The 568,364-nt window shown below is 46.1% G+C and overlaps 18 protein-coding genes, 1 long non-coding RNA gene, 2 other non-coding genes and 3 pseudogenes across 85 annotated transcripts; 13 read left to right on the forward strand and 11 right to left on the reverse strand.

Annotated features, from left to right (window-relative positions):
- The first annotated feature begins 16,642 nt into the window (after positions 1-16,642).
- On the forward strand, positions 16,643-30,586 carry LOC105468680 (ras homolog family member G). Of its 2 annotated transcripts, none has more exons than XM_011718876.3 (2): positions 16,643-16,790; positions 29,360-30,586. In XM_011718876.3, the coding sequence occupies exon 2, from the start codon at positions 29,428-29,430 to the stop codon at positions 30,001-30,003; it is 576 nt and encodes a 191-aa protein (XP_011717178.1). In that variant the 5' UTR covers positions 16,643-16,790; positions 29,360-29,427; the 3' UTR covers positions 30,004-30,586. The 2 variants fall into 2 exon arrangements, with proteins under 2 accessions (XP_011717178.1, XP_011717179.1); XM_011718877.3 differs by lacking the exon at positions 16,643-16,790 and adding an exon at positions 17,242-17,543.
- Positions 30,587-31,205: 619 nt separating this feature from the next.
- LOC105468679 (post-GPI attachment to proteins 2) lies at positions 31,206-61,133 on the reverse strand. The gene is given in 9 exon segments (XM_011718875.3): positions 31,206-32,243; positions 32,443-32,551; positions 33,522-33,628; positions 33,764-34,016; positions 41,058-41,240; positions 47,265-47,439; positions 50,719-50,737; positions 60,870-60,938; positions 60,941-61,133. Coding segments are annotated over 9 exon segments (1,116 nt in total). The 5' UTR covers positions 61,011-61,133; the 3' UTR covers positions 31,206-32,112.
- Positions 61,134-61,311: 178 nt separating this feature from the next.
- LOC105468934 (nucleoporin 98 and 96 precursor) lies at positions 61,312-192,637 on the forward strand. Of its 4 annotated transcripts, none has more exons than XM_071075207.1 (33): positions 61,312-61,478; positions 78,240-78,343; positions 80,831-80,932; positions 81,035-81,211; positions 83,741-83,880; positions 86,034-86,141; positions 87,826-88,006; positions 91,015-91,178; positions 96,560-96,697; positions 98,873-99,011; positions 106,746-106,838; positions 116,732-116,872; positions 124,977-125,110; positions 128,970-129,157; positions 137,411-137,527; positions 139,506-139,804; positions 142,769-142,882; positions 144,034-144,172; positions 147,916-148,093; positions 149,184-149,348; positions 155,770-155,952; positions 157,030-157,186; positions 159,471-159,900; positions 162,395-162,624; positions 163,896-164,162; positions 167,300-167,457; positions 169,501-169,644; positions 172,446-172,588; positions 179,290-179,511; positions 182,633-182,874; positions 186,989-187,143; positions 191,035-191,146; positions 191,274-192,637. In XM_071075207.1, exons 2-33 carry the CDS (start codon positions 78,268-78,270, stop codon positions 191,489-191,491), a joined length of 5,454 nt encoding a protein of 1,817 aa, XP_070931308.1. In that variant the 5' UTR covers positions 61,312-61,478; positions 78,240-78,267; the 3' UTR covers positions 191,492-192,637. The 4 variants fall into 4 exon arrangements, with proteins under 4 accessions (XP_070931308.1, XP_070931309.1, XP_070931310.1 ...); XM_071075208.1 differs by having other exon boundaries at positions 98,873-98,960; XM_071075209.1 differs by having other exon boundaries at positions 98,873-98,936.
- On the reverse strand, positions 79,265-79,323 carry LOC112424476 (U7 small nuclear RNA). Its single transcript, XR_003015228.2, has one exon. It is a non-coding gene; the product is annotated as a U7 small nuclear RNA (small nuclear RNA).
- LOC112424486 (small nucleolar RNA U13) lies at positions 171,485-171,587 on the reverse strand. The gene has a single exon (XR_011611305.1). It is a non-coding gene; the product is annotated as a small nucleolar RNA U13 (small nucleolar RNA).
- Positions 192,638-196,625: 3,988 nt separating the features above from the next.
- On the forward strand, positions 196,626-207,224 carry LOC105468682 (cholinergic receptor nicotinic alpha 10 subunit). Its single transcript, XM_011718878.2, has 5 exons — positions 196,626-202,155; positions 203,424-203,569; positions 204,000-204,154; positions 205,572-206,104; positions 206,767-207,224. The coding sequence occupies exons 1-5, from the start codon at positions 202,095-202,097 to the stop codon at positions 207,222-207,224; spliced, it is 1,353 nt and encodes a 450-aa protein (XP_011717180.1). The 5' UTR covers positions 196,626-202,094.
- A 1,926-nt stretch (positions 207,225-209,150) lies between these two features.
- On the reverse strand, positions 209,151-221,859 carry LOC105468685 (ADP-ribosyltransferase 1). 6 transcript variants are annotated; one of them, XM_011718888.2, is made up of 5 exons: positions 217,710-218,687; positions 213,926-214,040; positions 212,848-213,628; positions 211,806-211,847; positions 209,151-209,248 (listed from the first exon to the last, which is right to left on the reverse strand). In XM_011718888.2, exons 2-5 carry the CDS (start codon positions 213,986-213,988, stop codon positions 209,151-209,153), a joined length of 984 nt encoding a protein of 327 aa, XP_011717190.1. In that variant the 5' UTR covers positions 213,989-214,040; positions 217,710-218,687. The 6 variants fall into 6 exon arrangements, with proteins under 6 accessions (XP_011717190.1, XP_024644533.1, XP_024644532.1 ...); XM_024788765.2 differs by lacking the exons at positions 209,151-209,248; positions 211,806-211,847 and adding exons at positions 211,960-212,292; positions 221,775-221,859 and having other exon boundaries at positions 217,710-217,861; XM_024788764.2 differs by lacking the exons at positions 209,151-209,248; positions 211,806-211,847 and adding exons at positions 211,960-212,292; positions 221,775-221,859 and having other exon boundaries at positions 217,710-218,533.
- A 1,320-nt stretch (positions 221,860-223,179) lies between these two features.
- LOC105468683 (ADP-ribosyltransferase 5) lies at positions 223,180-228,043 on the forward strand. Of its 10 annotated transcripts, none has more exons than XM_011718887.3 (6): positions 223,180-223,327; positions 224,113-224,352; positions 224,683-224,741; positions 226,187-226,916; positions 227,520-227,552; positions 227,760-228,043. In XM_011718887.3, exons 3-6 carry the CDS (start codon positions 224,685-224,687, stop codon positions 227,813-227,815), a joined length of 876 nt encoding a protein of 291 aa, XP_011717189.2. In that variant the 5' UTR covers positions 223,180-223,327; positions 224,113-224,352; positions 224,683-224,684; the 3' UTR covers positions 227,816-228,043. The 10 variants fall into 10 exon arrangements, with proteins under 10 accessions (XP_011717189.2, XP_011717187.2, XP_011717186.2 ...); XM_011718885.2 differs by lacking the exon at positions 223,180-223,327 and adding an exon at positions 223,342-223,382 and having other exon boundaries at positions 224,277-224,352; positions 224,549-224,741; XM_011718884.2 differs by lacking the exon at positions 223,180-223,327 and adding an exon at positions 223,342-223,382 and having other exon boundaries at positions 224,277-224,352; positions 224,591-224,741.
- Positions 228,044-228,893: 850 nt separating this feature from the next.
- On the reverse strand, positions 228,894-231,252 carry LOC105468935 (uncharacterized). Its single transcript, XM_071075237.1, has 4 exons — positions 231,175-231,252; positions 230,704-230,811; positions 230,291-230,420; positions 228,894-229,944 (listed from the first exon to the last, which is right to left on the reverse strand). The coding sequence occupies exons 2-4, from the start codon at positions 230,800-230,802 to the stop codon at positions 229,829-229,831; spliced, it is 345 nt and encodes a 114-aa protein (XP_070931338.1). The 5' UTR covers positions 230,803-230,811; positions 231,175-231,252; the 3' UTR covers positions 228,894-229,828.
- A 96-nt stretch (positions 231,253-231,348) lies between these two features.
- LOC105468689 (XRCC1 N-terminal domain containing 1, N-terminal like) lies at positions 231,349-278,547 on the reverse strand. Of its 14 annotated transcripts, none has more exons than XR_011610896.1 (14): positions 278,461-278,547; positions 275,698-275,873; positions 273,641-273,806; positions 269,457-269,598; positions 268,207-268,362; positions 266,344-266,522; positions 256,139-256,221; positions 255,725-255,897; positions 254,864-254,936; positions 251,740-251,867; positions 243,875-244,005; positions 242,659-242,833; positions 238,878-239,079; positions 237,788-238,786 (listed from the first exon to the last, which is right to left on the reverse strand). XR_011610896.1 is itself a non-coding variant. In XM_071075218.1 (13 exons), the coding sequence occupies exons 3-13, from the start codon at positions 273,683-273,685 to the stop codon at positions 231,472-231,474; spliced, it is 1,290 nt and encodes a 429-aa protein (XP_070931319.1). In that variant the 5' UTR covers positions 273,686-273,806; positions 275,698-275,873; positions 278,461-278,547; the 3' UTR covers positions 231,457-231,471. The 14 variants fall into 14 exon arrangements, 9 of the variants coding, with proteins under 9 accessions (XP_070931322.1, XP_070931319.1, XP_070931324.1 ...); XR_011610897.1 differs by having other exon boundaries at positions 238,878-239,164; XM_071075218.1 differs by lacking the exons at positions 237,788-238,786; positions 238,878-239,079 and adding an exon at positions 231,457-231,476.
- On the reverse strand, positions 247,041-249,083 carry LOC139357529 (short transient receptor potential channel 2-like). The gene is given in 2 exon segments (XM_071075225.1): positions 247,041-248,735; positions 248,737-249,083. Coding segments are annotated over 2 exon segments (855 nt in total). The 5' UTR covers positions 249,022-249,083; the 3' UTR covers positions 247,041-248,165.
- A 558-nt stretch (positions 278,548-279,105) lies between the features above and the next one.
- Positions 279,106-346,716, forward strand: LOC105468688 (ring finger protein 121). Of its 2 annotated transcripts, XM_011718892.2 has the most exons (9): positions 279,106-279,220; positions 307,316-307,353; positions 310,815-310,956; positions 332,892-333,046; positions 337,388-337,495; positions 341,116-341,236; positions 344,974-345,107; positions 345,708-345,809; positions 346,359-346,716. In XM_011718892.2, exons 1-9 carry the CDS (start codon positions 279,158-279,160, stop codon positions 346,477-346,479), a joined length of 984 nt encoding a protein of 327 aa, XP_011717194.1. In that variant the 5' UTR covers positions 279,106-279,157; the 3' UTR covers positions 346,480-346,716. The 2 variants fall into 2 exon arrangements, with proteins under 2 accessions (XP_011717194.1, XP_011717195.1); XM_011718893.2 differs by lacking the exon at positions 307,316-307,353 and having other exon boundaries at positions 279,118-279,220.
- Positions 346,717-347,940: 1,224 nt separating this feature from the next.
- IL18B (interleukin 18 binding protein) lies at positions 347,941-352,765 on the forward strand. 3 transcript variants are annotated; one of them, XM_011718891.3, is made up of 6 exons: positions 347,941-349,850; positions 350,099-350,183; positions 350,566-350,769; positions 351,413-351,536; positions 351,619-351,766; positions 351,998-352,765. In XM_011718891.3, exons 2-6 carry the CDS (start codon positions 350,162-350,164, stop codon positions 352,121-352,123), a joined length of 624 nt encoding a protein of 207 aa, XP_011717193.1. In that variant the 5' UTR covers positions 347,941-349,850; positions 350,099-350,161; the 3' UTR covers positions 352,124-352,765. The 3 variants fall into 3 exon arrangements, with proteins under 3 accessions (XP_011717193.1, XP_011717192.1, XP_011717191.1); XM_011718890.3 differs by having other exon boundaries at positions 347,941-349,210; XM_011718889.3 differs by having other exon boundaries at positions 347,941-350,183.
- A 336-nt stretch (positions 352,766-353,101) lies between these two features.
- LOC105468693 (nuclear mitotic apparatus protein 1) lies at positions 353,102-433,474 on the reverse strand. 9 transcript variants are annotated; one of them, XM_011718919.2, is made up of 27 exons: positions 433,359-433,474; positions 422,318-422,381; positions 387,402-387,475; positions 379,817-379,902; positions 374,952-375,031; positions 373,746-373,828; positions 373,021-373,101; positions 371,574-371,661; positions 369,884-370,007; positions 369,213-369,370; positions 368,796-368,913; positions 368,579-368,696; positions 368,083-368,223; positions 366,629-366,751; positions 363,116-366,481; positions 362,623-362,664; positions 361,025-361,093; positions 359,519-359,638; positions 359,218-359,436; positions 358,939-359,096; positions 357,402-357,648; positions 356,269-356,497; positions 355,470-355,606; positions 354,891-355,067; positions 354,472-354,588; positions 354,125-354,346; positions 353,102-353,774 (listed from the first exon to the last, which is right to left on the reverse strand). In XM_011718919.2, the coding sequence occupies exons 3-27, from the start codon at positions 387,441-387,443 to the stop codon at positions 353,763-353,765; spliced, it is 6,357 nt and encodes a 2,118-aa protein (XP_011717221.2). In that variant the 5' UTR covers positions 387,444-387,475; positions 422,318-422,381; positions 433,359-433,474; the 3' UTR covers positions 353,102-353,762. The 9 variants fall into 9 exon arrangements, with proteins under 9 accessions (XP_011717221.2, XP_011717218.2, XP_011717220.2 ...); XM_011718916.3 differs by having other exon boundaries at positions 433,243-433,364; XM_011718918.2 differs by lacking the exon at positions 433,359-433,474 and adding an exon at positions 433,208-433,293.
- On the reverse strand, positions 399,388-399,487 carry LOC112424469 (U6 spliceosomal RNA; annotated as a pseudogene).
- Positions 433,386-449,056, forward strand: LOC105468691 (leucine rich repeat containing 51). 7 transcript variants are annotated; one of them, XR_011610904.1, is made up of 7 exons: positions 433,509-433,647; positions 441,698-441,781; positions 442,412-442,549; positions 446,953-447,158; positions 448,082-448,244; positions 448,407-448,555; positions 448,838-449,056. XR_011610904.1 is itself a non-coding variant. In XM_011718908.2 (6 exons), exons 3-6 carry the CDS (start codon positions 442,468-442,470, stop codon positions 448,977-448,979), a joined length of 579 nt encoding a protein of 192 aa, XP_011717210.1. In that variant the 5' UTR covers positions 433,386-433,524; positions 441,698-441,781; positions 442,412-442,467; the 3' UTR covers positions 448,980-449,056. The 7 variants fall into 7 exon arrangements, 6 of the variants coding, with proteins under 6 accessions (XP_011717210.1, XP_011717211.1, XP_011717209.1 ...); XM_011718908.2 differs by lacking the exon at positions 448,082-448,244 and having other exon boundaries at positions 433,386-433,524; XM_011718907.2 differs by lacking the exon at positions 448,082-448,244.
- A 1,435-nt stretch (positions 449,057-450,491) lies between these two features.
- On the reverse strand, positions 450,492-456,849 carry LOC105468692 (late endosomal/lysosomal adaptor, MAPK and MTOR activator 1). Its single transcript, XM_011718913.2, has 5 exons — positions 456,685-456,849; positions 452,315-452,460; positions 451,985-452,062; positions 451,496-451,622; positions 450,492-451,115 (listed from the first exon to the last, which is right to left on the reverse strand). Exons 1-5 carry the CDS (start codon positions 456,724-456,726, stop codon positions 451,023-451,025), a joined length of 486 nt encoding a protein of 161 aa, XP_011717215.1. The 5' UTR covers positions 456,727-456,849; the 3' UTR covers positions 450,492-451,022.
- A 40-nt stretch (positions 456,850-456,889) lies between these two features.
- LOC139355284 (transmembrane O-methyltransferase) lies at positions 456,890-462,999 on the forward strand. Of its 4 annotated transcripts, none has more exons than XM_071075228.1 (5): positions 456,890-458,782; positions 459,435-459,709; positions 461,468-461,664; positions 462,149-462,484; positions 462,692-462,999. In XM_071075228.1, the coding sequence occupies exons 1-4, from the start codon at positions 458,763-458,765 to the stop codon at positions 462,467-462,469; spliced, it is 813 nt and encodes a 270-aa protein (XP_070931329.1). In that variant the 5' UTR covers positions 456,890-458,762; the 3' UTR covers positions 462,470-462,484; positions 462,692-462,999. The 4 variants fall into 4 exon arrangements, with proteins under 4 accessions (XP_070931329.1, XP_070931328.1, XP_070931327.1 ...); XM_071075227.1 differs by having other exon boundaries at positions 456,890-458,526; positions 458,642-458,782; positions 462,149-462,999; XM_071075226.1 differs by having other exon boundaries at positions 462,149-462,999.
- On the forward strand, positions 457,584-457,671 carry LOC112424485 (small nucleolar RNA U13; annotated as a pseudogene).
- LOC105468690 (anaphase promoting complex subunit 15) lies at positions 460,881-466,336 on the reverse strand. Of its 13 annotated transcripts, none has more exons than XM_071075236.1 (6): positions 466,207-466,324; positions 465,002-465,056; positions 464,717-464,846; positions 464,104-464,163; positions 463,648-463,785; positions 460,881-461,150 (listed from the first exon to the last, which is right to left on the reverse strand). In XM_071075236.1, exons 3-6 carry the CDS (start codon positions 464,834-464,836, stop codon positions 460,896-460,898), a joined length of 573 nt encoding a protein of 190 aa, XP_070931337.1. In that variant the 5' UTR covers positions 464,837-464,846; positions 465,002-465,056; positions 466,207-466,324; the 3' UTR covers positions 460,881-460,895. The 13 variants fall into 13 exon arrangements, with proteins under 13 accessions (XP_070931337.1, XP_070931333.1, XP_011717203.1 ...); XM_071075232.1 differs by lacking the exon at positions 460,881-461,150 and adding an exon at positions 463,143-463,488 and having other exon boundaries at positions 466,291-466,336; XM_011718901.2 differs by lacking the exon at positions 460,881-461,150 and adding an exon at positions 463,143-463,488 and having other exon boundaries at positions 466,207-466,326.
- Positions 466,337-499,494: 33,158 nt separating this feature from the next.
- Positions 499,495-504,856, forward strand: LOC105468694 (folate receptor gamma). 2 transcript variants are annotated; one of them, XM_011718931.2, is made up of 5 exons: positions 499,495-499,593; positions 499,778-499,945; positions 503,113-503,301; positions 503,499-503,634; positions 503,740-504,856. In XM_011718931.2, exons 2-5 carry the CDS (start codon positions 499,778-499,780, stop codon positions 503,982-503,984), a joined length of 738 nt encoding a protein of 245 aa, XP_011717233.2. In that variant the 5' UTR covers positions 499,495-499,593; the 3' UTR covers positions 503,985-504,856. The 2 variants fall into 2 exon arrangements, with proteins under 2 accessions (XP_011717233.2, XP_011717232.2); XM_011718930.2 differs by having other exon boundaries at positions 499,772-499,945; positions 503,740-504,855.
- A 13,978-nt stretch (positions 504,857-518,834) lies between these two features.
- On the forward strand, positions 518,835-520,013 carry LOC105468695 (uncharacterized). The gene is made up of 3 exons (XR_979569.2): positions 518,835-519,006; positions 519,158-519,294; positions 519,444-520,013. It is a non-coding gene; the product is annotated as an uncharacterized lncRNA (long non-coding RNA).
- Positions 520,014-544,093: 24,080 nt separating this feature from the next.
- LOC105468696 (folate receptor gamma-like) lies at positions 544,094-549,376 on the forward strand (annotated as a pseudogene).
- A 10,984-nt stretch (positions 549,377-560,360) lies between these two features.
- LOC105468697 (folate receptor alpha) lies at positions 560,361-566,835 on the forward strand. The gene is made up of 5 exons (XM_011718932.2): positions 560,361-560,472; positions 562,875-563,050; positions 565,807-565,995; positions 566,148-566,283; positions 566,433-566,835. Exons 2-5 carry the CDS (start codon positions 562,883-562,885, stop codon positions 566,711-566,713), a joined length of 774 nt encoding a protein of 257 aa, XP_011717234.1. The 5' UTR covers positions 560,361-560,472; positions 562,875-562,882; the 3' UTR covers positions 566,714-566,835.
- The last annotated feature ends 1,529 nt before the right edge of the window (positions 566,836-568,364 follow it).

The raw sequence follows: 568,364 nt of genomic DNA on the forward strand, positions 1-568,364 counted from the left end.
CCTGACCCGCAGTTACTCAGGTAACTCAGGCCTGCGGCGGCGGCGACAACACCTGCCCTGCCCCGATCTCCGGGCCGTGGTGCTGCTCCACTCGCCTCAGTTGTAGAGGCGGTCTAAACAGAGGCCCAGGACACAACGTTAGCCTCCCAGGAGCCGCCTGAGGCGACAACAGCCCAGGCCGGCTCGGCCAGGGGGCGAGCTCCCAGCCCCCAACTCCCTGCCGGTTCCCAGGCTCCGCCCTCCCGCCTCGCCTGACCAATCGACTTCCGCCTCTCTGCGGCTCAGGAACCCGCGCGCTTCGTCGCCCGTGCGCAGCGGCCCCTGGTGGAAACATCGGCGAACTGCAGACAGGACTTGCGCTCCTGGGAGGGCCTGCTCTTTTGCAGAGCGTTGGGGAGTAAAGCTAAGACCCGCCCCGGGGGAGGCCCACTAGGGCCACTGGGGCCTGCGAGTGTTTTCAGAGGAAATGATGATGCCAGAAAGCAAAATGAAATGTCCAAACCACTCTAGCTAAAATTCCCTTACACATTCCTTGAGTCTGGGCTAAAGGGTGCCATCTGCCTTCCTGACCCCACCTCCCCTCCCCTCCAAGCTAAGTATGATGCCCTCCCTTAGCTCTCACAGCCCGTTTTCCTACCTGCCCCTCAAGCTCCCAGCCCTTTAAGGTTTTTCGGTGGGGCCCGTAAATGATTCCTCCCTGCATCTCATTTTCCCAGCTACCTCTCTGGTGGAGGAGGTGTCAGCGACTTGAGAGTGAGTGCGCCAAAGAAGAAAGAGCCACGCCTGAGCCTCCTTCAACAAAGCCTGCACTTCCTGTTCTTTTCTCAAGCGTGCTGTCAGCAGATCTTGAGTGAAACCTCTGTGCCCTACCCTGTCCTTGGCACCAGAAGCAGGGGAAGGGATTAGGCCCAGTCCCTCCTCTGACTGACAGTGCTAAACCAGCTACCTGTTCTGAGCAAGCCCTTTGAAGACTGGGAACATGGATTTGCCCAACAGCTGCCTGGCTTAAGGGTTAGGCCGTTGATATAAAAATACGTAGCTAACGTCACCTACTACCACTCCCCCGGCTCTATTAAGCTCCTGTCACACTAGCCTTCATTAAGTTCCTAAACACGTCAAACTCAGCCACCTCACGGCCTTTGTATCTGCTGTTGCTTCTGCCTGAAACACTCTCCCCTGCTCCAAAGTTCCTCATGTAGCTGTTCTCTCATTCTTTTTTTTTTTTTTTTTTTTTTTTTTTTTTGAGACGGAGTCTCGCTCTGTCACCCAGGCTGGAGTGCAGTGGCCGGATCTCAGCTCACTGCAAGCTCCGCCTCCCGGGTTCACGCCATTCTCCTGCCTCAGCCTCCCGAGTAGCCGGGACTACAGGCGCCCGCCACCTCGCCCGGCTAGTTTTTTGTATTTTTTAGTAGAGACGGGGTTTCACCGTGTTAACCAGGATGATCTCGATCTCCCGACCTCGTGATCCTCCCGTCTCGGCCTCCCAAAGTGCTGGGATTACAGGCTTGAGCCACCGCGCCCGGCCTGTTCTCTCATTCTTACAGATACAGCTCAATGTGTCTCCTTAGAAACTTTTACTCTGCCCACCCCTTCAAAATCAGTCTGTGGCCAAAATTGGACCATACACCTGTCTGCCCCTCCCCCAATAGGTAGTGATTGCCACTCTTCAGGTCAGAGGCTGTGCCTCATTCATCTCTGCTACACTAGGACCCAGCCATAGACCCTGAACAAAGTCAGTGCTCTGTAAAAGCTGGATGACATGAGTTAATTCACTTGTACACTCAGATACTAAAAACTAACACTCAATACTGGAATATTGGAAAATTGACCAGAACCGTTGAACCCTGACCTAGGTTTTCCTAGACCTATTCCCTGAGCCAGGGGTCTTAAATTCAAATGGCAAAGTGGGCAGGTAGGTAATACAATTAAGAAAAGTAGGTAGGAGGCCGGGTGTGGTGGCTCACACCTGTAATCCCAGCACTTTGGGAGGCTGAGGCGGGTGGATCACGAGGTCAGGAGATCAAAACCATCCTGGCTAACACGGTGAAACCCCGTCTCTACTAAAAATACAAAAAAATTAGACAGGCGTGGTGGCGGTCGCCTGTAGTCCCAGACATACGGGAGGCTGAGGCAGGAGAATGGCATGAACCCGGGAGGCAGAGCTTGCAGTGAGTCGAGATCACGCCACTGCACTCCAGTCTGAGGGACAGTATAGACTCCATCTCAAAAAAAAAAAAAAAAAGAAAAGAAGAGAAAAGAAAAGAAAAGAAACGTTGATAGGAGTAATAGGGAATGGTGGGGATTATGGAGAGCAGGCAGAAAGGTGAGCCTAGTATTGCTAGAATGTCATTAAGAGAAGATGGGTTGGATGCAGTGACTGATACCTCTAATTCCAGCACTCTGGGAGGCCAAAGTGGGAGGATTACTTGAGCCCATGAGTTCACGACCAGCCTGGGAAACATAGTGGGACCCCCATCTCTACAAAAAAAAATTTTTTTAATTAGCCATGAGTGGTATCTGGCATCTGTGGTCCCAGCTACTGAGGAAGCTGAGGTGGGATGATCGCTTAAATCCAGGATCTCAAGGCTGGAGTGAGCCATGATCACACCACTGCACTCCAGCCTGGGCAACGAGCAAGACCCTGTCTCATTTTAGAAAAAAAAGAGAGAGAGAGAAGATGGAAATCTGGACTTTCATATGACATATCCTTTTTTAAAAAATATTAGCAATGCATGTAAAAGAATAAAACCTTATATAGGCCACAGAAAACATGTCTGCAGCCCAGATTAATCACTCAGACTGACAGTTCATCATTTCTACCTAAGCCAGCTCTCCTGCCTATGCACTCATTTGCCTAAGAGAACATGAAAGAAATAAGCAAAGTAAAGCATGTTTAACACAATTTCCTTCAAACTCGACTACAGCATTTCTTTTCACCACCACATGATTTCTTCGGGGTTATGGGTGCTTATCTATTTGGTACAACAAACAGGTCTTGCAAGCAGGAAGCCAGGGTCTGTTACCAATTTACACCAAGATCTTAAACCTCTTGGAGCCTGTCGAATTTCCTGTGATGCTAAAATGGTGTCTAAGAACTAAAAATACTTACTGTGATGCACCAATTTCAATTCTGGGTGTACACCCAAAAAATTAAAGCAGGGTCTTAAAGAAAATTATACACCCATGTTCATAACAGCATTATTCACAACAGCCACAAGGTGAAAGCAACCCAGGTGTTCATGGATGGATGAATGGATAAACAAAATATGGTGCATAGGTACAATGAAATACTACACCACCTTAAGAAAGAAGGAAATTCTGACAATGCTTCAACATGGATGAACCTTGAGGATAGCCAGCTAAGTGAAATAAGCCAGTCACAAAAGGATAAATACTGTTATTTCATTTATATGAATGTACCTAAAACAGCCAAATTCATAGAGACAGAAAGTAGAGTAGTGGTTGCCAGAGACTGGGGAGAGGGGAGAGCTGGAAATAGTTTCAGTTTTACAAGTTGAAAAAAGTTTTGGAGATTGGCTGCACAATAATGTGAATGTACTTAACATGACTAAATTGTACACTTAAAAATGATTAAGATGAAGCTGGGTGCAGTGGCTCATGCCTGTAATCCCAGCACTTTGGGAGGCCGATGTGGGCGGATCACAAGGTCAGCAGATCGAGACCATCCTGGCTAACACGGTGAAACCCCGTCTCTACTAAAAACACAAAAAATTAGCCAGGCGTGGTGGTGAGCGCCTGTCGTCCCAGCTACTCGGGAGGCTGAGGCAGGAGAATGGTGTGAACCCAGCAGGTGGAGCTTGCAGTGAGCTGAGATCGCGCCGCTGCCCTCCTGCCTGGGCAACAGAGCAAGACTCTGTCTCAAAAAAAAAAAAAAATTAAGATGGTAAAATGTATGTTATATATTTTTTATTTATTTATTTATTTTTTTTTGGAGACGGAGTCTCGCTCTGTCGCCCAGGCTGGAGTGCAGTGGCCGGATCTCAGCTCACTGCAAGCTCCGCCTCCCGGGTCTACACCATTCTCCTGCCTCAGCCTCCCGAGTAGCTGGGACTACAGGCGCCCGCCACCTCGCCCGGCTAGTTTTTTTTTGTATTTTTTAGTAGAGACGGGGTTTCACTGTGTTAGCCAGGATGGTCTCGATCTCCTGACCTCGTGATCCGCCCGTCTCGGCCTCCCAAAGTGCTGGGATTACAGGCTTGAGCCACCGTGCCCGGCCATGTTATATATTTTTTAACCACAATTAAAAATAAAAATAAATAACTGGGCGCCATAGCTCACACCTGTAATCCCAGCACTTTGGGAGGCCAAGGCCAGCAGATCACTTGAAGTCAGTGATTTGAAAACAGCCTGGCCAACATGATGAAATCCCATCTCTACTAAAAATACAAAAATTAGCTGGGCATGGTGGCACGTGCCTGTAACCCCAGTTACTCAGCAGGCTGAGGCAGGAGAATCACCTGAACCTGGGAGGCAGACAGCCGAGATCACGCCACTGGACTCCAGCGTTGGTGACAGAGTGAGACTCCATCTCAAAACTAAAACAAAATAACAAATAAATGGTACCTGGGAGCCAAAGCCACAGCCTAGGCAACAGGAAGAACATTCTGGTGGCTTCTCTGCCTCCAAGATCACGATGTGACACTAGAAAAGTCAGTTCCGCTCTGAATTTCAGTTTCTCCAACTATAAATTGGTCAGCTACCAGATTATTGACCCTGTGCAGCCTTAATATTCTACAAAATAAAAAGATTCTGAAACCTGATGGATCTTCCTGGATCAGAAACTGTGACCCTCATCTCTATAGCCCCTATGCTTCATCCTTCTAAAAATGTGACCTTTGCAAGAACCCAGGTATGTACTAGGGCTTGCACCTAAAATCCTAACACTTTGGGAGGCTGAGATGGGAGGATCACTATAGCCCAGGAGTTTGAGACCAGCCTAGGCAACATAGTGAGACTCTGTCTCTACAAAAAAAATACAAACATTAACTTGGTATGGTGGTGTGTCCCTGTAGTCCCTGCTACTCAGGAGGCTGAGCCAGGAGGATGGCTTGAGCCCAGGAGGTCAAGGCTGCAGTGAGCTATGATTGCCACTGCACTCCAGCCTGGGTAATAGAGCAAGAATCTGTAGAAAAAAGAAAGAAAGAAAGAAAGAAAAGGACCCCTCACCATATTGTAAGCCTTAGGAGGAAACAGAGAGCTTTCTCCCATCTCTCTTTTTATACCTATGCAGTATATCTCCCTTGCATTAATCTTAGGGCCTTGCTTAGATGTTCTGAAGTTGTTGGCTAAATCAAATTGGATTAACTAATTCTTATGCCTCTATTCCACTATTTGCAAGAGTTTTCACATGTATTATCTCATCTCTTCCTCAAAGAAGCTCTGCTAGATAAAACAGGGGCTACACGGTGGTCCCCAGGTTGACCTGAGGTCAACTTCTGTCCAAAAATAAGTGAGTATGGGGTCGGGTGCAGTGGCTGAAGCCTGTAATCCCAGCACTTTGGGAGACCAAGGTGGGTGGATCACCTGAGGTCAGGAGTTCAAGACCAGCCTGGCCAACATGGTGAAACCCGGTCTCTACTAAAAATATAAAAATCAGCAGGGTGCGGTGGCACGCGCCTGTAATTGCAGCTACTCAGGAGGCTGAGGCAGGAGAATCGCTTGAACCCAGGAGGCAGAGGTTGCAGAGAGCCAAGATTGCACCACTGCATTCCAGCCTGGGTGACAGAGCGAGACTCCACCTCAAAAAAAAAAAAAAAAAAAAAAAAGTGAGTATGGTACAATAAGATATTTTGACAGAGAGAGGCAGGAAAGAGAGAGACCACAATTGATCTATTTTATTATTAACTATTTTTGTTCATCTCTTACTGTGTGCAATTTATAAATTAAGCTTTATCATAGGTATGTGTATAGGAAAACAATATATAAACAGTTTGATACTATCTGCAGTTTCACGCATCCACTGGAGGTCTTGGAATATATTCTCCATGGATAAGAGGGGACTACTTTACTCATTTTATAGATTAAGAAACTGGGCCGGGCGCGGTGGCTCAAGCCTGTAATCCCAGCACTTTGGGAGGCCGAGACGGGTGGATCACGAGGTCAGGAGATTGAGACCATCCTGGCTAACACGGTGAAACCCCGTCTCTACTAAAAAATACAAAAAAAAACTAGCCGGGCGAGGTGGCGGGCGTCTGTAGTCCCAGCTACTCGGGAGGCTGAGGCAGGAGAATGGCGTGAACCCGGGAGGCGGAGCTTGCAGTGAGCTGAGATCCGGCCACTGCACTCCAGCCTGGGCGACAGAGTGAGACTCCGTCTCAAAAATAAATAAATAAAAATAAAAAATAAAATAAAGAAACTTAGGCCGGGCGCGGTGGCTCAAGCCTGTAATCCCAGCACTTTGGGAGGCCGAGACGGGCGGATCATGAGGTCAGGAGATCGAGACCATCCTGGCGAACACCGTGAAACCCCGTCTCTACTAAAAAATACAAAAAACTAGCCGGGCGAGGTGGCGGGCGCCTGTAGTCCCAGCTACTCGGGAGGCTGAGGCAGGAGAATGGCGTAAACCTGGGAGGCGGAGCTTGCAGTGAGCTGAGATCCGGCCACTGCACTCCAGCCCGGGCTACAGAGCGAGACTCCGTCTCAAAAAAAAAAAAAAAAGAAACTGAGGCTGAGGAGATAAAGTGGCAGGTGAGAGCCAAGCTTGCTTTCTTCTTTGGGATTCCTTCCCCATCCTTCAAGTCTCAGCTCAAGTTAAATAAAAGCATCCATGCCCTGACCAATGATGATACCTTATCATAAATCAAAGGTTATGATTTTTAGAAAAACTCAAAAGCTCCACCCCGCTTTAGCACCTTGCCTGACTTGCCCTGTCTCTTCAGTCTTCCTCTATACCTTAGAGTAAACTTAGGTAACTGGGTTATGTTTTGTTTTTTTTTTTTTTTTTTTTGAGATAGGGTCTTTGTCACCCAGGCTGGAGTGCAGTGGTATGATCATGGCTTACTGCAGCCTTAACCTCCTGGGCTCAAGTGAGTTTTATTTTTTGAATAGGAATATTATTTTTATTTATTTATTTATTTTTAGAGACAGGTTCTCACTCTGTTGCCCAGGCTAAAGTGCAGTGGTGCAACTATAGTTCACTGCAACTTTGAACTCCCGGGCTCAAGCGATCCTCTCACCTCAGTCTCCCGAGTAGCTGCGACTACAGGCACATGCCACCATGCGCAGCTGAATTATGATTATTTAATAAGTATGTATCTTCTACATTAGCCTATGAGCTCATCAAGGGTTGCATTTTATTCATCTTTATATTTTCACAGTCTAGGTTGCCCATTACATAGCTGGTACTCAATAAACGTTTTGCTAAGTGAATAAATTAATGATGTGTGTTCTGTACAGCAGCCTAACTATCCTTTCTTCACACCACAGGGTTTCTGGTTACCAACAGCTTTCATTCGGAGAATGAGGGAGACTTTGCTAGAAATAATAATTGAGAGTCCAAAATCTGCTCAGAAAAGTTTAGGAATCCCCTAGTTTGCGTTGCGTTATTAGTAGCGCTCCCTGGTGTCCAAAAATGGAAAGTATCGCTATCGCTGAGAAATTGCCCAAGGTCTGGCTGGGTAGAAAATAAGAGACCTTAGCTTCTAGCAACAACTCTTCCTAAGCTAGTTTCACACAGAGAATCATCTCCTTATCCACAGTCAGTTCTGGAATCTTGCTTGCAATGTTCATTCATTCATTTAACACCTACTGAGCACCTATTTGTAACAACTTAGTTGCTACTCTCAAAAAGCTCCATTTTTATGGGGAAAAAAATGGGGTGAGTGTGTGTGTGTGTGTGTGTGTGTGTGTAGATAATTAGCACATGTCAATATGTTTTGAGAGGGATTGGTACAGGAATAGGTGAGGGAGCACAGAGGAAGGACAAGTAACAGTCTAAAGCAGTCAGGAAGGCTGTGCAGACTCACAGATTGGGGAGTGTGGGTGAGAAGTGGGGTTCTGGGATCAGACTGCCTAGATTCACATCCAAGCAATGCTGTGTGACTCTGGGCCAGTTACTCAATCTCTCTGCCCTCCGATTCCTCCATCTGAAAAAAAGTAGGATTTTGTAAGGCTTAGATGAGTTAATAAGTAAAACAATTAGCACAGTCCTTCTCGTAATGTGCTCAAAAACTGTTGGCTCTTATTCTGCAAGGAATTTCAGAGCCATTAAAGCATTATGCCAAGATCAGGTAACTGTGATTTGCAGAAATTATTCTGGCAATAGTGTTAAGAAAGGATTGGAGAAGGTAGAAGCTAGAAACAAGTGACATGGTCTGACAGACCTGTGCTGATAACCCAGCTCACCTTCATGTTAGCTGTGTGACCTTGGGCAAGACCTGAATTCTAATTTGGACAATAATGATGGGAATAGAAAAGGGTTCAGATTTGAGAAATATGTGGTGATTAATTAGATGGCCAGGTGAGGAGGCAAGAGAGATCAAGGTTAAACAATAGCTGTGGTTTTAGAAGGTACTATTGTGTGCCAGGTATTATGCTAAACATGCTACATTCAATCATTCATTCAACCAATATTTACTAAGCAAAGTATTTCCATACCAGGCACTGTTCTAGGCACTAGGAATATAGCACTAAATAAAATAAGCAACCCTTGTTGCCCTCATGGAGCTTACATGTTATCTCCTATAATGAATATCCACAGCAATCCTGAGGTGTAACACAATTTAGATTCATCTTACAAAGGAAATTAAATCTGACACATTCAATTTTCCTATCTGTGAGAATTCTTTTTTTTTTTTTTAGACAGAGTCTTGCTCTGTCACCCGGGCTGGAGTGAAGTGGTGTGATCTCGGCTCATTGCAACCTCCACCTCCGTGGTTTAAGTGGATTCTCCTGCCTCAGCCTCCAAGTCGCTGGAATTACAGGTGCACACCACCATGCCCGGCTAATTTTTGTTTTTTTGTTTTTTGTTTTTTTTTTTTAGTAGAGACAAGATGTCACCATATTGGTCAGGCTGGTCTCGAACTCCTGACCTCAGGTGATCTGCCTGTCTCGGCCTCCCAAAGTGCTGGGATTACAGGCGTGAGCCACCTCACCCAGCCTATCTGTGAGTATTCTTATCTGTAAAATGGAAATAATATTACCTGCCTTATAGACTTGTTATTATATTTATTGAGTTAATACATGTAAAGCATATGTAAAACATATCTAAGTTGTTTTCTTAACATTATTTCTTATTATTCAGCAACTTCCCTAGGATCACACAGCAAGTAAATGGCAAAGATGAGAATTGGGGAGAAAGAAGGGAGGCAACAGGGAATCCCGAATCAACTGGGCATGTATAGTTGGGTTGCTCTTAGAATACCAGGACTGAGGATGGAGAACTTTCCCGGGGGGGGGGGATTATGCCAGATGATTGGGTACCACCACCTGCCTTGGAAAACCTCAAAGGTACAAAGCTGTCCTGGAGGCAAACAGGACAACTATTGTCCTACCTGCCTGGGAGAAGGGACTCTCTTGGAAGATAGGGCATGGCCATTGTCCCCACTCCTTTCATCCATTTAGTTCCTTGAGGGAGTCAAGAACAAAAGTTCGGCCAGTCGTGGTGGCTCATGCCTGTAATCCCAGCACTTTCGGAGACTGAGGCAGACAGATCACTTGAGGTCAGGAGTTCGAGACCAGCCTGGCGAACATGGTGAAACCCCCGTCTCTACTAAAAATACAAAAATTAGCCGGGCATGGTGGTGCTTGCCTGTAGTCCCAGCTACTTGGGAGGCTGAGGCAGGAGAATGACTTGAACCTGGGAGGTGGAGGTTTCAGTGAGCCGAGATTGTGCCACTGCACTCCAGCCTGGGAGACAGAGCATGACTCCATTTCCAAAAAAAAGAAAAAAGAAAAAAAGATCGGAGATTGTGACTCTAGAACTTTGTTTAATTTGTAACCTCATTTTAGTTCTTTCTGCTGTCTCCTTTCTGGCCCATCAAAGCCCACGAAATGGGATATTGGACTGGTTTTGGGGGGCAGCAATAAAGAGGAGTAATGAAAAGGAGGCCAGTCGCAGGGGCTCACCCCTGTAATCCCAGCACTTTGGGAGGCCGAAGCAGGTGGATCACTTGAGGTTAGGAGTTCAAGACCAGCCTTGCCAACATGGTGAAACCCCATCTCTACTAAAATACAAAAAATTAGCCAGGCGCAGTGGCAGGCAAGTGTAATCTCAGCTTCTCAGGAGGTTGAGGTAGGAGGATCATTGGAACCCAGGAGGCGGAGCCTGCAGTGAGCTGAGATCGTGCCATTGCACTCACTCCAACCTGGGCTACAGGCCAAAACTCCATCTCAAAAAATAAAAAAATAAAATAAAGGCCACGCACCGTGGCTCACGCCTGTAATCCCAGCACTTTGGGAGGCCGAGGTGGGCAGATCACCTGAGGTCAGGAGTTCGAAACTGGCCTGGCCAACATGGTGAAACCCCATCTCTACTAAAAATAGAAAAAGTTAGCTGGCCATGGTGGTGTATGCCTGTAATTCCAGCTACTCAGGAGGCTGAGGCAGGGGAATTGCTTCAACCCAGGAGGCGGAGGTTGCAGTGAGCAGAGATCGTGCCACTGCACTCCAGCCTGGTGACTCTGTCTCAAAAAAAAAAAAAAAAGGGGAGTAATGAAGAGGAAACTGTGTTCTACTCCTGAGGCCAGCTGAGAGAGGGAAGACCAAAGGATCAAGAGGAGCCCCAAGAAGCCTGAGTGCCTTGGAGCCACAGCAGAGGCAAAAGAGAATTCAGATTTAAGGGTAACCTAAAGGGGCTGGGACTGGAGCTAAGCCAAGACCCCTGTGGATCACTGGTGAACTCCAGGAGCTGGAGTTCAGTGAGGAATAGGCTGGGAAGACCCCTTTGGAATCCTCAGGGCACTGGTGAGATTAGTTCAGGTCCTTTCTCCTCTCACTCTCTGTCCCCTCCTCTCTCTTTCAGGGAAACTAGTCAGCTTCAGCACTTTGACATTGAGAGGGAAGAATTAACCAAGGTGGGGGATACCTGAAAACATCAAGGGAGTGTAGAGAAATTAACTAATGTTTATTTGCTCTACCCTCGGGCAATTTACGAGGGCTCCACATGCATTATGTCATTTAATCTTCACAATCTCATGCAGCACTTGCCAGTCCCATTTTATTGTTTTTTATTTGTTGGTTTTTAGAGACAGGATCTCACTCTGTCACCCAGACTGGAGTACAGTGGCACGATCATAGCTCTCTGCAACCTCAAACACCTAGGCTCAAGTGATCCGCCCACCTCAGCCTAGCAAGTAACTGGGACTACAGGCATGTGCCACTATGCCCAGCTAATTTGTGTGTGTGCGTGGAGATGAGGTTTGCTATGATTGCCTAGGCTGGTTACAAATTCCTGGGATCAAGTGATCGTCCCACCTTGGCCTCTCAAAGTGTTAGGAATACAGGCATGAGCAACCACACCCAACCATTCTCATTTTAAAATGAAACTAAGACTGAGAAGTTGGCTCTGTTATATGCTCTTACAGCACTCTGTACTTTTTTTTCTGGAGAAAGGATCTTGCTATGTTGCCCAGGCTGGTCTGAAATTCTTGGGCTCAAGCAATCTTCTGGCCTTATCCCCCTGAGTAACTAGAACTGGAGACAAACACCACCATGCCCACCAGCAAGCTGTACTTTTGTATGATTACCTGTTTAAGGTCTATCTCCCTTGCCAGTTATATCAGGGCAGTTTTCTCTACTTCATCATTGGCATGTAACACTATGTCTGGCACCAAGAAGATTTTCAATAAAAATGCATTGAATATTTATGCATATGGGAGATCTCATGTGACTAATCAAAGGCCATACTGTGTTAACAACCATCCTAAACTGTCTCCAAAACCTGTCTGTGATCTCTATTCTACCCCACCAAGTGCTTTATGTTATCTCACTTCTGAATGTCCAGGTTCAATGTCCTTGTCCCTCAGCTGCTTGTAAGCATACATGCACCCCACCTACCAAGAACTCACTTATTCAGGGAAAGCTAGTGAGGGAGTAGAAAAAAGAAACAGCCCATTTGGGATTGTGCCCTCTTCCTACCCTCTTCAAGTCAGCATTTCTCCTCCTTCAAGACGCCTTTACAGACAGCTCCACCTGTCCATCTGCTTCCCTTTCCTCTGGCCCTTCCTATACCTGTGCCACAAAAGTGTTTCCAAGTTACCTGGAGTCTGATCGTTCTACACATATTAGTACTTTATTAAAGCAATTTAACTCTATGGATGTTTAGTGAAGGCAAATGTGTGCTCAGGCCTGCCTCTGTCAGGCCTAGTGGGTCGACACAGAAATGAATCAGACGAAACCTCAAAGGACTTATAGTCAGTGGGGAAGACAGATATTAGGCACAGATGCAATTTACTAGAGCACAAAGCATGATGACCTAAATGGTATTAAAGAAGTAGGAACAACATGCTATATGCATAAACCTTAATCATTATTGTGAAGAGTATATCATAGAAGATCAGACCTCAAAGGTGTCATCTAGTTCAACCTCTGTTTTCCAGTGGAAGAGTTTGAGACACAGAGAAGGGTGGGGCCTAGCCTAAAATCTCAGCCTGTCTGTCTGAGCCAAGACAGACTTCAAGTTGTTTTTTGTTGTTGTTTTTTTGTTTTTGTTTTTTTGTTGTTTTTTTTTTGAGACGGAGTCTCGCTCTGTCGCCCAGGCTGGAGTGCAGTGGCGGGATCTCAGCTCACTGCAAGCTCCGCCTCCCGGGTTCACGCCATTCTCCTGCCTCAGCCTCCCGAGTAGCTGGGACTACAGGTGCCCGCCACCTCGCCCGGCTAGTTTTTTGTATTTTTTAGTAGAGATGGGGTTTCACCGTGTTAGCCAGGATGGTCTCAATCTCCTGACCTCGTGATCCACCCGTCTCGGCCTCCCAAAGTGCTGGGATTACAGGCTTGAGCCACCGCGCCCGGCCTTGTTTGTTTTTTTTGTTTGTTTGTTTGTTTGTTTTTTTGAGACGGAGTCTCGCTTTGTTGCCAGGCTGAAGTGCAGTGGCATGATTTTGGCTCACTGCAACCTCTGCCTCCTAGTTCAAGTGATTCTCCTGCCTCAGCCTCCCAAGTAGCTGGGGTTACAGCCATGCACCATCACACCCAGCTAATTTTTGTATTTTTAGTGGAGACGGGGTTTCACCGTGTTGGCCAGGATAGTCTCGATCTCCTGACCCCGTGATCTGCCTGCATCAGCCTCCCAAAGTGCTGGGATTACAGGCGTGAGCCACTGCACCAGGACAGACTTAAAGTTTTCTAAAGCCCAGCCTTGGGCTCTTTCCTCCTCCTCTGATAGCTTCATATGCAAAGTCCTGTACTTCATCAGACCATGAGATTTTTGAGGCTGGGTCAGGTTCTCCTTCCTAAACCAGGACTAGACAAGCCCAAGACACTTACAGGCTCAGGAAATGCAGTCTGATCCCAGGCTGCCAATCCAGTCTTTCAATCTGCTGCACCTAATGTGCTCCCTACTCTTACCATATGTCCTTAAATTGATTTTCAAATATTTTTTGCAGGAAACTTAAAATTAAACTCTTTATGCAGAATACCAGCAAATAAATCAGATAAAAGTGAACCTTTTCTGGTTGAAGGGGAGAGAGTCCATAGCTCCATTATTTTTCCTGCTCTTAAGTCCTGGGAAGGGAATTCTAGGAACACATGTCAAAAACATTTGCTCTGGAGCTGGATGTGGTGGTGTGTGCCTGTAGTCCTAGCTACTTGAAAGGCTGAGATGGGAGGATGACTCGAGTCCAGGAGTTGCAGGACAGCCTAGGCAACATAGTGAGATTCCCATCTAAAAAAAAAAAGAACAATAAACAACAACAAAAAAAGCTTTTGTTCTGGGACATAATTTTTAATGGTGTCATAGAGGCTGCTTTAGCGTATGGTCTTCCTCTGAATCCTGTCATATATGGGGCTCACAATCCTTTATTCATGAAATGCCAAGCACCCCAATGCCAAGTGGTCCCAATGGAGTACGGATGGGAATGAGATTTTCCCCTTGTCCCTCCTGCTCTCACATCCTCCACAGAGAGAAATTTGTCTGAAGGGCTACAGGGACCGGACCAAAGAGGAGGAGAGACCCAAACACTGCCTGGCAGGTCAGGGGAGGCTTCTAGAGAAGGATCTTTGAGAAAGACTTCATCCACATAGTCATTCACCAGCCTGAATCTGATAAAGCATCTGTTTTCGAAGGTGATACAGTAGCCACCAGCTACACATGCTATTGACCACTTGAAATGTGTCCAGTCAAATTGAGATATATTGTAAGTATAAAATACACACCACATTTCAAAGACTTGGTACAAGAAAAGAATGTAAAATATCCAGTCAATTTTTATAACCCATAATTTTTTATGTTGATTACCATGCTAAAAGATAATATTTTGAGGCCGGGCGCGGTGGCTCATGCCTGTAATCCCGGCACTTTGGGTGGCCGAGGCGGCCAGACCACGAGGTCAGGAGTTCAAGACTAGCCTGGCCAACATGGTGAAACCCATCTCCACTAAAAATACAAAAATTAGCCGGGCATGGTGGCGCGTGCCTGTAATCCCGGTTACTTGGGAGGCTGAGGCAGGAGAATCACTTGAACCCAGGAGGTGGAGGTTGCAGTGAGCCCAGACTGTGCCACTGCACTCCAGCCTGGTGACAGAGTGAGACTCCATCTCCAAAAAAAAGATAATATTTTGGCTATGTTGAGCTAAGCCAAATATTGTTAAAATTCATTTCGTTTCTTTTCACTTTTTTTGAAATGTCATTACTAGACAGTTTTTTTTTTCCTGTTTCCTTTTACTTTTTACTAGACAGTTTTAAATTACTTATGTGGTTCCTATTAAATTTATTTTATAAAAAATATAAGTAGGCTGGGCATGGTGGCTCACACCTGTAATCCCAGCACTTTGGGAGGCCGAGGCAGGCGGAACAACTGAGATCAGTAGTTCGAGACCAGCCTGGCCAACAAGGTGAAACCCCGTGGCTACTAAAAATACGAAAATTAGCCGGGTGTGGTGGCGTGCACCTGTAACCCCAGCTACTCGAGAGACTGAAGCAGGAGAATTGTATGAAACTGGGAAGCGGAGGTTACAGTGAGCCAAAATGGCACCACTGCACTCCAGTCTGGGCGACAGAGCAAGACTCCATGTCAAAAAAAAAATAATATATATATATATGCAGCTGGCCAGGTACGGTGGCTCACGCCTATAATCCTAGCACTTCGGGAGGCCAAGGTGGGAGGATCACTTGAGGTCAGGAGTTTGAGACCAGCCTGGCCAACATGGTGAAACCCCATCTCTACTAAAAATACAAAAATTAGCCTGGTGTGGTGATGCACGCCTGTAATTCCAGCTACTCGGAAGGCTGAGGCAGGAGAATCGGTTGAACCTGGGAGGCAGCATTTGCAGTGAGCCGAGATCATGCCACTGCACCCCAGCCTGGGTGACATCGTGAGACTCTGTCAAAAAATATGTGTTTGTGTTTACAGAGACAGGGTTTCACCATCTCTGTGATTACAGGCAGATGCCACGTGCCAGGTTCTCAGAGTATATTTTTAAAAGATACTTGTTTAGTGTTTGAGATGTGCATTGACAACAGGTCTTTTACACCCATTCTCATGTTATCTTCAAAATTATGGGGTGAAATATAATTATTCTATTTTACCAAAGACAGATTTGAGGCTCAGGTTAAGCTATTTATTCCTGGAATCAATCCTCTTATTTGAAAAGCTTCTGGAAGACAGGGATCCTGTCTTAAACGTGTTTCTTCACAGCACCTAGCACGGAGCTCTGTCCACGTGGTAGGCGTTCAGAAAGTTTGCGCTGAACGAAAGATATGGATTCTCAAGTCAAAGCTCCGGGCGTTGACTCTCAAGTCAAAACTCCAGGGAATTGAAGCACCAGAGGGCGCCCATGAGCCCGCCCACCCGCGGGTCCCCAGGGCCCAAGCCGGACCTCAGGCCTGGGTGCGCCCCAGCAGAACAGGGGGCGCGGGGGCGAGGGAAGCCCCAAGTCCTCCGTTCGCCCCGCCCCCTCCCCAGAGCCACGCCGCACGGAGCTGCACGGTGCTGAACGACGACTCGACATCCTGTTTTTGGGCCCCGCGGCTCCGCCTGCGCCTCTGCTGATCTTGTCTTTCCCTTGGGTGCTGACGCCAGCGCCTCTTCCCCTACGAGTCTCCCCACCTTCCCCAGGGGTCTGGGGCCTTCCCACTGCTGAATCACCACCACCTCGCACTCCCCCAGCGCTCAGGGCAGGGGTGGGGACTGCCCCAGCCTCGGCCACTACTCTATCCCTGGGGCTGGCTGAAGGCACCGGGGCTGGCGGAAGGCACCAGGCCCAGGGGCGCCTTTCTCAGCATCTTCCCGCGGAGGCTGGTGAGGTCAGGATGGGGGGAAGAGGAGGAACGCCTACCGCCTAGAGTAGGGCCTCCAGGGGTGGGGTGGCCAGGAGGAGGCAGAGAGACCTAGACCTTGGGAGGCCTGACTTACTGGCCGCAGGGGCAGCGGGTTGGGAGGGGGAAAGTGGCGAGCCCGGGACTAGGCCGGGGGCGAGGCTGGGGGCGGGCCGGGGCAGAAGAGGGGGAGACCGGCCCTCAGACTTCCTGGTCGGGCCCCGCCCCACCCCGCCCCGCCCCGCCCCGCCCCGCCGGTCCGCCCCCCCCACTTCCTCCGGCCTCCCGCTCTCACTTCCTTCTCGAGCCCGGAGCTGCTGCCGCCGCCCCCAGCTCCCCCGCCTCGGGGAGGGCACCAGGTGAGGCCCGGCCGGGGCTGGTGGGTAGGGGTCCGGGGAACGGGAGCCCGGCCGGCCCAGGACTCGGCGCGGGCGCGGGCGCCGGCCCATGAGTTTGCTGGCGGGGGCCGCGGGCGGGAGCTTCTAGGCTCAGTCCAAGTAGGGCGGGCGCGGCCGGCCGGGCGGGGCGCGGACGGGGCCACTGCGAGCCGGTGGAGGCTCGGCGAGGGTGGCTTCCCGGCGGCTGTACCGCCTCTCGGGAGCCGAGAGGGACCCCTGAGGTCAGAGGGTCCCGGGCTCCAAGAGAAGTATCTCTAAAGTGGAAAAGCTCAGAGCTGGGAGATAGGACTCAGGTGGGGTGTCCTCAGAAGTTGCGGGGGGTGTTGAGAAGTGCATGAGGGGAGAGGGCTTCTGAGCTGGAAAAGTCACTCCCTCTGCTCTGGCAGTTGTGACACTTGTCGGGGTTAGAGGGGCGGTGTCTGGGGCCTCCGAAAGCTCTCTCCCTGGAAGATCCATGTTAATCCAGACTCACACTCGGGCTGCAGCCCGAAGGCCCTCTGCACTCAGGAGGACCGGGGTTAGGGTTGGGGGAGCCCCGCCGATCCCAGTTGTTCTCTATATGCCTGTTTTCCTGAGTCCCAACCTTACCTGGAGCCAAGCAGTAGGTATTTAGTGAGCGAACGCTGTTCCTACCTGACCAGAGTCTGGCCTTGCTCTTTTGGGAGTAACTTGGTCTTGCCCTGTGACTGGAAGTGGAAGGACTCTCATTCAGAGGTACTGATAGTCCCTGACAAGTTTTTGTTGTGTCTTTTGGGGCCGATTGAGAACCATCTCCTAGTGTTCCTCTTCATTCTTAGTCCCTGAATTATACACATGCTCCTATCGTCTCCCTCCACGCCTTTAGTTTCTACCCAGAAATCCGCCATCACTCTCTTCTCATCCCTTTCAGTCTCTTTTCCTCCAAATATGCAGTCATACCTAGGCCTTGACCTCTCTTCACCTACCCGGCCCCATGTTCATCTCAGTCCTCTGCAACCTGCCCCATCCCTTCCCTTCCCAGCTCTGGCACCCACACACACCTCCTTGCGTTTTCCATCACCCCTCATTCCTCTTGAAGCTTCAGCCTGTCACCCTCTCTGTATCCTTCTCTCCCACCCACTTATCTCCAGCTTTGGAATCAGGATCTGTTGTTGAAGACTTAGTGAGTTCCAGAGTCTTTTCAAACCTCCCTAGCTTGGAGAGGCAGACTGCAGCCTCCCGGTGATAGAGATGGATTAAAGAGCTGGAAAGCGTGTGTGTGTGCGCGCGCGCGCGCGCGCGAGAGAGAGAAAGAGTGTCTGTGTGTCTACATCTTTATCTCTTACAGACAAAATAACTGCCCTTAGCCTTGAGAGGGCCCAAGGGGAAACCAGCAAAATGAAGGGAACCTGCAGTGAGTGAGGTTGTGGTTAGGCAGGAGGAAGCAAGCAGTCTGTAGCAGTCAGGGTAGGGTAACAGGAATAAGACTGGTAAGAGAGGCCCTGGGAAATCAAAATCACCCCAACCTGTGGTGCTTGACCAAGGGGCCAGGCCTGGAAGCCGGGAGACAGCCTGAAGGTCCCTGACTCCATTACCTACTAGTTCCAGCATCACCTGGTGGAAAGAATGGGACCAACTTGGGTGTGATGGAAATAAAGGGAGGAGGCAAAGGCAGGATTCTGGAGGAAAGACTGCAGCTGGTCTAACTTCGAACTTAACTGTTTTAGTTTTGAATTAAGAAGCGGTTGAGGCAAAGGTGTCTGCTCCTTTCCTGCTGCCTTCCGGGGCCTGCCTAGGCCGGGTACCCAGATGCCCTGGTCTGCATCAGGGCCTTAGTGACCAGGAAGCCCTCTGGAGTTCTACTGACCCCTCTGCCTTCAGGCATCCTTAATATTCCCCATCTCACCTAGGACCCTATTCCTTCTCCGGAATTCCTCCCAAATTTAACTTCAGTCCATCCTGGCTATGGAAGCTCTTGTTGTTTCCACTCTAGAGCTCCTTCCTCAAGCTTTTGGGGTGCATGCTGAGGATCTTGCTTCTATCTACCTCCTCCAGTCATCTGTATTCATTTCTCTCCACTAGAAAAAAAAGAGAAGTAGAGGGGAGTTAAGTGCTACAGCTAAATTTAAGGGCTCTCCCTGTTCCCCATTCTGTCATCTTCCCATGTCACAGTCGTCCCTCTCCCATGAATTGTTCTTCTTCCCGTCCTTCCCTTCCACCCACCTGTCTTTCTTTGCATTTCTTGGAGGTACAGAAGTGTGGCTGCGGGAAGAAATCCCAGGGACCTACATAAAAGCCCAGTTTAGAGAAGGATGTGCATACAAGGCACTTTCCCAGCATCACAGCTTAATAAAAACCCCAGGAGTCCCAATTTCTAGGCTGGCAAACCAGTAGTCACTTTAGTATTCTGCGTAACTGAGCAAACCCACAGGGCTCTGATGGTAAAGACAAGATGGGTGAGACAGGGATTCTCCCAGGTGAGATCTGGTCCCATTGGAAGTTTGAGCTAATTGCAAAAAAGGCATTGTTGGAAAAAATGTGACCAGGGCGGGAGAGATTTTAATGGGAAAATATTGGGGGGTGAAGGGAGGTGGTGGCTACAACCTAGGAGGCTGCCACTAAAGTCTTGGCTAAACATGTCAAGGTTGTGACGTGAAGAAGGGGGCTCAGGCCCACACTGAAGACTCCTTCTATATATTGTAGACCCATTAGCAGTGAGGTCAGTAGGGGTCCGTGAGAAGAGCTGAGGAGGGAAACCAAAGACAAAGCCTGGGCCACCTCCCCAGATCAGACTGGTTTTCCTGTCCAGGGTCCAGCTTCCTCTTTTGTCCTCATTTCATATGGGGGGAGGGCATCTCTCCAGGAGCTAGAGGCCAGAGGAGGAGCTTCTCAGCTAGGACAGGGCCAGAGTGGCTGACTGTTGAGTAATGTCAGTTCTAAATCATGAATGCACCAGGATGGGCTAGGCATGAGGGCTTGGGAACTTAGAAGCAAAAAGGGCTCAGATGTAAGTCAACCCACCCTTTGGTCCATTTTCTGAAGGAATAAACTATGGTGGGGTTGTCCTGAATGAGGTTAAAGAGATGGTTGGTCCATTCTCAGGCTGGAGTTAGAATCCTCACCTTCTCTCCTTTGTAGAAGTAGCATAAGGATGGAGGTTAGAAGACCCGATCCTTGTCCTAGATTTGCTACCAACTGTATATAATCCTGGTCAACTTGGTTTCTCTTGGCTGCATTTCAGCATTAAGGAGTTGCATATCAGTACCTCCAAAGGGGACAGTGAACATCATGGCTCTGACTCTTCCTCCCCCAAGAGACTCCTCATAGCAGTGCCCCTCACTCTGGGCCCTCATGTCTTATCAGCCTCAATTTGACAGGTCTGAGTAGTCTCTACATATATATCTGTCCAGGGATAGAACTGTGGCCCTTTCTCCAAGCACAAGGATTGTTAGAGCTTGAGAGATAAGAAGGCAAAGAATGTTGGGGATTTTGCCAGGGGGTAGTAAGATGGAGTACCCTGTCTCCTGCTCCAGCTCTGCCTCACTGACGGTGGAAAATAGATGCCGGAGTTTCCTCCCTGATGTTATTTTCCCTTGTGGAAACCCCCTCAAGCCTTGGGCGGGGCTAAAGGGACTGGGTAGCCCTGGGTCTCTCTGTGGGTATTTTCAGGTGGGGGTGCCAGGATTGGGAGGATGGCACTTCTGTACAGCCTCATGTGAAATTAGCAAAGGCAAAGGAAGTGCCACTTCACAGGCCTTTGGTGGGGCCCAGGGACTGCTGAGCTGCTGCTAGGCGGGGAGGAGGAAGCCAGTGTGCACCCTTCCTCTGTGCTGTGTGGGGGAGGGGGCAGCTTCCGTGGCTCCCCCAGCCAGAGCCGTCCTGGTCCTGAGGCTCACCTTTTTTTTTTTTTTTTTTTTTTTTTTGAGATGGAGTCTTGCCCTGTCACCCAGGCTGGAGTGCAATGGCACGATCTCGGCTCACTGCAACCTCCACCTCCTAGGTTGAAGTCGTTCTCCTGCATCAGCCTCCCAGGTAGCTGGAACTGCAGGCATGTGCCACTAGGCCCGGCTAATTTTTTTTGTATTTTTAGTAGAGATGGGGTTTCACCATGCTGGCCAGGCTGGTCTCAAATTCCTGACCTCAAGTGATCCGCCAGCCTCAGCCTCCCAAAGTGCTGGGATTACAGACGTGAGCCACGTGCCCAGCTGAGGCTCACCTTTTATGGAACACCTGGGGTGCTGGGACAATGAAGGAAGAAGGTTGGGAACTAGGACTTAGTGAAAGGGTCCTGGACTGCCCCTCAGACTTCCCAGCTACCACTGTCTCATTTCCTAGTGGGTGGCATCAACTCTTCTTTCCTTCCCTGCTGCAGTGTAGGATCCTCTCCAGGGGCTGAAGGATGAATGGCAAGAGGTGGAGAGTCCTCCAGCATGGATTTTTTTTTTCTTTTTTTTTTTTTTTTTTGAGACGGAGTCTTGCTCTGTTGCCCAGGCTGGAATGCAGTGGCATGATCTCTGCTCACTGCAACCTCTGCCTGCTGGGTTCAAGTGATTCTCCCTCAGCCTTCCGAGTAGCTGGGATTACAGTCACCCACCACCACACCCGGCTAATTTTTGTATTTTTAGTAGAGATGGGGTTCCACCATGTTGGGCAGGCTGGTTTCGAACTCCTGATCTCAAGTGATCTGCCTGCCTTGACTCCCAAAGTACTGGGATTACAGGCGTGAGCCACAGCACCCAGGGGAATTTTTTTTTTTTTTTTTTTTTTTTTTTTTAAGGCTAGGAACTGGGCTCTCTTGGGTTCTTCCCTGCTGATGGGGAGAAAGGGAAGAAAGAGACTCAGCCCTTGGCCTGGTCCCAGCCCCACACTGACCTCATGTCCCCCCAGCTTCCTCCTCCCAGCCCAGCTGCAGCCAGCTGCAGCCCCTTTGAGCCTCTTTATATCACCTCTCCTCTATTCCTCCCTTCAAAACAAACAAACAAACAAACTTGTAGAGCTTCAGAAGTCTTTCCAACAGTGCCCCTGCCCCTTGCCTTGTCTTTGACCAAGGGTCCTCAGATATTCCCAGTCTGTAGCCTGTCAGGACCACTTTTCCTTCCCATCTTTCTCATCATCTCTGAGCTAGATCTGCCAGCTTCACCTCTCACCCTTCCAGTTGAAGACAAGACGGTATAGCTTATGTGTTTATTATCCCAACTTGGAGCTCTTCAGGGTGAGTGAGAAAGAAGTTGGTTACTTTTGTCTTGTGTCTTCTGGTCATAGAGGTTCTTCCTTGTTCCCAGCATCAGAGTCTGTGGATTGATGGGGGAGGAGGGGTATGTCATTCTACAGCTTTTGCTCAGCCCTTCCCTGGGTTTCTGGAAATAAACAGAAGGTCAGACTACCCTCCCCCTGAAGCATCCAGTTAGTTCAGCACGATGAAGAGTACAGTCAGTGCTGGGAAAGGTAAGGCAGGAGAGGGGGTTGCTGTGATGTCCTGGAGAAGCTGGGGAACAGTACTGGGCCTGAAGGACAGGAAGGATCTGAAGGGGGGTGAGTTGCATTCCAGGAAGAGGAACTCCCACATGCAAAGACATGATTGCATCGAGTTCATTCAGTTATTTACTGACAGCTACTACATGCTGTGCTCAGCTTAGGGTGCTCAGCAAGGTCCAGTCAACCAGGACCTTGCCCTCTAGACACTCCCAGTCTAATAACAAGAGATAAGATTCACATCAGCCTCTCCATGCCTGTGAGAGACAGCCAGACTTTGGATAGGATAAGTCACTTCTGACTTGGATAATTTACGCTTTCCTTGAAAAGGCGGCAATGGTGCATGGTTCCATATTACTACTTGATGTATTTTAGGGAAGGGAATATGGAGGCCCCTTTGTAGAGGATCAGGATTGGAATGGCCAGAGATGGATTGTAGTTATAATGAGGTTCAGGGAGGGCTGCAGAAAGGGAGCCCCATGTTAGGGAGGCAGGTTATAGAAGGCTGAGGTAAGTTCCCATCACCTCCATACTCGCCTATCTCTTAAGAGCCCGTTCCTCCCCTCCCCCACTCCCAGTTGGGACACTTCCTCTGCTGTAACAGCCACAGAGATCTGGCAATCAAGCTACTTCCTTTCCCTCCCCCATTCTGGGCCTGCCTGGGCCACACCCCAAGCCGGGCTCCAGGGACCACACTCAGACAGGGTTAGACCCCCATGGGCTATACTCCCTGCCAGAGCCAGGTCAAGCTGGTACTGGGAAGAGAGATTTTTGCCTATTTCAGGCATAGCTTTTGCCTGTCATTGCTGTCCGATAAGATTCAGCATTGCAGTCTTGTCTGTTGTGGGGTGGGCAGGGAGTGTCCGATACTGGGCTTCAGAGAGGTGTCTCCATATCTCAGTAATGAGTGCTGGCACAAGCAGATCAAAAGGCAATGGTTGTACAGTCCTGTGTGCCTAGCCCTATACTTAGAGGTTTTTTTTTTTGTCATTTAGTCCAGAGAAGCCAAGACTTCAGACTGAAGGGCATCCACAGCTGGGAAACTTACGTATGACTGTTGGAAAAGGAGAATCACACAGAGCCAAAGCAGGATTAAAAGGGGGGCCATGGGTGTGGTGGCTCACTCCTGTAATCCCAGCACTTTTAGAGGCCAAGGCAGGTGGATCACTTGAGGCCAGGTGTTCGAGACCAGCCTGGCCAACATGATGAAACCCTGTCTCTACTAAAAATACAAAAATTAGCTGGGCATGATGGCACGTGCATGTAATCCCAGTTACTCAGGAGGCTGAGGCAGGAGAATCGCTTGAACCTGGGAGGTGGAGGTTGCAGTGAGCTGAGATCGCGACACTGCACTCCAGCCTGGGTGACAGTTGGCCATGCAACGGATAGCCAAAGAAGAATTCAGTAACCTTATGGAACTATGAAACTTAAGTTAGGCTTTAAGGAATAAGGAAGATTAGAGAAGGGAGAGGGAATAGTAGCGGAGGGAAAAACAAGAGTAAAAGTTCAGAGGCAAGAATGATCCTGACTTGTTTGCAGAGGACATTGAAAATCCCTCTGGAACAGGGAACTGGGAACTCACACTTGCAAAGTACCTAGATTGTGTACATATTATACATTAATGCACTTAGTCCTTGTAACACTGCTATGTGGTAGGTACCATAAGTTGCTGCTGCATTTGAAAGATAAGGAAATTGAAGCTTAGAGAGGCAAATCATCATAAGCTCAGGGTCACAGAACTGGTAAGAGGCAGAACTAGGATTCAAACCCAAGTCTATATAACTCTAATACCCCTTACCAAATTGTGAAGAACTCTAAATGACAATATGAGGGACCAGGCATGATCTGAATTGGGACTAAAAAGCCAGAATAAGTCATTGTAATTTGTCTAATAATATACAGATCTGGCCAGGCGTGGTGACCCACACCTGTAATCCCAGCACTTTGGGAGGCCTAGTCAGGAGGATCACTTGAGATCAGGAGTTCAAGACCAGCCTGGGCAACATAGCAAGACCCTGTCTCTACAAACAAACAAAAAATAAATAAAAAATACAAAAATTAGCCAGGTGTGGTGGTGCCTGCCTGTAGTCCCAGCTACTCAGGAGGCTGAGGTAGGATGCCTTGAGCCTGGGAGGTTGAGACTAAAGTGAGCTGTGATGGCACCACTGTATTCCAGCCTGGGCAACAGGCTTTTGTCTCCAAAAGAAAAAAAAAAATCAAAACAGATCGGCAACCACTGATTTACTAAATAACTTTTTTTTTTTTGAGACATGGGGTCTTGCTGCATTGCTCAGGCTGGAGTGCAGTGGCTACTCACAAGGACAATAACCTTGACTAGTGTAGCACACTACAACCCTTCACTCCTGGGCTCAGCCTCCCTAGTAGCTGGGACTGCAGGTGCACCACTGAGCTAGGCTTAATGATTTTTTTTGAAAAAGCCACTTAGTGAATAAGTCATCGTTGAACCCCGCTCCAGGTAGGTCACACTCCTGGTTTGGCCACCTGCAGCGCTGACATCCCTTCTTCCTATTTGGCGCAGTTTAGACTCTACCTTTTAGCATATGCCCTCCTGAAATGGGCTATGGGAACTTAATTCAACCCAGTTCAGGCCAAAGGATTTCAGAAAGAAGAGTTGTTTTGGGAGAGAGGATAAAGGTCTGAACTAGACCTGAGTAAGGAGGACTGGGCTGATCCCCCACCACAGACACAGGCATACTCAGTGCTTCCTGCCTTCTGGGATGAAATGCTTTGCTCCTGTCACCTCCTGTGTGCACAACACTTCAGTTTACAAAGCGTATTCATTCCCATGGTCAGGTTCCTTGATGCTGCCCGTGAGGCTGGGAGGGCTACTATTATTACTTCTACTGTATAGATGAAGAAACGGAGGCTCCAAGAAGGGCAGTAACTTACCTGATCAAGGTCACACAGTTAGCTGGTAAGGGGTAACTTGAAGACTGTAAGATGCACCGTGGAAAACACAGGGCTTTGGGTCACAAAACTGGGTTTGTGTTCTGGCTGCCATACTAACTAGCTGTGTGATGTAGAGTTACTTTTACTGCTCTGAATTTGTTTCCTCATCTGTAAAATAGGAATAGTACTGACAGGTTGTTATAAAGGTCAAATGACATAATAACATGCAATCTATAAAGGCTTATACCATATGGGGGCTTTTTTTTTTTAAATCAAGGGTCAAGGTCAGCAGATGAACTCAAGACATCAGAGTCAGGTATCCAGTACTCTTGGCCCTATTCCACACTGCCTTTGCTCTGCTTGTTTCTGGACAGTACCATACTCATCCTCCTTTTCCAGTGTCAGTCCCTGTTCCCTTCCCAGCCCAGAAGCTACCCTGTCCTTTCCCCTCTCCTTTGAGAGCTAATTTACTGATTGCTAGTTGATAACCACCTCCTTAGAGAGCTGTACTTCCAGTTTCTTGGGCCTTGTGAGAGCCAGCCAGAGTTCCCTCCTTGTCTTCCTGCCTGGGCCAGCCCAGCGCTGGGCTTTTCAGTCAGACTGTCAACACCCACTCCCCTGCTCTGTGTGGAACTGAAGATTGCAGGCCCAGGAGTTCTGCTTTGAATGTCAGGGCTTCCCACATAATCCATTGGGCACAAGTAATGCCACCTGCCTCCAAGGAGCTTTAAGTCTTAGTTCATCTACCTAGTGCTCTTGTAACAACCATTGTAATCTCCAATTCCTGGATAGGAAAACTGAGGCCCAGCAAGCGTAAATGCCTCAAGCTTGGTTGTAGTGAGTCAGCACAACTGGGGTTAGAACTTAGGTCTCTCAACTTCCAGTCTGAAGTCTCTATTCGACTCTCCACTGACCTAGAGGGTCCTTATGCCCTTCCCTGACCCACACTCTGAGGGTCTCTAGCTGAATGTCCTGAGGTTACATGCACATACATGTGCACACGCACACACACACACTCATTCATGCAAATAGGATGGAAATATTTTTTCATGTGAACCAGAGACACAACTTCATAAAGTGAAATCATTTCTTTCCCAGCTGATTCCAAGGGAAACTGTACCCTGGGAGGGAGCTGGGACCAAGCCCTGGGTCCTTTGCATCCCCCATACCATGAAAGTTTCTTTTCCACTTCCCAGTGGGGATTTTCTTCTCCACTTGTCATTGATTTTTGAAGCTTCTGAACCAGTGGTGAGAGCTCAGGCTGCAGGGGTAAGGGGTTCCCAGACCAGGGTGCAGCCTTGCAGTATAGCAAGTGAAATGGAGAAAATGGGCTAGTGGTGTTGGTGCTTGGGTGGAGCCAGGGATAAGGAATACTCAGGGATTTGGTTGTGTTTAAAACAGGGCTGCCCCCTCTCAGGGAGCAGGCCCTGGTTGTGGGAGAGAGTCAGGGAAAGGAAGTCACATATTGACCACCAAGAGTCCCCCATGGCCAAAAAGTAGCTGATGAGAGAAGGACCCTTGCCATAGCAGTGTAAATAATCACAGGGTTTCTGGAAGCTTTGCTTCAGAACTCAGAAAAGCAGTTCCTCACCCCAAGGCCCTATGACCTGCAGAGGTGACCAGATGTTGGCTGGAGCTGGGACTCCTCATACTTACCCCACTAATAAATACAGCAGCCCATTTATTGGGCACTTGCTATGTGCCATACCTCATGCTGGACACCTTCTATACATTATTAACTCTTACTTTTTTTTTTTTTTTGAGACAGGGTCTTGCTCTGTTGCACAGGCTGGAGTGCAGTGGTATGAACATAGCCCACTGCAGGCTTGACCACCCTGCAATCAAGTGATGCTCCCACCTCAGCCTCCCAAGTAGCTGGGACAACAGGCGTGTACCACCACACCCTGATAATTTTTTCATTTTTTGTAGAGTCACGGTTTTGCCATGTTGCCCAGGCTAGTCTCAAACTCCTGGGCTCAATTGATCTACCTGCCTCGTTCTCCCAAAGTGCTAGGATTACACTGTGCCTGGCCTCATTTCATATTCTGAGCAATTGTAGTGCAATAGGCAAGATTATCCCCATTTTACAGATGAGAAAATTGAGGCTTGGGGAACAAATATATTGCCAAGATCACATATAACTAGTTGGTGGAACTGTGATTAGAATCCCTGCCAGTCTTAATCTAGCATCTATGTTCTTAATGATGGTATTTTCTACCCAAGAGTCTGGAAGGCTCTAAAATCTTTCAGAGGCACATGCCAGGGTCTCAGGAAATGGACAGAAGATTGAGGGGAAAGTCAAGTTTTTGTCTTACTCTTGACTTCATCCTTCCTAGTTGGGCTTGAAAGATTTGCTCCAGGCTGGGCATGGTGGCTCATGCCTGTAATCCCAGCACTTTGGGAGGCCAAGGCGGGCGGATCACAAGGTCAGGAGTTCAAGACCAACCTGACCAACATGGTGAAACCCCATCTCTGCTAAAAATACAAAAATTAGCCAGGCGTGGTGGCAGGTGCCTATAATCCCAGCTACTCAGGAAGGTGAGGCAGGAGAATCACTTGAACCCAGGAGGCAGAGGTTGCAGTGAGCCAAGATTGTGCCACTGCACTCCAGCCTGGGCAACAGAGCGAGACTCCATCTCCAAAAATAAAAGATTTGCTCCACCCCACCAAGGACCTTGAGAGAACATACTAACGTCTGGGAGCCTCAGCCTCTACCTCATTCATCATAACATACCCAGACCCCAGTCCAAATCCCAGGTTCAACTGAATCTCCAGTAATCCCTTGCATTGAATTTGCTGTACTGAATTGGCAACCAGAGTGTGCATGGCCAGATAGGGTTTTCAGTACTTATAAGAATGATGGGGTGGCCAGGTGTGGTGGCTCACACCTGTAATCCCACCATTTTGGGAGCCCGAGGCAGGTGGATCACCTGAAGTCAGGAGCTTGAGACCAGCATGGCTAACATGGCGAAACTCCATCTCTACTAAAAATATAAAAATTAGCTGGATGCAGTGGCGTGTGCCTGTAGTCCCGGCCACTCGGGAGGCTGAGGCAGGAGACACTTGAACCTGGGAGGTGAAGGTTGCAGTGAGCTGAGATCGCGCCACTGCACTCCAGCCTGGGCGACAGAGAAACTCCATCTCAAAAAAAAAAAAGATTTCCCCCTTGCCAGAATACCCTGGATTGGGATAGGGCAGCTCTCTGAAGAATTGAGCCCCTTACTCAGCAGGTTTCTTACTGTGCCTTTTGGTTTGTACTCAGTAGCCAAGATACTAGGTTTGGAGAGGGCAGGGTGGGCCCTGAGTTGAGAGAGGTTCTACCTATGGCTGCATCACAGAGTGACCTGGAACAGCTGTCCTGTGCCAGAACCCTTTCCAGTCTCCTGGTGGAAAGTGTCCATATTTAGTAGAGGATCTAGTGGATCCCTAAATTTGTGCACTCTCCTTTTGTGTCTGTATAGCCTGGAAAATAGCTAATACTGGCCAGGCGTGGTGGCTCACACCTGTAATCCCAGCACTTTGGGAGACCAAGGCAGGCGGATCACAAGGTCAGGAGATCAAGACCATCCTGGCTAACTCGGTAAAACCCCGTCTCTACTAAAAATACAAAAAATTAGCTGGGTGTGGTGGTGGGCGCCTGTAGTCCCAGCTACTCGAGAGGCTGAGGCAGAATGGCGTGAAACCAGGTGGCGGAGGTTGCAGTGAGCAGACATCGCACCACTGCACTCCAGCCTGGGTGACAGAGCGAGACTCCGGCTAAAAAAAAAAAAAAGAAAAGCTAATACTTATGGATGAGGCACTGTTTTAAATGCTTTACGTGTATTATATAATCCTTATAATGACTCAATGAGGTAGATATTATTTTATCCTCATTTTACTGGTAAGAAAACTTAGGCATAGAGAGGTTAAGCAATTTGTTCAGGGTTACACAGCTAGGAAATGCAAAACCAAGATTTGACCTTAGTTTATCTGGCGCCAGAGCTTATGTGCTTTCTACCACATTATACTGCATCTTTGCTCGGTCTCAGGGCCTTTCATTGTGTATCTTTCTGATGACTGTCTTGATGGGACTTTGGGATAGTGTCAGGTTAAGGGAACAGGAGCCGGTTTCCCTTTGTGTGCCCTTATCTTTTCTTCCCAGTAGGCAGAGGCCTCCCTAACCAAGAATGTCCCCTTTCATCCGTCCACAGGTCACTGCAGCCAGAGAGGTCCAGAAGAGAGAGGAGGCACTGCCTCCACTACAGCAACTGCACCCACGATGCAGAGCATCAAGTGCGTGGTGGTGGGTGATGGGGCTGTGGGCAAGACGTGCCTGCTCATCTGCTACACAACTAACGCTTTCCCCAAAGAGTACATCCCCACCGTGTTCGACAATTACAGCGCGCAGAGCGCAGTTGACGGGCGCACAGTGAACCTGAACCTGTGGGACACTGCGGGCCAGGAGGAGTATGACCGCCTCCGCACACTCTCCTACCCTCAGACCAACGTCTTTGTCATCTGTTTCTCCATTGCCAGTCCGCCTTCCTATGAGAACGTGCGACACAAGTGGCATCCAGAGGTGTGCCACCACTGCCCTGATGTGCCCATCCTGCTGGTGGGCACCAAGAAGGACCTGAGAGCCCAGCCTGACACTCTACGGCGCCTCAAGGAGCAGGGCCAGGCGCCCATCACACCGCAGCAGGGCCAGGCACTGGCCAAGCAGATCCACGCTGTGCGCTACCTCGAATGCTCAGCCCTGCAACAGGATGGTGTCAAGGAAGTGTTCGCCGAGGCTGTCCGGGCTGTGCTCAACCCCACTCCGATCAAGCGGGGACGGTCCTGCGTCCTCTTGTGACCCTGGCACTCGGCTTGGAGGCTGCCCCTGCCCTCCCCCACCAGTTGTGCCTTGGTGCCTTGTCCGCCCCAGCTGTGCCTTAAGGACTAATTCTGGCACCCCTTTCCAGGGGGCTCCCTGAATGCCTTTTTCTCTGAGTGCCTTTTTCTCCTTAAGGAGGCCTGCAGAGAAAGGGGCTTTGGGCTCTGCCCCGCTCTGCTTGGGAACACCGGGTATTCTCATGAGCTCATCCAAGCCAAGGTTGGACCCCTCCCCAAGAGGCCAACCAGTGCCCCCTCCCATTTTCTGCTACTGACCAGTTCATCTAGCTTTCCACACAGTTGTTGCTGCCTATTGTGGTGCCTCCTCAGGTTAGGGGCTCTCAGCCATCTCTAACCTCTGCCCTCGCTGTTCTTGGAATTGCACCCCCAAGATGCTCTCTCCCTTCTCCAGTGAGGGAGCCACAGAATCCTGAGAAGGTGAATGTGCCCTAACCTGCTCCTCTGTGCCCAGGCCTTACGCATTTGCTGACTGACTCAGCCCCCATGCTTCTGGGGGCCTTTCCTACCCCCATCAGCATCAATAAAACCTCCTGTCTCCAGTGGCCCCGGCTCCTCCCTGTGTGCTGGGCATTAGCGGGTGGGCATGGGCTAGGGCTCCCCAGAGACTGGGAGCCTTTTGTTTTTTCTAGTAGACAATAGGCTTCATTGTGGTCCCCTCACCCCCCAATTTCCCTAACAAAGCTCTAGGCTCCCTTGGAGGGGGCAGTCTTGCTCTGGGGCCCAGTCACAGATGCTATAGTGGACTCAGACACAAAACTTGAGGAAAGACTTCCTGATCTTAGGACTCAGAAAGGGAGAGGTTGAGAGCCATTAGCCTAAAGGCAGATGCTCTCACAGTCATGCATCTGAGAGCTGTACCTCACATCACCAAGAGGACAGTGCTTTAACAGGAGTTGGAGTTTGAACCCAGGTCTCTGCCTCAACTGAAGACTTCCAGGTATCCTAGCTTGCAGTCCTAGAATCATTACAGATAGCTCAGTCACTCCTGCTCACCAAAACAGAGGCTTAGACCAGCCTTAGGAGACTCCAGACCTAAGGGGGATTGGGGGGATGCTGCTAGGAGTCATACCCTGCCATGGACTTACTCCCTCCCCACTCTTGAGCCTGTTTCTCTCCCAGTTCCTATCAAACAAGATGAGCCCCAAGACTGGCAAGCCTAAGTGACTGTTGGCCCCCCCCAAAAATTTATTTTCCTTTAAAACAAAACATACAACCAAAATTTAGGGTTTGGAGCAGTAGGGAAGACAGGAGATACCAGAGAGCCCATTTTACAGTAGAAATCTGCATCTGACCCCTCTATCCCATACCTTTGCAAAGGAGGGGAGGGGTCTATAAGCCAGAACTTTCAGAAGAGAGAAGAAAACACATGGTGTGCTGGTGCTGTTTCTGGAGCAGGTCATCCTTTAGGTACAAAACACCACCTCCACCCAATGACATCAGAACCACTGACTGGTTCTGAGTAGAGCCCTTGGAAATCATACAGCCCACCCATCCCCCATCAGACACATGGACACACTGAGGCTCAGATAGGGAAGGGTACATACCATAGGGCGCACACCACATCAAAAAGGTGAAGTCAGGACTAGAACACCTGAGCAGCTTTAGCAGGGGACTGTGGCCACAGGCCTGGATGTGCACAGTAGATCATGAAATACATTAGTCCTGTGAATGACCCCGTGGAGAGAAATGGCTGTGGTTGTCAGGGAGCAGCAACTGCTCAGGGGCTCCTGACCTCAGTGAAAGATGACTATGTAAAGGCCAGAAAGTGGGTGGTGGTCATGAACCTCAGGACGTTTTTTTAGCACCAAATGGTGGAGCTCTCTGCCAGCTCAGCTTCTTGGGGCCTCTCAGGTAAAGGTGATGTTGCTTGAGGACCCCGTGCCCATATGAGGGGTGGAGAGGAGAAGCCAGCAGCACTGGGGTGAGCCTTGGCCTATGCCCTTCCTTCTTACCCTTCCCCCATCTTCAGTAAGGCCAAGAGAGGATGTAGGGTGGGGAAGGCCAGAATGGTATCTTGTTTCTTGTTTCTGGGCAGTGGGCTTCCTCCTCCCAAGCAGGACTGAAGGGTTCAGAATCGCTTTTCCTCAGGCTGAGAGGTTATGAGCAGCTCCTTGTTCCCGAAGTCCCACCAGGCCGTCATGTGGAACGCCATGTTGGTTAGGACAACAGTGTACTCCAGGATGGCAAAGATGGTGTACACTGTTGTGAGGACACAAGGAACAGGGCATGATGAACTTCCTGCTACCCCCTCAGGGGCCTCTTGATAAATCACACCACCATTAGTCTGCCACAGAGAACACAATGGCAGTCAGTCCCCAAGACCATTGCCCATTATCAAAAACATCACTGCTGCCCCGAAGCCACTCATGACTGCCTGTGGATCCTATCCTGACCTCACCTCCAGCCTCACAATACATGTTGTGCCGAAAGTAGACAGCCAGCGCCGAGAAGAAGGAGACGAAGTTGATGACGAAGAGCCGCTGTTTCCAGCTGTAGGACTTCCGATCCTAGGGAATGGGCTGTCTGATCACTCTGCAGCTTGCTGGGATGAGAGCTAGGGCTCCCCTCTCAGCCCTAGCTCCTAAGGCTGGGCCTTATCTCCCTTGGCTCCCACTAGTGGTCATGGAAGGGAGCACAGGCAGGGGCAGCAAGAATGAGGAACATGTTGACGTCCCTGCCTCTGGGGGAGTGATGGGCCAAGGAGCAGTGGTATTCCTGCCCCTTCCACTTCAGGGGGATGGAGTATGAAAGTTACATGGAGTCGGCCGGGCGCGGTGGCTCAAGCCTGTAATCCCAGCACTTTGGGAGGCCGAGACGGGCGGATCACGAGGTCAGGAGATCGAGACCATCCTGGCGAACACGGTGAAACCCCGTCTCTACTAAAAAATACAAAAAACTAGCCGGGCGAGGCGGCGGGCGCCTGTAGTCCCAGCTACTCGGGAGGCTGAGGCAGGAGAATGGCGTAAACCCGGGGGGCGGAGCTTGCAGTGAGCTGAGATCCGGCCACTGCACTCTAGCCCGGGCGACAGAGCCAGACTCCGTCTCAAAAAAAAAAAAAAAAAAAAAAAAAAAGAAAGAAAGTTACATGGAGTCACCCACCAACCCCACCTCCAAATACTGTGCGGGGAAAGAAACCCATATACACAGGTGGGGCGCTGAAATTATGACAGACCACAGTCCCCTGACACTGTTCCTAACTCACTGCCGCCTAGATGCGACTCCTCATTCTATCCCCATTTGCAGCCTCCATCTCTTCTATTCTCCAGTCTCCCACACTACCCAAACACAGTGCTATAGTCCTAGATTCTGACCAACCACCCTCAGTTTGTCACCAAGCCCCAGCCCCAACCCCAGCACCCCTCTGCCAGGGTTCCCATTAGAACTTAGTTCCCACCTCACCATTACCCAAATCCTGAGGACAGATGTCCTTGATTTTCTTCTGGGTTGCTTGGAGCCCCCGCTAGGGATAGACCGTACCTCCTGACTTACTGTGTGCTTCTTGGTCAACCGCCAGAGAATACAGGTGAGGAGCATATGCCCGAGGGATGAGGCGATGAACACAATGAAAGCATTTTCGTGGATGGCTAGAGGGAAAGAGGATTGGGAGCCACATTGCAGGGAGTGCCCACACCACTAAGTAGGAGGGGTCCGAATGTGGTAGGGGCAGGCCCCTCCCCTCAGGGAACCCTTCCCCACTCCTCCCTCATCCGGGCACCCACTGAAGTCCTCGGAGGAGGAGACGTAAGTGAGCACTAGCAATGCAAGGTTCTCCACGACATTGAGGCCGAAGTTGAGGCGGCAGAGCGGGCGATAGCAGGAACACGGGGAGGCGCAGCTGAGGTAGTGGTTCCAGTAGGCGAAGGCCACCAAGAAGCGAGGCGCCGAGTGCAGGCCGATGCAGAAACGCCACACGTAGCGCTGGGGCACCTCCCCGCCGATGGCCGAGCTCACCGAGGGCAGGTAATTGGGCACCTAGAGAGTTGTGACCTGTCTGGGCATCTGCCTCTGCCAGCCCCGCCCATGTGGAGAACCTTCTCTCCATCTAACAAAATCACTCTGGCCTCTGCTCCAGTCCCTCCCCTTCCAGGAAGTCCTCCTTCAGATGTCCCCACACCTCTCCCAAGGGACCTCTCCTTCCAGGTCCTAGGCCCAAAGTGCTGGATTCTCATTCCCCAGCTATCCTGGGATTTGTGCAAGAGCATGGTGGGACCTTCTCCATCTCCCCTGCAGACTGGAACCTGCCTGTGTTTGGTCAGTGTGAAGATGGGTTCAGATGCCCTACACCCATAGCTCAGAGCTGTGCCTCCACTAAGACCCTGGGTGAGTTCCAAGACCTCAGATTCATTCTAGAGGACAGGGATGAGTCGCAGACTATCTGAGCTTCCTTAGAAAGGTGCTGGATTCACTGGTCAGCTAAGATGTTGCTCAGTCTGCTCCCAGCGCCATTGATTCCTCTAGGCAGGTGTGCCAAGGTGGTAGAATGGCAGCCCTGCTCTGATCATGATTAAGAAAGTGGGTAGGCTGGGCATGATGGCTCACACCTGTAATCCCAGCACTTTGGGAGGCCAAGATGGGTGGATCACCTGAGGTCAGGAGTTAAAGACCAGCCTGGCCAACACGGCGACACCCTATCCCTACTAAAAAAAAAAAAAAAAAAAAAAAAAAAAAAAAAAAAAAGGCCGGGTGTGGTGGCTCACGCTGTAATCCCAACACTTTGGGAGGCTGAGGCGGGCGGATCACAAGGTCAGGAGATCGAGACCATCTTGGCTAACACGGTGAAACCCCGTCTCTACTAAAAATACAAAAAATTAGCCGGGCGTGGTGGTGGGCACCTGTAGTCCCAGCTACTCGGAGACAGAGGCAGGAGAATGGCATGAACCCGGGAGCCGGAGCTTGCAGTGAACCGAGATCACGCCACTGTACTCCAGCCTGGGTGAGAAAGCGAGACTCTGTCTCGAAAGGAAAGAAAGGAAAGAGAGAAAGGAAAGAGAGAAAGGAAAGAGAGAAAGGAAGAGAGAAAGAAAGAGAGAAAGAAAGAAAAGAAAGGAAAGAAAGGAAGGAAAAAAAGGAAAAGGAAAGAAAAGAAAGGAATGAAAGAAAAGAAAGGAAAGAAAGGAAAGGAAAGGAAAGAAGGAAAGGAAAGACAAGAAAGAAAGGAAAGAAAGAAAGAAAGGAAAGAAAGAAAGAAAGAGAGAGAAAGAAAGAAGAAAGAGGGCCGGGCGCGGTGGCTCAAGCCTGTAATCCCAGCACTTTGGGAGGCCGAGACGGGCGGATCACGAGGTCAGGAGATCGAGACCATCCTGGCTAACCCGGTGAAACCCCGTCTCTACTAAAAAATACAAAAAACTAGCCGGGCGAGGTGGCGGGCGCCTGTAATCCCAGCTACTCGGGAGGCTGAGGCAGGAGAATGGCGTAAACCCGGGAGGCGGAGCTTGCAGTGAGCTGAGATCCGGCCACTGCATTCCAGCCTGGGCGACAGAACGAGACTCCGTCTCAAAAAAAAAAAAAAAAAAAAAAAAAAAGAAGAAGAAAGAAAGAAAAAAGAAAATGGGTGCTCCTAACCTGGGGTAGTCTAAGGAAATGACCATGTTCTCGTGCATCTCCACCATCCATCTTTCTCAATGCCTGGAACTCCTATTGAAGCCTCAGTCCTTAAAGCTGAGGAAAAAGGAGGAGATAATACACAGCTGCAGGGACTGGCGTCTTCCTTGTTTGAGAGGTGAAAGGATGGAGGATGACTGAACAATGGTTTAGACAGGGACAGGAAAGCCAAAGACGGGAAGAGGCTTTCTTAGACTTCAGGGCCTAAAGCAGTGCTTCACAAACTTTAATTACCCATACACCTCACTGGGGGAATTGTTTGAAATTGCAGAAGGCTTGGAACCTGAGGATCTGCATTTTTAAATTTTTTCACTTTGTTTTCCCCCTTTTTGAGTCAGGGTCTCACTCTGTCACCCAGGCTGGAGTGCAGTAGCATGATCATGACTCACTGCAGCCTTGACCTCCTGGGCTCAGGTGGTCCTCTCACTTCAGCCTCCTGAGTAGCAGGCTAATTTTTGTAGAGACAGGGTTTCGTCATGTGTCCCATGATGGTCTCAAACTCCTGGGTTTAAGCTATCCATCTGCCTTGGCCTCCCAAAGTGCTGGGACTACAGGCATGAGCCACCTCACCTGGCCAGAATCTGTTTTTTGTTTTGTTTTGTTTTGTTTTGAGACAGAGTCTCACACTGTCACCCAGGCTGCAGTGCAGTGGCGTGATCTCAGCTCACTGCAACCTCCGCCTCCAGGGTTTACGCCATTCTCCTGCCTCAGCCTCCAGAGTAGCTGGGACTACAGGCGCCCGCCACCACGCCCGGCTAATTTTTTGTATTTTTAGTAGAGATGAGGTTTCACCGTGTTAGCCAGGATGGTCTCGATCTCCTGACCTCGTGATCTGCCCTCCTCAGCCTCCCTAAGTGCTGGGATTACAGGCGTGAGCCACCGTACCCAGCCGTTTTGTTTTTGTTTTTGTTTTGGACACAGGGTCTCACTTCGGTTGCCCAGGCTGGAGTGCCATAGCATGATCTCAGCTCACTATAGCCTCTACTTCCTGGGCTCAGGTAATTCTCCCACCTTAGCCTCCCAAGTAGCCACCACCATGCCTGGCTAATTTTTTGAGTTTTTTTGTTTTGTTTTGTTTTGTTTTTTAGTAGCAACAGGGTTTTGCCATGTTGCCCAGGCTGGTCTAGAACTCCTGGACTCAAACAATCCACTGCTCTCGGCCTCTCAAAGTGTTGGGATTACAGGCATGAGCCAACACGCCAGGCCAGAATATGCTTTTTTTTTTTTTTTTGAGATGGAGTCTCGCTCTGTTGCTCAGGTTGGAGTGCAGTGGCACGATCTTGGCTCCCTGCAACCTCTGCCTCCTGCGGTTAAGCAATTATCCTGCCTCAGCCTCCCGAGTAGCTGGGATTACAGGCAGCTGCTGCCACGCCCAGGTAATGTTGTGTTTTTAGTAGAGATGGGGTTTCACCATGTTGGGCAGGCTGGTCTCGAACTCCTGACCGGTGATCCGCCTGCCTCGGCCTCCCAAAGTGCTGGGATTACAGGCGTGTGCTACCATGTCCAGCAAGAATATGCATTTTTAAAAGATTCCCAAACTGTGGAAATGTCTAGTCCATTGCCCACACTTTCTGTGCACTTTTGCAGACCTCCAAAGAGGGCCAGCACAGTGCCAGAGCCCAGTAACACAGCAAGGGAATGAACTTGCTCTAACTATGGAGGGACAGTCTTTGGAAGTGGAGTTCTGAAGGACCATCATTCCTTTCTTTCAACGAGATGCTAGACTGCTGAGAAGGTGAGCAATGCTGCAGGCAGCTCACAGGGCAACCCACAGGTAGGCCTGGGGCAAGACTAGACAGGGGGCTTCACAGCCTCCACAAAAAAGGAGATGGATTCCCCTCTGCACTGTCAGAGGAAGCTAAATGCAGAGCTCTGGGAGAGAAGATGCTGGCCTCAAAGCCATAGCTTAAGATATCATAGCTTGAGACCAGGCTCAGACATGCACTCTGAGTAATGTGAGGGGGCAGCATAGAGGCTCAGGAACTGCACAAAGCTGAGTCTGTACCCCAGCTCTGCCTTTATTAGCTGGGTGACCTTGAGCAAGTCACTTCACCTCTCTGAGCTCCAATTTCCTCATTGGTAAAATAGATATAACACCACCTACCTTGCAGGGTGTTTATGAATTCTCTTTATTTATTTATTTTTTTGAGACAGGGTCTCGCTCTGTTGCCCAGGCTGGAGTACATTGGCGTAATCTCGGCTCATTGCAACCTCCACCTCCCAGGTTCAAGTGATTCTCGTGCCTCAGCCTGCCAAGTAGCTGGGACTAGAGGTGCCACCACTCCCAGCTAATTTTTTTTTTTTGACATGGAGTTTCACTCTTGTTGCCCAGGCTGGAGTGCAGTGGTGTGGCCTCAACTCACTGCAAACTCCACCTCCCAGGTTCAAGCAATTCTCCTGCCTCAGCCTCCCGAGTAGCTGGGATTACAGGCACCCGGCCTCTAATTTTTGTATTTTTAGTAGAGATGGGGTTTCACCATGTTGGCTAGGCTGGTCTTGATCTCCTGACTTTAAGTGATTCGCCTGCCAAGGTGCTGGGATTACAGGTGTGAGCCAACATGCCCAGCCATATGAATTCTAAATATAACATGTATAAAACATCTGCAGTATCTGGCATGCGGTAAGTACAATAAGTGATGGTTTTCAGAAGACAAAATTTCCTGTAAAGAATGCAAAAACGCTGTGACCTACATGGCCACAGAGCATGGGAAGGTCTGCTTATGGGTGAGAGGCAGGAACCTCCAAGTTTCCTTACTAGATTTTTCTGTGTTGAGTTACTCCGAGTTGGGTTAGTCAGAGTGTTGCCTCTGCTTCCTGGAATATTCATTCTGAAAACTACTCCCCAATCTCAACTATAAGGAAAACAGGACCACCATTTAAAGCTTGACTGGGAGAGCCTAAAGGATTCAAGGGCCCTGAACCCTGACCACTGTTGGGAATGGGTATTGGGGAGAAACAATACAGGGTTTGGGGAAGGCCTCAGAAGGAAATGAGAGTTAGGGCATTGTGGCTGCTGGTCCTGTCTTAATGAGCTTCTCTCAGATTACGGATGGGGGTGGGATTCTAAGAGCCAGGACTGTCTCTTCCATCACATACACACACACGCACACATACACACAGACACATACATATAATCAGGTACATGTACTCCTACCCCCAGCCCCATTCCCAGCACACAAGTTCCCCACTCACCGACTGCACCAGCAACAAGCAACATCAGGAGCTATGAAAAACCAGGTACACAGCTCACCCCAAACTTCCCCATGTGCCCAGAGCTAAGAGTACTGAGAGACAGGAGGATAAGCCCTTTCTGATAGGACAGTAGATCAGAAACTCATATGGTATAAAGACAGGGTTCCCCAAAATCCCCTTTCACAGCACCTCACATTTCACCATGAGATTCATTCCTTTGGCCTCAGGTAAAAGTCCCCCCACATTATAGATGCCTTCTCTAGCTACCCTACTGTCCCCCGCCCCATGCCAACTGCACAAAAACTCCAATTGCTGTCAATCCCACTTTCCACACCTCTCTGGACTCCATCCCTCCTCTCTATCCTCACAGTATGCATCTTAGCTCTGGTTCCCCCAGTAGCATGAGCTACTGCACTAGCCTCCTTATACCCTAGTCTTGCCCCTGCCCTTAAAGCTGTTCTCCACTCAGAAGCTAGAATGGTCTTCTAAAGCACAAACCTCCAGCCTACACAACATGGCAAAACCGCATCTCTACAAAAAATATAAAAATTAGCCAGGCATGGTGGCATGCACCTGTAGTCCCAGCTACCCAAGGCTGAGGCTGAGGTGAGGAATCACCTGAGCCCAGGAGGTCAAGGCTGCAATAAGTCAAGATCAGGTCACTATAATCCAGCCTGGGAGACAGAGTGAGATCCTGTCTCTAAATAATTAAATACATAAAGCACAAATCTGATCATGTCCCTTTCCTGCCTAAAATCCTTCCAAAGCTCTTGATAAAAATTGCCCTCTGGATAATATCAAAAGTTGTCAGCCTGGCATTCACAAAAAGCCTTCTTTACCACAGAGCAACAATGTCCCCTCCTCCAAGAAGAAAGTGATCCCCAATTTCCAAGCTGGGTGAAGTGCCTCCTCTGAGCCCCACAGTCACTGTACTCTTTTTTATCATAATAGGAACCCCAGGTCACTGTGTTGTGACAGTCTGTGTCTAAGGACTGACTCTCGTAACAATGAGATGTTAAGGGCAAGTCCATATCTAATTCCATGCCCCTAGCACAGAACCTTTATCCCTGGGCCCCCAGGAAAGGCCTAGTGGACTGATTCTGGGAGACAGAAGTCCATCCAGGTTTCTGGCTGGCAGATCCTGTGTGGACACAGGTTGTGGGGCCCGGGGCTGCCAGTCGGAAAAACAAAGCTTGAGGATCCAGATCAGAGCTGAGGATGGATCCTCCAAGGTCAGTCCCTGAGTCTGGGCCAAAGCTACTTGTTACATCTCCCATCTTCTGGTCTCACTTTACCTCCTCAGTCCTGGCTTCCTTTCCAATCTGTCTCCTTCCTCTCATGATCTCTCCTGCCCACTCCAAACCCTTCCCTTCCCCCATCACCTCCCTCTAACCCCCCACTCCCTTGCACTGTTACTGTTTTTTGTTTTTTTGGCACAATCTCGGCTCACTGCAACCTCCGCCTCCAGGGTTCAAGCAATTCTCTTGCCTCAAGCCTCCTGAGTAGCTGGGATTACAGGCACAGATCACCATGCCCAGCTAATTTTTTTGTATTTTTTTAGTAGAGACAGGGTTTCACCATGTTGGCCACACTGGTCTCAAACTCCGGACCTCAGGTGATCCTCCTGCCTTGGCCTCCCAAAGTGCTGGGATTATAGGCATGAGCCACGGTGTAGAGCCTGCTGTTTTTTTTTATTTTGTTTCGTTTTTGAGACAGGGTTTTACTGCTGTCACCCAGGCTGGACTGTAATGGCGTGATCTCAGCTCACTGAAACATCCACTTCCCAGCCTCACGCAATTATCCTGCCTTAGCCTCCCAAGTAGCTGGGACTACAGGGGCATGCCAGGGCACCCAGCTAATTTTTTTGCATTTTTTTATACAGATGGGGTTTCACCATGTTGCCCAGGCTGGTCTCGAACTGAACTCAAGCGATCCACTGGCTTCGCCCTCCCAAGGTGCTGAGATTACAGGTGTGAGCCACTGCGCCCAGCATCTCCCTTGTATTTCTATCATCATCTTCCAACTCAGGGAGGACTGTGATTCTATTCTGTCTGAGTCTCCCCCCATGAATTCTCTCTGACTCTGACTTACCTACCCTTCCCCATCCCCTTGTCCTTTTCCCTCTCTCTGACCCTCCACTTGCTCTCCACTATCTAATTCTACCCTAACTGCCACCTCCTGACCTGGTCCTGACCCAGGGGCTGGGGAGCTGGCACTCACCCCACAGTCAGTGGCCACTGTGTACTCAAAGTGGAACACCAGGGACCAGATGATGCAGAAGAAGAAGCCGAACACAGGAAAAGTGATGACCCACCAGACCATGGCCGTGAAGCGAAGCCGGAACAAGGTCCCATCGGGGTCCAAAGGCTGGGAGGCCGCAGAGAACATCCTGTAGGGCGTGGCCTAAGCAGCACGAGGGATACAACTTGGGGCCTGGTGGGATACCTGGGCCTAGGAAAGTGGGGCCTTTTCCAGAGATGGCTCCTTAGAGTATAAGGAAAAGCCAGAGCAGAAAGGGTAGAAAAGGCCTAAGGGAAAAAGGAAGACAGTGCAGAGGAGAAGAAACAGAGGGAGATGGGACAGGAGCAGCCGAGACAGGCAGGGTCAGAGCTTAGAAATCCCCTTGGCACCCTGATACTCTAGGTCCACCTCTTGAAGAGCCTACAGAAGAGAGGCTCCCGGTGGCTTGGACAGGGAGCTCTGGTGGCCCACTTCACTCTCACAACCCTCATAGCCACTCAGGAGAAGGGTCAGAGGTAGAAAGGTTATTATTCCCATTCCACAGAAGGGGAGACTGAGGCCCAGAACTATGCCAGGATCAAACACCAGGATTAAGGCCTCTTGCCACCTGACAGCTTCAGGTTCTAAGTCAAGACTTCTTTCAGGCCAGCTAACAAAGGGCCGTTGGCTCAGAAAGGCCAAAGCCCTCCTACTGACCCTGTCTGACCACATTCCTGCTCCTTACCCAAGTTCAACTAGGAACAGACGGAGTGCCCCAGAACCTATTTCAATGGGGACACAGGCTGCCAGCCATCCCACCCCCAGGCTCTGAATGATCCAAGCCTCAGGCCAGTGGTACCCTGAACCTAAAATACCAGGTCCCTGTGGAGGCCCAGACCTACATCTCCTCCCTATCTGAGGAGACACAATGTCACCCAATCCAAGATTTGGGGGAATCTGAGGGTCATGGAAACCTTCTCTGCTGAGCTTCAGCCTGAAGTCCTGGGCCAGACCCAGGAGGCCTCTGTCCAGATCAGACCCAGACCCAGGGAACTGAGCTTCTTCCAATCCCTTCCCCCTCCTGGTAGACAACTCCCCCTCACAACCCCACTGCCCAACCACTTTGACCCCTCAAGCTGGGCTTCCCTCTGGATCAAGCTGGGGCAGACGGAGATGGCTTAATATTAAAAGGCCTAGGACCCTATCTCCCCTTGGGACTCATACTTCCCTCCACTAAGGAGACCCAGGAATGGGGTCGGGGTGGGGGCCTCACGAAGCAACACTCACACTCGGTGCTGAAGAATCTGGGTCTTGGGTTGAAGGTTGTAGCCAGACTGGGACTATTCTAAGACTGGAGGGTCCCACCCCCTGCTCCTCAGGGCCTGCCCTCCCGCCCACAGTACTCAATTCTCCACGCCTGCCCAGGCACACATCCTTCCCAGGATCAACAAGCATATGTCATAAATCCTAGAACACTGTGCAAAGGTAAGATGTGATAGTGGCTGAGGTCAGCTGGCAGTAGCTTCTTTGCCAGTGATGGGGGCAGGGACCTTTCCGAGAGTTATGTCCAGGGACGCAGGCAGGTTTCCAATAAGGTAAAGAGAGAAAGCAAAGAGGGATCTGGCCCTTTTCTGTTAGAGCAGGACTGAGAAGGCTTGTTGGGCCTCACTGGAGAAATGGCTAAATCCTATGATGATAGAAGCAGGATACAAAAGAGATCTCGGCAAGCCTAAATATGAGACAGAAATGTTCAGCCTGCACCTGTGCAGAAACAGCTAATGGCAGCTCAGACTGCATCAACAGAGGTCTAACAGAAAGGAATAAGAATGAATAGTCCTGAGGCTGGGCGTGGTGGCTCAAGCCTGTAATCCCGGCACTTTGGGAGGCCGAGACGGGCGGATCACAAGGTCAGGAGATCGAGACCATCCTGGCTAACCCGGTGAAACCCCGTCTCTACTACAAAATACAAAAAAAACTAGCCGGGCGAGGTGGCGGGCGCCTGTAGTCTCAACTACTCGGGAGGCTGAGGCAGGAGAATGGCATAAACCCGGGAGGTGGAGCTTGCAGTGAGCTGAGATCCGGCCACTGCACTCCAGCCTGGGCGACAGAGCGAGACTCTGTCTCAAAAAAAAAAAAAAAAAAGAATTAATAGTCCTGCTTTTGTCTCTACTGCCCAGGCCACCTAGAGTCCTACACCCAAATCAAGGCCCGGCAGAGAATAGTGACGAACTGGGTCAAGCTCAAGGGTACACTCAGGATAGGGAAGAGCCTAGAAACCATGTCCTGGGAAGGTTGCCTGAAGGAACTGGATTGCCTGAGCTCAGGAGTTCAAGACCAGCCTGGGTAACACAGTGAAACCCCGTCTCTACTAAAATACAAAAAGTTAGCCAGGCATGGTGGCATGCACTTGTAATCCCAGCTACTCGGGAGCCTGAAACAGGAGAATCTCTTGAACCTGGGAGGAGAAGGTTGCAGTGAGCCGAGATCGCGCCATTGCACTCCAGCCTGGGTGACAGAGCAAGACTCCGTCTGGAGAAAAAAAAAAAAAAAGAAGATAGACTCGAGGCCCCTCATTACTGTCTTCTTGTCTCTGCAGGGCTGACCTGAAGCCATGAGGAGAGAATAGTTCTACAGCTATCAAAGAAGAGCCAGGGCCAAGGCAGAGACTCACGGGAAAGTAGGTACATACTCACTATAAGTAAAAGCCTCAGCCTGGCCAAGATAGTGAAACCCCGTCTTTACTAAAAATACAAAAAATGAGCCGGGTGTGGTGGCGCATACCTGTAATCTCAGCTACTCTGGAGGCTGAGGCATAAGAATGGTTTGAACCCAGGAGGCAGAGGTTGCAGTGAGCTGAGATCGTGCCACTGCACTCCAGCCTGGGCAACAGAGCAAGACCCTGCCTCAAAAAAAAAAAAAAAAAGAAAGAAAGAAAGAAAAAGCTTGGGCTAGGCACAGTGGCTCAAGCCTGTAATCCTAGCACTCTGGAAGGCTGAGGCAGGAGGATCACTTGAGCTCAGGAGTTCAAGACCAGCCTGGGCAACATAGTGAGACCCTATCTCTATTTAAAAAAAGAAAGAAAGAAAAGAAAAGAAAAAAAAAAAAAAAGAGGCTGAGCACGGTGGCTCGCGCCTTTAATCCTAGCACTTTGGGAGGCCAAGGCAGGTGGATCACCTGAGGTCAGGAGTTTGAGACCAGCCTGGCCAACATGGTGAAACCCCATCAATACTAAAAATACAAAAATAGCCAGGTGTGGTGGCGGGTGCCTGTAATCCCAGCTACTCGGGAGGCTGAGACAGGAGAATCACTTGAACCCAAGAGGCGGAGGCTGCAGTGAGCCAAAATCATGCCACTGCACTCAAGCCTGGGCAACAGAGTGAGACTCTGTCTCAGTAAAAAAAAAAAAAAAAAAGAAAAGAAAAGAAAAAGGCTAATTATTAGTTATTAAGCTTCCTTAGAACAGGCTACCTGGGGAGGAAGGAAGCTCCCCATCACTGGGGATCTGTGAGCAGAGGCAAAGTAATCAATTATAGATATGATGGACTAGCTTGCTTCTTTTATTCCTAGGGCTGGCCATTTCTGAGATACTCTGAGTAGGAAATGCAGAGCAAATATAAAAATTCCAAGGTGGAACCAACACCCTAGTCTCAGGGAGTGGGGACAACATACCCTCAGGGTCACAGACCTAGTACTGCTCCAGAGGGACCAAGTACTCCAGCAACTATCTATGTCTTAATTCCCTAACTGGTATACCAAGAACAGGTAATAGGCATGCAAGGTATGCAGTAACCTAGCTAATAAACCAAGGCTATTGATGCCATTAGCCCTTGGAGTCAGCCACAAGGGGCAGAGCAAACAGCCTAGACTGTTTAACTCCATATGCCATACAAATACTATAATTTTGCTTGGACTATGATTGACTTATACCATCCCTTCCTTACCCCAGGGCACTGGGCTAGAGAGTCCTAATCATTTATTCAACCAACACTTTCTGGCCAGGCACAGTGGCTCATGCCTATAATCTCAGTGCTTTGGGAGGATTGCTGGAGGTCAGGAGTTCAAGACCAGCCTGGGCAACAGTGTGAGACCCCATCTCCACACACATACACAAAAATTAGCTGGGCATGGTTGTGCATACCTATTGTTCTAGCTACTCAGGAGGCTGAGGCAGGAGGATTACTTGTGCCCTGGTGGTTGAGGCTGCAGTGAGCTATGATCATGCCACTGCACTCCAGCCTAGGCAACATGGCGAGACCCCATCTCCACAATTTTTTTTTTTTAATTAAGCTGGGTGTGGTGGCTCACACCTGTAGTCCTAGCTACTCAGGAGGCTGAGGTTAGGAAGACTGCTTGATCCCAGGAGTTTGAGGCTGCAGTGAGCTATGATATGCCACTGCACTCTGGCCTGGGCGACAGAATGAGACCCTGCCTCTAAAACAAACAAAAAAAAACCCCAAATACTTTCTCACTCAAATGCAGTGCTCACCCTCAAGGAGATTCCCATCTGGTGGGGAAGACAGATACAAATATTATGTGATAGATAACTCAGGGAACTGTGGGCACCCAGAGGAGACAGTGATTAAGTTAGCCACAAGTAGGATAGGGAAGACATTTTAGAGCTAGCTGGGCAGGGTTTTGCAGGATGATCAGGAGTGGCTAGCGTAACAGGAACATCTGAGGCATTATCTGAGATAAGCACTAGGTCAGGAAAGGGTAATCCTTCCCTTCAGATTACCTGTTCGCCCTTTTCTTTCAGTTCTTTCTAATAGCTCCCAGCCCCGGGTCTCATCAGATTGGGTGTCCATACCTCAACACCCAGGTCTACCCACTGACAAATCAGGAGGAGCAGAAACTCCAGTCACATAAAGAAAAGAAGTGAGGTTCCACCCCATACTCGCAGCTAGACCACACTGCTAATCCTAGTCATTTCTCTGAAGCAGATGCTCTTTACATGAAGGGGAGATACAGCTGGCTGGGGCCTTCAGAACTCTGAGGGACCCCAAAGATGCATATGCAGAACCTGCCTCTCCTCCACCTACAGCCCCTAGGCTAAGTTCATTTCCTGCCCTGCCTTCCAACCTGACAGTCTCTTCCGCCTCCTTCTTCTGCTCCTCACACTTCATCATCCTCCCTAAACTACCTTCCCATCCTTCTTTACCTAGAGCTCTACACTAGACCTGGGAAGGAGCAGGACAGGAATTATCAACCCTATTTTATTTTTTGGAGATGGGAGTCTCACTGTCACCAGGCTGAAGTACAGTCAGACAACCATAGCTCGCTGCAGCCTCAGACTTCTAGGCTCCAGCAATCCTCCCACCTCAGGCTCCCAAGGAGCTAGGACTACAGGTGCACACCCCCATGCCCAGCTAATCCATTATATTTCAGACATGAGGAAACTGAGGCTGGGTCTCTGTCTCAGGTAATAAAGAGTCAGTAAATGAATTACGAGTATAACAGAGTTTGACACATGTCCCACCCCATTTACTTTGATATCCTAGAGAAAGTAGTCTTAACATCTTTCTTCCCGGCCCCGCGCCCCATATCCCTGTCCAGAGGGTACACAGACATCTATGGAACCTTAGAGGCCATGGGACTCACCCCAAGACACATACACATTTACATAATCAGATCTCCATACAGACAGGCACAGATATAGTCTCTCTCACATACAACCCACTCAAACAGTCATGACCCTCACAATCACACACACGTATACTGAATTACATTCCTACAGACAGGCAGAAGCCCATAGTGGTACATTAAGAGGCCCAAAATACTCGCTAGCCCAATCCTGTTCTCTCTCCACTTCTCAGAAAACCCTGGGGTTCCAGAATCTGCTCTTCTATGAAGTAAGGATTTGATTCTAGGTCTGCCCTCTGGACAGGGATATGGGGCGTGGGGCAGGAAAAAAGATGTGAGACTCCTTTCTCTAGGATATCAAAGTAAATGGGGTGGGACATGTGTCAAACTCTGTTATAATTCATTTACTGACTCTATATTACACTTCAGTGACTCCAGCCTCCAGAACCTCACAGAAGGCGGAGGGAGACTAACCCTTGAGATTTCAATTTGCAGGCAGCCCCCCAGCAGCCCCATATGTTTGATGGGCCCCAACGGAGAGCTGGCTAATCTTGTTAAAAGATATTCAAGATCTAAAGAAGATCCAGATCGGCCTGAATATGAGGTATCAGTGTCCCCATGCCCTACCCCACAGTGTGTGGCCGTTGTCTCCTTGAAGTGGAAGAGCAGGGACCAGAGGATGCAGAAGAGGAAGGCGACAAGTGGACAGCAGACTGTGACCAGGGCCACCACGGTGAAGCGGAGCCGTACCAGGGTCCCATCCCGATCCAGTGGCAGTGGGACCTGGTACATCTTGTCAGACCTGGGGATGGAGTGGCATGCTGTCAGGGCCCCAGGCAGCAAGGCTGGGACTCAGTGATGAAGTCAGCCCTTGTGCTCAGTCCTAAAATTAGCTGTGTGCCATGGGGTGGGGAGTATGAGAAGGAAGTTGCCTAAACTTGGATAGCTCCTGCCCTGGATGAGGAAGACTGACTCAGAATTGAAAGACAACATTCCACCTCAATTTCAGCGGGAAGACAATGAACCAAATCTGTGCTAGGATAAAGCTTGAATGGATTGGGAGAGCTTCTCCTCACTCCTCTCTGCCTAGCTTGACAGGCCTAGGACTAGAGAAGTTGCTTTAAGTGTCTCTACTTATTTCAAGAACCAACCCTAAAACCTACCAGTGGATGGAATGGCCCATCTCCTCCCCCAGGCCTTTGAGCCTCAGGCCCAGCCTCCAGGCTTCAAGGCCTCTCATCAGCTCTCATTGCTTCCCCACTGGCCCAGGGCCCTCCCGCACCTTCAGTCCCTTCCCAGGCTCTGTGTGCTCTGTGTGCCTGCACCGCAGTCCACAGCGGCAGGGATTCCATGGAAGCTGACAGAACCCCGAGCCCTCTGCTTGTCCCAACCTGCTCTCTCACGTGCCCCGAGAATGAAAGGCTTTGCAGAATCAGGTCTGGTGCTAGCCTGGGCTTGCTGTTTGCTGGACAGAGCTGCTTGGTCAGCTTCTGGAGGCTCCCCAGTGCCCAGGGGGCTGTCCACACCACCCTCCTGTGAACAGATGAGGGTTCCTGGGGACTGTGATTTCCCCCTTAGATAAGGGTAGCTAAGGTCAGGAACTATAGGCCGGGCACGGTGGCTCAAGCCTGTAATCCCAGCACTTTGGGAGGCCGAGACAGGTGGATCACGAGGTCAGGAGATCGAGACCATCCTGGCTAACACAGTGAAACCCCGTCTCTACTAAAAAATACAAAAAAACTAGCCGGGCGAGGTGGCGGGCGCCTGTAGTCCCAGCTACTCGGGAGGCTGAGGCAGGAGAATGGCCTGAACCCGGGAGGCGGAGCTTGCAGTGAGCTGAGATCCGGCCACTGCACTCCAGCAAGGGGGACAGAGTGAGACTCCGTCTCAAAAAAAAAAAAAAAAAAAAAAAAAGGTCAGGAACTATAACAAATAAGTGTATACCAACAATCCTAGCTCAGCTCCCCACAGTGTACAGAAGGGAAAGTTGGGGCAGGAATCTTCTCAGGATCACATAACAGATACATGTGGGACCCACAAAGAGTTACACACTGCAACTCTGGCCTTCCTTGACCCCTTCCTCTCTGGGTCTGAGCTTCAGACAGAAAGGTCAGGTTAGGACTGGAGTGAGAGAGGCAGAAGAGGCGCCTGTTCACAGGAGGAAAAAAAGGAAAAACCAAATTCTACATAGATGAGGCAGTTAGCCCTATTCCCATTGTAAAGACAGAGAAACCAAGATACTCAGAGAGAGAGAAAGGTTCTTCCTCAAAGCCCTATGCTGAGTTGGAGAGAAGCCATCCCTGGAACGCTGGCTGCTTGTTGCCAAGCTAGGGCTGGCTCCAGACACATAAAGAATATACCCTTCTGGGCTCAAAGGCCTTGTCAAATCAAGTCCCAACTCTTCCGGGCCCCACCCACAAGACTCTCCCTTTAGTCCCACCCTCAAAAAGAACCTTGATCTCAGTTAGGTTGGCATCCTAGCATTCCAGAACGAGCCAGGTGGCTACGCCTCCACATCCTCACCCATTTTCCCCCAGCTGCCAGGCCTGATCAGGCAGCCTGCTCCAATTGCTCAAGTTCCTATCTCCCTTTTAGGAGCATCAGGGATCTCCCCAGGGAGCTGGAAGTGGCTCTGGTGACCCTCCCAGAGAAAAAAAAAAAAAAAAAAAAAAAAAACATTCCCTGGATCATCCCTAAATGGACTCTGAGTCCCTTAAGGCCCTAGATGGGGAACATCTTCCTCACTCAGCCCAAAACTAGACTCTGAAGTTGCAGTAGCACTAGTCTTCCCTCCCAACATCCATCCCTGAAGCTTGCAGCTCTAGATCTCTGAGGAACCACTAGGATTCCCAAATTGAAAACTAGATCTTCAGGGAATGAAGAGGCACTGCCCAAATCAGGAGTTGATGAGGAGGTTCAAGGCACAGTCCATTCCAATTCTTGGAGGTATGCCTGGCCTCCCATTTAGCTGTGTGACCCTTGGCAAGCCACTTAACCACTCTAGATCTGTTTCCACAGTTCGGCAACATGGGAATCACAGGGTTTAGATTACCTCTAAGGTCCTTCAACTTGGTCATTCTACTCCACACCTCACGGTGGAGCTGAAGGGCAATTGTTCAGTCTGCAGACAGCTCTACATTCCTCACAGGTACTACTTAGCTGAAAATCGCTTTCTTTGGAGCTACCTCAGCTCCAAAGTCCCTAGAGATGTTCTCAGCCTGGAGTCTGAACCCACATTTACTGAGTGCCTACGGAATACTAGGCTCCCTGCTCTGTACTTGATACACATTGTCTCTTTTAATCCTCACCATAATTCTATGAGGTAGGTGCTACAGCCTGTATATTTCCATTTTACAGATGAGGAAACTGAGGCTCAGGGAGGTTCAAAACACTCAAGGCCAAGGCTAATAAATGGCAGAGCTGCCATTCAAAACTAGTCTATGGGGTTCCAACCCTGGGGCCCCATCCTCCCCACCTAGGGCTCCTGACCAGGAGGCCCCGTGGAATAAAGAAGGGAAAGCTCAACCCCTGCACACCCGGCCCCATGCTGGGGAGGGAGAAGAAGGGGGCCAGCTCGGCAAGTCCAGACAGCAGCAGTTCCTGGGAAACAGAGTGTGTGCGATAGCAGGGCAGGCACCAGGACTCCCAGAGCGTGGGGCCCGGCCCTGCAGAGGCCGGACCGCGCGGCCAAGCTCCCCTGAGTGGGGCTGCCCGGCAGCCCAGCCCACCCATGCCCATACTCACCCACGTGGTGGTGGCCAGATTGCCGGCGGAACCCTGGGGCCCTGGCGGCCCGGGGTCGGGGGCTGACTCTGCGGGCTGGTCAGAGCGCGAACGGCGGGGGCGGGGCCGGCGCTCTCGGGGCGGAACTTAGAGAGGAAACTGCGCCCAGATCCTCCGGTGGCTCCTCCCCGCTTCTGGAGACCCCGACCCGTGGCTCTGCCCCTCAATGTGGTGTATCCTCAAACTATGCTTTATATAGCCCGGGACTGCCCCCACTAATTTCGGCTGCGTGCGGGCAGCCGTAAGAGCTCTGGATACCTGAGTTTAGCATGTTAGATAAGCCACCTTGTCGCCTTACCGCTCAGCTGCGTTCCATCACCTGTTGAAAGAACACAAAATTAATTCAACAGGGGCCGGATTTCTTTCTCATCCGCCCGTCTCTCCTGCCCTGCACCTCCATTCTAACCGAATAATCCAGCCTCGCCCTTCTGAAACATTAAGCCAGTTTCCTCCCAGCCTTAGCGCCCCTCCCCCAAACTTTGCTCGCCAGGATGGTTGGGGACATTTCAGCAATGGTCATAGCACCTTTGCAGGCAATGAGAGCCGGTAAGGCACATCCCAGAAAGTCTGGCCTAGTGCTGTTCCCGCCTTTGTTCAGGAGAGGGCGCCCTGTCTTGTGTACAGCGCAGAAAGAGGATCTCCGGCCACCAGCCTTAGGTCTCTCCACAATGAGAGGACTGATCCCCAAAAACCAACTGCCAGAGTTCCCTCCCTACCCTGACCATGACTGACCCATAAAAGAACTTGAGGGGGACCCCTGGCTCCCTCTGCAAAGACCATCTACCCCAACGGGAAAGGAGGGTGAAGAGACCAAGCATCTCTCCTGCAAGGGCACGGGGGTAGTCAGAGCATCTGCAGCGGGTGGAGGACCTCTAAGCTAGTCACAGCTAACATCGCACTTTTCCACTTAAATCCTTAGCAATAACACATTCTGAGCACGCAGTATGTCCCAGGCACTCTTACTTTTTATGTTATCTCATTTATTTAATCCTCATAAAACCCCTGTGAGGGCCGGGTGGCTCACGCCTGTAATCCCAGCACTTTAGGAGGCCGAGGCGGGCGGATCACCTAGGGTCAGGGGTTTGACACCAGCCTGGCCAACATGGCGAAACCCCGTCTCTACTGAAAATACAAAAATTAGCCGAGCGCGGTGGCAGGCGCCTGTAATCCCAGCTACTTGGGAGGGTGAGGCAGGAGAATCGCTGGAACCTGAACCCGGGAGGCGGAGGTTGCAGGGAGCCGAGATCGCGCCACTGCACTCAAGCCTGGGCGACAAGAGCGAAACTCCGTCTAAAAAAACAACAACAACAAAAAAAAACAAACCTGTGAAAATAGATACGATCTCGGCTCACCGCATCCTCCGCCTCCAGGGTTCAAGCGATTCTTCTGCCTCAGCCTCCCGAGTAGCTGGGATTACAGGCGCCTGCTACCGCGCCCGGCTAATTTTTGTAGTTTTTAGTAGAGATGGGGTTTTGCCTTCTTGGCCAGGCTGGTGACCTGACCTCGTGATCTGCCCCCACCTCGGCTTCCGAGTGTTGGAATTACAGGCGTTAGCCACCGTGCCTGGTCTTGTCTTTTTCTTTTTTTTTTTTTTTTTGAGACAGAGTCTCACTCTATCACTCAGGCTGGAGTGCAGTGCCACAATCTCGGCTCACTGCAACCTCCACCTCCCGGGTTCAAGCGATTCTCCTATCTCAGCCTCCCAGGTAGCTGGGACTACAGGCGGCACCACCATGCCCAGCTAATTTTTGTACTTTTAGTAGACACGGGGTTTCACCACATTGGTCAGGCTGGTCACAAATTCCTGACCTCAGGTGATCCACCCGCCTTGGCCTCCCAAAGTGCTGGGATTACAGGTGAGGGCCCCCGCCGGTAGATACTATTTAATATCCTCATTTTACCAATGGAAAACAGGGAAACCAAGTTACCTACTTACACAGCTAATAAATGCTAGAACCAGGACTCAAGTCTGGTACCTGAGATAATTCCCATAATCCACTATATGCTGTTAATGCCACTTAGCATTTGGTGGTTAATTTGCCAGAGCTCTTTTTCGTGCCTTCACTTTGGTTCATTCACCCAGCCTAGGCCCTCTCTTTGACAGGCCTCATGTGGAGCAATGCTGGAGGACCCAGAGATACCTCAGACACTCTGAGGGGCTCTGAAGTCTGGAGAGAGTGCACACTCAGAGTGTCTTATTCTAAAAACTACTTTTCTTGATTTTGAATTCTCCCCTATCCTGTTCTTTAAGGTGCCAGGACAAATGGACTAGTAAAACTTTACAAAAAGAACCACCTCCCTCCAATTTTGGCAACTAGATTCAGGTTTTCTGCCTTGGGGTTTCACGTCATCCTCTTCCTCTAGCTCCAACCAGGGGTGTCTGCTCCCGGCCATTGTTCCCTTTCTTGACACCTTGTCTGTTCTCTTGGCCCTAAGTACCATTCCCTGAGCTGGGTCCCCTTTTCCTGCCTCTAGACTACCCCCAATGCCCAAACCTTGAGGTGCTCTAATTTAGATTAATTCTTTAATTTTCTGGTGATTTGGGAAATATGGGCAATTCACCATACAGCCCTGAGCCTCTGTTTCCTTGTCTTTAAAATGATTTTATTTATTTAAAACAAGCTCTTGCCGGGCACAGTGGCTCAGGCCTGTAATCCCAGCATTTTGGGAGGCCAAGGTGGGTGGATCACAAGGTCAAGAGATTGAGTCCATCCTGGCCAACATGATGAAACCCTGTCTCTACTAAAAATATAAAAATTAGCTGGACGTGGTGGTGCGTGCCTGTAGTCCCAGCTACTCGGGAGGCTGAGGCAGGAGAATCACCTGAACCCAGGAGACAGAGGTTACAGTGAGCCGAGATCGCACCGCTGCGACAGAGCAAGACTGTGTCTCAAAAAAAAAAAAAGGTCTCACTGTCTTCACTGTCTTGTCTAGGCTGTTCTTGAACTCATAGGCTCAAGCGATCCTCCTTCCTTGGCCTCCCAAAGTGCTGGTATTACAGGCATAAGCCACTGTGCCCAGCCTGTAAAACTGATTTAGGAATATCCACACTGGGTGTGGTGGTTTACAGCAATTTAGGAGACCAAGGCAGGAGGATCACTTGAGCCCAGGAATTCAAGACCAGCCTAGGCAACATGGTGAATCCGTCTCTACCAAAAGATACAAAAAATTAGCCGCGTGTGGTGGCACATACTTGTACTCCCAGCTACTCAGGAAACTGAGGTGGGAGGATTGCTTGAACTCTGGAGGCAGAGGTTGCAGTCAACTGAGATCATACCACTCCACAATAGCCTGAGTGACAGAGCAAGACCCTGTCTCAAAAAAAAAAAAAAAAAAAAAAGGAATATCCACATCATAGGGTTGTTGTATTAAAGGTAATTTAGCAGTGTGCCAGGCATGTAGAAGGTACTCAATACATGATGGTCATTATGATTAGACATGTCAGCTACAGTCTGAACTTGTCCTGAGCTTTTTCTGTATTGTCTGACCTTGGCTGTCATGGACCCTCTCTGAATCTCTTTATTTCACTGTCAATTTGAAAGACCTTGTCTACCTTGATATACATGAGGGAAGATAAAAGAAATAAAAGGAGTTCTTGGGCCAGATGCCGTGGCTGACGCCTGTAATCCCAGCACTTTCGGAGGCTGAGGTGAGCAGATCACCTGAGGTCAGGAGTTCGAGACCAGCCTGGTCAACATGGCAAAACCACATCTCTACTAAAAATACAAAATTTAGCCAGGCCTGGTGGCGGGTGCCTGTAATCCCAGCTACTTGGGAGGCTAAGGCAGGAGAATCGCTTGAACCCAGGAGGCAGAGGTTGCAGTGAGCCAAGATTGCGCCACTGCACTCCAGCCTGGGCGATAGAGTGAGACTCCACCTCAAAAAAATAAATAAATACAAATTAAAAATAAAAATACAAAAAGAAAAAGATAAAATATTCGTTGCATTGATTTAATAGAACTGGGTTCTGAAGAATGGGCAGTATTTAGACAGGTAAGCAGAGATTGAGGAAGAGAAAGGAGACAAAGTAAGCATGGCTGGGGTAGGTATAGAGGCAGGGACACAGACTGCTAAAGACATCCAGCTTTAGACCAAGCTCTGCCACTGCTTCCTGGGAAGCCTCAGGAAAATCAGTGTTCTTCCTGGTTTAAGGAGGAGTTATTCTTGTTCTTCTCAAAGATCTTTTTCATGACCAAGACATCCTTCCTGGATGTCTTTACACCACCCACCCCCAGCTCACTCATCTTGCTCTAGCCTCACTCTGACTCAAAAAAGAATTAAATCTTCCCCTGTTCATCTGCTTGCTTCCCTGTTCATTTAGCTTGAAATGTTTTCTCTTCCTGCCTCCATCTCAGGAAACTCTATCCTTCCTGTAAAGGTATTTATTAGCATGACACTTTGGTAAGTGAAGAATGCATGTGGTAATTTCTAGGGAGATCACTAAAATAATACTAATAGGAAAAGAGAATTTAACTTTCACACTGGTATAGTGGGAAAAATGGGCCGGGCATAGTGGCTCACGCCTGTAATCCCAGCACTTTGGGAGGCTGAGGCAGGTGGGTCACCTGAGGTCTGGAGTTTGAGACCAGCCTGGCCAACATGATAAAACCTTATTTCTACTAAAAATGCAAAAATTAGCCAGGTGTGGTGGCACACACCTATAATCCCAGCTACTAGGAAGGCTGAGACACGAGAATCACTTGAATCTGGGAGGTGGAGGCTGCAGTGAGTCATGATCACGCCACTGTACTCCAGCCTGGGCGACAGAGTGAGACTTAAAAAAAAGATGAATATAGCAGTAAATTCATTAAATGCATTAGACTAAATGCTATGGTTAAAAGCCAAAGTATTGGCTGGACACAGTGGCTCGGGCCCGTAATCCCAACACTTTGGGAGGCCAAGGCAGGTGGAATATTTAACGTCAGGAGCTTGAGACCAGCCTGGCCAACATGGTGAAACTCCATCTCTACTAAAAATACAAAAATTAGCCGGGTGTGGTGGCAGAAGCCTGTAATCCTAGCTACTTGGGAGGCTGAGGAATGAGAATTGCTTGAACCCGGGAGGCGGAGGTTGCAGTGAGCCGAGATTGTGCCACTGCACTCCAGTCTGGGTGACAGAGTGAGACTCCACCTTGAAAAAAAAAAAACAAAATACAAAGTATTGCTCCCATGTCATAGACAAGGAATTGGGGCAGAGAAGAGTTAAATAACTTAGGCAAGACATAAAAAGTAGCAGATCTACAACTTAAGCTTAGCTCTGACTCCAACTTTGCTGCTTCTCTGGAAGGAAGTCTCATCCTTCCACAATTCTGCATTCCTTACAGGTCTGTCTCCTCCCTAACCACCAATCCTTCACAGCTGCATACAGTGAGTTCTCAAGTCATGTGTATGAGATTGGGGCCAAAGCTGGACTTTCCTTGGCCAGAATAGTGTTGAGCTGTGGACATCTTTGGGCTCATGATGTCCAGACAGGGCTTGGCTCCAAAACGGTTTGTAAGCATGCATCAAACTCCTTGTCTTCAGAATGGAAGAAGGAAGATAATGATACCTAAAAGAGGTGTTATCAGAATTTAGACAGAGTAGGAGCGTGGGAAGGAACCCCTGGCTTCACAAAGATGTCCTTCCCCAGCCAGGAATCCTGGGAATGATGAGCCATGGGCCACTTGGCTACCAAAGCACCCAACAATGTATCTTTAGAAATCACCAAAGTCACAGGAAATTCTTCCCTGCAGTATTCCTCATCCAGTAGGTATTCCTCCAGTCTTTCCACAAGTATATACTATTTTCCTGCACACCTATTTGTACTTTGGACTGAATGTACTCATTTGCTCACTCATTCAAGACATTTCTTTCAGAACCATTTTATAGCAAAAAAAAAAAAAAAAAAAAGAAAAGAAAAGAAAGAAGACATTTCTGAGTCCTCTTTCAGTATCAGAATCCATATCTTAGAATATTTAGAATGGGAACTCAACATTTTTATTTATTAATTTAGAGACAGAGTCTCCCTCTGTCACACAGGCTGAGGCTGGGAGTGTGGTGGCGCAATCTTGACTCACTGCAACCTCCACCTCCCAGGTTCAAGTGATTCTCCTGCCTCACTCTCCCTAGTAGCTGGGATTACAGGCGCATGCCACTATGCCTGCTAATTTTATTTTATTTTTTTTTAGTAGAGATGGGGTTTCACTATGTTGGCCAGGCTGGTCTCGAACTCCTGATCTCAGGTGATCTGCCCACCTCAGCCTCCCAAAGTGCTGGGATTACAGGAGTGAGCCACCGTGCCCGGCAACATTTTTTTTTTTTTTTTTTTTTTTTTTTTTGAGATGGAGTCTCACTCTGTCGCCCGGGCTGGAGTGCAGTGGTGCAACCTCGGCTCACTGCAAGCTCCACCTCCCGGGTTCACACCATTCTCCTGCCTCAGCCTCCCGAGTAGCTGGGACTATAGGCGCCCGCCACCGTGCCCAGCTAATTTTTTTGTATTTTATTAGTAAAGACAGGGTTTCACCGTGTTAGCCAGGATGGTCTCAATCTCCTGACCTCGTGATCCACCCACCTCGGCCTCCCAAAGTGCTGGGATTACAGGCCTGAGCCACCGCGCCCAGCCGGCAACATTTTTAAACAATGCAAACAATACCATTTATTGAGGCCGTATGTGTGCCAGGTAGTATGCTAAGTGCTTTAAATGTATTCTCTCGTTTAATTCTCACTATGACCCTGTAAGGCAAATATGGTTGTTATCCCCATTTTATACAAAAGAAAATTGAGGTTCAGAGGGATTAGGAAATCTGCCCAGGTTTTTTGCTTTTCTTTCCTCTCTTTTCTTTTCTTTTTTTTTTTTTTTTGGAGACAGACTTTCACTCTTGTTGCCCAGGCTGGAGTGCAATGGCTCGATCTCAGTTCACTGCCACCTCCGCCTCCCAGGTTCAAGCAATTCTCCTGCCTCAACCTCCCGAGTAGCTGGGACTACAGGTGTCCACCACCACACCTGGCTAATTTTTTCTATTTTTAGTAGAGACGGGGTTTTACCATGTTAGCCAGGCTGGTCTTGATCTTCTGACCTCGTGATCCGCCTGCCTTGGCTCCCAAAATGCTGGGATTACAGGCATGAGCCATCCTGCCTGGCCCAAATTTCTTAATTAAATTAAATTAATTAAACAGAATTAAATTAAATCTGCATCCAGATTTAAACCAGGTTCTCTGACTCAAAGTCCAACACTTCTACTACTAATCCCCAACTGAAGAAAATATTTCACTCATTCGTGCGTCAACTATCTAATGTGTAACTACTATGTGCCTTGCCTTAGGGAATACCAAAATAAGTCAGTAGAGGAGAGGCTTAAAAATAATTGGGCTTAGAGATTAAAGGGCAAGAAATTCAAGGTTCTAGAGGGCAGTTATGAAGCCACTGTAACTATCTAGGGAGAGTTTGTGACTTTCTCAAGTCCAGCAAAGGCAAGGGAGTGTGGTTGTAAAGGAGGGGTGTTTTGGATGGAGGAGATGGGGGAAGATGGCTGCAGTCAGATGTTTAAAGTAACTTTACTATTTGGCCAACCGTATATTGATTTTCTTCCTTCAAGTATCTACTGAGCACCTACAATCTACCATGTTTCTTTCATCCACTATCTTATTCCATCTTTACAACGCAGCACTTTTTTTTTTCTTTTTCCCAGACGGAGTCTCCCTCTGTCGCACAGGCGGGAGTGGTGTGGCTATAATCACAGCTCACTGCAGCTTTAACCTCTTGGGCTCAAATGATCCTCCTACTTCAGCCTCCCAAGTAGCTGGGACTACAGGCACGTGCCACCACACCTGGCCTTGGCTAATGTTTTGTATAGGTGGGGACTCACTATGTTGTCCGAGCTGGTCTCAAACTCCTGGGTTCAAGTGATCCTCCTGCCTTGAACTCCCAAGTGCTGGGATTATAGGCGTGAGCCACCATTCCCAGCCTCCCATTTTTTAAACAAATAAATCAATTACCTCTAACCCCTTGCCATCACCAAAAACCCAGATGTATTTAAACACGTTTACATTTGAGGTAAAGCCCATTTCAATTTTGCATTGATGTCCCACAAAGAGGTGGTGGTGGAGGTTTTTTTGTTTAGTTTTTTTCTTTTTTTTTGGAGATCACTCTGGAGTGCCTGGCAGGATCCTTGCTCACTGCAATCTCCGCCTCCCGGGTTCAAGCGATTCTGATGCGTCAGGAACCCGAGAAGCAGCTGGGATTATAGGTGTCCACCATCATGCCTAGCTAATTTTTCTTTCTTTCTTTTTTTTTTTTTTTGAGACGGCGTCTCGCTGTGTCGCCCAGGCTGGGGTGCAGTGGCGCGATCTCGGCTCACTGCAAGCTCCGCCTCTTGGGTTCACGCCATTCTCCTGCCTCAGCCTCCGAGTAGCTGGGATTATAGGCTTTTTTTTTTTTTTTTTTTTTTTGAGACGGAGTCTGGCTCTGCCGCCCAGGCTGGAGTGCAGTGACCGGATCTCAGCTCACTGCAAGCTCCGCCTCCCGGGTTCATGCCATTCTCCTGCCTCAGCCTCCTGAGTAGCTGGGACTACAGGCGCCCGCCACCTCGCCCGGCTAATTTTTTTTTGGTATTTTTTAGTAGAGACGGGGTTTCACCGTGTTAGCCAGGATGGTCTCGATCTCCTGACCTCGTGATCCGCCTGTCTCGGCCTCCCAAAGTGCTGGGATTACAGGCTTGAGCCACCGCGCCCGGCCTAATTTTTTTTTTTTTTTTTTTTTTTTTTTTTTTTTTTTTTGAGACTGAGTCTGGCTCTGTCGCCCAGGCTGGAGTGCAGTGGCCGGATCTCAGCTCACTGCAAGCTCCGCCTCCCGGGTTTACGCCATTCTCCTGCCTCAGCCTCCCGAGTAGCTGGGACCACAGGCGCCCGCCACCTCGCCCGGCTAGTTTTTTGTATTTTTTAGTAGAGACGGGGTTTCACCGTGTTAGCCAGGATGGTCTCGATCTCCTGACCTTGTGATCCGCCCGTCTCGGCCTCCCAAAGTGCTGGGATTACAGGCTTGAGCCACCGCGCCCGGCAAGCCCGGCCTAATTTTTCTATTTTTAGTAGAAACAGGGTTTCATCATGTTGGCCAGGCTGGTCTCGAACTCCTGGCCTCAAGTGATCTGCCCACCTCAGCCTCCCAAAGTGCTGGGATTACAGGCGTGAGCCACCAGTCTGGCCAGTATATGCTTTGCTTTCTGAGCACAGCTCCTGCCGTGAGACTCAGTCACTAAAGAGGTCTAGTTTCTAGAAAATGCCCACCTTTCACTCTTGTAGTATCAGTCTTCTGCTCTGGGCTAGGCCCCAGGAGGACTTTCAAGAGCCCAAGGCACAGAAAACCGAGGGTAAATAATAGGATACAAAGTGACAACACTTCAACAGAGGCCTGCCTAAGCATTAGCTCAACTCGCTGGGAAAGCCTGGCAAATGTATCACTGAGAAGATGGGAACATTTGAAATACCCGTCCTTTAAGAATAAGTAGGGGTTCGGCTGGGAGCAGTGGCTCACGCCTGTAAGGCCAGCACTGTGGGAGGCCGAGGCGGGCGGATCACTTGAGTTCTGGAGTCCGAGACCAGCCTGGCCAACCTGGCCAAACCCATCTCTACTAAAAATACAAAGATTAGCCGCGCGCCACGGCGAGTGCCTGTTATCCCAGCTACTCGGGAGGGTAAGGCAGGAGAATCTCTTGTACCCGGGAGGCGGAGATTGCAGTGAGCCGAGATAGCGCCACTGCACTCCAGCCTGGAAGACAGAGGGGGCAGGGCAAGACTCCATCTAAAAAAAAAAAAAAAAAAGTAGGAGTTCACGGGGGAGGTGGCTCACGCATGTAATCCCAGCACTTTGGGAGGCCGAGGCGGGTGGATCACTTGAGGTCAGGAGTTCGAGACCAGCCTGACCAAAACGGTGAAACCCCCGTCTCTACTAGAAACACAAAAATTAGCTGGGCCTGGTGGCGGGCGCCTGTTATCCCAGCTACTTGGGAGGCTAAGGCAGGAGAACCGCTTGAACCCGGGAGGCGGAGGTTGCAGTGAGCCAAGATTGCGCCAACGGACTCCAGCCTAGGCGACAACGCGAGACTCCATCTTAAAATTAAAAAAAAAAAAAAAAAAGGTAAGGGTTCTCCAAGTGCAACCGGCAAAGACGTTCCAACAAACCTCATTTGTACCAGGCCTTTTGGTGGGCCAGGCCCTTAGGGCATCTCTAATGCTCCTAATGTCTATCCTAGAAATTCAAGGAGGGAAAGAATGTGCTGGGGCAAGCATGGGTCAGGAGAGAATAGGGTCAGCATCTAGGGCCCTGAAGCAGCCTCGGGCAAACTCTTTGGACAGACAGACCTCCCAAGAGGGCCCTCAGGCTCCGCACGTGGTCTGGGCAGGAAGTGCGGGCAGACAGACTAGGAAGCCTTCCCAGCAGCGCCCGCGGATCGGGGCAAGGAAGGGGTCGAATAGTTACCATGCCATTCTGGGGCCGTCCCTCTGATTGGCCCGAGCTCCCTCAGCCCAAGTCGCTGCACTCCAAGAAGGGGGCGGAGTCTCTATGTTGCGTCACCACTCTTCCCGACACCCCGCCGGTGCTTCCCAATCTAGCCATTCACAAGCCCACATCGAGAGGCCCTGTGTGACGTCACGACGCGCTCCCACCAACCGCGGCGGCGAGGGGCGGGACTCCACGGCCCTCTCACCGCCCCACCCCTGTGCCTCCCCGAACTCCTTGTGCCCCTCCTCTTCCCTCTCTCCCCTTCCCCCCCGAAGACCGCCCCCACGTTCGGATTCAAAAGACGCGTTGCCCAATGAATAACAGGGTCGACCCAGAGTGGCGGCAGCAACCACCAATGTGCGGACGGCGAGGGCGGAGCGCCCGCAACGAGCCTCTGACGCCGGGCGGCGTGTGACGCAGTCGGGCCTTCTGCGCGCTGCGCCCGAAGCGGCGGTCGGTAGTAGTGGTGGTAGCGGCGGCGGCGACGGTTTCGTGGGGGGCCGCGCGCTGCTCTGTGAGCGGCGGGTGGCAGACGGGCCTGGGCCGGGACTCCTGACACTTCGCCTTCCCCACCGAACCGCGGTAAGTCGGGAGCCCGAGCTGCAGCGGCCGAGACCGGCAGGCTTCTACTCTCTTCCGGGCGGGCGGACGCGCGGGGCGTCCCAGGGCCTCTCCGCGCCGAAGTCTCGCGCAGCGGCGCGCACCTTCTGGCCTGAGAGAGGGGCGGGGCCCAGGACCCGGAGCCCGGGAGGTCCGGCTTTGGAGGCCCTGGGAGAGAATGAATATCAGTGGGGTCTAGGCTTGGAGGTCTCCGGTTGCTGCCCACGAGAGTCTGGTTGTACTCATTCATTCGATGGTGTAAGGACCCCACGGTGGGCTGGCCTTTCCGGAGTCAGCGCCTTGAGACCCTGAATACTGTCTGCCCGCACTTCCTTGACCGTCGTGTGGGACTGGGCTTTATTTTGCCTTGGCTTCTCCATAAGGAAAATGGGCACCCCGAGGATTAGGGTGAGTCTGAAGTTTGTGAGATTTTTAAGATAATATCTGAGAATAGGAGTCGGTTCGGTGGAGCAAAAGGTTCTTTTATTTTCCCACGTGTTCAGTGTAAAGCCAGATGAGAAAGATTGAGTTTCTGGATTACTGTAGCCATAAGGACTTTAGAAATTGAGTCAATCCCCCTACCTTACCTCAGTTTTGTAGATAGGGGAAATCGAGGCCCGGAGTAACAGGTAGGATTAGTCAATGCCGGATCTTTGACAGTCTAAAAATTTTTCTACTACCTCACCCTCCCTGAATGTTTCAGTCTCCCATTATTAAGAATTCCCTATGGGAGGTCGGTGCGGCATGGACGTTAGGTAGCTAGACGTAGATGTAGTCTTCATAGCGTTTTCCATTTAGTTGCTGCCAGCTGTGTTCACGGGTAAGGTGGAAGCTTTGTTAGTGGTACCCTAACCTGGACCTCGAGAACTAAACTTAGAAGATGGTTAAAGAATGTCATCGTTGTTATGTATTGGAAACAAATCGATAAAACTACAAGCCATTATTTCCCTTTCTAAATCTGAATTTTTTGACTTGTGTCAGCTGATGAGGACTCGGAGTCAGTTAGGGATTTATAACTACTGGAGTAGAAAGCAGGAAATTTTCATTGACAAGACTTAGAAAGCCAGGCAGGAGTCCGTTTGTAGTAGTTGTACCTTGGAACTCATGGCTCCTTTCAGGTACAGAATTCAAAGTGAAGTATTATAGTAGAATAAGGTGAGGAAATAAAACTCCGTTTTGGAGGAAGAAGCTAACTGGAATAAAGAAAGAAAAGAGCCGTGATCATTCCCTGTGACGGTCTTATAAATTCAAGAAGAAACAAAATTCAAGAAGAAACTCGAGTTAACTGGGTTACAGTATGTTTACCTGGTGAAGGAAGTTAGGGTATTTAAAAACCAAAACTAGAGGTTGGACAGGATAAAGGTACTGGGAAATACTTGGGTAAAATTATTATTTTTGACTCTTCAGATTTGATGAAATTGAATTAGTTGACACTTGGTTCTGTTCGTATCAGTAAGATTGTTACTTTGCTCTTGTTTAGATGACAAAGCATAAACTCAAAACTAGTAGTGCAGAAGAGAACCGTAGTCTAAATAGTAAAGTGTGAACAGGGTATGTTTTCCATGACATTTTCTCAGTTCAAGCATCACCCTTTTCTGGGAAGCTGTTCTTGGCATTCTCTCCTCTGCAAGCTTCCATAACACTTATTTGATACTTGTATTTATAGAACATATTTTTATTTTAGCTGTTTTTTTATTAGGCTGGTAAATATTTTCATCTTATCTTTGTTGTCCAGTTGCTTGCCATGTAGTAGGCCCTCAGTAAGTGTGTTTACTTGAATGAATAGACAAATATGGAGGAGTTTTACCTAGCAGTAGTCAATAGAGAGAGGCTCCTGAAATATGGGGCCCAGATAAGATGGTTTCTGCTGTTTATGTGTTATAGGATGCTTTGGTATCTGACATTTATTTGTTTGTTTATTTAATGAGATAGGGTCTCACTCTATCACCCAGGCTGGAGTGCAGTGGTGCAGTCTCGGTTCACAGCAGCCTCAACCTCCTGGGCTCAAGCAGTCCTCCCACCTCAGCCTCCCAAGTAGCTGGGACCTCAGGTGTGCACCACCATACCCAGCTAATTTTTTTTGTATTTTTTTGGTTGAGACGGGGTTTTGCTATGTTGCCCAGGCTGGTATTGAATCCTGGGCTCAAGCCACCCCCCACCTCAGCCTCCCAAAGTGCTGAGATTACAGGCATGAGCCACTGCGTCTAGCTGGTACCTGACTTTGTTTATGTCTACTAGGTTCTAGATAGAGCAAGCAGAATTTTTAAGGAACGAAATGTACAGCTTTGAAAAAATTAGTTATTATTTTCTTGTAATATGATTTATGTGGTGGTAGTTAACCTGGAAAGTAAAGAATGATGGTACTAATGTTTAATTTCCAATAATGAGACTATATGCAGTTATGCAATTTGTTGAAAGGTTAGGGGAATAAGAAATTCAGAGATTTGACGATAAGTATTGGCCGAGCATGGTGACTCACTCCTGTAATCCCAGCACCTTGAAGGTCGAGGCAGGTGGATTGCTTGAGCCCAGAAGTTGAAGACTAGCCTGGGCAACAGGGGGAAACCCTGTCTCTATGAAAAATACAAAAATTATCCAGGTGTGGTGGCTTGCACCTGTACTCGAACTACTCGGTAGGCTGAAATCAGAGAATCGCCAGAGCCCGGGAGATTGAGTTGGAACTGCAGTGCTGTGATTGCAGTTCCAACCTGGGAAACCATGTGAGGCCCTGTCTCAAAACAAAACAAAGGCCTGGTGCGGTGGCTCACACCTGTAATCCTAGCACTTTGGGAGGCCGAGTCGGGTGGATTGCCTGAGCTCAGGAGTTCGAGACCCGCCTGGGCAACACGGTGAAACCCTGTCTCTACTTAAAAAAAAAACAAAAAAAAATTCGCTAGGCTTGGCGTCATGCGTCTGTAGTCCCAGCTACTCGGTAGGCTGAGGGAGGAGAATTGCTTGAACTCGGGAGGCAGAGGTTGCAGTGAGCATCTGTTGCAGTGAGCTGAGATGTGCCACTGCACTCCAGCCTAGGTGACAGCGAGACTCTGACTCAAGAAAAAAGAAAACAAAACAAAAAACAGTACATATTAGAGGCAAGGTAGGTAAACATTTCCTGAGAACTTGGTGCATTCTTTTTGTTTGAAATTGACCCTAAGTATTTAGCACAGTATGGCTCTAGAGAAAGGTTTCTCAGCTTTGGAACTTTTGAGACTTTGGGCCAGATAATTATCATGGGGCCTCTGTTGTATATTGTAGGATATTTAGCGACATTCCTACCTCTACCCATTAGATACCCATAACACAACCTCTGCAGGTTTTAACAATCGGGAATGTCTGAAGAAATTGTCACAATTGCCCTTTATTGAGACTACTACTCTAGTGAAAACTTTTCAAATGTATTATTAAAATAACACTTTGGCTTGGCATTTGTTTGCATTACATTTTGTTAAAATATCCGCGAAAAACTTTTTTTTTTTTTTTTTTTGAGACAGAGTCTCGCTTTGTGGCCCAGATGGAGTGCAGTGGCGCAATCTCAGCTCACTGCAAGCTCCGCCTCCCGGGTTCACGGCAGTCTCCTGCCTCAGCCTCCCACGTAGCTGGGACTACAGGCGCCCGCCACCATGCCTGGCTAATTTTTTGTATTTTTAGTAGAGACGGGTTTTCACTGTGTTACCCAGGATGCTTGATTTCCTGACCTCGTGGTCAGCCCGCCTCGACCTCCCAAAGGGCTGGGATTACAGGCATGAGCCACCACGGCTGACTTCATGAAAAACTCTTTAACTTTCTTTTTTTTTTTTTTTTTTTCCTTGAGATGGAGTTTCGCTCTTGTCATCCATGCTGGAGTGCAATGGTACAATTTCGTGATCTTGGCTCACTGCAACCTCTGCCTCCTGGGTTCAAGCAATTCTCTTGCCTCAGCCTCCCAAGTAGCTGGATTACAGGTGCGTGCCACCACGCCCAGCTAATTTTGTATTTTTAGTAGAGACAAGGTTTCACCATGTTGGCCAGGCTGATCTGGAACTCCTGACCTCAAGCAATCCACCCGCTTCGGCCTCCCAAAGTGCTGGGATTACAGACGTAAGCCACCATGCCCAGCCATAATTACCACATTGAAGAATTTGTACTTAATTCAGTGTAATGGGAAATACTTGCAGTTTTTTTTTCAGTAAGGAAAGAAAAATTCTTAAAAATACAGTGATAGCTGGCCGGGCGTGGTGGCTCACCACCTGTAGTCCCAGCACTTTGGGAGGCTGAAGCAGGTGGATCACAAGGTTAGGAGTTTGAAACCAGCCTCACCAACATGGTGAAACCCCATCCTACTGAAAATACAAAAATTAGTTGGGCACAGTGATACGCACCTGTAGTCCCAGCTACTTGGGAGGCTGAGGCAGAGAATCGCTTGAACCCGGGAGGCAGAGGTTGCAGTGAGCCCAGATTACACCACTGTGCTCCATCCTAGGCGACAGAGCAGGACTCCATTTCATTAAAAAAAAAAAAAAAAAAAAAAAAGACCACTAGATGTAACAATCTTTGCATTCTGACACATGATATGTTTTGGTTGAAGTATATGAAGAAAATCTAGCCTCATACAGATGCATAATTGGAAAAGGGAGGAGTATTTTGATAGGCTTTTCAAATAATTCTAACTGTTCTTTGACACTGCACTCAAACCTTTTTATTTGTTTTTTTGGGATGGAGTCTTGCTCTGTTGCCCAAGCTGGAGTGCGGTAGCACTATCTCAGCCTACTCCAACCTCTGCCTCCCAGGTTCAAGCGATTCTCCTGCCTCAGCCTCCTGAGTAGCTGGGACTACAGGCACACATCACCACGCCAGGCTAGTTTTTTGTATTTTTAGTAGAGACGGGGTTTTGCCATGTTGGGTTTGAACTCCTGGCCTCAAGTGATCCGCCCACCTTGGCCTCCCAGAGTGCTAGGATTTCAGACGTGAGCCACAGCGCCTGGCCTCATACCTTTTTGAAGGGTCATTGTAGTATGGAATCTGAAACTGTGTCATTGAACTTTTGTACTCTGTTGTATTAAAAACCATTGGTCTGTATTGTACTTTGAATGGATCTTTACACTTCTATGATTTTATAACATGATGCATTGGTCATTTGGAAATACTGATTTACTGAGTTATGCAGATCTTCCTTTTTTTATTATTTTTTATTTTTTTGTTTTTGAGACAGAGTCTCTGTCACCTGGGCTGGAGTGTCGTGGCACAATCTTGACTCACTGTAACCTCTGCATTCCAGGTTCAAGCAGTTCTCATGCCTCAGCCTCCTGAGTAGCTGGGACTACAGGTGTGCACCACCACACCCAGCTAATTTTTGTATTTTTTGTAGAGACGGTGTTTCAACATGTTGGCCATGGCTGGTCTGGAACTCCTGACCTCAAGTGATCTTCCCGTCTCAGCCTCCTAAAGAGCTGGGATTACAGGCATGAGCCCCATTGGCCCAGCCCAGATCTTCCAAATGTTGACAAATTTAATTATACAATTGTTTCTGTTTCCACCCATCTCATCAAATAAGTCGTTTTAAGAATTGAGAAGCTTACAACCTGATAGTGGTGAATACCTGTTTTTAGAATTCTAATTTTTTTTTTTTTTTTTTTTTTGAGACGGAGTCTCGCTCTGTCGCCCAGGCTGGAGTGCAGTGGTGCGATCTCGGCTCACTGCAAGCTCCACCTCCCGGGTTCACGCCATTCTCCTGCCTCAGCCTCCCGAGTAGCTGGGACTACAGGCGCCCACAACCGCGCCCGGCTAATTTTTTGTATTTTTAGTAGAGATGGGGTTTCACCATGGTCTCCATCTCCTGACCTTGTGATCCGCCCGCCTCGGCCTCCCAAAGTGCTGGGATTACAGGCGTGAGCCACCGCACCCGGCTAGAATTCTAATTTTTGTATCAACTCTTTTTTTATTTTTTTAGATGGAGTCTCACTCTGTCACCTAGGCTGGAGTGCAGTGGCGTGATCTCGGCTCACTGCAACCTCGCCTCCTGGGTTCAAGCAATTCTCCTGCCTCAGCCTCCTGAGTAGTTGGGATTACAGGCGGGTGCTGCCACACATGGCTAATTTTTGTATTTTTAGTAGAGGCAGGGTTTCATCATGTTGGTCAAGCTGGTCTTGAACTCCTGACCTCGTGATCTGCCCGCCTCGGCCTCCCAAAGTGCTGGGATTATAGGCATGAGCCACCGTGCCCGGCCTGTCTTTTTCTTTTTTTTTCTTTTTTTTTTTTGAGACGAAGTCTTGCTCTTTCCTCCAGCCTGGAGTACAATGGTGGGATCTCAGCTCACTGCAACCTCCGCCTCCTGGGTTCCAGTGATTCTCCTGTCTCCGCCTCACAAGTAGCTGGGATTACAGGCGTTCACCACCATGCCTGGCTAATTCTTTGTATTTTTAGTAGAGACGAGGTTTCATCATGTTGGCCAGGCTGGTTGTGAACTCCTGACCTCAAGTGATCCACCCCCGCCTTGGCCTCCCAAAGTGCTAGGATTACAGGTATTAGCCACCATGCCCGGCCAGTACCAAATCTTAATAGCCATAGTTTGTCAATCATTCTTTGAAGTTAAAATGGTGGGCTGGGCACGGTAGCTCACACCTGTAATCCCAGCGCTTGGGAGGCTGAGGCGGGCGGATCACAAGGTCAGGAGATCAAGACCATCCTGGCTAACACGGTGAAAACCCGTCTCTACTAAAAATACAGAAAGTTAGCCGGGCGTGGTGGCGGGCGCCTGTAATCCCAGCTACTCGGGAGGTCAAGGCAGGAGAATGGCGTGAACCCGGGAGGCAGAGGTTGCAGTGAGCCAAGATCGCGCCACTGTACTCCAGCCTGGGTGACAGAGTGAGACTCTGTCTCAGAAAGAAAGAAAGAAAGTGGGGGGGGGATTAAAATGGTGTTCCATGAGAAAAACAACTTCATTTAGCTTTCAGAAGTAATTACAGGTGGTTTGCCCCTTGATATCCTTTGTATTTGAGTATGCAGAAGTTTTTGAGTATTTTCCAGTATCGAATTAAAAGAAGTGTGCTGTAGTGTTGAGAAATAATAGAACTAATAATTTTTACTGCTTCATTAAGGACCCTCTTAAGTGAAAGTGGAATTTTTTGTATTGTAAATTGTAGGGTCCAGCCCCACAGGGTCGGTGGGTTTTTCTCCCTGTGTGTGGAGATGAGAGACTGTAGGAATAAAGACAAGACAAAGAGATGAAAAACAGCTGGGCCTGGGGGACCACTACCACCAAGACGTGGAGACTGGTAGTGGCTCCGAATGCCAGACTGTGCTGATATTTATTGGATACAAGACAAAGGGGCAGGGTAAGGAGTGACAGCCACCTCCAATGATAGGTAGGGTCACATGGGTCATGTGTCCACTGGATGGTGAGGGGGGTTCCTTCCCTGCCTGGCAGCTGAGGCAGAGAGGAGAGAGAGAGAGAGAGAGAGACACAGCTTACGCCATTATTTCTGCATGTCAGAGACTTTCAGTACTTTCACTAATTTGCTACTGTTATCTAAAAGGCAGAGCCAGGTGTACAGGATGGAACATGAAGGCAGACTAGGAGCATGACCACTGAAGCACAGCATCAGAGGGAGACGGGTAGGCCTCCGGATAATTGCGGACACCACAAGAGGTGGAGGAGTAGTCTTCTCTGAACTCCTGGCCAAAGGGAGACTCCCTTTCCTGGTCTGCTAAGTAGCGGATGTTTTTCCTTGACACTGACGCTACCGCTGGACCACGGTCCGCCTGGCAGCAGGCATCTTCCCAGACGCCGGCATTACCGCTAGACCCAAGGAGCCCTCTGGTGGCCCTGTCCGGGCTTGACAGAAGGCTCGCACTCTTGTCTTCTGGTCACTTCTCACTATGTCCCATCAGCTCTTATGGCCTGGTTTTTCTTCAGTTATAATTATAGAGCAAGGACTAGTATAATATTGGAGTAAAGAATAATTGCTACAAGCTAATGATTAATGATATTCATACATAATCATATCTATTACCTGTATCTAGTATAACTATTCTTATTTTATATGTTTTATTATACTGGAACAGCTCATGCCCTCAATCTCTTGCCTCGGCACCTAGGTGGCTTGCCGCCCACAGTAAATGGGTAACAGTGAAGAATTCCGTGTTAGTTCAGCACCATTTGGGTTGTTGCTTTGATTCATGCTGAGTTTCCAGCATTTTTACACACCATTGATATTGCACCTCAGCACAGAGGTCAGAACAGTAAAGAAGAAGGGCAAAGTGTCTTAGTTTTATTGCGAAAATGTTTTGATTTCATGGAACCTCTGGAAGAAGTGTTGGAGACTTTTAGGCGTCTTTGGATCACACTTTGAGAACCACTAATCTCGAACAATATTTCACATTGGTTCATAGAGGCCTCAGCTGCTTCATGGGGCAGAGCTGATGGTGTTCTACTGTACCTACTCCCTCTTCTCTTCAGCCAGAGCAGTTTCTGCTTATGTCTGTTTTATATGTCGGGTTTCATAGCTAAAAAATGTTTAAAAATCATTGCTCAAGGGGAGAATTGAGCACCTGAATTAGGGCTGGTCTGTTCACGAAGGGACCAGTTCATCCTCCATAAATGTTATAGTCACTCATCACTTCACATCTTTGTTTAATTTTACTTCCTTTGACACAGAGCTTACTAGTATTTGCACACTTAACCTTCTTGATAGGTAAATGGGGCCAGGTGCGATGGCTCACGCCTGTAATCTCAGCACTTTGGGAGGCTGAGGCAGGCAGATCACGAGATCAGGAGATAGAGACCATCCTGGCCAATGTGGTGAAACCCCATCTCTACTAAAATACAAAAAATTAACCAGGTGTGGTGGTGGGTGCCTGTAGTCCCATCTTTTCGGGAGGCTGAGGCAGGGAAATCGCTTGAACCCTGGAGGCAGAGGTTGCAGTGAGCCGAGATCACGCCACTGCACTCCAGCCTGTCAACGGAGCAAGACTGTGTCTCAAAAAAAAAAAAAGAAAGAAAAAGAGGTAAATGGGCCTGGCACAGGACTCACCACCTATAATCCCTGCTCTTTAGGAGGCCAAAGCAGGAAGATGGCTTGAGTCCAGCAGTTAGAGACGAGCCTGGGCAACATAGTGGCACATACCTGTGGTCTCAGCTACTTGGGAGGCTAAAGTGGGAGGATCACTTAAACCCAGGAGGTCCAGGCTGCAGTGAGCCATGATCATGCCACTGCATTCCAGCCTGGGCAACAGAGTGAGACCTTGTCTCAAAACAAAAACCAAAAAGAAAACAGAAATAGGTAAATGAATTTGTAAATTAAAAAGATGGATAGTTGAGAATAAAGATGTGAGATCGATGGAAGAGATTGAGTGATCATAGTAATCTCAATATATTGTGTTTATACAGGGATGGGATTTGTTTTTGTTTGCAGTGGTGCTTTATACTTGTGCTAAGTGATCAGTGGATGACACTTAAGCATGGAGAAATAAGAAATTATGGCATTCTAGCTAGCCATTGATGAACCAAAGTTTAAAGTGAGGGGACATTTATTACACTTTTTAAATTATAAATACCTGTAAAGTATCAGTTGAAAAACTAAACCAAATGCTGCTTTTGAGGAGCTCTAGTATGAGGCACCTTTGTGCTCCTACCAGTCTTTTGGTGTAAGCTGTACAGTCCCTATTGTTCAGATGTAGAAATTGAGGTCCGAGAGATTGAATATTATGACTTACACAGTAGCAAGTGGCAGAGGAATTTTTTATTTTTTTAACTTTTTAATTTGAATTAATTTTAGATTTTAAGAGTCACAACAATGGTAACTGACAGGATTTTTCACTCTTGTTACCTCACTGCAATCTCTGTCTCCTGGGTTCAAGCGATTCTCCTGCCTCAGCCTCCTGAATAGCTGGGATGAAGGCATGCGCCGCCACAACCGGCTAATTATGTATTTCTAGTAGAGATGGGGTTTCTCCATGTTCCTCAGGCTGGTCTTGAACTCCCGACCTCAGGTGATCTGCCCACTTTGGGCCTCCCAAAGGGGTGGGATTACATGTGTGAGCCACTGTGCCCAGCCTTATACAGTGATTCTTAATAGTTAGGTATATATTCTTTTATTTTATACATTTATTTATTTGTTTTGTTTTTTTTTTTTTTTTTTTTTTTTTGAGACGGAGTCTCACTCTGTCGCCCAGGCTGGAGTGCAGTGGCCGGATCTCAGCTCACTGCAAGCTCCGCCTCCCGGGTTCGGGCCATTCTCCTGTCTCAGCCTCCTGAGTAGCTGGGACTACAGGCGCCCGCCACCTCGCCCGGCTAGTTTTTTGTATTTTTTAGTAGAGACGGGGTTTCACCGTGTTAGCCAGGATGGTCTCGATCTCCTGACCTAGTGATCCGCCCGTCTCGGCCTCCCAAAGTGCTGGGATTACAGGCTTGAGCCACCGCGCCCGGCTATTTATTTGTTTTTGGAAACAGTTTCACTCTTGTCATCCAGGTTGGAGTGCAGTTGCATCATCTGGGCTCAACAGCAACCTCCGCCTCCCAGGTTCAAGTAATTCTCCTGCCTCAGCCTCTTGAGTAGCGTGCAGGCTAATTTTTGTATTATTAGTAGAGACGGGGTTTCACCATGTTGGCCAGGCAGGTCTCGAACTCCTGAACTCAGGTGATCCACCAGCCTTGGCCTCCCAAAGTGCTGGGATTACAGGCAGGAGCCACCGCACCTAGCCGAGTGACAGAGATTTAAACACAGATGTCTCACACCAAAGCTAATACACTCTTCACTCTAAAATGATTAGGGTTATGTTAAGGGAATGGAAAAAATGCTGCTCAGTGCTGTTAGGAAGGAGCTATGTAAGATACTATGGACTATTTACAATTAATTTACACCCAGTGAGCAAAGTCAAGACTTTTTTTTAACCCAGAGCAGCAACCAGGTAAAACACTCAGGTGGCAGGTATAATAACAAACATATTGCATAACTAAAAGCAGCTGAGTGATACTAATTTACGTAATCAGTGTTGGAAAGGAGGAGGGGAAGTAAAGTAGTTTTATTTTTTTTGAGATGGAGTCTGACTCTGTCACCAGGCTGAAGTGCAGTGGCCCGATCTCGGCTCACTGCCACCTCTGCCTCCTGGATTCAAGTGATTCTCCTGCCTCAGCCTCCCAAGTAGCTGGGACTAGAGGCACGCACCGCCATGCCCAGCTAATTTTTGTATTTTCAGTAGAGACGGGGTTTGGCCAGGATGGTCTCAATCTCTTGACCTCGTGATCTGCCCGCCTGAGCCTCCCAGAGTGCTAGGATCACAGACATGAGCCACTGCTCCTGGCCTTTGAAGTGTTTTTATAGTAATAAAGAGTTTAAGGGTGTGCGACAGTCTTGTGAAAGCAGGTGAGGCTTGAGCAACAATTTTTAGGAAGAAAAGGAGATGATTTTTAGAGAGGGTATGGTGTTCTTTTTTTGTTTGAGACAGAGTGTTGCTCTGTTATCCAGGCTGGAATGCAGTGGTGTGATCTTGACTCACTGCAACCTCCGCCTCCCAGGTTCAAGCGACTCTTGCCTCAGTCTCCCGAGTAGCTGGGATTACAGGCATGCACCACCGCTTCTGGCTAATTTTTGTATTTTTAGTAGAGACGGGGTTTCTCCATATTGGCCAGGCTGGTCTCGAACCCCTGACCTCAGGTGATCCACCCACCTCGGCCTCCCAAAGTGCTGGGATTACAGATGTGAGCCACCATGCCTAGCCTTATAGAGGATATGATGTTCTAACCAAGGGAATGGCTTGATCAAAGATCTATCCTAGGGAGGATACTGTAAAACAGAAGGTTCCAGATAGTTTTGTTGGGATATGTTATTAGGTTACATTAGGCTAATTAATCTCTTCTTCCTGGAATTCCACCCAGCCTCCTTTCCCAGCCCTCTTGTCTAGGGCAAAAATTTTCATTCAGTTTGACTGTGTGTGATAATCCCTGCCTCTTGGTATTTTCGTGAAGATTAGATGAGAGGACGTATGAAAAAATGCTTTGTCAAGTGGGAAGTACTATACTAATCCATTCATCTAACACACATTTATTGTTTTTGCTCTTTGCTGGCTTTGATACAAAGGAGCTTAATGAAGTGGAGAGGAAAAACTACTTATCATTTGTGTCTGGAGTTAGCAGCAAATTGGAAATGTCTTGGGAAGCGTGCATATATGCGTCTTTCAGATAGTCTTAAAGTTGACAGTTGCCTGGAGTTGTTTGTTTTGTTTTGACCACATTTCAGGATATCCACCACTTTTCTGGGTAGAAAACTGAATTTTGTTATTGTACCCAGAGTTACAGAGATCATAAAAGTTAGATGTGTAAAGCAGTATATCAGTTTATAGAACTTCACTTTGGACAGTGTCAGAATATTTGTCCATTGATTGGACTACTGATGTGTATTATAAGGCATACTTCTTGTATCTGAGAATCTGAATTAGGAGATTTTTGAGCCTAGAGAACAGAGTAAAATTAAGGGTAAAGTTAAAGTTCTCTTTTCTATGTAACACAATTTCATTTTTCTTTTTTCTTTTTAAATATACCAAAAAGAAAAAACTGCAACAGGTATAAGTCCGTTCATAAAGAAAAAAAGGAGAAAAGTTAATCTTTGTTGTAAATTTCATCTTTGCCATGGGTATGTATGCCTTATACATTATCCTTACTCCATGAAAGAGATTATTTCTGGTAACTAGAACTCACATATTTGCCAGAGAAGTGTCTTTTCCTGATAGCGCTGGATCTGTGGTGCCAAATGTTGGTTTTGTAGGTTCCTCGTTTATAGTGAATGCAAGGTCATTTCCCTTTAATTAGCAGTGTTCTTTCTCTAGGAGCTGTAGGCTCTAGATTCTAGAAGCATCGGCCACGCTGGGGTCAACAATAGCTTTGTCTTGGGCAAATAGATTCTTGTGCCTTAATTTCATCCTTGTAAAATAGAGATAAAAATACCTACATCATTGGATTCTTGGGAAGTTTACATGAGATAATTCATAAACAGCATTTAGAACAGTGCCTGGGACATTGTAAGAACTCAAATGTTATCTTGTATTTCTTCCTGGGGGAGGTTTCAGCTTGGGCCAGTTTAACATATTTCAAAGGATAAGGGCTTAAGTGTGATATGCCTTTAAACTTTAATGGGTTTATTTCTGTCTCTAGGGTTACTTTTTTTTTTTTAATGGATTTTACTACATTTTTGGAGTAAAATCTAAATGGAGTGGAAAATAGTTAATACAAATATCTGTATTATCTAGTTCTTCTGTTATTTGTTTGTTGAGACAGAGTCTCACTGTGTTGCCTAGACTGTACTGCAGTGGCGTGATCTCAACTAACTGCAACCTCCACTTCCTGAGTTCAAGCGATTCTCCTGCCTCAGCCACCCGAGTAGCTGGGATTACAGGTGTGCACCACTGCTATCAGCTGAGTTGTGTATTTTTAGTAGAGATGGGGTTTTGCCATTTTGGCCAAGCTGGTCTCAAACTCTTGGCCTCAAGTGATCTGCCCACCTTGGCCTCCCAAAGCGCTGGAATTACAGGCGTGAGCCACTGCATCCAGCCTTATTGTTAATAGAGGAAGTAAAATGCTACATGTTCTTTCTCTGATTGTGTCAGTAGTCACAAACTGAAAACCCACGGGAACCAGGCAGTTGATGTAAATGAGTGATATTGGGTGGGTATTGTGGCACTTTGGAGAGTGCATGCTCTCACAGAAGAGAGGTAAATAGAGGGAATTGCTACTAAGCTCCAGCCTGTCATTGACATGAAGTGATTTTAGTCATAGTTTGGTTAATTATCAGGTTTTTCATGAGAAGCCAAAAATCATCGTTTTTTGCCATAACCTTATTTTATTTTTTTATTTTGTTCATTTGTATTTTTTGAGACGGAGGCTCACTCTGTTGCCCAGGCTGGAGTGCAGTGGCACGGTCTCAGCTCATTGCAAGCTCTACCTCCAGGGTTCAAGCAATTCTCCTGTCTCAGCCTCCTGAGTAGCTGGGACTACAGGTGCCACCACCACGCCCGACTAGTTTTTGTATTTTCAGTAGAGGCAGGGTTTCACCATGTTGGCCAGGCTGGTCTCAAACTCCTGGCCTCAGGTGACCCGCCTGCCTCTGCCTCCCAGAGTGTTGGAATTACAGGCATGAGCCACTGCACCCGGCCAAGGGTGTGCTTTAGAGTAACTTGAACTTTTTCTGAATGCAAATGTCTATACCCCAGCCCTAGACATTTTGGTTCAGTATTTCTAGAATGGAGCCTGGCAATTTGTATTTTTGTTTGCTTGCTTGCTGGAGTGCAGTGGCACCATTCGTAGCTTGCTGCAGGCCTGAACTCCTGGGCTAAAGTGATTGTCTAGCTTCAACCTCACTAGTAGCTGGTGCTGCATACAGGTATGCACCACCATGCCTCGTTTGCATTTTGTTTTATTTTTTTAATAGAGACGTGTTGTCCAAGCTGGTCTGTTGTCCAAGCTGGTCTGGCTTTAAACAGACCTTCCTGCCTCAACTTCCCAAAGCATTGGGATCTACAGATGTGAGCCACTGTAACCGGCCAGAGTTTGTATTTTGAAAAGCTTGCCACCTAATTCTGATGTGGCCCTCTAGAACCGCTGGTTTTAGTGAGCTTTGTTTAATCGAAGGAGTTACTCAATTTTTGGATATTGAGATAAATAACTATTTAATTTTTTTTCCTAGGGAATTTTAGGAGAGAGAATATTTCTGTAAAGCATCATTTATTTAAGGAACAGCCTTATCTTTTTCAATGTTGGGCAAAATGTTTGGGTATTAGAGCGACTAGAAGTGTTAGTGGGACACTAGAATTTGGGGAAGACCTCAAAATGTAATATTTAATTCTATTATATGAACACGGCATGAGTTTCCTAGAAGAAAAGATTACTCTACATACATTGTGTGGCTATAATAGAAAAATCATCATACCTGTCACAAAATCCAGATAAGCATGATTGGCTGTTTTCAGAGTTTTTATACTGAAAGTAGTTTACTTATTAACCTATTGTCTACTGGCAGATAAGAGGTAGCAGGCATCTAAATTTAAGGAAAATTTATGGAGGGGGGAAGCTCTTTTGAGTAAACTAGACAGCTATTTTTATTCAGATTGGGGGGTAACCAAACTTTTCTTTGTAGTCGTTCTTGGAACAGTTTGGTCCAGTTCATTAAATAACCAGGTGCATAGTTTGGATACAGGAGTGAAATAATTTATATGAGGTGAGGGTTTTTGTTTTTGTTTTTGAGACAGAGTTTCGCTCTTGTCACCCATGCTGGAGTACAGTGGTGCAATCTCAGCTCACTGCAACCTCTGCCTTCCAGGTTCAAGCAGTTCTCCTGCCTCAGCCTCCCAAGTAGCTGAGATTACAGGCATGCACCACCACACCTGGCTAATTTTTGTACTATTAGTAGAGACCGGCTTTCACTGTGTTGACCAGGCTGGTCTCGAACTCCTGAGCTCAGGTGATCCACCCGCCTTGGCCTCCCAAAGTTCTGGGATTACAGGTGTGAGCCACTGCGCCTGGCCAAGGTAAGGGTTTTTTTGTTTGTTTTTGAGACAGGGTCTCACCCTATCACCTTTGCTGGAGGGAAGTGGCAGGATCATGGCTCACGGCAACCTCCATCTCCTGGGCTCAAGCAATCCTCCCACCTCAGCCAACCAAGTAATTGGGACTACAGTCCTCTGTCACCACACCAGTCCAACTTTGATTTTTTGTAGAGACAGGGCTTCACCATGTTGCCCAGGCTAGTCTCGAATTCCTGGACTCAAGCAATCAGCCAGCTTCAGCCCCCCGAGCTGCCGGGATTAGAGGTTGAGCCACTGTGCCTGGCCAGAGGTGAGGGATTTTCATCAAAGGTTTTCTGTAATCTTAGAAGTAGAAGATAGATAAGTAGGGGACCATAGAGAATAGTCTTAAAACGTAATCTCAAAGAGAATATCAGGGCACCAGAATCTCTGGGATTTAGAGATGGAAGGCAGGGCATGCATAATTTGAAAAACATTTACTATTATCATGTTTTATATCCCTCGAAGATAGGGGAAAAATAAACTTTGTAATGCAAACTATGGAAAATAAAGTCTTGTCCGGGTGCAGTGGCTCATGCCTGTAATCCCAGCACTTTGGGAGGCCCAGGTTGGTGGACCACTTGAGATGAGGAGTTTAAGACCAGCCTGGCCAACATGGTGAAACCCTGTCTCTACTAAAAATGCAAATAATTAGACACATGCCTGTAATCCCAGTTACTCTGAGACTGAGGCTGGAGAATAACTTGAACCCAGGAGGAGGAGGTTGTAGTGAGCCACTGCATACCATTCCATTTCAAAAAAAAAAAAAGAAAACCTGACAAAAATGTTAGCTTTTTAGGTGGTTGGGGTAACAGACTGTGGTTATAATTTTTGATGGGTATGATTCATAACCTCCTAGGTGGATCATATAAACACCTTGCCTTGTACATCTGAAATACTTACTGATTAAAAAGGGGACTTAGGTAAAAAAAAAAAAAAAAAAAAAAGATTGAAAACATTATTTTAAATGGATGGTTAATGTTGGGATCTAAAGTTTTACCTCAAATTATGAAGTTTAACCTTACTGTTCGGCTCGAACGTTGTAGATTAAGGATCATTTTACAAGGTTTATTTTATCATACAGTTTGAGGATACTGAATGAGAGTATATACGATAGTTTGAATAGGCCTAAGTTTGTGGAATGATAGATTTTCTAAAACAATTACATTCCATTTTGTGGTCTTTAAGAGAGTGATAATGTTTTCTTTTTCCCAGCTTTCTGAAACAAAGACTCGTTTTGAAGATGTTTAACAAATCATTTGGAACACCCTTTGGGGGTGGCACAGGTGGCTTTGGCACAACTTCAACATTTGGACAGAGTAAGTTTTTAAAAAGGATAAGAGGGGGAAACCTTAATTACTCTCTTCTTACTAAGAACAAATCCACTCTGATAAGCTTTAGGTGGGAATTTTATTTATACTTTCGTATTTATAGCAAAGTCATCTTGAAAAAATAACTAGGATAAGATCTCTTTAACAGTGTTTAAGGAAGTAGAAATAAATTCTAAGTTTTCATGGCCTTCTTCTGATCATCAGTAGAAGATACTTAAATTTTTTTTTTTTTTTTTTTTTTTTGAGACAGAGTCTTCCGCTGTCGCCCAGGCTGGAGTGCAGTGGCCGGATCTCAGCTCACTGCAAGCTCCGCCTCCCGGGTTTGCGCCATTCTCCTGCCTCAGCCTCCCCAGTAGCTGGGACTACAGGCGCCCACCACCTCGCCTGGCTACTTTTTTGTATTTTTTTAGTAGAGACGGGGTTTCACTGTGTTAGCCAGGATGGTCTCGATCTCCTGACCTCGTGATCCGCCCGTCTCGGCCTCCCAAAGTGCTGGGATTACAGGCTTGAGCCACCGCGCCCGGCCGATACTTAAAATATTTGCATTATTTTGTTTAACAGAAAGTTATAATTTGTTACTGATTTTCAGACCAGAAAATAATTCTTTTAATGTTGAAGTCTAAAATGCAGTTATGAAATAACTGCCCTGGAATTTACCCTGTGAACATGATGTGACATTCAAATGTCACAGAAATGTTAAAATGTGGAAGTGTCTAATCCCCATCAACCCTCCTGAGATCTAACTCCCTTCCTACCCAGTATTGTACATGACTAATGTCTTATACAATATCGTATATGACTAATTGCCTGTAGCAATCCTTATTTACATTTAAACTTTTTTTTTGGAGATTTTTTTTTTTTTTTTTTTTTTACCAGAAAGCCCCCCCCCCCCAAAAAAAATTTTTTTTTTTTTTTCCGGTAAAAACCGGGAACCCTGCTAGACAAATTCTAAAAGAACTGTGACACTTTGTTAAAAATGTTTATACTCATCCAAGGCTGGAAAGAATGGTATAATGAACTCTTGTGTACTTATATCCCAACTTTAACAATGAGCATTTTCCCAGTCTTGTTTTTATCTCTTTATTTCCAGGGGGAGGAGAGCATCTTAACAGAATATTTTAAATCCCAGAAACTTTCTCTAATTGATGAAATTTATTTATTTTTTGAGATAGGATTCTGCACTTTCACTGAGGCTGGAGTGCATTGGCAGTATCATGGTTCACTACAGCCTCAACCTCCCAGACCCAAGCAATCCTCATACCTCAGCCTCCTAAGTAGCTGGGACCACAGTTGCACACCACCATGCCTGGCTCATTTTTCTCAGCTCGCTGTAACCTCCACCTCCTGGGTTCAAGCAGTTCTCCTGCTTAAGCCTGCTAAAGCGAGGGGATTACAAGCATAAGCCATGGCACTGGGCTAAGGATTCTTTAAGAAGCATAACTAACAAGCCTCTATCATACCTAATAAAATTAATAATAGAGGAAGTTTTTTGTTTTTTTTTTTTTTTTTGAGGTGGAGTCTCACTCGGTCACCCAGGATGGAGTGCAGTGGCGCGATCTCGGCTCACTGCAACTTCTGCCTCCTGGGTTCAAGCAGTTCTCCTGCCTCAGCCTCCCGCGTAGCTGGGACTATAGGCGCCCACCACCAGGCCCGGCTAATTTTTTTTTTTTTTGTATTTTAAGTAGAGACGGGGTTTCACCGTGTTAACCAGCATGGTCTCGATCTCCTGACCTCGTGATCCACTCACCTCGGCCTCCCAAAGTACTGAAATTACAGGCGTGAGCCACCACGCCTGGCAAGGAAGTTTTCTTAAGTGGCTCCTGACCTCGTTTTTAGAGAACTCTAGATCCATGTCTGTGGTTTTTAACTAAAAGTGCCCGTCACAGTCACCTTTGGAAGTTTTATTCAAAATACATATCTCATCAAAAATTATAGAATTAGAATTTCTGGAGTTGAAACCTGGACGTGCGTATTTTGAAAAAGCTTCCCAGGTTGTTCTGATGTGTTCCCCTGATGAAAGACCATTTATCTCAGTGACTATGGAGTGTCACTAATTTTTTTGAATTTTTAGTAGAGGCGGGATTTCACCATGTTGGTCAGGCTGGTCTTGAACTCCTGACCTCAAATGATTCGTCTGCCTTGGCCTCCCAGAATGCTGGGATTACAGGTGTGAGCCACTGTGCCCGGGCAGCACTTTTTTTATTTTTTTAACCTATGAACATCTGTAACTTTTATTGAAAAGTCACTCCTTTTGACTTCAAATTTTCATACTTACCCTGGGGACAATGAATAAAATGTCTGTGTCTTGGTTTTTACTCTGTAATTCATACTCTGATGGGAGTTTGAAAAAATGTTTTCAATTAGGCTAGTAGTTCAAATTCAGAAGTTTAAGAAATATTAAAACGCCTTTTCATTTGGTCATCTTATGCAGATTTTATTCTAAATTCTAATTTAATCTGGATTTTGCTTTTGCAGATACTGGCTTTGGCACTACTAGTGGAGGGGCATTTGGAACATCTGCATTTGGTTCTAGCAACAATACTGGAGGCCTGTTTGGAAATTCACAGACTAAACCAGGTAGGGTCTTCATTTGTGATATAACTGGTTTGTTTGTAGCTGGTATAGGCATTGACTTAGCGGCTCTGATCTACTTTTTTCCCTCCTTCTCCATCTCCTCAGGAGGATTATTTGGAACCAGTTCATTTAGCCAGCCAGCTACCTCCACAAGCACTGGCTTTGGGTTTGGTACATCAACAGGAACAGCAAATACCTTGTTTGGAACTGCAAGCACAGGGACCAGTCTTTTCTCATCCCAAAACAATGCCTTTGCACAAAATAAACCAACTGGCTTTGGGAGTAAGTAGGATATTGCTGGAGCTCTGCATCTAATAATTTGGTTTGCTTATTGAATGTGTTGTCTTTTCTCCTTTTTTCTATGTTCATCTACCCTCTTTTCCTGCTAATTGGCAAAAATATGGGAAGAGGAAAACTTCAATATGTACTGAAAAGGTTAATAGGCTGAAAAGGAAGACAGCATCTACATCTCTATAAGGATGGAAATTTGAAGCACTGTTACTTAAGGGATATGCAGAGGAAGAGCTTCCTGATGTAGAATGGCCAGAGAAAGGGTGAAAAGCCAGGTCAGAGTAGTGTAGTTCATGTTAAGATGGGAGAATTTCAAGGAGGAATATGTTATAGTCAGCCATATTGTGCTGCAGAGGCACCTTCTTGTCTCTGTTTTATATTTGGCATGAAGAGACTAGAGCAGGAATGACATATTGGACATGACATGGTTACTCCTCCATTCTTTGTCCATGCAGATGTTTTTATTTGATGGCTTTTTTCACTTTAAGTCCAAACATGTCTTGGGGGATACTTCTCCACACAGCGCTATACTTTGAGGCAACCACTGCTAGTTCATCAGGTATCCCTTATCAAATGATGCCATTCCTGGCACAAGAGTATAGAAGAATGAATAGTTAGCCAGCTGTCAGTATTTTCCAGAGGGAAAGTTGTTTGTATAACATTGAAATATTTAACCATAACAATATATAATACAGTCTAAAGTAGTAAATCAAAAGAAATGTGCCTATTTGCTTTAAACTATATATTAAGACATGTTTTAGAAAGAAGTAGTAACAGTTTGCCAGTGAGAAATCGTAGTACTCTTTAACGTGGTAATTAGGATGTTACTAATTCTAAATATTGGCAATACATTTCTATTGCTTAGTAAATTGGCACCATATATATAACCTCTTTTTTTTTGAGATGGAGTCTCGATCTGTTACCCAGACTGGAGTGCAGTGGCGTGATCTCTGCTCACCACTGCAACCTCTGCCTCCCCGGTTCAAGCGAGTCTCCTGCTTCAGCTTCCCGAGTAGTTGGGACTTACAGGCACCCGCTGTCATGCCTAGCTAATTTTTATATTTTTAGTAGAGATGGGGTTTCACCATATTGACCAGGGTGGTCTCAAACTCCTGACCCTCGTGTTCCATCCGCCTTGGCCTCCCAAAGTGCTGGGATTACAGGTGTGAGCCACCGCACCTGGCATAACTTCTTCAGAAGTCTCTGATACTTTCAGCAATATATTCCTTAGCAACAATTAAATTCATTTATGTGTAATTTTTTTTAAACTCAGTTTTTTGGAAACGTAAAGTAATCCAAGGATTTGCTATTTCTTTAAATAGTTTCTGTAAAGTAATTGACAGTGACTGCTAATTTTTCTGAAATTTTAGGGGGTGAAATTTTCCATTAACCTATATTTGATTTCTCTAATAGGACCACTTGTATATTCTAAAGTTTTCGGTTATGTGTAGGTATATGTCATAATGTATGTAAATAAAATGTACTGTGACCACTCTTGAAGTCTGTGACAAGATGTTTTCAGAAAGACAAGTTCATTCAGCATCTAGTTAAACGAGAAAAGGAGAAATGAGATAAAATTTATGATGAAACAAGGTATTTCTTTTAAGTTGTCTTCCAAGTGTGACCTTAGGTCTTTATGGACACTTACCTGACCAAAGGATTCAGACTTTGTTTCACTTGAAAGTTGTGAGCTTGGAAGTATGTATTTTTCTGTATGAAATTTCTGTTTGGGCCAGGCGCGGTGGCTCATGCCTGTAATCCCAGCACTTTGGGAGGCAAAGGTGGGTGGATCACGAGGTCAGGAAATCAAGACCATCCTGGCTAACAACAGTGAAACCTTGTCTCTACTGAAAAAAAAAATATACAAAAAATTAGCCGGGCGTGGTGGCGGGCTAACCAGTAGTAGTCCCAGCTACTCAGGTGGCTGAGGCAGGAGAATGGCGTCAACCCGGGAGGCGGAGGTTGCAGTGAGCTGAGATCGCGCCACTGCACTCCAGCCTGGGCTACACAGCGAGACTCGGTCTCAAAAAAAAAAAAAAAAGGAAAAAAAATAATTTCTATTTGAATATATTTGCTTGGGAGACTTGAAAGGTAAAAAATTTCAGGATGTGAGACCAGGCGCAGTGACTCACACCTGTAATCCCAGCACTTTAGGAGGCTGAGGTGGGAGGATTGTTTGAGCCCAGCAATTTGAGACTAGCCTGAGCAGCATGGCAAGAGGCACTCTCTACAAAAATTAAAAAAAAAAAATTAGCTGAGTGTGGCGGCGCATGCCTGTGGTCCCGGCTACTTGGAAGACTGAGGCAGGAGTATTGCTTGAGCCTGTGAGGTCAAGGCTGCAGTGAGCTGTGATTGCACCACTGCACTCCATCCTAGGAGACAGAGCAAGACCCTGTCTTAAAAAAAAAAAATTGAGAATGTGAAAAAGTACTGTGGCACTAGTGCCATAGCCCAATTCCAAGGCATCTTATAGATTTCTTAAATTTCTTACTGTTATCATCTCGTTTTTCTTATTTTTAGATTTTGGAACCAGTACTAGCAGTGGAGGACTCTTTGGAACCACAAATACCACCTCTAATCCTTTTGGCAGCACATCTGGCTCCCTCTTTGGGCCAAGTAGTTTTACAGCTGCTCCTACTGGGACTACTATTAAATTTAACGTATGTATTTTCTTCCAATCTTTGTGGAATGTTTTTTCCCGCATGTATATTTCTTTGCAGGATGAATAGTAAAATTGCTTCTCATCCAGCTTAGCTTGACACTTCCTGAACAATGTGTTAAAAACAAGTTGTATAGTAGACAGGGAAACTTGTGAAATGCAAATCTAGATTATGATGTATATTTGAATTAGGCTCATCCCAATCAAATGTGTATTCATAAAATTTTATAATAAACTGGTATAAGGTAGAATTTGAATTTACTGTGTTAAAAATTTGCTTCTGAATGGTCAGCTGTTGGTTTGGTTTGGTTTAGTTTGGTTTGTTTTGTTTTGTTTTAAGACGGAGTTTCACTGATGTTGCCCAGGCTGGAGGGCGGTGGTGTGATCTCAGCTCACTGCAGCCTCCACCTCTTGGGTTCGAGTGATTCTCCTGCCTCTGCCTCCCGAGTAGCTGGGATTACAGGAGTCCACCTCCACACCTAGCTAATTTTTTTGTAGTTTTAGTAGAGATGGTGTTTCACCGTGGTGGCCAGGCTGGTCTTGAACTCCTGACCTCGGGTGATCTGCCCACCTCTGCCTCCCAAAGTGTTGGGATTACAGGCGTGAGCCACCATGCCCGGCCTGGTCAACTATTCTTTATGGAAATAAAGAATAGGTGGCAAATAAGAGTAACTCATCAACATTCTGTACCAGATTAAAAATACAGGTTTTGTTGATGAAATGGCTAAATGGGGCCATAAAGTTTTTGTGTGTGTGTGTGTTTTTTTTTTTGAGAGGGGTTGAGTGGAGGGCTAGAGTGGAGGATTTTGTTTACAGAAACATATGGAATACCACTTGATGTAAATATTTGGGGGATTCTTAGGGTACGCTGGAAGTGCAGTTAGCCTAATGGAAATCTTTGGCAGAAATAAAACTTGTTAAAATATACTCCAGAAAATGAAGAATTTCTCAGGTAAATTGGTTAATTCATAGTACTAAATTTACAACCTCGAATTTAAAGTTAAAATATAAACGATAGTGAAAAATACTGTGTGATGCCTTTTGTAAAGCACAACAGTTGAGAAAACTGGCAGTACAAGCAGGAATCATTAGTTTGACTTATTGTGCCTTTTTCCTTGTAAGGTTATCGGGGAAAAACAGGTTTCCATATTTCTTTTTTTTTTTTTTTCTGAAGACAGTCAGACTGGAGTGCAGCGGTGCAATCTTGGCTCACTGCAACCTCCGCCGCTTCGGTTCAAGTGATTCTCCTGCCTCAGCCTCCCAAGTAGCTGGGATTACAGGCACCCACCCAAGCTAATTTTTGTATTTTTAGTAGAGATAGGGTTTCACCATGTTGGCCAGGCTGGTCTTGAACTCCTGACCTCAAGCGATCCACCCACCTCGGCCTCCCAAAGTGCTGGGACTACAGGCGTGAGCCACTGCGCCTGGTCGGTTTCCATATTTTTGTTGTTGTTGTTGTTGTTGTTGTTGTTGCTGCTGTTTTTTGAGATGGAGTCTCACTCTGTTGCCCAGGCCAGAGTGCAGTGGCGCAATCTTGACCCACTGCAACCTCCACTTCTCGAATTCAAGCGATTCTCCTGCCTCAGCCTCCTGAGTAGCTGGGACTACAGGTGCGTGCCACCATGCCTGGCTAATTTATTGTTGTTTTTTTTTTATTTTTTAGTAGAGACAGGGTTTCACCATATTGGCCAGGCTGGTCTCAAACTCCTGACCCTGTGATCCACCCGCCTCAGCCTCCCTGAGTGCTAGGATTACAGGCGTGAGCCACCGTGCCCGGCCCTCTGTATTTTTTTAATGCAACATTACAGGGCAGAATAGAAAGGAGAACTTAGATATAGAGGTTTAAATGTATATATTGGGTAAAACTTTCCTTGTGCATAGTATTACATGTATTTTAGCATGTAATTGGATGGCTTGGGTTATGGGATTAATCCTTGGGTTTGTGATTACTTTGTTACTAAGATTGATTTATTCAGATAATCTTGATGTGGGGAGAGATCAGAAATGCAGTATATTTAATCAAACACCCTTGAAACCATCTCAGTATAAAAGACCTGGGAGGACTAGTTTTAGAGTTCAGTGGTTGAGAAATTGTGTCTGAGAGAGTAGCAATATAAAACTCGGACCTACAAATTTGCCTTTATTTCTTTGCAGCCTCCAACTGGTACAGATACTATGGTCAAAGCTGGAGTTAGCACTAACATAAGTACCAAGCACCAGTGTATTACTGCTATGAAAGAATATGAGAGCAAGTCACTAGAGGTCAGTAAAATACAATACAGAATGTCAGTCTAACCTTTTTGATTCTATTGGAATGTAGCTTTTAAAAATGGTTTTGATTATTTTTAGGATAGAGGGGTTCAGTTTGGGTTTATGTAAAAAATTAACCGAATTATTTTTAAAAATCAAGTATTATTTCTAGATATCTACTTGTTTAGGCAGGGATAATATTCAGGGATATGTGAAGGTATAGCACCCCAATGGTCTTTTTTTTTTTTTTTTTTTTGAGCTTTTTTGCCCAGGCTGGAATGCAGTGACACAATCACAGCTCATTGCAGTCTCAGCTTCCCAGGCTTCATGTCCTTAGCCTCTCAAATAGCTGGGACTGCTGGCATGTGCCCCATGCCCAGCTAATGTTTAAAAATTTTTTTGTAGAGATGAGGTCTTACTATGTTGCTCAGGCCGGTCTCAAACTCCTGAGCTCAAGTGATCTTTCTTCCTCGGCCTCCCAGTGTGCTGGGATAACAGGCATGAGCCCCTGAGCCCAGTCTAATCGTCTGTTCTGATTGGATGTTGCTTCTGTTACGCTGGGCAATGTGTATGCATGCATATGAAGGTGTTTTTAGTAAAATTATGCAAAGTCATACAGCTTAATAAAAGTTTTTCTTTTTTTTTTTTTTTGAGCCAGTGTCTCCGTCACCCAGGCTGGAGTGCAGTGGCGCATCTTGGCTCACTATGACCTCTGCGTCCCAGGTTCAAGCAATTCTTGCACCTCAGCCTCCCTGGTAGCTTGGATTACAGGTGTGGGCCACCACACCCAGCTAAATTTTTTTTTTTTTTGAGATGGAGTCTTGCTCTGTTGCCTAGGCTGGAGTGCAGTGGCGTGATCTCAGCTCACTATAAACGCTGCCTCCCGGATTTAAGCAGTCTCCTGCCTCAGTCTCCGGAGTAGCTGGGATTGCAGCTGCATGCCACTATGCCCGGCTAATTTTTGATTTTTTTGTAGAGACAGGATTTTGCTGTGTTGGCCAGGCTGTTCTTGAACCCTGGCTTTGTGATCCGTCCGCCTTGGCCTCCCAAAGTGCTGGGGTTACAGGCATGAGCTGCAGCGCCCAGCCACATTATGTACTTTTTAATGGCTGTCTTTCAACATTGAGATACTCATCCATGTTGTTGCATGAAGTTAGTTTGTTCATTCTTATTGCTTATGTAGTAGGTTGTTGTACATTGTGATAGTCGTTCCCAATTGTAGTGATTGCTTCCTTCTGCATACCAAACTATGCTTGCTTTATTGGGCTGTGCCAGGAACATACTGACTTGAGACAAAATTGGTAAACTTTATTCTTTTTCTAAATTTTTTGCCCCATAGAATCTGCATCTTTTAATTCACTATAATTTTTATTTTATTTTTATATTTTAGGGCTAGGGAGAGTTAGGATTATTTTATGACATTTTACCGAAAGAGTGTATTGTTTGTAAAAGAAAACTCAGATTAAGATATGATTGACTCTTTGGCTCGTAGTTTTACAGTAATTGTGGTATGAATTTTAGTGTTTGTTGGAAATGTTTTTCTTTAATGATATAATGTCATTCCTTAGTTTTCTCTCTTTTAGTCATGGTTCCTATGTGAAAGTAGAACTTGAATACTAAATTCAAGTATTTAGCCTCCTAAATAATTATTTTTAGCTACATGTTAAGATTAGAAATATGTTTTCCCTCCCTTCAGGAACTTCGTTTAGAGGATTATCAGGCTAACAGGAAAGGCCCACAGAACCAGGTGGGAGCAGGTACCACAACTGGCTTGTTTGGGTCTTCTCCAGCCACTTCCAGTGCAACAGGACTCTTCAGTTCCTCCACCACTAATTCAGGCTTTGCATATGGTCAGAACAAAACTGCCTTTGGAACTAGTAAGCACTTGATATCATATTAGATTATATTGAGGAGAGACAGATAACTAAAACTAAAACATAATTGCCATTTTGGATTAAGTGCTATGGAGAAAAATAATAATTCAGGGATACCATAGGAATAGGAAGGAATGCCTGGATATATGTGGGGAAAGGGAGACAGTTTAAGATGAAGATGACTAAGGAATGCTTCACGTGAGAAGGTGATGTTTGAGCAGTGACGTATCTGAAGAAGATGAAAGAGCAAGTTGTACAGATTGCTGGGGGAAGAACATTCCAGCTAGTGGAAACTGAGTCTAAAAACTCTTGAGTTTTGGCCATTTGAAGAGAGGGCAAGGGAAAATACTGGGGGATATGGGGGCCATATTTTATACAACTTTGTAGACTAATATCAAGACTTGAATTTTTACTTGATTTAGGAAATCCTGAGAGTTGTTTAGACAGAGAAGTCATGTGAGTGTGAGTAAAGGATGATTCTGAAGTCTCCTATATTGAGAGTAGGTGGTAAGAAAGAGGAGAAACAAATTACTTAGAAAGCTATTACCAGCATGAGAGGTGTTAGTGGCTTGGGCAAGGATGGAAAAGAGGCCAAGTGTGGTGGCTTATGCCTGCAATCCTAGCACTTTGGGAGGCCAAGGCAGGTGGGTTGCTTGAGGTCAGGAGTTCAAGACTAGCCTGGCCAACATGGTAAAACCCTGCCTCTACTAAAAATACGAAAATTAGTTGGACATGGTGGCAAGTGCCTGTAATCCCAGCTACTTGGGAGGCTGAGGCAGGAGAATCGCTTGAGCCTGGGGGGCAGAGGTTGCAGTGATCTGAGATCACACCATTGCACTCTAGCCTGGGTGACAGAGCAAGACTCCGTCTCAAAATAATAAGGATGGAAAAGAAAAAAGATGGGGTTCTGGACCCAGTTTGATTATAGAACTGATGGGATTTGCTGATGGATTGGTTTAATGTGGGATGTGAAAGAGGAGTTAAAGATGATGACTAATTTACTTTACAAAAATACTACTTTTGCAAAAGTAATGCACATATATGATACAAAGTTCACAAAATACAGAAAACTAACCAGAGGTTATATACTTTGCTTCTACACTTTCTCCATCTACCAGTTTGCCTCTGTATAGAAAAGCAAAAATTAGAGCTTTTCATAGCCTTCTGAAGAGATGTACATACACATACACACACAAAAATACATATTTAAGTAATATTTAACCTACTTTTTCTTTTCTCTTTTTGAGACAGGGTCTTAGGTTCTTACTCATTGCCCATGCTGGAGTGCAGTGGTGTGATCACAGCTCACTGCACCCCCGACTTCCTGGGCTTAGGTGATTCTCCTACCTCAGCCACTCTATAGGCATGTGCCACCACCACACCCAGCTAATTTTATTTTATTCATTTATTTATTTTTTGAGTTGGAGTCTCACTGTTGCTCAAGCTGCAGTGCAGTGCAACCTCCAACTCCCAGGTTCAAGTGATTCTCCTGCCTCAGCCTCCTGAGGAGCTGGGGTTACAGGCGCCCACCACCATGCCTGGCTAATTTTTTATATTTTTAATAGAGTTGGGGTTTCACTACGTTGGCTAGGCTGGTCTCAAACCCCTGACATCAGGCGATTAACCAGCCTCGGCCTCCCAGAGTGCTGGGATTATAGGTGTGAGCCATGGTGCCAAGCCCTAATTTTTTTTTTTTTTTTTTTTCAGACAGAGTTTCACTCTGTCGCCCAGGCTGGAGTGCAGTGGTGTGATCTCGGCTCACTGCATCCTCCACCGCCCAGGTTCAAGCAATTCTCTGCCTCAGCCTCTGAAGTAGCTGGGATTACAGACGCCCACCACAATGCCTGGCTGATTTTTTTGTATTTTTAGTACAGATGGGGTTTTATCATCTTGGCCAGGCTGATCGGAACTCCTGACCTCAGGTGATCGCCCATCTCAGCCTCCCAGATTGCTGGAATTACAGGCGTGAGCCACCGTGCCTGCCAGCATTGGCTAATTTTTGTATTTTTAGCAGAGACGGGGTTTTGCCATGTTGGCCAGGCTGATCTCGAACTCCTGGCCTCAAGCAATCTGTCTGCTTCAGCCTCCCAAAGTACTGAGATTACTAGTGTGAACCACCATGTCCATCCTAATGTACTTTTCAATCTTGATATTCCATGATTTAGTTTAGTATGCGTTTTGTTTGTTTGTTTGTTTGTTTTTGAGACACAGTCCCACCTTGTTGACCGGGCTAGAGTGCAGTGGAGCAATCATAGCTCACTGCAGCCTTGAACTCTTGGGCCCAAGTAATATTCCCACCGTTCTGGCTGGCTAATGTTTCTTAATTTTTTCTGTTTTTTGGTGGGAGTTGGAGGACACTGTCTAGCTCTGTCACCCAGGCTGTCGTGTAGTGGCTCCATCACAGCTCCCCACAGCCTCAAACTCCCAGGCTCAAGCCATACTCCCACCTCAGTCTCCCTAGTAGCTAAAACCACAGGCACAAGTCATTATGCCTGACTAATTTTTACAATTCTTTTGTAGAGATGGGGTCCCATTGTGTTACCTATGCTGTTCAGGAACTCCTGTCCTCAAGTGATCCTCCTGCCTTGGCCTCCCAAAGTGTTGTTATTACAGATGTGAGCCACTGTGCCTGGCCCATATTCATTATTGAATATTACATATCAGACTCTGGGCTGGATATATTCATGTAAAGAAGAGGCCTTTGTTCTCAATAACTTAGACTAGCAAGTTTAAAATACACATGCTGACTTCTAGTGTATTATCTTGTAAAATAGAAGGAAGCTGTGGACTTACAAGGGAAGATCATTTAGCCTAGTTAGACTTCTTGGGGTCAGGGTGTTATTACAGAAGTTAAAGTTTAAATCTAGAGTTAGGTGAAGGATGGAAAATGAAAAGGTTATCAAGTAGTGAATGAAGGGTAGTAGATAACATAAGGACTTGAAATAACTGGATAATGGAAGGTTTTGTATTTTTGGGTGTTTACATTTTTTTTCTTTTCTTTTTCCTAAAAGGTACAACTGGATTTGGAACAAATCCAGGTGGTCTCTTTGGCCAACAGAATCAGCAGACTACCAGCCTCTTCAGCAAACCATTTGGCCAGGCCACAACCACCCAGAACACTGGCTTTTCCTTTGGTAATACCAGCACTCTAGGACAGCCAAGCACCAACACCATGGTAAGGAAACAGACCGTTATTTACCTCCAGGTCTTACTTGTAGAGTTAAGTAATCATGTCTAACTAGCAAATTCTACCTCTACTGCAGATCTTAAGAGTTGAGGGTATTTAATGAAGGGAAGAGAACAAAGTCTTAGAATAATTAAGACCTAGATTCTAGCCTGGGCTCTACTCTTTACTTGTTGAGATGCTGTTGAGGTGGTCACTTATCCTTTCTGAAAGTATTTTTCTCATCACTAAGTAGGAACTACTTAGTGGGCTGGACTTGGCCCTCTTGAAGCTATGCCTTGGAAGATTGACTGTAGCCATTCTATAGGGGATAGGAGAAAATACTTATTACTGACTATATTTTGGAATATAGCCAACAACAGGAACTAAGGGAGCTTTCATCTAGTTCCCTTAGGGGGAATCGTACAAAGAAATTTTTTGTTTTTTGTTTTTTTTTTTAAAGGGAGACCTACAACTTAGAGCCATACTGTGTCCAAAGAGAAGGTCCTCATGGTCATTACTAGTTTATTTCTAGAGATCTTTTTTAGGGAAGTATGAAATTAAAGAATGAAGTGATATGTGAGTAATTGATCAGAACTTGGAATTTACCTCATCTTAAAATTAGAGATACTTTTACTGATTAAAAAACAAGTATGGGCTGGGCACAGTAGCTTATGCCTGGAATCCCATCACTGCCAAGGTGGGCAGATCACTTGAGATCAGGAGTTCAAGACCAGCCTGGCCAATATGGTAAAACCCCGTTTCTGCTAAAAGTACAAAACTTAGCCAGGCACAGTGGTTGGTGCCTGACTACTTGGGAGGCTGAGGCACAAGAATAGCTTGAACCCAGGGGGAGGCAGAGGTTGCAGTGAGCTGGGATCGCTCCATGGCACTCCAACCTGGGCAACAAAGCGAGACTTAATCTCAAGGAATAAAAAGTATGCTTGTACCCCCAGGTCTTCAAAATACTAGATGACTGATTTCAGTAACATGTGGAAAAGACCAGCCGGGCATGCTGGCTCATGCCTGTCATCCTAGCACTTTGGGAGGCTGAGGTGGGGTGGACCATGAGGTCAGGAGTTCGAGACCAGCCTGGCCAACATGGTGAAACCCTATCTCTACCAAAAATACAAAAATTAGCTGGGCATGGTGGCAGGTGCCTGTAATCGAAGCTACGCAGGAGGCTGAGGCAGGAGAATTGCTTAAACCCAGGAGGCAGAAGTTGCAGTTGAGCCGAGATTGTGCCACTGCACTCCAGCCTGGGCGACAGAGCGGGACTCCATCTCAAAACAAACACACAAACAAACAAACAAAAAAGGATCATAATCCATGACTAAGTGGGATTTATCCAAGGAAGATTGGTTCAACATATCATCATTAATCATTGTAATACACTGTGGTAATATAATTTAAAAAACAACCACATGATCACCTCAGTAGATATAGATAAAACATTTGACACTTTTACATGATAAAAACACTGAAGGAAGAACAAGAAGGAACCCAGAATAGCCAAAACAATTTTGACAAACAACAAGTTGGAGGACCCTCAGGCTTCTCTCTCTTTTTTTTTTTTTTGAGACGGATTTTTCGCTCTTGTTGCCCAGGCTGGAGTGCAATGGCACGATCTCAGCTCACTGCAGCCTCTGCCTCCCGGGTTCAAGAGATTCTCCTTTCTCAGCCTCCCACATAGCTGGGATTGCAGGCGTGCGCCACCATACCCAGCTAATTTTGTATTTTTAGTAGAGCCGGGGCTTCACCATGTTCGTCAGGCTGGTCTCGAACTCCTGACCTCAAGTGATTCACCCGCCTCGGCCTCCCAAAGTGCTGGGATTACAGGCATGAGCCACTGTGCCCGGCCTTCATATTTCTCAATTTTATTTATTTTTCTAAGACAGGCCTCGCTGCAGTTACCCAGGCTGGAGTGCAGTGGCGTGAACTCAGCTCACTTCATCCTCCACCTCCTGGGCTAAGCGATCCTCCCTCCTCACCTCCCAAGTAGCTGGGACTACAGGCAGGCACCACCATGTCCAGCTAATTTTTGTAGTTTTTGTAGAGATGGGTTTTCATTGAGTTATCCAGGCTGGTCTCCAGCTTCTGGGCTCAAACAATCTGCTCTCCTTGCACTCCCAAAGTGCTGAGATTACCTTTTAGCCAGGCCTTTTAGCACATGATTGTCGTCCCAGCTACTCAGGAGGCTGAAGTCAGGGAATCACTGAGGTCAGGTGTGAGCAGCTGTACCTGGCTTTACTTCTCAATTTTAAAACTTACTATAAAGCAATAGTAATTGTGTTACTGGCATAAGGAGAGACATAGACCAATTGAATAGAAGTGAGAGTCCAGAAATAAACCCTCACATTTGTAGACAATTGATTTTCAACAAGGATACCAAAACAATTCAGTGAAGAAGAATGGTCTTTTCAACATGTGGTGCTGAGACAACTGATTATTCACATGCAAAATAATGAGGTTGGATTCTTTCTTCACAGCACTGAGTTAACTGCAAAAGTTAAAATTGATCAGTTTTTTGTTTTTTGTTTTTTGTTTGAGACAGTCTTGCTCTGTTGCCCAGACTGGAGTGCAGTGGCACGATCTTGGCTCTCTGCAACCTCTGCCTCCTGGGTTCAAGCGGTTCTCTTGCCTTGGTCTCCCAAGTAACTGGAATTACATGTGCGCACCACCGTGCCTGGCTAATTTTTTTGTATTAAGTGGAGACAGGGTTTCACCTGTTGGCCAGGCTGGTCTCGAACACCTGACCTCAAGTGATCCGACTGCCTTGGCCTCCCAAAGTGCTGGGATTACAGGTGTGAGCCACTATGCCTGGCCAAAAATTGATCAAATTTCTTTTTTTTTTTTTTTTTTGAGACGGAGTCTCGCTCTGTCGCCCAGGCTGGAGTGCAGTGGCTGGATCTCAGCTCACTGCAAGCTCCGCCTCCCGGGTTTACGCCATTCTCCTGCCTCAGCCTCCAGAGTAACTGGGACTACAGTCGCCTGCCACCTCGCCCGGCTAATTTTTTGTATTTTTAGTAGAGACGGGGTTTCTCTGGGTTAGCCAGGATGGTCTCGATCTCCTGACCTCGTGATCCACCCGTCTCGGCCTCCCAAAGTGGTGGGATTACAGGCTTGAGCCACTGCACCCGGCCCAAATTGATCAAATTTCTAAATGCAAGAGCTAAAATTATAAAACTGTTAGAAGAAACCTAGTTAGACAATAATATCTTAGATACAACACCAAAAGCAAAAGCAGAAAAAGAAAAAATAGATAAATTGGGCTTTTTCAAAATTAAAACCTTTTAGCCAGGCCTTTTAGCACATGTTTGTCGTCCCAGCTACTCAGGAGGCTGAGGTCGGGGAATCACTGAGATCAGGAGTTAGAAGCTGCAGTGCACTATCATCATGCTATGAATAGGCCACTGCACTCTAGCCTGAGTAAGGTAATGATACCCTATCTCTAAAAAAAAAGATGGCAGAAAAACATTTATGTATCAAGGGGATATCATCAAAATGAAAAGAAGACCTGTAAATGGAAGAAAATATTTGAAAATCGTATGTGATATAGGACTTGTATCCAGGATATATAAATAACTCCTATAATTCAGTAGTAAGACAATAACTTATTTAAAAAGGGCCCAGGATTTGAATTGACATTTCTCCAAAGAAGATACGTAAGTGGTGTGATAATATGCTTAACGTCATAAGTCATCAGGGAAAGGCAAATGAAAACCAAAATGAAATACCACTTTGCACCTACTTGAAAGATATAATAAAGACAGTAGTAATAGGCCAGGCATGGTGGCTCACGCCTTTAATCCCAGCACTTTGGGAGGCCAAGGCGGGCAGATCACAAGGTCAGGAGTTCGAGACTAGCCTGGACAACATGGTGAAACCCCGTCTCTACTAAAAATAACAAAAAATTATCCAGGCATAGTGGTGCCCGCCTGTTGTCCCAGCTACTCGGGGGGCTGAGGCAGGAGAATCTCTTGAACCCAGGAGGCAGAGGTTGTGGTGAGCCGAGATCGTGCTACTGCACTCCAGCCTCGGTGACAGTGTGAGACTCAACAAAAACAAAAAAAAAGCCAGTAGTAAGTATTGAACCTGGAGAAGTTGGAACCATTATACATTGATGGTAGGAATGTAAAATGGTGCCACCCCGTTAAGAAAACAGTTTGGTGGTTCCTCAGAATGTTAAACAGAGTTATGATATGAACCAGCAGTTGCACATCTTGGGGTTTACCAAAGAAAAATAAGACACAGACTTGTACACAAATGAACATAACAGCATTATTCATAATGACTAAAATGTAGAAATTACCTAAAGATCTATTAACAACAAATGGGTAACCAATTGTGGTATATGCATATAATGGAATATTGTTTAACCATAAATTGGAATGAAGTACTGATACATACTACAACACAGGTGAACCTTGAAAACGTGCTAATGAAACAAGTCTGTCACAAAAGACCACATTTTTAATGACTCCATTCATATTAAATGTTCAGAATTTTTAAAAAATCCACAGAAAAAGATTAATGGTTCCCTAGGGATAGGGAGTAATTGCTGATGGGTCTGGGATTTCTTTTGGGGGTAGTGAGAATTTAGATAGTAGGGATGGTTGCACAACTGTGAACACGCAAAACATCACTGAATAGTCCACTATAAATGAGTGAATTTTGTGGTGTGTGAATTGTGTCTCAATAAAACTTTAAAAAACAGCACAGTGAATTCCCTCTTCAGCAAGTCTATTAGCACAATATTTTTCCTTTATTAATGCATAAGTAAAATACATTGTTAAACATAGGATGATGCAGATTGCTCATTGGAAATGAGTATAGTGTCTCATTTAGAATTAAGGCTTTTGGCTGGGTGCAGTGGCTCACGCCAGCGTTTTGGGAGGCCAAGGCGGATGGATCACCTGAGGTCAGGAGTTTGAGACCAGCCTGGGCACATTGTGAAACCCCATCTCTACTAAAAATGCAAAAATTAGCTGGATGTGGTGGTGTGCCCTTGTAGTCCCAGCTACTTGGGAGGCTGAGGCGACAGAATCACTTGAACCTAGGAGGCGGAGGCTGCAGTGAGCTGAGATTGTGCCAGTGCACTTCAGCCTGGGCAACAGAACGAAACTCCATTATCAAAAAAAGGAATAAGGCTCTTTAACATAACACTACTACCTCCATCCGTGTTGATTTATTTTCACTGATTATTTTTGGTTACTTTTTAAGTCCACTCCCCAGCTTGATAGTGATTAGTTCTTTTCACCTAAATCTAAGTTATTTAGCCTAGTATTTGTCATTATAAGTTTGAAAAAATGGTAACTTTTTTTTTGTTAATCTGAGACTCGATGCGGAAACTATTGTAGGGTATCTTTTAATCTATATAAACTTCTTTGCAGGGTTTATTTGGAGTAACTCAAGCCTCACAGCCTGGAGGTCTTTTTGGGACAGCTACAAACACCAGCACTGGGACAGCATTTGGAACAGGAACAGGTCTCTTTGGGCAGACCAATACTGGATTTGGTGCTGTTGGTTCGGTAGGTTTCCACAGTTGACTGTAATTTGAAGATGTCTGTAGATTTGTTAAAGGAATTTTCTTCTAAGGATTTGACTCTCTTGCAAGTATTTTTTTATTGGGTATATTATTGTACCAGCCTAATATGATTTGATTTTGAGAACAAAAGGCAATTTGATATAAGATGTAATTTCAGGTTAACTTCAGGTTTGTTTTCAATTAGTAAATTCTTTCCTTTTTAAAATTTCTTTGCCTCTGTGCTTATGTGCATCATACTTCTGATAGCATTGGTTAAACTGTTGAGTCTAAATTCAAGTTCTTTTGCTTTGTTTGAATCAGATGATTTTTAACTCCTAGTTCTTCCCTCCTTTGTAGGTGATAAATTGGTATGATATTTGGGAATGAAATGTTTTTGGGGTTGATCAGGTTGTTGAAATTGTTGAGATACTCATGGAAGAAGCTTTGAACTTGCTGTTGTGAGTTGGTTAAAAAAAGAAAAAAGGGCCAGGTGCGGTGGCTCACGCCTGTAATCCTAGCATTCTGGGAGGCCGAGGCCGGTGGATCACCTGAGGTCGGAGTTCAAGACCAACCTGGCCAACATGGTGAAACCCCATCTCTCCTGAAAATACAAAAAAACACTAGCCGGGTGTGGTGGTGGGTGCTTATAATCCCAGCTACTTGAGATGCTGAGGCAGGAGAATCACTTGAACCCAGGAAGTGGAGGTTGCAGTGACCCAAGATCGCCCCATTACACTCTAGCCTGGGCAACAAGAGCAAAACTCCATCTTATAAAAAAGGAGCACAAAGTTCCTAAAACATATGGTCCTGTTTCCATGGAGATTGAAATTTCTCTTTTCTTTTTTTAAACTTTGGACAGATAATTGAGGTGAGAAATTGAGAAAATTAGATAATGCTTCAAGACATTCTAATACTTTTGTTGTGGTCGTGGTGGTGGTTGTTTTTGAAGCTGAGTCTCGTTCTGTTGTCCAGGCTGTACTGCAGTGGCATGATCTTGGCTCACTGCAACCTCTCCCTCCCAGCTCAAGTGATTCTCGTGCCTCAGCCTCCCAAGTAGCTGGGATTACAGGCATGTGACACCATACCAGGCTAATTTTTTATTTTTCTTTTTTTTGGGACGGAGTCTCGCTGTATTGACCAGGCTGTAGTACAGTGGCACACGATCTCGGCTCACTGCAGTCTGCCTCAGCCTCCTGAGTAGCTGGGATTACAGGCGTCCGCCACCATGCCCAGCTAATTTTTGTATTTTTAGTAGAGATGGGGTTTCACCATGGTGGCCAGGACCTCATGACCCACCTGCCTTGGCCTCCCAAAGTGCTAGGAATACAGGTGTGAGCCACCACGCCTGGCCTTAATTTCTGTATTTTTTAGTAGAGGTGGGATTTTGCTATGTTGGCCAGGCTGGTAACTCATGGCCTCAAGTGATCCTCCCACGTTGGCCTTTCAAAGTGCTGGGATTACAGGCATGAGCTACTGTGCCCGGCTTCCAGTACTTTCTAGTGACAGATTTATTGATGTATAGTCCACATGCCTTACAATTTGTCTCTTTAAAGTGTACAGCTAGGTGGTTTTTAGTATATTGACAAAATGTGCAACTATCAGTAGTTTTAGAACATACTCATTATGCCAAAAAGAAATGCCATAGTCATTGGCAGTCACTCCCGATTTTCCTCTGATCATCTTAAGCCTGCTTTCTCTCTATGGATTTGACTATTTTGAACACTTCATGTAAATGGAATCATAATATATGGTCTTTTGTGATTGGTGTCTTTCACTTAGCGTAGCGTTTTCAAGGTTCGTCCATGTTGTAGCATGTTCAAAGTTTTTCTTGTAATGATTTCTTCTGGCAAAGTAAATATTTGCTACATGTCTCTTAACAGGTAAAAAGATATTTGATGGCCTTGTTATTTTTTTCTTTGCCTCACTGAGATCCGGTTTCATTGGATTCCTTTTGTTTCAGTGGTAATCCTTAGGGGTCACCATTAACTTTTCAGGCCAGAAGCATTCTGTGTTTATATTTTTTGATAGCCTTTATTCATCTTTCTTCTACCTTTTTTATAAATGTTAGGACATCTTTCCCCCACCCCGTACCCAATCCAATATACCTGAGGTAACCTGTATTTAGTTTGGTGTGTGTCTTAATATTATTTTAAATTTTCCTGTATTCTATTCTTTTTAGACCCTGTTTGGCAATAACAAGCTTACTACATTTGGAAGCAGCACAACCAGTGCACCTTCATTTGGTACAACCAGTGGCGGGCTCTTTGGTAACAAACCAACCCTGACTTTAGGAACCAATACAAACACTTCTAATTTTGGTACATATAAAAAGCAGGTTTGGCTCTCTTAAAGTTACACTGACTATACCACACATTATTCTCCTGATTCGTATGATTGGAAATATTTAAAAGTTCTCAGGTAAGCCATAGCTTGATGTGAAGTACCAGAGGGAAAGGTTTAAAGTCCTGGATATGGCTTGAGATAATTAGTAGGCATGTAAATTGCTTTTCATTTACTTTGGATTACCTCAGCAATAGCTGAGAAACCATAAAGGAAACATATTTGGTTAAGTGACACATTGTATGAGGCCAGGTTTCAAACCTGTGGTGGTGTACAGGAGATACTTGGTTGTTCTTATTTTTGTTGTTGGTTTGTTGTGTTGTTTTGTTTTTGCTTTTTGTTTTTTGTTCTTTTTTTTTTTTTTTTTTTTTTTTGGTGGAGAACAGGGTCTTTATATCGCCTCAGCCTCCCAAAGTGCTGAGATTACAGGTGTGAGCCACTGCAACTGGCCTGGTTATTCTTTTTTTTTTTTTTTTTTTTTTTTTTTGAGACGGAGTCTCGCTCTGTTGCCCAGGCTGGAGTGCAGTGGCCGGATCTCAGCTCACTGCAAGCTCCGCCTCCCGGGTTTACGCCATTCTCCTGCCTCAGCCTCTGAGTAGCTGGGATTACAGGCGCCTGCCACCTCGCCCGGCTAGTTTTTTTTTTGTATTTTTTAGTAGAGACGAGGTTTCACCGGGTTAGCCAGGATGGTCTCGATCTCCTGACCTTGTGATCCACCCATCTTGGCCTCCCAAAGTGCTGGGATTACAGCCTTGAGCCACCGCGCCCAGCCAGCCTGGTTATTCTTAGTGAAAGTTGAAATGTGCCAGGTATTGTGGTAAGAACCTGTAGTCCCAGCCATTATGGAGGCTGAGTAAGGAGTATCACTTAGGAGTTCAAGGCTGCAGTGTGCTGTGATCACACTTGTGAATTGCCACTGCATTCCAGCCTAGGCAACATAGTGGAAGCAGGTCTCTAAAAAACTAAAATAAAATAAGAAAAATAATATAAGAAAGTTGAAACCTTTCTGATTTGGGGGATTATTCAGTAGTTTATTTTTTACCGTTTCAAAAATTTGGAATGCATGTTCATTGTATACATATTCGTTGTTAAAAATCTGGAAAATACAGAGAAGATTGAACAATAATTTTAAAAACCTTAACCTACTGTCTTGGAGATATGCTGTAAAAATTTAAACCAGTTTTATGGAACATGATATTCTTACTATTATTTTATTTTTTACTTTTTATTTTATTTTGAGGTGTAGTCTCACTGTGGAGTGCAGTGGCATGATCTCGATCTCGGCTCACTGCAACCTCCGCCCTCCCGGTTTCAAGTGATTCTCCCACTTCAGCCTCTCGAGTCACTGGGATTACAGGCACGCACCACTGTGCCTGGCTAATTTTTGTATTTTTGGTAGAGACAAGGTTTCACCATGTTGGCCAGGCTGGTCTGAACTCCTGAGTTCAAGTGATCTACCTGCCTTGGCTTCCCAAAGTGCTGGGATTATAGGTGTGAGCCACCATGTCCAGTCAGTATTTTCAATATGTCTTATAACTACCTAATTATGTTTTCAAAAGTCAGATCAGATATAGGAAGTTTATTTTGTTTGTCGAGGGAAATAGTGGTTCAAATATTTCTTGAGGATTTTGTGTGCCAGAGACATCACTAGGCACTGATAGGTTCTATTTGGGAGATGAGTACAAAGACATGGTTATTTGGTATAGGTCAGCAGTTAACTCAGTTTTTTAATGAGCCTTTGAACGATCTTGTAATGTACTGGAGAAAGAGATCATATTGAACATCCGTTGGAAGATGAATATGTTTTATCTGACTGTCAACTACATGAGGAAGGTAGATAGGTCATTGATAGGTACCAATTCCTAAATTGATGTGTTTTGTTTCATTTTTATAATCCCTTTTAGTCATTTTGCTCATTCACTGCCAGAAATGATTATAGTTCCTATAATTCCTTTTGGTCATACTCTGTTTGAAACAACCGTTTTGAGACAGTGGACTTTGTTACCATGGATGAGATACTTGGCATCTGTCTCTCTGTCTCTGTCTCTGTCTCTCTTTCTCTCTCTCTCTCTCCACCTCTCCCTCCCTCCCTCCCTCTCTCTCCCCCCTCCCTCCCTCCCTCTCTCTCCCTCCCTCCCTCTCTCTCCCTCCCTCCCTCTCTCTCCCTCCCTCCCTCTCTCCCCCTCTCTCTCCCTCTCTCTCCCTCTCTCTCCCCCTCTCTCCCCCTCTCTCCCCCCTCCCCTCCCCTCCCCTCCCCTCCCCTCCTCCCTCTCTCTCTCCCTCCGTCTCTCTCCCTCTCTCTCCCTCTCTCTCCCTCTCTCCCCCTCTCCCCCCTCCCCTCCCCTCCCTCCTCCTCCCTCTCTCCCCCTCTCTCCCCCACTCCCCATCTCCCTCTCTCCCCCTCTCACCTCCCTCCCTTCCTCCCTCCCTCCCAGGCTGTAGTGCAATGGCACAATCTTAGCTCACTGCAACCTCCACCACCTGTGTTTGAGTGATTTTCCTGCCTCAGCCTCCCGAGTAGCTGGGATTACAGGCGCCTGCCACCACAATCAACTAATTTTTGTATTTAAAGTAGAGATGGGGTTTCACCACGTTGGCGAGGCTGGTCTGGAACTCCTAACCTCAGGCGATCCGCCTTCCTCGGCCTCCCAAAGTGCTGGGATTACAGGTGTGAGCCTCCACACCCGTCCCTACTTATTTCTTACCTATAAAATTAAAATGGAAAGATGTTTAAGGGTCAGTTAGCGTTTCTCAACCTTTTCTGTTATCATTTACCCTTCCCCATGGACCCTTTGTAGACTATTTTTTTGTTTTTAAGTTTTACCTGCTGTAATGGGACTGTTTTTTCTTTCATTTATTTATTTATTTATATTTTTGAGACAGAGTCTCGCTCTGTTGCCCAGGCTGGAGTGCAGTGGCCCGATCTGGGCTCACGGCAAGCTCCACCTCCTGGCTTCACGCCATTCTGCTTCAGCCTCCCGAGTAACTGGGACTACAGGTGCCGACCGCCATGCCTGGCTAATTTTTTTTTGTATTTTTAGTAGAGACGGGATTTCACCGTGTTAGGCAGGATGGTCTCGATCTCCTGACCTCATGATCCACCCTCCTTGGCCTCCCAAAGTGCTGGGATTACAGGTGTGAGCCACTGCGCTCGGCCTGTATTTTCTTTTCTTTTTTTTTTTTTTTTTTTTTTTGAGACAGAGTCTCGCTCTGTCACCCAGGCTGGAGTGCAGTGGCCGGATCTCAGCTCACTACAAGCTCTGCCTCCCAGGTTTACGCCATTCTCCTGCCTCAGCCTCCCAAATAGCTGGGACTACAGGCACCCGCCACCTCGCCCGGCTAGTTTTTTGTATTTTTAGTAGAGACGGGGTTTCACCGTGTTAGCCAGGCTGGTCTCAATCTCCTGACCTCGTGATCCGCCCGTCTCGGACTCCCAAAGTGCTGGGATTACAGGCTTGAGCCACCGTGCCCGGCCGGCCTGTATTTTCTTAATCATCTTCTCCCTTCCCCTGAGATTTTCATACCACACATATACTGTGTGTCTGTTTATGTTGTGTGGCCCTTTGGAGGGCCACAAACTATCATCTGTGATATTGTGGTCCCTCAAGAACCAATTTCCACTCCCTTTGAAAATGTGTGTGTTTAATAAAAGCTCTTTTTTTTTTTGTAACATGCTTCATGTTCAAAATTAAATGCTATTTTTCTTTTTCTTTTTCTTTTCTTTCTTCATTTTTTTTTTTTTTTGAGACGGAATTTCGCTCTTGTTGCCCAGGCTGGAGTGCAGTGGCGTGATCTCAGCTCCCTGCAACCTCTGCCTCCTGGGTTCAAGCGATTCTTCTGCCTCAGCCTCCCACGTAGCTGGGATTACAGGCACGCACCACCACGCCCAGCTAATTTTTGTATTTTTAGTAGAGACAGGGTTTCGCCATGTTGGCCAGTCTAGTCTTGAACTCCTGACCTCAGGTGATCTGCCTGCCTCAGTCTCCCAAAGTGCTGGGATTACCGGTGTGAACCACCACCACACTCGGCCCTTCCTTCCTTCCTTCCCTCCCTCCCTCCCTCCCTTCCTCCTTCCCTCCCTCCCTCCCTCTCTTCCTTCCTTCCTTCCTTCGTCTTTCTTTCTTTTTTCTTTCCTTCCTTCCTTCCTTCCTTCCTTCCTTCCTTCCTTCCTTCCTTCCTTCCTTTCTTCCCTTTCTTCCCTTTCTTCCCTTTCTTTCCTTTCTTTCTTTCCTTCCTTTCTTTTCTTTTCTTTCCTTCTCTTCTTTCTCCTCTCTTCTCTCTTCTCTTCTCTCTTCTCACTCTGTCTCCTAGGCTAGAGTGTACTGGTGTGATCTCAGCTCACTGCAACCTCTGCCTCCTGGGCTCAAGTGATCCTCCCACCTCAGCCTCCTGAGTAGCTGGGACTACAAGCATGTGCTACTACATCTGGCTAATATTTGTATTTTTATAGAGACAGGATTTACCATGTCACCCAGGCTGGCCTCAAACTCCTGAGCTCAGGTGATCCGCCTGCCTTGACCTTACAAAGTGCTGGGATTACAGGCGTGAGCCACTGTGCCCGGCCGATAAAATTTTTTTTTAAGATATATATGATGTTAATCTATGGTTGCAGATTTCTGATTTGCTTAGAGTTCTTCTTTTTTTTTTTTTTTTTTTTTGGTGTGTGAATATATTTACAGTCATGTTCAGTGATAGGAAAATGAAAGGTGTCATCTTTATCTGAGTTGCCTTACTAACTTGTGTGCTGAATTTGAATTGTCTTTTTAATTGTTATTTTTAAAATTGAATTTTACAAGTCAATAAACTTGTCCGTGAGAATCGGAGGAAATGTGTGGTATAAACAGTGTAAGTTGGGATTTATTTCCCTCCTGTGGGTTTGAGGTAGTTCACGAGTATCTTGTTTTCTGCTACTTATGGGGCTATAAGATCCCTTTTGATTAAATTTTTATTCAAAAGAAAAGTCTCCAAGTACATTTTCTATTTTTTCATCAGGGAAAATTGATGATGCTTGAGTAGGCAGCACTCCATTTTTGTGGCATAGCTATTAGAACAATTCAAAAAGAGATTCAATGAATGTCTCAGTCAAATATATAGCAATTAAGTCAATTTACTTGTTTGGATTTTATTTTATGTATTTATTTTTTTTTGAGATGGATTCTCGCTCTGTCACCCAGGCTGGAGTGCAGTGGCATGATTTTGGCTCACTGCAACCATCACCTCCCGGGTTCAAGCAATTCTCTGCCTTAGTCTCCTGAGTAGCTGGGATTATAGGCACCCACCACCACGCCCTGCTAATTTTTGTATTTTTGGTAGATACGGGATTTCACCATCTTGGCCAGGCTGGTCTTGAACTCCTGACCTTGTGATCCACCCGCCTAGGCCTCCCAAAGTGATGGGATTACAGGTGTGAGTCACTGTGCCCGGCCTATTTGCTTGGATTTTAAAATGACATGAAATACTTTTGTTTTTGAACTTTTACATTCTTCAGCTTTTTTCTTGATTTTTTTTTTCGTTGAGATAATAATCCAAGTACTGACACGACAAAGTATGATATTAGTGATACTTTTTCGTCTGTTCCAAAATAGTTTCTTTACTGTGTTTGTTATCTTTTTGGACTGGTTTCCCTCCATGATTTTTTTTTTCTTTTGGAGACGGAGTCTTGCTCCATTGCCCAGGCTGGAGTGCAGTGGTGTGATCTCAGCTCACTGCAACCCTCTGTCTCCTTGGTTCAAGCGATCTTCCTGCCTCAGCCTCCCAAGTCGCTGGAATTACAAGCGTGCACCACCACAGCCAGCTTTTTTTTTTTTTTTTTTTTTTTTTTTTTTTTTTTTTTTGTGGTAGTAAAGAAGAGGTTTCACATGTTGGCCAGGCTAGTCTTAAACTCCTGACCTCAAGTAATCTACCTGACTCTGCCTCCCAACGTGTTGGGATTACAGGTGTGAGCCATCGTGCCCAGTACTTTATGACTTTTAAATGACTTCATATGTTTTACAAACAGGGTTTTCTGACTAGTTATTTTTTTCTCTTACTAGAAATTAATGACATATTCATTAATTGTTTCGTTGATATTTAGTTCCAAAAGGAATAATGAAACTTTGTGAACATAGGTGAACAAAAGAAAAGTAATGGCAGCAGTACAGAATAGGATCTTTGTTTAATACCTATGGTTTTTTGTTTTTGTTTTTGTTTTTTTTTCTTTTTATTTTTTTGAGCTAGTGTCTCACTATGTCACCTAGGCTGGAGTGCAATGGTGTGATCTCGACTTACTGCAGCTTCTGCCTCCTGGATTCAAGTGATTCTCCTGCTTCAGCCTCCCAAGTAGTTAGGATTCTGGGTGTGCACCACCATGCCAGCTAATTTGTGTATTTTTAGTAGAGATGGGGTTTCTCCATGTTGGCCAGACTGGTCTTGAACTTGTAACCTCCAGTGACCTGCCCACCTTGGCCTCCCAAAGTGCTGGGATTACAGTTGCCAGCCACCGTGCCCGGCTGATACCTGTGGATTTTAAAGGGGAATTATAGGATTTTGTCTAAATGGTGGCTCATAGTGAAGGAGACTTCTCATGTGTAATCAATTACACCTTACTATCCAGGCCTGGTTCATCTGTTCAAAATAAAAGCTACTATAGAGAGTTTTGTAGGTAATTTTTTTGTTAGCAAGGACCTTTAGGTTCAGTTAAAGTGTCTTTGTTGATTATTTTATTTTTATTTTATTGTATTGCATTATTTTTTGAAACAGAGTCTCACTCTATCCAAGCTGGAGTGCAGTGGCGCGATCTTGGCTCACTGCAACTGCCGTCTCCCGGGTTCAAGTGATTCTCCTGCCTCAGCCTCCCAAGTAGCTGGGATTATAGGCATGCGCCACCATGCCTGGCTAATTTTGTATTTTTTGTAGAGACAGGTTTTCACCATGTTCCCCAGGCTGTTCTCGAACTCCTGACCTCATGATCTGCCCACCTTGGCCTCCCAAAGTGTTGGGGTTACAGGTGTGAGCCAGCACGCCTGGCCAATTGTTTTATTTTTTTAGTACAACTTAGGAGGAGTGAATTTTTCTTCTAAATAAACTTGAATCATGCATTGAAAGCTTTGGGCCTCACAAAGGCAATGTTTCCAAAGCTCAAACACATTAACTTTGCTTGAATATTGATATTATCCTGTATTGAATTGATACTTCTTTATTTTATTTACTTATTTTTATTTGTTTTTGAGACAGAGTCCTGCTCTGTCGCCCAGGCTGGAGTGCAGTGGCGCGATCTAGGCTCACTGCAACCTCTCTCTCCTGGGTTCAAACGATTTTCCCACGTCAGCCTCCTGAGTAGCTGGGATTACAGGCACCCACCATCATGCCTGGCCAATTTTTTTTGTATTTTTGTAGAGACGGGGTTTCACCATGTTGGCCAGGCTCCTCTTGAACTCCTTACTTCAGGTGATCCTTCTGCCTCGGCCTCCCAAAGTAGTGGGGGATTGCAGGCGTGAGCCACCACGCCTGGCCTCTGAATTGATATTTCAAGGCTGAAATGTAATTAAGTAAATATGAAGACTTGTTAGCATATGTGAAAATGTTTTTTTAAAGTTATCCTACAAGTTAGGAGTCCTAAATATTAACTGAAAGGTTCACAACTTAGAGTCAGACTGCTTTGTGTTAAACACCCTTATAGAGGAAATTGAGAGTTATATTAAAAGTACAGTCCACTCATTCTTTTGTTTTCCTAGGTTTTGGCACAAATACCAGTGGGAATAGTATTTTTGGAAGTAAACCAGCACCTGGGACTCTTGGAACTGGGCTTGGTGCAGGATTTGGAACAGGTAAGAAACTCTTACCATGAGATCTAGGAAGTGACACAACTTGACTTTCTAGTTTCTGGAACATGAGAGATCTATTTGATTATATTAGTGGAATTAAGAAGTCTACCTTTTCATTTTTCTAGTTGGGTTTATAAAACATTCCCAGCAGTTATGCTTTACCAGGCTTTAAAATATTGGCACATTTGTCTTAGAAGCTGTATGCTCCCTTTTCTACAAAGTATCCTCTGATAGTCCTGGTCTATTTGAGATTGTTAGTGTTTAATATGAGAATTGTCATGAGGACATTAACTTTCATTTTCCCCATGTTACTTTTGTAACAGGGATTTGAGGCCTTAAACTGTTTATCAAAGTAAGCCCTAATAGAAAGGCAGAGCATTAAGAGCACATGCTGATGTAATTCTCCTTTGCAAGGAGAATTTCATTTAGTTTGATTGTCATATAGACCATTGTCACCCCTTTTCACTGATTCCTACTGTTAACAACTATTTTTCAGTGCCTTTGAAGATACCAACCCTTCTACCTGCCTAGTTGGTTTTAAACAGTTGGAGGGCGATGATGGTCATAAGATATAAAATGTTTTCGCATGTACAGTAAAACGAGGTTGTTTAAACAGAGTTTAGCCTACTTTTTCAGTTCATTTGCCTGCAGGTGTGGTCAGTTAGTGTTAAACCATTTCCATAGTCTCTGCTTCCACTGTCCAGTTAATCTGTTTTTTTCCCTTCTATCATCTGAGCATTCATCTGTCATTTCCTTCTTTTTTTTTTTTTTTTGAGACGGAGTCTCGCTCTGTAGCCCAGGCTGGAGTGCAGTGGCCGGATCTCAGCTCACTGCAAGCTCCGCCTCCCGGGTTCACGCCATTCTCCGGCCTCAGCCTCCCGAGTAGCTGGGACTACAGGCGCTGCCACCTCGCCCGGCTATTTTTTGTATTTCTTAGTAGAGACGGGGTTTCACCATGTTAGCCAGGATGGTCTCGATCTCCTGACCTCGTGATCCGCCCATCTCGGCCTCCCAAAGTGCTGGGATTACAGGCTTGAGCCACTGCGCCCGGCCCATTTCCTTCTTTTTTGTTTGTTTGTTGTTTGTTTTTTGTTTTGGAGACGGAGTCTTGCTCTGTAGTTCAGGCTGGAGTGCAGTGGTGCAGTCGCAGCTCACTGCAATCTCCGCCTCCCAGGTTGAAGCAATTCTCCTCCCTCAGCCTTCCTAGTAGCTGGGATTACAGGTGTACACCACCATGCTTCGCAAATCATTGTAGTTTTAGTAGAGATGGAGTTTCACTATGTTGGTCAGGCTGCTCTTGAACTCCTGACCTCAGGTGGTCCTCCCTCCTCGGCCTCCAAAGTGCTGGGATTACAGGTGCAAGCCACTGTGCCTGGCTGTCATTTCCTTCTTAATGGAACCTCATTTTATACTATGAGCTGCTTTTGTGGTTTTTATTTTTTATTTTTTCAATTTTCCTTTTTTTTTTTTTTGTCACATGGAGTCTTGCTCCGTCCCGCAGGCTGGAGTGCAGTAGCGTAATCCCGGCTCACTGCAACCTCCACCTCCCAAATAGCTGGGACTACTGTTGCACGCCACCACGCCCAGCTAATTTTTGTGTTTTTAGTAGGGACAGGGTTTCACTGTGTTGGCCAGGCTGGTCTTTTTTTTTTTTTTTTTTTTTTTTTTTTTGAGACGGAGTCTCGCTCTGTCACCCAGGCTGGAGTGCAGTGGCCGGATCTCAGCTCACTGCAAGCTCCGCCTCCCGGGTTCACGCCATTCTCCTGCCTCAGCCTCCCGAGTAGCTGGGACTACAGGCGCCCGCCACCTCGCCCAGCTAGTTTTTTGTATTTTTTAGTAGAGACGGGTTTCACCGTGTTAACCAGGATGGTCTCGATCTCCTGACCTCGTGATCCGCCCGTCTCGGCCTCCCAAAGTGCTGGGATTACAGGCTTGAGCCACCGCGCCCGGCCGGCCAGGCTGGTCTTGAACTCCTGAGTTCGTGATCCTCCTGCTTCAGCCTCCTTCAGTGCTGGGATTACAGGCATGAGCCACTGCGCCCAGCCTTCAGTTTTCTTTTTAAGATAAAAGGTGTTTTGTTTTGAAACAGGTTCTTGCTCTGTTGCCCAGGCTGGAGTGCATTGGCATGATCACAGCTCACTGCAGCATCTACCTCCCGGGCTCAAACCATCCTGCCACCTCAGCCTCCCTAGTAATTGGGACAACAGATGCAAGCCACCATGCTCGGCTAATTTTTTAATATTTTGGAGAGATGAGGTTGGCCTGTTTTGCCCAGTCTGGTCTCGAACCCCTGGGCTGAAGCCATCCTCCTGCCTTGAGCTCTTAAAGTGCTGGGAATACAGGCATGAGTCAATGCTCCCTGCTTAAGATAAAAGATGTAAGTGCTGGTAAAAAGTTTTTAACAATTCAGAAGTTTCATGAAAAGCCCCGTCTTTTTCAACTGTGAAGTGATGAGGTTTGTTGGGCATGTATCTTGTCAGACTCCTTTCTATGCATTTTTCGGACATGTTTACACACACACACATGTCTATACATATGTATCTTATATTTAGGGGTTAGGATTATATTCTTGTTTGTTTTTTGAGTTGGAGTTTCGCTCTTGTTCCCCAGGCTGCAGTGCAGTGGTGCAATCTTGGCTCACCACAACCTCCGCCTCCCGGGTTCAAGCGATTCTCCTGCCTCAGCCTCCCGAGTAGCTGGGATTACAGGCATGCGCCCCCATGCCCAGCTAATTTTGTATTTTTAGTAGAAACGGGGTTTCTCCATGTTGGTCAGGCTGGTCTCAAACTCCCGACCTCAGGTGATCCCCCTGCCTTGGCCTCCCAAAGTGTTAGGATTACGGGTGTGAGCCACCGTGCCCAGCCTAGGATTATATTTTTAAATGGAAACTATACCCTGTATGAGTGACTTTTAAGCCAAAGGCTGAGATGCATTAGTTGGTTATAATTAATATAGTTGCCTGCAATCAGCATTTTAAGAAAATGAAGTAGAATTAAAAATCAGTAGGCTGGGCCTAATGGGTTATGCTTGTAATCCCAGCACTTTGGGAGTCCTAGGCAGGATTGCTTGAGGTCAGGAGTTTAACATCATCTTGAGCGACATAGTAAGATACTATATAAATAAATAAATAAATAAAATAGATATGCATGGTGACATGTGCCTGTACTCCTAGCTACTCAAGCAGCTGAATGAGATATGCTGTGGGAGGATCACTTGAGCCTGGGAGGTAGATGCTGCAGTGGGTTATAATCGTACCACTGTACCCCAGCCTGGGTAACAGAATGAGACTCTGTCTTTAAAAAAAAAAAAAAAAAATCGGCCGGGCGCGGTGGCTCAAGCCTGTAATCCCAGCACTTTGGGAGGCCAAGATGGGCGGATCACGAGGTCAGGAGATCGAGACCATCCTGGCTAACCCGGTGAAACCTCGTCTCTAGTAAAAAAAAAAATACAAAAAAATAGCCGGGTGAGGTGGCGAGCATCTGTAGTCCCAGTTACTCGGGAGGCTGAGGCAGGAGAATGGCGTAAACCCGGGAGGCGGAGCTTGCAGCCAAGATCCGGCCACTGCACTCCAGGCTGGGCGACAGAGCGAGACTCCGTCTCAAAAAAAAAAAAAAAAAATCATTTGAAATATTAAGGTTAATATTCTTTTATGAAACTTTGTTTCAGTTGTGTTTGTGTTTATGTGTTTTGGATCTCGGTGTTTTTCATAGCATGTGCTGTAGTCGAAAATGTTTGAAAGCACTGTCTTACATAGTGTTCTGTGACTTGTATTTTCATTTCACATAATACCAGTTTTTCTTTTGGTCAATACATACAGATCAATCTCATTTTTAAAAACCCTATTTAGAGCTGGATGAGGTGGCTCATGCTTGTAATCCCAGGTCTTGGGGAGACTGAGGTGGGCGGATTGCTTGGGTAACATAGGGAGACCCTGTCTGTACTAAAAATGCAAAAAGTTAGCTGGGCTTGGTGGCTTGTGCCTGTAGTCCGTGCTACTCGGGAGGCTGAGGTGGGAGAATCACCTGAGCTTTGGAAGTCGAGACTGCAGTGAGCAGTGATCATTCCACTGCTCTCCACACAGGTTGATGGGAATGAGACTTTGTTCTCATTCCCCCCAAAATTTTTTAGTATTCCATTAAATACACACAATTTACACACATCATACATATACCTTTACTTATTTAACATTTCATCTATTGATGGACATTTGAGTTATTTGATAATGTTGGCAAAGCCCTCAGTGAAGATTTTTTGTTACATAATTTTCCATGTGTTAGTTTATTGTAGGATTGCTACATCAACTTGGAATTGCAGTGTTGGAAGATATGCATATTTCAGATTTTGGTTGGATTTACTAATTTGCCTTTCAAAAATAATACCAGTTTGTGTTGCTCACATTATATAAAATGTCCATGTTTCTGTATTTTCCATATTGTTGGGCTTTTTTGTCTTTGCATACATGATAGTAGAAATTGGTGAATTCCAATTTGTACTTCACTGATTTCTGGCAAAGGTGAATATCTTTGTTTTTTTATTTACCATTTGAGTCAGTTCTCTGTTCAAAGTGTTGGATTACTGTTTCTTTTTTTCTGCACCTACTACTAACTTGAGATTCTTGTTAATTTACATTTTATTTATTTATTTGTTTGTTTATTTATTTATTTATTTATTTTGAGACTGAGTTTCTCTCGTTGCCCAGGCTGGAGTACAGTGGTGTGATCTCAGTTCACAGCAACCTCCGCCTCCCAGGTTCAAGTGATTCTCCTGCCTCGGCCTCCTAAGTAGCTGGGATTATAGGCATGCGCCACTGCACCCGGCTCATTTTGTATTTTTTTAGTTAGAGATGAAGTTTCACCATGTTGGTCAGGCTGGTCTCGAACTCCTGGCCTCAAGTGATCCACCAGCCTCGGCCTCCCAAAGTGCTGGGATTACAGGCGTGAGCCACCGTGCCTGGCCTCTTAATTTATTTTTAAGGATACTTTGCGTATCATGGATATAACTCTTTTTGGTTATATAATAGGTGTTTTTTTTTTTAATGAAAATTCCCCATTATACCCCAGAAAGAATTTCATTTGAGCTTTTCAACTTATCCAACTTCTGCCACATAAATTTTGCAAGAAATTAAAACTTAAAAGCTCTCATTTCGTTGTACCGTGTGATCCCTAAACATATGCAGAATGTATCATTTGAAATCACATGTTTTCTTCCAACCCTGTAGGAAAAAATAGCTTTGGTACGGGCAAATTAAGGAAGGCTTTTCTTTTCTTTTTTGCTCAAATTCAAATTAACGAAGGCTTTTCTTTTTTTTAAATATTTTTTGTAATTTTAGTAGAGACGGAATTTCACCATGTTGGCCAGGCTAGTCTTGAACTACTGACCTCAGGTGATCCACCTGTCTCAGCCTCCCAGAGTGCTGGGTTTAGAGGTTTGAGCCACTGCACTGGGCCACAAGTTGTTTTGTGATTTTTTTTTTTTTTTTTTTTTAATTATGGTTACATGTGCACAATGTGCAGGTTTGTTATATATGTATACATGTGCCATGTTGGTGTGCTGCACCCATTAACTTGTCGTTTACATTAGGTGTATCTCCTAATGCTATCCCTCCCCCCCTGCCCACCGCAAGTTTTATTTTATTTTTTTCCAAGATGGACTCTTGCTCTTGCCTAGGCTGGAGTGCAGTGGCGTGATCTCGGCTCACTGCAACCTCTGCCTCCCGGGTTCAAGCAATTCTTCTACCTCAGCCCTAATTTTTGTATTTTTAGTAGAAATGGAGTTTCACCATTTTGGCCAGGCTAGTCTGGAACTCTTGACCTCGTGATACCCCTGCTTCAGCCTCCCAGAGTACTGGGATTACAGTCATGAGCCACTGCACCCAGCCACAAGTTTTATTTTTATGTGATCAGAATTACTTTCTCTTTGGCTCCTGAATCTTGTAGGTTTTTTTTTTTTTTTTTTGAGACGGAGTCTCGCTCTGTCGCCCAGGCTGGAGTACAGTGGCCGGGTCTCAGCTCACTGCAAGCTCCGCCTCCCGGGTTCACGCCATTCTCCTGCCTCAGCCTCCGGAGTAGCTGGGACTACAGGCGCCCGCCACCTCGCCCGGCTAGTTTTTTGTATTTTTAGTAGAGACGGGGTTTCACCATGTTAGCCAGGATGGTCTCGATCTCCTGACCTTGTGATCCGCCCGTCTCGGCCTCCCAAAGTGCTGGGATTACAGGCTTGAGCCACCGCGCCCGGCCTCTTGTAGGTTTTTATTAGCAATGTCTTCCCCCATATTCCAAGACTTTGTAACTCCTTTTCTGATGCTTTTGTCTCTTATTCCACAATAATGTAATATCCTAACATTTTATTTTAATATACTCTGTTTTCCTCCGACAGTTCTCTCTCACAACAAACAAACTGCATTTGTGTCGCTGTTGTATATTCCTTATACATGCCTCTCCTATAAACTAAAAGATGGATACAATCAATTAAGAATTTTACACCCACAACCTTAGCAGCAGTGTATCATGTAGGGAAATGAGAATTGTGAGTCACCAGGCACACACACTGTTGCAATTCCCTAATTATCACATCTGCTGAAGCAGGCCCTTGGGTTTGAGAGGAACATTTCCTGAGACTTGCATATAAACACCCACATTCCTGAACTCTGCATTTCATGGTTTAACAAACACCCACATTCCTGAACTCTGCATTTCATTGTTTAACAGGTAGACTAGCGCTGTAGCTTTCAGCTGTATTTTTGGGAGGCATTAGCTAAATGGCTGTTTCTCTGCAACTTCTTATTTTCAGTGATGGAGATTCAAACTGAAGCCTCCTGTAACATGGGCATTTGGGTACTTAATGATTAGTTGTGATATACAAATGTTAAATGTTCAGATACATAAGATTTTTTTGTGTACTTAGATTTAAGAAACCAATCTTAGTATAAAAGGTTTTATACTGTCCCTTGGCATGTGATTTTCTCCTGCACTATGTGTTCAGACTAAGAAACATCCATTAATTCATGGACATAATCATTTCTTGTTTTATAGTGATATTAACTATCATTAGCACTATCAATTGCACACCATTGCCTTGGTTACTTATTAATAATAGTAAACCTTCGTTCTACAGATTTTCCTTGAAGTAATGGCTACATATAGTAAGGTTGATTGTAATACTAAGAGACACATAGAAAAATCTTTCTGGTGCTAATAGATGCCTCAGATCAATTTAATAAATTCTAACAATTTTGGAATGTCTCAAAAGGAAAATAACTATTTTCAATTTTTTCTTGATTTTCTGTGGAGTTTCTAAGGCCGCTATTACCATTTTGCCCCCCGTATAGCTTCTTTATAACTGCTACAGCTAATCATAAATATAGCACATTTTTCCTATCTTGACAAATTACCAAAACTTTATTATATCACACAACATCGCACTCAGAATGTCTCTCATATTCTGGACCATTTGTTCTTTCATTAAACAAAAAGCCGTTTGTGCATAAAACAAGGCAAATCTGGATAAACATACCTGTTTTTCCATTGATAAATTGCAATAGTCAGTAGTCATTTTATGATAATTCCTTTACAGACAACCCAAACCTCACAGTGCCTTGTTTTTTTTGTTGTTGTTGTTGTTTTTTGAGATGGAGTTTTGCTCTTGTTGCCCAGGCTGGAGTGCAATGGCGTGATCTCGGCTCACTGCAACCTCCACCTCCTGGGTTCAAGCGATTCTCCTGCTTCAGCCTTCCTGAGTAGATGGGATTATAGGCATGTGCCGCCATACCCAGCTAATTTTGTATTTTTAGTAGAGACAGGGTTTCTCCATGTTTGTCAAGCTGGTCTCGAACTCCTGACCTTAGGTGATCTGCCCTCCTTGGCTTCCCAAAGTGCTAGGATTACAGGCGTGAGCCACCGCGCCCGGCCCACAGTGCCTTTTTTTATTCTTCTGTGGATTATTGAAATACAGTACAGTGATTTTAGACTGATTCATCGGTCATCATCCAGGGATGCTGTAAAGGTGAGGGCAATACACATTTAGAGTAGAATTTTTCATCTATTTTATATAGTTGAGTTTTACCTAAGGTTTTGTTTGGAGGCAAGGAGGTATTAGACTACCAGAAAATAAAAAATTCTGTAATTGGTGCTGTAAACTATTTCCTTTCATGAAGAAATATAATTTTAGTATTTCTTGGAGCTTATGTTAATTACTAATGGTTTAGAACTTTAATATTGTTATTGCTACAATGTTGTCTTTTTTTTTTTTTTTTTTTTTTTTGAGACTAAGTTTCACTCTTGTTGCCCAGGCTGGAGGGCAATGGTGTGATCTCAGCTCACCACAACCTCCGCCTCCTGGGTTCAAGTGATTCTCCTGCCTCAGCCTCCCAAGTAGTTGGGATTACAGGCATGCGCTGCCACACCCAGCTGATTTTTGTATTTTTAGTAGAGACGGGGTTTCTCCATGTTGGTCAGGCTGGTCTTGAACTCTTGACTTCAGGTGATCCACCCTTCTCGGCCTCCCAAAGTGTGGGATTACAGGTGTGAGGCACTGCGCCCGGCCCTGTTGTCTTATTTTTAATGAGGTTGGACAGTCAGAGTAATTTGTTCAGTAGTCATCCTTACTGATTTATATTGTGTGCATTGTCTTGGTATAAACTTCCTGTTCTTTTTTGATTGTGATCTCAAAGCAGTTCCCATACAATATTTTTGACCTGCAAGTATTATATCTTTAAAGTGATTTTCCTGGTAAATGATACTTGTTTCAAGGTGCAGTTGATATGTTAAAAAGAACTTCAGAAGCCATGCCTAGTGATGCATGCCTGTAGTCCCAGCTACTCTGGAGGCTGAGGTGGGAGGATTACTTGCGCCCAGGGCTCAGCCTGGGTGACATAATGAGATCCGGTCTCTTTCTCTCTTTTTTTTTTAAAGGAACCTTAAATCTTATAAATTGCCAATAATTTTGGGGAAACATGTTGGGAAATTGAATGGATTTTTTTTTTTATAATGCCAGTAACTTGTATTCACCATATTCTCCCCTATTTTACACTTCTAAAATCACCGCTGACAACAAGGATTCCCTAAGCAAAATTCAGCAATACAAGTTTCTGCAATGGGTTCCCTCTGATGAAAATGAGTTCTTAGTCCAGCCACTCTGGTTCGTGCTGAAATTTGAGTCTGTTTAGTAACCTCACCAGGAGATACTGAGCTTTTTGTAAAACAAGTTTGTCTAGATAAAGCAGTTTTCATGAGATGGTAAAATTGAAAGTGTTACATTGTATTAGTGAAAGACAATATGTTGGATTTAGTTTTTCTATAGTTCAGTCTCTAAGAAAGATGACATGATTGTGTTGAGTATTTTGATTTGCAAGTATTGAATTTTAAGAATAATTTTTTAAAATTCTTTGGAAATCTGTTCTGCTGTAGAGTGGCAGGCAGTTAAGAGGCCTGGTTGTCAAGTACACCTGGGTTTGAACCCCATTTCTATCATTTATAACATTGTGGCATCGTGCTAATTACTAAACCCTAAGTTTTCTCCTCTGTTAAATGGGAATAATAGTTTCTACATCAGACATACCAGCTAATTTTGATGAGCATGTAGTATGTACCTGATCTCTTCTAAATGCTTTATGAATGTTTATTCATTTTAATTTTAGGATAAATGTCTAAGCTATATGTTACTTCATGTTATAGTTGAGGAAACTGAAGCACAGAGAGATTTTAGTATTTTACCTGTGATGTGTATAACGTACTGACCCAGTGCTTGACCTGAAGTAGCACTTACCATATTTACCCCTTTGTTGAAATGAGTGGTCATTATGAAGTTTCCAAATGTATTGTGTTTTTAAGTAACTGACCTCTGGCACAACACTGAAAGGATCTTCTGTGGTGCTTTTTTCTTTCCTCTTGTCTCCGTAGCTCTTGGTGCTGGACAGGCATCTTTGTTTGGGAACAACCAACCTAAGATTGGAGGGCCTCTTGGTACAGGAGCCTTTGGGGCCCCTGGATTTAATACTACGACAGCCACTTTGGGCTTTGGAGCCCCCCAGGCCCCAGTAGGTAAGTGTCAGTCACTTTAGAAGGCTTTTCTTAATTTTTTGCTAATACTTGCTGACCTGATTTTCCATCCTACCCCGTCCCATTCCTAGCAAGGCATTACATACATGCATGTCATTAAACAATTGTGTAATAAAGAAGGGCTTATTAATAGATCCTGGCCTACTCTGCTTTCCCTGCTCCTAGGCCTCCTCTCTCAAAGAAACCACTTTGTTAGCTCTTTTTAATTCATCTGATATATAATTTAATTAATATCTCTAAATGTGCTTATATTGCTGTGTTTTGGTTTATTAAATCTAAGTAAATTTAACCTGTTATGGTAAATGAGAATTTAGCTCATGTATCACCTCTGCTTTATTTACTTCTTCCAATATAATTATGTTTACTAAATTTACTATATTTCCTAAATTTAGTTTTATCTATTGAAGTGTTTTTCTTTCTTTTATTTTTTTGAAAAGGAATCTTGCACTGTTGCCCAAGCTGGAGTGCAATGGCGTGATTTCAGCTCACTGCAACCTCCACCTCCTGGGTTCAAGCGATTCTTCTGCCTCAGCTTCCCAAGTAGCTGGGATTACAGGTGCACACCACCACGCCCAGCTAATTTTTTTTTTTGTATCTTGAGCAGATATGGGGTTTCACCATGTTGGCCAGGCTGGCCTCGAATTTCTGACCTCGTGATTCACCCACCTTGGCCTCCCAATGTGCTAGGATTACAGGTGTAAGCCACCGCGCCCAGCCTGAGGTGTTTTTCATACTTCATTCATTTGAATACTCCTTCTGAACTTTGGAAGTGTCCACTTACCACTTTATTATTTATTTTGAACTTAAGGAAATTAACTTACTTTTTTTTTTTGAGATGGAGTTTTGCTCTGTCGCCCAGGCTGGAATGCAGTGGCTTGATCTTGGCTCACTGCAAGCTCCACCTCCTGGATTCACGCCATTCTCCTGCCTCAGCCTCTTGAGTAGCTGGGACTACAGGCGCCCACCACCATGCCCGGCTAATTTTTTTGTATTTTTAATAGAGACGGGATTTCACCATGTTAGCCAGGATGGTCTCGATCTCCTGACCTCGTGATCTGCCCACCTCGGCCTCCCAAAGTGCTGGGATTACAGGCATGAGTCACTGCGCCTGGCTGAAATTAACTTACTTTTTTTTTTTTTTTTTTTTTGAGACGGAGTCTTGCTCTGTCGCCCGGGCTGGAGTGCAGTGGCCGGATCTCAGCTCACTGCAAGCTCCGCCTCCCAGGTTTATGCCATTCTCCTGCTTCAGCCTCCCGAGTAGCTGGGACCACAGGCGCCTGCCACCTCGCCCGGCTAGTTTTTTTTTTTCGTATTTTTTAGTAGAGACGGGGTTTCACCATGTTAGCCAGGATGGTCTCGATCTCCTGACCTCGTGATCCGCCCGTCTCGGCCTCCCAAAATGCTGGGATTACAGGCTTGAGCCACCGCGCCCAGCCTAACTTACTTTTTAATTTAAATAGCTTTTTAAGGAAAATTATGGGTCAGACACGGTGGCTCACGCCTGTAATCCCAACACTTTGGGAGGCCGAGGCGGGTGGATCACGAGGTCAGGAGTTTGAGACCAGCCTGGCCAACATGGTGAAACCTCGTATCTACTAAAAATTCAAAAATCAACCGGGCATGGTGGTGCCTGCCTGTAATCCCAGATACTCAGGAGGCTGAGACAGGAGAATCGCTTGAACCCGGGAGGTGGAGGTTGCAGTGAGCCGAGATCGCGCCACTACATTCCAGCCTGCGTGATAGAGTGGGAGTCCGTCTCAACAAAAAGAAAAAGGAAAAGAAAATGACGTTCTACAGGAAGTGAAAAACTGGTTGTCATCTGGCATAAATAGAGCAACTGAGATAAATAGAATAGATAGCTGTTACTGTACCACTAAATTATCTCCCATACTGTCATGATACATGTGTCACGTTTTGAGACACCTTTGCAAATTTAAGCTACATACTTACATATTTTTCTTATTCTGTCAACAAGGTGCTAGTGTTTCTTGAGTCTTCTTTGTCAAATGAGGATATTAGTACCCTTCCCTTTGCTTTTATTACCCTTATTTGTTTTCTTATCTTTTTTTTTTTTTGGAGACAGAGTCTCTGTCCCCTAGGCTGGAGTGCAGTTGTATAATCTCGGCTCACTGCAACCTCTGCCTCCCAGATTCAAGCAATTCTCCTGCCTCAGCTTCCTGAGTAGCTGGGATTACAGGTGCCTGCCACCAATCTTTAATGCTTGGTAGTCCTTTTCATTCCTATTTAAGATTAAAAATAGGCTGGACACGGTGGCTCATGACTGTAATCCCAGCACTTTGGGAGGCTGAGGTAGGCGGATTGCTTGAGGTCAAGCGTTTGAGACCAGCCGGCCAACATGGTAAAACCCCATGTCAACCACAAATAGAAAAACTGGCTGGGCATGGTGGCACATGCATGTAATCTCAGCTGCTCTGGAGGCTGAGGCGGGAGAATCACTTGAACCTGAGAGGCGGAAGTTGCACTAAGCTGACATCATGCCACTACACTCCAGCCTGGGCGACAGTGTGAAACTGTCTACAAAAAAAAAAAAAAAATATATATATATATATATATATATATGTATTTATATTTAAAAGCTCACTGGCAACTTTTTGTATGTGAGTAGGGCTCGTTTACCAGTAGGTTTTACTTTAGAGTGAGTAATCTAGAAACCAACTATGATCAGACACAGGGTCCTCTAAATGTTAGAATGTCAAATTCTTAGCTCTGGGATGGTATCAGTAACCACAGTAGTTGCCCTTCTCCTTTTTGTGTGTTTACTTAGAGAGAGGCATACTTTGACCTGTGTATTGAGCACCAGTGATTAGGAGGATGGCAATATGTAGTTTTCTATATAAACTTCATTTATCTTTTTTTTTTGAGACAGAGTCTTGCTCTCTGTCCCAGACTGGAGTGTAGTGGTGTGATCTCGATCTTGGCTCACTGTAACCTTCGCCTCCCAGGTTCAATTGATTCTGTTTCCTCAGCCTCCTGAGTAGCTGGGATTGCAGGTCCATGTCACCACACCTGGCTATTCTTTGTATTTTCAGTAGAGATTGGGTTTCACCATATTGGCTACGCTGGTCTTGAACTCCTGACCTCCAGCAATCCTCTCGCCTCAGCCTCCCAATTTGCTGGGATTACAGGTGTGAGCCACCGCGTCTGGCTTAGACTTTCCATTAATTCTTTCCTCTTCCTGGTTTCAATTTTATTTCATCAAACCTGGTATTCCCAAGTCCCTAGACATCTGGGATTCTCCAAGGTAGATATGCATCATTTGATCATACTGGTAGACCCTTGGACAATATGAGGGTTAGGGGTGCTGACCCCCACACAGTTGAAAATTTGCAAATAATCTTTGATTCCCAGGCTTTACTGACAGCATAAACAGTTAATACACATTATGTATATTATATGTAGTACGTACTATATTCTTACTATAAAGTAAGCTAAAGAAAGAATATATTATTAAGAAAATCATGAGGGGGAGGAACGGGTTGGTCTTGCTCTCTCAGGGATGGCAGAGGAGGAAATCCACACGTAAGTGGATCAACACAGTTCAAACTTGTGTTGTTCAAGGGTCAGCTGTAATTGCTATTGAGTGTACTCTAAACTATAGGTTTCTGTATCCTGCTTGATCAGTCCTCTGTCCACATCTTTCCCCTAGAAATTTGTCAGATTTTCTCATGTGTTCATTTGCCACCTTCCCATTTTCTGTCATTATGGGTTTATATATATACATTTTAATATTTTTTAGCCATAGATTTTAATAAGGTCTTTGGAGAGAGAAGAGGTGACTTCGAGTTTTCATTGATCTCTGTGCGAACTTTATACTTAGCTTTATCATTAAAAATAGGCTGGGCGCGGTGCCTCACGCCTGTAATCCCAGCACTTTGGGAGGCCAAGGCGGGTGGATCACCTGAGGTCAGGAGTTCGACCAGACTGGCCAACATGGTGAAACCCCATCTCTACTAAAAATACAAAAATCAGCCTGGCGTGGCGGCAGGCACCTGTAATCCCAGCTACTTGCAAGGCCGAGGCAGGAGAATTGCCTTATCTGGGAGATGGAGGTTGCAGTGAGCCAAGATTGCGCCACTGCACTCCAGCCTGGGTGACACAGCGAGACTCCATCTCAAAAAAATAATTACGTTTTAATTTTATTTTTTCTCATTTTTCATTGGTTTTAGTAGAAGGAAGTAGTATAAATTATTGTTAATAGTGCCATTTTTACTTATATAGCTTTCTGACTAGTTTTTAATGATCCATCTCTTTTTCCAAAGTTCCTGACGCAATAATTTAGTTAGTATTAAAGTTGTGTGTCTTAACATTACTGCCCATTTAAAGGTAAATGTATTTACTTTTAGAATGTACATCTTTGTACCACGGAATCTTAGTTGAAAGTACTTTAGAACTATGTGAGTCTAGCTTGTCTTAAAAAAACCTCAGGTATGGTGGCTTCCTTATAGGCGGTACAGTCTGTTCTGTTCTGGTTGTTTAGAAACCAAATCCTGCCTCCATAGAGTTTCCACCCAGTGGTTCTACTGTTATTTCTTAAAGCTAAGCAAAACCAGTCTAGTATAATTCCTTCCTTCCTTCCTTCCTTCCTTCCTTCCTTCCTTCCTTCCTTCCTTCCTTCCTTCCTTCCTTCCTTTCTTTTTCTTTCTTCCTTTCTTTCTCTTTCTTTCTTTCTTTCTTTCTTTCTTTCTTTCTTTCTTTCTTTCTTTCTTTCTTTCTTTCTTTCTTTCCTTACTTTCCTTCCTTTCCTTCCTTTCCTTCCTTTCCTTCCTTTCCTTCCTTTCCTTCCTTTCTTTCCTTTCCTTCCTTTCCTTCCTTTCCTTCCTTTCCTTCCTTTCCTTTCCTTCCTTTCCTTCCTTTCCTTCCTTTCCTTCCTTTCCTTCCTTTCCTTCCTTCCTTCCTTCCTTTCTTTCTTCCTTTCTTCCTTTCTTTCTTTCTTTCTTAGAGTAGTCTCACTCTGTCACCCAGGCTGGAGTGCAGTGGCGCGATCTTGGCTCACTGCAGCCTCCACCTCCGGGTTCAGGCAATTCTCCTATCTCAGCCTCCTGAGTAGCTGGGATTACAGGTGCGCGTCATCATGCCCGGCTAATTCTTGTATTTTTAGTAGAGATCCCATTTGGCGAGGCTATTCATGAACTCCTGACCTGAAGTAATCTGCTCACCTCAACTTCCCAAAGTGCTGGGATTATAGGTGTGAGCCACCATGCCTCGCCCTAGTATAATTTATTTGTGGTAACCCACTGGCATTTTTCTGGATAAAGTATCATCAGATTCTTGTGTTTCATCAGAAGACTTAGTTTGTATACTTTTCCCAATCCCTTTAATCATTTGGTTATGATTTAGTTTTTTGTAATCTTTTCTTTCGAAATTTTTTCAGAATTTGTTCTTTGGAAAATTTTCAAATTATTTTGACCAAGCTTGAATGCAATACCAGTAGTTGCTTAAGTAGTGCTTGTTTGTTTTCTTGTTTTAGCTAATCTATCAAGATACTCTCTTACCTGTGTCTTTAAATACTACAGTTAACACAAAATTTGTATTTATTCATACAAATACTCATATACTTTCTTGTGTTTGGATTTGTTAAAGGAAGTTTTTGGTTTTTTTTTTTTTTTTTTTTTTTTTTTTTTTTTTTTTTTTTTTGAGCACACCCAGGTAGAGTGATTTGTATTTGTTAAATGATGAGATCAACTAAGACAGGTCAGTTTCCTATATGAGTAATTGCCTGTCCAGTAACAAAATGACCAGTGAGGTTTGCAGTTCTATAAAATGTTTCTTGAGTCTGCTTGCATAGTCCCCAAAATAACAGTATGCTGTTAATCTGTAGTACTGTGTACCCCTAAAAAAATGCTTTTCTTTATTTTTTGGTCTTAAATTGGATTTAGGAACTTTCTCAATATAGATGATTTACTTTGTGCTCTTAAAATTGACATCTCTTGGTTTGAAATCCTGAGCAAACTTGTCCTGTCTTATTAGATATCAACATGAACTTACGGTATTTTAGTATTTATTGAATACATCAATTTTAAGAAACCTTTGACTAAGGTGGATATACTTCGTTTTCATTAATTTAGCTATAGCAGCCCATTCTGGGTTTTTTTGTTTTGTTTTTTTTGTTTTGTTTTGTTTTTTAACTGCTTTTGTTCTCCATACTGCCTCTCCCCACTCCCTACAACCTTGTGAGACTTTTCAGAATGTTTTATGTCACTCCTTTACTGTGGATTATTGTATTATATTTTGGCAGTAACTTTATTTGTAAATGTTTATAAGGGAAAAAGGTAGCATTTTTGCCTGTAAAATGACTTTAGTATGATTTGAGTTTTGAGCAGTATTTTTGGAAAGAGATTTTTATCTTGAAAAAAGATTTCTCCTTCAGTCGGGGTATACTGTAGTGGTTTTGCTTTTTTCTTATTGTTTTACTTGTTACAATGGTAGATGGTGAATAGTCTTCTTTGTTACTTATGTCTGTTCCCTACATTCTCTGCAATTGATAACAGAAGTTCTTATACTTTGAGAGAAAATTAGACTTAGTGATTTCTTTTTTCTTTCAGTTTATATTATTTGAATGTTAAATAAATGTAAATAATAAACTTAGAAGGATAACCTAACCGTTTTCTTCAGGAAGACACCTGGATTGGGGGGCGGGGGAAACCACATTTTTTTTTTGTATGCTGCCTTCCTCTGTAGCCTTAATGTACATAATATTTTTATTCTGGAAATTTTACTTAATGAATCAAAGGTAATTATTATTTTTAATAACTACATAACCTATGATGATGTGTCATGATGTTTACAACTTTTTTTGTTTGTTTGAGACAGAGTCTCGCTCTTTCACCCAGGCTGGAGTGCAGTGGCGCAATCTCGGCTCACTGCAACCTCCACTTCCTGGGTTCCAGCTGGGATTATAGGTGTGCACCCCCATGCCCAGCTAATTTTTTGTGTTTTTAGTAGAGGTGGGGTTTCCCTGTATTGGCCAGGTTGGTCTCGAACTCCTGACCTCAGGTGATCTGCTCGCCACGGCCTCCCAAAGTGCAGGGATTACAAACGTGAGCTACCGCACCCAGCCTACAACTATTAATATTGGATACATAGGTTGTTTCCATATCTTGACTGTTATATGTAATATGCACTGAATGCTTAGGAATTTTTTTTTTTATTTTCTTTCTAGTTTAATTAAGTCCTTGAGTTAAATTTTCATGATTAAAAGTATGAGGTTAAAAAATAGAGGCCAGGTGTGGTGGCTGACGCCTGTAATCCCAGCATTTTGGGAGGCCAAGGTGGGCAGATAGCTCAAGTTCAGGAGTTCAAGACTAGCCAAGGCAACACAGCAAAACCTCATCTCTTAAAAAAAAACCCACACCCGCCCCCCCCCCGCCCCCCCCCCCACACACAGAGAAAATTAGCTGTTGTTGGCATGGTGACTCACCCCTGTAGTCCCAGCTACTCGGGAGTCTGAGGTTAGAGGATCACTGGAGCCCAGAGGCAGAGGTTGCAGCAAGCCAAAATCATGCCGCTACACTCCAGCCTGGGGGGGTGTGTGTGTGCGCGCGCGCGCGCGCACACACACACAGTACTTGCCCTGTTGTATATTGTCATATTATTTCCTTTAGACAATTACATACACATACACACGCATGCACACACGTGCGCGCACACACACACAGTACTTGCCCTGTATACTGTCATAGTATTGCCTTTAGACAAACCCGTCTATATGTCTCTAGAAGTCAAAGACTATGGCTTTTTATGCAGCTATTTCAGTGATAGGTATGCATAAAATATTTCATCAGGGTTTAAATTTTCCTTCCTTTGATTAGTAGTGACAGTGAACACTGTGTAAGTGAATTTATGTGAGTACTGTATCTTATGAAATACCTCTTCCTAAATTTGACCTATTAGCTTATTTGATTCTTGATTTTCTTTACAGTTTGCTCTACACACATTCTGCCCCAATGATACCATTGATCTGAACATTTTGAAGACCATTTCTTCAAAAAGAATACTGAGCTCTGTGTTATAAGTGCATCGTATCCTTGCATTTATATATAATTTTGTTTTCTTTTTTTTAAAAAAGCTTTGACAGATCCAAATGCTTCTGCTGCCCAGCAGGCTGTTCTCCAGCAGCACATCAATAGTCTAACATACTCACCTTTTGGAGACTCTCCTCTCTTCCGGAATCCCATGTCAGACCCTAAGAAGAAGGAAGAGGTAAATTTAAGGATACTTCTGCAAAATATCGTATCAAAGAAAGAGAAACTGAATGTGCAGAATGTAATTTTTTGCATGTATATATTAAGGGATTAAGCAAAGCTAGGCATAATTAATTTTTTAAGACATTATTTCACTCAGCCGGGGGTAAATTATTTTTGCTGTATCTGGACGGTGTTGTAACAGTGAAGTGACCACTACACTGAAGATCAGGCCCTGAAATAAGGCAGATATTAATATTCTCATTTTTAATTAAAACAATTTTAAGTTTTTTTCTTTCTAAGATGATGTCTTGCTGGTGTCGAACTCCTAGAAGCAAACCTCCTGCCTCAGTCTCCCAACATGCTGGGATTACAGGTATAAGACACCATGCCCAGCCCTATTGTCATTTTATAAATAAGCAAACTAAGGCTTAGAGAGGCTGACTTTCCTCAAATCATAATGCTCTTAAGTGGCATAACCAAAATCTTAACCTCTTGATTTTTACATAGCTTTGTGTTTAATCTCTTAAAACTCTAGTGTAAAAACATGATCTTTTACTCACATGGTGTTAAAAGTGTAGTCTTTGGTCTGTTTGATCCTTGTTTTACCACTAATCATCTGTGAGACATTGGAAAATGAGAAAGTCATTTTGCCTCCGTAAATTCGTTTCTTCTGTAAAATGGGGACAGTAATAGTGTTCAATGTTGAGAGCCAAATGAGATAATGCACACCAGGATCATAGTAAATTGCTCAATATACAGAAACTATTTTTCTATCACTTATATCATTACATGTATCCCTCAGCTTTTTATTTTCTGTTTTTTTGTTTTGTTTTGTTTTTTTTGGTTTTTGGTTTGTTTGTTTTTTTTTTTTAAGAAATGGGATCTACCCAGCGCCGTGGCTCATGCCTGTAATCCCAGCTCTTTGGGAGTCTGAGGCGGGTGGATCCCCTGAGTTCAGAAGTTCTAGACCAGCCTGGTCAACACGGTGAAACCCCGTCTCTACTAAATACGCAAAAATTATCTGGGCATGGTGGTGGGCACCTGTAATCACAGCTACTTGGGAGGTGGGATAATTGCTTGAACCTGGGAGGCAGAGGTTGCAGTGAGCCAAGATTGTGCCATTGCACTCCAGCCTGGGCAACAAGAGCAAAACTTTGTTTCAAAAAAAAGAAATGGGATCTTACTATGTTCTTAAATTTTATCCTGTAAACTAGATATGAGAAGCAAGATAAGAATATGAAAGTACCTTTTAAAGTGACATGTAAATGATTAGACGAAAATTATTTATGCAGCCTAATTTTAGGTGGCTGAATATGTGTAAGGCATTGTGTTGTTAAGTGCTGAGGATACAAAATGAAAATAAACAAGAATTTATTAAGGTTGCTAACCAGTGACAAAGATCAGACAGACAAGCACTTAAATTTACACTGGTTCAGTAGAGTATATGTGATAATAGAAGAGTCTCTGTGGGCCGGGCGCGGTGGCTCAAGCCTGTAATGCCAGCACTTTGGGAGGCCGAGACGGGCGGATCACAAGGTCAGGAGATCGAGACCATCCTGGCTAACACGGTGAAACCCCGTCTCTACTAAAAAATACAAAAAACTAGCCGGGCGAGGTGGCGGGCGCCTGTAGTCCCAGCTACTCGGGAGGCTGAGGCAGGAGAATGGCGTGAACCCGGGAGGCGGAGCTTGCAGTGAGCTGAGATCCAGCCACAGTACTCCAGCCTGGGCGACAGAGAAAAAAAAAAGAATGTCTGTCAATGACGAATGGATAAACAAAATGTTTTATATCTATATGATGGAATATTCAGCCACAAATAGGAGTAAAGTACTGATACATGTTATAACATAAATGAACCTTGAAAACATAAGTGAAGGCCGGGCACGATGGGCATGGTAGCTCATGTCTTTAATCCCAGCACTTTGGGAGGCTGAGGTGGGCAGATCACCTGAGGTCAGGAGTTCGAGACCAGCCTGACTAACATGGTGAAGCCCCATCTCTACTAAAAAGAAAAATACAAAATTAGCCAGGCATGGTGGCACATGCCCATAATCCCAGCTACTTGTGAGGCTGAGGCAGGAGAATCACTTGAACCTGGGAGGTGGAGATTGCAGTGAGCCGAGATTGCACCATTGCACTCCAGCCCGGACAACAAGAGGGAAACTCCATCTCAAAACAAAAAGAAAGAAAATGTTAAGTGAAAGGAGCCAGACACAAAAAGTCACATGATTTGATTTATATGCTATACCCAGAATAGGCAAATCCATAGAGAAAGAAAGCAGATTCATAGTTGCAAAGGAAAAGGGAAGAAATTGAGAGGAACTGAGTTTCTTTTTGAAGTCATCAAAGTTTTCAGGAATCAAATAGTGGTGATGATTGCACAACCTTGTAAATATATTAAAAACTATTGAAGTAGATGCGTTAAAATGGTGAATTCTATGTCACATGAGTTTTAAGATAAAATTTAAAATATAATAGTGAAAAGATCATAGATGCTTGGATGAATTTGATAAGGCTTTGTTTTCAGAAGAGGAACATTTAACTTTTTTGTATGGGTATGTAGGACTTGGCAAGTCTAGGTCAAGCATTCCAAACAAAGACAGAATTGTGAAAGATCACAACAATCTGGGAATAACAAAGATTCATTGTTAAGTGTAAACAGCTTGCACTGGGAAGAGAAGAATACATTGTGACAGGGGAGATATGCTAGACATTGTTATTTGAAGTGGTTATGTAATCTCATTTATACTGTTAGGAAAACAAATGTAGAACATCCTCAGGATGCTGTATGATATTGTAGAGATGCCATTTGAAGCACCCTGAAATTTAGTTGTGTGTCCTCCACTAACTTGTAGTTTCCTCAGTAATCAGAGGAAGTAACTTTATTTTTATTTCTGGTACCCAGAGTTTGACTTAATGTTTAATTATTAATGTTTACTAAAAGATGAATAAATACAAGCTAGTATCTGTCCTTTTTTTCCCAGAGCGATTTGGATTTCACAGAAGTTGAATATTAATTCATGACAGAGTCTCAGTTTTTCTTGAAACATAAGATTTTTGGTTTACTTGAAAAGTAATGACTGTGGCTTAGGATTTTTTTGATACCGTGTTTTCATCAAATGAACATACTGTTTTTCAAAGCAGAATAATTGCAAGATGAACTATAGAACGAAGAGAATATTAATATGTTGTATTAGTACATTTTAATTTACAAAACTTTTTTCAGATTCGTTATCTTTGGTTTTTTTGGAGAAAGAATCTCGCTCTGTCACCCAGGCTGGAGTGCAGTGGTGTGATCTCAGCTTACTGCAACCTCCACCTCCTGGGTTCAAGCGATTCCCATGCCTCAGCCTCCCCAGTAGCTGGGATTACAGGTGCACACCACCACTGTCTGGCTAACAGATTCATTATCTTGATTAGATTTTTTTAAATGTCAGACAAATCATTTTAATTAGGGGCTGGAAAGATGAGTACAAATCAATTCTAGAACGATAAAGACAGTTGTATTAGTATTCACACATACATACAGATAGTGCATCCTAAATCCAAAATGCTCCAAAATCCAAAACTTTGAGCACTGACGTGACATTCAAAGGAAATGCTCATTGGGACATTTTGGATTTTCACATTTGGGATACTCAACTGGTAAGTGTAATGCAAATATTTCAAAATACAAAAAAATCCAAAATACTTCTAGTCCCAAGCATTTTGGATGAGCGATACTCAACATGTACAAAGTTAGGTGTTAACATCCTTGTTTTATGGGAGCAAGTGAATGGCAAAGATGAGGGTTGAAATCTGGTCTTGTGATTTTTAAGGCCAGTGCAATACATTTAAAGTAAAGTAAAAATTTCCTTGGTGCTTTTGTTTTTCAGAGATTGAAACCAACAAATCCAGCAGCCCAGAAGGCTCTTACTACACCTACTCATTATAAATTGACGCCCCGCCCTGCCACTAGAGTCCGGCCAAAGGCTTTACAAACAACAGGCACAGCGAAGTCACATCTTTTTGATGGGCTGGATGACGATGAACCATCCCTAGCCAATGGAGCATTCATGCCCAAGTGAGTTTATTTTTGTTAACAGAAATTAAGTATGAAATACTGATATAAACTAAGTATGAAACAATATACAATTATTTATTTAAATATATTACAGATGTAATACAGTCCACTTTGTTTGTTTTTGTTTTTGAGACAGTCTTACTCTCTCCCAGGCTGGAGTGCAATGGCATGATCTTTGCTTACTGCAACCTTTGGCTCCTAGGTTCAAATGATTTTCCTGCCTCAGCCTCCTGAGTAGCTGGGATTACAGGCGTGTGCCATCACGCCTGGCTAATTTTGTATTTTTAGTAGAAGCGGGGTTTCACCGTGTTGGCCAGGCTGGTCTTGAAACCCTGACCTCATGTGATCTGCCGGCTGGCCTCCCAAAGTGCTGGGATTATAGTGCTGAGCCACTGTGCCCAGCCAGTCCACTTTTTTATAATTTGAAAAATACAGAACATCACAGAAGAATAAGAGTTCCCCTATCATTCCCGGGGATAACTCATAGTTAGCATAAAAATATTTTGATAAATATGCTTCTTATTTTACATATTCATGATTTTGTTTTGGTTTTGAATAATTAGGGTTTTTTTGTTATTGTTGTTTTTAAAAGTTCAGGTCTCCCAGGCTGGAATGCAGTGACTGCAGCCTCAGCCTCCACAGCTCAAGTGATCCTTCCACCTCAGCCTCCCACGTAACTGGAACTATAGGCTTGTGCCACCATGGCTAGCTAATTTTTTTATTTTTGTAGAAATAGGATCTTCCTATGTTGTTCAGTCTGGTGTTGAACTCGTGGGCTCAAGTGATCCAGCCGTCTCAGCCTCCCAAAAGTGTTGGGAATTAGAGGTGTGAGCCACCACATCTGGCCATGTTTTATGTTTTTTTTTTCTTTCCTTTTTTTTTTTTTAAGAGACAGGGTCCTCTTTTTTGCCCAAGCTAGAATAAAGTGGCATGATCATGGCTTACTGGGCTCAAGCAGTCCTCCCACATGAGCCTCCCAAGTAGCTAGGACTACAGGTATGCACCACCAGGCCTGGCTACTTGAAAAAAAATTTTTTTCTAGAGATGGTGTCTTGCGTATGTTGCCTAGGCTGGTCTCAAACTGGTGTCAAGCAGTCCTCCCACCTTGGCCTCCCAAATTGCCGGGATTACAGGTGTGAGCCACTGTGCTAAGACTACTTTTTCTTTTTTCTTACAACTCACAATGGTCAAATAGATTAAGAAGAATCTGGCTTTTATTGTTTGTTTGTTTTTTGAGATGGAGTTTTGTTGTTATTGCCCATGTTTGAGTACAATGGCACGATCTTGGCTCACCGCAACCTCTCCCTTCCGGGTTCAAGTGATTCTCCTGTATCAGCCTCCCGAGTAGCTGAGATTACAGGCATGCGCCACCATGCCTGGCTAATTTTTTTTTTTGTATTTTTAGTAGAGAGGGTTTCTCCATGTTTGTCAGGCTGGTCTCGAACTCCTGACTTTAGGTGATCCCCCCACCTCGGCCTCCCAAAGTGCTAGGTGTGAGCCACCGTGCCCAGTGTATTTTTTATTTTTATTTTTATTTTTTATTTTTATTTATTTATTTTTTTTGAGACGGAGTCTTGCTCTGTGCCCCAGGCTGGAGTGCAGTGGCGCTATCTCAGCTCACTGCAAGCTCCGCCTCCCGGGTTCACGCCATTCTCCTGCCTCAGCCTCCCGAGTAGCTGGGACTACAGGCGCCCGCCACCTCGCCCGGCTAATTTTCTTGTATTTTTAGTAGAGACGGGGTTTCACCGTGTTAGCCAGGATGGTCTCGATCTCCTGACCTCGTGATCCGCCCGTCTCGGCCTCCCAAAGTGCTGGGATTACAGGCTTGAGCCACCACGCCCGGCCGTATTTTTTTTTAATACGTTATAATTTTATACAAATATAGAACCAAAAATAATTACACAGAAAAAATACAGAAGAGTATGTAGAAAAGTCATTGGTAAACACAGAAAACTACACTTAAATGATGCTTTAGAGCAAATATACCTCAAAGTGTTGATACATGCATGGAACAAAAACCTGAGGAAAATTAAAAATCAGACTATTAACATTAACATCAGGAGAGAGAATGTCATGGCATGTCATTTCTTGGTTATTTTTCTAGATACACACACACACACACAGGCTTTTTTAACAAGTACTTTTCTAGTCAGAAAAAAAGAGGTGGGTTTTTTGGGTGGAACATTTTGTAAGCTTTGGAGAACAAACAATTTTTTTCACTCCCAATTCTTTGTCTATGAAGGTTAATAAGTTAAAAACATTACATGCAACTTTCTTTCCCTAAAAACGTGGTAATCCAGCCGGGCGCGGTGGCTCACGCCTGTAATCCCAGCACTTTGGATGGCCAAGGTGGGCAGATCACCAGAGGTCGGGAGTTCAAGATCAGCCTGGCTAACATGGTGAAACCCCATCTCTACTGAATATACAAAATTAGCTGGGCATAGTTGCGTGCGCCTGTAATCCGAGCTGCTTGGGAGGCTGAGGCAGGAGAACCGCTTGAACTAGGGAGGCAAGGTTGCAGTGAGCTGGGATTGCATCCCCGGACTCTAGCCTGGGTGACAGGGTGAGACTCGGCCTCCAAACAAAAAAGAAAATACGATAATCTGCTTCACAAAAGGTGGAAAGTCAAATTTTATGTGTTTCTTAGAATATCAGTAAATTATTTTGAAGGCAGGGACTGTGTATTATTTATGTCTGTCCTAGCATTTTATTTATTTTTGAGACAGTCTTGCTCTGTCACGCAGGCTGGAGTGCAGTGGCACGATCTCGGCTCACTGGGTTCAAGTGATTCTCCTGCCTCAACCTCCCAAGTAGCTGGGACTACAGGCGCGTGCCACCACACCCAGCTAATTTTTGTATAGAGACGGGGTTTCGCCGTGTTGGCCAGGCTGGTCTTGAACTCCTCACCTCAGATAATTCACCCACCTCAGACCCCCAAAGTGCTGGGATTTCAGGTGTGAGCTACCGTGCCCGGTCTTGTCCTAGCATTTTATACACTGTTTTTGCGCAGAGTAGGTAAAAAGGTTTATAGTAGTCTTATCATCAGGTCAGTAGCTCGAGATCAGTTTCACCAGGTCTTAGGATTTTCAGACACACAAGTAGAAAGAAAGGATTAGAGTGGGAGGACATGTATTTTGCTGTTAGTACCACCTGACCTCCTTGGCTTCACTTCTGTGGTGTTGCTGTCAAACGTCATCTTTTTTCTTTTTTTTTTTTTGAGACAAGAGTCTCATGCCGTTGCCCAGCCTGGAGTGCAGTGGTGCAATCACACGTCACTGCACCTTTAACCCCGGGCTCAAGAGATCCTCCCACCTCAGCTCCCAAATAGCTGAGACCACAGGCCCACACCACCATGCCCAGTTAATTTTTTTCTTTTTTTCTTTTTTTTTTTGTAGATATGGGGTCTGTCTTTGTTGCCCAGGGTGGTCTCCAACTCCTGGGCTCAAGCCTCAGCCTCCCGAAGTGTTAGGATTACAGGCATGAGCTACCGCACCCAACTACCTATCAACAGTCTTAATGTAACAGAAGCATTTTACACAGTTGATCTTGTCCCTCCTCCTTGATTCACTTTCATAATTGTCTTCCAGGACCCCACAGTTTCCTAGTTTTCTTCCTGCCTCACTAGTTGCTGCTTCTCAGTCCCCTTTACTGGTTCCTGTTCATTCCACCATCTGTAAATTAGAATACCCTTGGCTCAGTTGTTGATCACATTTTATCTATGCTTATTTCCAAAGTGCTTCAATTTATTCTCATGGCTTTAAATATCATCTACAGTCTGATGATTCCCAAATTTTTATCTCCAGCCCAGACCTCTTTCCCAAACTCAAGATTCTTATATCTTACCCTACTCTACATCTTCACTTTGATGTCTAAAAGACATTTATTTAAAATTAACATGTCCATGTCTTCTTTCTCAAACCTGTTCTACCCAAAACCTGTCTCAGATGATTGCATTTCTGTCATTCTAGTTGCTCAGGTCAGAAATTTTGGAATCTTCCTTGACTTTGTCACACATTCCTCATCTAAGTTATCAGCAAATCCTCTTGGTTCTACCCTGTAGATTACTTAGAATCTGTATAGTTCTCACCACATTCATTGCTATTACCCTAGTGCAAGCCACCACTGTCTCTTGCCTGAATTACCACGATACACTCTTCTGTTTTTATTGTTTTTATTTTTATTTATGTATTTATTTATTTATTTATTTTTGAAACGGAGTCTCTTTCTCGCCCAGGCTGGAGCGCAGCGCAGTGGCCCGATCTCGGCTCACTGCAAGCTCCGCCTCCTGGGTTCACGCCATTCTCCTCCTGCCTCAGCTCTCCGAGTAGCTGGGATTTCAAGCGCCCACCACCACACCCAGCTTATTTTTTTTTTTTTCCAGTAGGGACAGGGTTTCACTGTGTTAACCAGGGTAGTCTTGATCTCCTGACCTCAAGATCTGCCCACCTCGGCCTCCCAAAGTGCTGGAATTACAGGCGTGAGCCACCGCACCCAGCCCCACTCTTCTGTTTTTACTCTTTTTTGCATCTGATTCTAAACATTGCTACGACAGTGGTCATTTTGAAGCATAAGTCAGATCATTTCCCTTTTCTGCTCAAAACCCTGAAGTGGTTCACTTTTTTTTACTCAAATAGCGACCAAAGTGCTTACTTTGGCGTATAAAAGTCCTCGAAGGTAAGATTTCCCATTACTGCTCTGAACACATCTACCATTCTCTTCATTGCCTACTCCACTCTAAACTTACTGCTTCCTTGCTCTTATTAGGACAGGATGGGCATGCTATTTATTTGGGCCTTTGCCCCAATTGTTCCCTTTGAAACACTTCTCCTCTTATATCCATTTAGCTAACCCTGTCACTCTTTTTTATTTTATTTATTTATTTTTTTTGAGATGGAGTCTTGCTCTGTTGCCCAGGCTGGAGTGCAGTGGTGCAGTCTTGGCTCACTGCAAGCTCTGCCTCCCAGGTTCACGCCATTCTCCTGCCTCAGCCTCCCGAGTAGCTGGAACTACAGACACCCACCACCACGCCTGGCTAATTTTTTGTGTTTTTAGTAGAGACGGGGTTTCACCACGTTAGCCAGGATGGTCTCGATCTCCTGACCTGGTGAACCGCCCGTCTCAGCTTCCCAAAGTGCTGGGATTACAAGCATGAGCCACCGTGCCTGGCCAGAACCCCGTCACTCTTTACTCACATGTCACATCAATGAAGACTACTCTGACGACCCTATTTTTGGTTTATTTTTTTGTTTTTGAGACACGGTCTTACTCTGTCACCCTGGCTGGAGTGCAGTGGCGCTGTCATAGCTCACTGCACCCTTGAATTCCTGGGCTCAAGGAATTCTTCTGACTTGGCCTCCTGAGTAGCTGGGACTACAGGTGCGTGCCACCACACCTGGCTAATTTTTGTTATTTTGTAGAGACAGGGTCTTGCTGTGTTGCCCAGGCTGGTCTCAAACTCCTAGCTTCAAGTGATCCTCCCACCTCAGTTTCCTGAGTAGCTGGGACTGTAAGTGCATGCCATTGTCCCTGGCTGATTTTTAAAAAATTTTTTTGTAGAGTAATGTTCCTACTTTTTAGTAGAGATGGTGTTTCACTATGTTACCCAGGCTTGTCTTGAACTCCTGGGCTCACACAATCCTCCCACCTTGGCCTCCTGAAATGCTGAAATTATAGCGCAATCCACCATGCTACCTTTATTTGAAATGTTTATTTACTCTCTCTTCCTACCCCCAACCCCAGTTGCTATGTTTCAGTGCATTGCAGTTATTGTTTTCTGTGATGTTCAAATTGTCTCATATTTGGCCATTAAGGAGCCCTTTCAGATTGGCTCCTAAGTCCTTTCCACATGCCTCATTAGTGTTTGGCAACTTTCTTGCTTGTAGGATTAACTTTGTAAAATTTTGTTCAAGAGTTTTGCCCTCTGTGTTCATTAAATTCCACATACTGCCCCCCCCCCCGGCCCCCCCCCTCGCTCGCCACTGGGGCTTTTTTTTTGAGATGATGTCTTCCTGTGTTGGTATAAAGATTATGCTGACCTCATGAACAAACTGGAGAGTATTTCCTCTTTCTATTTTCTAGAGATGTTTGTATAAGGTAATAATTTCTAGCTGGGTACAATGGCTCACATCTGTAATCTCAGCACTTTGAGAGACCAAAGCAGGAGGATCACTAGAGGCCAGTGAGACCAACCTTGGCAACAAAATGAGACCCTGTCTCTGAAAACAAATTTTTTTTAAAAATTAGCCAGACATGATGGCACACGCCAATAGTCCCAGCTATTTGGGAGGCTGAGGTGGGAGCATCACAGGAGCCCAGAAGTTCAAGGTTGCGGTGAGCTATGATACCACCACTGCACTCCAGCCTGTCTCAAAAAGAAAAGTTGGTAATAAAATCTGATGGTAACATCAGATGTTTGGTACTGGTAATGATACATGGGTCTGAAGTAGTATTTATAAGACTATTTGGGAAAAAAGTATTTAAGAGTTAGAGTAGTAGTCAGCTTTTTATTTTATATTTTGAGTCACTTTTGATAAGTTATAGTTTTATAATATTCATTTCAATAACTAAAATTTCAAATTTATTGGCATAAAATTGTTTAAAAATACCCTTGTCTTTTTTTTTTTTTTTTTAATCTCAGTGGCATCTATAGGGACACTCACTTTTTCATTCCTAACATTGATTTTTATTGTGCCTCCTCTTTTTCTGTTTGACCAGGGATCTCCCAATATTACTGGTAATTTCAAATAACTAACTTGTGACGTTACTGATGTTCTCGCGCCTGTGATTGTTTCCTGTTTCATCAGTTTTTTTTTTTGTTTTTTTTTGTTTTTTTTTGAGACGGAGTCTTGCTCTGTCGCCCAGGCTGGAGTGCAGTGGCCGGATCTCAGCTCACTGCAAGCTCCGCCTCCCGGGTTTATGCCATTCTCCTGCCTCAGCCTCCCGAGTAGCTGGGACTACAGGCACCCGCCACCTCGCCCGGCTAGTTTTTTGTATTTTTTAGTAGAGACAGGGTTTCACCGTGTTAGCCAGGATGGTCTCGATCTCCTGACCTCGTGATCCGCCCGTCTCGGCCTCCCAAAGTGCTGGGATTACAGGCGTGAGCCACCGCGCCCGGCCTCATCAGTTTTTAATTTATTATATTTTATTAATATTTAATCTTTATCTTGTTCCTTTCTCTTTTCCGCTTTGATTTTCAGCTTTCCTTTTTTCAAATATATGCATTTAAATATGTAAATTTTCCTTTTAGTTCAACTCTGGTTTTTTATGTTTTTATTAATTTCTAGATGAAAAGTAAAAAAGGATGATAGCAATAGAAATTCTTAGAAATTTGAGAGTTCCTTTAATGGCCCAGTATATTGTTAGTTTGTAAATGTTCCATGTGTACTTGAAAAGAGTGTGTACTCTGTAGTGAACGAATACAGTGCTCTTACATTAGGCTAAGTTAGACCAGCCTGGGCAACCTGGCGAAACCTTGTTTCAACAAAATATTGGCCAGGCATGGTGGTGGGCGCCTATAGTCACCAGCTACTCTGGAAGTTGAGGTGGGAGAATCACCTGAGTCTGGGAAGTAAGCCAAGGCTGTAGTGAGCCATAATCAGTGATTGTACCACTACACACCAGCCTGGGTGACATAGCGAGACTCTGTCTAAAAGAAAAAAGAAAGAAACCTGAACTTTTTAGGTGTTTGTGATCAATCATTTACATCATTTGATATCCAGGATTTTTTTGCATCAATACTTTCTTGTCATGTTTTTTAAAAATCTCTCTCTTTGGGCAAACTGAGGAAAGTAAAAAGAAAAAACTTTTTAGTCAGCAAATATCCATTTACCTTTTTCATTCAAGACAGCATAATGAGTTCTGTGGTGAGACCGCCATACATTTGCACTGCCAAAAGAGAGAGAGCATTTAGAGAGTATACAGATGATTGAAATACAAACATAGTGTGATGAGTGAGCGAAGCGTCTGGATAAGGTGCTCGGGGCTGGGAGGAGGACAGTTTTCAAGGGGATTTTCCACTGTGACTTGAAGGTGTTTAGCTTTATTCTTCTAAAGACGATAGTGCAGTGTATTTGATGCCTTGTGTTTTGGCTATACAATCCTAGGAAGCGTTTATAAATGAAACTTGTTAGGTTATTCTTAGGTGTACAAGAGTTGAGCAAAAGTGCACCATTGGACCCTAGTTTTTAAGATGTCTGGGACACATCTGTATGCCTGAGTAATTTTTTTCTTTTTTCTTTGGTTTCTTGTTTATAGGAAGAGCATTAAGAAGTTGGTTTTGAAGAACCTTAATAATAGCAATCTCTTTTCTCCCGTTAATCGTGATTCAGAAAATCTAGCTTCACCATCTGAATATCCAGAAAATGGAGAGAGGTACACTGAATTCTGTTTTGAGTTGTTCTTAGTAGAGAGTCAGTCTCATTTTTAAGACATTCTTAGGAGTTTATGAAAATTTTTGAAGTTTGGTGAATATTGCAGAGAAGTATTACAGCTTATGAGCACATAGAAATCAAATCATATTTTTGTGTTTTGAATTCATTAAACCTTAAAATTATTGGAGTTCTGATTCAGTGCTTCAGAACTATTTTGGTATTTGTGTATCTTGTTTTGGACAGGGTTAGCATGTATTTGACACCCTTCAGCCCTTTAAAATAAGGAATATTTTGTCTGATGATTTTCTTTCTTTCTTTTTTTTTTTTTTTTTTTGAGATGGAGTCTCACTCTGTCGCCTAGGCTGGAGTGCAGTGGCATGAGCCAAGATAGCCTCCCATGCTCAGGCGATTCTCCTGCCTCAGCCTCCCATGTAGCTGGAAATACAGGCACCTGCCACCATGCCTGATTAATTTTTGTATTTTCAGTAGAGACAGGGTTTCACAATGTTAGCCAAGGATGGTCTCGAACTCCTGACCTCAAGTGATCTGTCTGCTTTGGTCTCCTAAAATGTTAGTATTACATGTGTGAGCCACCGTGCCCAGTCTTATACAGTGATTCTTAATAGTTAGGTATATGTTCTTTCATTTTAGAAATTTATTTATTTATTTATTTTGAGGCGGAGTTTTGCTCTTGTTACTCAGGCTGGAGTGCAATGGCACAATGTCGGCTCACTGCATCCTCTGCCTCCCAGGTTTAAGCAATTCTCCTCCCTCAGTCTGCTGAGTAGCTGGGATTACAGGCATGCACCTCCACTCCCGGCTAATTTTTTTTTTTTTTTTTTTGTATTTTTAGTAGAAATGGGGTTTCATCATGTTGGTCAGGCTGTTCTTGAACTCCTGACTCAGGTGATCCACCCACCTCGGCCTCACAAAGTGCTGGGATTACAAACGTGATCTACCACACCCAGCCGAAATTTATTTTTTTTATAAATATATTTTATAATATAAAGATTATGCATGGGCCGGGCGCGGTGGCTCACACCTGTAATCCCAGCACTTTGGGAGGCCGAGGCAGACTGATCACCTGAGGTCGGGAGTTTGAGACCAGCCTGACCAACACGGAGAAACCCCATCTCTACTAAAAATACAAAATTAGCCAGGCATGGTGGCGCATGCCTGTAATCCCAGCTATTCGGGAGGCTGAGGCAGGAGAATCGCTTGAACCTGGGAGGTGGAGGTTGCAGTGAGCCGAGATCACGCCATTGCACCCAGCCTGGGTGACAAGAGTGAAAACTCTGTCTCACAAAAAAAAAAAAAAAAAAAGATTATGCATGAAAGATGTGTTCTGTAAACTGCTTATTTCCATTTATTTTGTTAGAAATGCCTTTCCATTATCTGTATGCATATATGTGTCTTTTCTTTTTTAAATGATTGCATAAGTCATTATTGTGAATGTAAGATAACTTGACCAATTCCTTATTAGTGGTTGTTTAGATTATCTGGTATCCCTCTACTCAAAACAGTGCTTCAGTAAAAATCCTCATATGCTGGCACATGTTCTCAGGGCCTCCCGAGGGCTGTATCACGAAAAAGAAAAATAAAAAAAAAAGAAACTCGTTGTATAGACACCTTTGCACTCCTATTCTTTTTCTTTTGGATAAAATTCTAGTGTGTTTTTTTAAATTATTATTTACAAAGCATTTTCTAACATTTTGTTGATTGTAATCTTAAAAATCTAACTTTTTTTTTGTTTTTAATCTTAAAATTAACCAGTTATTTGATTCCACAAAGGAGAGTATACAATAGAGACAGTAATTATCTGTTTCGCAGTACTGCTATAGTAAGTATTAAGTGAATTTTTAATACATGGAACTATCCAGAACAGTGCCAGGCATTTAGTAAAGGCTCAGTATTAGTTAGCTGTTATCATTGTTATTACTACTACAAGAGGTTAAAGTATTATTTCTTTTCCTTTTCAGATTTAGTTTCCTAAGCAAACCTGTTGATGAGAATCACCAGCAGGACGGAGATGAAGATTCCCTTGTGTCACGTTTTTATACTAATCCTATTGCCAAACCTATTCCTCAAACCCCAGAAAGTGCTGGAAATAAACACAACAACAGCAACAGTGTGGATGATACCATTGTTGCATTAAACATGCGTGCTGCTTTGCGAAATGGGCTGGAAGGAAGCAGTGAAGAAACCTCTTTTCATGATGAGTCACTTCAAGATGACCGAGAAGAAATAGAAAATAATTCTTACCATATGCATCCGGCAGGTCAGGTTCAGATTGGTGTTTAATCTCTTACCAGTCATTTGAGATGATTTGCTTGTTGCAGATACTCAACATATGGAAGTCAGCTGTTTGGCATTTTAAGTATTATTTTATGTGATCCCACATAGGAGAGCTTAAATGTTTAAACAGTTTTATGCTTCAGTTGATTCCGAGTTCGCATACTCTTTGGACCTTAGAGTATTAAAACTGATACATCTTCAATTATTCTGGTGTAGCCAAAGAACCCAAATTTTATAGCCAAAGAGACTATCCTGATATTTTCCCTAGCTTTGTAAACTCAGGTAGATTGCTTATTGTTTTTTGTTTGTTTTTTCTTGAGACAGAGTATCACTCTGTCACCCAGGCTGGAGTGCAGTGTCGCAGTCTTGGCTCACTGCAACCTCAACCTCCAAGGATCAGGACCTCTCATCTCAGCCACCCAAGCACCTGGGACTACAAGCACATGATACCACACCCTGTTAATTTTTGCATCTTTTGTTTTGCCATGTTGCCCGGGCTGGTCTCAAATTCCTGGGCTCAAGCGATCCTCCTATCTTGGCCTCCCAAAGTGCTAGGATTACGGACACGATCCACCATGCCCAGCCCATTTTGGGAGTTTTGTGGTATTCTTGAAGTGTCTGCAAAATTTATATTAAGTTTTCTTATTGCCATTATATATATATTTGGTCACTTAGTATCATAAGGAAAAACTTTGTACTTTGACATTAAGAATCCCAGGTATCTGGGTGTGGTGGCTCAGCACTTTGGCAGGCTTAGGTGGGAGGATTGTTTGAACCCAGAAGTTTGAAATCAGTCTGGGCAACATAGCAAGACCTGATCTCTACAAATAATTTAAAAGTAATTAGCCAGGTGTGGTGGCACGTACCTGTAGTCACAGCTACTACAGAAGCTGAGGTGGGGGGATTGTTTGAACCCAGGAGTCAAGGTTGCAGTGAGCTATGATTATGCCACTGCACTCCAGCCTGGGTGACAGAACAAGATCCTGAAAAAAAAGAAAAAAAAAAAATCCAGGTGCTTAATCTGTATTTGTGTATGTATATCTACATGAATTTATTATGCTACTATATATCTTTTTAACATGAAGTTTTATATTAGTTCTAGTTTTCTTATTGCTGCCACCCAATTTAGAGTTCCCTTCCAAGAAGCAAGCATACAAGTGGGTGTTGCTGGAGACTGGAATTTGATCTGATGTTGGCCTAAATACTTTTCTCTCAGAGAGCAAGTTAGCCTTATATCTAACTGCAAGTAGGACAAGGAGTGAATAGAACAAGCAAGCATACCATTGTTCCACTACTTTCCTTGAGTTTTTCAGTGCTCTGCTTTTTTTTATTTCGTTTTTTTTTTTTTTCTATTTTAATTTTTCCTTTCTTCTTTCCTCCCTCCCCTCCTCCCTCCCTCCCGAGTTTCGCTCTTTGTTGCCCAGGCTGGAGTGCAGTGGTGCGACCTCAGCTCACTGCATTCTTCGCCTCCTAGGTTCAAGCGATTCTTCTTCCTCAACCTCCCGAGTAGCTGGGATTACAACCACCCACCACCACACCCAGCTAATTTTTGTATTTTTAGTAGAGACGGGGTTTCACCATGTTGGCCAGGCAGGTCTCAAACTCCTGACCTCAGGTGATCCGCCTGCCTCGGCCTCCCAAAGTGTTGGGATTACAGGCGTGAACCACAGCACCTGGCGTAATAGTTCTTTTCCTTTGGCCATCAAATATCACTTACTTTTTTTTGTTTGTTTGTTTGTTTGTTTGTTTGTTTTTTTCAGCCAGAGTTTCGCTCTTGTTTCCCAGGCTGGAGTGCAATGGCACAATCTTGGCTCACTGCATCCTCCGCCTCCCGGATTCAAGCGATTCTCCTGCCTCAGCCTCCCAAGTAGCAGGGATTACAGGCCACTGCCACCACACCCAGCTAATTTTTTGTATTTTTAGTAGAGACAGGGTTTCACTATGTTGGCCAGGCTGGTCTCGAGCTCCTGACCTCAGGAAATCCACCTACCTCCGGCTTTCAAACTGCCGGGATTACAGGCATGAGCCACTGCGCCCAGCCATCACTTACTTTTTTGAGACAGTCTTGCTCTTTTACCTAGTCTGTAGTACAGTGGCACTATCTTGGTTCACTGCAACCTCTGCCTCCTGGGTTTAAGCAATTCTTTTGTGCTTCAGTCTCTTGAGTAGCTGGGACTACAAGCATGTGCCACCACACCCAGCTAATTTTTGTATTTTTGGTAGATAATAGATTTTTGCCATGTTGGCCAGGCTTGTCTTGGACTCCTGACCTCAAGTCATCTACTCACCCCAGCCTCCCAAAGTCCTTGGATTACAGGCGTGAGCCACCTTGCCTGGCTGGATTTTTCATTTTTCTTTTAGCTTTCTATTTGGGAGTGTAAATTTGAAAGATACAAGAGGTTTATGGGAAACAGGCAATGAAACAAGAAGTACTGGGTTTGGAGTTTTGTATCTTCTTCTACTGTTAAATTACATTTTAAGCCAACGCAAGTTATTTCCACCGTAGGTTTCGGTATCCTTGTGTGTCAAATAAAAGAAAAAGCGGATTAAGCCTTTCTCAGAGTGTTTTATGGGATACCTTTTACAGTCTGGGATGTTAATGGATATTCTTTGAAAAGAATGTTCTGTGGTTAAGTCTGGAAAAACACGAGGCTAAGCAGAGTTTAATAGGCTATTTACTGTAAGATTTAGGCTCTTTGTTGTATCATATGTATGTTCTTCAAACCTATTTGACCATGAAGCTTTTTTCACACACACACCCCCACCCCCACCCCAACACCCCCACACCCCCACACCCCTTCTCCTAGGAATCATGTTTGGTAGAAAATTAGTTTGGAAAAATTGTGCGTTCCGATATATTTTACCTTTATATGATGATTTAGTTGCTGATTATTTCAGGTTATTTATTTATTTTTTCTGTTATTTTTTTTTTTTTTTTTTGTCACAGGTATTGTTCTCACTAAGGTTGGTTACTATACTATTCCATCTATGGATGACCTTGCTAAAATTACCAATGAAAAAGGAGAGTGCATTGTCTCTGACTTCACTATTGGTCGGAAAGGTAAGTGTGAGTTTAGCATTTAGTGATTAAGCCAGAGAGTTGCACCTTATTTTTGTAATTAGGGGAAGCTTTTGGTAGCTGAATCTGTGTTTTCCTACATTTGGGCCCACCTTGGCCTGAATCTTAGATACTTTTATTGATAAGTAATAAAACAACAAAGACTGGAACCATGTAAAATTTTTTTTTTTTTTTTTTTTTCTGTTGAGATGGGTTCTTGCTACATTACCTGGCAGATCTCAACTGCTGGGCTCAAGCATTTCTCCTGCCTCAGCCTCCTGAGAAGCACAGAGCCATATAATATTCTTTGGGCTTAGATATACCTGTTTGGTGCTAGTAACTATTTGGGTCATTTTAATCTTCTGTAATTAAAGAAAATACTGGAAATACCAAGAACTACTGAGAAAATTGAATAGTAGGCAAGAGATGTGTAACACTTAGCATCAACTTCATGTTATTAAGTTATTACTGATAATTTTCTTGTAGGGAATGTCACTGTGCTATATTGTATTAAAAAGAGCTCAGGCATTTTAAGCCATATGCCAGGTCAAGTACAAAGGTTTGTTTATGTAACAGCATTGTAGATAGATGGGAAGAGATTTAAGAAGGTTGTTTTGAGGCTAATGGAAGTTTTATAAAAATGCAGATGTTAGGCCTGTGGCAGTGACTCACGCCTGTAATCCTAGCGCTTTGGGAGGCCGAGGTAAGAGGATCACTTGAGCTCAGGAGTTCCAGACCAGCCTGGGCAACATAGTGAGACCTCACCTTTACCAAAAAGTAAAGAAAATTAGCCAGGCATGGTGATAAGTACTTGTAGTCTCAGCTACTTAGGAGGCTGAGGTGGGAGGATTGCTTTAGTTTAGGAGGTTCAGGCTGCAGTGAGCCAGGACCACTGCACTCCAGTCTGGTCAACAGAACAAGACCTCGCCAAAAAAAGAAAAAAGAAAAGAGAAATACAGATGTTAAATCAGGTAACAACATAATTGAAGTTACTCCCTAAGTCCCCATTCTTACCAGTCTAGGAATTGCTGGATGATTTAAAATACTAATATTTAAAACTGTCTTCTCCTTGTGATTGTTTAATCACTATAGTTGTAAAGTAGGTATTTGCCTTTATACAGAATGAATTTTTAACTATTTGCTCTGATTTATAGGTTATGGTTCAATCTATTTCGAAGGAGATGTGAATTTGACAAATCTAAATTTGGATGATATTGTGCATATCCGAAGGAAAGAAGTAATTGTCTACTTAGATGATAACCAAAAACCGCCTGTGGGTGAAGGGCTAAATAGGTAAGAGTTTATGTATATCAGAAAATTATCAGCTAAATCATAGTTTTTTTTTCTGTCAACATAAATGTGTTTAGATGTATGCTTCTGTAGTTTGCTTTCCTTAGTAGAGTACATATATTGTCTCTGACTTAAAAGTATAAATGGCAAAGAAATGCTGTGTTATGATTTTGAACTCCTTTTCCCTGATTTTATTTTTTTAATTTTTTTTTTTTTTACATCCCTTGGATTCTATTTTATTTTATTTTATTTCATTTCTTTTTTTTTTTGAGACGGAGTTTCGCTCTTGTTGCCCAGACTGTAGTATAGCAGAATAACATCAGTTTACTGCAACCTCCAACTCCCGGGTTCAAGCGATTCTCCTACCTCAGCCTCCCAAGTAGCTGGGATTGTAGGCGCCCACCACCATGCCTGGCTAATTTTTGTATTTTCAGTAGAGACAGGGTTTCACCATGTTGGCCAGGCTGGTCTTGAGCTCCTGACCTCAAGTGATCCTCCCACCTCGGCTTCCCAAAGTGCTGGGATTACAGGTGTGAGCCACTGTGCCCAGCCTCCCTGATTTTATTGGGTCCAACTGCTAATTTCAAAAACTCTTTTTAATAGTGTTTTGCTTTATTTCTGTTTCTGCTGTGGCTATACTTAACTCTCTATTTTAGTGTGAGAGCCTAGCTTCTAATATAATATCTCTTTAGTCAAGTGAAAGGTCTGTAGTTAAAAATCATTTATCTTTATAACCTACCAACCCTGAATCAGGAAGAGATAGAAAATCTGAGCAGATCGATCGATCCTTTGCTTTGCTTTACTTTGCTCTACCGTGCTGTGCTCTGCTTTGCTTTCCTTTTTTGTTTTCCTTTTCCTTTCCTTTCCCCTCCTTTCCCTTTCCTCTTCCCCTTCCCCTTCTTTTCTTTTCCCTTTCTCCTCTTTCTTTCTTTTCTTTCTTTCTTCTTTCGAGACAGGGTTTCACTCTTTTGCCCAAGCTGGAGTGCAGTCTTAGCTCACTGCAACCTCTGCCTCCTGGGTTCAAGTGATTTCCTGCCTCAGCCTCCAGAGTGGCTAGGATTATAGGTGCCCGCCACCATGTGCAGCTAATATTTGTATTTTTAGTAGAAACAGGGTTTCACCATGTTGCCCAGGCTGGTCTCAAACTCCTGACCTCAGGTGATCCACCCACTTCGCCTCCTGAATAGCTGTGACCACAGGGATGCACCACCATGCCCGGCTAATTTTTGTATTTTTTGTAGAGATGAGGTTTTGCCATGTTGCCTGCCCAGGCCGGTCTCAGACTCCTGAGCTGAAGTTTTTGGCCTGCCTTGGCCTCCCAAATTGTTGGGATTATAGGTGTAAGCCACCTTGCCCACCCTTAAATGATTTTCAGTAAGGTATAAAAATTACTTGGGGGTAGAGTGGTGTGGGGCACACATTTAAAAAACAAAAAGAAAAATATTTGATCGGGAGAAGACAATCTCTGCAACAGAGGATGCTGGCAAACTGGATATCCACATACAAAAGAGTGAAGTTACATCATATACAAAGATTAACCCAAAATGGATAAAATACCTAAGTATAGGATCCAAAAATGTACAACTCTCAAAAGAAAACACAGAGGAAAAGCTTCATAACATTGGTTTTGGCAATGATTTCTCAGATACAACATCAAAAAGTATAAGCAACAAAAGCAAAAATAGACAAATGATACTCTATCAAACGAAACCTTCTGCACAGCAAAAGACAAGTGAAAAGGCAACCTATAAGAATAGGAGAAAATATATGCCAGTCATATTTGATAAGAAGTTAATAGCCAGAATGTAAAGAATCCTGCGATTCAACAGCAACAACAAAATAATAACCCATTTAAAAAAAGAGCAAAGAAAATGGGTGCAGTGGCTTATGCCTGTAATCCCGGCACTTTGGGAGGTGGAGAAGTGAGGATTGCTTGAGGCCAGGCTGGTCTCGAACAGAGGTTACAGCGAGCTGTGATCATGCCACTTCATTCCTCCCTGGGCAAGAGAGGGAGACCATGTCTCTGTAAACAAAAAACAAGAAAATATTGGCAAAGGACTTGAATTGACATTTCTCCAAAGATATACAAATAACCAAGAAGTACATGAAAAGATGCCCAACATCACTAATCATTAGAGAAATGCAAATCAAACCACAATGAGGTACCATACCCATTAGGATGGTTACTAGAAAAAAAGATGGCCAGATGCGGTGGCTCATGCCTATAATCCCAATACTTTGGGAGGCCGAGGCAGGTGGATCACTTGAGCCCAGTCTGGCCAACATGGCAAAACCCCGTCTCTACGAAAAGTACAAAAATTGGCCGGGCGCGGTGGCTCAAGCCTGTAATCCCAGCACTTTGGGAGGCCGAGACGGGCGGATCACGAGGTCAGGAGATCGAGACCATCCTGGCTAACACAATGAAACCCCGTCTCTACTAAAAATACAAAAAAATTAGCCGGGCGAGGTGGCGGGCGCCTGTAGTCCCAGCTACTTGGGAGGCTGAGGTACGAGACTCACTTGAACTTGGGAGGCAGAGGTTGCAGTGAGCTAAGAATGTGCCACTGCACTCCAGCCTGGGTGACGGAGCGAGACTCAGTCTAATAAGAAATTAACATGTGTCTGCCAATGTGGAGAAATTGGAACCTTTGTGCGCCATTGGCGGGAATGTATAACAGTGCAGCCACTGTGGAAGACAGTATGGTGGTTCCTGTAAGAGTTAAAAAGAGAATTACTGTCTGATCCAGCAGCCCCACTTCTGGGTATATATGCAAAATTGAAAGCAGGATTTCAAGCATTTGTATGCCCGTGTTCGTAGCAACACTATTCACAACAGCCAGTAGGTAAAAGTCGCCCAAATGTTCACTGATAAGTGAATGGGTAAACAATGTGATATATACATGCAATAAAACACTATTCAGCCTACAGAGAAAATTAACATGGCCCCACAGAAGGATAACACACAAATTCATGAAGTGTTCCGTATTTTTTATTTTAAAAATTTTAAAATATATGTTATTCAGCCTCAGGAAGCAAATTCTGATATATGCTACAACATGGATGAACCTTGAGGACACACTAAGTGAAGTAAGCCAGTCACAAAAAATAGTATATTGTAATGTATCTGGGATAAGTCAACTTCATAGAAACAAAGTAGAGTGGTATTTGCCAGGGGATCCAGGAAGCAGGAAATAGAGAGCAGCATCTACCTATTACATCCTAGTCACTGTGTTTAGGTGTAAGGCATAAAAAATGAATAGGATACAGCCCTTGAACTCTGGTGTTAATATTAGAAGTGGTACACTACCACTCTTGTAGTCATCTTCACACCAATATTCCTCATACTTCATTTTCGAAGCATTTGTTTTTAGTAAATAGGTAGTAGCTGTTTTTTTTTTATTATATAGTACAGTAACCCTTTACATAAGACTTGGTTCATACCACTGGACTGTAACTTAAGTTAGTGATTCCTAGCTTAAGTGTGAAAATTAGATTGGAAATAATTGATGTACTGTGGTAATTTAAATAAATGTGATCTGACTCTAGAACCAGATACTGAGTTAGTCAGTGTAGGAGTGACTCCTTGCTCTTAGGCTTATGGGGCAAAATTCACTTTATGACACATGCAGAATAATTCCAAGGCAACATAGTTACCATTATTCACTATTTATGTGTTAGGTGGCTTTCTGGTCTTATATATGAAGGGTTTTTACTTTAACTGGTTACTTTAATTGGTTGTTTTACAGGAAGGCTGAAGTTACATTGGATGGAGTTTGGCCAACAGATAAAACATCTCGTTGTTTAATAAAGAGCCCAGATCGCCTTGCTGATATCAACTATGAAGGAAGATTGGAAGCAGTTTCAAGGAAACAGGGAGCTCAATTCAAAGAATACCGGCCTGAAACTGGTTCTTGGGTGTTTAAGGTATAGTCATTTAACCCAGTTCAGACTTTATAATTATAAACTATATTTGTGGTCATAAAACATTTATGTTGGAAGAGATCCTTTCCTAAATTCTATTGATTGATTGATGGGGGTCTTGCTTTGTTGCTCAGGCTGGAGTACAATGGTAGGATCATAGCTCCCTGCAGCCTCAAACTCCTGGGCTAAAGCAATCCTGCCTCAGCCTCCCAAGTAGCTGGGACTACAGGCATGAACTACCATGCCTGGCTACTTTTTAAAAATTTTTGTAAAGATGGGATTTCTCAGTGTTGACAAGGCTGGTCTCCAACTCCTGGGATCAAGCAATCTTCCCTCCTTGGCCTCCCAGAAGTACTGTGATTACAGGTGTAAGCCACTGCACCCAGCCAGATTCTCTAAATTTATTTTTTTTAATTTGGAAAGAGATGTACAGATACATTATGATTCGCTCCAAGCTACAAACCTAGTTAAAATTCAGCGGTAATGAGCTCTTATAAACTCTGGGCTCATGATTGAAGTCCTCTACCCACCTCCTATGAGGATTTATAAATACATTTCTAAGGTATAGTTTTTCTAATGTTTGTTATCATTAGGGACTTCAGTAATTCATCAGGCAGTTTTCTGTTGGATCAACTCTTCCTATGTAATTGTCATTCTTACTTTTAAAGATTTTTGGAGATGAAGAGGTTGACTGTCCTTAGTAGTTTAACCCAATGATTTCCTCCCATTCTGGGCTGGTTGAATTTAACTTGTTAAGGCCCTTGTGTAGATAGAGGATAACAGACAATATATGTCTGTGAAAATTGTAAGTCTTTGGATTAAGTTTCCTATATTAATGATTACAGTTTAAGTGACATTTTAATGTATATTATGTAATATTTATTAATTTACTAGTGTGAGCAACTAGTACATACATCAGACGTCTTCTAAATCTTACATAGAAGTGTGATAGGTGACATATTTTGCTTCAAATACTTTGATATTTCTCCCTTTTTCTTTCTTTTTTCTTAAGGTAATGCTGCAAGATTGCAAAGGCAGGTATTGTGAAAGCATAATGTTTAAGTTGATTTTGTGGGGTTCCTCTCTTCCTTAGGTCTCCCATTTTTCTAAATATGGCCTTCAGGATTCTGATGAAGAGGAGGAGGAGCATCCATCTAAAACTAGTACAAAGAAGTTGAAGACTGCTCCTTTGCCTCCTGCAGGCCAGACTACCCCCTTGCAGATGGCTCTTAATGGCAAACCTGCACCTCCACCTCAGGTAGAGAAAGGACAGTGAATTTGAATGGAATCCGGGATACCGAAGTTGAAAGCAAGTCATTCAGCTAATACAAAGCTGTTTTATGACCCTTGGAACTTTGAAGAGTACAAACATTGGCAATCACGTTGAAACAAGTACAAGGGAGGGCGTGAGGTCATGCAGGCGTCTGTCTTTTTACTTGAGAGATTTAAAGAATTATCTTGCTGTTTGGATTATTCCTCTACACATTGTCATTTTTAAACCCTTCATTCTCTCATTTGGATTTGCTGAATTCTCTGCTCAGTGATTAACTTAAGATTTGCTCATGTGGGTTCATGCACAGTAAATTCTGCTTTTATGGAATACCTGATGTGCAGTTTAATCTTTTTCTTTACCTCCATGTTTTTTAAAAGTTAAATTAGCTTTCTGAAAGGGTTTTTGATCTCCATTTTTTTCAAATTGTTTACGTATACTTGGGTAACCTTGTTATTTGTATTTTAATAGTACATAATCTTTATGAAAAATAGTTTTGGAATGTAAATGAATTATTTGGCTTGGGGAGATTAGGGCCTACATTATTTATCACAATTACTTGTATCATTGATACGGGATTTCTTTGTAAAGCATCCTCTACCTCTCAGCTGCTGAAAGCTAGACCTTTGGGATTTTCCATGCTATAATTCTTATGGCTGCTGAAATGTGTGGTTTTTATGATTTATTAAATAATCTCTTGGGAGGCATTTCTGGAGAATGTGTGTATATACATGTTTGCGCGTACAGAGTGAGGGGAGGGTATGATAAATGTGGGAAACTGGAAATATATTGACTTTTATGTTTATAATCTTTGTAGCATTTAGAATGCCCCTAAGAAATCTCCATTGACAAATGAAATGCTATAAGTAGACTTGGTTTTCCAGTTATCCATATTCATTTTGTCTCATATGCTTTGTATCATCTCCTTCTTTCCTAATTTTTTATAATCTTACATATATATATATTTCTTATAAATATATATATATTTCTGAGGGAAAGAGTCAGATGGCCTTATTTTCTGTAATAAAAGTAATATGTAGGATCTGAAAGATACCTCTTTACAGTTGGCCCAACTGAAAAAGAAAAGCTTCATTTATGGACAGACAGGAAAATGTTTGTAATGTTGACAATGAGTAGTTTCCAGGTTCTTTAATTGCCAGAATAGAAATAGTAGAAAAATAACTATAAACTCCTATATTGACACTTGTGTATGTGAGAGCTCTTTGAAAAATTGAGCACCCAAAAATATCAGATCAAGGTTCTAGCAAAAAGAGGTAGTAAGGATTTAAAATGGGCAAGTAGCTTTTTTTTTTTTTCTTCACTTTTTTTTTCCCTTCAGAAAGAGTCTCACTCTGTTGCCCAGGCTGGAGTGCACTGGAGCAGTCTCGGCTCACTGTGGCCTCTGCCTCCCAGGTTCAAGCAGTCTCATTCCTCAGCCTCCCAAGCATCTGGGACTACAGGGCTGCACCACCATGCTCATTTAATTTTTTGTTTTTAGTAGAGAGTGGATTTTGCCATGTTGGCCTCAACTCATGTTGTCTTGAGCTCCTGGCCTCAAGTGATCCACCCACCTTGGCCTCCCAAAGTGCTGGGATTACAGGTGTGAATTACCACACCTAGTCTGAAATGGGCAAGTAGCTTTGACCGAGGAAGTGGAAATGGGCTTTGACCTTTTGGTTGGGAAGAGCAGAAATGAGAGAAATGGATAGAGGTATTTAGATATCCAGACTTTAGGTTTTGTTTACTTGTATTATTTTCGAAGGCCTTGAGCTTGGTCTGTTGGAGCAGAAATGTAGGACTCTAGAGAATTCTTTCATATTTATTGCTCACTGACCCAAGTGAGGCAGATGGGAAATGCCAGTGGGTTTGTTATTAGCACCAAAGACCCTACATTTTACTTGGCATGGGGAAACTACTTGTGCCATTTAAGTAAACTAGAAACAGCAGTCTTCTCTGTGTCAAAATGACTGCATACTGTCACCCCTTAAAGAGGTTGATTGCACAACTTCATCTTATTTTTTTTCGTGGGGGAGAAAGGCCTGTTTCTTTAGGTATTTAGGAAGATGTGTATTTTTCTTTAATAGTCACATTTATTCCATTACCTTTTATATAATATCGTCAGTCCCTGTTTCCAGTTGGTTCTTAAGCCTCACTTTTGCTCTTAAAAAAAGCAAGTAAGTCTAAGCAACCAGAAAACATAAAGGTAACTAAATTTTCATGTGATCTTCTCTCCTGTACCTTTTAGGTTAGAGAAAATGTTGGTTGGCAGATAAACCTTAGTCACACAGATGAATTAAGGTAGTTGCAGAGTGTTTTGTTCTGTGGTTAGAACATTAGTTTCAAAATCCTGGTCTGGGATCCAATTTCCACCTGGCTGCATCAATGCCCTGGTAAGCTTAACTTAGATTCCACAGATTTGGCATGGGGCTCAGGCATATTTATATTTTAATGCTTCTCCCCAGGTGGTTGAAATGTGCAATCAGGTTTCAAAACTGTGTTGAAAGACCTCAGGCCTTTGGCACTCAGATACTACATGTAGGTTTTTACCTCAGCCTTCTAACTGAAGAGTGACTTGTGTTCAGTAACGTCAAGGCAGGCTAATTGGCTTGCTCAGGAGCAGTATTGTTAACTAAGTGAATCCATTCAAATAAGTTAATAACTTTTTTTTTTTTTCCCTGAGGCAAAGTTTTCCTGTGTTAGGCTGGTTGAACTCTTGGGGATCAAGCAATCCTTCCCACCTCAGCCTCCCAACTAGCTGGGACTGCAGGTGCATGCCATCATGCCAGCTAATTTATTTATTTATTTTTTTAGAGACAGGATCTTGCTATGTTGCCCAGGCTGGTCTCGGATTCTTGGCCAAATAAGTATCCTGCCTTGGCCTCCCAATATGATGGGATTATAGAACCGGGAGCCACAGTGCCCTGCCTAAATAAGTTTTAAACTTTTTTAAAGGAAAAAGTGATTATTTTTTGTGGAGATGGGGTCTCAGTATGTTGCCTGTGCTGGTCTTGAACTTCTAGGCTCAAGTGATCTGCCTCAGCCTTGCAAAGTGCTGGGATTACAAGTATAGGCCACCACGTCCAGCCAAAAACATTCTTTACAGTTAGAAAACTAGTTATTTTTGAGACAGGCAACAATAGTAGTTATATTGGATCAAACTGTTTACCTGAGAGGACAGTATGAATTATTTAAATGCCTGTTTGACCTTGGACTTGTCATTCACTCTGTTGAATGAGGGTGTCTTGATATATCTTACTTTTCCTACTGAATTAAGCAATGCTCTATCTTTAGGTATTGGCAGCCTTGTTTGAATGAGGAACAGTCTTTGAGATATCTCAAGTCATTAAAGGTTTCAGTTTTGAAACCTTACCCTCCATATATTTAGAGAATCATTTTACATATATAATCTGTGCAGTTAGTATTAGTAATGGGCCATGCCATTATTTGGTAATAAATGTGATGCTGTCTTCAAGAGATTAACTGTAGGAAAGGGAGAGTTAAAATGGTGTCCTAGTTGACTGCTTCTTCCTGTACATGCCTTCCTTTTCCATAGACCTCCCAGTAGGCTTTCTCTTCCCTTTCCTCAGTTACTTCTGAGCCATCTTTTTTTTTTTTTTTTTTAAGTACACTTTTCTTTTCAGGACTGGCCTAAAAAGGGTACCTGATCTGCCAAGATATCCAGGAAAATAAGTACATAGACAACTTTGGGGGAGTTTGTTGCAATTACTTAGATATACTTTAACAAAATTTACCTAGAAGGTATTCTAGGCACTTAACCATAGTTTCATAGTAATTCGCTTCCCCCTTGTCCACTTATTAGATATCTTGTAGCTTTGAAGTCTGTTTGTGTGAATAGAGTAAATAAAAACTTGATCTTTAGCATTCTTCATAAATATATGATAAGTCCCTTAGGTCTCTAATCTAGTTATTTAATGAAATCCTCTCATTTTATCTGAAACAGTGTTCACGGTGAGCATCTCTTGATATTACCAGTATTTGGTGAATAGTGTAGTAAATTGGAACCACTCTCCCCCTCCCCATTTTTTCTTTCCTCCCACTCACTCTTCTTATCTTTTTATAGTTTACTGCTTTCTCTACCATGTGCCAAGCACTGCATTAGGTAGTAGAAATAAGTAAATAAGTGTTGAACTTAGTGATGTGCTAGACACAGAAAACAGGAAGCCATAAACCATTTTATCAAGCCTCCACAATCTGTTGAGCCAAATATATATATACTTACGAAGTAGGAGTTTTCCCAGAGTTCTTAAAATTTATTTATTTTTTATATATATGTTTTGAGACAGAGTCTTACCTTGTTGCCCAGGCTGGAGTGCAGTGGCATGATCTTGGCTCACTGCAACCTCCACCTACTGGCTTCAAGCAGTTTTCCTGCCTTAGCCTCCCGAGTAGCGGGGATTACAGGCATGCGCCACCATGCCCAGCTAATTTTTGTATTTTGAGTAGAGACGGGGTTTCACCATGTTGGCCAGGCTTGTCTCAAACTCCTGACCTCAGTTGATCCACCTGCTCTGGCCTCCCAAAGTGCTAGGACTACAGACGTGAGCCACCGCACCCAGCCTTTTTTTTTTTTTTTTTTTTTTGAGATGAAGTTTCACTCTCATCCAGGCTGAAGTGCAATGGCACAATCTCGGCTCACTGCAGCCTCCACCTCTCAGGTTCAAGCAATTCTCCTGCCTCAGCCTCCTAAGTAAGTGGGAGTACAAGCACCCGCCACCACACCTGGCTAATTTTTGTATTTTTAGTAGAGACAGGGTTTCTTCATGTTGGCCAGGCTGGTCCCAAACTCCTGACCTCAGGCGATCCACTTGCCTCAGCCTCCCAAGGTACTGGGATTACAGGCGTGAGCCACTGTGCCCAGCCACTGTTCTTAAAATTTAAATGGGAGCCCTGGGTTTTATCATCAGGGCTTTTCCTCCTTCGGGACTTTTTTTTTTTTTTTTTTTTTTTTTTTTTTTTTTTTTTTGAGACAGTCTCATTCTGTTGTCCAGGCTGGAGTGCAGTGGCACAATCTTTGCTCATTACAACCTCCGCTGCCTCCCGAGTAGCTGGAATTACAGGCATGTACCACTACATCGGCTAATTTTTGTATTTTTAGTAGTGACGGTTTCACCACCATGTTGGCCAGACTGGTCTTGAACTCCTGACCTCAGGTGATCTGCCCATCTTGGCCTCCCAAAGTGCTGGGATTACAAGCTTGAGCTATCACACCAGGTCTAGAATTTTTTTTGGTTTGAAAATATTTCAAATATTGGCTTAGTCATTTGCTAACATTTAGGATATAGGTAGTTGAATTTGTATTGTACCAATTAATTTACAGTGTGTTTCAGCTTTGAGTGTTTACCCTTTTAAATCATAGACTGTCATAGTTGTCTTTGAAACTGCTTACTAAATGTAAATATAACTCTTGACATTTTTAAACATAAAGGGATTCTTCCCAGATTAAAATTGTTCCTAATATTATTACTTTGTTTTTTGGAAGAGTAGATAGTGCTTGTGTCTTACGTGGTACTGCACAAGTAGAGCCCAGCTAACCTTAGGATTCAGTAACCCAAAAGTTAAGTTCCAGACCCAAGATTGTGTTGACTAGAAATTTATTTCTAAATGTTTTTAAGAAAACCAAAGTTACGGCCGGGCGCGGTGGCTCAAGCCTGTAATCCCAGCACTTTGGGAGGCCGAGACGGGCGGATCACGAGGTCAGGAGATCGAGACCATCCTGGCTAACACAATGAAACCCCGTCTCCACTAAAAATACAAAAAAATTAGCCGGGCGTGGTGGCGGCGCCTGTAGTCCCAGCTACTCGGGAGGCTGAGGCAGGAGAATGGCGGGAACCCGGGAGGCGGAGCTTGCAGTGAGCCGAGATCGCGCCACTGCACTCCAGCCTGGGCGACAGAGCGAGACTCCGCCTCAAAAAAAAAAAAAAAAGAAAAGAAAAAAAAGAAAAACCAAAGTTACTGGCGACTTTGATATTTGTACCTTTTGTTCTCTTTTTCCAGTGGCTTCTGGCTACAAGGCAGTGTTAGGAAAAGATGACCCTGTGTAAATCAGAAAATTGTAGTTGCTAGCTAGATCAAGTAAAGCATAATCTTTGTCTCTGAAGACCACCATTTGTTTCACTATGGGTGCTGGTTTAGGTCCCAGACACCAGGTCATAATATTAGAATGAGATGATTACATGAATCCTTAATTGGATCAAAGTACTTTTATAAGGGTTATTTTGGGGCAATTGATTTTAAATCACTAGCAAATCTGCTACCTTACCTCACTATAGAATGGGCTGAATCTAATAATTGCTATATCATATTCTGAATAAAGTAAATCTGATTTAGAATCTCTTTTTCTGTTTGGTGTAATTTAATGCTGCTTTCCTGATCTTTCTGCTGTCTACAGAGCCAGAGCCCAGAGGTGGAGCAGTTAGGGAGGGTTGTGGAACTGGACAGTGACATGGTAGATATCACCCAGGAGCCAGTTTTGGATACCATGTTAGAAGAGAGCATGCCTGAGGATCAGGAACCTGTGTCTGCCTCGACACATATTGCATCTTCACTGGGAATTAATCCACATGTCTTACAGGTGACGTCCTAACCCACCTTTTTTACGACAGAAAGCCAAACTAATATTTTATCTCCATTGCATAGGATCAGGTATCTTCCTTGGTTATTAAGACCATTGAGTGCTCACTGTAATGGGAAAAAAAAAAATACAAGAATATGGCCAATATCTGGGCCTCATTCTCTTATTCAGGGAGAGAAGGCTATATTGAGAACTAGTAGATAGGGCTTCTGGTTTTAACTGCATTAGAATCCAGAGTCCTAGTTCCAATCCCAATTTTGTTGTGTTTTGTTTTTGAGACAGTTTCTTCGCTCTGTCACCCAGGCTGGAGTGGAGTGGTGCAATACTGGTTTACTGCAGCCTCCACCTCCTTGGTTCAAGTGATTCCCCTCTCCCAGCCTGCCGAGTAGCTGAGATTACAGGCATGTACCACCACCACACCTGGCTAATTTTGTGTGTGTGTGTGTGTGTATTTTTAGTAGAGACGGGGTTTCACCATGTTGGTCAGTGTGGTCTCAAACTCCTGACCTCAGGTGATCTGACCACGTTGGCCTTCCAGAGTGCTAGGATTACAGGCATGAGCCACTGAACCCCGCCCCAATCTCAATTTTGTAACTATTACTTTGTGACTTTAGGCAAGTCATTTAACATCTGTGAGTACTGATTTTTCTCTGTAAAATATTTGTCTACATCACAGGGTACTTTTAAGACTCTGTATGTGCTCCACAAAATTTAAAAATTTTAATACCTGGCAGCACAGGTTTTTTAAACTATGTCTTTACTTCCCTTTATCCCAGTGTGTTTTGGCATGTTATGTGTTTAACCTTTGGCTTATGTTTGACTTTAAAATTATTTTATCAGCAAACATAGCAGCTGTTGTGTGCCAGGCTCTGGTGAGACGCTATAGATAGAAGTATTGTATGAATTCTGCCTTTCAAACACATACAGTGTAATGGGGTCCATCCATCACACAAATATACTAGCTCTGTACACAGCCTTGAGGAGGAGCAATATTTTTGGTTGTTGTAAACTGCATTTTTTTGGTACTGCCTTTCGATTCTGGGAAGCACATTCATTCTATAGATATTGCCTTTTTAGATCATGAAAGCATCGTTGCTTACTGATGAAGAAGATGTAGATATGGCACTGGATCAACGCTTCAGTCGCCTTCCTTCCAAAGCAGATACTTCTCAAGAAATCTGTTCTCCGAGACTTCCCATTTCAGCATCCCACTCATCGAAAACTCGTTCACTAGGTACAGTATAAAAGATGCTATTTTACAAGAAAGCTATACAGTCATCAAATCCTGCTTTTCACTTTTCTTCTTCTCACCCAAGTGGACTTCTCTAGCAGATATCTGCCAGACAGCTATACCTGTGACATAAGGATGCTAAGAGAAATTGTACTCATAAGTATTAAGAGTAGCCAGGTTTTTTGTTTTTAGAGACAGGGTCTCTCTCTCTGTTGCACAGACTGAGAGTGCAGTTATGCAGTCGCGCTCACTACAGCCTTGAGCTCTTGGGCTCAAGCAGTCTTCCTGTCTCCGCCTCCTGAGTAGCTAGGACTACAGGCATATATCACCACTGAACTAATTGTTTTTTTAAATGTTTGTAGAGATGGATCTTGCTATCTTGCCCAGGCTGGTCTTGAACTTCTGGCCTCAAGTGATCATCCTGCCTCAGCCTCCCAAAGTGCTGAGATTACAGGTATGCGTCATTGCACCTGGCAGGAGTGGCTGGTTTTTAAGAACTGTAATTACCTCTGTTTGTGCAGATGCAGAAGTGTATGGAGAAAAAAAGCATTTGTGCTTTGTTTAGGTTCAAGTTTTTGTTTGCTTATGATTGTGAATTAGATAGTTCAAGTTCTGACTTCCCAATTTTTATAACATTACTTAGAGAGTTCAGCAAGTTGTCCTGCACTGTACTCTTGTTGTGCAGTCCCAACAGCACTGTCCTACTGTCTTCTAGGGACAAGTATTGCTTCTCATAATGCACAGAGCACATCAGATTTTTACATTTTGCTAAACCTTTTTAAATTCCCAGGGAAGTGGTTACATATTTGATTTTTAAGTTTTTTCTAGTGGCCTTGTAACTATGTGGGATTGGAAATAAAGTTTTAATATCAGCAAAAAACTGAAGCAGATGTAGTTTCAACATATTTTGAAAGCCAGAGGAACTGGCAGAAAAACATTTGTTTATATTACCATAAAAACTAAATATTTTTCAATTCTTTTGAGTTCCCTTATTATCAACTTTGCTTTTTAAACGTATTTTTAACTTCCCTTTGATATAGAGGAAAGAAAGAAAATATTTTAACCAATGAAGTATCAAACATTGTTAATAACCTTTTCCATAATGGATACTAAATCTGATACTTTAGTAACTGTTAACTCCATGCTTTAGACAAAAGCCATGTAAAATTGGGAAACAGGCACTGGTAATAAGAACTGTCCTTCAGCGCGGCACAGTGACTCATGCCTATAATCCAAGCGCTTTAGGAGGCTGAGGAAGGAGTATGACTTGTGGCTAGGATTTGGAGAGCAGCCTGGGCAACATAGCAAGACTCCATCCCTATAATAGCTAGCTAGCTAGATAAAAATTTAAATGTTAAAAAAATTTTTTTTTAAGAACTGTCCTTCAGAAGGTCACATGTGCAATTGTAAGATACCTAGTGTGTTCTTATTTCATTGACTGTAGCTAAGAGTAGAATAGGAATTTGAGTTTTGATCATACTTTTATATGTCCTAAGAAATCGTTACCTTTAGGATTCTGATAAGGGCGTCAGCAGTGGTGCGAGACTTAACCTTGGCTTATCTCCTAGTCCTGTCACTTTGTGAATTTGGACAAGTTACTTCTCTGAACTCAGTTTTCTCATATATACAATAGGAATGATAGTAATGCTAATCATTTAAAAGTTTTTGAGGCCAAGTGCAGTGACTCATGCCTGTAATCCCAGCACTCTGGGAGGCTGAGGCAGGTGGATCACGAGGTCAGGAGTTCAAGACCAGCCTGGCCTAGATGGTGAAACTCAGTCTCTACTAAAAATACAGAAAAATTAGCCAGGTGTGGTGGTGGGTGCCTGTAATCTCAGCTACTCAGGAGGCTGAGGCAGAGAATTGCTTGAACCCAGGAGGCAGAGGTTGCAATGAGCCGAGATCATGCCACTGCACTCCAGCCAGGGCTACAGGGTGAGATTCTGTCTCCTAAAAAAAAGTTTTTGAAGAGTGTAATGAAATAACCTACACAAATGGCTTATACAGAGTCTGCTGCATATTTTTAAACAGTATTAATAGTGTTGTTGCTTTTATTATTGTTGTAGATGTCATTATCATCATCATTAGAATCTTGTCCTGATTTCCTAGTTCAAAGAGTAATTTTTGCAAAATCTGACTTAGCCTGCTTCTGGTCATCCACATCTGATATAAGTAATTTGATAAAACGTTGAATGATTTCAGCCTTACTGATTTTTGTTATTGTTCAGGGAACAATAGCTTGTGTTTTGTAATAGTCTTTCTCCCCTTCATTCCCTCTTCATTTCAGTTGGTGGGTTACTACAATCAAAATTTACAAGTGGAGCTTTTCTTTCACCAAGTGCCTCTGTGCAAGAATGTCGTACTCCCAGAACAGCATCTTTAATGAATATCCCATCCACATCCTGTTGGTCTGTTCCTCCACCCCTGACTTCTGTGTTCACAATACCCAGCCCAGCCCCTGAGGTTCCGTTGAAAACAGTGGGTACACGTAGGCAACTAGGCCTAGTCCCTCGTGAAAAGTCTGTCACCTATGGCAAGGGAAAACTCTTGATGGACATGGCCCTATTCATGGGACGCTCATTTCGTGTTGGTTGGGGTCCCAACTGGACTCTTGCTAATAGTGGAGAACAGCTGAATGGCTCTCATGAACTAGAAAATCATCAGATTGCTGATTCTATGGAGTTTGGATTCCTGCCCAATCCAGTAGCTGTTAAATCGTGAGTCACATTTCATGATGCTTTTTGAGAAAGACAACATGATAGGTGAAAAAAACTATTCATTATCAGGAGGTTAGGGCCCTGCTTTGTCATCTTTCTAGATACAGTCTTAGAGAGTGTGTGTATTTTTTTTGGTTTTTTTTTTGAGACGGAGTTTCGCTCTGTTGCCCAGGCTGGAGCGCAGTGGCACAATCTCAGCTCGCTGCAACCTCTGCCTCCCGATCTCAAGCTCTTCTCTTGCCTCAGCCTCCTGATAAGCTGGGATTACAGGTACATGCCACCACACCCAGCTAATTTTTGTATTTTTAGTAGAGACGCAGTTTCACCATATTGGCCAGGCTGGCCTTGAACTCCTGACCTCAGGTAATCCACCTTAGCCTCCCAAAGTGCTGGGATTACAGGCGAGAGCCACTGCACCTGGCCCATTTTTAAATAGTAGAAGATAATTGTGTAATTATAAATAAATGATTAATAAGATGATTGTTTTGCACCATCAGATTATGAAGAGTATATAATATTTACCTAATGGCTAAACTTTAGTTGGAAAAGTAACAGACCCAAAGCTAATACTGCAGCATTCTTTTGGTTTTCAGCCTTTTTATTGAATTAGCTGTTTTTTTCCTGATTTTTTGCTTAAAAATTAGTGATTTCTTCATATACAAATGATATTCTCAACTAAGCACATTTCCTGTGTCTTTCATAAAGTAGGTGTATGAACCGTGGAGAATCCATGTATAAGTATTTGGACATTCTGTATATATATATGTATGTTATAGTCTATTCATATATAGTTATATGTTTCTCTGCCTTCCCGATTAACAAGTGCATATATGTGGGTATAGTTCTGCCTATACTTTATATATATAATAAATATATATGCCTTACAGATAATATATAAATTTTTCTGGTAGCTGTCAGGCAGTATGTATGCAGTGTCCTATGTAAAATATGTGACATTTTCATATTTACTTTTTATAATTATAACAAATTATGTCATCTTTGCAACAGATTAAGGTGATCACTTTTTTTTTTTTGGAGACGGAGTCTCGCTCTGTCACCCAGGCTGGAGTGCAGTGGCCGGATCTCAGCTCACTGCAAGCTCCGCCTCCTGGGTTTACTCCATTCTCCTGCCTCAGCCTCCCTAGTAGCTGGGACTACAGGCGCCCGCCACCTCGCCTGGCTAGTTTTTTGTATTTTTTAGTAGAGACGGGGTTTCACCGTGTTAGCCAGGATGGGCTCGATCTCGTGACCCCGTGATCCGCCCGTCTCAGCCTCCCAAAGTGCTGGGATTACAGGCTTGAGCCGCCGCGCCCGGCCGGTGATCACCTATTATCCTTCATATTTATGTATTTTTGAGACAGTGTCTCACTTGTCACCTAGGCTGGAGTGCAGGTGCATAAGTCTCCACTTCCTGGGCTTAAGTGATCTTCCCACCTCAGCTCCCCAAGTAACTGGGACTACAGGTGCACACCACCATGCTTGACTAATTTTTTGTATTTTTTGTAGGGATGGGGTTTCACCATGTTTCCTGAGCTCAAGTGTTGCTCTACCTTGGCCTCCCAAAGTGCTGAGATTACAGGCGTGAGCCACCCTGCCCAGACTATCCTTCATTTTTAAAGTTGCCTTTGAAAAAATAAAAAACAACAATGTCTCAACCTCACAATTAAGAATGTTGATCCTAAATTTAGTTATTCTAGGTTAAGCATTATCTTGTGAATTTTGAAGGTTATTAATATCAGTCTTGAAAATTGGATCAAGGGACCAGGTACAGTGGCTCACGCCTGTCATCCCAGCACTTTGGGAGACCAAGGTTAGGGCAGGGTAGACCAAGGTAGGTCACTTGAGGTCAGGAGTTCAAGACCAGCCTGGCCAACATGGTGAAACCCCGTCTCTACTAAAATTACAAAAAGTAGCCAGGCACGATGGTGCACATTTGTAATCCCAGCTACTAGGGAGGCTGAGGCAGAAGAATCGCTTGAAGCCAGGAGGCGGAGGTTGCAGTAGCTGAGATCATGCCACTGCATTCTAGCCTCGGTGACAATGTGAGACTCCATCTCAAAAAAAAAAAAAAAAATTGGAACAAGCCCAGCTTAGCTATATATATGCCCATTGTAATTTAGAATCAGTTCTTTAGTATCTATAAGCTTAGCCTCATGACTTTTGATACCCAAGTATAATTTGAGAAACAGGTATCCCACAATAACTTTTGACCCTTGAGTTTTACCCAGTTGAAAATCTAACTGTTAGGATTCGCATGCTTGTTATAACCTGGCCTAAGAAGCCTTTGTATTCTGAATGCATTAATCAGATTTTTTTTCCCCAATATATAGCAGATAAGTTCAGTATAGTTTAAGGAACAAAATGTCTTTAAAACCACAGTGAAATGTTTGCCTTCTGTTTGTAACCACAAAAAGAAACAGTGGTTTGGTTGAAGTGAAATCTTAGCTTCTGTCTTAGGTTCATTTTCTATTCTATTCTTCATTTGCTCTTGTAGCCTAACTGAGTCCCCATTCAAAGTTCACTTAGAAAAACTCAGTTTGAGACAAAGGAAGCCAGATGAAGACATGAAATTATATCAGACACCTCTGGAGCTCAAATTAAAACACAGCACTGTCCATGTGGATGAACTGTGCCCTCTCATTGTCCCCAATCCGGGAGTTGCTGTCATTCATGACTATGCAGATTGGGTTAAAGAAACATCAGGAGACTTACCAGAAGCACAAAGTGAGTATACATTATGTTTTTAATCTTTGATGTCCCAGTAATAGGGGTGGTAGTGTACACGGGAGTTCTTGATACCAGTCTAGTAGGTAAATGCCTGTGCTTGTCATTTTCTGAGGCTGAGTTTAAGCAGATTCCCAAGCAAGAAGAAATTGTCACTGTATTCTTGTCACTTTGTTCTTTTACCCATTAATGTACAAATTCTTCCACAAAGAATTGTAGCCAGTCAAATCCTTGGATTTATAAAATTGCGTTTCTTACCCAATCCAGAGAACATAGGGAGAGAGATACAGTCCTTCTTGTTTTTCTTTTCTTTTCTTTTTTTTTTGTTTGAGACAGAGTCTCACTCTGTCACTGTAGCTGGGACAACAGGCACGCGCCACCACGCCCAGCTGATTTTTGTTTTCTCAGTAGAGATGAGGTTTCACCATGTTGGCCAGGATTGTCTCCATCTCTTGACCTCATGATCTGCCCGCCTCGGCCTCCCAAAGTGCTGGGATTACAGGCGTGAGCGCCCGGCCCCTTCTTGCTTTTCTAAATCCTGTCCATTCTTCCATGTCCAGCTCCAGTACTATTGGTCTTCTCAACAACTTTGTTGTATTTCCTCTTCTTGGCTTCTCTCATGATTATCGTTCTCCCCTATCATGACCATGTTTTTCTGAATCAATACTTTGATAAAGGGATTCTCTAATTTGTTAATATTTCAAACAATAGAAAAATCATTCTGTTAATATTTCAAACAGTAGAAAAATCATTTTGTTTTGCACATCACCTTTATTGAAAATGGGCTGTTTTAGAATGTCCTGTGCCACACATTTTGGGATTTGTTTATGTTCCTTCAGTTCTTTGTATTTACTTAATTGTCTCATTGTCTTTTCAAATGTGTAAGTTATTTTACCAGTGCATACTTGTAAGTAGCTTAAATGATAAACAGTGCTTTTGTAGATTGATTTTTGTAGATAGAATTTGATCAAAGTAGACATCATCTGAGATGACATTAGCCATAATTAGGCTTGGGGAACCTGTTTAACGGTTACATTTGTTACGTAAGTACCACAGAAACATGATGTGAGCAAGCATTTATTTATACCATATACTTCTGGAAATTATAAGATGAAGCTGAGTGAGGTAGAGACAGATTCAGGGTAATCAACTTGAGTGGTTGTTCGAGATGTTTATTAATTTATGTATTTTTAACATCACAGTTAGAAGGATGCCCTCTGTGAAGTTGTAAGGCTTTGTCTCATAACATTGTTTTTCTCTTCCTGCCTTAGTTGTGAAGCACTGGAGCCTGACATGGACACTATGTGAAGCCCTATGGGGCCACCTGAAGGAGCTTGACAGCCAGCTAAATGAACCCTGTGAATACATTCAAATTCTAGAGCGAAGAAGAGCTTTCTCCCGCTGGCTATCCTGTACTGCCACACCTCAGATTGAAGAGGAAGTCTCCTTAACCCATAAAAGCAGCCCTGTGGAAGCTGTATTCAGCTACCTTACAGGCAAAAGGATCAGTGAGGCCTGCTCTCTGGCCCAGCAGTCAGGTGGGGAAGGATTATGGTCCTTCTCTGCGCCCCTGTCGCCTTCCTACTCATTACCTCCTTCCTGTCCCCCCGACTGTGCATTTCCCTTTGACTGCTAGTCTGTGAGTGTTAATTGTGGACTTCCCAGGAAGATTGCTGGTTCCTGTGGAATATGTAATGTAACATAAAATTTAAATGTTAATCAAGTAAACAATGTTTAAGGTCCTAAACAGAGAATTAGAAGACATACTTCAGGTGCGCGCAGTGGCTCATGCCTGTAATTCCAGCACTGTGGTAGGCCAAGTGGGGTGGATCACACCCACCTATTCCTGTAGAATAGGAACCATGACGGGTTTGGGTTTTTTTTGTTTTGTTTTTTTTTTTTGAGAGAGTTTCTTGTTGCCCATGCTAGAGTACAATGGTGCCATCTCGGCTCACTGCAACCTCCTCCTCCCGGGTTCAAGTGATTCTTCTGCCTCAGCCTCCCAAGTAACTGAGATTACAGGTGCCTGCTATCACGCCTGGCTAATTTTTGTATTTTAGTAGAGACAGGGTTTCACCATGTTGGTCAGGCTGGTCTCAAACTCCTGACCTCAGGTGATCCACCCACGTTTGCCTTCCAAAGGGCTGGAATTACAGGTGTGAGCCACTGTGCCCAGCCAAACTGTGTCTTCTAATTCTTTTTTTAGGACCTTAAACATTGTTTACTTGATTAAAATTTAAATTTTATGTTACATTTGTAATAAAACTGGAAAGCATAGATAAGCTATAAATCAAAATCAACTATAAGCATTACTCTGAATTGCTATAAAATATGTTCTGTATCAATTCACTTCATTCAAATAAATACATCGAAGTTGAATTTCTGGATTGAGGTACTCACTGGCTTTTTAAAAGGAATTTGTATGCATATATTTACTTTTTAAAGTTCCATTTCACTAATGAGGCAATTCAGCAGGTGCTTAATGACTGCCTAGATATAAATCTTTTTTTTTTTTTTCTTTTTTCTTTTTTCTTTTTTTAAAGACAGAATCTGTCTCTGTGTCACCCAGGCTGCTGGAGTGTAGTGGAGTGCAGTGGAATGATCTCAGCTCACTGCAACCTCCATCTCCTGGGTTCAAGCAATTCTTCTGCCTCAGCCTCCTGAGTAGCTGGGATTACAGGTGCCTGCCATCGTGCCCGGCTAGTTTTTTGTTTTTTGTTTTTTGTTTTTTTTGGTAGAGACACGGTTTCACCATGTTGGCCAGGCTGGTCTCAAACTCCTGACTTCCAGTGATCTACCCACTTTGGCCTTCCTACTGCTGGGATTACAGGTGTGAGCCACTGTGTCTGGCCATAAGTCTTGATAAGAATACAGGATGGCATAGCTCAGCTTAATCTAATATGATTAGATCGTTATTCAAACCTTGATTGTTGGAACCTCATTTATCCAAAGCCAACTAATTGGAGCCATTGACTGGATTTATTTTGAAGGGTTTGGCTAGTTTTGGGATTATAAAGAACAAATCACAGGAAAAGCCAGAATCAGTAAGCTATATAAAGGGCTTGTTGCATTCCACTATCACTACACATTTAACCTCGTAGCTTTCTTTTTTTTTCTTTTATTTTTTAAATAGAGATGGGGTCTATTTGTTGACCAGGCTGGTCTCAAACTCCTGGCCTCCTTCCTCAGCCTCCCAAAGTGCTGGGATTAGAGGCATGAGCCACCACATCCAGCCTCAGTCTGGTACTTTTATGGTCTTTCTGCATTTCTACAGTGAGAATTTATCTTTGGGATTGATCTTCTATGAACTTAGAATGATTATGAATCATTTAAAAAAGGTTATGCTCACCAGGACACCAACATGTAATAGGAAGGAAAATGCCAAAAGTCAGATTCTTAGGTCTATTCATTCATAAACTCCACTTTCTTCCTTTTTATTTTGACTCAAAGGCTAAACCTCTGGTAAAGGTACTGCCTTTTAGGTTACTAAAGCTTTTGCTTTACTACTCCCCCCTCCGTTTTTTGGGGGGTGTTTTTTTGTTGTTGTTTTGCAAGACAGAGTCTTGCTGTGTCCCCCAGGATGGAGTGTGGTGGCATAATCTCAGCTCACTACAACCTTCGCCTCCTGGGTTCAAGCGATTCTCCTGCCTCAGCCTCCTGAGTAGCTGGGATTAACAGGTATGTGCCACCACACCCGGCTAATGTTTATATTTTTAGTAGAGATGCCATTTCGTCATGTTGGCCAGGCTGGTCTTGAACTCCTGACCTCAGGTGATCTGCCTGCCTCAGCCTCCCAAAGTGCTGGGATTACAGGTGTGAACCACTGCTTCCAGCCTTTTTTTTTCCTTTCCCCCCCACCCCGCCCCCAGACAGAGTCTTGGTATCACCCAGGCTGGAGTGCAGTGGTGCAGTCTCTGCTTACTGCACCTTCTGCCTTCTGGGTTCAAGTGATTCTCATGTCTCAGCCTCTTGAGTAGCAGGGACTCCAGTCACGTGCCACCACACCAGGCTGATTTTTGTATTTTTAGTAGAGACAAGGTTTCACTATGTTGGCCAGGTTGGTCTCGAACTCCTGACCCCAAGTAATCTGCCCGCCTTGGCTTCCCAGAGCACTGGGATTACAGGTGTGAGCCACCGTGCCCAGTGTTTTCCTCCATTTTTCCTTTTTATGTTTAAGATGGAGTCTCGCTCTTGTTGCCCAGGTTGGAGTGCAGTGGTGCAATTTTGGCTCAGTGCAACCTCCACCTCATGGGTTCAAGCGATTCTCTCATCATGTTGGTCAGGCTGGTCTCAGACTCCTGACCTCAAGCGATCCACCTACTTTGGCCTTCCAAAGTGCTGGGATTACAAGCATGAGCCACCATGTCGGGCTCTTTTCTTCCATTTTGTAGCTGAGGTGTCTTGCCTAGTATCACAGAAGTAGTGGTAGATCTGTTGTTGATTTCTATATGTTACTCAGTCTATATGTAATTTAGGTTAAACTACTTTGCAAATTTTCTATCCAAGCAGAAAATGGTAAGTTTTTGATCAATATTTTGGCACTACTGTAGAAAGCAGTTACCGATTTTAAGTCCTCCCTTCTGAAGCCTGGAAGAAACAAAGATGATGCCCCCAAGTGTTTGACCAAGTCCGTAAACCCTTAGTAATAACCAAAAAACTTCCATTTCTCTTATAGGTGATCATCGTCTGGCTCTTCTTTTATCTCAGTTTGTGGGTAGCCAGTCAGTCCGGGAGCTGCTCACCATGCAGTTGGTGGATTGGCATCAGCTCCAGGCTGACTGCTTCATCCAGGATGAAAGACTGCGCATCTTTGCTCTGTTGGCTGGAAAACCGGTATCTTCTACTTTTACCATAATATCTCACATCAGCTTTTTCGTAAATCGAAGCTGGTTTGAGGTTGAGGCAAGGAGTGATCTTTGTAAATTGTGCACAGTTACACAAAATGTGTTACACATTGGCCAATTTGTTTTCAAATTATAAAGACAGGCATGCACACTATTTTAAAATTCTAGTTATATAGAAATTAAAATGTTAAAATATATCATATCCCATATTTCATAGTAGTAAACAATATAAATAATTTATCTTCCCAGAAATATTCTATTTTTGTTAATTAATTTTTTTGAGACAGGGTCTGGCTCTGTTGCCTAGGCAGGAGTACAGTGGGGTGATCTTGGCTCACTGCATCCTCCATCTCCTAAGTCCAAGTGATCCTCTCACCTGAGCTTCCCAAGTAGCTGGGACTACAGGCACATGCCACCATACGTAGCTAATTTTTAAGTCTACATCTGCATATATGTTGTTCCTATTTACATGTTTGTAATATACAGATGAAATATACAAAGCATTCTGTGATTATTTTTATTTTTTTCATTTAAAAAAGAATTTATAGCGATAGGGTCTCAATATGTTGCCTAGGCTCGTCTTGAACTCCTGGCCTAAAGGGATCCTGCCACCTAGGTCTCCCAAAGTGTTGAGATTACAGGCATGAGCCACCACACCAGCCCTGCAGCTTTTTTTTGAGACAGAGTCTCGCTCTGTTGCCCAGGTTGGAGTGCAGTGGTGCTATCTGAGCTCACTGCAAGCTCCGCCTCCCAGGTTCACATCATTCTCCTGCCTCAACCTCCTGAGTAGCTGGGAGTACAGGCACCTGCCACCACGCCTGGCTAATTTTTTATATTTTAAGTAGAGACGGGGTTTCGTCGTCTTAGCCAGGATGGTCTCGATCTCCTGATCTCCTCATCAGCCTCCTGAAGTGCTGGGATTACAAGCATGAGCCACCACGCCTGGCCCCATGTCATGAATCATTATTCTTTTTTCTTTTTTTTTTTTTTTTTTTTTTTTTTTTTTTTGAGATGGAGTTTCACTTTTGTTGGCCAGGCCGGAGTGCAGTGGCACAATCGTGGCTCACTGCAACCTTCGTGTCCTGGGATCAGGTGATTCTCCTGCCTCCCCAGTAGTTGGGATTACAGGCGCCTGCCACCAAGCCTGGCTAATTTTTGTATTTTTAGTAGAGACAGGGTTTCACCATGTTGGCCAGGCCAGTCCCAAATTCCCGACCTCAGGTGATCTACCCACCTCTGCCTCCCAAAGTGCTGGGATTACAGGCGTGATCCACTGCACCCGGCTTTTTTTTTTTTTTTTTTTTTTTTTTGTATTTTTAATAGAAATGGGGTTTCACTGTGTTGACCAGGCTGGTCTGGAACTCCTGACCTCAGGTAATCCAACCACCTCGGCCTCCCAAAGTGCTGGGATTACAGGCATGAGCCACAGCGCCTGGCTGGCATTTTTCTTTTTTATAGCCACTTATGTTCCATTTTATGACTGTTGGGTTGTAATTATTTTAAGCCATTTCTCTTATCACTGCCTACCTCTTACATTATTATCTTAAAGTATTATAAATTAAATTTTCAGAAATAAAAATGTAACTGGTCAGAATTTATGCTCATTTTAAAGCTTTATACATTGACAACCTTAGACAGTGAGAAGATCTCCTCTCTGCTCTCAGTGGCTCTCATCTCATTTGAGTATTGATTGATTATTTGTTTAAATTCTGGGGCCAGGCACGGTGGCTGATTCCTGTAATCACAGTGCTTTGGGAGGCTGAGGAGGGAGGATTGCTCGAAACCAGGAATTCAAGGCCAGCCTGGGCCACATAGTGCAACTGTGTATCAATCGATCGATCAGTTGGTCAATAAAAATAAGTAAATAATCAATATTCCCTCTCACTTCCTGAGATTTTATTATATTTGTATATTTTATATCTGAATCATTTAAAATGTTCCTTGAATAAGTGAATATTCACTTCAGTGTTATTGCACACACAGGTAATGGCAAGGTAGAATATAGCCGTGGTGATGATTTTGTTTCCCACAGGTGTGGCAGCTCTCAGAAAAGAAGCAAATAAACGTGTGCTCCCAATTAGATTGGAAACGCTCCCTGGCTATCCATCTTTGGTATTTGCTTCCACCAACAGCCTCCATTTCTAGGGCGCTCAGCATGTATGAAGAAGCATTTCAGGTATATGTGGCCAGTAGAGCCAAGCAAAAATCTTGTTGGGTGTTATGTTTTTGCCAGGGAAATCCTGCAGAGAAGAAAAACCCTATCAAATTACATTTCATAATACTTTTAAGTAACTGCCTTTTTTTAAAGTATTGTAAAATTGAAGTGGAGCCAGGAAATCTGATGAGAAACTATTCTTTACTCCTTCCTCTGGACAAGGCTACTTCCCCAAGTGTCTGTTTTTATTTTATTTAATATCATGAGATTCCACAGTTGACTCTCTCACTGCTGGTTTTCTAAATCAGAGGGTTCTTCTTTATTTCTGATGCTGTCTTATTTCTTTGGGAATTCCCTGTTATACAGCCTGACCTCAGATTTGGTTTATCTTCAAACTTAGTTCTGAAATTTGCCTCTAAATATAATATTTTATATTCCTTGTGAGTTTTGAGGTTAAAAGTATTGTTACTTTTAACATCAGTTCTTGAATTATCTTACTGTTCATATTTCGTGCTTGTCTTTCATATTGTTCTCTCAGAATTACTTGTCAGGAGTAAGAGAACACTAAAGAAACGAGTATCTTAAGAATTGTGGCAAGATAAGTATGGGGGGTTAGTGATAGCTACTTGAAATCTTTACCAGTCCATCGAAGACAAATGAAATCCATCATTGACCAAAAAATGTTTAAACTCCCTGATAGATCCTTTGGGTTGTCTCTTCACTTTTCTTTTGAGATGTAGTCTCGCTGTGTAGCCCAGGCTGGAGTGCAATGGCATGATCTCGGCTCACTGTAACCTCTGCCTCCCGGGTTCAAGTGATTCTCCTGCCTCAGCCTCCTAAGTAACTGGAACTGCAGGCACGTGCCACTATGCCTGGCTAATTTTTTGTATTTTTAGTAGAGGTGGGGTTTCACCATGTTAGCCAGGATGGTCTCGATCTCCTGACCTTGTGATCTGCCCGCCTTGGCCTGCTAAAGTGCTAGGATTACAGGTGTGAGCCACTGTGCCTAGCTTTTTTTTTTTTTTTTTTTTTTTTTTTGAGATGGAGTCTCACTCTGTCGCCCAGGCTGGAGTGCAGTGGCCGGATCTCAGCTCACTGCAAGCTCCGCCTCCCGGGTTCACGCCATTCTCCTGCCTCAGCCTCCCGAGTAGCTGGGACTACAGGCGCCCGCCACCTCGCCCGGCTAGTTTTTTGTACTTTTTAGTAGAGACGGGGTTTCACCGTGTTAGCCAGGATGGTCTCGATCTCCTGACCTTGTGATCCGCCCGTCTCGGCCTCCCAAAGTGCTGGGATTACAGGCTTGAGCCACCGCGCCCAGCCTTTTTTTTTTTTTTTTTTAATCGAGATCGGATCTCACTCTGTCACCCAAAACTTGAGTGAAGTGCGGTGGGGCAATTACAGCTCACTGCAGTCTTGACCTCCTGGACTCTAGTCTCAGGTGACCCTCCTGCCTCAGCCTCCTGAGTAGCTGGGACTACAGGTGCATGCCACCATACCTGGCTAATTAAAAAAAAAAAATTTGTTATCTTTTTTTTTTTTTTTTTTTTTTTTTTTTTGAGACGGAGTCTAGCTCTGTTGCCCAAGCTGGAGTGCAGTGGCCGGATCTCAGCTCACTGCAAGCCCCGCCTCCCGGGTTCACGCCATTCTCCTGCCTCAGCCTCCCGAGTAGCTGGGACTACAGGTGCCCGCCACCTCGCCCGGCTAATTTTTTTTTTTTGTATTTTAGTAGAGACGGGGTTTCACCGTGTTAGCCAGGATGGTCTCGATCTCCTGAACTCATGATCCGCCCGTCTCGGCCTCCCAAAGTGCTGGGATTACAGGCTTGAGCCACCGCGCCCGGCCAAAATTTGTTATCTTTTTATGTCAGATGGGTAATATGCCAGTGTTATCACAAGGTTCGAGGGTGGCACATCTCACACATGCGTGCATGAACACCCAATCATGCTTATGAACTACAAAAAAATACAATTTTATTTTTTTATTTGTAGAGATGGGGTCTTGCTATGTTGCCCTGGCAAGTCTTGAACTACTTGGCTCAAGCAGTCCTCCCACTTTCCTTTTTTTTTTTTTTTTTGAGACGGAGTCCCCTGTCGCCCAGGCTGGAGTGCAGTGGCGTGATCTTGGCTCACTGCAACCTCCGCCTCCCAGGTTCATGCCATTCTCCTGCCTCAGCCTCCTGAGTAGCTGGGACTACAGGTGCCCGCCACTGCGCCCGGCTAATTTTTTTTGTATTTTTAGTAGAGACGGGGTTTCACTGTGTTAGCCAGGATGGTCTCGATCTCCTGACCTTGTGATCCGCCCGTCTCGGCCTCCCAAAGTGCTGGGATTACAGGTGTGAGCCACCGCGCCTGGCCAGTCCTCCCACTTTCAAAGTGCTGGGATTATAGGCTCAAGCCACTGCATATGGCTGTCTATGCATGCTTAATACAGGTGTCTTAACTATTTGAAACATAATGGCATCTAGGGCAGGTGCGGTCATTCACACCTCTAATCCTACCACTTTGGGAGGCCAAGGCAGGTGTATCAGCTGAGGTCAGGAGTTCCAGACCAGCTTGGCCGACTTGGCAAAACACTGTCACTACTAAAAATACAAAACTAAGCCAAGTGTGGTGGTATGCAGCTGTAATCCCAGCTACTTGGGAGGCGGAGGCAGAAGAATTGCTTGAACCTGGGAAGCGGAGGTTGCAGTGAGCCGAGATTGCCCCACTGCACTCCAGCCTGGGTGACAAAGTGAGACTCCATCTCAAAAAAAAAGAAACATGATGGCATCTAGTAAAACTGATTAGGAGCTAATGTATTGTTTTATCAAATTATTCCTTCAGAATACCTCTGACAGTGACAGATACGCCTGCTCCCCACTTCCTTCATATCTGGAGGGTTCTGGCTGTGTGATAGCGGAGGAGCAAAACTCACAGGCACAACTTCGAGATGTCTGCTTTCACCTTCTAAAACTCTACAGTGACAGGTAAACCAGAGCCAGGCTTTATTGTCACTTGCGTGCTCCATGAGCCCCAAAGGAGTCCTTTGCTGTGTCCTTTCCCTTTTATATGCCCCCAAATTACTGTAAGTCCATATAAACTACCAAATATGACTTATAGTAGTTGAATGGAAACAGCATTACAACTAGAATTAGAAGTCTAAAAATTATTTTAATCAACTTTAATGAGTATAGTTTACATATAGTAAAGTATGCAGTGTGATAAGTTTTATAGTGATTATTGCATTGTAAGTAGCATCACAGCTAAGCTGATATTTCCACTGCCATTGAAAAACAACTGTGTGCCCCTTTGCATTCAGTCAGATACTTATTGACTAGTTTTTTGTTACTATAAATTAGTTTTGCTGGTCTAGAATTTTATGTGGAGATCATACTGTATGTTTCTTGCACCTAGCTTTTTTGATTCTGCATAATAATTTTGAGATTTTTTTTCATGTTTATATGTATCAAAAGTTTGGGTTTTTTTGAGGGGGGGATTACATGATTTATATATCTATTCATTTGTTGATGGACAGTTAGGTTTTCTTATTTTTGGCCATTATTGATAAATCTGCTGTGAACATACCCAGAAGTGATTGTATCATTTTATATTCCCACGAATAATGTGTAATATCTCTAGTTGTTCCAAATCCTCTTTAAAATTTGGTATTATTAGTTGTTTAAATTTTACCATTTTATTGGACATGTAGTATCTTGGTTTGTGTGTGTATATGTGTATCTGTGTGTACATGTTTATTAAAAAATGCAGGTGGCCGGATGCAGAGGCTCATGCCTGTAATCCTAGCACTTTTGGAGGCCGAGGTGGGTGAATCACGAGGTCAGGAGATTGAGACCATCCTGGCTGACACAGTGAAACCCTGTCTTTACTAAAAATACAAAAAAATTATCTGGGTGTGGTGGCGGGCACCTGTAGTCCCAGCTACTCTGGAGGTTGAGGCAGGAGAATGGCGTGAACCTGGGAGGCAGAGCTTGCAGTGAGTGGAGATCACGCCACTGCACTCCAGCCTGGGCGACACAGTGAGACTCCGTCTCAAAAAAAAAAAAAAAAAAAATGCAGGCAGCCGGGCGCGGTGGCTCACGCCTATAATCCCAGCACTTTGGGAGGCTGAGGCGGGTCTATCACTTGATGTCAGGGAGTCTGAGACCAACCTGGCCAACATGGTGAAACCCTGTCTCTACTAAAAATATGAAAATTAGCTGGGTGTTGTGGTAGGCACCTGTAATCTCAGCTACCTAGGAGGCTGAGGCAGGAGAATCACTTGAACCTGGGAGTTGGAGGTTGCAGTGAGCCAAGATCGCGCCACTACAGTCCAGCCTGGGTGATGAAACAAGACTCTGTCTCAAAAAAAAAAAAAAAAAAAAAAAAAAATTGCAGGCCAGGCATGGTGGCTCATGCTTGTAATCCCAACACTTTGGAAGGCCAAGGCCAGCAGATCATTTGAGCCCAGGAGTTCTAGGCCAGCCTGGGCAATATGGCAAATCCCTGTTTCTACTTTAAAAAAAAAAAAAAATTAACAGCGTGTGGTGGTGTGTAGTCCCAGCTACTCAGGAGGCTGAGGTGGGAGGATCACCTGAGCATGGGAAGTCAAACCTGCAGTGAGACGTGATTGCATCACTGTACTCCAGCCTGGGCAATAGGAGTAAGAGCCTGTCTCCAAAAAAGAAAGAAATGCAGGGTGGTTTATGTGTCCAACAATAATATATTAACACATGCTATTATTATTTCTAACCATGTAATTAGAACTATCTCAGAGTTGGTGTTTGGTTTTTTGTTTTTTGGGGGTTTTTTTTGAGACGGATTCTTGCTCAGTTGCCCAGGCTGGAATGCAGTGGTGCAATCTCGGCTCACTACAAGCTCCGCCTCCCGGGTTCACGCCATTCTCCTTCCTTAGCCTCCCGAGTAGCTGGGACTAGAGGCACCCGCCCCCACGCCTAGCTAATTTTTTTGTATTTTTAGTAGAGACAGGGTTTCACCGTGTTAGCCAAGATGGTCTCGATCTCCTGACCTCGTGCCTGCCTGCCTCAGCCTCCCAAAGTGCTGGGATTACAGGCATGAGCCACTGCACCCAGCCTTGTTTTGTTTTTAAGACAGGGTTTTGCTCTGTCACCCAGGCTGGTGTGCAGTGGAATGATCATGGCTCACTGCAGTCTCAACCACCCGGGTTCAGGTGATCCTCTCATCTCAGCCTCACGAGTAGCTGGGGGCTGCAGGAGTGCACTACCATACTCAGCTAATTCTTGTATTTTTTGTAGAGACAAGATTTTGCCACATCGCCCAGGCTGGTCTCAAGCGCCTGGGCTCAAGCGATCCACCTGCCCTGGCCTCCTAAAGTGCTGGGATTACAGGTGTCAGCCACTGCGTGCAGCAGAGATGTCTTCTTACATTACCTTAGAAATAAGGTTTTTGGGGTTGTTTTTCTCTAGTCACACAAATAGCTCATCTCATTTCAAATCTTTAATGTGATTTATTTTAAATACATGGTATTTAAATATATATATAATTCTGTTTTTTTTTTTTTTTTGAGACAGAGTCTCTCTCTGTCGCCCAGTCTAGAGTGCAGTGGCGCGATCTTGCCTCACTGCAACCTCTGCCTTCCAGGTTCAAGCGATTCTCCTGCCTCAGCCTCCTGAGTAGCTGGGGTTACAGGCATGCGCCACAAAGCCCAGCTAATTTTTGTATTTTTAGTAGAAACGGGATTTTGCCATGTTGGCCAGGCTGGTCTTGAACTCCTGACCTCAAGTGATCCTCCCGCCTCAGCCTCCCAAAGTGCTGGGATTACAGGTGTGAGCCATTGCACCTGACCAGTATTTAACTATATTAATCATCTAGTAGTAAAATGTAACTAAAATTTACTATTTTAACCATTTTAAGCATACCGTTCAGTGGTATTAAGTACATTCACGTTGTTATACAATCATCACCACTCTCTCCAGAACTTTTTTCATCTTCGCATACTGGAAATTCTCATTGTTTCAGTTGCATTTCCCTAATGTCTAATAATGTTGAGCACTTTGTCATGTGCTTATTTACCGTCTGTACATCTTTGCTAAAATGTCTATTACAGGCATGAGCCACTGCACCCAGCCTTGTTTTGTTAGCCAAGGTGGTCTCGATCTCCTGACCTCGTGATCCACCCGCCTTGGCCTCCCAAAGTGCTTGAGATTACAGGCGTGAGCCACCGCACCTGGCCTAAAGTCACAAAATTTATTAGCATCAAGTTATTAATAACATTTCCTTGTTAACCATTTTAAATATCTGTAGGATCTTTAACAACATCTTTCCTTTTGATACTGGTAATTTGTATTCAATAATTGTGTCCTCTTTCTTTCTTGGTTGGTCTACCTAGAGTAGTGTGTGTCATGCCTGTATTATCCCAGCAGTTTGTGAGGCTGAAGTGGGATGATCACTTGAGCCCAGGAGTTCAAGACCAGCCTGGGCAATATAATGAGACCCCATCTCTATGAAAAAAAATTTCTTAAATCGGGTGGGCATGGTGGCATACACTTGTAGTCCTAGCTACTTAGGAGGCTGAAGTGAGAGGATCGCTTGAGCCCAGGAGGTTGAGGTTACAATTGAGTCATTATTATTATTATTATTATTATTATCATCATCATCATTATTATTTTGAGATGGAGTCTCACTCTGTCAGAGTGCAGTGTTGTGATCTCACCTCACCACAACCTCTGCTTCCTGGGTTCAAGCAATTCTTGTGCCTCAGCCTCCTGAGTAGCCAGGAATACAGGCATACACTACCAATTTTTGTAGTTTTAGTAGAGACAAGAGTTTCACCATCTTGGCCAGGCTGGTCTTGAACTCCTGACCTCAAGTGATCTGCCCACCTCAGCCTTCCAGTGTGTTGGGATTACAGGCGTGAGCCACCGCACCCTGCTGTGTTTATTTTCTTGATCGTGATGGTGCCTTTACAGGTGTCTACGTTTTTGTGGGGTTTTTTTTTGTTTTGTTTTGTGTTTTTTTTTTTTTTTTTTGACGGAGTCTTGCTCTGTCGCCCAGGCTGGAGTGCAGTGGCCGGATCTCAGCTCACTGCAAGCTCCGCCTCCCAGGTTTACGCCATTCTCCTGCCTCAGCCTCCCGAGTAGCTGGGACTACAGGCGCCCACCACCACGCCCGGCTAATTTTTTGTATTTTTTAGTAGAGACGGGGTTTCACCGTGTTAGCCAGGATGGTCTTGATCTCCTGACCTCGTGATCCGCCCGTCTCGGCCTCCCAAAGTGCTGGGATTACAGGCTTGAGCCACCGCACCCGGCCTACATATGTTAAAGCTCATCAAAATTGTGTACTCTAGATATGTACAGTTTTAAATATGTCAAAGAGAGAAAGAAAAGGATACTTCAAAATATCAGAAATGGATAGAGAAACCAAAGCCAGAATGGGATAGTAAATGTATTCTTGGTCTCTTGAAATGTATAATTAGTATGACTAAAACCTTTAGATAAAATTTGCACCTTCTCTTTCAAAAATTTTCCAGAATTGCTGGATTTGGTTGAAAAGGTCATGCTGTTGGTGATATTCCTGGAGTCTGCTTTAAGGTTGTCAAAGTGGCCAATGCCTCTCTTTTGGCCCTGTACAAAGGCAAGAAGGAAGGACCAAGATCATAAATTTTAATGGTGAAAACACTGTAGTAACAGTGCTGGGATTACAGATGTGAGCCACCGCACCCAGCCCAGCCAATTAATTTAAATAAAATTTAAAATTTATTTACTCATTGACTGTAGCTACATCTTGGTAAAGATGGGGTTTCACCATGTTGGCCAGGCTGGTCTCAAACTCCTGCCCTCAGGTGAGCCACTGGGCCAGGCCTTAGTTTTCTTTTTTAGACAGAGTTTTCCTCTAGTCACCTAGACTGGAGTGCAGTGGCATGATCTTGGCTCACTGCAACCTCTGCCTCCTGGGTTCAAGCGATTCTCCTGCCTCAGCCTCCCTAGTAGCTGGGATTGTAGGTGCCTGTCACCATGCCCAGCTAATTTTTGTATTTTTAGTAGAGATGGTGTTTCACCATATAGGCCATGCTGGTCTCAAGCTCCTGACCTTAGGTGATCCACCTGCCTCGGGTTCCTGAAGTGCTGGGTTTACAGGTGTGAGCCACCACGCTACATTTTAAATATTTACTAGCCACAGGTAGCTAGTGGCTTTCAAATTGGTCAAGGCACAATGTTTTGTTCAATAGCACTGGTGTAGGAAACCTTTACTCATTACATAGGGAGGTGTAAGGCAGTTGTAAGATGTCTGAGATCTTGGGTGATCTCAGTTACTTTACTGCTTTGTAATCCAATCCTCAGATCTGTAAAACTTTCAGGTGTGGGATCTAAGTTTATACTTGGTAGTATAAACTACATATGTGAATTGCAAGCTAGTATGTGAATTAATAGTAGTATAAACTACATATGTGAATTGCAAGCTAATAACTTTTTATATCAACTGGTTTGGGACCATTGAAATCCCTGGGCTCCCAGCAGAAGAAAAATAGAAAATTATCTGCAGGACACTTTGAAAACCCAGGGCACCTGGACTGCTATATAAAAAATAGTATCTACTGAAGCCAAAAAAAAAAAAAGAGGTAAAAAATACTAGCTCTCTGGCCGGGCGCGGTGGCTCAAGCCTGTAATCCCAGCACTTTGGGAGGCCGAGGCGGGTGGATCACGAGGTCAGGAGATCGAGACTATCCTGGCTAACATGGTGAAACCCCGTCTCTACTAAAAAATACAAAAAACTAGCCGGGCGTGGTGGCGGGCGCCTGTAGTCTCAGCTACTTGGGAGGCTGAGGCAGGAGAATGGCGTGAACCCGGGAGGCGGAGCTTGCAGTGAGCCGAGATCACGCCACTGCACTCCAGCCTGGGAGACACAGCGAGACTCCGTCTCAAAAAAAAAAAAAAAAAAAATACTAGCTCTAGAAGGAAATAATTATTGTGAAGACTAATTAGCTGTTCAAACAGGAAAATTAGCATCCAATAACTTCAGATTATACAGCAATCTGAAAGATAATAAGTAGTTATATTTTTTACAAGGTTAAGAAAAGTAGAGGCCGAGCGCGGCTTCTCAACACCTGTAATCCCAGCACTTTGGGAGGCTGAGGCAGGTGGATCACGAGGTCAGGAGATAGAAACCATCCTGGCTAACACGGTGAAACCCAGTCTCTATTAAAATATAAAAAAATTAGCCAGGCATGGTGGCAGGTGCCTGTAGTCCCAGCTACTCGGGAGGCTGAGGCAGGAGAATGGCATGAACCCAGGAGGCAGAGCTTGCAGTGAGCAGAGATCGTGCCCCTGCACTCCAGCCTGGGCAACAGAGCAAGACTCCATCTCAAAAAAAAAAAAAAAAAAGGTAATGACATTATAATGAAGGAATGGAAGGGTGAGAACTGTGAAGACTCCCTATATCAGGATGGTAAAATGCATACGCCAAACCATTACCAGCAAACCTGTTAGATCACACAGCCTTAGAAGAGAAGGTGCCTTGTTTCTTTGTAGGGTCTAAAGTCTGGCTGAACCCAGAGATAGATTGATAAAACATAGGCTTGGAGGGAGAGAAGGCCTATAATGCCTTTTACCCTCAGATTCTTTTATTGTCTTAGACATAAGCAGAACAGTTGACATACCAATACAGGCCGTCTCCTGGCTGTGTATTTTGACTCTCAACACATTCTTTGCAGACATTATGATCTCAACCAGCTGCTGGAGCCTCGAAGCATAACAGCAGATCCTTTGGACTACCGCCTAAGCTGGCACTTGTGGGAAGTGCTGAGGGCTCTTAACTACACCCATCTCTCAGCGCAGTGTGAAGGTGTGCTACAGGCCAGTTATGCTGGCCAGCTGGAAAGTGAGGGACTCTGGGAGTGGGCCATCTTTGTCCTCCTGCACATTGACAACTCATGGTGAGTGAGAAGCCATTGAACCCACTGGGTACATCTAGCACTACAGGGCAATTCCAAAGGAATCACAGTCTTTTACGGTTCAGTTTAGCAAGTAATTGTGTAGAATGTGTGTTAGATCCAGCATTGTGATAAACCTCAAGATAGTTAAACCCTTAGCCCAGACTGTTTCTGTATTCATGTAAACCAGTTAAAACTGAGACTTCCGGCCGGGCGCGGTGGCTCAAGCCTGTAATCCCAGCACTTTGGGAGGCCGAGACGGGCGGATCACGAGGTCAGGAGATCGAAACCATCCTGGCTAACACGGTGAAACCCCGTCTCTATTAAGAAATACAAAAAACTAGCCGGGCGAGGTGGCGGGCGCCTGTAGTCCCAGCTACTCGGGAGGCTGAGGCCGGAGAATGGCGTGAACCCGGGAGGCGGAGCTTGCAGTGAGCTGAGATCCGGCCACTGCACTCCAGCCTGGGCAACAGAGCGAGACTCCGTCTCAAAAAAAAAAAAAAAAAAACTGAGACTTCCTTTGATTAAGTGCCAAATTGTAATATTTATCACAAAGTCTCTCAGCAGACTGAGAAAAAAAGATCTCTGTGAACTGCATTGATCAGAGAAATTCTTTCTAGAGGTAAGAGTCAAAGAACCTGTAAAATTGGAATAGGAAATAATGAAGTGGAAATGAGAGGATATGCCCAGATGGAACAATAGCATTATGCCTGGGCCAAAGAACTAGTCATTTAATTTCAGATCAGAACTATTCTCCTCATTGTGGACTCTTTTCTGAATCCCAGATTCAGGTGAATGTGGCATTTTTAGGAATTACACAGAAATAGTGTTGGCTGAGCTGCCTCAGTGACTCCATGGCAGTGATGTAATGGGTTAGCAAAAAGGTCCCTGCTTTTTCTCCATCCACTGGCTTGCTTTTTCTCTGGTCATCCCTTGTCACCAACCTACCCCTTAAGCTTGATAGTATTGTGTTTATTAACACAGCCTTGTGCTTAGGTATATATGTTTTAGTTCTCTGTCCTTAAAAAAAACTGGAGAAGTGCCTCTTCACTACAGTTTGAACAAGATAAGTCTGGAGATTTTTGTTAATGACAGCAGTATGGTATTATAGTAATTACAAAAAATGAACATTTATGTAGTACTTGAAGTGCTTTTACACGTTTATATTCTACACCATATATATTAACTGTTTTATGTTCATTATGACCTGTAAGATAGACACTCTTATTATCTCTGTTTTACAGATCAGTAACCCAAGACACAGAGCTTAACTTTTGTCCAAGGTCACACAGCTAGTAAATGGCAGAGTGAGGTTTCCAACTTTCATCCAGAGTCTGTACTCTTATCACTATGCTACACTATTGTGTTGCGTGGTGTGGAGGGAAATTGGGTCTAAATTCTAGATCTACCACGTACTTACTTTGACGTAGGGTAAAGCTAACTTTTGACTTGGGATAAAGATACTCTCTAACTCTCTAAGCCCTTTTTTTTTTTTGGCCTGTAGAAGCATAACATTAGTTTCTATTTAAAGGTGATTGTGAAATTAAAAGAGTAAAAGTATAAAGCATCTGGGATAGTCTTCTCATTAAGCAATTTCTCTTTCTTCTTCCCCCTTAACAGGCAATGAAATGACCCCAGGCTATTTTTTAAGTTTATTTAAACACAGTCATAAAGGATTTCACATGGTAAAAGACTGGCTGATAGGATGACTAATGTTTCAGAGTTGACTGTGAAGAAGCAGATTTTGTTTCCTGAAAAAGAATATAAAAAAGGAGGCAGTTGTGATGACAGTGGAAGTCATTGAAAAGCCTAGGAATTCAGAAGAGAGTTCACAATGAGGAGAATAGTTTTGATCTGAAATTAAATGACTAGTTATTTGGCCCAGATATAAAAGGACCCTCCTTAAGGGGGCTTTGATGTAGAGGTAGAGAAAGAATGAATTAGGAAGGCTGACGGCTTGAGAGAAGAAACAAAGACCTAGGAGAGACATTACCTTTTAAAGCTACTTTTGTATGCTTGTACTGACCATGTGGGAGAAAGGGAGGGGAGAAGTTTGGGAACTAACTTAAGAGGATTGCTCTATGGAACATAATTCTCCCATTGTGAGTCCTAGTCCTAGTCTAGATCTTCTAGGTGGTAGCAAGGAAATGTTGTTACTAGATGGGAAATAAGAAATCCCAGTTGGGGGAAGCATTTTCTGGGGAGTGGGAAGCCACTCCTAGATTTGGATTTTTTTATTTTTTATTTATTTATTTTTCTCACCCAGGCATGAGCCACTGCACCCGGCCGAGCCCCAACTTTTTGAACATGAAAATACTTTAGTTTATTTTTAAAAATTAATGCTATGTTTTTTGTTTGTTTGTTTTTGAGACGAAGTTTCGCTCTTGTCATCCAGGCTGCAGTGCAATGGCGAGATCTCAGCTCACTGCAACCTCTGCCTCCCTGGTTCAAGCGATTCTCCTGCCTCAGCTTCCCGAGTAGCTGGGATTACAGACGCCCACCATCATGCCTAGCTAATTTTTTTTTTTTTTTTTTTAAATCAGAGACGAGATTTCACCATGTTGGCCAGGCTGGTCTTGAACTCCTGACCTCATGTGATCCACCTACCTCAACCTCCCAAAGTGTGGGGATTACAGACGTGAGGTACCGTGCCTGGCCAATGCTGTTATTTTTTAAAATTAATACTTGTATGATCACTTTTGATTTTTTTAGTGAAGCTTAAAGTGACCAACACCCATAGTTTAGGCCAGGTGTGGTGGCTTACGCCTGTAATCCTAGCACTTTGGGATCACCTGAGGTTGGGAGTTCCAGATCAGCCTGACCAACATGGAGAAACCCTGCCTCTACTGAAAATACAAAATTAGCCAAGCGTGGTGGCACATGCCTGTAGTCCCAGCTACTTTGGAGGCTGAGGCAGGAGAATCACTTGAACCTGGGAGGCGGAATTTGTGGTGAGCCAAGATCAGCTGTTGCACTCCAGCCTAGGCAACAAGAGTGAAACTCCATCAAAAAAAAAAAAAGACCTGCAGTTGAAGAGACTGCCCCAAGGGCCACTCTAAGCTGCCTGGGGCAGCCTTCTCCATGAATGAGGATGGGATTTATTCTAGCTTATCTCTCCCTATAGCGTACGTGAGAAGGCTGTTCGAGAGCTGCTTACCCGGCACTGCCAGCTTTTGGAGACCCCTGAATCTTGGGCTAAAGAGACTTTCCTTACCCAGAAACTCTGTGTACCTGCCGAATGGATTCACGAGGCCAAAGCTGTACGAGCACACATGGAATCTGACAAGCACTTAGAGGCCCTCTGTTTATTTAAGGCTGGGCACTGGAACCGCTGCCACAAGCTCATCATCCGACACTTAGCTTCTGGTGAGTGCTGGGTCCCTCCCACATCTCCTGGAATCACCTCAAATTCTACCAGCCTCTGAACCTCCATAATGGGGTAAGACTGGAAATAAGACTCAACATAGGACATGGCCATCTTGAATCAAATCACACTTTGCAAAAGCTCTCTGCAGAAGAGGCTTAGCCAGGATAAGGCGCTAGAGGAGCAGGAGTAGACAGCAATACTGTTATCATTTCCCAGAAATACCCTTGATGTGTGCTAATATTATTAAGCTCTTTGTTTACTTATGAGAATTTTCTCCAACAACACCAGAAATAATCTTCTTAAGGACCTGAAACTAGAAATTCTTCACATTTTCCATTGGAGAATTTCAGAATACAGGGATACCTCATTTTGTTGTACTTTGCGGATACTACATTTTTTACAAATTAAAGGTTTGGAAAACTCTGCACAGAGCAAGTATATTAGCACCATTTTTCCAACATATGCTTGCTTCATGTCTATCTCTGTTTCACGTTTTGGTAGTTCTCACATTATTTCAGACTTTTTCTTTGTTTTTTTTTCTTTTTCTTTTTTTTTTGAGACAGAGTCTTGCTCTGTCGCCCAGGCTGGAGTGCAGTGGCACGATCTCAGCTCATTGCAACCTCTGCTTCCCAGATTCAAGCAATTCTCCTGCCTCAGCCTCCCAAGTAGCTGGGATTACAGGCGCCCGCCACCACGTCCGGCTAATTTTTTGGTATTTTTAGTAGAGACGGCGTTTCACCATGTTAGCGAGGGTGGTCTCGATCTCCTGACCTCGTGATCTGCCCACCTCAGCCTCCCAAAGTGCTGGGATTACAGGCGTGAACCACCGCGCCCGGCCCCTTTTTCATTGTTATATCTGTTATGGTGATCTGTGATTAGCAGTCTTTGATGTTGCTGTTTTGTTTTCGTTGCCACCAACTGCTTCCATTTAAGATGGTCAGTTGATGAATATGCATTTTCTGGCTGCTCCATCAACTGGCCATCCCCATCTCTTTCCCTCTGTTCGGGCCTTCCTATTTCCTAAGACCCAACAATAGTGAAATTAGGCCAGTTAATAACCCTACAATGGCCTCTAAATGTTCAAATGAAAGGAAGAGTGGCACAACTCTAACTTTAAACAAAAGCTTGAAGTGAGAAGCATGTTGAAAGCCAAGATAGGCCAAAAGATAAGCCTCTTTGCCAAACAGCCAAGTTGTGTTAAAGGAAAGTTCTTAAACGAAATTCAAAGTGTACTCCAGTGAACACACAAATGATATGAAAGTGAAACAGCTTTCTGGCTGATGTGGAGAAAGTTTCTGTGGTCTGGATAGATGCAACCAGCCCCAACATTCCCTTAAGCAAAAACCTAATCTCCCTTCAGTTCTGTGAAGGCTGAGAGAGGTGAGGAAGCTGCAGAAGAAAAGTTTGAAGCTAGCAGAAGTTGCTTCATGGAATTTAAGGAAAGAAGCTGTCTTTCCATCGTATTAAAGTGCAAGGTGAAGCAGCAAGTGCTGATGGAGAGCAAATTATCCAGAAGATCTAGCTAAGATCATTGATGAAGATGGCTACACTAAACAACGGATTTTCAGTGTAGATGAAACTGCCATCTGTTGAAAGAAGATGCCACCAAGGATTTTCATAGCTAGAGAAGAGAAGTCAATGCCTGGCTTCAAAGCTTCAAAGGACGAGTTAACTCTCTCTTTAGGGCTAATTCAGCTGGTGATGTTAAGTAGAAGCCAATGCTCATTTACCATTCTAAAAATCCTAGGGCTTTTAAGAATTATGCTGAATCTACTCTGCCTGTGCTCTGTAAATGGAAAAACAAAGCCTGGATCACAGCACATCTGTTTTTTTGTGTGTATGTGTGTTTTGTTTTTTTTTTTTTTCTTGAGACGGAGTCTTGCTCAGTTGCCCAGGCTGGAGTGCAGTGGTACAATCTCGGCTCACTGCAAGCTCCGCCTCCTGGGTTCACGCCATTCTCCTGCCTCAGCCTCCCTAGTAACTGGGACCACAGGCGCCCACCACCACGCCCGGCTAATTTTTTTTGTATTTTTAGTAGAGACGGGGTTTCACCATGCTAGCCAGGATGGTCTCGATCTCCTGACCTCGTGATCCACCCGCCTCGGCCTCCCAAAGTGCTGGGATTACAGGTGTGAGCCACCGCGCCTGGCCAGCAAATCTATTTATAGCTCAGTTTACTGAATACTTTAAGCCCATTGTTGAAACCTGCTCAGAAAGAGAAAAATATTTCTTTCAAAATATTACTGCTCATTGATGATGTACCTAGTCAGCCAAGAGCTCTGATGGAGATGTATAAGGAGGATTAATGTTGTTTTCATGCCTGCTAACACATCTACTCTGCAACTCATGGGCCAAGGAGTAATTCAACTTTCAAGCCTTATATTTAAGAAATACATTTCATAAGACTATAACTGCCATGTAGATAGTGATTCCTCTGATGGATCTGGGAAAGTAAATGAAAACCTTCTGGAAAGGATTCAACATTGTAGATGTATTTGTGGGTCAGGTATGGTGGCTCATACCTGTAATCCCTGCACTTTGGGAGGCAAAGGCAGGCAGATTGCTTGAGCTCCAGGAGTTCGAGACCAGCCTGGGCAACGTAGTGAAATCCAGTCTCTACAAAAAATACAAAAATTAGCTGAGCATGGTGGTGTGTGCCTATATTCCCAGCTGTTTGGGAGGCTGAGATTGGAGGATCACCTGAGCCTAGGGAGGTTGAATCTGCAGTGAGCCATGACCATGCCAGTGCACTCCTGCCTGGACAACACCGTGAGACCCTGTCTGGGGCGGATGGTGGGAGAGGAACATTTGTGATTGGCCAGGCATGGTGTTATATGCCTGTAATTTCAGCTACTGAGGCAGGAGTACTGCTTGAGCCCAGGAGGTTGAGGCTGCAGTGAGCCATGATCACACCACTGTACTCCAGCCTGGGTGACAGGGAGATCCTGTCTTAAAGAAAAGAAAAAAAAAAAAAAAAGAACATTTGGGGCCAGGTATGGTGGCTCACACCTGTAATTCCAGCACTTTGTGGGGTCAAGATGAGCGGATCTCTTGAGCTCAGTAGTTCGAGATCAGGTTGGGCAACATGGTGAAACCCCATCTACACCAAAAATAGAAAAAATCATCCGGGCCTGGTGGCACATACCTGTGGTCCCAGCTATTCAGGAGGCTGAGGTGGGAGGGAGGATCACTTGAGCCTGTGAGGCAGAGAGGTTGCAGTGAGCCAAGATCGCGCCACAGTACTCCAGCCTGAGTGAGAGAGCGAGACCACAACTAAAAAACACAAAAAACATTTGTGATTCGTGGAAGGAGATCACAATATCAACATTAAATAACAGGAGTATGGAAGACATTGAATCCAGCGCTCATGGATGAGTTTGAAGGGTTCAAGACTAGTGGGGGAAGTACCTGCAGATGTGATGGAAACAGCAGGATAACTAGAATTAGAAATAGAGCATTAAGATGTGACTGAACTGGTGTCACTCATGAGGAGTTTGCTTTGTAGACAAACAAAGTGGTTTCTTGAGATGGAATCTACTCCTAGTGAAGATACTGTGAACATTGTTGAAATGCCAGCAAAGGATTTGGAATATTACTTAAGCTTAGTTGATGAAGCAGCAGCTGGGTTTGAGAGAAGTGACTTCAGTTATCTTATTTTAAGAAATTAGCATAGCCATCCCAACCTTCAGCAGCCAACACCCTGATCATTCAGCAGCCATCAGCATCAAGGAAACACCCTCCACCAGCAGAAAGATGACTTGCCGAAGGCTCAAGTGATTAACATTTTTAGCAATAAAATATTTTTAAATTAAGGTATGTATATTGGTTTTTTAGAGATAATGCTGTTGCACAGTTAATAAGTGACAATAGTATAGTGTAAACATAACTTTTATATGCACTGGAAAACCAAAAAATTTGTGATTTTATTGTGATACTTGCTTTATTGTGGTGGTCTGAAATGGAACCCACAGTATCTCTGAGGTATGCCTGCTTTTAATTCTGAAGTCCAGCCAACATTATTTCTCCTTCCTTTATGTGTTCCTGCCATGTCTTCTGTACTTTTGGAAACTATGCACTTGTGCAGACGTTGTGCTTAATATTTTGTTTCTTCAGATGCCATCATTAATGAGAACTATGACTACCTGAAGGGGTTCTTGGAAGACCTGGCACCTCCAGAGCGCAGCAGCCTAATTCAGGATTGGGAAACATCTGGGCTTGTTTACCTGGACTATATTAGAGTAATTGAAATGCTCCACCATATACAGCAGGTACCTGAGATCCTCAAACTGCTGTCTGATTTTCCTTTTCTCAGGCCCTTAAATCTTTAGAGACCTCACAAGGCTTTAGTATACACTTGAGAACACATTGACAGAGATAGCACTGTCAAAGCAGGCATCTTGCTGAGGCTCATTTGATATAACCGTTTGAGAGCTGTTTCGAAACTTAAAAACACTTCTTTATGTTGATTACCAACTTGTATGTTCAATAGACATTCCTGAGACTTGTCCATAGACAGTCCCTTCCCCTTGTTCAGCTCTAGTTTGAGTGAGAAGCCCAAAGATGAAAGATAAAGTAAGAATGGAGATTTGGTGAGGATTGCTGTTTCACACATCATTTGGCATGTTTTAAAATTGCAAATACGGACCGGGCGTGGTGGCTCAAGCCTGTAATCCCAGCACTTTGGGAGGCCAAGACGGGCAGATCACGAGGTCAGGAGATCGAGACCATCCTGGCTAACACAGTGAAACCCCGTCTCTACTAAAAAATACAAAAAAACTAGCCGGGCGAGGTGGCGGGCACCTGTAGTCCCAGCTACTCAGGAGGCTGAAGCAGGAGAATGGCGTAAACCCAGGAGGCGGAGGTTGCAGTGAGCCAAGATCCGGCCACTGCACTCCAGCCTGGACGACAGAGTGAGACTCTGTCTCAAAAAAAAAAGAAAATTGCAAATATGGTTTTTAAAGTCTTCATTAAAATGTCTTGGGTCAATCTTTTTTTTTTTTTTTTTTTTTTTTTAACAGAGTCTTGCTCTGTCATCCAGGCTGGAGTGCAGTGGTGTGATCATGGCTCACTGCAATGTCTGCCTCCCGGTCTCAAGTGATGTTCATGCCTCAGCCTCCGAAATAGCTGGGACTATAGGGTGTGTGTCACCACACCCAGATAATTTTTATATTTTTAGTAGAGATGGTGTTTCACCACATTGGCCAGGCTGGTCTTAAATTCCTGGCCTCAAGTGATCGGCCCACCTTGGCCTCCCAAGGTGCTGGGATTACAGGCATGAGCTACTGTACCCAGCCTTAAGGTCAGTCTTTGTAGTTGTAAAATGAGTCTCCACTGCTTGCTTATGGTGTAGAAACCAAACTCATTATAATAAATACAGGATTCAAGTCCTTTTAGAGGCTTTTACCTTTCTTGCCTTACTCCTACCAATCTTATTCCACATTCCAGCCTTGCTGGCCTGCTGTGCTCACACTAAATTACTTCTGGTGTTTCTGACAAACCATATTATGTTCCACACTTTACCTAGCACACTGAAACTCATCCTTTAAGATCTAGATTGCTGTTACCCCTACTTCTCCCTGCTTTTCCCCCAGAGATAATTAATTGCACTTTCTTACTACCAGGATACTTAGTACATTATTCTACTAGTGCACCTGTCAGACCATGTTGTATTTACTTATTCATATTTCAAGGTTGCTATAAGCCCCTTTTGGGAAGGTCTTTTAAGGTTACAGGCAATAGAGTATAGAGATTAACAGCTCAAGTTCTGGAATCAGACTCATAGATTCGATTTGTGGCTTCCAAATTCACTGGCTATGTAATCTTGAACAAGTTAACTACCTCCTTTGTCTCCATCTGAATGAGAAAGGTGAGTGGGGTAGACAGTAGTACAAATTACAGCTCATATCTGACAGATTTTCACAAAGATGAAACCAAATCTACATAAAGTGTTTAACGTAGTACCTTTCATGTACTAAATGCTTTTTTTTTTGAGGCAGAGTGTTTTTTTTTTTTTTTTTTTTTTTTTGAGACGGAGTCTCGCTCTGCTGCCCAGGCTGGAATGCAGTGGCCGGATCTCAGCTCACTGCAAGCTCCGCCTCCCGGGTTCACGCCATTCTCCTGCCTCAGCCTCCCGAGTAGCTGGGACTACAGGCGCCTGCCACCTCACCCGGCTAGTTTTTTGTATTTTTTTTTTAGTAGAGACGGGGTTTCACCGTGTTAGCCAGGATGGTCTCGATCTCCTGACCTTGTGATCCGCCCGTCTCGGCCTCCCAAAGTGCTGGGATTACAGGCTTGAGCCACCGCGCCCGGCTGAGGCAGAGTTTTGCTCTGTCACCCAGGCTGGAGGGCAGTGGCACAATCTCAGCTCACTGCATCGTCCATCTCCCAGCTTCAAACAATTCTGCCTCAGCCTCCCCAGTAGCTGGGATTACAGGCTACAGGCGTGTGCCACCATGCCCAGCCTTTTTTTTTTTTTTTTTTAGTAGAGACAGGGTTTCACCATGTTGGCCAGTCTGGTCTCAAACTCCTGACCTTAGCCTCTACTAAATGCTTAATAATTGTTACCTATTATTATCCTCATCAAAGTTCCAACTCCTAGTACAGCGCCTGACACATAATAGGCATAATTCAATGTTTGCTGTACTTTTCATATGAATCAAGAGCATCATTTCTAAATAATCACTTGAAGAAACCACTTTCTCATTGAATATTGAGTAATTCACACAACTATTATGGAGAACTCACTGTGTGCCAAGCACTGTAGTGGGTTTGGGGAATATAAAAGTAAACAGTATGTGTTCTGCCCTTACCAAAATAATGATTTCGTGGGGGAGATATATACAAGTAAAGCAGCAGTTACTGTAGCTTCATAAGTATAGGGGTTAAGCAAAGAGAACTATCAATGTGCCAGCACATAGCTGGATGTGGTGGTGCGTGACTGTAATCCTAGCACTTTGGGAGGCTGAGGCAGGAGGGTTGCTTGAGACCAGCCTGAGCAACATAGCGAGACCCCCCCTTTAAAAAAAAAAAAAAAAAAAAAAGCCTGTGTTACATAAAACTTCTCTAGTATTGGTTTGTTCTGCTTTTCCCCCTTACCCCACATGTCACCATGTAAATCTCCTTTGAATTCTCACCTTTGGGAGTTTTAGCTGTCTTCTCTTTGCCTGGAAAGCTGAGCTCTCTCCTTGTAATTCAGGTCTCGACTTAAATATGACCTCCTTGAAGAAGCCTCTCTTGGTCCTCCAGTCTCAAGTAGCTATCCAGTTTCTCTCTGCAACATCCACCTGTTTAAATTATCTACATGGCTTGTGATTTTTCAGGATGTATTACTGTTTCATGTTTTCTTATTTAGTTTCTGTCAGTTTCATGAGAGCAAATAATTTGTCTTGCTCTTGATCCTCCTGCTGCCTGCACCCAGCTTTTTTGGTGTTTTAGAAAAGGCTAGGCCAGGCACGGTGGCTCAAGCCTGTAATCCCAGCACTTTGGGAGGCCGAGACGGGCGGATCACGAGGTCAGGAGATCGAGACCATCCTGGCTAACACAGTGAAACCCCGTCTCTACTAAAAATACAAAAACTTAGCCGGGCGATGTGGCAGGCGCCTGTAGTCCCAGCTACTTGGGAGGCTGAGGCAGGAGAATGGCGTGAACCCGGGAGGCGGAGCTTGCAGTGAGCTGAGATCCCGCCACTGCACTCCAGCCTGGGTGACAGAGCGAGACTCCGTCTCAAAAAAAAAAAAAAAAAAATAGAAAAGGCTATAAACTTGGAGTCAGGGGACCTAAATTAAATGTTGGTTCAGGCTGCATTTTTTACTTCCTGTGTGCTCTTAAGAAGTCATACCATCTCTCTGAACCCAGTTTATCTTGATTTTTGGTGCTGTATTATTAAAGCTTGCTGTATTATTAAAGCTTGCTGTATCGTTCGGGATCTCAAGACTTTCCTAGTCCAAGGCTGTGTACACTATGTTACCTTCCTCTTGTCTATTACTGCATAATTAGTGCCTTGTCCTCCACTAGATGGTGGTGGCTTGACCCTGTGTCGTCTTCTTGGATTTTCCCCTCCCTCACCTCACTGTTGTTTCAAGGTTTTGTATAGAGTCTATAGGTGGTGTTGAGTGATAGGAACTCCCCTTGGATTAATTGACTTCTCTGCTTCTTTGTAGGTGGATTGCTCAGGTTATGACCTGGAGCAGTTACACATCAAAGTGACTTCACTGTGCAGTCGCATAGAGCAGATTCAGTGTTACAATGCTAAAGATCGCCTAGCTCAGTCAGGTAAGCCTCTAATCTCCTCACTTTTTCTGCCTTCTTGCTTCCTGTTTTTATCTTACACCCCACCCTCAGTGCCTGCCACCGTTCTCTAGACCCATGCTCAGTGCTTAACTCTAGTTTTTCTCTCTAGACATGGCCAAACGTGTAGCCAACCTGCTGCGGGTGGTGCTGAGTCTGCATCATGCTCCTGATAGAACCTCCGACTCAACACCAGACCCTCAGCGAGTCCCTTTGCGCCTCTTGGCTCCCCACATTGGCCGGCTCCCCATGCCTGAGGACTATGCCATGGACGAACTGCGCAGCCTTACCCAGTCCTATCTGCGAGAACTCGCTGTTGGGAGCCTGTGAGCCCCAGACTCTTTGCATCACACTCACATGCCCGTTCACACTCACCACACAGAGGTTCCCTGCCTTGTTTGGATTGGCACTGTTTGCCATTCTCTGGGTTGGCTATGGCATCTGCCCTCCTTCCCTGCTGCCACAAGCAGCATCCTCCAGTTGTTCAGGGCTTTTCTTAATACTAAACATAGCATAAGGGCTTCTGGAACCCAGAAGAGGAGACAATTCTCTTTTTACCATCCTCAAGACCAGTGTTTTTCCTTTTAATAAATGGTCAATAAAGCTCCTTTGGCAGAATCCCCCAAAGAACCAGGGAATCCTTTTTCACCCCTAGCCATTCTCGATCTTGTGACCCTCCATGCCAACCAGCTACCCTACTCCTACCCTGGCCCTTTTATGCTAGGACTCCTTAGGAGGAGTGAGACAGGTAGTAATGGATCCTTAACAGGTAAACTATCCACAGAAGGAAGAGGGATCCGTCTCTTAAGTAATTGGTTAGTTAACACTGAATTTTGGAGGCAGAGGAGGGTTGGCCTGAGTTAGGAAACAGAATGGGATCTTTCTGACACACTTAGGGCAGAAGTGAATGCCTGCCATGGAGGGATTGATCTTCAGAGCTTCTTTTGTTCCTGCCTTTAGTGTTCCATGAACACCATACCTTTGCTACTACTATGTGCAGGAGCCCTTGGTCATATGTGACATGTCTATGGGAAGCTCCCAGAATTTGGTTTGGTCCCTGGTTTTCAGTCATCTTGCTGAGAGTCTGTCTGGATTTGCCTGAAGAGTTTGGATTAAAAATGGCAGGTTGGGTAACCCTCCCTGTTCATCCCATGTTAGCTCTAAAGCATTTTCCACCCTCCATCATCCCTTCCAGAAGCAAACCATGACTGAGGCAGGCATGGAGTTGGGCGTTAGGGGCAGGCAGAGGGCCTTTGCTACACTGCTGACAGCTATAGGGAGCCCCAGGTAATGGCATGAGATAGCTGGTGTTAGGGCTGTCTCAGGCAATATGGCCACACCTGGGTCTTTATGCATGAAGATTATGTAAAGGTTTTTATTAAAAAATATATATATGTATAAATAAATGATCTAGATATTTTCCTCTTTTTCTGAAGTTACTTTCTTAAAAAATAAATAAATAAAATGTTTATAGCATTCCTGGTATTGGCTTTCCCTTTGTATTTTTGAGCCTTCTTGCCCTGAGGATCTTTATGATGGCCTTGTTTGATTTAGCCTGTTTTTGAATTTGCCTTCTAAATGGAGACAGGCCTTGGGTTAAAGAGAGAACTATTTGGTGCTAAACTGAGAGATAGATTAGCCCAAAGGCTAGATTTATAAGGGGAGATTTAGGGGCAAGGGAGTTGATTATTGATTAATACTGATTGCTCTACATATATTTATACACATAGATTTCCAGGTCTCAAATTGCCCAATAGAATATACCATTCAAAGCCTCCTCGCTCTTCTACTGTAGTGGTTTTGTTTTTAAACCTTGAGTGACGCTTCACCTTTCTAAGTCGGATTCCCTTTTGTAAAGGGGATAATGATCCCTGATGTTACTTCACACAGGGCTGTTTTCAAGAGGAATCAATTGAGTAGCATGAGTACTATTCCAGATCTTATTTTGATTTGTCAAGCTGAAGATACAAGCAAATTCCCATTAAGATTAGAACAAAGACTTCTGAGACTTTGAGGAATTCAGGGATGAGAAAGCATAGTGGGTCAGCTCTGTGGCTGAAACTTCCATTTAACTTAGACACCTCAGAAGAAGGGTTACTCAGCTGGAATCCCCTCCACTACTGACTCAATATGTGATCCTGAGTGAGTCACAGAACTTAGTTGGACTTTCCGACCTGGTTTCCTTACCAGAGGAATGTTTCAAAAAGTGAGTATGCTGTAGAAATGGTTAGCTCTTAGCAGTGTTAGGAATTGTGGGCCAGGAGTGTTCGCTGACACCTGTAATCCACTTTGGGAGACCAAGGTGGGAGGATTGCTTGAGGCCAGGAGTCCAAGACCACACCAGGTAACATGACAAGACTCTCTCTAAAATAGTTGGGCATGGTGGTGTGTGTGCATAGTCCCAGCTACTCAAGAGGCTATGGCAAGAGGATCGCATGAGCCCAGGAGTTGAAGGCTGCAGCGAGCCATGATTGTGCCACTGCACTCCAGCCTGGGCAACAGAGCAAGAAAAAAAGGTTCTAAATCAAAGGTTTATCATAGAAGCCATGTTGCATAAAAGAGAATATCAACTTCCAGTTCAAGATAAGGGTGATGAACAATGAACAATCTCCTTTTTTTTTTTTTTTTTGAGACGGAGTCTCGATCTGTCCTCCAGGCTGGAGTGCAGTTGCACAATCTTGGCTCACTGCAAGCTCCACCTCCCGGGTTCACGCCATTCTCCTGCCTCAGCCTCCCGAGTAGCGAGGACCACAGGTGCCCGCCACCACGCCCGGCTAATTTTTTTTTTTTTTTTTTTTTTTTGTATTTTTAGTAGAGACGGGGTTTCACTATGTTAGCCAGGATGATCTCGATCTCCTGACCTCGTGATCCGTCCACCTCGGCCTCCCAAAGTGCTGGGATTACAGACGTGAGCCACTGCACCTGGCCTGAACACTCTTAATCTTTTTTTTTTTTTTTTTTTTGAGACGGAGTCTCGCTGTGTCGCCCAGGCTGGAGTGCAGTGGCTGGATCTCAGCTCACTGCAAGCTCCGCCTCCTGGGTTCACGCCATTCTCCTGCCTCAGCCTCCCGAGTAACTGGGACTACAGGCGCCCGCCACCTCGCCCGGCTAGTTTTTTGTATTTTTTAGTAGAGACGGGGTTTCACCGGGTTAGCCAGGATGGTCTCGATCTCCTGACCTCGTGATCCGCCCATCTCGGCCTCCCAAAGTGCTGGGATTACAGGCTTGAGCCACCGTGCCCGGCCTAACAATCTTAATCTTCTACATCCCAAAATCCCGTTGAAATAGTAAAAAAAAGTTTTAATTTCAAAAAAAGTTCTCAAAAACATAAAACAGGAACCAGTTACCTCAACATTCGATAGATCTGTGGAGTCTACAACATTCAAATTAACTTATTTTCTCAACAGAACCCTGAAATAATTCCAAAATCAAAGTTAACAGAGGTCTGGAGAATTAAATTTTGGAATAGTTGAGCAAAGGCCTGCAGAGTATCTGCTCTTTTTAGATGTTTCATCTTTAGCTCAGTTTTGTTAATTTGTAATTCCAGAAAATTGTTCCAGATTTTTTTGTTATTCAAATAACCAGTCCTTAGACTTATTAATCAATTTTACTGGAGTTCTGTATGGTAATCTATTAATTTCTGCTTTAAATGTTCATTTCTTAGACTTTCCTAAGGATTTGTTTAAACCTTGTATTGGCTGGGCACGATGGCTCACGCCTGTAATCCCAGCACCTTGGGAGGGTGAGGAGAGAGAATCCCTTGAGCCCAGGAGTTTAAGACCAGCCTGGGCAACATAGGGAGACCTCGTCTCTTAAAAAATGAACAAAAATTACCTGGGTGGTGTGCACCTTTAGTTCCAGCTACTCAGGAGGCTGAGGTGGGAGGATGGCTTGAGCTCTGGAGGCAGAGGTTACAGTGAACTGTGATTGCATCACTGCACTCCAACCTGAGCGACAGAGCCAGACCTTGTCTTTTTTTAACCTCTCTATGCCTAGTGTTTCATTTCATTATTAAGCTAGTGGGAGTTACCTATATCCTACTACTCAAGATCATTGCCAAGGTCTGATTTTTCACACAAAATTTGCAACCTCTGGCACAAATGGGTTTAAACAAATGGTTTATTATAGTTGAGTTTTGTGAGGATTCTTTATAGATTCTGTATTTGAGTCCTTTGTTGAATATGATTTTGAAATATTTTCTCCCAATCTCTAGCTTGTCTTTTCATTCTGTTACAGTGCCTTTGCAATCTGGGTCTCGCTCTGTCACCTAAGATGGGCTGTAATAGCACGATGATCATAGCTCACTGAAGCCTCAAACTCCTGGGCTCAAGGGATCCTCCTGCCTCAGCCTACCAAATAGCTACAGATGTATACCACCATGCCTGGCTCACTTTTTATGTTTTTGTAGAGACAGGGTGTCCCTATGTTCTGTGTTGCCCTGCCCAGGCTGGTCTCCAACTCCTAGGCTCAAGCAATTCTCCCTCCTTGGCCTCCCAAAGTACTGGAATTACAGATCTGAGCCACTGCGCCTGGCCTGTTTCCTAATCTCTTTCTTTATTTTTGTCTCCTTGGATTGTATTCTAGGTAATTTTTTCAGATCTATCTTGGAATTCATTGGTTATCTCTCTTCAGCTATGTCTAATCTGCTGTTTTAATTTTTATATTATTAATTTTAGTAAGTTAGGTAGTATTAAATCACATTACACATACACTTTTTTTTTTTTTTTTTTTTTTTTTTTTGAGATGGAGTCTCGCTCTGTCTCCCAGGCTGGAGTGCAGTGGCCGGATCTCAGCTCACTGCAAGCTCCGCCTCCCGGGTTCCCGCCATTCTCCTGCCTCAGCCTCCCGAGTAGCTGGGACTACAGGCGCCCGCCACCTCGCCCGGCTAGTTTTTTGTATTTTTTTTTTAGTAGAGACAGGGTTTCACTGTGTTCGCCAGGATGGTCTCGATCTCCCGACCTCATGATCCACCCGTCTCGGCCTCCCAAAGTGCTGGGATTACAGGCTTGAGCCACCGCGCCCGGCCTTTTTTTTTTTTTTTTGAGACGTCCCACTCTGTCACCCAGGCTGCAGTGCAGTCTCACGATCACTATTTTGTTTTTAAAAGAGGCAGTGTAGTTTAGAAAGGAATGGTCTCCTTAACCCAGCTATATGTTCAAATGCCAGGTCCACTGTTCTATGCTATGGGATCTTAGGTAAATTATTCCTGTGTCTCAGTTACCTCATTTGTAAAATAGAAACAATAATATCTTCCTTGGCCAGGTGTGGTGGCTCAACGCCTGTAATCCTAGCACTTTGGGAGGCTGAGGCGGCCTTATCATGAGGTCAGGAGATCAAGATGATCCTGGCTAACACGGTGAAACCCCATCTCTACTAAAAATACAAAAACAAAATTAGTCAGGCATGGTGGCAGGCACCTGTAGTCCCAGCTCCTCGGGAGGCTGAGTCAGGAGAATGGCGTGAACCCAGGAAGTGGAGCTTGCAGTGAGCCGAGATCGTGCCACTGCACTCCAGCCTGGGTGACAGAGCGAGACTCCGTCTCAAAATAATAATAATAATAATATCTTCCTTAAAGGGTGTTGTGAAAATCATGAATTAACTATTCAAATTATCATTATCTAACATTCCAGTGCCTGTGAGCTCTTTCTTATTTCTGCAATTGTTTTCTTTTTTCCGCTAACTCTCACTCATGATGGATTATGAACTTTTGTTAACAGGTTTATTGAGATATAATTCACATATCATACATTTACCCATTTAATGTATGCAATTATTTTTGCTATATTCTCAGAGTTGTGCAATAATCACAGTTGGTTTTAGAACATTTTCATCATTGTCCCAGAAAAACCCTGAAGGCTTTAGCCGTCATCTGTCAATCTTCCTAGCCCTAGATAACCACTAATCTACTTCCTGTTTCTATAGATTTGCCAATTCTGGACATTTCATATAAAGGGAATCATACAATATGTGGTCTTGTGACTGACTGACTTTAACTTAGTATAATATTTCAAGGTTCTCTCATGTTGTAGCATGTGTCAGTACTGTGTTACTTTAAATGGCCATAAATTCCATTTTATGGATATATGACGTATGACTTTTTTTTTCTTTTAGAAATGGGATATTTCCATGTTGCCCAGGATGGAGTACAGTGGCTATTTCTCAGGCATGATCATAGTGCAGTATAGCCTGAAACTCTTGGGCTCAAGCAGTCCTCCTCTCTCAGCCTCCTGAGTAGCTGGGACTACAGGTATACACCACTGCACCTGGCTTAACATGTTTTTTTATACATTCATCAGTTGAATGACATTTTTATTGTTTCCATGTCATGTCTACTATGAATAATGCTGGTATGAACATTCATATACAAGTTTTTGTGTAGACACATGTTTTTATTTGGGGTATACAGCTAGAAGTGAAACTGCTGGAACATATGGTAACTCTAAGCAAAACTTTTCCAAAGTGGTTGCACAATATTACATTCTCACCATCAATGTATGAGGATTCTGATTTCTCCAAATCTTCACCAACACTCATTATGTACTATTTTGATTACAGCCATCCTAGTGGATCTGAAGAAGTATCTAATTGTTTTAATTTGCATTTCTCTGATGCTGTGGTCTGAATGTTTGTACCCCACACCATGCTTCCAAATTCATATATTGAAACCAAATCACAAATGTGATGGTGTTAGGAGGTGGGACCTTTGGGAGATGATTAGTCATGAGGGTGGACTTCATGAATGAAATTTTTTCCTTATGAAAGAGACTCCAGAGAGCTGCCTTGCCCCTCCCACCACGAGAGGACACAGCAAGAAGGTGCCATCTATGAATCGGGAAACCAGCTCTCACTGGAAACTGATCTTGGACTTTTCAGTCTTCAAAAAAATGTTATTTTGTTATAGCCGACAGAATGGACTGACACCTGATGACGAATGATGTTAAACATCTCTTTTTATTCTCATTGGCTACTTATATATCTTCTTTTGAGGAACACGTATTCAAATTATTTACCAATTTAAAACATTTGTAGCATTTTAAAAATGGAGATATAGGCTGGGTGTGGTGACTCATGCCTGTAATCCCAGCACTTTTGGGAGGCCAAAGTGGGCAGATCACTTGAGGCCAGGAGTTCGAGACCAGCCTGGCCAACAAGGTAAATCCCTGTCTCTACTAAAAATACAAAAACTAGCTGGATGTGGTGGCACATGCCTGTAATCCCAGCTACTCAGGAAGCTGAGGCAGGAGAATCACTTGAACCTGGGAGGCAGAGGTTGCAGTAAACCGAGACCGTGCCTTTGTACTCCAGCCTGGGAGACACAGTGAGGCTCTGTATCAAAAAAAAAAAAAAAAAAAAGATATTTCACATAACATAAAGTTCACCATTTTACAATGTACTTACACTATCATGGTTTTTCATATATTCATTATTGTGCAACCAACACCAGTAATTTCAAGAGATTTTTGGCCAGGTGTGGTGGCTCACACCTGTAATCCCAACACTTTGGGAGGCTGAGGCAGGTGGATCTCTTGAGCCCAGGAGTTCGAGAGCTGCCTAGGTGAAACCCCGTCCCTACAAAAAATAAAATAATTAAAAAAAAATTAGCTGGGCATGGCAGTGTGTGCCTGTAGTCCCAGCTACTCGGGAGGCTGAGGAGGAGGAGGATTGCTTGAACTTGGGAGGCAGAGGTTACAGTGAGCTGAGATTGCACCACTGCACTCCAGCCTGGGCGACAGAGTGAGATCCTGTCTCAAAAAAAAAGACATTTTCATTCCCACCCAAACTCCGTATCGGCAATTATTCCCAATTCCCCTCCACCCCCATTCCCTGGGAACCAATAACCTATGTGCTTTCTCTATGAGTTTGCCTATTCTGGACATTTCATATAAGTGAAATCACAGTATGTGGACTTCTGTATCTGGCTTATTCACTTAGTATGTTTTCAAGATTCATCCATGTTGTATCATGTCAAAGTACTTCAATAGATTTTTTATGGCTGAAGAATACTCCATTGTAGCAGTAATCTACATTTTGTTTATCCATTAATCAGCTGATGCTATCTTCTTTGCTGTGTATCTTTTGTCCATATTTTTAGTCGGATTATTTCTTATTGTTGAGGTTTGCTTTGTTTTTTTAGAGACAGGGTCTCACTATGTTGCCCAAGCTGGACTCAAACTCCTGGGCTCAAGCGATCCTCCTGCCTCACCCTCTTCAGTAGCTGGGACTAAAGGGGACACCACTGCATCTGGCTTATTGTTGAATTTTAAGGGTTCTTTAATATTTTGGATACAAGATGTTTTATTGCATATGTGTTGTATAAATATTTTATTACAATGTGTGGCTTGTCTTTTCATCATCTTAACAGTGTCTTTTGCAGAGCAGAAGTTTTAAATTTTAATAAAGTCCAACTTACCAATTTTTTCTTTCATGGATTGTGCTTTTACTGTTGTATCTAAAACATCATTGCCAAAGCCAAGGTCACCTAGATTTTCTCCTATATCATCTTCTAGAAGTTTTGTAGTTTTGCATTTTATGTTTATATCTATGATTCATTTTGAGTCAATTTTTGTGAAAATGTAAAATCTATGTCTAGTTCCAATTTCTTTTCTTTTTTTTTTTTTTTGGCTTATGGATATCTAGTTGTTCCAACACCACTTGTTGAAAAGACCATCCTTTCTCCATTGAATTGCCTTTGGTCCTTCGTCAAAGATCAGTTGAGATCTGTTTCCAAGCTCTCTATTCTGTTCCATTGATCCGTGTGTTAATTCTTTTGCCAATACCACACTGTCTTGATTACTGTAGCTTTATAGTAATTTTTGAAGTTGGGTAGTGTAGTGTCAGTTCTCCAATTTTCCTCCTCTTCAGTGTTACTATTCCAGGTCTTTTCATTTTCCTTGTAAACTTTAGAATTAGTTTGTTGATAACCACAAAATAATTTGCTGTGATTTTGATTAAGATTGCATTGAGGCTGGGTGCAGTGGCTCATGCCTGTAATCCCAGCACTTTGGGAGGCCAAGGCAGGAAGATCATGAGGTCAGGAGTTTGAGACCAGCCTGGCCAACATAGTGAAAAAGATAGTTTTATTTCTTCCTTCCCAACCTTTTATTTCCTTGTCTTGTCTTATTGGACTAGCTAGGGCTTCAATATGATGTTGAATAGGAGTGGCGAGAGGGGGACATCTTTACCTTATTCTAATCTTAGGGAGAAAACTTCTAGTTTCTCACCATTAAGTATACCCTAGCTGTAGGGTTTTTTTGGTAGTTGTTCTTTAACAAGTTAAGGACAGTTCCCCTCTACTAGCTTGAGTAAGTGAAGGCTGGACTTCTGAAGCTTCAGTGTGAAATGATGTGAAATGCTGTGTGACATCCAGAGGGGGATGTTGGAGTTAAGCAGAGTACCTAGGAGAGGGGACTGGGATGGAGAAAGAGCAGGGAATCACTGGCATATCCATGATGCCCGAAGTCATGGCTATGGATGTGATTGCCAGGGAAGTATGTGCTGCTGTTGGTCAGGCAACTGGTCACCTTGAACAAAAATAATCACAACTCTGTGCATGATAAATACCTGTGACTCTAAATGTGTGTTCCTGAGGATAGCCTGGCTACCTCACTAGGACCACAGTGTAAATATTGTTGATGGCCTGCTGTACCTTAGGCACCGTGCTAGACAGTGCCTTGCATTATCAGGTTATCTCATTTAATCCTTGCAATTTTCAAGATGAGTACTGTTAATCCAATTACCAGATTGAGAAAATAGAAACCCAGAGGGTTTCAATATCTTACCCAGGTGAGAGCGCTCATAAGACAGGGCCGAAAGTGACTCTGAAGCCTATGCTTGCCCTGCTCTCCCACACTGCCCACAGGGTTTGGGCAAGGAGAAAAAATAGGCTCAGATGGGAATGACTGCAGGGAGTCTGAGGAGAGGACCCACGTCCATTGGGTCATCTGGAGTGGCCTGAGGCTCAGCACCACTCCCACCAGGAGGGAAGGGCTTGCTTGACCCAAAGTGCCTAGCCTGGAGTGTCTAGTCCCACACTGCAAGGAGAGCTGCAAGTCTAAGGGGAACCTCCACCTCCAGAATTCAGGCAATGGTGGCTAAGATGAGAGGACAGTTATCCATCCACTGACCCTGGCGCCTCACACTCTTAAACCCTGGTCTTCCACATACCCTGACCCAGCATACCTGTACTCTCCAACCCCCAAGGATGGGCCTGCGCTGAGTCTGTGTGCTGCTTTACAGAGTTTGAATAATTCAAGCCCCAGAGGCCTAAGGTATCAGTTTCCTTTGCTCTGTTGTCATGGGGACAGGTGTCTTAACACCTGTGTAATGCACAGGTATAATTAAGCTAATGAAAGGGCAAAGAGGGAAGGGCTGCTGTCCTGTGCCTCAGATGACTCTGGGCTGATCAAGGGAGTCCCTGGTCCCTGTTCTGCTGAGAGAGCAGCAGGCCCATCTAGAGTCCAGGTGTGGGGAATGGAAGAAGGAAGGAAGGAATGAGGGATGAAACAGAAGTAGGAGAAAGGGAGAGAGAGTGGAAAGAGGCAGGCAGGGGGCGATCAGAGTCAGGGAGGCAGAGAGACCAAGAAAGTTACAGAGGGAAAGAGAAGGAAACAGAGACAGAGTGAAAGGCAAAGCGGGTGGGGAGCATAGGAAAGGGCAGAGGCAGAGGCAGAGGCCAGAAGAGGCAAGGACCAGCAGAGAAGAAAGACAGACCAAGTACTAAACTCCAGGGGCAGGCACAAATTGGAGGGTCAGAAGACTGGAGGGGCTGCAGGGCCCGCTGGAGGGTGGTTGGACCCGCCAGAGATCTCAGTCTTACTTCTGACTTCTAGGCACTGTCCATACCATCCTTGCCAGCTGGGCCTAATTTTGCCCTAGGTCTGGCCAGGAGGCGTCACACCCAGAGACCTGCCCCACCTCTTGCAGTGCCAGGACCATGGGGCTCCGGAGCCACCACCTCAGCCTGGGCCTTCTGCTTCTGTTTCTACTCCCTGCAGGTATGAAGCTCGTGGTGCTGCTATTCCTGTTCTCCCAAAATCCCTTTCCATGTAGTCTCTCTTGTGTTTCTCCTCAGTACCTGTTTTGAGAACAAGCTCTGTATTCGGGGAGTGTGGAGAAGAGGGGTGCTGAAGTGGGTGAGAGGAGACTTGCCTGGCTAAGGTGGGAACAATGAGTGGGGAGCTTCCAGAGACAGGGTTGGGAAAATCAGAGGGGCCAGATGCTGAAGGGCCTGCCAACCAGGCCAGGTCTTTCTCCTGCAGACGATGGGGGCAGCACTGAAAGGTTTCAGCAGCATACTAGCCTGGTCAGATGTACATGCTTAAAAGCATGGTCTATGGGCATGGGAGGGGTAGGAGGTGAGCCTCGGGGGAGGGGGTGACAGTGAAGGGAAGGGCCTGGCCTGGAGGGGAGAGGGCAGACTCAAGATCATGTTTAGCGAAATCTGGAGGATTTGAATGATCTGACAGGATCTGGAGATTAACTGGATTCCAAGAGGAGGAGGCAGGAGAGGGAGAAGGGAGGGATAATTCCCAGATTTCCAGCTGAGGTCACTATTGCAGCTGAGGGCATGCTATTTGCTGAGATAGGAAACATGGGATAGGAAGTAGGTTTCAGAGCATGGAGGGAGGAAGCGAGTTCAGTTGAAAGTGCCTGTGGGAAACTCAGGAGTGGACTGTACTCTATTTGGGTCTGGAGCTCAGGAGAAAAATCTGGGATGAAGAAAAAGAAGGAAGCCAAGGACAGTATTCATGGGAACAATATTTAGGTCAGGGATTGAGGAAAATGTGTGTCAGGAAAGCCTGGGGAAGAGTGTGTTTTCAGAAGGAAGGAATGTTCCATCGCATCAGAAGTTTTGAAGAAACCAGCTTGAGATGGAGAAGTGGAAACAGGTTTGAGAGAGACAGGAGGGGGCAGAGCAGTGGGGTTCAGAATCCCTAGGTGAAAGTCTGGACTCTTGTGGCTTGTTTGGATCCCTCTAGCATTTGTGGAGAGGCAGGCAGACTCCAGGTCCTTGAAAAGGGAAGCGTGGAGGAGAAATTTGTCAGCCTAGTGCCAAAAGATAGTAACAATTCACTCCATGGCCTTTATCTTGTGTGTCCCTGCAGGCAAGCCAGGGAGGAACTAGAGCCACAGCTAGAGCAAGAAAGGGCAGACACAGGAGGACACTCATAAGGACAGGGCCTCAGCCCTGGGAGTGGAGGGTGTGAGCAAAGGCCCTGAGACTAGGGCCTGGGATGGACAACCCTCCTTACTGACCCTCCAGAGTGCCTGGGAGCTGAGGGCCGGCTGGCTCTCAAGCTGTTCCGTGACCTCTTCGCCAACTACACAAGTGCCCTGAGACCTGTGGCAGACACAGACCAGACTCTGAATGTGACCCTGGAGGTGACACTGTCCCAGATCATCGACATGGTGCGTTGTGGTAGTGGTACAGCTGTGGTCTTACCTGTCACAGTGTCAAGAAATGAAGGGGTGAGAGACTGGGATTTCTCTCCACAGAAATTCCTTTTCTGTAAATGTTAATATTAACAAAGATAGCAGTTACCAACTGTTGGATACTGACTGTTGGGTGCCTACCTTGTGCCCAACATTTTGCACTCCTGAACTTATTGAATCCCTGCTAAGCGGGGATTCTCACCTCATATAACTGCTGAGGAAATGGGCCCAGAAAAGAGAAGAGCCCACTAAGGTCACATGGCAAAGTCAGGTCTGGGTGGGAACTGGACAGTATGGACAAGTCAGGTTTGTGGGTGCTGACCAGAGCCCTGCAGGGGAGTGTGCACAGACGGGGCAGGATATGCATATACATGTCCACATCTCTGCCATCCCCTGCCCCCACTAGGATGAACGGAACCAGGTGCTGACCCTGTATCTGTGGATACGGCAGGAGTGGACAGATGCCTACCTACAATGGGACCCCAATGCCTATGGCGGCCTGGATGCCATCCGCATCCCCAGCAGTCTTGTGTGGCGGCCAGACATCGTACTCTATAACAAGTACTGCCTATCTGGGCTCTTCCCCTCTCCTACCCCTCTCTAGACTTGCCCTTAGCCATGGGTGTGCACTGATCCCCTCTCCCTACCACACAACCCGGTTGCCATGCTGCCCTGGAAACTTTTCCCCAGGACCCTTCTAAGCTGCCAGGCATTCACAGCCCCTCCATGGCACCCCCACTTTAGGCTATCCCAGGCCAGCCCAGGCTGAACGTCTCCTGGGAACCTACTGTGTGGTCCAGGGCAGATGACTGGATCACAAGGGCCTCTCTAGGGCACATTTTTAGCCCTAAGTTTCTCAGGGCTCCCCCAAGAGCCTGTCTAAGGTTCTCTTTCCTCCAGGACATCTGGAACACTGCTTTATTTTCTCTGGGGCCCCTCTGCATATTTTCTCTGGGGCCCCTCTATAAGTTTTGCAGATGTCCCCCAAGGGGAGTCATTGTGTGTCCCGGAGTTGCCTCTGGGTTCTGCAGAGGCCTGTTTATACGTCCTCTGGCTACGTCTGTGTCCCTTCTGGGCCCTTTAGGCGCCACCCCTTCCAAGCAGCGGGTCTCTCTAGGTGCACTCCACCCTCTGTGTTGCTTTGTTCTGAAAACGAGAGTCAAATTAACGAAAGAAAAGCAGAAGTTTATTTATTTATTTATTTATTTATTTATTTATTTATTTATTTATTTGAGACGCAGTCTCCCAGGCTGGAGTGCAGTGGCGCCATCTCCGCTCACTATAAGCAACGCCTCCCGGGTTCACGCCATTCTCCTGCCTCAGCCCCCCAAGTAACTGGGACTACAGGCGCCCACCACCACGCCTGGCTAATTTTTTTGTATTTTCAGTAGAGACGGGGTTTCACCGTGTTAGCCAGGTTGGTCTCGATCTCCTGACCTCGTGATCCACCCGCCTCAGCCTCCCAAAGTGCTGGGATTACAGGCGTGAGCCACCGTGCCCGGCCACAAGCAGAAGTTTATTAACCTGCTGTACCCATCACGGGAGAGGCCTTAGTTCAAAAGTATTTCTCTCTGAAGGCAGTGGCTTAGAGGCCTTGCTTAAATAGAAATTCAAGAAAGATCCAGTAAGTTGTAAATAGTGGCAAGACAAAGGAGAGCAGTTCCAGCCTTTAAAAGGCGAGAAAACGTGGGAAGAGGGTAAAATCTGTTCCCAGATTCCTCTGGCACCTACTGGTGCCCTTTGGAAAAGCAAGTGCTGTCTCCAGCAAGGAAGGGCTGGTGTCTTGCCATCAGGCCAGCAGCTGCTGGGGCCAGGTGCTCCCCTGCGTCGTGTCTCGAACTTAATGAGCCTCAATATTCTGGGGAGAAGTTTTGGTTTCTTTCAGACCCTGGGGGTCTGCCCTGGGCTCCTGGACTCCAGGGCTGCTTCTCGGGCTGGACAGCCTGAGTGAGCCAAGCCCCGCCCCGCCTGCCCGCAGGGCGGACGCGCAGCCGCCAGGCTCGGCCAGCACCAACGTGGTCCTACGCCACGATGGCACCGTGCGCTGGGACGCACCGGCCATCACGCGCAGCTCGTGCCCCGTGGACGTGGCGGCCTTCCCGTTCGACGCCCAGCGCTGCGGCCTGACGTTCGGCTCCTGGACTCATGGCGGGCACCAAATGGATGTGCGGCCGCGCGGCGCTGCCGCCAGCCTGGCAGACTTCGTGGAGAACGTGGAGTGGCGCGTGCTGGGTATGCCGGCGCAGCGGCGCGTGCTCACCTACGGCTGCTGCTCAGAGCCCTACCCCGACGTCACCTTCACGCTGCTGCTGCACCGCCGCGCCGCCGCCTACGTGTGCAACCTGCTGCTGCCCTGCGTGCTCATCTCGCTGCTTGCGCCGCTCGCCTTCCACCTGCCCGCCGACTCGGGCGAGAAGGTGTCGTTGGGCGTCACGGTGCTGCTGGCGCTCACCGTCTTCCAGCTGCTGCTGGCCGAGAGCATGCCGCCGGCCGAGAGCGTGCCGCTCATCGGTGAGCAGCGGAGGTGCGGGGGAACCTGACGATGCGCCGGGGACCCCCCAGGGCGGGGCCGCGACAGGGCCTGGGTCTGCCGAACGGCCCGCTTCAGAGAATGAGGCGGGGGCGTCCTGGGAACGTCCCCTAATTTTGAGGGGAAAGGATTAGCTCCTTCCAGGGAGAACACCCCTCACGACTGGGTCTTGATGGTGGAACATCAGTATCCCCAGATCCTAGTAATAGGCAAAATCCATCGACTGCTCACTGTGTGCCAGGCACTCCCCTAAGCACTTGACCTTTATTAACTCAGGTAAACATCACCACAAACCTAGGAAGTAGGTCCTCTGGTTATCCCATTTGTACAAAAAGGATTCGTATCTTGCCCCAGCTCATGCCCATCGTTATTTGAGAGTGGGACTGTCCTGGATTGTGTATGAGTGCAGCTTCCAGCAGTGAGGGGAGCAATTAGGGAGCAGTAGCTTCTGATGACCCACGTGTAGGAATGAAGGATGGGGAGAACTTGGCCCTTACCTCCTTCCTGCTTCCATCCATGGGGCTTGGAGGGTCTGGAGAGCCTCATGGTGGGCTTATTTCCATTTGTGTAGAGGTGACTAGGAAGCTCAGGATCCACAGGCTTTTTGTTTTGAGTCCCAATTGGCTTTCTCTCTCTCTTGCAGGGAAGTACTACATGGCCACTATGACCATGGTCACATTCTCAACAGCACTCACTATCCTTATCATGAACCTGCATTACTGTGGTCCCAGTGCCCGCCCAGTGCCAGCCTGGGCTAGGGCCCTCCTGCTGGGACACCTGGCACAGAGCCTGTGCGTGCAGGAAAGAGGGGAGCCCTGTGGGCAGTCCAGGTCACCTGAGTTATCCCCTAGCCCCCAGTCTCCCAAAGGAGGAGCTGGCCCCCCAGCGGGCCCTTGCCACGAGCCACGATGTCTATGCCACCAGGAAGCCCTACTGCACCATGTAGCCACCATTGCCAATACCTTCCGCAGCCACCGAGCTGCACAGCGCTGCCATGAGGACTGGAAGCGCCTGGCCCGTGTGATGGACCGCTTCTTCCTGGGCATCTTCTTCTCCATGGCCCTGGTCATGAGCCTCCTGGTGCTGGTGCAGGCCCTCTGAAGGGTAGGACTAAGTCACAGGGATCTGCTGCAGCCACAGCTCCTCAAGAAAAGGACAGCCATGGCCAAGTGGTTGCTGGTCTTTAAGCCAGCCAGTCTCTCCCCACTGCTCCTAAGACCCTGGGACACTTGACTTCACAATCCACAAGGGAGCACTCATTGTCTACACACCCTAACTAACGGAAATCCAGAGCCTGCCACTCCCCTAATTCCAAAAAAAAAGAAGAACTCTACAAAGGCCAAGGTCACAGAGTACAGTCTTGGAGGGACAGAATTGTTTGTGCTGGGTACTAGAGCTCTCAGTGGAGAGTGTGCGGGTTATTACGAGAAACTGAACTGAACTGCTCCGTTTCCTGTCTTCCTTCCTAGGTGGCTTCTTTGCAGGGCATTGGGTCTTACCTTTCCCTGCCGAGGGGCTCAGGGAAAAGGATTGGGGATTCTCAGTTGAGTTTCCAGAGCAGGAGGCCCTACAGACATTTGGCCCCAAATCCCCGACTCAATAAAGTAAGCGTGTACCTAGCACCTCCTCGATGCCCTGTATTACCCTTGAGGTCTGTGGTAGTGGAAGCTGGGGGTCCAGGTCTGTCTGTACTTCAGGTCTGTCTCATGGCCACTGGTGCAAGTCCAAGTCCAAGTTCAAAGCCTGAGAACCTGAAGTTCTAATGTCCAATGGTAAGAGAAGGATGTCCCAGCTCCAGGAAAGAGCATGAATTTGCCTTTCTCCTACTTTTTTGTCTTCTCCATGCCCTCCCACATTGAGAGTGGAACTTGTCACTTAGTCCATCAACTCACATGCCAGTCTCCTGCTGAAAACCCTCACAGACACATCCAGAAATAACGCTTTCCCAGCTGTCCATGTATCGCTGGTGTCCATGGTGGTGGATTATCAGAACTTATTAATGTCACTGTCACTAAAGTTGGTATATAACCCCCCACTGCTAAATATGACGAGCTTAAAAAAAAAAAAAAGAACTTAGGCAACCTAGGGAGACCCTGTCGCTACAAAAAACACAAAAATTAGGTGTGGTGGCAGGTATCTGTAGTCCCAGCTACTTGGGAGGCTGAGGTGGGAGGATCTCTTGAGGCCAGGAGTTTGAGGCTACAGTGAGCCATGATGAGAGGAGCCTCAGGACTCATGGATTAGAGCAGAAGTTACATCTGTGCTGACAAAAGAATGGGATTTGGCTGAGGTGCTGATGGAGGACTAGAGCTCTCTCTTCCATCTCTCCTTCTCTCTGTGTGCTGGAGTTAGGCACCGTCCACCCCATTCTCACACTCGGACACTGAGAGCTTGACAGTGTCCAAGGGAGGGGCAGTGCAGGGACCAGCCATTCACAGGTATTTGTTCCTTTCTGAGTTTCACACATTTCCTGGCACTACCTCTGTGCCTCTGACCCAGTCCCTTCCCTCAGGAAGCTCACAGTTTGACATGGCAGACAGACATGGACATGTGGTATACGGAAGCATTCAGGGCTCTGTGGAAGCACAGAGGCAGGGTCACTACCCCAGCTGGGTGGGAGAGGTCACAGAAGGCTTCCTGGAGGAGTGAACAAGAGCTTTCCAGATGGACATGTGAGGCATCTGAGTAACACCAACAGGTATCACTGCGAAGTGCTTTCCTCTCCAGTCACCCCCCAAATCAACTGAAGTCTTTCTATCTCCAAGTGAGTTGCTGCCTGTCTTGAAGTACCCCCCACACCGCCGGCCCAACCCTTTATTCAGAGTCTCACTCCTAGAGCCCTGGGTAAGGTTCAGTCCCCAAATTGTCTCCTGTTTCTCCACCAGCAGGTCTGGCAGCTACCAGAGAAGGTCCCAGAGTTCCCTGCAGATGGGGTTGCCAGGAATCTTGATTACACTGAAAGCACACATTGCCAACATCCTCAGGATGGGCAGAGGCAGCAGGTGAGGCTGTCCCGTGTCTCATGCATCAAAGGAGGCCTGGACTGTCTGGAAAGGCCCTCACTGCGAGGAACCAGAGCAGCAGCAGCAGAGACGAAACTGCAGAGAGGGGGCTCTGGCCCATGGCTGCAGAGAAGACAGGCAGAGAGGTTTTGGGAGAGAGAGAGAAAAAGAGGTATTTAGGAGCACAGGAGCAAAGTGGGGACACACAGATTCAAGGTGGAGAGATTGGCAGAGTGAGCTGGACAGACTGATATACAAAATTGCCACAGGCAACAGAGATAAAGATCAAGTTTAGGGAGGCGCTGGTCCAATGGTAATGTGTTATCAGAACTTACTAACACTAGTGTCACTAAAGTTGATGTACAATGCCCCCACTGCTAAATTTGACTGCTTTAAACAATTTTAGGCAACCCGGGCAACATAGGGAGACCCCTTCTCTACAAAAAATACAAAAAGTAGCCAGGCATGGTGGCATATATCTGTAGTCCAAGCTACTTGGGAGACTGAGGTGGGGGGATCACTTGAGCCCAAGAGTTTGAGGCTACAGTGAGCCGTAGTGGTGCCACTGCACTCTAACCTGGGTGACAGAGTGAAAAAAAAATTTTTTTTAATAAAGAATTTAGGAAGGTAGACAGAGACGAGGAGACCAATTAGAGTCCCAGTTTCTCTTCCGAAGGTCATTGTGTCTAACTTAACTGCTTTCTATTGCCACAAATAAGGTGCTTCAGAGTGGGATGTAACGTGGATTTAAGATCAGAGTGGGATCTACTGTGGCTGAACTTGGCTCCTTTGCCCAAACCCTGGTAGGAGAGGTGTGGGGTGGACTAGGAGGAGAAATCCTAAACTTTTCCAGTTACTGGAATTATATCATCAAAACTCAAAGATGCCTGGGAGGCTGGAAACTTGGCTTCTGATCCTGGCTCTGCCATGAACTCACTGTCACCTTGAGCAAATAATTTGTCTCTGGGTCTCACTTGACCATATGAAATGGGTAATGCCTCCTGTTCCGCCTCCTTCCCATAGATTACTGTGCAACAAAGATGAGATGGATGGGATGGGATGGGATGATGTCTGGGGAGGGATGAAAACCATCCTGGTGTGGTGGTTCAGAGTTTGGCTCTAGAGCCAGGCTCTCTGGACTCCACTTCTTAGTAGCTGGGTGGCACAGGGCTGCTTGCTTCTCGTCTTTGCACCTTTGATGTTTTTGTTTTTGTTTTGCTTTGTTTTGTTTTGTTTTGGGACAGAGGTTCACTCTTGTTGCCCAGGCTGGAGTGCAACGGCACAATCTTGGCTCACAGCAACCTCTGTCTCCTAGGTTCAAGAGATTCTCCTGCCTCAGCCTCCCAAGTAGCTAGGATTACAGGCATGCACCACCACGCCCAGCTAATTTTGTATTTTTAGTAGAGACGGGGTTTCTCCATGTTGGTCAGGCTGGTCTCGAACTCCTGACCGCAGGTGATCCGCCCATCTTGGCCTCCCAAAGTGCTGGGATTACAGGCGTGAGCCACCGCGCCTGGCTTCTCTTTGCGTCTTTGTACCTTGGTACTGTCATCTGCAGAACAGAGGTGATGACAGTACCATTGGGGCGTGGTGAGAATGAATGGCATGATGTGCCTGGAGTGGATCAGAGGAAGCTGGGGGGTCCTTCGTGCCCACTTACAGAGTTCTGAAGGACAGAGGAGTTCTAAAGGCTTGGGGAGGAACTGCTGCTTCTTCCCTGGAAATGGCCCATTCCCACCTAGAGACATGGTGACCTGGGTAGGCCTTGGCACACCAAGTGTCTGAGGGAAGAGAAGAGTCACAGCTGGAGATCATCTGGTCCAATTTGCTTATTATACACACCGAGAAACTGAGGCACAGAGAAAGAATGGGTTGGTCATAGAGAAAGAGCAGAGCCTGGACTAGAGCCCAGGCCTCCAGCACCCAAAGCTGGTCTTCAAAGGTGGGTTTGGGGGAGCCCTGAGGGCAGTAACAGAGACAGTGGGTTCTGCACTGGGAGGCAGAGAAGGACCAAAGGAGGACGTTGCGGGGAGCAGCCCTTCCATCCCTCACTTCACTGCAGCCTGAATCTCTCGGGGGCCTGATCAGTGGCCTTTTCCTGCAAAGGACAGGCAGACCCAGGCTGGAGAGCAGGTGTCTCTGCTCCCCCAACCATCTGCTCTCCCACACACTCATCTCCTGGCTAAGGCTGGCAACCCCCAAGGTGCCACTTCAGTGAGTGCACTTTTTTTATTATTATTAATGAGGTTGTTTCCTTATAAAAGATCCAAGTGGGCCGGGCATGGTGGCTCACGTCTGTAATCCCAGCACTTTGGGAGGCCAAGGTGGATGGATCCCCTGAGGTCAGGAGTTCGAGGCCAGCCTGGCCAACATGGTGGGCAGGGAGACAGCAGTTGGGTGCTGTGCCCCTAAGGTCCAGCTCAGGCTGTGGTCTCTACTAAAAATACAAAAAATTAGCCAGGCGTGGTGGCATGCGCCTGTAATCCCAGCTGTAATCAAGAGGCTGAGGCAGGAGAATGGCTTGAACCTGGGAAGCGGAGGTTGCAGTGAGCTGAGATCGTGCCATTGCACTCCAGCCTGGGCAACAAGAGTGAAAACTCTGTCTTAAAAAAAAAAAAAAAAAGATCCAGGTGATGGGGTCAGGGATGAACTGAGTCCCACAGGTGCCTGCAGCCCTTACCTGAATTATCCAGATGGCAAGGCCCAGACTTGCATTTCTTGTCTATAGAAAAGAAACAGTAAAGAATGAAAGGCTCAGGAGCTCTCAGGATGGAAAGGGACCTCAGAGCCCTGGTGGTCCATTCCTGACTTGTTCTAGGAGAGGTTGGTACATTTCCCCCTAATTCTGCTCTTTCATGGTGGAACTTCCTTGACTAGGTTTGCCTCAACCCATGAGAAGCAGGGCCAGAAGGGGGAGTGGGCCATCAAAGCCAGGGTCGACTCTGGGGCACTCCTGCTCCCTGGGCCTGTAACTTTGCCTCCCTGCCACACTCACCTCTCCCTCTTCCATGCCTCACCCCAGCCTGGTTTGTGTTCTTTGCATGCCCTCCTCACCTTATGTCAACTCATGCATGCTCCTGTTGCTGTCCAAGATAGGAAGTGAAGTCCTTAGCCCTTCAGAAATTAAGAACCTGGGCCCATCCCCGTGGTGGTTCTTCTGGCCTGTGCTGGGGACATGGACAGGAGGAGCGTCTACCACTTCCCGACCACAGCCTGAGTGTGACCTTAGGGGCACAGCACCCAGCTGCTGTCTCCCTGCCCCCACCACCCCACCCAGCACAGAATTCTTCTTCCAGCTCATAAATGCACTCTTCTCAGAAACTGAGGTTGGGGCTCCTACTCATTTCTGGCAACAGCTCTTTAGGTATCAATAATCTGGCTGGAAAATAATTCCCTTCCAGCCTCTGACCAGGAGAAAAGCCCGACCAGGCCTGCTTGCCCGCCCAAATGGTCAGAGACCCCTCCCTTGGCCAGGAAACCTTTCCAGCCACCCAGCAGGCAAGTGGCCAACTATGGCTTAGATCCCTTCAAGGGCAGTAAGTGCACCCCTCAAAAGGTTATGTCTCCCCTTAGATGGAAGGGGTTGGGAGCTGGTGGATATGACTGGTTGTATTTATGTATCCCTGGGACACAGGAGATAGGGGCTTGGGTTTGCCGAAGTCCCTGGTGGATGTGGAAGGCCCACCTTCTGCACAGGTGCTGACTGGCGCTTGCCCTCCTACCTTTGATGTACTCGCAGTTGTAGGTGCTGCGCTTGCCCAGAGCCCGGAGGTAGATGCGGGCGGGGCCCTGGGCCGGTCTGCTGGCATTGATCACTTGGAAGGTCTCGAAGGGGGGGATCAGCACCTCTTCCTCTCCAGGGAAGAAGGAGTAGCCCTTGATAGGGGCCCCGAGGCAGGTCCAGATGCCAAAGAAGGTGTCCTCACCAAACTGCTGGGCCGCAACATTCTTCAGGGAGGCGGAAGCAAAGCCCCCCAGCCTCACAGTGGCCCCGGGCCCTGCTGGCCGGAAGTGCAGGCCATGCACACCTCGGAACACCTGGTGGCACCGGGGTGGACGCTGGCCCCTGCCCAGGAGCTGCAGGGCCTCGGTCAGCAGGAAATGGAGTGTCTTGAAGGAGAAGTGATGGAGGTAGTGGGCCCGGGAGCGACCTGCCTCACGCACGGCTGCATTGAACTCCTTGTGCAGGGGACTGTTGGCTGTGTAGGCCAGGAGGGCCACCCCATGCTCATCGCGGAAGCCCAGGGGTGGCGGGGGTGGACGGGTAGGGCTGAGACTCCACTCTGGCCCCCAGGCCTGGCGCTCCTGCCATTGGCTGCTTGCCAGTGTCCAGCCGTCTGCATACACCTTGTTGGCCTGGAACTCCGTGTGGTTGAGATCTGGAAGAGCAGCTGTCATGGCAGCAGCACAGCCAGCGTACTGGTCATCAAAGGAAGCCAGGGCCATGTCCAGCGGCATCTCTTGAGAGAAGAGGTCTCGTCGTGTGATGGGGTGGCTCTGGGCCTGAGGGGGCAGGAGCAGCAGGGACTGAGAGGATAGGCCCCTGAGAGAATGAGTCCCCTGCCATCCAGCTCTCCCCTCCACTGAGAAAGGCAGGAAGGGCCCCAAACACACCTGGTGGGGAAGGGGATTGGGAACCTCTGGCTGTAATTTCCCCAAAACTAGCATCTGGGGCTGTCCCCTTGGGCTGAGTGATCCCCAAGGGAAGCGTCAGGCATTCTTTCCTCTCTCCTTCCAGGGTTCAGAAGAAGCTGATGGCTCAGTTCCCTGCTGGGTGGGAACAGTGGGGGATGCCCGTACCTGAAGTGCTTCCATGAGGCCCACAGACACAAGAAGCAGAGACATCATAGCAGGCATCTGCATGCTGGTGACCCTGGGCCAGTTGCTGTCTCTCTTTGAGTCTCAGTTTCCTCATCTGGAAAATTGCAGTGTTAATCTGTATAGTTTAATAAACATGAATCGACACTTAGTCTGTGCCATTCCTAGTGCTTGGCACTGAGAGTCACAAGACAGACATGGAGGCTCAGAAGAGAGAGGACCTTTCTTGCTGGAAGGAACATGCGTGACTTCCTGGAGGAGTGACGTGAACAGGGTCTTGCAGGATGAACAAGAGACTAAAATGTCAGCAAGTGGAGACTGGGAGATATTGTGCAGCAGGAACAGAAAAAGCAAATGTATTGGAGGTGGGAACTGAGGATGTAAAGAGGGAAAGACATGTCATCGAGGCTGGCAGAGCTCGCAGGGTAGGAACGTTGTGAAGATGGGCCAGTCATGAAGGGACTTGACAGCCACGGTGAGAGAGCTGGGCTTCACCTCACAGGGGTTATGGGGTTGGGATGGGGGCAGATCCAGGAGTGTGCAGCTGGTGGGGCCTTAGCAGGACTCCAGGAACAGACTTAGAGCAGGGCTTGGTCCACCGGTTGCCCCCACTCCCTGCAGTCCTCTTGTGGAATGAGCCTTCCATGCTTCCAGGGAGGGACAGATATAAACCCCAGGTGCTGGGGAAAGAGGGGATCAGAAAAACAGAAGAAGACAGAGGATAATGGTTTCCCCAAAGCAAGCAGCATCAACCACAAGCGTTCCACACCCTCCCTGTTGGGGGACAGGTGGAGTGCCTGAAGTGTCTCCAAGAAGAGGGTGTCCAGGCATTGGGTCTGGATTGAAACTGGCAGTTTCTTTTTTTTTTTTTTTTTTTCTTTTCTTTTTTCTTTTTTTTTTTTTCTGAGACCAAGTCTCACTCTGTTGCCCGGGCTGGAGTGCAGTGGCGTGATCTTGGCTCACTGCAACCTCCACCTCCTGAGTCCAAGTGATTCTTTTGCCTCAGCCTCTGGAGTAGCTGGGACTGCAGGTGCCTGCCTCCACGCCCAGCTAATTTTGGTATTCTTAGTAGAGACAGGGTTTCACCATGCTGGCCAGGATGGTCTCAAACTCCTGACCTCAGGTGATCCGCCCACCTCGGCCTCCCAAAGTGTTGGGATCACAGGCATAAGCCACCGCGCTGACCCTATTGTCATTTTTTTAAGAACTAAAAGGAAACATGCTTACACATACACACTTTATTACCTTTTTTCCTCAGGAAAAAAATATCATGAACTTCCTTCCATGTCAGTACATACATACCTCCCTTGTTCACATAATGGCAGCTTGGTTTATCTCACGGTATAAACCATAATTAACCATTTCATACTTATGAACACTTAGATTTTTTTCCTAATTTTAAAATATTATACATAATACTACAGTGAATATTTACGTATATAAATCCTTGTCTACTTGTGTGCATGTTTTTATTTTTTTTATTTTTATTTATTTATTTTTTTTGAGACGGAGTCTCGCTCTGTCGCCCAGGCTGGAGTGCAGTGGCCGGATCTCAGCTCACTGCAAGCTCCGCCTCCCGGGTTCACGCCATTCTCCTGCCTCAGCCTCCCGCGTAGCTGGGACTACAGGCGCCGCCACCTCACCCGGCTAGTTTTTTGTATTTTTTAGTAGAGACGGGGTTTCACTAGTGTGCATGTTTTTATAGGAAAGATTTTGAGAAGTAAAATGAGATCTAAAGAATATGAATACTTTTTATTTTGATAGAAACTACCACCCCACCAACAATGGATGAGAGTGCCCTTTATTCCACATCTTTGCCATTGCTGAATATGATTGATCTCTTTTTAATTTCCATTTAACTGGTAGGCAAAATGGTATCTACTTTTTTTGTTTGTTTGAGGCAGGGTCTTGCTCTGTTGCCCAGGCTGGAGTACAGTGGCATGATCATAGCTCACTTCAGCCTTGACCTTCTGAGCTCAATCGATCCTCCTGCCTCAGCCTCCCAAGTAGCTGGGACTACAGGCACACAACACGATGCCTGGCTTATTTTTATATTTTTTGTAGAGATGGGGTTTTGCCATGTTGCCCAGGCTGATCTCAAATTCCTGGGCTCAAGCAATCCACCCACCTTGGCCTCCCAGCATGCTGGAATTACAGGTATGAGTCAAAGCTTCCAGCCTCTGTTTTCTTTCTGTACACAAATGGTAATATAGTCAATGGGCCTTTATCTTTTGGAATCTGATAAAAGCTGAAACCTCCCCTTAGAAAATGAATATATGCGCCTTCAAACAAATGTTACATAAATATCACGGTGGTTATGCTTCTGCCTCCAATCTCATTTAGGTTAAGCGTCGCTGCTTTATCATCTCTGGCTCTGGGGAGACCTAAGTTTGGATAGTTCAGTGACTCTAAGACACTGGGATTCTATGTGTCTATAATTAATCTTCAAATCTAAGACCTGTAATTGCCAATACACAATTTAAATGTGAAGTATGAGCTTCTCTGGGCAATGGAGTTAGCAGTAGTTTTTACCAAATTCCACATGTCCAAAATGGAGCTCATTATCTTCTCCCCCTCAAAAGCTGCTTACTCATTTATTCAACAATTTTTTTTTTTTTTTTGTCTAGCATCTGTAGCATGTCAGGTACTACGGATAAAATTATGAACAACAGCCAGGCATGGTGGCTCCAGCCTGTAATCCCAGCACTTTGGTAGACTGAGGTGGGAGGATTACTTGAGCCCAGGAGTTTGAAACCAGCCTGGGCAACATAGTGAGACACCATCGCTACTAAAAATAAAAAAATACGTCCGGGCAACTTTGGGAGGCTGAGGCGGGTGGATCACCTGAGGTCAGGAGTTCAAGACCAGCCTGGCCAACGTGGTGAAACCCCATCTCTACAAAAACACAAAAATTAACTGGGCAGGTGCCCGTAATCCCAGCTACTCGGGAGGCTGAGGCAGGAGAATAGCTTGAATCCAGGAGGCGAAGGTTGCAGTGAGCCAAGATCGCGCCATTGCACTCCAGCCTGGGCGGCAGAGTAAGACTCCGTCTCAAAAATTAAAATACATACATACGTACATACATACATACGCCAGGCTACAGGGTGTGGTGGTGCATATCTGTAATCCCAACAACTCGGCAGGCTGAAGGTAGGAGGATTGCTTGAGTCCAGGAGGTTAAGGCTGCAGTGAGCTATGAAAACCCACTTCCCTGGGCGGGTGCGGTGGCTCACCCCTCTAATCCCAGCACTTTGGGACGCCAAGGCGGGTGGGTCACCTGAGGTCAGGAGTTTGAAACCAGACTGGCCAACATAGTGAAACCCCGTCTGTACTAAAAAGGCAAAAAATTAGTTGGGCATGGTGTTGTGCGGAAGCTGAGGCCGGAGAATCTCTTGAACTTGGGAGGCGGAGATCGCAGTGAGCCGAGATCGCACCATTGCTCTCCAGCCTGGGCGACAAGAGTGATACTCCGTCTCAAAAAAAAAAAAACGACTTGAGTTCTTGTCTGTGGTCTCTTGAAGTTCACCAAGGAGGCTAGAGCTGCTGTTACTAGTTGCTCACTTTCCTGTGTGTAGAATCCAGTCATGGGCTCAGGTGAGGCTTTTTCTCACTCTATGCACCCCAAGAGAGGAACACATGCCCCAGGACTGGTGCCCTAAGGCCTTGACCATTGTGATTGGCTCATGGATGGACACATGACCCAAGAAGGCCAATCAGAGGCCTTCCTGCCAGTTGATCTAAGGATTCAGGGTAAAAGAGAGTGTACCTGACCGTGTGGTTTCCTCAGCCCATATTCCCGGACACCGTCTTCGAGTCCACATGCAGGTGCAGTGGATAGTTCTCACGCAGGCTGTCAGCCTCCCACTTCTAGGGCTCACATTTTTCTGTGTCTGAGGCGTTCTTCATCACCCTGGGAGCCTGTTTTTTTGCAAGCACAGGGCAGGCCAAAAGTGTAGGGGATTTAATGTTCCCGAGGACAGCCTTCAACCAATGAGGTCTGGAAGTCAGACTTCCTGTCCCATAGAGGGTCCCCGGTGGGACTAGTTGATCACAGTGGTAATAGGCTTTTAATTGGCTGCTTTTCTCTTCTCTATCTGACTTTGCCACTCCCTGACTTGTATTTCTTGGGATCACTTTATAAAGAAGTTCACTGCACCCATGTACTTGTCTATGGGTCTGCTTTTGGGGGAAGGAAACTGAGAGTCTTTTCTTCGGAAGATTCTTCTTTAGTCTGGACCCCCAGAATGAACACATGAGGAACAGGCCTGAGCCCAGCCCAGAGCGAGGAAGACCCCAGCTGAGCCAGACCAGTGGCCTGAGCAGAGCTGCCCAACCAAGTCCAGTTTAGATAAGCCACTTGCTGTCAACCCGAAGACCATGAGCCTGGGAGTAAATGTTTGTTTGCCACTGAGATTTTGTGGCACATGGCAAAATGGTTATGCAGCAAAAGCCCACTGGGCCAGCTGTATCTCTCATTGTGTCTCTGCAACTCAGTTTCTGTCTGCATCTGCTCTATAGTAAACAAGATAGATCAGAGGCTTGGGGGGAGGAGAGGCTTGAAGGCAGACTGAGGACATGGAATCAGAGGACCTAAGAGAATGGCAGTGAGGACAGACAGAGTTAGGAGATAGAATTTACAAGACTTGATGTCTGATGGGCTATAGGGGACGTGAGAGAGGGAAAAATCAAGGATGACACCCAGGTTTCCATTCTTTTTTTTTTTTTTTTTTTGAGATGGAGTCTCGCTCTGTGCCCAGGCTAGAGTGCAGTGGCCGGATCTCAGCTCACTGCAAGCTCCGCCTCCTGGGTTCACGCCATTCTCCTGCCTCAGCCTCCCGAGTAGCTGGGACTACAGGTGCCTGCCACCTCGCCCAGCTCATTTTTTTTGTGTTTTTAGTAGAGATGGGGTTTCACCGTGTTAGCCAGGATGGTCTCGATCTCCTGACCTCGTGATCCGCCCATCTCGGCCTCCCAAAATGCTGGGATTACAGGCTTGAGCCACCGCGCCCGGCCCAGGTTTCCATTCTTTAAACTAGAAACACAGAGGAGAAGTGGAGTAGACTTTAAAAAAAAAAAAATGAAGCCCCTCTTTTATTGCCCATCTTCTTCCACCATTCTTACATGACTGCAGAGTGTCCTGCTCCAACACAGCCCTGTGAAACTTTACTTTTTTTGTTTCAGCCTCATTGAAGTATAATTGGTATACAAAAAACTGCATATAATTAATATATACAATTTGGTGATTTTGGAACTAAGTATACACTCATGTTACTATTACCACAATCAAGGGAATAAACATGTTCGTCACTTCCAAGTTTCTGTGTATCCCTTTATTTTCATTTTATTTTTATTTTTATTTTTATTTATATATTTATTTATTTATTTTGAGACAGGGTCTCACTCTGTTGCCCAGGCTGGAGTGCAGTGGCACGATCTCATCTCACTTCAACCTCTGCCTCCTGAGAATCAAGCGATTCTCCCACCTCAGCTTGCCGAGTAGCTGGTACTACAGGTGCCCACAACCACGCCCAGCTGATTTTTGTGTTTAGTTGAGAAGGGATTTCGCCATATTGACCAGGCCAGGCTGGTCTCGAACTCCTGACCTAAGGTGATCCATCCGCCTAGGCCTTTCAAAGTGCTGGGATTACAGGCGTGAGCCACCGCACCCAGCCTTGTGTTTTTTGTTTTGTTTTGTTTTTTGAGACAGTTTTGCTCTCGTTGCCCGGGCTGGAGTGCAATGGCGCGATCTCGGCTCACTGCAAACTTTGCCTCCCGGGTTCAAGCGATTCTCCTGTCTCAGTCTCCCAAGTAGTTGCAATTACGGGCGCGCGCCATCACGCCTGGCTAATTGTACATTTTTAGTAGAAATGGGGTTTCTCCATGTTGGTCAGGCTGGTATTGAACGCCCAACCTCAGGTGATCCACCCACCTCAGCCTCCCAAAGTGCTGGGATTACAGGCATGAGCCACCGCGCCTGGCCTGTTTTTAGTTTTATTTACTTTTGTTTTGGTTTTGGCTTTCATGTAGCAAGAACATTTAATGTGAGATGTACCCTTTTCACACATGTTTAAGTTCACAATGCCTTATTGTTACTGTAGGCACAATGTTATACCAAAGGAGACTTGAAAAGCTCATTTTGCTCATTATTGTAGTCCCATTACAAAGCAGATGCTCAATAAAAATGTATTGAATTAATGATCAGGTTTGGAGGGGAAATGGTGAGTTCACTTTGGGAAATGTGAACTCCCCGAAGCAGATGTCCAAGAGGTAGCAGAATGGGCAATCAAGGAGACATGAGAGTCACAGGCAATTGAAATCAGGGAAGAGATGAGATCCCCAGAGCAAGGAAAAGAGAAGGCTGAAAGGCAGAGGGCGAGCTGCTTGATGGTTGAAGCCAGAGGTCAGGTGGAGTCGCACTCCTCCTTGGCTTTCTAGAGTCTCTTTGCATCTGGTCCTTGGGTTCCATGAGATACCATGGTATCCTTGTGATAAAATCCTCTTTAGGCTTAATCTAGCTCAGGGTGGCTCCTGTTAATTTGCCATGGCAAGTCTCACGTGATAAACCATCCCCATTATTCACCCAGTCATCCGTGATGGTCCCCTGGGTGTCCATTCAGTCAATCATTCGTCAAACATTCACATAGTTGCCAACTAACACTGGGTGAGATAGGGGTCCATCCTAGATTCTTCTTCCCTTCAACATCCGCACTCCCTGCCCTGGCTCAGGCTTGCCCGTGCCTCCTCACTGATCTCCCCCTCCACAGTCAGCCCCACTAACCTGCCTGCCCAGCGAGGGCGATGTTTCTAAACTGGTCATGTTCCTTATGTGCTTAAAAGCCCTCTGTGCCAAAACTGACTGGAAGAAATATCTCAAAGTATAGAGGAAAAATGCAGAGACGAAAATTATGAGGGAAGAGATAAGAACACATCTCGAAAAAAAAAAGCAAACAGACAAACAAACAAAACATCCCTCCATACCCTCAAAACAGAGGCCAACATCCTTATCCTGGCCCTCTACGCCCTCTGCAGCTCGCACCTGCCACTCCTGCTTGGCTTCTGTAGTGCAGAACAAAGTCACAGGTGGGACTCCATGGTTACCCTCCCTGTGGTTCTGCACACATTGTCCCCTCTCCTTGGGACACCCTTCTCCTGGCTACCCACTCTTCAGGGCTTAACCCGGGGGGTCACCTCCTCCAGGAAGCCCTCTGACTCCTCTGGGCTCCCATATCACCCTGTGCTGTCCTCTGTCACTGTCCTTATCACACTGTGCTGCCCTTATATGTGCCTGGCTCCTCTCCTGGCCGGTGAATTCCTTGAGGGCAGGGAGCATGTATGCCAAGACCAGGCACTGGGTAGGCCTCAGCATGTTTGCTGAGAGTCTGAGGAACTTTCTCAGCTCAGCTAACAGCGGAGACCACTGCAGAGCAGGTGGGTGGCTGGCCTTGGTGACCAGTGTCAGGGGAGATGTAGTGGGAGCCGGAGGGATGGGGTGGGCATGGGCCAAATTGCTGGGGATGCTGAGTAACTCCTTTTCTAGCCCAAGGGAGTTGCCGTTCTGTCCTCCCTCTCATCCTGCTTGGGGCCATTCTTTCATCAGTTCCTCATCCAGGCCCTTGCTGAGCATACCCTCCTGGGAATGTGAACCCAAATCTCCCCACAGGAATCTCAAACTTCCCATGGACCCCAACCTTCCTAAGTATCCCAAACTTCATCAAAGTTTCCTGGAAACTTGTTCTCATGACTCCTAAAATTCCACCATTCATCTCCCAAACTTCACCTCAAAACCACTTTTCCTGCCCAACGCCCAGGAAGAGAGTGGTGCGCTCCTTACCCAGGCCTTGTCCTGCGTGGGGAAGCTGCTGCTGGTCTCCACCACGGCCACCAGGAGAGGGGAGGACAAGTTTCTTTTTGATATTGTCAATCCCCACCCCTTGCACCTCCCCCACACAGCTGCTCAGAAACACGACACTCCCCCATCTATTTCTGGATGTCTCCTCAGGGCTCAGGAACACCAGCCTCTGCTCAGTCTGACCTGCCCAGTGTTCGTCCTACAAAAAAGAGAATCCCTGAAGCCAGATAGGAGGTGGACTGAAGCACTAGGGATCCAGGTTGGGACAACTGCCTCCTCACTGGCCATGGTCCTGTACTCTGGTCAGTCAAGGAGGAGGAAGAGAGGAGGAAGCTTCAGCACCTCAGCTTCAGAGAGCATCTCCTTAGATTTTGTACCTTTCACGTGAACACTGAGACTTAGCAAGGTGCCAGGAGAGATTCAAACTAAGGAGGCTGGATTCTGGGTCCCAGTTCCAGCTCTGACTCGCCAGGTGATCTTGGAGGACTTCTTTCTGCTACACTTAGGATCCCTGCCAATGACTAGATTTTTTTGTTGTTGTTTCTTTGTTTTTTGTTTTTTATTTTTTGAGATGGAGTCTTGCTCTGTCGCCAGGCTGGAGTGCAGTGGCCAGATCTCGGCTCACTGCAACCTCTGCCTTCCGGGTTCAAGCAATTCTCCTGCCTCAGCCTCCCGAGTAGCTGGGACTACAAGCGCCCGCCACCATGCCAGGCTAATTTTTGTACTTTTAATAGAGATGGGGTTTCACCATGTTGGCCAGGATGGTCTCAATCTCTTGACCTCGGGATCTGCCCACCTCAGCCTCCCAAAGTTCTGGGATTACAGGTGTGAGCCACCGTGCCTGGCCCCCAATGGCTAGATTTGAGTCCATCTCTTGGGGCCTTATTTTGGGTTCCAGGTCCTGGGATGGGAGAAGCAATCCCCCAAAGCCAGAGAGTGGAGAGGGACAAAGCAGTGATCCCAGCAGATCTGGTCTCAGGGGCTGTCCCAGCAGGCCAAGCTGTCCCCAGGTGGTATCTTCTCTTCAAGCAACTGCAAACACTCAGCTTCCTCCAGAGAGCGGGGCAGGCAGGATATGTAGGCAACTTCTCTTTCTTTCTCTTTCTCTTTCTCTCTCTCTCTCTCTCTCTTTCTCATTTTGCCTTTAGCCCAGGCAACTTCTTTCTCTTTCTTTTTCTCTCTCTCTGTCTTTCTTTCTGGCATTTCGCCCAGGCTGGAGTGCAGTGGCTCCATCTCAGCTCATTGCCATCTCCACCTTCTGGTTTTAAGCAATTCTCCTGACTCAGCCTTCTGAGTAGCTGGGATTACAGGTACCCGCCACCATGCCCGGCTAATTTTTGTATTTTTAGTAGAGACGGGGTTTCAACATGTTGGCCAGGCTGGTCTCGAACTCCTAACCTCGTGATCCTCCCGCCTCAGCCTCCCAAAGTGCTAGGATTACAGGAGTGAGCAACCGCGCCCTGCCCTGGAGCTGTTTTTCGAACAAGCACTCAGAAGCACCTCCCTCCCCACCCTCCTCCAAGACTGGACCCACGGTATGTCTTCCCGTTTGGTCTACAGAAAGGATTCTGGGAGACAGCAGGATTCTAGGTGGAGGAAACTTTTTATTTGACAGTCTGAGGGGATGAGGGGACAGGGATGGGGGAAATTAATGAGCCAGACCAGGCTGGAGTCCTTTGGGTAGTAGCTCTAATCTTTCGTGCCTACCTCAGCTCCAGCAGGCAGCATTTCCAAATCCTAGCTTTCGCAACCCTCAGAAATCCTAGCTTTCAGCGACCCTCCGGCCGCTGGGGGAAGGAAGGGTGACATCCCCCCTCCTCCTGGCTCAGGCTGCTGGGAAGCTCTTCCCTGAGCTACGAATTCCTCCGCTGGCCCCTTTCCCCATGGCCTCTGACGCGGCATCCAAAACTCAGAGCCAGGTTATTTATAGATAAGCCCAGAGGAGGTGGGGGAAAGGCCAGTGTTTACAAACATGGGTCACCTGAGTCTGAGCGGCACCGAAAGCGGTCTGGGGGAGGGGCGAGCCTGGATCCTGTGGATTTGCGACCAAGGGCTCTGTCTCTGGCCCAACCCCACTGAAGGGGTATGGGGAGAGGGCCCAGAGAAGGGGGGGAGTGGGCGCTGCTCAGATGCTGGAGCACGTGGCCCAAGGTGTGGGCCAAATGCAAACTCTGCAATTCAGAGTGCTCCAGGGGCGACCTTTTGGCTGGCGGGACCTCCGCGGGGCCCCCTGGCCTGGTCGTCTGGGGGCCAGGGGCCGACCGGGTCAGGGACCGCCTGAGGGAGAGACCAAGTCTCACAAGTTCCTTCCCCCTCACAGCCAAAGAGGGTCCCGCAGAAAGACCCCGCAGTCCTGGAGAAGGGGAGTTGCCCCTCAGCCCCTGCCCCGCCGCGGCCGCTCCCGGCCCCGCGTGCGGCGCTGGGAAAGGGGTGTCGGGTTACCAGCGCGGGGGCTCTAGTTACCCTCGGGAACCTTGCTTTCAGCCGGACTCCGGGGACAGCGCAGCGCCCGCCCGAGCCCTCGGCGCTACCTCCTGCTCGCGGCCTCCGCAACCTTCAGGTGGGTCCTCTGCCCCCGGCCCTCTCCTCTCTGGCGGAGCCAAACTGCGGCCCCGCCTTTACCGTCTCAGAAAAGTCCCCGGACTGGAGACTCTGAGGAAGGGGCGTCGGGAGTCTGGAGCGGAGACTTGGAGCGCGGGGCGGACAATAAACTCCAGGCCCCGCCCACGCCCCCGGCCCCGCCCACGCCCCGCCAGGGCCCTAATCCTGGACCCCGGATCCCGCGCGCCTGGAGACAGGGTCCAGATCTCCCTCGAGCCCCTAGAAACCAGGACTCCAGCGCCACTGGTCCCGCCCTCACCCGGACTCCTGGCCCTCACGTCTCCTCCAGGGATGGCACTGGCATCACTGATGATGGCCCTCGGCTGCCTTGGCCTCCACACCTGGCAGGTAACTCCAGGAACCATCTCCAGTCCCCAAGGGGGACATTGGGGGGCAGACCCTGAGGAAGTGGACTGGGGGCTGACTCCTCACAGCCCTCTCCCAGGGACTCTTCCCTAGGATTCCACTCTTAACTCTCTTCCTCTCAGGAACCTCCATCCCTGCAGGGAGCCCCAGGTTCCCATTCTGTCTCCTAGAACCCCCACCTCCATTCCTCTCTGGATGCCTCCAACATTCTCCTCCCCACCTCTCATCTCCCAGCGCAGGCACAGTCCCGCAAAGCCTCCTTGGGTTACCTGTGTGCTGCAGTCCTGGCAGCCTCTCCCAGCCAAGGCTTGTCCTCCCCACCACCCCTACCCCAAATGTGGGTACAGAGCAGGGGAGGACGCAGGCGTCTCAGAGCTGACAGTGATTTGGTGTGGTGGCTGAGCACCTACCTGCAAGGGCTTCCTGCTGGATGAGAGGGAAAGAGAGCCTGAGGAGACTGGGGCTGGGGGTCAGGTAGCTGGACACTTGCTGTGTGTAGTATTTGCACATAACCTGCCTGCTAGATCTTACAGCCAGAAAAGTGCTTGGTAGTCATCTAGTCCCACCTCCCACCGACCGCAGGAACCTTTCTAATGACAGGATGATCCCTTTTAGGTTGTACAGAAGTAATGCTCTTTATGCTGTCTTCATAATAACTGTGAGGTTGGAAGTATCCTCAAGTCCAGAAAAGTTATGACACTTGCCCAAGATCTCACAGCTAATAGGTGGTAAAGTCAAGATTTCAGGCTGGGTGCGGTGGCTTATGCCTGTAATCCCAGCACTTTGGGAGGCTGAGGCTGGTGGATCACTTGAGGTCAGGAGTTCGAGACCAGCCTGACCTACATGGTGAAACCCTGTCTCTACTAAAAATACGAAAAATTAGCTGGGTGTGGTATTGCACACTTGTAATCCCAGCTACTCAGGAGGCTGAGACAGGAGAATTGCTTGAACCCAGGAGGCAGGGTTGCAGTGAGCCAAGATCGTGCCATTGTACTCCAGCCTAGGCAACAGAGTGAGACTTCGTCTCAAAAAAACAAAAACAAAAGAACAAATTAGCCAACCATGGTGGCATGCACAGGTAATCCCAGTTACTTGGGAGGCTGAGGTGGGAGAATCACTCCAACCTGGGAGGCGGAGCTTGCAGTGAGCAGAGATCTCACCACTGAACTCCAGCCTGGGCAACAGAGCAAGACTCTGTCTCAAAAAAAAAAAAAAAAAAAAAAAAAAGATTTCAGCCCATGTCTGTCTGACTCCAGTGCCTGTGCTATTTAAGCCTCTTATTGGGTCCTTGCCAAATTGCATATACCTGATATTTGGGGATAGAAATGAGATTCTGTGTTTCTGGATGGGTTTGCCCCCAGGACCCGTGTCCAGTGCTCTGCACTTACGCTCTTTTCGGTGTGGCATCTCTCTTCCTTCCTCCACAGGCCCAGGCTGTTCCCATCCTGCCCCTGGGACTGGCTCCAGACACCTTTGACGATGCCTATGTGGGTTGTGCAAAGGAGATGGAGGAGAAGGCAGCCCCCCTGCTAAAGGCGGAAATGGCCCACCATGCCCTGCTTCGGGAATCCTGGGAGGCAGCCCAGGAGGCCTGGGAGGACAGGCATCGAGGGCTCACCTTACCCCCTGGCTTCAAAGCCCAGAATGGAATAGCCATTATGGTCTACACCAACTCATCTAACACCTTGTACTGGAAGTTGAATCAGGCCGTGCGGACAGGCGGAGGCTCCCGGGAGCTCTACATGAGGCACTTTCCCTTCAAGGCCCTGCATTTCTACCTGATCCGGGCCCTGCAGCTGCTTCGAGGCGGTGGGGGCTGCAGCACAGGGCCTGGGGAGGTGGTGTTCCGAGGTGTGGGCAGCCTTCGCTTTGAACCCAAAAGGCTGGGGGACTCTGTCCGCTTAGGCCAGTTTGCCTCCAGCTCCCTGGATAAGGCAGTGGCCTGCAGATTTGGTAATGCCACCCTCTTTTCTCTAACGACTTGCTTTGGGGCCCCTATCCAGGCCTTCTCTGTCTTTCCCAAGGAGCGCGAGGTGCTGATTCCCCCCCATGAAGTCTTCTTGGTCACCAGATTCTCTCAGGATGGAGCCCAGAGCCTGGTGACTCTCTGGAGCTATAATCAGACCTGCAGCCACTTTAACTGCGCCTATCTGGGTGGTGAGCTGTGCATGGAGGAAGCAGGACTGGCAGTGTGGGTGAAATAAGCCAGAATGTTCCTACACAATAATCCCCAGGGCCTTCGGGAGACCCACTTGGTTAAAGGGGAATTGAGGGCTGGAAGTCAGCTGGAGTTAATGTCATCTGTGACTCGGGTTTTTTTGGGTCCTATAAGTGTTTTCCAGATTTGTGAACATTCTCAGATGATTCTATATGTCCTCAAAAGGGTCCATCTGCTACACAGTCTAATAGACCAAAAGAACCTGGTTAAGGAGATTAGCAAGCAGCAGAAAGAGCCAGGGGGACTGCTTCAGGTCTCAGGGGGCCCTGGGCTTGATGAGGCTGATAGGGCATGTATGTGCCACTCCCAAGTGCTAAGGCAGGGACAGATGGAAGAGTGACTGGGTCTTGGGTGGGAAGAGGGATGGAAACGCAATCTGGAAAACTTCCTGGAGGACCGAGGAGGAAGGGAAGTCAGAAGTTTCCCTTTAGGTGAAGGGAAAATAGATTGAGAGGGGAAATGGCCCTGCCAAGGCCTGATGGGCCGGGCAGTTTGGGTGTGAGTCTGTCCACATGGAGGCCTCACTCTGCTGTCTGTTGCAGGGGAGAAGAGGCGGGGCTGTGTGTCTGCACCAGGTGAGTCGCTCTTCCATCCTCCCTCAGCTGCTTTGACTCCCCCTCACCCTGCTGACCCCTTCCTTTTCTTCTCCCTCCAGCAGGGGTGCAGCCAGTCACAATCTGAGGGGGCCTCCTCTCTGCCCCCTTGGAAGACCCTGCTCTTGGCCCCTGGGGAGTTCCAGCTCTCAGGGATTGGGCCCTGAAACTCCAACATCTGCCACTTAGGAGCCCTGGGAACGGGTGACCTTCATATGAAGAAGAGGCGCCTCCAACAGCCTTGAGAAGCAAGAACGTGGTTCCAGACCCAGCCCTAGCAGCCTTCTCCCCAACCAGGATGTGGGGCTGGGGAGGCCACGGCAGGGCTGAGGGAACTCTGCTATGTGGTGGGGACTTCCTGGGACAAGCAAGGGAAGTACTGAGGCAGCCACTTGATTGAACGGTGTTGCAGTGTGGAGACATGGAATTTTATTGAGGCAGCCACTTGATTAAAAGGTATTGCAGTGTGGAGACATGGAATTTTATGATTGGTTTATTCCATGAGACTAGACCATCTGCCCCACTCTGGCCTTGCTAGGCTGAGGGACTGACTGAGGGACTAAAAAAATAACTTCCTGGGGCCGGGCATGGTGGCTCACACTTGTAATCCCAGCACTTTGGGAGGCCGAGGCGGGTGGATCACGAGGTCAGGAGATTGAGACCAGTCTGGCTAACACGGTGAAACCCTGTCTCTACTAAAAATACAAAAAAATTAGCTGGGCGTGGTGGCGGGCACCTGTAGTCCCAGCTACTCCGGAGGCTGAGGCAGGAGAATGGAGTGAACCCATGAGACGGAGCTTGCAGTGAGCGGAAATCTCGCCACTGCACTCCAGCCTGGGTGACAGAGCAAGACTCCATCTCAAAAATAATAATAATAGTAACTTCTTGGTCACTCCTAGACACAATCTCCTGTGCAGACCCGTGTCACACTCTAACCTGCAAATCCAGAAGCTAGAACAGCTAGGGGGTCCTCACGACAACCATGAAGGCAGGAAAGCAGGCAGGTGATTCCTCAGCCCCACTTGTGAGGTGAGGAGTGCAAAGACAAGGAAGGAGGCAACTGGTCAGAGGGTTCCCATTGAACCCCGACCTCTCATCTCCCCGGCCTCCTGCCTCCTGGTCCGGAACTATCCGTGAAAGATCTGAGGAAACTCAAAGTAGGATCCTAAGCCCAAGACACTTGGGACCACAGAGCAAGTCATTTCTCTCTGTCCTACTCCCACAAGGGTCCATTTCAGGGGAAAGAAAGGCGAGGACCTCAAAACATCAGGAGACAGAGATTCTCACACAGCCCGGAGGCCTCTCACATCCAGAACAGAAACTTTATTGAAGCAAGAAAAGCAGCGCAGGCTCCTCCCAAGGGGCCCCCCACCCTTAACCTCCTAGGCTACCACCCTCAGCAGCAGCAGAAGGGAGCCTTCCACTGTATCAGGACCTCCCCTCAGTCCCCGAATCCTCCCCCTGGGGCAGGTCCGCAGCCCCCTCTGCTTCCTGCTCCCTATGTACTAGCACATGAGCTGGGGAGCGCGGGCCGGAATCTCCAGAAGCCAGAGTCCTCGCCCCTCCACTGTCCGGAAGCCCGGTTCCTGATGATTCCTGGGTCCCCACAATCCCAGGCCCTGTCAGCTCTGGGGTCTCAGGGATGGGAGGCCCCAGGTTCTGGAAGCTGTTGTGCACTCAGGTGATGCAGTGACTGAGGATGCTGGCACTGTCAGGAGGCCGGGGTGTACCTCCCTCGGCCAGAGTTCACTGCACACAGGCTACCTCGCTTTGCAGTCGAGATACGGTCTTGGTCAGCTCTGTGAGTCTGTTGCCCAGGTCTGGAGGAGGTGGAGTACTGAGGGGCCTTTCAGAGGATGAGCCTGCCCTGTACCCCTTTTACCCTTTACAGAATCCCAGGGGTTGCCGTATCCAGAGTTCCTGAGGGAGAACTGGAAGAAGTGAGGAACGGGTGTGTGGGCTAGGGGTCAGGTGGGTGGGTGAAACTGGGACAGGTGAATCCGATCGGGTGGGGAGGGAGGAGCTGAGGAGCTGGAAAGAAGGGAAGTCTGGGGGCCAGAGAAGGATGACAAGCCATGGGGAAAGCTGTTACTGGGTAGACGTTCATGCGTCCCCCCCCCCCCCCTCCCCAGTCTATGGCCAGCCAGCTCACCGCATCCTTCAGGGCCCAGTTCACATCCCTCCCTGCTTTGTCCATTCTGCTACTCTATCCTTCTGCCTTCTTATGAGCCTCTGAAAATGACGGGCTCCTTCTCCCTTCAGGCACTGATAGCAATTTGCGTCTGTCTTAATGCCCAGTGTGATGGTTTCTCTTCCTCACCAGACTGAAAGCTTCCCATGTGTCCCTGCCCCGTACCTCCCTCCAAGACAGGGCCTGGAACGAAAGAGGCCATAGTGATGAATGTTGGTGGAATGAGTCAGTAAGTGAGTGAATGAAAGAGGTGAATGAGTGACTGGGTAAGGGAGTAAATGGGAGAATAACTGAACACACCTAAAGGCAGGAATGAGCAGTTACATGAAATGAGTGGGATAAATGCCCGGATGGGTCAGAGGGTGATGGAGTGCAAGGGGCCATGCTGTGCAGGTTGCCCTTCCAAGGGCAGGGCAGGATGGGGCCACATATTATGCAGGCTGAATGAGGATGTGACTCTGGGAATGGGGCCTTTATCCCAGCTGAGCAAGGAACAGGAATGGGGAGGGCTTGGAGGTGGGCAACGCACCTTTCTGCTGGGTCTCCTCGAATTTACGCCGGGCGGTCTCTATGTAGCGCTGCACCAGGGCGTTGATGATGTGAAGGCAGTAGGATCCATGCTGTTCCTTCCCAGGCACAGCCCCTGCCCCAAGATTGGCCTGGAATGGGAAGACAAGAGGGCGGGGGAGATTCTCTACCTCCAACCTTCCTCTGATCACTGCCCATGCCCCCCCACCCCCAGGCAAAAAAGGCCCAAGCAAAGTCTGTGTAGACTTTTCTGTCCGTGACCACCTAGCCCCTGGCCTCCACCCCACAGTGTGGACCTGGAAGGTAGAAGGACAGGGGCCAGAAGCTGGGCAAGGGCTGACGGTGAGAGGACCAGGAAGGGGTGGGTGACGGCTGGGAGGCTGATGGTGAGGAGGGGAGAGCCCCCTACAGTACCTGAATTAGGAAGGCACCTTCATGCCAGGCCAGACTGGGCTGGGGAGCTCCTTGGATGTCTGGCCTCTTGGCTTCCTCTCTCAGGCCACTGTCAGCCATCTAACTGCCCTGTTTGTGGGACATTTCTTTGACTTCTTAACATGTTTTTTAAAAAAATGTTCAAGTATGTCTCGGACCAGTTTAAGACAAAAAGTTCTGTCTGGAGCTTAGTGAGTATTTCTAGCTTGGGAGGAGGGTGGCAAGGACTTCTGTTTAGGCTGCATGACACAGGGTTGGAAATTCAGGAAATGGCCAGAGCCAGGAAGAGGGAAAGGGAAGCCACGTGAGAGAGTAGAAATTGAGACAGGCTTTCTGGGGAACATACCTGGAAAGATAGATAAGCCCGGGGTATGCAGACAAGTGGATGGTATAGACAATACAGGTGAAGGCCTGACACCAGGGCGACCAGCAGCAAGCTGAGGAGGTACTCACAAAGTAGGGATGAGGGGATAGTCTGGCTTCTTGGTTTTGCAGCAGGAACAGCAACAGCAAATGAACTGGCAAATTCTCCTGAGAGATTTCAATGGTGGGAAGAAGTTGGTTAGAGGACAGGGAAATGGGGGCAGGGGCTGGGGATTTGGGGAGTGGGAGCTCTGAGGTCATCACCTGAGAAGGTAGAAGACAGCCTTTGGGGAGGGCAGGATGTTGAAGGGCACAGGCAGTGTCAGGCCCTCTCGGAAGTAGGACAGACAGATCTTGGAGCGAGCAAACTTCCACTTCACGTCAGCATCATCCTGGGAGCCAGGCAGCAGGGGGTGGTGCAAGGACCTCGTTAGCACATGGACCCCTGCCCACTCAGACTTTCTTTTCCCCACTCCTCACATCTTTGATTCTCCAGTGTGTCTATAATCCTAGCCAGCCTCTTTCTTCTCCCCATACTTATCTCCGACCTCCACTGTCCCCCATTTCCTCTCTCCCCACTATTGTTTTTCATCTTTCTGACATCCAGTTCCTGCCCAGCCTATTCTCCAGCCTGCAGACCCTAACCCATCCGTTTCCTTCCCTCTCCCTCTCATGTTCCCGTTTTCTTCTCTACAACACACTCCTCTGCCCAACCCTAAAGGGGAATCAGCACTAGACTTGGTGTCTGGAGATACTAATAGCATCACTAAGACCCTCATTTTACAGAGGAAAACTTGTCCAAAGCCACAAGCAAGACAACAGTGGAGGCAGAGCACAACGCCACATGTCTTGCCCCTTTGCACCCTATTCCTCTCCATTCCTTTTTCCCTTCTGCTCCCTGGCCTAAACTGGCCTCTGTTTACACACCTCAATCTTCTGGAAGGAGTTGGTGATCATAGCAATGAGCATATTGAGCAGCACAATGACCACGACGATGGTAAAGATGCCATAGAGGGCCCGGCCCACAAACTCAGGCACCAGAAACTGTCCACCATGCTGTGCTCTTCCATGCCGAACATGGTCCAGAACAGAAACTGGAACGTCTCATTGAAACTGGCATGCCAGGCCAAGTAAGGAACAAAAAATGAGGGGTGGGAGAAGAGCCTGAGCTCACCCACACATACTCCTTCCCACCCCCAGGATGCGGCCAAGAGTGCCCACTTCTATGCAGCCCTTTGGACCACCTTGGCCAGAACAGACACTTGCTGTTTCTGAGCTCCAAATCTTATTCTTTCAGTCAACCAGTATTTACTGAGCACACGGTAGTGTCACAGGTGCTAAGGATACATCAGTGGACAAGACAAGCACGTTCCTGTCTTCATGGCCTTATGTTCTGGGGTGCGGGGGGTGAGATGGATATTACTTATACCAACAATTTAAATTTGTGGCTGGGTGTGGTGGCTCACGCCTATAATCCTAGCACTTTGGGAGGCCGAGGTGGAAGGAGAGCATGAGCCCAGGAGTTCAAGGCTGCAGTGAGTTGTGACTGTGCCACTGCACTCTGGCCTGGGTGGCACAGTGTGACCCTGTCTCAAAAAACAACAGCAAAAAACTTTTGACTTACTTAGCAGTCACTCATGAATGAATAGCCCAGGAGGGCTTGGCCTTCCCTTGCCACTGTGAAGTGATGTCACCAGGAGCCACAAAGCAGGCTGGTATGAGTAGTTCCTGTCCCTGGCACTAAGAGTCACAGTAAGCTCAGTTCCTTTAAGCTAACAGCCTGAAGGCAGGCTATGGACAAGAATTCTTTGTAAGAGCATAGGTCTGAATACAGCTTCCATATACACTGGAACCATGAGAGAGCCTTGACCAAGTGTGGGTCCTTTAGCATCATCGATAAAACTATCAGGCAGTTGCACTCACAAAGAATTTATGATTGGGCAGCTGCTCAGGAGGCCACCTAGAGCTCCCTGGCCTCCTGGAGAAAGCCCAAGCCTCTCACCAAGACCTCCCTGAGCTTCTGATGTGGGCCCAGCTACCCTCTGTCACTTCCTTTCACAAAATTCTCTCCATGTGCCAACCATGGGAGGCATCTTGCTATTCTCCAAACATACCTCCCTGCTTTGGCCCATGCCCCCTCTCTGCTCCGAATGCCCTATGTCTTCTCTGAAGTCTGTAACCTTTCTAGGTGAAGTCCAGATTCTCTCTTCCTGCCTTCCCTGGTCATCTAAGACAGAGGAAGGTGCTTCCTCCGCTGGGCACCCTCAGTATACACTCTCCTTTCTCACAGCATTTGTTGTCGCAAATCGAGCTCATTTGTGCACATGGCTATCTTCTCTATGACAAAGGGTCTGCTTTATTTCTCCAGCCTGTGCTTCCAGTACCAGGAAACAGAATCTACTAAAAGAAAGTGTCGGCCGGGCGCGGTGGCTCAAGCCTGTAATCCCAGCACTTTGGGAGGCCGAGACGGGCGGATCACGAGGTCAGGAGATCGAGACCATCCTGGCTAACACGGTGAAACCCCGTCTCTACTAAAAAATACAAAAAACTAGCCGGGCGAGGTGGCGGGCGCCTGTAGTCCCAGCTACTCGGGAGGCTGAGGCAGGAGAATGGCGTAAACCCGGGAGGCGGAGCTTGCAGTGAGCTGAGATCCGGCCACTGCATTCCAGCCTGGGCGACAGAGAGAGACTCTGTCTCCAAAAAAAAAAAAAAAAAGAAAGTGTCAGTAAATAGGTATGAACTCAGCGACAGCAAAAAATCTACCACAACTGAATGACTAAGAAAGTGCATGAATTTTAAAAGTGAGTGAGACTGGGTGTGGTGGCTCACGATGACATCGTGAAATGCTGTCATCTCAGCATTTTGGGAGGTTGAGGCCAGAGGATCGCTTAAGGTCAGGAGTTCGAGAACAGCCTGGGCAACATGGCAAGACCCTATCTCAACAAAAAGATAAAAAATTAGCTGAGTGTGGTGGTGCATGCCTGTAGTCCTAGCTAATAGGAAGGCTGAGGTGGGAGGATGGCTTGAGGCTAGGCTTCAATGAGCCATGATCATACCATTGCACCCTAGCGTGGGTGACAGAGCAAGACCTTGTCTCTAAAAAAAAGAAAAAATTTTTTTTTAAAGTGAATGAGTGGGCTGGGCACGGTGGCTCACGCCTATAATCCCAGCACTTTGAGAAGCCGAGGAGGGTGGATGACCTGAGGTCAGGAGTTTGGGACCAGCCCAGCCAACATGGTGAAACCCCGTCTCTACTAAAAATACAAAAATTAGCCAGGTGTGGTGGTGTGCCTGTAATCCCAGCTACTCAGGAGGCTGAGGTGGGAGAATTGCTTGAACCTGGGAGGCAGAGACTACAATGAACCGAGATCGCGCCGCTGCACTCTAGCCTAGGCAACAGAGCAAGACCCCATCTTAAATAAATAAATAAATAAAGGGAGTGAATGAACAATAAATGAGTGAATACACAAATATACCAATTAATTATTAGCCACATTTAGAAAGAATCGAACACCCAAAAGAATAATGACTGTAATGGATTATCATATTGAGTCCATAGTGATATTCAAAAAAAGAGGAAAGGCTGGATGCAGTGGCTCATGCCTGTAATCCCAGCACTTTGGGAGGCCAAGGTGGGCGGATCACCTGAGGTCAGTAGTTCAAGACCATCCTGGCTAACATGGTGAAACCCCGTCTCCACCAAAAATACAAAAATTAGCCAGGCATGGTGGCACAGGCCTGTAATCCCAGCTACTCAAGAGGTTGAGGCAGGATAATTGCTTGAACCTGGCAGGACGTGGAGGTTGCAGTGAACCAAGATCACACCACTGCATTCCAGCCAGGGTGACAGAGTGAGACTCTGACTCAAAAAAAAAAAAAAAGAAAGTAGGTGAAAGCACTTCTTTACAGAAGAATGCCAGTGAATAAACGTAGAAGAAATGACAGAGGCAGAAAATTACGATCTTGAAACCACTGTTATAATAGCCAGTTCAGGTAAAAATCATCTATGGATGCTAAATCCACTGGGTGAAAGCTTTTGAGGGAGCAGTGTTGTCACACCGTCTCAACATAGCTTCCTGTTACTAAAAGGGCTTCCCTGGTACCATTACAATGAAGACTTCGCTAGAGCAATGGGCCTCACCAATGGGCCACACTGACATCATGCACCTTCCGCTGTGATGCAGTGGAAAGTACACACAATCAGCTAGGTCATGTTCTTGCCAAAACTGCTTAACTTGAATCTAATTATGATCAATAATTTTTTTTTTTTTTTGAGACAGGAGTCTTGCTCTGTTGCCCAGGCTGGAGTGCAGTGGCACAATCTCGGCTCACTGCAAGCTCCGCCTCCCAGGTTCATGCCATTCTCCTGCCTCAACCTCCCGAGTAGCTGGGACTACAGGCGCCCGCCACCACGGCTGGCTAATTTTTTTGTATTTTTACTAGAGACGGGGTTTCACCATGTTAGCCAGGATGGTCTGGATCTCCTGATCTCATGATCCGCCCGCCTCGGCCTCCCAAAGTGCTGGGATTACAGGCGTGAGCCACCGCGCCCGGCCATGATCAATAATTAATAGATAAATCCAATTTGGTCTACACTCTTCATGCAAGACAAAGAGAAGGTTGGGGTGTGTTCGAGATTAAAGGAGGCTAAAGGGGTATCACAACAAAATGTAACATATGATCCTAGATTGGATATCAGATTTTTAAAACTAGAGAGTCTTTTTTCCAGGCAACTGGGGAAATATCAATAAGGACTGTATAGTAAATAATATAAGGGCATGAAGCCGGGCGCGGTGGCTCATGCCTATAATCCTAGCACTTTGGGAGGCCGAGGCGTGCGGATCATAAGGTCAGGAGTTCAAGACTAGCCTGGCCAACATGGTGAAACTCCGTCTCTACTAAAAATACAAAAATTAGCCAGGCATGGTGGTGTGCCTGTAATCCCAGCTACTCAGGAAGGTGAGGCAGGCGAATCACTTGAACCCGGGAGGCAGAGGTTGCAGTGAGCTGAGATTGAGCCACTGCACTCCAGCTGGGCAACAGAGTGAGACTCTGTCTCAAAAAATATATATATTTATATATTTAATATATATAAATATATACATATATATAATGGTGTTAAATTTTTTGAGTATGATAATGCTTTTGTGGTTATGTTCTTAAAACACATCCTGAACTGTTTAGGGATGAAGTGTCATTGTATTTACAATTTCCTTTTAAGTGTTTCAGGAAAAAAAAAGAATAAAGGGAGCAACAGATCAAGCAAGTGTGGTAAAACATTAACAATTGGTGAAGCTGGGTGAAAGGTTTAGGGGTATCCACTGTAGTTTTCATAGGATTGACATTTTTCAAAATAAAAAGTTTGAGGAGAAAATGAGTAAATTAATGAATGTATAAACGAACAAAAGAAAGAGTGACAGAATCAAAGAGGGAGTGAGCAAACAAGAGAATTAGTTGAGTGAATAAATGAGGGAGGGAGGGAAAAAGGAGAGATCACTAGGGCTCCAAGCTGCAAGGTCCCAGGCTCTCCACCTCCCATCCTGCCTCTGCCCCTGCATACTTGCCCAGCTGCTCCGTCTCCTGGTAGGACATATAGATGTTGTTGAGGCCACAGAGGAAGGTGGTCAGGATGATCATGAGAATGAACATAAACCCGGCAGGGGGTAGGACAGGGGAGGGTCAGAGCAGGTCTCTGCCTTGAGAGAAGTCAGGCTCCGGGAAGAGGGATGAAGTCCTCCCTGGCTCTTTGCTCAACAAATATTCAATTCGGTTATTTATTTATTTATTGAGACAGAGTCTTGCTCTGTTGGCCAGGCTGGAGTGCAGTGGCACGATCTCGGCTCACTGCAACCTCCGACTCCCGGGCTCAAGCAATTCTCCTGCCTTAGCCTCCTGAGTATCTGGGAGGTGTGTGCCACCATGCTCGGCTAATTTTTTTATATTTTTAGTAGAGACAAGGTCTCACCATGTTGGCCAGGCTGGTCTTGAACTACTGACCTCAGGTGATCCGCCCGCTTCAGCCTCTCAAAGTGCTGGGATTACAGGCGCGAGGCACCACGTCCAGCAGGTTATTTATTTATTTATTTATTTTTGAGATGGAGTCTCGCTCTGTCACCCAGGCTGTAGTGCAGTGGTGCCATCTTGGCTCACTGCAACCTCTCAATCTCGGGTTCAAGCGATTCTCCTGCCTCAGCCTCCCAAGTAGCTGGTAATACAGGCATGTGCCACTACACCCAGCTAATTTTTGTACTTTTAGTAGAGACTGGGTTTCACCATGTTGGCCGGGCTTGTCTCGAGCTCCTAACCTCAAGTGATCTGCCCACCTCAGCCTCCCAAAGTGCTAGGATTACAGGTGTGAGCCACTGTGCCTGGCTAAATTTGGTTATTATTAACAATAGAGGCTGGGCCTAGTGGCTCACGCCTTTAATCCCAGCACTTTGAGAGGCCGAGGCTGGCGGATCATGAGGTTAGGAGATCGAGACCATCCTGGCTAACATGGTGAAACCCCATCTCTACTAAAAATACAAAAAATTAGCCGGGCATGGTGGCGGGCGCCTGTAGTCCCAGCTACTCAGGAGGTTGAGGCAGGAGAATGGCGTGAACCCGGGAGGCGGAGCTTGCAGTGAGCCGAGATTGCGCCACTGCACGCCAGCCTGGGCGACAGAGCAAGACTCCGTCTCAGGAAAAAAAAAAAAAAAAAGAAAAAAAAGAATAAAGGGTACTAAGTCCAAGCAGTCAAAGCTGAGGATGGAGTGGTCTCTCAGGGAAGGAATGAGATGCTGAGATTCTAAAGGAATGACACAGGGACAGTTGGGAGTCAGAATCCCATTGAACAGGAGTTATCATCAGAGGAGTCAGAGCCACGTGTGAGAATGAGTTGGCCTGCCACGGGGAGGCCAGAAGAATCCTGGGTGGGGTGGGAGGTTCTACCCCAAGCTAAGCTGAGCTAAAGTTGTTAATATTAATAGATGCAGCTAAGGTTTTTCCCACCAAGGACATTCACTGTAGTCCTGCTTCAGGCTGGGGACTCCCAGGGAGGCAGGCATTAACTACAGGCCCTGATTAGGTGAGAGGCCAGGTTTTGCTGGACATGATTAGGTGATAAGGACCAAGAAGGCCAGATAAGGTCAGGGGTTCAAAGAGCAGCTGCCGAGTGGAAAGGACCCAAAGGGACCCCTAAGTCCAGTGCCATCGCTTTTTCCTTAATGATGGGAAAACTGAGGCCCACAGAGGGGTCATGGAGACTGACAGAACTGGGACTGGAACTCCCAACCAAGGGCTCTTTCTGCTATCTATGGTTCGTAATCTTTTCTGGGGTCATGGGCCTGTTTGAGAATTAGATGTAAGTTGTAGACCCTCTCTGCAGAAAAATATACATTTACCCTCCAAATTTTGCCTGTAGTTTTCAGGGGTCTTTGGAGCGCATGCCTCTGGAGGAACGCAGGTCAAGGATTCCTGTGTTACCCAAGAGCTGGGGAGTTTTGGAAGGAAGTCAAGTGGAGTCTTCAGAGCAGAGCTCAGAGCAGAGCCGGTATGCACCGGATCATGTCATCGATCATCTTGCCGATGGAAATCTGCAGAGTGCCCAGCGACTCATGGGCCGGCAGAATGTAGGCCAGGTGGGTGAAGCTGAGCATACTGGTGACGGCGAAGAGCACCTCAGCCAAGAACTGGGGATCCTCGGTGTGCCACTTGCTTCGTTCTGTGCGGGGTGGAATGGGGGCTGTGGCTGGAAGCCAAGAGCCAAGAAAGAAGAACTGGAGGATTCAGGGCTGAGTTGAAGGGACACTCACCAGCCGTGGTGAAATAGTGGCAGGCAGTTGCTTGGGAGGTGGTCCCGGCAGTGCATGTGGGCAAGCCCAGCCAGGAGGAGGCGCAGTGTGAAGGCAGCCAGGTACAGGGACAGGATGATCATATCCAGGAAGTTTCACCAGTCCAGGAGGTAACTGCGCAGGCCCTCAATCCACACTTCCTTGCACTCAAACCACAGGAAGCCTGAAGCGGGGTGGCAGGGAGCCCAGGACAGGATCGGACTGAACTTCTCCTTCTATGTCAGAGCTAGATTACGAGGCGGGGGAACCTATGAATGGCAGTGGGGTGCTAAAACATTATGGGGTGGTCAATGACATGTAAACATGTAATCTACTCTGGAACAAGTGATCTTATGTGGACATAAAAAAGACTCCTTGCTGATGCAGACACTGCTGGCGTGACTGCACCAATGATCTCAGTCAGCAGACACTCAGAAAGTGAGTATCACCTGGGACAGGCTGTTTATTAGGAGAGAATGACTGAAATTTGTTTCTCCGTGCCCTCCACCAAGTAAATACTGGACAAATAATTGAAGAATATTGATTTGAGGCTGGGTGCGGTGGCTCACGCCTGTAATCCCAGCACTTTGGAAGGCCGAGGCAGGAGGATTGCTTGAGCCCAGGAGTTTGAGACCAGCCTGGGCAACATGGTGAAACCCCATCTCTATTAAACTATTTTTAAAAAGTTAAAAAAAAATACAGAGTATCGACTTGAAGGGGCTCCAAATTCTCAGGTTGCTCAGGCTACCTGTGTTCCAGTGAGGCCCAGTACCAGACCTGGGGCTGGGGGTCTTGGGAGCTGGACCCCATTAGCTAGGCAGCCCTGCCCACGTTGCACCCTTCTCATTCCCTGGGTACAATCATGTGCTTTTCCACTCACTGTTTGTTCCCTCTGCCTAGAATGTCCTTCCACATCCTCTGGAAGCCCAGCTCACCTTTGTGGCCTAGGTCACATGTTATCTCCTCCAAGTAGCCTTCCCTAAGCAGGTGGAGTGAATTTCTCGGGGTTTTGTGTTCTCACAGCTCATATCTCTGTGATCCCATCATTACGGGGCACTGCAGGATATCGCTCCACAGGTCTGTCTCTACCCTGCCTCCCCCTGAACTTGGAGCCCCTCAAGGGCAGGGACTATGTCCACTCATCTCTGTCCCTGGTGCCCAGAACAAATTAAACAAATACGTCAAAAAAAAAAAAATATATATATATATAGAGAGAGACAGAGTCTTGCTCTCTGTCCCCCAGGCTGGAGTGCAGTGGCGCGATCTTGGCTCACTGCAACCTCCACCTCCTGGGTTCAAGCAATTCTCCTGCCTCAGTCTCCCGAGTAGCTGGGATACAGGCACATGCCACCATACCTGACTAATTTTTGTATTTTTTAGTAGAGACAGGGTTTCACCATGTTGGCCAGGTTGGTCTCGAACTCTTGACCTCAGGAGATACACCCGCGTCGGCCTCCCCAAGTCTTGGGATTATAGGCGTGAGCCACTGCGCCTGGCCTAAACAAACATTTAGTAAGCTCCTACCATGTGCCAGTGGGAACCTCTGGTGAATAAGACAGTCCCTGACCTCCCAGGGCTTACAGTCAGTGAGGAACACAGTGGGTAACCCAAGTGGGTCTCATACAGTGTGGTAAATGCTAAGACTAAGGAGCAGGGGGACAGAGGGACTGTTATGGGTGTTTAGGAATGGACCCTCACCCTGATTTAGGGGCCAGGGAAACCTTCTCCAAAAGTGGCATTTAAGCTGAGACCTGAAGGAGGAGTGGGAGCCAGCCAGGTGAAGGGGCAGTGCAGGAAGGGGCTAGTGCTCTAGAAAAAGTGAATGTGCAAAGGCCTAGACAAATGTGAATATCATGTGGTCGGGAGCTGAAATCAGTTCTGTAGAGCAGGAATGCCCTGTGAGGGTGGGGTGCACGCTCAGTGAATATGTGTTGGATGGAGGGGGCCATGTTGAACTTTTCCATGTACTCTTAGGGTTTCACTCATGATAGGGCATCGAGAAACATTTATTACATGAATAAATAGGTTTGTTTCATATGTTTCTAAGACTTTTCTTCTCCCATGGGTAGGAATTCTATTGGTTTCCTCTCCACTCAGCACAGGTCAATCCACGTTCAGTAAATAGGATGAGAAACTTTCCTTCTTGGGCTGCTCTTAGTTTCTTTCCCTAAAGTTTCTGCACCAGATTTCCTTTCTGGCATCACTGACTGGCCTGGTACAGGGTGGAGCAGTGGACTTGGTATACTGGTGGCTCTGGAGTTCACTAACCAAGCCAGAGCTAAATGAGAGGAGGACAGCCGAGGAAGGCGCCACCAATTTGGCCTGCTGAGCTGACGGGCCAGAGGCTGGCTGAAGCTCTGGGGATTCTTATAAACTGCATTTGCTAAATTGTTTGTGAATACTCAGTTCTGCTATAGAAGAAAAGAAAACAAATGGAATGGATGAAACTTATGTGTTAAGTATAGGCTAGTTACTTTGGTGACATGTTGAACAAATAAAGTTAGTAGAGTATGTGTGTGTGAACATACATAGAAAGAGATGGACAGACTCTAAATATTCATGATACACTGAATATGCTTGAAGCATATGAGGCCCTCAGTATTCATGAGATCTTAAATCAGCTACCCACTGGCACCAGCCGTTCTCTTTCCACATGTCCTCTGCCCAAATAATGCATATAAAAGTAATAGCAGCTCATCAGGATAACTGGCAAGCTACAGCTGTGGCCAAACATAACTGTCACTGTGTTTCTCCCATAGATCAAGTCTTGGGCCAAGGTATCTTCTTTTATTACTATTATTTTTTATTTTATTTTATTTTAGTTTGGAGACAGAGTCTTGCTCTGTCACCCAGGTTGGAGTGCAGTGGCGCAATCTCGGCTCACTGCAATCTCCGCCTCCTGGGTTCAAGCAGTTCTCCTGCCTCAACCTCCTGAGTAGCTGGGATTACAGACGCACGCTGCCATGCCTGGCTAATTTTTTGTATTTTAGTACAGACGGGGTTTCACCATGTTCCCTGGGCTGGTCTCGAACTCCTGAGGTCAGGCAATCCGATCGCCTCGGCCTCCCAAACTGCTAGGATTACAGGCGTGAGCCACTGCACCCGGCCAATCTTCTTTTATTTTTAAGGGATAGAGTCTCTCTCTGTTGCCCAGGCTGGTCTTGAATTTCTGGCCTCAAGCAATCCTCCCACCTCAACCTCTTGAGTAGCTGAGATTACAGGCATGAGCCACCATGCCTGGCTCCAGGTACCTTCTGTCCATTGCACCACCCCCCTAACCCCAGCCACTCAAACCTCAACTCTGATCCTCATTACAACACCATCATAATTACACCACTTACGGATTTAACTCGCTGTATGATTTGAGTCTTTTCATTTGGTCTGTGAGACTTTCTGCTCCATGACCTCCAGGAGAGCCTGTCTTGCAGTACCTGGGGGCTGCCATGACACCAAGGTATGTTCCCACCTCGCACTGTGGACCAGGGTCTTATTTGTGAGAGGACAGAAACCTCCAGGCTAGGTAGTGACTGATGCCAGGGAGGGGGAAGAAGGGGTCCTTGCTCAGGGAGTCTACCACAGGGCTAGGTCCCCGACTAGGCGTGAGGGAAAGGGCCCTGTACTGTGTTACAGCCCAGAGGAGTCTGGTTATATGTTCAGGGGTCATCTACAAAGCAGGATCCCCCTGTTGGGGTGCTTATTGTGAAGGACAGGAAGGGGGGCCCCTAAGGGACACTGCCACAAATAAAGGGTCCTACACTTATACCTGTGACCCAAATCATGTGTAGTGAAGTCTCCCAGACACTCTGGCTGCGGCCACGGAAGGTGCTCAGCTGTGTCTCCACGACCAGGGACTCTCCCAGCAGGAAGATGAGGAACCACAGACAGGAGGCGGAGTGCAGCAGGAACTTCAGTACTGGGATCTTTAGCAGGCGGCCCAGCTTCCAAGGGAAGGAAGGGGAGTAGGGCTCTCAGTCCTGGGTGTCTCTTGCTCCTGCAAGCCCTTCTAGACTGCTCCACCCACGTGACTCCCCTTTCTCAGATTCAGTCACGCGCTATTCAGACATACATTGAGAATGTGTTACATATCAGGCCGTAGACTCATATCTGTCATCTCCTTTCCAACCATATGAGGTAGACATTATTCCCGGCTTTTTTTTTTTTTTTTTTTTTTCCCCAAGAACTGAAGATCACAGAGGTAAAGTAACTTTCCCTTGGAGGCCCCACAGGCTCTTCAAACTCAACCATGTTAAAAAATAAATTCATGGGCCGGGCGCGGTGACTTATGCCTGTAATCCCAGCACTTTGGGAGGCCAAGGTGGGCGGATCACGAGGTCAGGAGTTCAAGACCAGCCTGACCAACATAGTGAAACCCTATCTCTACCAAAAATACAAAAAATTAGCTGGGCATGGTGGTGGGCACCTGTAATCTCAGCTACTCGAGAGGCTGAGGCAGAATTGCTTGAACCTGGGAGGCAGAGGTTGCAGTGAGCCGAGATCCTGCCACTGCACTTCAGCCTGGGTGACAATGCAAGACTCCATCTCAAAAATAAATAAATAAATAAATAAAAAATAAAGAAATTCATCATCTTCTATCCTATCTTGCTCTTCCATCTTCTTCTGTGTCCCCACCTCATAAAATGACCCGGTCACCCAGGCCGGGAATATGAGACATCTCTATGTGCTTGTCCTCTCACACCAGTCTCTCTAACTCCTGCCCTGCATCCCCAGCCCACCTTTCACACCCCTAGTAGAAGGCACTTTCTGAAACACAAGACTGATGGGGGACTCGCCTCATTAATCCTACAATGGCTGCTATCCTCTGTGGCTTATAAGGCTCTGTGAGATCTGGCCCCTGCGTGCTTCTCCACCACTCTTGATCTAACTCCTTTCAGTTTCTCTAACACTTTGGGTTCTCCCTCTCCCAGGACTTCACACATACTGCTCCTGCTTCCTGGAACATCCCTCTCCCTATTCCTCACCTGCTCAGCAGGAGCAGGGCTTTTCTTCATAACCCCAGTGCCAGGCACCATGCTTGGCTCACAGTTGGGTCTCAAGGACCTATTGGTTGGATGAAGGGCTCCCATGGAATTTGTAGTCGGGGTGGGCCTGTCTTTAGGAGAATATAGGGCTGTTAATAGGATTAAGGTTTTGGAGGCAGAGACACTTCAGTTTAAATCCTGACTCCACTATTTCCTGTGTACTTTTGACAAAAAGAGCATTGCCCTTCCCTGTGCCTCAGGTTGCTACCCTATATCCCTGAAGCAGAATGTCTGCCTTCCTCAGGGCTGCACTTCCAGCTACTTAATGGAAACATTCACACAAAGTTATATTCACCAAGTGTCTAGCCCAGGGCCTCATAAAACAAGTGCTCAATAAGTGACAGTTGTCATTAACCTTATTCTTAGTACCCGGGACTTTGGTGCCAGCCAGTAGCCAAGGCAGAGGAAGGGCATGGTGAGGAAGATGAGGAAGGCAACAAAGAGCTTCCAGATGGTGGTGTTTCCACGCCAGCCAGCCAGGTTCCCACACCAGATGGAGGACAGGACTTGCTGGCAGATGGGGTGTGCTACAAACTAAGCAGAGATGGGGCATAAGCAGAGCGGGAGGCCACCAGGCAAGGAGGAGGATGGGGGAGCCAGTTGGGTACACAGCCCTTCCTTCCTTGCCACAGAGATCGAACAATCCTTCTTTTCTCCCCACATCAGCCAACTTGCTTGTCATGTGACCATGGGCAGACCCATCACTCTCTAGGCTTTGGTTTATGGAGGGGAAACTGAACTCAAAGATTTTCCTGAACTCTCTGGACCCTACATTCTTGAGTCTAAGTTAGACAGTGGTGGGTAGAACTGAGGACCCAAGACCCAGAACCCCCAGGGTCCCTGGCCTTCTTAGAGATATGGGACATTAGCCTAGATGGTCTTGAGGAAGGCAGAAGAGGGAAACCAGGGTTTGCTGTATTGGGAGACAGGGCCAGGGGAGCCATTATGAAAGAAGGTTTTTGGTTAAGTTTCTGGTGGATGTTGAGGGTGGATGAGAGTGAGGAGCAAGGGGTTGGGGGAGGCTAAACAAGGAGTCTGTCTTTAGCTTAGAGGGGAAGATGTCTGAGGAGGCAGGCAATAATGGAATCTTTTGGGGGATATTTAAGGCCTGAGAGACCTAGTCTTATCTTGCTTTATAGAGTGATGTACTGGAATTGAATAGAAAGACTGGATTCAAGTAACTCAGGTCAGAGATAAAGCTGTCTAAGACCAGATGTCCTGGTCTGAGGTGAGGTCTTGGTGGGTAATGGGTCTTTCAAGGGCTGGGGAGAGGTTACAGGCTTATATTGAAGGTAAGAAGGGAGGGGACCCACAGGGCCAAGGGTCTAGACAGAAGGGTGCTCAGGACCAAGGCCTGAGGGGTCTTGAGGGCAGGAAAAGGAGTTGCTTAGGGCTGGGTCAGGGGGACCTAGAGGTGGCAGGGCAAGAGAAAAGGACAGGGAGGGGATATAGCTATGGCCCAGCTGACCCGCTTCTGGTTGTAGTTGACGGCCAGTTGCAGCCTCGCCAGGCTGGGGATGCCTTCCTCAAAGGCTAGGCCCAGGCCCTCAGCCTTGGGCTCAGTCTCGCTGTCCTCGGCCAGGTCGTTGAGCACTGCAGTGACCTCGTTCTGGTTCCGGCACATGCCCAGCAGCTCAAAGCCATAGTCCTGGCTCGGTGACTCCAGGGCAATGTACTCAGGCTTAGGGAAGGAGGTCCGTGTGTGCCTACCACCCTGTGGACCCAACCCCATTAAATCAGCCCACTCCTCCCTACCCCCCACGCCCACCAATAGTGGGCCTAGGCCACCTCTGTCCTGCCCTTGCACCATCATTTCCTACGTCTGGTGTCACTAGGGCATTGATTTCTTTCTTCTTTGCCACCTCGCCCATCCTTCTTGCTCTAATGAGGTACCTCCAGGGTCACTTTGCTTATCTAGTGCTATTGCTACCTCATCACTAAGTCACTTCAACCCAAACCCCTCTGTCATTTTTTCTGTCTCTTTTCCTTCCTCTTCTAATCTGTTTCTTGTCCCATTTTTACACCTACTCCTTACACCCTTCATGTGCTCATTTAATTTATTGGAACACCTACCTTATAAGAGAACTCGCGTTGGCAATTTTAGGACATGCAGAAATGAATAAGGCAGTTCTTATTTATTAATTATTATTATTATTATCATTTTTGAGACAGAGTTTCACTCTTGTCACCCAGGCTAGAGTGCAATGGCACGATCTCAAGTGCAATGGCATGATCTCGGCTCACTGCAACCTCTGCCTCCCGGGTTCAAGTGATTCTCCCGCCTCAGCCTCCCGAGTAGTTGAGACTACAGGCATGTGCCACCATGCTAGCTGATTTTTTTTTTCCCTTTGAGACGGAGTCTTGCTCTATTGCCCAGGCTGGAGTGCAGTGGTGCGATCTCGGCTCACTGCAAGCTCTGCCTCCTGGGTTCACGCCATTCTCCTGCCTCAGCCTCCCGAGTAGCTGGGACTACAGGCGCCCACCACCACGCCCAGCTAATTTTTTGTATTTTTAGTAGAGACGGGGTTTTACTGTGTTAGCCAGGATGGTCTCCATCTTCTGACCTCATGATGCGCCCCACTCAGCCTCCCAAAGTGCTGGGATTACAGGCGTGAGCCACCGTGCCCGGCCTACTCAGCTGATTTTTTTGTTATTAGTAGAGATGGGGTTTCACCATGTTGGCCAGGCTAGTCTCGAACTCCTGACCTCAGGTGATCCACCTGCCTTGGCCTCCCAAAGTGCTGGGATTATAGGCATGAGCCACCATGCCTGGCCAGTTATTATTTTTAAAAAATAGGTGGGCGTGGTGGCTCACACCTGTTATCCCAGCACTTTGGGAGAATGAGGCGGGCAGATCACCTGAGGTCAGGAGTTCAAGACCAGCCTGGCCAACATGGTGAAACCTCATCTCCACTAATAACACAAAAATTAGCTGGGCGTGGTGGCAGGCACATAATCCCAGCTACTCGGGAGGCTAAGACAGGAGAATCGTTTGAACCCCAGAGGTGGAAGTTGCAGCGAGCTGAGATTGCGCCACTGCACTCCAGCCTGGGTGACAAGAGTGAAACTGTCTCCAAAAAAACTAAAAAAAAAAAAAATAGGGATGAGATCTTGCTATGCTGCCCAGGCTGGTCTCGAACTCCTGGCCTCCTCATCCTCCTGTCTCAGCCTCCCAAAGCGCCGGGGTTAGAGGTGTGAGTTACCGTGCCTGGCCTAAGGCAGTCCTTGGCTCCAGTTTATCCATTATCTCCTGGGTTTTACTTGAGGCCCTTACCCTAGAGATCATCCAGGGATGGCTTTCAGGAGGTGAGGTCTGAATCCCAGCACTGTCCTCAGGTGGTATCACATTGGGCAAGGTACTTCCCCTTCCCAGGCCTCAGCTTCTCTGCTATAAAGTGGGGATGATACTTCCTGCTATGAACTGTCTCTTAGGCTGCTATGAGAATGGAGGGAAAGTCCTTTGGAAAGGACTGCCCTTTCCTGCTAGCTGTGCAGTGGGGGCTTTTCATTCTCCTATCCTTCCACCACCCCGGGTCACAACCTCCTTAGTCCTGTATTTTAACATTCGTGTTGGTTTCCCCACCTAATGGTCATCTTGGGGATGGGGATGGGGATCGAGTCTAGCTTGACACACAGGATCCGTCAGGGGATGAGGGATGGACATACTGGACTGGCGGCATTCCAGGACCCTTACTAGTCCCTGCCTCCAGGCTCCTCTTCATGCATTCTCAGTCCTTCCTGCAGTGTCTCCCCTTCACTCATCACCATGTATACTTTCACTACCTGAGAGCCTTTGCGTGGACTGCAGCCCTATCTCAAATACCCTCCCTGCTCCTCTTCACTTGTATGTAACCACCCACTTCCGTAGCTCAGCTTAATGCTACTTCTTCCAAGGAGTCCTCCCTGAACACAACAGCTGTGGCTTTCCTGACCTGTTTTCTGGGCTTTGGAAGCCCTGTTAGCACCATTCACAGCGGCACTGAATGAAGACAAGCATACTGGCAGCACCTTGTCCCCTCTCTCTGACTTTTCCCTGCTGTGATCATACGCTTGAGAGCTGCAACACATCATGCTCCGGGTGGGAACACCTAGCAGGTATTCAGACGTGATGTATTCTACTGAACATCATCTCCAAGTCTGTCCAGCTGTTTTTCTAGTTGTTTCTGTTCTCTTTCCTCCCTCAGACAGACCCAGGGCTCCCCTGGAGTGGGGTTGTGCCTCCCCCATAAGACTAGGCCCCTCTGGAGTGGCTGTTCTCTGCCATTAGAATGAAATTCTCTTGGGGGGATTCTTGACTCCCCATCAAACTAGAGGTTTCCTGAGAACAGAGGCCAGGCCTCGTCCTCTTTTTGTGACTTCCAAACTTCCCAGAACACCCACCACAGGCCCAACCATGCTCCTTGTGTGCAAGGTGCCTGAGCTCACGGCTAAGCTGGAAGGCAGCCAGTGTGGCATCCTCACTGGCCAGTGAGAAGTGGGCCTTGCTGGCAATGCCACGGTAGGTGTTGATGCGGGACAGAGAGAATTTAAGCAGGTCATAGCGGCGGGCGTTGCTGCACTTGAGGCAGGCACAGGAGACCAGGTGGGGCCAGGCAATGGTGTGGCCCTGGTCCATGAGCAGCTGTGCTATCTCGTACAGGTCCTTCTGGCAGGCCAGGGTGAGAGGAGTCACACCAGGTGCAAAGCGGGAGCCATCAATTAATGAGTCAAAGAAAGCCAGTGAGAAAGACCTGGTGTCTACTTTGCGACCCTTCTCCCGTTCCAGGTGGGCCAGCAGGCAATGCACCACTGCTGGTTGCTGGTTGCTTTGTGTCCACTGCCACTAGCAGGGCCTCATGGATCTGGCGGAAGTCAAACTTGACACTGGCCAACAGCACATCAGTGATGGCCTCATGGCCCAGGTGGATGGCCAAGTTGAGTGCTTCCCTCCAGGAGTGCTCCTTGGCCTCTTCCACATTGTGCAGGGGCCCACCTGGCCCACTGCTTGTGGCCTTAACCTCTGACTCCAGCAGCTGCTGCACAAGGCCCAGTTGGCCCTCCTGGATGGCAGCCAGGAGTGGAGGTGGGAACCTGAGCTTCCTGTTCATGATCTCAGTCCAGTTAGGCTGTTGGTGGATGAAGGAGTGGAGAGGCTAGGACCCTGAGTTTCAACCCCCTTTGTGATGGGGCCTCTTTCACCCTTCCATGTTCTAGCACTTAACCCTCTATATCCAGCCACCATTATATTCTTCCTTGTCCCAAATACACACTGGCAAATATTGTCTTATTCATCATTTTATTGTGTAGATTCTCAGGTTAGGAAAATCAAGACTGTACAGTGGGGGCTTTCTTTTCTTCCCCCACTGGGGAGAGAATGGGGGCCCCTTCCTCAGCTGAGTTTGACTGGGGGGCCCTTCCCCAGCTTGACTTCCACCCTCACAGGAGCCCCCCAACAGCAGGGCTACCTGTGGGTACCTTGAGCAAGGGTAGGTTAAAGCAGGGGTGGGCTGCCCTGGCAGCCTAACCCCACATACAGGTGCACAGGATCTATTCAGACCCAGCTCCCCTCTTGCTGACTTCATCTCCCAGATGCTCTTTCCTCTCAAAGTCCCAGAGCCTCTCCCAAGGGCAGGCCCGGACATGTCCACACAGGAGGGTTTTGTGTGAGTTTTGAACTGGGTTTTTGTCAAGCCCCTCAGTTCTGACCAGGACCCCAGCAGAATCCCAATATCCTCTTTCTTCACCAATCCTCCCGCTTTGCCCTCCCCTGCTTTGGGGGACCTTTCTCCCCCTTGGCACTGCCTCGTCCCTCTCTTCTACTAGGCCTGGCCCCATCCTCACTGCTCTTCTCTTCTGGGTCCAAGATCAGGGTTCCAGGGGCTCTTCTCCCACCTACATAGTGATGTCTGCCACCTGCTTGGCAGCTAGGATGCCCCTGCAGTGCCTCTGGGCCAATCTTTTGTTTTATTCATGGGTAGAAACGGGAGCAGAATAGGAGAAGGTAGGGGAGCAGGCTTCTTACGGTGATGGGGTCTGTGGTTGTGCCCACCTATGCAGGCACCTGTGCTGGCAGGGACCGAAGGACTGAACTCCTGCTCAGTCTTTTCCTTGACTGTGCCTAGCATCCTCTTTCCTATCTATTCAAAACCCTGCCCTGGGCCCTCTCTTTGCAGGACCAGCTGCTCCCCCTCTGCTCTATACCCTGGGGACCAGGGGAACCGGTGTTAGTACCACAGAGTGAAATCTTCTGGGAAAGGGGAGAGAAGACATATTTGCTCAAGGAGGTGGGAACAGAATTTGGAATATCACAGCTTGAGGGAACCTTTGACATCCTCTGGTCCAACCACCTCCTTGTGTAGATGAGGAATGGGATCTGCCCACGGTTCTACAGCCAAGCCTAGAACTACTCCTTACTCATTAACCAATCTGGTCCCTATCACAGTTCTGTGAGCGGGAGGTTGGGAGATTTTTTTTCTCTGTTAATTCTGGATGCTAAAATAAATAACTTGCTTAGTGTCACATAGCATCACCATTACCTGATTATACCCAGGACAGGAGCCCACAAAGGAGACTGAGAGCTCAGTTCATGAGATGCTGGATGTCAGCCTCGTGCTCAAAACCCATATGCACATTCCCAGCACACCACAGGATTTTATCTGTCAGGCAGCATTTGCTCTTCACTAGGCCTCGGTTTTCCTTTCAGGAAAATGGGCATGAGAATGTGCACCACTCACAGAGGGAAAGACATTCTGGATGGTGTCCCAAGGCCCAAAAGTTCCAAGGAGACTTCCAAGGGGGAAAAGAACAGAGCTGGCCTTAGGAGAATCAGATGCCATGGTCACAGAAGCCTTGACAACTGGGAATGAGGATCAGGCTAGGCACAGAGGTGCCCTCAGGCAGAGTCCTGAGGGAATGAGTGGAGGGGAGGAGAGAGGGAGCTTCGGCCTCATCAGCCCTTCTCAGCTCTCAAGCTATTCAGTCCCCATCTCAGTCTTAGAGGGTGGGGCAAAACCACAGGACCTCATGGCTCATGCCTGAGGGAAGTCCCCACATATACTGGCATGCTCTTCTATTTCTCTTGCTGAGAACTGCAACTGGCAGATAGGGCACTGAACCCAGGAGACAGGGGGTGAACTTTCTGGGGAGGACACCCACAGTACAGACTGGGACGAAGATGATGAGGAAGGAGAAGCTGGGTGAGGTGGGGAGGTCTCTCCACAAGTGGCAGCATGCTGGGGAAGAATCTCAATCCTGAAGGAGCCTATTTGGGGAGAGAAGGAGGTAAACAAAATGGCCTGCTCCCAGGCAGGATGTCACCCCCAAGAAGTCTGGATAAGCTATGAAGACAAATAACATTGATACACAGCAGACAGTGAGAAGTGCTAAGTCCAAGGGAATCAGAGAATCCTGCAGAAGCTTAGTTGGGAAAGATGATCTGGGCAGATAAGAGAACACTTGGCAAAGAAGAACCATTTGAACAGAGACTGAAACAGCAACCAGCATTTGGACATATAGGAAAAAGTTACGAAGGAAGTTCTAGGCCCTCTCCGATTGTGTTTTACATTGTTTGGTTTCATGCTTCGCCAGAGGGCAGGGCCCATGTCCCTTCCTCAGCTTAGCTGGCACAGTGTGAACAGGTGCTCAGTACACACTTGTCTTGAATTACACTTGACTAAAAATACAGTTCCACACCTGAGAGCTGCAGAGATGACAGAAGCCAGCACTCCAAATTCAAATGTTTCTTGGCAGTACTCTCAGATCTCCCATTCCTCCCTCAAGGAATGCCTAGTTGTCATACAACAACTCCCTGTGCACAAGCATCTTACCTGCACAAATCGGGCACAGTCCGCTATCCTGGTCACCACTGCTTTGGGCCTGGGGTCGGTGCTGTTTTTTTTGCCTTGCTCTTGCTGTCTCCCTCCTGTTTGGCCGAGAATTAGAGTTGGATACAGGCCTGTGAGAAAGAACAGTTAAAGACCAGCTATTAGTAAGAGGCCATAAGGGCTGAAGGAGCCTGGAATCAGAGCAAAAATAATGCAGAAGAGTTAATGTAGACCTAGAAACCCTGGTTTGGGGTCCTGGTTTTCCCACCTGATGTACCAGACTTGAGGGAAGACATTTAACCTTTGAACATCTGAGAACAGAGATTCCATTATTGCCCTTGGGTTATTATTTTTTAATTGAAATATAGTACACATACCGTAAAACTCACTCTTTAAAAATATAAATTCAAGGCCAGGTGTGGTGGCTCACACCTGTAATCCCAGCACTCTGGGAGGCCAAGGCAGGCGGATCACCTGAGGTCAGGAGTTTGAGACCAGCCTGGCCAACATTTGCCTGTCTCTACTAAAAATACAAAAATTAGGCCGGACGCAGTGGCTTACGCCTGTAATCCCACCACTCTGGGAGGCCGAGGTGGGGGGATCACCTGAGGTTGGGAGTTTGAGACCAGCCTGACCAACATGGAGAAACCCCGTCTCTAATAAAAATACAAAAATTAGCTGGGCGTGGTGGCGGGCGCCTGTAATCCCAGCTACTCAAGAGGCTGAGGCAGGAGAATCACTTGAACCCGGGAGACAGAGGTTGTGGTGAGCTGAGATTGCCCCGTTGCACTCCAGTCTGGGCAACAAGAGCAAAACTCCATCTCAAACAAACAAACAAAAAACAAAAATTAGCTGGGTGTGGTGACGTGCACCTGTAGACCCAGCTTGGGAGGCTGCGGCAGGAGAACAGCTTGAACCTGGGAGGCTGAGGTTGCAGTGAGCCGAGATCATGCCACTGCACTCCAGACTGAGTGAGAAAGCACAACTCCGTCAATTTTCAATTGTTTTTATATATATATAAATTCAATTCAAAACCCTGTATTGACAGAGTTCTGTAACCACAACCATGTAATTCCAGAACATTTTCACTACTCCCAAAAGAAACCCAGAACCCAGGCTGGGCGCAGTGGCTCATGCCTGTAATCCCAGAATTTTGGGAGGCCGAGGCAGATGGATCACCTGAGGTCAGGAGTTCAAGACCACCCTGGCCAACATGGCAAAACCCCATCTCTACTGAAAACACAAAAATTACCTGGGTGTGGTGGTGTACGCCTGTAGTCCCTGCTACTTGGGTGGCTGAGGCAGGAGAAAGGCTTGAACTAGGAGTTGCAGTGAGCCGAGTTTGTGCCACTGCACTCCAGCCTGGGTGCCAGAACAACACTTTGTCTCAAAAAAAAAAAAAAAAAAAAAAGAAAGAAAGAAAGAAAAGAAAAGAAAGCCTGAACCAGACTCTGGCAACTGCTAATCTACTTTAGTGGTTTGGAATTGCCTATTCTGGACATGAAATCATATACTATATGGTTTTTTGTGACTGACTTCTTACACTTAGTATGGTTTCAAGGTTCATCCATGTTGGAGCAGGTATCAGTACTATATTCCTTTTTTATGGCAGAGTAATATTCCACAGCATAGATATACCACATTTTATTTATCAGCTGATAGACACTTGGGTTGTTTCGATTTCTGGGCTATTATTAATAATGTTGCTCTGAACATTTGCCTGTAAGTTTCTGTGTGAACACCTGTTATCAATTCTTTGGAAGTATACACCTAGGAGCTGAACTGCTAGGTCATATGGTAACTCCATATAAACATTTTGAAAAACTGCTAAACTGTTTTCCAATCAGCTGCACTAATTTACATTCCCACTGGCAATATGTATGAGAGTTTCAATTTCTCCATATCTTTGCCAACACTTGTTATTGTCCATCTTTTTTATTACATCATCCTAGCAGGTGTGAAATAATCATTGTGGGGTTTTGATTGGCATTTCTCTGATGGCTAATGATGTTGAGCATCTTCTATGTGCTTAATAGCCATTTATATATCTTCTTTGGAGAAAATTCTATTCAGATTATTTGTCCATTCTAAAAATTAGGGTATCTTTCTATTGTTGACTTGTAAAGGTTCTTTATATATTTTAGATAAAAGAGCCTTACTGGGCCAGGTGCGGTGGCTCAAGCCTGTAATCCCAGCACTTTGGGAGGCTGAGACGGGCGGATCATGAGGTCAGGAGATCGAGACCATCCTGGCTAACCCGGTGAAACCCCATCTCTACTAAAAAAAAAAAAAATACAAAAAACTAGCCGGGTGAGGTGGCGGTCGCTTGTAGTCCCAGCTACTCGGGAGGCTGAGGCAGGAGAATGGAGTAAACCCAGGAGGCGGAGCTTGCAGTGAGCTGAGATCTGGCCACTGCACTCCAGCCTGGGCAACAGAGCGAGACTCCGTCTCAAAAAAAAAAAAAAAAAAAAAGAGCCTTACTGAATATATGATATGCAAATACTTTCCTCCATATTCTATGGGTTGTCTTTTACTTTCTTGACAGTGTCCTTTGAAGCAGAAAAGATTCAGATTTTTTTTTTTTTTTTTTTTGAGACAGTTTCACTCTTGTTGCCCAGGCTGGAGTGCAATGGTGTGATCTCAGCTCACTGCAACCTCCGCCTCCTGGGTTCAAGCCTGAGTAGCTGGGATTATAGGAACGTACCACCACACTTGATTAATTTTTGTATTTTTAGTAGAAACAGGGTTTCGCCGTGTTGGCCAGGCTGGTCTTGAACTCCTGACCTCAGGTGATCCACCCACCTTGGCCTCCCAAAGTATTGGGATTACAGGCGTGAGCCACTGTGCCCAGCCAAAGATTTAGATTTTGATGAAGCCCATGAAATACAGCATACTCATCTTCAGATTCTGGTTCACTACAGGACTGCCTCTTTGCCTAGTTCCAAACCTGACAACATGTGGACAAGGATATCTTTTCTTCAATGCCCTTAGGTCTAGACCCACAGGTTAAACCCAGACACAAGGATACTCTCTGACCTTAATGAAACAAGACTGGGGGTAAGGACAGCTGCAAAAGGGCAATAAGGTTTGGGGAGGTGATTTGGGTCTTTCATGTTGATCTACTTACCTTTGGTGCTGCACTTTCCTTCTTTTCATTCTGCCCACATCATTCTCAGAGTTTTGCTCCTCTGCTCTGGGCTCTGTATTAGAAATGCTCATTAAATATAGCTCTTAAACAAAACAGTCTTCACATGTGATGTTACTTCTTCTAAGAATATTCTTTCTACCCTCTTTGCCTGGAGGCAAAGAGTGTGCCTTTCTCACTCTTCCAAGTCTTAGATGAAATGCTAATTCCTATGCGGCACTTTCCCTGGATTCTCTAATCTACATCCAGTCATCCAATTATGCTTTTCCTTGACAGTACTCATCACAGTTTGAAGATTTAAATTTATTTGTGTGACACTGACATGTGTTTCTCCACTAGGGAAGGAGCATTGCTATTTTATTTACTGCGGTATCCCTGATGTCTAGCACAGAGCCTGGCACAAACGATGCTTAATAAATATCTGTCAAATGAGTGACAATAAAAACTATCAACTTCCATTCGTCTGGTTATCCTGAATTTATGAAACACTTTGTATAGCATTTAATATATTTTAAAGTGCTTTCATAGCTCCAGGGCCCAGCCTATAGTAGGTGCCCAAAAATTATGAGTTCCCTTCTAGTCTCTTTCTCTTAAAATAATAAACTACATCTTTCCTTCTGTGGTAGACAGCTGAGGCCCAAAGAGATAAGGATTGCTGATTCCTAGGCCAGTGCTCTTTCAATTACTATACAATATTTGATTTGTCTTCTGGTAACAAGACACCAACAATTATCTTTTCTATCACATGAAGTTCCACTAGTGAGCCATCCCTGTATAGCAATGGTAGATTCAGCGAGGAAGGGCATTGCTAGGGACAGGAAGGAACAGGTCATGTGGACTCACCTGCCCTGTCTGGAGGACTGGAACCTGATTCTGCATGGTTGTTCTTTGGGCTTGCCACACTGACTGGAGGCACCCTGCGGGCAGCAGAAAGCACCATGTGGGCTGAACGCCCCAGAGTCCCTGGCTGCATCTGTGTTAGGATATTCCTGAGCTCCGAAATTTCCTTGGTATCCCTGCAGGGAAAGAGAGTACTTGGTTCCACTTGAAATATAGGTCTTATTCTGCTCACTCATGTCAATGGCATTTAAGCAAGAAAGCTAGTTTAATATACAGATAGGGTTAGGCCTAGAGTATGTGATTAATTTGGTGAACCCAGGCTGGTCTTGTGTGCTTGTCAGTGACTTGATAGCATTTCTTTTCCAGGAGAAAGACCTGAGAGGTGGCTGGGAGACTTCCACTCTGTCAAGTACATACGTATGGGGATGTGGGAAGAATGTCCTCCGGATGGAAGGATTAGCTAGCCAGGGGCTAGGACCAGACTCCTGAGCATCAGAACCCTGAGGAAAAAAAATTGAGATATGAAATACCAAGATTCACCACCAGGGGACACTGCTACCTAGTGCCAGGGCCTACTCAAACTGTCAAACTACTCAAATGACTGAACTTTTTGGGGACGTTTATTTCATTATTTCCTTCTAAATATTATCAAATAATATTGTTTAGTTTTTAGTATGATTTATTTTGTGAACAATTTTGTTAACTTGCAACTAAAAACCTACCAATTTTAAGCCACAATTTCTAGCCATCTATAAAGAGATGTGTGTGTATGTATGCATATAGATATGTCTCTAGCATTAGCCACCATACCTATCACAGGCATTTTATAACCTCCTTGCTCCAGAAATGTCTATGTGCAATAATCTCCCAAATAATTTCTGCATAGAGATTTTATTTATATCGTAGTATGCTGGTTTCTTAATTCTTTGTCAAAATTCAATTTATTTGTGATTATACCCCTACTTTTTAAAAAAGAGATGGGATCTCAGCCTCGGTACAGTGATTCGTGGCTGTAATCTCAGCACTTTAGGAGGCCAAGGTGGGAGGACTGCTAGAGCCCAGGAGTTTCAGACCAGCCTGAGCAACATAGTAAGACCCTGTCTATAAAAAAATAAAAAAATTAGCCAGGCATGGTGGTACATGTCTGTGGTCCTAGCTACTTGGGAGGCTGAGGTGCTGAGGTGGGAGGACTTCTTGGGCTTCAGAAGCCAAGGCTGCAGTGAGCTGTGACTGCACCACTGCACTCCAGCAAGGTGACAAGAGTGAGACCCTGTCTCAAATAAAAAGAAGAAAAAAAAATTGGGTCTTGCTCTACCCAGGCTGGGATGCAGTGGCAGGATCATGGCTCACTGTAGCCTTGAACTCTGGGGCTCAAGCAATCCTCTCACCTCAGCCTCTCGAGCAGCTGGGACCACAGGCTCACACCACCATGCCCAGCTAATTAAAAAAATTTTTTTGTAGAGACAAGGTCTCACTATGTTGCACAGGCTGGTCTCAAACTCTTGGGCTCAAGCGATCGTCCCTCCTCGGCCTCCCAAACCACTGAGATTACAGGCACGTGCCATTGCACCTGGCCCCTAATTATTTTTTCTTTTTTGAGACAGTCATACTCTGCCATCTAGGATGGCGTGCAGTGGCATGATCTCAGCTCACTACAACCTCCGCCTCTCAGGTTCAAGTGATTCTTGTGCCTCAGCCTCCTGAGTAGCTAGGATTACAGGCGTGCACCACCACAGCCAGCTAATTTTTGTATTTTTAGTAGAAACAGGGTTTTGCCATGTTGGCCAGGATGGCCTTGAACTCCTGGCCTCAAGTCATCTGCCTGCCTTGGCCTCCAAAAGTGCTGGGATTACAGGTGTGAGCCACTGCTCCCGGCCTCCTAATTCCTTTTTCCTTTTTTATTTATATAAATTTCCTTTTTCCCTTACCGTAAAAAAATTTTTGTCTTTAATTTTCAACTCTGATTCTTCTATCACAGGTTATTTTAAAGGTAAATGTCTTTCTTGTAAAGCATGGCTTTGGCTTCATTCTACAAGGTTGAGTAGTATTTTCATTCTCATTAACTCTTTAATATTTTCTAATTACCATTACAATCTTTTCTTGGACCTAGCAATAATCCTGAAATTTTTTCTTTAATTTTCCAGGGTTTTCATTTTTTCTTTACCTTGTCTCATGAATGTTACAGTGAATGCTACTAGAAAGGGTAACTAGATAGGTGTGTAGAGATAGTTTATTTTAACCTTAACTCTAAGTGAGATTATCAGGAAATTAATTATTATAAAATGATTAATTATTAGCTTCTGAGCAAAGATTAGTCGGAATCAAGTGGCCTGGGTTCAAATCCACTTCAAGACTTATTTGGCAGTGTGACCTGGGTCACCCCACTAAATTTCTCTGTGCTTTTCTTACGAGAAAACTGGTGATCATGATAACCCCGTTTCACAGAGTTAAAAGCCCTATGTTTTGCTTTCACTATAACATACCAATTAAAATGATTCATTAGGAAAAAAGTCTATGACGTTTTAGGCATCCTAAATTATAAAACTGAGTGCCATCAATCTGTAATCCCAGCTTACAGGTACCATCTGTCTCTTGCTGAAATGTTTCAGGTCATTCCTTCGCTACAGTTTCACAAAGTACCTGCATGTATGTTTCACCCTGCTGCTGATGTTCAATACCCTTCTGACAAGGCTCTGCAGTTGCTGACTCCCTTTGACCTCCATCCCACCATGGTCCTAGAAGTGCAGGGTAATGTAGATGGCCAAAATGGAAAAGAACCCTGAGAAACTTTTGTTTATCCTAAAACTGGGGTGAACATAGGTACTGGTTTGCCTGGAACAGTCCTACCTTGTATCTGTTGTCTCCGTATAAAAATAATAATGATAATTATTATTATTATGTTTTGAGACAGGGCCTCACTCTGTCACTCAGGCTGGAATGTAGTGGTATGATTATGGCTCACTGCAACCTTGATCTCCTGGGCTCAAGTGATCCTCCTACATCAGCCTCCTAAGTATCTAGGACGACAGGCATGGGCCACCATGCCTGGCTAATTTTTATTTATTTTTTTCTTCAGACAGGGTCTAGCTCTGTTGCCTAGGCTGGAGTGCAATGGAACAATCACAGCTCACTGAAGCCTTGAACTCCCAGGCTCAAGTGATCCTACCACTTCATCCTCCTGAGTAGCTGGGACTACAGGCGTACACCACCATGCCTAATTTGTTTTTTGTAGAGATGGGGTTTTGCTATGTTGCACAGTCTGGTCTCAAACTCCAGGGCTCAAGCGATCCATTCGCCTTGGCCTCCCAAAGTGTTGGGATTACAGGCATGAGTCACTGCACCTAATTTTTAAATTTTTTGTAGAGGCTGGGTGTGGTGGTACACGCCTGTAATCCCAGCACAGTGGGAGGCTGAGACAAGAGGACTGCTTGAGCTCAGGAGTTTGAGACCAGCCTGGGCAACATAGTGAGACCTTGGTCTCTATAAAAAATAGAGGTGGAAGGTTGCAGTGAGCCGAGATCATGCCACTGTGCTCCGGCCCGGGCGACAGAGCGAGACTTTGTCTTTTTTTTTTTTTTTGAGACGGAGTCTCGCTCTGTTGCTCAGGCTGGAGTGCAGTGGCGCAATCTCCGCTCACTGCAAGCTCCGCCTCCCGGGTTCACGCCATTCTCTTGCCTCAGCCTCCTGTGTAGCTGGGACTACAGGTGCCCGCCACCGCACCCAGCTAATTTTTTGTATTTTTAGTGGAGATGCGGTTTCACCAAGTTAGCCAGGATGGTCTCGATCTCCTGACCTCGTGATCCGCCTGTCTCGGCCTCCCAAAGTGCTGGGATTACAGGCTTGAGCCACTGTGCCCTCCTCGACTTTGTCTTAAAAAAAAAAAAAAATTATTTGGGCCTGGTAGTATGCACTTGTAGTTCCAGCTACTGGGAGGTTGAGGCGGGAGGATTGTTTGAACCCAGGAGGTGGAGGTCGTAGTGAGTGATCACGCCACTGCACTCCTGTAATCCCACCTGTAATCCCACCTGTAATCCCAGTACTTTGGGAGACTGAAGTGGGCAGATCACACAGTCAGGGGATGGAGACCATCTTGGCTAACACGGTGAAACCCCGTCTCTACTAAAAGTACAAAAAATTATCTGGGCATAGTGGCATGTGCCTATAGTCCCAGCTGCTGGGGAGGGTGAGGCAGGAGAATGGCATGAACCTGGGAGAAGGAGCTTGCAGTGAGCCAAGATCGCACCACTGCACTCCAGCCTGGGTGACAGAGTGAGACTCCGTCTCAAAAATATAAAAAAATAAAAATAGGCCGGGCGTGGTGGCTCAAGCCTGTAATCCCAGCACTTTGGGAGGCCGAGACGGGTGGATTACGAGGTCAGGAGATCGAGACCATCCTGGCTAACACGGTGAAACCCCGTCTCTACTAAGAAATACAAAAAACTAGCCGGGCGAGGTGGCGGGCGCCTGTAGTCCCAGCTACTCGGGAGGCTGAGGCCGGAGAATGGCGTGAACCCGGGAGGCGGAGCTTGCAGTGAGCTGAGATCCGGTCACTGCACTCTAGCCTGGGCTACAGAGCGAGACTCCGTCTCAAAAAAAAAAAAAAAATAAATAAAATAAATAAATAAATAAATAAATACTTTTTTTTGTGGAGACAGCATCTTGCTATGTTGCCCAGGCTGGTCCTGAATTTCTGGGCTCAAATGATCCTCCCACTTTGGTCTCCGCAAGTGCTAGAATTAAAGGCATGAGCCACTGTGCCTGGACTTAGTGTAATTATTAATAGCATTCTCCTTTGCCCTTAAAGTGTCCTGGTTTGGATGATAAGTTTTATGGTGACTCTATCTACAACTCCCCTTTAAAAGGTCACTTATATAATGAACATTTACACTAAAAGGCTACTTTGCTCTGGGCAATGTTCTAGGTGCCAGGAATGCATTACAGAACGAGACAGACAGGTTCCTAATCTCATGGAGCTTCATTTTATTGACTAGGCAGGATCACAGAGATGGAGCTCCACTCATGTCAGCTCTTAGCACTGCAGCAGTGGAACCTGGTAGGGCACACCGAACTGCCACTGTCGGTCCTTTTACATTTTTTAGCCTTTTCCACAATGGAAGAGTAGTCTAAGACCAAATTTGACTTTGTCTTAGCTCTCTGGATCTCTCCTAAAACTGCACGACAAAAGGATCTACTCTTGTTCTTTCTGCTCTAACTTCATTTTCTCTTCCCAGTGCTGCCTCTTCTTTTTCTCAGGAACCTCAAAAGGATTGACTCTTGTGAAGTTCGCTCATGTGAACTGGGATTCTTTTGGTTGTGAAAGGTTTGAAACCTCTAAGAAAGTTTCTTGTGTGCACAAGAGGCAGAGTGTGTAGTGTAGGCAGAGTGTAGGGACAGGAGACCTAGTCCTTATGCTGTTCTGACTCACTGTAGGACTCTGAACATATAGAAGTTTTCCTATCTGAGATGGAAAATGAGATGGTGGGGGTTGGATGATCTCTAAAATTCCATGACTCTAGCTTTGTATGATAAAACACTCATTTTTTATGAATGAAATATGATGGAGGGTACTGGCTTAGAAAGATAAACAAGTGTAACAACAAAGCAAGAGGAGTCAGAATAGGCTTAAGAAAAAAACTAGAAGCCTGGTTGAGCAAATCGAAGTAAATTGATATAACCTCAGGGCTAGAAATCCATATATCTTAGGAGTACAGGTGTACTTCATTTTATTGTGCTTCATAGATACTGTGTGCTTAAAAAAAAAGGCAGGTTTGTGACAACGCTGCAAGTCTATCAGTACCGTTTTGCTAACAGTATGTGCTCACTTCCTGTTGCTGCGTCACATTTTGGTAATTCTCACATTTCGGTATTTCTCACATTTCAAACCTTCTCATTATTACTACATTTGTTACAGTGATCTGTGATCAGTGATCTTTAATGTTACTATTGTAACTGTTTTGGGGGTGCCACGAATTGTGCTCATGTAAGATGGTAAACTTTTTTTTGGTTTTGAGACAGGGTATCGCTCTGTCACCCAGGCAGGAATGCAGCTGCACTAATCATAGCTCACTGCAGCCTCAAACTCCTGGTTTCAGGTGATCTTCCTGCCTCAGTCTCAAGTAGCTGGGACTACAGATGTGTGCCACCATGCCTGTTTCTTTTTTTTTTTTTTTTTAAGAGACAAGGTCTTTTTTTTTTCAGAGACACCTGACCTCAAATGATTCTCCCATCTCAGCCTTACAGGTATGAGACACTGTGCCTAGCCTAAGATGGCAAACTTAATTGATAAACATTGTATGTGTGCTCCACTGACTGGTCATTCCCCTGTCTCTCTCCCTCTTTAGGCTTCCCAACTCCCTGAGATACAACAGCATCAAAATTAGACCATTTAATAATCCTAAAATGGCCTCTAACTATTCAAATGAAGTGAAGAGTGGCATGTCTCTCACTTTGTGGTTGCAGGGAGCAGGGTGATGAAAGGTCTGTCCAGGGGCCAGGAAGAACGGCCCACATCAATCTGCAGGAAAGCACAGCCACGAGAGAAGGATAAGAGGGATGAGATGACTGCTTTAGTAAGAAAAGAATAGCAAAGGCTAAGGTAGGCTGAAAGCTAGGCCTCCTGTGGCAAACAGTTAGCCAAGTGGTAAATGCAAAGAAAAAATTCTTTTTTTTGAGACAGGGTCTCACTGTCACCCAGGGGAGTACAGTGGTGCAATCTCACCTCACTGCAACCTCTGCCTCCCAGGCTCAAGTGATCCTCCCACCTTGGCTTCCCAAGTAGCTGGGACTACAGGCATGTGCCACCATGCCCAGATAATTTTTTTTTTTTTTAGACGGAGTCTCGCTCTGTTGCACAAGCTGGAGTGCAGCGGCACGATCTTGGCTCACTGCAACCTCTGCCTCCCGGGTTCAAGCAATTCTCCTGCCTCAGCCTCCCAAGTAGCCGGGACAACAGGTGCACGCTGCCACACTCGGCTAATTTTTTGTATTTTAGTAGAGACGTGATTTCACCGTATTGCCCAAACTGGTCTTGAACTCCAGAGCTCAGGCAATCCACTTGCCTCGGCCTCCCAAAGTGCTAGGATTATAGGCATGAGCCACTGGGCCCAGTCAGTTTTTGTATTTTATGTAGAGACAGGGTTTTGCCATGTTGCCCAGGCTGGTCTTGAACTCCTGAGCTCAAGGGATCTGCCTGCTTTGGTCTTACACAGTGCTAGGATTACAGGCGTGAGCCACCACATCCAGCTGAAAAAATTCTTGAAGAAAATTAAAAGTGCTACTCTAGTGAAAACATGTATAATAAGAAAGCAAAACAGCCTTATTGCTGACATGGATAAAGTTTTAACAGTATGGATAGATCAAATCAGCCATGATACACACTTATCCCAAGCCTAATCCAGAGCAAGGCCCTAACCCTCTTCAATTCTATGAAGTCTGAGAGAGGTGAAGAAGCTGCAGAAGAGAAGTCTGAAGCTAGCAGAGATTGGTTCATGAAGTTTAAGGAAGAAAAATCCATCTCCTTAACATTAAAATGCAAGACGAAGCAGCAAGTGCTGATGGACAAGCTATAGCAAGTTAGCCAGAAGATCTAGCTAAGATCACTGATGAAGGTGGCTACACTAAACAACAGGTTTTCAATGTAGATGAAACTGTCTTCTATTGAAAGAAGATGCCGGGCAGGCGTGGTGGCTCATGCCTGTAATCCCAGCACTTTGGAAGTCTGAGGCGGGTGGATTACAAGGTCAGGAGTTCGAGACCAGCCTGGCCAATATGGTGAAACTCCATCTCTACTACTAATACAAAAATTAGCCAGGTGTGGTGGTGTGTGCCTATAGTCCCAGCTACTCGGGAGGCTGAGGCAGGAGAATTGCTTGAACCTGGGAGGTGGAGGTTGTGGTGAGCCGAGATTGCGCCACTGCACTCCAGCCTGGGCCACAGAGCAAGACTCAGTCTCAAAAGAAAAAAAAAAAAAAAAAAAAAGATGCCACCTAGGACTTTCATAGCCAGAGAAGAGAAGTCAATGCCTGGCTTCAAAGGACAAGCTAACTCTCTCTTTAGGGCTAATGCAGCTGGTGACTTTAAGTTGAAGCCAATGCTCATTTACCATTCTAAAAATCCTAGGGCCCTTAAGAATTATGCTGAATCTACTCTGCCTGTGCTCCATAAATGGAACAACAAAGCCTAGATGACAGTACATCGGTTTACAGCATGGTTTCCTGAATATTTTAAACCCACTGTTGAAATCTAGTACTCAGAACGAAAGATTCCTTTTCAAAACATTTCTGCTCACTGGTAATGCATCTAAGCCAAGAGCTCTGATGGAGATGAACAAGGAGCTTAATGTTGTTTTCTTTTTTTTTTTTTTTTTTTTTTTTTGAGACGGAGTCTCGGTCTGTGGCCCAGGCTGGAGTGCAGTGGCGCGATCTCAGCTCACTGCAAGCTCCGCCTCCCGGGTTCACGCCATTCTCCTGCCTCAGCCTCCCGAGTAGCTGGGACTACAGGCGCCCGCCAACTCGCCCGGCTAGTTTTTTGTATTTTTTAGTAGAGACGGGGTTTCACCGTGTTAGCCAGGATGGTCTCGATCTCCTGACCTCGTGATCCGCCCGTCTCGGCCTCCCAAAGTGCTGGGATTACAGGCTTGAGCCACCGCGCCCGGCCTTAATGTTGTTTTCATGCCTACTAACATAACATCCATTTTGCAGCCCACAGATCAAGAAGTAATTCAACTTTCAAGCATTGCTATTTAAGAAATATATTCTGTAAGGCTATAGCTGTCATATAGATAGTGATTCCTCTAATGGATCTAGGAAAGCAAATGAAAACCTCCTGGAAATAATTCACCATCTTGGATGCCATTAAGAATACTGGTGATTCATGGGAGGAGGTCAAAATATCAACATTAACATGAGTTTGGAAGAAGTTGATTCCAACCCTCTTGTGGGCTTTCAAGACTTCAAGGGAGGAAGTAACTGCAAATGCGACACAAAATAGTATGAGAAGCAGGCCGGGCGTGGTGGCTCACGCCTGTAATCCCAGAACTTTGGGTGGCTGAGGCGGGTGGATCACTTGAGGCCAGGAGTTTGAGACTAGCCTGGTCAACATGGTGAAACCCATCTCTACTAAAATACAAAAAATTAGCCAGGCGTGGTGCTGTGTGACTGTAATCCCAGCTACTCTGGAGGCCGAGGTGGGAGAATTGCTTGAATCCGGGAGGCAGAGGTTGCAGTGAGCCGAGATCATGCCATTGCACTCCAGCCCTGGGTAACAGAGCGAGACTTTGTCTCAGAAAAAAAAAAAAAAGAAATAGTAAGAGAACTAGAAATAGAAATGGAACATGAGGATGCGACAGAATTACTGCAATCTCAAGATAAAACCTGAACAGATGAGGAGTTGCTTCTTATAGATGAGCAAAGTGGTTTCTTGAGATGAAATCTACTCCTGGTGAAGATGCTGTGAACATTATTGAAATGATAAAAAAAGATTTAGACTATGACATAAACTTAGTTGATAAAGCAGTGGCTGGATTCGGGAGAATTGACTCAAATTTTGAAAGAAGTTGTACTGTAGTTAAAATGCTATCAAACAGTATCACATGCTACAGAGAACTCTTTCATGAAAGGAAGAGTAGATTGATGTGGCAAACTTAACGGTCTTATTTTACAAAATTGCCATGGCCAGCCCAACCTTCAGCAATAACCACCCTGATCTGTCAGCAGCTATCAACACTGAGGTAAGATTCTCCACTAGCAAAAAGATTACGACTCGCTGGCCGGGCGCGGTGGCTCACGTGTATAATCCCAGCACTTTGGGAGGCCGAGGCAGGCGGATCACGAGGTCAGGAGATCGAAACCATCCTGGTTAACATGGTGAAACCTTGTCTCTACTAAAAATACAAAAAATTAGCCGGGCATGGTGGCAGGCACCTGTAGTCCCAGCCATTCGGGAGGCTGAGGTAGGAGAGTAGCATGAACCCAGGAGGCGGAGCTTGCAGTGAGCCGAGATCGCACCATTGCACTCCAGCCTGGGCAACAGTGTGAGACTCGCTGAAGGTTCAGATAATTGTTGGCTTATATACACTGAAAAACCAAAAAATGTGTGTGACTTGCTTTATTGTCATGATCTGGAACCAAATCTGGAACATCTTCAAGGTATGCCTATATTGTGTTGTACAGGGAGAAAAGCAGGGGAACAAATGAAACTGCAGAACACACATGTAAAGATATAACTTTGTTTAAGGGAATAATGACAGAGAAACTACACGGGAGCTTTGGGACTTACAGTGCTCAAAGGAAAAGTCTGATAAAAGTTACAGTCACCCAATAACTTAGAAATAAAGTACGAAGTTAAGTTTGGATCCAAGAATAATTTATTTATGGCTAAAGAGCAAATGGTCCAAAAGTTTTGTGTATACTGTATCCAAGGCTCACTCATTTCCTTATTCCTCGTGTGAGAGAGAGGAGTTCACTCTTACCTGTAAGAAAGGGTATCAAGCCCACTGATACTTGTATTTGTGTGTGTGTGTGTATGTGTGGGTGTGTCTATGCCTCAAACAAGCACCAGCTTCTTAACCAGAAACCTGCAAAGGAAGGGCAAACATTAAATCCTCACTCCACCATCATACATACCTTGTTCAGCACAGAGCTCACAAGGGCTGAGGGACCCAACACAGAGTCATCTAAGGAGTCCAGAGAAGAACGCACCCGTAGAAAGGCCAGACCAAAGGACTGATGACGCGTGAAGGGTTGGGAGCAGGTCAGGCGAAGTCGATCCCATAACTCTCCTGAGGCTGGAGCCAGGAAATCAACTCAAGGGAAAAAGAGAAAGAAAATAAGTGGGGAATGGAAACGCATAAATGGGAGAAAAAGAGGACAAAAAGGTCTAATACTAAGGAAAGGAGCTATAGAGAGTAACCTCCAACAAAAGGAAGAAGGAGGTCATCAGTAAATGTCCCCTTAGGCTCAGGTGCTCAGGGTATGGTAATGCCAAGCAGGCCAGTCAGGGCATTCTCATATCCAGTCCCTTGCCTTCTCGTCATCATTTCTCTGTCACAGTTCCACACCATTCTCAGCATGAATTCTATTCCTTCTCCAGGGACCTCATCAATATCTCATTTTAAGAAGTTACCTGCAGAGTAAGGGCCCAGTGGATTACCTGAGATATATATCAACCCTTCCTGGATCATAAGACTTCAACCTCCCTCACACCACCACGTGCTCTACATGCTCACAGTATCACATTCCGATATCACAAACCCTCCACATCTTTAGTTCCTAACACTGTCCAGTCAGTACTTCACTTCCTCCAAATCATATGCCCCTCCAATGTCACTCTTCCTTTACAACATTACAAATACTTCCAACTTAAAAACAGACAAATCCTTATGAGACTGTACATTCCTAGAGGCTAGGAATCAGATCTTATGTTTTTTCTGTAGTGCCTAGTGAACAGAGATTTGTATAAACAGAATTCAGTAAACATTATATACTATATAACCACTATGTAGCCTTCCATCACTTACATAAACATCTATCCGCCGGGCGCGGTGGCTCACACCTGTAATCCCAGCACTCTGGGAGGCTGAGGCGGGCAGATCACAAGGTCAGGAGATCGAGACCATCCTGGCTAACAGGGTGAAACCCCGTCTCTACTAAAAATACAAAAAAAAAGCCAGGCGTGGTGGTGGGCGCCTGTAGTCCCAGCTACTTGGGAGGCTGAGGCAGGAGAATGGCGTGAACCCGGAAGGCGGAGCTTGCAGTGAGCCGAGATCACGCCACTGCACTCCAGCCTGGGTGACACAGCGAGACTCCGTCTCAAAAAAACAAAACAAAACAAAACAAAACAAAAAACATCTATCCTACATCCACACTTATACCCACAAAAACTTATTATTGTTATTATTTTTTGAGACAGAGTTTCATTCTTTTCGCCCAGGCTGGAGTGCAATGGCACAATCTCGGCTCACTGCAACCTTTGCCTCCCAGGTTCAAGCAATTCTTCTGCCTCAGCCTCCTTAATAGCTGGGATTACAGGCGCTTACCACCATGCCCGGCTAATTTTTGTATTTTTAGTAGAGATGGGATTTCACCATGTTGGCCAGGCTGGTCTCGAACTCCTGACCTCAGATGATCCACCCGCCCCGATCTCCCAAAGTGCTGGGATTACAGGCGTGAGCCACCACATCCGGCCACAAAAATAATCAACAAGTGTGTGTGTTCTATATATTGGGCCCTACCGAACCACAAGTTATGTATAAATATAAATAGTTCATAAATCTCCATCTCTCCAGCTAGCATGCATCCTCAGCACACAGATCTCACACACAAGCACACCACTCCTTAACCACCCTTTGCCCCCAACAGATATAACTAAGCCCCTGCACAGGCTCCCTCTCACAGTCTACACCTAATAGCACTCACAGCCCTCTTTAGTACTGCATCTCTGTTTCTCATAAAGACCACCCCCATCTTTTCTGCTTTTGCCCTCTTTACCATCTTTAAACATGCGGACCCCAGAGCGGTTCTTCCCCTGCTTTGAATCAGTTAGAGACATTAGCATGGTTGCAGGGAGCAGGGTGACGAAAGGTCTGTCCAGGGGCCAGGAAGAACGGCCCACATCAATTTGCAGGAATGCACAGCCACAGTTACCTGGGGACAAAAGGTTGAGAGAAGGTTAAGAGGGATGAGACATCTGAAGACAAAGGAATAGGGTGGAAGGAGGTCACTTCTCTACTTCACAGCTAGTTGAAAGCCAGAAAGGTTTATCGATATGTGGAGTCCCACAGGGAGCCAGTAACTGGAGTGGAATGAGACTCCAGTCCACTAAATACCAATGTCACACATTCACCATGTTCCTTCCAGCCAGAACCCTTCCCCTGATTAAAGAGACTTGTTGCTTCTCTGTCCTCTGGCCCTGGTAAAGAGCGCTAAATTCTGTCTCTTTTAATTCCTTGCTAGGGAGCCTGACATCTCTCTGTCCTGACGAAACAGACCAGTGGACTTGACAGTTCCAGATTCCAGAGAATTCTAAGGTCAATCTTCTCAATCCATAAACTCCTATTCAGCCTTCTTGGATTATCCTTGCACAGTTCATCTCTCCAGCATCCTCCTGACACTGATATTTACAGGTGTATGCAGGTTCTATTTGTTGTGATTTATTTTTATTTTTTGTGAGACAGGGTCTCACTGTTGCCCAGGCTGGAGTGCAGTGGCATTATCATAGCTCACTGCAGCCTCAACCTCCTGGGCTCAGATGATCCTTCTACCTCAGCTTCTCATGTAACTGGGACTACAGGTGTGCACGATCACACCTGGCTAATTTTTGAACTTTTAGTAGAGACGGCATTTTGCCATGTTGCCCAGGCTGATCTCAAACTCCTGGGTTCAAGGGATCCTCCCGCCTTGGCCTCCCAAAGTGTTGGGATTACAGGCATGAGCCATTGTGCCTGGCTGGGATTTATAATTACCTCAGTGTCCTAAGGTTTTACCCAAACCACTAAGATCAAAGCATGGTAGTTATGTTGCATAATTTGAGGAGCACCATTCACATTGTAGTCTACGTGAATAGAGCCCTTGGAGTTCTCCACACAGATCTGCTCCAAGGGCAAGGGCCACATTTCCCTTTGACACCCAGGTAAAACTTATTCCATAAAGGCAGCTCAGCCAGAATGAACTGGAGTAGTTAGAGGGGACTATCATTCCTGTGTTCTTCCTCAGAGGTTCCTAGGCCACAGAGAACTCACCCACATCAATGTAGCCAATGGGCACTGCCCTCTCCAGCTGTAGTTCTACTTTCAGTTGCCCACTCTTGTCCTGAGGGCAGCTGAGCCAAGGTCTCCTTGGATTATCTGGGTTTAGCAAGTTCTCTACAGGATACCTGGGATCCTAAGTAAGAGAGGAGGAGAAAATCAGGAATCTCACTGAGCCCAAGGGAAAAAGGATGCCCACAAATGAGGTGTCCCTAAAACTCCAAACCGTCCCAGTCATCCTAACATGATAGACAAGGCACTAGATGGGAGGCCATAGGAATTCTGTTATCATGTGCCAAGTGGTTTACAGGTATCATTCTTCTCTATCTCATTTACCAGATGACCTCCTTTAATCTTCACAACAATTCTTAGGTGGTTACTATTATTACTTCCAAGTTAACAGATCAGTACTGAAGCTGAGAGGTTCAGAAACTTACTGAAGGCCATAGGCTCAATAACCAAGCAAAGCAGAATTCCCAGGTTTCTGAAAGCAGAGTTCTTTTTTTTTTTTTCCGAGACAAGAGTCTCACTCTGTCACCCAGGCTGGAGTGCAGTGACACAATCTCGGCTCAATGCAACCTCCGCCTCCCGAATTTAAGCAATTCTCTGCCTCAGCCACCTGAGTAGCTGGGATTACAGGTGCTCACCACCATGACTGGCTAATTTTTTGTGTTTTTAGTAGAGACGAGGTTTCACCATTTTGGCCAGGCTGTTCTTGAACTCCTGACCTTGTGATCCACCCACCACGGCCTCCCAAAGTGCTGGGATTATAGGTGTGAGCCACCACGCCCAGCCAAAAGCAGAGCTTTTTTTTTTTTTTTTTGAGACAGTCTCACTCTGTTGCCCAGGCTGGAGTGCAGCGGCGTGATCTCAGCTCACTGCAAGCTCCGCCTCCCGGGTTCATGCCATTCTCCTGCCTCAGTCTCCCCAGTAGCTGGGACTACAGGCGCCCGCCACCACACCTGGCTAATTTTTTTGGTACTTTTAGTAGAGGTGAGGTTTCACGTGTTAGCCAGGATGGTCTCAATCTCCTGACCTTGTGATCTGCCCGCCTAGGCCTCCGAAAGTGCTGGGATTACGGGTGTGAGACACCGCGCCCGGCCTAAAAGCAGAGCTCTTAACCACCATGATACGCTATTTCATTTATAAGATTTTTTTTTTTTTGAGATGGAATTTTGCTCTTGTTGCCTAGGCTGGAGTGCAATGGCGTGATCTCTGCTCACTGCAACCTCTGCCTCCCGGGTTCAAGCAATTCTCCCGCTTCAGCCTCCCGAGTAGCTGCGATTACAGGCATGTACCACCACCCCTGGCTAATTTTGTATTTTTAGTAGAGATGGGGTTTCTCCATGTTGGTCAGGCTGGTCTCGAACTCCCGACCTCAGGTGATCTGCCCACCTCGGCCTCCCAAAGTGCTGGGATTACAGGCGTGAGCCACCGAGCCCAGCCAAGATGTTTTCAAGGACATTTATTTATCTTTATAGTTATTCTGTGGGATAAGAAAGTCAAATATTTTTATTCTAAGTTTATAACTGATGCTTAGATATAAAGTGATTAATCAAAATCAATAATAATGATATTGAGATATAAATTATGAGTTCTAACCTAAAGTCAGATATTTTTTGGTTGACAGATCTTGAGGAAACTACTTTCTCTCTCTGGGTCTAAATTTCTTTCCTTCTATAATCCCAGCTACTTGGGGGCCAAGGCAGGAGAATCGCTTGAGCCTGGGAGGCGGAAGTTGCAGTCAGCCAAGACTGGGCCACTGTACTCCAGCCTGGGCGACAGAGTGAGACCCTATATCAAACAAACAAACAAACAAACAAACAAACACACAAATTTCTTCTTCTCTTTTTTTTTTTTTTTTTTTTTTAGAGACAGGGTCTTGCCCAGGGTGGAGTACAGTGATACAATCATGGCTCGCTGCAGCCTCAAATCCCTGCAAAGATCACTTGAGTGATCCCCCTGCCTCTGCCTCCTAAGTGAGTAGCTGGGACTACAGGTGTATGCCACTGCACCTAGTTAATTTGTATTTTTAATTGAGACAGGGTCTTGCTCATTGCCCAGGGTACAGTGCAGTGGCACAATCGCAGCTCACTGTAGCCTTAATTTCCCAGGCTTAGGAACCTCCCACCTCAGTCTCCTGAGGAGGTGGGCTACAGGTGCATGCCACCACACCCGACTAACTTTTGTATTTTTTGTAGAGATGGGGCTTCACCATGTTTCCCAGGCTGGTCTTGAACTCCTGGGCTCAAGCAATCTGCTCACCTCAGCCTCCCAAAGTGCTGGGATTATAGCTGTGAGCCACCGCACCTGGCCATTTAAAATTTTTTTGTAGAGATGGGATCTTGTTACATTGCTCAGGTTGGTCTCCAACCCCGGCCTCAAGCTAACCTTCCACCTCAACCTCCCAAAGTGTTGGGATTACAGGTATGAGCCCTGTAATCTAAATGTGTTCATCCATAAGTGAAAGAGAGAGACCAGACTCATGGTTTTCAACCTTTTCTGTTTTAGCAATAAAACCCTTTTAACTGAAATCTTACACTGGTGTGTGTGTGTGTGTGCACGCGCACATGTGCATGTTTTTTTGATAAATAAAAGGAGAGCTCTGGTTAGAGCACAGGTAGGGAGGACTAAGGACATACTTGTCCCCTTCTCCCTTTCAACTTCCAGAAGTGGGTCTCTCTACAGAGTACAGCTGAAAACACGAAGTTTGAAACTAGCTAATGTTCTCTAGCATTTTATAAGGCTCAGAGTCTATGAAGCAGTCGGGCGTGGTGGCTCACGCCTGTAATCTCAGCACTCTGGGAGGCCAAGGCAGGAAGATCATGAGGTCAGGAGTTTGAGACCAGCCTGGCCAACATAGTGAAACCCTATCTCTACTAAAAATACAAAAATTAGCTGGGCCTCGTGGCATGTGCCTATAGTCCCAGCTACTCAGGAGACTGAGGCAGGAGAATCACTTGAACTCAGGAGGCAGAGGTTGTGAAGAGCCAAGATCACACCACTGCAGTCCAGCCTGGGCAACGGAGCGAGATTCCATCTAAAAAAAATAAAAAGTCTATGAAGCAAATTGTTTAGCCTGACCATGCAGGTAAGGAGGGTAAGTGTAATACTATTTTTCTTAGAATAGGGGTTAATATATTAGTTCCTAAAGATCCTCTAAGGGTCTTTTCTTTTTCTTTTTTTTTGATACAAGGTCTTGCTCTGTCACCCAGGCAGGAGTGCAGTGGCACAATCATGGCTCACTATTAGCCTCAACCTCCTGGGCTCAAGTAATTCTCCCACCATGGCTTCCTGAGTAGCCGGGTCCACAGGCACATGCTCTCACACAGGGCTAATTTTTAATTTTTTGTGGAAATGGGATCTCCCTGTGTTGCTCAGGCTGGTCTTGAAGTCTTGGGCTCAAGAGATCCTCCTGCCCTACGCTCCCAAAGTGCTGGAATTACAGGCATGAGTCCCATGCCTGGTCTAAGGATCTCCCTGAAATGTGTGGGGATGTTTTTGACTGTCACAATGACTAAGATGCCTGGGGGCCAGGGATGCTAAATATCTCATCATGCAAAAGATATTGCTACAAAATACAGACTTATGGCCCCAAATGCCAATGGCACCCCTTGAGAAAGACCAGGATAACAGAAGAGGAAGAGGGCGAGTAGGAGTAAATAGAGCAGTGACAGGAGAGGAAAGGGTGGGAAGTCCCTAGGAATCACCACATCAGATCAGGCCTGGTCTCAGGGCCTAGAATCTAGCCCTAATTGGGATATTGTAGAACTTTCAGGAAGGAGGCTGAGATCACACTTGATGGTGGTGGTGATATCCTCACAAGTCTGGGATTACCTCAAGTGCCCTGCCCTGTTCTCAATGATAGAATGATCGAACTCCCCTTCTGAGGATCCTGGTGCAGTTTCTGGTCTTACAGCTTTGCCAGCGCCCTTCAAACTGGCTGGAATCCTGAGGGTGCTGCTTTGTGTACTTTCAACTTCTGAGAATACTTCTTTTGCGCTTCCTGCACTTCTGTGGGAACAACCTGAGGGCAAGAGCTGTTTCTTCTCTTAGACTCTGAACGCACAATGTCTCTTCTGTTAGATTGGGAGTTTCCTGAAAGTGGAGCCAAGACTCCTGTTTTTTCACTCCTTTCAGTTATCAAGAAAACAAATCATGCCTGCTGATTAATATACCTGAGAAGAAAATGATACCACATGGCTGATCTTCACAGGAGCCATGGTGGCCCAGCAGCTGTTTCAAGTACAAGGCAAAAATGCTTCCTCCCAAGATTTCTTCTGTCACTACTTTGGCACTGACTATGTGTTAGCTTCCAGAAAAGCAAGAATCCTCATATCACTCCTGAAAAAGAGAACAGAAGAAAAACAAACTAGCCGTGCCTGTGATAACAGGAGTTATTTGCAGCAGTCAGTTCATTTCTTTCTTTCTTTTTTTTTTTTTGGGACAGAGTCTCACTCTGTCACCCAGGCTGGAGTGCAGTGGTGCGATCTTGGCTCACTGCAAGCTTTGCCTCCCAGGTTTATGCCATTCTCCTGCCTCAGCCTCTCAAGTAGCCAGGATTACAGGCACATGCCACCACGCCCGGCTAATTTTTTATATTTTAAGTAGAGACGGAGCTTCACTGTGTTAGCCAGGATGGTCTCGATTTCCTGACCTCGTGATCCACCAGCCTCGGCCTCCCGAAGTGTTGGGATTACAGGTGTGAGCCACTGCACCCGGCCGAGTTAGTCCATGACCAACATGGGCCTGGTGGGAGTGGTGGCAGGGAGTAGGTTTGGATCAGCTGATGAGGCTCCAAAAAACACAAAATAACTCGAATGCAACCAGAAGGCAACACAGCAGCAAGTGCAAAATAATATATTAAGATGTTAATGTCGGATTTGTATATACGTGAGCTCTCAAGGGCATGAATTGTGCCTTAAATTATACACCTTTATATCACTAGAGCCTAGTACATGGTAAGGATAGGCAACAAATGTTCAACAAAATATATGACACAACTTTTTTTCTTCTTCTCCTAAAATGAATCTTCCTACATTTAGCTTTTCATGAAGTTATTCCTCTACTAGACATCTTCAAAGACTTGCTGATTTATGCAAAACCCTTGGTAAGCTGGGTGTGGTGACATGTGCCTGTATTCCTAACTACTCAGGAGACTGAGGCAGGAAGATCACTCGAGCCCAGGAGTTGGAGGCTGCAGTGAGCCATGATGGTGCCACTGTATTCCAGCCTGGGTGACAGAGTAAGACCCTAACTCTAAAAAAAAAGTTCACATGGGTATTTGTACTTCGTGTTTTGCTAAACATTTTAGGTAAATTTTTAAATATATGCAAAAACACACATATTACTATAATGAACTCATGCATCCATCACCTTGCTTCAACAATTCCTTGCTGAGAGGAGTTTTAAAGTTGTCTGAATGTCTTTAGGTGGAATATCTTCAAATATTTAACCCTGTATATTTTATTCATGTTTATTACCCATCTGGCTCCTGAAAATATGAGTCCATGACTCTTGATATACGCCTGGCCATAATGGTCTTTTTGCTTACCCTCCCCACCAAAAGTTTTTTTCCCTTTTCTCCAAGATTTTGCTCATGCCATTGCCTATGATTGGAATGTTCTTTCTCTTTCCCATTTACCAAATCTAATGCATCTTTGGTGCTCAAATGTCACCTCTCCTCTGCTGAAACAGCTTAAGGTGACAGCTCCATCCTGTCAATCCTCACTTAGCCTTTAATAGAGTGCCTCATATTACAATTATATGGGATATGTCTTCTTTGTCCCTTGACAAATTGTAAGCTCTTGGGGGACAGGTTTCATGTCTGATTCATTTCTGTGTACCCAATGTAAAAGGGAGAATATAGTTCCTGATTTGCAAATGTCTGTTGAATGAATGGCCATAAAAATTGTGCTCCAAAGGGCTCACAGTCATAAAGGATTCAAAGTGGGGTAGATTGTAGCAATAGCAGTAACAAACTCTTAGTGAATGCCATCCAAACATCAAGCACTCCTCACAGGCCACAGCCAATATGGGGCTAAGGCTTCAAAGACAGAAGAATGAAAAATGAGTCCTGAATCTCCTCTCTAGGGCTCAGATTAATTAAAGCTCACTATTCCCACTATGGGAACTCACTGGGCACACAAATATCTTTCCTTCTTTCTGCTAGATTTTGGAGATATAAAAATAATAAAAATAAGTACGATATAGCCTCTGTTTTGAAGAAACTCACAGTATATTTTTGTGATTTGATGCGAAAAACTCCACCATCTCTCATCGTCAATGAACACTCAGGCCAGGCATGGTGGCTCACGCCTGTAATCCCCGCACATTGAGAAGCTGAGGACGGTGGATATCTTAAGCCCAGGAGTTCAAGATCAGCCTGGACAACATGGCGAAATCCCATCTCTACAAAAAAAAAAAAAAATTAGCCAGATGTGGTGGTGTGTGCCTGGAGCCCAAGCTACTCAGGAGACCGAGGCAGGAGGATTGCTTGAGCTTGGGAGGCAGAGGTTACGGTGAGCTGAGATCGCACCATCACACTCCAGCCTAGGAGACAGTGAAACCCTATCTCAAAAATAAATAAATACATAAATAAATAAACACTCTTGGTTTGGCAATTCTGACAATCAAACTGCTTGTAGTTCTCACAAGATTAAGTTCTTTGAGAACTCCTTCCCTTACAAAAACTGTTGCTGCCATTTTTTGGTAATTACTTGTTTACCCTGTGTGCCTCCTTACTAAGTAGTAAGCTCTTTGAGGATGTGGATTTTTGTCATGTTCATGATCTCCCACACTTCAGAGCAGCATCATGATTCTGTCAGAAGCAATAAAGTAATAAATGATGCTCAGGAAATTGGTTGACAATGAGAAGAAAAATAAAAGTAGATCCCTACCTCACAACATATTTAAAAAATTATACCTAGGCTGGGCATGGTGGCTCACACCTGTAATCCCAGCATTTTGGGAGGTCGAGGTGGGTGGATCACTTGAGGTCAGGAGTTTGACACCAGCCTGGCCAACACGGTGAAACCCTATTTCTACTCAAAATACAAAAATTAGCTGGGTGTGGTGGCACATCCTTGTAATCCCAGCTACTAGGGAGGCTGAAGCAGGATAATTGCTTGAACCTGGGAGGCAAAGGTTGCAGTGAGCCAAGATCATCCCTCTGCATTCCAGCGTGGGTGACAATGTGAGATTCTGTCTCAAAAAATGAAATAAAATAAAACAAAATAAAATAAAGACAAATAATTATACCTAAAAGGCTGGGTACAGTGGCTCACACCTGTAATCTCATCACTTTGGGAGGCAGAGGCTCAGGAGGATTGCTTGAACCCAGGAGTTCAAGACCAGCAACATAGTGGGACCTGATCTCTACAAAATATTTAAAATATTAGCCAGGTGTGGTGGCACATGCCTATAGTCCCAGGTACTCAGAAGGCTGAGGTGGGAGAATTGCTTGAGCCTGGGAGATGGAGGCTACAGTGAGCAGTTATCACGCCACTGCAGTCCACCTGGGTGACAGAGCCAGACCCTGTATCACTCAGGTTGGGCACAGTGGTTCACACCTGTAATCCCAGCACTTTGGGAGGCCGAGGCAGGTGGATCACTTGAGGTCAGGAGTTCGAGACCATGGCCAATATGGCGAAACCCCGCGTCTACTAAAAATACAAAAATTATCCGGGTGTGGTGGCGTGTCCGTAGTCCCAGTTACTCGGGAGACGAGAATCATCTGAACCCAGGAGGCGGAGGCTGCAGGGAGCCCAGATTGAACCACTGCATTCCAGCCTTGGTAACAGAGCAAGACACCATCTCAAAGAAAAAAAAAAGCACTTGGATTAAAAAACAAAATGAAACACAATACAATACTGTATAGTCATGGCTACGTATAATTTTTAAAAATGGATTGGGAGAACACAAGCTAATTCTAATCCATAATAGTTGCTTCTGGAGAAGATGAGAGGGTAATGGGCTTGAGAGTAGAAAAAACAGGTAAGTTTAACTTTTATTGTATTACCTAGCTTTTAAAAAATGAGTAAGCAAATAAATCATAAGGCCAATAGTCAATTTAGGGTGATGGGTGTACAGTGTTTATAACATTCTCCGTATTAAGTTTCACAAAATGAAAATAATTATTTTTATTTAAGTACATGAGATGCCTGTAGATGATGTAAATAATTCCCTGTAATTTTCTGTTGGTCCCAATATAAAGCTGACTTTTCTTTTTCTTTTTTTTCTTTCTTTTTTTTTTTTTTGAGACGGAGTCTCGCTCTGTAGCCCAGGCTGGAGTGCAGTGGCCGGATCTCAGCTCACTGCAAGCTCCGCCTCCCGGGTTCACGCCATTCTCCGGCCTCAGCCTCCCGAGTAGCTGGGACTACAGGCGCCCGCCACCTCGCCCGGCTAGTTTTTTGTATTTCTTAGTAGAGACGGGGTTTCACCGTGTTAGCCAAGATGGTCTCGATCTCCTGACCTCGTGATCCACCCGTCTCGGCCTCCCAAAGTGCTGGGATTACAGGCTTGAGCCACCGCGCCCGGCCTAAAGCTGACTTTTCTAGACGTTCTGTAGACTCACAAGCCATCCTAGTTCCATTCACCAGACAGATCCAGGCGGACGCCCAGAGGCGTGTGCACTGGGGCTACAGGCTTGCAAGGTATCGAGTTCACATGCTGCTGAAAAATCAGTTACGAAGGCATACGTAGGGATGGGGCAGTATGGTGTACAAAAACGAGGGTACGGCAGAAGCGGGGGCCGCAGGATGTGGGTTAGAAAAGTGTGCAGAGATGCATGAATTGGCATGACAGCCTAACTAAGACGCGGAATGTGGGGGCCGTGGAGGTCCCGCAAGGCTCTTAAGCTCTCAGTTTCTGGAGCTCAAGCCGTACCTCTGCTTTCACTGTTCATCGGGAACAGGCTGCTCTGTTCATTTCCTTGATGGCCACCCCTCCTCCCTCTCGGCCACTCCCCTCCCCATCAACAAATCCCAAAGCCCCTCACCCGGGACCGTGGACCTCGCGGAGCCACCGTTGCCTCAGATCGTGGACCACCAACCTATTCTCCCGCCAATTCGGCCCTCTAACCTTCGCCTTCTGACCCCGAGAGCTTCTCTTCCGCTTTCCGTAGCACAGGAATGCGTTCTGGGCCTCAAGAAGCTGCTGTTTTTGAAAATGACTCCTACCGAGGCAAGACGGCAGGTGCTGCAGCCAGGAAAATACATTTGCGTGTGTTTTAATGTTTATTTTCACGCACTACAACTCTTTCTCGTGGAGGGAGCGGAATTTAAACTTCCGGGTCAGCCTCAGTGCAGTTTGGGAAACGTAGTTCCTAGTCCCCACGTCTCGCTCTTTGGAGGCCACACTGAGGGAGCGTCGCGAAAGTTGCCCGTTTAGGAACTCTCCCATTTGGCTCTGCAAAGGGAAGAATTGGTTAAATAGTTCCACTGAAAATAATGCGATTCAAATTTCTCATTTTCCAAGAACGCTCCCTTCCTGAAGCTTGGAAGGGCACGGGACTCCTCTCTCCTTGATCCTGAAACGTGCATCAGGTAGATAACCTCCTGATGCCTGACAGTCTCCGCCTGTTTTGATGCCCCGCCCCCTCTGCTGGAGTCCGAGCCGCCGATTGGCTAGGAGCACTTGAACGGCGGAAGCAGCTGGCTCGCGCGGGGACTGCGGTAAGGGGGCGAGCCGTGAAGATGGCGGCAGTGGTGGAGGTGGAGGTTGGAGGTGGTGCTGCTGGGGAACGGGAGCTGGATGAGGTAAGCGGAGTTGAGAGACGAGGAGAGACTCAGCCTGAGACTGAGGGGAGGGGCAGTGAGGTATCGGGAGGTGGGGGTCTTAGGAGAGACGGGAAAGATCCTGAGAGGGAAGGAGCTGACTAGGGGGCGGGTGCGTGGAGAGGGAAGTCAGAGGCACTCCTGACTTGGGGACTCCGAGGCGGCCTTGGGAGTAGAAGACTTGCATTAGCTTCAAGGTTGGAGATGGAGGACAGAGAGAGAGGTCGGAGGGGTGGGGGTGTTAAGATTTTGTGATTACTAGCTGGGGGTCTTAGGGTAGGACCGAAGGGCTAAGAGGTAGTTTGAGTTGGAGAGGCGTGAATTTCTTCAAGGGCTTCCTCTGTGGGAGAGGACTCTGTCTAAGCCTAGGATGGGGGTTGGGGACACAGACCTGGAAAGAGTGCTAATCCACTAGTAGTATAGCTTTGAGTTATCTTAAAGTTGGATATGTTTTGTTTATCCTTACATTCTAAGACTTTGTATCTAATGTACGCTCAGTAAAGTTTTCGTCAACGAATGAAGGAACAAGTGGATGAATAAATGATTGTATGCCGGAGTTCATACATTTATTCACTTAATAAACATTATGACTTTTGTTCCGGATCCTGGGCCAGGTGCTAGGGAGACAAGGGGCTCCTCTGTTGAAGAGCCCACAATCTAGTGGTGGGAGACAGACAAGAATAGTCATTGCATTAAAGATATAATGGTGGCACTGAGAAGTGTGTAACAGTTCAGCTTGGGATAGGGAAGGCTTCCCGGAGTTGCTGAGTTTTAAACGATAAATAAGTGTCTCTCTCTCTCCCTCTAGACTTATGAGTTCCTTGAAGGTGAGCTCCTTGAGATTGTATGTTCCCTTTACCTGTCTAATAGGCATTTAAAGACTGGGATATTAAATTACCGGTGGTCCTTGAAGGAATCACTAGGAGAAAGGAGATGTTGAGTGTGAAAGGAGTGAAGGGACAGGGCAGAGAGAGAGGTAAAAAAGGAAAATGAAAAGATTCTGAAGCCAGAGGCATTGAGATCTAGTGGTGTTTGTGATCCTGCACATGCCAGCATATGGACAGAGACATCACAGGAGTAGGAGGAAGGGGATTGGTTGTCAGAGATAGAACCAGGGAGATCTCTGAGGGATCAGAATCTTAGAGGCCCCTTGCTGTGTGTTGGGTGTGGGAAGAGTGGGGAGGATTGGGGATGATTGAAGATGAGGTTCAGAGAAAGGGAGAAGTGGACTTGGGAAGCACTAAGACTTGTCTGGTAGTGGGATGAGTTGGAGGAGTTGGGTTACCTGATTGAGATCATTAAGATGGGAGGAAGGGACTGAGAAATTGGCAGGTGATCACAGCAGGGGAATTTTTAAAGAAGTGTTGTAGTCTTCTGCCTCCCAATCACTAGAGACTATAGGTGTTTGGATATCGGTTGGTTGGTTAGGTGAAGTGGTTGTGGAAATGACCTCTAAGACCCCTTCTGGCTTTTACATTTCTATGATTACAGTTGGCTGTGGTTCAATGAGATATATTTGAAGACACTTTGGAAAGGGTAGATACTGCATTGAAGTTCTTATTTATGGTTTGTTAGTCATGGGCTCTCCCTTGAGACAATTACGTATATCTCAAAGCTTTAGTTGTGTATGTCAGGGTTCATTGAGATAAAGAGCAGTTTTGGCAGAGGAGAAAATAACATTTTCTTTCTTTTCTTTTCTTTTCATTTGAGATGGAGTTTTGCTCTTGTTGCCCAGGCTGGAGTGCAGTGGTGCAATCTTGGCTCACCACAACCTCTGCCTTCTGGGTTCAAACGATTCTCCTGCCTCAGCCTCCTCAGTAGCTGGAATTACAGGCATGCACCACCATGCCCGGCTAATTTTTTGTATTTTTAGTAGAGACAGGGTTTTTCCATGTTGGTCAGGCTGGCCTTGAACTCCCAACCTCAGGTGATCCGCCCACCTCGGCCTCCCAGATGTGCTCAGATTACAGGTGTGAGCCACTGTGTCAGTCTACTCCTGGAGCTAGTGATTTCCTCCTCAAAGGGGAGGCTAACCAACCTCTGAAAGGAATTAGATGCACCCTTTGGGCACAGAAAGCTAACTTGGGAATTAAGGTAGAAAAGCACTTCAATACCCAATAGGGCCAGCCAGGGCATTGCCTGGCTAGTGACTGTGAATCTGGATGTGTCCACTCCCAAGTCCTATTTATCTACCAAAATGATATGAAATCATGCAGATTCAGTGAGGAGTTTCCAGCTCAAGCCAGAGTTCAAAGCAGGTATCCCAGCCTGCAGCTAACTTGAGGTATTAATATTATTGCCTCAGGTGAATAATTTATCTCTCTTTGGCCCTGTTTTACTCTTGTTAAAAGAGGAGATTGGACTAGATTGGTGTTTTTTGTTTTTTTTTTTTGAGACGGAGTCTTGCTCTGTCGCCCAGGCTGGAGTGCAGTGGCCGGATCTCAGCTCACTGCAAGCTCCGCCTCCCGGGTTCACGCCATTCTCCTGCCTCAGCCTCCCGAGTAGCTGGGACTACAGGCGCCCGCTGCCTCGCCCGGCTAGTTTTTTTGTATTTTTTTAGTAGAGACGGGGTTTCACCATATTAGCCAGGATGGTCTCTATCTCCTGACCTCGTGATCCACCCGTCTCGGCCTCCCAAAGTGCTGGGATTACAGGCGTGAGCCCCCGCACCCGGCCTAGATTGGTGGTTTTTAAACCTTTATTTAGTCATGAATCCTTTTATTCAAACAAAATCTCACTCTGAAGCCTTGTGGTCCTTGAATGGATTCAACAGAACCCCTAAGGTGCTTGAAGCCACCCTTTGAAAACCAAGGATTTTTCTGTTATAGTCCACTGATTGGGTGACCCCACTTTTTAAATTTTTATTTTTATTTTTATTTTTATTTTATTTATTTATTTTTTTGAGACGGAGTCTCGCTCTGTCGCCCAGGCTGGAGTGCAGTGGCGCGATCTCGGCTCACTGCAAGCTCCGCCTCCCGGGTTCACGCCATTCTCCTGCCTCAGCCTCCCGAGTAGCTGGGACTACAGGCGCCCACAACCGCGCCCGGCTAATTTTTTGTATTTTTTAGTAGAGACGGGGTTTCACCGTGGTCTCGATCTCCTGACCTTGTGATCCGCCCGCCTCGGCCTCCCAAAGTGCTGGGATTACAGGCGTGAGCCTCCGCGCCCAGCACTTTTTAAATTTTTAAAAAAATTTTTTTATTTTTTTGAGATGGAGTCTTGCTCTGTCGCCCAGGTTGGAGTGTGGTGGCGCGATCTCGGCTCACTGCAAGCTCCGCCTCCCGGGTTCACGCCATTCTCCTGCCTCAGCCTTCCTAGCAGCTGGGACTACAGGTGCCCGCCACCACGCCCAGCTAATTTTTTGTATTTTTAGTAGAGACGGGGTTTCACCGTGTTAGCCAGGATGGTCTTGATCTCCTGACCTCGTGATCCACCCACCTCGGCCTCCCAAAGTGCTGAGATTACAGGTGTGAGCCCCCGCGCCCAGCCTGGGTGACCCCACTTTATGTTCCTTCAGCCTACTTGTACTTTGCCTAGGCCACCCCCACCAACCATTATAAAATTGTCTGCCTTCCCCACTAGACTGTAAGCTTCGTGAGAGAGCAGAGTCCAAGTGTATCTTGCTCACCATTGTATTCTCTTCACTCAGTATGTTCCTGGCATACAGTAGGCACCCAATAAGTATTTGATAATCATTATTTTTGATTAGTAGTATGATAGCTACCATTTAGTGGATGTTTGTGATATGCCAGCTCTTCTGCCTAATGGTATATGCTTTTTTATTAAATGTTTATGACATCCCCATGAGAATTGAATTATTGGATGAAATCGTCTCTAGCTCTTTCTGGCTGTAGCACTCTATGTACTGTTTCTAATTACTGCCAGGCTTTGTTGGTGCTGTCCAGTCTGCCTAGAATACCTTTCTTTTCCCTTATTGCCTTTTGAAATTCCACCTGCCCCTTAAAGTTCTAGCTCCCTTGGCTTCTTGGACTATTCTGATCTACACTGATACCTTTTCCCCTTGCCTTTTATTGTTTTCTCTGTTTAAGTTTGTTCCCTCATTTCTCAACTTAGTCCTCAAACTTCTGAAACATTTGTGTGCCAGGCACTTTGGTGTGCCTGATAATGCCAAGATGGATAAAGTGTGATAATTGCCCTCAGAGAGTTCACAGACTGGTATGAGTAGAGAAAGAGTGATAAGTACATGCAAAATATGTCACAGATACTGTGATAGTGAGGGGAGTGCGTTAGGTACATCAAGGAGGAAGTGGCAGTCAGTGTTACATCTCCTTTTCCCAGATAAGTTGGTAAACCCCCAGCGGGCAGACTGTGGAAGTTCCCATCCCTTGCTTCTTCAAGCAGTAATCACTGGGTTTTTGTTTGTTCTTTCACCTGTGGTTCTCTCCCTATAGACATTTAGTAAATATACCTTGTTGCCAGGGATTTTCTTCTCTAGAGATTTTTGGTCCAAGCCAGTATCTTACTGAGGGATCAAGGAATATGTGATTGAAGTTTAGTCTGGATATCTGACTACCTCTGGATTTTTTTAGGCATGTAAAGTGAGTGGTGGCAAGTGTAGTGGGGAAAAAGCCATAAAGTAGTAAACAGTGGACTCATATTCTAGACTAGGAATAGCAGATTTGTTTTATCTCAGAGACAGCCACCTGATCATAGATACTTAGAAGCCTGTGTTGAGAAGGGTTCTGAAGCCAGGGCTTAGCAGAAAAGAGTGCTGAGGGTGAAATAATACAGATTACTTATTCTGTGCCTAGTCCTGTGCCAAGTATTTTAAATGCATTCTTTTTTTTTTTAGACAGTCTCACTCTGTCACTCAGGCTGGAGTGCAGTAGAGTGATCTTTGCTCACTGCAACCTCGGCCTCCCAGGCTCAAGTGATTCTCCCACCTCAGCCTGCCAAGTAGCTAGGACCACAGGTGTGCACCACTATGCCTGGCTAACTTTTTGTAGCGACAGAGTTTCACCATGTTGCTCAGACTGGTCTCAAACTCCCGTACTCAAGCAATCTGCCCGCCTCGGCCTCCCAAAGTGTTGGGATTACAGGCATGAGCCACTGCACCCAGCCCTTAGATTCATGATCTAATTTAATACCATAACCTTATAAGATATGTACTATTATTACTATCTCATTCTATAGATGTGGAAGCTGAGGCATAGAGAATTTAAGTAACTTGCCCAATGTTATACAGCCAGGTAGGTGACAGAACTGGGGTTCAAATCCAAGACTACTTCAGTGCTTGTGCTGTTAACCACGACGGGCAATATGAGTACTCTATACTGCCCATCCTGTTCTACGCTAGACATTTCCATTTTGTACATTTGGGTCTTCCTTTCCGGAGGTGATTTAACTGGAGTCATGGTATTTGTCTTTCCCACTAGACTGTGTTCTCCTAGAAAGGAAGGCCTTTTCAAAATTCCTTTATCCTTTGTGCCTGGCATAGAGTATGACTCAATAAATGTATAAATATGTGAACTCAGGAAAGATTCCAGTCTCTCTGTACCTCAGTTTTTTGTCTGTGAAATGGTGGGTTTGGACTAGGTGACCTTTGAGATCTTTTGCAGCTTTGAAAGACTTGGATCCCAGAGTTTTATTTTGGCCATGTTTCTTTTTTTTTTTTTTTTTTTTTTGAGACGGAGTCTCACACTGTTGCCCAGGCTGGAGTGCAGTGGCGCGATCTCGGCTCACTGCAAGCTCCGCCGCCCGGGTTCCCGCCATTCTCCTGCCTCAGCCTCCTGAGTAGCTGGGACTACAGGCGCCCGCCACCGCGCCCGGCTAATTTTTTGTATTTTTAGTAGAGACGGGGTTTCACTGTGGTCTCGATCTCCTGACCTTGTGATCCGCCCGCCTCGGCCTCCCAAAGTGCTGGGATTACAGGCTTGAGCCACCGCGCCCGGCCTTGGCCATGTTTCTTATAACTCTCATCAGGTACTCAGTAAATACTAGTGAATGACTGAATGAATGAATGAATGAAGATATAATTCTTCTTCTCCTTTTTTTTTTTTTTTTTCTGAGACGGAGTCTCTCTGTTGTCCAGGCTGGAGTGCGGTGGCGCGACCTTGGCTCACTGCAACCTCTGCCTCTTGGGTTCAAGTGATTCTCCTTCCTCAGCCTCCTGAGTAGCTGGGACTACAGGTGCGTGCCACCACGCCTGGCTATTTTTTTGTATTTTTAGTACAGACAGGGTTTCACCGTGTTAGCCAGGGTAGTCTCCATCTCCTGACCTCGTGATCCGCCCGCCTTGGCCTCCCAAAGTGCTGGGATTATAGGTGTGAGATTATAGGCGTAAGCCACCACGCCTGGCCTATAATTATGCTTAATAATCTGTGCTCATAATTAACATTGGGATGACAGAATTTAAAATGGTGATGGGGAAGGAGTAGACAAAAGGGCTTATATATAACCTCTTATTCCATCACCTTTGACTTTGGAATTCAGTCAAAACCTCATGCTGTGGCAGATACCCTGGCAGATTCCCATTTAAATTCCCATTCCAATACCTGCCACCCCCAGCTCACCCTTGCTTTTTTTTCAGGTCACTTTTTTTTTTTTTTTTTTTTTAAAGAGATGGAGTCTTGCTCTGTTGCCCAGGCTGGAATGCAGTCGTGCGATCTTGGCTCACTGCAAGCTCCGCCACCTGGGTTCACACCATTCTCTTGCCTCAGCCTCCCGAGTAGCTGGGACTACAGGTGCCTGCCACCACGCCCGGCTAATTTTTTTTTGTATTTTTAGTAGAAACGGGGTTTCACTGTGTTAGCCAGGATAGTCTCGATCTCCTGACCTCGTGATCCACTGCCTCGGCCTCCCAAAGTGCTGGGATTACAGGCGTGAGCCACTGGGCCTGGCCTTTTTCAGGTCACTTTTTTATTATGGCTTAATAACACATCTACTTCCAGAAGGAATTTAATATGTCAGTCGATCAGTAAGGGGGTTAGGAGAAGAGGGGAAGGACAGATGAAGATGAAGAGGAATATTTTAATTCTTTGAGTGCAAGGACTATTTTTCTCATCTTTGTACGTTCCTCAGTGCCTTGCTCAGTGCTTGGCACATAGTCCATATCAATATATTTATTGAGTAAATAAGAATGCTTGTAGGTGTGGATTCTGTCAAGGATAAAGGGAATGTTGACTAAATCGCAAAGTGTGACTGGCATGCGTACTATTTGACCATATCAGTATTTGTTTTTAAACTGCCTATGAAATATTTTCATTGAATTCATTTAGATTAATGCCAAATTGGTCCTTACCAGTGAGTCATCGGCACTGCTTTCTGCTCCCATGCTCCCTGTACAGATTTCCGTCAGCACTTACCATATCGTATTGTCTCTTCCATTAGGCAGGGAACTCCTTGAGGGGACTGCACCTTATCATTTTTTTCATCATTGTATTTTCAGCACCTAATCTTGCACAGTGGCTAGCATGGAGTAGTTATTCAAATATTTATTGAACTTGAATTTTTATTTTTTATTTTTTCGAGACAGAGTCTCGCTCTGTTTGCCCAGGCTGGAGTGCGATCTTGGCTCACTGCAACCTCCGCCTCCTGGGTTCAAGTGATTCCTGCCTCAGCTTCTAGAGTAGCTGGGATTACAGACACTGCCACCACGCCCAGCTAATTTTTGTGTTGGAAAATGAATCTTAAATCTAGTCCATCCACCCATGTTGAGCATCCCCAGAAAATGGACACCAGTGTGTATGTGAACCCGTCTAATGATAGCGAGCTAATCATTCCATGGTCAGACTATTGCTTCTGAATGCCTCTGTCGGAGTGTCCCTCAGATTGGATTAGATTCTTATTTCTGTATTGCTTCAACTTTTTAGTCCTCGTCATACTTTTTCCCAGATTCTGCTTCTTTGCATCTCTGACTTGCCATGGCACAAACACTGCCAGAGAATGCCTCTGGGGGATGTAGGCCCCAGTACTCCTGGCTTTATTTGGTCTGAAATCTTACTCAATGGAAGGCAATCCAATATAATCCATCTTGTGTCATTTCTCATCTCTATGTTATTTGTGTTTTCCCTTGAAGTCATTTGTTACCTTTATTCCTCAGAGAAAAATTTGTAGGTGAACATAAACTCATTAGTTCCCTCTAAAGTGCAACTTTCCCAAGAGGATGCTGGATCATGGCCATGGGGTTTTTGGCCCCGGGCCGCTAGGGAGAGACTGGAGAAAGGGGAGGCAGAGAGCATAACCCCTGCCAAGGTTTCTGTTCATTTTGTCCTCCTTTTTCACAGGGTGTTATCAGTAACTCAATGCATTCTGTTACTTAGAAGCCTCATGCGACATTTTACTCCCTGTTGCCCATAGGATTGAGCCTAATTACCTCTGAGCTTGTCATTTAGTGCCCTGCAAAAAGTCTTTTCTCCTATTTTAATGATAACAGGAATAGCTAACTTTTTTAGTGCATACTATGTGCCAGGCAGTAAAGTAAGCATTTTACAAGTGTAATCTCTTAATTCTTTTTTTTTTTCTTTTGAGACAGAGTTTTGCTCTTGTTGCCCAGGCTGGAGTGCAGTGGTAGATCTCTGCTCACCACAACCTCCGCCTCCTGGGTTCAAGTGATTCTTCTGCCTCAGCCTCCTGAGTAGCTGGGATTACAGACATGCGTCCCCATGCCTGGCTGATTTTGTGTTTTTAGTAGAGACGGAGTTTCTCCATGTTGGTCAGACTGGTCTCGAACTCCCGACCTCAGGTGATCCGCCTGCTTCGGCCTCCCAAAGTGCTGGGATTACAGGCGTGAGCTACTGCTCCTGGCCTTAATTCTTTTAAAAAACCTTTTATTTGAATTTATTTTATCCTGAATTTATTCTCCTACCGTACGTTTTTGTTTGATCCATTTCTTCTGGGATCTTTTTTTTCTGTGCAACCACCTCTTTTGGTTAAGTAATGATTTTCTCCTTTTTGGTAGGATCATCTCAGTGTGGCAGGGGAGCTCATGTATAGATTAATTTGGTCTTGAGCTCTGTAAATATGGCAGTGCATCTTGGGTGCTTCATGCACCTGGATATGTTCGATGACCAGATAACCTATTAATACATCTTAACTCTTTATTTTAACCTTTGAGATGGAGTCTCGCTCTTTCGCCCAGGCTGGAGTGCAATGGTGCGATCTTGGCTCACTGCAACCTTTGCCTCCCGAGTTCAAGCGATTTTCCCACCTCAGCCTCCCCAGTAGCTGGGATTACAGGCACCCGCCACCATGCCTGGCTAATGTTTGTATTTTTGTAGGATGGAGTTTCACCATGTTGGCCAGGCTGATCTTGAACTCCTGACCTCAGGCGGTCTGCCCACCTTGGCCTCCCAAAGTGCTGGGATTACAGGTGTGAGCCACTGCACCTAGCTCATCTAAACTGTTAAGTTCAGCATTACTCTGCATTTTTCAGTGTGTGCAGCAAAAACTCACTCTTTTTGGGCCATGAACCCTGTGCCCAGCCTCACTGTTTGACTTAGGCACACTTACTGATGCCACATTGCTTCTATAAAGTGACATCTTTCAGATACTTTGTGGCTTTTTGGATTTGCATCACCCCCCCAACTTCCCTCCACCCCCATGGCTTGGGCAGTTTCTTGCGTCTCCTTATATGAAGATTTTCATGTCTTGATTTGCATGATTTTGTGGGATGTTCTGGGTCAAATTAATAGGCAACCATTTTCACAGCTCATCTTGGGCTGCTTACTGGAAGAGGAAGAGCCAATTCTGTTTTAATACTGTTATGATCTTAATTTTCCAGATGAGAAAAACTGAGACACAGAAAAGTAATTTATTCAGGGTCACATAGCTTATAAGTGGAGGTGGTATTTGAACCTGGTAATACAACCTCATGTCTTCATGTTATAATGTACACTATTGCTGGCATACACTATGACATGGATTCACTATTTTCAAAAGTCACTATATATTTATTGTGCACTTAATTATGCCAGGTACTCTTTTTAGTCTTGGGAATTAATAAATGGATAAAGAGACTATCTCTGCTCTAAAGAGGTTATGGTCTAGTTGGGAGAGGAACCCATCAAGTGATAATGACAATATAGTATGATGAGTGGAGTTTTAAATTATGTACAAGATACCACAGGTGTGCAGAAGAAGGAGTACTTAAGTCTATTTGGGAGCATTAAAGAAGACTTCCGATAGGGTATGGCATTTAGGCTGATTCTTTTTTTTTTTTTTTTTTTTTTTGAGACGGAGTCTCGGTCTGTCGCTCAGGCTGGAGTGCAGTGGCCGGATCTCAGCTCACTGCAAGCTCCGCCTCCCGGGTTCACGCCATTCTCCTGCCTCAGCCTCCCGAGTAGCTGGGACTACAGGCGCCCGCCGCCTCGCCCTGCTAGTTTTTTGTATTTTTTAGTAGAGACGGGGTTTCACTGGGTTAGCCAGGATGGTCTCGATCTCCTGACCTCGTGATCCGCCGGTCTCGGCCTCCCAAAGTGCTGGGATTACAGGCTTGAGCCACTGCGCCCGGCCTAGGCTGATTCTTAAAAGTTTACCGTGTGGATAGGAGGCCTCTTTAGGCCAAGGTAAAAGCACATGTATAAAGGAATAAAGGCATGAAATCTCTAATCCTTAAGTATATGATTCCTCACTAATGACATATTTACTGATAACTGCATGCTTTGTGCAAGTCACTGTGTTAGGAATTTGGGTTGAGAGAAAGCCATGTTTCTTGTATTTAGGGAATTTACAGTCTAGTTAGAAAAATAAGACTTGTAGTCCAGTTGGAAAGATAGTGGCCATAATTTTAAAACAGGAAGTACTAAATGTTTTTTTCCAGTAGAAAAAAAACAAAGTGTTGTAGGTGAAGTAAGTCCCTCTCATTGGTATGGCTAGGGAAGACTTCGTGGAGTTCGGCCTTCCTGGATGATTTGAATTTCATTAGAGCATTAGGAATGAACGCTCGAGGTAAATGTTGAGAGATGAGGATGTATTTGTGATTAGCAAGTAAGAGAAGAGTAAGAGCTAAATTAGAAAAGGTAGGTTGGGGCCAACATGAGGTTGATTTTTGAATGCCAGACTGAGGAGTTTGGATACATTTATTCATTCCTTCAGTCACCAATTATTGAGTGCTGATATATGCTAGATACTGTGCCGGGGACACAAAGATGAAAACTCTCTCAGGAGATTAATAGTCTCATGAGGTAAACCAGACATGGGAACAGATGATTGTAGTATAGTGTCAGCATGTGTTAAGTACTGTGCTGACACAAAAGAGGGAGTGATTAACTCTGCTTCAGGAATCCTTAAAGACTTAATGGAGAAGGTGTTTGAGTTTGTTCTTGAGGATTAAGTTTGAGTTCAATAGATAGTCAAAATCAGTGAGGTAAGGAAGAGTGAGTGGTCCAGCAAAATGAAAAGATATGCAAGGCTTGGAGACGTTAAACAGCGTGGAATATTCTGGAAACTATACGAAGTTCTGTATGACTGGAATTTAGGTTAAACATAAGGGGATAGCAGTGAGTGACTGTGCTAAAGAGCCTGGGCTGTAGAGAGCCACTGAAGAGTCTTGAGCAGAAGAGTAACATGTTAGATCTGTGTCTCAATGACCAAGTCTAGTTGAAGTTTGGAAGTTACTTTTGGAGGGATCAGGTTGGAAAAAGGAGAATAAATCAGTTAGGAGATATTGCAGTACTTGAGGAGCGAGATGATGGGGACCTGAGCTTGAGCAAAGACAATAGGGTGGAGAAAAGTGAGCAGCTATAAAAGTGTTAAATAGCAGTGCTTTCACTTATTTGTGTTTTGCCCTTTATTTATCTCCCTAATTCATTCACTCATGTATTCAGTAAACATTTATTAAGTTTGTGGTCTGTATTAATTATTCATTATTTCCTTCTTCAAATACTTGTGACTTCAGTGTCAAACATTTTTCTAGGTCCCGGTAATTCAGCAGTGAACAAGACAACCGAGGTCCTTGCTCATATTAGGTTTAGTTTCTAACGTGGTAAAGCAGATAACAAATAAACAGGATAACTCCAGATGGTGACAAGTGCTTTGAGAAAAGTAACGTAATGTGATAAAGATGACTGGAAGAGAAGGGCTACTTTAAATAGGGTGGTTATGGAAAGCCTCGGAGGAAATGCTATTTGAACCAAGACCTGAATGGTGAAGACCTAGCAATTTCCAGATTTGGAAGCACATATGTTTCAGGTGAAGGTTCTAAGTACAAATTAATGGGAATGAGCAAGGTATGTCCTGGGACCAAAAAGAATGCCAGGGCGAGGCCGGGCGCGGTGGCTCAAGCCTGTAATCCCAGCACTTTGGGAGGCCGAGACGGGCGGATCACGAGGTCAGGAGATCGAGACCATCCTGGCTAATACGGTGAAACCCCGTCTCTACTAAAAAATACAAAAAACTAGCCGGGCGAGGTGGCGGGCGCCTGTAATCCCAGCTGCTCGGAGGCTGAGGCAGGAGAATGGCGTGAACCCGGGAGGCGGAGCTTGCAGTGAGCTGAGATCCGGCCACTGCACTCCAGCCTGGGCGACAGAGCGAGACTCTGTCTTAAAAAAAAAAAAAAAAAAAAACTAGCCGGGCGACGAGGCGGGCGCCTGTAGTCCCAGCTACTTGGGAGGCTGAGGCAGGAGAATGGCGTAAACCCGGGAGGCGGAGCTTGCAGTGAGCTGAGATCCCGCCACTGCACTCCAGCCTGGGCGACAGAGCCAGACTCCATCTCAAAAAAAAAAAAAAAAAAAGAATGCCAGTGCGACAGATCATAGTTAGCAAAGGAAAAATGGTGTTGTATGAGGTCAGGGAGTCTGGCAAGGTCAGATTTATAAGGCCTTGTAGCTGCTGCGGTACATGTTGAATTTTTTTGAGAGTATAATGAGAAGACTTTGATTGGGTTTCAAAATGGGAGTGATGTGAGCTGATTTACATTTTTAAAAAGATCTTTCTGGCTGCTTTGAGAAGAATGGATTGTAGGAGGTGACTCAATGAGAGGGTTAGGAGGTTATTGTAATAGTCCAGATGGGAGATGATAGTGTTTCAGAGTTGAGGGTGTGTGTTAGTCCTTTTGGGCTGCTATAGTAAAATACCTTAGACTGGGTAATTTATAAACAGCAGAAATTTGGCCGGGCACAGTGGCTCACGGCTGTAATCCCAGCACTTTGGGAGGCTGAGGCGGGCGGATTACTTGAGATCAGAAGTTTGAGACTAGCCTGGCCAACATGTTGAAACCCTGTTTCTATTAAAAATACAAAAAAATTAGCTGGGCATGGTAGCAGGCACTGGTAATCCCTGCTACTCAGGAGGCTGAGGCAGGAGAATCACTTGAACCTGGGAGGCGGAGGTTGCAGTGAGCCAAGATCATGCCACTGCACTCCAGCAAGACTGTCTGAAAACAGAAAAAAAAAAAAAAAAAAAAAAAATATATATATATATATATATATATATATATATATATATATGTACACACACACACAGAAAAATATATCACAGTTCTGGAGGCTGGGAAGTCTAAATTCAAAGTTCTAGCAGATTTGATGTCTGGCAAGGGCTCTGTGCTTCAAAGGGGGCTCCTTGTTGCTATGTCCTCACGTGGCAGAAGGGACACATAGCCTCCCTAAAGCCACTTTTGTAAGGGCACTAATCCCATTCATGAGGTCTCCACCTTCACGACCTAATCACCTCCTAAAGGTTCCCTCCACCTCTGAATACTATTGCATTGGAGATTAGATTTCAACATATGAATTTTGGGGAACACAAACATTCAAACCATAGCAGGGATAGCAGAGATGATGGAGAAAAGTGGATAAATTTAGAATATGTTTTGAAATAGAGCCTACAGGACTTGCTGGTGGATTGGATATGTAATGTAAAGGAAAGAAAATAATCAAGCTTGACTTTTATATTTTTTGGAATTTTTTGCTTTGACTTAAATAAATGGCATCACCATGGTACCATTTAATGTTAATTAGGTACCATTTAGTGTTAATTAGGACGTTTGGACATTGTTCTGGTACTCTGAAGATCTGGCTTTTTATCTTAGCTCTGCTATGCAGCTGTTATCTGTGACATGTCAATAGATAATGCTGTCAGCTTTTTTTTTTTTTTTTTTTTTTTTGAGACGGAGTCTTGCTCTGTAGCCCGGGCTGGAGTGCAGTGGCCGGATCTCAGCTCACTGCAAGCTCTGCCTCCCGGGTTTACGCCATTCTCCTGCCTCAGCCTCCGGAGTAGCTGGGACTACAGGCGCCCGCCACCTCGCCCGGCTAGTTTTTTGTATTTTTAGTAGAGACGGGGTTTCACCGTGTTAGCCAGGATGGTCTCGATCTCCTGACCTCGTGATCCACCCATCTCGGCCTCCCAAAGTGCTGGGATTACAGGCTTGAGCCACCGCGCCCGGCCTGTCAGCTTTAAAATAATAATGAAGTCATTTGTTCTGCCAGCCTCATGTGTGTGTTGGGAGAATGCTGTTCACTTGTTTATTGATTGGTCACACACTGCGAATTTACCAAGGTACTGCATTAGATGTGAAAGATAACAAAGACACAGGCCTTGCTCTCAGGCTCTCATGATGTAGTACAAAAGTTAGTAAACAGATGTAATAATTGCTATAATACGAAGAAGCAGAGATTTCAGGGAGCACCAGAAATGGCAGGCAAGGGATCAGAAAAGGTATCCCTAGAAGTGATACCATAGCTGAGTGTGAAAGTGACTAGAAATTAACCAGCTAAAGAAAGAATAGAAGAGCCCTCTAGGCAGGAGGAGCAGCATGTGCAAGGTGGGAGGTGAGAAAGGGAATGGCATCTTCAGGGAACTGTATGCAGTTTAGTATTACTGGAACCTCAGAGTAGAAGGTGGGGAGTAATGATAAAGTAGGGAGACTGGAAAGGGAGGCAGATGTGATGACACATAAGGCCTTATATGCTGTGCTGAGGAGTTTGGATTTTTTATCTGTAGCTGATGATTAGCTATAGAAGAGCTTTAAGAATTTAGGTTGGCCAGGCGCAGTAGCTCATGTCTGTAATCCTAGCTCTTTGGGAGGCTGAGGTGGCAGGATCACTTGAGGTCAGGAGTTCCAGACCAGCTTGGGCAACATGATGAAACCCCGTCTCTACTAAAAATACAAAAAATTAGCCAGGCATAGTGCTGTGCACCTGTAATCCCAGCCACCTGGGAGACTGAGGCAGGAGAATGACTTGAAGCTGGGAGGTGGAGGTTGCAGTGAGCCGAGATTGTGCCACTGCACTCCTGCCTGGGCAAAAGAGCGAGACTCTGTCTCAAAAAAAAAGGAACTTAGGTGAATGACATGGATCAGATGTGCATTATAGAAAGATCATTCTTGGGGCAGAAATGGAGGAGGGATTAAGGGACAGGAAAAGTTTGCCTTAATCCCAGCAAGTAGGGCTTCCAGATTTATCTAATTCTAAAATGCACATAATTTCTGATGTATTATATATACTGCAGAAGAGCATATGTTAAGTCCCAAAGGAGCTGGGAGCAGAGGAAGGTAAAACTGGAAAGACAGCTAGGGGTCAGGTCATGGCCTTGTGTGGTCCTGAGAGCTCACTCTCAGTGCTCCTGTGGAGGGCATTGTGTAGTCTACTAAGGAGTTCTTACTTTCACAGACAGCATTAGGACACCAGAAGATTTGAACTTGGGTGACACAGTGACTCATGAAGTACATGAGGTTGAAGAACCTGGATTAAGTTTGTAGATTGAGTAATAGGAAGGAAGGAAAAGATAGTAGATATATTTCTTATCCCACTGACCTAGGCCTTCTGATACTACCAGCCGTGAACTTTGGTTTTCCCTTCTCCCTAAAGCTTCCTTCAGTCCTAGCTGTATGCTATGTTAAGTTTGGAAAGTATTTACTGCTGGCCATTAAAGATCAAGTAGGATTATGTTAGTATTTCTCTTATAAGGAAGAGTCACTTTTTTTTTTTTTTTTTTTGACAGGGTCTCGTTCTGTTACCCAGGCTGGAGTTCAGTGGTGTGATCATGGCTCACTGTAGTCTGAACCTCCTGGGCTCAAGTGATCCTCCTGCCTCAGCCTCCTGAGTAGCTGGGACTACAGGTGTGTGCCACTACACCTGGCTAATTTTTAAATTTTTTGTAGAGATGGAGTCTTGCTATGTTACCCAGGCAGATCTCCCAACTCCTGGCCTCAAGTGATCCTCCTGCCTCGGCCTCCCAAAGTGTTGAGATTACAGGCATGAGCCACCATGCCTGGCCAAGATTCACTTTTATTTATTTATTTTTAAGATTTTTAATTTTTTTCACATGGCCACTGTGTCAAAAGGAGTCACTTTTAAACTTAGCAGCCATTGGCTGTTTCAGATGGCTTTCCCAGTTCCTCTGGATTCTTCTGCAATATCATCCCTACTGTTTGTTCAAGAGAGAGTTACTCAGTGTCTGAGTATTTTCCAAGCATTCGCTTTGTGTCTAGTACTAAGTGTGAAGGGGATGCTGAACAAGTAAGCCATTTATCCTTGTTTCCAAAGCAGTTAATATTATTTAACATGTCTGTCATTTATTGAACACATACCGTATACCAGATTACGAGCTAGTTCTCTGAAATACAAAGAATGAGACTCAAAAGATCCTTGAACGATTTCAGATCCACTAGGATGGCTAAATGGGAAAAACTGTTTGCAAATCATATATTAATAAGATATTTGTCTGTAGAACATATAAAGAGCTTTTACAACTCATCAATAAAAAAAAAAACCTAGTAAAAAATGGGCAAAAGGCCAGGTCCAGTGACTTAAACCTGTAATTCCAGCACTTTGGGAGACTGTGGAGGGTGGATCGCTTGAACCCGGGAGTTCAAGACCAGCTTGGGCAACACAGGGAGACCCCGTCTCCCCTGAAAATAAAATATAGCCAGACATGGTGGCTTGTTTCTGTAGTCCCTGCTGCTTGGGAGGCTGAGGTGGCAGTATCACTTGAGCCCAGGAGGTCGAGGCTGCAGTGAGCTATGTTTGTGCCACTGCACTCCAGCCTGGGAGTAAGACTCTGTCTTTTAAAAAAAAAGAAAGAAAGAAAAATTCACACAGAAACTTATACACAAGAGTTGATAGGAACGTTACTCACAATAGCCCCAAAGTAGAAACAACCTAAATGTCCATCAACTGATGAAAGGATAAATAAAATTGTCTGGCTATACAATGGAATAGTATTTAGTAAAAAAAGGAGTGAACTCCTGATAACTGCTATAACATGGGTGATGGGTGATCCTTGAAAACTTTTTTTTTTTTTTTTGAGACAGAGTCTTCCTCTGTTGCCCAGGTTGGAGTGCAGTGGCGCGATCTCGGCTCACTGCAAGTTCTGCCTCCCAGGTTCACGCCATTCTCCTGCCTCAGCCTCCCGAGTAGCTGGGACTACAGGCGCCCGTCACCACGCCCGGCTAATTATTTGTATTTTTAGTAGAGACGGGGTTTCACCGTGTTAGCCAGGATGGTCCCGATCTCCTGACCTCATGATCTGCCCGCCTTGGCCTCCCAAAGTGTTGGGATTACAAGCGTGAGCCACCGTGCCTGTCCGAAAACATTTTGATAAGTGAAGGAAGACAGTCACAAAAGATCACACACTCAATAAATGAATTTATTTATTTTTGAGATAAGGTCTTGCTGTGTTGTCCAGGCTGGTCTGTAACTCCTGACTCACACGATTTTCCCCCTCACCCTCCACAGAGTAGCTGGGTTTACAGGCATATGCTATCACACTCAGCTGCTGCATGAATTCATTTGTATGAAAGGTCCAAAAAAGGCAAATATATAGCAGTATAAAAGAAATTAATGGTTACCAGGGTTTGGGGGTGGGAATGAGGAGTTAGTAAATGAGCTTGAGGGTTTTTTTTGTTGTTCTGTGTTTTTTTGTTTGTTTGTTTTATGATGGAAATGATTTAAAATAAGATGGTTGCGTCTTGTTTTATTTTATTTATCATTATGTTTTTGGAGAGAGTCTCCCTCTGTTACCCAGGCTAGAGTGCAGTGGTGCCGTCTCAGCTCACTGCAGCCTCTGCCTCCTGGGTACAAGTGGTTCTCCTGCTTCAGCCTCCTGAGTAGCTCGGATTACAGGTGCTTGCCACCACGTCTGGCTCTTTTTTTTTTTTTTTTTTGAGACAGTCTCGCTCTGTCACCTAGGCTGGAGTGCAATTGTGTGATCTCGGCTTGCTGCAACCTCTGCTTCCCGGGTTCAAGCGATTCTCCTGCCTCAGCCTCCCTAATAGCAGGGATTACAGGCATGCGCCACCACACCTGGCTAACTTTTGTATTTTTAGTAGAGACAGGGTTTCACCATGTTGCCCAGAGTGGTCTCAACCTCCTGACCTCAGGTGACCTGCCTACCTGGCCTCCCAAAGTGTTAGGATTACAGATGTGAGCCACCGTGCCTGGCTGGTTGCATCTTATTTTAAATATACTAACAGTAATTGAATTTCTCACTTAAAATGGATGATATGGCTAAGCATGGTGGCTCACACCTGTAATCCAATCACTTTGGGAGTCTGGTGCCGGAGGATCACTTGAACCCAGAAGTTTTAGACCAGCCTGGGCAAATATATTGAGACCCCATCTCTACAGAAAATGGAAAAATTACCTTGGCATGGTGGCATGTGCCTATAGTCCTAGCTACTCAGGAGGCTGAGGCAGGAGGATCCCTTGAGCCCAGGAGGTTGAGACTGCAGTGAGCTATGATCAAGCCACTGTGCTACAACCTGAGTGACAAAGTAAAAGTAAGACCTGTCTCAAAAAAAAAAAAATATATATATATATATATATATATATGGCAGTGAAAGAGTGAAGGTGAGGGGAGAATTCTAGAGAGAAAAGACAGCAGCAGCCAAAGAAAGCACTGAGGGATGAAAGAGATAGATGGTTTAGTGTGGCTGGAATATAAGCCATTTGGTGGAGAGTGGTGAAATAAGATAGCTGGGTGGGCCATATTATGAAGTCCCTTGTGTGTCCTACTAAGGAGTTTGAACTTTAACCCCAAGGCAATAGAAAGTCATTAAAGTTTCTCAAAGTAGTAGGATGATGCAGTCAGGTGTGTGTCTAATAAAGATCACTGTGTCTGCTCCTGTGTCATGAATCTGTGCTGGCAAGGTTAGAGTCTAGGAGATCATTTTGGAGGCCATTGCAATTGTTAGAGAAAGAGCAAGGGATAAAGTCTGAACTAAGGCACTATGGCAATGAAAAACTCAAGGGAGATTTTATAGATGTTTAGATATGATCAGCACATGAACCGTCCAGGCTGTAAAGGCCTGAGGAGTTTATAGGATAGTTCTGTTCTGAAGGATTCTGGAGGAAATGACACCTGGATTGGATCTTTAGAGATGGGTAAAATGTTTGGGTATATGGAAAACTGCAGTGCATATAGGAAAGAGAGAGAGAGGAGGACCAGGTAAGGAGGAAGCCAGACTGAAAAATAGGAATTTGATGGGATAGCAATTGAAGAACCAAAGAAGCAAACTTAGGTGCTCCCAAGTTTGAAAAGTTTAATTTAAAAAGCTTTTTGGCCAGGTGCAGTGGCTCACGCCTGTAATGCCAGCACTTTGAGAGGCTGAGGCGGTTGGATCACTTGAGGTCAGAAGTTTGAGACCAGTCTTGTCAACATGGTGAAACCCTATCTTTACTAAAAATAAAAAAATTAGCCTGGTGTGGTGGCGTGCACTTGTAGCCCCAGCTACTTGGGCACGAGAACCGCTTGAACCTGGAAGGTGGAGGTTGGAGTGACCCGAGATTGTGCCACTGTACCCCAGCCTGGGCAACAGAGTGAAACTGTCTCAAAAAACAAAAACAAAAACTTACCAACTCAACTGCCCTGGAGGATGTGCTTTCTGATGATGGTAGGAGGGGTGGGAGTGAAGGGCAGGCAGCAGCTGCAGCAGCCACATCTGCTGTTACAGCCAACATCTACTTTCACTCTACTGCCCAAAGTATGCCACCCTTGTCAGGCTAAGCATATCCAGTGTCTGCATGATCTCCAGCTGATTTATGACTTTGGTGGCCTGAAAGATGAGGTGTCCACTTCAACTTACTGGCCTTGAATTCTTGGCAAAGCTAAGGAGTTGGGGAAGAATGTGAATGAGAGGAGAATGGGGAGCTACAAATGTGGTAGCCTGTGAACCTTTGGACTTCACTTGTTATCTTAATCACACAGAAGACCACAGTATCTGAACCCCACCAGATAGAGAGAGTCAGCCTGGTTGTGCTGAACCTACCAGGTTCATGAGCTAGCTAATCTTTTTCTCTGGGGCTTACACAGCATTTTGTGTATATGTCAAAGGTTATCCTTATCATATTATATTATGTTTAATAGTCTGTCTCTCCCTACTTCTTGGACTGTGAATACATCAAGGGCAAAGGTTGGGCTTATTCCTCTCTAATGTTTTGTGAAAGAATGAAGTCTCGGCTGGGCATGGTGGTTCATGCCTGTAATCCTAGCACTTTGGGAGGCTGGGGTGAGTGGGTCACTTGAGCCCAGGAGTTCAAGAGCAGCCTGGACAACATGTGGAGACCCCTTATCTGCAAAAAATTTAATAATTAGTTAAGAATTAGCTGGGTGTCGTGGTGCATGCCTATAGTCCCAGCTACTCAGGAAACTGAGGCAGGAGGATTGCTTGTGCCTGGAAAGTCGACACTGCAGTGACCTATGATCGCACTACCGCACTCCAGCTTGGGCGACAGAGTGAGATCCTGTCTCAAAAAAGCAAAAACAGGCCAGGCATGGTGGCTAATGCTTGTAATCCCAACACTTTGGGAGGCCCAGGCAGGCAGATCACTTGAGGTCAGGAGTTCAAGACCAGCCTGGCCAACATGGTGAAAACCCCATCTCTACTAAAACTACAAAAATTAGCTGAGTGCGGTGGTGCGTGTCTATAATCCCAGCTACTTGGGAGGCTAAGGGAGGAGAATCGCTTGAACCCAGGAGGCCAAGATCGTGCCACTGCACTCTAGCCTGGGCGACAGAGTAAGACTTCATCTTAAAACACACATACACGGCCAGGCGCGGTGGCTCACATCTGTAATCCCAGCACTTTGGGAGGCCGAGGTGGGTGGATCACGAGGTCAGGAGTTCAAGACCAGCCTGGCCAAGATGGTGAAACCCCATCTCTACTGAAAAAAAATACAAAAAATTATCGGGGCGTGGTGGCACGCACCTGTAATCCCAACTATTCTGAAGGCTGAGGCAGAGGTTGCAGTGAGCCAAGATTGCATCAGTGCACTCCATCCTGGGTGCAGAGCAAGACTCCGTCTCAAAAACAAAACACAGCAACACATACACACACACAAAACACAGACAAAAAACCCCAAAAACCACAAAAAAAGAATTCTCTTTTGTGTAGTTGATCAGTCTTCAATATAGAAGGATCAGCTGAGTTGTGTGAAATGCTAAGTTGCTTAGCCAAAGAGGTAGAGGATTGGGTTTCAGAGTTTAGGGTCCTTTACAGTTAGCAGATGCTTGAAGCCAGGGTGGGAGGTCATCCTCTGAGTGATGGACATTTTTGGTGTATGCATATGGTAGTCGCTTGGTAGATTTTTATTGATATAGCTGGGCATGGTGGCTCACGCCTGTAATCCCAGCACTTTGGGAGGCCGAGGTTGGTGGATCACTTATGTCAGGAGTTTGAGACTGGCCTGGCCAACAGGTTGAAACCCTGTCTCTACTAAAAATACAAAAATTAGCCAGTCGTGATAGCTTGCACCTGTAATCCCAGCTTCTGGGGAGGCTGAGGCAGGAGAATCGCTTGAACCCGGGAGGTGGAGGTTGCAGTGAGCAGAGATTGTGCCATTGCACAAGAGCAAAACTCCGTCTCAAAAAAAAAAAAAAAAAAATGCAGTAATGAAAGTCATCTAAGCCAACTCTCTCATTTTATAAATGAGGAAACTGAGGTGTAGAGAGGGGTACCCTATCCATTGACATACAGCAAGTAAAGACCTGTGCCAGATTAGGATGTACATTGTTTTTTTCTTCACTGAGAAGGGTAGTTTGTTGCCCTGAACCAATTTTTTGGGGTGAAAAGTGGGAGTGAGATACAACCCAGGCCCCTGCAGACGGTAGTCCTCTGTAGTCCCAGCTGCATCGGAGGCTGGGGTGGGAGAATTGCTTGAGCCCAGGGATCTGAGGCTCTAATGTACAATGATCATGCCTGTGAATAGCCACTTTACTCCAGGCTGGGCACCATAGTAAGACCCTGTCTCTTTAAAAAAAAAAAAAAAAACATGGATAAAGGCTATGAATAGACTTTTTCTCCAAAGAAGATACACAAATGGCCAAAGAGCACATGAAAATAAGTTCAACATCATTTAGCTATCAGGGAAATGGAAAATCAAAACCACATTGAGATACCATTTCATACTCCCTGGATGCTTTAATCAGAAAGAGATTATAAGTACTGGGAAGGATATGGAGGAATTGGAACCCTCACACACTGCTGGTGGGACTATAAAATGGTACAGCTGCTGTAGAAAACAGTTTGCTAGTTGCTTAAAAGGTTAAGCAGAGACTTACCATATAATCCAGCAATTCTACTTCTAGGTATACACTCAAGAGAAATGCAAACATATATTCACACAGAAATTTAAAGATGGATGTTCATAGTAGCATTATTTATAATAGCAAAAAAGTAGAAACGATGCCAACATTCATCAGCTGATGAATGGATAAATAATGTGATGTTTATACAATGGAATATTCTGTGGCAATACAAAGGAATGAACTACAGTACATGCTACAAAGTGGATGAACCTTGAAAGAATTATGCAAAGTGAAAAGAAGCCAGTCACAAAACACCATATGTTTATGATCCCATTTATATGAATTGTCTAGAATAGGCAAATCTATAGATAGAGACAGAAAGTAAATTAGTGGTTGCCTTGGGCTGCAGGGAGAAGGGAGTGACTGCTAACTGGCTCATGATTTTATTTTGAGGTGACAAAAATGTTCTCAACTTAGATAGTGGTGACAGTGGCACAACTTTGTGAATATACTAAAAATCTCTGAATGGTATACTGAATTTTAAAAAATTTTAAATTGACAATTTATTTATTTGTGTAAGTTTGTGGAATACAGAGTGATGTTATAATTTATAAATACATGGCCAGGCTCGGTGGCTCACGCCTGTAATCCCAGCACTTTGGGAGGCTGAGGCGGGCAGATCACTTGAGGTCAGAAGTTTAAGACCAGCCTGGCCAACATGGTGAAACCCTGTCTCTACTAAAAATACAAAAATTAGCTGGGTGTGGTGGCATATACCTGTAATCCCAGCTACTCAGGAGGCTGAGGCGAGAGAATCACTTGAGCCTGGAAGGCAGAGGTTGCAGTGAGCTGAGATTGCGCCGCTGCACTCTAGCTGGGTCAATAGAGCGAGACTCTTGTCTCGGGGAAAAAAAAAAAAAAAAAAATTATAAATACAATGTGGAATAATTAAATCAAGCTAGTAACATATCGATCATCTCAAATACTTAACATTTTTTGTGGTGACTACACTTAAAAATTAACTCTCAGCAATTTTGAAATGTACAATATTCTGTTATGAACAGTATTACCCATGCTGTACAATAGAACTCAAAGAAAAAAAATATTCCTCTTGTCTGAGATTTTGTACAGAATAGTACATTTTATTTATTTTTTTAGAGATAGGGTCTTGCGCTGTCACCCAGACTGGAGTGCATTGCTGTGATCAGGGCTCACTGCAGCCTCAAACTCCTGGGCTTAAGCAATCCTCCTGCCTTAGCCTCCCAAGTAGCTGGGACTACAGGCACATGCCACCACGCCTGGCTAATTTATTTATTTATTTTTTGTGGAGATGGGTTCTCGCTGTGTTGCCCGGGCTGGTCTCAAATTCCTGGCCTCAAGAGATCCTCTGCCTCAGACTCCCAAAGTGCTGGGATTACAGGCATAAGCCACCATGCCCAACCTCAGAGTAGCACACTTTAAATGGATGAATTTTATGGTATGTGAGTTAGATCTCTGTAAATTTGTTAAATAAAGAGTCAAGTGTACAGGTGCATATGGCTGTAGATGCAATTTTTGAATGTGAGTGCTGGGATGTAGTAGCAGTGCTTCTCAAACTTTAATGTACATATGAATTACTTCAGTATTTTATTAAAATTCAGATTCTGACTCAGGAGGTCTGAGATGGAGTCTGCGATTTTCTGTTTCTTAACAAGCTCTCAGGGTACTCTTGGTGCTAGGCTGTAGACCACACTTAGCAAGGCAGTAGAAGATGTTTCTTCAATAAATGTGGTCCGTCTAAAGAGCCTTCTAGAGACCAGAAGGATTTGGCCAGAGTTTTGCAGTAAGGCAGAATGTGGTTTGGTTAAAGAAAGGACCTTAAGGAACAAAATGAGCAGCCTGCCTACAGATGCAGAGATCATAGAGTTTATGATATTTTGGGGGGACAGGAGACCTGTTTGTGGGCATACATTAGTGAATCGCTGAGTCTTTTTCACCTAAAAAAAATGTAGCAGTCAACTTCTCTTTTTTTTTTTTTTTTTTTTTTGAGACGGAGTCTCGCTCTGTCCCCAGGCTGGAGTGCAGTGGCCGCATCTCAGCTCACTGCAAGCTCCGCCTCCCGGGTCTACGCCATTCTCCTGCCTCAGCCTCCCGAGTAGCTGGGACTACAGGTGCCCGCCACCTCACCCGGCTAGTTTTTTGTATTTTTTAGTAGAGACGGGGTTTCACCGTATTAGCCAGGGTGGTCTCGATCTCCTGACCTTGTGATCCGCCCGTCTCGGCCTCCCAAAGTGCTGGGATTACAGGCTTGAGCCACCGCGCCCGGCCTAGCAGTCAACTTCTCATCATTTTCCATCTTTGCAAAATTTTCTCTTGCTCTCTGCCTAGCATTTATTTTCGGTTTAACGTCTTTCAAATCTGGGCATGACCGGGGACCTTGTGAGATCCTAGTTGGGAGCGATTGGCTAGCATTAAGAAGCTGTAGGTCTTAGGAGTTAGATAAGGGCTCATGAATCAGTAAGTACCCTTACCTTGAGAGCCTTACCTAATTAGCCACCTGAGCTTTGGACAAGGTGCCTTCAGACTGGGTTAGTGCTTGGCCCCAAATGAATAAACTCCTTAATGAGAGAGCAAGTAAAGATGTCTTTCCAGATGGTACAGGTTAATTATAGCCATAGTTTATACCTTCCCTTATTTTTTTTACTTGAGCCAGAAGACTGGTTTGGATGTAACTTAAATAACCTTTTTTGGTCAGGAGGCAAATATTAAAGCCAGATCATGTCTTACTCTTAACATTTATAGTACTCCATGAAGTGCTAATGATCCTCTAAGCCTCAAGTCTAGTCTCAGCCTTAGGGCTTGCCCTTCTGAGCTGCTTTCCCTGAGGCTCTGACAGCATTGCTGTCCTCTGCTTCACCAACATTCAATTATCTCTATCCTCTTCTAGTAGTTTTAAAATATGTCCACTTTCCCAGGAGGAAAGGCAGTGAAATCACTTGATCACCTTAAATATACTTTATTCACAGCTCTATAATGAAGTCAGAAGTCTTATTTCTCTATTTTCTAGATGGAGAAACTAAGCCATAGATAGTAGCATGCTTGGTCCATTATGTCAAAGAGAGGCACCTTCATGCCTGGCCCAGTGTTCCAGATTTTCCTAGTTTTCCCCCTCATTGGATTTGCTTCCTTGAACAGGTAGTTGCTTTGTTTTGTTACATAGTTTTTAACATGATTTCCCTAGTGTCAGATGAATACTCCTTTCCCAGATGCTTGTTAGTTGTTTTTCAAGTGTTTGTTTACTCTATACAATTTAAGCATCTGCAGGTGAGGTGCTGGTTTGTCAGCATACTTGCTTCCCTTAATAAAGAGAATTTTCTTCAATTCTACAAGTACTCATTGAGTGCTTAATATATGCTCAGCTCTGTGCTATTCTCCTTGAAAGACATAAATCAGTATAAAGTGTGTTTTGGCTCTGAGGGAACTAATAGGTTCATGGGATGGAAGCAAATAAACATATACAGGGCCAGGACGAGGGTGAGGGAAACAAGGTGCTGGGGTATAAACTTTAGAGAGCCATTCATTCTTAAGGTCATGCAAGTGCAGGATGGGTACCTGAGAGTGTGTGCTTCCTTAAATTTTGAGCCCCAGGTCTCTTGCTTGCCCTATCCTGGTGCTAGAGACAAGCAGTTAGACCACTTAGAAAGGATGTCTAAGACAACATGAGACTGAATGACTAACATAGAACAGTACTTCTCAAATTTAATGTACATATTGATCACCTGGAGTTCTTATTAAAAGACAGATTGTGATTCAGTGGGTCTGGAGTGGTACCTGAGATGTTATGTTTCTATCAAGCACCCAGATGATACTGGTACTGCCAGTCCATGGGCCACACTTTGAGTAAAAAAGAGAAATATCCATGCTGGAGAAAGGCGGAGGACCAAATTCCCTAGGCTAGGGAATCAGGAAAGTTGCAGTTGGAGCTGGGTTCTTAAAGGATAACTAGGATGTGGATAACCAACAACAACAACAACAATGAAAAATAGGGAAGGGCATTATAAGCAGTGGGAAGGGTATGCAAAGGCCCAGAGACAGAAATGGGTCCCACATGTCTTGGGACAATGAATAGACAGGCTTGGTAAGATGCAGGTCCAAGTTGGAGAAGAAGAAGAAAAGAGTTTTGACATGTAGCTTGAAACCTGTGCGTGGATTGTTATTTAGAAGTGTGATTCATAATTGCCTGCTCAGGTACCTCCTATGTGTCCTCTCATAGTATCTGACCTCTATTCTTCTGGGAGATGAAGACCTGAGTCAGGGCACCTGAATAAATTCTGCGAGGCAGTGTGGATAGGAAAAGGAAGGAGGGATGTTGACTTCATTACCCAGATTGGTTAGGCAAAGTCCTGGTAAATTTATTTTTTGACTTAGCTGGGAGATGTAGAAGCTGGAAAGCCTGCCTTCAATAGTGTGATGGGCATTTCCAGTACACATACATAAAGGATGCCTGGTAAATATGTGCTTATTTGACTCAGTAGTAGAATGGAGTTCTACCTGTGTTATTATTTCAAATGTTCAACTTACGGTACTTTTCTGAAGTTATCAGAACAGTGGGTAAGAGGACCTTGAACATCTTAAGTACTAAAGGAATGGTTGTTGATTGATTTGAGTATTTCTAAGGCCTTGTCTCTCTTCTGTAGACCAGATCAAAGAACATTTTCAGCTCAATTCAGTATAAGAAGGCATTGAGTGACTTATGTACTGAGTACTTGGGTATGCTTGTGTATGACTGCAAGGAGGTAGAAGACTTGAGCCCTAAACTCAAAGAATATAGTATTACTCTAGAGCAGTGGTTTTCAACTAGGGGGATGCTATGGTGATGGACAGGACACCTTCCTCAACAGAGAATGAACCACCCCAAAATATCAGTAGTGCCACGGTTGAAAAACAAACTCTGAAAAGATAAGACTACCAAATAGAACCAGAACTTTGAGGTTGGATGGCTAGTGATATTATTAGTTGATAGCAGCAGGGCAAGAACTAAGTTCAGTTTGCCCGGGTCCAGTGTAGCCTAATGGCTACCATAGGGCCATTTAGAGTCATAGGGTGTTATATTTAACTCTGTCTCCCACTAATCCTGATTGATACTTTTTGCTCTAGCTGCACTCAATTGCTTGTGTACTATGCAATTTTATTCCTTCCTGTCTATGTTAGTCCTTTTGCCTAGAACATATTTCTCTTATTTCTTCTGGATAATCCACATCTCCTCCATAAAGCCTTCCCTAGTCTAAAACACCCCAGTTTGGGTTAAAAGATTAAAAGGCAAGGCACCTCTTTATTCTATAGCTAGTCTTTATTATGTAATAGATAAGTTTTCTGTTTATGTCTCTCTTTCTCACTAGGCTGTGAGCATCTTTGGAGTTAGGGATTCTTGTCTTCTTCTGCCCTTATTGCCTAGCACAGACGTGCAACACATTCAGTCATAGACATGAGCCAAACTAGGTGGTTAAAGAAGGGAGAGATCAGTGTGAAATAGAATGGTTGGTAAGGCTTCATAGAGATACTAAGACTTGAAGCTTCTCTAATTCCTTGAAGATACTGATAAATGTGTGAGCACCTTATATTGGCAGGCACAGTTTTAAGACAGTAACGGATTTTTCTGGTGGTGTCTTTCTACAGGTTGATATGTCAGATCTCTCTCCAGAGGAGCAATGGAGGTAAGTGTGGCGGTTCGGGCCTTGCAGTCTAGGAAGTGCAGGTTAACCCAGCTAATTGAGTGATACGTCTACCCATTTTGCTTTTCTGTCAGTAGGAGGCAGTGGCTCATGACCTGTAGGACTGGACTTTTGGGATCTCTCTAAGTACCTGGGTTGCTCTCTTAGTCTTGAATGTGTAAGTAGATGATTGGACCAAATCATCTATCTGGGTTTCAATACCATTTCTACAATTTACTAGCTATGTGATTTTTGAGCAAGTTACTTTACTTCTCACAACCTTACTTTGCCCCATTTGTAAAATGAGGATCATAACAATATCTATACCTCATAGAGTTGTGAGGATTAATATATGTGAAATTCTTAGAAGAGTGCCTGGCATGTGGTAAGCTTCCAGTAAGTGTTAACTGCTTCGAAGATGATTATCATTAACATCATCATCATTATCCATGATACAGGATGGGGAGCTCTGGTTAAGAAAATGGGAGATGTATCTTCTGTTCTCAACTCTGCAACTAACTTGTTTTGTAAATAGAATGAGTCAACATATATCTTATAATGATTTCTCATCAGTAAAAGGGTTTCAGAGTGCCTGCCACGTGAACTTCACAAGGTGACTAACCAGTGAGGTGATATCAACCGTAGAATGTAATAGAAAAAACCTATTGATTTTATTTAGATTTAACATAGAATGGCAAAAATACCTGTTCACATGACAAACCCAGTGTGATTTTAGGTGATTTTAAGCTCAGTATGCACCAGTTGTGTACCTCAGCTACCAAAATATTCTGAATAATTTAGAAGATGTTTGTAGAAATATGCTATCTGCTGTAAGAGAGGTGGCAGTGCCACTGTGGTCTGCTCTGCTGAGGTCAAAACTATTTTGTTCTAAGCATGGCATGTTATTAAAAAGATCTTTAACTGGATCATGTGTAGAAGACAACCCGGATTAACAGTCTTCATATCATGTGATAGGAATAGTGATTAAAAGATCTAGAACTGTTAGCCTCAAAGGGCACAGGAAAATAGTGGTAGGATAAGGATAGTTTTGTTTTGTTTAAATAACATCATGATAAATCTTTGAAGGGGTAGCATTGGGAAAGAAGAGCCCATATGCCCTTTGTTGTTATGGAGTATGGGATTAGGTCTAATGGACTGAAGCTATAAGAAGATAGATTTTTTTTTGTCTCATTGTCAGAAATGTCTTTAATACTCAAGGTATATTGAGAGGTAATGAGCTTTCTGTCCCTAAAGCATTGGGATTTTATTCATTTATAAGCAAATATTAGTACCTGCCCAGGTGTGGTAGCTCCCACCTGTAATCCCAGCACTTTGGGAGACCAAGGTAGAAGGATCCCTTGAACCCAGCAGTTCGAGGCTGCAGTTCGTCCAGCCTGGATGACAGAGCGAGACTCTCTCTCAAAAAAAAAAGAATATATATATATGTACCTACAATGTGCCAGACACTGCTGGTTCTAAAATAGATTACCTTAAAAGGCATGTGTTCCCAGCCAGTGGAAGTATTCAAGCAAAGATTGCAAAAATGATTTTTGCATTGGGTGGGGACTTGAACTGGATGACTTCTCTGGTCTTTTCTAGATCATTCTTTGACTTCATTTTGTGCATATCCTTTCACGTATATGTTGTCTGAGAACAAGAAATTTATCTCTTGCTATCTTTATAACTCCTCATAGCCCTTAGGTGTTTTTAAGTGTACTCTAACCTCTTAGCCTACTCTCACAGCAACTCTTGAGGCAGGCAGAAAAAATATGGACTCCTTTTGACAGATGAAGAAATTGTGATGTACAGATATGAGGTTAATTGGCCATGGCCATATAGGTGGGTGTGAATCTAAGTTTCCAACTCCGAATCCTATTATCTTTCTGTCAGATTCTCCCACCCAGGGTAAAGTTTTATGTCAGATGAACCCTTAGGTGCTGAGGCTTACCGACTGGCTTTTTTTTTCCCACTCTGCCCACCAAGTTTTCCCCCCTTACATTTTGTTACGAAAAACTTTAAATACGTAGAAAAGTTGAAAGACTTGTACAGTGAACACCTTTATACTTAACTACCTGGGTTCTACACTTAACTTTTTGTTATATTTGCTTTATTGTTTATCTATAATTCATCCTTCCAGGTTATTTTTGCTGTTAATGTTTCACTGCCCATGGAACTTCCATGAAGATACCATTTATGTTGTCGTTTTCCTCCCTCCTAAATATCCTGGTGTAATGGGAATTGTATAAAAGCTTATGACTCCAGTTACATTTGTATTTGATTTTATTATTTATTTAAATTTTCCCACACTATCTGATGTATTTGATTTTCTCTCTAATTCTTCTCTTCTTTTCCTTTTTTTTTTTTTTTTTGAGACGGAGTCTCATTCTGTCGCCTAGGGTGGAGTGCAGTGTTGCAATCTCGGCTGACTGCAACCTCCACCTCCCAGGTTCAAGCGATTCTCTTGCCTCAGCCTCCTGAGTAGCTGGGATCACAGGCATGCACCACCACACCCGGCTAATTTTTGTATTTTTGGTAGAGACGGGGTTTTGCCATGTTGGCCAGGATCATCGCGAACTCCTGCCTCAAGTGATCCTCCGGCCTCAGCCTCTCAAAGTGCTGGGATTACAGGTGTGAGCCACCGCACCCAGCCTCTAATTCCTTCCTCATCCCTCTCCTTTGGATGACTATGACCCAGAGTGGTAGTAGTGATTGTTCTTAGAGCAAGTTTTTAGCCAGTGTTGGCCGAGGGAATCACTTGCTGCCAGTCTTTTAAGACCAGAGAATGCCAGCTTTAGATTAATAAAATGTTTCCAGCTGTACTCTCCAATTACTAAACTTCCTTGAACCTTTGAGGAGGCTGTTTACCTGTGGATACTGATGGTAAAGTCACTGTTGGATTAGTATAAAGGTGAAGCAGTCCAGATTTTTAAGGCTTTAACTAGTCTTAAGGATTTCTGACCCTGACGGAGAGGATAGAATGAATAAAGCAAGACTTTAATCCTGGAATCAGCATACCTTTGCAGTGTTTCTCCTTTACTGCTGTCATAAATATCAGTGACTGAGAGTATGAGACTTTATGGCTATAACCTCTTTGGGTTACTTTCTCGTTCCAGCGTCAGGTTGAAATAGGCTTGAAATAGGCAATGATGCGGGTTTCTCCTGGGACCTCCTTCATGTTACGGGAAAGATGTCAGCTGTTTCTGCCATGGGGGCAGGCAGCAGACCACTTAGCTCTAATTCCAATATCTAGGCTTGGTTGCTGGGGTCCGTAGAGCCTGTATTTTATCTCCACATGCCTGTCTGTTAGGGTGTGTGTCCTAGCCCCTAATTTGTGTGGTACCCTGTGGCTATGAAGCAGGGAATAGTGTTCTGAGCTTTGTACTGGTGGGATATCCCTGGAAAGCACTGTCCCTTTATCACTACAGCATCCCTGACTTGATTCACCCCATGTGTTTGGCTTTCAGGGTCGAGCATGCACGCATGCATGCCAAGCACCGTGGCCACGAAGCTATGCATGCTGAAATGGTCCTCATCCTCATCGCTACCTTGGTGGTGGCCCAGCTGCTCCTGGTGCAGTGGAAACAGAGGCACCCACGCTCCTACAATGTAAGCCACTTTCCTTCTTACTTCTTTGTCAGTCATCAAGAGACCCTTCCTAAGTATTCTAGGGCCCAGCCTAACCCAGGCCACATGGAGGTAGAGAAAGACAATAACAATGAACTTTATGTATGAATGATGAATAGTGTATTGGGGAGTGTGTGTGTCTAAGGGTCAGGTGATTCAGAGGGTGAAAAGGATAGAACATAAGACTACATTCATAGGCAGAAAAGACAGGTCTTCCCTTCGAAACATTGTGGGACAGATTCATGAAGGAGATAATCATCAGAAACTATTCAATTGGAGAGAGCAAAGATCACTTGACTGGGAAAACTAAGCCTCTCATGAATCTTACAGGATCTAGATTACACTAATCTAAATTTTTTTTTTTAAAAGGGCCCAGTGTGATGGCTCATGTTTGTAATCCTAGTACTTTGGGAGACTGAGGTGAGCAGATGGCTTCAGCTCAGGAGTTCAAGACTAGCCTGGGCAACATGCCAAAACCCTGTATCTACAAAAAATACAGAAATTAGCCGAGCGTGGTGGCCTGCGCCTGTGGTCTCAGCTACTGGGGAAGCTGAGAGGTGGGAAGATTCCTTGAGCCTGGGAGGTCAAGGCTGCAGTGAGTTGTGATCGTGCCATTGCACTTCAGCCTGGGAGACAGAGCAAGACCTTGTCCCAAAAAAAAAAAAGAGAGAAAAAGAAAAAACAGTAATGGATGAAATGGGGGTGGGGGGAATGACATACAGAAAACAAATAGCAAAATGACAGAAGTTAATTCTTCCTTATCAGTAATCGCTTTAAATATAAATGGATTAAATTCTTCCATTAGAAGACAGAGATTGGCAGATTGGTTTTAAAAATCCCCTCATTTATCGATATGCTGTCTATAGTAAATTCACTTTAGGTGGAAAGACACAAGCCAGGAGTGGTGGCACACACCTGTAATCTCACCTATTGGGGAGGCTGAGGTGGGAGAATTGCTTGAGCCAGGGGGTGCAGTAAACTCATAAATGAGTGAAAGCCCCCTTGGCATTTCTGGGCTTATATGTAGAAATATTTTAAATTATATAATTTTGGCTAATCTGCAAATATTTTTACAACCTATTCTGAAGAAAGTGAGTATGCATATATGCACTGCAGTAATTTTCAATAAGAACTTTTTCCTTAAGTGTGGGATCCTTTCTTTAAACATTATCTTAAGGAAAAACTCAATCTGGAAAACAGTTAAGAGGCTGCTCTGCTTGATATGAGGGTTGAGTAACCCTAACACCCCTGCTTCCCCCTCTGAAATCTCTAGGACTCATCATAGCACTGTTAGAAAACCATTGATGTGTTATTCACTAGTTAATTCTTAACAGGAAACGTGTCTGTGACTTAATGAGGCCTGTTGTACTGGGAATGTGCAGTTTTCTCATTACTGCCACATCCTGTAAACATAATGCTAAATTTTATTGGTGAGAGGATATGCTAACATGATAGCACATCTTACACTGAGAAACTTAAACTCATATCTTTAGAAAATAAGAAAAGAAATCTACCTAGGAGTGGAATTGCTGAGTCATGTGATAACTCTGTGTTTAATGTTTTGAGGAACTGCTGAACTGTTTTCCACAGAAGCTGTACAATTTTCCATTCTAACCTAAAGTGGATTGGGTTTTTCATTCCTCCACATTCTCATCAAGACTTCTTTCACTCCATTTTTTAAAAAAAATGTTATTTATTATAGCTACTTTAGTGGATGTGGATGTCATTGTGGTGTTGATTTGTATTTCCCTAATGACTAATGATGTTGGGCATCTTTTCATGTGCTTATTGGTCATTTGTGTATTTTCCTTAGAGAAATGTTCGTTTAAGTCTTTGCCCAATTTTTGGTTGAATTTTTTGTCTTTTTGTTGGGTTGTTAGAGTATTTTATATAATCTGGATAATAGACCATTATCAGATATATGATTTTCAAATATTTCCTCACATTTTATCGGTTGTCTTGTCACTTTACTGGTAGTGTCCTTTGATGCATAAACAGTTTTAAATTTTGATGAAGTCCAGTATATCTATTTTTTTCTTTTATTGCTTGTGCTTTTAGTGTCATATCTGAGAATCCATTGCCAAATCCAAGGTCGTAGAGATTTACCCCTATGTTTTCTTTGAAGAGTTTTATAGTCTTGGCCAGGTGCGGTGGCTCACGCCTGTAATTCCAGCACTTTGGGATGCCGAGGTGGGCGGATCACAAGGTTAGGAGTTTGAGACCAGCCTGGCCAACATGGTGAAACCCCGTCTCTAATAAAAATACAAAAATAGCTGGGCATGGTGGCACATGCCTCTAATCCCAGCTACTCGGAAGGCTGAGGCTTGAACCAGGGAGTCAGAGGTTGCAGTGAGCCAAGATCACACTACTGCACTCTAGCCTGATGACAGAGCAAGACTCTTTCACCTCCCAGACTGCAAAAAAAAAAAAAGAGTTTTATAGTCTTAGCTCTTACGTTTGGATTTTTGGTCCATTTTGAGTTTTTGTAAATGGTGTGAGATAAGGATCTAAGTTCGTTCTTTTGCATATGGATAGCCAGTTGTCCCAGCATCATTTATTGAAGAGACTTCTTTTTCCATTGGATGGTCATGGCACTCTTGTCAAAAATCAACTGATCAAAGATTACGTTGGTTTATTTTTGTACTCTCAGTTTTATTCCGTTGATCTATATGTCTGTTCTTTTGCAGGTACCACATTGTTATGATTACTGTAGCATTGTAGTAAGTTCTGAAATTGGAAAGTATGTTCCTCAACTTTGTTCTTCTTTTTCAAGATTATTTCAGCTATTCTGAGTCCCTTGCAATTCCTTATTAATTTTAATATCAATGTTTCCATTTTACAAACAAAAGCAGTTGGAATTTTGATAAGGATTGGATTGATTTCTCTAGATTGTTTGGGGAAATGTTTCCATCTTAACAATATTAATCTTCCAGTACATGAACACAGGGTATCTTTTCATTTATTTGGGTCTTTAATCTCTTTCATCAATGATTTGTAATTTTCAGTGTACAAGTCTTGCACCTCCTTTGTTAAACTTAGATTCCTAAGTATTTTATTTTTTTGATGCCATTGTTAATGGAATTTTTTAAAATTTCCTTTTCGAATTATTCATTGCTAATATATAGAACTCCAACTGATCGTTTTCTGTTAATCTTCCAACTTTGCTGAATTTATTAGCTCTAATAGTTTTTAAAGTATTTTTTAAGGATTTTTTATATGTAAAATTGGTCATCTGAAAGTAGAGATAGTTTCACTTCTTCCTTTCCAGTTGGATACCTTGTTTTTTCCTGAGACAAGGTCTTATTCTGATTGCCCATCCTGGAATGCAGTAGTGCAGTTTGGCGATTTTGGCTCACTGCAGCCTCGACTTCCTCAGGCTCAGGTGATCCTCCCACCTCAGCTTTCCAAGTAACTGGGGCTACAGGTGCGTGCCACACCACCAGGCTAATTTTTTGTATTTTTGGTGGAGAGAGGGTTTCGCCAGGTTGCCCAGGCTGGTCTTGCTCTCCTGAACTCAAGCAATCCATCTGCCTTGGCCTCCCAAAGTGTTGGGATTACAGGCGTGAGCCACCGTGCCTGGCCTTCCTATTATAAGCTGTGTTTTAGTAGGAGTTAGCAACCTCCTGTCAGGAATGTTGTGGAGGGGATGTTTGTGATTTTTTATGGAATGGTTGACTGGACATCTTGAAGTCCTCCCAGTTAGCTCTGAAATCTGTATCAAATTGAATTACCCATAAGAGGTGAAGGCCTGTCTTCTTGTTAGAGGATGAAGCAGACCTGCCTAGAGACAGGATGAGGTTTTCATTCTGCAAAAGTTATGTATATTTGTTATCAAAAATTTGAATAATATAACAGTATGTGACATAGAAATCAAAAGTGTCCAGAGGGAACCACTGTTAATCAATTTGTTATAGATAGAAAAAATCTGCAAGTGTATGTTTATAAATTTTTAGATGTTTATGACATCCATTAAGTTCTGCAGCATTTTCCACCTAATACTCTCGCAAATATCTATCCATATTGGTGTGTATATCATCCTCTTAAACTAATGACTGCATAGTAATTTTGTTTTTTTTTTTGAGACCGGGTCTCTGTTGCCCAGGCTGGAGTACAGTGGTGTGATCTTGGCTCACTGCAACGTCTGCCTCCTGGGCTCAAGGGATCCTCCTACTTCAGCCTTTTAAGTAGTTGGAACTACAGGTGTGAGCCACCACACCCAGCTCATTTTTGTATTTTTTGTAGAGACGGGTTTTACTATGTTGCCCAGGCTGGTCAGGAGCTCCTGGGCTCAAGTGATCCACCCCCTCGGCCTCCCAAAGTGCTGGGATTACAGGAGTGAGCCACCACGCCCGGCCTGCATAGTATTTTGGAAAATAGATCTAAAATAAAATTTAACTTACCTCTATCGATTGACTTGGTAATTAACAGTTTATCACAGTTACAAGCAACAATTAAGTAAGCTTCTCATACATAAATTACCTGCATACCTGTGCAAGCAATTTTATAGAAATGAAATTGCCTGGTCAAAAAATGTATGTGTTTTAATTATTAATGGAACTTGCCAAATTGCCCTCCAAAAAAGTTATAGCTGTTATAGTTTACAGTCCATCAACACAGGTTTAACAGAGCTGTTACCCAATGTTAAAGAAGGTGTAGAGAGTAGTATTTTTAATCTTTGTCAGTGTGATAAAGTGAAAATATCTGATTTATTAAGTATTTCTCTAAGAATTAGTGAGGTTGAGCATGTTTTCATGCTTAGTGGTTATTTGGTTTCTTTCAATTATTTGTTCATATCATTGACTATATTTGATACTTCCTTTTTTTTTTTTTTTTTCTTTTTTTGAGATAGAGTTTCCCTCTTGTTGCCCAGGCTGGAGTGCAATGGCGCAATCTCAGCTCACCGCAACCTCCGCCTCCCAGGTTCAAGCAATTCTCCTGCCTCAGCATCCCGAGTAGGTGGGATTACAGGCATGGGCCACCATGCCCAGCTAATTTTTAGTAGATACGGGGTTTCTCCATGTTGGTCAGGCTGGTCTCAAACTCCTGACCTCAGGTGATCCGCCCACCTTGGCCTCCCAAAGTGCTGGGATTACAAGCATGAGCCACCGCGCCTGGCCTGATATTTCCATTTTTATCAAAGTAATACATACCATAGTTCTAAAAGTCAGATAGTTCTACAAGACTTCAGAAGCAAAACACATCGGTCCCCTGTCCAACTCTGTCAGTGTCTGATTCTTCTGTGACAACTACTTTTATTAATAACTTTTTTAGTTCATTTCTGATACTTTTTTTGTTTGTTTTTAAGATACAGGATCTCAGCCTTTCACCTAGGCTGGAGGGCAGTGGCTCCATCATAGCTCAATGCGGCCTCAAACACCTGGGCTCAGGCAGTCCTCCTGCCTCAGCCTCCCAAGTAGCTAGGACTACAGGCACACATCACCATGCTTGACTAATATATATTTTTTTACATTTTTTGTAGAGTTAGGTCCTGCTGTATTGCCCAGGCAGGTCTTGAATTCCTGGCCTCAAGTGATCCTCTTGCCTTAGCTTCCCGAAGTGTAGGCATTATAGCATGAGCCACCACAGTTGGCCTTGTGTTTTTTAAATAGCATGTTTTTACTGATGTATAAATTTCTACTTTATTATATTTAAATAAAATATTTGTGTTTTTTAAATAACATGTTTATACTGATGTATAATTTTCTACTTTTAAATATTATATATTGACTTCCTACTTTGGAAGGTAATAATTATATGTTTTTTGTTGTTGTTGTTTTTTTTTTTTTTTTTTTTTTTTTTTTTTTTTTTTTGGAGACAAAGTCTCGCTGTGTCACCCAGGTTGGAGTGCAATGGCATGGTCTCGGCTCCCTGCAGTCTCTGCCTTCTGGGTTCAAGCGATTCTTCTGCCTCAGCCTCCTGAGTAGCTGGGACTACAGGCTCGTGCCACCACACCCAGCTACTTTTTGCATTTTTAGTAAAGACAGGATTTCACCATGTTGGGCAGGATGGTCTCGATCTCCTGACCTTGTGATCTGCCCACCTCGGCCTCCCAAAGTGCTGGGATTACAGGCATGAGCCACCGCGCCTGGCGGTAATAATTATCTTATACTGCTATACCTATACCCCTCACATACTACAAACATTTCCTCCTCCCAATTTTTAAATAAATATTAATTGTTTACATTATTAAGTACTATATGTAAGCATTATTCATAAGCTGTATTATTCACAGCTTGAGCCATGTGGTATATTTGGTACATTTTCTTTCCTTTGCTCAGGTTTCCTTTGGAATGTTTCTTACTGATTTGTAAGAGTTCTTTGTATGTCAGGAATAAGCCTTTTGACATATTTGCTACGGATATCTTTCCTCAGTTGGTCATTTGATTTTATTTGTAGAATTGGTAGAGAAATTTTTATAGACTAGATTTATGAATGATCTTTTTTTTTAAAAAAGACGAAGTCCTTTTCTGTTGCCCAGGCTGGAGTGCAGTGGCGTGCTGTCCACTCACTGCAGTCTCCGCCTCTTGGGTTTGAGCAATTCTCCTGCCTCAGCCTCCCAAGTAGCTGGGATTACAGGCTCCTGTCACCATGCCCAGGTAACTCTTTGTATTTTAGTAGAGAAAGGGTTTCACCATGTTGGCCAGGCTGATCTCGAACTCTGGACTTCAAGTGATCCACCCAAGTGATCTACCTGCCTCGGCCTTGCAGAGTGCTGGGATTACAGGTGTGAGCCACTGCCCCTGGCCCAATTTATGAATGATTTTGTTGGCTAAGTACTCTATCTTTTGCTATTCTGTTTGGATGGCCCATCTTGCTATTCCTGATTTTCTATCTTGGTTCTTACAAAGTTCTTCTGCCTGCCTAGGTGTATTTTAGGTAATAGCCATAGCCACCAATTTTACAATTCTTGTGGACCTCTCATTCTCAAATCTGCAGTAGGTTAAAGGTCAGTTCTAGGGAGGAGAAGCAGAGCATAAGTATAGTTGGGACATTACCACCTATGTAATTATGTAGACATAATTAATAACACTAGCTAGTATTTATTGTGTACTGTCTATTTATTTGTTCAGTCAGTAGATATTCGTTGATCCTTTCTATTCCCATGCTGGGGCTGTGCTCAGTTAAATTGTTTCTTTTGTGGAGAAACCACTTTGAAAAACAGTTTCAAACTGTTTTTAAATTAAACTCCCTATGATCTGGGAGTTTAATTCCTAGATATATGCCAGGAGATTTTGGTACACCCTCCTAGGATTTTTCTTTTTTCTTTTTTTTTTTTTTTTGAGTCAGACTTTTGCTCTGTTGCCCAGGCTGGAGTGCAGTGGCACGATCTCAGCTCACTGCAACCTTTACCTACTGGGTTCAAGCAATTCTCCTCCCTCAGTCTCCCGAGTAGCTGGGATTACAGGCGCCCGCCACCATGCCCAGCTACTTTTTGTATTTTTTAGTAGAAACAGGGTTTCACCATGTTGGTCAGGCTGGTCTCGAACTCCTGACCTCAGGTGATCCACCTGCCTCGGCCTCCCAAAGTGCTGGGATTACAGATGTGAGCCACCGTGCCCGGCCCCTCTTACGATTTTTCATAGCAACACTATTTGCAGTAGCAAAAACTTGAAAATGACAATACGTAAAGGTGAATGGGTAAGTTGTGATATATTCACATAATGAAATATAACATAAAATAATACTTATGACATACTTATAAAAACAAAATATAAATAACTATAGCTACAAATAATGGTAAGGATGAAGCTTAGTGGTATAATATTGAGTACAAAAGATAAGCCTTAGAAGACCACTTATAAGTTGACACTTTTTATAGAAAGGTAAAAATAATGGAAGCTTAAGTGGTATGTTTTCTTTTTTTTGGCTAAGTTTGTGTTATGCATAAATGGTATGTTTTAAAATTATGTATATGTGTGATAAAACCATATTTTACTTTATTTTGAGACAGGGTCTTTCTCTGTCACCCAGTCTGGAGTGTGGCGGCATGATCACAGCTCACTGCAGCCTCAACCTCCTGGGCTTTGTTGATCCTCCCACCTTAGCCTCCCAAGTAATTGGGACCACAGTTGTGCACCACCCATGCCTGGCTAAATAAAAAAATTTTTTTTCTAGAGATGGGGGTCTTCCTGTGTTGACAAGACTGGTCTCCAACTCCTGGCCTCAAGCAATCCTCCCACCTTGACCTCTCAAAGTATTGGGATTACTGGCATAAGCCACCGTGCCAAGACAAAACCGTATTTTACAAAAGCAAGGGAATACAATCAAGATTCCAGATAATGGTAACCTTGTATAGAAGAGAGATTGCAGGATAGGATAGAGAAGAGCACATAGCTAGATATAAGTAATTTTAGATGTTTTACATCTTAGGTTCATTTGTGGGTTCAGTATTTATCATGTTATTAAATAATTCATGTAAAAAGTAAAGAAATTATGTCATGTGGTACAGGATGGATGAACCTTGAAGACATACTAAGTGAAATAAGCCAGTCACAAAGAGACCAATATGATTCCACTTATATGAGATATCTAAAGTAGTCAAATTCATAGAAACAAAGTAGAATGATGGCTAGGGGGTGGGGGGAATTAGGGGCTATAGAGTTTCCATTTTGCAAGACAAAAAAGTTCTGGAGATCTGTTACAGAATAGTAACAGACAGTAATACATACCACTATTGAACTGTATACTCAAAGATGGATAAAATGGAAAATTTTTTGGTTTTTGAAACCACAAAAGTAGTTTTGGTTGACACAGTGGCTTACACCTCTAATCCCAGCACTTTGGGAGACTAAGGTAGAAGGATCACTTGATCCCAGGAGTTCCAGACCAGCCTGGGCAATGCAGGGAGACCCTGTTTCTTCTAAAAATTAAAAACTTAGCTGAGTGTGGTGGTGTGCACCTGTAATGCCAACTATTTGGGAGGCTGAGGCGGGAAGATTGCTTGAGCCCAGGAGTTTAAGGCTTTAGTAAACTATGATCACGTCACTGTACTCCAGTGTGGGTGACAGAGTGAGACTCTGTCATTTAAAAAAAGACAAAATAATAATAACTTTAAAAAATTAAAGTGGTCCATGCATGGTCTAATGATGAGAATGTTTATTAACCAAATAATTTGAATAATTTATTTTTTTCTCTACCTAAAGTTCAAAAATAAAGCAAGAAAGAAAGCAACTACCAAGACAGGGACTTACCTTACCTTGAGATACGCTATAGGCCGGGCGCGGTGGCTCAAGCCTGTAATCCCAGCACTTTGGGAGGCCGAGACGGGCGGATCACGAGGTCAGGAGTTCGAGACCATCCTGGCTAACACGGTGAAACCCCGTCTCTACTAAAAAATACAAAAAACTAGCCGGGCGAGGTGGCAGGCGCCTGTAGTCCCGGCTACTCGGGAGGCTGAGGCAGGAGAATGGCGTAAAAACCCGGGAGGCAGAGCTTGCAGTGAGCTGAGATCCGGCCACTGCACTCCAGCCTGGGCGACACAGCGAGACTCCGTCTCAAAAAAAAAAAAAAAAAAAAAAAAAAGATACGCTATAAGAATAGACAGACAGACCAGTGGGACAGAATGCAGATCTCAGAGAGATAGATGGGAATTTAATTTACAATAAAGATGTAACCACCAATCAGTAAGAAGGTATTCATTGTTAAGTAGATTAGTTGAGAAAACTGGCTCACCACAAGGAGAAAAATTAAAACTAGGTTTGTACATAATACTGAATACAAAGGGGACTCAACATGAAGACCTAATTATGAAAGGTAAAGTTATGAAACTAATTTTTAAATGTAAGCAGACTGGGTGTGGTAACTCATGCCTGTAATCCTAGCACTTTGTGAGGCTGAGGTGGGCAGATCACTTGAGCCCAGAGGTTCAAGACCAGCTTGGGCAACATGGCCAAACCCTATCTCTACAAAAAATACAAAACGTAGCCAGGTGTGGTGGTACATGCCTGTAGTCCCAGCTACTCAGGAGGCTGAGGTGGAAGGATCACTTGAGCCCAAGAGTTTGAGGTTGCAGTGAACTGAGATCATGGCAGTTCACTACAGTGTGGGTAACAGATGAAACCCTGTCTCAAAATAAATAAATAAATAAATTTTTTAAAATAAAAATGTAAGCAAGTAAGAAAGATTTGATAAATTTGATTTTATAAATTAAGGATTTCTGTTCTGTTAAAGATATGATAGGCAGAGTTAACTGATAACTGAATGGAGAAGAGATGAATAATGATTAAAACTGACAGTAGATTAATATCTATCCAGAGAAACTCCTACAAATCAACAAAAGACAGCAACTCCAACAGAAAAACAGGCCAGGGATATGAACATATTTACAGGAGAGGAAACCCAAAAGGCCATCAAGCATGAAAAGAGATGCTCAGAGTCATTAGTAATTAGAGAAATGCACATAAAAATATGAGATATCGCTTTTCATCTATTTTTAGGTTGGCAAAAACTAGAAAGCTGAATAGTGCCAAGTGTTGGCAAGGATCAGAGGCTATAGGAGCTTTTTTGTACTTTTTTGTGGGTATGAAGACTGGTACAGGCATTGTGGATAGCAGCATGGCATTGCTGAGTCAGAGTGAATGTACACACCCTGTGACACATCCTAAGGGGACATGGAAGAGGGTGTTCACTGAAGTGTTAATTATGGCTGAACATTGGGGAGTTGGAGGCAATCTGGATATCTGTCTCTGAGGGAGTAAATAGGTAAAATGTGACGGATGCATATCATGAAATTGTTTTACAGTTAAAAGCAATACATTAAGTACCTATAGGAACTTGGGAGGACCTTAAAAGCATAGTACTGAGAGGAAAAAGTAAGAAACAGAAAGATGTATAACACAATGCCAATTAATAAAAATATAAGCAGAGAAAGCAATAAACAGTTTGTATAAACAGGTACAAATAAAAATATACATGTGAAGCACATTAGAATGTCTGTGGGGTGAGGAATAGTAATGAAAGAATCAGGAAGACTCCCCAGAGAATGTTGTGTAAAGGAGAGGCACTGGGATTGTTGTTGAGTAGTAGAAACATGAACTGTTTGAAATTAGCCATTAGAGCTTTCAAAAAAAAATGCCTCTTATGGCATGCCAAGAAATGATGGAATTAATTGATAAGGCTCTGTTTCTTTCAAACTGAATGAAACTTTTTGTTCTTCACTAGTGCAGGTTGGTGGTGCATCCTTTTAGTGGGCATCCATGACCACTGAATGGAAAAACACTAGCTCTGTTCTCCTAGACCAAGGTTTCTCAACAGAGGAACTATTGGCATTTTGGGCCAGATAACTCTTTGTTTTCTCGGGGGCTGTCCTGTATATTATAGAATGTTTAATAGCATCCCTACCCTCTATTCACTAGATGCTACTGACACCCTTGTCCACTTGTAACAACCAGATGTCTCCAGACATTGCCAAATGTCCCCTGGGAAACAAAATCACCCCTGATGAGAAACACTGTCATAGGCTCTAGAACCTAGAGCAACATGGATATTGCCAGCTATGAGACTGATGATGAGCAGGTATTCCAGTCCACTGAGAAGTATTAAGTTCTGTCCATAACTTAGAAGCTCAAGTCCAACCTTCACATTAAGAGAAATGTAGGCTGGGCGGCTGGGTGCGGTGGCTCATGCCTATAATCCCAGCACTTTGGGAGGCCGAGTGGGCAGATCAAGTGAGGTCGGGAGTTGGAGACCAGCCTGACCAACATGGAGAAACCTTGTCTCTACTAAAAATACAATATTAGGCCGGGCGCGGTGGCTCAAGCCTGTAATCCCAGCACTTTGGGAGGCCAAGACGGGCGGATCACGAGGTCAGGAGATTGAGACCATCCTGGCTAACACGGTGAAACCCCATCTCTACTAAAAAATACAAAAAACTAGCCGGGCGAGGTGGCGGGCGCCTGTAGTCCCAGCTACTCGGGAGACTGAGGCAGGAGAATGGCGTGAACCCGGGAGGCGGAGCTTGCAGTGAGCTGAGATCCGGCCACTGCACTCCAGCCTGGGCGACAGAGCGAGACTCCGTCTCAAAAAAAAAAAAAAAAAAAAAAAAAAAACAATATTAGCCAGGTGTGGTGGTGCATGCCTGTAATCCCAGCTACTCAGGAGGCTGAGGCAGGAGAATCACTTGAACCCAGAAGGCGGAAGTTGCGGTGAGCCGAGACTGCGCCTTTGCATGCCAGCCTGGGCAACAAGAGCGAAACTGGGTCTCAAAAAAGAAATGTAGGCTGGGCATAGTAGCTCATGCCTGTAATTCCAGCATTTTGGGAGACTGGAGTGGAAGGATAGGTTGATCCCAGGAGTTTGAGACCAGCTTGGGCAATGTAGTAAGACCCAATCTTTAAAAAAAAAATTAGCTGGGTGTGGTAGCGTAGGCCTGTAGTCCTAGCTACTTTGGAGGCTGAGATGGGAGGATCACTTGAGCCTGGGAGGTTGAGGCTGTGATTGTCACAGTGGACTGTGATTGTGCCACTGCACTCCGTCCTGGGCAACAGAGTGAGACCCTGTCTCAAAAACAAAAAACAGTATGGGCTCAGTGGCTTACGCCTGTAATCCTAGCACTTTGGGAGGCTGAGGCAGGCAGATCACCTCAGGTCAGGAGTTTGAGACCAGCCTGGCCAACATGGTAAAACCCTGTCTCTACTAATAATACAAAAATTAGCCAGGCGTGGTGGCAGGTGCCTGTAATCCCAGCTACTGGGGAGGCTGAGGCAGGAGAATTGCCTGAACCCGGGTGGCAGAGGTTGCAGTGAGCCAAGTTCATGTCACTGCACTCCACCCTGGGCGACAAGAGTGAAACTCCGTCTCAGAAAACAAAAAGCAAACCAAAAAAAAAAAAAAAAACCCAAAAAACAAAAGCCCTACTTACAAAGAAGAGGCCAAATAAATAAGGTTAAAAGAAGAACAAATGTAAAATTTAAAACAAAAAATTTGTAAAAATATATTAAAAAAAAGCCGTGTTGTTTGGAGTAAGAGATCATACTGTATCTAAATTTTAGATACTGTTCTTTTCAATTCTAGCAATACTAATACTTTAGATTGCTTATAGTTCAGATTTGTTGATGATTTAAAAAATACTCCACCTACTCTGTTATAGCACTTATACTGAATTGTGGTTGGTTCTTTCTCCTCAGCAGACTTGCATTCTTCTCATTTGCTCTCTCTCGGAACCTCATAACAGCTCTGCAAGGTAGTCAGGGTAGGTATTTATCTCCAGTTTTCAGATTAATAAACCAAGGTACAGAATCCTGAAGTGATTGCTGGGAACACATGACCATTAAATTGGAGAGTTGGACCTAAAACCAAAATGCGATTCTTGGTTAAGTGCTCTTTCTGTAGGTTCCTCTTAAAGGCTTCAGGAAATTTTTATCAATTTCTGCCATAGTCAGAAGTTTTTAACCCTCTTGAGTTTCCTTATTTAACGCCTGTTGCCTAAGTCCTTTCCTTGGATCTCAGGTACTTTCTCAACCTCCTCTTAAGTCTCTTCATCATCTTGCCTACCTAGCCTCTCCAGATTTCTCCACAAACTCAGTGAATGATGATTGGTAGGCAGCTTAAGAGACAGAAGATCTGGATTGGAAACCTAGCCCAAACCAGACTTGCCTTTTGGCTTCTGCATAGCTCAGTTTTCATCATCTAGTCAGAGTCTAACATTACTCTTTAGCTCCCTCAGGGATGTTAGGGGAAGGGATAAGTTTATGCCTGGAAAAGTATCCATCCTATTTTTGAAGTTCTCTAGGGAGAAGCTTTCATCATCTCTGTCTGCTACCAAATACAGTATATCTTTAGATCTCTACCTCCTGAACTGCTTTCCCTCCTGGAACCGGTGAGTGGCAAAATCTCCTACCTGGAAATCTTTAAAGTACTGTAGATTTTTCTTAGACCAAGATATTAAGAGGATTACTAGAATGTGGAATTAGAGAATTCTGACTAAGATGGTAAGGGGCTGTAATTCACTTTCTATGAGAAATAAAAACTACTATCTTCAGAATATAATGAAAACTTGTAGCTGTGGTATTTTTATCGGCCTCCTTTGAGTCTCATCTACCTCTTTAGGCTCATTTCTCAGCCCTTCCTCAAATACTAGCTGTCTTTTCTCAAGTATACCATGCCCCCTCATCCTGGAACACTCATCATGATGCCTTTTTCTATCTGGACCTGTTTGGCCATCAGGACGGAGATCAAAGGATTCTTCTTTCAGGCAGCCTTCCTTGGGAGGTTTCTCCACTTTGAGTGGAGTGCCTCTCTATACTTTCTTGGTCACCAGCCCTTACTCCATTAAAGCACTTAATTGTGGTTATATGTTTCTCCTCAGTAGACTTGTATTCTTCAGGAGATTTTGGTTTTCATCTCTGAATTCCCCAGTCATTAGCATGGCGTCCAGTAAGTGCTCAGTAAATGTTTATTAAGTGACTGCTTGACTGACTCATTTGCTTGAAGTGGAAGAGATGGGAAAGAAGACATAGTTCTAGGTATTAGAATGAGTTCTCAAAAGAAACATGGAGTAAATTTACTTTGTGCTCCTCTGAAAGATGAGTTGGACCCAGAGACAGAAGTGACACAAAGGCAGATTTTTCAGGTCAGCATCAGGAAAGAGCTGTCTAGCAAATATATTCGTATTGGAATGGCCTTACTTGTGTGTTAAGGATGACTATGTGTAGGTGCGATAGGAGGGAAACAACTCCAACCGTGTTCTGCCTTGTAGAGTGTCCAGTAACGTGTAGTGTCTCACCAGGTCATAGAAACTACACTGAATATGTCTGTTTATTGGGCCTCTGGATGACTCTTCAGCTATCATTTATCTGAAGCCTTCCTGTAGTCTTCTCCAGGCTTAATATCCTGGTGTCTTCAGCTGTTCCTTATGTGATTTGGTTTCCAGACCCTTTATTACAATCCTAGCTGCTCTCTTACGGCCTGCTGTCTTATGACCATGCTTATTTGTTAGTGTTCTTTGTATGGTGTGGCCCCAAGCCCTGATCCCAGGGTCCCAGGGATACTTTAACAGAGCAGAGAACAGTAGACCTGCTGCCTCCTCCATTCTGGGTATATTCTTTTTTTTTTTTTTTTTTTTTTTTTTTTTTGAGATGAAGTCTCACTCTGTTGCCCAGGCTGGAGTGCAGTGGCACGGTCTCGGCTCACCGCAACCTCTGCCTCCCGAGTTCAAACAATTCTCCTGCCTGAGCCCCCCAAGTAGCTAGAACTACAGGCGTGTACCACCACGCCCAGCTAATTTTTGTATTTTTAGTAGAGACAGGGTTTCATCATGTTGATTGGCCAGGATGATCTCGATCTCTTGACCTCGTGATCTGCCCGCCTTGGCCTCCCAAAGTGCTGGAATTACAGGCATGAGCCACGGCACCTGGCCCATTCTGAGTATTTTCTTAGTTAAGCAGGGTTGTCTTGGCTATGTTGGCAGCAGCCCTGTTGGCATATATTCCCTGGCAATTTGTGGTTAACTGAAACCCCTAAGCCTGTTTCATGTGAGCTACTATTAAGCCATTCCTTCCCCGTCCTATACTTTGGTAGTTAGGTTTCATCTTGTGGTTTTGAGTCTTCATTTCAGCTTATTAGCTCATGGAATGTTAGGGCTAAAAGAACCCTAAATATAAACTTTATTCATTTTGATCTTATTTCTTCTATTTTCCATGTTCTCTGCCTCCCTTTCTCTCCCCACAAGCTTTGTGCTGTCCACAGTTTGGAGGTTGTGTTTTCTTCCAAAGCATTTATGAAAATATTGAGCAGAGCCATGGAGCATGTCCCAGAATCCTACCTCCAGTTGACTGCAGTCTATTTGTCAGCATATTTTCAAGCTGATTGTTCTATTAGCTGTGGGTCTCTACCTTTATTCTACTACTTGGGCTTATAGTTTCATTTCATCCACAATATTGCTTTTCAGCCAGATAGGGTGGGAGGGTGATCTCTAGCTTACAACATGAGGAGACGTAGAGGTGGTAAGATGAGAATCCTGAAAGTCAAAAGTGCCAAGCATCTGCAGACTGGAAAGGCACCTGATGCACAGGGAAAGATATGATCTGTTTTCATGAATTCTGATTTCTCTGAGATGAAAGGGATCTGCAGGTTTTCTTATTAGAAATAATTGTCAGGTAGTGTTGATTCCATCTCTACCAACACACCTTCTACTCATGGTTCCAGATCTCAGTTAAGAGGCAATCCATTTAAATGTGAAATAGCTCTTACTGTTAGCATCTGACATCGTCATCTCAACTATTTTAGCCTTGTGGAGGAATAAGCAGGATATTGCTATTCTTGTCCCTCAGTAAATCAATGAGTTAGTTTCAGGCTAGTCTTCAGCTTTGTATTTGCACATTCAGGGAAAGAAGGATGAATGACTTTTGTGTTACTCCTTCCACCTGGCCAGACCCAAGCCTCCTTTAGAATCATTCAAAACTCTGCCTCTTCCAGGATGTTTTCCTGACAGCTCCTGCCTCATCTTTCCTCTGAATTCACATGTCAGTACTTGATGCTTTGTACTGGCCACCTAATTCATGTGTTTATATCCCATCAGCCAAGTCCTGGAGGGCCAAGGCTTTCATGCTTTCCATAGCATCAGGCACAAGTGTTTGAGCAAATTAGTGAACCAAGTGTGTCTCCATAAGTGTTGCCATGAGATGGCACCGGAGGCCCTGCAATTGTTCTGCATAACTTTTAGCTGTTTATTGCCATTTATATGCCTTCCTTAATGAAGTTTAAACTTATTTACCAAGCAAAATGCCGATAAATACTAAAGTAGAAACTGAAAAAAAAAATTATTTTTATTTATTTATTTATTTATTTTTTTTTTAAGAGGCAGGGTTGCGCCATGTTGCCCAGGCTGGTCTCGAGCTCCTGGGCTCAAGCGATCCATCTGCCTCAGCCCCACAAAGTGCTGGAATTACAGGAGTGAGCCACCATGCCCAGCTTACAGTAGAAATTTTAAACCAAACAAAGAAACCAGGTAACTTCCCCTTTTATCGCATGGTAGAATGTTCTGTTCACTCAGCTCCTCTGCCTTGCCCCTCCCCAGGAACTTGCCCTTCCACCAGCAGCTGCTTTCTAGGCCCCAAGCATAAGCTGGCTTTCACTCCCTAATGGAGACGGCCTGGGGACCTGAAAATGGCCTCAAATTCTTGGTTTGTGTTTTCTGATAATTTATTTTCCTCGAAAGGACAATTAAACATTAATAAGAAATTGCTTATAACCTCATCACTTTTCATATGTCAGTTATTTCAGTTTCCTCATTCTGGTCTTTGCTCCTTTGTATGTGTGACTTTATGCATTTTTAATCATGCAAAGCCGTAATAAGAGCTCTCATTTACTGAGCGCTTATTATGAATTACGCACCACACTTGTTTTATATATATTACTTCCATTTAAATATAAAAACTATTATATAAAATGCTTATATTTACTACACTACTCATAATGAATGCTGACATTATTAGGAACTGTTCTAAGTGTTTCCATGCCTTAACTCATTTAACCCATACAACCTTATGAGAATAGATAACGTTAACCCCATTTTACCGTAGTTTAGAGAACCAAAGCTTATCAGAGTGAAGCGATCTGCCTAGTTAACACAGTAATTAGCTGTATTGGGATTCATATTTAGATAGTTTTAATTCTAAAATTTCTGATCATTTCAATGTATCATTTCATTTTGTTCATTCTTTAATCATTTCTATTTGGACTTCTGGAAATGGTCTGAAGGCTAACAGAATCATTAAAATTAGAGTTTGATTTAGATCTTTTTCCTGCAGCTAACCTGGTAGCTCCTAGAGGACTAGAGGTCATGTTTATTTCTGTACTCCTTTTCCCATTAAATGCAAAATTAATACTTAATGGGTTGAATGAGTAAGTGGGTGAACACTATCTCTACTCTCCTAGGAAGTCTGGGATACAGAACTAGTTGATAGAAACTTAGCCTGTTAGAACTTGAAGGGGTTTGAAAAATCAAGCCAATCCCTTCCTCCAAGGAAGGAGGAAGGACCTCCTTAGGGTGACCCAGTGAGTTGGAGGCAGAACAGTACTAGAACCCCGGTCTCCTGGGCTTCTACTCCACCATCTGGTTTCAAAAAGCCTAATCCTATGTCTAAATTCCTTTCTCTCTCCCCTTTTTTCCCTTTCTCTCTTGCCTCTTCTTCTCTATCTCTTCTCTCTCACACACAGTCTCTCTCTCTCTCTCTTTCTCTTGGTGTGACTTGATGTAGCTTTACATACTTGATGTATATCTCTTTTTTTTTTTTTTTGAGACGGAGTCTCGCTGTGTCGCCCAGGCTGGAGTGCAGTGGCCAGATCTCAGCTCACTGCAAGCTCCGCCTCCCGGGTTTTTACGCCATTCTCCTGCCTCAGCCTCCCGAGTAGCCGGGACTACAGGCGCCCGCCACCTCACCCGGCTAGTTTTTCGTATTTTTTAGTAGAGACGGGGTTTCACCGTGTTAGCCAGGATGGTCTCGAACTCCTGACCTCGTGATCCGCCCGTCTCGGCCTCCCAAAGTGCTGGGATTACAGGCTTGAGCCACCGCGCCCGGCCTTTTTTTTTGTATTTCTTAGTAGAGACGGGGTTTCGCCGTGTTAGCCAGGATGGTCTCGATCTCCTGACCTCGTGATCCACCCGTCTCGACCTCCCAAAGTGCTGGGATTACAGGCTTGAGCCACTGCGCCCGGCCACTTGATGTATATCTCTAGATGTAATTTTTTCATCCTAAAATTTCAAGCCCGAAAACTACAAAACAAACAAAATTTTTCTTTCCTGATGCCCAGGCTTAATCCTAATTGTGTCTTTGTCCAACTCAGAATAGAATCCAGGATCTCTGCTTCTGTCCTCACCCAAAATGTGCAGAGCTGCAGCTCATGTAGAGAAACTTACCTTGATTCACATTCCTCTTCAGAACATACTATTGGTGATTGGTGGGGAGTGGGAAAGAGCATCTTAGAGCAGGCTGGTTGTTTTAATGCAACAGCCAAGTTTTTGAAAAACTGGCAGGAGAACAGGAATTTCTGTTTTTTTCTCAGAGAGAGCAAATGTGACCAGACTATGTGATTTAATTCTTCTCTGGGCCTACTGTTTTGTAAACAGTCCCATGAGCCTGTTAAAGCAAATAGCGTGAAGACCAAAAACCCTCCACCCCTTCTTGCCATATGCCACCCTTTTAGTTTCATAAGTTGGGTTGCCTTTTCCCCTAGTTTAAATAATCTGCAGTTGTTTGTTGTGATGTCTTTTCTTGGTGCTCCTAGTGTCTCGCAGAAAATGGCACCTGGGGCATTATTTGGGTAGCCGTTTGTTAGTACATCCTGGTGCTTCCACACTTTTTATGTAAGGTCAGACTGTTTTAGAATGCTTCATTCAGAGAGTCAGTTGTGGGTTCCTGTGCAGTGAATTGTTATTGAGGCTTCATGGCTCATGGACCAGCAGCCAGTACCCTCAGGTACACAGAATGGGAACCTCTAAAGCAAAGTGGTTCTGCTTACCATTTTCTCTGTCCTGTTCTGTTTCTTTTTTCCTATAAAATGATGCTTTTGTGTGTGTGTGTGTGTTTTGTTTTTTAAGATGGAGTCTCACACTCTGTCACCTGGGCTGGAGTGTGATGGTGCAATCTCAGCTTGCTGCAATCTCCACCTCCCAGTTTCAAGCGATTCTCCTGCCTCAGCCTCCCAAGTAGCTGGAATTACAGGTGCCTGCCACTAGGCCTGGCTAATTTTTGTATTTTTAATAGAGACGGGGTTTCACCATGTTGGCCAGGCTGGTCTTAAACTGCTGACCTAAGGTGATCCACCTGCCTTGGTCTCCCAAAGTGTTGGGATTACAGGCGTGAGCCACCATGCCTGACCATCTGAGGCTTTTTTTTGGTCACAGAGAAGTCTGTAAGAGAATGGTAGCTACAGACAAACACTAAAACGAAGCTCTAAGCTGCACTACCTATTATGGCAGCCATCAGTCCCATGTGCCTGCTGACCACTTGAAATGTAGCTAGTCTGTTGTAAATGTAAAATACATATTTGATTTCAAAGCCTTAGTACCAAAAAAAGTAAGCCATTTCATAAATAATTTTAATCTTGAATACATATTGAGATATTTTGTATATATTGGGATAAATAGAATATATTATTGAAATGAAAACCTGTTTCTTCTTACCTTTTAAAAAATGTAACTAGAAGATTTTAAACTGTGTTTGTGACTTGCATGATATTTCGTTTGGATAGCACTGGTCTAGAAATCCCTAATCTTTTTTTTTTTTTTGAGACAGAGTCTTGCTCTGTCACCTTGGCTGCAGTGCAGTGGCGCGATCTCGGCTCACTGCAAGCTCCGCCTCCTGGGTTCACACCATTCTCCTGCCTCAGCCTCCCGAGTGAGTAGCTGGGACTACAGGCCCCTGCCACCACGCCCAGCTAATTTTTTTTTTTTTTTTTTTTTGTATTTTTATTAGAGACGAGGTTTCACCGTGTTAGCCAGGGTGGTCTCAATCTCCTGACCTCGTGATCCGCCCACCTCAGCCTCCCAAAGTGCTGGGATTACAAGTGTGAGCCACTATGCCTGGCCAAGTAAATACTTTCTTAGTTTACTATAGAACGCCAGGAAACTAGCCACTCTTTTCCTCTCTGTATCTCTCTTTTTTGTTGTTGTTTTTAAAAAAATATTCTTTCATTTCGTTGATGGCATCAGGAAGAAAACCTCCATTACGTATTATGTGCTATCTTTTTTTATACCTGCTACTCACTGGAGAAGGGTGACATCTAGTGACAGAAGGGTGGTTGGGAAGGGAGTTAGGAGGCATTGGAGAGAAGACTGGCAATGACTTCAAACTTTGAGTTAGAATTATTTTTTGCCTTTAAAAAACTTCAGCTAACAAGTCTGAGGGAAGGCTCTGAAGGAGGGAGAGTAAAACAGGCACTCTTTAAAATAGAAATGTACCTCTCTCCGAGGGAATCCTACTCTCGTTTTACTTTCCTTTTATTTATTGGAATTTATTGAGGACATATCGTGTGCCAACAGTGTTCTAGTGTAGAGGAAATGGGAATACGGCCTAGTCACTGCCCACAAGGAGCTTACATACAGGTAGAGAATGAATTCAAGCCCAGCCTCATACTCTAGATAAGCACTATAATGATGTTAGAAAACAAAATGCGTTTGGAGCACTGGAAAGCACTTTCTGCCTGGAAAGGAGACTGAAGGCCTTGTGTGTCTTGGATGTGATATTGTCAGGCAGAAAGGCAGGTGGGAAGGACAACCTGATGGGGACAACCTGGCTTAAAGGCCTGGGGAGTGGCAGATGGCCCTTGAAATAGTAGGTTGGGGCCATATTATGGGGGATTTGACAGCCTGGCTAAGAATGTTGGATCCTCTCTACAAAAAATACAAAAATTAGCCAGGCATAGTGGCATGTGCCTGTAATCCCAGCTACTTGGGAGGCTGAGGCAGGAGAATCGCTTAAACCTGAGAGGCAGAGGCTACAGTGAGCCGAGATCAAGCCATTACACTCCAACCTGGGCAACCTGAGCAAGACTCCATCTCAAAATAAATAAAAGGAATGTTGGATCCTATCCTTTATGCAGGGGGACTGTTCAAGCAGAGAAATGACATGGTCAAGATTTTGTGTTCGGGGTACCATTCTTCACTCCTCAAAAGGATAGACACTGAATGCAGGGAGATTAACAAAGAGCTCATTGCAGTCAGCCAGCCAAGTGGTAGCAAGAGCTCAAATGGAAAGGAAAGAATATATCCAAGAGATAGTTGAGTGAGGGATGAAAGGGAGGAGGAGTCAAATATGGTCCTAAGTTTCTGACTTGTATCACTAGTGGAGTTACCTTTATCCAAAGCTGGAAGTACAGGAGAGGATCAAGCTAAAATAGAAAACAAGCTGCATTTGGGACTGTGGACAGAGCTGCAGAGGGATCTGGCTAGAGCTGAAGTGCTTGTGTTTGTGTTTCAGATGGTGACCCTCTTTCAGATGTGGGTTGTTCCCCTCTATTTCACAGTGAAGCTGCACTGGTGGAGGTTCCTAGTAATCTGGATCTTGTTCTCTGCTGTCACAGCCTTTGTCACCTTCCGAGCCACCCGAAAACCTCTAGTACAGACAACCCCAAGGTGAGAGTTTAAATAGTGGGAAGAGCCCAGGTTTTCCGAAGCTGATGGGTTGGAATGCATGGGAGGAACATAGGTTTAGACTGAAAAAATTCCTGGTTTTGTCTCCCAAAACTACTTGGCATGGGTCCCCTCTAAAACGAGCTGATTGGGAGACCCCCTCCCCTATTCATCGATTAAAAACCCCAGATATTTCTGTATAGCTTACTTTATGGTTTCAAGGTCTTTTTATATTAAAGGCAAACAAAAATAAGCAAATCATGGTGATCATTGTGGTCTCATTTTAAATGTTTTCTTCTGTGAACCCTTCTCTGATCTCTGAATTAGATTTTCCAGTATATTCTCTCATATTGCACAGTAGTGTTCCTTCATATAACTTACCACAATTTATAACTAAATACTGTTTTGAGTATCTGTCTCCCTCACTAACTCTCACCTCTGAGATCAGGAACCACATCCATTGTTTGTCACTGTATATTCAAGCCCTGCCATGGGGCCTGGCACATAGTAGCCTACTCTGTGAATTTTTGTTGAACGAATGAATCTTAGCAAATTTATAATTTTCCAATAAACAATACCTCCTTCTTGAGTCACAAAGCAGCCACTGCCTGTATAATTCTTTTTATTTTATTCAAATTCGTTTCTCATTTGATCCTCCCAACCAGCTTGTGAGGTAATTTAATATCTGTACTCAACAGAAAAAGAGATTTTCTCATTCATTCAAATAAGCACCTACTATGTGCCAGGCCCTATGCTGAGCGCTGGGGATACAGAGCTGGATAAGACATGGTCCCTGTCTCAAGGAGTACTCTGTTTAATGGAGGAGATGGATGAGAAAGCTCCTGTTGCAGTGAAGTTGGTAAGTGCTATGACAGAGGTTTGTGTAGGTCCAAGAGAGCTTGACTGGCCAGCCTCAAAGTTGTGACCACCTGATCCAAAGTCTTTCAATGGTAGACTGCTCTTCTTCCTATTCTTATGTTCTACTTTCCTGCAAGCCTTTCTCTGGCCTTCTGGAGTTTCATTGTATAAGGTGAAATAGGTGATCCAGAAGTTTCTCTCTGGCTTTGGTAATTTAAGGGCCATTGTGGAAGATACAGGATGTGGAGCTGGATGAATGTGAATTGGGACCTCTAGCCCTGCCACTTGTTCAACTGTATGACCTTACCTTTCTGAGCCTTGAATTATTCATCCCTAAAAATGGGACAGTAATTGCTACCTCCCATAGGGAGATAAGGTGATATGAAGAAAAAATGCAATAGAACAATGTAAGAGTCACCATGAACACCACAAACAGTGCCAACTTTTGGCTAAAATGATTGAAAATATGTCTCTAATATGGAGGATTTTTATAATAGTAACTACTAGCTTTTTTTTTTTTTTTTTTTTTGAGACGGAGTCTCGCTCTGTCGCCCAGGCTGGAGTGCAGTGGTGTGATCTCAGCTCACTGCAAGCTCTGCCTCCCGGGTTCACACCATTCTCCTGCCTCAGCCTCCTGAGTTGCTGGGACTACAGGCGCCCACCACCATGCCTGGCTAATTTTTTGTAGTTTTTTAGTAGAGACGGGGTTTCGTCATGTTAGCCAGGATGTCTTTATCTCCTGACCTCATGATCTGCCCGCCTTGACCTCCCAAAGTGCTGGGATTACAGTTGTGAGCCACTGTGCCCAGCCAGTAACTCCTTGCTATTTATTTATTTATTTAGAGACAGTGTCTCACTCTGTCGCCCAGGCTGGAGTGCAGTTCACTGCAACCTCTGCCTCCCGGGCTCAGGCAATTCTCCTGGCTCAGCCTCCCAAGTAGCTGGGATTACAGTTTGTGTGCCACCACACCCAGCTAATTTTTTTTTTTTTTTTTTTTGAGATGGAGTCTGGCTCTGTTGTCCAGGCTGGAGTGCAGTGGCCAGATCTCAGCTCACTGCAAGCTCCGCCTCCCGGGTTTACGCCATTCTCCTGCCTCAGCCTCCCGAGTAGCTGGGACTACAGGTGCCTGCCACCTCGCCTGGCTGGTTTTTTGTATTTTTTAGTAGAGACGGGGTTTCACCGTGTTAGCCAGGATGGTCTCGATCTCCTGACCTCCACCCATCTCGGCCTCCCAAAGTGCTGGGATTACAGGCTTGAGCCACCGTGCCCAGCCTAATTTTGTTTTATTTTGTATTTTTGGTAGAGACCACGTTGGCCAGGCTGGTCTTAAACTCCTGACCTCAAGTGATCTGCCTGCCTCGGACTCCCAAAGTGCTGGGATTACAGGTGTGAGCCACCATGCCCGGCCTTGTAACTAACATTTGATAGTGCTTTACAATTTCAAAGCACTTTTTAAAAACAGAGATGAGGTCGCACTCTGTCGCCCAGGCTAGAGTGCAGTGCCATGATCACAACTCACTGCAGCCTCATCCTCCTTGGCTCAACCAGGTTTCCCATCTCAGTCTCTGGAGTAGCTGGGACTACAGGCATGCTCCACCTTGCCTGGCTATTTTTTTATTTTTATTTTTAGTAGAGACAAGGTCTCACTGAGTTTCCTAGGCTGGTCTCGAACTCCTGAACTCAAACAATCCTCCCACCTCAGCCTCCCAAAGTGTTGGGATTCCAGGTGTGAGCCATTGTGCCTGCCCTCATAGCACTTTCATAAACATCCTTATTTGTACTATACATGCAGCATTTCATGAACATGTATTATATACCAGGAAATGGGCTCCATACACCTCTCTTGTCTCAAAGAGGTGATTTGACTTCTCTGAGGTTACCCAGCTACTAAAACATCACTTAATCCATATTGAGTTTTTTGACCTAAAATTTCATGTCCCTTTCACTATGTCTCTCTCCTTTATGATCAGTGCAAACCCTGGAGAATGGAACTGTGTGTATTCTTTAAGATAGCACTAGAAGGAAGATGTTTGGGTCCTTTCCCTAGCCTGAGAAACCATCACCGCTTGCCTGGCCACAGCAAGGAGGCACGGGCAGAGAAGGACCTTGACTTTCCTCCCTAGGACTCAGCAGGGTTGGTAGTAACCTAGTCAGCTCTCAGGAACCACACAGACTTGTGCTGGTTATTCAGGCAGATTGCTAACTTGTTCATTAGCTCCCATCAGAGATAGAGTAGTGGCTCCTGATGACGGGAACCCACTCTTGTAGCATTTAAAAGGCTCTGGTTTGGCCAAGCAGCAGCGGTTTATGCTTGTAATCCCAGAGAGGCTGAGGTGGGAGGATCCCTTGAGCCTAGGAGTTGGAGGCCAGCCTGCGCAACATTGCAAGAAGACCCTGTCTCTAGCCAAAAAAAAAAAAAAAAAAAAAAAAGCCCTGGTTCATTCAGGAAACCGTCTTTCTTGCTGAGTCTAGTAGCTGAGATCCATCAATTAGATTGTACGCTGTTCTTCATTGGCTCCTGGGGCACACTACTCCTCCTTCAGGAGCATGAACAACCCCATTCTACTTCACTACCACCACACACTTGTATCCAACTCAAAAGGTACTTCTTAAGTGCCTCTCTCCTTTCTCTTCTCCCTCAGAAGAAAATTCATTTCAGAAGCAAATTCATTATACATCATTTCATTTTTGGCCTGTGGATAGGAGCAAAGCTGTATTCAGACTAACCAGGCCCAGGTACAAAAAACCTGTAGCTCATTCTACCTCGGATTCGTCTCTTGATTTCTGTTTCTGAACAACTAGCCTTCCTGCCTGTTAATCTTCTGAGCATAGTTGTGTTTAATACTTTTTACTTCCTCATTTGAGGTGACATAGCTGTCTAAGGTCAGCTGTGCTCCTTCTGTGAGGCAGAAACTGCCTTTTTAGGAATCTTTTCCTTGGTCTGAGACCATGAAAATACAAAGCACAGCCGGGCGTGGTGGCTCACGCCTGTAATCCCAGCACTTTGGGAGGCTGAGGCAGGCAGATCATGAGGTCAGGAATTCGAGACCAGCCTGGCCAATGTGGTGAAACCCCATCTCTACTAAAAAAATATAAAAATTAGCCAGGTGTGGTGGTGGGCACCTGTAGTCCCAGCTACTCAGGAGGCTGAGGCAGAAGAATCGCTCGAACTCGGAAGGCAGAGGTTGCAGTGAGCCGAGGTCGCGCCATTGCACTCCAGCTTAGGTGACAGAGCAAGACTCCATCTCCAAAAAAAAAAAAAAAAAAAAAGAAAATACAAAGAAGTACTACTTCTCGAATATATGGAGGCATTTCTGCAGTTAAGGGAGTGAGCAGCTTTGAATAGTAACTGAAGTTGCTCAGTAAGTCCTGAGCAAAGACCGTGGTGTCCCCATTGATGTGAGAATAAAGGATTCTGGTGATCCAGTGACCACTGAGGCCAGAATCTCTGTGTCAGCTGCACTAACTTTCTCTCCTTTCCCCAGGTTGGTTTATAAGTGGTTCCTGCTAATCTATAAAATCAGCTATGCCACTGGCATCGTTGGCTACATGGCTGTCATGTTTACCCTCTTTGGTCTTAACTTATTATTCAAGTGAGTACCCTTTGTTTTTGTTTTTGCTGGAGTTTGGGGAAGAGTGGCTGTTGAGATGTACCTCTTGCTGCAAGTCGTGGTTATTAACAGGAGGGACATAATATCCAGGATAGGAGACTTGGGTGCTGTAGAGGAATGGGTGAAGACAGGCTCTCCATGATTTGTGCTGGCAGAAAGCAAGGAATGTCTGAATATATACAGTGTCAAAGTCCTAAATCATTTTATATTTTCCAAGGCTTTATATTTTAATGGAAAAATCTAGTAACCAAAGTAAGCATAATAGTTATTATAACCTGCTATCCATAATTCTGTCACTTTAACAGAGCTGTTTTTCTCATCGGTGTGTACTGTTCATTTGCAACATCCACTCTGCATGAATGGTCTTATGTTCAACCAGGCCAGGGGTTGGCAAACTGTGCCCTCTGTGCCACATAGCCCACAACCTGTTATTATGAAATAAAGTTTTACTGGAACATAGTCATGCTCATTCATTTATATATTGCCTGTGGCTGTTTTTCCACTAAAACAGCAGAGTTGAATAGTCATGATAAAGATCATATGGGCTACAAAACCTAAAATATTTACCATCTGGCCCTTTATAGGAAAAGTTTGCTGACTCTTGGGCTAGACCATCAACCTACATGACCATGGTTGGCTACAGCTAGCAACAGATTTGACTTAGAAGGATACAAAACAAAAAGATAGAGCAGAGCAGTGTCTGCAGTCTTCACAGTAGACTCAGAGCTTAGGTGTGAGGGAATGAGATGACACAGACCGGTGTGGAAGCCACCCTGGCCTAGGAGCCCCATTCCCACAGGAACACATCCAGTTTCAAGAATGTCCCAGTCCAGATACGTTGTACTAATCACAGGTCATAATTAGTGTTTCCTGTCATATAGCTGACATTCGACAAGATTTCTCAGGAAACAGTTGTAGAAAGTTAAGCCATGGATGTTAAGTCCTGCTTCATTTTTGGGCACTTAGGTTGTTTCAATTTAGTACCGTCATAGATAACGCTGCTCTGTTGCTTCCTAAGGGTGCATTCCTAGGAATGGAATTTTGGCTATTGCCTCAGTTGTCATAAGCCTTCCAGAAGATCTCTATTAGCTTACAGGTCTTCCTACCCCGAATTGAGTCAGGTGCCAAGAAATCCTGAGCTCAAAGACTGGAGCGTACAGTGAGTCAGTGAGGCAGATGAGGGTGGAAATATGATTTCTTGGATGAAATACTGGTGGCTATGGACAGTGGATCACGAGGAGCCCTAAGCCTAGGACAGTGCACTGAAGCTAGAGATTTAGGATTCAAATTTAAGATAATGAATGGAATGATTACTGGCCTCTTCCCTGAGCCTAGTTATATTGTAGGCAGGAGTCTCTGAAAGGAGTTTATTTTAGGACAAGTAAAAATAAATCCTGGCCAGGTGTGGTGGCTCTCACTTGTAATCCCAGCTATTTGGGAGGCTGAGGCAGGAGGACTGCTTGAGGCCAGGAGTTCAAGACCAAGCTGGGCAACATATTGAGACCCTCAACTCCAAAAAAAAAAAAAAAAATTAGCTGGGTGTAGTGGCGTGCACCTGTATCCCCAGCTACTCAGGAGGCTGAGGCGGGAGGATTGCTTGAGCCCAGAAGTTCAAGGCTACAGTGAGCTATGATTGTGCCACTGCACTCCAGCCCAGGTGACAAAGGGAGACCCCCATCTCGAAAAAAAAAATAAATAAAATAAATCCTATTTTATATAGTGAGAGCACACTCATTAAATTCTTTCTTCCGGGGGTAGTACAGGCTGAAAGAATAAACAGGCTCCTGAAGGGTTTAGATGAATTCATCACTGTAGAGTCAAACACATCTTGTCGAAGAAAACAGATATCTCCTGGAAACTTTCTAACCTGTATGGTTAAACAAAAAAATCAAGATTCTGTATTATGGGTTTTTTTTTTCTATTTTTTTTTTGAGATGGAGTCATGCTTTATTGCCCAGGCTAGAGTGCAGTGGCTCACTGCAACCTCCACCTCCCGAGTAGCGGGTTCAAATGATTCTCCTGCCTCAGCCTCCTGAATAGCTGGGACTACAGGCGTGTGCCACCACACCCGGTTAATTTTTGTATTTTTAGTAAGGATGGGGTTTCACCATGTTGGCCAGGCTGGTTTTGAACTGACTTCAGGTGATCCACCTGCCTTGGCCTCCCACAAGTGTTGGGATTACAGGCGTGAGCCACCACGCCTGGCCTCTGCATTATGTTTTAAATATAATTCTTCTGTAATTACAGTTTCTTTTTACTTGCCTAAACTCTACAATGAGGAAAACAGAATTGAGAATCTTGATCATTTTTGTGCTACTGATCAAATTAATTGGCGTAAGATCAATGATTTCTAGTGAGTTAAATATTCAAGGTTCATAAGCAAATGCAACTTTGTATATAAATATAATTTGTAACTAAGCAAATACATACAGTTCTTTGTACAAATATTTTAACAAAGATAATTTTCTATAACAAAGTATAGACTCAAGGTTGCAAATTATTGGTCCTTGGAATTATTAAACCTTCTAATGTTATAGGCAAGATCTTTATCCTTCTTGTTAAATAGACTTGGACCAAAATTTAACTTTGATGACATGATACAGATTATTTATATATGTAGTTTATAATTTTATAGTAACTACTGTATATTAATAAATATTTACTAATTTTATCTTTTTTTTTTTTTTTTTCTAAACCTGTGTTTGACAAGCTGTTTCTGTAAAGGTCCAAATAGTAAATATTTCAGGTCTTATGGGACAATAGGACTATAGGCCAAGGCAGGTGGATCACCTGAGGTCAGTTCAAAACCAGCCTGGCCAACATGGTGAAACCCCATTCTTACTAAAAGTACAAAAATTAACCGGGTGTGGTGGCACACGCCTGTAGTCCCAGCTGTTCAGGAGGCTGAGGCAAGAGAATCATTTGAACCCGCTACTCGGGAGGTGGAAGTTGCAGTGAGCCACTGCACTCTAGCCTGGTACAAGAGGGAAAGCTCCTACCCTGTCCCACCCTGTTTGCCTGGGGAGGGGGCCAGGTCTCAGGTAGTGAGCATGCTTTGTGCTCAGTTGTCATAAGCCGAGACAATCTCAGAAGGAGGGGCATGTGGCCACTGGGATAATTTTCACTCTCTGCTCCAGTGACACCCAGATTTCTGGCATGCCCTTTCCTCCTTATGGATAGCTCAGCTGTTTCAACTTGGGTGGCTAGCTGGAGGAGAGACAGCTCAGCAAGGCAGCTCACTTAATGTCCGGCACTTACCAACAGTGGAGTCCCCAACATGTAGGTCCCAAGGAGCCCAGGTCCTGGGCAGCTGCAAGTCATTGCCACCAGTTAGGGGAGGCAAGGACTAAGAGCAGAGTGAGAAAAGGGTAGGAGGGGATACTGTAGCTTGGTCTTTGCAGCCTACAGTGCTAGCCTCCTCAAGAGGTGTTCATGGGCCATATAAAAATAGGCAGCAGACTGGATTTGGTCATAGTTTGCCCACACTTGCTTTAGCCTTTGGGCCTTCTCGCTTTGGGCCCTGCTTTGTGTGTCCCAGAGTAGTAATCCAAAGAAGATATGTCTCAGGGTGGGTCTTTCTAGCTCTAATACTTCCCTTGCAGGATCAAACCAGAAGATGCCATGGACTTTGGCATCTCCCTTCTCTTCTATGGCCTCTACTATGGAGTTCTTGAACGGGACTTTGCAGAAATGTGTGCAGACTACATGGCATCTACCATAGGGGTGAGTTCATCCGGGTTCTTAAATACTTAATAGACTCTTGACACCTCCAAATTGTTCAAGTTGACGTCACTTGTTTAATGGACGAGAAAGGCACTAAGAGGTGAGATAAGCCAAATAAAATCCTTCAAGATGTGCGTATGCATGGACATTCCTTCCTTAAAGTTTGGAAAGCAACACAGCCATAAAAAAGGATAAAACCATGTCCGTTGCAGCAACGTGCTAGCTGGAGGCCTTTAGTGTAAACCAGTTAATGTAGGAACAGAAAACCAAATACTGCATGTTCTTTCTTATAAGTGGGAACTAAACGTTGGGTATTCATGGACATAAAGATGGCAGCAATAGACACTGGGGGCTACTAGAGGAGGAGGGAGTGGGGACAACGGTTGAAAAACTATCTGTTGGGTACTATGCTCACTACGTGGGCAACAGGATCATTCGTACCCCAGACCTCAGTATCACGCAGTATACCCATAAAACAAACCTGCACATGTACCCTCTGAATCTAAAATAAAAGTTGAAATTGTTTTTAAAAAAAATTAGCCAAATCTCAGATGTAACTGTAATTTTTCTCTTTAGGGCCATTATAGGAAGGAGCCACTTTATCCACCAGGAAGTTAACATTCATTCAGTAAATACTTTGTAATGCCTGCTATGTGTCTAGACACATAACTATGTGTCCGAATTACAAAAGTATACAAAAATAAACATTGTTTTTGCCCAGATAAACTGGGTGGGAGAGATGGCTATTGTAGTAACAAACACAGATAAAAATAAAATTACAACTTTAATAAGCATTATGTAGGAAAGGTTCATGATGCTGTGAACACATGTAGTAATGTCATTTGACCTAGTCTCGGGGCTCAAAGATGGCTTCCTTGAAAAAGTGACTATGAAGCTGACTTGAACAATGAGTAGGAGTTAAGTGGATGAAGTGAGAACCAGGCAGAGGAAAAGAGCATTCGTAAGAGTCCTATCATGGGAGATAGTGTGGGTGTTTTTGAGGAACTAAGACCAGTGCGGTTGTATGGCCAAGAAGTGTCTGGAGAAGTAGTGACTAGACTAGAAAAAAGCCTGTAGGCCAAATTAAGGATTTTGATTTTTATACCAAAAATTCTGGGAGGGGCTGGGCACAGTGGCTCCCTTTGGAGGCCGAGGCAGGCAGATTGCTTGAGCCCAGGAGTTCAAGACCAGCCTGAGCAACATAGTGAGACCCCATCTCTACAAAAAAATGAGAAAAAAAAAAAAATTAGCCGGGCGTGGTGGCACATGCCTGTAGTCCCAGTTACTTCGGAGACCAAGGTGGGAGGTCGCTTGAGCCTAGGAGTTTCAAGGCTGCCTTGAGCTTGTTTGTGCCACCAAACTCCAGCCTGGGCAACAGAGCAAGATGTTGTCTCTAAATAAGTAAAAATTCACAAAGTGTACAATAATCATGCAAAGGTACAACAATAAATGATGGGGCACAAAAGTGCCTAGTCCATATTTGGTTATTGTTTTTGAACTGCACAGTGGTAGGAGTTGCTCCTTATAATTTTTACTTTGTGAACTTTTATTCCTTGACTTAACCCACAACTGCTACAACAACAGCCACTGTCACTCACTGCTTTACCAAAAATTGGGGAAGTTTTCATACTTGCTTTATTAATCTTTATGTGTAAAGCTACACATTTCATTTCAACATTTAATATTAAAAGTGTTTTGAGTCTTTATTTAAGAGACAATTTGGTGTCTCTTAAATAGAGGTTTGGTGATATCTTTGTGACAGAAATATGACACAGGAACTGAACTCATCAATTAGCCAGTGGTATAATTGGTTTTGTTATATGTCGTTTCACGTAAAGTCACAGTTTCCAAGAATCTATCAATGAAGTTAAGAGAGGACATACTGTATTGGAGAAGTATTTTGGAGGTAAGTTAACAGGACTTAGATATAGTTTGGTTCTGAAGACTGAAGGGAAAAATATGAAAGAAATGTAGGTCTCTAAGCTGAGATTTCTGATTTGGCAACTGCTTGGATGGTAGTACCTTTCACTGAGATAGGAAATGCTGCAAGAGGAGCAGGTGGACATCACGAAGAGATGCTGAAATATGGGTAAATTAACAACCAATCTGAGAAACGCAAGTAAATATTTCTAATTTTTTTTTCAGAATGGAAATATATTTTTGTTGTTTTGCTGTTTATAAAAGTAATATGTTCTCTTTGTAATTATTTAAGCAATACAGAAGTGCTCTCTGTCTCAGTGTCATCCCCCAAGACCCCACCCCAAGAAGGAGTATTTCCATCACCTTGGGTAACTTTAATCTAGTACCGTTTAAGGCCAGGGACTTTGTCTCTCGGTATCATGGGAATATTCTAATTTTTTTCTCTACTGGATCAAATTGAAAACAGTACATTGGATCACTTTATAAACAGTTTATTAGGTTCCTTTTTGAACAACTGTCTTGTGTTTTACCTTCATTTCCCTCTTACCTATTTATGTAGACATTGGATCTTCCTTTAACCAGTTTACTCCCCAGAAGAGATTTTTAGACCATGTCACCATTTTCACCATTTTGAAGTATACAGTTCAGTGCCTTAATTACATTTGCAGAATTCTGCAACATTGTCACTGTCTAATTCCAAAATTTTTCATCATCCCAAACAAACTCTGCCCATTAAGCAGTAACTCCTCATTACCCCTCCCCGCAGCCCCTGGTTTACCTCTAATATACTTTCCATCTCTGTGAACATGCCTGTTGTAGATATTTCTTGTAAATGGAATCATACAAGATTTGTGCCTTTGTCTCTGGCTTCTTTCACTTAGCGTAGTGTTTTCAGAGTTCATCTGTGTATAGAATGTATCATTCCTTTTTATGGCTGAATAGTATTCCATTGTGTGTGACACCGCATTCGGTTTATTCATTTATCTGTCGATAGGCACTTGGGTTGTTTCCACTTTTTGGCTACTGTGAGTAATGCTGTGAGCACTGGCGTTTAAGTGTGTTTAGTCCCTAGTTCATATCTTTTGGGTTTTTACCGAGAATGGAATTGCTCAGTCATTTGGTAATTCTATGTTTAACTTTTTGAGGACATGCCAGACTCTTTACTTTCTTAGTTATGATAATGCTTAAGTGAATACCTGTATTCGTGAAACTTTTTTGACACTTCCTCTTATTTCTTTAAATTCCTTGAAGTGAGATTAATGGGTCAAAAGGTACAACAGTTTGAGACACCATGCTAAATGCTATCCAAAAGGCTTGAACCCCTTTTGCTGCTGCCACAGATGTCTGAGAATGCCCTTGTCACCAAACCAACATGGCACTTAATATTTCACTGTTTTAAATGTTGGAGAATATTGCTCTCCATTTCTGATGGAACCATAGTCTAGCGACAGAATGGCTTGCCTGACACAGCTCCTGATCACCAGCCCCGAGTCCTTCTCCCTCCTCTTTCCCTTATCCTTTGGTGCTGATCTAGCCCAGTCTACAGGTCCTGCTACATCTAACTTCCCAACTGTCTCTAGTCCGGTCACTTCTCCCCATCTGCCCAGCAAATTTTACAAGTCATTTTGACTTGTAAAAGATGATCTTTTCTAAACAGTTAAAAAAAAAAAAAGAAAAAAAAAAAGATGTCCTCTAACTGTGGGCCTCCCCCTGCCACTGTGCCTCCTCTCTAGAAGTCCTGAGGCTTCTGTGGAGCTTCCTACTTTGGCTGCTTCTCACAGCTTTTCCTATCTTTCCTTCCTGCTATTCTCCTTCAGTTCTACAGCGAGTCGGGCATGCCTACCAAACATCTTTCAGACAGCGTGTGTGCTGTGTGTGGGCAGCAGATCTTTGTGGACGTCAGTGAAGAGGGGATCATTGAGAACACGTATAGGCTGTCCTGCAATCATGTGTATCCTGCCTTGAGCTCCTGGGCCACATCTCTCCTGCAACGTGCACACTCCAGTGAGGGAGAGAAAGGGGGTGGTCCTGACCCTAGGTGTGCTGTCCAGACCCTTGAGTGTAGGAGAGTCACGAGAGGGCTGCCTTCCCTGTGCTTTCCCACAGATCAGAGCCACTCTTAGGTAAACAGTGGTTACAGCCTGGCTGAGTCTGAGAGAAACCTGAGGCTGTAGCTAGTGAGGCTGTGCTAGCTGACCTGAGATCTGACCAGTCACAGGGGAAGAGGACCCTCTAATGGGATCCCTCAGTTTAGCATCAAATCCCCTATTCTGAATAACACTTCTAATATTTATCATGTATTTACCCAGCTCCCATTCTGTGCCTATGTTGAGAGAGCCATGTGTCGTCTCCATTTTGCCCCATAACAATCTTGTGAGACAGGGATCATTATCCTTACTTTACATGTGAGAAAACAGGTTCAGACAGAGGGACTTGCACAACATTACAGAGCTGATAAAGCGTGAAGGCAGGATTTGAATCTTTTAAAGACTGGCCTGGGGCTGGAGTGCCGCCCTGGCTCTCACCATTTCCCTTGACCAGCGGTGCTCAGCTTCCACGAGTTCTGCATCCGCGGCTGGTGCATCGTGGGAAAGAAGCAGACGTGTCCCTACTGCAAAGAGAAGGTAGACCTCAAGAGGATGTTCAGCAATCCGTATCCTTTATTGGGGTCCTTGTTGGGAGTGGGCTGTGGGAAGAAAGTACTGGACAGTGTGACCTGCATTTGGGTCCTCCTGGGGCCCTCACTTCTGCCCTCAACCTATTCTCAGCCTCCTTGCAGCCATTGTCACGGACAGATAGATTTGTGTCAGCCTTAGGCTGTGTTTTCTTACACTGGCAGTTCCTTCTTAGAGAATGTGTTACTGGAGGCCATCCCTGCATGTTAGTCGTGGGGAACTAGGATTTCTCTCTCTACGTCTCTCGGGGCTGCCCTGCCTCCTGTACCAGTCCCCTCTGTTTGCCTCCTGCATTCTCTGCGTTCAGCTCTACTCCAACGGACAGGCTGTGAGGAAGAAGAGGAGGGGGAGGGCAAAGTTGGGAGTAGGCTGAGTAGGAAGTGAGGCTGGGCCCTTCCAGAAAGCCTCCATTCCTCTAGGCTCTGGAGCAGCTGGAAAGTGGGGCAGACCCAGGGAGCCCCACCACCCATGCTAGATCACTCCTGGCAGCTCTTGCACAGAGCCTCTTTTCTTTAACACACTGACAGCTGGGAGAGGCCTCACGTCATGTATGGGCAACTGCTGGACTGGCTTCGATACTTGGTAGCCTGGCAGCCTGTCATCATTGGCCTAGTCCAAGGCATCAACTACATTCTGGGCCTGGAATAGTGACGAAGAGCATCAGTGGAGAACCCACCCCACACGCCGTGGAGCTCAGGGCACTCTCCTCCCTGCCCACAAAGACCTCCTGGGTGGGAAAGACTCAAAGGGGCACTTGGGCCACTCAGGACCCCTCCGGTTGTGTCGGACTGGGGAGGGTTATGATGGAGACCCAGCCAGTGGGGCTATCAGCAGTGGGGGGCTTTTTAAAAGAAAACTATTTTGATGAATATATTTTAAAAACTTTTTTTTTTTTTTTTAATTGTGGAGCATAGGAATTGCCCCCCTCCAGGCTTCACCCTCCCTGCCTAAGCAGGGTGGGGGCAGAGCCTTGACATTTTTGGTTTAAAGGAGCCTTCTCATCTCTGGCCGAGAACACTGCTGGGCTCCCAGGTAGCTGAAGACCTCAGCCCACCCATTCCCTTCTTCCCTGTGTGGGGCTCAAGCCTGGTGCACTTAGTATAGAAGAGCTAATGTACTCAGGCTGGTGCCACGGGTGAGCACTGAGGCCCCAAGTGTCCTCCCTCCCCCACTGTCTGGGACAACAGGACAGGTGTTGTGTCTGACTCTGTCTCCCCCTGTCCAGGAGCTATAGGCCGGTTGAGGCATGGAACCTTATCAGTGACTTGTCCAACAAGGGAAGCTTTGGGGCCTCAGAATTCATTGAAGATTTGTTTTGGGACAACTGGAAGAATCAGCACCATGGATACTTGCCCGTGGGCAGGGCTGTGGTCAGCCAAGAATAGAGGTCATATAGTTGGGCTGTGGGGCAATTGTTGGCAGCCATGACTGACGGCCCCTTGTGCAAGCTCATTCTTCAGTGGATCCTTCAGTGGAGTGGTGACACGTGCCAGCGGTCACTCTGCCACATCACTTCTTTCTTGAAAGCCTAAGAGTGCGTATGCATGTGTGTGTGTCTGTGTGTGTGTGTGCACGTGATGCAGAAGAATATGACAGATGTCAACTTCTCCCTGTGTCAGATGATATGCCCTTGAAGCTGGCAGGGGATTCCCAGTCCAGGGAATATCCCTACATGATTTTTGTCATTCATGGGTCCTCCCTGGGCCTGCCAACAAGAGTGGTGGGTGGGTAGAGGGATAAGGCCCAAGTGAGTACAGGTTCTGAGAGGGGGCTTCTAGGAAGGCCCCAGCCCTAGTACTAGGCGACTTGAATAAAGTGGGAGGTCAAACATGAGCCTTTGGCATTGGGTTTCTAGGGAATATGACCCAGTAGGGCCTGCTCCTTCAAGGGCAGCAAGAACCAAGCAGGATGTTGTCACTCCCGTCTGAATAAAGCTCCATGAGCTGGGTTGGAAAGCTGAACATTTATCTTGCTTTCTTCTTCCCACCTCTTTCCCTGGGGTCTCCAGGGGTGTCTTGCCTTTGCTAACCCCCATCTGAGACCTGAGGGTCTGGGGATGGTTGGGCCTGCCTTTCTGCTGTTCCTGGCTGTTCCCCTGCCGACATCCCTAGGAGTGGTGGAATGCCAGGCTCCTGTCCTGTGGCCTAAGGGGGCCTGGGGCATCACTGGGCCTGCTTTCAGACTGAGGTTGCTCTATGTTCTCACTGCCTGAGGCCAGTGTCCTGCCACCACTTGCCTTCCTTAGGGCCATACTCAACCTCGGCTTCTCTTCCCCAGCTGTGGCTTCCCATGGTACCCTACTGCTTATGCCACCTGTGGGGCTGCTCCCCTCCTCAGAGAGGGGAATGGGGCTGGTCAAAGGACCCAGGGATCACCCTTTCACTTTTTTCCCCCACCCCAATGTCAGGCTCAGGTGAGAAGCCGAGGCCAGGCTGTCCAAAGCTCTTTTCATGTGTAACAGTCCTGAGTCCCTTGACCTCCCCTTGGCCCAACTCTGGCCTTGGTTCCACTAAGGCAGAGTCCTCTTGTCTCTTCCTACCATCCCCCACTGGACTGTGTCTCTCAGAAACCCCAGGCAGCCTTGCCTCCTGACCTAATTCCTGGAGATGCTGGTGTTCCTGGGAGGAATTTCCCCTGCATCTTACGTGCTAGAAGCCCCTGGGGCAAGAGGTAGGGGGAGGAATTGAGAGGAGGAAAAACGTGAACTGGATACCTAGAGAAGAAGGATGTGACTTGTAGTCTCCTATGTCTAAATTAGGAATATGAATCTGGTTTTTCTACAAGAAACTTGAGATCACAGCTGACTGTGTTCCTGATGCATCCACCAAACCTAGTTCCATCTGTGGGCCTCCCTGGCTCTGTCACCAGCCCTTGCACCCTCCTGATCACAGGAGTCACAAACCTCAGACGTGCAGCTCCTGTCCACACTTAATGTATGCATGCACATTGGATCACCCAGCCCTGGTCTTTCTGCTTCCATGGATAACTGCATGACCCTGAGAGGGAACCTCCTTAGATTTAGCATCCTAGGTTCCTCGCCTCACCCTGAAACCTGGCCCTCCCGCAGCCCCAGCACCATTTGTCCCATCAGTGACCAGATTCATATTCTGGTGTAGCCTCTGTTGCCGGAGCCAGTGCTGAACCAGTCCGCCTCTTCCCCGGGAAGTGCCCACCCTTCCCTCCTGTTAGGGTTGGCTCTCGAGCTTGTGTACCAGTTCCTGGGTTGGCCGTTTGAGAGTTCTACAGACAAGGGGGAAGTGCGCTCGGTGTATTTCCTGTGGTGGGTGTACATGCAGCTAGACACAGCTAACTTGAGTCTTGGAGCTCCTAGAGGGGAGCTTCTGGAAGGGAAGCTTCTTCAGGACCTCTCGGAAGCCAGGTAGGAGTCTGGAACTACTAGTGAACCTAGACCTGTAGCTCTGGCCAGAGGGGCTAGGATGAGAGATGGAGGGTGTGATGGTGGGTGCTGGGAGTTGCAGCCAACCTTGGGGCTGGTGGCTGGGGGAGTGGGGAGCCTGGGAAAGGCCAGGATGTGGATGGGCTGGTATGGCATTGAGCCTGAAATGGTCCAACTTGGGGTCCCCAGTGCCTAGGAAAGTTGTCCCCTTGAATATTAGTGTGAAGGTGAAGGAGGAAGCAGATGCCTGTTCATATGGAAACAAAGACCTGGCTGTGAAGAGGGAAGGTGAACACCAAAGTCCTGACACTTGGATGGGGCAGAATTGATCTGTGAGAGACTCTGACCTAGTTCACACCTAGGTGACCCTGGGGGTGGCGTGGGGGTAGGTTAGAGATCCCAGTCTGGTATCTGGAGAGTAGGGGTCCCAAGAACTGAAGGTTTCTGGCCACTGAACTTTGGCTAAAGCAGAGGTGTAACAGCTGCTCAGGATTCCCTGGTTAAAAAGTGAAAGTGAAATAGAGGATGGGGGCAGTGCTTTCCCAGAAGGCTTGCTCGGCATCCTGCCCTTCCCAGAAGCAGCTCTGGTGCTAGAGAGAGCACTGCCTCCCTGTGTGACTGGGTGAGTCCATATTCTCTCTTTGGGTCTCAATTTTGCTTTCCCTAATGAAGGGGTAAGATTGGACTAGGTAAGCATCTTATAACCATTTGTGGTCCTGAGAGCTGGCGTGGGGAAAGATTGTCACTTGATGACCCCCCAGCTCTGTTTCTGAGTGCTGAAAGAGCTCCAGGCTATGTTACGGGAGGAAAAGCCAGCTACTGAGAAAAAGCGGGAGTGGTTTACCATTCTCCTCCCCCACCTTTCACCAGAGAAGAGGACATTGTCACAGATAAAGAGCCAGCTCACCAGCTCCTGACACATGCATCGTGACCATGAGACACAACTGGACACCAGGTAGGCCTTGGGGCTACGCATGGGCAGGAGGGGTAGAGTGAGGTCTATGAACAGAATGGAGCAATGGGCTAACCAGGAGCCTTCACCCCAAGGCAAACACCACCCAACAAACCTGGTGCTGCTGCTTTAAGAACCTGGGCGAATGCTGTGGCTCTGGCTCCATTCTAAAGCTCCTCTGTACTCTATTCAATAAGGGGCTAAAGGGGTGGGTGCTGAGGGGCTCCTCTTCCCACTCTGATTCCCTGGCTAGAGCCCAGACATCTCTGGGCTGGAGTTACATCCTTACCCGGGCAGCCCACTCTGTCTCCAGTCCAGATATGAGCCAGGATGCTGAGCGCTCCCAGGCAGCCCAGCCGCTGACCTGTGACTGTCCTTTCCTCAGACCTCAGCTTCTTGTGGGTCCTGCTGTGTGCCCACATCATCACTCTTCTGGTCAGAGCCACACCTGTCTCGCAGACCACCACAGCTGCCACTGCCTCATCTAGAAGCACAAAGGACCCCTGCCCCTCCCAGCCCCCAGTGTTCCCAGCAGCTAAGCAGTGTCCAGCATTGGAAGTGACCTGGCCAGAGGTGGAAATGCCACTGAGTAAGAAGCACAGTGGTCAAGGGTGGGCTATGGGCACAGAGGTTCCCAGGGTCGGGTTGACTCCTGAGCGCCAGCCCCCTTCTGCCATGCACCACCAGCTGGGCCAGCTGGACTGAGCATGCACCATTCTCCCTCCCCAACCCACTGTCATGGGTGCAGGCTTAGCACCGCTCCCAAGATGCTCCCTATGAAGTAGGACAGAGAACTCAAGACATAAGTAATGGTCACAGACCTCCCAGAGCCTTGGTTGCAGTGAACTCCAAGGACAGCCCTGCCACCCAGAGCCTGCGGGCCTCTGGCCATCTCAGAGGAGCAGTAGCCATCCAGCACTGCCTCTGTCACCTGGGTTCCCAAGTCACCGAGGCTGGGCACTAGAAAAGGTCATCCTGAGGAGACAGGTTCAGTAGAGGAGTCATCACGTGAACCAAGGACCCTTCCTCACATTCCCCCATGTTTAGGGCTAGGGCCTCAGAGACAACTGCACTTCCCCTTTAACAGACATTCCCACCTGGGTGGTGTGCAGAGCAGTTCTCTAGGTTCCAGATTCATGGGGACTGAGGGGAGCTGGCAGGGAGGGCACAGCAGGGCAGGGCAGGGGAAGGACCTGCTCTTTGGAAGGGCTAACTACTGCCTGTGTCCCTAGATGGAACGCTGACCTTATCCTGTACGGCCTGCAGCCGCTTCCCCAACTTCAGCATGCTCTACTGGCTGGGCAATGGTTCCTTCATTGAGCACCTCCCAGGCCAGCTGTGGGAGGGGAGCACCAGGTGAGGGTCGCAGCAGCCAGGTGGGTGGGAAGGCAGCCTTTTCTGTGGCCCTCTCATGACCTTTCCTTCCCCTTCGCTCCAGCCGGGAACATGGGAGCACAGGTACGCGGCTGTACAAGGCCTTGGTGCTGGAGCAGCTGACCCCTGCGCTGCACAGCACCAACTTCTCCTGTGTGCTCATGGACCCCGAACAGGTTGTCCAGCGTCACGTCATCCTGGCCCAGCTCTGGGTGAGGAGCCCAAGGAGAGGCCTCCAGCAACAGGAGGAGCTCTTCTTCCATATGTGGGGAGGAAAGGGTGGGCTCTGCCAGAGCAGCCTCTAAACTAATGCCCAGCATTCCTCAAGGTCAGCCAGACAAAAAGGAACTTGGGTCTTGGGCAGGGGAGGCATGGCCTGGGGCAAAGTGATGAGATGTCCCTTGTTTCCTTGGCCTGATCCTTGTCTGCCTTCACTTCCCTAGGCTGGGCTGAGGACAACCTTGCCCCCAACCCAAGAAGCCCTGCCCTCCAGCCACAGCACAGGGCCACAGCAGCCCACAGCAGCAGGGTTAAGACTCAGCACAGGGCCAGCAGCAGCACGACCTTGACCAGAGCCTGGGTCCTACCCGTCTACCTGAAGTCAACAGTCCCTGACTGCCTGCAGGCTGTGTGGGCGAGCAACGCACCCCCTCCTCCTCTGCTTTGGGTCCCTTCTCTCACCAAATTCCAACTCCATTCCCACCTACCTGGAAAATCGCAGCCTCCTTATAATAATGCCTCCTTCTCCTCCTGCCATTTTCTCTCTACCTACCCATTAGCTTTCCTAACGTCCTACTCCTCACACTGCTCTACTGCTCAGAAACCACCAAGACTGTTGATGCCTTAGCCTTGCACTCCAGGGCCCTACCTACATTTCCCACATGACTTTCCGGATGCCTCCAACTATTCTTGCTTTCCCCAGACAGCTCCCACTCCCATGTCTCTGCTCATTTAGTCCCGTCTTCCTCACCATCCCAGCAGGGGAACTCTGAAGCCTGGTTGAAACGCCACCTCTTCAATGAAGTTACCCTTGTTCAGCTCTGGCCACATTCTGCAGACTTCATGTCTTCTTGCTGTATGTTGTTTTTTTGTTGTTTTCCTTCACTCTAATGGACTGATCCAGGGAAGGGATGGGGGCAGTGGCTGCTTCGGCTCCACACTGTATCTGTGTCATCCCCACATGGGTCCTCATAAAGGATTATTCAATAGAGGCATCCTGACATCTGTTCATTTAGGCTTCAGTTCCACTCGCAGGAACTTTGCCTGTCCCAGGAGGGAGTATGGGAGAGAGGGACTGCCACACAGAAGCTAAAGACAAAACCTGCTTCAGGGGAACACAGGCTCTTGAAAAAGAAGAGAGAACAGCCCATAATGCTCCCCAGGAGCAGAGGCCAGTAATGGAGACTGGGAAGAGCCTGGAAAGATGCGCCTCCAGGAAAAGGGATGAGAGAAAGGAGGTGGTCTGAAAGACTCAGTGGGGACAAGGTAGGCTCCAAAGAGCCTAGATTTCCCCTCCTTTTCCCACATAGATCAAGGCAATTCAGTACTCACGGGAGAAAAATAGACTTTATTTACAAGTAATAACATTTAGAAAAGATCCATCCCCGGCCCTTAAAAACCTTCCCATCACTCCAAATCCCACCCCAGTGCAAGTCTGGGGAAGGTAGGGTGTGAGCTGCCGCTGAAGGCTGTCCCCCAACCCCACTCCTGAGACACAGGCCCATCGTCCTGGGAAAGAGCATCCTCTGGCAGGTGCTCCCACCAGGTCAGACCCAGTCCTGGACTTCAAGAGTGAGGGCCCCTGCTAGGCCCAGCCTCCAGGAGAGCAGGAACCAGGGCCTACTCCTCTTATGGTCCCTTCTAGATCCAGAGGCTAAGAGGAAGACTGGCCAGGCCCAAGGACCCAGCCATCAAAACCAGCCTCAAATCTGGTTGTGATGGAGAAGTGACTTTGCTTTAAGAAAAAAGGAGGCAAGGTAGGGAGAGCACCCACACTGTCCATGCTCCAGGCCTCCTGGGCCAGCTCTGAGAAGTTGCCAGTGAAGGTCCAGGGACCAGGTCAGGGTGCGGGCAGGCATCACTGTCTCTAGGGGTTTGGCTACTGTTGGCCTGGGAGCTGAGAGAAGGCACTGAGAGGGACAGTAGAAGGAGGACCAGGTGAGGTCAGCATCAGCGACACAGGTGGGGCCACTCACTGGTACTGGCCCTTTAGTGCTTTGCCTGAAAGAGACAGTCACAAGGCCAGATGAGAACTTGGAATGCCAGCCTGCACCCACAGGTTCGGAAGACCTCTTCCTGCTCCCACGCCCCCATCTGGATCCCCTCCCTTGTGAGCCCCGTGGTTATCAGGTGCTGGCTGTGCCTGAGCAGCTCTGGGTGCTCTCCATAAGAATGGGGCCATCTGTCTTCTCTCCTTCGTAACGAGTAGCTACCACGACAGCGACACCTCTTACCCTGCACCCTCCTGCAGCCTGGCGTGGGCCTGTCTTGGATGCTACTCCGTGGGGTGGTCTAGGGGGTGCCCATGCTCTCATCAGGTTTCCCTCCCCCATCCTGCCAGTGGCCTCTACCTTGCCCTTGGCTCGAGGGGTGGCAGTGGTGGCAGCAATGGCAGCAGCAGTGGCGGCGCTGGCTGTAGTGGTGGCGATGCGTGGAGAACGGCGGGTTCCACTGCGAGTGTTGGGGGAAGCCTTGGACAGGGCCTTCTTTGAGGCTCCCCGCCGCAGAAGGCTGTTCCCTAGCTTCTTGGGTGTGTTGAGGATGCTGAAGGCCATCGACTGGCGCCGGTCAGCCTGCAAGGAAGGGCTGTCAGACCGGGAGACCCAATGCTGCCCTCCCAGGCCAGCCTGCTGTGTGACACTCTGCCAGCAAGGTCCTGCCAGGGCGTCGCTTCATCCCCCTTCAGCCCCAGCCTCACCTGTTTAGTTGAAGCTGGAGCCGCTTTCTTCTGGGCCTCAGTAGCGCTCTGTTTGCGCCCTTCATGTCGGTCTCGGGGAGTCATGGGGCGTGGGAAACAGCTGGTGGCCTTCTTAGACTATGGGGAACAGGACAGTTAGGCAGACAGTAGCAAGAGTCGTCACATCTGAAGCCAAGTGTCTTGTCCTCTTAGAGGTGAGTGGACCTTGTAAGTCAACTTGTGCAACCTGCTCCCCTACCCAACTCTGGGCCAGAGGCTTCCCTTCCCAACAGTTCCCATCCATGGGTTAGACCCTTGGAGAGAGGGAAGGAGAAGGGGAAGTGAGGGAAGGAGAAGGGGAGAGAGGGAAGGCTCCCTTTAGTCCTTGGTGAGCTGGGCCTGACCTGGGCACAATGCTGGAGCAACACCCAGAAGCCTACCTCAGGAGTTCCAGGGCCCTGGTGGGGCTCTAAGGAGACCCGTTTGCGCTGCTGCCGGGTGGTGATGCCAGTGCCCTCGGCTATCTGGATTGGCTGCATGCTGGCTCGGCGCAGGGTCTCCTGGGGATCTCCAGTTTTCATCTCCTCATCTGTGATGGTGCCCAGGCTCAGGGAAGGCTGCATGGGTGGAAGAGGCGGTCAGTGGACCGTAGCTGTGTGGAGATGGAGCAGGACCTGGGGCTGTCCCAGAACTCTGCACTTGCCCGCCATTTAGGGTAGGCGGACCCTTCCTACCTCTCAGGCCTCCCTTCCTGTTCTGCTTTCTACCTACACCCCGGGCAAATGGCCACAAGCAGTGCAGTCCCAACCAGATTCCTCTCCGAGCTCCTGCTCATCCCCAGGGACTTCACTCCTAAGCACCTTCCCTGCTGTCTGTTCTGCCTGGAAGCATGAGAAGGTCACCCTCCCCGTCCTTGGCCAGTCAGTGATCCAGGGCTCTAGTGCTCAGGCTAGATCAGCAGGTGGGATTCTAAGGGAGGACAGGGATGGGAGGCCCTGCACAGTGACCCCAGGGCTCACCCTGGACTCCAGGGGATAGCAGGTCTTCAGGTGTGGGGGGCACACTCGATTGCGCTGCTGCAGCTCTGCAATGCGGTTCCAGTCGTCCAGCTGCTCAGGCTCATCCTGGCAAGTGCCCATGTAGAAGCTGTTCCTTCCTGTGGATGGCAGGGAGGTGGGAACAAATGAGCCCGGAGTCAGCAGGTTGCCTGCTGGCCCTGGCATCTTGCCAGCCTTTGCTGCCACCTACCCCATAAACTTGAAGCCCAGCACACCAATCTGATTCAGTGCCGCAGGTGCAGGAGTATGGCACACAGACTATTTCTATCCTAGGGGCTTGCTCACCGCCTTCTCCTTGGAGAGGGCAGAAGAGGTCACATGCAGAGGCTGCTACTACATCTTATTCACCAGCCAAGGCTTGGTGCCCAACACCCAGAGGAACGAATTAAGGACCAGGAATTGATTCCCAGGGGCTCTCTGGTGCCCAAAGGACAAGAACTTCCAAGAAGAGTCTGGCCAGCCTGGCCTTTCCAGCAGCCCATCACCACCTAAGGGCATGGAGGACTCCCCACGGCTAAGTGTCACAATTGTGCTGGGAATCCCAGGCCCTTAACTCTGGCTAAGAGTGCCCCTAACACAGCCAGCCCCTAGATGGGCAGGTAAGGAAGGCCCTGAGGCTGCAGGAAGGAGGGGCAGGTGGAGGTGGACGGTAGCAAGGAGGCCAGCCTTGGATTTTTAAAAAGCTTTCCTCTTTTCCCTGTGCCACGATCCACCTTCCATTCTAATTTTGGGGTATAGTAAGTCCCTGTAGTCCCCTCACCTGGAGGGGCCCCACTGGACACCCCGGCCTGGGAGCGACGAGCAGAACTGCGAGTGGTGGGGCGGTAGCCAGGCAAGCTGAGCAGGGCTGAGTTGCCATAATCGGGAGAACTCAGGCGAGCTAGAGACTGAGTAGAGGAGGTGGCTCGCAGGCTAGCCTGGGAAGCCGGAGCAGACCGCGTGCTATAGAAGGATGAGTTGGCGCTGTCTGGCTCTTCCACATCTAGCTTCTGGAAGAGAGAGTGAATCTGTTGCAATGGGGTGGGCCCTGGCACTATATAGAAGCCTCCCATTCCCTCCCAAAGCCCTCAGATCCCACGGCACATCCATGCATTCCCAACAGCTTTGCAAAGGCCCTTAACGTGTGTCTGCAAGAAATGGGCCTTGTTGATAGAAGCCCTCACAAGGTGGTGCTGATGTTGTCAAGACTCTTTTCTATGCATTTTTTTCATGGAGTCTATTCATAATGCTTTGAGGGAGGGAATGCAGAGTGTTTATTGGCCCATTTTAGAGGTGAAGTGCAAAGAAATGAAGTGACTAGCCCCAAATCACACTGCTAGGAAGTATCAGAGCTGTCTCCTGACTAGTCAGGCTCATCCCACAGCCTCTGCTGTCCCTCAGTCCAAGCTTCCAGGGCCCTTACCATTTTCTACAACTTCCCCAACTTCTTGGTAGCAGGGGACACCCTGCACACACAGGTCCTCCCTGCTGTACCGGGGCCCCTCTCCCCTCCTCCCAAACCTCCCCTTCAAGATGTGGAAACAAAGGCAAGGGCCCACAGCCTGGCAGGCAGTCCACTGGGCAGCAACAATGCCTCTCAGCTGCATGGGGCATGCTGGGAGGCACTGGATGGGCTGCAGCTTCACCATGTTCTCTCCCTTCACCCTGCACAGGCTCGGTGCTACACATGGAGAGAACACTAGCCTTAGTCAGGAGGCAGGGATCTAATCCCAGCCCTGCCCTTTTCTTCAGAAGTGCCCCTAACCAAGTCACTGCCCTTTTTAAGACCTCAGCTTTCCCACTGTAACATGGACTGGCTGCTCATCCCTGCCTGCTCCTGAGTGCCCAATGCAAAGACGCCCTTGAGAGGAAGTGGGAATTGCTGCCCTGCAGCCCCTGTCCCGACAGCCTGACCTTGGTCATTGTGATGTTGATGATCTGTGTGGTGCGCCGACGAGCAGAGCGGGTCTTACGACCTGAGTCCAGGAAGACATCTCCCAGGGAGTCCAGGCTGCTCTCCAGGGGGGCCTGACTCCGAGCAGGGATGGGAGTGAAGTAGAGACTCTCCAGGGATTCTACCTTGGGGGGCAGGCGCTGGGAGATAGGTGAGGCTGGTTCTCCAGGGACGCTGGTGCCGTCTGGCTGGGTACGAGGCAGCTTGCTATGGAAAGGAAACCTGCTGAGGTACAGTCTTTTGGGCTAGAAGGCATTTTGTCCAGCCCTTTTCCAAAGTGACCATTTCCCATACTATAAGCAGATGAGGTCAAGCAACCCATCTCTCTGAATTTTCAGAGGTACCAAGGAAAGCCCTTGACCTGGGCCTTCCCTTCAGTCCACTCCCCTGGCTTCTCCTAATACCTCCTCATAGTGGCAATGCCCAGACCCAGATGTCCCATCCTCACCAGATGCCCATGGCTGCTCCACAGCAAACACGTCCCAATCTAAGCCCACTTCTCTGTTCTTCCTCCTTCATCTCCCATTTCAGTGAATACGAGCACCTGCCACTCAGGCCCCCAAACCATGAACATGGGCATAATTCTATGTTGTCCTGCTTGGGAAGCCCAATCACCAAGCTTCCTGAACAGCTCTCCTAACCATACCCTCTCCATGCTTATGTCCTTTTCCTGGTTTGTCTCATCTCCTCTCACCTAGACTCATCATGGCACTCACAGAGGCAGATGAGTGGTGACAAGCAAGGACTCAGGCCAGGTTGCACAGGGTCAAACCCCAGCTCTACCACTGGGGGACCTTGGGCAAATGACTGCCCCTCTATGCCCCAGATTCATCTGTTAAAGGAGACAGAATAAACCTACCTCAGAGGGTTGTTGGGGGATAAATCAGGTATAATTGTTATGAGTGCTTTATGTCTAGCACAAAATAAGTACGATGTAAGTGTTTAATAAAAACAATATGTATTTCCAGTCTTAACTTCTATACTGGCTATTAGAATCATCTTTTTAAGATGGAAATTAACCATGTACTCTTCAGTTTCAAATTCTTCCAAGGTTCCTTTTTTTTTTTTCCCTTAAACCTTTCAATTATAGCCACCAAGGTTTCCTCAATGCCTTTAGGATCAAGTCTTAATAGCCGGTCTCCAACGGGGAGTCCAGATGGCCCTCTAGGATCTTGGGCCTTCCTGGCCTTGCATCTCAACCTAGTCAGGCTCTTTCACAGCCTCTGTTCACACTGCTCTTCTCTGTCAACCTGGCACACACACCTATGGATGCTTTCAAGACTCAGCAGGAGCGATAGCTTCCATGAAGCCTTTCTTGACCGCTTGCTTTTTATTCCAACTGTGCCCTAAACAGACATCTGGTATAATACCTGTTTTTCTTTATTCTTCTCTAAGAATAAATTTGGATCACATCTTATTTATCTCACCAGGATACAGCCTGATAAACAGCGGGTACTCCATAAACAACAGACATAGGGAGGAAGAGTGCCTCCTGACCTAGTGATACTGAGTGGGGTCCCCTCCTCGCAGCTCAGATCCAGGCTGTCAATACTCAAGTCCAGCTGGGGCTTAGCCTGGGGCTCACGGCTCTTTAAAGCATCAGTTGCCACCTGGAATTTGCCCAGGTCTCGAAGCTGCTGGTCTGCGTGGGCAACCTGAGAAGGAGAGGGCCAGGGGGAGAGTGAAGAAAAACCTAAGGCATCAGTGGCCTAGGAGGAGAGGGCACAGGGGTCCAGTGGGATAGGGGTGAGGTGAGTCTGCCAGCCAAATTCTTACCTGTGCCTCCAGGCTGCGCACCTGGGCAGTAAGGTGGCGGCATGTCTGTTCAGCCTCCTTGGTCTTCAGCCCAGCCTGCTGTAGCTCATGGCCCAGCCGTTCGGCTTCAGCTCGCAGCTCTTTGTTTTCCTTCTGCAGGTGCTCCAGGCTCTGCAGCTGCTCCTGCAGCTCTTGGTTCTGCTGCTTCTTGGCATCATAATGAGTTTTGGCTTTCTCCATCTGTGGGCAGAGAGGATGGGTGGGTGGGGCAGAGGCTGGAGGGCAGGAAGAAGGTAGCATGGGCTGGGGCTGGGCTCCTTACCTGCAGCTTATAGTGCTCAGCTGCCTGCTCCTTCTGGCTCAACTGGGCTTGCAGTTCATTCAGCCGGGCCTGGAGGCGCTGGGCCTCCTGCTGGCTCTCACCTCCCTGAGCCTGGACAGCCTGAGAAGAAAGTCCACTCAGGAAAGCTGGTCTGGCCCCTCTACCCAAGTCCACTCATCTGCATCAGCCACTGGGGCTCCAGAGGTGCTTCAGACTCCTGCACTTAGGAAGAGGAAGAAAACCACACCACCCCAGATACACTCCACCCGACTACAGCCTACTGAACCTGAAGTCCACACGCCCTTCAGTCCACATCCATAGTGGCCTTTCCCTGACCAGCAGCTCCTGCCCTATCTTTGCCTTCTTTGAGATAGGACACAAACTGTCTCACCCTCTTTGCATGCACACACAATCTCCCCTAGGAGGAAGGGAACCGATCCTCGAGGAACACCCAGGTGCGGAGCCTGGAGTGAGGCACTTGGCATGTGAGCTCTCTGAGGACAGGGGAACTTGTTTCTCCTCAAAGCCACTCTGAGAAGTCACTTCATCCCCTTTTCAGAGGAGGAAACTGAGTTCAAAGATTTAAGCAAATTGACCATAGCAACAATGACTAAATGGCAGAGTAAGACTTGGTCCACTAAACTCCAAAAGCCCGTGGGGGCTTATTTATGATGCCCACACTGCCTCCTGTCCAGACTATAACTCCTTAAGAACAGGGCCTGATTCTCTGTCCATCTGCAAGGCCAGCAAGTACTCTGCGGTAGATACTGTATAGAAACATCCCACCTTTGCCTCTCCTAACACAGGACAGGCCCCACAAGGAGCAGAATAAACATTTGTTTATTGCAACCAAGACATGCTGTGGCACCATGGTAGGAAATGAAGCTCTGAGCTCCCACCAACTCCTAGGACCCACCAGGGCTTTAGTGAGTCCCAATACCACTGATGCCCAATTCCTTTGCCCCTGACTAAAGGCTGTGAAGCCTAGAACTGCAGAAAGCAAGTATTAAACCAAAGAAGGTGACACAGTTGGAATCATTAAGAATGTTATTAAACTGCATTGTAATATTCAACACTGGTGACACTCGTTCTTTCCCTGCCCAGACTATCTGGACTTACATGGTTCAACAGAACTTTATGCAACGGTGGAAAGTTCTGTATCTGTGCTGTCCAATGCAGCAGCCACTAACCACATGTAGCTACTGAGCAGGGACACAATGTAGCTAGTGTGATTGAAGAACTGGATTTACTTTAATAAATTTCAATAACCACACATGACTAGTAGCTGCTGTAGTGGAGACAGTTGAGAGATGGGAACCACCCTGGTTGTCTCTTGAGAGCTCCCAGAAGACACACGCAGGGGCTTCTAAGCCACAGGCTTCCTAGGAGGGCTGCCTGGAACACAGGGTGCCCCTCCTCTGCCCCCACACCCCCACGGCCCGAGAGCTTAGAGAACAGCTTTCCTCCCCTGTCCAGAGGCCAGACCCGTTCCCCCAGCTGCCCCACCTTCAGCTTCTGCTGCTGCACTTTGCTGGCTTGGTCAGAGTCAGCCAGTTTCTTCCTCAGTTCTTCCACCTGGGGAGGGAAGAGGAGAACAGAAGACTCAGGAGGACTTCCCCTGGATGTTCATCCCAGATGTCTACCCATCATGGGGTGGCCCAGACCAGGATCCCCAGTATTCCTAGAATAAACTCAGGCCCTTTCTCTGGCCTCCAATTAGGGAACAGCCTGCTGCCCAGGCTGCTTGGCAGGGCCTGAGTGAGGCAATCTAACACATAGATGTTGCCAGGGCCACCTGTCCATACTTGCCTCTACCCTGAGCCTGCAGAGAAAGAGGCCTGCCCAACCCCTGTCACCTCCAGAATCGGAATTGACTCTGGAGAGCTGACACTTCACCACCACCCTGCTGCTGCCACCACTGCAGCCGCAACCTTCCCAGGACCTAGTCTGTAATTCTAGCCGACATACTCAATGAATTGCCATGCCTCCCTCCCAGAAACTGCCAAAGCCCAAGCCCACAGATGCTCAGACCTCTTCCCAACATCCACAGGCTGTTAGGGCTGGTGCTAGCAGCATGGCTGCTGTGGTTAGCATTGGGGGAACAGATTGCTGGAAGACAAGAGCAGGTGTAGCACATATACTCCAAAGCCCACCCAACTCCCACAAAGAGGAGCACAGGGAGTAGGGGAAAAGAAAGAACATAACAGCCCCATGCACCCCTGGCTGCTTCAAGTATTCTGGGAGTTCAAGCATGACCAGGCAGCACAGGGGAGAGGCAAGGGCTCCATTGCTAACTGTTTGCTATTCACTTTGATTCTCCCCCATTATCACAGGCTCCTTAGAGGAAGAGGAGGGCCCAATTTTTCGGCAGTCCTGGGGTGGCTGGGTAGGAGAGTGACGGGGAAAGGGTGCTCTAACACTAGCTCTATAGCCTCGATGTCTCAGGCAACACAGAGATTCCCGTGAGAAAGAGGCAGCCAGACCATGTGACCCCCCACTCCCCTGCCCCCATCTGGTATAGACCCCTCCTGCTACTTCACCCTCAGCCTTCCTGCTACAGACATCTCTATGCTGTGCTTGGGGTTAGAGCCCCAGAAAGTGATGGGCAAGTGTCCTGAGCCCACAGTTCTCCCTAACCTGTGGGGGCTGCCTCGCATATCACCTTCAAGGCTTCCATAAAGCTGTACTCTGGTAAAAAGGGACACAATGTTAAACGAGGCCCACAGGTAATTCTGCTGTTCCTCTTAGTTGGGTATCCTTAACTAGACACAGTACTTGGGAAGTTTTAGAATCCCAAAGATTGTGTCTGTCGTTGGTTCAGGTGTGGGAAAGATGAAGCCAGTGCTACCCCTTGTCCCTGACAGGCAGATGAGAGAAGGTGCAGAAGGGTGGAGGGGCCGACCTGGGATGGGTGGGATGAAGCCCGAGAGAGCCCAGCACACCGCACTCCTGGGAAGCCTGGGCCTGGATTCCATGGCTTGACCCTGCCCCCTTCACAAACAGTTCACAACAGGAGCTGGCGGAGGCAAGCTGCAGCCGGGCTCATGCACCGAAACTGGTCACCGTTTAAGCAGCCAGCATTTAGCGAGGACCCCAGGCATTACCTGTTTAGTTTGCTCTCTCTGAAATACCTCTAGCTGCTCCACCTGTACATGGGGGAGGAGCAATGGAGACAGAGTGAGATGAGGCCAAAGAGGCACGAGCCCTGCTGCCAGGCTGACCTCACTGAGGCTCTGATACTTTCCCCTAAGGCGCTAGATTGACAGTAAGTTTAAAAATGCCAGTTAGACTGATTCCAGTCCCCAGTGGCTCCTGAGGCATCCAGTGCAGGTGCACCTCTGTATGGGCTGGTGGTCATCACAGCTTGACTCTCCAGTGACAGAGCCTTCAGGAGAGGGGAGGCCACTGACATTTTCTTTAGGATGACAGGGGCAACAGACTTGAACTCCATCAGCCACCTCTCCTTTTCTGCCACCCAGTGAATGAGGAAAGGCAAGACACTCCAGTGTAGGAGCCAGAGGCCCTGGAACACAGGATCGATGTCCCCATGCTCTCAGCTCCTGATCGTTGGGAGGGTGGTTGGGCTGAGTACCTTACCTGGGCAGTGAGTTTCTGCTTCTCTTCCTGGAACCGCTGCCTCTCCTCCAGGACCTTGACCTTGGCACCCTCATACTTGGCAGTCATCACCTCCAGCTCCCGGGCAGTGCTCTGTGCTTCCCGTTGCACCTCAGCCAGACGAGTCTCAGCATCAGCACGTACAGCTGCCAACTCTTGGACATACTTCTCCCGGGCCTGGTCCAACTCCACTTCCAGAAACTGCCGGCCAAGGTTAGCCCGCTCACCCAGCCCCCGGTTCTCCTCTGCCAGCAGGCCATGCGCCTTCTTCAGCATGCTCAGCTGCTCTGCGTAGCTGGCCTTCTCTGCCCGCAGCTGCTGAGCTGTTCGCTCCTGCTCTGCCACCTTCTGCCGCAGAGGAATCAGCTCCCCAAGCTCCCGCTGGGCCCTCAGCAGCTCTGCCCGCAGCCCCCCAGCTGCCTGCTTGCTCTGCTCCAGCTCCTCACGGTGGCGTTTCTCGGCAGCGGCCTGCTCGGCCTGCAGCTGCTGGCAGAGGTGCTTAGCTGGCAGCAGCTCACTCACCAGGGCCTGTGTGCTGGTGTGCTCGAGCTGCAGGGTGGAGAGGGCCTGCTCTTTCTGGAAGAACTTCTCCTGCCACGCCTTCAATTCTTGGCCCAGCTCCTCCGCACGCTCAGCCTGTGAGGTCAGCTCCTGCCGCAGGTTCTCTGAAGCCACCCGCTGTTTCTCGGCCTCCTCCCGGAGGCTCTGCACCTCCTCCCGCAAAGCAGAGCTGCGTTCTGCAGCTCTGGCACTGTTGCTGGCTGTCTCTGCCTGGAGCAGGCGCAGCCTGTCTTCCAGCTTCTGGCTCTTCTCTGACTCAGCCATCACCAGCCGCTTCAACTCCTTGCTCTCCCCCTCCTTCTCCAGGACCTGGCGATTTAGGATGGACACCTCCTCCTCCAAGCTGCTGATGAGGCTGTTTTTCCTCTCAGCCTCTTGCCGGCCCCGGGCCACCTGGGCCTTCCACTCATCTTCAGCCTTGCTGTGGTCTTGTACCTTGGTGCGGAGGGCAGCCAACTCCCTTTGGACCGAGGCTAAGGCACTCTGACTGTGCCCTAGCTCCCGGGCCTTCTCCTCTAACTGGCCCTGCAGAGTCTCCAGAGCACTGTCCCGCTCAGCCCGGGAGGCCCGTTCAGCCTCGAGGCTGCGTTCCAGACTGTCGGCCTGCTCCTGCTGCTGCTGGCATTGCTGCTCCAGCTTGCTCACCTCTGCCCGCAGCGCCTCCAGCTTGGGGCCTGTTGGCTCTGTCCTGCCAGCAGCCTCAGATTGGGCTCCTGAGCCAGATGCGTGCTCCTTTTCTTTCTTAGCCAGCTGTTCCTTCAGTTGCTTCATGGTTTGCCTAAGTTCCTCCAGCTCTTTTATCTGGGCTGCCTCCAGGCCACGAAGCTTGACCAACTCCTGGTCCTTGCCTTCCTTTTCCGTCAAGGCATGAGCCAGTGCCTCTTGCAGGGTAGCAAACTCCACACGCTGCTCATTGAGGGCATTCTGCAGCCGCATCTCAAGCTCTGCTTTGGCCGCCTTCTCCAGGGCAAGATCAGCTTGGGCCCGGCCCCGCTCCTGGGTCAGTCGTGCCACCTCTCTTTCCTGCTGCCCACGCTCCTCCTGCTGCTGCCCCTGGCTCTCCATCAGTGCGGCCCGCAGCCGCTCCAGCTCATTGCCCATCTGCTCTGCCTCCCGTTCCATAGCCTGCAGCGCTGCCTGTGTGCTGCAGAACTGGCGTCCCTGTTGCTCTTCCAGCCACTCGGGCTCTCTGTCCCCTGCCCTCGCAGGCTCCTTGACTAACTCCCGGGAGGCTGTTTCCTGCTGCTCACCTGCCTTGCGCACCAAAGTCTCCAAGCGGGCCACCTCTTTGCTAGTGGCAGCCATCTTTTCCTGCAGAGCGGAGAGGTCGTCTGCAAGCTTCTGGGCCCTGACTTCCTTCTCTTGGACCTGTTGGAGTGCTCTGGCCAGGTTGGCGTGGAGCTCAACTAGCTCATTCTGCTGCCGGCTTATCTGGAGCTCGCTGTGGGATTCTATGCCTGCCACCTTCTCCTTTGCCTCCTGCAGCTCCTGGCGGGCCTTCTCACATTCTTCCTTCAAAGTCATCAGCTGTTCCTGGAACATGGCTCCATACTGCGCCTCCTCTTGCTGGCTCTCCTCATACCGTTCACGCCAGGCAGCTACTTCTTTGACAAGCTGCTCACACTCACTCTCAGCTGTGCGCTGGGCAGCTATGGCCTCTGCCAGCTCCTGCCGCAGGGCTTCAGTCTCGGCCTGATGGGCCTCTCCAAGCTGCTGTAATCGAGCCTCCAGCCCCTTGCGCCCAGCCTTCTCTTCTTCCAGCTCCTTTTGTTCCTGCTTATGCTGCTCCACCAGGCTTCGGGTCTCTGCCTTCAGCTCAGAGATACAACGCTGCTGCTCTTCCAGGGCATCTGCAGCCCTGCGCTTCTCCTCTTCAAGGCTGCCCTTGGTGACCTTCAAGGACTCTTTGAGGGCCTGGAGCTGCTCCTGGAGCTGGTCCTTCTCCTGGGCCACCCTTTCTTTCTCAGTTGCTTTTTGCTGCTCAGACTGCAGCTGGAACTCTAGCTCTGCTACCTGGGCCTGGGCCTCATGCTGTTCCCGGCAGGCTGTCTCAACACGGGCGCGGAGTTCCTCCACCTTCTGGCTCAGCTCTGCCTTCTCCCGCTGGGCCTGTGTCACTGAGGTCTGAGCACTGTCCCGGGTTTCATTAGCCACCTGAAGTTGCTGCTGCAGAATCTCCAGCTTCGCAGCCTTCTCCTTCTCCAGTGCCTCCAGCTGCTGGAGAGCCGCATCCCGCTCTCTTAAGGAGGCCTCTCGCTCCTCTGCAGCAGTGGCCAGTTGCTGGGCGTGGTCCCGCCTAGTTACCTCCTGCTTCTCTGCTACCTCCTTCAACTGCTGCTCCTTCTGCTTCAGGCTACTGCTCAGCTGCTCCACCTGGTGGCGGAGGCCCTGGGAGGCCTGTTCTTGCTGTTGGAGGGTCTGTGCTAGCTGGGCCTGCTCCTCTTTGGCCTGCTGCTTCAGGTCAGCCAGTTCTTGATCCTGTTGCTGGATGGTGGCATTGAGTGTGGTGAGCTCAGAGGTCAGAGAGGCCACCTGGGCAGTCAACCGGGCCCCATGAGCCTGGGAGGCCTGCTCCAGCTCTTCCTTGGCCTGGCTGAGGTTGGAGATGGAGCTCTGCAGGTTGGCGATCAGGCTAGATAGCTGCTGCTTTTCTTCTTCAAAGTGGTCCCGCTCAGCAAGCAGCTTGGCTTCCTGCTGGCCTTGCTCAGTCTCCAGCATCTCCACCCTGGCTTGGAGCTGTGTGTTGTTTGCAGCAAGAGTGGCTGCCTCTTGTTTCAGGGTTTCCAGCTGGTGGTATAAAGAGATAAACTGGGATCAGCATGACTCCTCAGTCACCAAGCCTCCTCTGGAAATGGCGGAACACCAGGAACCCAAAGGTACTGAATGTGAGTCCACACCAACTCCCAGCACACAGGTCGTCCTGTGCATTCCTACCTGCAAGACATCACCCAGCACCTCGCCCTTCTCCTGGGGTGGGTTCTCCCGCAGCAGGGCCAAGTGTTCTTCCAACTGTGAAAGTTTTCCCTGAAGGATTTCGTTCTTCTCTTCAAGGCATTTCTGGGAGTAAATGAGACCCATGTGAACAGAGAGGTGGAACAGGCACCAGATTACCACACAAGCCCTCATAAACATCAACAAACATGGGGCCCATCATCTTGTTATCAAGATACTCCTTTGCCATGACCTAGAAAAAAGCAGAAATCATGGAACTGGGAGCATGAGGGACGTGACTCTAGACCTAGTTCTAAGGCAGAATAAAATCATAATGTGACCTTCTTACTACTTCCCCAAGGCTGCTGAGTTTACTTCAAATTTCCTTACTGTATACCCTTCCTCAGATAAGTCTTGAGTCCTAGATTATCCAAATCACCACCAGCTGCCCACCATCCTCTGGGAAGCACTGGCAGCAGCTGCAACATCCCCCAGTCCCAAACCCACTTCTTCACCACCACTGTTCACTAAGCACCTGTAAGAGGCTGTGCTGGGTGCATCCCTATTTTTTTTTTTTTTTTTTGAGACGTAGTCTTGCTCTGTCGCCTACGCTGGAGTGCAGTGGCGAGATCTTGGCTTACTGCAACCTTCGCCTCCCAGGTTCAAGAGCTTCTTCTGTCTCAGCTTCCCGAGTAGCTGGGACTACAGGCATGCATCACTACACCCAGCTAATTTTTCTTTTTGTATTTTTAGTAGAGACAGGGTTTCACCATGCTGGCCAGGCTGGTCTCGAACTCCTGACATCAGGTGATCCACCCGCCTTGGCCTCCCAAAGTACTGGGATTACAGGCGTGAGCCACCGTGCCCGGCCTGGGTGCATTCCTGAATTTCTAATTCACTTACAAATGTGAGAGGCAGCTATTACTATTTCTCTTACAGAGCAAGAACCTGAAGCAGATGCTAAGTACCAAGATCAAGGGCTACATGGTTATTACTAAGTGGCCAAGTTGGGTTCTTACCAATAGCAACCATAACAACTGGTTCACTGAGAGCTTACTTTACACTACGTAATGTGTGAAGTGCTTTACATACATTTTCTCATAATAGGTGGTAAGGCTGCTACTCGTTATTACTCCCATTTTAGGGAAAGAATGCTTAGAAAAACAGACTGATTAACTTGTCCAAGATCCACATCTTATAAACACCAGAGATAGGATTGAAAGGTATACTATAAAGTGAGGGCACTGACTGGGGAAAAAAATAAAAATAAATTTAAAAAAAAGAAAGGTGTACTAGACTGAAGCCCACAACCTTTCAACCTTTCAATTACAGCACACTATCAAACCTTGAAGAGAAAGCAGCTTAATACCCAAAGGCCCAGAAGAGCACAGTGGTAAACTGGATTCAGCTTTGCATATGTGGTCAAGACTGTGGCTGTGACCCCAGCAGAGGGTTACCTTATCCTGCAGGGCTGTGCTGAGCTCCTTCTCCAGCTGGGCCTGCTTCTCCAGCCACTCCTGAGTGGCCCTGCTGTGCTCCTCTGTCAGCTCATTGAGGGCATCCTGTAGCTGCTGCAGGTGACTGGCAAACTCCCGCAGCTGAGATGGGCAAGTGAGAATCCCCATCACCCAGGGTCAATGCTGACCCTACCACTGCTGTCTGCTCCCTGAACCCCAGGAGCTGGATGCCTCCAATTATCCTGCCAACCCTCCACAAACCAATCACAGCCATCACACCTCTAATTCAGGACCATAAGTCAAACTTTAGGGTCACAACCCAGTACCCGGGAAGCAGCCAATTATGGGACAAGGAAAGGGGCAAAATATGCAGGTCTCTGGAGAGACTGCAGCGTAAGACAGGTGCTGGGACATTCTTCTCAACCCTCTCTTGGGGAGCCTTCCAGACTGCCTCAGCCCTGAGGGGCCTCCATGCACACACCACCTTAACACCCACCTTAAAGGAAAGGTCTCCATTCTCCTCCAAAAGCTGGCTGATCTTGCGATCCATCTGGCTCTTCTCTGTCTTCAGGTCCTGGCACTGCTTCAGGGTTTCATGCAGCCGCATGGTAAGGCTGCGAGGGAGGGAAGCAGCGAGAAGAGAGTATGGATGGGCCCCTGGCTGGGTGCACGGAGGGGCGGGAGCCTGGGAAGGCATGCAGGGAGAGTTGTACCTCTCATTCTTGTCACGTAGCTCCTCAAGCTCCCTGGGCTCCAGTGGGCTGGCTGCCTGCTTTTCATTCAGCAGGGCTAGGCGGTCAATGCGCTGCTGCATCATGGCTATCTGTGCATCTGCCCAGAGTGGAGGGAGGAGGAGAGGAGAATCAGCACAGAACTATGTGCAGGAGGGGAAGGGAGGAGGTGGCATAGGGAGGAGGAGGCATACAGAGGAGGAGGAATATGGTATCCAATCTAAGGGAAAGAGAAGATGGGGACAAAGACAGAACCCAACTTCCAGGAGGTCAGCCTGACCACAGGCCCAGGGCTGAGCTCTAAGCTCCAGGGTCCAGCAGAGGGGACAACATGCGAGGCCAAAGGGACATCCTTCTGGCAAGTCTATTCACACATCTGCCAGCCTGCCAGCCACCTACCCTTCTCGGTGAGGAGCTTGCGGTTCTCAGCCAGCTCCAGCTCCAGCTCATCCCTATTACTTCTCTCATCGGCAAGCTGCTTCTTCAGCCGTCTCATCTGGAACTGTGGGGTCTGCAGGATATCGCCCATGGGAGAAGCTGGAGAACCTGAGAGAAAGCTGAGGAGGGAAAAGGCCCAGTTGCATTGGTAAGAGCCTAAGATCTGAAGCAATCAGCAACAGGCAGCAGGAAGGGAGTGGGGTCTGTGGAAGTGTCCACTAGCAGCTGGGAGGCCTGTGCACCTGGGTTCTATTTGCAGTGCTACCTCAAGCCTCATGACATGATCTTGAGAAAATTTTTCTTCTCACTGCCTTAATTTCTTTGTCAGAAAAAAAAAAGTGATACATTATCCTTGGCTCTGCAGAGATGTACTAAGAGAAGGGACTTCATTGTAGTCTTTGAGGAAGAAGGGTATTCCATAAACAGGGAACAGCTTTTGAGGGAGACCTTCTGCGCATGACAAATCCCAACCAATTCCCCCCATTAATACTGGGGAGGTGAGGAGATCCCAGATCTACAAGATTCTCCAAGCACTCCTAGAGGCTGGTCAACAGCTTAACTCTAGAAGGTAGGAATGTGAGGAATAGATGGATGCTGAGGCCCTATCCCAGGAGGAAAGGCCCAGAACATACTTGTTCCCACTGGAAGAGGAGGCAACCTTCTGTAGCTCTAGGAAGCGAATCTCCCTCTTGGCCTGGTGGCTAGGTGGGGAGAGCTCTTCAGGGAATGTGCTAGAACAGGTAGAAGGGACAGGAGCTGGGGGTAAGAAATAGACAAAATAAATCAACAAAGATTAGTAAGAAGGTGAAAAGATTTGCATCTTTATGCAATCTGAGAACTTGGCCTTAGTGGGAGTGAATCTGTGGATACTTATATGTAAACTACCAAGGAAGGCACTGGGCAGAACCTGGTGTCTGGGTTATCCACAGTTCCGTGTCTCTAACCAAAATAAAGTGCAGGGCTTCCATTTCTACAGAGCATCACTACTCAGAGCACAGCGGAGTGAGGGTGTTCTCTGGCTCAGAAACTGCACCAAGTGCTCAGCTTTTTCCTCAAGTCCATACTGCAGAGACGGCTTGGGGAGCCCTGAGCAGGATCTCCTCGCAGCCCCCAACAACCTTTCCTATCAGAGCCACTGACTGCCATTTGGAATTCTTCCCCCCAAAGTCTTGTACCTCCAAAATGCCCTCCTCAAAACCCTTCTCTTTCCTTGGTTTCTGTGACCACTTTTGTAGGACTTTCCTACCTCTAATTACCCATTCTTAGTCTCCTCATCTGCTCCTCCCTCCTCTACCCACCCTCTAAGCTCCCAGAGATCTGATGGGGCCTCCTGGCTCTGCCCATAGTGCCCACGGATTCAGTGGCCATCCAATGCTGACTTGCAAACCTATCTTCTGGTCCAGAGCCAGCTCCTGAATTCTGGACTCACATTTCCAACATCTCCACCTGAAGGTCTCATGAGGAACCTGAATACAAGGAACATCAAACTCAATGGCTAGAACTCGCCTAGACCTCCTTCTTACATTCCTATCATCCACCAGCTGACCTCTTCCTCAGAAGACCAGCAGAACGATCACTCTTTCTACTGTAGCACCAGCCGAGGCCATTGATATATTCCATACTTAGATTCCTTATCATATTTCCTGGTTTATGTATCTGCCTTTCCACCTAGAACATGTGCTACATGATGGGAAAAACATTTTTTAAAAGACTGTGGGCTGGGCGCAGTGGCTCATGCCTATAATCCTAACACTTTGGGAGGCTGAGGCAGGTAGATCACCTGATGTCAGGAGTTTGAGACCAGCCTAATCAACATGGTTTAACGCCATCTCTACAAAAAATACAAAAATTAGCCAGGTGTGGTAGCATGCACCTGTAATTCCAGCTACTTAGGAGGCTGAAGCAGGAGAACTGCTTGAACTTGGGAAGCGGAGGTTGCAGTGAGCTGAGATCGCACCACTGTACTCCAGCCTGGGTGACAGAGAGAGACTCCATCTCAAAAAAAAAAAAAAAAGACTGCACATTATCAGCTTCTAAGCCTCGAGTAATGATTGTTTAAAAAATAAAAAACAAAAGTAGGTATGATCACTTGTAAATATCCTACATCACTGCTGCCAGGCAGCAAAGGAGGAGCTCCATAGGAACTGAGATGATACATGACCCAGAAATCGACCTACTCCATTACACACACTTTTCCTGACCACCAACTCTGCCTTGTGTTGCAGACAGAAACAAACCCCCACCGCACTTCTTGACAACTCAGGATCCTAGTATTCCCCATTTCAGAGATGAGGGGATTCTCAGGAGTATGTACCTACTCACCTTTCCGTAGGAAGTTCTCTAGGTCCTCATTAAGGTTTAGCCCATCCTCATGGTCCAGCACAAATTTAAGAATGACAGCCAACTCAGCCTGGGCCACAGAGAGAAAAAGAACATCACTGAGGTGTTAGGCCTCTGAAAGGATGGCTGCCAGGAGCTCCACCCTGGCAGTGCCAGTCCCTGGCTCCCTTGTGCCCTAGAAGCCTGCTGGATCCCATTCTCCCTCTCAGAGCTGAGGTCCTATGACCCAGCCAACAACATTCAACTAGAGATATGTTCACCCCACTTGCTCCCTTCCCTCCCACCTCCCCTCAAGATGTACCCAAATCAAGAGTTCCTGACTGACTGCACTCCTGACCACAAGCGAAGTGACTGTTAAGGAAAGTAACACAATCAGAAAGTTGCTTTTATTGTTATTGTTGTTAAGGAACAAGGTCTTGCTATGTCACCCAGGCTGGAACACAGCAGCACAATCATAGCTCACTATAACCTCCAACTCCTGGAGTCAACTCCTCCTCCTCAGCTTCCCAAGTAGCTAGAACTACAGACACACAATGCCACACCCAATTCTTTTTTTTTTTTTTTTTTTTTTGAGACGGAGTCTCGCTCTGTCACGCAGGCTGGAGTGCAGTGGCCAGATCTCAGCTCACTGCAAGCTCCGCCTCCCGGGTTTACGCCATTCTCCTGCCTCAGCCTCCCGAGTAGCTGGGACTACAGGCGCCCGCCAGCTCGCTCAGCTAGTTTTACGTATTTTTAGTAGAGACGGGGTTTCACCGTGTTAGCCACCAGGATGGTCTCGATCTCCTGACCTCGTGATCTGCCCGCCTCGGCCTCCCAAAGTGCTGGGATTACAGGCTTGAGCCACCATGCCTGGCCAGTTCATTTTTTAAAAAAAATCTTTTTTGTTGAGACAGGGTCTCGCTATGTTACCCAGGCTGATCTTGAACTCCTGGCCTCAAGCAATCCTCCTGTCTCAGCCTCCCAAAGTGCTGGGATTATAGGTGTGAGCCACCACACCCGGCCAGGAAGCTTTTATATATAACTATGTTGGCCTCTTCCAGATGACCCTACCAGAGGAAAGGATGAGATAAATGAAGTGCAAGTTCTGTGGAAACACACACACACACACACACAGAAACACATATAGGAACAGAGAATAATTTCTATGTATTATCCTAAAACATATATTACAGTTAAATATATGCACATAAAAAAGGACTTGAAAGTACATCCTTTAAAATGTTAGCAACCTCTGGGAATGAGTTTATCGGCAACTGTTATTTCCTTCTGCATGCTTTTCAACATTTCCCAGATTTTCTATGATGAATGGCAATAACTGTTATAACTGTATTTTTAAAAAGACCAGTATCTGCTGTTCAAAGAAAAACAAGTCAGGTGAGGTGAAGCACGGGCTAGGCCCGCTAGGTGGCATGGAGGCACAAGGGCTTACCTGAATTTTATATTCAAACTGTTCCCAGTCCCTGGGACTTTTGGAGCTCATGGTAGAGTGGTACAAGAGCAGCATGGTCATCTAGAAGCCAAACAGGAGGCAGTCACTGAGTGGGGCTGTCTCTTGTCTCAGTGGCCCCATTCTGGGCAGTTCTGGGGACTCTGAGCTATTCTGGCGATTCTTCTGAAAGTCCTAGAATTCAGCAACCCCAGGCCACCATCCTTAATAGCTCCAGGAAACATTTTGGGTTTTTTTTTCAATTGAGGACACAGCGTACACTATACAAAAAGCTGAGCACCAAGATTCCTGCATGGCTCAATTCCTGGACTCATGGAACCCTGGGTGAGAAGCTTTAGGTACCCTCTATAGGTCAGCACCCAGAAAGAACAGAGGGAATGACGCAGACTGAGCTATAATAAAAATTTGGTGATAGTCGAGTGAGACCTGATTTCTGCCAGGTCTCCACCAAGGCCCGCAGTAATGGTCTAGTAAACTATTGTTTATTTCATAATCTCTGTCATAAGATCATGGGCTCCTAGAATCCTTGGGCTAAATCAGCCTCTGACTCAGACAGGTGGCTGCCTGGTTCCACCTCCAATGTACTAGAGCCCCAGAAATAAAGCACCCATCATCTCCCCTTGGGTTAAGAGAAGGCCCTGCAGGGTCCCTCGGGTACCATCACTCCAACCCTGCTCCGCCTCCCCAGTCGGGTATTCCATAAGTACCTTGGCCAATTCCAGCTCTGATCCCTCTAGCACCTTCTGTGCAGACACCAGGCATTCTGGAGAAGAGGGATGTTTTTGATTTTCTGCAATGACAACAATGTAGAAAACAGGGTGAACTTCCTGGGAACCATACCTGAAATCCCAGAACACTTAAATCTGGGGAGCAGAATGGCTATCTCTGGTGGAGCTATGAGATGTAGGGCTCCTTACTCCTTATGCCCTCTTTCCCCTGCCTTACAATTTTCCATCTGAAGTCAGTTCTATCCTGGGTCAATCCAAGGGCTACAGGGATAATGGAAGAAGAAAGCAGCCTGGGAATTCACAGCAACTCTGGGTCATGACATTGCACTCTCCCACCCACTCACCAACTCTCTCTCAGCACCACAGAGGAAGAGCCCAGAGATGCCAGGTCACTTAGAATCCTGTTCCAACTGAGATCACAGAGGAAACCTGCAGCTAGGTCAGAGGAGGACACCTGGGGATACCTGACTCTCATGCTGCCCAAGGGTCTGGGCTCAATTATTAACACCTTGCTTTATCTAAATATAGCCTCACTTTTCCTATAATTCTCTAGGAGTGGAGATGGCAGCTAGCTCCCCATGTCAAAGACAAGGACTGTGTGGTCTAAGGCTGGACAAGGGGAGGGGAGCTGAAAAGCACTGTACTAGAAGCTTTGCATATGTTCTTATTTAATCCACCCATCCACTTGAAGAGCAGCTATCATCTCCATATTATACATAGGGAACCTACATCCAGAAAGGTCACACAAGCAGTGAGGGAGGTCAAGATCAACCTTAATCTGCCTCTGCCCCTACACCTATCGCCTAAGCAACGAATTCAAAGTTATCTGGGAAAAATAGTTTTTCTTGCAAGGGAAAGACTCTCGCTTCTATCTCCTTGAAGCTGGGGGGAACAGAAACTTAAGGTGCTCAAAGAGTTCAAGGTGATAGGTCCCAAAAAGTAACCTGGCTACACCTAGATCTCTGAGAAGGGCTCTGGGACTGAAGGGACACTCTTCTTACACCAACTGATGGAGGCATCACAAGACCCAGGGGATCTGAACCAGCTGTTTTCATCTTTGTGTTAAAGAGTGGGGAGTCTTGAAATTTTTCTCCTCTAGACACTCATGAACTAGTTCCTCTGGACTCTCCAATCCCACGAGCTGAGGAAGCAGCTTCTTCATAGCTGGATAAGAAAGGTACTTACTCTGCAAAAAACTGCAAACAAAGTCCAGTCTCTCTGGCACCGGCTGCTGCAAGATTTGCTGTCCCTCTTCAGTGCCATGGCTAGAAAAAGAGCAAGTATTAGGACCAGAGTATTCAGCAATCTTTGCCTCTTTGCTGCTGCATTTCATACTACCTCCCCATTCCTTCCAGTCTTGATCTCTGCTGGATCTAGAAGAGATCCAGATCAGATTGGGAGACAGGTGACAGATACCAGGACACCATTTATCCAGAAGGAACTGTCTGGTGGGTGGGAAGTGGGGACTTGAGGCATGGGGTTCTTCTGGAAAAGATGGCATTCTATCATCCTCTTTGCAAATATAAAAAAGCTCTGTGGAAAGGGGCCAAGAGGAGATGGAGGCAGCCCAGATGAATGGGAAGCTAGATTACACCATCTGGAATGTCTCAACTCTAAGCTGTCAGGAAGCCTGGAGAACACACCTAGGGTAAGAGTGAGAGAAGACCATGGGGAAGAAAAAACACATCCAAGAACTGAAAGAACAGGAGGAAACAAGGCTCTGAAGTGACAGGGTGAAGTTCCCCCACTAGGCTGAAGGCTGAGATGGCAAAAAGCCTCCCAGAGGAGGATCCCAGGGACTAGTTTTTTGTTTGTTTTTTTGAGACAGAATCTCACTCTGTCGCCCATGCTGGAATGCAGTGGCACGATCTCGGCTCACTGTAACCTCTGTCTCCTGGGTTTAAGCAATCCTCCTGCCTCAGCCTCCCAAGTAGCTGGGATTACAGGCCTGGACCGCCACACCTGGCTAATTTTTTTATTTTTTAGTAGAGATGGGGTTTCGCCATGTTGGCCAGGCTGGTCTCAAACTCCTGACCTCCACCCACCTCAGCCTCTCAAAGTGCTGGGATTACAGGCTGGAGCCACCGTGCCCAGCCAGGACTAGTATTCTCGATTAGTGGTTCTTGTCTCTACTTGCTTTACTGGAAGAGCAGGCAGTGTGAAGAGAGCCATGAGGAGAGGGAGACAGCAGGGGGAGCTCTCACACAGCCCAGGAGGCTGAGGCAGAATTGCTTCAACCCGAGACAGAGATTACAGTCAGCAGAGATGGTGCCACTGCACTCCAGCCTGGGAGACAGAGGGAGATTCTGTCTCAAAAAAAAAAAAAAAAAAAAGAATACTAATCCCTGGGATCCTCCTCTGGGAGGCTTTTGCCATCTCAGCCTTCAGCCTAGTAGGGGAACTTTGCTGGATCCCCTAGCTAACTGCAGTTCCATTTTCAGAAGCAGCAGGTAAAATACCACTTCAGTTAGAAAGCTGAATTCTCTAGGCTACAGTGGGAGATCCTGATTAGTGAGAATCTAAACCCCTAGTTCTCAGCCAACTTTCTGGAGGGCAGGGCAGGTCCAGAAACTTCCAATGCCAGAGACATCATGAAAGCACAAGCGTCATCCAAGCCAAGACTATGAGTGTACCTCCCCCCATACCCCATGTGATTACAAAGGCTTCTTCCAAGTGAATCCCCCACTAGAGGCACTCTGTCTGGATAGCTGGTCTGAGATCAGAGACTCCTACAAAGTCTTAAGGAGATGCTAATCTCTTACAGACTCCCAAATGAGCCATTTCCCCTACCCACCCACAATCTGGAATGTTGTGACTCCTTGGCTCAGTGTGGAGCAATATTTACCTCAGAGTATTCCATTAACTAAAAATAAAAAGAGGTTCTCAGGTGAAATGTTTGAGAAATGCTGGGTTAAACTAAACTGAACATTTTTATAGAAGATACAACATGCATTATTTCCTAAACCTATTTGATCACAAAACCCTTCCCCCTACCCCTCACAAAGCCTGGTTTAAGTAAAGCTGCATGGAGCATGCTTTGGACAACAGTAATCCTACAGAAATCCAGCCCATCCTTTAAGACAGTGCTGAAGTCTCATCTCTGTCAGGAAGCCATCCACAACTCCTGCCAGTCATGCCTCCGCTGTCCTCCAGGTCTTCCTGCAGCACTCATGAATGCAACTGCACCATTTACAACTGCCCACTCCAACTGCACTAGCTGAAAGCGAGGAATAAAGTAGGTGCTCAATACACATGGGCTGACTGACAACTGAGGGATGCTTTTTACTGAGAAGAGCAGAAATAAATGTCAGCAAGATAAACATCAGAACTGTAAGTTTTCTGGCAAAATGCCTCCACTATACTTTGTTGTTCAAGCCTCACAGCTATCAAAGAGATGGGACAGCCTTTTTTGCTTTAGGCTATTCACGCACAGAAGAACAGAAAGGGAAACTTGTCAGAGGGGTTGATCCCAGTTAATTTTCCCATAGAGAAGGCCAAGTGGCCAAGCAATTAAACCCTCCTCAAGTCCCACAGCTTCTTTTTTTTTTTTAAAGAATTATTTTTCTCAGGGCACCCCTTGTCCAGTGTGCAGACAGGAGTCATCCAACTCTCACAGCTTCTATCTACCCTTCAACCTTGCCATCCTCTGCTGCCTTCTGCTGAGAACTAGGCTGCTGATTTAGGTTGGCACTAGTAGCAGTACCAGAAATGTAAGAGCCAGAACATATTAACCAAGAACCTCCATTTCCCAAAAGGAAGCTGGTCTGCAATGTGCTGGATCTGAGATGGAGATGAGCGTTAACCTGGGATTTTAATATCGCCTACCTCCAACTCCCCCTTCTACTGCAGCCTAGGTTCAGGCAACACCCTAGAAGACAACTTGAAAATGAGCATCTTGAATTTTTGATGCTTCCTATGAAAATTTCCTACCAGGTTATAAACCTACAGTGGCTAACCCAAGGACAACACATATCCTTACTCTTGGGCACATCTACTGCTCTTGTCACCAGGCCAAGGAAATTTCTCTCTTCAAAAGCAAAAGTTCCTTGATCTATTCTGAGGTCATAAAAGCATGCTGCCCCATATTTTGTGTTACAATACAAGGCATATTATACCTGGCTGCTTCACTTTTAGTGAGGTTAAAATTAAACACAGAGTTAGGTATTGCCAGCCTAATGGTTTTACCAGCCATTAATGGTAGGTGCCTGGATCTGTCACTTCCTTAGGGTTTGCAAAATAATGATTTTCAATAGAAGTTCCAAAATGCTGACTTACAGGTGGTACACAACCCCAACTGTGAAGTGTCTTTGCCAAAAAAAAAAAAAAGTGAATCAAGCTTAGATCTAATTTTCAGTATATAGGCAGCAAGGGGAACAGTGGAACAAGTTAAGCCGCACCATAATAATGCAATTAACAGAATCCAGGATTTAAGAATTTCTATAAGATTAAAAAAAAATGAGGTGGTGTTGAGTGGGGTGAAAAAAAAGCAGGACACAAAACTGGTGAGAGGAAATGACCCCCTGATGAAAGATCTTAAACACCAGGCTGAAAATTTTAGATTTCTACCTATTAAAAACGAATACTCACTGAGGTTTGATGAAGAGTCACTGAAGTGTCACAAAGAAAACAAGATTTGAGAAAGATTATTGAGAACTCATGTATAGGAATGAACTGCAATAAGGGCAGATTAGAGAAGAACTAGGCTAGAAGAACTAGAATGAGGCAGAGGGAGGGACATTGGTTGTGAGCAGAGAGGATGATGACCAATTAGAGATCAGCGCCAAGGAGAGAGAGAAGTCAAGATGATGTTGAAATGTCCTGCCTGGGTAACTGGAAGAGAAAATGGTAGTGTCTGGACCCAAATAAGAACAGTGACTTCTTTTAGAGTTACTAAGGCAGGTCCCGGTTAGAGAATATGGAATTTTTAAAAATCCTATAAGACAACCCACGACCAACACACATTTCAAATAAAAAACCACTTTAGCAGACCCATCTGTCCTGGGCTACTCAGCCCCACTAGACCTTGCTGATGGAGAATACCAACTCATCTCTTTACTCAACAAACATTAACTAAACCTAATCAATGTAGTGTAGGGAAGACCCCAAGATGAATCAGACACAGTTCTGGCCTTTGTTAAGCTTAACTCTACCTTCTTTCCCTGTCAATGAGCTGTTACCTATGAATGGGTAAAGTGCTTGCTTCACAGAGATGTGAGTCCCTAATACCAGTTCCTAACTGCCACGTATGGCACATAAACACCTTCAACACTTCAGTTTATCCTTGGCCTGGGGTAAACAATCTAATGTGCTTTCTTAAAAAAAAAAAAAAAGACGACTGATCTATGCTCGGTCCCAAAAAGGTAGGATACTGGGAGGAAGCCCCACTCTATTCATTTCCCAGATAACTGTGATGTTCAAAGGAAATGTGCTAAAGACACAGACCAAAAGGCCAAACCACAATCCTTGCTGCATGGTAACAACAAGCTTTTTAAATGCTCTTGGACCTCAGAAAACAAGTTAATTGAGGCAGTAAAAACCCCAGAAGTGTATTTTATAATGGCTTAGAAAGAGGCATATCTGTACTGTGCTAACAAGTTACAGATGAGATTTCTAGGTGTTTCTTCTTTCCTTCAGATGTGAGAGCTTTCCCTTTCTTCCCTCAGAAGGTTGCAAAGAGGGCTTGTGGCATAGGGTAGGGATGAGTCAAGAAAAGAGGGTTGTAGAAGGCTTCTGGTGGGACAAGAGAATGGGGAGCCCAAGAGTGAGCACTTGTAAGAATGTGAGGGCATGGAGCCTTGGAGGCTCTCCTGTGCAAGAGTGCAGAAGCCTCAGGATGGGACAAGCGCGAAACCTCTCCCATGGAGTGGCACAGCGACTGGAAGATGAAGTCAATGTATTCTTGCCTTTAGGCCCCACCCTGGCTTATGATGTCCCAATCCTGCCCCTGATTTCTGGTCATAGCCATCACCAAGTAAAGAGAACAAATACAGCTCCCACCCCAGCAATCAGCTTTGCCTTAGAGGCTAGAGAGACGTATGGTGTGTACTCACAGTCTGTCAATGATCTTGATGAAGATGCTGCAGTCCTGGAGCTGCAGCACAGCCTCCACAGGGTCAGCCACATGTAGACTGTTCACCTGTGAATCAAGGGGAACAGCCTAGTGAGACGTTACAAACGCCAGAAGCAATGTGGTTTGCTCCTTTTCCCAGAGGCTCAATGTGAGTGCTTACAGTTGTAGGCTATAGGAATAAAAGAACTGATGATTCTCAGGTTTTTAATTTCAGGAAGGAGTGCTGCTGCACTCACTCATCCAGTTACAGCCCCCTGAAATGCAACCATCAGAGAGTCCTTCCTTTGGCTTCAACTAAATAAAAGCTTAAACTCTCCTAAGATGTTCCAGCACTGGGAGTATACTTTTAGGCATAAAATGCTTTTGGAAGGATACACCAATAAATTGGTACTAACATTGCTTCTAAAGAGAGGAATTTGACAGCAGGGAGTCTGAGGTGGGAAAAGAAAGGCTCTTACATTATAACTCTCTGTAGCTCTTGAATGTACTACAGCCCTTTGTATTTCTTGAATGTTTACATTATAAGTTTCTATATCTCTTGGATTTTTATATTATAGCCCTTTGTAGCTCTTGAGTTTTCAAATATCTATTCAAAACATAAATATTACATATATGCTATACACTCCCACAAAGATATAAAATCTTATTAATGCATTTTTATTCTTTCCACACATAAAACTCTGGCTGACGGGAGAAGGGAAAAACAATAGGGGAACAAGATGATTTTTTAAAAAGTGGGTGGAGGGATCCAGGCGTGGTGGCTCACACCTGCAATCCTAGCACTTTGGGAGGCTGAGGCAGGAAGATCACTTGAGCTCAGGAGTTCAAGATGGGCCTGGGCAACATGGTGAAACCCTGTTCTACAAAAAATACAAAAAATTAGCCAGGTGTGGTGGCACACACCTGCAGTCCCAGCTACTTAGAAGGCTGAGGTGGGAGGATCACCTTAGCCCAGGGAGGTCGAGGCTGCAGTGAGCTGAGATTGCATCACTGTACTCTAGCCTGGGTGACAGAGCAAGACCCTGTCTCCAAAGGAAAAAAAAAAGAAAGAAAAGGAAAGGAAAAAAAACGGGGTGGGAATGAAAGAAGATGACGAGCTGGGCTGGGAATCTCAAAGAAAAACTTCTTATTCTGATTTAGTTGCCTGTTCCCATTCTTTGGCTTCAGATAGGCATACATCTAAATCAGTTTTTACCACTAGAAAATTCACCAGGGGTCACATGCATCAGGTACACAGGTTATTCAATAAGTATACACGTCGACTTCTACAGGAAAACCTCATGAATTCCATAGGCAGTAAAGTTCAGAAGTAATCTGGGCTGAAGTTTACTTTTTTATTACTATAAGAAGAAATGGTTTGCTAAGTTAATTATTCACATATTCAGCACTAAGAGGGGAGAGAGACTGAGCCTGCTTTAAGAAACAAGGTATTTTAAAGAACTTCAGCATAGTGGTTATGTGCAGACAACTAGATTCTATTGCTTATAAATGTATTCTCTATATTTGGGCTGGGAGCCAGTACATATACATTTTGGGCCCAGCTCCTCCAGAAACTTGCCAGCAACCTTTGTTATAAACTTTATTTCTCTCTGCACTAGTTTTCTCTCGTGCCAAATGGATGGAACCCCTACCTTATCTACTTCAAAGGACCAGTGTGAGCTCAAATGGATTATGGATGCATTTAAAAAACACATTTAAAAAAATACAAAGTAGGACAGGCGCAGTGGCTCACACCTGTAATCCCAGCACTTTGGGAGGCTGAGGTAGGGGGACTGCTTGAGGCTGGGAGTTTAGGATCACCTTGGGCAACATAACAGTACCTTGTCTCTACCAAATAAATAAATAAGCAAGCAAGCTGGACATGGTGCCTGTAAGTCCTAGCTACATAAGAGGCTGAGGTGGGTGGATCATTTGAGCCCAGGAGCTGGAGAAGTTACAATGAGCTATGATAGTGTCCCTACACTGTGGCCTGGGAAACAGAGTGAGACATCTCAAAAAAAAAAAAAAAAAAAAAAAAGAGTATTAAACATAAGGCACCATTACGGCTAATAAAATTAAAATAATGAAGTAGATATAACATTTGTATTTCTTAACAGTTAAGTTAGCTGCATGCACTATAGAATTAAGAGGATTTTAAAAAATCAATGATTCCTCTACAGACATGATAGTATTTATTTCAGTTAAATACTTTCACATTTAGAAACAACTTTAAGGTCAGGTGCAGTGGCCCATGCTTGTAATCCCAGCACTTGGGGAGGCTGAGGCAGAAGGACTGCTTGAGGCCAGGAGTTCAAGACCAGCCTGGGCAACATAAGGAGACCCTGTCTCTACAAAATAATAATTAAAAAAAAAATTATTAGCTGGGTGAGGTGGCTTGTGCCTGTATGCTACTGTAGTCCCTGCTACTTGGGAGGCTGATGTGGGAAGATCGCTTGAGCCCAGGAGGTCAAGGCTACAGTGAGCTATTATCACACCACTGCACTCTAGCCTGGGCAACTAGAGTGATTGAGACCCTGTCTCAAAAAAATAAATAAATAAATAAATAAATAAATAAAACTTTTAGGCCAGGTGTGGTGGCTCATGCCTGTAATCCCAGTGCTTTGGGACGATGAGGAGGGAGGATCGATTGAGGCCAGAAGTTTGAGATCAGCCTAGGCCACATAGCAAGACCCTGTCACCAAAAAATTAAAACAACAACAACAAAAAACAACAACAACAAAAAACAGCCCAGCATGGTGGTGTATGTCTGTGATGTCTATGGTCCTAGCTGCTCAGGAGGCTAAGGTGGGAGGCAGAGGATTGAGGGCAGGAGTTCCAGGCTGCCATGAATGCAACTGCATTCCAGCCTGGGTCACAGAGCAAGACCCTATCTCAAAAAGGGGAATCTTTTAGATGAATCCAAATTAAAACAGATTAAAAGTTTTTTAATGTGAAATAAAATGTGACTTATTGACATCTTAAAGAGTTTGCTAATATATTTATAAAATATTTATACTGTCTTTTGAAAAAAGCTCAATCTAATTGGTCAGGACAGGTCATTGTAAGTTTTCTAAGAAGATTCTGAAAACTTCAGGCCAAGATTCCATTTTACTTGCAGAAAATGGAGAGACTGCCAAGGCGAAACCATCTCCTATCAATACCTGCAATCTAGGTAAAACATTCAAGGGCTATGGATGCTTGTTCACTAACAAGACTAAAAAATCATACCAATTAGCTGATGTAAAGTCTCCTAAGGAATCTGGATTCATCACATATACCAAGTGGGTAATAATCCAGCCACAGTTCCTTTCATGGATATAAAAAGACTTTTCTTCCTGTGAATTATTTAAAAGTTAAGGAAGTAGAGAAGTTCCTTCATCTCTAGTCAGGACATAAAACATGAGAGTGAGGACCAGGCTCACCATGTAACTTAAGAGTTGCCCTTTAGGATTGCAGGGTTGCTTAAGGTTGTCAAATCTTAAAATATCCTGTAACAGTTTATTCATTATTAACTGCTGTTTACAGAATAGTTTCAAGCTATAATTTAAGTATTAATAAAATAAACCACTAATTTATTTTTATGTTATAAATTACTGAAAATTAAGAAGACAAAAAACAGAACTCCCAATAATTCTAGTATTTTAATACAGGTACTTTTTCCATTTTGACGTATTTATTTCGTTTTTTCCTAGGTAATTTTTTAAATTTATTTATTTATTTATTTTTTTGAGACAGAGTCTCGCTCTGTCGCCCAGGCTGGAGTGCAGTGGCCAGATCTCAGCTCACTGCAAGCTCCGCCTCCCGGGTTTACGCTATTCTCCTGCCTCAGCCTCCCGAGTAGCTGGGACTACAAGCACCCGCCACCTTGCCCGGCTAGTTTTTTGTATTTTTTTATTAGAGACGGGGTTTCACTGTGTTAGCCAGGATGGTCTCGATCTCCTGACCTCGTGATCCACCCGTCTCGGCCTCCCAAAGTGCTGGGATTACAGGCTTGAGCCACCGCGCCTGGCCAGTAATTTTTTTAAAACTGTAGTTGGAATTACCATGTGTGTGTATGTGTATGTTCTATGCCACTCTTCTCACTAACATAACAGATGCATTATTTCATGCTACTACAGTTTCATAAAATTTGCTTTAGCTCCACAACTTTTGTTTAAATTGAAAAAATTCTCTATAACTATATTCATATATATTTTTAAAAGACAGGCTCTTGCTATGTTATAGGTTGGAGTGCAGCAGCTATTTACAGATGCAATCATGGCTAACTGCAACCTCAAACTCCTGGGCTCAAGCAATTCTCCCATCTCAGCTTCCCAAGTAGCTGGGACTACAGGTGTGCACTACTGAACCCGGCACATACAACAATACTTTTAACAATTTCATGCATGTTCTTTGTTTTTCTTTTTAGACAGGCTCTCACTCTATTGTCCAGGTTGGAGTGTAGTGGCACGATCACAACTCACTGCAGCTTCAACCTCCACAGCCTCAGGTGATCCTCCCACCTCAGCCTCCTGAGTAGCTAGAAGCACAGGAGCACACCACCACGCCCAGCTAATTTTTGTATTTTTTGAAGAGACAGGGTTTCGCCATGTTGCCCAGGGTGGTTGCAAACCTCTGAGCTCAAGTGATCCTCCACCTCAGCCTCCCAAAGTGCTGGGATTACAGGTGTGAGCTGGCCTCATGCATATTTACTGTGACTTTTGAGAAAAGGATATAAGTAGCTGCTATAAATAAAACTAGTCTTAGGCCAGGTGCAGTGGCTCATGCCTAACACTTTGGGAGGTCAAGGCGGGTGGATCGCTTGAGCTCAGGAAATCAAGACCAGCCTGGGAAAAAATGGCAAAACCAAGTCTTTACCAAAAATACAAAAAATTAGCCGGGCATGGTGGTGCATGACTGTGGTCCCAGCTACTAGAGAGGCTGAAGTGGGAGAACTGCTTGAGCCCAGGAGGTGGAGGCTGCAGTTAGCCGTGATCACACCACTGCATTCAAGCCTGGGTGACAGAGCAACACTGTCTCTAAATAAATAAATAAATAAAATTAGTCTTGTGTTTATTCTCTGTAACAGTAGTAGTCACTGTAAAAACAAGCCTAGAACCTAAATAAATAAACCAATCAACATAAAATGATGTGGCTAAAGAAGCCCCCAACATTCAGTTACTTGCATTGAATTAGAGATGTTGCTCAGGTTCCCCTAAAACCCAACCAGCCTTTTTGGGGGGAAATGCGAGGAGAGTAGGAGAAGGAAGAGACAATGTTCCTAATAGAGAATAAAACGGCATGCAATATAATTATAAAATATGTAAAAATAAAAATACCCATTTTAAGCTACACAAAAGAAAATTACATCCATTTCAGAAACTGAAGACTAAGAATGAATATTTTGTTCATTAAACATATATTTCCTCACTTAAGATTTGATCATGACTAAAACAACCTGTCTTATTAACTCAACCCTAACTGGAAATTAAAAATTCATTTCCTTTTAAATATTCTCTAATTTAAAAAAAAGTTGGCAGCCAGGTGCAGTGGCTTACGTCTGCCATCCCAACACTTTGGGAGACCAGGGTGGGAAGTTTGCTTGAGGTCAGAAGTTTGAGACCAGCCTGGGCAACTTAGAAAGACCCCATCTCTACAAAAAGTTTTTAAAAATTAGCATGGCATGTACCCCTGTGGTCCTAGCTACTTGGGAGGCTGAGGTGGAAGGACTGCTTGAGCCCTGAAGTTTGAGGTTACGGTGAGCTATGATTACATCACTGTACTCCATCTAGGCAACAGAATGAGACTCTATGTCTGTTTTTTAAAAAAAGAAAAATGGTTGGCTTTCCAATTGGCCCTGATTAATCAGTACTCAGGGTGAATACTAAAATATCCTACTTCAACAAGCATGCCCAGGAAATATTTTAAATACGAAGAACTATGATTTATTGAGATATTATGCTAAATGACTGCAAGTGTGTGGGTACTTGTGCACACTAAATGTATCTCATTATCCTTGTAATAACCCCATGAGGTATTTTATTTTTTTCATGGTGCCAAGAAAAAGTAGAACTCTATGAGGTATTTTAATTTAAAATCATCCCCATTAAAAAAAAGATACTGGCCAGGCACGGTGGCTCACACCTGTAATCTCAGCACTCTGGGAGGCGAAGGAGGGCAGACCACGAAGTCAGGAGATGAAGACCATCCTAGCCAACATGGTGAAACCCGTCTCTACTAAAAATACAAAAAAATTAGCTGGGCGTGATGGTGTGCGCCTGTAGTCCCAGCGAGTCGGGAGGCTGAGGCAGGAGAACTGCTTAAACCCAGGAGGCAGAGGTTGCAGTGAGCCGAGATTGCGCCACTGCACCCCAGCCTGGCGACAGAGCAAGACTCCATCTCAAAAAAAAAAAAAAAAAAAAAAAAAGATACTGAGAGGCCAACTTGCTCTGGGTCAGAGGGACCAGCGCTGTGATTCCATGCTGGGCATCTGACTCTGAGGCCCATATTTATCACTACGCCCCATGGTCTCCTCTGTTTCTTTAGCTTTATTTATTTTTTATTTTTATATATATTTTTGAAACATGGTCTCACTCTGTCGTCCAGGCTGGAGTGCAGTGGTGCAATCATGACTCAGTGCAGCCTCAACCTTCATGGCTCAAGGGATCCTCCCACCTTAGCCTCCCAAGTAGCTGAGACTACAGGTGCACGACACCATGCCCAGCTGATTTTTTAATTTTCTGTAGAGATAGGGTTTTGCCATGTTGCCCAGGCTGGTCTTGAACTCTAGGGCTCAAGCGATCCTCCTGCCTCAGCCTCCCAAAGTGCTGGGATTACAGGTGTGAGCCACCACATCCAGCCTCTCTAGCTTTAAATATCCAATGCATCCTATTATTTTTTCATTTGCCATTGTCTGTGGCAGAAAATATATGAATGATCTAGCAAAAGAATTTTGATGGAGTAATCAGCAAGGCAACACTTGCTGATGGACAATGGCAACAGACAGAAAGGGGGGAAGAGAGTGACAAGAACCTTGTCCTAAGATTAAAGACCTTTGAAGACCAAAGTCCCTGCATATGTTGGTCACTAAGGTCAGCATTTACCCTTTTTTTTTTTTTTTTTTTAATTTTTCAGACAGAGTCTCACTCTGTTGCCCAGGCTGGAGTACAATGGTGTGATCTTGGCTCACTGCAACCTCCGCCTCACGGTTTCAAGTGATTCTCCTGCCTCAGCCTCCCGAGTAGCTGGGAATACAGGTGCCCGCCACCACACCCAGTTAATTTTTGTATTTTTAGTAGAGACGGGGGCTTTCAACACCTTGGCCAGGCTGGTCTTGAACTCCTGACCTCAGGTGATCCACCTGCCTTGGACTCCCAAAGTGCTGGGATTACAGGCATAAGCCACCATGCCCAGCCCACATTTAACCTTTTATTCAGAAAAATATACACAGAGCAGATGAAAATGCATTTCCATGCAGTCTAAAGGAAAACTATTTAGTCTAGAAATGAGAAGACTTTACATAGCCCTGGCTCCTATAAAACTCCTCTCCTAACCTTCTCAAGCTTCCTGGAGAAGTATAGCCAACAAAAGAGAGGAAGACTACTTACCCAAGAGAGGAGTGCGGCCCCCCGGGTGGCGTGAAGCGTCATCTTGGTGATACCAGACAGTCACTCCAATGCGCCTGGAACCCAAGAGAGGAAGAAAAGCAGTTAATCATATCAGATATCCATGATCAAGAAATAAAGGTGAAATGGTTCCACATGCCTACTCTCAACACTGAAATCGCTCGTCACTGAATCCACCAAGACACCATGGGAATTTTTAGAAAGCTGAGTACACATGAAAATTACTATAGAGCTTATATCAGAGAAAGAATTGTGCATTTAACTCAATGTCTACCCCATGTAATTTTTCAGTTCCACAGAAAATACAACATTCAAAGTTGGTCTTCAACCCTACTCTTTGGGACATGATGCCCTTAAATATGGAACAAACATGGTTTTCAGGCAGACCTGGGTCTGGATGCTGATTTAATGTGACCAGGGTCATAGGACCTTAGACAAGCAACATCACCTCTTTTAGTCTTTTTCTTTATCTGCAAAATGGGATCCACATACACCTCTCTGGGCTATTGTGATGCTTAAAGATAAAGCAAATAGGACGGTGCTTGGCACATGGTAGGTTGTCAATAAATAATTACTGTTCTTAAGCAAAAATGTTGATTTCCAGCTCTTTCTACAGGTACCCAAATTCTACCTAACAATACCCAAGTCCTTGGGGAAACTGTTCTAGTTTCTGGATTTTTATATCTTCCACAGAAATGTTTCACAAACATGGTTCAAATGGGGGATTGAGTATATTCAAACGTAGGTCTCTGGATGAGGTCAAGTCCAATTCTGGAGGAGATCCCATGGAATATTTAATGAAAATTAGGTACCTGTCCTGGTGTTCTCATCCCCAATTGCCTTTCCCATTGAGATTCTGCCACCTGCCTGCCAACCTACCCAAGAGACCACAGGCCAGATAACTAAATATTCACCAACACCTCCTAGCAGCCCTTACAATTTTCACTAATCTCCAGGGGCACAGTGAGCCCTGTCCCACATCTCCTGCCACACGTGCTCAGTCTGTAACTACTCTAGAAGGAGGAACAAGAGTGGTAAGAGCCACATCGCCTATAAGTCTCCCCATATATTAGCATCTCCAGAGTGTGGGCTCTGCAGAACCAGACTACTGTATGCAAGTTGGGGATCAAGAAAGACACCATTCGTGCCCACAAGGTGCTCACTGTCTAGTAAGGGAAAGAGATACAAAAATCTGAAAATTCATTCCCCATTATCTCTTGGTCCTTCCTATCCAAGTATACTCTGTTTATCAGCCAACCGAAAGGTATTTTCTTAGTCCCTAAATATGATCATCCTCGCCGGGAGTGGTGGCTTACGCCTGTAATCCCAGCACTTTGAGAGGCCAAGGCGGGTGGATCACAAGGTCAGCAGATTGAGACCATCCTGGCTAAAACGGTGAAACCCCGTCTCTACTAAAAATACAAAAAAATTAGTCAGGCGAGGTGGCGGGCGCCTGTAGTCCCAGCTACTCGGGAGGCTGAGGCAGGAGAATGGCATGAACCCGGGAGGCGGAGCTTGCAGTGAACTGAGATTGTGCCACTGCACTCCAGCCTGGGTGACAGAGCGAGACTCCATCTCAAAACAACAACAACAACAACAACAACAAAAAAATATATATATATATATGTGTGTGTGTGTGTGTGTGTGTGTGATCATCCTGTGCTAGAAGCTACACAGAAAATGAGACAATGACATGGTCCTTGCCTTTGAGGGGCTTATAGCAGGGGAGGGAGTAAAATTAAACATACATGAAGCACTAATAGAAGAAAATAATTAAATGCTAAATATAACTAAATGCTAATTACAATTAAGTGCTTCCTGACCCTGCATAATCCAACATGATTCCACATGTCATGCCAGCATCAGTCTTGGAAATGAGCCAATTCACCTGGGCTTTGGCAAGGGCAAATGAAATGGTTAAGAGAGCTCTCAGGAGGGCAAAGAAGCTAAGGGGCTTATGTTCCTCAGTCTTGGATGATTATCATCAAGTATGCTCTATCCATGGGCAAGATTGTATAGCCCTTGAGGACAGGCATGGATGGATGCAGATAGCCCCAAGTACTGCACTGCAATAAGGCTTTTCTGTGGTTGACAAAACTAAAGCTTGAGGGACCACACTTGGCTCTGTGGTGGGGCGGCAACAGCCAGACACTCAACTGGGGCTTCTTTAAAAAAAGGCCTCTGAGCTATTAAATCACAAGGAATGAGGCTGAGATCACCTCTCCCCCATCCTCACTGCTGCTTATAGACTTGCAGTCTTTTTGATGAGGCCCAACACTTCAGTCAGAAATTTTATTTGCAACTGTAGGCAGATCTTGCCCCCTTTGAAAGATTCACAGCTGTGCTACTAAAAATGTCCTGAGGTTTAACCAACCTCTTCATCTCAGAGGCAAAACATACAACCCTGAGGTCCTCCCAGGAGAGCCTGTCTAAAACTAGTTCCACTGCTTAAGAAAATGAGTGTCAAGGCTAATATTCTTTTCTGTGTTCCCCAGGCACAGAAATACGAGGAACCCAATATTCACCACTAGGAACTCCTGAAGGACCTTGTCTGCTCTTCAGGTCTAAGCCTGTAAAGAGGTACTTTCTTAGAGCTAGAATATCAGGGTGAGAGCCTTCAGGAGAGCCCCAGCCATTCCCTTTTCTCTGGGTAAGGAATAACTGAAGCCAGGAGCACAGCTAAGTCTTCTACATTGGGACTATAGCTTTAAGCAGACTTTGGCTGGGAACCCAAGGGCTCCCAGTCAGAGTACCATCCTCCCCACCCTCCCTCTGAAATCTGAGGCAGGCCCCACCCAGTACACTGGGTGATGCTGATGGAAAAACAGATCCTTGCAATGGTAGCCTGGAACCATTTCACAGAAGGATCTGCTGAGATCCACCCCAGCTGGATCAGGCACCCCCGCAACCCTCACTCAATAAACAAAGAAACAAAAGGCCAGGCCCTCTGAGGGTACCTTTGGAGTTCCCATCTACCTGATTCTCTGAGAAAGAAATTCCCCCAGAATCTAAAACAGAGGCCTCACTGAGCTGGTAAGGCACCCTCTCTTTTCCCTGGTCTCAAGAAGTAACCAAGGACACAGAAGCAGTTACGTTATAAACTTAAGGCCCTGCATCCTTTTTACATTTCCCAAACTGAGACAAGGCAGCTCCCCGGCATCGGGACCAATTCCCACATTTATAGTAACTCCTCTGTTTCCAGAAAATAAGTATCAAGATAAGGAAAGTGACACTAAAGAGACATGCAGCCACTTTGCTTGTACCCTCTCTGGACCTTAAAGAGTTAAAGTCTAGCCATTATTTCCTACCAGGGCTGAAGCTAATATAAACCACCTGCTCAGACGCAAGAAGCGGGACCAGAGGGTCAAGTTGCTGAGCTCTGGAGTCTGTTCTGAAAAAGCTTCAGTTTTAAGTACAGAACAAGTGATAGGCCAAAGGCCAGAGGGTCTGAGCTGCAGCAGTACTGCTCTCCTTACCCCGGCCCTGGCCTGGGTGCCAGCTTCTTTGAGACTGCCTCTTAGCCACTTATTGCCCATCAAGGGAACACCAGCCCTACCTCAAGATAACACCAAAGTGACCTTTGGTCCCAGAGAGTTGTTAAACTACACGTATCTGTCAGCTCATGGGCCCTTGCTTCTGCTGAACCCTCATTCTCTTAGTGCTAACTCCCACTCCCAGAATTTCAGGGCCCAAAGCCCACACAAGCTCCCACCTCAAAGGGTCCTTCCCAGAACCCCACCCCCTTCTCCACCTGATAGTTCCAAAGGACTACAGCCTCACAGCTCACAAAGGAAATGGCTGCCCCATCTGTGCGCCAGTGCTCACTTGCAAAATTTACTACCACTTACCCTGAGACCCTGCCTGCCTGTAGCCTAAGAATTCCATGCTCTGTACCCCTTTCTTAGAAAGATACCCATCTGAGAGACACTCACATGCAAAGAGTGAAAATCCTGATCTTGGGGCTCCTCCTCCTCCTCCAACTCTGGGACAGATAGGTCAGGAGGCACATGCAAGCAAACACTCAGACTTCACCTGGCAGGTTACCCCAGAGGGGCCAAGCCACCTTGCCCTAGGCTAACAAGCTATAAAAACAGCATAGGAAATACGCTAGTACATCCCCTGCCTCTGAGAAGATAAAAGGCAAAAGGACCAGTGGCTCCAAGAGACGCCATACAGAGAAAAACAATCTTTTTCAATTCCTGGGGAGGACTGGGTAGACCATCTGGTCCAAGTCCAAAGAGTTTCCTGAGGTCAGGGGCAAACCAGTTTGGTCCTTCTAAAGGGACTAGCTTGGGCTCAGGCCTCCTCCTCTTAACAGACCACCCCATCTTTGTAGCCTAGAGTTTGGCACAGAACCCCAAGGCCCTGGAGAGGAACAACAGAGGGATTGCAGGGGAAACCAAGATTCTCTGATTTCTTCAAAAGTGGCTTACTGATGTCTGCCCCTTCTCCCCACGCTCTGGAGGGTCCAGATCAGGATTATGGCAAAAGAGCTGCAATCAGGAACTAGACCCGCAACCAGGCTCGCAGCCATGTATTGTACAGAGGCGTGTACATACACACTTACACACACACACTCACCTGGGCCCCCACCACTATATTCACACACCCTGGTCCCTACTAGCTGACAAAATGAACCCTTTTTTTACTGCCCACCACCGCGCACACACCCAGGGCCTCACACACCCAGGGCCTCACGCAGAAATGGTGAAGCCCTCTCATGAGCTGCCTCTACAGCTCAACGGGCAGGCGCACACGCTTTCCTTCTCTGAACAAAAACATGCTGACATCTAGGCAAGGGGGGAAAGAAAGCAACCCTTTGCTCTGAAAGGCGCCAGCTCCCGGATGTTGGCAAGCTCTACTCCACAGCGCCTGTTTCTGAGTATGTTTACTTGCTCTCCCTCTTCTCTCCCTCCCCTTTAAGGATGGCGCAGGAAAGGGAGGTGAGGGGGGAGAATCCACCCCACTCCCTCTTCCATGTTTGAACAAAAACCCAGAGAAACAGTGAGAAAGAAAAAGTCTCGGTGCAGGGGGGCCTTACCAGACTCCTAAAGCCAAACGCATCTACAGGTTTTAATCCGCCATTAGCATTTAAATCTTGAAAGGAGAGGAGGAAGGGGGGGCCAGTGGAAAGTAACCCCACACACAAAAGAAAAGTTGTTGGTTTTCTTCTCAGTCTGCCTGGCAGGAGCGATCTTCCTGGCTGACAGCCAGAAGTGCGTCACAGCCAGGAGTCTGCTTTCTTTAAAGGCACAGCAAGCTTCCCTGATCTGGGAGCGACAGCAAGCAGGGGACTCTCAGTGGGGGTGGGGCCCAGAGGGAGGGGGTGCACTGGAGAGGAGGGGCTGCAAAGGGGAAGGCTGGAGGCTTGGTCCACGAACAAGAAAAGCAGGACGAATGGGGGTGGCGGATTGCGGGTGAAGGCACAAGCAGGCAGGCAAAATTACAGAACTCCAACAGCAGCAAGAGTCAAGGCAAACTGTGGCATAAACACACAAAACACATCTCACAGTGGCCTGCCTGACAAACCTGGGATCAACCGGACACTCCCCCTTCGCTCTGTTTTCCACCCAGAGTTTAAGGCAGCAGTAATAATCTGTCCATCTCTCTGGACAGCAATGGAAGGGTAGGACAAGGGCTGTCCTGATAATTAGATCAGCCCCTGCCTGGCGGACCGCAGGGCAGGGAGGAAGACCCGGGAACAGAGGCTTTGAAGAACAAGCAACATGCAGGCCCTTTGATCGGGGGCAGCTTCCTACCGGCCCCAGGGCAGGCTGTGTCTTTAAGCACAACCACGCCGCTCACACACAAAGCACCCTGCCACCTTCCATGGGCACCGCCTGCCCTGCTCTGGGACACGGCCACCCCCTAAGTCCATTCCCCGAGGGAATCTCTCCAGCCCATACCTTCTGCGTGGCAAGGCCAGGATGCCGTGCTGTGCCCGCTCCTCCCCCTCCGCCACCCAAACAAGAAGCCCAGGCAGATTCTGGCCCTGGAGTACAGGCCTGCGCTGTCCTGTGCTGCGTGCTATTGTCGGCTGTGGAATGGCCGCCAAAATCCCAGCTGTGCTGCCAGAACCTAATCCCCTGTTCCGCTGAGCATTTGTGGGGAGGGGCTGAGGGGCCAAGGCACGAGACCGAGTACTCTAGGCACTGGCTGCAGCCCTTAACAGACGCAGGCACCGGGACTTGTAGGCTCTGCTTCTCCTACATGGCTGAAAACAAAAGATGTCTGACTCTTAGAAGACAAAACCACAGCATTTCCCCCCACTACATAGCGACCATCACCAAGGTTGAAAGGGAAGCCCACCAGATGGTCAACAGACACCGCCTAATCTTATGCCACAAACATTTATTGAGCACCTACTATGTGTAAGGCACTCCTATAGGAAACTGTAGGAAGTATACAAAGATGAATTAATTAAGCCCCAGCATCTGCACTGAGGTAGGTTGTAATTCCACAGGAGATATGAAATGTGACTTGAAGATTAATTTCAAACTGGTGTACTACTTTCCATAAAAGCTGTAAAGAAAAATTCTAACCAGTTTAGAGTAGGGAAGGATTACGAAAATGAAGTGCCATTTTAATTTGGACCTTGAAACACACAGGTAGCATTTCCCCAGATGGAAACAGAGGGGTGTGGGGAGGAAGAAGAAGCAGAGAGGAGGCATGGAAGCAGTAGGAGAAAAGGCTTGAAGAGTGAGGTGGGGTCAGAGAGCTAGGAGGATCTTGAACCTCAAACCAAGGAATCAAATATTTGTAAGTTTATTTGTTTGTTATTAACACAGAGCTGTGGTATGACAAAAACGGTGCCCCAAGTTTATTATGATATATACCTGAATGAGACCAGCAGCAATGAGGTGAGTCAGGAGGCTGCAGTCAGGAGACAGGTAATGAGGGCACACAAGAGGGTAAGAAAGAATGGAAAGGGGGCTTGGCACAACGGCTCACACCTGTAATCCCAGCACTTTGGGTGGATCACTGGAGCCCGAGAGTTTGAGACCAGCGCGGGCAACATAGGGAGATCCCATCTCTACAAAATTTCATGAATAAAAAATTAGCCGGGTGTGGTGGCCCGCACCTATAGTTCCAGCTACTCGGGAGGCTGAGGTGGGAGGATCACTTGAACCCAGGTGGAAGCTACAGTGAGAGACATTGTGGAGACAGGGTAAAGAACGGACAGGAGGCAGAGAGAGGAACTGTACAGGGGAGAAAAGTATGAGGGATGATATGAAGAATTAAACTGAGGAGATGACAGGATGTCAGAAGAAGAGAGAAAACAGAGTATAATAAGTAGTAGCTGGTGGGTCACAGTGGCTCATGCCTGTAATCCCAGCACTTTGAGAGGCCAGCCTGGGCAACATGGCGAAACCCTGTTTCTACCAAAAAATACAAAAAAACACACAAAAACACAAAAACACAAAATTAGCCAAGTGGAGTTCTTTTTTTTCTTTTTTTTTTTTTTTAAGAGGCAGGGTCTCACTCTGTCACCCAGGCTGAAATGCAGTGGCAAGATTATAGCTCACTGTAACCTCAAACTTCTGGGATCAAGTGATCCACCTGCCTCAGCGTCCCAAGTAGTGGGAGTACAGGTGTGTGCCACCATGCCTGGCTAATTTTTTTTTTTTTCTGTAGAGACAGGGTCTCACTATGTTGCCTAGGCACAGCATTATTATAAATTCTTCTCTAAAAATTCTATGCTTCTCCCAAAGCCCTGGGATTACAGGCATGAACCACCACACCTGGCCCAGAGTTGTCTTTGTCTTTTTCTACTAGGAGGTATACTATAGAGGTCACAATCATTGGCTACAGTTTATAACATACAGGCTAAAATGTTTTACACATAAGACAACCAGTAAAACATCATGATTTACAAACAAATTAGTGTCTTTTTTAGTGTCAAAGACCCAGCTACTCAGGAGGCTAAGATGGGAGAATTGCTTGAACACGGAATGAGCAGAGATCATGCCACTGCACTCCAGCCTGGGTGCCAGAGTAAGACTCTGTCTCAATAAATACATAAATGGACAGATAGATAGATAGACAGAAAGACATATAGTAGCTAATGCTTACTGAGTGCATACTGTGTACCTGACACTATTCTACTGACCTAACATGTACGAACTCATTAATCTTAAAAACTCCCTTATGAAGTAGGTACCTTTATCACCCAACCTTAGAGAGGAGGAAATTGTGCTATGAGACTAAATAATTTGCCAAGATCACACAGCAAGTAAATGGTAGAAGTCTCTACCACATGCTGCTAACTATTTGATGTTGGCAGGAAACTTCTGAGCTTTAGTACCCCTATTTGTAAAATAAGAATAAAGACACCCGTTATAAAAAAGTGATGAAAATTAATGAAAATTAATTCAATAACACCTATAAGGTGTCCAACACACTGGCTAGCATGTAAGGCATGGATGGGTGCTTCCTGCAGACTAATTCCTGTTTGGCATTTTGGTCCCTTGTCACCAAGGTGTCCAAACAGAAGTTGGCTCACCAATTGTCTGGGAAGCCAGAGAGGGTATTCTGCCTGGAGCAGGAGGCTGGATCCTCTGTCTGTCTGCCTTCTTCCCATCAATCTGCCTCTCTAGGTTTTACTTTAGGGTCCAGCTCAAGTATTTAATACATTTGATTTAATATTCCTAACTCCTCAAATATTTAACAGCTAACAGGGGTTACCTTGGGGGAGGAGTTAGATTGTAGGGAACATTCACTTGGGGACATTCTATGCTGTATGTTTTTTTTTTTTTGAGATGGAGTCTTGCCCTGTCACCCAGGCTGGAGTACAATGGCATGATCTTGGCTCAATGCAACCTCCATCTCCTGGGTTCAAACAATTCTCCTGCCACAGCCTACCAAGTAGCTGGGATTTATAGGCACCTGCCCCCATGCCCAGCTGACTTTTGTATTTTCAGTAGAGACAGGGTTTGACCATGTTGGCCAGGCTGGTCTCGAACTCCTGACCTTGTGATCTGCCCACCTCAGGCTCCCAAAGTGCTGATTACAGGTGTGAGCCACCATGCCTGGCCTTGCATTTATTTTTAATAATCTTATATTACACTGGTGGTAAGAAAAATGTAACTACCTCTTACTCTTGGCACTTATGTGTATATGCATGAAAGTCTTGTCTTCACATCTAGAATGGAAATTCCTCAAGGGCATAACCAGTTCTACCTCTCTCTCTCTGTGATCCCCCATAACACCTAGCACACTAGCACTCCTTAAATCTGCTTCTCCAAACTACATCTGGATGTCAGGTTTACAAATTCAACTTTCTGGCCACCAGAGAATGACTGTGGTGGGCGGTTGGGATGAGATGGGGGTGGGGGTCAGACCAAGGATAATTGCTGTAGGCTCCCCATGACCCTGCTGCTTCTTCCAGGCCCTGTAGGCTATTCCCACTGTATGATTTGTAGTCTGTAGTTACCAATCACTATTAGCAGGAAGAGAAGTTCTTATTCAAAGGAGCACCGTGAAAGCAAAAGCAAAGCAGATACCAAAACTTTTATAGAAAAGCAAAGTGGCAAACATAATTGTTTGGGGTTTTGTTTTTTGTTTTCTTGAGACAGAGTCTCACTCTGTCACCCTGGCTTGAGTGCAAGTGGCACAATCATGGCTCACTGCAGCCTCAGCCTCCTGGGCTCAAACAATCCTCCCACCTTGGCCTCTATAGTAGTTGGGACTACAGGTGCGTGCCACCACGCCTGAATAATTTTTGTATTTTTTTTTGTAGAGACAAAGTTTCATCATGTTGCCCAGGCTGGTCTCAAACTCCTGGGCTCAAGTGATCTGCCTGCTTCAGCCTCCCAAAGTGCTAGGATTACAGGCATGAGGCATCACAGGCCTGGCCAAACTTAAAGACTGGCATTATCAATGCTCCAGAAAATGTATAAGGCGAAAATAGGAGGGAGGCCTGCTAAAACTGTCCTGGCCACATACGGCAATAGGTCAGCCCTGAAGTTTCCTAGCCCAGATAGAACTGACACTGTCTCAAAAAGTCTCCCCAGCCTGGCCCCTTGCTCTAAACTCAAGGCAACAGCTTCCAGCTGTGCAGCTTCTTAAAAGGCTGAACCTTCCCCTGGAACCCCTCTGCAAAGCTGCCAAGTTTCTGGGCCAGCTCTTCAGGGCAGCCCAAGGAGCCTGGCCAGTTTCTCCAGCATTTCCCTCCTCTTCCTCCCGCCTGTGGCAGCAGCAGAATTTCCACAGCTCCTCTCACAGCCTAGACAGGCAGCAGGCAGCCACATGGCTCCTGCCTGATTCTTACTGTCCCCAAAAGAGTGGGAAAGGAGTGGTAAAACCTTTCTAGAAAAAGAGAAGAAGGGTCAGGCATGGTGGCTTACACCTGTAATCCCAGCAGTTTGGGAGGCTGAGGCAGGCAGATCACCTGAGGTTGGGAATTCGAGACCAGCCCGACCAACATGGAGAAACCCCATCTCTACTAAAATTACAAAATTAGCTGGGTGTGGTGGTGCAGGCCTGTAATTCCAGCTACTCGGGAGGCTGAGGCAGAAGAATCGCTTGAACCCGGGAGGCGGAGGTTGTGGTGAGCCAAGATTGTGCCATTGCACTCTACCCTGGGCAACAAGGGTGAAACTCCATCTCAAAAAAAGAAAGAAAAAGAGAAGAAAAGAAAGGCGTTGGGGGTCGGGGAGGGAGAGGGAGAGGGAAAGAGAGAGACAGAGAGAGAAAGGAATGAAGGAAGGAAAAGAGAAGGGAAGGAAGGAAGGAAAGAAATTACTTTAAATTTGGTAGGGAGGGCTGGGCACAGTGGCTCACGCCTTAATCCCAGAATTTTGGGAGGTTGAGGCGGGCAGATCGCTTGAGCTCAAGAGTTCAAGACCAGACTTTCCAACGTGGCAAAATCCCATGTCTACTAAAAATACAAAAATTAGCTGAGTGTGGTGGCAGGAGCCTGTAATTTCAGCTACTTGGGAGGCTGAGGCAAGAATCATTTGAATCTGGCCGGGCGCGGTGGCTCAAGCCTGTAATCCCAGCACTTTGGGAGGCCGAGGCGGGTGGATCACGAGGTCAGGAGATCAAGACTATCCTGGCTAACATGGTGAAACCCCGTCTCTACTAAAAATACAAAAAACTAGCCGGGCGTGGTGGCGGGCGCCTGTAGTCTCAGCTACTTGGGAGGCTGAGGCGGGAGAATGGCGTGAACCCGGGAGGCAGAGCTTGCAGTGAGCCAAGATCACGCCACTGCACTCCAGCCTGGGAGACACAGCGAGACTCCGTCTCAAAAAAAAAAAAAAAAAAAAAAGAATCACTTGAATCCAGGAGGAGGAGGTTGCAGTGAGCTGAGACTGTGCCACTGCACTTCAGTCTGGGTGACAGAGTGGGACTCCGTCACAAAAAAAGAAAAATAAATAATTTTAAATTAAAATAAATAAATTTCAGTAGAGTTCAGATAGAGGTTGAAGGAGGGTGGTGACTGGTTAGGAGCACAAAGGTTATTTCAAAGGGTCAGGTGATGCTCCTGCCTCAGTCTCCTGAGTAGCTGGGACTACAGGCATATGTCATTGTACCAGGATTTATATTATCATTTTTGAAAGTTTAAACAAAAAAAGACTGGAGCTGGGTGTGGTGGCTCATGCCTGTAATCCCAGAACTTTGGGAGGCCAAGGTGGGAGGATAATTTGAGCTCAGGAGTTCAAATTCCTCAGGAGTTCAAGACCAGCCTGGGTAACATAGTGAGCCGAGATTGAACCACTGCACTCCAGCCTGGGCGGCAGAGCAAGACTCCGTCTCAAAAAAAAAAAAAAAAAAAAGTTACAGATTGTCCAGAGGATTAGACAAGATGACCGCAGGGGACACGCTCTGGATTAGCTACGAATTACAACAGTAACAGCAACGACAATGATAAACTTTATGATGCCAGGACATAAGTGACAGAGAAAAGACTAGAAGGCATTGTATTGGGCAGTTTTATTTTACTTTATTTTTTAAATAAAATTTAAAAAAACATATGGAACTCTTCACAAATTTGCATGTCATCCTTGCACAGGGGCCATGCTCATCTCTGTATGGTTCCTATTTTATTTTGTTCCACTTTTAGTACACATGCTGCCGAAGCGAGCACTGGGTAGTTTTAAAAATGAGGAAATCTGAGGCTCTGAGGCTCAGGAATTAGGTGACTTAAATGATTTAGTCGTGTAAATAGTAAGTTGTCTACCTTGTCCCTATATTATCCTTTTTTTTTTTTTTTTTTTTTTGAGATGGAGTCTCGCTCTGTCACCCAGGTTGGGGTGCAGTGGTGCGATCTCAGCTCACCGCAACCTCTGCCTCCCAGATTCATGTGATTTTTGTACCTCAGCCTCCCGAGTAGTTGGGATAATAGGCATGAACCACTGTACCCAGTTAGCCTATATTATTCTCTACAGCTGTTAAACAGACAATCATTGAGTGAATTAATAAAAGCTAGCACATTCTCAGCGAATCGAAGAAGCCGTGTGCTTTTCCTCATGAAAATCAACTTTTTTTATTTCTTGAGACAGAGTTTTGCTCTTGTCCCCACGCTAGAGTGCAATGGCACGATCTCAGCTCACTGCAACTTCCACCTCCCGGGTTCAAGCGATTCTTCTGCCTCAGCCTCCCAAATAGCTGGGATTACAGGCGCCCGCCAATACGCTGGGCTAATTTTTTGTATTTTTAGTAGAGATGGGGTTTCACCATGCTGGGCTTGAACTCCTAACCTCAGGTGATCCACCTGCCTGGGCCTCCCAAAGTGCTGGAATTACAGGAGTAAGGCACCGCACCAGGCCGAAAATCAACTTCTTAATCAAAATAATCAAACACCTCCACTTTCAAAACTAATCACTAAAGAATTTTTTTCTGAGAATCCGAGAGCTTTACAAACATTAAAGAACCAAAACTCCTCTGAAAACAGCAAACACCAAGAAAAGCCTTCTACTAGAAGGGATGTTGGCAATATCTCAAGGATGAGAGGGGGAGGCTGTAAGGAAACGCTGGTGCTAAAGGGAAGGACTGCTGTTTCAGGAGCCTGACCTTGAGCTTATTTACCATGGCCTCATTCTCCCTCTCCAGAGGATAGTGGCTAATTAATGAGGCAGTGTTGGTAAGCCTGAGGCTTCCTGGGGAGAAAAGCAGAGGGCAAATCAAAACCCAGAGAGGATTCATTATAACATCCAACAGGCCCACTCAGTTCTCTTTCAAGAAGGCCTTTCTACAAAACAGCTAAGAACCTCTCCACCCTGTTTCACTGTCACAGAGGAGTAAAACGGCTCTGTCCCTACAGGCAACATATGAACATATCTAGCACGTTTGCTCACAAACACAGAATTAATTATAAGAAATGCGAAAGAACCTGAAACGGAGGGGGAATACTCTTACTGCAGACAGCCTCCATGATGGTAGAAAACACACCAGATCTGGTGTTGAAAGCCCCTGGAGGGGGGATGGGTCACTTACTAGCGATGTGGCTTAATGCAAGTCACAGAGGCAAATTACTGAGACCCAAGCTAGGGTCAGATCAGCTCTAAAGTACCTTTTCAGGGTCAGGCACAGTTGCTCATGCTTGTAATCCCAGCACTTTTGGAGGCCAAGATCGGAGGATCACTTGAGCCAAGGAATTTGAGACTAGTGTGGGCAACATAGTGAGACCCTGTCTCAAAAAAAAAAAAAATATATATATATATATATATATTTGTGTGTGTGTAAATATATATGTGTGTGTGTGCGTGTGTATATATATATATTTGCCTATCCATCTATCTATAGATACATAGATAAGTAAATATATATCAAAAAATGAAAATTGGCTGCGCATGGTGGTGCGTGTCTGTAGTACTGGCAACTTGGGAGGTTAAGGTGGGAGGATCACTTGAGCCCAGGAGTTTGAGGTTACAGTGGGCTATGATCGTGCCACTGCACTCTAGCCTGGGCAACAGAGTGAGACCCTGTCTCTAAAATAAATAAATAAATAAAGTACCTTTCCACTCCAAAAATTCCCATGATTCTTTCCACAGGATACCACTCTCAACAACAAATCTTGTAGTAGAACTCATCTCCTCAGAATCTGGTCAAAACATCACTAGTTAGGGTGTTCTTTCCAAAAAATAGCAAATCTCCTAGAAACAGGCACACTGTGTGTTACCCTATTAGGACCCATCCCCAAAGCGAAGCACATATGGGTGCTTCATTAATACTCTGTTGAAAGGAGGTCCTTGGAAACTGGTAGTACCAACTTAGCATGGCATACAATGAAAGGTGACTGGAGCCACACTTGAGGAACTACAAGGCAGCTTTTCATAAATAAAAGCCACAAAATGCAATTTATAACTACATCTGTCTAAACAGCCTAAAGAAAAGTAGCTTTCTATACCTAGGTCTTCACCCCTTCTCCTCCCCACTGCTCTACTTTATCATCTCTGTCCTACACAGTACTGAGACCCCTGTCTTTCTGTCCAGGTCCACTTTTCCTTTTTCCATACCAGAATGCCTTTAATCACTGATAGAAATGAACAAACACGAATATGAGTTCTAAACAGGAAGATAGATTGCCTCAAGAACCAAACTTGTCAATATGTTACTAATAAGTGAAATAAGAGGGAATGGTGCCTAACATGGGCAGATAAAATAAAACCCTAAAATACCTATTGTGCTAGGGATTTGAACACACTTCAGGATTTTTAAGGAAGGTTGTGTCTCACATCTCAATTAATCTTCCCAAAAGAACCCTAAGAGGCAAGGTTTATTCCAATTTTATAAATTAGGATCCTAAGGCTCAGTAAGAAGAAAATACCTGCCTCAAGGTCGACTGGTAAGGCTGCAGAGCAAGAACTCAAAGAGACATCTTCTAAATCCAGTGTTCTCTCCAGCACATCTCCGCTACATCCTCTATCTTTCTCATCAGTACAGGTCTTTATGTATACAAAGCATTTCTGCATTCATTGTTCATACTGCTTCTGCCACGGCTCATGAAAAGGGCAATACAGGTATCTGAACGGCACCAGATCTATATCCACCTTTTTTTTTTTTTTTTTTTTTGAGACAGGGTCTTGCTCCATCACCCAGGCTGGAGTGCAGTGGCACAAACATAGCTCGCTGCAACCTCAAACTTCTGGGCTCAAGTGATCCTCCCACTTCAGCCTTATAAGTAGCTGCTGCTACAACAGGCATGCGCCACCATGCCTGGCTATTTTTAATTTTTAGTAGCAATGAAGTCTCACTATGTTGCCTAGGCTGGTCTCGAACACCTGGGCTCAAGGGATCCACCTGCACTGACCTCCCAAAGTGTTGGAATTAAAAGGTGTGAGCCACCGTGCAGGCCTATCCACACTTTTAAAGGTGCTAATAAATAACCTGATCACCATTACAGAAAATAAATCCTTTGTATCTGGAATCACTGAGAAGTACAAAATTTCACAAAAGCAATTTTCCTACTAACTGAAATTTATCCCTTTTAAGGCGAAGTTCTTTCTTTATATCAAAACATATTCTCCAAAATATGTAAGATATATTACTCTTAGAATTAATGAAATTTAATCAGGAATATTCGACTATAAACATGATATAAACATCCTTCATACTGTGCTAGGAATTCAAAGATTTTTTTTTTTTTTTTTTTGAGACAGGGTCTCACTCTGTTGCCCAGGCTGGTGTACAGTGGTACAATCTTAGCTCACTGCAACCTCCGCCTCTCAGGCTCAAGTGATCCTCCCGACCTCAGCCTCCCAAGTAGCTGGGGCTACAGGCATGCGGGACCATGCCTGGCTACTTTTGTACTTTTTGTAGAGATGGGGTTTTGCCATGTTGCCCAAGCTGGTCTCAATCTCTAGAGCTCAAGCGATCAGCCCACCTTGGCCTCCCAAAGTGCTGGAATTACAGGTGTGAGCCACTGTGCCTGGCCCAAGGGCAAATCTTTAAACTTGAGTTTATAATCTTGTAGAGGAAGAGACACATCTGTAACCAAAATATGAGGCCAAAGAACATGGGCTTGGGGTGTGCTGAAAGGAAGGTAAGATAACACAAGCAAGGCTAGTGGGGGCCAACAACCCAGGGTGACTTACTGAAGAGAAGTGGGAGACGCTCAAGAGTCCTGGGCAGGAGAATGGTATACTACTTGTGCTTTTTTAAAAGATGACTCTAGCCCAACAGTGAGGCCAGAGGCAGAAAATGGACGTAGGTGGCAGCTGTAGAGGCAGACAGAAAACTGCACTGCCAGGGCAGGGGCAGTAGGAACTAAAACAGGTGGATCTGAAAGGCATTACAGAGGTAGAGACAATGCTCTTAGCATATAGGGGTGTGGGAAAGGTGGGGAGCTAAAGAAAACACTAAGATTCTTGCTTTCATGGAAAGACTTTAGAATGGGAAAATAAGAGAAGGTACTGATTTAAAGGAGCTGTGAGGGACTAACTCAGGATGGGATGGAATGATGGGGAATGCTTTACATAGGAAGTGACATTTAAGCTAAATACTTAAAATATGAGGATAAGTAGAGCTTCACCAAAAAGTAAAAAAGGAATATTCTAGGCAGAGAAAACAGCACGTGCAAAGACAGAGCATATTACAGTTGAGCAATGGCATGCAGTTTTAGGGAGATGCATCAGATGATAAGAAGGGTAATAAGTAAGGCCAGGTGCAGTGGCTCACGCCTGTAATCCCAGCACTTTGGGAGGCCAAGGCGGGTGGATCATGAGGTCAGGAGATTGAGACCAACCTGGCCAACATGGTGAAACCCTGTCTCTACTAAAAATACAAAAACTAGCTGGGTGTGGTTGCGCGCCCGTAATCGCAGCTACTCAGGAGGCTGAGGCAGGAGAATCATTTGAACCTAGGAGGTGGAGACTGCAGTGAGCCGAGATCATGCCACTGCACTCCAGCCTGGTGACACAGCAAGACTCTGTCCCCCCCCCAAAAAAAAAAAGAACGGTAAGTAATACTAAATTGTGAGGCACTTGCCTCATGCTAAGAAATTGTAGGTGATGAGAAGACAATCAAGGTTTCTAAAGGAAGAACGTAAAGAGGAACAGCATGATCAGGGCTATGTTTCAGAAGGGAAACTGTATGAAGTACAGACTGGAATGGTAAGACACAAGAGGAAAGCAATAGAGCATAATGGCTAAGATTATGAGGTCTGAACCTAAAGACAACCTAATACAAATTCTGGGTTTATAGCTTAATAGCTCTGCAACCTTGGGCAAGTTATTTACTCTCTCTGTGCCCTCATTTTCCCCAGCTGTAAAATGGGAATAATAATAGTACTTTATCAGGCACATGCCACCACGCCTGGCTATTTTTCTTTTATTTTTGTAGAGACAGGATCTTGCTATGCTGTCCAAGCTGATCTCGAACTCCTGAACTAAAGTGAAGCTACCACCTTGGCCTCCCAGAGCACTGGGATAACAGGTATGAGCCACTGTGCCCAGCCCATAGTTTCTAATTACACCTTTTTGTATTTTATTAATTTATCTTTCTCTCACTGCCTTAAGTTCCATGAAATCACAAACTGTGTGCTCACCACTGAATTCTTAGAAATCAGTACAATAGCTGGCACAGCATGAGTGTCTTGATAAGTACTTCTCAAATAAATGAAAGATTTCAAACCATATATTTTAAATTAACTCTATTTAAAATGTAACCTTTATATAGAACCCTAGGACACACAGAAGAAGACAGTTTGAAGTAAGGGATATTTGGAGACTTGTTCCCTCTGCTTCTCCCTGGTTCTTGAGTCAGTTCTATAGTTCCGTAAAGCTTTACAGAATGCAGTGCAAAAACCATTGTTTGTTACAAACAAGTAATGTATGTCTGAAGTAAGGCAATGACCATAAAGATGCAACAGTAGCTTTGAAAACTATTTATGATAGGCCCTGACAACCAATTACAGTAGGCCCTCTGTATCCATGGGTTCCGCATCTGTGGATTTAACCAACCTGAGATCAAAAACATTTTGGAGAAAAAAAAAGCATCTGTACTGAAGATGTATAAACTTTTTTTTCTTGTCATTATTTTAAACAATACAATGTAACAACTATTTACATATTATTTACATTGCATTATATAAGTAACCCAAAGATGATTTAAACTATACGAAGGATGTGTGTAGGTTACATGCAAATATTATACCATTTTTATGTAAGAGACCTGAGCATCCAAGGATTTTGGCATCTGTGGGAAGTCCTGGAACCAATACTCCACAGATACTGAGGGACAACTGTATAAATGAAGAATGAGAAAAGGAAAATTCTTGAAGCACCTCTAAATTTCATAGCTTGAGTGAAAAATAAATGAACATGTGTGCCAAAAAGCAAGATAAGAATGTAAGAGTGGCTGGGCACAGTGGCTCACGTTTGAAATCCCAGCACTTTGGGAGGTCGAGGCAGGTGGATCACTTGAGGCCAGGAGTTCGAGATCAGCCTGGCCAACATGGTGAAACCCCATCTCCACTAAAAATACAAAAAAATTAGCCGGGCATGGTGGCAGGCACCTGCAATCCCAGCTACTTGAGAGGCTGAGGCAGGAGAATCGCTCAAACCCAGGAGACAAAGGTTGCAGTTAACCGAGATCACACGATTGCAATCCAGCCTGGGAAACAAGAGCAAAACTCCATCTCAACAAAAAAAAAAAAAAGAAAAAAAGTAAGAGTAACAATAACAATCTCCATTCATCTGAGCATAGTATCACCCCATCAAGCAAATACTATTAATACCCTCGACTTATAGAATAAATCTTTCACAATGTTAAGCAACCTGTCATGATCTTTATTAAAAAAGATCATGAGGCTAATAAGTAGCAGAATTAAGATTCAAACCCAAGTCTGTCCCACTCCAAGTCCAAAATCTAAACAGTCTTGCTATATTGGCAAGCAGTTTGAGGGTTAGGTCTTAGATGTGAGATATCTAATGGATGAACAGTTAGAAATAACCAGTAACTAATGAAAAATATGATTTGGGGTTAGAGATATGGATTTGGGTTCCATTTGGAACAGTGAATAAATGCAGAAGAGTGTCTATCAGAGGATCATACTTGCTTATAAGGCCTGTAAATGGGTGATGTACTCATTTGCCATTGAAGTTTGTTGATTTACCAAGGTCTCTGCCTTGAACAGATCTAGTGGGCCTCAGCATTAAGAGAGGAAGTAAAAAAAACTTCAGGAGAAATTCCAGATCTCTGGGGATTTGTTAGGACCTTTATATTATTTTTGTTTTGGGAGAATTTAACAGAAAGCCAGTGACACCAACGTCAACAAAAAAAATGAGACAGCAAAGGTGATAAAAAGAATACATTTGGGGATCATCATTTTCTCTCCTGCTTGAGATTCCACCGCTCTCAACAAAAATGACTATTATTTGTGTATGGCTCTTTACAACTAACGAAGTGTTTCCCGTTTACAAGATATTTCCTGTTTACCAATAATGTCACATGAACCTCACAACAGCTCTTTAAGGTGAGGGCATTATTATTTTCACTTTACCAAAGAGGAATGAAGTCCAGAAAAGTTAAGTTTACCTTGCCTAAGGTCATACAGCTAAAAAGCAACCGGGCCACGATGTAACCATGGTCTTCTGGCTCCTAATCTGGGGCTCTTTCCAGAAGACTCACCTGAGATAACATGAGCCACTCACTTATGAACCAAGAGTCATCATCCCTATGTATACTTTCACTGCATTTAAAAATAAAACAGTAGAGGGATAGTGACTGGGAAGGGGCGAATGATATGCTGGTAATGTTCTGTTTCTTGATGTAGGTGCTAGTAACACAGGTGTGTTCACCTTGTGGAAAGTCCTTGAGCTGTAAACTTTATGTACTTTTCTGTATATATGCCATACTGTAATTATTACATAACAGGCAAGCCAGGTACAGAGGCTTGCACTTGTAATCCCAACAACTCAGGAGGCTGAGATGAGAGGATCACTTGAGCCAGGAGTTCAAGACCAGCTTGGGTGACAAAGCGAGACCCCATCCCTCAAAAAAAAAAAAAAGAAAAGGAAAGGAAAAAAAAGAAAAAAATTGGTTGGGCACGGTGGCTTACACCTGTAATCTTAGCACTTTGAGAGGCCGAGGCAGACAGATCACCTGAGGCCAGGAGTTCAAGACCAGCCTGGTCAACACGGTAAAACCTCATCACTACTAAAAATACACACACACACACACACACACACACAATTAGCCAGGTGTGGCGGTACACGCCTATAATCCCAGCAACTCAGGTGGCTGAGGCACAAGAATCTCTTGAACCTGGAAGGTGGAGGCTGCAGTGAGCCGAGATCATACCACTTCACTCCAGCCTGGGTGACACAGCGAGACTCTGTCTCAAGAAAAACAACAACAAATAAAAAAAAAATTAGCCAGGTATGGTGGCATGCCTGAAGTCTCAGCTAGCTACTCAGGAGGCTAACGCAGGAGGATCACTTGAGCTCAGGAGTTTGAGGCTTCAGTGAGCTACGATTGTGCCACTGTACCTCAGCCTGGGTGACACAACAAGATCCCATCTCTTTTTTTTTTTTTTTCTTTTGAGATGGAGTTTTACTCTTGTTGCCCAGGCTGGAGTGCAGCGGCGCGATCTTGGCTCATTGCAACCTCCGCCTTCCAGTTTCAAGTGATTCTCCTGCCTCAGCCTGCCGAGTAGCTGGGATTCCAGGTGTCCACCACCACACCCAGCTAATTTTGCATTTTTAGTAGAGACAGGGTTTCACCATGTTGGCCAGGCTGGTCTTGAACTCCTGACCTTGTGATCCACCTGCCTCGGCCTCCCAAAGTGCTGGGATTACTGGCATGAGCCATCGCGCCTAGGCAATATCCCATGTCTTTAAAAAAAAAAAAAAAAAAAACGGGCAAGCAAAACAAAATCAAAACTGAGGAACACTAAGTTGGATGTGTCACATTTGTTACTCGATTTCTCAAATAGTAGCTACATATAGGACATCTACCAGTTATAAAAAGATGCACAAAATTCCTGCACACTCAAACAATATATCCACCCAATTGTCCCAATCCAGAATATCTTAGTGATGTGAATGAATCTGACAGGATTGGAAGTAACAGAAGCCCAGGAAAGGACAAAGATTTTTGTTACGAAAACAAAAATGGCATTGAAAATGGAACTATCCTACATCATCAATGCTGAGATATCTCAATTTCAGAAATAACAAAAATGTGGGGAAAAAAATGGCCAGTGACAATTGAAAGATACTACCAATTGTAAAATACATCCCAATTTCAGTGTTAAAATATTAAAAAAGCAAAAAAACAAAAAAAGCATTTTAAAACAAAGGAAATATAATATTCTAATCTCAAAAGGTAGCTCAATTGTGGGATAACAGATTTGTGAAGCACATCTCCTTGTACAAGCTCTTTGTTTTAGAGATAAGGACACTAAAGCCTTCAAGTTATTAAATAACCTTACTAAATTAAAGCTCACACATCAGAAAGTTGGTAACTACAACTAGAAAGCTGGTTCCCTGAATGCTCGTTCTCTTGCCACTACCCAGATGCTTCCTTTAAATCCAAAAGAAGATTTACATATTAATTCCACATTAAAACTCTATTTTGACTTTTATATTTCTTTACTTCATTAACTCACTAAAAAATAATAAAAGTTAACCTTTAAAAATCATTTAATTGATTTTTGGGCGCGGTGGCTCATATCTATAATCCCACCACTTTGGGAGGCTGAGGCAGGTGGATTCCTTGAGGTCAGGAGTTCCAGACCAGCCTGGCCAACGTGGTGAAACCCCATCTCTACTAAAAATACAAAAATCAGTCGGGCACGGTGGCAGGTGCCTGTATTCCCAGCTACTTGGGAGGCTGAGGCATGAGAATTGCTTGAACCCGGGAGGTGGAGGTTGCAGTGAGCCAAGATCGCAACACTGCACTCCAGCCTGGGGAACAGAGCGAGACTCAGTTTCAAAAAAAAAAAAAAAAAAAATTGAGCTGGGCGTGGTGGCTCATGCCTGTAATCCCCGCACTTCGGGAGGCTGAGGCAGGTGGATCGCCTGAGGTCAGCAGTTCGAGACCAGCCTGGCCAACACAGTGAAATCCCGTCTCTATTAAAAATACAAAAAAATAAAAAATAAAAAGAAGCTAGGCGTGGTGGCAGGTGCCTGTAATCCTAGCTACTAGGGAGGCTAAGGCAGAAGAATCGCTTGAACCTGGGAGGCGGAGGTTGCAGTGAGCCAAGATTGTGCCACTGCATTCCAGCCTGGGCAACAAGAACAAAACTCTGTCTCAAAAAAAATAATTAATTAATTAATTAAGATGAAACGATGTTTAGAAAACTTCGTTTCTTGCTTACACAAGTTTGCTCTCCTTGTTCTTCAAAACCAGTGAAGCAATACAAAGTTAGATAAAAGATAAAATTAGTAATCTCCCAGCCCCTTTCCATTCCTCTCCAAGGCCTCCTACAAGATGAGAAATGGTTACATATTTTTGTGCCCCCAAAAAACATAAATACAAATATATTGGAAAGGGTTTTGTTGCTCTGTTTTTAGAAAACTAGGTTTAAACTTCACACATTGCTCTGCAACTTATCTCATCTAACAATTTATCAACATCTCCCCCCAAGCGTCAATAACTAAAATCCTAACTCATACTTTTAAAAAGCTACATAGAAGTCCATATAAGGAATAATGTGTTCACATATTTTTCTATTGAAGGAATGGCTATTTTCAATGTTACCATTTCAAACAATGCTGTAATGAGTATCCTTGATATATTTCAAGTGAAAGAAAAAAACTATTTCTACACACATACTTTCCTTGTTGTCCCAATGTTTTGATTACTCCTGGTCTTATCATCATCCCTCCCTCCCTTGCTCAGAGAATCATCCTCAGGGTTCAGTGTGATGACAGAGAACGAAGTAATTTGGAGAATGTTAAGATAAGACACGTGATAGTGACTGTTGGTAAATTGAAAATGGCCTGTCTTGGCTGCCTCTCCCAGTCACTTGCACATGCTCTCCCCCTCCTCTCCTTACATGTGCTCCCTGTTCTGGTCCCAGCAGCTGCTTCCAACTCAATTGATGTGAAAAGAGTTGCCTACTTTGTCATACTCCTAACCCTGGCAAGTGCAGACAGGCCCAGGAGCTCTCCAAACAATTGGGAAGGAGAAAAAATACATTATCACTGTGAAATAATATAATACAGAGGTATCTAGAGTAAAATGTAAAACTCTCTCTTCATTAAGCCTCAATCCACATTTGCCAGTGGCACTCCCCAGCTCACAAGTGACCACTGTTAGAAGTCTGTTGTACAATCTTTCGGATTTTTCCTAAGCATGTACACCTACAGGTATATAGTCACATACAGGTATGTATGTTTGGTCCACATACCTGTAATCATACCATATGTTCTGCAACTTGCCCTTTTCACGTAAAAATTTCTTTGATATATTTCCATACCAGCACATAATAGATTCCTCACATTTTTAAATAACTTTTTTTGAGACACAGTCTCACTCTGTCACCCAGGCTGGAGTGCAGTGGTGCCATCATGGCTCACTGCAACCTCGACCACCTGGGCTCAGGTGATCCTCCCACCTCAGCCTCCCGGTAGCTGGGATTACAGGTGTGCACCACCATACCCAGCTAATTTTTTTGTAGAGATGGGGTTTCACCATGTTGCCCAAACTGCTCTCAAACTCCTAGGCTCAAACAATCCACCCACCTTGCCCTCCCAAAGTGCTGGGATTACAGGTGTGAGCCATCGTGGCTGGCAATTCCTTACACTTTTAAAAGCTTAAAAAAATCCTATGGTAAGAATGTGCCACAACTTTTTTTTCCCATTTTGCTACATCTGGACATTTAAGTTGTTCACAGTGTTTTGCCATGTCAAAGAATGCTGCATTGATAACACTGGCAGCACATCTCTAATTTTACATACAAGCTAATATTTCTCTAGAATATATACCAATAATTAGAATTGATGGGTTGAGAAGCTTGTGTATTTTAAATGTTAACAGACATTCCCAAATTACCATCTAAAACTGTGTACTAGTTTATAGTATCACCAACAGAGGATAAAAATTCCCATCTATACCCTTCTACCAACATATTTTATCAATATATAAGATAGAACATATTATTGTTTTAATTTATATCTTATTTCCAGAAAAGTTAAACATCTCCTCACATGTGCAACTGTTCATTCTTATTTCTTATGAAAGGTATTACCATTTTGATTTTAAACATGAGGGTTCAGAGATGCTAGAGTGACACAACCAGTAAGTAGCAGACATCAAAGCTTTTTTTTTTTTTTTTTTTTAACAATTTCCCATCAAAACTAGGCCTCTTTTTGTCAAGTGTACTTCCCCCTACCAGCAGCCAGCAAACTATAGCCTGTAAATTAGTAGCCCATATTTTGTAAATCAGGTTTTACTAAAACATAGCCACGCCCATTCATTTAAGTATTGTCTACGGCTGCTTTTGTTCTCCAATGGCAGAGGTGAGTAGTTACAACCATATGGTCTGCAAAGCCTAAAATATTTACTACTGGGGTCTAAACAGAAACAATAACTTGGCCGGGCACAGCGACTCACACCCGTAATCCCAGTACCTTGGGAGGCTGAAGTGGGTGGACTGCTTGAGCCAAGGAGTTCGAGACCAGCCTGGGCAACATGGCAAGATTCCATCTCTACAAAAATTACAAAAACAGCCAGCTGGGGTGGCACACACCTATAGTCCCAGATACTCGGGAGGCTGAGGTGGGAGGACTGCTTGAGCCTGGGAGGCCAAGGCTGTGGTGAACCATCATTGCACCACCACATTCCAGCCTGGGAGACAGAGTGAGACTTCATGTCAAAAAAACAAAACACACACACACACAAAAAAAGAAAACTAAAGAAAAGTTCAAGTCTGGGCACAGTGGCGAAGGCCTGCAATCCCAGTACTTTGGGAGGCCGAGCGAGTCCCCATCTCTACAAAAAATAAAAAAAAATAGGCCAGGCACGGTAGCCCACACCTGTAATCCCAGCATTTTGGGAGGCCGAGGTGGGCGGATCACAGGTTAGGAGAATCGAGACCATCCTGGCCAACATGGTGAAACTCCATCTCTACTAAAATTACAAAAATTAGCTGGCTGTGGTGGCATGTACCTGTAAACCCAGCTACTCAGGAGGCTGAGGCAGGAGAATCACTGGAACCAGGGAGTTGGAGGCTGCAGTGAGCCAAGATCGTGCCACTGCACTCCAGCCTGGCAACACAGCAAGACTCTGTCTAAAAAAATTAAAAAATTAAAAATTAGCCAGGCACAGGGGTGTGTGCCTGTAGTTACAGCTACTTGGGAGGCTGAGGCAGGAGAACCAAGCAGTTCCAGGTTGCAGTGAGCTATGATCGCACCACTGCACTCCAGAATCTGGGTGAGAGAGCAAGACCCTGTCCCAAAACAAAAAAAGAAAAGCTTCTCAGTGGGGATTAGTGATGGTCTAATTGGCCACAGCCAGAGCATGGCTATGTTACAGTGTGTGGTTCATTTTCTAATAAATTTATATGCAGTACAGGTCTGGTATATAATCCCAAAGGAAAGAGCCCAAAACACTCAAATGAAGTCAAAAGACTTATCTTTACTTCGGGGTTGCAACACCAAAAGATTTCCTATGCACTACTCTTCATCTTCCTTGTTTCTTTTTTTTTTTTTTTTTTTTTTTGGAGACTGAGCCTCATTCTGTTGCCCACGCTGGAGTGCAGTGGTACAATCATAGCTTACCACAGCCTCAACCTCCCAGGCTCAAGCGATCCTCCTTCCTCAGACTCCTGAGTAGCCGGGACCACAAGTGGGAGCCACCACACCTGGCAAATTTTTGTATTTTTTTGTAGAGACAGGGCCTTGCCATGTTGCCTAGGCTCATCTCGAACTCCTGGGCTCAAGCAATCCTTCTGCCTCTGCCTCCCAAAGTGCTGGGATTATAGGCATGAGCCACCGTGCCCGGCCCCTTATTTAATTTTGTCTAATGGGAAACAAACAAATCTGGTTCCTACTGTCCTTCAGTGATTTTGACAATGTAGTTCCTACCCACACACCACAATAATACAAAACCAAAGCAAGCTCCACTATGTCTACTGCTAAACACCCCCAACAAACACACATACACACCACACCACCCCACAACCCACCCCCACCCCACACCACACCACACAACCCAACACAGCTGTCTCCTTCCCTTTTGCTAGCAGATTCGCTAGGAAGCAGCTGAACATTTCCAGCATGTCAAGGGCCCCTGACCATTGTGGGGAAGGAAGGCCAATTCTCCCCTCTAGATTGTACCCTTCTGAAGATCCTGGCCATGAAAGAAGTCATTTCTACAGAGAATTTTAAGCCATTCAATTCCTGTACGGCAGGCAGGGAAGGTGTCATCCTCCCCATTTCATCAGTGGAGGAACTCAGTGTAACTTATTTCATTTCCTCTTACTTCAAAAGGTCACTTTAAGTAATAGGGTCATTTAGGTAATATCAGTGATCTTTTCAATTTCTCCTCGCATTCTCTCCCAAATTTTGGTTTTACAAAATAATGGTTAAAAAAAAAAAAAGCTATCATACTCTCCAGGAAATTTAACTTAATATAGAATTTTGAATGAGAAATTAATAATCAAAGAACAGTGCATTTTAGGCGGGGTGCGGTGGCTCATGCCTGTAATCCTAACACTTTGGAAGGCCAAGGCGGGTGGATCACCTGAGGTCAGGAGTTCGAGACCAGCCTGGCCAACATGGTGAAACCCTGTCTCTACTTAAAATACAGAAAATTAGCTGGGTGTGGTGGTACGCACCTGTAATTCCAGCTACTTAGGAGGCTGAGGCAGGAGAATCGCTTGAACCCGGGAGGTGGAGGTTGCAGTGAGCTGAGATCGCGCCATTGCACTCCAGACTGAGGGACAAGGGCGAGATTTCGTCTCAAAAAACAAACAAACAAAGAACAGTGCATTTTCTTACACAAATAAACAGGTATTAAGTGGTTCTCTGGATAGGAACTTGGCAATACATATCAACCTTAATGCCTGTAATCCTAGCACTTTGGGAGGCTGAGGCAGGTGGATCACCTGAGGTAAGGAGTTCGAGACCAGCCTGACCAACACGGAGAACACCATCTTAAAAAAATACAAAATTAGCCAGGCATGGCAGCACATGCATGTAATTCCAACCACTCGGGAGGCTGAGGCAGGAGAATTGCTTGAACCTGGAAGGTGGAGGTTGCAGTGAGCTGAGATCGTGCCATTGCACTCCAGCCTGGGCAACAGGAGTGAAACTCCATCTCAAAAAAAAACAAAAAACGAAAAACAAAACCTTGATATTTGGGCCAGGTGTGGTGGTGGCACATGCCCAAAATCCCAGCACTTTGGGAGACTGAGGTGGAAGGACTGCTTGAACCCAGGAGTTCAAGACCAGCCTAGGCAACATAGTGAGACCTCATCTCTACAAAAAAAATAAAAAATTAGCCAGGTATGGTGGTGCACACCTGTGGTCCCAGTTACTCGGGAGGCTGATGTGAGAGGATCACTTGAACCCCAGAAGGTTGAGACTGCAGCGAGCTGTGATCACACCACTGCACTCCAGCCTGGGTGACAGAGTGAGACCCTGTCTCAAAACAAAGAAACAAAGAAACAAAAATGTTCATATTTGGCGGGGTATGGTGGCTCATACCTGCACCAGGAGGATCTCTTGAGGCCAGGAGCTCGAGACCAGCAATCTTCTCGCCTCAGCCTCCCAAAGTGCTGGTGCTAGGATGACAGGCATGAGCCACTGCACCCAGCCTAAACTAGTAAATTTTGTTACGTACATTTTACCAAAACTAAAAAAAAAAAAAAAAAAAGCTGGCTGGGTACAGTGGTTGAAGCCTATCACCCCAGCACTTTGGAAGGCCAAGTTAGGATTGCTTGAGCCCAGGAGTTCAAGACCAGCCTGGGCAACACAGTGAAACCATGTCTCTACAAAAAATTTAAAAATTAGTCAGGTGTGGTGCTGCACACCTGTAGTCCCAGCTACTCAGGAGGCTAAGGTGGGAGGATCACCTGAGTCTGAGCTTGGGAGGCTGAAACTGTAATAAGCTGTGATCATACTACTGCACTCTAGCCTGGGTAACAGAGTGAGATCTTGTGGTAAAAAAAAAAAGAAGCTCATGTTCTTTCATCAAACAATTCCAATCACAGAAATAAAAGTTTAGGAAACAATCTGAAATACAAAGATATATGGACATTAACAGAATTATTTATCATTCTGAAAAACTGAAGAAAAACTAAATATCTAACAATAACTTAAATTATGACATGAATATACATATGATGAAATCTTTTTTTTTTTTTTTTTTTTTTTTGGAGACGGAGTCTCGCTCTATCGCCCAGGCTGGAGTGCAGTGGCCGGATCTCAGCTCACTGCAAGCTCCGCCTCCCGGGTTTACGCCATTCTCCTGCCTCAGCCTCCCGAGTAGCTGGGACTACAGGCGCCCGCCACCTCGCCCAGCTAGTTTTTTTGTATTTTTTAGTAGAGATGGGGTTTCACTGTGTTAGCCAAGATGGTCTCGATCTCCTGACCTCGTGATCCGCCTGTCTCGGCCTCCCAAACTGCTGGGATTACAGGCTTGAGCCACCGCGCCCGGCCTATATGATGAAATCTTAAGCAGTCACTTAAAATGTTTTAAATAAGTTTGGCTGGGTACAGTGGCTCACACCTATAATCCCAGCACTTTGGAAGGCTGAGGTGGGAGGATTGCTTAAGCCCAGGAGTTCAAGACCAGTCTGGGCAACATAGTGGACTCCACTTCTACAAAAAATAAAAACAAAAAAAATTAGCTGGGCATGATGGCATGCGCCTGTAGTCCCAGCTACTTGGGAAGCTAAAGCAGGAAGATCACTTGAGCCCAGGAGCTCAAGGCTACAGTGAGCTAGGACTGCAACGGTACCACTGCACTCCAGCCTGAGTGACAAAGCAAGGCCCCATCTCTGGGGAAAAAAAAAAAAAAAAAAAGTTTTAAATAATTTTAATGACATAGGGAAATACTCAAGAAATGTTGAATTTTAAAAGCAGGATATAGGCTGGGTGCAGTGGCACATGCCTGTAATCCCAGCCCTTTGGGAGGCCAAGGCAGGTGAATTGCTTGGGCTCAGGAGTTCAAGACCAGCCTGGGGAACATGGTGAAACCCTATCTCTACAAAAAATACAAAAATTAGCCGGGCACAGTGGCATGCACCTGTAGTCCCAGCTATTTGGGAGGCTGAGGTAGGAGGATCACTTGAGCCCAGGAGGTTGAGGCTGCAGCGAGCTGTGATCGTACCACTGCACTCAAGCCTGGGTGAGAGAGTGAGACCCTGTCTCAAAAAAAAAAAAAAAAAAGAAGGCAGGATAAAACTATTATGGTATGGCCCCATTTTAAAAACTATATATATAAATATTTATAGACAGATAGATATATCATATACATATCTATCCCTCTCCCCACATACTTGTGAGTTTGTATATGTGTATGTATACTTGTAAGGAAGTATACCAAATAGTGTTCATTTCTGAGTTGTAGAATTATGGGTGCCTTTTACTTTCTCCCTTAACACATTATTTTTCATGTTTTCTAAATAGCACCATCATATACAATTAGGAAAAAATTAGTTTCATATTGTTTAATCTAGTATTTGTAGATATGTATCATAAAAAAAACCAAAAACATAGACAAAAACTTATGCATAATAATGTTCATGTAAAGATACACAAAAAACTATTAATATATAATGGTTACTTCTGCAGGGCAGAACGAGGGCAAAGACTTTTTGGGGACTTGTTATATCTATTACAAAAATGATTTGAAAAAAATTCCATTATTATTTTAAAAAACCTGAAAGCATATAAAAATCCTATATGATAGACTATTATGCAGCCATTACAAATATTTATGAAGCGTATATATAAATTTATATAATGAAAAAATGGTAAATGGGGAAAAAAGCAGAATATAAAATTTTAGGTAATATATGATCTGGAAATTGCAAAACCAGAAATATGCAAGCACAAAATACTAAAAGAAAATATGCTAAAATAAGAACAGTAGTTTTCTCCAGATAGTGGGATTATGGGTGGTTTCAGTTTTCTGAAAACTTCTCTGTGTTTTTCACATGTCCTAGAATGAGTATATACTATTTTCCAATCAGGCTCAAAAAATGTTTTTGGTTTCTGCCCTATAATGAAAAGCCCGCTCCTTGTGAGAAATTTTATCCACAAAGAATTATCAGTAGTAAGCAATCCACTAGCAATAAGACTGTTCATAATGTATATGCCTAAGAAAATCATCTTTGGTGGGTAGTGAGCTCAGTTTAAAGGGACACAGCTCTGACCACTTCCTGCCTTCTTGCTTTTGGAGTTGTTTTAGTAAATATAACTGAGGAATCAAGATCCCAAACAGGAGATGCCTGACAAACTTTATACTGTATTATAAGAACCAGGACCACCACTTTCTCTCAACCTAACCTCTAAGACTTTACACCGAAGAACAGACAAGACTTAAATAACATAGATTGGGTCATGTTAGTCTGTAAATCAAAAACACTTAATAGCTAATTCCATGAAGAATAAAATCCAAATCTCTTAGCATGACACTTAAGGTTCTCTAAGATCCAACCCTCAAAATTTCCTCCCCAGCCTCATCTTCCCCTCATTCCCTAAAATATCCTCTATCTCAGGCACATTTTCCCCATGTGGAAACGCCAGGCATTTTCCAAGCTCTGTGCCTTTGCCCATGGTGTGACCTCCATCAAATGCCCTGTCTCCTAAACCTACTGAACTCCTGTTATTCCTTTACAACCTAGCTAAAATGCCTTCTCCCTTCAGAAACTCTCCTTATCGCTCCCACAATCAGGAACAATTGTTCTTTCCTCTACATGCTCCCATATTGCTTGTTCCTCTGCAAACTTAATTACAATCCTCCCTGGGTGGATGCTAGCTGTAATACTTGTTTCATTTTACTAAACTCCTGGAGGGCAGAAACCATTTTAAAATCATTTCTAAGGCCAGGCGCGGTGGCTCAAGCCTGTAATCCCAGCACTTTGGGAGGCTGAGACGGGCGGATCACGAGGTCAGGAGATCGAGACCATGCTGGCTAACACGGTGAAACCCCGTCTCTACTAAAAAATACCAAAAAAAAAAAAAAAAAAAAAATAGCCGGGCGAGGTGGCGGGCGCCTGTAGTCCCAGCTACTCGGGAGGCTGAGGCAGGAGAATGGCGTGAACCCGGGAGGCGGAGCTTGCAGTGAGCCGAGATCGCGCCACTGCACTCCAGCCTGGGCGACAGAACGAGACTCCGTCTCAAAAAAAAAAAAAATAAAATAAAATCATTTCTACTCTAGCACACTGCTTGCACACAATAGGTACTAAATATGCTGCCTGAGTAAATGACAGCCAATTGGCCCTAATCTGAATTCTTTCAGTGGTACAGCCATGGATGGCAAATTGTCAAAGAAGCTAGTCCCTCTAATTGCAAGTTATATATGTAGCACGAGTGACCAGCAGAAAATGTCAAGGGCTTGCCACTTTATGAGGACTGGCAAGATGACTACGTTTACACAATCCTAATTAAAACTAAAGGGCACTGAGGGAAAAGAAGAGAAATAGGAAGATTAAGAGGTATGGATTCTACAGGTCACCTCCTCTCCTTAGTGAGCTTGCTAGGCACTAGGCTGGAAGATCTGGGCTACAAAGTAGCCTATTTTATCTTTGGGGTCACCTGTAGGATCTAAGTATTGAAAAGCAACTGATTAGGCCACTTTGTCCTCCAGCAATTGGCTCTGCTCTTGGGCATTAACTTCTAATTCTGGTACACAAGGCTCTTTCTCTAAATGAATCCCACTGTACCAATCATGAGGAGAATCCCTTTAAAGAAAGGCTTGAAATTAGTAACAGCAGGAAACAAAGTCTCACAATTGTCTGAATCACAATATTTACACTGTCCATTTTGATGAAATTCACCCCCACCTCCTTCAAACAGTAAGTCCTACCAAGGAATGACTTCTCTCAGGACTAACATGTCCTGTGATTGTTTTTCAGGAGCAATCTTCCAGTGCCTGCTTCTCATTAAATAGCTACTTAATGTTTGATCATCCAGCTGTGACTCTAAGTAGAGAGTAAAGTAACTATAATTTAGGAAGTAAAAAGGAAATTCCACTCCTACCCCAAGTCCAGTAGTCAAACAGCTTAGAATAGACATTTCCCTACCTCAGACCTCCTTCGGCTTATCCAATTTTCAGATCTAGAACTTTTAGCATCTCTTAACTTTTCCAATATAAAAATGAGGAAAACAATGTTTAAAGAAAGAAAGAGAACTGCAAATGATTATACAGTAACTTAGTGACAGAATCTTTTGAACAGGCTGTCTAATACCTCATTTTACTGATCAGTTTTTTTTTTTTTTTTTTTTTTTTTTGAGACAGAGTCTTGCTCTGTCGCCCAGGCTGGGGTGCAGTGGCCGGATCTCAGCTCACTGCAAGCTCCGCCTCCCGGGTTTAGACCATTCTCCTGCCTCAGCCTCCCGAGTAGCTGGGACTACAGGCACCCGCCACCTCGCCCGGCTAGTGTTTTTTTTTTTTTTTATTTTTTAGTAGAGACGGGGTTTCACCGTGTTAGCCAGGATGGTCTCGATCTCCTGACCTCGGGATCCGCCCGTCTCGGCCTCCCAAAGTGCTGGGATTACAAGCTTGAGCCACCGCGCCCGGCCCTGATCAGTTTTCAAGACCACCATTTCCAGGAACAGATTACAGGGCACTATAATATAATCAGCTTAATTTGCATATATTCAAGGTAACAGCCCCTATGCTTGACCCCTTCACCATCTTCCTGCCTACCTTTTTTCAAACCCACAACGGCTAACAACAAAAAACAAATCAAGGTAGTGATTTAATACATCATTTCTCCCTAAAACAGACTGGAGCTACCAAACCATCTGCTTCAGCCTCACCACCTGGGACTCATCTTGATTGATTTGGGTGTGCTGGTGGGCAGTGGCTGCCATAGCCTGAAGAACTCTTCCAACTCTTTCTGTGGGTCTTCTGGAGATGGGACTGCAACGGCTCCTCAGCTGCAGTTTCCTATAGAGCAACATGTTTCAACTCTTTTCAGCCCTCAACACACTTGTGATTTGGGAAAAGTACCAGGAAAAAGACCAGTTTTTGGCAGGGCGCGGTGGCTCACGCCTGTAATCCTAGCACTTTGGGAGGCCAAGGCGGGTGGATCACTTGAGGTCAGGAGTTTAAGACCAGCCTGGCCAACATGGTGAAACCCTGTCTCTACTAAAAATACAAAAAATTAGCTGGGCATGGTGGCACATGCCTGTAATCACAGCTACTAGGGAGGCTGAGGCAGGAGAACCGCTTGAACCCGAGAGGTAGAGGTTGCAGTGAGCCGAGATCCTGCCATTGCACTCCAGCCTGGGTGACAGAGACCCTGTCTACAAAAAAAAAAAAAGAAAGGCCAGTTTTCTCCACTATCTAGTCACCCCAATGTATAAGCAAGCATAGGCACAGTCACTATAAAGGAAAGTGACTTGTTTTCCAGCAGACATTTCTAATCTTATTAAATCAAATGAAAACTGCAATCAAAATACTCTCCTTAGGAAGTTATTTACTTATTCTAACAAAACACTTCTTTGGGAGCTGCTTTTAAAGTCTACTCCATGTGAGACAAACAGAAAAATTTGGTGTTACTGTTTTATAGTCACACCTCATTCTTCACCAAAAAAGGTATGGCCTTGCATGACTTTTTGGCTCACAGCATCTTCTGGCTGTTTCTAAAAACTGAATCCACCAAGCTAAGAGTAAAGATTTGCTACCTCTGAGCATACTCAAAGATTGGCTCAGAGGTAATCTGAGGCAATGACACCATCACCAAAGGAAATCTTTTTTTTTTTTGAGACGGAGTCTCGCGCTGTCACCCAGGCTGGAGTGCAGTGGCCGGATCTCAGCTCACTGCAAGCTCCGCCTCCCGGGTTCACGCCATTCTCCTGCCTCCGCCTCCCGAGTAGCTGGGACTACAGGCGTCCGCCACCTCGGCCGGCTAGTTTTTTGTATTTTTAGTAGAGACGGGGTTTCACCGTGTTAACCAGGATGGTCTCGATCTCCTGACCTCGTGATCCGCCCGTCTCGGCCTCCCAAAGTGCTGGGATTACAGGCTTGAGCCACCGCGCCCGGCCTTCACCAAAGGAAATCTAAAGGCTGAGAACACAATTACTTTGAAGGGGTCAAACTTATAAACATTGTAATTGCCCCATAATTACAATCAAGGGGGCAAGACATGTACAATATCTGTCACATTTGTTCAGTTATTACATTACTTTATAATTACACATTATATAATGATAAATTTCGGCCCTGGAAGAAATCTTCAAGATCATATAATCCAAACTGTCCCTTTATACATATGAGAAAAGTTCAGTCCATTGATGTTATGCAATTTGTCCCTGGTCACACATCTGGTTAGCAACAGTCAGGACGAGAAACCCAGACACCCGAACTCCCAGCATAATGCACCCATACATACTTATGCATACAGCTCCTCCTCCCCTGCTTCTCACTTCCTTCATTCCCCTGATGAAAAGGGACATAAATAACTTGGGACACTAAAGCACACCAAGAATGGTTCTGAAACCCAGTAGTGGAGAAATAATGGCTTAAAGAACAGGACTTCTCTGTAGTGGCCTCAATGGCCAATGTTTAGTGTCTGGCTCACAAGAGTTCTGGGCAATCTACCTCAGAGCAAGGTCCAGAGAAAACCTCTGGACACCACCCTACCACAGTTAGAAAAATATCTTTATTAAACCTCTCTGCTCTCCTCCTACAGTAACCTATTTGCTTCAAATAATTCAAAGACAGTCATTTTGAAGAACCTGAGTCAGGGAAAAAGTAAATAGTAGAGCTCCTGCTCAGGACAAATCTGACCTATGAAAAAGCAGAGGGCAGGAACCATTTTGACTTACCTCCTGGTAGAAGCCTCCACACACTAGAACAGGGTGATCCCCGGCAGTCTGGCTTTGTTTCCACCTAGGGAAGGGGCAAAGGGACAGGAATGATTATTCATTCCCCTAACCCACCCACTCTTGGTCAGCTCAGCCTCACGGTATCCTGGGCAACCCCAGTATTCTGTGGATCGGACAGCAAGCAGAAGGGAAGCCATGCAGGCCAGGTCAATGGGGTGAGTCAGTGGCAGAGCAGGAAGAGTCACTGGGGCAGAAATTCTGGCCTTCCGTGGCAAGACTGCCAAGCCACACCCACACTTGGTCAGCACTGTGAAGGCCCTGCCCTCTTAGGATTTCAGTCTCTAAGTCAGAAAGCTGCTTCCTCAGGAGGCCCCACACCACTCTCATTTTCAAGTGTCTCTCCTCCTGCTAAAAAATCTTCCACAGTTTTCTTCTCCCTAAAGCATCTTATCTAAATTCTTTGGCTTAACTTTCCAAATCCTCCATTATATGGCCTCAAGTCATTTATTCAACCTTATTTCCCACTATTCTACAGAATACACTCTGAATTGATCAAGCCAATCTTCCCACTTCTCTCTGCGTGAGCCAAGCCTTTTCTCATTTCCCTGCCTTCAATTATCCAGGAGTGGTAAATTCAAACGTCGTCAGGGGTCAGGCAACTAACAGAAACAAATGATCCAGGCAAGGTGCAGTGGCTGACAGCGGTAATCCCAGCACTTTGGGAGGCTAAGGTGGGCGGCTCACTTGAGCTCAGGAGTTCGGGACCAGCCTGGGCGACATAGAAAAACTCTGTCTCTACAAAAACACAAAAATTTAGCCGGGTGTGGTGGATTGTGCCTGGGTTCTACCTACTTGGGAGGTTGCAGTGAGCTGAGACTGCACCACTGGATTCCAGCCTGGGCAAAGGAGCGAAACCTTGTATCCAAACAAAACAAAACAAAACAAAACAAAACAAAACAAAACAAAATGATCCAGCGGGGCACACGGCAGATCTAGGAAACGTTGCACTCCCATAAAGGCATTCAAATATTTTAATTCAAATATTTATGTGGTATCTCATTGTGAGCATCACAGTAACCTTTTTTTTGAGACGGAGTCTCGCTCTGTTGCCCAGGCTGCAGTGCAGTGGCCAGATCTCAGCTCACTGCAAGCTCCGTCTCCCAGGTTTACGCCATTCTCCGGCCTCAGCCTCCCGAGTAGCTGGGACTACAGGCGCCCACCACCTCACCCAGCTAGTTTTTTTGTATTTTTTAGTAGAGACAGGGTTTCACCGTGTTAGCCAGGACGGTCTCGATCTCCTGACCTCGTGATCCGCCCGTCTCAGCCTCCCAAAGTGCTGGGATTACAGGCTTGAGCCACCGCGCCTGGCCACAGTAACCTTTTAAATAGTTATTAATACTTTATCTTGCAAATGAGGAAACTTCTCCAAGGTTAGGTAACTGGCAAAATGCTGGGCACAGTCTCTAGACCTATCTGATGCCAAAGCAAGAGCTCTATACTATTAGGCTTCTAGCAGTACAAACACCATGGAAGATACAGAACCCTCAAAGTCACTTTTCATGATACACAACCTTAATAGTAGGATGGAAAGCCCAAATCACAGCTTATCTAACCATATCCCAACTGCCTCCAATTCTGTCCATCTTCCAAACCCCATCTTTCTGCCAAAGTATTTCATTCCTAGTTATTCCAAGTCCTACTGAATTCCTTCTTCTGTAAATTCCTACAGGGTTTATAGATTAGATAGCACAAATAAGTGCTAACTTATATACTGTCTTACAAAATCAGATACTGCTTCTATGTATTTTAGTGTCAGCCTCATCAATCAAACTATTGTATTAAACTATATAGTTCTTCTACCAAAAACGCCTAACCTGAATCTAATCCAGAAGAAACAATCAAACAAATGCTATGAAAGATAAAAAGGCATTCAGATTAAAAAAGAACTGTTCAAAGTTAAAGCAGACGAAAGACATCACAGTCATTACAACTAAGTGCATAAATACACGCGTGATCCTTCAGTGAATCTTGAATTTTAAAAAACTCAATAAAAAACATTATTGGGAAAATACAAGAAATCTGAACAAGTACTGTACATTGGATGCACTGAATCAATGTTAAGTTTCCTGCATGTTAACAGTACTGTAGTTATACAGGAAGATACCTTTTTCTTATGAAATACTTTTTTTTCTTATGAAATACTTTTCTTATGAAATGTTGAAATAAGGATTAAATAATATGATATTTACATCTAACAGTCAAAAAGATTCAGAAAAGGATAAATAGAGAGCAAATTTGGCAAAATGTTAATAGGGAAGCTAAATGAAAAGTATATAAGTATTTGTTATATTATTTTGCAAAATATCTATAGGTTTGAAAATTTTCAAACTAAAAAAATTTAGTAAGGAGGGAAATCCTGTATTATATACTTTTTTATATACTCAGATCTGTGACAGATATAATAGGCACTCATTACATTAGGTATCTGCTCACTACCTAAGAAAACTGGGCATTTGGAGGTCAGCAATCAGACAGAGTCCACTTTGCTGCAGCTCATGAGGTGTATAGCAGGAAATTCTTAGGGAATAAGAGGTTTCTCCAAAACTCACATTGTCTCACCACAGGAAATCTAGAAAAGCAGGCAATTACCTCACTTCTCATTGAGGCCATCACAGAAGTACAGGCACTGAACAAATGCCCACTTACAGGGCTGAATGCAGTTGCTGCCCACACATTGGTACCCAGTGGTAAGGTGGATACAATGTGACCTCAGAGGACCAAGTGTTGAGGTCACATAGCATCCACCTTGCCACCGGGTACCAAAAATTTGACAACATGCAAAACAAGTGTCTCTGGCCAGTCACAGGAAGGCACTCAAGTATCAAATAAACATGCCTGAAATACATGCAGTCTTTCCTTCTCACCAGATAAACCAGTTCTCAGCTGCAATAAAGCAGAAGAAATCTGCAAGGCTGAATCACTGGCATTTCCTGTGCAGACTTCAAAGAAACTGGCCCTTCAATAGGACAGAAAGAGCAGGCGACACAGCTGCCAAAAGAGGCCTCAACCCAGGATCATGCTATGCAATAAAGCCTTCTCTCCCTTCTACAGCCATCAGATACATCATTTTTACTTTTGCCAAATGGCCCCTTATTAGGGCAACTGATTATCTAATGGTCAACCCTTTACCTTGGTTCTCTCCTCCCCTCAATGAGACCCAAGATACTGGCCTTCCAGACAGCTTCTCCCCCAATTTTCCAGAGGAATAGTCAAAACCATTCCCCTAAAACCTCTATTAACTGGAGTAAAATGTATAGTGCTGTGACATGGAATTTGCTTCTCAAACCTATCAGGTTTAGCCTTTTTACCAAAGACTTAGAATGAAAACCTAGAAGGCCTGCTTGTCAAGCTTTGGAATTAAACTGTGAATCATAGACAATACAATGTTTTTAGATTTAACCAGGCAAGAAAATCTCAATAGGTCTGATGTTACCAAAAAATAAGAAATAATGTAACAGAATTAAGTATAAAGTCCTGTATTTAGAATAAGAAAACCAAATCAACAATCATAGAATAGTAGAGACTGGTACAGAAGTTCAAACTGCTATAAAAAGGCTGCCTTTGGCCAGACGCAGTGGCTCACACCTGTAACCCCAGCACTTTGGGAGGCTGAGGCAGGTGGATCACTTGAGGTCAGGAGTTCAAGACCAGACTGGCCAACATGGTGAAACCCTGTCTCTACTAAAAATACAAAAATTGGGCCAGACGCAGTGGCTCACGCCTGTAATCCCAGCACTTTGGGAGGCCAAGGCGGGCGGATCACCTGAGGTTGGGAGTTCGAGACCAGCCTGACCAACATGAAGAACCACCATCTCTACTAAAAATACAAAAAAAAAAATAGCTGGGCTTGGTGGCACATGCCTGTAATCACAGCTACTCAGGAGGATGAGGCAGAAGAATCACTTGAACCTGGGAGACAGAGGTTGCGGTGAGCCGAGATTGCGCCATTGCACTCCAGCCTGGGCACCAGGAGTGAAACTCCGTCTCAAAACACAAAAAAATCCCCAAAAATTAACCAGGCAGTAGTGGTGTGCGCCTGTAATCCCAGCTACTCAGGAGGCTGAGGCAGGAGAATCACTCGAACCTGGGAGGCAGAAGTTGCAGTGAGCAGAGATTGCACCACTGTACTCCAGTCTGGGCAATAGAGCGAGGGTCCATCTCAAAAAAAATAAAAAGAAGTAGTTTCTGTAAAGTACTTTGAACAGTGCCTAGTTCACAGCATATACTGGAAAAAAAAAAAAGTCACCTATTGCTATTACTAACTGTTGATAGAACAGATCAGGCTGGGTGTGGTGGTTCATGCTTGTAATCCCAGCACTTTGAGAGAATTGCTTGAGCTCAAGAGTTTGAGATCAGCCTGGGCAACATAGAGAGACCTCGTCTCTACTAAAAATAAAGAGTTGCCAGGCACAGTGGCGTGCACCTGTAGTTCCAGCTACTCAGGAGGCTGAGGTGGGAGGATAGCTTGAGTCCAGGAGATTGAGGCTGCAGTGAGCTATGATGACGCCACTGCACTCCAGCCAGTGACAGAGCAAGACCCTGTCTCAAAATAACAAGCAGGCTGGGTGCAGTGGCTCACGCCGGTAATCCCAGCACTTTGGGAGGCCAAGGTGGGTGGATCACCTGAGGTCAGGAGTTCAAGACCAGCGTGGGCAACATGGTCAAACCCTGTCTCAACTAAAAATACAAAAATTAGCCAGTTGTGGTGGCACGTGCCTTTAATCCCAGCTACTCGGGAGGCTGAGGCAGGAGAATCGCTTAAGCCCGGGAGGCAGAGGTTGTAATGAGCCAAGACTGTACCACTGCACTCCAGCCTGGGTGACAAGAGTGAGACTCCATCTCAAAATAAACAAATAAATAAAATAAAAATAATAAACAATACAAAAAACAGACCAGATAACCTGAACACCTTCCTATTAAATATGCCTGGAAGTGCTCAGAAAAATATAATAAACATCCTTTTAGACTGTGCCAGCTATTAAGGTATTGTCTCTCAGCTCCAAATCTACCGTTATGCTCCGCTTTGTGATGCTGGGGCCTGGACTCCACTAAACCCCATTTCGCATTTGCCAGCGGGCTCCCTGTCAACAGGGAGTGATAAAGGGAAAACAGAAGACAAGAGAAGGCTACAAGAGACTTCCTCCTTCCTGTAGCCTAATGTTTCTTGACAACAGAAGTTGGTTCTTCCCAGTTGCTTTCTAACCTCCCAAAACCAGCCTCCTGCCCCTCAAAGGCACCAGCATCAGCTAAGTAAGGCTCAACAGAAGCCAGCTCCTCCAGGTTCCTCCTATGAGGGCCTGAGAAACCAGCAGCACCAGGCAACACCCTCTCTCCAGAGAATCTGGGTGCAGCTCCTCCAGATCCCTCTAGACTTCTAGGTTCTGGTAACCCCAGCCTTCCTCCCTGTTTTTCAGTCCTGGATGAGAAAACTTCTTTATGCAGTTATTATATCGAAGTTACTTTAATATTCCCTTTTTGCTTTTTCAGCCCTCCACCAAGGCTTTAAACCAATCTCCTTTATGGATTTCACTCTATTGTGTGGTTTCTGTTTTGCTGATTGGATCTGAACTGACATATAGATAAACTGAGCTCTCAAGAAAGTAAGAAAAATCCCCAGGAACCAAAAACAAAGAATTAGTGAGGAGGATTGAGTGAGCTGATGACATAGCTGTCCTAGCAGTGTATGGAATTTATAACACCCTCATAGGTTCAGAAGACAGATCTTGAGTCCACAAAAGGCACTGAGATCCCTGTGCAGAGGCAAGACTCTTAAATTTATACTAAGATAATAAACTAGGAAAAAAAAATCTGTCCAGAGAGAAATAAAAAAGCTTGCCTTGCTCACTTAGTGAGATAGGAGGGAAAAACCTTCTAGGAATTCAAAACAGGCTGGGTGAAGTAGTTCATGCCAGTAATCCCAGCACACTGGGAGGCTGAGGTGGGTTGATTGCTCGAGCCCAGGAGTTTGAGACCAGCCTGGGCAACATGGCAAAACCCTGTCTCTACAAAAAATATAAAAATTTGCTGGGTATGGTGGTGTGCACCTGTAGTCCCAGCTACTTGGTAGGCTGAGGTGGGCGGATTGCTTGAGCCCAGGAGGCAGAGGTTGCAGTAAGCCAAGATCCTGCAACTGCACTCCAGCCTGAGCAACAAAGCCAGACAGATCCTATCTCAAAAAATAAAATAAAATAAAATAAAATTCTAGAAAGCAGAAATTAATCTGTAGTGAAAAACAAACAAACAAACAATCAATCAGTGGTTCCTGGTATCAGAGTGAAAGGAAAAATGGACTGTAAAGAAGTATCAGAGACAGGCGCAGTGGCTCATGCCTGTAATCCCAGCACTTTGGGAGGCTGAGGAGGGCGGATTACCTGAGGTTGGGAGTTCAAGACCAGCATGACCAACATGGTGAAACCCCGTAGCTACTAAAAATACAGAATTAGGTGGGCATAATGGCACATGCCTGTAATCCCAGCTACTCAGGAGACTGAGGCAGGAGAATCGCTTGAACCTGGGAAGCAGAGGTTGCAGGGAGCTGAGATTGCACCACTGCACTCCAGCCTGGGGAACAAGAACAAAACTCCATCTTTAAAAAAAAAAAAAAAAAAGTCCGGGCGCGGTGGCTCAAGCCTGTAATCCCAGCACTTTGGGAGGCCGAGACGGGTGGATCACGAGGTCAGGAGATCAAGACCATCCTGGCGAACAAGGTGAAACCCCGTCTCTACTAAAAAAAAAAAAAAAAAAAAATACAAAAACTAGCCGGGCGAGGTGGCGGGCGCCTGTAGTACCAGCTACTTGGGAGGCGGAGGCAGGAGAATGGCGTGAACCCGGGAGGCGGAGCTTGCAGTGAGCTGAGATCCGGCCACTGCACTCCAGCCTGGGCGACAGAGTGAGAATCCGTCTCAAAAAAAAAAAAAAAAGCATGAGAAATCTTTTGGGGGTGAGAGAAATCCTCTGTATCTCAATTATGGCTTCTGTTTACAGGTGTAGACATCTGCCAAAACTCAACTTTCTTTAAAATTATTACAGACACAAAATTGAAAACATGAGACAAAAACAAGATCATGAAAAACAAGCAGATTTGAAAATGAATCAAAGAGCACTTCCAATAAATGAAAAAGTTAGCTAATAAAAATAAGAATTCAAAAAACAAATCAAACCTAGCTGAAGAGTTAACTAGTAAACTAGAAGATAGATATAAGGAAATTATCCACAAGTTAACACAGAAAAATAGAAATGGAAATTATGAAAGAAGGAATAAGATGTGGACAACAGAATGAGGAAGTTCAACATAAGTTAAGCATGAGATCTGAGAGAGGTAAAGAGGTAATGATTGGGAATTTTTACACAATTAGTGAAAATATATGAAATTTCAGATTAAGGAATTACTATATGCCCCCAGTATATAGTGATTTAAGAAAATTAAATTCACGCCATGTAATGGAAGTACAGAACACAAATGATAGCAAAGAGGATCTTAAAAACAACCAGAAAGAAAGACAGTTACCTACAATTAAATAAGTTAATCTGTAAGCATAGTTCTCAGGAGTAACAACAAAAAGCCAGAATTTCAATGAAAAAACAGTTTCAGTTTTTTATTTATTTATTTTTTTTTTGAGGTGGATTCTCGCTGTGTCGCCCAGGCTGGAGTGCAGTGGCGTGATCTCAGCTCACTGCAAGCTCCGCCTCCCAGGTTCACGTCATTCTCCTGCCTCAGCCTCCCAAGTAGCTGGGACTACAGGCGATCGCCACCACGCCCGGCTAATTTTTTTGTATTTTTAGTAGAGACGGGGTTTCATTGGCCGGGCGCGGTGGCTCACGCCTGTAATCCCAGCTCTCAGGGAGGCAGAGGCGGGAGGATAGCTTGAGCCCAGGAGTTCGAGACCTGCCTGGGTAATATAGCGAGACCCCGTACTCCACAAAAAGGAGACGGGGTTTCACCATGTTAGCCAGGATGGTCTCGATCTCCTGACCTTGTGATCCACCCCCCTGGCCTCCCAAAATGCTGGGATTACCGGCGTGAGCCACCGCGCCCGGTTGAAAAAACACTTTCAAAGTGCTAAGAGGCAATAATTGGAAGCCTAGTACCCAGCTAAACTACCAATCCAGACTGAAAGTGAGCTGGGCAGGAGAATGGGGTGAACCCGGGAGGCGGAGCTTGCAGTGAGCTGAGATTGCGCCACTGCACTCCAGCCTGGGCGACAGAGCGAGACTCCGTCTCAAAAAAAGACTGAAAGTGAAATAAAGATTTTTTAAATGCAGACAGTGTTTACCACTAACAGATTCCCACTGAAGCAAACATCTGGGGGATGTATATATCTATGCATTAAAAAAGGAAGGAATAAAATGCAGGGAAGAACGGTGAAAAAGCCAACAGCAGACATACATGGGTAAAACAAAATAATCACTAACAATACAAAACAATATACATATTTTAATTGAGTTGGGGTCTCACTATGTTGCCCAGGCTAGCTAAGAACTCCTAGGCTCAAGCAATCCTCCTGCCTCAGCCTCCAGAGTAGTTGGGATGACAGGGCAAGCCACCATGCCCAGCTACAAAATAATAATTATTAATTAAAATTGTTCAACATAGAGATGGATTGACTTTGGGAATGATCTCATTCTAGAAAGTACTCACTTTGAGTCTGGACAACACCTTTTGTATGTTTAGTGTACACTGGGTAAGAGGCTGAATTAAATGACCACACCATATATTAGGTTAATGCACAAGTAACTGCGGTTTTTGCCATTACTTTCAACAGCAACAACTGCAATTACTTTTGCACCAACCTAATATCTTCTGATCATAGTTTTATCCATTAAACACAGCTGTCCAAACAGCCGCTGATCAGCTCTGTTCAGCTACCCGAGCAGCGCTATGCCCTCATCTTAACAGTTCTAGAATTCAGTCTTATTTCAAGGCATTCTTCCCACTTCCATGTTCCACATGTGAAAAATAATTCTATGTTTCTTAATTAGCTTTCAGGTAAGACCTTTAAGCTTTTGGAATGTACAGCTTTTCGCTTTGAACTAAAAGCTTAGACATTACAATTAGTCATCCCTTGCTTGAACTTAGGCTAAGAAAATAGTATTTTGGAAGCTTTTACAAAGAAGTATGTGGTTCTTCCTCTAAAGAAGAAAATATCACACAGAAAGAGGGAGAGAAGAAACATACACCCATCTGTGCTGACAGAAAGCACCTTACATGATCCTCACGTTCGCCCCAGATTCTCATATATTCACAGCAGTAAAGAGAGGCCCAACTCCCTCGCCATTAAAGCTTTAACGACCAGACAACCCAGAAGTTTGGAAACATAGAACCAGGCAACAGATACTAGAGAGAGGGAACTATGTATTAAAGCAAGAAAATATCATCACGTTTTCAAGAGGGAGTGCCATTCCAGAAAAGAGGACAGCTTAATACTGAGGTTCAAATGCCACTAAATGAAAACGGGAAAGCGAAGTTCCTGTGCCCTTTCAGCCCAAGAAATTATTCCAAAGCATACATTTATTCCCATTACATGTCGCAAATCCTGCCTGGCCATTAGGATGCAGTGACGAAAAAGTCTCTCATTATCTAGAAGGGCAGACAAACTCGCATAGACTCTTAAAATACGAGATGACAGGCCGGGCCTGGTGGCTCACGCCTGTAATTCAAGCACTTTGGGAGGCCGAGGCGGGCGGACAACGACGTCAGGAGTTCAAGACCAGCCTGGCCAAGACGGTGGAATCCCATCTCTATTAACAATACAAAAATTGGTCGGGCGTGGTGGCGCGCGCCTGTAATCCCAGCTACTTGGGAGGCTAAGGCAGGGAACTGCTTGAACCCGGGAGGCATATCTTGCAGTGAGCCGAGATCGTGCCACTGCACTCCAGCCTGGGCGACAGGGTGAGACTCCGTCTCAAAAAACAAAACAAAACAAAACAAAAAAAACTAACAGATGACAAGCGCTAACTCAGAGGTAAGCAAAAGAGAGTACCCATAGGCGGCAGCATTAACCCAGTGCGCTCCCGCCCACCCACAATCTTCACACAGTCACCCCACTTATAGTCATAAATTTGTACTCTCCGAGGTGCGTGTATGAAACATGTTATCTGTGAGAGTCCGTGGATGAAAAAAACAAACAAAAACAAACAAAAAAATTATTAAAAAAAAAAAAAAGAAAAAGACATAGCTGTTTTGACCAGGGCAACCACCCCCAGGAAGTAGGTAAGGCAGGTAAGGTCACTGTTTACATATATGAAAAGTGAGGCTCAAAATACACTGACCAGTCCAAGACAACGCGCGCCCCCACACAGCACCTTCCCCGTCCCCATTTATGCCCAACCCGCAAAACCCCAAGTAGAGCCAACCTCGCACTGGCTACGTAAACCAGGCCAAGCTAAACATTACAAACCTCAGGCTCCCCATCTTTAAAGTATAACAAGTGGTTAGGAGATTAAAAAGATAAACATTTGGCAGGTCATTGTGGACGGTGTAGCTCAGAAAATGCTGACTACTGCTATTGTTACCGATAAAAGACGAAGATTTTCCAAGACCCGACCCTTCGCTTACAAGCCTTTAAGGAACTTGCCCTACCCCCGACCCCCGTCACCTTCAGACTTAATTCCACAGACACGCCCCCAAACAGACCCTCCCCTTTAAGGCACCCCCGGCTCCTCCCCCTCAGGCGCCTCTCCTCAGAAACCTTACCCCGCTAGATTCTGCCCTTTCGGACTCGGTTACGGAGGAGGCCTTCCGCTCGCAGCGGCCTCTCCAGCACCCCTTTTAGGCCTGGCACCCCTGCAGGTGCCCAGGCCGCACGCCAAACGCGGGCCCACGCCGGTTACCTGGCTGCGCGCTCGCGCTCTGCCTCGCTACTCACCCGAATCGCACTTAGTCCTGGGCTCGCGCCAGCGTTGTGAACGCACAATTAGTTTAAACTATGGCCCCGCCCCCTCGCGCGGCCCTCTGATTGGCCTCTGTCGGCCGTTGACTTACGCGGGGCACGCTTAAGGACCCGGGAAAGGAAGTTTGAGGGCCACTGGGAAAGAGAAGGGGTATCACCGCTTCCGGACCCCGGCCTGGACTTGAAGGCAAAGAGAACCACAAATCCCAGCGTCACCCGCGGCCTTAGAGCCCCGCCCATGACAAACTACAGGTCCCGGTAAGCACCGCGTCAGTTCTTATGGCGCCTGCCGGGTCGTGGTGACGAAAGCAGTTGCCATGGAGTTGCCCTGAGTAACCGTGAGGCAGTGGCACGCCAAGACTGGAGAGGAAGCGACTGCGGGTGAGTCGAGCGGGAAAACAGGAAACCTGTTCTAGGGGACAAGAGATCTATGGAGAAGGGAGGGGCACTCACAGAATGACTAAGAACCTCCCTGCTCGGGTATCTGAGATTTCCCCAACCGACCCTCATCACCTTTCACAGTGAACAAGACACAACACTCACACGGGACAAACTGGGCAAGGGGAACAGAGGGAGGGAAAGGCGTTGAGATATATATCCATACAGATTTGGGGATGCTTAAGAACCTCCCCCAGGGCCAGGAGCGGTGGCTCACGCTTGTAATCCCAACACTTTGGGAGACAAAGGCAGGCGGATCGCTTAAGGCCAGGAGTTCGAGACCAGCCTGAGAAACATGGCGAACCCTGTCTCTACCAAAAATACAAAAAAATTAGCCGGGCTTTGTGGCGCGCTCCAGTGGCCCCACCTGCTAGGGAGGCTGAGGTGGGAGGATCCCTTGAGCCCAGAGATTGAAGTTGCAGTGAGTTGCAGTGATCACGCAACTACACTCCAGCGTGGGCTACAGAGCAATATCCCCATCTCAAAACAAAAGGAAACAAAACAAAACAACGAACCCCACTCCCAACGCAAACATAAGGCTCCCAAAATCGGATGCTTCAAGTTCCAGGCATAACCTGGGAGATCAGAAACGCCCTCAGAAATGGAGTTTTCCTCTGAGGAACTGAGACCTCCTTCCAAGACATGTGGTTAGCATTAGATAGAGTAAATCGCAGTCCCTACCCTAATTCTGGAGATGTAGGAAACTTCCTGGGTCGTGAAGTGCCTCTTTCCTTCCTCTTCCAAGGAGTAAAACCCTTTCTCAACCTGTCCCCAGATTCCCTTTTCTCCCCACACCTTCTCCATGGTCCGCTATTCAGAGCTCTACAGTTAGAGATTCATTCTTTTTAGTCCTCACGACAGATCTATTACATTTAGTAACCTACCCAATGCTTTCACAGTCTGTCTTTTGATACTCTTAACAGCTCTGTGAATCAAAGATATTTATCTTCATTTCACAGATTGGAAAACTGAAACCTAGAGAAAAGGGACTTGCCCAAGGCCACACACCAAATTAGTGACAGAGCTAGAACTAGACTCCAGTTCTCCAGCTTCCAGCTAAGTCTCTTTAGCTTCAGCCTACTGCCTCTATAGCTGAAGGACTTGTTCCAAGGAACAAGTTAAACTGCCCCAGGGAAAACGAACCTGTATGGCCTACTTTGGATTATTTACACTTCCACTGGAATGAATTTCAGATCCTCCCCTGAAAGTTTTAATGGGGAAAAGGAACTAGAGAGACTAAGACAATGAAACTTGAACATTTTTAACTAAACAGGAAACAGAAGTGCTAACACAGCACCCATGTCTGAAGTGACCACCATGATTAGCTGGTTTCCAGCTGGTGGCTAGCTGGCCCTGATTGGTCCACTTACTACCTTAAAGTTCTCCCAGGTTTGGTCCTACGCCTTTTGCTACTGCGCTCTATATTCTCTTCTTGGGTACCCCTCTACACCCACAACTTCATTTTCCACCTGTATGCAAATGTACACAAGTGTGTATCTCTAGCCCAGTCCTCATCTCTAAGCTCCAGATCTATATAGCCAATTGCCTCCTCAACATCTCCTTTAGGATACCTCAAAGGCGGCCGGGCGCGGTGGCTCACGCCTGTAATCCCAGCACTTTGGGAGGCCGAGGCGGGAGGATCACAAGGTCAGGAGATTGAGACCATCCTGGCTAACACGGTGAAACCCCGTCTCTACTAAAAATACAAAAAATTAGCCGGGCATGGTGGCAGGCGCCTGTAGTCCCAGCTACTCGGGAGGCTGAGGCAGGAGAATGGCGTGAACCCGGGAGGCGGAGCTTGCAGTGAGCCCGAGATTGCACCACAGCACTCCAGCCTGGGCGACAGAGCGAGATTCCGTCTCAAAAAAAAAAAAAAAAAAAAGGATACCTCAAAGGCAACCCAAACTCTACATTTCTGAAATTGAAACCAATCTCTGTGTATCCCAACCCTTTCCTCCAAGTCTGGATCTCTTCCAGTGCTCCTACCTTTATCCACAATATACACAAGCCCAAAACCCAAGAGTTAATACCTCTTCCATTTACTTAATACCTCTTCCATTTCCCATCTATCATTAAGTCTTATCAGCTTTACTTCCTGAATATCTTCTATATATGTCCTGCCATATTTGCATACTGCAACCAGAGTAATCCTTCAAAATGCAAAGCTGATAATTGTTCACTCTCTACCCCACCCCCAATTTTCTTTTTTGTTTTTTCAAGGCAGAGTTTCACTCTTGTTGCCCAGGCTGGAGTGCAATGGCACAATCTCGGCTCACAGCAACCTCCTCCCGGTTTCAAGCGATTCTCTTGTCTCAGCCTCCCAAGTAGCTGGGATTACAGGCATGCGCCACCACACCCGGCTAATTTTGTGTTTTTAGTAGAGATGGGGTTTCTTCATGTTGGTCAGGCTGGTCTCGAACTCCCAACCTCAGGTCATCTGCCCACCTTGGCCTCCCAAAGTGCTGAGATTACAGGCGTGAGCCACCACGCCCAGCCAACCCCCATTTAATATTAATACTTTGTGGTTTCCTATTGCTCCCATCTCTCCAGCCTCCAGTCTAACCATACATATTCCTCCTTCTCTCCCCTTCAGTTATATAACCTTTAAGGTCTTCAAAATTTCCAAGTGCCCTTCCACCATAGAACCTTTGCATATAGCAGTCACATCTGCCTGGAATGCTCATTCCACAGCACCCCCTACCCCATAAGTTAATTTGTACTTATCCTTTGGATTTCTCTCAGTCACTTCTTCAGGAATGTCTTCCTGTAGACTGTTCAGACCAGGTCAGATCCCTCAATTACAGCAACCTCATGTCCCTCTCCTTTGTAGTGTTATTTAGTTGCAATTTTTAATGTGTTTGTTAAGCACCTACTACTTGCCAGCACTATGAGATACAACTGTAAGAAAAATATGGTTTCTGCCCTGGTGGTGTTTATGGACATACAGATAGTAAGCAGATAATTATAGTGTTATGAGTGCTACCATGGAAATCATAGCACTATAATTACAGATTTTAGGATAAAGGTAGACTTCTCAGAAAAGTTGAAACCTGATCTGAGCCCTGAAGTAAGAATTAGCAAAGCAAAAGGAGGAGAGAAAAACTATATTCCAAGCAGACAGAGCTGGAAGGAGACACTGTTCCACTTAGAGGCCCAGCAGCAGGTCCGAGGAACTTATGGTGAGTAGTTACATTTGGCTGGACTGCAGAATTGGAGTTGAGATGGTAGTAGAGGCGAGTAAACAGAAGCCAGGTTGAATCTTGGGCCTCCTTTTGGCACCTGGGAATATAACCTCCCAGAATAATTAGATTATGTGGCAGATTTTTCTTTTTTCTTTTCTTTTTTCTTTTGACAGAGTCTTGCTCTGTTGCCCAGACTGGAGTGCAGTGGCACAGTCATAGCTCACTGCAGCCTCGAACTCCTGGGCTTGAGCCATACTCCTACCTCAGCCTCCCAAGTAGCTGGGACTGCAGGTGTGAGCTGCCATGCCTGGCTAAATACGTGGCAGATTTTTCATAGCAGTCTTTGATTTTTTTTCTACCATCAGTCCATCATCAGAAACTCTCAGGCCAGGCTGTTCAATCTCCTATCAGATTTATGTGATTATTACCTCAAAGCTTCCTGTGTTATCATGTTGCAACTTGCCTGAGAGAGGTCAGGAATAGGCTAGCAACAATCAAATTACAAACTTCAGTGATTTCCCAAAACTGAAAACAGTTTTCTGTCAACTTGGAATTGGTTAAATAAAGTTAAATTAAGTGAATAACATTAAAGTAAGATACATAGGATAAAATACTTTGCAACTACTAAAAAGGGTAATAATCTACAACAATTCGAAAATTTAAAAATAGGCTTATAAAGGAATATTGTTTATTTAAAAATATACATAATCTAGGCCGGGCACAGTGGCTCACACCTGTAATCCCAGCACTTCGGGAGGCCAAGGTAAGTGAATAGCTTGAGCCCAGGAGTTTGAGACCAGCCTAAGCAACATGGCAAAACTGTGTCTCTACAAAAAAAAATACAAAAATTAGCAGGGTGTGGTGACGTGTGCCTGTAGTCCCAGCTACTTGGGAGGCTGAGGTGGTGGGATTGCCTAAGCCCAGGAGGCAGAGGTTGCAGTGAGCTGAAGTGGCACCACTGCACTCCAGCCTGCGCAACAGAGTGAGACCTTGTCTAAAAAAAAAAAAAAAAAAAAAAAAGAAAGAAAAAAGAAAACCACGCATGTGCGTGTGTGTATGTATAAAACCTTATTAGCTATACATTCTAGGAGGTTATATTCCCAAACTGTTAATGGAGATTCAAACTTTGAGTTCCTATTTGATGTACTTCTCCATGTCATTTCACTTTATTCATCTATCATCTATCATATTAGCTTTTACAATTAAAAAACAAAACAGTTAAAGATACTGTCAATTTGGAAATGAGAAATTCCAGTTCTGAAACAAGGCAGGTATTCCCCTAACCTTGTTATTCATCAAGTCAGTCAGTCTGGACAGATGAAGGTGCTGGCATCTGATTATCTCCTGGTCATAAGCCAGAATAGCAGATGGGAAAGACTGACTCCAAAAACACAGCCACAGGATTAAGCATGGCAGCATCAAGGCTTTGTCAGTTCTCTCCAGCAGTCAAGCTCTCTATGTGATACCCTGAAGACTCCATTAATTCCTTCATTTCTTCTTTCATTTTTCCATTGTCCATCCATTTTCATTTGTCCATCAAACCTTTAGTGAATGTGCATTTTTTTTTTTTTTTTTTGCCAGGTTCAATGTAGGGTAATGATGAGAAGGGAGAAAGAAGTCTGAGTCTTGTCCCTGTCCTCAGGCTTACAGGGAGTAAACAAAGTTGGTTATAATGAAATTAACAAAGAATACAACCGCTTCCATTTATTGAGCACCTGATGCCAGATGTACAATAGTTCTCAAAGTAGGGTTTGTCTCCATTTCACAGATGAGTAAACAGGCTGAAATAAAATTTTGTTCAATAAAATTTTGTTCAAAGTACAGTGGGGGCATGCCGAAGTTAGCTATTGCTGTGTAACAAACCATCCCAAAACACAGTGGCTTAAGATAATAAACATTTATTATTGCTTCTAAGTCTTAGAGTCAGCTGGATGGTTCTTCTGGTTTGGCTGGGCTTACTCATGTGTCGGCAGTCATCCGTGGGTTGGGTGACTCTCCTGATCTTGACTGGGGGTAGGCTGACTGTGGGTTAGTCTAGGATGGCTTCAGCTGGAATCAATGGCTCCTTCGCATGTCTCTCACCTACACATCTCATAACCCTTCAGCAGATCAGCCATGTTCTCATGGCACTGGCAGAGAGCAAGAAGGCAGGCCTCCTTTAACGCTTCTGTTTGTTTCATGTTTATCAACATCCCACTGGCTAAAACAAGTCACATGTCTGGGCCCAGCATCAGAGTGAGATGGAACTATAATGTTATAGGCAAAAAGGGATGGTTACAGGGGAGACCATGAATAGGGATCATCAAAACAATCAGCCTAACACAGGATACATTAACCAATTTTATCTGGAAAAGAAAGGCTTTATAGAAGAGGGTACACTAGAACTGAGTGTTGAAACATGAGAGAGTATTCACTAAGTGGGCAGCTGTTACTTGGAACTGGATGCAGGCTGGTTTGCCACAATCAACAGAAACTCAGCAGGTCTTTCTGTGCTCATGACAGAGTTCTATTATTTGTATCTTGGCTTCATTTCTTCTGGTCAGGCACAGAGCAGCAAGCACTCAACAAATGTTTGCTGAATTGAACTGAATATCTTACTGTGAACAAGGTGTGGACTGAAACAGCTGAACCTGGGAGCCAATTGTTAGAACAGCTTAGCATCAACTCTTCTAAAACAGAAATCCTCAGAATTGGCAGTTTCTCATTCATTCATCCCACAAACATTTTCTGAGTGCCTGTTGTAAACCTGGTTCTATGTTGGATAATGAATAAGATGCGATACTAGCTCACAGCCTGGGCTACAGCTTAAATGCAGAAGGCTAAAAATTTAACCAGCTTCTTGGGGCTCCATTTGTAGTACTAATTCAGAAAATGCAACAGGAGCTGGTGCTACACAAAATCAGAAGTCTTTAGGAACTGCATTGGGGTTCTCTGATAGTCAAGAAAACTAACAGTAAAAATCTGCCCTTAAGTATTTCAAGTTAAAATCCATGTTCAGTGGTGCATAACTCTGGGGTACCAACCCAGTATTTACTTCGAGAAAAGTATCCAATCTTGTTCAAAGGTATCAAATCTGTTGTACGTGCTGAAGTGGGATGGGCTTCTGTATAAGCTAGGTTCCTCTAGTTCTATAGTACACAGCAGGTTCCTCTATTTTTACAAAAGAATAAAGTGTTCTTGGCCGGGCGTGGTGGCTCAAGCCTGTAATCCCAGCACTTTGGGAGGCCGAGACGGGCGGATCACGAGGTCAGGAGATCGAGACCATCCTGGCTAACACGGTGAAACCCCGTCTCTACTAAAAATACAAGAAAATTAGCCGGGCGAGGTGGCGGGCGCCTGTAGTCCCAGCTACTCGGGAGGCTGAGGCAGGAGAATGGCGTGAACCCAGGGGGGCGGAGCTTGCAGTGAGCCGAGATCACGCTACTGCACTCCAGCCTGGGGCACAGAGCAAGACTCCGTCTCAAAAAAAAAAAAAAAAAAAAAAAAAAAGAATAAAGTGTTCTTTGTTGTCTGCCTGTAGATTTAATATCTAAAAGATTCAAGTCTCCCTAATTGACAATCCATGCCCATGGGACCAGTTCATAACAGAAGCTGTGAAGTGACTCAAGCTGGCACTTCCCCAAAGCTCAGTTGGGACTGCTATTTTTTTTTCAGAACAAGACATTCATTTTCCTCTAAACCTACTGAACTCTATCCATGTATATGTTAAATTGCCAAAAAAAAAAAAAGAATTTACTTGAACTGTATTAAGCTTCAACTGAATTATAAGATATCAGGTCCTTGGTTTTCAACAGAAATTCTTTCTTTTTTCTCTTTTCTTCTTTTTTTTTTTTTTTTTTCTGAGACAGGGTCTTGCTCTGTCGCCTAGGCTGGAGTGCAGTGGCACAATTATAGCTCACTGCAACCTCCAACTCCTAGGCTCAAGCAATCCAACTGCCTCAGCCTCCCGAGTAAGAAATTCCACTTTAAGGTTGTTTGCCAATTTCATTGTCTCTGCAAACTAATTTATCCTTTGAATCCAATGATGAGAACTGCAATCCCAAGGTTTCTCTTTTTGCTTTGGCTGCCAGGAATTTCACAGCTAAATGTAGGCTTAGATTCTTAAAGTGCCTGGCACATCTCTCTCTTCCTGTAATCTAGTTTCTGATCTTTCTCTTCCATTTTTAACTTTCTAATCTGCACTGTCCAGTATGGTAGCCACTAGTCATGTACATTTGACAGGTAGGCTGGTCCAAATTGGGATGTGCTGTAAGTGTAAAATATCTCAGAAGGTTTTAATATTGATTACATATTGAATGATTTTTTGATATACTGGGTAAAATAAAGTTAATAAAATTAACTTTACCACTTCATTTTACTTATTTTGGCTACTAGAAAATTTTAAATTATATATGTGGCTTGCATTTGTGACATTATATTTCTAGTGGACAGCACTATTCTGCAAATCATCTGTTTTATGACTGTGTTATTATTGTAAACCTGAAATCCTTTTGGAAAGCAGGTGAAGTAATACAAACAATAATACAAAGGTGGCAGCAGTGGATGGAATGAGAAAGGGGAGGTCGACTGGGACAAGTTCTTGTCCTATATCCTTATCAATTTGTCTTTTGCTTGTGTGATTCACACACAAACCCCTTGTTAAAGTGTGTTGTCAGCTCTCTTTATCCCAGGTGAGTAGTATTCTCATGGTTCTCCCTTGTCTCCAGAAAAACCTCAGCTTTACTTTAGCTAACAAATTGGAAACCATCTGATAAGACAATTCACACCACATTGCAAGTGACTGATAACAACATTGTGTTCATCCCTCTCAGGGAGTATTTCCATTTTAACCGGAAACAATCCCTGAACCCACAGGAATGAATCCCTAATGGTGGAGTTTCAGGCATCAGTGACAGGTGAGAGGTAGACTCTGGTTTTGTGTGTGTGTATGTTTATATGTGTATGGCTACATTCAGGATAGGGCTGAAAGTAGGGTCTTTGGATGGAAAGGTAATGGAGCTGACACAGAAGCCAAGTGGAGAAGGTGGCAAATCCCCAGCTGGGCCAGACTGAGAGGGGCAGTCAGACACCAGTCAGATGTGGTGCAGGCCCTCAGGGATTTGTTAAGCAATAGAATAGCCCAGTTGATGTCACCAGAGGGTGGATATCAAGACAGTCTCCATGGTAGCTACCGTAGAGTAACAGAAAGGGTCTCAGAGTCAGGAGATTATGACTGCAGTCTACAACTGACTCATTGGCTTAACTCTGGGCAAGTCCTTTTACCCCTTGGGTTTCAGTTTCTTCATCTGGCATTTTCCAGACAAAGAAATGGGTGTTACAACTCTCAAATGAGTTCTAAGAGATGTGAAGGTGCTCTGAGAAGTAGAAAATGCTCTATACATGCAAGGAATCGTGATTCGTATCTTAAAATGGAAATACAGCCAGGCAGACCTAGAGTAGTAGAGGATAGAAAGCAGGGATGGAAGACTATGGGGAAACCTGAAGGCCAGTGTACTTGAAACACCTGTCTTTCTCTGTCCTCCCAGGCTGAACCCGGACTCCCAGGGCACCTGCTTTCACCTGATGAATGATGGCCTGAACTATGAACAAACGGGACTATATGAACACTTCGGTACAGGAGCCCCCTCTTGACTACTCCTTCAGAAGCATCCACGTCATTCAAGGTCAGCCCCCAGAGCACAGCACTCCACTCACTAAGGCAGCAGGCCCAGTGTGGTCCCCAGGGAGAAACCATAATCTTCTACTTAAAAACCTAAAGAGATTCTTCCTATATGCTTGCAGATGTGTTGTTACTGTCTTTTGGAGGGTAGGGGAGAGTGAGAGGTTTTTTTTTTTTTGTCTTTTTGTTTGTTTTGTTTTTGCCCCTGACACAGCCCCAGGAGATCCTAAGAACATGTGCCCCTGTTTGTTTTTTTTAAGGAGCAAATCTGAAAGGAAACAGGGGGCTATCACAGTAGTTGATCATCTTTAAAAGAAGCCAGGCTACAGCAGGAAAGTCAAGTGGAAGAAAACTGGGAAGCCAGTCTACCAGCCAATAGTTTTATTCTCCTGTTTTTACCTGAAGAGAGGAGGAAAACACAGGCTCCTATGGAGTCCCAGCAAGTAGGCAAAACCCTTCTCCTCTGTCTGCAGACACAAGCCTATTCTGACTGGCCAAACATGAGGGGTCTTATCAACAAACCGGCATAGTTCCAGTTTAAATACTTACTGACAAATTTCTTACACTCATTCCAGCCATATCCAAGTTTATTCCATCATCATCTACACTTATTGCAGATTCCAACACTGCCCACACTCGCTACCATTTTGCCATTCAATGTCTTTGTAAATGGGTAGCTAGTCCCTTCAGGAGGGAACATAGGGAGGCTCTCAGCCATGTCATATTCCCAATGAGTCATTCATTCTTCCTAGGGAAGTTCTGCCATCCCTGGCTTTTGTTATCTGCTCTTTCATTAAAGCATCAGTCCATCTGTCCTCACAGAATACACGTTAACATCCACTGTTTTAGAACTATTATTTGGCTTTAATCTTCTCTCAGGCAATTGGTAGCCACCACCTTTAAGCTCGGGAAGCTGGCAAATAGCACCAGTCTTAGCTTGGGTTTAGGGTCTACTTGCGTTATCATCAGCCACAGTGGTAACTCATATTTGTTCTCTCACGAGCACACAGCCACCTACTGTGATCTTTATTGTGCACTGCATCACTTCTGATGTAGTCCATGTTTCACAAGGGGTTTTAGCTGCAATAGTAACTATCTCTAAGACAGGTGAAATGACAGAGGTGGAAGTATACCTCCTACCTATCATGGGAGTTTCTGACTCTGATGGAGGAGGTGTAGCTCTGCCCTCTGTGGAGTCCCCAGAATTGGGAGAGAGACAAGCAATACCAAGGGTAACTCTACATCACAAAACGTAATTGGTACAGATGCCCCATCCTTCTTTCGACCATTCAGTATTTACTGAGCACTTACTATTAAGCATTTATATATGTGTGTGTGTTTGTGTGTGTGTGTGTCATATGTATATGCCAGGTATTGTGCTCCTTGCTAGATGTGTGAGAGGCATATCAAAGGCCCAAAAGGTCAGAGTCCCTTCAGATTCCCCAGAGCTTCTGAAAAACTTATTTACAGCTGGGGTTAAGGGATACAATAGAGTTTGGGGGTACTTGGCACACTATTTGCTGAATGAATACATATTACAGAATATGAAATGGCAGTGCCTTTGGAAGCCATCTAATCTGTGCTCCCACCAACCCAGATCCTCTAACTTTTCACAAACCTAGAGTGTTAAGGAAGTCTCCCACCATATTCACCTACCAACCCCTTCCAGTTTGTGGTTGAGGGATGACACAGGGAAGTTCTATCAAACTAACTTGTATTCTGACAGATGGAAACAGCTACATGGCAGCCTTTCAGAGAAAGGAAAACAGGAACATAGTTTCCCAGATCTTCCTGGAGCTAAACGCTCCCCAGTTCTCAAAGCACCGATATTTGTGGTCCAGCTTCCAGACCTGCTTTGGCCTACTCTGAACAAGGAACTTTACAGATTCTTAGGCAGTATAGTGCGTTGGTGGAATCTGAGAGGAGCAGCAACCTGTGGCAGCCTGGATATACCACTCCATCCCTGATAAGAGCAGCTCTAGCCAGCATCAAGTTTTAGGCAACTCCGTCCCACCAGTGATTCCCTCTGAGCTTGGCCTCCAGCCCATGCTCAGTGGCATTCCCCAAGCTGCTACCTTATCACATGGGGCACTAGTTCATGTGGGGTTATTTTGACCTTAATTTTGATTCATCTGTGTCATTCTATTTCAGGGTTTTCAGGAGGTGTAGGGAGGGAGGCAGGATTAGGAATTCATGAGCTGGGGGACGCCGTTCTAGTACCCTCCTGCAACCTCAGGCCCCAACTGTGGGTCCTGCTCACTCTAGGACTAAGGCAGAGAGCCATCTGGTGGATGCTGCCTGACCTGCAGCTGAGGAGGAGGCGAGGTGGGGGTGGAAGGGCAAAGGGTGTCCCTCCAGTAGAGAGCAGAAAAGAGAGTGAAGAAAGCTGGCTAGCTTCGGCAAATACTACATACTTCCTTCCCTAGAGGTGAACTAGGAAACCAAAGGCTTAGCAGCAATGGGAAAAATACAGTTACCTCAGGCAGACCTGGCATCTGGTTCTGACTCTACGACTTTGAACTTGGGCAAGGCCCATCCTCTTTCTGGACCTCATTTTGAAAAAGTAGGAGTGAGGGTTTGGGGTGTTCCATACACCTGGGTTTTAACATAATCCTATTCCCTATTCTCTCTCCTCCTCAGCCAAACTTTCTGAGGATGTTGTTTATGCTAACTGCTCATATCCATTCACTCTTTTTTTGGTAGAGACGGGGTTTCATGATGTTGCCCAGGCTGGTCTCAAACGCCTAGGCTCAAGCAAACCTCCTCCCTTGGCCTCCCAAAGTGCTGGGATTACAGGCATGAACCCAGCCTCCATTCACTCTTGAACTCAACTCACTTCAATCTGGCTTCTACCCCCAGACCCTTGCCATTCCACTGAAGCAGCCCTTACCAAGGTTACCAGGGACTTCTAAGTTGCCAGAATTACTTTTTAGTCCTTACCTCCCTGGAACTTACTACTATAAACTATTTACTCCCTGAACATCTTTAAACTGTCCTCTCCTGATTTTCCCTGATTATTTAACTTCTCTAATGGATTCTTCTTCCTCTCTGACCTTCCTCCCTACCCTCACTCTCCATGAGGAATCTCATCTCTTTCCCTAACTTGTATGCCTTCTTTGCTAACGATTCTCAAGTCTGTGTCTCCTGAGCTTCCGACCTTCATCTCCAACTACCTACTTGGCTTCTCCACCTTTTTGTACAGGAACTTCGAACACACCAAAGCTAAGCCTGAACTCATCACCTTCCCAATGCTGTTTCTTCTTCCCGTAATTCCTTACTAGTTAATACAACTGGCCACCACCCTTTAATATTCTTCTACCTTTACATCCAGTCAACCAAATTATGTTGATTGTAGGTCCGTCCCTCTCATGTCTTGCTTGGATGACTCAAACAGCCAAATTGGTCATTCGGTCCAACTCACTCCCTAAAATCCATATTCCACACTGACACTTCACAGTGATCTTTCTGAAATAAAAGATTTGAATCATTTGCTTTAAAAACTCTGGTGCCTTCCCATTACCTACAGGGTAAAGCCCAAGATCCTTAGCCTGGCATTCGAGACTTTTGACTAGATTCCTGCCTCTTCTTTTCCTCTTTGTCCTCCTTGTGCAGTGCGTGCGAGCACTTGTGTAGGCACACACACCTGCCCCAGACTCCCCGGCTGTCCTGTACCTCTACTTTTCTTCATGCTGTTCCCTGCCTTTTTACCCTTCTTTGCCTGAAAAACATCTCCTAATCCACTGAGATTCAGTTCAGGCTTCACCTGCCCTGGGAAACCTCCCTGAGCTCCCATACTGGGTCAATAGCCTCTCTTCTGTGCTGCTACGAAACGACTATTATATAGCACTTATCACATCATATTGCCAGTTTGCTCCCATCTTGCCCGTATAAGCTCCTCTAAGGCACAAATGTCTGCTCTCTGCCCTATTACTCATACAAAGTCTGCAACAGACTGTCTCTCATTTTGTTTATCACTGTATATCCAGTACCTGGCATACTGCAGGTACTCAACATTAATGGAAAGAGAGGGAGGATGTCAGAGTGTATTCCACTGAAGTGAATTCTATAGGCTTTACCAGTGGTTAATTCAGGATTTTGTGTTATCATCTACTCGGCTCAAGCCCAACAATTCTCGTTCTTAGTTTTCCTCAACCTGACACTGATTTGGTATACAAAAGACCCAGTGGTACAGTGGACATGAGAAGTCCATGTAACCTGAAAAGCCAAGAGTTTGAGATAGAAGTCTCTGGGCCTTAATCTAAACTTACTGATTGCTGGAAGCTATGGGACAGGGTTGCACTAGACTCAGCTACAGCTTGGATGGCTAATCTTCCCAGCTCTGTCCCTTCCCACCCCCTCAAGCCAGAAAAGCAAAGATGATACCCAAGTCTCACTTTGTCCCCACAGACCTGGTAAATGAGGAGCCAAGGACAGGACTACGACCACTGAAGCGTTCAAAGTCAGGGAAATCACTGACCCAGTCCCTGTGGCTGAATAACAATGTTCTCAATGATCTGAGAGACTTCAACCAGGTGGCTTCACAGCTGTTGGAGCACCCAGAGAACCTGGCCTGGATCGACTTGTCGTTTAATGACCTGACTTCCATTGACCCTGTGAGTTCCTAACACTAGGAATCCAGTCGGGGAAGCCTGAAGCCACTTTGTTCAGCCCCCAACCTCTCCACTCCTACGTGTTATCAAGGAAGTAGTGAGGCAGCATGGTGCAGTCAAGGCTAGGGGGCCAGACAGATGTAGGTTCAAATCCTGGGTTTGCCTCTTACTGACTTTGAGCAAGCTACCTAACTTCTCAAAACTGCAGCCTCCTTGTCTGAAAAATGAGGATAATACGCCAGTATCATAAAGGTTTTGTGAGGATTGAACAAAAGTACATGAAAACCAACAAACAACTGGTACATCAGAGGCTGAGGTAAAATTGTAACTGTCACTGGGCACCCACTGTGTCCTAAGCTGGGTTCTCCTGTGGAAGAGGTAGTCAATAAAAGTACAGCACTTACTTTCTGTGAACTCAGATTCAAGTTTTTTTTTTTTTTTTTTTTTTTTTTTTTTTTTTTTTGAGGCGGAGTCTCGGTCTGTCGCCCAGGCTGGAGTGCAGTGGCCGGATCTCAGCTCACTGCAAGCTCCGCCTCCCGGGTTCACGCCATTCTCCTGCCTCAGTCTCCCGAGTAGCTGGGACTGCAGGCGCCCGCCGCCTCGCCCGGCTAGTTTTTTGTATTTTTTAGTAGAGACAGGGTTTCACTGGGTTAGCCAGGATGGTCTCAATCTCCTGACCTCGTGATCCGCCGGTCTCGGCCTCCCAAAGTGCTGGGATTACAGGCTTGAGCCACCGCGCCCGGCCAGATTCAAGTTTTAAGAAATAAAGTTTGGCCTTTTCTGGTCCAAGATCCCTAAGAGGGGAAAGGAGCTGGAGCATGACTTGGAAACTATTCCCCTGGTGTGGTGATCTCAATTTAATCAGTATTTTAAAAGCTTCTTATGTGCCTAGCATGATACTCTCTTCCCGTTGCTCGCTGTGATAGAATCGTAGATCACCAAAGCTGGAAAGGTCTTCAGTGAAGGGGCAACTAAGGCTGAGAGAGAGGCAGGAGAGGCAAGTCAGTGGCAGTGCTGGTACCCAGGCCCATCCTCCTGACCCTCAGATCACAGCTCCTTTTCAGTGTGATGCCCTGTATGTCTTAAAAGGTAAATAACAGTAGATTAGAGTCATACAGTATGGCTGTGGAGGGTTGGAGTGGAGGGCAGGTTGTTGCCCACATTCTTTCTTCTCTGCCCACAAATCAGCCCTGAGCAGAGATTAAGGGTCCTGTCCTGTCTAGCCTGGCTTTTGGTTTCCTTCCCCAACAGGTCCTAACAACTTTCTTCAACCTGAGTGTCCTCTATCTTCACGGCAACAGCATCCAGCACCTGGGGGAGGTGAATAAGCTGGCTGTCCTTCCTCGGCTCCGGAGCCTGACACTCCATGGGAACCCCATGGAGGAAGAGAAAGGGTATAGGTAAGTGCCCTGCCCCTGGAGGTAGGGTCTAGCTGGGCTCCCCTAAGGGAAAGGAGGAGGAGAAACAAGAAATCTAAGACCATTCTTCTGCCATGCTTAGACCTGGGAAGTGGGTAGCCGACCTCTAAGCATTCCTTGCTCTCAGTCAGGATAAACTTAATCTTCCCCAAACTATGCTCAAGTCCCTCCATTCCTTGCAGTCTGGGAAGACAACAGCAACTGGTGGAGGGGGAAGGGGATTTTGGTGTGGGGTCTGGCCCCTAGCCTGAGTCTTCCCCACAGGCAATATGTGCTGTGCACCCTGCCCCATATCACCACGTTCGACTTCAGTGGGGTCACCAAAGCAGACCGCACCACAGCTGAAGTCTGGAAACGCATGAACATCAAGCCCAAGAAGGCCCGGATCAAGCAGAATACACTTTGAGGCTCCCACGACCCTAGTAGTCCTAAAGGCCTGAGAATAGACAGCATGGTTTGACAATAAATGATTTGAGCTGTTGAGCAGATGAGAAGTCACTTACACCTTGTAGAGATGTTCTCTAACTCAGGCAACTGCAAGTAGCTCTAGCCTTTTCTTTTTTTTTTTTTTTTTTTGAGACAGAGTCTCACTCTGTTGCACAGGCTGGAGTACAGTGGCACGATCTTGGCTCACAGGAACCTCTGCCTCCCAGGTTTAAGAGATTCTCCTGTCTCAGCCTCTCCAGTAGCTGTGATTATAGGCGCACACCACCATGACTGGCTTTTTTTTTTTTTTTTTTTTTTTTTTGAGACAGTTTCGCTCTTGTTGCCCAGGCTGGAGTGCAGTGGTACGATCTCAGCTCGCTGCAACCTCCACCTCCCAGGTTCAAGCAATTCTCCTGCCTCAGCCTCCTGAGTAGCTGGGATTACAGGCGCCTGCTACCACACCCAGCTAATGTTTTACATTTTAGTAGAGACAAGATTTCGCCATGTTGGCCAGGCTTGTCTCGAACTCCTGACCTCAGGTGATCCACCCACTTCAGCCTCTCAAAGTGCTGGGATTACAAGTGTAAGCCACCACCCCTGGCCTTTTTTTGTATTTTTAGTAGAGATGGGGTTTTGCCATATTGGCCAGGCTGGTCTCGAAATCCTGACCTCAGGTGATCCGCCCACCTCAGCTTCCCAAAGTGCTACGATTACGGGTATAAGCCACTATTCCTGGCCAGCTCTAGTCTTATTTTGCTGAAAAAGTGAGGCAATTGAGGGAAAGGCCTGCTGGTCTGGGACTGGAGACCTGGGTTTACCACATAGCCTTGGGAAATTTATCTAACTTTCTGGGCCCCTTTGTACTTTTCAGCTTAGAGATTTGGGGGTTAAAGTAGATCAGTAATTTCCAAACTCTTCAGAGTACCAGGGTCTGTAGAGATGCCTCACAGGCTTCCATGACAGGCCAAGAAGATGGGCTATGATCTCTGAAACCAGCCCCCACTTCAATCAGATCAAAGTTAATTCCATTCTATGTTTTATATGCTGGGATGCTGCTTAGGATTTCATTTGATAAAAAGAATCTTCTGCTTAAAAACATTTGCTTGCTGACTCCATATTACGTATTCCCAGAAGAGTCTGGTCTGCTTTCACTCTCCACCCGTCGACCTGCAGTGTCTCCCTTCACCCCCAGGGGCTGCTGGTAATTCCACTGAGTCTGAGGCAGGGCCCCCAAGAATCAAAGCTGCCTCAGATTCAGGTCTGTTCAGCTTTGACAGTGTTCCCATCATCACTGGACAAGGGACAAGAACAGTCTCATCCAATCTGAGGTTAGCCCAAGCCAGGTCTCAGCTAGGAGCTGACACCCTAAACCCTTATCTCCTGGATTCATCTTCAGTGCCTCTGCAAGATGCCCCCTGCCCCGCATCTTACTCTCATAGACCTGAGTAGTCAAAAGTAGAATGGATAGGACAGAGGGGCCAGAACCAGCACATGGATGAATATACTTCCTTTATCGAGGGTGACAAACCAAAACAAAAAAAAGACCAAACATGTAAAAACCCAGGGTTCTAGAAATACAAACTCAATTCATTCAAATTCAAGCTCATCCAGACCCTGGTCACAAACCCTCATGAGGTGCATGTGAGCACCAAGTCAGGGAGAGGGGGCAGGAGTGACTTTGAGGCCAAGAGAGAGGGTGGGAAGGGGATCTCCCTAGGTCCCCTGGTGATCACCCCCCACCCAAACTGGTATCTCCACATTCTCAATGACTATGACGACATACCAGGCTCTGTCCTTTTGGCCCCCACCCCATCCCTGGCCAGAGCTTCAAAGGCCAGTCCCAAAAGGTTCTACCCTCACTTGCTCAGGCTTCCAGCCTTCCTCTTCTCCTCCTTCTTCACATTTTTCTCTGTGATTAGTAGCAGGTTAGGGTACTATATAAGCCGCAGTGAGGCTGGGGGCCAAGGGGGTGGGGTAGAGATGGGATGGAGAGAGGAGAAGAGCTGTCCAAGGACCCCTCTCTTCACGGGATCCCAAACTGTACAACCAGCTCCTCTTTTGCGTCCACACGGATCTGAGAAAGTGCACTGTAGGCATATGCAGCTATCCTGGAGACCTAAGACAGAGAGGGACCGGGGAGGAGAGGAACAGAGACAGGTGAGGAGGCCGATCAGGAAAAAGAGGGAGGGGAGATTAGATGGTGATGAAGGAGAAGGAGGGAATGATGGGGAACAGGAAGGCAGAGAGAAAGACAGGGATGGGAGAGACAGAAGGAAAAGAACAAAGGGGAGTGAAACAATAAAGGTTGCGGGAAGGAGATAGGAAAGACATATGTTAAGAGAACGAGGTGAGAGGGAACTGGGGCCCACAAGGCTACCAGGCTCCCTAACTCCATCTTCCCTACCTCCTCTGAGGCAGAGTGGGTGAACCCTCTGCCATACCCTGGGCAGTGTGGGAAGGGTGGGCAGGGGCAGGGGCAGGCAAGGGGTGTCTCACCTGCTGCAAATCAGAGAACGGGATGGGCTCACTGGCCAGCACTTGGTGGGGCTGGCTTGTAAGAGACGGCAGCGGTGGCAGCTTCTTCCAATGGGTCAGGCTGCTGCTCAGCACAGCCAAGCGGGTGCTGACCGAGAGAGGGGGTGGGGGTACGCAGTTAAGCCACAGTCTGCCCTGCCCAGCCCAGGTAAGCCTCATCCCCTCAGGCCAGAGAAGCAGGGTGCTGAGGGGGGTATCTGGGAGGGAAGGTCTCAGCTCATCACAGACTCACTCTAGGCCCACCTCCCTTGGCCTCAATGCCCTCGAGAGTGTCACAGGGTAAACAGGGCTGACATGAATATTTACTGAAGCACCCAAGTGATCTGTGGTCAGTCTCCAGGGCTGCACCAAATGAGAAGCTTGGACTAGGGGCCAGGCTCCGAAGCTGGAACAGTGATGGAGGGTAGGAGCCCAAGTAGCCTGAGGGACCCACGCTGGCCAGGTGCTCACCTGTACTGCCTGGCACGGTCCATGTACTCATGCTGCTCCATGCCCTGTGAGTCTGCAGCAGATACATCAATGATGTTGCTTTAGGGAGAAGAGACAGAGATGACATGACAGGTGCTTTTGAGAAGGACAAACAGGACTCAGTGCCAGGTACCAACTCCAGGGTTATCTGACTCCAGTTTCCCTCCTGCCTACTGGAGCAGGGCTGGACATGGAGGCACCTCTCTCCAGTGACCTTATCCCATCCCCCATGTCCTGAGCCTCGCTCCTTCTATCCTGGCCTTTAATATGGATAGAGGAGCTCTGACCCAGGCCTGGTCCTCTGACATTTACCTGGCTGTCTTGGCAAGGATGGAAGAGAGTAGGGCCTGCTCATCAGTGCGAGCGGAAGGCAGGCTGTGGTAGTTGGGCTCGGCTCCATTGAGAGCTTTGGTAGGGGGGCTGCTAGGGTCCAGCAGCAGCTTCCGTTCCTCTCGGTCCTAGAAGTGGTCATGGGAGAGAAGTCAGCCCCAGGACCCTTAGATCCTGCCTTTCATGGGTGCTACCCTCAGCCCAGCTCTGACCTTAAACACCAAAAATATTTCTATAAGGAATATCCAAAGTGCCCAGCTTTATGGAATGCCAGATAAGACTCAGTTCCTGCCTATCCTTGGGAGCTCAGCTGAGTTGGTGTTCTAGGATAAACGAGAGTGGAGCCAGGCAGTCCTAGAGGCCCTGAAAAAAGGGACAGAGGCACAAAGCAGATAGTCAGCAACAGCCCTGGAGCTTGAAAAACATTCTAGGACCTGGCAAAGAAAGGATACTAGAGGCTGGAAGACAGAGGAGCTGAGACATAGCAAAGCAATGGGAGCTAAAGGGGAAACCAGTGCAAGTCAGGAGCCCAAGAACAGCCCTCCTCATCCCCCAGGACCAGGCCCTCCGCAGCAAAGCTGTTTCCTTCCAAGATGGAAGCCCTGGTGAGTCCAGACAAGGCCCTAGGCCCCAAGGGAAAGCAAGCCCAACCTCTCCATGGCCATTTCTCAAATTATGTCAGGGCAGGAATCCCAGCCCAGCTCTGGGTCACACAGTACAAGTGTGTTCCCTTCTTGAAGGCAGGTCCCTAGGAAGGTGTTCACCCTCTTGTGCTCTGGTGCTCTTTTTCTATGTGACTCCCAGAATCAAACTGAGTGTACGAGGTGTATCCTGATCCGAGCAGTAGAGCTGTACCCGTGTGTGGTGATTCATACTGGGAATCCCAACACTTTGGGAGCCCAAAGCAGGAGGATTGCTTGAGTCCAGGAGTTTGAGACCAGCCCGGGCAACAAAGCAAGACCTTGTCTCTACAAAAAAAATTAAAAATTAGCTGGACTTGGTAGTGTGAGCCCTGCAGTCCCAGCTACTTGGGAGGCTGAAGTGCGAGGACTGTATGAACCCAGGGTTTGAGGCTGCAGTGAGCTAGGATTGTGCCACTGTACTCCAGCCTGGGCAAGAGAGCAAGACCCCATCTCAAAACAAACAACAATGGAGCTATTCCCACCCTTGCTAAACCACCTGAGTAGCCCATGTAAATTTTCAGCAGCCCTGTTACTGCTGGCCTATGCTGATAATCACAACCCCTGAACTAACGTAAGACCAAACCAAGCTTCCTCACTGGTTTGGTCTTACTACTTGTCCTGTTTCAGTCCCCTGTTCTATCTACTGTAATATTTCTGGATTTGACCCTGCCTTGAGTCCATCAGCTGCAAATCCTTGATTGCTGTTATCAGTGGTAAATTGGAAAAACAGACCTGCTGGGTATCTATCCAACCCATAAAGAGCAAGAGTGCCCTGGACAAAGCCAAGGATGGGCCCAGGGGGACATCCTGGCTAATGCTGACTCACCAACCTTCAGTGTCAGACTCCTCAATGCTCCCCTCCAGGCCTGTCTCAGTTCCTCAGTCTTTCCTGCTGCAGGCTCCAGCTCCCCTGCCCACAACTCCACAACTCTCCTTGTAGAGGGCTACTTCCTCCTGCCCTGCTTAGGGAGGCCCAGCCTTTTCACCTTACTCTTCTTTCTCAAGCCTAGGTTGCCCAAGTGTCCTCAGGCAATTTGATCCAGTTCCCAGCAGCAAAAGACAGAAGCTGTGGGCTTTGCCCCATCACCTCTGTAAACTCCCAGACACCCTTCCTCCCTAAAACACAGGCTCAGTATTAAAGAGCTAAAAAGACAAAATGTTTGCCAAAGATAAAACTATGTATTTCTAAGGAAAGCTGGCTCCATAATGAGGCCCAAGTTAGCTTCCTATGTGTCTGTCCTTCTCCCAGCTCCACTTCAGACAGATCTTCCTGAAGGACAGGGTAGTCTCTTCCCTATCAGGGGTTCTTCAAGAAGAAGGCTGGCTGATCACTTCTCAGCCTTCAGCTAAGATCAAGGGAGGAACAAGGTTGTTTTCTTGAAACCTAGACTTAAAGAAGAGGCCATGCTACCCCCTTCAGAGTAGACAAGTATCACCCCACTCCCGAAGTGCGAGTGGAGCATGGGTTAGGTTTGTCACATCAAGGTTTGTCTCTGCGTCAGTGTAACCCAAGAGGCAGGGTTTCACTGTCTACCTTAGCACAGACATAGCACCCTGCCCATGACTGGCCACCTGGTCTAGGGGCATAGATGAGACTGCTTGGCCCCATGGATAAAGTACATGGCTTGGCATCAGAACACCCGGGCATTAGCACTTCCCAGCTTGGCCAAATCACTTAGCTTCTCTGAACTTTTTCCTCACCTTTAAATAGACATAACCCACACTAATATGACAGATGTCTGGCAAGAGTCAAATTAGATAACTATCAAGGCCCTTTGTAAACTGTAATGTGTTGTACATTTTTTATTGTGATAAAGAGACAGAGACGAGAGTGGGAGAGGAGCCTGCCCAAGAACTGAAAGAGGGACTCTGGGAGGTGGATGGTTACGGCTCTTGCTACGTGAGGCCTCAAATCACCCAGCAGTGATTAAACATCTTCTCTGGGTGTTAGGAACAGAAAGGAGAGCCCACCAAGGAGAAGGTAGAGATTCAGGAGAGCAGCAGGCCCAGCTCTCCCTTCCAAGTAGAAGCTGGTATCCTTTCTCATAAGGCATTAATCCTTCTTGACTCATTCCCTGCAAGAGTCCACATTATGCTTTAAGGGACAATTTCCCACTAGGCCACAGCTCTCCCAGTAGGCAGGGTTATTGTTGTCTCTTTCTCAAAAAGGTGGAGGTGAAGTGAGAGGTATTAGGCATGACACATGCCTAACACAGAGCAAAGGAAATATGTGTTCATTGGGTGTATGAAGAATTGAGAACCAGAAGCGACCCTTGCTTCCCATACAAATGACATTTTCTTTTTTTTTTTTTTTTTGAGACGGAGTCTCACTGTCTCCCAGGCTGGAGTGCAGTGGCCGGATCTCAGCTCACTGCAAGCTCCGCCTCCCGGGTCCACGCCATTCTCCTGCCTCAGCCTCCCGAGTAGCTGGGACTACAGGCGTCCGCCACCTCACCCGGCTAGTTTTTTTTTGCCTGTTTTAGTAGAGACGGGGTTTCACCGTGTTAGCCAGGATGGTCTCGATCTCCTGACCTCATGATTCACCCGTCTCGGCCTCCCAAAGTGCTGGGATTACAGGCTTGAGCCACCGCGCCCGGCCACAAATGACATTTTCCTAAGCTTAAGCCCTTAATCCAAAATACGTTCACTGAAGAAATAACTACTTCCCAAGTACCAGTGATATAATCTATTTTTGTGACCATCTCCCCTATTAGACTGTGAGCTACTTGAAACCTTTCTACTTTCTCAGGTCTACTATATGTTCAAATGTAGAATCCAGGGTTAGAGACGATCAAAAAAGAGTGGACAGCAACTTGTGACTTCATCCTTGAATGTCAGGCCAGGCGGGGCAGGGATTAGAATGTGGAGAGAAGTGAGAATGCACTAAGAGGAAGAGGGAGAATTTAAAACTGTACAGGTCTCCCCAGCCTAAGCCTTTCGTCAGAGGGATCAGATCTACAGCCAAATTCTCAGAACAGGCATGTCTCCAGCTAAAGGAACCCTCAGGCCCCAGGCAGACTGCACTGAGGCAAGCCAAACTCAGACCCAAATGAACTTCCCGCTCCATTTCTCTTTTACCACAATCTAGTCAAAGCTAAACCCTCTTTGTTGCTTCCCAGACAATTTCCCCCATGTCCCGATGTCCTCACTGTATCCATTAAATCCTTCATTGGCCAACTCAAAGGCCACCAACTTCCAGAATCGTCCTCTGGCCCTAAACTAGCAGCGACCTTCCTTCTGCAACCCCAGGGACTAAGACGATACATGAATTCCTGATTCATCGCAGGACAGCCTAACTCAGGGCCTCAGCTTACCCACCCCTGCAATGGATTCGCAAAGCCCACTAATACAGAGAAGACAGGAAGCTGGGAAGGGAGTATTTCCCGGGGACCTAGACTGAGGATCCTTGAATCTGGAAAGTTTTGAAGGTAGGAGCAAACGGAAGTGGTGGGAGCGAGCCGGACAGGCGGCTGCCTGTACACCCCGAGGCGGGGACCGCGTAGAAAGCTGGGGCTTTAACTGGGGTAGGAGTCCGGCTTGGCGTCCCCTCCAGGCCTCCGTATTCAGCGAGCCCTGCAGTCCTGGCCCGTTCTCCGCAGATTTCTTTCTGGGGCCCCAAGCCCCAGGGTCTTAGCCCTCATTCCCGAGCCCCGCCTGCCGCGGCCGCACCTGGTCCGAGTCCTCGTTCTCGCTGCTGTAGCAGCACCCCATGGCAGGGGTCAGGCCGGGCGCTCAGGCCGCGCCGAGGAGGGACGGCGTCCGTCAGGAGCCCTTCCGGTCACATGACCCGCAACTGCCTCCCGCAGGCAACCACCCGCCGCCACCCCCCGTATCCCTTCTCCCGGAGCCGCTGGGCCGCCTCAGGCAATACCCCGGCTTCCGGTCCCGCCCGCTAGCGCGTGATCGTTGTCAACCAATAGGAAGGCGTAACCGGACACGCAGGCAAGTGAAGCGAGGAAAGGGAGGGGCGGATCACATGACTTCATCTTTCCAGTCTCTAAACTGGCAGTAGTGGCCGTCGTGAATAGTGTTATGCGTTCTCGTGGCCACTAGGCCACTTCTCTGGGCCATTGAGCGAACTCGTACCAAATGCCCTTGTATGCCCTCGTGATATACTCTTCTAAATGCCATGCGAGGGGCGAGTGGGATCCAGGCCTGACGCTCCTAGATCGTACAGCCTGGGTGCACACACAGAGGATCCAGATGACCGGTACCCAGTAGGGGAACAGAGGGTGTATCGCCCAGCTGGGCTGGGGGTGAATACACGGAGGGTGTATTCTGCACCTGGGCTGGGGATCTGCGACTTACAGGAAGAAGGGACCTTATACTACCTTCACATGCTGACGCGGAGCGGAGATAAATCCTGGTGGAGGAGATAGAAGTCACCTCACTGACCTCTCTGCCTTCAGGCTTTTATCTTTAATTCTGCCTTTTTTTTTTAACAGGACCCATAGTAAATCTAACGCACAAAGCTGACCATCAGTTCTCTTTTCCTAAACGCCCCTCCTCCCCCATGTCTTCCCTTGGGCCCTGAACACAGGTCCAAGTCCGTCCAAAATTGTATAGTGATCCATTTGTTGTTCATGCGCGTGTGATTCCGCGTGTGTGAAATGCGCCCACCCTCAAATCTTGTTTTGGCACATTACCCATCTGACATATCAAAGTCACGCAGAGCCTGACACCTCTCTGCCACTGCATGTTCTGAGGTGAGGGGTGAGGGGGTGGAGGGGTGAGCAATCTGTTTCACTGGACATAGAGAAATGATGTTTCCTGATTGATCTACTGGACTTTGCACATGCAGCCTGGTCTGCCTACTGTCTTCGAGACTCAGTACAATGTCCTCCTGATTACCTTCTCTGACCCCATTCTCTGGACATGTCCAGCTCTCTATGCTTAATCCTCATCCAGTGTTAATTCATGCATCTATTAACAAATATATGCTGAGCGTCTACTATGTGCCACACACTGTTATATCTGGATATGCATCAGTTCACAAAACAGCCAAAGTCCCTGTAGTCGTGGAACATCCAATAGTGATCACACTATATTCTATGTTCCTGGGTCAGTCTCACCTACCAAACTTGGGAGTTCCTAGAGCACAATGACAGGTTCTGACTCTTACCTGTGGCCCAAGGCATGGCCTTGCTTACAAAAAACTTGCGTATCAATGAGTACATTACAGTCACCCCATCACCTTGGCTCACCCCATGCCCCATCTCCTGATCCAAGGGATCGCAGAAGTCACCAGATCTCGTACCTCTTATAACCCCTCAAATCAAGACCCTGAGGTTCTGTAAATCTTTTGAGGTTCCTGAAGGGTAGGAGGCAGCTTAAGCTCATCCCTGGGGCTGGTAACTTGAACTGCAGGTCTCAGGTGACAGCAGCCACCTCAGCATGAATAATTGAAAGCCAGTCCAGCCTCCTGCTCAGAGCTATCCCCCACAGCAGGCCCTGGACTCCCTCAACCTGTCCTGTGCTCTGGTCTTGCCTAAGCAGGAGCCTCCAGCCCAGGTAAGCAGGGCCCTGGATTGTGGGTTCCCAAGCACACCAGTTCAAGCCCACCGCATCACTCATCTATTCACACCCATCCATACACTCTTTCATTTTTACTCCCCGCCACCACCAGGGGCCTTGCAAGAAGGCCTGCAAGGAGGTCAGATCTGGATGAGGAAGAGAATGGCCCAGGACATGGGAGGAGAGGCCCATTCCCCATAGGCCTCTGGAGAGAAGAGCTGAGTAGAGGGAATATGTGTGCTGTGTGTTATGTGTATGTACACATTTGTGAAGGGAATTCTAAGACAGCACAGGAGAAGAAGGGAATACAGCGGAGAGGAGATAGGGCTGGAGAATTATTACAGAATCAAAGACTCCTCCTATCCGCAGGGAAGAGCAGGCAGAGGGAGGGTCCTGGGATGGGAAAGAGGACATCTCACCCTAACACCCTATGGAGTATTTTGATTGCCTTTTACTGAGGCAGGGCACAGTGATGGTGAAGGTGTTTGACTGCAAACCTATGCTCTTTTGCTATACAGCAGTGGTCAGAGGAGTCCAAGCAGGCAGAGGGTAGGGGTGGGGGAAGATATCCCAGAGGGGAACTAGTGAAAGGGGTCCTGAAGAAGGGGTGACTTCAGTGATAAAGAGAAACAAGTCAGGGGAACAATGTGAAGATGGAACCAGGGGTTGGGACTGGGAAGAGGTGATTTGGGGCTGGGTGCTGAAAGTAGACAGTATGGAGTCCTTGAAAGTACACAGGCTTGGAATCATACTAACCTGGATTCAAATCCCAGTTCTGCTGTGTGACTGGACAAAAGCCTTAGCCTTTCTGAGCCATGGTTTGTAAAACATAAGGATAATTGCTACTGGCAAAGGCTACACAAATAGTTAAATTGTGGGTGTGGGTTTCCCTCCCTCCACCCCAGGACCCAGGTAGGGACCATGTCCCCTGCCATTGCACTGGCCTTCCTGCCACTGGTGGTAACATTGCTGGTGCGGTACCGGCACTACTTCCGATTGCTGGTGGGCACGGTCTTGCTGCGAAGCCTCCGAGACTGCCTGTCAGGGCTGCGGATCGAGGAGCGGGCCTTCAGCTACGTGCTCACCCATGCCCTGCCCGGTGACCCCGGTCACATCCTCACCACCCTGGACCACTGGAGCAGCCACTGCGAGTACTTGAGCCATATGGGGCCTGTCAAAGGTCAGTGTTCCCTAGCCTTCTGCTCCAAGAAGTACCCCCAAGGCAGTGAAGGAATATTTGGGATCTGTTGCTGCTTTACTGGGTGAATAGGGCAGGTTCTTGATCCTCTTTTAGGGCCTCTTTTTTTTTTCTCATCTGGAAAAGGGGAGCTTGGACTAAGTCATTTATTCAGCAAACATTTATTGCCACCTCTTTTGTATTAGGAATGTGCTAGGTGCCAGGGAGGGGGGTAGAGGCCACAGAGATGAACTAGCCATAAATGCTGGCCTCAAAGGAAGCATAATACACAGTGGAATAACCATCTCAGCAGATAACCCATAGCTTTGTAATTATCTGTCTCCACATCTTTCTTCTCCACCATGGAGGCTTCCACATACCATTTAGGGTAGCTGTCTGCCTGGATTTATCTCAATCCCAGCATAAATGCTTTTAGGGTCTTATTTAAGAAATTCAGCTGTGTGGTGGTTCGCGCCTGTAATCCCAGCACTTTGAGAGGCCAAGGTGGGCAGACTGCCTGAGCTCAGGAGTTTGAGACCGGCTTGGGCAACATGGCAAAAACCCATCTCTACAAAAAATGCAAAAATTACCTGGGCATGGTGGCACACACCTGTGGTCCCACCTACTTTGGAGGCTGAGGTGGGAGGACTGCTTGAGCCCAGGAGGCTGAGGCTGCAGTGAGCCGTGATTGTGCCACTGCACTCTCCAGCATGGGTGACAGAGCAAGACCCTGTCTCAAAAAAAAAAAAAAAAAAAAAAAAAAAAAGGAAAGAAATTCAGAAATTCACTGGCTGAATTTCTGGTGGCTCACTGGGTGAGGCACTGGTGGCTCGTGCCTGTAATCCCAGCACTTTGGGAGACCGAGGCAGGAGGATCACTTGAGCCCAGGAGTTCAAGACTAGCCTGGGCAACAAAGCGAGACCCCTGTTTGTACAAAAAATTTAAAAATTAGCCGGGTGTGGTGGTGAGTAACTGTGGTCCCAGCTACTAGGCAGGCTGAGGTGGGAGGATTGCCTGAGCCTGGGTGGTCAAGGCTGCAGTGAGCCATGATCACGCTACTGCACTCCAGCCTGGGCAACACAGCAAGACCTGGTCTCATAAATAAATAAATAAATAAATAGAAGTTCGTCCAATTCCAAGATCAGAAATATATTCAATGAGCAATAAAAGGGGAATGAAACTACAAATTCTAACAGAGACCTTTCATAAATCTCAAAGATAGGGTGGTTGTTTCTGCCTGGGACCTCATGGAGAAAGAGCAACATTTGAACTGAATCTGGAAGTTTTGAGTTGGCCAGGCAGATGGAGATGGGGGTGGGAAGGGCAAAGCCAGCCACATATACACATGTGGCATGAAGGAATGAGACAGCATGATGGATTCTGGGTACAGTTGTTTGGGATGGCTGTGATACAGGCCATAGGTGGGAAGTACTGAGAGATGAACCTGGGAGGTAGAATAGGATCAGGTCCAAGGTCCTGAATGCCAGGCTGAGGATCCCAAGTTCAATCCCAAAGGCCTTCAGCTCACAGGAGCCAAGGAGTAATAAGGTCAGATTGGTTGGAAAGATTCCAGGGCTGGTGTGAAGACTACACTGTAGGAGACGGGGACCAGGAGGGCAGTTGGGGCTATGGTACAAGAGACAGATGAGACCCCAACTGGTTGGGAGCTGCAGTGAGGCAGGTGAGCATTTGAGATATCTTTCTATCAGGGGCCCTGCATTCGTCTCCCATGTCTTCTGCAACAGCCATCTCCCCACATAGGTCAGATCCTGATGCGGCTGGTGGAGGAGAAGGCCCCTGCCTGTGTGCTGGAATTGGGAACGTACTGTGGATACTCTACCCTGCTTATTGCCCAAGCCCTGCCCCCTGGGGGTCGCCTTCTTACTGTGGAGCGGGACCCACGCACAGCAGCAGTGGCTGAAAAACTCATCCGCCTGGCCGGCTTTGATGAGCACATGGTCAGTCTCCCATCTCCCCAACCCAGATTTCTGTCACCCCAGGCCTTGCCCTAGCCAGACATCCCTTGTGAGGGACTCCCATCTAAGGAGAAGGAAGCACCTCCACTCTGGGGACTGTGATGCTGGATGGTGTGTCCTCGTGTCCCAAGTCATCTGCACATTATTTTCTGCCGGATGACAAAAGAAACAGCTAAGAGGAAGGCCTCTGGAACCCAGCAAATTTGGGTCCACCTCTTACTCTGCCTCTTGTTAGCTATGTGACCTTTAGCAAAGCATGCATCCTCTGAACCTCAGCTTCTTCACAGGCAGAATGGAAATCACAATACTGATCCTGACTTCTTAGGTTCTGAGGTCAGAGGAAATGTGAGAACACTCATGGGGAGCTAAGCCAGGACCTGGCATGAAGTAAGCCAGATCCTCGTGGGGTCTTCACTGGGAGAACAATTCCCCCAACCCTCACCTCCAGCTCCCCCTATCCTCACAGGTGGAGCTCATCGTGGGCAGCTCAGAGGAGGTGATCCCGTGCCTACGCACCCAGTATCAGCTGAGTCGGGCAGACCTGGTGCTCCTGATACACCGGCCACGATGTTACCTGAGGGACCTGCAGCTGCTGGAGGCCCATGCCCTACTGCCAGCAGGTGCCACTGTGCTGGCTGACCATGTGCTCTTCCCTGGTGCACCCCGCTTCTTGCAGTATGCTAAGAGCTGTGGCCGCTACCGTTGCCGCCTCTACCACACTGGCCTTCCAGACTTCCCTGCTATCAAGGATGGCATAGCTCAGCTCACCTATGCTGGACCAGGCTGAGGTCCAGGCCCAGGGGTACTTACTGATGCCCACCCCCACCCCCACCCCCACCCAAGCAGGGACCTCAGAATCTGCTCCCTTTCCTGTTTGGGGCCTGGACACATGCTGGGCTCAGGGCTAGGGAGTCTCTCTTCCCACCTCTGACCCCTTTCAGCCTCTACACTGACCTCAAGTGTCAAGTTCTATCAGGCTGCTTGGTCTCACTAGGCCCCCTCTTTCCAGGGAGAACCATGGACTGACAGCATTCTTGCTGAGCTCCTGACCCATCTCTGTCACTGATTTGCTGAGTGACTCCAAGGGAATCCCTGCCTTGCTCTGAGATTTAATCTTCTCTCTTAACATGAAGGAAGCTGGATGGGAGAGCTCCAGGGACCTCCCAGTTCTCGGCCTCAGAAAGCCTCCCATCCTCAGCCCATGCCATTCAGGGTGGGATCAGAGGAAGTGGCAGACAGTGAGTTAGAGGCCCTGTAGGAATAGCTGGATGCAAGCTGGGCCAGAGAAAATGGCACAGAACCCTCGACCCAGGGCCAGGCATGCCCTGGCCTTCTCTAACCCTGGCCCACTTAGCCAATTAGGTGTGGCTGATGTCCCTTGAGTGCCCTCTCCCCAAAGCCCAAAAGAAGATGCTGGACTCCTCTGGGCCCCACCAACAAAGAGGGAACAGACATGGGGGGAAAATCACTCCTTTGTCTTTATTAAAGAAACTTAGAAAGAGACCAGACCTGCCAATCAAGGGGTGAGGTACTGGCCAGGAAGGTGGAGTGGGGCTCAGGCCCTGGGGATTTCAAGTGCAGATCGATGGCCTGGGAGGGGCCAAGGAGACCAGATCCTGGCAGCAGCTGAGGAGGTGCCCAAGGGTACTTTCAGGCACTGGGGCCATCAGCTGGTTCTGTGGGCAGGGGTTGGGGGTTGGGATGCAGGGTAGTTTGGGCTGGCCTGGAATCTCTCTGAGGCCACCCTGCCTTGTCTACCTAGATCATCCACTGGTCCTGATCCTGTTCGTTGCCTTCCATGTCCACCTGGAGAGGAGGCTGGGTGTGGGTGGGGAGGGGCCTCAGCCAGCCTCAGCCCCAGATCCTGTCCCTGGCTGGATCCAGGGTTTCTGTACCCTTTGGCCATCAACTGGGTCAGAAGCAGGGGCCCAGGAAGAGAGGCCCTCCCCCATACCCCCTGCCTACCTCATTGACCTCTCCGTCATCAGGCGACTCATTGTAGTCATTCATCTCGTCCATGTCCTGCATGTCCTCATCATCCTCTGAGTCCTCTTCACTATCCTCATCGTCTTCATCATCCTCTTCTTCCTCGTCATCATAGTGCTGGTGGGCAGGACAGAGCCTGTAAGCCCTACAGGCCTGCGTGGATCAGTTCAAGAACTGACCCACTTGAACCTCTCTCTAAGGCCAATGAATGACCCCCCACCCCAACCCTCCCTCCTTGAGTCTAGCAGGCTGGTGCATGTTCTGCAGGACCTTAATGCTAGGCCCAATGCCCACCCCTTCTATCTCCCGTTTTTGCCCTTCACCCAGATCTGAGAACCACAACTGCTCTGGGTGAGAGGCAGGACATTCAGAATTAGAGCAGAGCCTCGGTCCACTGTGGCCCCCACACAGGCCCCACCTGCTAGAGCCACTCACCTCTGAGGCTGGCTTGCCAATAGGAACCAGGTTGTTGTCTTTCTCTGCGATGCTTTGGAGCTGTGGGCAAAGGCACAGACGAAAAAGGCCAGAGCCCAAGTAGGGCAGGTCAGGGGCATGGGACTGGCCCATTCTGCCCAGAAGACGAGCCACACGTGTGGGGGAGAAGCCTCCTCCCAGTTCTCAGGGAGATTCAATCCCTTTCTTGTCATCTGCCATTTATGAACTTGATCTAAATACTTAAACTCTCTGAGCCTTGGTTTTTTCGTATAATTATGGTGAGGATGAAGTGAGAGACTTACCAGCCTAGAAAGCGTCATCTGCTAGATCCTCAATAGTCAAAATTATTTCCTGTGCTTTAGGGAAAAGAGCTTGGGCTGAGTGTCAGCAGCCTGGGCTCTAATCTGGCCCAGAAGTCACATGGTACCCCTGTAAATTAGGGTATGAAAAGATGAGAACCTTGGCTCCCTGGCTCCCAGCCTGATTATTCCCAGCTGAGGGCAAAAAGCTCTTCCTGGGCAGATTTCCAGAATAAGGCTGGGTCATGGCCCACTGAAGGGGGTCTCTGTCTGTGCTGGGGTCTCTGTCTGTGCTGTGCTAGCTGCTCACTCACCCAGGCCTGATGCTGCTGTTCCTGCTGCTGCAGCTCTGTCTCTTCCACACAGGGTCGATCCAGATTAAACCACAGTGTCTCAGTCACACGAGGGAAGAGTGAGGGGAACAAAGTGGACATGGCTCCTAGACTGAGGGAAAGGGTCAAGTGAATGTGTTTTGCTTAGTTTTCGTTTTTAATTTGGTTGTAATTTGATTTAGGGATAGGGTGGAAGACAGCAGGAAAGCAGCCCCTCCCACTAGGAATCAGATAGACCTGGCTTTGAGTCCTGGCTCCAACACTTACTAGCTGTTTGACCTTGGCTGAGTCACTTAACCTCTCTGGGCCTCAATGTCTTCATCTGTAAAATGGGGATAATAACAATTATACCACCGTCAAAGTTATTCTGATAATTAAGTAAATAATGGATAGATAAAGCTGTTTGCAGGTTGTTCAAGGAGGGAAGGGAATGGGAGTCAAGTGTAGGAATAGGAATCCAGAATGCAGACTGGCATTATGAAATTATACAAAATTAGAGGTAGCAGGGTTCTACTGAAATTATCCCTACCTCCTCCATACACTAAAACCTGCTTTTTGCACCTTTATGATGGCCCATGCCACACCCACCCAGTGTCAGAAATTTAGGACACTAACGACCGCTCATGAATCACAGCCAAATGTTGGGGTGGGGGGATTGTAGCATATGCAAGCAGGGCTTAGTAAGACATTCTAGGAGGCATGAATAAGTGGATAAATAAGTAGATGTAAGATTGAATGGATGAACTAACATTATAAGGGTACAATCAGCTTTGAGCGGCTGAGGGAGCCGACCAGGAGTGCTAGATAATCTTTATTAAACTGAGGACAGGCAAACTGAGGCCCAGCGACAGGCAGAGACTGGCTTTAGGTCATACAGTGAGTCGGGGCTTAGAACTCCTCCGTGAAAGGGATGAGCAGGAGAAAAGAATTGATGCTGGTCCTGCTTCTGTCCTAATTTATCTGACCGACCCAGGGCCAGCCGCTGCCCTTCCCTGTATCTCAGATTCCCAACCTGCGTAATTAGGCACGAGAGAAAACACCCTCATGTCCAAGAAGTACTGACAGGCCAGAGATCTCAGCTCGGAAAGCCCCAACCCACCGTCGCAAAGCCACCGCCCATTCTTTACTCATTACGCTAATGACCATGCAGTTGACCAACAGAAAGAAAGTAGGGCGGGACTCAAGACAGAAATTTGGCCTTATAGGGTTGCTAAACGCGAAAAAAGCGGGGCCTGGGTAGGGCCAATTAACTGAAAGAAATGCTGGGTGACAGGAAGTGACACCAATGAATGACGGACCTTGTGTGAGGGGTGGGGCTTAGTCTCGAGGAAGCGGCCAATGAACTGGAGCTCTTTAAGGGTTAAGGACTCTCAATATGGAGCTCCTGGGCAGTCGGGTCAAAGGAAATGGGTTTCTGTGGGAGAAGGAATGAAGGGGCAAGGAGACGACGGCAGCCTTGTCTCTGTACTTACCGCGCCGGGAGGCTGCAGCCGGCGGCGACCCGGAAGCGCTTAACTCAGCCTGAGCGGAAGAACCCACCAGAATCCGGGACTCACCAAACGCATGCGTCCTTCGTCTCCTTTTGTTCCCTGCTCCCGCCCACTAAACCGGATGTGACGTTGCATACCTTAGTCACAGTGTTAGGGAAGGAAGTGTGACCCGCCTCGAGGCTCAGCCAATCGGCCTCTCCATCCTGGCCCCACTACTACGGCTACATTTAACCCCTGCCGCTTTGTTCCCAGGCACCATTTGCTTGTTAACCCCTTCTGAAGAATAGTTGACAGCAACCTCTTAGTGCGAGGGCCGTTTGTCCTGCTAATCTAATTACTACTCCAGAAAACTAAGAAAACTAATCTGTTACTACTCCAGAATTGCTGGTTAATGTTATGTCCCTCCTGTCTGTGCTCTCTCAGCTTCAGTTTCCCGTTTGAGCACATTCATTCTTTTTTATTTTTGCTCTGAACAAAAATATTTGAGTTCCTATATTACTATATTCCAGGCCTTGCTAGAAACTGGGGATACATCTATGAAAATGGTGGCTTCCCTGGAAGACCTCACAGTCCAGGGAAGCCAAACCCTGCAGACATGCAGTAGACTCAGTGATCTCTCTTAAGGTTGTCTGTTGAATTCTGACATTGGAGATTATGTACAGACTTGAATGACTAGTCAGCCTCAGGCACAGCATTCTGTTGCTTGGGGAATCTGCTGCCCTCCTCAGACCTGGGCCAAGTCCCCTTAGAGGTCAACCTCGTAACCTCTCCCATTGCTTCGCTGACGCCTCAGTTCCAGTAACCTCTGACTCAGCTTCCCCTTTAGAGATACTCATGCTTTCTGGAAACAGAGGTCCTTCAAACCCAATTCCTATTAAGCTCCATCACTTACCAGGCTCTTCCAGGGACAGCAGTCGTCCACATTTCCAGTACTGTCCTGGACAGATGTGTGAGTTTTGGCGAGTCCTTTTGCTCTCTGAACTCAGCTTCTTTGTCAACCAGCATCATAATCTCTGCCCAGCCTTCCTTCTATCCTGGGCTGATGTGAAGATTGGATAAGAATTGTTCAAGAGGTCATGTACTGTGCATATTGAATGTGATTATATTGCCAAATAGCACCATTTGTTATAGTTTTTCATTAAAGAGTACACTTTGCCTCTTGGAAATGACTACCTTTTTCATTCGTTCAACAAATACCTATTGAGTGCCTTAGTATATGTCCGTCACTATTCTTAGTAGTGGGTATACAGTAGTAAACAAAACAGACCAAAAAGTCCCTCTTTTCATACAGTCTTCATTATGAGAGAGGTAAACAATGAAGAAGATAGATAGATAAATAAATAAAATATGTAGTTTTAAGATTGCAGTAAATACTGAGGAGAAAAATCTGAGAAGTGGGAATAAAATATTTGCAGGGGAGGTGTTTTATTTTTCATTGGGGGGCCAAAGTCACTGGGAAGGTGACTTTTGAGTAAAGGTCTGAAGAAGCAGAGAGCCTTCTGATATTTGTGGAAGAGCATTTCAGTGAGAGAGAATGGAAGTGCAGAGGGCCTAGAATGGCTTGGGCATAGTGTTCTCTCTCCCTATTACTTGGGTGAGTAATAGGTAGGACATGAGGAGTTGGGGAGTCAGTGGAGGGTTGTGAGCACAGGGTCCACACAATCTGATTTACATTTTAACTGAGTTACTCTGGCTGTTCTATAAAGAATAGACTGGGCATAGGGGAAACAATGGCAGAAGCAGGGAGACCAGTTGGGAGCCTATTATGATAATCTAGAGGTAGTGGATGAGAAGTGGTTGAATTCTAAATTTATTTAAATGGTAGAGACTACAAGGTTTGCTAACAGATGTAGAATGCCAGAATAAGAAAGGAGCCACGATTTTTGGGCTGAACAACTAGAAGATTGGCGTTGCAACTGTTTTGAGATGGGAAAGACTGGGGAGGTGATGAGGGAGGGATTTCTTTTTTGATGGGGAGCTCAGGTTTGAGTGTGTTGAGTCTGAGATGCCCATTAGAGTAGAGATGTTGAGGCGGCAGGGAGGCATACAAATCTGTAGGTCAGGGCAGAGATCTGGGCTGGATTTGGGAGTCATTGGCACATAGATGGTGTTTTAAGTCATGAGACTGGATGAGATCACCAAGGGAGTGAGTGTAGATGGAAAATAATGTCCTCCAATATTCCGAATTTGAGGAAACTAGGAAAAGCAACAAACCAGATGGAGAAGGAAGACCAAAAAGATAAGTAGAAAGCTGGGTGAGTTGATGGTATCTTGGAAGCCATGCAAAGAAAGGGTATTAGGAGGAGAAAATGGTCTACTACAGCCTCATTCCATATAAAATTGTGCTTCTGTTTATTTCCCCAGCAGACCATGAGCTCCTTGAGGGCAGGGACTGAATGGTTACTATGTCCCCAGGGCCCAGCATGACCTTCTCCTGGATTCCTCATCTTCCTCCTGTGACCTGTGTCTCCATCAGTTTCTCCTCCGGCATCTTTTTCTTACAGGATTCCTACGTCAGGTACCATTTGCCCTGTCCTTCCCGATAACTCCGCCTGCTGGAAATTACCTAGTAACAGAGTTTATTTTGAAGGTCATCAGCCAGGCTCAGTAAGTCATGATGACGGGTTAGCTGGTGACATTTACTGAGTACCAACTGAGTGCCAGACACCTTTCTAGGCCCTGGGGACAGAGGAGAAGCAGAAATAATTCCTGCCCTAGAGAAAAATATAGTGAGTACTAAGACAATTATAGACAATTATAGAGGAGGGTAATAATTGTTAAAATCAATGTATATAGAGAATACATGAGAACACAGAGGAGGGGAGATGAATGGGTTCTGGACAAACTAAATGTAGGCTTTTGTTCCAGAAAAGAAAACATTTGAGTGGGCCTTGAGGGATGAGTAGGAGTTAAGCCCACTGGTAGATAAGTGGGAAAAGAGGGTGCACAAAGAGGCATCTTTCATTCAAGGGCATGTTTGGAGAACATTGAGAATCTGGGCAGAACTGGATGTGTGGGGTGGAGAGAGATGAGAAAGAATGATAGGGGACCCAGATAGGGAAGGTCTTTGGTGGCCCTATATGGAGTGGATGGGATGGGATCCGGGCATCTTGGGTCTCACCTTTCTCTTATTGCTGACTTGCTGGGGACCCCAGGTAAATGTCTTCCCATTCACAAGCTCCCATGTTCTCTAACATAATAGCCTAACCACGTCGCCAGCTCTGATGTGAGTCCCTGGAAGGGATTCCCCTAGCCTAACCCTTCCCATTCTTAGATTTTTACATTTGCCTTATTTGTGATTTATACAAACCAGGGCCTAGGAATGGAAAGCAGGGGTAGGATGGAGATTTCTCAACAGAAATCAATAAATCCAGAGCCCAGAGGCTGAAGATGGAAACCATGACTCTATGCAGAGAATTCTCTAGGATCCAGGAAGGGCCAGATTTGAGTGGTATGAATTCAGTGCTAGTGAGAGCTGCTTACTCATTCCTTCCATAAGCCTTGAGGAGCATGGCTGACCCTGGTAGGGGACAGAGGAGAATGTCACAGTCACAGTCACTACCTTTCATACATATGGAGGAATGGTTGGTCTCCAGAGGATTTTCCCACTCATAGTCTCCACTTATCCTTAGCCCACCCCTGGGAATTCTGCCTTCATTTAGCAGATGAGGAACCTGAGGCTCAGGAAAGTAAAGCAGTTTGTCTGAGGTGAAGCTACAACTCAAGAATGCCAAAATCTTGCATTGTTCCACAAATCTTCCTTATGGGCTGGTATGTGCTTGCCGATGGGGACTCACAGAGGAATCCGATTTGTGTCCTAGTCCTCTTCAACTACCCGGTATGGTGTGGGTACCAGACTAACGCAAGTCATTAGGCCCTTTAGGCCAGATCTCTGTGTGATTCATGTCTATTTCCCTGGCACCTTGCACAGTGTCTAGAAGAGTAGTCACTCAACAAATGTTTATATAAGATGGATTTGTTTCCTTGGATCTAATGGAATTATAGTTCACATGAAGAATGGTATAACAGGGATAGGTTCTAAAAAGAGAAAAGTGGTAATGTTAAAAAGAGAAGAGCAGTGTGGGAGGGGAGGTGGAGAAGGCTCCTCAGGAGATGAGACCTTGCAAGAGGAGTTAGGAAAGAATATTCTAGTCAAGAGCAGACAGCATGTGCAGAAGTGCAGAGGCCTGAAAGGGTGTAGTGTGCCCAGGACATGACATTGACCGAGGGCCTGTTGTGTGGCCATCTTGGTGATGGGCACTACGAAAGAAACAGGACCAGGAGACAGTACCCTGTGCTCAAAGGACAAGGTACACCCTTGGAGGAGGACAGGGACATGCTGAGAAAGTCTTCCTTGAGCAGGGGAGACTTCAGCTGGGTCTTGAAGGATGCTTCAGAGTTCGAGTCAGAGAGGAGGAAAGGGGAAGACTCCCAGGTGGGAGGGGCCTCCTTAGGCAGGGGCTGTGGTGGGAGGGAATGAGGAGAATGCCCAGGCAGGAGAGCATGGTGTGTGGAGGGCAGGTTGGTTGGGTGGGAGGGGCTGGAGAGCTCCACTGGGTGGGCTAGCTGAGGGAGTGCACCTTAGCCCTTAGCATGGGGTATAAGGCTTGTTCTGCCTCGTGGTCACTCAACACCTCATTTATTTCCCATCATTGTGGCCTCTCTGGACCCGATTCTGAGCTTGGGATGGATAGATGCGTTGGAAGGGATCTCTGTGAATTATCTTCCAGTTCCCTAGAAAGCCAGCCCCAGGAGAGGGGCTCCAGCCAGGTCCCTATTTGCATGGTGGTTTTGCATGTATTTGCTTACCACAAATATATGGTAAGGTTTCCTCACTAAGGTTTAATGGGCTAAGGTTTCCACATTCTGACTATAGCAAAATAGACACAAAGTTTGAAGAGGGGCCCTCTGCATTGGAGGCAAAGGCTGAGGAGACACAGACCTACACACACACACCCCCTCACTTTTATGCAGAGGTGGTAGACACAGACCTACATACATACACACACACCCTCACTTTTATGCAGAATGAAGGCTCCCCAGAGATACCCATGTCCTATTCCTATGGTGTCTATCTTATCTGGCAAAAGGGACTTTGCAGATGTGATTAAGGTTAAGGACTTTCACATGGGGTGATTATCCAGGTGGGTCCAATCTATTTACACGAATCCTTAAAATCAGATCGACTAGACAAGGAAGAAGCGTCAGAGAGATACTACACTGCTGACTTTGAAGATGGAGGAAGGGGCCATGAGCCAAGGAACACAGGCAGCCTCTAGAAGCTGAAAAGGGCAAGGAAATGGATTCTTCCCTAGAGCCTCCAGAAAGGAACAAAGACTTGCTGACATCTTAATTTTTAAAAAAATTTTTAAATTTTTTTGAGACAGAGTCTTGCTCTGTCCCCCAGGCTGGAGTGCAATGGTGGGATCTCGGCTCACTGCAACCTCTGCCTCCCAGGTTCAAGCGATTCTCCTGCCTCAGCCTCCTGTGTAGTTGGGATTACAGGCGCCCACCACCACGCCTGGCTAATTTTTGTATTTTTAGTAGAGATTGGGTTTTGCCGTGTTGGTCAGGCTGGTCTCAGGTGATCCGCCTGCCTCCGCCTCCCAAAGTGCTGGGATTACAGGCGTGAGCCACTACACCCGGCCCCTGATACCCTAAATTGAGACCCATGTTATACTTGTAACCTACAGAACTGTAAGTTAATAAGCTTGTGTTTTTTGCTGGGCACAGTGGCACATTCCTGTAGTCCCAGCTACTTGGGAGGCTGTGGTAGGCGTGTTACTGGATAGTGCCCGGTAGTTTCAGGCTCTTGGTGTCCTGAACAAAGAACTGGACTAGACACACACAGATAGCAAAGCAAAGCGGCAAAAGCTTATTAAGCACGGTATTACACTCTCGGAGGGAGAGTGGACTGACCTCTGGCAGATGAGATCAACATTAGTTTGGTGTACTCTGGGTCTTTTTTTGTGTGTGTGTATGTGTGTGTGTGTTTCTTCTCTTCCCAAAGCTGCCTAATCTCTAGCCAGTGTCTGCCTTTTTTATTGATAGATATGTTGCTTAGTTACTTTGGCCCTTGTGTGTCACCTGCATCCCATAATTTTAAGTACATGCATGATTTGCAGTCCATATGCATGAGCTTCAATGAGCTAATTACCATACAGGGTCATTTTAAGGATACTTTTTCTCTTTAATGTGCATGCCCATCTCTAAGGAGCTGCCCCTGACTGGTTTGGTCCAGATTTAGGCCACATGGGGGCTTCTTTCTCACTTTCGTTTTGGCTGTTCTGCTTCTTATCTCGCTTCTTGCTCACCTGCCCCTTCAGCTTGCTTCCGTTCCCTGCTTTTACTCATTCTGCCCTTGATCCAACTTTTAATTCCCTTTACTATTCTCCTGCTATATTTTTCCTCTTCCCCTGCTTCAGGAGGATCGCTTGAGCCGAGGAGTTTGGGACCAGCCTGGGCAACAGAGCGAGACCTTGTCTCAAAAATCAATCAATTAATTAATTAATTAATTAGTGTTGTTTTAAGCCACTTAGTTTGTGGTAGTTTGTTATGGCACCAACAGAAAACAAATGCACAGGCACACACATATATCCTCCCACCCTGATGGACAATGAACCACAGTCATACACGCTCAGGCAGACACAGGCAGGGAGACCCAGGAACATCAGCTGGCCCTAAGTGGGGGCTGGGGAGAAATGGAGCTTCAGGTGTGTGCTGCAGGGTGGGGTGGCAAGGCCCGCTCCTTGGCTGGTGTGGAGAAACTTTGACCACATTTATCAGGCTTAACTTTGCTCTGCTTCCTCTCAGTCTTTACATCATACTTTTAGCAACCTTTACAACATTTTGTCCTAAACACTGTTGCGAATACATGTATGAACCTCAAAGACTATACTAAATGAAATAAGCCAGTCACGAAAGGACAAATACTGTAGGATTTCACTTTTCTGAGGTTCCTGGAGAAGTCAAATTCAGAGACAGAAAGTAGGATGGTGGTTGCCAGGAGCTTGGGGAGTAGGGAGTTATTACTGTTTTGGGTTTTTTTGTTTGTTTGTTTTTATGGGTATCCTGTTTCTGCTTAAAGAGTTATTACTGTTGACCCATGAACAACACAGGTTTGAACTGCATGGGTCCGCTAATATGTGGATTTTTTTCAATCAATCACAGATAAAAAATACAGTCTTCAGAGGATGCGAAACCCACATATATGAAGGGTGGGACGTCAGTATGTGTGGATTTGGGTATGGGGGGCTCCTGGAACCAATCCCCTATATCTGTTGAGGGAGGATTGTATTTAATGGATACATTTTCAGCTGGGGAAGATGAAAAGCATTCTGGATGAGCCTGGTCGTGGTGGCTCACGCCTGTAATCCCACCATTTTGGGAGGCCGAGGTGGGAGGATTACTCGAGCGCAGGAGTTTGAGACTAGCCTGGGCAACATGGTGAAACCCCATCTCTACCAAAAATACAAAAATTAGCCAGGTATAGTGGTGTGTGTCTGTGGTCCCAGCTACTTGGGAGGCTGAGGTGAGAGGATTGTTTGAGCCCAGGAGGTAGAGGTTGCAGTGAGACAAAATGGTGCCATTGCACTCCAGCCTGGGTGATAGAGCAAGAACCTGTCTTTAAAAAAAAAAAAAAAAAGAGTTCTGGATGGATTCACAACAATGTGAATGTACTTAATGTGAGTGTACTGAACTGGACATGTAAAAATTGTTAAAATGATTTTTATTGTATGTATGTTGCCACAATTAAAAAAAAAAAAAACTTGTAGATTAGGCACCATTTTGGAGAATGGGTTCAGGGGAGCCTCCAGTCAACCTCCCCATACTGCAGTGCAGCTGGAAACTTGGTAACTGGTTCTCTGACACCTCCCCATCACTCCCAGCCCAGTGCGACATATCCCCATCTCCATGCCCCACTCCAGTCCAGAGCCATCTATTGCCTGGGCTACTGCAATAACTGGCTAACTTCCCACCACTCTACACTTCAAACCATACATGGCTGCCTAAAACCTTTCCCTGGTTTCCCATTGCTTTTAGCCTGTGAGTTGAAGTCCTTGCCAGGCAAGATCTGTCCCTGCCTGCCTGTCCACCCTCATCTACAGCCAACCTCCTTCTTGCTTTCTGCACCCCAACCACACCCCAACAGTTTTGCAGATCTTCAGACCCACTAAAACATGTTCTGCCTCAGGGCCTTTGCACAATGCTTCCGTTGCCTGGGACGCTGTCCTCCTTCTTTACTGGGTCAGCTCCCTCCCTTTTGGTCTCAGAGAGGTCCCCCCTGCAGCCCCAAACCAGATTAGCTCTGGTACAAGGAGCACTCTTCCACAGCATCTTCTCTTTTTCTCATAGCACCTCACCTAATACATACACAATACATACATTTTATATATGTATGTATTTTATATATGTATGTATATATAAAATACATGTATTTTATATATATGTGTGTGTGTGTATATATAATGTGCGGTAAAATACGTATAACAAAAAAATTTACAATTTTCGCCTTTTTTTTTCTTTGGACACTGAATTTTGCTCTTGTTGCCCAGGCTGGAGTGCAATGGTGCGATCTTGGCTCACCACAACCTCCGCCTCCTGGGTTCAAGTGATTCTCCCACCTCAGCTTCCCAAGTAGCTGGGATTACTACAGGCATGTGCCACCATGGCCTGGCTAATTTTGTATTTTTAGTAGAGATGGGGTTTCTCCATGTTGGTTGGGCTTGTCTCAAATTCCTGACCTCTGGTGATCTGCCCACCTCAGCCTCCCAAAGTGCCGGGACTACAGGTGTGAGCCACCGCGCCTGGCCAATTTTAGCCATTTTTAAATGTACAATTCAGTGGCATTAAGTACATTCACATTGTGTGTAACCATCACTACATCCATTCCCCAGAACTCTCATCTTTTCCAGCTGAAACTCTGTAATTAAACAGTAGCTCCCCACCCAGCCTCCCCAAGCCCCTGGCACCCACCATTCTACTTAGTCTCTATGAATTTTGACTACTCCAGGTACCTTATGTAAACAGAATCATACAGTATTTTTCTTTCTGTAATTGGCTTATTTCACTTAGCATAATGTCTTCAAGGTTCATCTATGAAGCTGTTGTTGCATGTGTCAGAATTTTCTTCCTTTTTTTTTTTTTTTTTTTTTTCCAAGACGGAGTCTCGCTCTGTGGCCCAGGCTGGAGTGTAGTGGCCGGATCTCAGCTCACTGCAAGCTCTGCCTCCCGGGTTTATGCCATTCTCCTGCCTCAGCCTCCCGAGTAGCTGGGACTACAGGTGCCCGCCACCTCGCCTGGCTAGTTTTTTGTATTTTTTAGTAGAGACGGGGTTTCACCGTGTTAGCCAGGATGGTCTTGATCTCCTGACCTCGTGATCCACCCGTCTCGGCCTCCCAAAGTGCTGGGATTACAGGCTTGAGCCACCGCGCCCAGCCAGAATTTTCTTCCTTTTTTTTTTTTTTTTTTTTTTTTTGAGACGGAGTCTCGCTCTGTCACCCAGGCTGGAGTGCAGTGGCCGGATCTCAGCTCACTGCAAGCTCCGCCTCCCGGGTTCACGCCATTCTCCTGCCTCAGCCTCCCGAGTAGCTGGGACTACAGGCGCCCGCCACCTCGCCCGGCTAGTTTTTTTTGTATTTCTTAATAGAGACAGGGTTTCACCGTGTTAGCCAGGATGGTCTCGATCTCCTGACCTCGTGATCCGCCTGTCTCGGCCTCCCAAAGTGCTGGGATTACAGGCTTGAGCCACCGCGCCGGCCAATTTTCTTCCTTTTTAAGGCTGAGTAATAGTCATTTGTACATATCACATGTTGCATATCCATTCATCTTTTGATAGACATTTAGATTGTTTCCACTTTTTGATTATTGCAAATAGTACTGCTATAAAAATGGTTGAACAAATACCACCTGTTTTAACTATACATCTAATTGTGTGCTTATTTGTTTAAGTTGTGCCTGTCTTCCTCACCTCTGGGTGTCACAAGTGTTCACCAGCATATCCTCAGCACCCAGCACAGTACCTGGGCATCAGTAGATATTCATCAAGTATCTGTTGAATGAATGAATGAGACACCAAAATGTATCTACTGTACATATGTGGTGTCTGTAGTGTGCAGGGAAGAGCAGAAGACTTGAATCTGGGGCCCAGCTCATTGATTCCTCATTGCATGCTCTGACCTTGATCAAGGCCCTTCACCTTTGTAAACCAAAGAGTATCTGAGACAAGTCTCAATCAATTTAGGAAGTTTGTTTTGCCAGGGCTAAGCATGCACCCATGACACAGCCTCAGGGGGTCCCGATAACATATGCCTAAGGTGGTTGAGGCACAGCTTGGTTTTATATATTTTAAGGAGACATGAGCCATCAATCAATATATGTAAGATGTACATTGGTTCAGTCTGGAAAAGTGGAACAACTTGAAGTGGGGTGGGGGTCTTCCTAGTCATACGTAGTTAAGAGACAACCATTTGCATTCTGTTGAGTTTCTGATTAGCCTTTCCAAAGGAAGCAATCAGATATGATATGCTTTTATCTCAGTGAGCATAGGGATGACTTTGAGTTCTGTCTGTTCTGTGTCCACAAATTATGAGGAAGGTGTGTAGTTTTTCTTCTTTTTAATCTTAGTAGCTATCTTTTCTTGGAATAGAATGTGAGGCAGGTTTGCCCTAAGCAGTTCCCAGCTTGACTATTCCCTTAGAAATTGACTTGGTCTTAGTAATTGACTTTTCCCATAGTAATTGACTTGCCCTTAGTAATTTTGGGGCCCTAAGATTTATTTTCCTTTTACATCTTCAAACCTCAGTTTCCCCATGTGTAATGTAGGGGCACTGTCAGCCCCACAGGGTTCTTGTCAGGGTCAAATGAAACAATACATATAATGGGGTTCAGCTTCTGACCCAAGGAACTGCTCAGTGACCTAAGCTAGAGGCCTTGATCTAAGTACCGAGGGAGAGAGGAGGCTCCAACTAGGGGAGCTGACTGACTGGATCTGAATCCAGCCCAAGGTCTATTACCCATTCTCTGAGGACCTTGGCTGTGTATTCATTTCCTATAGCTGCTGTAACAAATTACTACAAACTTGTTGGGTTAAACCACACAGATTTGTTCTCTTTCAATTCTGGAGGTCAGAAGCCATAAATCAAAGTGTCAGCAGGACTACATTCCTTGTGGAAGCTTCCAAGAACAATCAATTTCCTTGCCTTTTCCAGCTTCCAGAAGCTTCCTGCATGCCTGGTGGTCCCCCTTCCTTGCATCCCTCTAACCTCTTGCTTCCACCTTTATGTGTCCTACTACTCTCTCTGAGCTGCTGCCTCCCTCGCATAAGGATTACATCAAGCCCATTCAGAAAATCCAGGATCATCTCCCCATCTCAAGACCCATTTCTTAATCACGTTTGTAAAGTCCCTTTTGCCATATAAAGTAACATTTGGACGTTCCACATATTAGGACATAGACACAGGTACCATCTCTCTCCCATGTGGGCCTCAGTTTGCACTTTAGGAAAGTAAAGAGCATTGGTCATGCCCTGTCCTCCCTGTCATCCTTGTTCTGTGGAGTTCTCCCTGAGGCAGGAATATTGGGTGGAGGCCAGAGGGTTGGGTCCTACCTGCCTGACTACCCTAGCACCCAAATTCTCACAATCTTGTCACCAGCAGTTATAGCCCCAGGGCCTGGCTGTCCCCCAACCTGTGTTCCAGTGCTCTACCGTTCCCTTCCATTTCCTGGGTGCTTCTGATGCAGTACTTTTTCTGGGATGCTTCGCTGGACTCACAAGAGGGGTGCCCTGTTTATTCGGTCTGCCATGCTCAATCCCTTGCAGGAGGGAGCACATGAGTGAGTGAGTGCAGGATCTGGTTAGCTGTTCCAGGTGCTGACAGCAGCAAGCTCCATGCAGGGCCCTCAGCCAGTCCAGGTGCGAGCGAGCAAGGGCAGGATCCAGCTGGCTGCTCTGGGCACTGGCAGGAGAAATCTCCATGTGGGGCCTGTGGCAGTGCCCAGGTGGGGGTGCCCATGACCCTGAAGCCCCAGAGAGGGTATTACAGTGCTCTCCTAGTTCTGCTGTCCATGGACGGTGGTGTGTTTGCAGCTCAGTTGGCCCCTTGCCTCGTCGCATGGGGTGGTTGCCCTCTGCCAGCAAGGGCAAAGAGCCAGTGTGACAGCCTTTCTGGGTACCTGCACTTGGTGGGTCCGGAGCCCTTGGCCAGTGTCCAAGAAGAATGAGGTTGTGCAGACAATTGAAGGATGATGAAGGCGGAGAATTTTATTAAGTGATCAAAATATCTCTTAGTGGAAAGGGGAGCTGGAGAGGAAACATGAAGGGCCAGCTGGCCGGGCGCGGTGGCTCAAGCCTGTAATCCCAGCACTTTGGGAGGCCGAGACGGGCGGATCACGAGGTCAGGAGATCGAGACCATCCTGGCTAACACAGTGAAACCCCGTCTCTACTAAAAATACAAAAACTTAGCCGGGTGAGGTGGCAGGCGCCTGTAGTCCCAGCTACTCGGGAGGCTGAGGCAGGAGAATGGCGTGAACCCGGGAGGCAGAGCTTGCAGTGAGCTGAGATCCGGCCACTGCACTCCAGCCTGGGTGACAGAGCGAGACTCCGTCTCAAAAAAAAAAAAAAAAAAAAAAAAAAGAAGGGCCAGTTATCTTTTATCTTCCCCTGAAGTCAGGCTGTCTCTTCTGTAGTCCAGCCATCTCTTCCATGAAGTCCAGTTGTCTCCTCAAAGTCTTCTTGAAGTCCGGCCATCTTCCCCTCTGCTGACTGAGTCTGGGGCCTTTATATGCACAGGATGGGGATGCATGCTGATTGGTTTGTGGGTATGCAAAACAGGTTAAAGTGAAGACACCACTCAAAGATGGGCATGACAGTGTAGAAAACCAATTAGGAAAAGGTAAGTATATGTAAAATAGCTGAAGGGTGGGGATCAATCAGAGGAAAGGACAACAAATGGGAAGACAAGTTTTCAATCTGGTCTGAGGATTTAGCTTGTAGCTTGGCTTTCAGGCTTTAAACTGGCTTTGGCTTGGAGGTGGGATTTCACCAGGGACCAGTCCCTATTTGCCTAGGCATTTGGCTGCTTCCTGTCCCTCTCATTTCCCCCTCTGAAGAGGTACAACTACCTGTCATTAGAATAGAGACAAAGACAATCAACTGCCTCCTGCTGACAGAGGGTGCTGTTTTGGGCAAACAGCAATCAGAGCTCCCTCAGGGGCCTAACTAAGGGTCCCTGGTTAAAGGGAGCCATCATTCAAGGCTCTGGTTACTTGACTGTTCGGAGTTTGATGGCCTCTAAGTGAGAAGAAACGATTTGGGTTATTAGATGACATGTACCAAAATGGAACAACAAGGGAGAAAGGACAGCTCAAAAATCCCAAGGCTGCTGACATGCCCAGATAACTGGTGGCTATAGTTATACCTGCTAAGATTTGGGTGCATGGGGCTTGGCTTTGGTTTGCTCCCTTGGTTTCATTTTCCCAAAAAAACCTCCAGATTATGGGCACCACATCCTATTTACTCCTATCACCTGGCAGGATTTGCAGGATAATTGCCCAGAACTAGAATATTGATTCATATTTTTACATTACCCATCCCTTCTCTTTCTTTTGAGCCACAACCAGAGATCACTAGTTGGTTCACAGGAATAAGGAGGATTAGTCTAAAAAGTAGGCAAAAGCTTAAAAACAACTGACACTAGAATTTAATGACAAGTGTATGATAAATTTTGAAACATAATATTTTTTCTCTCTCCAGTCATCATTTCTATTAAAAATAAATCATGATAGGACTGAGTTGTTTGCAAAATAAACTTTGGTCTTATACTTGGCCTGGTCATTTGCATAAAGTGCAGCAAGAATAATTATTTTCACATAGGCTTTTAAAATTGGCTTTGATGGAACTGTTTCACAAGGAATCTCAAGTAGGACCTTTTAAAGCTGAGCTCAGCCATGGGTTTGTACCCTCAATACCTATGAGTTGGGTAAATTCTTCTTTTTTTTTTTTTTTGAGACGGAGTCTCGCTCTGTCGCCCAGGCTGGAGTGCAGTGGCGCAATCTCGGCTCACTGCAAGCTCCGCCTCCCGGGTTCACGCCATTCTCCTGCCTCAGCCTCCCGAGTAGCTGGGACTACAGGCGCCCGCCCCTGCGCCCGGCTAATTTTTTCTATTTTTAGTAGAGACGGGGTTTCACCATGGTCTCGATCTCCTGACCTTGTGATCCGCCCACCTCGGCCTCCCAAAGTGCTGGGATTACAGGCGTGAGCCACCACGCCCGGCCCGTGAGCCACCACGCCCGGCCCGTGAGCCACCACGCCCGGCCAATTCTTCTTTTCTTGAGGTCCCCAGATAACATAGGACTTCTGGCCCTGTTAGAAAATGACATTCTTTACTCACCACAGGTTAGGAACCCTGTCCAGGGACTGTGTAGACAAGGTATGAAGCCAGTTTTCCCAAGGGGATTTTATTGGCTCTGCAAGTCAAGCTTGATTCCCTAAAGGAAAACACACCATTCCAGTCAAATCCTTGGTAAAATAACCAGTTTCTCCAGTTGCATCCTGCTGCAAAAGAAAATGGATTCTTATTGCACTGATGCAAATAACTATATTCTGTAAGTTAAGAATATTCACAAATAGTTTCCAAATTCTAGATAAACCAGGCAGAGAGAAATATGCTCCAAATTTTGTTTGCAGGAGTATACCTTACTCAATTGTTAAACGCTGTAGATAGCTCAAAAGAAGTTTCCTTGATTCTGGAAAAAACAAAACAAGGATCAGCAATGTTTTAAGCAAAAAGTTAAAAAGGATGGCCGGGCGCGGTGGCTCAAACCTGTAATCCCAGCACTTTGGGAGGCCGAGATGGGTGGATCACGAGGTCAGGAGTTCGAGACCATCCTGGCTAACACGGTGAAACCCCGTCTCTACTAAAAAATACAAAAAAACTAGCCGGGCGAGGTGGTGGGCGCCTGTAGTCCCGGCTACTCGGGAGGCTGAGGCAGGAGAATGGCGTAAAAACCCGGGAGGCGGAGCTTGCAGTGAGCTGAGATCCAGCCACTGCACTCCACCCTGGGCGACATAGCGAGACTCCGTCTCAAAAAAAAAAAAAAAAAAAGTTAAAAAGGATTACTTCAGTTTTCTATTAGTTCATTTTATTCAGTTAACTCTTGTTCTGCTTGATATTCATGGGCATTTCAGCTCTTTATGACTCCTGTATGCTTTTCCTCTGTTCCAATGTCACAATCTCCAAAGTCATTAGAAACCTGCATTTGAGGGCACCTTTCAAAGTCCAATAGCTGACCACAAATCATCTTTTGAAAAGGGTCAAAACAAGACAACAATTGTCTGTGAATAACAAAATATCCTTGGGTAGTCACACTCAAAAACATGATTGACAAAGAAATTTGGTTTTTCTCTGTGGTTTATAATAACTTAACACAATAACCTTAATTATGACTGATAGCATATACTCAGACGTTTGCGTTTTAGAAGTCCCAATTAGGCCGGGCACCATGGCTCATGCCTGTAATTCCAGCAGTGTGGGAGGCCAAGGCAGGTGGATCATGAGATCAAGAGATCTAGACCATACTGGCCAACATGGTGAAACCCTGTTTCTACTAAAAATACAAAAATTAGCTGGGCATGGTAGCACATGCCTGTAGTCCTAGCTACTCAGGAGGCTGAGGGAGGAGAATCACTTGAACACTGGAGGTGGAGATTGCAGTGAGCCAAGATCATGCCACTGCACTCCAACCTGGTGACAGACTGAGACTCAGTCTCAAATAAATAAATAAATAAATCCCATACAATTTTGGAACATATATTAATATTATTCACTAAAATATACACTGAAGAAGGTCATACATTATTTTTATTTTGGCAATCCCATATAACTAAATGTGTTAAATAATCCTGTTTACCTCTCTTTTGGATGCTCCGGGGCCTTCAGTAGCATCCAAAAGTTAGGGGTTAGAAAAGACAACCTTGAACCTGAAGTTTGATTTTGGGAAGTCTGTCAAACATATTAAAGATTTAAAACACTTACTATTTTGAAATAGAACTCCAGATTACCATGTTATTTATTTTAGCCAAAATGATGACTCAAAAATTTTAAAGCAAGGCAAAAACCTTTCATTATCTTTTACCATTACATGAAAATCTTCAAGAGAGAAAGTCAAATTTCACCCTTGCATGTAAATCTATTTTCAGTAGTCTCAATTACATGTTCCAATGGTAACTCTTAGCAATTTTTTTTTTTTTTTTTTTTTTTTTTGAGACGGAGTCTCGCTCTGTCGCCCAGGCTGGAGTACAGTGGCCGGATCTCAGCTCACTGCAAGCTCCGCCTCCCAGGTTCACGCCATTCTCCTGCCTCAGCCTCCCGAGTAGCTGGGACTACAGGCGCCCGCCACCTCGCCCGGCTAATTTTTTTGTATTTTTTAGTAGAGACAGGGTTTCACTGTGCTAGCCAGGATGGTCTCGATCTCCTGACCTCGTGATCCGCCCGTCTCGGCCTCCCAAAGTGCTGGGATTACAGGCGTGAGCCACCGCGCCCAGCCAAGCAATTTTTAATTTTAATGTAAAACCTGGTAAGTTATTTTAATTATGTACTAGGCACAGATAAAGTGTGACTCTTTCCAGCATAGTTAAGGGTGTGGTTAATTCCATATGTCCCCAGACCTCACCAAATTGTAAAGCAGGCAAGTCAAACAGTTCTCAAAAGCCAAAGAAGCAGTTTATAACCTTATAACATTTAGCAAACCTAGTATCTGACCCGCATACATTAGACCGCATATTTTCATTTTGATGACATTTGTATTTTACCAATTATCTTCAAAATTGTTTTTCTTTCTCAAAGATTAAAGTCACATGAACTAAAAGGCAATACAGCTTTTGTTTTTCCTTCAAAAAATGTTTGATCTAAGCACTTATTTTATTTAAGCGAATTAGAGCTCTTTTTTTATATAAACATCACACATAAATAACACATATATGATTACACAGACAGACAGAACATTCAGTAGTTGTAAGATTTTTAATTTGCCAATCTCCTAATTGGATTATTGGCCTCAGGATGGAGCACTTCAAGAAGCAGGGCCAGGAAAGCATGCAGTTTCCAGGGCCTAATAAACAAGCATAGCTGGAAGACAAAAACAGAGTTTGAAAAGGATCTATCTGCTTTTAATTCCTGGGATTCTATAAGAAAAACAGAGTTTTTTTTTTTTTTTTTTTTTTCCAAAATGGGATCTGTGGCAACTTCTCTGTTTTTCCCAAGGAGTCTCATGCTCTCAGAAGTTATCTTAAGGCCTCTCACGCATGCATCAAGAGTGACAAGACAAATTGGAGAAAAATAATTCAGGTGACTGAGAAAAAATTGTTTTTCAGAAAAACAAGATCCAAGAAGAGAAAAACACAAAGGCCTTTTAAATATACCTATAGCTTGGATATCCACTTTTAATTAAGCTGAACACTCTTTAAGATAATCCTTTTCAATCCCTTAGTACCCAACTTTAGCCATGCCAAGCCACCAATATTTCTGGCTTTTGAACTTTACCATTTCTTTTAACATTTTGCACAGGGAGAGAGAGGCCAGAGGTCCAACTGGCAGAAAACTTTTACTCTTCTGTCCGCATGTCAGGCCTCTGGGTTCCCTTCCCCCAAGCTCAGTTTTTTTGTTTGTTTGTTTGTTTTTGAGATGGAGTTTCACTCTTGCCACCCAGGCTAGAGTGCAATGGCGTGATCTCAGCTTACTGCAACCTCGCCTCCTGGGTTCAAGCAGTTCTTCTGCCTCAGCTTCTCGAGTAGCTGGGATTACAGGCCCATGCCACCATGCCTGACAATTTTTTTTTTTTGAGACAGAGTTTCGCTCTTGTTGCCCAGGCTGGAGCGCAATGGTACAATCTCAGCTCACCACCACCTCCACCTCCCAGGTTCAAGTGGTTCTCCTGCCTCAGTCTCCTAAGTAGCTGGGATTACAGGCATGCACCATCACGTGCAGCTAATTTTGTATTTTTAGTAGAGATGGGGTTTATCCATGTTGGTCAGGCTGGTCTCAAACTCCCGACCTCAGGTGATCCACCCGCCTCGGCCTCCCAAAGTGCTGGGATTACAGGAGCCACCGCACCTGGCCTAATTTTTGTATTTTTAGTAGAGACGGGGTTTCACCACATTGGCCAGGCTGGTGGTCTCAAACTTCTAACCTTAGGTAATCTGCCCTTATTGGCCTCCCAAAGTGCTGGGATTACAGGCGTGAGCCACAGTGCTCAGCGCGCCCTACCCCAAGCTCAGTTTTCAGTCAAGCAGTTTAAGGTTTGAGAAATTAACTTTTCCCAGTCTGGGGGATGCATCTGAGGGGAGTGTCCTGTGTCATGGGGACACGATTACCTGTCTGCAAAGAGAGGACAGAGGAGAAAAAAGGAAAACGAAGGCATTTTTTTTTTTTTTCAAAGGAGACCCAGTGATTCAGGAGGCGTTTGAGAGAAGTACAGACTGAAGATGATTGGTTACCCATCTGGAAAGAGGGGAACAAGGCATCTCTTAGTTCCTTTCTCTTCCCAGCAAATACCGGGGGTACATTAGGAAGACAAAGAAGAGGTGTCCCTCTTGTTAGTTTTTTTTTTTTGAGGGGGGGACAGTCTCACTCTGTTGCCCAGGCTGGAGCACAATGTCATGATCTTGGCTCACTGCAACCTCCACCTCCTGAGTTTGAGTGATTCCCCAGCCTCAGCCTTCCCGTTAGCTGAGATTACAGGTACATGCCACCATACCTGGCTAATTTTTTTTTTTTTTTTTTTTTTTGAGACGGAGTCTCGCTCTGCCGCCCAGGCTGGAGTGCAGTGGCCAGATCTCAGCTCACTGCAAGCTCTGCCTCCCGGGTTTACGCCATTCTCCGGCCTCAGCCTCCCGAGTAGCTGGGACTACAGGCACCCGCCACCACGCCCGGCTAGTTTTTTTTGTATTTTTAGTAGAGACGGGGTTTCACTGTGTTAGCCAGGATGGTCTCGATCTCCTGACCTCGTGATCCGCCCGTCTCGGCCTCCCAAAGTGCTGGGATTACAGGCTTGAGCCACCGCGCCCGGCCTGTATTTTTAATAGAGACAGGATTTAGCCATGTTGGCGAGGCTGGTCTTGAACTCCTCACCTCAAGTGATCCACTTGCCTCAGCCTCCCAAAGTGCTGGGATTACAGGTGTAAGCCACCACGCCTGGCAACCCCTTCTTTCTTCCATTCTTACATCCCCGAGTCCAGGTGACCTTGGCAGGGTGCCACCCATGGGTGTGAATGTGGCTTTTACCCATGTTGACAGTTGGCCTAGGGGGTGGGAATTATCCACACTCACCCATGTGCTGCTTGTCCCCCTGCTGTCATAACCTTTGAATTCCCCAGACCTCATTTATGCCGTGGGTACTAGCATGACCTCTATCCATGAAATAGGGGCTTGGCTTACTCAGCAGGAATTAGTCATGCTCACCTGCACTGTACCCTTTAACTTCCATTGTTGTCTGCCTCTGGATCCCTCAGATCCAGTTTTTCTTTCTAAGGCTTCATACTGAAGCTTGGAATTGAGTTTGGGACAAAAAAGTGTCTCGAGGGTGCATGGATTCATGTAAATTAAGTCCCAGATGACCCTCGCCAAATTTGCAGCCAGAAGCTGGTGGGTCACTCCCCCATTACTTCCCTATCATAAGCAGACTACTAAGGTAGGGGAAAAAAAACTTCTCACATAGAAAAGCTTCCTATACTTGCAGGGCTATGTGAACTCCTGACATGGTGGATAAAAGAGTGGGGGGTGGAAACAGCCTAAGTATCATGGTGTGGGGAGGTGCCTGGGGGTAAAAAAGCCTCCTGCTTTGTGCACATGGGTCCCTTCAACTGGGAAAAGACTGTTAATCACTGTACCTTCCTTGCTTCTAAGAACAGACAGAAATCGCATTTTTCCAAATTGCATATCTGATGGCTGGGCCAGATGCTCGTTCTACCTAGTAATACCTCTGCAGTTTGCAGCAACACCCTTAACATTATAAAAGAAGAGATAGATGCCATTTCAAAACGTGAAAGAAGGAAGGAAGAGTTACATAGAAAAGTCTATGGGTCTTGGCCGATGCTCTAACAGGTGGTTGGGGACCAAGCCAACTCTAGGGGCCTTATGGCAACGCCAGGGAGTGGCCTCGGCCAGATGACTTCAGTTGCCCCAGGATCTTATTCCAGTCCCACATGACAGCTAGTCCTCTGTGAAGGGAAACAGGCCAACATTCCTTTCACCTAAAAGAGAGAGAAGGATGGCAGAGTCACATTCGGCCCTCTGTAGCTGTACCATGCATTCTCAACTGACCACCCCGAGGTTGGGTGCTTCATCTGCCTTCAGAGGAGAGTCTGAGGACATTAAGTCTTGGAAAAGAAGTGATGAGTCAGATTTGCTTCTACTCACCCTTTTGACAAATTCCAGATGAGCCCCAGATGATGCAGGATTTTTTTCTTTGCCCCTTCGCCAGACTCGTGACAGGGGTGCCCTGTTTATTTGCTCTGCCGCACTGAACCCCTTGTGGGAAGGAGCATGTGAGTGAGAAAGTGCGGGATCTGGCTGGCAGCTACAGGTGCCAGCAGGAGCAAGCTCTGTGCAGGGCCCACAGCAGTGCCCAGGTGGGAGACACAAAAGTGGGTGTTACAGTGCTCTCCTAGTGATGGCAGTGGTGGGCCGTCCAAAGCGGCAGTTGCCATGGCACCGGCTGTGGTGGGGTGTGGGTGTGGGCCGTGGGTCTTTGGGTGTGGATGCCAAGGCAAATGGTCCCCAGGGCCTGCTGCCCTGGGATCCTGCCTCAGGGAGCCACTGCGGCAGATTGAACCACCCGCTGGTGGGAGAATGGCACAGTTGGGTACAGAGGGGCCCTGAGGCAGAGCTGAGCCCAGAGTGGTGGTGTGCTTGCGCACCGAGCACAGGAGCTGGGCCCCAAATGCAGTGTGGTAGTCGGGCTTCAGAGGCCTGGGGCAGGAAGTGGGAATGTCGCCTGCCTCCCAGACCCAGACAGTGATGTGGCCATCGTGCCCACCCTGCAAACGGCGCCAGATTCCTGTGCCAGGTTCCCATGCCTCGGTGGGAGACTCAGCGTGAGGCGGCCCAAGGCTGCATCCCCAGGATCCACCCAGTGTCAAGGTGACTGCCAAGCCTGTGGCTCCCGGTGACCAGGTCCAGGGCCTGCAATCTGCTCCCAGAGGTGCACCCCTGGCAGGGTCTCAAGCCAGGTGAGGGGGAGTCCTGGGCTGCCCCAGAGCACCAGAGAACTTGGACCAATGTCACCCCTGCCCTGGATGCTGGCCTGGGCTGGCATGCCCCAGGCTGCAAGGAGGCAGCAAGAGTGGCTATGGGAGCAGCAGTAGTGGCGGTGGGTCCCCTGTGTCCCATGTCCCTATGGCAGCCGACTGTGCTGCCCCCCCCCACCCAGCCAGGCCAGACCCGTGCCCAGGCCCGGAGCCTCTGCTGCAGCCTCAACCTTGCTCCCTGCTGTGTCCTGGGAGCCAATGAACACCCGGCCAAAGGTGCAGCTGGGACTCACAGGACCAGTCCTAGGAGCATCGGGTTCATTTGTGCGGAGTTGGCTGTGGCCACCATGCCACCTGCTCCTTGCCTGCCACCACTGTGAGGGGACACAGAGAAGGGGCATGACCAGGGATGTGCATTCTGCAGAGCTGGGGACAGGTGGAAGCTGTGCCTTTCCTGAGCTGGCAGGACAGGAGTTCCCCAGGAACAGTTGCAGCCACCCACGTCTTGGCTGTGGGCCCAGACCTCCCGTTAACTCTTGGGGGTCCAGGAGGGTCCCCAGACCCAGTCATGGCAGGCTCAGGGGTGTCTGCCTCCACTGCCTGGCCTCTCCCCACTCCCGATGCCCACTCTGATCTCAGGGTAGGGTTGGGGCTGAGCCTATTGCAGTCTGGCTAGGTGCGCACAGGCTCAGGGCATCACTGATGCACCAGCCCCCTGCTGCCTCAGCCCTCCCCTCCGGACTTTGGGTGCCAACAGGTGTGGGAAGGAGGCTGAAATGAGGCTGGGGACAGCTCGCTGCTGGCCTGTGGTCACCCTTGGCATGAGCAGCCTGGGTGCCATGAGTGGTGGTAAGAGGCAGACAGGCTCCTGGGCAGGAAAGGACTGGTGCCCATTGAAGCTCTACCTTCAGGCCAGGGAGGACCTGAAGCCTGGGGGCTGGGCTGCCAGTCCCAAGGACTGGAGTCAGCGGGAACTTGTGGTGCCTTTTCCAGGCCTGCCCATGGACAAATCAGCACTCACTTCCTCTCCTCTGAGGCCCATAAAAGCTCTGATATTAGCCAAAGCAGAGCAGAGGTTGGAGAGATCATGGGATGACCAGCTGCAGAGAGGAGCTACCCTCTCTGCTGAGAGCTGGGAAGATGATGGGATGAGCAGCAGCAGAGAGGAACTATCCTCTCTACTAAGAGCTAAACACTGGACAGAATGATTGGCCTAGAGAGGAGCTACCCATTGGGGTCTCCTCTGAGCTGTTCTTTTTTTTTTTTTTTTTTTTTGAGACGGAGTCTTGCTTTCTCTGTTGCTGAGGCTGGAGTGCAGTGGCATGATCTCGGCTCATTGCAAGCTCTGCCTCCTGGGATCACGCCATTCTCCTGCCTCAGCCTCCCAAATAGCTGGGACCACAGGCGCCCGCCACCATGCCTGGCTAATGTTTTTGTATTTTTTAGTAGAGACGGGGTTTCACTGTGTTAGCCAGAATGGATTCGATCTCCTCTCCTCGTGATCCACCCGCCTCGGCCTCCCAAAGTGCTGGGATTACAGGCGTGAGCCACGGCACCCGACGCCTCTGAGCTGTTCTAACACTCAATAAAGCTCCTTTTCATTTTGCTTACCCTTCACTTGTCTGCATACCTCATTCCTCGTGGATGCAGGACAAGAACTTGAGTAAAGGCACCACTGGTCACAGAGGTTTCTGGCCAGAAAAGCAATACCCCAAAGATCCCATGACACTAGTTCCATCATCCAAGGACAGTGGTATATTAGCAGCTCAGTTGGCCCCTGGCGGCAGCACCCAGGTGAGGGTGCCTGTGACCCCAAAGCCCCAGAGTGAGTTTTACAGTGGTTTCTTAGTTCCAATGTCCATAAATGGTGGTGCGTTAGCAGCTCAGTTGGACCCTTGCCTCATTGCATGGAGTGGTTGCCCTCTGCCAGCAAGGGCAAAGGGCCAGTGTAACAGATTTTCTGGGGACCCGCACTCGGTGGATCCAGAGCCCTTGCCTGGCATCCAAAAACAATGAGGTCACGTGGACAATTGAAGGATGGTGAAGGCAGGGAATTTTATTAAGGGATGAAAATGGCTCTCAGAGGAGAGGGGAGCTGGAGAGGGGATGGGAAGGGCCAGTCATCTTCCCCCGAAGTCAGGCCATCTCTTCCACAGTCTGACAGTCTCTTCCCCAAAGTCTACTCATCTCCTCAAAGTACAGCTGTCTTCCCCTTTACTGACTGAGTCTGGGGTCTTTACAGGCACAGGATGGGGAGGGTGTGCTCATTGGTTTGTGAATATGCAAAATAGGTTAAAGCAAAGACATCGCTCAAAGGTGGACACAACAGTGTACAAAACCAATTAGGGAAGGGTAGGTATATGAAAAATAGACGAAGGGTGGGGATCAATCAGAGGAAAGCACACCAAATGGGAAGACAACTTTTCCATCTGGTCTGAGGATTTAACTTGTAGCTTGGCTTTTGGGCTTTAAACTGGCTTTGTCTTGGACTTAAGGTTTCACCAGGTGCCCACCTAGGCATCTGGCTGCCTCTTGTCGCTATCACTACCAGGCAGTCTGGCCTCCTCTCCTCCTTTCTTGACTACCAGCTTTTCGCAGAAAAACACCCTTTATTACTAAACTGCAAACATTTACTGTCTTACCCTATCTCTACTTCCACCACTCCTACCTTGTACTCTAGAAACATTGATTCCTGGCCGGGCGCGGTGGCTGAAGCCTGTAATCCCAGCACTTTGGGAGGCCGAGACCGGCGGATCACGAGGTCAGGAGATCGAGACCATCCTGGCTAACCCAGTGAAACCCCGTCTCTACTAAAAAATACAAAAAACTAGCCGGGCGAGGCGGCGGGCGCCTGTAGTCCCAGCTACTCGGGAGGCTGAGGCAGGAGAATGGCATGAACCCGGGAGGCGGAGCTTGCAGTGAGCTGAGATCCGGCCACTGCACTCCAGCCTGGGCGACAGACCGAGACTCCGTCTCAAAAAAAAAAAAAAAAAAAAAGAAACATTGATTCCTCTTCCTCCCACCCTCCACATCCAATCCATCACTTGCAGCCTTTTAGGGAAGTCATACGTCATTGTACACTTCAGGTGAGGAAATGGAGTCTCCTATGTTTCTTCTTCATTCCAGTTCCCTGTTCCCCTCTGTCATTGTCCCATCTGCTTTCAGCTTCTACGGCCAAGTCAGTTTCACCAAGATTCACTGAGTCCAGACTGGAGCAGCCTCAAAGAAATAAAAATCAGGGGTGGCCTCCAGAGATCATCCTAGCCCCTACCACCACCTCACCCTTCACTTGGCATTTTCCTACTCAGACAACAAATATTTACTGACTGCCGCTATGTGCCAGGGCACTGTTCTAAGTGCTTAGGATAAAGCCATGAACAAAATGGACACAAATCCCTGCTCTCATGACATTGACAATGTAGTTGGGGGAGACAGGGAGACAGTCACATAAATAGGTAGTAATATCGGTTGTTCATAAATGAGGTGAGAAAAATAAAACCAGGGAAGAGAAGGGAGCAAGCAGGGGTGAGGTAGACCCAATATTCGAGAGAAGGTGGTCAGAAAAATCCTCGGTAATAAAAAGACCTCTGAAGAAATCCCTAAAGAAGTGAGGGAGGGGCCGGGCGCGGTGGCTCAAGCCTGTAATCCCAGCACTTTGGGAGGCCGAGACGGGCGGATCACGAGGTCAGGAGATCGAGACCATCCTGGCTAACACCGTGAAACCCCGTCTCTACTAAAAATACAAAAAACTAGCCGGGCGAGGTGGCGGGCGCCTGTAGTCCCAGCTACTCCGGAGGCTGAGGCAGGAGAATGGCGTAAACCCGGGAGGCGGAGCTTGCAGTGAGCTGAGATCGGGCCACTGCACTCCAGCCCGGGCTACAGAGCAAGACTCCGTCTCAAAAAAAAAAAAAAAAAAAAAAAAAAAGAAGTGAGGGAGGGAGCCAAGTGGAAAAGGGAATGAAGATTTGGGGCTACAGTCTCAGCATCTGCCACCCAGATTTCTGATGTCCCAGACTCCTGCAGCAGCACTAGCCCCACGGCTTCTCCATCTCAGAAAATGGCACCAACATCTCCCCAGTTCAGAAGCCAGAAACCCACTTATTTTTGTTCCCTACCTCTCCCACGACATCCAAGAAGTCTCTAAGCCCTGGAGATGTGATTTACCAAGTGTCTCATGAATCCACTCTTTCCCTTAATTCCACAATTCTTTCCCCTTCTCACTCCATCCCTATTCCACTCTCAGCCTTCCTCATCTCAGTAAATAGCCAAGCACTCCCCTCTCATTGCTCAGACCAACACACTCTGGAGTCATCCTAATTCCTCCCTTTCTCTCATGTCCCCCATCCAGTACATCAGCAAATCCCATTAAAGCATGCTTCAAAAGACATGAGATTATTCCTCCCTTTTTACCACGTCCACTGCCGCCTCTTAGCCCTGGTTCAAGTCATGGTTGCCTTGAGGCTGGGCCATTCACATAGACATCTGTGTCAATTGTCTACTTTCCCTTGTCCCTAGAGTCAGATCAGATGCTGAACTGGAAAAAGTAAATGAAGTTTCCATTTCATTCAGAGTAAAATCCCCAGTCTTTGCTGAGTCTGAACCTTGGGGCCCTGCAGATCTGGCCTGGACCCCACACCTGCCTCTCCCAGCTCACTGCTGGCCACACTGGCCTCCTCCTTGCTGTTTGCTCCTGAAATGCACTGAGTACATTTTTGCCTCAGGGCCTTTGGACCTACTGGTCCCTCTGTCTGGAACACTCCTTCCTCCAGGTTCACATGACTCCCTTCTTACCTCATTATGGTATCAGCCCAAGCATCACTTCCTAGATCTTTCCTGTAGAAGATAGCCCCTCCTTCCTCACTCTCTGTCCACTTAGCCTGCTTCAGTTTTCTTCAGAGCACACCCTCTTTATACATTTGTTTTCTATTGTCTCTCCTTAACAATCTCCCACCCCCAAACTAGAATGTCAGCTCCATGACAGTAGGGACTTTTTCTTGGTCACTTCTGTAGCTCTAGAACCCAGAACAGCCTAGCACGTGGTAGGTGCCCAATAACTAATTCTGAACTTATTTTTTGAATGAATCCCCACTTCTACCCTCCTGGTCGAAGGCACCATCATCTCAGGCCTGGACTTGTGAAACAGCTTTCTAGCTAGTCTACCTTGCCCAATTCCAGCCTATACATAATCCCATCTGAACACACCAAGACTGCCAATTGAACTGTGACATTCCCCTGCTTAAAACTCTTTCACTGTGTCCAGTTGTAGAAACAACATTTTGTTTATCCATTTATCTGGACACTTGGGTTGCTTTCAACTTTTGGCTATCATGAATAATGCTGCTGTGAATATGACTGCACAGATAGCTGTTTGCATCCCTGCTTTCAATGCTTTTGGGTGTATGCCCACAAGAGGAATTGCTGGATCATATGGTAATTCTATATTTAATTTTTTTTCACAGCATCTGGACTATTTTACATTCCCCCTCCACTAGATATGTTCTTATATACAAAGGTGGACGATTATACAAGGACATTCCCTGCAGCATTGACTATAACAGTGAAATACAAGAAGCCACTTAAATTCAATAGAATAATGAAATAGAATCATACAGATCTATGTACACAGATAAGGGACCATCTATATAGTACATTCTGTTAAGTAAAGCAAGCAAAGTGAACTGGGCACAGTGGCTCATGCCTGTAATTCTAGCACTTTGGGAAGCTGAGGTGGGAGGATCACTTGAGCCCAAGACGTCAAGGCTGCTATGACCTATGATTATGCCACTGCACTCCAGCCTGGGTGACAGAGAGAGACCCTGTCAAAAAGAAAAAGAAAAAAGAAAAGAAATCAAAGTGTAAGGGAATTAGGGGTATTCTTCTTCCTGAGGATTGGTGCCATGGCATCCAGAGAAAGAACATTGGTGGGGATACTGATGAAAAAGAATAAAGTTTGTAGATTAGTTAAAAGTATTCCCTCAATGTTAGTTTCCTGATTTTTTAAGTAATTGGGCTTTGGTTATGTCAGATGCCAACAATTGGGGAAACTGGATGAAAACATATGGGAAACCTCTTTACTACTTTTGCAATTTTTCTGTTAAGTCTGAAATTATTTCCAAACACTAAGTTAAAAAAATCAAATAAACTTGGTGGCTTAAAACAATACCAATTAGGCTGGATGCAGTGGCTCATGCCTGTAATCCTAGCAATTTGGGAGGCCAAAGCCGCCAGATAACCTGAGGTTGGGAGTTCGAGACCAGCCTGGCCAACATGGTGAATCCCAGTCTCTACTAAAAATACAGAAATTAGCTGGGCATGGTGGCACGTGCCTGTAATCCCAGCTACCTGGGAGGCTGAGGCAAGAGAATCACTGGAACCCAGAAAGCGGAGGCTGCAGTGAGCTGAGATCGTGCCACTGCACTCCAACCTGGGGGACAGAGCAAGACTCTGTCTCAAAACTAAACCAAACCAAACAAAATAAAACAAAACAAAAACACAATACTTATTTAATTATACTTCAAGATTTTGTGAGTCAGGAATTTGGGCAAGACTCAAGATTGGCCCATCTTGGCCAGGCATGGTGGCTCACTCCTGTAGTCCCAGTATTTTGGGAGGCCTAGGTTGGAGGATTGTTTGCGCCCAAGAGTTGCAGACCAGCCTGGGCAACACAGCGAAACCTCCTCTCTACAAAAATACAAAAACTAGCTGGGTGTCGTGGTGCGTGCCTGTAGTCCCAGATACTCAGGGAGGTTGAGGCTGCAGTGAGCCATGATAGTGCCACTGCACTTCAGCTGGGGTGACAAGAGTGACTTGTCTCCAAAAAATAAAAAATAAGGTAAAATAAAGATTGGCCCATCTACCCTCAACAGTTGCCTGGACTCCTTGGGGGCTCCGTGCACCTAGATGCTGGACTCGGATAACCATCTGATCTTTGATATAGTGAACAGGCACTTTGTTCTTGCTATCATTGTTGGTACCTGAGATAGAAAGCGTTAAAGAGAGGCCATGCCCATGATTAAGTTTTGGGTCAAAACAAGCAAAAAGCCAACAGCTATAGTTGTAGGTATAGCAAATCAGTGTGCCTTTTATGTAGAGGCTACTGAAAACGAGGCATTCATTAAAGGTATTCTGGTCACTTGGATGAAGGCTGGCCTTGGCATTCACCAGAATCTTTAGTAGAGTCTTTAGCACCATTGGCAAGTCAACCAGATCTGGCCTTGGCCATGATAGTGGAGTCTGGGATTGGAAGGCATGAATTTTATGAAGTCTATAAGTATCAGAAAGTCATTGGTTGAGGACATACCTCTTTCTTTTTGGACCCTGCGGGCATAGTGGTTTAGGTCCTAGTGCTACTGATACGTGTGCAGAGTGGGGATTAATATGACTGTGGTTGACAGAATAATTATGAAGTGCAAAGACCTCAGATCTGTGATCATCTTCCATAGAAGTATGTGCTCAGAAGCTTCTCAGAAACATTCTCATGATTGAAGAAGCCTTGAAGAGCCAGTATTTCTGTCTATGAAATCTTCTGTTTACTGTATTAAAAGGACCCATCAGAAAGTAACTGAGGTAGTGCTGATTTCCTGAGCAATTATTCAGTCCACTGTCTCAAGTCCATCATGCAGAATGTTCACAGAGGGTAAAGTAGGTTTAACTATTATAACTACTCACTTTTATAATTGATTTCATTTAAAGATTAATGTGATTAGTACTCTGTTTTTCCTGACAGTTTTGTTGTAGTAAGAGTAACTGCTGTGTGGCTAAACTAAGGTTATAAGCCAAATTGTTTCCTCAGAGTTTAAGAAACACACTACTAACTCTCATGGGTTTACTAGTTGTCTGTTGCTGCATAACAAATCATTCCATAATTTTGTGGTGTATTGCTGCAGACAACGTTAAACTAAGTGGATGAAAATATGAAAAGGATATTCACATAGTCTCAGAGTGTCTCCCTACAAGGTAGGATTACTAACAAAGGGAAACTAACAATTATATGGTAAGGAAATCTCTTTAACCCAATAATTACCAGCAATAAGATGTAGCAACCCTCATCATGTACCCCTTGATATGATGCACTGACAAAAGCACCTCTCCTCTCTAATTTTCTTGCCAAAATGCATAATCTCAAGCTAATTACAAGAAAATGCAGACAAACCCAAATAGAGGGACATTCTGCAAAATAACTGACCAGTAATTCTCCGAAAGTGTCAAGGTCATAAAAGACAAAGACAGACATTGAGGAACTGTCACAAATTGGAGGAGACTGAGGGGACATGACAACTAAATGCAACCTGGAATCATGGACTGAATCCTGGATCAGAGAAAGGACATTGGTGGGGAAACTGGTGTAAAGGGGATAAAGCTTGTAGATTAGTTAACAGTATTGCCTCAGTATTAATTTCCTGATTTTTTAAGTAACTGGGCTTTGGTTACATAAGATGTCAACATTTGGGGAAGTTGCATGAAAACATATGGGAAATCTTTTGATGATTTTTTGCAGTTTTTCTGCAAGTCTAAAATTATTTCAAAACAAAAAGTTTAAAAAATCAAATACACGGCCGGGAGCGGTGGCTCAAGCCTGTAATCCCAGCACTTTGGGAGGCCGAGACGGGCGGATCACGAGGTCAGGAGATCGAGACCATCCTGGCTAACACGGTGAAACCCCGTCTCTACTAAAAAAATACAAAAAACTAGCCGGGCGAGGTGGCGCCTGTAGTCCCAGCTACTTGGGAGGCTGAGGCAGGAGAATGGCGGGAACCCGGGAGGCGGAGCTTGCAGTGAGCTGAGATCCGGCCACAGCACTCCAGCCTGGGCGACAGAGCGAGACTCCGTCTCAAAAAAAAAAAAAAAAAAAATCAAATACACATAGTTGCTTGAAACAATAACTATTTTATTATATTCCAAGATGTTGTGAGTCAGGAATCTAGGCAAAACTCAGTCGGGCAATTCTTCTGCAAAGACCCCCACAACACATTCAAAGTCACTGGCAGAGGTTGTTGGGGGAGGGTATTGAAAAGAAGAGAAAAGTCACAGGTGGGTGCAATGGAGGGAGGGCAGAGGGCTGCTGATTATGGTGCAGGACTCATCCATGATGGAGCCCTGGGGAGGCAGGGGCTTCATAACTAGACACTGGTCTCGTCACCTCAGACTCACCTGTAGCAGGAATAGATACTGAGGCCAGACTGAAAACACAGGCTCTGCCTTAGGAGAAGCTTTCTACTAGCCGAGTAAATGATAACAGTACTGGAGATGTTCCCAACATCATAATGGGAAAACATCACTTCACACTACATAAGAAAAACATAGGAGCAGTGCCAGTCATCTTCCCAGGTTAGTAGCAATTCTACTGCCTGCAAGAGTGTTGGAGAAATACAAACCAAGGATTAGGCACTTTTATCTTGAAAACATGAAGCTCTCTTTTCTTTCTTTCCTTCCTTCCTCCCTCCCTCCCTCCATCCCTCCCTCCCTCCCTCCCTCCCTCCCTTCCTTCCTTCTCTCTCTCTCTCTTTCTTTCTCTCTCTCTTCTTTTGTTTTGTTTTGTTTGTTTGTTTGAGACAGTTTCTCACTCTGACACCCAGACTGGAGTGCAGTGGTGCCATCACAGCTCACTGCAGCCTCAACCTCTAGGGCTCAAGCAATCCTCCCAGCTCACCCTCCCAAATGGCTGAAACTACAGGCTTGTATCACCACACCTGGCTAATTTTTGTATTTTTGTGTGCAGATGAGGTCTCCCTCTGTTGCCCAGGTGGTCTCGAACTCCTGGGATCAAGCGATCCATCCACCTTGGCCTCCCAAAACGCTGGGATTACAGGCATAAGGCACCACACCCAGCCAGCTAACTTTTTTTATATTGGCTAATGAAAGAGTTTTAAGTTGGGACCCTATGAAGCATAAAGAAATAACTTTAGTTATTGAGTATTACTGTACATCTAATATCAGATGTACAGTAATACTCAAGTGTGCAATTGTGGATAACTTGAGTTCATGAAGTTTTTGTTTTTTTGTCAAAAGAAGAATAAATTTATAGTGAAACTACCCAAAAAAGCAAAGTACAGAACAGTATGCTACCATTTGTGCACAGAAATGGGATACATGTGGTGTAAGTGCATCGAATTTACTGGACGTATGTCCAGGGACCAGAACCCTTGGTGGCTTCATGTTCATACTTTTGCAAGCACATGAATAGCATCCTTAACTTAAATGTACCATTGTACACATTCTAGTGTTATCAAAATTTACATAAATATTATCAAGTCAGAGAAGCCATTCTGTGTCTTAGTATTTTCACTTCATACTTGGTATATTTATGTATGTATGCACACATACCTATATATATTTAAATAAGATTTATAGTCACATGGTCCAAAAATCAAAACAATGTGGAAAGGTTTACAGACAAAAGTCTCATGCCTAATCCTGTTCTCTTCTGCCAGGTGACCAAGTTATTAATTTCTTTTCACACCTTGCCACAGAATTTTCACCTGCAAACACAGATATTCTTTTTTTTTTTAATGACAGAGTCATGTTCTGTTATCCAGGCTGGAGTGCGGTGGTGTGATCTTGGCTCACTGCAAACTCCTCCCAGGTTCAAGTGATTCTCCCATCTCAGCCTACTGAGTAGCTGGGATTAGAGGCATGTGACACCACACTCAGCTAATTTTTGTATTTTTAGTAGAGATGGGGTTTTACCATATTGACCAGGCTGATGTCGAACTCCTGACCTCAAATGATCCACCTGCTGCTTGCAGTGAGCGGAGATCACACCACTACACTCCAGCCTGGGCAACAGATCGAGACTCTGTCTCAAAAAAAAAAAAAAAAAAAAAGATCCGCCTGCCTTGGTCTCCCAAAGTGCTGGTATTACAGGCGTGAGCCACCACACCCAGTCAACACAGACATTCTTACTGCTTTTTTTTTTTTTTTTTTGAGACGGAGTCTCGCTCTGTCACCCAGGCTGGAGTGCAGTGGCCGGATCTCAGCTCACTGCAAGCTCCGCCTCCCGGGTTCACGCCATTCTCCTGCCTTAGCCTCCCGAGTAGCTGGGACTACAGGCGCCCGCCACCTTGCCCGGCTAGTTTTTTGTAATTTTTAGTAGAGACGGGGTTTCACCGTGTTAACCAGGATGGTCTCGATCTCCTGACCTCGTGATCCGCCCGTCTCGGCCTCCCAAAGTGCTGGGATTACAGGCTTGAGCCACCGCGCCCGGCCAGAATTTTTTTTTTTTTTGCATAGCATTTTTCTGCACCTTTCTTTTTCCACTTAACAATGCGCTTGGAGGTTTTTCCATATTTGTACATCAGGAGCTTCCTCTTTCTTTGTTACCACATTAAATTCCACGGGGGTAGATGTACCATAATTTAACTGGGTCCTTATTGAAAGACAATTGAGCTGTCTCCTAGACAAAGCCTTGTGCACCTTCCCTAACAGTGGGTCTAACCAAGCAGGCAGGATGGGGTTATAAAGTAGGTGGGGAGGTGGGAGAGACTCCACCTTCCCAGGTGGGCTGAGAACAGAGGTAAGGCCCTGCAACAGGACGGAGGGAAAAGTGGGGATGAGAGATGGGAGGTGAGATAGCACCTCCCCATCTCCTGGGAGGCTGGGCTCTCTGCTGTCTTTGCCTCCACTGACCAACCACCATCTGTTCTTGCTCAGCCCCCTCCTCCATTTGCCACTGACCTGTTGGCCTCCCCCAACCTCTGAGCCTGCTTCTGCCTGGGTAATTTCCCAAGACCCAGGAGGGGAGAGTGGTGAGGTGTGATTGCCCCCATCCCTTTGCCTCCCACAGCATCTGCTCTGGGACCATGAACAATAGCTGACAGCTCCATGGCCTTTGCTGTCCCCATCTCAGCTTCCCTGGGCATCTAAACCTCAGCTGCCCTGGGGTAAGAGGACGGGCTGAGGAAGCAGAAGCCTGAGGCTGTCTAGAGTCTCACTCTTGCATCAGCAGGCCACCACCTGTGTTTCCTCCTTGTGCAAATTTGAAAAGAATTGCATAAAACACTGGAGAAATCCAAGAGGGGAAGTCCATAAGGGTGGTGGTTCCCTAAGTGATCACAGAGCAAGCTGGTGCCAGAGCCTGGACCTAGAGTGCTGTTGGTGGGAAGCAGGAGGAGGGTTCTGCCTCCAGGTCAGGGAAGGGCTCCCTCTCACCTCTACAGGCAGCGCGTGTCTTGGCTCAGCTGCCCTGTGGTGGATGCGGGGTGGGGAGGGCAGAGATCTGGGCCTGGGAAGGGGACAGTACACACTCTCGTGGCTGCTACCCCTCCCTCAGGCCTTGTCCACCTCTGACTGTGGCTCTCTGGCAGGAATAGATGGACATGGCCTGGCAGATGATGCAGCTGCTGCTTCTGGCTTTGGTGACTGCTTCAGGGAGTGCCCAGCCCAGGAGTGCGCGGGCCAGGACGGACCTGCTCAATGTCTGCATGAACGCCAAGCACCACAAGGCACAGCCCAGTCCCGAGGACGAACTGTATGGCCAGGTGAGGGCAGCCTGGTGGAGGACAGCATGCACACAGGTCAGAGGGTGACGGCATGAGCAATGGCAGGTCCAGTGTCCTCAGAACCCAGGGTGCCGCTGCCGACAAGGAAGGGGAGGGGCGGCCGGGGCCACCATGCCACAGGTGAGGCCACTGAGGCAGCTCGGGGAATATGAGCTCCAATTTGAACTTCAGGCTCAGGAGAGTGCGTATATTTTATTATTCTGGTCTCCTGGCCTGCTCCCTACAAGGGTTCACATTCCCAGAGGGCTGGGAATGTGCGCAGGGAGAGACTGTGGCAGGGACACAATCTGTGGGTTAAAGCGAAGAGAGGACAGTCTGAAAGCCCCTTAACATCTGAGTCATTCCCAATATTCCATTTGCTTATTTTTAAATCGGGGTTAAAAAAAAAACACCCAAATACATAACATACATTTTCCATTTGAGCCATTTTTAACTGTATGGTTCAGTGGTATTAAGTATGCTTATGTGGTTGTGCAACTGTCACCACCATCCATCTCCTGACCTCTTTCATCCACCAAAACTGAAACGGAAACTCTGTGCCCACCACTTCATTTGCTTTTCAGAACATTCTAGAGCACATCCTCCTTGCCAGGAAATGGTGTGGATGTAGACCTTTGAGAGAGACAGATGACTATCATTCTCAAGGCCATGAGCTATATGAGAGTGATGATATTTGTTGAGCCCCTACTATAGCAATGGAGTTCTTCTCATTGTACTCAGTAACTCTTTTGGAGGCAGCAACCCTTGACCCTGACAGGCAAGACCCATGTCTGCCAAACCCCAAGACCCATGATGTGCAAGGGTCTTGCAGGAAGACCAGGAGTTGGGACATCCAAGGAAAAGCAAGTGTGAAGTCAGGCCGGCAGGAAAGCATGTTCTGTGTCAGCCCGCACTGGGCGTGGGCCAGGGTGTGGGAGATGGGTAGATCTGGCTCGACTCCCATGGATTTCTTTACTGTTTCTCCTGGGTGCTCAGACCTGTCACGCCTCTGCCATCACTTGACCCTAGGTGCGAGGGTTCATCCCAGAAAATTTAAGCAATTGATTCATGATTTCTCAGGTTTTCTGAGTCCTGACCTAGAGTGATTTCCAAAGAGAAACCTCCACCATTTCTGCTTATCTTACCTGCCTTGTATTTACCTTTCTAGGATTGCCTTTTCCACATTTAGTCAAATCTAGGTTCAGACCCACATGCAGGCTACAGCTCCTCCATTCTGCACCACTCTCAGGATCTATCTAGAGTCTCCCCACCTGGACCTCCAGACCCTGGGAGAGCCAGACCAGCCCCTTGACCTCCACCCACCACACAACCTGGGCCAGGTTCTTCTCCTCCCTGTCCTCAGTTAAAAAAAATTTTTTTTTTTTTTTTTTGAGATGGAGTTTCACTGTTGTTGCCCAGGCTGGAGTGCGAGGGCATGATCTTGGCTCACTGCAACCTCCGCCTCCTGGGTTCAAGTGATTCTCCTGCCTCTGCCTCCTGAGTAGCTGAGATTACAGGCGACTGCTACTGTGCCCAGCTAATTTTTTGGGTATTTTTAGTAGAGACAGGGCTTCTCTATGTTGGTCAGGCTGGTCTCGAACTCCTAACCTCAGGTGATCTGCCCGCCTCCTTAAATCTTAACTTCACTATTTACCCTGGGTGTAGCTTACTTAAACTCTGTAAAAATGGGGCCGGGCGCAGTGGCTCAAGCCTGTAATCCCAGCACTTTGGGAGGCCAAGGCGGGCGGATCACAAGGTCAGGAGATCAAGACCATCCTGGCTAACACGGTGAAACCCCGTCTCTACTAAAAAAATACAAAAAACTAGCCAGGTGTGGTGGCAGGCGCCTGTAGTCCCAGCTACTCGGGAGCCTGAGGCAGGAGAATGGCATGAACCCGGGGGGCAGAGCTTGCAGTGAGCTGAGATCACGCCACTGCACTCCAGCCTGGGGCACAGAGCAAGACTCTGTCTCAAAAACAAAACAAGACAAAACAAAACAAAAAAAATGGGGGTAAGGATTCATACTGGGTCGTTGAGAGAATAAAGCACAAAAGCCTTGGGGACTTTGCACCTACGGTGTTCTATGCCTGAGTGTTCTTTGTCTCCCTTCTATATACAGCCCACCCACCCACTAAAACCATACCCTCCCTGAGGGTAGAGATGTTACTGGTTTTCTTCACTGTGGTATTCCTAGGACCTAGTACAGTGCCTGATGTACTAGTACAGTGCTGGATGCAAAATGAATAATATAAATAAGCTGAATAACATGAAATAGACCAGACGTGGTGGCTCATGCCTGTAATCCCAGCACTTTGGGAGGCCAAGGTGGGTGGATCACCTGAGGTCATGAGTTCGAGACCAACCTGGCAAACATGGTGAAACCCCGTCTCTACTAAAAATACTAAATTAGCTGGGCATGGTGATGCGTGCCTGTAATCCCAGCTACTTGGGAGGCTGAGGCAGGAGAATTGCTTGAACCCGGGAAGTGGAAGTTGCAGTGAGCCAAGATCATGCCACTGCACTCCAGCCTGGGCAACAAGAGCGAAACTCTGTCTCAAAAACAAGTTAGTTTAATAACATGAAATAACTTTTTAAACCGTTAAGAGCTGTACTACTAGTAATTACTCTTCCAGACAGTGGCTCCACCTCATCTCCTATATCCCCTGTATTACCTTCTCTTAAAAGCCAAAATTAAGTAAGCATGGTGGCTCACGCCTATAATCTTAGTATTTTTGGAAGCTGACATGAGCCAAGGAGTTTGACACCAGCCTAGGCAACATAGTGACACCCCACCTCTACAAAAATATTTTATATTAGCCAGGCATAGTGGCATGTGCCTGAATCCCAGCTCCTCAGGAGGCTGAGGTGGGAGGATTATTTGAGGCCAGGATGTTGAGGCTGCAGTGAGCTATGATCACACCACTGCACTCCAGCCTGGTCAACAGAGCAAGATCCTGTCTCGAATAAATAAATAAATGAATAAATAGAAGGAAAAGCACCAATACTGTAACTGCCTCTGTCCCCAGGTGGGGGCTCCTCAAGGGCCCTCTTCAAGGGCCCTCCCCAGGAAGTGTTTCTCTGGATGACCTACCTGGGGCAGAGGAGCCAGAATATGGAGGAGATGGCTGTGGTGGGGAGAGATTTAGTCCTGTGTCTTCCTCACCCAGTGCAGTCCCTGGAAGAAGAATGCCTGCTGCACGGCCAACACCAGCCAGGAGCTGCACAAGGACACCTCCCGCCTCTACAACTTTAACTGGGACCACTGTGGTAAGATGGAGCCCGCCTGCAAGCGCCACTTTATCCAGGATGCCTGTCTCTATGAGTGCTCACCCAACCTGGGGCCCTGGATCCGGCAGGTATGTGTGCCATTCCCATAAACATGAGCCTCAGCAAAGAGCAGAGCCTGCCAGCCACTTGCAGGGAGGGCTTGGTCCAGGAATTCAGGTCTGAGGGTGGTGGATCCTCTGCCCCCTCCCACAGCTCTGGTCCCCTTTGAGGATAAAGCTGCTGAGATATGTGGCTGACAGGAGCGTTCCGTCTCCTCCCCACTCAGGTCAACCAGAGCTGGCGCAAAGAGCGCATCCTGAATGTGCCCCTGTGCAAAGAGGACTGTGAGCGATGGTGGGAGGACTGTCGCACCTCCTACACCTGCAAAAGCAACTGGCACAAAGGCTGGAATTGGACCTCAGGTGAGGGCCGGGAGGAGACGAGATGAGGAGTGGGAGTGGGGCTTTAGGGTTGGGAGGGGTGCAGTCTGGCCCAGAAGCTCAGGGTCTTATGTTCTCCTCCCTCAGGGATTAATGAGTGTCCGGCCCGGGCCCTCTGCCGCACCTTTGAGTCCTACTTCCCCACTCCAGCCGCCCTTTGTGAAGGCCTCTGGAGCCACTCCTTCAAGGTCAGTAACTACAGTGGAGGGAGCGGCCGCTGCATCCAGATGTGGCTTGACTCAGCCCAGGGCAACGCCAATGAGGAGGTGGCCAAGTTCTATGCTGCGACCATGAATGCTGGGGCCCCGTCCCATGGGATTATTGGTTCCTAATCCAAGAAGGGTCCTCTGGGGTTCTTCCGACAACCTATTCTACTAGACAAATCCACATGTCTCTTGTGTCTTGTAATCTGGGGACGAGTGGGTTGGAGGGACACATTGCTTCATCTTTTCCATTGACAGGCCCCAAATCGGGCTGGAACTAGCCTGATGTTCACTGGGAAGCAGGGTGTGGAGGTTGAGCTAGAATCCAGGTATCTGATCCCTTAGTTTGGGTCCCTTATCCCTGCACTAGCTTCCCCCTCACGCCAAGCTCATCCCACCAGCACTACACATGGAGAAAGACACAGATAGAGGGAAGAAGGTCAGAGTTAGCTGATGAGTTATTGGGATTCAAGTTGGGAAGAGAGTTTCTTTTCCCTTCACTCACTAGATACAGGCTGGATGGAGATATTGGTGGGGAGGAGGATCTCAGTGATGAACATTTACCTTGTTTCTATCTATTTATTTCTTTAGTTATTTGAGACAGGAATCTTGCTGTGTTGCCTAGGCTGGTCTTGAACTCCTGGGCCCAGACAATACTCCCTCCTTGGCGTTCCAGCGTGCTGGGATTATAGGCATGAGTCACTGTGCCTGACCTGCTTTTTTAAAAAACAATGACAACTAATGTTGCAATTAACAATCTTTTACTTAGTGGAACGTTACATTTAAATTCCAGAAAAGGGCCGGGCGCGGTGGCTCAAGCCTGTAATCCCAGCACTTTGGGAGGCCGAGACGGGCGGATCACGAGGTCAGGAGATCGAGACCATCCTGGCTAACACGGTGAAACCCCGTCTCTACTAAAAAATACAAAAAACTAGCTGGGCGCGGTGGTGGGCGCCTGTAGTCCCAGCTACTCGGGAGGCTGAGGCAGGAGAATGGCGTGAACCCGGGAGGCGGAGCTTGCAGTGAGCTGAGATCCGGCCACTGCACTCCAGCCTGGGCGGCAGAGCGAGACTCCATCTCAAAAAAATAAAAAAATAAATAAATAAATAAATAAATAAATAAATAAATAAATAAATAAATTCCAGAAAAGATTATTGGGTCAAGAGTACATATAATTTTGAGAGTTACAACTTTATGGAGGTTGTATCAATGTGGCTCCCCCACCAGCAAAGTATGAGAGTGCCTCTTTCTCCACTGGGTGTGATGGCTCATGCCTGTGATCTCAGCACTTTGAGATGCTGAGGCAGGAGAATCTCTTGAACCCAGGAGTTCAAGATCAGCCTGGGCAACATGGTGAAACCCCATCTCCACAAAAAACTAAAAAAATCAGCTGGGCATGGTGGTGTGCACCTGTAGTCCCAACTACTAGGGAGGCTGAGGTGAGAGAATCGCTTGAGCCCCAGCAGGTTGAGGTTACAGTAAGCTATGATCATGCCACTGCACTCCAGCCCAGGTGACAGGGCAAGAACCTGTTTCAAAAAAAAAAAAAAGAGAGAGAGAGACTGCCTGTTTCTCCACAACCCTGTCAACCCACTATGCCATCAAACTTTGATTTTCTACTCATCTTACAGGTGGGGAAAGGGCAGCTCAGTGCAATTTTCATCTGCCATTGTTCTGAGATCTTTCCATGTTGACCTACTGAGATGTTAAATTACTGGGTAATAATCCATTCTGTGTATACATCACACTGAATTCAGTCTCCTACTGACGGGCATTGGAAGGAATGGGGTTCTTTTATGATCTTGACATTGCTGAAAGCCACAAGCCAGTCATTTGGTAGAATACTCCTCCATTTGGGTTTGTCTGTTTCCTCATGATTCATTGAGGTTATGCATTTTGGGCACGAATACCCTACATGGATGTCCCGTGCATCATAACGGGAGGCACGTGGTGAAGGGTTTGCCTATTCCTGGTGACGTTAACTTTGATCTTTTGGTTGAGATCGTGTCTGCCACATTTCTCCACTACACTTTCCCCTTTGTAACTAGTAAACATGTTGTAGGGCGAGACTGGAGAACTAGAGATACTCTATTCATCAGCACACTTCCACTGACATGTTCTAGTACCTGATGGACCTTTTTTTAAAAAGGGAAAACAAAAGCTAAACATGTCTTACTATGTTACAGCTCTTTCACCAACCCTTCAATACTTTTCAGTGGTATCAACTGTAAAAACCAAACTTCTTCAAAGTAGCACAGAAGACTGTGCCCCTCCTCTGAGCCCTCAAGCCAAATCTCTCCCACACCACCCCCACAAATGAGCTTCAGTCACACTTCTCATGTTGGGGGTCTTTGCTCCAGCAACTCTTTCTCTGCATGCCTGAAACGTTCTTTAATCCTCTGCAGTCTAGCACTTTGTGGCCACTTAGATCACAACCTACAATTCCCCCCTAAAATGACTTCTTACCACTCAACCTAACAAAGCCACTCAGCTGATTTCTCATCACATTATTCTGTGTCCTTGTGCAGATTTTTGTCTACTGTGTTTGTTGTCTGCCTTTTCCCTAACAAAACATACTCTCCTGAAAGCAGGGTTTTGTCTATGTCATTTTAAGCTACATCCCCAGGGTCTGGGTCAGTGCCTGGCACCGAGAATGTGCTCAGTAAGTTAAGGAATCGCTGCATCCATTCTGTCAGTCAACAAGTCCTTCTAAGCATCCTGTCCACTGGCCCATGCTGGTCTCAGCTGACAGGAAGGGAACTGAGTTCCTTACAAGGTCTGGCGGGGACAGACAGTTCTGAGAACCAGTGACTCTTAGAACAAGGAGATGAGGCTTTCACAGAGGGAAGCACAGAGTGTGGTGTTGTTCTGCTGAAGCCCAAAGAGGTCAGGGAAGGCTTCCAAAGGAATAATGTTTGCCAAGCACAAAACAGCACGGGGAATGGCATTCCATGGACAGGTCTCGGCAAGTGCAAAGGCTTAGAGGTAATAGAAGTGCAAGCAGAATTCCAGGGTGGCTGAGATAGGAGTTATGAGGGGAGTGGGCAGCAGTTAAGGCCAAAGAAGAAACACTGGATCTGCATTCCCTAGGACAGTGCCCTGTGGGCCCCTCACAAAGCTTCTCACCTGCAACTGCTAGGTGCAAGAAGTCAGGCTTAGAATCAGACTGAGATCAGTAGTTCCTGCAGCTGGGAAGATGAGTGATGTGAGATTGCATGTGTGATAGGCTGGCACTCAGGGAAGAACTCAGGGTTCTCTCCTCCCCAGTCTGAGGCCCCTCTCCTGCTTCCTGAAGCCCAGAGTCTCCACCTCGGTGAGTCAAACACCTTCCTGTTATCTGCCTGGTCCTAGGGCAATCTTTGGGTTGGGGTTAGAAGGAATGCCAATGGTTAACCTTGTGGTATTAAGCGTCCAGCTCAGGCAGATACTGTCTGGACTGGTCCAAGCTGACTGCCTGACTGCCCCTCCCTGCTGGTCCTAGCACCCAGACTCCAGATAGGAACACCACCTCCTTCAGAGCAGGGCTCTGAGACTCCACAAGTGGTGAGGACTTACCAGAGGAACTGAACTTGATCTCCAACGCAACCTTCCACTTGCTGGTATTATTCTGAAGCCCTCATGGCCCGGGGGCCTGGCTCAGGGGGCAGGTCTCACTTCTGCAGTGGAGGGAGCATAAAGTTCAGTTCATCATCAGCCCCCAGGCCAGGGGCAGAGGATGAGAGGGCAGGAGCTCCATCTAGAGGAGCTCCCATGTTCAGGTGTTCCTAGACACCTGCCTGCCCTTCTCCAATCAGCACTGGGGTATAAAGAAGGAAAGAGGCCTGAGGGTTCCAGAGGCCTCTACCTGCTGGGGTCTTCAGAGGACTCAACCCTCTGGGAAATACAAATACAATCCTCAGCCCTCCAAACAACTGAATGGACACCTCTTGGCCAAAGAGACCCCGGAGAAACTTTAAACTCTAAGTTTCCTGGCCATGATGATAAGTCACTCATACCTCAGTACACCTGCTTCCTCATGAACCGTTACCAGGCTTCTTTCCCAAGACCTAAATAGAAACCAGCCCTGGAAAACCAAGAACAGGAGACTCCTTCACTGATTTCAACTTCAACCAACTGCCAGACTCCTTTCCCTTTCCCGATTTTGACATGACAGCTGATCAACTTACAAAACATTCCTGGCTGATCAATGACTCTCCACCATGGACCAGTTCTGGCTGGTTTACAGAGGCAGCACACAAAGTTCTTTGGGTCCTGTGTTTCACCTTTTGACATATAGAGCCTAATTCGACCACATTTTAATGTCTCCACCCCGAAGAGAATATGGGACATATTTAACATGTTTTTTGGTACACATGTGTGCAACTCTCATGAATATTCAGAAATCATCTTAAAACTTATTAAATATGTATGTTTAGCCAACTCATTTAGTGTAAAACCCCTGTCCTACCCTCACTTCAATTCCTAGCTTGTAGGTTGCAACCCGACAAAAGAAATAAAGCTCTCCCTTCCAAATGTACAGATCTTGTGATTGTAAGCCAACATAACTGAAGACAAGAGTAGGATCCATGGAGCAGCTCAGGTTCCCCCCAGCGTGAGTGAATGCACTGGTGCCAGGCAGAGCCATTGACAGCTCAGTTGTTTCCCTGTCAGCTTTTGGAGGAAGGTAGGTAAGCTCTCCCCGATCTAAGATCTCCCACTTTTGAATTGAGATCTCGAGGACTTCATTTTTTCACCCTGATTCCCTCCATCCAGACCCTGCAAAGGCCATCTTTTTTGGCCCCAGGTTTCTAGTTGGGGAGGTTGGGGGCAGTTCAGCCTGACTCATCTGGCCTATCAGGTTTGGTGAGGATGCTTGCCCTCTAGTGGCACACGAAGGAATGTCTTATGCTCTTCTGGGGAACCTAGATTCTAAGGAGACAGTCCCAGACCAGCTGCCATCAGGAACCTACATGTTTCAGAATTATAAGAAAAAGTCTTGTGGATATTTTGGATCCTGGAAAAAAGCTAATTTGGAACAATATAAAGATTTATAGGCCAAAATGGAGAACTTTTGACAGAACATTTGACATGCCTAAATTAGTTTATTTGCATGCACAGTAGGGTTCAGGACCTCTCAGAAGCAATGGGAGGCCTTTTTTTTTTTTTTTTTTGAGACAGAGTCTCACTCTGTCATGGGGAGTGGAGTGGAGTGGCACGATCACGGCTCACTGCAGCCTCGACCTCCCGGGCTCAACCATCCTCCCACCTCTGCCTCTCAAGTAACTGGGACTACAGACATGTACCACCACACCCTGCTAATTTCTTTATTTTCATTTTTAAATTTTTTATAGAGATGGGGTTCACCATGTTCCCCAAGCTGGTCTCAAATTCCTGGAGTCAAGGAATCCTCCCATGGGAGACCATTTTTAAGTGGTATTATGAGAGCTCTAAACACAGTCAGGCGTCTCAGATAACCTCCTTAAATGAGACTAATTCAAAACTGAAGGAGTCTAATTCAAAACCTGACCAGCATATTCAAACCTATCTGCCACTATTGGACATGTAGCTGGAGACACTGCACAAAGAATTACAGCCCAACAAATTGAATTACCTAGCTCAAGTATTTAATTGCTTCAGATTTTCTTTTAGTCAAACAAAGAAAAGTCTGTGCAGTGGCTCATAACACCTATTGCACTTACATTGACACTTCAGGTGAAGTAGAAACTCATATAGGGCTGGGCACAGTGGCTCATACCTGTAATCCCAGCACTTTGGGAGGCTGGGGCCAGAGGATCACTTGAGCTCAGGCCCACCTGAGCAACAAGGTGAAACCCTGTCTCTACAAAAACTACAAAAATTAATGAGGCATGGTGGCACATGCCTGTAATCCCAGCTATTTGGGAGGCGAAGGCAAGAGGATCACTTGGGCCTGGGAGGCATAAATTGTAGTTAGCCTAGATTATGCAATTGCATTCCAAACTGATAGAGCAAGACTCTGTCTCAAAAACAAAACAAAACAAAGCAAAACAAAAACAAAAAGAACAGAAACTCATATAGAAAGAATTTCCAAACAAGCTAAATGATTACAAGAAATAAAACTACTGATCCTATCAATGATCTGTTTAGTTGGCTTTCTACCAAACAGAAATTCCTTTCAAGATGCTGTTGAAAGCTGGGCGTGGCCGGGCACGGTGGCTCAAGCCTGTAATCCCAGCACTTTGGGAGGCCGAGACGGGCGGATCACAAGGTCAGGAGATTGAGACCATCCTGGCTAACACGGCGAAACCCCGTCTCTACTAAAAACACAAAAAAAATTAGCCGGGCGAGGTGGCAGCGCCTGTGGTCCCAGCTACTCGGGAGGCTGAGGCAGGAGAATGGCGTGAACCCGGGAGGCGGAGCTTGCAGTGAGCTGAGATCCGGCCACTGCACTCCAGCCTGGGCGACAGAGCGAGACTCCGTCTCAAAAAAAAAAAAAAAAAAAAAAAAGAAGAAAAAAAAAAAGCTGGGCGTGGCAGCTCACGCCTGTAATCTCAACACTCTGGGAGGCCGAAGCGGGTGGGTCACCTGAAGTCAGAAGTTTGTGACCAGCCTGGCCAACATGGTGAAACCCCATCTCTACTGAAAAATACAAAAAATTAGCTGGGTGTGGTGGCGGGCGCCTGTAATCCCAGCTACCTGGGAGGCTGAGGCAGGAGAACCCACTAGGCAGAGATTGCAGTGAACCGAGATCATGCCACTGCACTCCAGCCTGGGCGACAGAGTGAGACTCCATCTCACGAAAAAAAAAAAAAAAAAAAAAAAAAAAGATGCTATTGAAGTCTTTGTTATAATTATAGTCTCCATCAAACTTTTCTTCATAACATTTAAATTACTCGTAATATAGGACAGGCGTGGGGGCTCAAGCCTGTAATCCCAGCACTTTCGGAGGCCCATGGGGGTAGATCACTTGAGATCAGGAGTTCAAGACCAGCCTGGCCAACATGGCAAAGCCCTGTCTCTACTAAAAATACAAAAATTAGCCAGGAGGCGGAGGTTGCAGTTAGCCGAGATCATGCCACTGCACTCCAGCCTGGGCAACAGAGGGATACTCTGTCTAAAAAATAAATATAAATAAATAAATAACTTTATAATATGTATAACCAATTGCTGTAAGTCTGCTGCTAAACCAGAATTATGCTGGCTTAATCCATATAACTTACAGACAAGTTAAATTAATAGCCCTACCTTTTGGCCCTTATGTTGCTTGATAGACCTTAGGGGTTGATGAGTACCTGCCCACCTCTATTTCTGTCTGGCCAAGATGTTCAATTGGCTATAAGTCTCTTGGCCACAAGGGTCCCACGAAGGGACTGGATGGACCTGGAGCAGGTAGCCCCACCGTCCTGGCAATGACATGGTACAAACAATTTGGCCATTGATGCTGACTATGGCAGATCTTGGCTAAAAGGAAGAAATGTGGAATAAAAAGAAAATCCAAAGACCCCTGAACTGACTGAACAAACCCCTCCTGGCCAAGGACAACCCAGAAAAACTTTAAAATCTAAGTTTCCTGGCTATGATAAGACAGGAGGCTGGTCACACCTCAGTATACCCTCTTCCTTACTGTTACCAGGCTTTTTTCCTAAGAGTTAAGCGGAATCCTGTCCTGGAAAACAGAGTATGGAAGACTCCTCTGCTGACTTCAGCTTCAACTGCCTGATGCCATAGCCAGACTTCACTCTCTTTTCATGATTTGACATGACAGCTGACCAGCTCACAAAGTTATCCTTCCTGGTCAGTTCCTGTAACCATGGGCTGGTTCTGGCCGATTTACAGAGGCTGCACACAAAGTGCTTTTGTGTCCTGTATTTCACCTTTTGATGTGTACAGCCTAAGTCTGCATTTTAATGTTAAGTCTCAGCTGGGTAGGGTGGCTCAATGCCTGCAATTCTAGCACTTTGGGGGGCCAAGGCAAGAGGATTGCTTGAGCCTAGGAGTTCAAGACCAGCCTGGGCAACATAGTGAGACCTTGTCTCTATTTTTTTAATTTGCCATTTTCTCTTTTTTTTTTTTCTGAGACAGAGTATTGCTCTGTCGCCCTGGCTGGAGTGAGATGGCGTGATCTCAGCTCACTGCAAGCTCTGCCTCCCAGGTTCATGCCATTCTCTTGCCTCAGCCTGCCGGGTAGCTGGGACTACAGGCTCCTGCCACCACGTCTGGCTAATTTTTTGTATTTTTAGTGGAGACGGGGTTTCACCGTGTTAGCCAGGATGGTCTTGATCTCCTGACCTCGTGATCCGCCTGCCTTGGCCTCCCAAAGTGCTGGGATTACAGGCGCGAGCCACCACAAGAGGCCATCATTTGCAAGTTTCTTAACTGCATTACTGACTTTAGGGTGGAGCCCTTGGGGTAACAAGGTCAGGAAAGCATGCAGTTTCTACAGCCTAAGAAGCAGGCAAACTGGAAGGCAAGACAGATCCCCCAAAATAAGGGTCCCATTTTATACCAGATCCTGGATCAACTCCCCCCGCCCCGCCAAAAAGGGGAAATCAGCCCATCTTTCCTGGAAGTCTTCTCTCTCAGTGGGAGATAAGAGGGTATTTCCATACCTTTGAAGTGGCCAAGAGCATGCTTCTCTAATCTAAATGTGCAAAGAGGGCCGGGCGCGGTGGCTCAAGCCTGTAATCCCAGCACTTTGGGAGGCCGAGACGGGCAGATCACGAGGTCAGGAGATCGAGACCATCCTGGTGGCTAACACGGTGAAACCCCGTCTCTACTAAAAAAAAAAATACAAAAAACTAGCCGGGCGAGGTGGCGGGCGCCTGTAGTCCCAGCTACTCGGGAGGCTGAGGCAGGAGAATGGCGCAAACCCGTGAGGCGGAGCTTGCAGTGAGCTGAGATCTGGCCACTGCACTCCAGCCTGGGCGACAGAGCGAGACGCCGTCTCAAAAAAAAAAAAAAATAATAAATAAATAAATAAATAAATGTGCAAAGAGCTAAGTATTCACCCATAATTTCCATTGGCCATTCCTTAAAGTATATTTCCTACCTAGTTATTACACACCAAAGCTCTCTCATAATACGATGTAGTTTCTGATACCACCAAAAGTCAAAAACATCGGATACTGCAATGCAAAACAGAACAGAGCCTTACATTGTGAGAGGAATTCGTCAACTTTCAATTCCTGGGGTTCCAAGAGGAAAACAGGGTGTTTTTTTTTTTTTTTCCAAAATGATGTCTCTGGCACCTCCTGTTTTTCCTGTGGAGTCCCACGCTGTTAGAGTTTGAATATCCTATTTTAATTAAGCTGACTCTTTTAACCATAGCGCTCTTAAAAATAAAAATCCTTTAATATCTCTTATTACCCGACTTCAGCCATGCCAAACTACCAATATTTCTGGCTTCTGAACTTTACCAAAGACAAACTCCCAGGTACTCAGAGAAAAAAAATTCACGACAGTTTGTGGAGGGAAAGAAAATCAACAGATGTTTGACAGGTATCAAACTAGAAAGGACTCATTCCCTAAGTTGGGAATTGAACCCTGAGCCTGGGCTGCCATTGTGAAAAGACAAAGTCTTTGCTACTGAGCTACAGCTCTGGGCAGTCTCCATTGCTCTTCCCAGAAGGAGACAGAGTGGCCAACTTTGAGCTTGCAAAGGCTTTTATCTAATCAAGATAATTTTTAGGACTAACAATGGCGTGGACTCCAAACTCCTGTCTGCTGGATGGTAGAAACCAAGAGAAAGTATCGCCACATGGTTACAAGGTGAAGCTCCCAAGGACGTAAAACAAGACGAAAGACAAATTTCATCAAGCTTTTCAGGGACCTTCAGCAAAGTTTATAACTGATCAGTTTACTCGGCCATTTTGAACAGTGGGCTTACAGGTGTTGTAGTGAGAGACAGGACTAGCTCGATTTCCTAGGCCTACTAAGAATCCCTAAGCCTAGCTGGGAAGGTGACCGCATCCACCTTTAAACATGGGGCTTGCAATTTAGCTTACACCCAACCAATCAGGTAGTAAAGAGAGCTCACTAAAATGTTAATTAGGCAAAAACAGGAGAGAGCACAGTGGGAGGGACAATAATCAGGATATAAAACCAGGTATTTGAGCTGGCAACGGCTACCCTCTTTGGGTCCCCTCCCTTTGTATGGGAGCTCTGTTTTCACTCTATTAAATCTTGCAACTGCACACTCTTCTGGTACATGTTTGTTACGGCTTGAGCTGAACTTTCACTTGCCGGCCATCACTGTTGTTTGCCGCCGTCGCAGACCCACTGCTGACTTCCACCCCTCCAGATCTGGCAGGGTGTGCACTGTGCTCCTGATCCAGTGAGGCACCCATTGCCACTCTGGATTGGGCTAAAGGCTTGCCATTGTTCCTACATAGTTAAGTGCCTGGGTTCGTCCTGATCCAGCTGAACACTAGTTGCTGGGTTCCACGGTTCTCTTCTGCGACCCACGGCCAATAATAGAGTTATAACACTCACTGCATGGCCCAAGATTCCATTCCTTGGAATCAGTGAGGCCAAGAACCCCAGGTGAGAGAACAAGAGGCTTGCTGCCATCTTGGGAGCTCTAGGAGCAAGGACCCCCGGTAACAGTAGGCCTGCATTCTATCCTAAGGTACCCCTCTTTATGGCAGAACAATATAGAAAGACACACAAAGCACACCCAGATTCGCTACAGCTTAAGGCTAGCTTCAGAAGTCTTTTTTCTCATTAACCAAAACTTTCCTGTGGTAGGGTGGGGAAAGTGAAGAGCTCAGGAAGGCCAGAGAAAGACCCACCTATCCCAGCGACACTGAATCAAAAGTTCAGGCAACCGCTCGTTGGTTAAGAAGGGATCTTTTCCAGGAGTTGCCTCAGCTCTTAAGTGTCCCCGTTTGGGGATCAAAAAGCTCTCGTGTCCCAAGATCCTGTACATGCACAATTCTGTCACCCACAGTCATCAGCAAAGAGTGAAAGGTAGTTTAATCCAAAGAGAATAGTAATTAATATCCCATGGTGCTAAATCCATTCTTAGCCAAGAGGAACTTTACTCTGAGAGGGGCTTTTAACCCCCTAAATCTTAGAAGGGACTCTAATACTCCTGAGTTGGGCCTCAAACCCAAGTTCAGTCAAGTGTCTTTGCCTTCTATTAAGAGGGGCCTTTAACCCACTCTGTCTTAGGAGAGACTTTAACTCCCCTAAGTTGAGCCTCTAACCCAATACCATCCTTTACCTGGGTACCCCGCCACTTACCCAAAGATAGACCATTGGTGATGTAGTCTATTTCCTTTGGGCTGGGTGTCTCCTTAGGGTTCGACAGGAAGATGTTACCAGAAAGCGATCCAGATCCAGACCCCAAGAGAAGGTTCTTGGATCTCACACAAGAAAGAATTCGGGGTGAGTCCATAGAGTAAAGTGAAAGCAAGCTTATTAAGAAGGTAAAGGAATACAGAATGGCTACTCCATAGGCAGGGCAGTGACTTGAGCTGCTCCACTAAGGATGCTTGTTGTTACTTCTTGATTATATGCTAAACAAGGGGTGGGTGATTAATGAGCTTTCAAAGGAAGCAGTGGCCAATTCCCGTAACTGAGGGTTCCTCTCCTTTTTAGACCATTTAGGTAACTTCCTGATGTTGCTGTGGCTTCTGTAATCACAGCACTGGTGGAGTGTCTTTTAGCATGCTAATACATTATAATTAGCATATAATGAGTGATGAGGACAACGAGAAGTCACTTTGGTCGCCATCTTGGTTTTGGTGGGTTTGGGCTGGCTTCTTTACCACATGCTGTTTTATGAGCAAGGTCTTTGTGACCTGTTATCTTGTGCTCACCTCCTAGCTCATCCTGTCACTTGGAATGCCACACCTCCTAGGAATGCAGCCCAGTAGGTCTCAGCCTCATTTTACCCAGACCCTATTCAAGATGGAATTGCTTTGGTTGAAACACCTCTGACAGACCCACCAGAGGAGCCCTTCAGTTTGCATTAATATGTGTGGCTACTTATTTCACAGATACTATGGGTCAAATGTCAGTACAATGTCAACAGCTCACCCTCTTGGTTGTTGAGTTTCCACATTACACAAATAAGGAAGCAGGCCCAGAGGAGAGCCTGGGAAATGAAGTTGGAGAGACCCATCCTGGGGTTGCTTGATTTAGGGATTTAGACTGGGAATGACTCCTCCAAAGATCTAAAAGAAGAAACTGCATACTATGCATAGTGGGTTCTTTTCTGCCAGCCCTAAACAGCTCAAGAAGGGAGAGTCTCTCAGTTATGAGGCTGGGTGTGAAGCATTTTTTTTTTCTTTGAGAGAGGTCTTGCTATGTTGCCCAGGCTGGTCTCCAACTCCTGGGCTCAAGGGATCCTCCCACCTTGGCCTCCCAAAGTGCTGGGATTACAAATGTGAGCCACCACACCTCGCCTGAAGCATCTTGGTTCATGCATCTAGCAAACCTTTGGGCTGTGTCTCTCAACCCCATTGGACATGAGGTGTCCCTAAAACAATTACTTGGCTACAACCCCTTTAATATCCTGAACTTAGCTAAACAGTTATTTTAAAAATCAATATTCATATATAACTAAAGAAGAAACAGAGGAAAAGTAATTTGTAATATGTATTTCAATATATAAATATTCATTTTGACTCCATTAGCAGATAGCAGTCACCGCCCTGCTTGCACTTGTTTTGAATCAGTGAGCCTGCAGCTGCCAAGTGCAGACTAACAAGAGGTAAATAACCCATATACCTCAAGCAGCTCTGACTTTAACTTATTCTTTTATTTATTTTTTTTTATTTTTATCTCTTTTTAGACATGAGGTCTCACTATGTTGTCCCAGTTGACCTCAAACTCCTGCACTCAAGTGATCCTCTTGCCTTGGCCTCCAAAGTACTGGGATTATAGGTGTGAACCACTGTGCCTGGGCTTTTATATTTTTTTTAAGTGCACATTTTAATATTTAGCTTGTCAGCCTTAAGTGATGAGGTCCAGAAAGCTTGAGGATAGCCACAAAGGAGCATAGATTCAAATTGTCCTGAATATACACTTCGATTCACAGCAGTTACAAGTGAGTTTTTAAGGAAATGGAATAGTTCCTAAGTTGTTTATCAATAATTTAAAATAAGATAGCATAAGCAATTGATTGGCTATACATTGTTTTTATATCACAAATTCCAGGAACAGATAATGGATGAGGCAGGTAGTCAGGGACAAAACACCTTGAAACAATTGTCTCTGGGCATGGGTGGGGAGGATGTGACTGAAGTTCCATACTCATGCCTTTCTGGGCCTGATAAATTGGGCATGTCTCACATCATGAGACTGCTCTGAGCTATTTTTCTTTTCTCAAACTTTATACCAAATTCTAGGCTGTGGGATTTCATTTGTTCAGTAAGTATGTATTGAGTATTTATGTAATTTAGAACTCTTCTGGGGTTACAATTTAACTTACTTTCTCACCTCCAAATCATTATCACCTCAGTGAGGACTAAACCCAATGATTTTTTTTTAACTTGCCAAAATTCCTATCTATGAGGTCTGGGGAGTCATGCCCTACAAATCATAAATTCTCATCAGATGGGTTTTATTTAACCCTATATATCATGACTTACTTTCCAACCTGACTTTGGAATAACATGATGAGACAAGGAAGAAAAGCAAAATATTTTAATATTTTTACCTCAAAACATGTTTCTCTTCCAGGCCCTTCCAATTGTAAAGAGATTAATTAAAAGTGTAGCACCTTTTACAGATGTGAATAGGAAACACTTGTCATCTATTGTCTCTAACGGCAACTACTGTAAGACTTCAAAAGAACCTTGGTCTCCACAATCTTTTTTTCTCAACCTGAACGTTTCTTTTCTATCAATCCCAGGTCTTCAGACAAACTCAACCAACTGTCAACCATAAAATGTTTAAATTTACCTAGAGCCTGAAAACTCTGCCACCCCACTTTGAATTGTCCCGCCTTCCTGGACCAAACCAATGATTTATTTATTTATTTATTTATTTATTTATTTATTTAATTTATTTATTTTTAGTAGAGATGGGGTTTCACCGTGTTAGCTAGGATGGTCTCGATCTCCTGACCTCGTGACCCGCCCGTCTCGGCCTCCCAAAGTGCTGGGATTACAGGCTTGAGCCACCGCGCCCAGCCTATTTATTTATTTTTACATGGAGTCTCCCTCTGCTGCCCGTGCTGGAGTGTGGTGGTATGATCTCGGCTCGCAGCAAGCTCTGCCTCCTGGGTTCAAGCGATTCTCCTACCTCAGCCTCCCGAGTAGCTAGGATTACAGGTGCCTGCCACCACGCCCAGCTAATTTTTTGTATTTTTAGTAGAGACAGGGTTTCACTATGTTGGCCAGGCTGGTCTCGAACTCCTGACCTCAATATCAGCCTGCCTTGGCCTCCCAAAGTGCTGGGCGTGAGCCACTGCGCCCAGCCGATGTATTTCTTAAATGCATTTGATTGATGTCTCATGCCTCCCTAAAATGTATGAAACCAAGCTGCACCCCAGACCACCTTGGGCACATGTTCTCAAGACCTCCTGAGGGCTGTGTCATGGGCCATGGTTACTCATATTTGGCTCAGAATAAATCTCTTCAAACATTTTACAGAGCTTGACTCTTTTCGTTGACATCAATGAGGCCTAATCTGATCACGCTGTAACACTGCAAGTCCCCATCCTTCTCCCCTAATTGTTTTCAAAAGCAGTGATCCGTTGAGGTGCTCATTTTTGTAACCCCAGTTTCTAGAAAAGTGCCTGGGTGAGAGTATGTAGGATCTCCATAAAAGTTGAATTAATGAATTTTGTAATGACTGCACCTCCAGACAGGAGCTGTCTTCTGGGCTCCCTGAGTCTCTGACAAACCTCTCCCACAACGAGTTTACCAACAGCAAGGACCTTCCTGGATGACTTCCACTGGGTTGGGGATTCAGGATTGAAAGGGGAGAGGCTGCGTGTGGAATATTCTGGCTGTGCTGACTGTGGACTTAGTCCTGTGTCTTCCCACATCCAGTGTAGTATCTGGAGGAAGAATGCCTGGGCTTCACTAGCACCACCGAGGAAGCCCATAAGAATATTTCCCATCTATGTGGATTCAACTGGGACCACTGTGGAGAGGTGGTACCTGCCTGCAAATGGCACTTCATCCAGGACACCTGCCTTTATGAGTGCCCCCCAAACTTGGGGCCCTGGATCCAGCAGGTACTCATGGCTTCCTGGCACCCAAGAGCTAGCAGAGGAGCTGAATTTTCCAGGCATCTCTGCAGGCTGCAACCCCAGCTCCAGTTCTATTCAGGGCTGGGTTGCTGGGATTCTTGAGCCTGAGACCTTCTTTTCTACCAAAATCTCCCAGGTGGATCAGAGCTGGCGCAAAGAGCAGGTACTGAATGTGCCCCTGTGCAAAGAGAACTGTGAGCAATGGTGGGAAGACTGTCACACTTCCTACACCTGCAAGAGCAACTGGCACAAAGGCTGGAACTGGGGACTCAGGTAAGGGCTGGGGTGGGGCAGGAAAGGAGGGATTTGGAAGTGAAGGTGCGTGGGTGTGGAACAGGTTTGTGACATTTTGGGTTTGTAGGGCGGCAGAATCAGAGACGCTTTTGGGCCCAGTGGCTAAAGGTCTTTCCTCTTCCCTCCAGGGTCTAACAAGTGCCAGGTGGCAGCTGCCTGACTACCTTTCCGTTTCTATTTCCTCACACCCACTGCTCTGTGCAGTGAAATCTGGAGTCACTCCTACACGGTCAGCAACTACAACCAAGGGAGCGGCCGCTGCATCTGGATATGGTTTGACCCGGCCCAGGGCAACCTCAGTGAGGAGGTGGTGAGGTTCTATGCTGCAGCCATGAGTGGGGCTGGGCCCTGGGCAGCCTGAGCTCTCCTGCTCAGCCTGGCCCTAACGCTGCTCTGGCGGCTCAGCTGACTCCTTTTACCTTCTGATACTTGGTCATCCCTGCCCTGTTTAGCCCCACAGCTCCCAACTATTTGGTTCCTGCTCTATGGTCTTGTCTCTGACAGCCACTTTGAATAAACCAGACACCGCACATGTGTCTTGAGAATTATTCAGGTATGAATGGGAATGTGGCTGTTTTGTTTCCCAATTCTCATTGATTGAAGCTAGTTAGACTGGGTTAGTTCCCAGCTCTGATGCTTGCTATGAACTAGCCTGATACTTAAGTATTCTTCTAAGGCAGGAAACATTCATAGCTCTCAATTTTATTTTTCCCTATAGCTCCAATCTAGAGCCAAGCTCAGTCGTTTTTCTTTTTTTGAGACAGGGTCTCACTCGCTCACCCAGGTTGGAATGCAGCGGCATGATCTCAGCTCACTGCAACATCTGCCTCCTGGGCTCAAGTGATCCTCCCACCTCGGCCTCCCAAATACTTGGAACTACAAGCATGTGCCACCACACCCGGCTAATTTCTCAATTTTTTGTAGAGAGGAAGTCTTGCAGTGTTGTCCAGGCTGGTCTCAAACTACTGGACTCAAACAATCCTCCTACCTCAGCCTTCTGAGTAGCTGAGAATATAGGTGTGAGCCTCCACACTCAACTAATAAATATAAGACATGTATTTTATATATATAATAGTAGAGACAGGGTCTCACTATTTTACCTAGGTTTGTCTCAAACTCCTGGGCTGGAGTGATCCTCCCAAAATTCTGGGATTACAGGCATGAGTCACTGTGTCTGGCCACAAGTCATGTTCATTTCTTGCTCAAGCTACAATGTTGAATGTGGGTTGTCAGGGGGGATTCTGTTCATTTCTCATTCCTGGACTACATTAGCAGCCAGCGGGTTCTGCTTCTCACTCAAGTACCCATGCTGATGGAGGCTCCATCTTCCATGAAGCAGGAAGAGGGAACTTGGCAAATTCCATAAGGCTCTTCAAATTTCCACCCATCACTTGTTTCTGTGGCCAAATCAAGTCATGAGCATGCCTAAATTCAAGAAAGCCAGGAAAACATAATCCTATCACATACTTGGAAGGAGAGGAGAATCACAAGGTTTGCAACAGACCTAATGATAACTAAAAAGGCTTTGTTATTTTCTCGTTAGTTTCTGTTTCTGGCATGGTCATAGTTACAAATTTAATTTTTTGGTTAGATCCTAGTAAGAAGGAGGACCAACTCTCTATACATATACAAGTAATTACATCAATATGAAAAGTGGAGCAATCCACCAATGACCGCCCTGGCTAGTCTTGTAAACAAGGCCAATTGATGCCCTTTTTGCCCTTCATTTGTTTCAATTTATTATTATTTATTATTTTTATTTTTTGAGACAGGGTCTCCTTCTGTTGCTCAGGCTGGAGTGCAGTGGCACAATCATGGCTCACTGCAGTCTTGACCTCCTGGGATCAAATGATCCCCCAACCTTAGCCTCCCAAGTAGCTGGGACTACAAGCACATGCCACCATGCTGGACAAATTTTTTGTATTTTTTTGTAGAGATGGGTTTTGCCATGTTGCCAGGTTCAAGATGGGTCTTGAACTGCTGCACTCAAGTGATTCATTCACCTACCTTGACCTCCTAAAGTGCTGGGATTACAGGCGTGAAACACCTCTGCCAGACCACTGATTTCTTTTTTTGAACCAAAAGCATAGTTGATCAATGCAAAAGCTAATAATCGGACATTAACACAATTCAAAACTCTTGCACTTTAAAAGACACCCTTAAGAAAATTAAAAGACAAGCAACAGACTGGAGGGAAATATTTGCAAAACATATCTGATAAAGGATCCCTATCCATAAAATACAAAGAACACTTACAACTCAGTAATAAGAAGGCAGACAACCCAATCAAATAATGGGCAAAAGAAATGAACAAATATTTCACTAAAGACGATACACAAATTATGAATAGTTACACGAAAAGATGCTCAACATTATTAATCGTTAGAAAAATGGAAACTAAAACCACAGTGATATACCATTTTATACCTACTAGAATGGCAATAATAATAAGACAGGCAATAACAAGTGTCGGCAAGGATGTGGAGAAATGGGAACCCTCACACGGTGCTGGTGGGGACGTAAAATGGCACAGCCCTTTGGAAAACAGTGTGGCAGTTTCTCTAAAAGTTAAATGTAAAACTGCCATACAACCCAAAATTCCACTCCCAGGTGTCTGCTCAGGAGAAATGAAAACAAGCATAACGAAACTTAAATATGAATATTTGTAATATTCATATTTATGTATGTAAATATGATGCATCATTTATGCATGTAAGTATGATGTATCATATTATGTATCACTATACATAATAGCCCCAAGCTGGCAATAACCTAAATTTTTAGCAACTGGTGAATGAATAGACAAAATGTGGTGAATCCATACAGTAGAAGACTGTGCAGCAATGAATCATGATGACACTTGCTATGTCGTGGATGAGCCTCAAAAACATTATGCTAAGTGAAAGAAGCCAGACCTAAGAGGCTTCATGTGGTTGATTTCACTTACATGAAATGTGCAGGAAAGACAAATTTATAAAGGCAGAAAGTAGGGTAGTAGCTGCCTGGGGCTAGAAGTGAGAACAGGGATTAATTGTAAATGGGCATGAGGGGGGATGAAAATTGAGGGTATGATTCTGAATTTCTGTGGGGTGTGTTCGTGAGGGAAAGTATTCTAAGGAATTTGGCATGTGGCTCCATAAAAATCTATTACCTGAGACAAACTCCATTCCCATCATGAACTTTAAAATATTGGTTGGAAGCCAAGCATGGTGGCTTATACCTGTAATTTCAGCACTTTGGGAGGCTACGGCAGGTGGATCACTTGAGCCCAGGATTCTAGAACAGTCTGGGCAACATGGTGAAACCCCGTCTCTACAAAAAAAAATACAAAAAATTAGTCAGGTGTGTGGTCCGTGCCTGTAGTCCCAGCTATGCAGGAGGCTGAGACAGGAGGATCTCTTCAGCTCAGGAGGTAGAGGCTGCAGTGGGCTATGACTGTACCACTGCAGTCCAGCCTGGGTTGACAGAGTGAGACCCTGTCTCAAAAAAAAAAAAAAAAAAAAAGAGAGAGAAATTGCTGGATAGTAATGTTGTAGGAGTTTCTCCTGGGTTCAGCTAAAGACGGGGTCCTTGTCACCCGGCCATGAAACATTAGGCTCGTAGACACTTCGAAGGGTGAGAAAAATGGAATTTATTGGGCAAAAAAAAAGGGAGGGAAATAGGGACCCTCAGCAGAGTGAGAGTCCTGCTAGTACACACTTCCCACCTCGCAGATTGAATCCCAGATTCCACCCTGGAAGGGGAGGGGCCAGGCTCCTCTGCAGGAACTTCCTGAAGCTCCACCCCAGTGCACATTCCTCCCAGCGTGTGAGTTTGTCAGAGGTTCTATGGGGACACCTTTACACTTGGCTGTCTCATTCCCGGCTCTCAAGAAGTACATCTAACTGCTGTTAGAAAAAGGATAAGGGTAAGAATGAAGACTGATCTAAATTGCCTCCTGCTGAGAAGGGCCGGTGTTCTGGGAAATGGCAGTCGGAGCTCCCTCAGAAGCCTATCTAAGGGTTCCTGGCCGAAGGGGCCATCGTCTGAGGCTCCGGTTGCATGACCATTTGGAGTTTGATGGCCTGAAGGCAAGAAGAGAAAAACCAGGTTATTAGAAAACACGTATTAAAACGAAACAAGGGAGGGTAAGGACAGCTTAAAATCCCAAGGCCTTTTACCAGTTTGCACAGGGAGAGGGAAGCCAAAAGCCCGACTGGTAAAAAAAAAAAAAAAACTTTATGCTTTTGCCAGCATGTCAGGCTTTTGGGTTCCCTTGCCTGAGCCTAATCCTAAGCCAACCAGCTGAAGGTTTGGGAAATTAACTCCTTCCAGTTAGAAGGATGCATCTGAGGGGAGTGTCCTATAGTACGGAGACACAATTACCTATTAGTGAAGAGAGGACAGTGGAGAAGAAAGGGGAAAAAAAGGTGCTTTTTAAAGGAGTCCCAGGGGTTCAGGATGCATTCAAAAGGGGTACACAATGAAGATGAATGGCTACCCATCTAGAAAGAGGGGAGAAGGCATCCCTGACTCCTATCTCTTTCTAGCAGGGGTATCTGCTAGAAAGAGGGAGAGAAGGAAGAGCGTCCTCTTTCCCTCTTCTGTCCTTGCATCCCCGAGTCCTGGTGACTTTGGCAGGTGCTGCCATGGGTGCCACAGTGGCTTGCACCCATGAAGCAGGGAGTGCCTAGAGAATAGGAATTATCAGCCAGGTGCAGTGGCTCACACCTGTAATTCCAGCACATTGGGAGGCTGAGGTGGGCAGATCACAAGGTCAGGGGTTTGAGACCAGCCTGGCCAACATGGTGAAACCACATCTTTACTGAAAATACAAAAATTAGCTGGGTGTAGTGGCGCAGGCCTGTAGTCCCAGCTACTCGGGAGGCTGAGGCAAGAGAATCACTTGGACCCGGGAGGTGGAGGTTGCAGTGAACCAAGATCACACCACTGCACTCCAGTCTGGGCAACAGAGTAAGACTCCGTCTTGGGAAAAACAAAAAAAAAGAGAGAGAGAGAATAGGAATTATCCATTCTTACCTATGTCTCTATCCCCACTACAGTCAGTAGTCTTGGAGTTCCCTAGACCTCATTTATGCCACAGATACTAGCATGACTTTCGTCCATGAAATGGGAGGCTTGGCTTGATCAGCAGGAATTAGCCATGCTCACCTGCACGCACTGTGCCTTTTTTGTTTTTTGGGGGTTTTTTTGAGACAGAGTCTTGCTCTGTTGCCAGGCTGGAGTGCAGTGGCGCGATCTCAGCTCACTGCAACCTCCAACTCCCTGGTTCAAGTGATTCTCCTGCCTCAGTCTCCTCAGTAGCTGGGATTACAGGCAAGCACCACTATGCCCAGCTGATTTTTGTATATATATATATATTTTTTGAGATGGAGTCTTACTGTGTCGCCCAGGCTGGAGTGCAGTGGCATGATCTCGGCTCATTGCAACCTCTGCCTCCCGGTTCAAGTGACTCTCCTGCCTCAACCTCCCAAGTAGCTGGGATTACAGGTGTGTGCCACCATGCCTGGCTAATTTTTGTATTTTTAGTAGAGATAGGGTTTCACCGTGTTTGTCAGGATGGTCCTGATCTCCTGTCCTCGTGATCCACCTACCTCGGCCTCCCAAAGTGCTGGGATTACAGGCATGAGCCACCATGCCCAGCCGCACTTTGCCTTTTAACCTCTGTTATTATCTGCCTCTGAATCCCTTAGATCCAGTTTTCTTTCCTGGGCCTTTGACCCGAAGCTTCGAATTGAATTTAGAACAAACACATATCTAGGGAGGGCTGCATGGACTCCTTATCATAAGCCAAATGCTAAGGAAGATGAAGCCGCAGAATTGAGTCCTCCTTCAACAAGGGAGAGAAAAAGATGTCTTGTGACATACACAGATAATTGGTGGCTATAGTTATGTAAGCTGGGATTTGGGTGCATGGTGCTTGGCTTTGGTTAGCTCTTACTTTCCAAAAAAGGAAACCTCCGATTGATGGGCATCCTATTTATTCCCATCACCTGGCAGGATTTGCAGGATAATTGCTCAGAACTAGAATATTGATCCAGATTTTTATATTACCCATCCCCTTCTTCTTTCTGAGCTGCAGCTGGAGATTGCTGGTTGGCTCACAGGAACAAGCAGGGTTGGCCTAAAAATATAGGCAAAAACTTAAACACTAATGACTTTAGAATTTATTGACAAATGCATGGTGTTTTGAAACATAATTTCTCACTCTCCAGTCCTCATTTTTGTTAAAAAAGCAAATTATGATAGGATTTAATTGTTTGCAAAATAGACTTTAGTCATATACTTGGCCTGATTATTTGCATAAAGTACAGGAAGAATAACTATTTCTACACAAGTCTTTTAGATTGGCTTTGATGGAACTCTGTTCCTCAAGGAATTTCAGATAAGACATTTTAAAACTGAGCCCAGCCATGGATTTGTATCCTCAAATACCTGTAAATTGGATGACCTTCTCCTCTTAAGGTCCCATGATAAATTTGGAGCTCCTAGACCTGTTAGAAAGTGACATTCTTGGCTGGGCATGGTAACTCACGCCTATAATCCTAGCACTTTGGGAGGCTGAGGTGGGCGGATCACCTGAGGTCAGGAGTTCGAGATCAGCCTGGCCAACAGGGTGAAAACCCATCTCTACTTAAAATACAAAAAGTTAGCTGGGCATGGTGGTGAGCGCCTGTAGTCCCAGCTACTCAGGAGACTGAGGCAGGAGAATCGCTTGAATTCGGGAGGCAGGGCTTGCATTGAGCAGAGATTGTGCCACTATACTCCAGCCTGGCAACAGAGCGAGACTCTGTCTCAAAAAAAAAAAAAAAAAGAATACTGACAGATAGTTTCCAAATTCTGGAAAAGTCAGGCAGAGAGAGAGAAAAATATGCTTCAAATTTTGTTCACAGGAGTGTAGCTTACTCAATTATTAAAGGCCCTAAATAGTTCAAAATAGGTTTCTTTGACTCTGAGAAACAAAACAAGGATCAGCAATATTCCAAGCAAAAGTCAAAAAAGTTGCTTCAGCTTTCTGAGCTCAGTCCATTCAGTTCTTGTTATGCTTGATATTTCTGAAGATTTTAGCTCTTCATTAGTCCTGTACATTTTCCTTTATTCCAATATCACAATCTCCAAAGTTATCAGAAACCTGTATTTGAGAGCACCTGTCAGAGTCCTATAGCTTATTACAAACCAACTTTTTTTTTTTTTGAGACAGGGTCTCATTCTGTCACCCAGGCTGGAGTGCAGTGATGCCATCACGGCTCACTGCAGTTTCAACCTCCTGGGCTCAAGCAATCCTCCCAGCTCATCCTCCCAAATGGCTGGGACTATAGGCTTAGACCACCATGCCCAGCTAATTTTTGTATTTTTGTGTGAAGCTGGGGTCTCTCTATGTTTCCCATGCTGGTCTTGATCTCCTGGGCTCAACCAATCCATCAGCCTTGGCCTCCCAGAGCACTGGGATTATAGACGTGAGCCACCAAGCCCGGCCCCCTAACATTTTTTATATCAGCTAATGAGTTTTAAGTTTAGACCCTGCAAGGCATAAAGAAATAACTTTAAAGTTATGTTATTAGATGTACAGTGATATGATTTAGCTCTGTGTCCCCACACAGATCTCATCTTGTAGCTCCCATAATTCCCACATGTTGTGAAAGGGACCTGGTGGGAGATGATTGAATCATGGGGGTGGGTCTTTCTAGTGCTGTTCTCATGATAATGAATGGGTCTCATGAGATCTGGTGGTGTTAAAAACGGGAGTTTCTCTGCATAAGCTCTCTCTTTGCCTGCTGCCATCCACATAAGATGTGACTTGCTTCTCCTTGCCTTCTGCCATGATTGTAAGGTCTCCCCAGCCATGTGGAACTGTAAATCCAATAAACCTCTTTCTTTTGTAAATTGCCCAGTCTTGCATGTCTTTATCAGCAGCGTGAAAAAAGACAAATACAGTAGATTTGTGCTGGTAGTGGGGCATTGCTGAAAAGACACCCCAAAACGTGGGAGCGACTTTGGAACTGGGGAACAGGCAGAGGTTGGAACAGTTTGGAGGGCTCAGATGAAGACAGGAAAATGTGGGAAAGTTTGGAACTTCCAAAAGACTTGTTGAATGGCCTTGACCAAAAGCCTGATAGCGATACAGACAATAAAGTCCAGGCTGAGGTGATCTCAGATGAAGATGAAGAACTTGTTGGGTGTCAGGCCTCTGAGCCCATGCTAAGCCATCATATCCCCTGTGACCTGCATGTATACATCCAGATGGCCTGAAGCAACTGAAGATCCACAAAAGAAGTGAAAATTGTCTTAACTGATGACATTCCACCATTGTGATTTGTTTCTGCCCCACCCTAAATGATCAATGTACTTCGTAATCTCCCCCAGCCTTAAGAAGGTTCTTTGTAATTCTCCCCACCCTTGAGAATGTACTTTGTGAGATCCACCCCCTGCCTGCAAAACATTGCTCCTAACCCCACTGCCTATCCCAAAACCTATAAGAACTAATGATAATCCACCACCCTTTGCTGACTCTCTTTTTGGACTCAGCCCGCCTGCACCAGGTGAAATAAACAGCCTTTTTGCTCACACAAAGCCTGTTGGTGATCTCTTCACATGGACATGTGTGAGACATTAGGAACTGGAGCAAAGGTAACTCTTGTTATGTTTTAGCAAAGAGACTGGCAGCATTTTGTCCCTGCCCTAGAGATTTGCAGAACTTTGAACTCAAGAGAGATAATTTAGGGTATCTGGTGGAAGAAATTTCTTTTTTCTTTTTTCTTTTTATTATTTTGAGGTAGAGTCTCACTCTGTCACCCGGGCTGGAGGATAGTAGTGTGACCTTGGCTCACTGCAACCTTCAGCTCCTGAGTTCAAATTTTTCTCATGTTTCAGCCTCCCAAGTAGTTGAGATTACAGGCATGTGCCACTGTAGCAGGACAAGTCAAAACCTCTCAGACACCAAGTTGTAGAAGGAAGGGCTTTATTCAGCTGGGAGCATCAGCAAGCTACTGCCTTAAAATCCGAGCTCCTGGAGTGCACAATTTCTTTCCCTTTTAAGGGCTCACAACACTACAAATTTCACATGAAAGGGTCATGATTGATTTGAGCAAGCAGGGGGTACATGACAGGGGCTGCATGCACTAGTGGTCACAGAGAAACAGAACAGGGCCGGGAGTTTCACAGTGTTCTTCTATACAATGTCAGGAACATCAGTTTCTAAGTCATGAGTTGATTTTTAACTACTGGGTTTAGGCCAGGCAGACCTGGGCCTGGTGCCAGGCTGCCTGTCTTTGGTTTTACTTCATTGTTTTTTTCTTAAAACAGGTCCTGAATATAAAACAATATGAGAGGGTCTCTCTCTTTCCTCATTTCCCCCCTTTTGAGACTCTCACTTTTTATTAGTGGCAGTTCTCACTCTTATTTTTGCTACTTATGTCTTTTTGTGCAATAGATTGATAGTGATTCATATAGTACACTTGTGCTGAAGCATTTTGGTGAACTACAGTAGCGATGAAGCTTTTTTATCATTTGAAGAAGTACAGGTAGCAAACAAGGGAGCAATAAGCAGGTTCTTATTACTATTATAACTTTTATTATCAGAGTTTTAAATCCTAGTGCTAGCAACTAATTTTTAAACATGGCTTCAGGGTCGAATTTGTGCTACACTTGTATGGGCACATATGACTATGTCTTTAACTACTTGCCTTTGATTATTTATGTGTAGACAGTAATTAGTAAGGTTAAATTTCTTATAGACGTCTTTTTCAGCTGCTAGCAAGTAGTCGAGAGCCAGTCTATTTTGATAGATAGCATTTCTTACCTGAGTTTCTTGCTGGGCCAGAATAGTCAAAGCTTGACTGGTTTTATTAGTGATAATTTTTAAAACAGCTTGCAACCGTATGATTCAGTTGAGCCTGTAAATGGGGGTCCAGTATTCCCATGAGCCATCTTGTGTCTAAGTGGCAGGTCTATAGTATTGTATAATTTTTTAGGAGGTCATTTATCATGTTTTTAATTACCTATGGCTTTGCTTCGTTTTCTGTGGGAAGCATAGACAGGGAAGCCCAGAAGTTCACCTGTTTTTATGGGCGGTAAGAAGAAAGATGGTTTAATAGTGCCAATAACACAACCACCTGTCTACTGGTCAGGCAGCTTAGCATATGCTCTATGTCTACATATCCAGTATAACCCAGTGGGGGCAGTCTCATCCTGGTGGAATTCTGGGTGGGACTGTTTTTGCAGTACTATTACACAGCTTTTGCCTAAGACAACTAAGCCACCCCACAGGATGAGTGAATTCTTTTCCTTCTCTAGCTATGCAATACTGTCTAATAATTGAGACTTTTAGAACCCAAAAATTGTCAGGGTGGTTCTTTTGGGCCAGGAATTTATTAGGAATTGGGTCTGTAGGATCTAATTATTGGGCTTCCCATGGCCATTGATCTCCTGTTACAGTTCCTCCACAAACATAACATGAAGTGACTTTTAGACTGGGCTACATGTTCGGCTAATTGCAAAAACAAATCTTTAGTTTTTCCCTGAAATCTCAGGTACTGGCATATTTAGTTCATCATAGAAAGTCTGAAATATTGGTTCTTGAGAGTGTCTTTGAACCTCGCCTTTTACTAGGATGCTTATGCTAGGATCTAGTCCTTTTTCATCAATGTCTAATGTTACCTACTTTTTGTATTCCATTTTGGGTCCGAGGGGTTTGTCATTACCAATTCTAAAGGGTTGTAGCTCCCACTCGTGAAGGAGGCTGACTTTTTTTTTTTGGAGCCAAATAGGATTTTTAAAATTTATTTATTCGTTTATTTATTTATTTATTTTTAAGTAGCCCAAATGATACAAGATCAGTATTGACACATCTCACATAAATATGATTCTTGACAGATATCCTTATTTTCTGCTGTGTAACTTTTTTCCAAATCTAGAGAACCGCATCCCATCCCATGCTGCTTATTATTCATAGTGGCACAGACATCAAATTTTAAGGTTACATTTTTGGGGACCCCTCTTTTTTCTGTTCTAGCTATTACTTTACTTGTGTCACTTAGAAAAGGACGAGTACTTAATTTTATTTTGAAAACTGTGATCATGGGAAGTTCAGAGGGGTCATAGCACATATTAGGCTGGTCACTTCCTGGATTACATACTTTGTACTAGGTGCCATTATACAAACAAGTTTCTTTTAGATTCCTGGTACACTTATAATAACCATAAAATAATAGGACTGTAGCAATCTTTTGTCCTACCTCAGTGACTTGATGTATATACTGGGAACAGCCCTCAGTTTGAGGAAGGTCAGTTGAAGTCCTTACTGTACAGGTCCACATTTTAAGGAAAATGAGTCCCGTGATGAGTTTCCTCATGCTTCGGCCGTGCGTGGACCAGTCAGCTTCCGGGTGTGACTGGAACGGGGCTTGTCGTCTTTTTCAGAGTCACTTTGCAGAGGTTAAGGAAGCTGCTCCCATCCACGTACAGCTCCCAGTCTACTGATGTTTAAGGATGGTCTCGGAGGTTAGGCCCACTAGAATAAACTGAGTCCAGTACTTTTACATAGTTATGTTTAACTGGGCTCTTTGATACCAGCAGCAAGGTGGCAGGTTTAGGGTGTTGCAAACTTCAATGGTTATGTGGGGATTTTTATAGAGCAAGCTTTGGTATCTAGTTAGTCTAACATTTATTAGCTAATGGTGTCCTTTGGTATTTATTAAAATCACCACAGCATGGGGGGACTTTATGTTTAGGTTTTGCCTAAGAGTTAGCTTATCTGCTTCTTGCACTAACAGGGTATTGCTGCCAGAGCCCTTGGACATGGGGGCCAGACTTTGGAAATCTCATCTAGTTGTTTTGAGAGATAGGCCACTGGCCTTGGCCAGGGCTCTACAGTCTGGGTTAAAACTCCAACTGCCATTTTTCTTTTTTTTTTTTTTTTTTTGAGACGGAGTCTCGCTCTGTTGCCCAGGCTGGAGTGCAGTGGCCAGATCTCAGCTCACTGCAAGCTCCACCCCCAGGTTCACGCCATTCTCCTGGCTCAGCCTCCCGAGTAGCTGGGACTACAGGCGCCCGCCACCTCGCCCAGCTAGTTTTTTGTATTTTTTAGTAGAGACGGGGTTTCACCATGTTAGCCAGGATGGTCTCGATCTCCTGACCTCGTGATCCACCTGTCTCGGCCTCCCAAAGTGCTGGGATTACAGGCTTGAGCCACCGCGCCCGGCCTTTTTTTTTTTTTTTTTTTTTTTTTTTGAGACGGAGTCTCGCTCTGTCGCCCAAGCTGGAGTGCAGTGGCGCGATCTTGGCTCACTGCAAGCTCTGTCTCCCAGGTTCACGCCATTCTCCTGCCTCAGCCTCCTGAGTAGCTGGGACTACAGGTGCCCGCTACTGCGCCCGGCTAATTTTTTGTATTTTTAGTAGAGATGGGGTTTCACCGTGGTCTCGATCTCCTGACCTTGTGATCCGCCCGCCTCGGCCTCCCAAAGTGCTGGGATTACAGGCGTGAGCCACCGCGCCTGGCCTGCCATTTTTCTTTTCTTTTTTGACATATAGAGTGTAAAGAGTTTTGACAGGTCAGGTAGCCTCAGAGCTGGGGCCGACATGAGTTTTTCTTTTTAACTCGTGAGAAACTCATTGCTGTTGATTGTAATAGATGTAGTTTATTTAATCTACATTTTTATTGACTGTCATCCACCAAAATATTGACTTAAATCCTGTAACTATTTGATTTCAAGCTTTAAATTGATCTGGTATTCCTTGCAGGGCGCTAATTGTATCTAAATAGATGTGAGAGTTGAAAGACCTAGGCCGGGCGCGGTGGCTCAAGCCTGTAATCCCAGCACTTTGGGAGGCCGAGACGGGCGGATCACGAGGTCAGGAGATCGAGACCATCCTGGCTAACACGGTGAAACCCCGTCTCTATTAAGAAATACAAAAAACTAGCCGGGCGAGGTGGCGGGCGCCTGTAGTCCCAGCTACTCGGGAGGCTGAGGCCGGAGAATGGCGTAAACCCGGGAGGCGGAGCTTGCAGTGAGCTGAGATCCGGTCACTGCACTCCAGCCTGGGCTACAGAGCGAGACTCCGTCTCAAAAAAAAAAAAAAAAAAAAAAAAGAAAGACCCATAAGGGGCTTCTCTCGTTTTACAATGTCTTATCTTTTTTTTTTTTTTTCTTCCTCTGGTTGGTGAAATGCCAAGGCGAAAGGGATAGCCAAATGGACTAAAGCACAAGTGCCACTCTAGTTATTTGGCAGAGTGCCCAGTAAAGGCCCACCACAATACCACCACATATCCTCTTGGGGATGAACAAGGGCTGACTGATTGATAAGCTCTTGAAAATTCTTAAGCTCACTGCATCCCTTCAGGTGTCCAAGGAATGCTAAGTCTCCTCCTTGCTGTGAGAGACACGAAGTGAACTTAGTGTTGGGAGACAGAAGCTGGATGGCTCTTGGGACTGACCTGCAGGGACCTTGGGATATAGCAGAGAGAGCCTGGCATGATTTAATACTCCAGACTGTAGAATCCTGGAAAAGAGCTACCATGCATCCCATGCCTGGTTGACTGGAGGACCACCTTAGTGGAAGGGGGACAATCAGGGCCTCTGGCCTGATATGTGCACAAGCATAACAATTGCTTTTGTTCAACGTGCAGATGGAATATTTGATCCATTTCAACCAGGCATTTGCATCTTGGTATGCTGTCTTAATTGCCAAAGTTTGTTTTAAGTCTTTAACTTCTATGATCTTCTAGTAAAATGAATGTTTTCTTTGGCACCTATTTTTATTAGTTTTCAGACCAAAAAAAGCTAAATACCATTTTATATTTAATAATGCTTTTTGTATGGTTTTTATACCAGATAAGTTAAATTTTACCTTTATATTAGTGTGTTATTAACGTTAATCTTAATTTTAATAAAACCTTGTAGACATATTTATCCAACTTTTTAGTTTGACCATAAGGTAAGATTTTATAGACTCTTTTCAACCTTTTATAATTTTTGTTAAAGAGCAAGTTGATATTTTAAGAAAAACCCAAGGCATTTTTATTTTAACGTCTAGTTCACAGAAAAACTGGATGATACCTTTTTAACTTTAGCTAATATATTTACACACAGAATTTTCTTTACAATTAACATCTTAAAACTTGCCTAAACTTTCAAAACAATAATTTTTTAACTTTTTAATGTAGGTAAAAATCCACAGTCTTATGCCTCTTTATAATTTTTTTACTAAAGGTATATTTTACTTTTTTTTACACCTTGCACATAAACTGTTTTTACAAGAGTACTCAGGAGGCCTTATTGCTTTTAAATTATATAACATTGTTTTGCATAAACTTTTTAATAATATTTTTTCTTTTACGACTATCGCAGACAATTTTTTTGACATGTCTCAACTTTCTGACTCATTACAAACATTTTTCTAAAAAAAACCAGTTAATTTATTTTGGGACAAGAATTTACCATATAACATTCTTTTTATATAAATTCTGCCTCCCCCCCTTTTTTTTTTCTTTCTTAAAATTTTTCAACATAGTTCCTAGTGGGGTGGGCTTATTTTGCGCCTGACCCATGTTTTCTCAAGACAAAATACCACACTCATACCACACACACTCACCACAAAAAAAGAACGGGTAAAGAGGGCACACACACACTGTTATCGTTTATACCAAACCAAAATCAGAGTATCACGAAATTCAAAATCCAAGTATCAAGAAATTTAAGCCAAGTCAAAACCAAAACCAAAGTATCCAGCAATTCAAGTCAAGCCAAAAACAGAACAAAAGTGCAGATACAAGGACACCATGGGTGATCAGGCAACACTTCCACTCAAATGGAGTGGGGCAACTTCCAAAGACTAGTCTTACCAAGTCGAGTCAAGTCAAAACCAGAACAAAAGTGCCGATACAGGCACACCGCTGGTGATCAGGCCACGCTTCCACTCGAATGGAGTGGGGCAAATTCCAAAGACTAGTCTTATCAAGTTTCAGATGTCCGGACTCCAAATGCCAGTTCATTCCCGATGTTCAGCCACTGTTAATCCTCCACGGGGGCATGCTACGTGCTGCTCTGGTGTGGTGTTACCCGGACAATTGCCTACCTGGGAGCGCTCTTTGGATCACGTCACTCAGGCTGGCCAGAGTCCCCCGCAGGGATGCTCCACAGGGCAGGCCTAAGCCACCTAAGGGGCTGCCTCAGCCGTCTGTCAGTTACCTCACTTCCCAGTCAAGGAACCAAGAAATGTAGCAGGACGAGCTGCAGACAAAACCTCTCAGACACCAAGTTGTAGAAGGAAGGGCTTTATCAGCTGGGAGCATCAGCAAGCTACTGCCTTAAAATCTGAGCTCCCGGAGTGCACAATTTCTGTCCCTTTTAAGGGCTCACAACACTAAAAATTTCACATGAAAGGGTCATGATTGATTTGAGCAAGCTGGGGATATGTGACAGGGGTTGCATGCACTGGTGGTCAGAGAGAAACAGAACAGGGCCGGGAGTTTCACAGTGTTCTTCTGTACAATGTCAGGAACATTGGTTTCTAAGTCATGAGTTGATTTTTAACTACTGGGTTTAGGCCAGGCAGACCCGGGCCTGGTTCTGGGCCTGGCACCGGGCTGCCTGTCTTTGGTTTTACTTCATTGTTTTTTTCTTAAAACAGGTCCTGAATATAAAACAATATGAGAGGGTCTCTCTCTTTCCTCACCAACATGCCTGGCTAATTTTTGTATTTTAGAAGAGACAGGGTTTCACCACGTTGGCCAGGCTCATCTCAAACTTCTGACCTCAGATGATCCACCCAACTCAGCCTCCCAAAGTGTTGGAATTACAGGCATGAACCACCACGCCTGGCTACAGAAGAATTTTCTTTCTTTCTTTTTTTTTTTTTTTTGCAGAAGAAATTTCTTTTTTTTTTTTTTTTTTTTTTGAGACTGAGTCTGGCTCTGTCGCCCAGGCTGGAGTGCAATGGCCGGATCTCAGCTCACTGCAAGCCCCGCCTCCCGGGTTCACGCCATTCTCCTGCCTCAGCCTCCCGAGTAGCTGGGAGTACAGGCGCCCGCCACCTCGCCCGGCTAATTTTTTTTTGTATTTTAGTAGAGATGGGGTTTCACCGTGTTAGCCAGGATGGTCTCGATCTCCTGAACTCGTGATCCGCCCGTCTCGGCCTCCCAAAGTGCTGGGATTACAGGCTTGAGCCACCGCGCCCGGCCGCAGAAGAAATTTCTAAGCAGCAAAGCTTTCAAGAGGTGACTTGGGTGTGGTTAAAGGCATTCAGTTTGATAAGGGAAACAGAGAATAAAGGTTCAGAAAATTTGCAGCCTGACAATGCAATAGGAAAGAAAAGCCCATTTTCTGAGGAGAAATTCAAGCCAGCTACAGAAATGTGCATAAGTAACAAGAGGAACATTGACCCACAACACAATGGGGAAAATGTCTCCAGGGCATGTCAAAGGTCTTCTTGGCAGCCCCTCCCATCACAGGCCCAGAGGTCAAGGAGAAATGGTTTCATGGGCCAGTCCCAGGACCCTGTGCTGTGTGTAGCCTAGGGACTTGGTGCCTTGTGTCCCAGTTGCTCCAGCCATGGATGAAAGGGGCCAATGTAGAGCTTAGGCCATGGCTGCAGAGGGTGGAAGCCCCAATCCTTGGCAGCTTCCACGTGGTGTTGAGCTTGCAAGTGCACAGAAGTCAAGAATTAGGGTTTTGGAACCTCCACCTAGATTTCAGAAGATGTATGAAAATGCCTGGATGCCCAGGCAGAAGTTTGTTGCAGGGGTGGGGTGCTCACGGAGAACCTCTGCTAGGGCAGGGCTGAAGGGAAATGTGGGATTGGAGCCTCCACACAGAGTCCCTACTGGGTTGCTGCCTAGGGTAGCTGTGAGAAGAGGGCCATTGTCCTCTAGCCCCCAGAATGGTAGATCCACTGACAGCTTGCACTGTTTGCCTGGAAAAGCTGCAGACTCTCAATGCCAGCCTGTGAAAGCAACCGGGAGGGAGGCTGTCCCCTGAAAAGCCACAGAGGCAGAGCTGCCCAAGACCATGGGAACCCACCTCTTACATTAGTGTGACCTGGATATGAGAGATAGAGTCAAAGGAGATCATTTTGGAGCTTTAAGATTTGACTGCCCTGCTGGATTTTGGACTTGCAGGGGCCTGTAGCCCCTCTGTTTTGACTAATTTCTCCCATTTGGAGTGGTTGTATTTACCCAATGCCTGTACGCCCAGGTACTTGCTTTTGATTTTACAGACTCATAGGCAGAAGGGTCTTGCCTTGTCTCGGCTGAGACTTTGGACTGTGGACTTTTGAGTTAATTCTGAAATGAGTTGAGACTTTGGGGGACTGTTGGGAAGGCATGATTGGTTTTGAAATGTGAAGATATGAGATTTGGGAGGGGACAGGGGTGGAATGATATGGTTTAGCTCTGTGTCCCCACCCAAATCTCTTCTTGTAACTCCCATAATTCACTCATGTTGTGGGACGGACCCAGTGGGAGATGACTGAATCATGGGAGTGGGTCTTTCCCATGTTCTTGTGAGAGTGAATGGATCTCACAAGATCTGATGGTTTTTTTTTTTTTTTTTTTTTTTTGAGACGGAGTCTCGCTCTGTCACCCAGGCTGGAGTGCTGTGGCCGGATCTCAGCTCACTGCAAGCTCCGCCTCCCGGGTTCCCGCCATTCTCCTGCCTCAGCCTCCCGAGTAGCCGGGACTACAGGCGCCCGCCACCTCGCCCGGCTAGTTTTTTTTTGTATTTTTTAGTAGAGACGGGGTTTCACCGTGTTAGCCAGGATGGTCTCGATCTCCTGACCTCGTGATCCGCCCGTCTCGGCCTCCCAAAGTGCTGGGATTACAGGATCTGATGGTTTTTAAAACAGGAGTTTCTCTGCATGAGCTCTCTCTTTGCCTGCTGCCATCCACATAAGATGTGACTTGCTCCTCCTTGCCTTCTGCCATGATTGTGAGGTCTCCCCAGTCATGTGGAATTGGAAGTCCAATGAAGCTCTTTCTTTTGTAAATTGCTCAGTCTTGGGTATGTCTTTTTCAGCAGCCTGAAAATGGACATACAACAATACTCAAGAGAGCAAGTGTGGACAGCTTTGGTTCATGAGGGTTTTGGTTTTTGTCAAAAGCATAAATGTATACTGAAACTACCCAGAAAAAGCAAAGTATAGAACAGTATGCTACCATTTGTGCACAGAAATGGGATATATGTGGTGTAAATGCATAGAATTTGACCAGATGTATACCCAGAGACGAGAACACTCATACTTTGGCAAACACATGTGTAGTATCCTTAACTTAAATGTACCATTGTTGTGTGCATTCTAGTGTTACTGGAATTTACGTAACTATTATTAAGTCAGATAAATCATTCTGTGTCTTTGTATTTTCACTTCCTACTTTGTATATTTATGTATACATACACACATAGCTATACATATTTCAATAAGGTATAACTTTGCCTGGTCCAAAAATCAAAACAACAAAGGCTTACAGTGAAAGTTCGCATCCCTGATGCTGTCCTCTTCCCCCAGGTGATCACCTTATTGGTTTCTTTTCATACCTTTTCAGCATTTTCTCCTGCAAACACAGATATTCTAACTCCTCCTTTTTTACACAGAATTTTTTTTTTTACATAGCATTCTTCTGCACCTTCTGTTTGGGTGAGGGAGAAAGGACAAGATGGAGGAAGGTGAACAAGAAGGCACAATCCATGTTGCTTCCGGGTTCTTCCTCACCAACTTTCCTGTGCACGGGAAAATGCAGCCTGCCCCAGGAAGATGCAGATCAATCGAGCATGCGCCAGGTGATGTCAATCCGAAGAGATCGAAACTTACCCGGCCACGCCTACAGAGACGCCCCTATCACGCCCTTATCCCGCCCACTGCCCTCCCCCTTCCAGTACCAATGCATAAAAGTCTGCTGCCAGTAAGTGCCGGTGTGACTTCGGCCCCCGCATTTGTGGACCGGAGAACATCACCCGAGAGCGCCGGCACGACTTCCCTGGCCCCCCACACCTGAGGACCAGAGAACCTCGCCCAAGAGTGTGTGCATATTTGCAATAAAAGACTGCCACTTTCTTATGTACTTTGGCCTCATGTTTAATTACTTAGCTCTCCTAAATTAAGTTACATTAAGTTAAATTAAAACAGTTGGTGCCAAAACCCGACCCAGGAGGAGACCCTTCCTCAACATCCCCTAAGGGTCTAACGAACCTCCTCCACAGCGAACCGGCTCCCAACCCAACCAGCCACGAACACCGAACAAGTGTTCCAGCTTTCCACTGGTGCCGCTCTGAGAATTTCTTCTTTGCTGAGTACTCCCCTTTGTTAACCATCTCCGTCTGTTTCCGTGTCCTTGGCCTAGAGTCATACGTATGCCCAAGGACATAGCCACCCTGTGGCGCAGTGAGGTCTTCAACTTGGAGATGTCCATGTTGAAGTTCCTCAATTCTCTGTTAGTGGCTCCAGGAGCCCCTGGTCTCCAGCAGCGGCAAAGGACGCTTTGCCACTGCATGAGGTCGGTTTCCATTTCTGGTGGTTAAACAATGGGATCCTCACAATCGAAAATCCCTACGAACATCCCTTTATGGTGTCCTCTCCAAAACTTAGAAGCCTTACATTTAGCTCAAGATTTAAAATGAAAGCGGCTAATTTTCCTCTCCACTGTGGCATGCCAAAAACCCAGGAAGAGACCCCTCCTCAGGGCCCCCTAAGGTCCGAGGAGCCTCCTCCTTCCATGCCACGGACGGACCAGGACCTAGACATCGCTTTCCACACCTCCAAGTCTCCTAGAGGTGAGTATCTCTTGCCTCCCTCTCATACTCCTTGGCCAGAAGTCCTGCGCAGGCCCAAGGTTTTTAGGTCACCAGGTGACCCACAGGAGAGTTCCCAAAGGTAGAGACGTCTGCCCAAAGGAACTCCATTCCAGTCCGTGTGGGACCCGTCCAGGACGGAGACGTCTGCCTGGAGGTAATCTCCATTCCGGCTCCAGGAGCCTCCTGGTCTCTAGTGGCTCCAAAGGACGCTTTGTAGCCAGGTAGAGTTCGGTTTCCGCCTATAGGCGAGAGAAAGGCAATAGGAAATCCCCAATCCAAAATACCTAGAGACACCCCTTTAGGGTGTCTTCTAACTAATCTCAAAACTTTACAATTAGAGTAAGATCTTAAACGAAAGCGACTGATTTTACTCTCTACTGTGGCGTGGCCACAATATAAATTAGACAACCAGTCTCAACGGCTGCCCGAAGGCACCTTAGACCGTAACATTTTAATTAGATCTCTCTAATTTCTGCCAGAGGCTCGGAAAGTGGTCAGAAATTATCTATGTTCAAGGCTTTTAGGACTTGCGCTCTTGCCCAGACCTGTGCACCCAATGTTAAATGGCCCAGGTCTTGTTAGCCTAAACCCCTAAACCCGGCCCTTGGCCCCCACCTCAGCAACTGAGGAGGACTCCACCTCCGTTTCAGATGGGGCCGACGGCAGGCGACCTCCCTCCTGACTTTCCAACCCCCCTCCCTATGGACTTCCTACCGCCCCTCCCGACGCTCCTCCTTCAGCCACTCCTCTCACCCCTCCCTATGGAGCTCCCACCTCCCCGCCCGACACTCCTCCCTCAGCCACTCCTCTTACCTCTCCCATTTCCACCCACACTCGCTCCAAGACCGTGGTAGCGGCCCCCATTAGTCAGCCCTCTACCAGTCAGCCTGCCCCAACCCCCTCTAACAGTCAGCCTGTCTTAACCTACCTTATTGGTCAGTCTGTTCCAACCTCCCCTGCTAGTTTGTTGGCCCCCCTGCCGAGAAGTTGCCAGAGCCGAAGGCGTGGTTGGAGTCCACGTCCCCTTTTCCCTGGCTGACCTTTCCAAAATTGAAGAACGACTTGGCGACTTCTCAGCCAACCCCACCTAATATTCCAAAGAGTTTCGATACCTAGGCCAGAGCATATAACCTTACCTGGCATGACTTACATGTCATTCTTACTTCCACTCTTAACCCAGAGGAAAGAGAGTGCATTCTCGCAGCCGCCAGGCAACATGCAGATCAATGGCATTTAACTGACGCCACCGTCCTGTTAGGAGAGATGGCTGTCCCGTCCATAGAACCAGATTGAGATTACCAACCGCAGCAGCCTGGCCGCCGTAGGAAGGACATTATGATTCAATGTCTCTTAGCCGGTATGCAGGCAGCCTCTAACAAAGTGGTCAATTTTGATAAATTAAAGGAAATTATCCAACACCCAGATGAGAACCCGGCTTCCTTCCTAAATCGCCTTACAGAGGCACTGGCCCAATTTACCCAGCTAGCCCACTTCCCCAGCCGGGGCAGCTGTCCTAGCCTCCTATTTTATTTCCCAGTCAGCCTCAGATATTCGAAAAAAGCAAAAAAAGGTTGAAGATGGGCCTCAGACCCCCATACAGGAAAATTGGCCTTTAAAGTTTTTAACTCCAGAGAAGAAGCAGCTGAGGCCGCAGAGCTAGACAAGGAGAAAAGAAGGGCTGTGCTTCAGGTGCAAGCTCTAGTGGCTGCCCTCCAACCAGCGTTGCCCACTCTGCCGGCAGGGAAGACACAGGGCAAGTCTCCCAAGGGCTTCTGCTATAAATGCGGAGACCCAGGACACTAGGCAAACCAGTGTCCCCAGGCCAAGCTGGCCACTCCATCTCATCCATGCCTTAAGTGTGGCACAACTGGGCATTAGGCAAAACAGTGTCCAAATCCTCACCTGCCTACCACGCCATCCCCAACCTGCCAACAGGAAGGACATTGGAAGTCTGATTGCCCCGCCAGCAGGGCAGGCATTGCGCCTCAACGTGGTGCCTCTCCTCAAAGGCCGGAAGGCTCCTTCCAGCTCCTACACCTGGACGACGACTGACGGTGCCCACACTCGGAGACCCTGGTCACCCTCGCCGAGCCTAGGGTAACTCTACAGATAGCGGGTAAGCCCATTTCTTTTCTCATCAATACGGAGGCTACCTATTCTGTTTTGTCAACCTATGGAGGTCCTGGCCAGCCATCCACTATCTCAGTAGTTAGGGTAGATGGTAAACCGTCTAACCCTCGCCAGACCCCAATGTTAAATTACTGCCTGGACTATGCATGCTTTGCCCACTCTTCCTCATCATGCCCTCTTGTCCCACCCCCTCTTGGGATGAGACATGTTAACCTAACTCAAAACATCTATTCCCCTTCCCTTTCTCCAGGTGACCAGCTTCTACTCAAGGATCAACACCCTCCTCAAATTTTCCCACTTCCTCACCATTCTTCATCTTAACTTAACTGACTTTTCCCTCATAAACCCCATAGACACCCTCCTTCCCGACCCATCCCCCAACCAGTAGGTTTCCCAACTTTTTACTCTCATAGAAGACCTAGCTTGGCAAGGTGCCCTTTGTTATTTCCTAATTCCCATACTAATCCTCTGCCTTGCCTTATATTTTGCTCCCTTTTTTTTTTTTTTTTTTTTTTTTTTGAGACTGAGTCTGGCTCTGTCGCCCAGGCTGGAGTGCAGTGGCCGGATCTCAGCTCACTGCAAGCTCCGCCTCCCGGGTTTATGCCATTCTCCTGCCTCAGCCTCCCGAGTAGCTGGGACCACAGGCGCCCGCCACTTCGCCCGGCTAGTTTTTTTTTTTTTTTGTATTTTTTAGTAGAGACGGGGTTTCACCGTGTTAGCCAGGATGGTCTCGATCTCCTGACCTCGTGATCTGCCCGTCTCGGCCTCCCAAAGTGCTGGGATTACAGGCTTGAGCCACCGCGCCCGGCCAGCTCCCATTTTAATAAAATTTCTCCGAGCCAGGGTCCAAGAGATCACCCGAGTCACCTTCAACCAAATGCTCCTGCATCCCTACACCCAACTGCCAACCTCAGACCCTAACTATGCCCCCTAACAGCAGGAAGCAGCCAGACAGACAACGGTGCCCCAAATTCTTTTTTTTTTTTTTTTTTTTTTTTTTTGAGACGGAGTCTCACTCTGTCGCCCGGGCTGGAGTGCAGTGGCCGGATCTCAGCTCACTGCAAGCTCCACCTCCCGGGTTTACGCCATTCTCCTGCCTCAGCCTCCTGTGTAGCTGGGACTATAGGCGCCCACCACCTCGCCCGGCTAGTTTTTTGTATTTTTTAGTAGAGACAGGGTTTCACCGTGTTAGCCAGGATGGTCTTGATCTCCTGACCTCGTGATCCACCCGTCTCGGCCTCCCAAAGTGCTGGGATTACAGGCTTGAGCCACCGCGCCCGGCCCCAAATTCTTATAATCAATAGGAGGTTGGACTGTTTGGGTGAGGGAGAAAGGACAAGATGGAGGAAGGTGAACAAGAAGGCACAATCCATGTTGCTTCCGGGTTCTTCCTCACCAACTTTCACGTGCGCGGGAAAATGCAGCCCGCCCTGGGAAGATGCAGATCAATCGAGCATGTGCCAGGTGATGTCAATCTGAAGAGATCGAAACTTATCCGGCCATGCCTATAGAGACGCCCTTATCATGCCCTTATCCCGCCCACTGCCCTCCCCCTTCCAGTACCAATGCATAAAAGTCTGCTGCTGGTAAGTGCTGGTGTGACTTCTTCGGCTCCCGCATTTGTGGACCGGAGAACATCACCCGAGAGCGCCGGCACGACTTCCCTGGCCCCCAACACCTGAGGACCAGAGAACCTCGCCTGAGAGTGTGTGCATATTTGCAATAAAAGACTGCCACTGTCTTACGTACTTTGGCCTCATGTTTAATTACTTAGCTCTCCTAAATTAAGTTACATTAAATTAAATTAAAACACCTTCCTTCTTCCACATGGAGGTTTTTCCATATTTGTACATCAGGAGCTTTCTCTTTCTTTGTTACCACATTAAATTCCACGGGGTAGATGTACCATAATTTAACTGGGTCCTTATTGAAAGACAATTGAGCTGTCTCCTAGACAAAGCCTTGTGCACCTTCCCTAACAGAGGGTCTAACCAAGCAGGCAGGATGGGATTATAAAGTAGGTGGGGAGGTGGGAGAGACTCCACCTTCCCAGGTGGGCTGAGAACAGAGGTAAGGCCCTGCAACAGGACGGAGGGAAAAGTGGGGATGAGAGATGGGAGGTGAGATAGCACCTCCCCATCTCCTGGGAGGCTGGGCTCTCTGCTGTCTTTGCCTCCACTGACCAACCACCATCTGTTCTTGCTCAGCCCCCTCCTCCATTTGCCACTGACCTGTTGGCCTCCCCCAACCTCTGAGCCTGCTTCTGCCTGGGTAATTTCCCAAGACCCAGGAGGGGTGAGTGGTGAGGTGTGATTGCCCCCATCCCTTTGCCTCCCACAGCATCTGCTCTGGGACCATGAACAATAGCTGACAGCTCCATGGCCTTTGCTGTCCCCATCTCAGCTTCCCTGGGCATCTAAACCTCAGCTGCCCTGGGGTAAGAGGACGGGCTGAGGAAGCAGAAGCCTGAGGCTGTCTAGAGTCTCACTCCTGCATCAGCAGGCCACCACCTGTGTTTCCTCCTCGTGAAAATTTGAGAGGAATTGCATAAAACACTGGAGAAATGCAAGAGGGGAAGTCCGCAAGGGCGATGGTTCCCTCTATGATCATAGAGCAAGCTGGTGTCAGAGCCTGGACCTAGAGCACTGTTGCATGGGAAGCAGGAGGAGGGTCCTGCCTCCAGGCCGGGGAAGGGCTCCCTCTCACCTCTACACACCCTGCATTTCTTGGCTCAGCTGCCCTGTGGTGGATGCAGGGTGGGGAGGGCAGAGATCTGGGCTTGAGAGGGAGACAGTACACACTCTCGTGGCTGCTGCCCCTCCCTCAGGCCTTGTCCACCTCTGACTGTGGCTCTCTGGCAGGAATAGATGGCCTGGCAGATGATGCAGCTGCTGCTTCTGGCTTTGGTGACCACTGTGGGGAGTGTCCAGCCCAGGAGTGCGCAGGCCAGGACGGACCTGCTCAACGTCTGCATGAACGCCAAGCAGCACAAGGCACAGCCCAGTCCCGAGGACGAGCTGTATGGCCAGGTGAGGATAAAGTGGGGTCTGCGGCAGGGGAGACAGCTGCCTTTGACAGAGAAAAGTTAATGGGGTGGAGAAGTCAGCTGTGGAAGGTGATGAAGGCAGGAAGATGGCTGCTGTGATCCTGGAGGGCCTCCCCTGGGAGGTCACCAAGTCTACAGTAATGAAGGAATCACATACCTAACACTCACTCTGAGCCTATGAGCCATGTGCTTTCACTCAGGCCATGTCAGTGAATATGCCCAAAGGGCAGGGTGGGTGCACTGTGGTCTGTACTTATGCAAATGAGGAAATAGGTCTACAGAGGGTACAGGTGCAAGTGGAAACTGAGGAGAGGGATTGGCCATACCTTTCCCAGCCTTAATTATGTGCCAGCCCACAGAGCTCAGCAGCACAGTAGAAGAGGAGCTGGGCCATCATGGTCATGGTGCAGCCTACATGTACAAACGGGCCAGGTTTCCACCCCCATTAGGTACTGAAGAGACAGCAACCAATCCGATATGCTGGGGAGACTTCCCAGTTAAGAGGCCCTTGGCCTTGGCCTGGGAAGATGAGTAAGAGTTTTCCAGAAGGAAAAAGCAGGGAAGGGCAGTCTGGCAGAGGACAGCATGCACACAGGTCAGAGGGTGATGGCACGAGCAATGGCGGGTCCAGTGTGGCCAGAGCCAGCAGTGCCACTGCCCACAAGGAAGGGGAGGGGAGGCCAGGACCCCCATGCCACAGGTGAGGCCACTGAGGCAGCTCCGGGAGTATGAGCTCCAATTTGAATTCCAAGCTCAGGAGAGTGCCTGTATTTCATTCCTCTGATCTCCTGGCCTGCTCTCTAGAAGGGGTCACATTCCCAGAGGGCTGGGGTATGTGCCCAGGGAGACACTGTGGTATGGACAGGCTCCGAGAGCTAAAGCAAAGAGAGGACAGCCTGGAAGCCCCATGACATCTGAGTCATTCCCAACATTCCATTTGCTTATTTTTAAATCGGAGTAAAATTTAAAATAAATAAATAAAAGAAGTTCTCCATTTGAGCCGTTTTTAACTGTATGGTTCAGTGGTATTAAGTATGCTCATGTGGTTGTGCAACTGTCACCACCATCCATCTCCTGACCTCTTTCATCCACTAAAACTGAAACGGAAACTCTGTGCCCACCACTTCATTTGCTTTTCAGAACCTTCTAGAGCATCTACTCTTTGCCAAGAAATGTTGCAGATGTAGACTTTGAGAGATACAGATGATTATCATGCTCAGGGCCATGAACTATATGAGAGTGATATTTGTTGAGCCACTTCTATAACCCGGAAGTACTTTTCGTTATATTCAGTAACTCTTTTCAGAGGCAGAAACCCCTGACCCTGACTGGCAAAACCCATCTCTGCCAATCCCCAAGACCCATGATGTGCAAGGGTCTTGCAGGAAGACCAAGAGTTGGGACATCCAAGGAAAAGCAAGTGTGAAGTCAGGCCGGCAGGAAAGCATGTTCTGTGTCAGCCCACACTGGGCGTGGGCCAGGGTGTGGGAGATGGGTAGATCTGGCTCGACTCCCATGGATTTCCCTGTTGTTTCTCCTGGGTGCTCAGACCTGTCATGCCTCTGCCATCACTTGACCCTAGGTGCGAGGGTTCATCCCAGAAATTTTATGCAACTGATTCATGATTTCTCAGGTTTTCTGAGTCCAGGCCTAGAGTGATTTCCAAAGAGAAACCTCCACCATTTCTGCTTGTCTTGCCTGCCTTGTATTTACCTTCCTAGGATGGCCTTTCCCACATTTAGTCAAGTCCGGGTTCAGGCCCACGTGCAGGCTACAGCTCCTCTGTTCCCGCACGACTCTCAGGATCTATTTGGAGTCTCCTTGCCCGGACTTCCAGACCCTGGGAAAACCAGACCAGCCCCTTGACCTCCACCCTCCTGCACAACCTGGGCCAGGTTCCTCTCCTCCCTGTCCTGAGTTAAATCTTAACCCTACTATATACCACAGGTGTAGCTTACTGAAACGTTGTAAAAATGGGGGTAAGGATTCATACTGGGTTGTTAAAAGGATAAAGTGCAAAAGCCTTGGGGACTTTGCACCTACTGTGTTCTATGCCTGAGTGTTCTTTGTCTTCCCTGTACACACAGCCCACCCACCCACTAAAACCATACCCTCCATGAGGGTAGAGATGTTACTTGCTTTGTTCACTGGGGTATTCCTAGGACCTAGCACAGTGCCTGATGTCTAATAAGCACTCAGTTAATATTGGCTGGATGAAAAATGGATAATATAAATAAGCTGAATAACATGAAATAACTTTTTCAACCATTAAGAACCGTACAAACAATAATTACTCTCCCAGAGAGTGGCTCCCCTCCATTATGCTCCGTTAAAAGCCAATATTGGCCAGGCATGATGGCTTACATCTGTAATCGTAGCACTTTGGGAAGCTGAGATGAGAGGATTGCTTGAGCCCAGGAGTTTGAGACTAGCCTGGGAACCATAGTGAGACCCCATCTCTCTTTTTTTTTAAATTATTATACTTTAAGTTCTCGGGTACATGTGCACAACGTGCAGGTTTGTTACATATGTGTACATGTGCCATATTGGTGTGCTGCACCCATTAACTTGTCATTTACATTAGGTATATGTCCTAATGCTGTCCCTCCCACAGCCCCGCACCCCACCACAGGCCTCAGTGTGTGATATTCCCTTCCTGTGTCCTAGTGTTCTCATTGCTCAGTTCCCACCTATGAGTGAGAACATGCGGTGTTTGGTTTTCTGTCCTTGCGATAGTTTGCTCAGAATGATATTTTTCAGCTTCATCCATGTCCCTACAAAGGACAAGAACTCATCCTTTTTTATGGCTGCATACGATTCCATGGTGTATATGTGCCACATTTTCCTAGTCTATCAATGATGGACATTTGGGTTGGTTCAAAATCTTTGCTATTGTGAATAGTGCCGCAAAACATACGTGTGCACATGTCTTTATAGCAGCGTGATTTGTAATCCTTTGGGTATATACCCAGAAATAGGATGGCTGGGTCAAATGATATTTCTAGTTCTAGATCCTTGAGGAATCACCACACTGTCTTCCACAATGGCTGAACTAGTTTATAGTCCCACCAACAGTGTAAAAGTGTTCCTATTTCTCCACATCCTCTCCAGCACCTGTTGTTTCCTGACTTTTTAATGATCACTATTCTAACTGGTGTGAAATTGTATCTCATTGTGGTTTTGATTTGCATTTATCTGATGGCCAGTGATGATGAGCATTTTTTCATGTGTCTGTTTGCTGCATAATTGTCTTCTTTTGAGAAGTGTCTGTTCATATCCTTTGCCCACTTTTTGAAGGGGTGGTTTGATTTTTTTCTCGTAAATTTGTTTAAGTTCTTTGTAGATTCTCGATATTAGCCCTTTTTCAGATGAGTAGATTGCACAAATTTTCTCCCATTCTCTAGGTTGCCTTTTCACTCTGATGGTAGTTTCTTTTGCTGTGCAGAAGCTTTTTAGTTTAGTTAGATCCCATTTGTCTCTACAAAAATATTTTTAAAACAGTCAGGTGTGGTGGCATGGGCCTGAATCCCAGCTACTCGGAAGGCTGCAGTGGGAGGCTTGCTTGAGCACAGGATGTTGAGGCTACAGTGAGCTATAATCACACCACAGCACTCCAGCATGTGCAACAGAGAGAGACCTGTCTCAAATAAATAAATAAATAAATAAATAAATAAATAAATAAATAGGGGAAAAATGCACTGATAGTGTAATTGCCTCTGTCCCCAGGTGGGGGCTCCTCAAGGGCCCTCCCCAGGAAGTATTTCTCTGGATGACCTACCTGGGGCAGAGGAGCCAGAATATGGAGGAGATGGCTGTGGTAGGGAGGGACTTAGTCCTGTGTCTTCCCCACCCAGTGCAGTCCCTAGAAGAATGCCTGCTGCACGGCCAACACCAGCCAGGAGCTGCACAAGGACACCTCCCGCCTCTACAACTTTAACTGGGACCACTGTGGTAAGATGGAGCCCGCCTGCAAGTGTCACTTTATCCAGGACACCTGTCTCTATGAGTGCTCACCCAACCTGGGGCCCTGGATCTGGCAGGTATGAGTGCCATTCCCATAAACATAAACTTCATAGCTGGGTGCAATGGCTTATGCCTGTAATCCCAGCACTTTGGGAGGCCGAGACAGGTGGATTACCTGAGGTCAGGAGTTTGAGACCAGCCTAGCCAACATGACAAAACCCTGTCTCTACTAGAATACAAAAATTAGCCGGGTGTGGTGGTGGGTGCCTGTAATCCTAGCTACTTGGGAGGCTGAGGCAGGAGAATTGCTTGAACCTGGAAGGTGGAGGTTGTAGTGAACTGAGATCGTGCCACTGCACTCCAGCCTGGGCAGCAGAGCGAGACTCTGTCTCAGAAATAAAACAAACAAACAAACAAAAACAAAACATTAACCTCAGCAGAGGGCAGAGCCTGCCAGCCACTTGCAGGGAGGGCTTGGTCCAGGAATTCAGGTCTGAGGGTGGTGGATGCTCTGCCCCCTCCCACAGCTCTGGTCCCCTTTGAGGATAAAGCTGCTGAGATATGTGGCTGACAGGAGCGTTCCGTCTCCTCCCCACTCAGGTCAACCAGAGCTGGCGCAAAGAGCGCATCCTGAATGTGCCCCTGTGCAAAGAGGACTGTGAGCGATGGTGGGAGGACTGTCGCACCTCCTACACCTGCAAAAGCAACTGGCACAAAGGCTGGAATTGGACCTCAGGTGAGGGCCGGGAGGAGACGAGATGAGGAGTGGGAGTGGGGCTTTAGGGTTGGGAGGGGTGCAGTCTGGCCCAGAAGCTCAGGGTCTTATGTTCTCCTCCCTCAGGGATTAATGAGTGTCCGGCCCGGGCCCTCTGCCGCACCTTTGAGTCCTACTTCCCCACTCCAGCCGCCCTTTGTGAAGGCCTCTGGAGCCACTCCTTCAAGGTCAGTAACTACAGTGGAGGGAGCGGCCACTGCATCCAGATGTGGTTTGACTCAGCCCAGGGCAACGCCAATGAGGAGGTGGCCAAGTTCTATGCTGCGACCATGAATGCTGGGGCCCCGTCCCATGGGATTATTGGTTCCTGATCCAAGAAGGGTCCTCTGGGGTTCTTCCGACAACCTATTCTACTAGACAAATCCACATGTGTCTTGTGTCTTGTAATCTGGGGACGAGTGGGTTGGAGGGACACATTGCTTCATCTTTCCTACTGATAGGCCCCGAATCAGGCTGGAACTGGCTTGATGTTCACTGGGAAGCAGGGTGTGGAGGTTGAGCCAGAATCTAGGTATCCATCCCTTAATCTGGTTCTCCTGAGACCCTTCCCCTCACACCAAGCTCATTACTCCCACACTACACATGGACAAGGGCACAGGTGGAGGGGAGATGGGCAGAAACAGGAGATGAGTTATTGGGCTTCAGGTGAGGAAGACAGTTTATTTCCCCTTCCCTGACTAGATGTGGGCTGGGAGGAGATACTGGTTGGAGAGGAGGGTCTAATTGATAAACACCTGCCTTGTTTTTATTTGTTTGAGACTGAAGTCTTGCTATGTTGCCCAAGTTGCTCTTGAACTTCTGGGTCCAAGTGATCTTCATTCCTTGGCCTCGCAATGTGCTGGGATTATTGGGATAGGTCACTGTGCCTGACCTACTTTTTTTTTTTTTTTTTTTTTTTTTTTTGAGACTGAGTCTTGCTCTGTCGCTCAGGCTGGAGTGCAGTGGCATGATCTTGGCTCACTGCAGCCTCTGCCTCCCGTGTTCCAGCGATTCTCCTGCCTCAGCCTCCTGTGTAGCTGGGACTACAGGCGTATGCCACCAGGCCTGGCTAATTTTTGTATTTTTAGTAGAGACGGGGTTTCACCATGTTGGCCAGGCTGGTCTCGAACTCCTGACCTCAGGTGATCCACCTGCCTTGGCTTCCAAAAGTGCTGGGATTACAGGCATGAGCCACTGAGCCTGAACCTACTTTTTAATAAATGACAAGTAATGCTGCAATTAACAATCTTGTACCGGCTGTTACAAGATTGTAACACCGGGCACTGTGAGCTCAGTGGCTCACGACTGTAATCCCAGCACTTTGGGAGATCGAAGCAGGTGAAACACCTGAGGTCAGGGATTCAAGACTAGCCTGGCCAACATGGTGAAACCCCATCTCTACTAAAAATACAAAAATTAGCCGGGTGTGATGGCACATGCCTGTAATCCCAGCTACTCAGGAAGCTGAGGCAGAAGAATCACTTGAACACGGGAGGCAGAGGTTGCAGTCAGCTGGGATCACATCACTGCACTCCGGCCTGGGCTACAAGAGTGAAACTCCATCTCAAAACAATCAAACAAAAATCTTGGACCTAGTGGAATGCTATACTTGAATTCCAGAAAGGGCTATTGGGTCAAGAATATGTATAATTTTGATAGTTACAACTTTATGGAGATTTTATCAATGTGACTCTGCCACCAGCAAAGCATGAGAGTGCCTGTTTCTCCGCTGGGTGTGATGGCTCACACCTGTGATCCAGCACTTTGAGATGCTGCAGCAGGAGAATCTCTTGACCCCAGGAGTTCAAGATCAGCCTGGGCAACATGGTGAAACCCCATCTCTATAAAAAACTAAAAAAATCAGCTGGGCATGGTGGAGTGTGCCTGTAGTCCCAACTACCAGAGAAGCTGAGGTGAGAGAATCACTTGACCCCTGAGAGGTTGAGGCTACAATGAGCCGTGATTGTGCCACTACACTCCAGCTTGGGCAACAGAGTGAGACCTTGTCTCAAAAAACAAAAAACAAAACAAAACAAAAAACAGAGAGAGAGAGAGAGTGCTTGTTTTTCCACAACCTTGTCAACACAGTATGCCATCAAACTTTGGTTTTCTGCTTATCTTACAGGTGGGGAAAAGAGCATCTCAGTCAGTTTTCATCTGCCATTGTTCTGAGATCTTTCCATGTTGACCTATTGAGATCTTAAATTACTGGGTAATAATCCATTCTATGTGTACATCACATTGACTTCAGTCTACTGCTGATGGGCATCGGAAGGAATGGGGTTCTTTTATGATCTTGACATTGCTGAAAGCCACAGGCCAGTCATTTGGTAGAATACTCCTCCATTTGGGTTTGCCTGTTTCCTCATGATTCATTGAGGTTATGCATTTTGGGCACAAATACCTTACACAGTTATTCCATGCATCATAACAGGAGGCACGTGGTGTGGGGTTTGCCCGTTCCTGATGAGGTTAACTTTGATCTTTTGGTTGAGATTGTGTCTGCCAGGTTTCTCAACTACACTTTCCCCTTTTTAAGTAATAAATATGTTGTAGGAAGAGACTAGGGACGGTAGATACTCTAATTCATCACCACACTTCCACCTACATGTTCCACTGTCTGATGGACCTTTTTTTAAAAAAGTAAAAACAAAACCGAACCATGTCTTACTACATTACAGCTCTTTCACCAACCCTTCAATGCTTTCCAGTGGTATCAACTGTAAAAACTAAACTTCTTCAAATTAGCACAGACCATGCCCCTCCTCTGAGCCCTGAAGCCAAATCTTCCCCACGCCACCCCATAAATGAGCTCCAGTCACACTTCTCATGTTGTGGGTCTTTGCTCCAGCAACTCCTCTGCGTTCCTGAAATGTTTTTCATTAATCCTCTGCAGGCTGACCTGTTGTGGCCACTTAGATGGTAACCTACAATTCCCCCCTAAAATGAGTTCCGAGCACTCAAACTCAAGAAGCCACCCAGCTGATTTCTCATCACACTATTCTGTGCCATTGTGTGGACTTTTGTCTACTGTGTTTGTTGTCTGCCTTTTCCCTAACAAAACATACTCTCCCCAAAGCAGGGCTGTGTCTGTGTCATTTTAAGCTACATCCCCAGGGTCTGGGTCAGTACCTGGCACCGAGAATGTGCTCAGTAAGTTAAGGAATCACTGCATCCATTCTGTCAGTCAACAAGTCCTTCTGAGCATCCTGTCCACTGGCCCATGCTGGTCTCAGCTGACAGGAAGGGAACTGAGTTCCTTGCAAGATCTGGCGGGGACAGACAGTTCTGAGAACCAGTGACTCTTAGAACAAGGAGACGAGGCTTTCACAGAGGGAAGCACAGAGTGTGGTGTTGTTCTGCTGAAGCCCAAAGAGGTCAGGGAAGGCTTCCAAAGGAATAATGTTTGCCAAGCACAAAACAGCACGGGGAATGGCATTCCACGGACAGGTCTCGGCAAGTGCAAAGGCTTAGAGGTAATAGAAGTGCAAGCAGAATTCCAGGGTGGCTGAGATAGGAGTTATGAGGGGAGTGGGCAGCAGTTAAGGCCAAAGAAGAAACACTGGATCTGCATTCCTTAGGACGGTGCCCTGTGGGCCCCTCACAAAGCTTCTCTCCTGCAACTGCTAGGTGCAAGAAGTCAGGCTTAGAATCAGACTGAGATCAGTAGTTCCTGCAGCTGGGAAGATGAGTGATGTGACATTGCCTGTGTGATAGGCTGGCACTCAGGGAAGAACTCAGGGTTCTCTCCTCCCCACTCCGAAGCTCTGAGACTCCACAAGTGGTGAGGACTTACCAGAGGAACTGAACTTGATCTCCAACCCAACCTTCCACTTGCTGGTATTATTCTGAAGCCCTCATGGCCCGGGGACCTGGCTCAGGGGGCAGGTCTCACTTCTGCAGTGGAGGGGGCATAAAGTTCAGTTCATGATCAGCCCCCAGGCCAGGGGCAGCAGATGAGAGGGCAGGAGCTCCATCTAGAGGAGCTCCCATGTTCAGGTGTTCCTAGACACCTGCCTGCCCTTCTCCAATCAGCACTGGGGTATAAAGAAGGAAAGAGGCCTGAGAGTTCCAGAGGCCTCTACCTGCTGGGGTCTTCAGAGGACTCAACCCTCTGGGAAATACAAATACAATCCTCAGCCCTCCAAACAACTGAATGGACACCTCTTGGCCAAAGAGACCTCAGAAAAACTTTAAAATCTAAGTTTCCTGGCCATGATGATAAGTCACTCATACCTCAGTACACCTGCTTCCTCATGAACCGTTACCAGGCTTCTTTCCCAAGAGCTAAACAGAAACCAGCCTTGGAAAACCAAGAAAAGGAGACTCCTTCACTGATTTCAACTTCAACCAACTGCCAGATTCCTTTCCCTTTCCTGATTTTGACATGACAGCTGATCAGCTTACAAAACATTCCTTGCTGATCAATGACTCTCGACCATGGACGAATTCTGGCTGGTTTACAGAGGCAGCACACAAAGTTCTTTGGGTCCTATGTTTCCCTTTTGACATATAGAGGCGAATTTGACTGCATTTTTTAGGGGAGAGGATGAGTCTCACTCTGTTTCCCAGGCTGGAGTACAGTGGCATGATCTCCACTCTCTGCAACCTCCACCTCTTGGGTCCAAGCTATTCTCCTGCCTCAGCCTCCCAAGTAGCTGGGACTACAAGTGCCTATGCCTGGCTAATTTTTGTATTTTTAGTAGAGACGGGGTTTCACCATGTTGGCCAGGCTGATCTCAAACTCCTGACCTCAGATGATCCACCCACCTCAGCCTCCCGAAGTGCTGGGATTACAAGCATGAGCCACTGCGCCCGGTATCAACTGCATTTTAATGTCTCCACCCCAGAGGGAATATGGGACGTATGTAACATGTATGTTTGCTTAGTACATATGCGTGCAACTCTCATGAATATTCATAGCTTCTCCTAAAACCTATTAAATGTGTTTGTTTAGCCAACTCTTTTAGCATAAAACCCTGTTCTACCCTCACCCACTTCCCAGCCTGCACATCATAAGAAATAAAGCTCTCCTAGGATCACACCTGTAATCCCAGCACTTTGGGAGGCCAAGGCGGGTGGATCGCTTAAGTCCAGAATTTGAGACCAGCCTGGCCAACATGGTGAAACTCTGTCTCTACTAAATATACAAAAATTAGCAAGGCATAGTGGCAGGCACCTGTAATTCCTGCTACTCAGGAGTCTGAGGCATGAGAATCACTTGAACCCAGGAGGCAGAGGTTGCAGTTAGATCGTGCCACTGCACTCCAGCCTGGGCGATAGAGTGAAACTGTGTCTGAAAAGAAAAAAAAAGAAAAGAAAGGAAGAAAGCTCTCCTTTCCAAATGTAAAGATCTTGTGATTTTAAGCCAATATAATTGAAGACAAGGGTAGGATCCATGGAGCAGCCCAGGCTTCCCCAAGCGTGCGTGAATGCACTGGTGCCTGGTGGAGCCACTGACAGCACAGTTGTCTCCCTGACAGCTTTGGGGGAAGGTGGGTAAGCTTTCCCTGATCTAAGATCTCCTGGTTTTAGGTTGAGATTTCGGAGACTTCATTTTTTTCTCTGATCCCCTCCATCAGGACCCTGCAAGGGCTGTTTTTGTTGTCCCAGGTTTCTAGTGGGGGAGGTTGGGGGCAGTTCAGCCTGACTCATCTGGCCCATCAGGTTTGGTGGGGATGCTTGCCCTCTAGTGGCACTCGCAGGGACGTCTTTAAGTAAATGATGTTATGGGGAACATAGGTTCTAAGAGGACAGACAGTCCAGCTGCCATCAGGAACTAACATGTTTCTGAATTATGAGAAAAAGTCTTGTGGATATTTGGGATCCTAGAAAAGCTAACCTGGAACAACGTAAAGCTTTATATGCCAAAATGGAGATCTTTTGACAGAACGTTTGACATGCCTAAATTAGTTTATTAGCATGCACAATGAGAACAGAGAGTTCTAGACCTCTGAGAAGCAATGGAGGCCCTTTTGTGTGTGTGTGTCAGGGTCTCACTCTGTCACGGGGACTGGAGTGGAGTGCACAATCATGGCTCACTGCAGCCTTGACCTCCTGGGCTCAAGCCATCCTCCCACCTTTGCCTCCCAAGTAGCTGGGACTACAGGCATGCACCGCCACACTCCGTTAATTTGTTTTCAATTTTTAATTTTTTTGTAGAAACAGGGTTTTACCATGTTGCTCAGGCTGGTCTCAAATTCCTGGACTCAAGGAATCCTCTCATGGGAATCCATTTTTAAGTGGTATTATGAGAGCTCTAAACACAGTCAGGAATCTCAGATAACCTCCTTAAATGAGACAAATTCAAAACCTGACCGGCATATTCAAACCTATCTGCCACTATTGAACAGGTAGCTGGAGACACTGCACAAAGCCTTACAGCCCAACAAAGTCTCTCAATTCCCTGATTCAAGTAGTAATAGATAATTTAATTGCTTTAGATTTTCTCTTAGCCAAACAAGGAAGAGTCTGTGTGGTGGTCTCTAAGATCTGTGGCACTTACATCAACATTTCAGGTGAAGTAGAAACTATATAGGACTGGGCCCAGTGGCTCATGCCTGTAGTCCCAGCACTTTTGGAGGCTGGGGCCGGAGGATCGCTTGAGCTCAGGAGTTTGAGACCAGCCTGAGCAACATGGGGAAACTCCGTCTCTGTAAAAAGTACAAAAATTAACAGGACATGGTAGCACATGCCTGTAGTCTCAGCTACTTGGGAGGCTGAGGCAGGAGGATTGCTTGAGCCTGGGAGGCAGAGGTTGCAGTGATCAGAGATCATGCCATTTCACTTCAGCCTGGGAAACAGAGCAAGACTCTGTCTCAAAAAAGAAAAAGAAAAAGAAAAAAGAAAGCTGGGCCTGGTGGCACACCCTGTAATCCCAGCTGTTCAGGAGGCTGAGGCACGATAATTGCTTGAGCCTAGGAGGGGGAGGTTGCAGAGAGTTGAGATCACGCCACTGTATTCCATGCTGGGTGCCAGAGTAAGACTGTCTCGAAATAAAGAAAAGAAATTCATACAGAAAGAATTTTCAGCCGGGCATGGTGGCTCAAGCCTGTAACCCCAGCACTTTGGGAGGCCAAGGGGGGCAGACCACCAGTCAGGAGTTCAAGACAAGCCTGGCCAACATGGTGAAACTTTGTCTCCACTAAAAATACAAAAATTAGCCAGGTGTGGTGGCGCATGCCTGTAATCCCAGCTACTCAGGAGGCTGAGGCAGGAGTATCGCTTGAACCCGGAGGCGGAGGTTGCAGTGAGCTGAGATTGTGCCACTGCACTCCAGCCTGGGTGATAGAGCGAGACTCCATCTCAAAAAGAAAAAAGAAATAAAGAAAGAAAAAAATTCCACACGAGCTAAATGGTTACAAGAGGTATGAACTACTGATCCTATCAACTACCTATTTAGTTGGCTTTCTACCAAACTGGGAAGTTCCTTTCAAGATGCCATTCAAGTCCTTGTTATAGTCATAGTCTCCATCAACCTTTTCTTCTTTACATTTAAATTACCTATAATATGTATAACCAACTGCTATAAGTCTGCTGCTAAAACCAGAATTATGCTGGCTCAGTGCATAGAACTTATAGACAAGTTAAATTGGTAGCCCTACCTTTTGGCCCTTATGTTGCTTGATAGACCTTAGGGGTTGATGAGTGCCTGCCCACCTCTATTCCTGTCTGGTCAAGATGTTCAATTGACTATAAGTCTCTTGGCCACAAGGGTTCCACCAAGGGACTGGGTGGACCTGGAGCAGGTAGCCCCACCATCCTGGCAACGACATGGTACAAATTTGGCTATTGATGCTGCCTGTGGCAGATCTCAGCTAAAAGCAGGAAATGTGGAATAAAAAGAAAATCCGCCAGGTGTGGTGGCTCACACCTGTAGTCCCAACACTTTGGGAGGCCAAGGCAGGTGGATCACCTGAGGTCAGGAGTTCAAGACCAGGTTTGTTAACATGGTGAAACCCTGTCTTTTCTAAATTTACAAAAATTAGCCAGGCGTGGTGTGGGCACCTGTAATCCCAGCTATTCAGGAGGCTGAGCCAGGAGAATTGCTTGAACCCAGGAGGCAGAGGTTGAAGTGAGCCGAGATTGCGCCACTGCACTCCAGCCTGGGTAAGACAGCGAGATTCCATCTCAAAAAAAAAAAAAAAAAAAAAGAAAGAAAGAAAGAAAAGAAAAGAAAATCCAAAGCCCCCTCAACTGACTGAACAAACCCCTCTTGGCCAAGGATACCCCGCAAAAACTTCAAAATCTAAGTTTCTTGGTTATGATAAGACAGGAGGCTGGTCACACCCCAGTACACACTCTTCCTTACTGTTACTAGCCTTTTTTCCCAAGAGTGAAGCAGAAACCAGTCCTGGAAAACAGATGGAAGAATCTTGCTGATTTCAACTTCAACCACCTGATGCTGTGGGCAGATGTCCCTCTTTTTTTCGTGGTTTTTTTTTTTTTTTTGAGACATGGTCTCTTTTTTTGAGACAGGCTCTGTCACACAGGCTAGAGTGCAATGGCATGATCTCGGCTCACTACAGCCTCTGCCTCCTGGGTTCAAGTGATCTTCCCGCCTCAGTCTCCCGAGTTGCTGGGACTACAGGCACACATACCACCATGCCTAGCTAACTTCTGTATTTTTTTTTGTAGAGATGGAGTTTTGCTGTGTTGCCCAGCCTGGTCGCAAACTCCTGGGCTCAAAGGATCCACCTGCCTTGGCCTCCCAAAGTGCTGGGATTACAGGCATGAGCCACTGAGCTTGGCCTCTTTTTGTGATTTTGATATGACAGCAGACCAGCTCACAAGGCATTCCTTCCTGATCAATTCCTGTTAACCATGGGCTGGCTCTGGCCAATTTACAGAGGCTGCACACAAAGTGCCTTTGTGTCCTATGTTTCGCCTTTTGATGTGCACAGCCTAAGTTTGCATTTTAATGTTAAGTCTTGGCGGGGCATGATGGCTCACACCTATAATCCTGGCACTTTGGGAGGCCAAGGTGGGAGGATTGCTCGAGCCTAGGAGTTCAAGACCAGCCTGGGCAATATAGTGAGACCCTGTCTCTCTTTTTCTTTTCTTTTTTTTTGGGGGGGTGGGGGGAATGGAGTCTTGCTCTATTGCCCAGGCTGGAGTGCAGTGGTGTGATCTTGGCTCACTGCAACCTCTGCCTCCCAGGTTCAAGCAATTCTCCTGCCTTAGTTCCCAGTAGTAGCTGGGATTACAGGTGTACACCACCATACCCAGCTAATTTTTGTATTTTTAGTAGAGATGGGGTTTCACCATGTTGGCCAGGCTGGTTTCGAACTCCTGACCTCAGGTGATCCGCCCATCTCAGCCTTCCAAAGTGCTGGGATTACAGGCATAAGCCACTGCACCTGGCCTTCTGTCTCTATTTTTAAATAAAAATATAAATAGATCGGGTGCCGTGGTTCACACCTATAATCCCAGCACTTTGGGAGGCCAAGGTGGGCAGATAACTTGAGGCCAGGATTTTGAGACAAGCCTGGCCAACACAGTGAAACCTCGTCTCTACTAAGAAATAATATAAAAATATAGCTAGGTGTAGTAGTGCACACCTATAATCCCAGCCACTCTGGAGGCTGTGGCAGGAGAATCACTTGAACCCATGAAGTGGAGGTTGCGGTGAGCCAAGATCATGACACTGCACTCCAGCCTAGGTGATAGAGCGAGACTCTGTCCAAAAAAAAAAAAACAGCTGGGCCCCGTGGCTCACGCTTGTCATCCCAGCACTTTGGGAGGCTGAGGCAGGCAGATCACTTGAGGTCAGGAGTTTGAGACCAGTCTAGCCAACATGGTGAAACCCCGTCTCTACTAAAAATACAAAAATTAGCCGTGCGTGGTGTCAGACGCCTGTAATTCCAGCTACTTGGGAGGCTGAGGCAGGAGAATCTCTTGAACCTGGCAGGTGGAGGTTGCAGCGAGCTGAGATTGTGCCATTGCACTCCAGCTTGGGCAACAAAGCAAGTCTTCGTCTCAAAAATAAATAAATAAATGAAAATAAAAATGAAAAAATAAAAAATTAATGTTAAGTCTCAACCCCAAAGTGAACACAGGATGTATGTAACATGTATGTTTGCTTAGTACACACGCATGTGACTCCCTTTCATGGACATTCATAGCTTCTCCTGTAACCCATTAATATGTATGCTAGCCAACCTATTTTACATAAAACTTCTGTCCCACCCTTCCTGCCTCAAATTGCCTGCTTTTGGTCTCAGCCAAAGGTTCCACTTACCAGCCTGCATATTGCAACCCAACATAAGAAATAATATTGTTTCCAAATATATAGATCTGGTGATTTTAAGTTGACACTTCCCAGATTGTCACAAGATTCAGGTATGGCTCACACCCTATGGTTGCAGGGCACAAGCTAGGATCTCCTGGGAACTGATCTCTTTGAAGGCCCTAGAAGGCCTCCCTTCTTGGTTGATTTTCCTCCAGAGATCCAACTGCCTTCTCAGGCTCCCCTGCCTGCCTCCTCCTCGGTCCTGACCTGTGGCATTGCCCAGGTTACTGGGCCCCCATCTTCCCTGCACTTACTGCCATTCATAGGCTGATGGTTCCCACACCTGCATCCAACCTGGACTCCTCCCCTGAGCTTCCCCTCTGCAACCACTTCCCCCTGGGCCAAGGGCACACAGGCACCTTGACAAAACAGTGTTCTGTGTTTCTTCCTGCCCAAACCTGCCCCTCCCTCTCCTTTTTCCCATCTGTGGTACCACCATGGGCTCAGAGAATAAAAAAATGAAGGCTTTTTGTCATTGACTGGGGTGGGGATGGAGGGAAGAGTTATCCCAGAATCATAGGTGCTGTAGAAAGGATACCTGAGTTGCTGGGAGAGGGGGTCTGTGAGTTGGTGATGGAAGGAGAGCTTGGCCCTTCAAACAGCTGAAGATCTGATCAAAAGATTCAGAACATCTGTGATTTTGTGACTGGCAATGAGTGACACTTGGGCTCATGGGGTTGGGGAAGTTGGGAGATTTGGTGGCTCTACAATTTATGGCCTTTTGAGATCCTTGCTCTCGATAGCTGTCTGGGAGGTTGGAAACCCGGGCTCTAGTCCTTGCCCTGATCCTCCGGATCTCATTTTCCTCATCTATGTAACAGGACAGAGGGGTTGGAAACTGATGAGATTAGCTCAAAGGATCCTGGCAGCTCAGGTTGCAAGATTTTTTTCAGACCTGAGCATTTGGGAAAAAATGGGGTAGGTGGAGCTTAGGGACTAGCCTTAGGCCTGTACTGTTAATTCACCCCCTCCCACTTCCCCATGGAGGCTTGGTTGGTGCTCACAAGCAATAATTAACTGCTGAGTGGCCTTCGCCCAATCCCAGGCTCCACTCCTGGGCTCCATTCCCACTCCCTGCCCCACTGCCCGTCTCCTAGGCCACTAAACCACAGCTGTCCCCTGGAATAAGGCAAGGGGGAGTGCAGAGCAGAGCAGAAGCCTGAGCCAGACCAAGAGCCACCTCCTCTCCCAGGTATGACACTCCCCATCCCCCTTCAGAGGCCACACACCCTATGGTACTCCCAGCATGTGTTAAGGATTTGCTGAACGGGAAGGGCCCTCTGTTTGCCTGAAGCCCAGAGAATCTTGAAGTGGAGACTGAGGCCCAGACCAGAGTGTGGCCTGCTCAAGCTTAAATGACAAGTTAGTGTTCATCTCCCTGAACTAGTACCTGGGCTCTAGCCCTTCAGTCCAGCACTGAGTTCTCAGCTCTTCTAGTCTGGGGCCCCAAGGTTGGGGGTGGGGGTCATGATTGTTGGTGGGGAGGGGTCACAGCTGGACCAAGACCTGAAGGTGAAACTAGGAAGGTGGGAAGGGGGCTTGCGGAGTGATGCTGGTCAAAAGGACAGGAAGAGAGCCTGGCTTCAGAAGCAGCCACGGCAAGAGAGACTACTGACTGAACAGGTGGGCTCCACTGAGGGCTGGGGAAAGGATTTTCTCAGCCCCCATCCCCAGCACTGCATATTGGCTGCACCCATGAGAGCCTCAGCACTGTGAAGGTGCAGGGAGCAAAGGCCAAAAGAGCTCTGGCTTGAACTTGGGTGGTCCCTGCTGTGTGACTTGGGGCATGGCCCTAATCTGTGCTCAAATGCTTCTGCAAAGATTAAACTGGCTATCCTTTGTTGATTTCCCCTTCTTACATTTAATCCTTGCAGGAGAAAGCTAAGCCTCAAGAGAGTTTGCTTCTCTTTCCCCCAAGGCCAAGGAGAAGGTGGAGCGAGGGCTGGGGTCAGGACAGGCTGAACGGGAACCCTGTGCTCTAAACAGTTAGGGTTTGTTTCCCAGGAGCTAAACCCAAAGGATCACCTGGTACTCCCTGAGAGTACAGATTTCTCTGGCGTGTCCCTCAAGGTTAGTGAGTGGGTCCACAGAGGCATGACTGGATCCTGGAATGAATGAATCAACCATGAGAGAATGAATGAACACTGGAATCAATAGAGTAGCAGAATAATGGATTGTGGAGCAGGAAGGAGAGCTGCTGGGTGGGAATTCAATTCCAGGCCTATCTGAACCCTGCTGTGCAGTCAGCCTGGAGACAGCCCAGCTCAGGCCCTGCCTAGACCCCTGTCAAGGAGGCCTGTCAAGAGGAGAGGAGGGGCAGCACGGGGGCAAGGCAAGCTTGTGAGTGGGAAAGCATGTCCACTTTAGCGACTGGTATGTGGAAGATGAGTTAGAGGAGACAGATGGAGAGAAGTCATAGGAAATAAATTCCGAGCATTTTAGGGGGACCCAGACACCTGGTGACCAGTGGAGTGAAGGAAACAGTCACCTCCCAAAATTCAGTGTCTGAGGTCAAAGGATTGAAGTTCCGTGATGACCAAGGAGAGGCCAGCTCTGTGGTAGGGGGCACAGGAGCTCTCCAAGGCCCCAGGGCTGTCTAGCTGGCTGCCCCCTGCCAGCCCCTGTGCCCTGTGACCCCCGTCCTGCCCCGCCCCGCCCCAAGATCCCATGGTTTCCAGGAGGGGCCTACAAAACTAGCTTGAGTGATGAGGCTAGAAAGGGCTGGGACCAAGGTTTAAAAAGCAACTATGAAAAACCACACTGCAGCCCCCCAGCTAAAACATTTTTATAAACTTTTTGTTTTGTTTTGTTTTGTTTTTTGAGATAGAGTCTCACTCTGTCACCCAAGCTGGAGTGCAATGGCACAATCTTGGCTCACTGTAACCTCCGCTTCTTGGATTCAAGTGATTCTCCTCCCTCAGCCTCCTGAGTAGCTGGGACTACAGGCACATGACACCGCACCCAGCTCATTTTGTATTTTTAGTAGAGATGGGGTTTCACTATGTTGGCCAGTCTGGTCTCAAACTCCTGACCTCAGGTGATCCACCCACCTCAGCCTTCCAAAGTGCTGGGATTACAGGCGTGAGCCACCACGCCCAGCCCATTTTTGTAAACTTTTACAACGTGTCAAAATCTGACCTGAAAATTAATGTGAGCTTATGTATAGTTTTAATTTATCCCACCAGTGTAACTGTTTCACCCCAGAACATACACTTGATTATTGGGTATATGAAAATTATATTATATTTGAATCACCTTTGATGAAATCCTAAAAAATTTTAACTCTGAAACATTTGAATGAGGCATTGTGGACCTATGACAAACTCCTGGCTATTTCTGCATTTTGACCAAATCCATCCTTGAATTATATCACTTGAACCTCATGATCACCTGGAGAAGGCAATGAGGCTCAAGCCAGGGAGGGGTGGTATCTAATCCCACCTCTCACTGGGTCTGGGAAAACTGAGGGAGATGGGGGCAGGGCTCTATCTGCCCCAGGCTTCAGTCCAGGCCCCACCCTCCTGGAGCCCTGCGAACAACTTAAGGCCCCACCTCCACATTTCTTGGTGCCACTGACCACAGCTCTTCCTTCAGGAACAGACATGGCTCAGCGGATGACAACACAGCTGCTGCTCCTTCTACTGTGGGTGGCTGTAGTAGGGGAGGCTCAGACAAGGACTGCACGGGCCAGGACTGAGCTTCTCAATGTCTGCATGAACGCCAAGCACCACAAGGAAAAGCCAGGCCCGGAGGACAAGTTGCATGAGCAGGTGGGCCAGGGGGTGATCTGGGGTGGTGAGGGACTGGCTCAGGAAGAGGAAACCAGGACATGGAAATGTCAAACTCCATTCACTGGCGAAGTGAAGGCAGACAGACCCACAGGAGGAGCCCTTCAGTTTGCATTAATATGGGTGACTATTTCACAGACACTGTGTGCCAAATGTCGGTACAATGCCAACAGTTCACCTTCTTGATTGTTGAGTTTCCGCATGACATAGATAAGGAAGCAGGCCCAGAGGAGAGCCTGGGAAAGGAAGTTGGAGTGACTCATCCTGGGGTTGCTTGATTTAGGGATTTAGACTTTGAATGACTCCTCCAAAGATCCGAGGGAAGAAACTGCATACTGTGCATAGTGGCCTCTTTTCTGCCAGCCCTAAACAGCTCAAGAAGGGAGAGTCTCTCACATTATGAGGCTGGGTGCGAAGCATTCTTTTTTCTTTTTCTTTTTTTTTTTTCCTGAGACGAGGTCTCCATATGTTGCCCAGGCTGGTCTCAAACTCCTGGACTCAAGTGATCCTCCCACCTCGGCCTCCCAAAGTATGGGATTACAGAAATGAGCCATACCCCTCCTGAAGCATCTTGGTTCATGCATCTAGCAAAACTTTGGGCTGTGTCTCTCAACCACATTGGACCTGAGTTCTCCCTATAACATTTATTTTGCTACCACCCGTTTAATATCCTGAACATGATGATATAACTAAAGAAAAAGCAGAGGAAAAGTAATTTGTAGTCCGGTGTTATGGCTCACGCCTGTAATCCCAACACTGTGGGAGGCCGAGGTGGGCAGATCACTTGAGATCAGGAGTTCTAGACTAGCCTGGGCAAGATGGCAAAACCCCATCTCTACTAAAAAAACACAAAAAATTAGTCAGGTGTGGTGGCACATGTAGTCCCAGCTACTCAGGAGGCTGAGGTGAGAGGGTCAACTGAGCCCAGGAGGCAGAGATTGCAGATCGTGCCACTGCACTCCAGCCTGGGCAACAGAGTGAGACCCTGTCAAAAGAAAGAAAGAATGAAAAAAAAAAAGAAAAAGAAAAAGAAAGGAAAGGAAGGAAAGGAAAGAAAGAAAGAAAGAAAGAAAGAAAGAAAGAAAGAAAGAAAGAAACAAAGAAAGAAAGAAAGAAAGAAAAGAAAGAAAGAAAGAAAGAGAAAGAAAGAAAGAAAAAGAAAGAAAGAAGAAAGAAAGACGAAAGGGAGGGAGGAAAGAGAGAGAAACTTGTAGTATGCATTTCTTTTTTTTTTTGTTTTTTCTTGAGATGGAGTTTTGCCCTTGTTGCCTAGGGTGGAGTGCAGTGATGCAATCTCAGCTCACTGCAACCTCCACCTCCCAGGTTCAAGTGATTCTCCTGCCTCAGTCTCCTGAGTAGGCACACACCACCACATCCAGCTAATTTTCTGTTTGTTTGTATTTTTAGTAGAGATGGGGGTTTTACTATGTTGGCCAGGCTGGTCTCGAACTCCTCACCTCATGATCTGCCCTTCTTGGCCTCCCAAAGTGCTGGGATTATAGGTGTGAGCCACCGCACCCGGCCTTAAGTGCACATTTTATTTATTTATTTATTTATTTATTTATTTATTTATTTATTTATTGACATGGAGTCTTGCTCTGTCGCCCAGGCTGGAGTGCAGTGGCAAAATCTCAGTTCATTGCAACATCTGCCTCCCGGGTTCAAGCAATTCTCCTGCCTCAGCCTCCAGAGTACCTGGGACTACAGGTGCCTGCCACCACGCCCAGCTAATTTTTGTATTTTTAGTAGAAATGGGGTTTTGCCATGTTGGCTAGGCTGTGGTCTCCATTCTTGACCTCAAGTGATCTGCCCACCTCCACCTCCCAAAGTGTTGGGATTACGGGCGTGAGCCACTGTACCCGGCCCACATTTTAATATTTAGCTCATCAGCCTTAAGTAACGAGATTCAGAAAGCTTGAGGATAGCCACACAGGAGCATAGATTCCACTCATCCTGAATTTCACAGCCATCACAAGTTAGTTTTTAAGGAAAAATAGTAGTTCCTAAGTTGTTTCTCAATAATTTATAATAAAAATGACATCTGCAATTGATTGGCTATACATTGTTTTTTGTATCACAAATTCCGGGAACAGATAATGGGTGAGGCAGCTAGTCAGGGACAAAACACCTCCTGAGTAACTGGGATTACAGGTGTCCGCCACCACACTTGGCGAATTTTTGTATTTTTAGTAGAGACGGGGTTTCACCATGTTGGCCAGGCTGGTTTCAAACTCCTAATCTCAGGTGATCCACCTGCCTTGGCCTCCCAAAATGCTGGGATTACACGAGTGAGCCACTGCACCAAGCCTGAGGTTACAATTTAAATTGCTTTTTTACCTTCAAATCTTTGTCACCTCAGTGAGGCTTAATCTGACCACACTATTACACTGCAAGTCCCCATCCTTCTCCCTTGCTTAATTGTTGTCCAAAGCAATAATCAGGTGATGTGTTCATTGTTGTAACTCTAGTTTCTACACAAGTACCTGGGTGAGAGTAAGTAGGATCTCAATAAAGGTTGAATTAACAAATTTTGTAATGACTGCAACTCCAACAGGAGCTCCCTTCTGGGCTCCCACAGTCTCTGATGGCCCTCTCCCCTAAAGAGGTCCCAACAGCAAGTATTTTCCTGGGTGACTTCCAGTGGGCTGGGGAATGAAGGACTAAGAGGGGAGACACTGCATGTGGAATATTCTGGCTGTTCTGGCTGTGGACCGAGTCCTGTGTCTTCCCCCATCCAGTGTCGTCCCTGGAAGAAGAATGCCTGCTGTTCTACCAACACCAGCCAGGAAGCCCATAAGGATGTTTCCTACCTATATAGATTCAACTGGAACCACTGTGGAGAGATGGCACCTGCCTGCAAACGGCATTTCATCCAGGACACCTGCCTCTACGAGTGCTCCCCCAACTTGGGGCCCTGGATCCAGCAGGTATGCATGGCTTCCTGTAGGTACAAGACCTAGCGGAAGAGCTGAACTTTCCAGGCATCTCTGCAGGCTGCGATCCCAGCTCCAGTTCTATTCAGGGCTGGGTTGCTGGGATTCTTGAACCTGAGCCCTTCTTTTGTAACAAAATCTCTCAGGTGGATCAGAGCTGGCGCAAAGAGCGGGTGCTGAACGTGCCCCTGTGCAAAGAGGACTGTGAGCAATGGTGGGAAGACTGTCGCACCTCCTACACCTGCAAGAGCAACTGGCACAAAGGCTGGAACTGGACCTCAGGTGAGGGCTGGGGTGGGCAGGAACGGAGGGATTTGGAAATGGAGGTATGTGGGTGTGGAACAGGGATGTGACAATTTGGGGTTGTAGGGCTGGCAGACCCCAAGATAGTTCTGGGCCCTGTGGATAAAGGTCTTCCTTCTTCTCTACAGGGTTTAACAAGTGCCCAGTGGGAGCTGCCTGCCAACCTTTCCATTTCTACTTCCCCACACCCACTGTTCTGTGCAATGAAATCTGGACTTACTCCTACAAGGTCAGCAACTACAGCCGAGGGAGTGGCCGCTGCATCCAGATGTGGTTCGACCCAGCCCAGGGCAACCCCAATGAGGAGGTGGCGAGGTTCTATGCTGCAGCCATGAGTGGGGCTGGGCCCTGGGCGGCCTGGCCTCTCCTACTTAGCCTGGCCCTAACGCTGCTCTGGCTGCTAAGCTGACCTCCTTTTACCTTCTGATACCTGGAAATCTCTGCCCTCTTTAGCCCCATAGCTCCCAGCTATTTGTTTCCTGCTCCTTGGTTGAGCCTCTGACAGCCACTTCGAATAAACCGGACACCGCACATGTGTCTTGAGAATTATTTGGGTATGAATGGGAATGTGACTGTTTTGTTTTCCAATTCCCGTTGATTGAAACCAGTGAGACTGGGCCAATTCCTAGCTCTGACAGTTGCTATGAACTAACCTGATACTTAACTATTCTTCTAACTTAGGAGACATTCGTAGCTCTCAATTTCATTTTTCACTATAGCTCCAATCTAGAGCCAAGCCCAGGAATTTTTTGTTTGTTTTGAGACAGGGTCTCACTGTCACCAGGCTGGAGTGCAGTGGCATGATCTTGATTCACTGCAACATCTGCCTCCTGGGCTTAAGCAATCCTGCCACCTCAGCCTCTCAACTTGAGACCACAAGCATGTACCACCACACCTGGGTGTTTTTTGTTTTTTGTTTTTTGTTTTGAGATGGAGTTTCGCTCTTGTTGCCCAGGCTGGAGTGCAATGGCATGATCTCAGCCCATGGCAACCTCTGCCTCCCAAGTTCAAGTGATTCTCCTGCCTCAGCCTCCCAAGTAGCTGGGATTATAGGCATGCGCCACCATGCCCGGCTAATTTTGTACTGTTACTAGAGACAGGTTTTCTCCATGTTGGTCAGGCTAGTCTTGAACTCCCGACCTTAGGTGATCTGCCTGCCTCGGCCTCCCAAAGTGCTGGGATTACAGGCGTGAGCCACTGCGCCTGGCCCCACCTGGCTAATTTTTACATTTTTTTTGTAAAGAGGAGATCTTGTTATGTTGTCCAGGCTGGTTTCAAACTCCTGGCCTGAAGCAAACCTTTCATCTCAGACTTCAAAAGTACTGGGATTACAAACATGAGCCACCATGCCCAGCACGATCTCAGCTCACTGCAACCTCTGCCTCCCACATTCAAGCAATTCTACCTCAGCCTCCCGAGTACCTGGGACTATAGGTGTGGGCCACCATGCCTGGCTAATTTTTCTATTTTTATTAGAGATGGGGTTTCGCCATGTTGGCCAGGCTGGTCTGGAACTCCTAACCTCAGGTGAACCACCCACCTTGGCCTCCCAAAGTGCTGGGATTACAAGTGTGAGACACCATGCCCAGCCTAGCTCAGGATTTTATCATTTAAACTGAACGTAAGTCTCCCAGGGTTGATTCCTGTGCTGTGCTCAGCTCTCCAAAAGAAGAGATGGGAAGGCTGTAGCCAGCATGTTTTGGATGGGTTGCTGGGAAGAAGGTAAGGGTGGCAGCAAGAGCCATACAGCACTAACAGCTAATACCCACAAAGCATTATCTGCTAGGCACTATCCTACCTAAATTGTTTATATCGATGATATGTAGATACTACTGTCTGCATTTTCCATATGTAGAAACAGACACATAAATTAAAGAACATTGCCTGACCAGGCGCGGTGGCTCACACCTATAATCCCAGCTCTTTGGGAGGCCGAGTCGGGCGGATCACCTGAGGTCAGGAGTTCGAGGTTAGCCTAGCCAACATGGCAAAACCCTGTCTCTACTAAAAATACAAAATGTAGGCCGGGCGTGGTGGCTCACACCTGTAATCCCAGCACT

Source organism: Macaca nemestrina, chromosome 12 (assembly GCF_043159975.1).
Source record: "Macaca nemestrina isolate mMacNem1 chromosome 12, mMacNem.hap1, whole genome shotgun sequence".
Lineage (NCBI taxonomy): Eukaryota > Metazoa > Chordata > Mammalia > Primates > Cercopithecidae > Macaca > Macaca nemestrina.

Coding starts and splice junctions, on each gene's coding strand:
- LOC105468680 (XM_011718876.3), top strand. CDS start 29,428: ATGCAGAGCATCAAGTGCGTGGTGGTGGGTGATGGGGCTGTGGGCAAG.
- LOC105468934 (XM_071075207.1), top strand. CDS start 78,268: ATGTTTAACAAATCATTTGGAACACCCTTTGGGGGTGGCACAGGTGGC. Junction 83,881..86,033: donor GGACTACTATTAAATTTAAC/GTATGTATTTTC, acceptor ATTTCTTTGCAG/CCTCCAACTGGTACAGATAC. Junction 99,012..106,745: donor TACAAACACTTCTAATTTTG/GTACATATAAAA, acceptor TTGTTTTCCTAG/GTTTTGGCACAAATACCAGT.
- LOC105468682 (XM_011718878.2), top strand. CDS start 202,095: ATGGGGCTCCGGAGCCACCACCTCAGCCTGGGCCTTCTGCTTCTGTTT. Junction 202,156..203,423: donor TCTGTTTCTACTCCCTGCAG/GTATGAAGCTCG, acceptor CTGACCCTCCAG/AGTGCCTGGGAGCTGAGGGC. Junction 206,105..206,766: donor CGAGAGCGTGCCGCTCATCG/GTGAGCAGCGGA, acceptor TCTCTCTTGCAG/GGAAGTACTACATGGCCACT.
- LOC105468685 (XM_011718888.2), bottom strand. CDS start 213,988: ATGCAGATGCCTGCTATGATGTCTCTGCTTCTTGTGTCTGTGGGCCTC. Junction 213,629..213,925: donor GCCTCATGGAAGCACTTCAG/GTACGGGCATCC, acceptor CTGCCCCCTCAG/GCCCAGAGCCACCCCATCAC. Junction 209,249..211,805: donor TTGCCATCTGGATAATTCAG/GTAAGGGCTGCA, acceptor TCTTCTCTGCAG/CCATGGGCCAGAGCCCCCTC.
- LOC105468683 (XM_011718879.3), top strand. CDS start 223,922: ATGCTGGAGCACGTGGCCCAAG. Junction 223,944..224,112: donor GCTGGAGCACGTGGCCCAAG/GTGTGGGCCAAA, acceptor TCCCCCTCACAG/CCAAAGAGGGTCCCGCAGAA. Junction 224,353..224,682: donor GCGGCCTCCGCAACCTTCAG/GTGGGTCCTCTG, acceptor CGTCTCCTCCAG/GGATGGCACTGGCATCACTG.
- LOC105468935 (XM_071075237.1), bottom strand. CDS start 230,802: ATGGCTGACAGTGGCCTGAGAGAGGAAGCCAAGAGGCCAGACATCCAA. Junction 230,421..230,703: donor AAGGTGCCTTCCTAATTCAG/GTACTGTAGGGG, acceptor TTCCCATTCCAG/GCCAATCTTGGGGCAGGGGC. Junction 229,945..230,290: donor CGAGGAGACCCAGCAGAAAG/GTGCGTTGCCCA, acceptor CTTTCGTTCCAG/GCCCTGTCTTGGAGGGAGGT.
- LOC105468689 (XM_071075216.1), bottom strand. CDS start 273,685: ATGGCTCCTGTGAAGATCAGCCATGTGGTATCATTTTCTTCTCAG. Junction 255,898..256,138: donor TTCTTCCCACATCCCCATAC/GTATGTACTTGA, acceptor CTTTCCCTGCAG/GGATACCAAGGAAATTTCGG. Junction 242,334..242,658: donor ACACATGATTTGGGTCACAG/GTATAAGTGTAG, acceptor GTGTCATGGCAG/CCCCCAGGTACTGCAAGACA.
- LOC105468688 (XM_011718892.2), top strand. CDS start 279,158: ATGGCGGCAGTGGTGGAGGTGGAGGTTGGAGGTGGTGCTGCTGGGGAA. Junction 345,108..345,707: donor AGGCTGTCCTGCAATCATGT/GTATCCTGCCTT, acceptor AGCGGTGCTCAG/CTTCCACGAGTTCTGCATCC. Junction 345,810..346,358: donor AAGAGGATGTTCAGCAATCC/GTATCCTTTATT, acceptor ACACACTGACAG/CTGGGAGAGGCCTCACGTCA.
- IL18B (XM_011718889.3), top strand. CDS start 350,162: ATGAGACACAACTGGACACCAG. Junction 350,770..351,412: donor AGAGGTGGAAATGCCACTGA/GTAAGAAGCACA, acceptor CTGTGTCCCTAG/ATGGAACGCTGACCTTATCC. Junction 351,537..351,618: donor CTGTGGGAGGGGAGCACCAG/GTGAGGGTCGCA, acceptor CCTTCGCTCCAG/CCGGGAACATGGGAGCACAG.
- LOC105468693 (XM_011718919.2), bottom strand. CDS start 387,443: ATGACGCTTCACGCCACCCGGGGGGCCGCACTCCTCTCTTGG. Junction 366,752..368,082: donor GCACAGCCCTGCAGGATAAG/GTAACCCTCTGC, acceptor ATTTACTCCCAG/AAATGCCTTGAAGAGAAGAA. Junction 355,068..355,469: donor GCTATCCCCTGGAGTCCAGG/GTGAGCCCTGGG, acceptor CCACCCATGCAG/CCTTCCCTGAGCCTGGGCAC.
- LOC105468691 (XM_011718908.2), top strand. CDS start 442,468: ATGAACAAACGGGACTATATGAACACTTCGGTACAGGAGCCCCCTCTT. Junction 447,159..448,406: donor ACCTGACTTCCATTGACCCT/GTGAGTTCCTAA, acceptor CTTCCCCAACAG/GTCCTAACAACTTTCTTCAA. Junction 448,556..448,837: donor GAGGAAGAGAAAGGGTATAG/GTAAGTGCCCTG, acceptor TCTTCCCCACAG/GCAATATGTGCTGTGCACCC.
- LOC105468692 (XM_011718913.2), bottom strand. CDS start 456,726: ATGGGGTGCTGCTACAGCAGCGAGAACGAGGACTCGGACCAG. Junction 452,063..452,314: donor ATCCTTGCCAAGACAGCCAG/GTAAATGTCAGA, acceptor TTCTCCCTAAAG/CAACATCATTGATGTATCTG. Junction 451,623..451,984: donor GACCGTGCCAGGCAGTACAG/GTGAGCACCTGG, acceptor TCTCTCGGTCAG/CACCCGCTTGGCTGTGCTGA.
- LOC139355284 (XM_071075226.1), top strand. CDS start 458,763: ATGTGTGCTGTGTGTTATGT. Junction 458,783..459,434: donor ATGTGTGCTGTGTGTTATGT/GTATGTACACAT, acceptor CCTCCACCCCAG/GACCCAGGTAGGGACCATGT. Junction 461,665..462,148: donor CCGGCTTTGATGAGCACATG/GTCAGTCTCCCA, acceptor CTATCCTCACAG/GTGGAGCTCATCGTGGGCAG.
- LOC105468690 (XM_071075236.1), bottom strand. CDS start 464,836: ATGTCCACTTTGTTCCCCTCACTCTTCCCTCGTGTGACTGAGACACTG. Junction 464,164..464,716: donor AACAGCAGCATCAGGCCTGG/GTGAGTGAGCAG, acceptor CTTTGCCCACAG/CTCCAAAGCATCGCAGAGAA. Junction 463,786..464,103: donor TTGGCAAGCCAGCCTCAGAG/GTGAGTGGCTCT, acceptor CCTGCCCACCAG/CACTATGATGACGAGGAAGA.
- LOC105468694 (XM_011718931.2), top strand. CDS start 499,778: ATGGACATGGCCTGGCAGATGATGCAGCTGCTGCTTCTGGCTTTGGTG. Junction 499,946..503,112: donor AGGACGAACTGTATGGCCAG/GTGAGGGCAGCC, acceptor TTCCTCACCCAG/TGCAGTCCCTGGAAGAAGAA. Junction 503,635..503,739: donor AGGCTGGAATTGGACCTCAG/GTGAGGGCCGGG, acceptor CTCCTCCCTCAG/GGATTAATGAGTGTCCGGCC.
- LOC105468697 (XM_011718932.2), top strand. CDS start 562,883: ATGGCTCAGCGGATGACAACACAGCTGCTGCTCCTTCTACTGTGGGTG. Junction 565,996..566,147: donor TGGGGCCCTGGATCCAGCAG/GTATGCATGGCT, acceptor AAAATCTCTCAG/GTGGATCAGAGCTGGCGCAA. Junction 566,284..566,432: donor AGGCTGGAACTGGACCTCAG/GTGAGGGCTGGG, acceptor TCTTCTCTACAG/GGTTTAACAAGTGCCCAGTG.